Below are 502,787 nucleotides of genomic sequence, written 5' to 3'. Positions count from 1 at the left end.
TAAGTATTAAAGATGTATTCAGATACTTACAGATCTTACATTTAGACGGGAGCTGTGCTGAACCAAAGTATGTTTTTGTGTATGGCAGTGAAGTGATCAGCCCGCTGTGCTGGAGCACATCGATGATCTATTTGTTATCTATATAAGATATGAGATGTACTGTGCAGGACCTGGAGCTGCCTGCAGGTTTAAATATTTGTCATGTATTAAATGTTTCGGTTTCTGTTGACTTAGTTTCACCAGAAATGGGAGCCATGACAACCACAGAGGAGTTAAAGTTATTGTGAAGCACAGACTAAAACAGAACGGCAACAACACCTCCACTGCTGATTTAACTTTAAACTTTGTTGTCTGTGCTAAAAAAAGAAACAGAGCAAAGGGTGACGTGTTGATCTCTGGGCCAGTTATAGTCGGGCATTGAAGCAGTAGTATTCAAACAGTAATTCACTGATTAGAAGCTCCAGCACAAATGACTGGTGCGTCAAAATGGCAATCCTGGCACCTGTCCAAAACCTCAATCATTCATGGTCAGGTGATGTGGGTGTTTTCAACCACACCGTGGAGCATCTGTGCCTCATAAGCTCAACGCAGCAAGGAAACATCTAGATAAAATTTAGAAACAGTTTAGATGAAGGCAGACGTCATCTCGGACAGCACACCTCTATCAGCCAGGCTCAAAAGGTTTCTGAGCCTGGCTGATGCTGATTAATGTTGGACAGGTCAGCACAGAGGCTTTGATCGTGACAGGAACAGGCACCAGATCCAAAGAGGGTATACCACAGCCAACATGACATCATAAACAGGTGCCCATTTACAAAAAGCCTGACTGAGACTGTGTAGCACATACAGTGGGAGGGGGAGATGCTAGCTGGAATAGCATACACTGGACTTTGTGCTCTAATTACATTTTAGGGTGCTTGGTTTAAATTCACTTGGTCAGTCAGAGTCAAAAGTAAAAACAAACAAAATCTCTATATAATTTTATGTAGTACACTTGAAGCCTGTTTTATTCATTGTGTTACTGATTTATTGTACCTGATAATAATAAAGGCTTACCAAAGGTAAGACTGTTCTCAAAATGTGCTTTAAAGGTTATTATTAGTAAGATGATCAGCGACTGTTTGATTTGTCACCATCGGTTGCTTGGAGCAAAGCTCAGGAGGGCGAGCTGCGTATTCTTATCTCTGGTTCAGCAGGATACCTGAGTGATTATGGGTTATATGAGCCAAACAAAAGCAGCAAACAGCTTTTATAATCACTTCTGCAAAACGGAAACTAACCGTGGCTCAAGCAGGACTGCTCACATTCAATAGCAGATAAATTACTTACAAAAAAAAAAGAAATTTCAGGTCATTCTAATTAAAAAATCTCCTTTCCGCCTTTCATTACACATTAAAAATCGTCATACTTTTTTCCCACCAAAGAGTAGGGTAAGTTTTACTGTATGCATAATAAAAAAAAACAAAAAAAAAAAACAAACAGTTTGCTGCCATGTGCTCATATTATTACACATAAATCTCTTTAAGGCACAAAAAAAGAATGATTTTCCAATACTTATGAAGAGCTCTGTGTACAAGAGCAATTACAAGAAACTGCTGATTTCATTTATACTTATGTCCATGACATAAGTATATGTCCATGACAAATACATTGTGTCATGAATCGCTGTGCGGCAGCCTTATTCGCTGGCAGGAGAAAGTCATACAAAGCAAACTAAACTGGAAACTCACATACTAAAGCCACAGGGAGATCCACACAGCATGAGGGACGACACAACACTGACTCAGAGAAACACAGGGTTTAAATACACTGGGGAGTAACGAGGGGAATGAGACACAGAAGGAGAGCACAGCTGGGAGAAATCAGGACTGACGAGACAAGCAAAGCAGGACACATTCACATAAGACACGGACCTTCAAAGTAAAACAGGAAGGATCACACAGAGACACGAACTTGACACAGTGGAGACAGCAACTAAGAAACACAGAGACATAAACCATAAGGCAGAGGACTCTAAGAACCGAGAGACACAGAGGGGAACTCAAACATGCAGACACAGACTTACACAGAACAGAGGGGACACAGAGAAACATGAAGGGCAAGGGATCGAAACTAGAAACCATAGCATAACTCACACAAGTACAATAATACAAACATCACAAAGAACTAAAAACGCTGGGTCAGGGGACCCAGGACCGTGACACATTGTTTAAGTAAACAGTTTATTTTGATGTTTTATACAAGACTCATTTACAACATTGAAATAGGTGAAATAGGTGATGCCAAAAATGCAACAATTAAAAACACTCAAAAACTGAAAGTGTCTTATGCTGCTGTCTGAATCATAATATTTACTTTATTAAATACAGAGCATTACATGAAATAGACAGAAAGATACATTTTTGAAAAAAAATGTACATACAGCATACACACATATCAGACCATGTTATACATGAACACTTGGATTCTCCAAGTGCTTAAGAAACAGGTGCAATGATTCCTTCATTACCTCCTTTAGCAGAGGACACACTGCAGCGTTCATTTTAAATTCTCATTAATGAATTAAACTCCATCATAGCTGGAAATGAAGCATCTTTTTGTTTTTATGAATCTTTTAATGATTTAATAAGCAGCCTTACTGTACAGCTAAGTTCAGATAACAGTGACATAAACATTAGGAGAGTTTCCCAGCAAACATGTCTGACTGGGACTCGTGCAGAGTCATTGTGGGCAAACCCTCAGTATTTCATGTGAAAATCAGGAAACAACTGGGCCCACACTGTCCACAAAACTTGGCAGTGCCCAATAAAATTTTTACGATTGTACTGGGGACGATACAATACAGTACAACTTTTTTTTTTTGCAAAGGGAGGGTCTAAATTAGAGCTGGTGTTAAAGATTTTGCCCACAATATTGCATGCTTACATATCGAAGAACGCTTTTAACAATAATTAAATAATAAATGAAAACAAATAACAATTAAAAATGTTGGAGAATAAATATGTGCTAGAAACACATAAATGAGAGTCTGAGGGCCTCAAAGCTCCGGCCGTTTCACTTGTACTGAACTCATTTGTTGCATCTGAGTCACTTTTTTTTCTACATAATTAACATAGAAAACTCTGCAGAGATGTTTCTCATAGTCACACGTGTTTATTTATTTCCTTATGGGGACATCTCATTGACATAATGCTTTCCTTAGCCGCTTACCCAAACCCTACCCATCATGAAATGAATGCCTAACCGTGACACTTACCCTGAACCTAACCCTAACCTAATTGTAACCCTGACAATAAAACCACATTTTGAGTCTCAAAAATGCCTTCAAACTCGTGGAGATGGGATTCTGGTTCCTATAACGGCTGTTGGTCGCCACAAGTATTTTTGGTCCCTACAAAGATGTTACACCCACACACAGATCTCGACATCATGAACTCGTTTTAAAGAATTAAACTCACAAAATGAATGTTGTAAACCTGTACATGGTTAGGGTGCTCTCACTGACCCTTTATTTTTGGTTTTCACATTTCAGTTTTGGATGCTTTGACCTTTACTTGCTCTGTTCTTGGTTAGTTACAGTTTCATATTCTAACTTTTGTTCCTATTTGAGTTATTTTCAGGTAAGATTGAGTTTTCTTTCATGTTCTGTAACTGTAGTTATCGTTTCTTGTTATTCCCCTGAGTTTCTTTTTTTCCTTTTATCCAGGTATCATGTAAAGTCCCCATCGCTGTATGAGAAAGCCCCTGTGTAGTGGCTTCTCTTGTCCTTGTGCATTTTATATAGTTTTGCTTACCATCTTATTTTTCCTGATTTTGTTCAGGTGTGTCCTTGGTGGTTTCCATCTCCCTGGTTACATGTGTATTTAAGGCCTCAGATTTCCTTGATGAGTTGCTGCATAGTGCTGTTTGTCAGCTCGGGGGTTTCACCTGCGTGTTTCTGTTTGCTTGCTCTCTTCTCTCTCTCTCTCTCTCCGTACACTTTTTTGTATGGATTATTTTCCACTTATTCAAATCTGTTTGGGGATCTTTATTTTGGCTACGATCCTTCTTCAAACAAAAATCTCTCTCTTTTTTTAAAATTCAAGTTACTTATAACTTGTACTTGTAATATAATAACGAATTATCCAGAATCCCAAACAGTTTCAGTTCGGCTTGTTTGGTTCTTGTTGCTCTGTGTTTATCTCGATACTGAATCTTGAAGCACAGAGTAAATAAAACAGAGCAAACACAGAGGAGAGTGTACACAGATGACGAGCAGACATTTGAAATTCAAATCAGTTTGAGGTACATGGCCTGTTTTAATCAGAGATCTCTGGAAATGTTTTTAACTAGTCCTTCACCTCCTCTGTTCTCAGGATGGTCTGTGGACTCATAGTCATTGTGTTTTAAGACTTCAGTTCCTCTAACAGCAGCAGCTTTCCCTTCTTATATGGACAGTATGTTATATAAAGACCTCTGTGGCAAGAATGCACTTCATTGTTTGAAACTGAAAGACAAATGAGAAGTGACTGACATTAAGAAGGTCGAGGCATGAGATAATAGACAACAGACTAAGATAGTTATCAAAAAGCTCATCTTTGCTTTCTTTTGTTAGTCATTTTGCCTTTCTTTTAAAGAAAATAAATCACAGGGTGAAGGAAAAATGTATGTATGGTATGTATTTATATGTATTAATGTATATCATTAAAATCTGACTGCTCTGACACTGGGCTGCTCATTAATGTGACGGTGGATGTTATAAATGTAGTTAAACCATGCTGTAACTACTCGCACAGCAAGCTCTTCCTCTCTACTTCACCCCATGAGTTCTTACAGTGCAGTTCATATTAACATTTACAGGCAGATTTATTCAACAATCATTACAAAGGCTAAAATAAAGAAACACTCATGTTTTCTCTCCCTGTTAATGCAATTTAATGTTTCCTGTTTAAAAGCTTTCAGTATCTCCAATGTCAGTTAAGCTCATCATTACGTAAATATAAAACCACACAAACTCAACAGACGTAAGATCCATAGTTCAATCATGAGCTTTGGAAACTGTTTAAAGCTTAAAAAACACATATTGATAATCTTATTCAAATTTAATCTTGGAAGTTTGACTCGTAACACTGGAGGGAAAATGTAATGCTAGGGACTTTCACATCAGTCAGTCAGAGATAAAGTTACCACATTATGCCTTTCTCAGCTTCCTGTAGCGGCAGAACAGAGATAGAACCATAAATAGAGCTGAAACCTTCTAATATGCAAAACAGTATAAAAAACAAATAAATAAGGTTTGAGGAAACAGCAGCAGAGGCACTGACAGTTCAGCTGTAGAAACATGTGACACATTTTAAACAGTTTGTAGTTCAGCAGGACGCTGGTATGAGTCCAGATTATGTGTTGTTTTATGTTTTCTGTAGATCAAAAACACAACAATACCACCCAAAAGAAGGACAGCAGAAACTGCCACACCGACAGAGCTATGCCTCCCTATCTTCTCACTTCCCCATTCCTCCTTCCCTCCATCCTCCTTCCCTCCATCCTTCTTCCCTCCATCCTCCTTCCCTCCATCCTCTGTGTCTCCTCCTGTCTGACCTGCAGGTGAGAAACAGGCGTGAGGTGTCAGCTGTCAGATAGGTGATGAGTGAAGAACAGAACAGAATCCATTTCGCCTCTGTCAGTGTGCCCCAGGGTGGCTGTGGCTACAATGTAGCTTGCCATCACCAGTGTGTGAATGTGTGTGTGGATGACTGGATGTGTAAAGCGCTTTGCGGTCCTTAGGGACTAGTAAAGCGCTATATAAATACAGGCCATTTACCATTCAAACTGCTGTTAGACATTATCTACTGCACTCTGATCACATCACTCAGACCAGCTGCTTTCTACAAAGTCTCATCAACAACATCTTTAGAAACAAACATCAACAACCAGGAAGCAGCTTCACCTCTGATCACACACACACTCAACTCTACTCACTCACCTGGAGGAACAACATTCAGGCTGATGATGATGACGGGGTCGTCATCCTGATTCGCTCTCTTCCTGCGATTTATTTTTGTCTCAACACGACACTCGTATCTTCCACGGTCATCAAGCGTCACATTCTTCAGAATCAGAGACACGTCTCCATCCTTCATCTGTCTGTCCTGTAGCTCCACTCGGTTCTTAAACGATGGATGCTGGTTCTCTAGATCAAACCGCTCATCCCGGTACAAAAGTAAATATCCTTTCCTAAGACCATGTTTGCTCCACTCAAGAAATGTGACGAGGTTGTTGTTGTTGGCTCTGCATGACAAAGTGACGTTCTGTCCAGATTCAGCTGTGATGTTTACGAGGTCTACAGGACAAAAGAGACAACCGGTGTGTATTAAGCTGACAAATTCTGTTATTCTGCAATTAGAGATCACCACATGTAATATGTGATACAGGTTTTGATATAACAATCTGTGAGGTCACATGTTTGGGCTCTCCCATAATTATTAGAGCTAAAAAGAAAGAAAGAAAAAGACTCTTTAGACATTTCTTGGTGACATGAGGGTGATTTCCCAGTGACATCCATCAGATATAAAACTCTTATAAACAGGATATGGTTATAGGTTCCACACCCACATGCTAAAGGCTGCAAAACAGTTCTGAGGCAAAAACCTGTAACTGAAACCCACACAACTCTTCTTGGTTTTTCGGTATTAAGATACTATTTATTTATTTATTTATTTTATTTATTTATTTATTTATTTATTGTCATTGTCAAGAACAATGAAATTGCGTTTGGGGCTTCCATACAACCCAAAAAAAAGAAGAAAATAATAAATACCCCTTAAAACCCAAGTGTACATATTTAACCCAGTGTGACTCCAATGCAATAAGACAATCCTTAGCAATAATGTTCGTAGAAATTCAGACAAAGACCTGAGAAACATGACAAAATACAACAATGCAACCCATTCAATATTATTGTACTGTGAGATATGATATCAGATATGATAGTTATCTATTTAAGAAAGAGGGGGGGGGGGGGCAGGAGGGGGAAGAGAATAAAGATATGATGCACCAATGCAGACCAGTTCATTGCTATTAAGAAGTTGGATATGGTTACTATGCTCCTATACAGGAAACATGCTTGTTAATGAGATACATTTGGTTATGAGATACATTTGGTTATGAGATACATTTGGTTCAATGATTTATAAATAATCACCTGAACATAAAGACAGACAACCAGTCACACCCAGACCTACGGGCAATTTAGAATCATCAAGTAACCTAACCCCACTTACTGCATGTCTTCGGACTGTGGGAGGAAGCCAAAACAAGTGGAGAGAAGCCATGCAAACATGGAGAGAACATGCAAACTTCACACAGAAAGACTTGCTGCCCAACATAAAATGTCAGTCTACTAATAAATCTATTAAATGATGTCATATTATTTTGAATTAAATCCCACCAATCTTAACAAGGGGAATTTAAGATTTAAGATTATGACATACACATTACAGGGACAAATATACATATATGTATGTCTGTACATATGTGTTGGAGATTCCCCACATTGTCCAAAAAGTCACACACACACACTCACATGCAGCTGCTGACAGGCAGAAGTGAAGAAACAATAACGTCCAGCAGTGCGACAGCTGCCCGGCTCTCTCCATGCTCTCAAGCTGAGTAGATTAGAATTTCAACGGCTCTTTGTTGACATCAAATGGGAGGAGCTCTTATGACGTTAGTTTCCAAATAGAGATTACAGGCATCATAATTACAGCCCATTAAAAAAAAACAAAAAAAAAAACATTAGATATGAAAATATAATCCAGGCTTTGAAAACAGCCAGGTTAACCCCCATCTTTCTTAAATAACGTATATTTCTAGCCAAAAAAAGACGCAATACTGATTACAGTAGTCACATCGGGTGACACTGTTGTACTTTTAAAAATTATCTCATATGTTGTTTTAATAATCAGGTTTTTACAACACATATTAAGCGATCTGCGTGTTTTCTCTGGGAGAGTTTAAGGAAATATGGAAATCTTTCAGCTCGCTCCTTTCATAATCCAAATAATTTGTGAACTAAAAACTAAAAAAAATTTGATATGACCATCAGTCTGTTTAGGATGACGGTGTTGAATGAATCTGTAGTCTATAAACAGCATTCAAACATAGGTGTCCTCATATTCGAGGTGTGAGAAGGCTGTGTGGATGGCTGCAGTAACGGCATCTTCAGTGGATTCTTTTGATATGCAAATTACAGAGGGCTCAATGTGTCCGGAATGACAAATAGTTGAAATAACAGTAAAGATTTTGACCAGAAGAGGGGGTTTATGTGCATATGAAGCCTCAAGAAACAAACCATTTTTTGAACCAATTGGATGTAAAGCTTCCAGTAATCGTAAGGCTTCATTTGGCCATCACTACCAGAGAAACAAATATCTCCAATGCTCTCACAGCAGAAGACAGAATGCTCTCATCCTCATCAACAATGATGAGTGCTGACAACGCACAACTTGTCACGGTGGTTGCGTGGCTGGCAGAGGTAGTGTCATGGCGACGTATGCCCGTGTGTTTTAGCTAGGGACTCAAAGGCAGACAGGGAGGGAGACGAAACTGAGCTACAAACAAAAAAACGAGCCTTTATTGTGGCTGATAACATGAATACAACTGAAACGAAGGCAAACAGGGGCAAGAGTTAAATGTAACACTAAACAACTATGGCAATGACTATATACACATGGAGGGAGGCAACACAGACGATCCGACGAAGACTGAAAGAAAACACACAGACTAAGAGGTGATCAAGGGAAGTGGAAACACACGAGGAGACAGCTGACTAGAATGAACATAGTGATGCCGCAGGGGAAGTAAAACAAAACATGGAAACGAGACTTTCAAAATAAACAGTAAACCTGACAAGAGAGACATGACATGAACTTAATAACATGAACCAACAAGGGAGACTAAAACACAGGGGCTGATGACACGAGAGGATCCAATAAACAAATCACTAAAACAGCCACCGGGGCCTGATAGAAATTAACGAGATAAGCTAAAATGAAACTGGAAAACAAATGAATAATAAAATACATTGAAATGCAAAGCACTGGGTCACATAACCCAGGACCATGACAGGTGGGACCCAAATAAAGAACTCAGAAACACGAGAAGTACACTAATAGCTAATGATTGTCTGTTTGAAGCTGAATCTCCAGCGCATGCGTCTAAAAAATCAGTGCATTGCTTCAGAAGCCCTGGTTTGTTTAAACAGGGCAACGTGATCACAGAGGTCCGAAGCTTCATTCAGTGCATCACTGCTTCAGTACCTGATTCAGTGGGTTATAAGGAAGTGAAGAATTGGCAGGATTCATGTGGTGTGTTGGTGATTTTGTGCAAATGTTCTGCTTCTTCATAAAAAAAAGAAAACCAGCAGGTCATTCAGTGTTCCCTTAGCACTAATGTATCAGAGATGTTGGTGCACTATATCTGAAGTAATGTTGTTAAGTCCTTAAAGTCATATTCTTTTATTGTCATGACTCTATTTTTATTTTTGTATGATACCTGATTTAAATGGAATATGGCTGAAGTCTAAAATACTTAGTCAGTCATTTGTTTAATAGTAATTTAACATTATATAATTCACATATAAAACTATGAATTGTGATTTTAAATGGTTTAAAAATTCTACATAGGCAAGTTTTTTCTCCTTTTGTTATCAAGAAGCAAAAACAAAAAGGAAAAAAAAAAAGAAACAGGGCAGGGTTCTGTGGTTGAACTGCAATCACAGATCATACGATTAAAAAGGAATTATGAGTAATAAGAACTTCCTGCTTGTTTACATTACAGAGAAACATCCAAACCTGAATGGTTCACTGCATTCTTAAAGCTGCAGAGTACAGGAAGTTCTTCACGAAGCTCTTCCTACTTTATTTTCTTATTTTCATTCAGGATGCATTTCTGAGATCATCTGCAGCTGTTAATTTTAATTATTCTCATGTACATGGAAAATATGGTTTTCTTTTTTAATTCGTATAAATAGTACATTTTGATGTTTCACACAGGACACAGGATTTCTGTTTAGTTTCAGATTTATATTTATCTCCACATTTTTTACACTCTAGATAGAAATGAACACATTTTTATAAACGGACATGTTTGAGGTCTAGAACTAACATCACGTCTCTTTTCTTAAATCCCATGGACTCATGGACTATTTTTTCCCCAGTTTACCTCATTTAAATATGTATTTGGTTCTCTTCCAGAGCACCACAGGACAATCACAACACAACATGTATGTAGAGATGGAACATATTTTTTTGAGTGGATGGATTTGCAATGTTTAATTTTTTTTTATTAAATTGTGCAAGTTTTTTGTCATCTCTCAGATCAGTAATATATGAGTTTAACATGTCTGATTTAAAACAAAACAAAACACACTCTTCTGACTCTGTGTTGATTAAGATTGTGATGGTGGATGTAGTTCTTCCAGGGTATTTCAAACAAATAAAATTCATCACAATGTTTTAAAAAAAAGAATAAGTACAATTTTTTTCTCTTCCTCATGATCAACTTTACTCCTTCCTGTTTAAAAGCCTTCAGCATATCTGATGCCAGTTAAGCTAACAGAAATATTAGACCAGCCAAACTGAAGACAGATGGAGCTACACTGCAGTGAGAGTTCACCTGTGAGCTTTGCAAACAGTTTCAAGTTTAAAACATATCAGCATATTATCCAGTTCTGCTGTAAGATACAGTACACATGGTAAATGGCCTGCATTTATATAGCGCTTTACTAGTTTACCAGCGCTTTACTAGTTTACTTTACTTTCACACACTGGTGATGGCAAGCTACATTGTAGCCACAGCCACCCTGGGGCACACTGACAGAGGCGAGGCTGCCGGACACTGGCGCCACCGGGCCCTCTGACCACCACCAGTAGGCAACGGGTGAAGTGTCTTGCCCAAGGACACAACGACCAAGACTGTCCAAGCCGGGGCTCGAACCGGCAACCTTCCGATTACAAGGCGAACTCCCAACTCTTGAGCCACGATCGCCCCACATGTACACATGTAATATTAATTTACATAATGAGCTCCTCAGCCATGCTGACTATTTGGTCACTATGAATTAAGCGACAACGTGATCACTTTTAATTCATGAGGGAGGAAACACTGAAGCTCATTTAGTTTGCGTTTAAAGACTTCAAATAAGTCATATTGCTGTAGTTTTTCTCAGCAGGAAATCTTACCGAGAAAATCTGTTTATCTGTCTTGAGTTTTTACCTCATGTGACAGAGGTAGAGTAACAGGAACAACAGCAGATTATCCACCTCACCCTAGCAACCAATGTTTTCACTGTAACTATAAACAGAGTGTTTAATGGGCAGGACACAGTTGCATTATTGACATGTGTACATGGCTCAGAACAAACACTATTATGCGGCCGTATTGTTATTTGTCATTTAACAAAATAATTTCAGGTGGACATTTGACTCCCACACTAGGGTTTGCTCTGGACTTTCATGTCAGTCAGTAAGCGATAAACATGTCAGTTAGCACTTTGTGACGGTGTCTGCACAGCAGCTGTTTCCATTGCTTACACCTCTCTTCAAACCATAAACCCCACTGTGAGCACAAAGACCTCCCACTATCCCTGTATCAGATGCATCTCATTTCAAAGCAAACATATGTGCTCACATGTGTCCGCAGAATTCCCCTTCAGGGTCTCCATGGCCCAAAAGGGCGAGCCCAAACAAAGGTCCCTTATGGGTGGTGTCAGGAAGAGAAGCTGGTGTAGAAATGACATTTTTAGCGACCCTTGGTGAATAAGGGAGTTGCAATATGTACCATGGGACATGTTCAATGGACTGTACAGTCCATTGAACATGTTTACTGAGTCGGGCTGATTTTCTACACACAGTTGATGAGAGGATTTGAAGCATCATCAGGACACTGTAGAAGCTGTAGAATCTGAGACATTTCAAATAGTCATCACTTCAGAAGGAGGCTGGTAGTCATCTGGACCCTGAATTTGTCTTTTGCGTTTTGTGTAGATCTGTACAGCAAGAACACCAAAGACAAGAACAGTGGGAACTGCCACAATGAGAATACTGTTACGACTTCTTTGTCCCTTCCTCTCTCCATCCTCCTCGTCACCTCCCGGCTGCCCTGTAGGTTATAAACAGGTGTCAGACATTCACACCAGCTGCTTTCTACAAAGTCTGATCAACAACATATTTAGAAACAAACATCAACAACCAGGAAGCAGCTTCACCTCTGATCACACACACACTCAACTCTGCTCACTCACCTGGAGGAACAACATTCAGGCTGATGATGATGATGGGGTCGTCATCCTGATTCGCTCTCTTTTTGCGGTTCATTTTTGTCTCAACACGACACTCGTAACTTCCACGGTCATCAAGCGTCACATCCTTCAGTATCAACGCCACGTCTCCATCCTTCATCTGTCTGTCCTGTAGCTCCACTCGGTTCTTAAACGATGGATGCTGGTTCTCTAGATCAAACCGCTCATCCCGGTACAAAAGTAAATATCCTTTCCTAAGACCATGTTTGCTCCACTCAAGAAATGTGACGAGGTTGTTGTTGTTGGCTCTGCATGACAAAGTGACGTTCTGTCCAGATTCAGCTGTGATGTTTACGAGGTCTACAGGACAAAAGAGACAACTGGTGTGTATTAAGCAGACAAATTCTGTTATCCTGCAATTAGAGATCACCACATGTAATATGTGATACAGGTATGGATACAACAATCTATGAGGTCACATAGTTAGGATCTCCCTAATTGTTAGAGTTAAAAAAGGAAAAACCCATTTGGGAAATCCCTTGGGGAGCTCCGAAGACAAACACGTAGTCACAGGCACCTTGAATAACCTGTTCCTGCTAAAGGTCTCTGCTGAGAAAACACACAGATCCTCTTCCTGTATCCTCTTTCAGTAATGAAGCTATGTTCCTTTATAGTAAATGTGTGCGTGTGTGTGTGTGTATGTGTGTGTGTGCGTGTGTGTGTGTGTGTGTGTATGTGCGTGTGTGTGTGTGTGTGTGTGTGTGTGCGTGTGCGTGTGTATGTGCGTGTGTGTGTGTGTGTGTGTGTGGGTGTGTGCGTGTGTATGTGTGTGTGTGCGTGTGTGTGTGTGTGTGTGTGTGTGTGTGTATGTGTGTGTGTGCGTGTGTGTGTGTGTGTGTGTGTGTGTGTGTGTGTGTGTGTGTCGGTGTTTTTGTGTTTGTTAAGGTGATACATTTGCTTCAAGATTTTATATTCATGAAACAAACAAATATGTGTCACTTAAAAATATAATTATTAGTCACTCTACCAATGAATGATTTCATATTATTCTGGAAAGTCTTAACTCAGTGAATGAAATAAGCTGCAGCTTCAAGCTTAAGTGACATACACATTAATCAGTCAATTACTGACAACAACTGAAATGACACACACACACAGATAGCAACAGTGCAGAAATTATTTACTATGTAAAAGTACAGATACTTAACCTCTGAGTACAACTATATAAATGATACATAAATGTAATGCTTTAGCCTCTTTACTCTCTTTGCATGCAATAAGCTCTGTTGGTACAGCTACATGAAAATTCTACTTAAGTAAAAAAGTATTTGAAGCTCACTTCTTGCCTCTGCACACTCAGAAACACTCACCTGCAGCAGCAGTCAGGGAGGAGTGGAGAAACAACAAAGCCCAGCAGTGCGACAGCAGCCGTCCTCGCTCCATGCTCTCAAGTTGTTGATTTGAAGCTCAACGGTTCTGGCTTCAGGTCAACAGGAGGGGAGGAACTCTTCCTCACTCAACACGTTTAACAGGAAAGGGAGGTTATAATTCTGAACAAACATTAAAGATGAAAAATAATCTCTTTGAAAACAGATCACTTTCTCATCTCTCAACTAAAGAACACTTTTTATTTTTATTTGTCTTTTATTTATCCAGGTAAAAAATCTCATTGAGATTAAAAATCTCATTTTCAGGAGAGACATGGCATCAACATATCTAGCAAAAGAAAAAAAGACTGATTAGAAAACATTTGCACACACATCTGGTTACACTGTCCTCCTTTAAAAAAAAATCCTTATTTTTTATTAAAGGCTTCATTTCACAACCAAAACTAAGATAAAGTGACCTGAGTTTTTTCTTTGGAAGATTTCAAGGAAATACAAAAATACAGAGCTCTTGTATCTGTAGACCAAATAAAGTTAAAAAGGCTGTTAACTCATTCACTGCCAGCCATTGGCAGTGAATGAGTTAAACCCATTGACTCATGCACTGCAATTGACGGCTATAGATGTCAATGGCAGTGAATGAGTTAATAGAGTTGTTTTATGTGGAAGGTTTTTTAATTAATTCAGTACAAACACTCCCTTTATTATGCAGTCTCAGGAAACAGCAGATACTATTTTATCCAATAAGCTGATTTTTAGGGCTAATTCGCTGTTATGAAGGGAGAAGAAGTATGGAGAGCAGGGCTTGTACTTGTACTTCTTATATGAGGATTGTGATAGTGGATGGAAATCAAAAAGATGAGTAGCTTAACAAGTGTGCACGACTTACTTCATAATTGACTAATTTTATTTAATGAGGTGTTTTCAGTGACATAGAAGTGGCTTTATTTGTGGAAAACATCCTTGAAAACACAGCACAGGTGTGAGAAAAGGTCACTGTGGTCAGACTGAGCAGGTGAGCTAAGAAGGGAATCAGGGAAAATAGTTACAGTCTCAGTGAAGATGGCTTTGAGGTTGTGATTTGCCGGCATTACATATTCCTCATGTGTATGTTTCCCTCTCAGAACCCTCAACCAGTATCAGAATAAAGTGGACCTACAGCCTTGTCTGTCTCTATTGTAAACCAAGGCCTGTGGTCTCAAATACAAGCTAAATGTGTTTCACCTCACATTAATTTTAACTTAGGCAATACAACTTGATCTTCTTGAATTTCTTCCATGTGGCAGCTTTGTCGTTATAACATTTAAACAAAGCTTCCTGGTTGACCTGTTGTGCTGGAACGGGCCTGATTCAGGTTTGTTTTGTATAATGAGCTACAGCTGAACACACTGCAGACACAGCTGAAGGAAGCCAAGGCTCATCCAAGTGCATGTTGAGGTTTATTTTTCTGAAACACGGCAAAACAGCAGCTCTGTGTCACTGACGGCTTCCATTACAATGACTGGCCTGCATTACTTTTGTAAGGGATTACTTTGCCAGTCACTCATTTGTCTGAGCCGCCACTGGCACCTACTGGCGGAACTTAATATCACCCTAACATTGAACAGAGCGAAATTTGCTCCCATCTGATGAGATGGGAGCAAATTTCGCTCTGTTCAATGATGTAAACCAGGGGTAAGCAACTCCAGGCCTCGAGTGCCGGTATCCTGCAGGTTTTAGATCTCACTCTGGGTCAACACACCTGAATCACATGATAAGTTCATTACCAGGCCTCTGCAGAACTTCAAGACATGTTGAAGAGTTAATTTAGCCATTTAAATCAGCTGTGTTGGATCAAGAACATCTAAAACCTGCAGGACACCGGCACTCGAGGCCTGGAGTTGCCCACCCCTGATGTAAACTATTGTAACAACAAAAGCAAAAGAAGGTGGCCAGGTTTTATTACACACTTAAAATATTCAGGGTGCCACGTGTCAGCACATCAGAAAGCAATTACGATGATGATAATGTGCAACTACACGTCAACACAAGAGGTGTGGATGTTACTTTGTGACCAGATGCAACCTTTGTCCATATTTAATGTGATAGTAATCATCATTAAGGGCACACAGTAAGATGAGGGAACTTTAACAAGAAGTATAAAAAGAAAATATACTAAACTATAAAAAGATCTAACAGTAAAGCTGTAAATAATCACAATTTCTTAAAATCCTAATAATAGAAAAAGCACAAAAACCCTGAGATCATGACCTCAGCAATTACAGCCACACTCTTTATAAACTACAGCCAAGCAAATGTCTCCATCTACTGGTGATGGCTTTAGAATGAAGTGCTTATTGTGCGCATTTACAAACTTGTAAACGTTACATGCTCTAGTTTTTAAAGTGCAGTATTCTGGGACTGCACAATATTTCTGTCTGCTTGTATCCTGATCTTATATAAACGTATGTTTACAGCAACGGGACAAATGGTAGCTGGGAAACGGTCCAAATATTTATTTTTTCTTCACATATTATTAAATATTACATAAATTTATCACATCGTCTTCTATTATCCTGTTAAACTTCTTCTTAGTCTAACCTTAAGTAAAGTCTAATTTAAAATCCATACTGCAAACCACCCACACACAAGAAAACAAATTGACAAGAAGAAAAGCTGAGACAACAAAAACAACTTTCTGATGTTAGGAGGACACAGTGTGGCTTGACCTCGTTTCTATGAACAAATCCGGTTAACATTTAACTGTACATGTACATTTTTCTGTTCTTTTTTTTCTTTCTTTTTATCGGTTTTAACAGGGGAAATGACGCTAAGGTTTCCACCAGGTTTGCTGGGGAGGAAGAGGGAGGGCTTAAATTGGTGCAACTGACAAAAATCAATAAAAGAAAAAAAACTTGAAGTTAGTGCGAAGGACAATGGAGGAAACGTGTTTGTGCTGTCTGTTCTGTGAGTAAAATCTCTCACTTTTAACAATGTTTATTTTTCTTGATTGTTTAAAGTCTTCTTTGTTGCTAAGTGATAACAGATGACAGACATTTCCACAGAAAAAAGTTAAGGGAAATTAAAAAATGAGTTAACAGCAATATTACCTGGAAACTTTGTATAACTGATAGTAATTAGGCATTGAGTCGTGACTAGTTTGCAATGTTTACATTGGTAACATCCAAAATCACAACAAAAAGTAAAAATGATCATATGTTTTGCTTTCCAATAAATTTATTAATAAAGCATAAATACCATCACCGTCTAAGTAACACCACTGTCATTTTTATCTTTCTTCTAACACAATGCTTGAGAGCAGGACAGCCTGTTCGTGTCAGTAACACCTGCATAAATATGAACTGCGTTCTGTGTTATGTTTCTCAGTCATGTAGTTTTTGTTTTCCCTGATTAGTTTCTTGAGTCGTTGTTTTATTTTGAAATAAACCCAGAAATCAAATCCAAAGTTGCTAATCTAATATTTAACATTACCTACCACAGAAGCTCTAATGGTATGGAGATGAACTACAGCATCCACTGTTCTCTATTTTGCACAGCAGTAGAGACAAAATCAGCAGTGAGGCATACAGTACGACCCGAGTTTGTCATGTTTTTCTTCAGGGTTATTGTGTTAAACTTATAACCATCTCTTTCCAGCTGTGATCTCACTGCTGAGCTCTACAACACACCAAGGTCAGTAACCTTCTTCTGTGTCTGCTTACATCTGTTAAATGCTCAGAATGAAGTTGTGTTATCAACACAAAAGAAATGTTTTTCTCTTCTCAGGAACTCAGCAACTGGTTAGATACAGTACACCACAGAATCAAATAACCTGCTCTTAATCTGTTGAGATTTAGTTACAGCCACACAAAGTTTCATGTATTTAGATTTAGCTGTTTTATGAAATGATATATCAGGTTGTTTTTTTTTTACAATAACAAAAGTCTCAACATTATTTCATTTTAACCCTCACAGCTCGTCTGACTGTGAGTCCCAGCAGCTCTCAGTTCTTTAAAAGAAACTTTGTGTATCTGAGCTGTGAGGAGGACGACAGCTCTGCTGGATGGACTCTGAGGAGAAACATAAGCAAACAACAGATGAGTCAGTGTGGAAGAGATGGGTGGGGAAAAGCAGCTGGTTCTTCCTGTGAAATCAGCAAACTATATGAATCAGACAGTGGAGTTTACTGGTGTGAGTCCAGAGAGGGCCCCATCAGTAACATGGTTAACCTGACAGTCACTGGTAAGCTGAGTGTGTGGAGTTAGTGTTGATGAAGCTGTGTGTAAATGGATGAAATGCTGTAGTTTGTCTCTGTGTTGAGGTGGATCAGTGATCCTGCAGAGTCCTGTCCTCCCTGTGATGGAGGGAGATGACGTCACTCTGCTCTGTAAAACAAAGACCACTCCCTCCAACCTCCCAGCTGCTTTCTATAAAGATGGCTCCCTCATCAGGAAGCAGCCTACAGGTCACATGACCATCCAGCATGTTTCCAGGTCTGATGAAGGCCTCTACAAGTGTGACATCAGCGGTCATGGAGAGTCTCCATCCAGCTGGATCACTGTCACAGGTGACACACTCACCTGTCTGTGTTTCTGCAGCTTTCAACATTCACAATGTGACGACAACTTAATGACTGTGTTTGCTTTATCTCAGACAAACACACCACCACACCTCCACCTACATCCACACCGACACCAGTCTCCATTATTACCTCTCCTCCTGATTCATTGCTTCTCCCTGTGTTGTTGCCTGTTGGATCAGTGTGTGTTGTGGTTCTGCTGGTGTTAGTGGTTCTATTGGTGAGACAACGTGTTTGTAGGAAGTCTGCAGGTGAGACTCAGAAATATGACGTAGAGAGTTATGTAAACTATTTGTTACATGTTATCTACTAACAAGTATTCGTTAAGATCACTGTGCTAAATTAATTTGGTGTTCGTGTTGGTTTGTTTCAGTTGATCTGGAAAAAGCTGAAGATGGCCTCACATACAGTGATCTCAAAGAATTACATCACCAACAACAGTCAGTTAAACTCAGCACAGGTAGCTTTTTATGTACTTTGTGTTTGTGTTCTTCAATTTCACAAACAACATTTTCAGAATTTGCTTTCTAGTATTTTCATCTAAGCCTTGCTTATATCCATAATGGTTAAATCTTCAGCTGGGCTGAGACTATAGATTGTGTTAAAAAATGTGTAATGTCGCACAACATTCTCTTCCATATACATCTGAAGGCATTTTCAAGTGTCATTGTTATTGTTTTAGCCTTTGTTGTCTCGTTTGTTTGGAGCCAGAAGTACAGAAGTAACTATATTTAGAAGAGAAGGTTTTGCAAATTTAACAGCTATTGCTGTTAACAGCTGGACCGTTATTGGTACCTTCTGGGAAAGTAATGCAGAAAAAGGCTTTGAGCTTTTATGCTTTGCACCTTACATTAACATGCACCTTAAACTATTCACTTAAATCAGTTCAATTCTAAAAATGATCAGACTATAGTTGTTCTGTGTTTGTAGATGACGATTGGTGAATTTTGTTCTCTTATTGCTGGTCTGTGTCTTTATTAGCTCAAAGTTGGTTTGTTAGTAGGCAAGCAAGCAATTTATTTATATAGAACTTTCAGAACAACTCCCAGCTGAAAACAAAGAGCTGTACACCTGACATGCAGGTAACAAAAAGAAAAATACAGATAAAATTAAAAAATTAAATGATAATTGGAATGACATTTAAAATAATAAAATTAGCATATTAGATTAAAACAATAAAACCAGGGTCATACTGTGTCTAATGTGTTAACAGAGGTTAACAGCCTGTGGTTTGATGTCTCTGCTCAGGTTTTACTGCAGGGCTGTTAAGAAAAGAGGAAACATGTAGATGAACAGTTTGTACAAACAGTAAATTAAATCTCCTCATAGTTCTTGTCACCTATATCCAAATTCTGAGTTTTAGTTTTATGTAGTTAATCATTTTATAGTTTGTGTGATATACTGACCTTTTGACCAGATAACACATTTCCCTGTAGTTAACATGTGAACAGAGTAACCACAGTCCGTCAGTTCACATATAACCTTCTGTATCAGTTCTGTTTTTGTTTTTCGCAGCAGTACCAATAGAAGAAATAAAACTGTTGAGGGTCTCAGTGTTTCACATGACTGTCATGTGATAAAGAGAGTTTTTACAGGGCTCTATGCAATCCTATGCAAAACAAACTAGAACCTTCTGAGGCAGACATTTGGGCAGTTTGCTAAGTTGCGTCTGAGCATAGCACAGACTTCAGGAACAATGTCTTTTTTTTTTTACATAGGACAGGGACGCATTGGAGATTATTGGGCAGAATGTGCACATCAACACCTCATACCAGCTTTAGACATGGCAGTGTAGTCCTCTTTGTTCCAACATATTCTAGAGTCAAATGTGAGGCCGTTTGTCCAAAAGACTTTGGGTCTTTTTTCATATCTCTCAAGTTTTTATGTAGTTCATTGGGTTTATATGTGTTGTAAATACTAGGATGCTGTTCGATTATCTGTGGTCGGTCTTGTTTGCACTTTGCTCACGCGTTGCAGTATAGTTGGAGCTCCAGAAACCTGCAAAGCTGCTTAGCAGTGTTCACACTGATGTGTTTTGATAAAGCTGTTAATGGAGATAAAGAGATTAAATGACTCATCTGCAGCTCACAGTTGAATTCAACACTAACAGGAAGGTAAACTAGTTTAAATGGTGTCTGTTGTTATGTGCGTTATCTCTGCGGTAGAGTGTCACTTCCTGTTATAACACACAACAATTTAATAAAACAATATAGATAACTTCTTATTGCATTGTATAATCTTCACATATTTCATCCAAAGCACACGGTCTGTTTATTAACTCGCTAATTTATATTTAAAGTTTTCACTCAATGTGTCTTTAGGGTTTAATAGCTTAGCTTAGCTATTAGCTGACTCGCTAGCAGCATGGCCTCTTCACCTGTCCCTCCTGCACTTTCCTGCTCATTGTGTCAGATGTTTAGTTACGTAGTACCCGTTTTCCCCCACTCGGCCACACCCACTGAGGGTCAAACTCTGGTAATTGGCAATTCTGTTCTGAGATATGTGAAGCTAGAGACACCGGCAACCATAGTCAATTGTCTTCCAGGAGCCCGAGCAGGTGACTTTGAGGGAAATTTAAAACTGCTGAGCAGCTCTCATTTCTAGAAATTTGGACAAATTTATTAAACCTCCCAAAATATGACTATCCAGAGTTGGGACCAGATGTGTGTCAGCTCCCAAACAGACAAAAAACAACCTGAAAATTTATCCATGAAGCCAGGTAACACAAACCAATTAGTTAAACTGCAGGAATAAAGACATAAAAACCTGGATGAACTCTCTGCTTCTAAATTCAGATAAAACTGATGTTATTGTACTTGGCCCTGAAAATCTTAGAAATATGCTATCTATCTAAATGGACTGTCTCAGAGTGACCTTGAAAAACTAGCTTCTGCATGTATTACTTCTCAGCTGGACTACTTTACCTTAAATCAGCAACCACTGGATGATCAATATTTATACAAAACTTAATGGCTCTTTATTAATTACACAACATGCCAGTAAAGCTCTACGTGAAAATCTGTGAAATTCCAATTCTGTATCGCAAAGTATCCCCTAAAATATGTTCAGGTGAAACAACAAGAGAAGGAAGTAACTGCTGCATTTGAGAGCATTAAAGTTTAAAACATACCAAACCAGTAGTGCACTACAAAAGGTGAGTTCTCATCACACCATTGATGATATTGTGTACATGGTGTGACAAAGTGTGGGTGTCTTTGTGGGATTTCAACTGGACTTAATGCCAAAAGTTGAAATGTCACTGGGGTGTTTTGAGTGAAACAGGAAATCCAGCCACAGAGGTTCTGAAACCCCCAACGGTCTCTAAGAACTATTTTTATATAGGAAATCATAACTCTTTCTTTAACATGCACCCTGCATACTGACAATATTTTTATAAGCTTTACTGCTTGCACTGATGACCTGTGTGTGTTTTGTTGTGCAGGGAGTGATTCAGCTGTAGTCTACACAGCAGTGAGAACTGAAGACATCAATTATGAACAAACAGAAATGCGATCAAACAGATCTGGAGGTAAACATGCTCTTTGTTCAGTACAAAGAAAACAAGGCTACTTCCTGAAAAGTTTTCTCTTTGTAAAATATAAAGTGTGTAAGCAGCATGAGCCAGGAAAGCATGAAGAAGCAAAGCCCTCTCGTTCAAATAGACACACTAAAAGTCAATAGATTTCACCAGCAGTGAAAATTGTACTTACATCTGTTACTAGACTAAAAGTATCAATAACAATTTTTGGCCTCCTCCATCATCGGTAAAGGTCAACGGAAATCAACAGAATTATTAAGATGAAAGTTATGATGGTTCCCACAGATATCTGATCCTGTTCATGCTCGCCATTATCACCGTCTAAAACAGACACACAGACGAGAAGTGATGTCACAGCTGTTGGTGCACCACGAGCTTTGATGTTGTGTCGGCTTCTCTGTGACCTCTCGAATCTTTTTTTTAGCTTGTTGCATTTGACAGCGTGGTGCACCTGGGTTGAAGACACGAGTACAGTATTATATCAGTGTTTCCAATCATATCAGTGGAGAGATTGTACTGAGGACAAGACGGAAAAGATGAGACATTCTGGAGAAAAATTTGAAAAAGTCTTCACGATTTCATTTGACTTCTTTAACTCCTATGTACATTTTTATTTTATTTTATTTATTTTTTCCTAATGGCAGTGTTGTTCAGGAGATGACTGCGGTGTGTCTAGCAGACGTTGAGCTGTGGTGTCACACTTGCCGCATGACATAACCAATTCATCACATTGGTTATGATAAGGACTTATGAGTCCTACGTTAACCTTCAGTGTGAGCACAGGAAGTGGTGTGAAGAACTGTGACTGCCATGAGGGAGGCCACTGCCTTCCTGTTTGTTGCTGCTTCTTTTTGATCAGCTGCTGAAGAACATTTTGAGCAGCTCAGTCTTTTCAGATTCTTTACTTTAATATCTTTTGATTTTGACTCCACAAAGGAAATAAGAGACGCGAACATGTTACCTTTTAGAAACAACCCTTTTGCTTTTAGTGTATGAGTGCAGCTCAGCGATGTGTCACACACTAACCGCTCTGCTGACACTCTCTCCTTTGACATAAACTACTGCACCAGCAACTTCCTGCTGGGTTTCTTTCACATCAAAACCTTATTTGCGACAGCCTGGCTGAAACACTTTTAGCTAAAGTGGTTGTGGATTTAAGTCATTAGTGTAGTCAAATTTCAGAATTACATGAGTTTGAACCCACTGAGAAATGTTTCCTTAATGAAAATGTTTTTTGGATAAGTTATTTTCACTATGATTGATTTGATACAATTCTGTCAATTTGCTTCATATAAATATAACAGACGGGCTTAGTTTTATACTTTTGATATGTTGTTTGAACTGTGTGTATTTTGTGTTTTCAGACTTTGTACAAGAGCCAGATGTTTACTCCTTACTGAAGTAACCCACCAGTCCAACCACTGGAACCAGCTGCTGGTCTCAAACGTTTTAAAAATCATTATTTTGTATGTTCAAAAGCATGTTGTCCTCAACCTGCTCTTAACTGTCTTATTATGGCCATATTGGCAATATCTCTTCCATAATATAGAAATGATACTATGTATTTTATAAATAATGCATAATGCACTGTCTTTAATATTTTACTGTTTCCTGTTATATTTTATTTCCAAGTGTAAGACTGTTGTTGCCTGCTTTCTCGCAGGAACAATAAAGTTTGTTCTCACTTCTTGTTCTTCTCGTGTGGTTCTTTGGGTTTCAGAAAGAGCGCTGGGGGCTGGGGACAAATGTGAAATGTGGCTAACCGACTGCTGAGCAGTAACAACAACAAACACAAATAAACCCACAGCCGCAGACTAGAAGCAGCAGGAACATTAATCAGGGGCCTAAAACTTCGCAGGAAAGCTTCAGATAATTTATTACAGGCGCTGTTTGAACGAATGATGTTCCTCCATCAGGTGATGGTTTTACCTCCATGGTTCAGGCTGTGTTGATGTCGTCATAATGAAATGAGGACATGTTTGACATTTGTCCTCATTCAGTCAGAGATGAGTTGGAGACATTTAACATCTCATTATTTTCACAAAGTTATTGAGTTAAATTGTAAGTGGGATCTCTTATCTCAGTGTCGTCTGCATATTAGATACAATTCCAATTGTAATAGAAACACTCTGTATGGATTTGATCAGGTAAACTAAAGCTCCAATAATGAGCTCAGCCTCTTCCTCATCAACAGGATTCACATCATGGGTTTATACACTACTTCATGATGTTTCAGGGTATATGTGGAAACAAAAAAATTATAAAAAAAATTAATGACTAAAAATGAATATTTTACCCAAACATTAATTTGCTGTTTCATGCAGACAAATGTAGACAAACTCGGGGTTTTCACAGATTTTATTCTAAACTTATTTGAGTCATTAGTTTGGATCCACATGGTTCCTCAGTTCTGTCAGTAGTTCTAAATTTGAACTCCTTTTTGGTTCAGTCAAAAATTATTTCTACTAAAGTCAATTCTGCCAAACAAATGCTCACACAAGTTGTGTTTCGGGGGTTTTTAAGTGATGAATTTTGCCAAGTTTTCCCACAGTTTGATAAAATCTTCTGTTCTGTTTTCCACCTTTCTGTCTATAAACAGGAACGAGCTGATTTTGTGTAAAAAACTTCATCATAATCTTTCACGTCCCTTCATCCATTCAAAAGGAATAGATATGGTTCAGTATACAGTAAGGTGTTTATACACTAAGCTCTCACGCATAATCTAAGAAATCAGAAGACAGAAAAATGCGGATTGTTTCTCCTAAATTATCTGATATGATGATGAATTACCAACCATAATCTTCTTACCGTGCTTTGATAGAAACACAGTCTGGTGCTGCCATCTACTGACTCAGAAGTGCTCAAACAGCTGCGCTTTTTCACCCTGATTCATTTCCATCTCTTAGAATGACCATAACTCATATCCTGGACTTAGTGTTTTACTTAATATGACCACAAACCTGCCAATAAAGTCACCCAGATAGTGCTCAGGTCACTGATGCTACCAAAAGCTTCTATAGAACTGCAAGTCTGACCATAGTAGCAGGTGTGTGATGGTTCTTCAGGTCTCATCCACCAATCAGACCAGAGTACATTCACTTGTTAATGTTTGACTGTGTTATTGCCTTTACTTTATTCATGAGCCCAGACACATATTGTACATCACTTAATTTTAATGATTAATTGTCAGAATTGCAGTGACATTGTACAAAGAAACATAACTAAACCTAGTTGGACCAACGGTGACTTACTTAACAGTATAGCTATGGATGTGAAATTATGAGAGTTAACAACATGAGATGGCAACATAAGATTTTAAAACTTATGCCATAGTTGTATTTACTAGGAGGCTGATGGGTATAACTGGTTGCTGCCATTATCTTACTCCCATTCTTCAAAACCTAACAAATATTCTTTAGAGCAGCTCTTGTTTACTTAAACACCTGCCTCCTAACTTGTCTTCATTATTTTTCTAGTAATCTTTGAGAAAAAGCCTCCTAGTGAAAACACTGTGTCTAATGTATAGACATGAGTGAGGCCCAGAGATTTAAGAGACTCAAGTTCATTTAGAATATCAAGGGAGGGGTGGCTGATTAGCTGGCGGCACATCAGAGGATCTCTGGAGCGGATAACAGGCACTGATTCCCTTAAATGGATCATAAAAGGCAAAAAATGCACCAGTGGAACCATGAAGAAAACTAGACTCTCCTCCACTTTTACATTTCCACCTGTATCTCTGGCTCTGTCCACTTTCTTTATGGCCTCTGTAATGTTTATCTTGAATGACTCCAACACTGTGCATCTAGCCATGAAGTGTTTGTCAAGTCTTGTGAGTGAAGCACTGTTGTTGTTTTTGGTGTGCTGTGTTAAGAACCTGTGAGTGACTTCGAGTTGGTCACAGTGAAGCTGAACAGACTTGAGTGCATTTTGCAAATCTTCTAGAGCTCGATTGATGCAGTCTGGACTCTGACTCCTGTCTTGCTGCTTCAAAGATGTAAGAGCACGGTTGTAATATGCAATAGCTCCCCAACAGTGATCCCTCTGAATGGCTTTAGTGTACATGTTGATGCTCTCTGCAAACTTCCCCTTTTCACGCAGGTTGTTACCAAAGCTAATGTAGTGGTAGAGGTTTGATGATGGTGATTCTCTCCGTCTGAGTTTCTGCCTCGCTGTGTCCAGGTCTGTTTTTAGTCGACTTTTCAACTCTTCAGTAGAATCTTTTGCACTGAAGCTTGTGAGTAGCCACATACCCCAAAACTCATTCAGAGCAGACAAATCTGAAGCTCCTGGTTTGTTGTTGCTGCTTGTATACAGATCATCCAGTACATCCAGATAATCATTGAAGAGTTCTTCCTTCTTCTTCATGTCTGGGATCTGAGACTCCAAGTAGCTTGATAGCTCATCAGCCACTGTGCTGTCTCTGACCTGTTTAATTATCTTTACTTCCTGCTGTGATGCTCCAGACAAAATATCCTTCAGCACTGAAGACATTTCTGCAGATGCTTTATTACTGTTGACTTGTTTATACAACCTTAATTGCATCACAAACCTAAATTGTTTAAGTGGCCTGACATCTGTTAGACTTCTCAATAAAGAATAAAGTTTCCTTATTGAAAGCAGCAATTGAAGAGATTCTGCCAGATGACTCAAACAGACAATGAGCTGAGCAGATCCTGGAGATCCTTGTCTGGCAGTTCGACCGAATGCCTGCAACTCTACACGAGCATTCTTTGGCAGGAAGGTCTGCACAACAAACAAACCTCCAGCTTCCTTTACTGTGTCAGAAACCTGAAGGTCTGTTCCACGGCCAGCGAGGTTTGTTGCTATGATTACTTCTCCTGCTTTAAACTCCTTGGAAATGATCACACTGTTGTCCATGTTGTTGTTTATATAAAGAGTTTTATTTGTGACTCTGTCTCCTAGACTGTGATGGATCATCTTTGCTCGTTTGATGGTCTCACAGATGATGAGCACAGCTCTAGGATCCCTGTATGATGTAGGGCTGGTTTGTGCAATGACAACATCACAGATTTTTTCAATCCATTCTTTTTCATCTTCTACAACAACACCTTCAACCTCAAACAGCTTTCTACGTTTGAATGACGGTATCTGACAGGTTTTGATACCGTCATAAATCTTTTGCAAAGTCTCAGTCTCTTTTTCTTGACCAAGAGTTGCAGACATCCCGTAGATCTGACTTCCAAACTGTTTTTTGTACTTTTGAAGCAAGCCCACATTAGACATGTAGTTTGTGATGGCTGTCATGTCACTAATCTTTGACTCGTGTTTCATTTCAATAAACTGTTGAAGTCCATCTGTCCACTTCATGTAGTTTTCAACAACCCCTGTGCAGCTGTAGTCCACAGGCACGATTCCATGTTTCTCCATCACATATTCATGGTCCTCTGTCATGACTTGAGCTTCAAATGCATTTTCAATCCAGACCTTTAGTTTAGATTTGACCAGCTCTGAAAAGAAGCCTGGGACGTAGCAGCTGCTTTTAGCTTGGTTCAGTTCACAGGGTGTAAAATCAATTGATCTCTTTACTTCCTCTTCTACAGCTCTCACCACGCTATTGTGATCAGAGTACATGTACTGACAGAAGCCACCATCAAGTAAAAGCAGTGACACTCTTCTGCTTTCCACATTTTCACTCTGCAGCTCTTTGTTGAGTTTGTCTATTTCACCATTGCTGTTTATGAGGTGGAGAGCAAACTGGGAAGATGGAAATTTCCTTTCCATCATTTTAAAGAACTCACCCAGCTGGTCAGCAGTCGCACTCTTAGTCATTTCATTTAAGAGGCTCGGGTTCTTTCTCAGGTCCTTGACTGATCCTTTTGACAGTATACCTGTGTCCTCTGCTATCTGACAAATGATGGACTCATCACCATCTTTGTCCATCATGTTTTCCAGCACTTGATAAAAAGGATATTTTGGTCCTACTGTTGTATCTGTGCCAGTTTTCTTGTAATGATTAACAGTGGCCCATATACATGCCAAGAGTGGGTTGAGATGCTGTAAAGCTGGCATGTTACTGCTTAAATAGACTACATGATGACCCTTGTCTAGCATCAGGGAATCCACTTCATCCACTACTGCACACTGGAATTTCCTCTGCCCTAATATGTCCAACCTCTGAAAGTGGTGCCGAAGCCAGTCACCAGCAAAGTTTTCTGCAGTGCCATAAACAACTTGACACTCATAGCACTTTTTTAGTTCTACATCAGGCCTGTTGCAGTTATAATCAGCAGTGATATTCAACTCTTTATAAAATCCTTCCCATTCTTTAAAATCTCTCTCTGCAAGAACTGATGAACTTGACATGATGTCGACTTTTTCTCCTCTCAGAGCTCGAAAAGCTGCAAACATGGCCGCAATGCAAGACTTCCCCTCTCCTGTGCCAACCTGAATCAATCGCCCTGTTTCTGAAAGAGCCATCAGACACCAGCTCACCATCTGTGTCAGTCGTGGCCGAAATGGCTTTTTAATAGTTTTAGTTTTAGTTTTTTCCACTGCCAAACAGAGCTTCTTTAAGATGGTTTTCAGTTCACTCTTCTGTGAGCCGTCCTCAGGAATATCACGCCCTTCATTAACTGTTGATACAATATCTTTGATATTATTTAAAATGTTTTCATCAATCTGGTTCAACTTTTCTTGCCGAATTTCATCAAGTATTTCCTCCAGAGTCTTCTCTCTGTCATTGGCTAAATATTCCTTCAAGGTTTCATCTGTTACAGCTTTGTCTTGGAGCAGTTCCAGAAGTGTTTTTCCATCTTCATTTTTCCAGTCTGAAGTAATAAAGTGAATCTCTATGCAGTGCAACATTTTGATCATCCACATGAGGAGATGTGATTTGTCATTTACTGATGACTCAAATCTCTTCAAAAGAGCATCAAACAAGTCAGCGACCTCCTTTGGGCTCCATTTGATATTTGTGCTTTCAGCTTCTTGAGTAGAATTTCTTCATCTTCATCCATTTTCTTAATCAGATAAGAAAAATCTGTTCAAAAACACATTTAAAAATGTGTTGAGATTGTTACTCTGAAAATACACAATGCAATTTGTACAAACTTCCAGGCAGGCTGTATTTATTTGCACCATTGTATTATTACAATGACAATCATAATCTAACACACGTAACAACATTTCTCTCAATATATTTGCTTAGTAAGGAAAAGATTGCTGGTTTGATTAATGATGGATGCCAATCTCCTTTCAGTGTGAAAACTCAAAGCCAAATCAAACATGTACAGACACAATGCTCTGGCGACTCTTTGTGACAAGCGAGCAGCTGAAACTTGCTTATTCTATTCATATTTCATGCAATGTTTTTGAAATCTATTACTGACCTGTTGTACATGATGAGAAATATTGCAGATGATGTGCATTTGTGAAGACTCTGGTGATCTGCTGGCTCTCTCTGTATTTGGTTCAGTGCTTTTATTTTGCCCCTTGGATTTCTCTTTCACAAACCCTGCCCTTGCCCCGTCACAAGGGAATTCCCTGCCAAGCCTACCCTTATGATTTGCATTTACTGTAATTTAAGATATTTACTTTGAATAAGTTATACAGTGCACATCTGTAGAGCAAAACGGTGATTGTTCCAACAAGGAATAATTTGATTAACAGTTTTATAATCGTTTTAATCAGTTGTCGAGTCAGCCTTAAACTTTCCGCTTCCCCTTTACCGGATTCACTGCTCAGCAGTGCAGGACATGAAAGTTAAAAGCAAGTTTTTTCCGGTGACGTCATCCCAACGCATGGCAGCCTAACGAGTAGCGCTCTCTCATATATGATTCGTTCACCCCGCGAAGTGTCAAAATTATTACCAATTTTTGATAGATAGTAGAGTTACAAGCGGGGTGAACATGGGGAAAAGAGACAAACAGAAAAGCTCAGCAGAAGAACGTGTAAACGAAGGGCCTATGGCAGCGGCATCGCCATCTCGACATGAAGTCAATACTAGGGCCAATATGGATGAAGGCTCGGGCTTGACCATGATACTGGAAGAATTACGGGACTTTCGAAGAGAGTTCCAAGAATTTAAATCCGACTTGGTCAGAGCCAATAACAGGATAACCGAAGCAGAAACCCGCATTGCAAAGCTGGAAGACCGGGTCCAAAACGCGGAACAGGTGATGCTAAAGATGTTAAAAATTATCAACGAGCAAGAAAACAAAATTGTGGATCAGGAAAGCCGGGCCCGGCGAAAGAATCTGAGGCTGTATAATGTCCCTGAAGGAGTGGAGGGGTCTTCGATGACAGTTTTTGTGGAAAAAGTATTGACGGAATGCCTCGACCTCCCCCAGGGCATAGAGCTTGGTATTGAGAGATCACACCGGGCCCCGGGAGCAGTGAGGAACCGAGAGGGAACCCCACGTTCGATATTGATTTGTTTTGCACGTTACAACACCAAGGAAGAAGTTTTGCGTAAAGCGTGGGCCAAGAGGACTGTTCTGTTGAACGGTCAGAAAATATATTTCGATCAGGATTATGCACCAGCTATTCTGCGAAAACGTAAAGGCTACGCTGAAGCTAAAAGAGCTCTGAAACAACAGAACATAAGGTTCCAGACTCCTTATCCTGCTAAATTAAGGGTCTTCTATCAAGAGGGAACCATGCTTTATGCGACGGCGGAGGAAGCAACCGCGGACATGCGGACAAGGGGATTTCAGATTGATAAAGTTGCCCAGAAGCAGACCTTAACGGAACAGCTGTCAAATTTGACGTGGGCGAAGATTGGAAAGTCGCAGCGGTGTGACTCGGAGGGACATAGAGAAAGTCCCAATAGTGAGCAGCTTCAGCTATCTAGAAGGTGCTCTCCCTCTACGACAGGAGACTAATGGAGATATACTGTGCGGCCGCAATGGGTGAGATAACAAATACTTTTCCCTTATTAGATGATTAAGATTGCAGAGAGACTGTGGAGAAATGCACCTTAAAGGAGCTAGCAGGGGCCCTTGCCCTCCAGTCAGGGGAGGTTTCCCCCTGTCTATGGGATATACGTGCCAGGGTCTGTTAGGACTGACCCCAACCTTGGAATCACATATTATTTTTGTTTTTTTGTCTTGTTTTGTTTTTTCTTTGTCCGATTCTGGACGATTGTGGTTGTTTATTATTTGGGTTGTTAAAGGGAGTTTACCAGTTGATAAATTAATTAAGTCTGGATATTTTATTTCGGATAAATGACTACTAGAGGAATTAAGGTTATATCTTTTAATGTGAATGGGCTCACGAATCCCATTAAACGAAGTCGAATCTTGAATAAAATGAAGAAAGATCGAGCGCAGATAGTATATTTACAAGAGACACACTTGAATAATAATGAACATGAAAAACTCAGGAGGATGGGTTTTACAAATATGTTCTCCTCAGCGTATGAATCAGGCCGCAGACGGGGCGTGGTAATCTTGATTTCCAGGGCACTGAACTTTGAAAAGTCATTTGAACTTAAAGATAAGGATGGGAGATTTATACTGGTACGGGGAACAGTTGATGGTAATCAGGTTACTCTAATGAATGTGTACGCCCCACCAGGAAGTGACCTAAGTTTTTTTAAGTACATTGTTAACATAATGGTGACAGAAACTCAAGGCCCTTTAATTTGCGGCGGTGATCTGAATATACGCCTACAACCGGACCTAGATAGCTCTAAAAGAAAGAAGCCGGGATCGAGTACATTATATAAAAGAATCTCAGCACTGTTCGATGAGGTGGGTTTAATTGATGTATGGAGAAATCGCTTTCCTACAAGGAGGGATTACTCTCATTTTTCAGCCCCACACTCACTTTACACGAGGATAGATTATTTTTTAATGTTTGGAAGAGATAGGGATAAAATCTTAACATGCGAGATGGGCTTGATAGATATAAGTGATCACGCACCGCTGTACCTAACGATTGATATGAATGTACACCCAAAAGTTTCAATTTGGAGATTGAATTCATCCCTGCTTAAAGATGTAGAATTTAGGAAAGTAATAAAGGCAGAGCTCAAAGATTACCTTGAAATTAATGATAATGGGGAGGTTTTACCCCCGATACTATGGGACGCATTAAAAGCTGTTATGAGGGGGAAGATTATAGCATTTGCCTCCTTCCAAAAAAAAGCAAGAGAGAAAAAAATGGAAGATTTACAAGCGATTCAAAAACAATTAGAAAGTGAGCACAAACATAAGCCTTTAGCGGGCACCTTGCAGAAACTAACAATGATTAGAAATGAAATAAATACGCAGAGTATACAGACGATAAAGAGAAAATTGTTATATTTGAAACAGAAACATTATGATGGAGGATCGCAATCAATGAAAATTTTAGCATGGAAACTTAAGAAGAAGATAGCGGAGAATACTGTAACTAAAATCAAACACCCAGAGACGGGGAATATAATGACTCATCCTTGCAAGATACAAAACGCCTTTGAGTCATTTTATAAAACATTATATGCGGGAGTCCCAGTGGGGGCTGAACAGGAAATGGACAACTTCCTGAACTCTTTATGCCTACCAAGCTTTAACGAGGAACAAAATAAAACGATGATAGCGGAGGTGACGGAAGCTGAACTTATGAATGCCATCAATAGGCTGAAATCAAATAAGTCACCAGGCTCCGATGGTTACACCGCGGAGTGGTATCGGGAATTCAAACAGGACTTGATCCCTACACTACTTACTACTTTTAACTGTGTGTTAAAAACAGCGCAAATTCCACCGAGTTGGAAGGAGGCAATTATTTCGGCTATTCCGAAAGAAGGGAAAGACAAAATGGAGTGTGGCTCATATAGACCTATTTCTGTCCTTAACATAGATTATAGATTGTTTACTTCGATAATGGCCAGGAGAATGGAAGAATTTTTACCTGACTTAATTAGCAATGATCAAACGGGGTTTATAAGACGACGACAGACCCAGGATAATATACGTAGAACTCTTCATGTAATACATCAGATACAGACATCTAAGAGTACAGCCATGCTTATGAGTATTGATGCAGAAAAAGCCTTTGATTCTGTAAATTGGGACTTTCTATATAAAGTCCTGGATAAATTCGGCTTACATAAGGGAATTGTTGATACGGTGAGGGCACTATACACTAACCCCACCGCAAGAATTAAAGTTAATGGTTCTCTCTCAAATAGCTTCGTTCTGCAGAGAGGAAATAAACAAGGCTGTGCTTGGTCCCCGCTCCTGTTTGCATTGTACTTAGAACCCTTGGCACAATCAATTAGACAAAATAAAGACATTAAGGGGATCACTATTGCAGGACAGGAACACAAGCTCGCTTGTTATGCGGATGACATATTGATCTATTTAGATCAGCCCACTAACTCCTTGCCTTCGCTGATGAATCTGTGTCAAAAATTTGGGAAACTCTCTGGATATAAAATTAATATGTCTAAAACTCAAATTCTCAGCTATAACTACAACCCCCCAGCTCACATGGTTGTTCAATATCCAATGAATTGGCAAGCACAATCATTGAAATATCTAGGAGTTGTTATTCCCAAGGATTTAACTAAACTATCTGAGGAGAATTTTGGTTCTCTACAAAGGAGAATAGTGGGTGATATTAGGCGATGGAACATGATCCCTTTTCTTTCTTTACACTCACGAGTTGAATCTATTAAAATGAACATCTTGCCAAGAATATTATATTTATTCCAAACACTACCAATATCCATTGATCCAAGTCGTTTCAATGAATGGGATAAAATAATATCGCGGTTTATATGGGGGGGGAAGCGGCCGAGGGTTTGTTTTAAAACTTTACAATTACATAAGAAGGTGGGAGGATGGGGGTTGCCATCACTAAAAAATTATTATCGGGCTGCTCAGTTGAAAACGGTGGTTAATTGGTGTGATACAAGCTACCAAGCACACTGGAAGACTATAGAGGAGAATATGTTTTCCTCCCCAATACAAGCTGTCCTGATGGACTCGAATATTCGAAAATATATTGACAAGATTCATAACCCCTGGGTGTCGTGCACACTTAATATATGGAGAAAAGTCGTGAAAGAATTCAAACTTGAACAGGATTTGGCTTTATTCAAATGGTATGCATATGATTCTGACTTTGCCCCGAATAAATTGGACTCACGTTTTAAAAGCTGGCCTGCTAAAGGGTTATCTACATATGATAGTTTGATAAAGGATGGGAACCTTATTAGTTTTGACACGCTGAAACAGAGACACAATCTAGAAAAACAGGATTTTTTTCGATACTTGCAAATAAGACACTATATAAAGACAACAATCGGTCAGATGTCAAATACTAACGTGGAATTGGTAACTTTATTTAGACAGGCGTACAGTGGGGATGTTGACACAAGACTCATTTTTTTTTGGTACAATTTTTTTATGAATAAGCTTCCACACTCAACTGATTATGTGAAGATGTTATGGGAAAAGGAGGGAGGGATGTGTATTTCTAGGGAAGAATGGACTCAGATGTGGGAATGGCAATGGAGGAGTACTTCCTCCAAAAGCTGGAGGGAGTTCGGATGGAAAACTCTGATAAGGTTCTTTATCACTCCATGTCAAAAGGCTCGCTATGATGGGAATCCTCCCGTGTGCTGGCGAAACTGTGGATACCAAGGAGCCCATCACACCCATATTATGTGGGACTGTCCTGTGCTACGGACTTACTGGAAAGACATTCATGGTATATTACAAGGCATTTTTAACTGTACATTCCCTCAGGATATGAAGACAATTTTTTTGGCTGTATACCGCAGAACTGGTCCAAAAATGACATATGTCTGTTAAGAGCTTTATTGGTTGCAAGTAAGAAATGTATAACAAAGAAATGGTCCTCGCAAGACATACCGACTTTGTCATTATGGTGGGAAATTACGTTAGAGATATATAGGATGGAGGAAGTAACAGCTCATGTTAATGACAGGATGGCCTGGTTCCATCTGTGCTGGGATAAGTGGGTCCAATACGTTAATACCTATAAACCGAATTTTCTCTTTAAAGCTTGAAACCACCAATTTAGTTAATTGTTTACTCCCGACAGAGCTTTCTCCTTTTATTTTATATATATATAATTTTTTTTCCTTTTTTTTTTTTTCTTTCTCTTTCTTTCTTTCTATCTGTCTTTCTTCTCGTTTTGTTTCGTTTTTCTCTTGTAAACTGTGTTAATTAATGCCTGTAATCATCTTTATGAGGTAATATTGTAGAAATAAAGAATATAAAAAAAAAAAAAGAAAGTTAAAAGCAAAATTTGTGGGTGTGTCCTGTTTGGCTAAAGTCATGGCATGTCTTGGCAAACTTCTTTGTCATGGAAAGAATTTGATAGGCATCATTGGTTTTAATTTAGTTTTTGTTTCATTTCTTTGACAGTCAAACCGTTTCTTGGTAAGAAAGTGTCCAGCATAAAATTATTTATTTTCTGACGCAAATGCATTTTAAATTTTCAACTCACATGCAAATTATTATGGATAATTTACAGAATCTAATAGTCTGTTAGAAAAATCCACTTACAAGTCATCTGGATTATTTTTAGGAAGCTTTTATACACATTTATATGTAGAAAGAGGTCTTTCTGTCAAAGTCAGTAAAAAGTAAATGATACACACCTGCAAATAAAAAAATAGCAAAAACCTTGTATCTCTTCTTTCATGGTGCTGATGAAAAGCATTGACTGGTTTGTCCAGAATGATGCAGATTAGTGATATCAGTGCAAAAGAACCACAATAAATATAGGAAGAGTAAGAATAAAATATATAGACACTTTGAGACTGAGGAACAAATATACACTTTAAGGGCAAAAGGATTAATAACAACCTAAAATTTACAATTGAGATTTAAAGTGACTGGCATATTTATCATAGTGCCACATATGCCTGGCATCATATTCATATCAATGAAGTAACCTCAGTGTTCCAAAGGCTGTGGGCATTTACACACAATTGAATCTGAACAGATTCAACAAACTGGGTCTTCATCCGAATCCACTTAAAGAGCAGAATGTATCCAAAGTGAATAAAATTACAGCTTGAGACTGGACCAGAGCCAGATCCAGGAGGTCCAGATAGTTATAATTTGACATAATAATAAATAATTTTATACTTACTGGGGGTGTGAATGAATACTAGAATTTAGAAACTGGAGTTTGGATCTCTTTATAGATTCAAGTGCAGTCTACTCACTGTCATGTCTTTCTACATGGACGGACAAGATCCCTGATCCACCTCAACACAAAGGCAATCTATCCTAATCTGATGTTTTCCAAATTAACTTTAACTGGACGCTCATAAACCTTTAATTGCAGTAGAAAGGACACTTTCAAAAAGTTTGATAATTGTGGGGCCCTGAAAGCCAAAATGCATCCTCCTTGCTTGCTCTCCCTGCAGCTTCTGAAGAAAATCTATTTTGCACCTTTAATGTTGATGCACAGTAGGTAAGACTGGGAATACAAATCAGTCCTGGAGTTTGATTACTGTTACTGAAGCAGTTTTTTTTTCTAACTGATCAGGTTGGTACAGTTGTTGGGATAATTACCCCGCACTGTAACAATTAAAAGTTACACTTTAGCTATTAGCACTGGCTCATGGTAAAAGGAGGCATTAAACAGGGGCTGCTGCAGTCAGGGCTTCTTAATAGTTGTTGCTGGTTCTACTGTTGACGGTGAGACGCTAACGTGTCGCTTAATTTGGCACATTGTGCTGGATCTATTTCAAGTTTATTTTTCTTTCTAACCCCTTTAGCTCTGCCTCTTCACTTTTGTTTGTCCTTCTTTATGAGCCACTTCCAAACCACTCTAAACTCTAGCGCACACAGGGATATTTGATTGGGCAATCCAGTGTCAGCGATGAAAAAGAACCAATGGGCTGCCGTCAGTAAAAAGGATCAGTCGTTGTCTCCACGATGTTTAATAGGTTTGGCGTGGCAAGGTTTGGGGCGTTGCATTCAAGTCAAGGACACGGATGCAGATTTCCAGTTAGGATTGAATTATTCTGCTGTGGCATTCACACACAGCAGGTTGACAGTAAAATGATCAAGGGGAACAGATACACGTGTCGGGAGTAGTAGTAGACTAACATTCAGTGCATGCCATTCCACACACCTGTGGTGCGTTCAAGGGCGCGTCAGTTAAAGTAATCAGTTCAATAATGTAGGACATACCAAACTTATACGGAAAACAGACTTGGATGGATGCAACATGCTACAGAGAAATAAACATTTAACCGTCAGTGCTTACACCAGCCCACTGTATGCAAGATTCCCAGCACAGCCCAGAGTGGGTGAATCAGATGTGAATCAACTGACTTTGAATCTGTTTAAAGTACTGGATAATTGCTGTCAGCAGATGGCAGCACTACGGCTGGGTATAGTCACTAATTTCTACACGGTGGGCCATTTATATGGATACACCGTAATAACATGGGAATGGTTGGTGATATTAAAGTCCTGTTTGTGGCTCATTAGTATATGTGAGGGGGCAAACTCCTCAAGATGGGTGGTGACCATGGCGGCCATTTAGAAATCGGCCATCTTGGATACAACTTTTGTTTTTTCAATAGGAAGAGGGCCATGTGACACATCAAACTTATTGGTAATGTCACAAGAAAAACAATGGTGAGCTTGATTTCAACATAACTTTATTCTTTATATCACTCTTTCTTTACATCACTCTTGACATGCTTCATAGCATTCAAGAATGGACTATTCAACATGCACAGCAAACGGAGCATGTTCATTGGTTCATGGACCTCCCTGAACTAATGGCATTTATTGCAATTGTCATCTTGCGGGGGGTTCACAAGGTTCCATCTGTAAATGACTGCTGGTCAGAAAACCTGGGAATCCCACAGATAATTGGAACTATGGCACGAAACCGCTTCCAAGACATCATGCAACACCTACGCTTTGATGACAAGTCCACCCGCAGTGATCGAGCAAAGACTGATAAGTTCGCTGCAATTTCCAGTGTGTGGGGATCATTTGTCACCAACTGCATCACGTGCTACAACCCTGGTCTACATATCACCGTTGATGAACAGCTTTTCCCATCAAAGACTCGGTGCTGTTTCCTGCAGTATATTGCAAGTAAACCGGACAAGTTTGGGATCAAGTTTTGGGTGGCTTGCGACCTAAAATCCAAGTACATTTGCAATGCCTTCCCATATCTTGGCAAGGACCCCAATCGTCCCACTGGGGAGAGACTTTCTGAAAATGTCGTAATGAGGCTGATGGAACCATTCCTAGACAAGGGCAGAAATGTTACCACGGACAATTTCTTCACATCGCTTTCACTTGCGCAAAAACTTCTTGGACGGAAAACCACCATCCTCGGCACAGTCAACAAGATTCACAGGGAAATTCCCCAATCCACTAGACAGACAGATCGCAATGAATTCACCACTCAGGTATGTTGCAGGTCTTTTGTGGTTTTATGTTTATGTGTTTCATTGTGTGTAAAAGGGCTATGGAAATAACAATTTATCTTATTTCTTAGGTGTTTTCAACCTCTGCTGCCACGCTGACGGCGTATGCGGCCAAACGGAAGAAGACAGTCTATATGGGTGGCTGTAGCTCAGGTTGCAGAGCAGGTCAGCCGCTAATCAGAAGGTCGGTGGTTCGATCCCAGGCTGCATCCTGGCTGCATGCCAAATATCCTTGGGCAAGATACTAACCCCGTGTTTGCCTACTGGTGGCGCCTGTGTCCGGCAGCCTCGCCTCTGTCAGTGCGCCCCAGGGCAGCTGTGGCTACAATGTAGCTTGCTATCGCCAGTGTGTGAATGTGTGTGTGAATGGGTGGATGACTGAATGTAGTGTAAAGCGCTTTGGGGTCCTATGGACTAGAAAAGCTATACAACCGCTATACAAATGCAGGCCATTTACCATTCTTAGCAGCATGCACAGCGTGGTTCAGACTGATAACACTACCAAAAGGAAGCCAAACACTGTCACCCTTTTACAACAAAACAAAGTGTGGCGTGGATGTGATGGACCAGATGGTTCGGGAGTACACTGTCCGCAAAGGAACACGGCGCTGGCCAGTTGCCGTGTTTTATAACATGATTGACATGGCAGCACTGAATGCACATGTGCTGTATCAAGCATGCACCGGGACGAAGGAAAGACGGATGGACTTCCTGGTGGCGCTTGCAACAGAATTGGCTCGCTCTCATGTAGCTGCGAAGAAGGCAAGAAAAGAACAGTTGCTTCGGACACAACCCTCCACACCGAGCCCTGGAAAAAGAGCAACGTGTCAGGTCAAACACAAATGCAAGAGAAATCAGGTCACTGTGCGATGTGTTCACTGCTACAGATACACATGTGGTAAATGCAGACGACAGATACCGTGGCAGTGCCAGGATTGTGAGTGATTTCTGATAATGTTGTAATATACTCACTCACTTTTTATCATTATTTGTAAATATGTGTACAAATGGTGGGTTTTTTGTACTGTTTTCATCAATAAATGTCAGCAACAAAGGACATACACCCATGTGTGTTGATTTCTCCCTAAGATGGCAAACTGAAACACTCCACTCCCCCACCCCCTCAATCACTCACCCCCACTCCCCTCCCTCCAGAATTCCTACGTAACAGCCTAATCTACATATGAATGACTAGCCAATTTAGCTTCCACTTCCATCATTTGACTGCTCTCCGGCTTTTAAAGGTAGAAACGGTAGAAGCCTGGGACTCCTAGTGTTGTCTGTGTTTTGGAGTGTTACACCCCGGCCTAGGCAACCGGAGTGCAACACGAAAAAAAGTAAAAATAAAGAAAAAAAAAAAAAAAACACACCACACAAAAAACCCCCACTAAAGCTCACCACCAAAATCCCAAAACGAAAGTATCGACAAATCTATTTAAAGCTATTTACAACAAACTATTTATTTACAACAAAACACCAAACTATTTACAACACGGGGGAGATCACGACCATGACACACTGAAACACAGGGTTTAAATACATAGAGGGAGCAATCAGGAAAATGGACAACAGGAGGGAAACACAGCTGGGGCAAATTAGAACTGACGAGACAGGGAAACGTAAACTGAAAACACTAAGATAACACAGACTTTCAAAGTAAACAGGAAACACATAACAGTCACGCCAAAAACAACACACTGACAACACCGAAACGTAACAGTTCCCCCCACCCAAAAATCAAACATTTAACACCAAGTGAAAAGTTTGATCCAGACAGACGAAGCCGATGAAGGCTGGAGTGGTCCCACTGACCCTCCAGCAGACGACGAAGGCTGGAGCAGTCCCACGGACCCTCCAGCGAAGGCAGATGAAGGCTGGAGCGGTCCCACGGACCCTCCAGCGACGACAAAGGCTGGGGCGGTCCCACGGACCCTCCCCTCAGCGAAGGCAGACGAAGCTGATGAAGGCTGGAGCGGTCCCACTGACCCTCCAGCAGACGACGGAGGCTGGAGCGGTCCCACGGACCCTCCAGCGAAGGCGGATGAAGGCTGGAGCGGTCCCTCGGACCCTCCAGCGGAGACGGACGGCTGAAGCGAAGGCAGACGAAGCTGATGACGGCTGGAGCGTCCCCACCGACCCTCCAGCAGACGACGAAGGATGGAGCGGTCCCACGGACCATCTAGCGAAGGCGGATGAAGGCTGGAGTGGTCCCTCGGACCCTTCAGCGAAGGCGAATGAAGGCTGGAGCGGTCCCACGGACCCTCCAGCAGACGACAAAGGCTGGGGCGGTCCCCGGACCCCCCAGCGAAGGCAATCCCGGACGAGCCCCCATATGTTACACCCCGGCCTAGGCAACCGGAGTGCAACACGAAAAAAAGTAAAAATAAAGAAAAAAAAAAAAAAAAAAAAAAAAAAAAAAAAAAAAAACACCACACAAAAAACCCCCACTAAAGCTCACCACCAAAATCCCAAAACGAAAGTATCGACAAATCTATTTAAAGCTATTTACAACAAACTATTTATTTACAACAAAACACCAAACTATTTACAACATGGGGGAGATCGCGACCATGACACACTGAAACACAGGGTTTAAATACATAGAGGGAGCAATCAGGAAAATGGACAACAGGAGGGAAACACAGCTGGGGCAAATTAGAACTGACGAGACAGGGAAACGTAAACTGAAAACACTAAGATAACACAGACTTTCAAAGTAAACAGGAAACACATAACAGTCACGCCAAAAACAACACACTGACAACACTGAAACGTAACAGGAGTTTTGTCTTTCGGGTGAACCAGTTTGTGTTTGACACCAGTTTTGTTTGATTCCATTAATGTGGGGGGCTGGTTGACCTCTGATGACCTCTAGAAATTTTCTTGAATATCTTTAAAATGACAGGAGCACAAATGAAAATTTTTGCAGCACAAAAGTAGCACAAACATCTGATACCACTTTTGTTGGATTTGAAGAAGGTGGGGGGGCCAACTTCACTCATATCTCTCATTTTCATTTCTTCAGAACAGAAACTAAATGCCTCTCACTTTCAATGTCAGATAAATAATTTATGTCACTGAATAAATATAAAATAGAAATATATAAATTCTCCAGAGGTATTAGTGTTTTACACACACACACATGCATATACATATACTTTTGTCCAGTGTTGGGGAGTAATGGAATACATGTACCGCCGTTACGTATTTAAAATACAAAGTATGAGTAACTGTATTCCGTTACAGTTACCGTTTAAAAAGGTGGTATTCAGAATACAGTTACTTTGTTGAAATAAATGGATTACACTGCGGTACTTTCCTGTTTCATTTTGTCGCGGGTCAGGACTGTTTGGGTTTTGTTTGACAGCTACGTTCTGTTGTTCCAGGCGGCAGCGTTATGGTTGCCATGGTTACAGGGCGACGCTCTCTCTCTCTCTGCGACTGTGTGTTTCCTGGGTGAGAGAGCACCTTTTCGTTGTTGTTGTGCTAAGCTAACAGGCAGACTGCTACAAGCATAGCTCTAAAGAATGTAGCATCATGGGCAGTGTAGTCCGTGTTACAGGGAGAATGGACTGCCATACACATTATGGGTCTGTGAGCGCGAGGAGGGAGAAAAAGGGGAGTGGAAAGGTACGAGTTGTCGTCGAGGAAAAACGGGAGCTGGAAGCATGTAACTATAATAATAACCACTGCAGCCAAGAAGAGTGCCTGACGAGCCCAGTTGTAAGTAAGCTATTAAGACTCGACTGTACACCGTGTTCGTGTTTTCCTCCGAAAACAATAAGTTCTGTTGGAGCAGCCTTTCTTTTTTTTTTTTTTTATATTCTTTATTTCTACAATATTACCTCATAAAGATGATTACAGGCATTAATTAACACAGTTTACAAGAGAAAAACGAAACAAAACGAGAAGAAAGACAGATAGAAAGAAAGAGAAAGAAAAAAAAAAAAGGAAAAAAAATTATATATATATAAAATAAAAGGAGAAAGCTCTGTCGGGAGTAAACAATTAACTAAATTGGTGGTTTCAAGCTTTAAAGAGAAAATTCGGTTTATAGGTATTAACGTATTGGACCCACTTATCCCAGCACAGATGGAACCAGGCCATCCTGTCATTAACATGAGCTGTTACTTCCTCCATCCTATATATCTCTAACGTAATTTCCCACCATAATGACAAAGTCGGTATGTCTTGCGAGGACCATTTCTTTGTTATACATTTCTTACTTGCAACCAATAAAGCTCTTAACAGACATATGTCATTTTTGGACCAGTTCTGCGGTATACAGCCAAAAAAAATTGTCTTCATATCCTGAGGGAATGTACAGTTAAAAATGCCTTGTAATATACCATGAATGTCTTTCCAGTAAGTCCGTAGCACAGGACAGTCCCACATAATATGGGTGTGATGGGCTCCTTGGTATCCACAGTTTCGCCAGCACACGGGAGGATTCCCATCATAGCGAGCCTTTTGACATGGAGTGATAAAGAACCTTATCAGAGTTTTCCATCCGAACTCCCTCCAGCTTTTGGAGGAAGTACTCCTCCATTGCCATTCCCACATCTGAGTCCATTCTTCCCTAGAAATACACATCCCTCCCTCCTTTTCCCATAACATCTTCACATAATCAGTTGAGTGTGGAAGCTTATTCATAAAAAAATTGTACCAAAAAAAAATGAGTCTTGTGTCAACATCCCCACTGTACGCCTGTCTAAATAAAGTTACCAATTCCACGTTAGTATTTGACATCTGACCGATTGTTGTCTTTATATAGTGTCTTATTTGCAAGTATCGAAAAAAATCCTGTTTTTCTAGATTGTGTCTCTGTTTCAGCGTGTCAAAACTAATAAGGTTCCCATCCTTTATCAAACTATCATATGTAGATAACCCTTTAGCAGGCCAGCTTTTAAAACGTGAGTCCAATTTATTCGGGGCAAAGTCAGAATCATATGCATACCATTTGAATAAAGCCAAATCCTGTTCAAGTTTGAATTCTTTCACGACTTTTCTCCATATATTAAGTGTGCACGACACCCAGGGGTTATGAATCTTGTCAATATATTTTCGAATATTCGAGTCCATCAGGACAGCTTGTATTGGGGAGGAAAACATATTCTCCTCTATAGTCTTCCAGTGTGCTTGGTAGCTTGTATCACACCAATTAACCACCGTTTTCAACTGAGCAGCCCGATAATAATTTTTTAGTGATGGCAACCCCCATCCTCCCACCTTCTTATGTAATTGTAAAGTTTTAAAACAAACCCTCGGCCGCTTCCCCCCCCCATATAAACCGCGATATTATTTTATCCCATTCATTGAAACGACTTGGATCAATGGATATTGGTAGTGTTTGGAATAAATATAATATTCTTGGCAAGATGTTCATTTTAATAGATTCAACTCGTGAGTGTAAAGAAAGAAAGGGGATCATGTTCCATCGCCTAATATCACCCACTATTCTCCTTTGTAGAGAACCAAAATTCTCCTCAGATAGTTTAGTTAAATCCTTGGGAATAACAACTCCTAGATATTTCAATGATTGTGCTTGCCAATTCATTGGATATTGAACAACCATGTGAGCTGGGGGGTTGTAGTTATAGCTGAGAATTTGAGTTTTAGACATATTAATTTTATATCCAGAGAGTTTCCCAAATTTTTGACACAGATTCATCAGCGAAGGCAAGGAGTTAGTGGGCTGATCTAAATAGATCAATATGTCATCCGCATAACAAGCGAGCTTGTGTTCCTGTCCTGCAATAGTGATCCCCTTAATGTCTTTATTTTGTCTAATTGATTGTGCCAAGGGTTCTAAGTACAATGCAAACAGGAGCGGGGACCAAGCACAGCCTTGTTTATTTCCTCTCTGCAGAACGAAGCTATTTGAGAGAGAACCATTAACTTTAATTCTTGCGGTGGGGTTAGTGTATAGTGCCCTCACCGTATCAACAATTCCCTTATGTAAGCCGAATTTATCCAGGACTTTATATAGAAAGTCCCAATTTACAGAATCAAAGGCTTTTTCTGCATCAATACTCATAAGCATGGCTGTACTCTTAGATGTCTGTATCTGATGTATTACATGAAGAGTTCTACGTATATTATCCTGGGTCTGTCGTCGTCTTATAAACCCCGTTTGATCATTGCTAATTAAGTCAGGTAAAAATTCTTCCATTCTCCTGGCCATTATCGAAGTAAACAATCTATAATCTATGTTAAGGACAGAAATAGGTCTATATGAGCCACACTCCATTTTGTCTTTCCCTTCTTTCGGAATAACCGAAATAATTGCCTCCTTCCAACTCGGTGGAATTTGCGCTGTTTTTAACACACAGTTAAAAGTAGTAAGTAGTGTAGGGATCAAGTCCTGTTTGAATTCCCGATACCACTCCGCGGTGTAACCATCGGAGCCTGGTGACTTATTTGATTTCAGCCTATTGATGGCATTCATAAGTTCAGCTTCCGTCACCTCCGCTATCATCGTTTTATTTTGTTCCTCGTTAAAGCTTGGTAGGCATAAAGAGTTCAGGAAGTTGTCCATTTCCTGTTCAGCCCCCCCTGGGACTCCCGCATATAATGTTTTATAAAATGACTCAAAGGCGTTTTGTATCTTGCAAGGATGAGTCATTATATTCCCCGTCTCTGGGTGTTTGATTTTAGTTACAGTATTCTCCGCTATCTTCTTCTTAAGTTTCCATGCTAAAATTTTCATTGATTGCGATCCTCCATCATAATGTTTCTGTTTCAAATATAACAATTTTCTCTTTATCGTCTGTATACTCTGCGTATTTATTTCATTTCTAATCATTGTTAGTTTCTGCAAGGTGCCCGCTAAAGGCTTATGTTTGTGCTCACTTTCTAATTGTTTTTGAATCGCTTGTAAATCTTCCATTTTTTTCTCTCTTGCTTTTTTTTGGAAGGAGGCAAATGCTATAATCTTCCCCCTCATAACAGCTTTTAATGCGTCCCATAGTATCGGGGGTAAAACCTCCCCATTATCATTAATTTCAAGGTAATCTTTGAGCTCTGCCTTTATTACTTTCCTAAATTCTACATCTTTAAGCAGGGATGAATTCAATCTCCAAATTGAAACTTTTGGGTGTACATTCATATCAATCGTTAGGTACAGCGGTGCGTGATCACTTATATCTATCAAGCCCATCTCGCATGTTAAGATTTTATCCCTATCTCTTCCAAACATTAAAAAATAATCTATCCTCGTGTAAAGTGAGTGTGGGGCTGAAAAATGAGAGTAATCCCTCCTTGTAGGAAAGCGATTTCTCCATACATCAATTAAACCCACCTCATCGAACAGTGCTGAGATTCTTTTATATAATGTACTCGATCCCGGCTTCTTTCTTTTAGAGCTATCTAGGTCCGGTTGTAGGCGTATATTCAGATCACCGCCGCAAATTAAAGGGCCTTGAGTTTCTGTCACCATTATGTTAACAATGTACTTAAAAAAACTTAGGTCACTTCCTGGTGGGGCGTACACATTCATTAGAGTAACCTGATTACCATCAACTGTTCCCCGTACCAGTATAAATCTCCCATCCTTATCTTTAAGTTCAAATGACTTTTCAAAGTTCAGTGCCCTGGAAATCAAGATTACCACGCCCCGTCTGCGGCCTGATTCATACGCTGAGGAGAACATATTTGTAAAACCCATCCTCCTGAGTTTTTCATGTTCATTATTATTCAAGTGTGTCTCTTGTAAATATACTATCTGCGCTCGATCTTTCTTCATTTTATTCAAGATTCGACTTCGTTTAATGGGATTCGTGAGCCCATTCACATTAAAAGATATAACCTTAATTCCTCTAGTAGTCATTTATCCGAAATAAAATATCCAGACTTAATTAATTTATCAACTGGTAAACTCCCTTTAACAACCCAAATAATAAACAACCACAATCGTCCAGAATCGGACAAAGAAAAAACAAAACAAGACAAAAAAACAAAAATAATATGTGATTCCAAGGTTGGGGTCAGTCCTAACAGACCCTGGCACGTATATCCCATAGACAGGGGGAAACCTCCCCTGACTGGAGGGCAAGGGCCCCTGCTAGCTCCTTTAAGGTGCATTTCTCCACAGTCTCTCTGCAATCTTAATCATCTAATAAGGGAAAAGTATTTGTTATCTCACCCATTGCGGCCGCACAGTATATCTCCATTAGTCTCCTGTCGTAGAGGGAGAGCACCTTCTAGATAGCTGAAGCTGCTCACTATTGGGACTTTCTCTATGTCCCTCCGAGTCACACCGCTGCGACTTTCCAATCTTCGCCCACGTCAAATTTGACAGCTGTTCCGTTAAGGTCTGCTTCTGGGCAACTTTATCAATCTGAAATCCCCTTGTCCGCATGTCCGCGGTTGCTTCCTCCGCCGTCGCATAGAGCATGGTTCCCTCTTGATAGAAGACCCTTAATTTAGCAGGATAAGGAGTCTGGAACCTTATGTTCTGTTGTTTCAGAGCTCTTTTAGCTTCAGCGTAGCCTTTACGTTTTCGCAGAATAGCTGGTGCATAATCCTGATCAAAATATATTTTCTGACCGTTCAACAGAACAGTCCTCTTGGCCCACGCTTTACGCAAAACTTCTTCCTTGGTGTTGTAACGTGCAAAACAAATCAATATCGAACGTGGGGTTCCCTCTCGGTTCCTCACTGCTCCCGGGGCCCGGTGTGATCTCTCAATACCAAGCTCTGTGCCCTGGGGGAGGTCGAGGCATTCCGTCAATACTTTTTCCACAAAAACTGTCATCGAAGACCCCTCCACTCCTTCAGGGACATTATACAGCCTCAGATTCTTTCGCCGGGCCCGGCTTTCCTGATCCACAATTTTGTTTTCTTGCTCGTTGATAATTTTTAACATCTTTAGCATCACCTGTTCCGCGTTTTGGACCCGGTCTTCCAGCTTTGCAATGCGGGTTTCTGCTTCGGAGCAGCCTTTCAACGCCTCTCTCTGGCTCTCGCAAGAAAAGTTGACCCACACAACAAAGTAAAGCTAGTTTTCGGCTACGAGCCGACAGGGACCCCGCCGTATTAGTCAGAGGTCCCTTTACTACAGTTCGGAGTCGCGTACCTTCAGTAATGGCAATAAATCACACAGCAATAGTACATTCACGTTGTTGTAAAAAGCATGATAATATATTAAGTAATCCAAAGTATTCAGAATACGTTACTGTCATTGAGTAACGTAACGGAATACGTTACAGAATACATTTTGGGGCATGTATTTTGCATTTTGCATTTTGCATGATTTTAAAAAGTTTAAATTTGTTCAGAAGCCTATTTAACGGCAGAAATTAGGTTTTCTTTTCGGAAGTAACTAAAAGGAAGAAAACAGTGGCAGACTTGTACTTAGCAGTACTTACCACGATAAAATCACACTTCATGCACACTTCTCATTCTCTCTCTCTCTCTCTTTCTCTCTCTCTCTCTCTCCCTCTCACACACACACACACACACACACACACACACACACACACACACACACACAGTATACTTCAAGAACAGTTTCGGGTGAGTTCATTGTGAAACCTGGCCCCATCTTATCATGCGAATTCCTGAGATCAGATGGCCCAGGATGTGAGTGGGCATTAAGGCGTCTGGGAAGGGATCTCAAAACTGGATTATAGATGGCAGAGAGTTGGTGTCTCACACACACACACACACACACACACACACACACACACACACACACACACACACACACACACACACAGTATACTTCAAGAACAGTTTCCCATCTAAAAATTTATGTTTTTCCTGTGTTCTATTCTTAGTTACTTTGACACAAAGGCATCTGCTGTGATTCTTACACCTTTGATAAAGTCTCGCAAGTGTCAGCTGAACAAGAAGTTGTTTGGACATGAAGAGAATATTGCGAAAGGCCCACTCAAAGCCAAGTGCATAGCAACCATAACAATGCATGTATTTGTATCTAAAAAATCACAAAGATGAAACTGAAAACTTAAAGAGGGATAGGATGAAAATGGTAACAGATATGAAAAATCTGAATTGTACATGAATAACCCAATACTTTAAGAACATTTTAAAGTTTGAATGGTTGTTCTGTTTATGTCTGCATTTAAATCCTAACCCTGAATAAGCCTAGTCGCCCATGACAAGCTCAACTATTAGCAAAGTAATTATGATTTGTTATCCTTGTGAGAAGCATTTTGTGATCTTTTATTTAGAAAGTACTGTATAAAAAATGTTACTTATAAGATAAAAAAACTAACAATTTGCAGAACCCCTTGTGGGTATACATGACTTTATATAATGGAAGTATATCAAACTCAACCAAATGAAATGTGAGATTAAATATTCTCAGTGAACGTGAGAGTGGAAACATCAACATGTTGCTGTTTTGATGTTATCTATAAACAGGATGAAAATTAAAGTAAACTGTGATCAAGGGGAATTCCCAGAAGTCAAATTGAAAGTAAAAACGGATTTGGAAGACTTTAAAACTGTAGATAGGTTCACATTCTGGCATTGGGTGGCAGGCTTTCTCCAGCAAAGGTAGGTTCATTTTAATCCAAAGCAAAAATGAAATTGTTTCTGTAAACTTTGAATTAAATAGAATAAATACTTCATGTTTCAGTTATGGGTTCTTCGTCTTCAACAACAGCTGCTCCATCTCTACGTAAGTTTATTCAAAAGCTATACGAGTTGTCATCCAATAAAAAAATGCACTATACATTGATGTTATTTTCTCATTAAATTGTTTCTTGTCAGTTCTTGAAAAACCATGGAGGAAAATTAACAATGGGTGAGTGAAGCTCACAGAAAAAAAATACATTTGAATTATTTCCTCTGTTTAGTCAGTAAACTACCCAGATTTTCCATGTCTATTCATTTTTTCCATGTAAGGTGTGAGATAATGTAATATTTCCTTTCCTGAGCAGAGAGAACCCAACTGATCAGCATGTTGTGGAGAACTACAAACCTGAGGTTGAAGAACAAAATCTTAGGATCCTTCTTCATGGTCCAGTTGGAGCTGGAAAATCTAGTTTCATCAATTCTGTAAACAGCGTCTTACAAAAGAGAGTATGTTGCGAGGCTTTGGTGGCTAACTCTTGTGACTGTTTCACCAAAAAGGTATGGACAGAGTACAACTATGCCAGTAACAGTTAATATGTGACTCACTAAATAACTTGTAGGCAGATCAGTGATCTGGCTTTATCCATGAATGTGCAAGTTGGTGAAGGCTATTATCTATCTTTTACTGTCATGTATGTGAAGTTAACTTGTGGTGGAGAACTAGAATTGGATAAATGAATGCACCCTGTTCCTATCCTATCAGTAGCGTCAATGAGCTAACCTGGAAATAGTTAGTGCTAATTAGCTAGCTATTACTATATACAATAGCTATTGTTGTCTAATTTTGTTAGCCCCTCCTGCCTCACCAGCTCATGGTACCAATGCCGCTTTCTAGTAGTAGTGGCACTTTAGTTTCTCTATCTGATTCGCCCCTTGCTCACCACTTCTGGTTTCAAAAGGCCAAAATAATAACTTAAGTCTTCACATTGAAGTTTTGGTATGAAATTCCACTAACCCAGTGGTGATGCTGTGGTGGCAACAAGTTATAAAAATAACAAGAGCTCAATAGACTGTAAATTGCTTCTGAATTTATAATCATTATGGGACCTGTTTCTGAGAGTGTTTGAATGTTAAAATAAATAAATGTATTCTCCATATGTGATCCACAGTATACAACCTACAAGATCAAAAAGGGAAATGCCTTTTACCCTTTTGTCCTAAATGACATGGTAGGGTTGAAATTCACAACCAGCAGAAGAAACAGAAGGATTCATGTGAAACATGTCAAACAGGCGCTGAAGGGCCACATAAAGGATGGTTACGTGGTAGAGTTACTGCATTTTTAAAATTCTGATGTTCAGTTAAAAGAAAAGATTTTCATATTATTTTTGGTAATTTTTCGGTAATTCATCATTTTACATTATTTGTTTTATGTTTACGCTTTATCTTTTAGTTCAACCCTGAAAACAAACTGTCAAAAGGCGATAGATACTACAACAGAACTCCAACTGAGAACGACAAAGTGCACGTTTTGGTTTGTGTTGTTGATGCCAACACTGCATCTCTGATGAATGATGCCACTGTGGAAGCAATACAGGACGTCAGAGATGAAGCCACTGAGCTGGGTGAGCAAAAATCACTCCTTCTTTTTACAATGGGACCAATTGCCTTAAAAAATCTAATGTAAGCCATCAGTTGTTATTGTTTGTTGCCATTTCAGTGTAAACACCCATCAATAAAGAATAACACTTATTCACATTGTGAATAATATATACTATTAATCACAGTTTTGCTAAATAAAAGGATCTGGCTTGCATCAGTTACATGATCACATTTAACCAACGATCGCCCTTGACGGCAGAACGCGCTGGTTACGAGCCAGGAACGAGCTCACAAAGAGCACGCGCATTTTTAGCGGTCCGGAGCTGTAGGAGAAACACAAGTTAACTCAGAGACACAGACGACAAAACCAGTAAGTAGGTGTACAGCGTACACTGTAGTGTGTGGCAAACAGGAGTATTAGATCCTCCTTATTGGCACCAAATCCAAACCTTTTGAAGGCAAACCATTTCTCACTCACCATCGATAACTCCACAGTTCTCCCTTCTCCTCAGGTTAAGAGCCTTGGTGTCATCCTAGACAGTACACTTTCTTATAAATCTCACATCAATAATCTCACCCGTTCTGCCTACTTCCATCTACGTAACATTAACAGATTGCTTCCTTCTCTTTCCACCCAGTCTACGTCCATTCTTGTACATAGTCTTGTTACCTCCCGTATTGACTACTGCAATTCTCTTCTGCATGGTCTCCCCCAAAAATCCCTCCATAAGCTTCAACTGGTTCAGAACTCTGCTGCTCGCATTATCACCAGAACCCCCTCCTACCAGCACATCACCCCTGTTCTTCAGGAACTTCACTGGCTCCCTGTGAAATTCCGGATAATTTTCAAACTTCTTCTGCTCACCTTCAAGGCCCTTCATAACCTCGCTCCTTCTTACCTTTCTGACCTGTTAACCACCACTTGTTCTGCCCGTTCACTTCGTTCTTCTTCTTCTATCCAGCTTACTGTACCTTCCTTCCGCCTCACCACCATGGGAAGCAGAGCTTTCAGCGGCTCTGCTCCCAGGCTGTGGAACTCTCTGCCCCCTGAAATAAGAAATATTGGTTCTCTCCCCCAGTTTAAATCCCAACTCAAAACTCATCTGTTCAAATCTGCATATTCACTGTGAATCCACTGTTTGTTCATTTTATCTTGTGCTTGTATTTTATTGTTCTTATTCTCCCATTGTTTTACTAAGTGTTTTATTCTATTGTAAAGTGTCCTTGGGTGACTTGAAAGGCGCTCATAAATAAAATTTATTATTATTATTATTATTATTATTATTATTATTATTATTATTAGCTTATTACGTACACGTTGGTAAGCTGTCTTGTGGCAACTGACGAACTGAAACAAACGAGCGTGCTGTGTGTGCAACAGCGCGACAAACATTACCTGTCCTTTTATTAACTGCACAAGTAGTGCTGGTCATAGCTGCTGGCTACCTGTGTAAGGCTGTCATGGGTCTGTAGCTCTGTCACCGTTTTAGGGAAAATATTTAGTTTTAAGGTATTAAGAAACATATTTAGTTTTAAAGTAAGTTACAGGGCTTTTCCTGCCTTTCTGGAGGGATTATATTTCACTAAAAAACGATCTAATATGCATGTCCACATAATTATGCATTATTATAATTATAATATATTAAAAAACACACACTGTATTTTAAAGAACATACATTAAGACGCAGATTATATTAGATTTATATTTTAAATAAGACAAAATTTGGATTTTACAGCAGTAAAATTATTGTATCTCTACAGTTTAAAAATGTAATAAGCTTTGCCCTGCACAGAGTGGATAGTGAAACAAATGGAATCATCATAAATACATTATTTCATATTTATTACTTCCCCCTCCTCATTGCTTTATTATTGTAGCTCTAGTAATAAATAATAATGTAAGGATTCTGGATCAGCACCGTGATGCCCATAGTATATACAGTATTCTGAAGAAGGTCTAAAATGTCCCTGTGTGTGCATGTGTGTGTTTTATTTAGATGGATTAAAAAAAATTATTACTCATGATATAACATTGTCCAGACATGCCTGGTAAGGACATGAGGAGGAAACAGTAGGAGCTGTTTGAGGCTACTAAAGGCAGGGCTATAACATTTTCTGTCATCATTTTATTATAGATTAAGTGCAAGAGTTGTTAGGTGTGGATAATTAAATTATAGTTTATTGCAATAGCAAGTTGTGCCTTGTTCTCAGATAGACAGCAAGTGGAGAGTGATATATGAAAAGATGGGATGGAAGGAAGAAGAGAAGCAAAGAGTGATTCACAGGCAGAGCCGAGTTTATTTCTCACAGTTTTTTGTTGCCTTATGGTTCCAAGCGCTGTCACCAATCTTTGCATTTAGTTATTATCTCATGACACTTGTTTAATCAGCTACCATCTCTCTTATGGACGTTTTAATGTCTACAGTCTCAGATCAACACAGCCCTGCCCTTCCCGTATTAGATTCTTGATGAATGTGTGTTGTTGTTATTCAGCCTGGTTCAATGTGCCCCTTTTTAACTTTGAGCACCCACCCCTTTAAACCTCTCTGCACGGCCCTGCCGGGTAGTACGTCACGAGCTCCCTCGGTGGAGTGAAACTCTGCCGTCTGCTCCTTGCTATCTAAAATATAACCGGGCGCTGACGTAAATTCTCGACCGCCTCACTCTTCTGTTTAATCAGTTTCTGTTTGACGTTTATTCAGCTGTGTGAAAACCCCGGAGGAACCCACCCGAAGGATTAATAAAGTTAAATTTAATGTCATCTAATCTAACTTTAATATCAGCCAAACCGATTTACTCACGAACAAATAAAACACTGAAAAAGCCAAACAATAACATTTTTAAATTATCAAAGTGACTTATATATCATGTTTAACCCGAGTAGCGAAAGACCGCGGGGTTTGAAGACGATGTGTCGATCGGCTCAGATATTTGAAGTTTACACAGCTACATTCTCACCTGAAAATATGTTTAAAAAAATTGCAACCCAGAAAGAGAAATAAGAGTAATATTAAAACTAAGTAGCTGCCGTCATTGTTGGAAACTGGAATTGGCCGGGCCGCGCTTTGAATTCTGCGATATGGTTTTTCAATTTTGTTGAAAATCGGGAGAAATGAAATTTGGGAGAATGGTGGCTCCGGGAGATGTTTGGGAGGGGCACTGAAATTCGGGATTGTCGGAAAAATCGAGAGGGTCGGCATGTATGGTTGCAGCAACATCACTAACCTTGTCAAACACCTCAGAGTAAATCATATCATAGAATATGACGAGCTATGTTGAGGCGAACTGAAGAGAGGGACAGGTGCTGCTAGGGCGAGACAGACGTCTCTCATGGAGTCCTTTAGTGATGTAGGCTGGCAAGGTGTTCAAAGCAACTTCATGTTTTTTTATTTCTATATGATGAACTCTGCATTATTAAGTGATAAAAACAAGTAATCTGATATCCTGTAATCATTATGATGCTATCATTTGAGATACAATAAATAAAATAAGTTTTTGTACAAAGTATCGGTATCAAATCAGTATCGTCGATACCACCCTGAATGTTACTTGGTATCGGATTGGAAAGGAAATCAGTGGTATCGCACATCACTACAGATAGAAATTGGACCACCGTCTTTTATGTACAACTAGAAGTGTTAGGAAAAACTTATCTCACATCACAATCCATTTACTCAATATTTGTATTTTATTTTGTCAGAGATTCCACAAGTGGCAATTTTCACCAAAATTGACGAGGCTTTTCCTGAGATAAAACATGATGTGACAAATGTCTACAGAAGCGAATGTCTGCAGCAAAGGGTACATTATTTTAATAGAACTGTATACAGGAATGCATTATAATTAAACTGTCAAAATAATTCTCATATTTTTTATATTTCTTGTTTGTTTTTTAATTTAGATTGAGCAGTTCAGCAAACGTGTGGGCATCCCTATTAACTTTATTTTTCCAGTGAAGAACTACCACTCAGAAAGAGAACTGAATCCTGACATTGATGCTATAATAATGAACGCCATGAGAAACATCATTGACATTGGAAATGACTCCCTCAACAGAAACTTAAGACCCCAGACCTAGACATCCACTGTACTGAAAGTGTGGTTTTGGTTCAAGTGTTAAAACCATCGCAATCATTGTATGTGTTACATTGTGTGTGAGTGAAAAGCATGGTTCCATCAAAAGTCTGAAATCAAGAAATTTAATTTCTATATTTCCCTGAAAATTTCCAAGATGTGTTTTAAGACTAGTGGAAAAATATGAATCCTCTAAATTTGTTTTGTAAATGTTTATTATTAAAGTTGTTTTAGTTTCCTGTATTACCAGATGCTCTGTCAAAGGCCAAAGGGAGACTGAGCCCATAAATACATGCATGAGGCAATTAGGGAGACATGGAAGCCCTGGGTGAACAAAAATTATTCTGACTATAATCAAGGAAACAAAACAGAAGGAACAAAAGAAAAAAAATGGTAACAAAAACACCCCATAATTGTAATACACTACATAAAAATGAGAAATTTATAAAGTAAATAACTGAGATCTCCATAACTCCATACAATATGGGTGTTTGAGGTAAGTCTGGAAAACACACAAAGCTTCCAAAAAGCTTGAGCTTGTCAAAAGTGGCCTAGAGGCCACTTAAATAAAGAGAGATCATTACAAAGAATGAACATGATTTGTTGATGTACACAATTTTTATAGAGATATTTGGCAGACTCCGATGGCCCATCTCGGCAGTGATAGGTATTAGAGCCAGACCCGTAAAGAAAAGGAGAATGTTGCAAGGAACATGAAAGAGAAGACCCTGACTTGAAGCTCTAGCTGTTGTAGGCTAGGAGGAAGCGCAGAGACAGAATGAGGCTGAGAGTTGGCAGAGCGGGAATAAGAAGGAAGACTTTTAAACCACCACCAAATATAATTAAAACTATTCTGTTTCAGTTCATGTCAAATGACTGTCAGGTTTATATTGCTGGATTGTCATTTATGCTTAGAAATATTTACCCATATATGCATAGAGTTTGATTGCATAATGATAGAGGTTTGATCCTTAGCAGTCTGTAAAGACTCTGTGTGCCTTCCAGAGTGTACTGGCATGCACACACAGATCCTAAGGTCGTACCTTATTTTATTGTTTTATGGTAGGATAAACACATCTATGTCTGTTTTAGTATAAGTTCCTTTTTTTTAAATGAACTGCTGGATTAACCCCCCCCACACACACACACACACCTACATGACACACAGACAAGGTACCCTTTGTTTACGTGTACGCCAATGTAAAATGTCATATTTTACAAAACTTATGTACATAACTTATGCATATTCATGTAACCTCAATAAAAGAGCAGTGTTACGAGGGAGCAGACAAGAGCAACTGGGGTCAACCGAAGGAACGGCACTGTTGCGGTTCTCTCCCTGGTGCACGAGTAACACAAAGAACTCTGGTGACTTGCGTCTTGCTTTTTGCTGTTGTAGTTGAATTATTAATACATTTTATTTGAAAGCGCCTTTCAAAATACTCAAGGTCACTGTACACAGAATAAAAAGCAACATAAAAGCAAGCAGTTTACACAATCATAAAAGCACAAGACGTAAACAAATTTAAAATAGCAGAATGAAGAGGTTATGTGGGATAAGCTATTTTGAACAAGTGAGTTTTGAGTTGGGACTTAAAGAGAGAGGAGGTAGGGAATTCCAGAGTCGTGGAGCAGAGCAGCTGAAAGCCCTGCTCCCCATGGTGGCAAGACGGGGGGAGGGGACGGAGAGTGAAAGGGAAGAAGTAGATCTGAGACAACGAGATGGGGCGGTGATCTCAACCAGATCGGAGAGATATGGAGGGGAGAGATGATGAATAGCCTTAAATGTGTACAAGTGTATTTTGAAATTGATACGATATTTGACCAGGATACGGTGTACATTTTAGGACATCGTCAGGTATCAGACAAAAAATTGTCAGGTGTCAGTTGTCAAAAAAAAAATTGTCAGGTATCAGAAAAAAAATTGTCAGGTGTCAGAAAAAAAATTGTCAGGTGTCAGTTGTCAAAAAAAAAAAAAGTCAGGTATCAGACAAAAAATTGTCAGGTGTCAGACAAAAAATTGTCAGGTGTCAGTTGTCAAAAAAAAAATTGTCAGGTATCAGAAAAAAAATTGTCAGGTGTCAGAAAAAAAGTTGTCAGGTGTCAGAAAAAAAATTGTCAGGTGTCAGAAAAAAAGTTGTCAGGTGTCAGAACACAAGGTACCAGAGAGAAAATCTTCCTGCAGGTGGCGCTGTTGTCATGTCCCACCCGAATTGATTTCCAAATATGTCATCAACGTGTTACCGTGGGAGAGCGTAAGGTCATTGACCTCACCGGAGTTTTACCGTGGTTCAGGCTCCTAACGACACAAGGTAAGTTTAACTTTTTCTCCCTTTTGTTCATATTTTTGCCACAGTTGTGTTATATTAAGTTGCAGTTATGTTGTGAAAGTTACATATCAGAGACGGAAAGCCAGTTTTGTACGAAACCAAATCAGTACTATTTTTGTCTGGCTAATTCATTCTAGCTAGCGACAGTGGTGAAACGTGATTCAAATTTAAACTGTTCAGTAATTGTTTTGTATACATTTCAGCAAATGGACAAGCTGAAAGCTTACGAGCAGTTGCATTTGAATACTAATCCTATTTGAAGTAATACATTTCCAGTGGTAGACATGTTAGATTGTCACACCTGGCTATGCATTGTTTTATTAATATTATATATTGTCTTGATAGCTTGAAGGGGATGATGCCGGTTTCATATCACTGGACTTATCCATGGCAGTAGAGTACATCCATGCACAGAGAATCATTCACCAGGATATAAAGCCAGCAAATGTCATGGTAAGCCATATTGTATTTTTCTTTTTCTCCACTTTGTTTTTGAAGATCAAAATAAAAATAGTATATTATTTATTTAACTTTATTCTCTTCAGTCTATTAAACACTACATTTGAACAATGAGAAACTTTTCTGGCATATTCATATAAAGGATTTTTTTTTAAAGTAAGAAGCCTTACATTGTTTCTTTAATAGTCCAATTTTTCTTTAATATGTTGGTTCTTGCACACCTACAAAATTCCCAAACATGTTGTAAGTTTAGGCTTTACAAACTGAAAGTTTCTATTATTTTATTAGTCTGTACCACTTGCTTAAGTGGAATGGGGATTAAAAAATGCACAGGACTATAAAACCGGGTTGGATCATTAACCAATCTGTTAATTTTAATGTTGGGTATAATAAACAATCTCAGAATAAATCTGCAGTGATTGGGTGATCTGGGTGCTAAAAGCTTTGAGGGTTTTTTTTTTCCCCAATTATGAGCTGTGGTCTTTGGAATGACATTTTTGATAACATTTGTGAAATTTTAGACAACCTGGTAAGTTCTCATATGTATACCTTATAGGTTCACCACCCTTCTAAGAAGGCAGTCCTGACAGACTGGGGCATGGCAAACATAAGAGACACTGTGATGCTTCGTCAAGGGAGTAAGTTCACTGCCCAGGCTACTGGTCCAGCTGGTGGCACATATCTTTACATGGCCCCTGAATGCATACTGATGTTTGAAGAGGCCTCGTTCCAGACAGACATGTGGTCCCTCGGAGCCACATATCTGGAGATCCTGACGGGTTCCGCTCCGTGGATGGTTAAAAAACAAAGAGAACTGGCTGCACTAATGGCCACCAAAACCCCACCACATGCCCTATCACATCTCAGTGACAAAAACAGTTTTCTTGGTGGTTTGGTGAGCTATGACCCAGACTCAAGGCCTTCCGCATCTGATGTTGTTAAGTTTCTCAAGTCAGGCCTTGATCTTACGAGCTGATATGGCTACAAGTGGTAATGTTGCTACAGTCTGCAGTTCAAAAGTCTTTCAATGTGAATTATGTTCTACATTATTGTTAACAAAAGTTGTGGTAAATGAAACACTGAATCATTATGAAAGATGGCACCTTGTCAATTGTATTTCAACATTTTATTGTACATTTTGTTGGTCAGACAGTTTTCAAATTACCTGTTGATTTTAAACAAGGATAAATAAATGTTAACAAACACTGTTGTATGATTTTATTGGTCATTGGAAATGTTTACTGGTGCACCTTCCATCCTCTCTCTCTTCAGAAAGATGTATATGTCATTTGCCTCGGCAAACGTAGAAAGTGTAGGAACTGCATTTCTGTTCATGGCAGTTGTGAGCTCTTGGACTAGCATGAGGTATGCAGCAAGGCAACCATCAGGTGTGGCTGTTTTCTAAAATGTTCTGGCACATGTCTCTGAATTCCTGGTTTGCTACCAGTGAAGGCTCTTCCCTCTCACAGATTAATTGCTTGGCATAGTCTAAAAGGTCTGGGTCAACAATGTGCAGCACATTGCCATATCCTGCGAATGAAAGACAATATTGAAAAGATGTTCACTTTGAATGTTAAAAATAAATGAATAATGACAAAGCTGTTCTAGAACCTGTATAAGAAGCAGTCAGTGTTTACAGATGTTATTACAGAAACTTAAAGATGGAAATATCACTCAAACATTTAGATAAATTTTTAGTTAAAGGTGTCAATATGAAGCCATTTTAGTATTGACAGTAGAAATTCAGAAATCTCTTATTGTACTACAAGTAGGCTTCTTCGGAAGACACAAAAGAGAAAGCACATTATAACAGTTTTACGCTCATTACACTGGCTTCCAGTATCTTTTAGAAAATTCATTTTAAAATTTTAGTAATGACTTTCAATGCTCCGAATCGTGAAGCTCCTGCCTTAATTTCTGATCTTATAGAACCCCACGCTCCCTCTCCCAGCCTGTGATCATCTAATCAATGGCTGTTAGTAGTCCCACCAGAAGACCAGAGGCAAGAGATCTTCCAAAGCGGTGGCTCCCAGGTCATGGAATGCTCTGCCTCCATCATTACGTTTCCTTGATTGCATTTATTCTGTATGTTCGATTGTGCTGTTTTATGTTTATCTGTTTTATATTATTGTGAAGCCACTTTGTGGCTTTTATCCTGTGAAGAGTGCTATATCAAAGTAAAAGTAAACTAATGAAAGTTAAAAAACAAACAAAAAAATAAAACCCCACAGGCTTTCAAATGACATACCAGGAGGTGGTGAGGTAAACAGAAGGTCGGGTTTCCCAAATGGACCAGGTGCATTGCGTTGCTTGCGGATGTCATGGGTGTTCCAAACTGTTTGCTCCGTTTTTAAGTCTCTTTGAAGCAGTGGCAAGTGTGAGTACTGCAAGCAGTTGCTATGAAAAAGGAGAATTAAAAAATTAATATGTTCATCTGCTTCTTTGAGGTAGAATAAGTAAAAGCTAAATTTTAATCAGTACTCAAAAAACAAAGGCATTCCTAGACCACATACTTTCATACTGCTGCTTGATTATTTTTCATGTCTAAAAATATTGACTTACATGTGCACAGGATTGTCCAGTTCAAGGATCCCAGACTCCATCATGGCCTACGCATGTTTTTTTGAAAAAGACATAAGTTGTGAAGGTGAGAATTTCATTAGTGAAAAGGTACAGATGTACATAAACACAGATTCTGGCCTTGTGTTTTCAGATAAACTAATCCATCGTATGTTTAACGAAATTTGGATGGCTACTCTTTGTTAATAGGTTTTACAGGTGAAAGATTTGCTTTACCTCAAATGTTGTCAGCCATTTCTTAATCCATGTCCGCTTTAAAATACTGTTGAAACATTCAGCTCTCTAAACAACAGAAACATGACATTATCAGTTTTGTTGTCAGGTTGTTACTTTAGAAATAGTCATTTACCAGCTTAAAGACATACCTGGTTGTGCACTGATGTCCCCATTCTGAAGCACCTCCATGCCTGATTCCCAAGATCTCGCATGTGAAATGCCATCTGCATTTGACCCACAACAAGGTTCTCCTTTCCTCTGTCCCCCCGAATCATTTGAGGACAGCCTAAAGACACAAACTGAAGATAATTAGTGAATGATGAAAAAATAAATTTATTAACAAAATGTAATCTTTTTTAACCCCCCATTTTTTAGTATATTGCATACCACCCTGTTCTTGAACAGCCTCAAACAAGTATCTGGCCACAAAGTTTTGCTTGCGGTTGGATGTGCCCACCTTTAGCCATAGAACCTTCCTGGAAAATCTGAAAAGAAAGAAACAGAAAAGTGGCCACTTGTACATATGATTTAATCATGTTTTGGCACTATGTTTGGTTTTTGTTACATTCCCCAAGAGTATGCTGGTTTTCCATTGTATTATGTCTAGGCGTTGTTTCTGGTTCCTCCGGCCATTTTGACTGCCATAGTTGTGTAGGCTTACATGCCTTTGGAATTGAATGTGACTCTTGACTGTGTTCAGACTGACGCGAGGGGAGAGCTGCCTTTTGTTTTGTAATCCCTTGTATTCTCCTGTTTATGTGTTGGTTAGGTAGGTTATCGTAAATTGTACATTTTATTTTCTTTGGAGTTACATTCTGTTTACTTTATATCAGGGATGTTTTGTTTGTTGTGTTGGTCTTGGCCCTCCCTGAAATTAACTGCCAGTCTGAAATGGAACTTTAACCCTCTGATGCATAGTGGTCACTGGAGTGGACAGCTACTAAAACGTACATATCTCTTTAATGCATTGGTTTCTATGGTGGAACTGCATATTAGCCTCTAGAGTGCTCTCTGCTGCCATGCTCCATTGAGGTCAATTCAGTGTTCAGTTAGTGCAACTGCAAGTCAATTTCCTCTGAATCAAAGATGGCAGACAAACTGTCACCCCTGCCGACCACTGCTGGCATATCCTGTCAATCCTTCTATGCTAAAAGAGCCCAACAGGTAAAAAAAATATGATGATATGCAGTAACATCTAGGGAAGGATATTATCTGTTTGGAATAAGAAATTGTTATGTCTAATATGTAGAAAACTACAATTAACCATGTGTCCACTGTAGTGGACATCATGCATTACCCACTATATTTTTTTAACATAAGTCATAAATTGTCTCACTGTTTTTTGGGACTGTTTTGGTTATTATTAAGCATATAATTGTTACATTTATAAGCTACTCATTTAAAATATATATTTCTGTGCAGATCAGCTGTAGTTTGAGTTACTATAATAATTATTTTATCATATTTTGTAGACTTCAAATGCAGCAAAGAATAAGGCAGCGTACAGAATAGTCCAGGAAATTCCATCCAGCTCCAGTGATGATGATTTCATTGATGAGTGCAGTGATGAGGAGTTCAGTGATAAGTCCAGTGATGATGAGAGTGGCTGCCAGAGCAGAACAGAGACATAGGAACTACGGATGATGAAGACACAGACAGTCAGGATGCAGAAAGTGAGAACGATGAGGGGCAGGATGAAGAGGAAGGTCAGTATGATCAGGGAGCTGTGGGAGATGGGTACATGGCACCTGACCATACTCAAGCCCGCAAAAATATTTGGAAAGTCCAAGACAATGACTTGGTTGGAGACTTGCCTCCTTTTCTAGGAGAGTGGAAATTGAATGTGGAGGGGAAGGATCCCATAGATTTCTTCAGACATCTGTTTCCAGCAGATCTAATTGATAATATAACATACAACACCAACTTGTATGGGAAAGAACTGTCAGTAACAAGAGAAGAGATTCACCCTCCAGCAATGCAAAAGAGGAAGACCCAGTGGGACCCCACAACCCGTGAAGTGGAGAGCAGTCATCAAAGTAGCCTGTGAGGTCAGGTTTGCCACAGGATATCACTGGCCCCAACTGACCGAGGTGAAAAATGCAAACAGGTGCCATGATGTTGCGTGCACACGGAAGACCAAATACATCTGCATGCAATGCTGTGTGCCATTGTGCCCTGGATGCGTTGCAAACTTTCGCACAGCCTAGGTGTGATGAACATAGAACTGTTTGGAGATGCAGAGACTAAGATGTCAGTTTGTGTTTTCTTCCAGCATGCTACTAAGGGCTTGGTAATACTGTCCTGCATCGTTATAGAACTGTGTAGACTCAAAAATGTTTCTCTTGTTGGAGATAGTTTGCCATATTCAGGTGTAGGATTCACAGCTAGGACTGTTGATTGGTTTTGTTATTTACGTCTAAACATTGGGGCCTTATGAGTTGAAAGTTCCAAAAAAATTGCTGAGATGTTTTTCAAAGGATACAAGCAAACAAGTGTTTGTATATTTACAATAGAACACGAGGTAATTAATTTTTACAGTAAATTCACAGTATTTCATGCTAAGTGCTCAGGCGCATGTAGTCCACTGGAGTGGACAAGTTTATAACTTTATAAAAAAACATATTTTTGGAAAAAAAAAGAGTTAAACATTTTTTTTCATGTCCTGAGAAGAATAAAAGCACTTAAGAAAAAAATCTTGACCAAGGCTTTCATAATTCATGCATCAGAGGGTTAAGACTAGCAGGAAATAAGCCTTTTAAAAACCGCCATCTTGAATCCTCCTTCACTATTCATACTTTATCTTGGTCCCTTAGACCAGGCTTGGCCAAATCCAGACCTCGAGGGCCAGTGTCCTGCATGTTTTAGATATCACACTGGGTAAACACACTTGAATAAAATGATTAGTTCATTACCAGGCCTCTGGAGAACTACAAAACATGTTGTGAGGGTAATTTAGCCATTTGAATCAGCTGTGGATCAAGGACACATCTAAAACCTGCAGGACACCGGCCCTCGAGGCCTGGACTTGCCCATCCCTGCCCTAGACTACTCAGGAGAGATAACACCTCAGTTTACCGCACATCCTTATCTTGAAGCAACTTTGTACTATCACTGAATATAATAAATTAAGTAGCGAATGCCATATTCAAACCTACCCATCAATCCCCAAATGTATCCACATTCCAAAGAACTTCAGTTTATCATTGCCTATATGAAACAACAAATAATGATTACAATTTGTTTCAACAGAAGTACCATCAAAACATGTTTGGAAGGTTAATTGAAAAGATAAAATAAATACCATCAATGTGCCGTGTGTCATTTGGACCACGGCTGATGTAATTCCGACGGGGAATTTTCTTCTTTCCAGGAGATCTCCTCTGAAGACCACTTGCATCCATATACCTCATTATATTAGCAACATCGTCTCTACAGTAACAATAGATTTTACTCTGAGCTCAACAGTAAAACAAGAGAACACTTGATCATATACACACTATTTAACCAACCTGTAACAAGGCCGCACTCCTCTGACATCCCTTACCCGCTTTACCATTGCCCTGATTCCTTGTTCAGGAGACCACTGTTTCATCTCACTCTAAAAAACAAACAAACAGACAATTGAATGTTTGTTTTTTTTAAATCACTACAGAAAATAACATTTATTGTTTCTACAATAGCTCATGACACAGACTTCAGGAAAATATATATTTTTTGCACTGATGTTTTAACGCTTACCTCCACAGCTTTGTGGATTTCAGTAAAAGGTCGTTGGGGGCATCTTCGCTTCAACCCTAGAAGTTTTAAAACTCGTCTCAGATGCCTCTCACTGTTAAAAGACAACACAGACTTACATTATATTAAATGCAAACTGCATGTTTTGTCATTTTAGAGAGTTGTCACGGAAACTGTTGAAATGCAGACTTACCTTATTTTATGCCCATATGAATTCAGTGCACAGCTGATTTCCTTTTGTTTTAAGCCTTTGTTGAACAATGTTATTATCATCATATCTTGAAAGGTTAAGTGTAACAACAACAGTCTAATTGATCACCCACCTCTTACACTGAACATAAGTAATTAACCAGTAAAGTACTAAATCTTTTTATGTGGCAATTACACTAAAAGCATCGTCTATTCAGTGCCCACAAATAAAACATGTGTAGCAAAAAATACACTTCTTTGATATGAAAGAGGTGAACAGTAGTTAATAAATAAGTTGTACTTTAGTCATTTATTTTTAATGCTCTTTTTTTAATAAAAAAAAAAAGTATTTTTGGTACAGTCATGGGAACCAGCCAGAGTCGGATACTCCTTTCATCATCGTCAGATGACATATTGCAGCAAAGTCTAAAAACAACAACAGAAAAAAACATATCGGGATCAAAAAATATCCCGACAGTAGCAATATAGAAAAGAGAAATAAAGAAAAAGAGCGACAGAAAGGATGCAGGCTGCTCGTGAGCTTTCAGCTTGTCCATTTGCTGAAATGTATACAAAACAATTACTGAACAGTTTAAATTTGAATCACGTTTCACCACTGTCGCTAGCTAGAATGAATTAGCCAGACAAAAATAGTACTGATTTGGTTTCGTACAAAACTGGCTTTCCGTCTCTGATATGTAACTTTCACAACATAACTGCAACTTAATATAACACAACTGTGGCAAAAATATGAACAAAAGGGAGAAAAAGTTAAACTTACCTTGTGTCGTTAGGAGCCTGAACCACGGTAAAACTCCGGTGAGGTCAATGACCTTACGCTCTCCCACGGTCACACGTTGATGACATATTTGGAAATCAATTCGGGTGGGACATGACAACAGCGCCACCTGAAGGAAGATTTTCTCTCTGGTACCTTGTGTTCTGATACCTGACAATTTTTTTTTGACAACTGACAACTTTTTTGTCTGACACCTGACAATTTTTTTTCTGACACCTGACAACTTTTTTTCTGACACCTGACAATTTTTTTTCTGATACCTGACATTTTTTTTTCTGACACCTGACAATTTTTTTTCTGACACCTGACAATTTTTTTTCTGATACCTGACTTTTTTTTTTTGACAACTGACACCTGACAATTTTTTTTCTGACACCTGACAATTTTTTTTCTGATACCTGACAACTTTTTTTCTGACACCTGACAACTTTTTTGTCTGACACCTGACAATTTTTTTTCTGATACCTGACATTTTTTTTTCTGACACCTGACAATTTTTTTTCTGACACCTGACAATTTTTTTTCTGATACCTGACAATTTTTTTTTGACAACTGACACCTGACAATTTTTTTTCTGATACCTGACTTTTTTTTTTTTTTTGACAACTGACACCTGACAATTTTTTTTCTGACACCTGACAATTTTTTTTCTGACACCTGACAATTTTTTTTTCTGACACCTGACAATTTTTTTTCTGATACCTGACTTTTTTTTTTTTGACAACTGACACCTGACAATTTTTTTTCTGACACCTGACAATTTTTTGTCTGACACCTGACAATTTTTTGTCTGATACCTGACTTTTTTTTTTTTTTGACAACTGACACCTGACAATTTTTTTTCTGACACCTGACAATTTTTTTTCTGATACCTGACAATTTTTTTTTTGACAACTGACACCTGACAATTTTTTGTCTGATACCTGACAATTTTTTTTTTGACAACTGACACCTGACAATTTTTTTTCTGATACCTGACTTTTTTTTTTTTTGACAACTGACACCTGACAATTTTTTGTCTGATACCTGACGATGTCCTAAAATGTACACCGTACCAGGAGCCAATGAAGCCGCTGCAGGACAGGATTGATGTGATGGATAGAAGGGGTCCTAGTGATGATACAGGCAGCAGAGTTCTGGACGCGTTGGAGCTTGTGGATGGATTTTTGAGTAAGACCAAAAAGAAGTGAATTACAATAATCAATCCGGGAAGTAACACGGCTATGGACAAGAATGGCAGTGGCATGTGGGGTGAGAAAAAGACGGAGACAATTAATGTTGCGCAATTTAAAATATGCGGACCGAGTGACATTATTAATGTGTGAATTAAAAGATAGAGTACTATCGAGGATGACACCCAAACTTTTCACAGAGGAAGAAACGAAGACTGGCTAATTATTGATAGTAACAGAGAAACTGTTGAATTGTCTCGTTCTAGCGAGGGGTTGTGCTAGACTGACCCATCAGTGACAAGTGGATAAACTCTCAGGTTATTAATAAATGTATTATAGTCATATAAACAAATGATGAAACACATGGCAGTGACATTGATGGTTTAACAGAGTCTATATGACACTGACAACTCAATTCCCACCAAAGAGGTAAATGGACCAGTTCTTATATAGTGCTTTTCTACTCTGAGCACTCAAAGCACTTTATACAACTAATTTATTCATCCAATCACACAGCACTTTTATTAAGTAGATAGGCACTGTTAGTGCCTATCTAACATTCATACATATTCACACTCCGATGGATGCATCGGAGAGCAACATGGGGTTAGTATCTTGCATAAGGACTGATGTACTGTGGCTTCATATTATGAAGGTTATCATGGAACACCTCAGACCCCTGGTGAGCAAGTCACATGACTTTTAGCAGTTTGCACACCAGTCCCACTCGGGGGTGGACAATGCAGTGATACATCTGTTGCAGGGAGCGTATTACTCCCTCTGTAGACCCAGCATTACAGTTTGTTTAATACGATCCAGCCTGGGCTGCTTAGAGAGAAGTTGGAGGACATGTAGATGGAGGCTCAACTGGCTGACTTCAAGTACATCACAGATATACTAATGTTCTAATGTAAAAACAAACATAATCATTTTATGATTGGAAATCAAACAACCTGATCAGTGGTCTTTGATTAGTGGTTGTTTATCAGTTCCTTCGTCATAATTTGCATAATTATGACGAAGTAACTGACCTCCCAGCCCATTGTTCCTTCAGTGGGCTGGTTTCAGTCATTATGCAAATGTACTGGTTATAAGATTGGGGAAACCTGCAGTCAGCTGAGACTGAAGAAGTCACTTGGATGAGTGACGAAACGTTTGTCCCACTGAAAACGCTACATCCATATGAACAGAATCAACTTTTGGAGACTACGTTTGTTCTTATTTTCTTCAATCCGTGATGAATAGTAAGATGTTCTAGCTTACGGAGGGCTTTCTTATAAAGCAACAAATGATTTCTCCACGCTAAATGATGATCTTCTAAATTTGTATTTAGAAGCTAACAAGTCATCTGCTTTAGGCTACGTGTTTGTGAATTATTCTACAGAGTCAAATACTTCTGATTTAGGGACTTATTTTTCACAGGAACTACAATATCCAGAGTCGTACGTAGTGAGGAGGTAAAATTATTAACAAGATAATCGACCTCTGTTGGGGTAGCGTTCAGATAGCTGCTCTGCTCTGTGTTGGTACAGGTCATTGAAGATGATAACAGTGGGTGGATTATATTCTTAAACTTAGTTACAGCGCTTTCAGAAAGACATCTACTTTGATAAAGTCTACTCTCCACTGCTGTGTAATCAATTATTGTAAATGTAATTAGGAAATGATCAGACAGGAGAGGGTTTTCAGGAAACACTGTTAAATGTTCAGTTTCTATGCCATAAGTTAAAACAAGATCTAGAGTGTGATGAAAGTGTTGGGTGGGTTCTTTAACATTTTGAGAGAAGCCAATTGAGTCTAATAACAAATTAAATGCTGTGTTGAGGCTGTCCTTTTTTGCATCTACATGGATGTTAAAATCACCCACAATAATTATTTTATCTGAGCTGAGCACTAAATCAGATAAAAAGTCTGAGAAATCAGACAGAAACTCTGTGTAAGGCCCAGGTGGACGATAGATGATAACAAGTAAGACTGGTTTCTGTGTTTTACAGCTGGGGTGGACAAGTTTATGATGTTTTTAACCAACACCTTTTATTGCTTGTAATGCACAGACACACCAACAGAGGGCAGTAATATCCCTTCAACATACATTGTAAAATTACTATTACAACACTCCCACTTAATTTTACCATGGAGTTCACTTACTTGACTGCCATTGCTTATTTCTTTCCAAAAAAACAACAACATTATGCACCTATATCACAGTGTTACTATAAAATAAAATAAAATAATAATAAAATAATAAAATAATAAAAAAATAAAATAAAACATTTTCTCTTTTGGTTTGAACTTACAAAAAAAATGTACTGTGTCCATCTTAGACAAAACTATTATTCTTCATTAGGATAGTTCACCCATATCCTTCATTTTGTAGTGTTTCTTCAGAGTGTCCTTTAAGGTCTTCATGCTCTCTGCTGATTCTGTAATCAAAATCAGATCATCAACATACAAAGCCAATATTTCCAACTCCTGACCTGTTCTAACAAACACACACTGATCTGAAGTACTCTGTGTAAAACCAATGCTTTTCATGAACTCTGTAAAAGCTTTGCTCCAGCAACGTGGAGACTGCTTTAGTCCATATATTGACTTCTTTAGTTTGCACACTAGATGTTCCTGCCCAGGTTTGATGTAACCCTCTGGCTGCTCCATGTAGATTTCCTCTTCCAGGTGTCCATTCAAGAATGCAGTCACAACATCCATTTGATGCACATTTAGATTGTTTTGCACAGCAAATGATAACAATGTACGAATTGAACCAAATCGTACAACAGCAGAGAATGTTTCATCATAGTCTGCACCATAAATCTATGAATAGCCTTTGGCAACAAGTCTGCACTTGTATCTTTCCACTTGTCCATCACTGTGATGCTTAACTTTATTCCAAATCAGCTGCTTCTTTCCACTCCTTTGCATTTGGACTTGACATAGCCTCCTCCAGTGTATTTGGTTCTGTGACACAACAGATGTTTGCATAATGATCAACTGTAGCTACATCAGCAAACTCCTCTACACTGTAAAAAGAATAACCCTATTCAAATTAAAAAAAATGATGTCCAGTTGTCACATCCAAAATATTTGGCTTTATAGAATCCAAATTGAGTCACTTGATATGACCTGATACTTTTATGTTGATAATATTACTAGACTTGACTGAAACGTTAAATTTTGCATTGACCCAAATTGATTTTTTTACATAGAACCATATTTTAATTATTGAACCAAGCTAATATATTGAAATTTAACCAACCTAATGTATTCACATCGAACCAAATTAACATGAACTAATATGTTTGTGTTGAAGCCAGGTAATTGATTTACATATATTCAAACTATATTTTTTACATTTCATTTTATTTCAGTTCAAAAATGCTCTGCATTTCCTATAAAAAACAAGACAGTTGGCCAACCAATTATTTCAAAATTATTTATTGTTCCAAACCATTTTAACTATAATCAATAGAGAGGATTAGTAATATACAGATTTAGTGCTACGGCAGAAATGATTAGAGAAATGTTTGTTTTATAAAACCTGCAATCTTTTGAAAACCAGTATAAAACCTGCAACCTGTCTAAAACTGGCATAAAACCATTATAAAAACTCTTTTTAAACCAATTTGCAAGTACTCAAAAATGTTTATATGTGCACTGTGCCTGTACAATGTAAAAAAAAAAAATCTACACATGTATCAATGAAATCAACTTAAATCTCCCTTTCAAATGGGTGTTCTTATAAATTTTGAATGTAGAATACCACTGCAGGCCAACCAAGCAAAATAACCAAGCACACATGCACATGCATGTGCACATACACATGCACACATGCATGCAAACACACTACTGTGCAGTGTTAAGTTCACAATTAAGTTTGCGAATCTTAGAGGTCATCTTGTTAAAGTCAAGCTCCATCATAATCTTTTGAAGAGCCTCAAAGGTGAACCTGAATCCTCGTGGATATTCCATATTAAGAGCATAACAGAGTCCAAAGACCATTGCCACTCCAGCTGCCACAGAAGGCAACTCATTCAGGACTTCCACACCATCAATGATTATCCCGATGTCTCGAGGCTGATGTAGGAGGCTTGAGTTGTCCCTGAAGACGAAGAGTGCCATGGTGGTACTCTGCAGCTCTTCCTCAGCTTCATCTTTCTGGGATATCTTGAGGTAAAATATGGAACAAAATGTACAAGTGAAGAACTGAAGTCTGGCACACCTGATAAATCTTTGACCATAATAAACTACTATTTTGATAGTTGTTTGGTCACAGACTATTAGAACAATTATTTGACTAATCAGATTGTGAATTGCATAATCATTAAATTAAATCAATGGTGGAACATTTTCATAAATGTTCCACAAAGCCCAAGAAAAAAAAAAGAAAACAATACAGAACCCTAAGATATTAACTTGATGAGTTGATTAATCGTTGCTGTCCTACATTAATCACTGCATTTAATAGCAGAGTTGTCAAATTTACATCAAGAGACTGCATCTCATGTAGAGACAGAACAGATATGGACATACCATGTATTCTTTTATCAAGTCCTCAACACATCAGCAAGGTGAATGAGAGGATAATGAGGGAAAGTCTAGATTATTATGAAATGTTTAAAAAGGATGTGTAGTATAAATGCAAAATGATACCTGTTCAGATTAAATGAAAATGTATGCTTCAGCCATGGAATGGATGGAGCGATCTGTGGTTCTGAAAGCATACAGAAAAAAAAGAATAATGTTACTTCTCTATAAAACACATTACATAGAAAAACCAAGAAATACGTAACATGACATACCAAACAGTCTACAGACCAGCCATTAGCGACTAAGTTTGGCATAGGGTCAATTTTTTGCTGTTAAAATTACAATTTCTTCAGAAAATGCACATTTTTCCGAGCCGCGCCTGAAAGTCAATTGAAGGAATTAGTCTTATGTCATTGATCTTATATGCTGGCATGTTATTTCTGTCTCTAAATCATGCACATTAATAATTATCTTTTGCGCTCGGTGTACACACACATAACACACAGATATTTATATGAAGAGAGACAAACGTGCGCGCACAAACACAAGCTTGTGTCTAGAAACCGCGAGCTCACCAGAAAAATTCAAACGAAGTGGAGCACGGAGTTATACTATGAATGTTATGAACTATGAACTTATGCTAGCTAGCTTTATCCACCACCGATGCATCGTGGTAACGCTAGCTAGTTAGGCAAAAAGCCGTTTTTTACCAGTATACTAACTTGTATTCCCGACTGTGATGGTCGGTTTCTGGTAACCAGTTCTAACGTTGCGCAGGATAGCTAGCTAGCTTATAGCTAGCAGCTACAATTATCCAGCTTCTTTCTCTCTGTGTCTGGAACATGAGCATAAGCAACACAACAAAATACTTTCATATGGCTAATGTCTGTTCTGTTTTTTTCCCATACCATCTCTGATAGGGTGTTTCATTCTTTAAAGCAGATGTCGGGAGCCTATTCTGTGTGTACAGTAAGCTTCTGCCCAGAATGTGTTTGGCAACTTTGTATGTGACAGCATACTTCTAGCAGATTCCACAAGAGTTCTGTTTTTTTCTCTCTGCACCAATTTGGTGTGGTGTATGTGGTACAGTCATTTCATGGTGGATGCCTTGAGCTTTCAAATATTCTTGAAACTCTTTAGATGTGTATTCCCCACCATTGTCAGTTCTGAGTCTTATTACTCCCTGTCCACATTCATTCGAGAAGATTCTTTCAAACACTTTGAAGTTGTTCAGGATTTCCATTTTTTCTCTTATGAAATACACTTTACAACTATCTGGAGTAGTCATCAATGGAAGTAACAAAGTACTTTTTTCCTCCTAGTGACTCAGTTTGAAAAGGACCACAAACGTCACTATGCATTAATTGCAACTTGCGTTTTGCTCGTAATTCTCCCACTGATTTGTAAGGTTTTCTTGATAATTTGCCCTCAACACAAGCTTCACAAAAAATGTCCTCCTCTTCATTTGTTTTTTTTTTTTTTTTGTTTGTTTTTTTTGGCCTGTCCCGTTTGGCTCTTTTGCCATCAGAATTGTTGTCTAAAGGCAAAGAAAGATGCCCAACGGATTTACTTTACCAAACTGACCATCCCAGCCTTGCCGTAATGGTCCATTTGATTCACCTTTTATTGTTTATTTTATTTTCACTTACTGAATACGGGACAGACTTGACTGGGGGAAAGAAGGGGAGAAAGAAAGAGGGAAAGAGAAACAGCTGAGAAGAGGGACGGGGGAGAAGGGCAAAAGACAAAAACCAACAGAACGGGCAGAAAAAAAAATAAGAAAAAAAAATGCATATATCAATCACCTGGATCACCTGCTGAGAAAGAAAAAAGAAAGCAAGCAGAAGAGAACAAGAGTAATAGAATAAACAACATCACAATGATATATGGGAATATGACAGTAAATACTAAATGTTAAACATTATTGTGCAGCACATAAGATCAACAGAACACAGTGTGCTTTGAGGTAGGAGCCAAAAAGGGTGTAGTTTGTGGGTGTGATCACCCGTGTGTACACCTGTGAGCATGGACGCGCTTGTTTTTTGTTTTTTTAAAAGGTTCCTTCATGTAATAATCTGCTAGAGGGTGTGGGGGGGGCCACAGCCCCGTCCTCCAGGGCGTGAAGCAGGTGTGGAGGAGATCAAAACTCCAGACATCCAGAGGCCCCCAGAACACAAGAGACCAAGGAAGACCAACAGAGGGGCAGCTGCGCCACTGTCCCGGAAAGAGCTGAGGAGAGTCCCAGATGAGGGCTCACTCAGCAGCCGCGGAGCAGAAGCCAGGGGGAGTTGCAGTGACGCGCCCTGCGGTGGGGGGAGGCAGACCGCCTCGACTCCGCAGCAGCAGGAAGGCTCCACACTCCAGACCGCAGTCGGACGGCCAACTCCTCCTCCTAGTCCTAGCCCCCCTGCTCCAGCAGGTCGCAGAGAACGGGGGTGAGAGAAGACTCCGAACCTCCCTCCACCCGCTCATTGTAATGTTGATGCATGTGTGTTCTAAGGTGCATTTAAAACCCAGGAGGGCTTGGAGCTACCTGCCAGAGAGCAGCAGGTAAGCGCATGGTCCCTCCTGCTAGCCCTCAATGTCTACGTGTATTTAAAATTGAGAGGTGGGCAACGATGCCAGGGGTGGGGTGTACACCCTGATGGTACTTTGGACTCCGTGTATCGTGCCCACCCCCAAGATCCTATATGTATGTGTAATGAGAGTGTGAGTAATGTGAATGTCTAAGTTGTGGGATAAAATTGAGGCAGAGGCAGCCAGAAGGGGACGGGGGGGGGGGTAGCCTCCTCTGCACCCTGGTGACATACCCCTACTCCAAGGCCCTGCATGTGTGGGTGGTTGTGGTTGTGGTTGTAAAGCTAACTCCTTTTACAGCCCGTTCTCACTCCCGAGGCGTAACATGTCGACGTTTTGTCACGTCCCGCGGCGTTCCTGGGGAACGCGAAAGGAGACCTTCAGCGTTCTTATGGTACGCGGAGGGTTATGGCTGAAATCCAGTGCAATGACGCTCCCACGGTAATAGACGTTCCAGCCCTGTATTCCAGCCCTAAACCTAACCTTATCCCTAGCCCAAACCATAACCTTATTCTTGATATTAACCAGGACTTTAATGACGTTAAATAGCGTGTTTCGAAGCTATTTGAAGGAAAAGAGTGAACATGTGTAGATTGAGTCCAAACGGTTCTCATATTTCCTCATTTTTCCGAGGTTGTCATTTAGGAACGTGTTGGGTAGCAGAAAACGTAATATATTGATGATTTGTCACCTAGCGCAAAATGTTACGCTTTGGGAGTGAGAACGTGTTGAGATAATCGTGTCCAGATTGGGCAAGTCATTTACATGAAGTGAAAATAACAGGGGGCCTAGAATTGAACCCTGAGGAACACCTTGCTTACATTAACAACGGGTGACTTGCTCTACTTATTTGCATGCATGGTTTTCTATCTGATAGATAAGACTGTATCCATTTAACGGTGTGATTACTAAAGTTAAATGTTGACAGTCTAGACAAGAGCTGAAGATAATTCACAGTGTCAAACGCACGCTTGAAATCAAGAACAATAGCCGCAACATAACTGCTCTTGTCTAAGTAAGATTTCACTCTCTCAACAAAAAATACAGACAGCCGTTTCAGTTGAATGAAGAGTGCAAAATTGCATTTGGTATTTGCATATGGTGCAAACTCGGATTGGAGTCAGATGTTCAATGACAGAATTGGCAACCTAGTTTTCTGCTATTTTTGAAAAGCTAGGGAGTATGCTAATAGGTCGATAATTAGGAGGGTCTTATTTATCACCCGATTTATTTCGGCGCCCCCCGTGTGCGGCAGCCTGTTACAGCAGCTCTGCTCATTCTGAGTTTCTTTCTTTCTTATCTTTTTCTTCTCGTAATTTTTATAACTAATGTATTAGTAATTAGACTCTGCAACCATGTTCTACCGTTTTGTGCTAGTTCTGGTCGTTTTTCTTAGTTTATTTCTACTTTTTTCACCGGTGTCTGGGGACCCAGAGCAGGGATCCTTTGTTTACAGTAAGGATCAGCTGTTAGCGCTGCGTCCCGCAGCGGTACTGCCAGTGGACAGACCCGACATTTCCAGCGAGCTGAGGAGGAAAAGACGGGGGTGTCGTGCTGGGAAGGAGCACCGTCGCCCGAAAAGGAGACGTTATCGACCATCTCTTCCTTCTGTAATTATTGGAAACGTAAGATCTTTGCCCAATAAGATGGATGAGCTCACGTCGCTAACCTGGTCACAGAGGGAGTACCGACAATGTAGCATCATGATGCTAACGGAGTCGTGGCTAACACCGCTAACTCCGGACACGAGCGTGACACTACCGGGATTTCAGATGCTGTGCTGCGAGCGGACAGGACGAGAGAGAGCGGTAAGAGGAAAGGAGGGGGACTGACAGTGTTTGTGAATGACAGATGGTGTAACCCTGGGCACATCACTGTGAAAGAACAACTCTGCAGCAGAGACATTGAGCTGTTAGCCGTTAGCATGCGTCCGTACTCCATGCCCCGGGAATTCTCGCATGTTATCGCAATAACAGCATATGTCCCCCCCTCGGCCAACGCGGATGCAGCCTGTGACACTCTCCACTCAGTGGTCAGCAGACTGCAAACACAATCTCCGAGAGCCCTTCTCATAATATCAGGGGATTTCAATCATGCCTCCACACTGCCCACCTTCACCCAGTATGTGACCTGCCCAACCAGAGACAATAAAACACTGGACTTACTGTATGCCAATGCAGACGAGGCATGCAGTTCATCACCTCTCCCTCCACTGGGCAAATCTGACCACAACCTGGTGCACCTTGTCCCTGTGTATGAGCCCTTAGTGCGCAGGGAGCCACCAGCCACCCGCACAGTGCAGAGATGGTAGGAGGAGAGCGAGGAGGCTCTTAAGGATTGTTTTGAGTCGACTGTGTGGGAGGTGATCTGTGACGACCACGGAGAGGACATCGACAGCCTTACTACATGCATTACTGACTATATTAATTTCTGTGTGGATAACACCGTACCTACCAGGACTGTACGGTGTTTCTCCAACAACAAACCTTGGATTACCCCAGAAATTAAAGCTGTCCTCAATCAGAAGAGGAGGGCCTTCAAATCCAAAGACAAAGAGGAGTTGAAAAGGGTGCAGAGAGAGCTGAGGGGACTGATAAGGAATGGGAAGGAAAGCTAGAGGCAAAAGATGGAGAACCAGCTTCAGCAAAACAACGTTGGTGAAGTCTGGAGAGGCCTCAGAACCATCTCAGACCACAAACATCAGAACTCTCTGCCTGGGAGGGATGTGAGGTGGGCAAATGAACTGAATCATTTCTTCAACAGATTTCATTCAGCCATGAGGCAGTCTCCAACATCGGCTGCAGACTCACCCACCCCCACTGCTGCTGTTCCACCTCTGACACCTCAGACACTTCACACCTCCTCTATTCACCCTGCTCACTCCTCCCCACCCCCAACAACAGCATCCAATACACACTCAACACAAGGCTCCAACCTGTCTCTCTCAACCACCCAGGTTAGGAGGGAACTGAGGAGGATTAATGGCAAGAAGGCAGCGGGCCCAGATTGCATCAGCTCGAGGGTCCTGCGCGGACCAACTGTGTGGGGTGATGGAGCACCTCTTCAACCTGAGCCTGAGGCTGGGAAGAGTCCCACAGCTCTGGAAAACCTCCTATGTTGTACCAGTGCCAAAGACTTCACGTCCCAAGGACCTCAACAGCTACAGGCCGGTGGCTCTGACATCCCACCTGATGAAGACCCTGGAGTAGTTGGTCCTGGCTCAGCTTCGGTGCCTAACAAGCTCATCACTGGACCCACTTCAATTTGCCTACCAGCCTGGCATTGGAGCGGATGATGCCGTCATTCACCTCCTACATCGTTCCCTCGCTCACCTGGAGACCGCTGCAAGCACTGTGAGAATCATGTTCTTTGATTTCTCCAGTGCCTTCAACACCATTCTTCCCTCGGTTCTAAAGGACAAGCTGGTGAACTCTGGAGTGGACCATCACCTCACTACCTGGATTTTGGACTACCTCACCGACCGACCACAGTATGTGAGGACTCAGGGCTGTGTGTCGGACAGGGTTGTCTGCAGTACGGGGGCCCCACAGGGAACGGTTCTGGCTCCGTTCCTCTTCACCATCTACACTGCAGACTTCTCCCACAATTCCACCCAGTGCTTCCTGCAGAAGTTCTCTGATGACTCTGCAATAGTCGGCCTCATCACTGATGGGGACGACAAGGAGTACAGAGGACTGACTCAGGACTTTGTGGACTGGTGCCAGCTGAACTACCTCCAGATCAACGCCAGTTAAACCAAGGAGCTGGTGGTAGACTTCCGCAGGCACAAACATCCTCCACTGCAACCACTGAACATCCAAGGTATGGACATTGAGGCTGTGGACAGCTACAGGTACCTTGGTGTTCATCTGAACAACAGACTGGACTGGACTCATAACTCAGACGCCCTCTACAGGAAAGGGCAGAGCAGGCTGTACCTGCTGCGGAGACTCAGGTCGTTTGGAGTGGAGGGCCCACTCCTGAAGACCTTCTATGACTCTGTGGTGGCTTCTGCTATTTTTTATGGTGTGGTCTGCTGGGGTGGCAGCATCAAGGGTGGCTGTAGCTCAGAAGGGTGGCTGTAGCTCAGGTGGTAGAGCAGGTGATCTACTGATCGGAAGGTTGGTGGTTCGATTCCTGGCTTCCCCTAGTCTGCATGCCAAATATCCTTGGGCAAGATACTAACCCGAAATTGCTCTCCGATGCATTCATCGGAGTATGAATGTGTGTGAATGTCAGTTAGAAAGCACCTAGGAAAAATGTGCTTGTGTGAATGGGTGTGAATGGGTGAATGCACAAGTTGTGTAAAGCGCTCAGAAGAGTAGAAAAGCGCTGTATAAGAACCAGTCCATATAAGAACCAGTCCATCTCTGCCGGGGACAGGAAGAGACTGAACAGGCTGATCCGAAGGGCCAGCTCTGTTCTAGGATGCCCCCTGAGTGACAGGAGAATGGCGGCTAAGCTGTCATCCCTGTTGGACAACATCTCCCACCTCATGCAACTGTGACAGCACTGAGCAGCTCCTTCAGTGGGAGACTGCGGCACCCACGGTGTGGGATGGAGAGATTTCGCAGGTCTTTCCTCCCCACTGCTGTCAGACTCCACAATAAAGACTTTAACTGATCAAACACACACATCCACACATGTGCAATAATCTTTTCTGGCATCGTTGTATTTTTAATCACTTGTATATAGCATTTTTATTCTATTTTTATCTTATTGTATATTTTATTCTACTGTATATAGTATTTTATTCTATTCTATTCTGTACAGTTGTGTACTGTATTTATTCTTATTGTATTCTAATTTTTGCTTCTTAACTTTTGCACTATCCACTTCCTGCTGTGACAAAACAAATTTCCCACGTGTGGGACTAATAAAGGTTATCTTATCTTATAAATTGGTGTAACTTTTTCCACCTTCCAACTCAGAGGAATGACTACGTGTGTGATTGATGGGTCACAGGCACCAAAAGACACGATTTACAATGCTTCAGGAAATCAGGAAATCATCCCTTGCTTTTGAACTTTTTAATTTAGAGATTATACTTTCTTCTTCATTTTCTGTAATTTTTTTGAATACTGAACTTTGAATATTGAGAAGAAACATCCTTATTGGTGTTGGTATTCCCAATGTTTCAATCATTTCTAACTCCATGATGAAAAAATATTTTTTAAAAAGTGACTTTTGTTTATTCATCTGCTGTGGATAGTTTGTCCTCTGCGTATCCAGTTTCCTCAGATTTGCAGAAAATGCTGTGAAACATTTTTAGCTAACAGCTCTGTGAGAATCACCAAGTGTGTAAAACAATCAATGAGATCTTACTTGGGGTATTTTTCTAGCTTCAGTTAAAAATCATTCTAAAAGTTCGTGTATTTTTGCAGGCTGTTAATAGAAAAAAAACAACAAAAAAATGCAAAGGTACAATTAAAACATGTTTCAGTTTCTAAATTGTCTTCTATGTGTAGCTAGCATACAGTTCTTCCCTTGTTTGTGGTGGCTTTTTACACTATAATAATTCAGAGGTCACTGTTAAGTGGCTTAAAATGCAAACAATAAATAAATTCTATAATATTTATTTTTATTATTCATTTTTCTGACATTAAGAATTGAGCAGCCATTTCATTTTTTGCCTTCTCACCATATACTAAAAATAAAAAGAATAAACAGCAAAATAAAAATAACAAGCAAAAAAAACTTTTAAAAAAGTGTTTGACTAAATCTCTAATCTGAAAACTACAATACTGGCAACAGAAATGACTTCAAAGGCACCAAATACTAAAACAAAGATACTATGAGTTGACTTCAAACTAACCACAGAGGGACACTCAGGAATAGATTTGCAGTGTAGAGACGTGTTGGGCTTTTCCTATGTTGTTTTTGTCCAGAATTGATGACTCTGTGTGTCAGTTTCAAAGTTGTAGCTATAAGGAAAAAAAACAGCTTTCAGAGCCTTCAACCTCATTTTACAGTGTCTGTTACTCTGACTGGGTTAGACTCTACACCAGGGGTCCCGAATCCCAGTCCATGAGGGCCGGTGTCCTTGCAGGTTTTAGATGTCCTTGATCCATCACAGCTGATTTAAATAGATAAATAACCGTCTTGAAGTTCTCCAGAGGCCTGGTAATGAACTAATCATGTGATTCAGGTGTGTTGACCCAGGGTGAGATCTAAAACCTGCAGGGACACTGGCCCTCGTGGACTGGGATTGGGGACCCCTGCTCTACACAGAACTTAAATAGTGAATCTCTATCTCTCTCAGTGTTGGAACTAAATACACATATGAGGTATAGTTAGGGAGCAAAGAAACAGCCACAGAATCTAACTAACACGACAAGTGACCAGCAAAATAAAAGATAAAAACACTGAGACAATGAATAACATACAAAATTGACACAAACAGGAAAGCTAAGAAAATAACAAGAGACTAAATCAAATAACCTTAAGTAGAATGCTTGTTGAAAATAGACATTAACTGAAACTTGAGGACTAAATTACAACCAAGAACCAAAAAACTCCTTCATTCCAAGAACACAGGAAATCATAAATGAGAAAAAACTCTTAACTAAGAACAAAGAATAACAAACTCAAAACACTGGGTCAAACACTGAAGACCATGGCACCCACTTGCTTAACAAGCTTGGACTTATAAGCATGTTTCTAATACTAAAAGAATGTGCAGTCCACATCATTTCTCCTCTTCTTCTTCCATGGCAGGTTGTTGCCCTTGTAAAATGTTTACAGGTAGATTCTTAAATACATGGACAAAAATGCAATTTTTGTAATTTTGCATTTGTATACCAACACACTGATTTTAAATCGGGCAATCAAGATGTAAAGAAAGTGAAGATTCAGCTTTAATTCATTGCAGTGGGTTTAATAAATCTTATATTGTCATATGAAATGTTTAGGAATTGCATTGGTTTTTGTACAGTCTCCCATTTTCAGACTCTCAAAAGTAACTGGACAATAATTAATTAGCAAAAATGTAGTAATTACTCATTCCTAAGTTCTAACTAATACAATATTTTTTAGGGAGGAAAAAGTTTTTAACTCTCAAGGATCATCTATTAATCGACCAACACACAAAATTTCATAACTTCAACTGATGATTTTGTTGTCATGAACAAAGTCTCCTCATTTAGAAAAAGACAAGGATCATTAAATTCAATGGCATTATAAATAAGAATGTGTTTTTCATATATCAGCTTGACTTATTTGGCCCTAAGAAAAACTATATAAACAGTAAAAGTTGTAGTAACAGAGTTGATTTATGTAAATTCTACTGCAGCGCAACCTTCTAAGGTGTTGCTGAGTACAAAAGAACAAATCCAAGAAAGAATTGTTGCACAAGCTGTTATTATATTGGATAAAATTTGATTTTTTTCGTGCTGCCTTTCCATGAAAATGAAGACTTTACAACACTATATCTCAACATATAATGCTCATATAACCATGACAGATACCTCGTTACACTCTTTTAGCTGTGGCAGATTGGCTCTTTTTGGTGAGGTCATCTTGCCTTAGATGTTCGGACTTCATTACTGAGGGGTTGTGGTGACGCACTGAAGCCGGCTGGGCAGGGACACTGATAAAGTCGCACTCTAGTAGTTGAGAGAAATTGCTTAAATGTTCCAAGTGAGCAGCGAAGAAAGTATCTGAGTAGACTGATGGCTCTTTGTAACATTTCACTCCATCACAGCTGTTGCTCAGTTACTGCTTAAAAAGCAGTTTGACAAATTCTGCACAACTCTGTTGCTTGTGAAGCTCGCACACAAGAATTTCACTCACATGTACTGTACCAATGTACCTGCACATGTGATGTGACAATAAAAAGTGATGTGATGATGATGTGACATCAGAAGCACCCATATAATCGAATGTATTTCAGCAACCTGTCCTAAACGTAAAAATTTCAGTTTTTGTTTACATTATGTAAGAGAGGCTTTGGTTCCACTTTCTGGTCATTTTCAAGCCTCTCAGTAGTGGATATGTTATATTGAATGGTGTCTAAAGCTCTGTACCTTTAAGTTTTACATTAGGTATCCTCAGTCACTTCTCATGCAAGGTTATTTTAAATTATAAAATTATAAAATGCAGGCTTACCACTTCCATTGTAAGGTTAGATTTGACACTTAAAAACAATGCAAATTTAATTCCCCTGAAGAATATTTAATGTCAATTTCAGAGGGATGAGTAATAAGTGAGTGAGTAATGAGTGTTAATTTTGAGTGTTTAGTTTTCATTAGTGTTTCTTTCGTGTTTAAAAGTTAAACTTGTATATTACAGTCTAATTGAACTGGATGATTTATAAATACGTGGAGATGTTTGTGAGAGTGCAAACTGGTATGTTACATGGGCTGTACACCTAGAAGAATTGATGCTGTTTTGAAGGTAAAGGGTGGTCACAGCAAATGTTGTTTTGATTTAGATTTCTCTTTTGTTTATTCATTATGCATTTTGTTCATTGATTAAAATAAGTGATTAACAAAAAAAAAAAAAAAAAAAAAAAAAAAAAAAGGAACTAAAGAGATGATCTGCTGTCCCCTGTTGGAAATTTCTTAAAACTGCTTCTTAACTAAAACCATGCAACCTTTCCTGACCCTTGTTTTCAGGGTGGCATGTTATTAATCATGTGCATTTCCCACATAAACAAGTTTTCACAAAGCAGCAGCATGTGTCATGTATAATATGGGAGATACTGTTAGTGTCTCCTATATTAAAATTACTGCTAATAATGTGCATCATTGTTTGAGCTGCTTGTTGCTCCACGTTTATGTCAACATCTCTCACTGTGAGTGGAACGTGAACTCCAAATTATTTAAAATATAGATGCTAAAGTAGATTCAAACTGGCTAAGAGTCAAGGCAATTGGGAAGGACTCAGGTGCAGACTAAGAGATACAATTAAACAGTCTTTTATTAATCCACACTGGGTGCACTAGATACACGTGGGGGAAAAAGTTCCAAGGCTCCACAGGGTCATGGAGCAACAAGATCTTCACACATGCTCCACTCCTCTCGCTCTTCACAGGGTATCCCTCCCACACAAAACTCCATGCAATGAGCCATACTCACGCTCAGGGGTGAGGGTATGAGAGGGATCAGGGAAGTCTACATACAGAGACGAGAATTACTCCAAAGCAAACACAACAAATGACAGCTTTCTGCAGAGCTGGGCAAACACTAACTTGAGTTACTCAATATCCCAGCGACGTGTAGCCCGCGCCCCTGCCTTATGAAGAGCCAGCAAACAATAGTGAGGAATCACCGGTGATCAGCTGCAGGTGCGTGAGGCAAGGGCGGGACCTCAGTCTGAGCAGGCAGAGTGACAGGAGCAAGAGAGAGGAGAGAGAGACAAAACCAAAACATTTGTTGCCATGATGGGCTGACTAGGCAGGCACATGACACTAAGATTGAGGATCAGAAACCTGAACCTGGACGACCACACAGGTGTTTGCGTTTGTTACCCACGAGGTGGAAAATAGACCAACTGTACTGTGATGATTTATAGACCGTTACTAACTTTAACTTAATACAAATCAAAATAAAATCCATGTTAGCAAATGTGAAATGTTTGAAGGATTAAAACTAAACAGTTTCTGTAGCAGAAAAGTTTGACCTTCTTGGTTGATGCTGTAAAAACAGTTCCAGTGCGATCCCTAAAGTCTCTCCCTCTGTTCCTGTGGAGGCTTCGACATTATGTGCTCTTCTAAACTAAAGATAATCCATCACTACACTTCACTGCAGATACTTACTGGAAGTTCATGTTTCCACGAAGGAAAGATTAAGAGACCCTGAAGCTCAGAGCTGTATTCCTTTCAGAATTCATTAAAATGGAACAAGGCAGGATTCATTTAAATTCAGTGAATAAAGCTCAAGTTACACCCAGCTGACTGAACATGAACTCTGTGACTCTGAGTCTGTGCAGCTCAAAAGTGATGCTGAGCAGTCACAGCACCCCTCAGCCAATCTCTGCTCAGTGTGCTTGGGTGGTTCTGCTGCCATGGAGATGATGAAGTCACTTCCTGTAAGCGGAAGATCAGAATGTTTTTAAATAGAGGTTAAAGCAAGAGAGTCATGGGGAGGTAAACAATGAGGTCAGCAGTTTGAGTTTGACATTTAACATTTAACAAGACTGCAGAGAAAAGCGATGAACAGTGTGGTCATAGGTTTAGTTGTGTAACACACTGACGAGCAGGAAACTGCTTCTTTTTTCTTTTATATCTAGCTGTGTTTGACCTATGCAGGACCGGAAATGTGATTGCACCTCCATACTCGTTTACTACATGGCAAGTTAATGCCATAAAAAGTATGTATCTGAGTTTTAGCACAGACTACAATAACCTCAGTTTTGTCTGAATTTAGAAGCAGAGAATTAGGTCACCTCAGCCAGTCCTCTACCTCTACCTCTAACTCTGCATTACCACAATATGTGATTTTTGGATTTCAAAATCCTCCCATACAAGTTTTAAAAATGAGAGAACAAAAAGAAAAACAAAGTATTTTTGAAACACTTAAAAACAACCTGTGACATCCTGCAAAAGTTAGTTAAACTGACTCAACAATGACTTAGTGACAGATCACAGGAAGAAGTGTAACAGCTGAAATCTGTAACAGCAGCTTCATTTTGGTGCCTCTAATGACAGCCAAAGGCCGAGAGCAGCCAATTAGAGCCAGATCACATCTTTGATTCCCAGGCACACAATAACAGGTTAACAATAACAGTAAAGAGCTTATATTTTGTTTAATCTTTGTGATTTAAAAGTGAACACAGAACCAATGAGTCTGATTGTCCCTGATTGATAAAAGCTTATCAAACAGACATTTAAGACTGCTTTCATAAAGTGCGCTGTGGTTAAGGAGGAGGATCAGTGATCCCTCTAGTTTCCACTGTCGGTTGCTTGGAGCAAAGCTCAGGAGGGTGAGGTTGTTTGATGATTTAACAGGAGTCCAGAGGGAACACAGAGCAGAACAACAGCTTTTATAATCACGTCTGTACAACAGAAACTAACTGTGGCTCAGGTACTCCTCATATTCAGCATCACATAAATTACTGAAGAGATATTTCAAGTCCCCTCTTCATTTGCTTCTGCACGTCCAGCTCAGGTTCACAGGGAGATGAAGTCTACCCCAGCTGCATTTCAAGTTATCCCAAATACAAATCACTTTAGGATGTATTCCTCAAATACATTCACTTTACCATTGAAAAATGTGACTAATATAAAATAATCAACCTCCCATCCAAACAAAGAATCTAAGTATAAATGACGTTCAGAAGTTTGAACTTTTAAAAGTTAATTTAAAAGAAATAAATGCAAAACGTTTCTGCAAAACTAAAAACAAAAACGATAAAAAACTAAATATGAAAATCGTCACTTCATCCTTCTGCATTTTTTTTCTTGAATTCTAAAATGAATATTTATAGCAAGTAGCCTACATGAATCAATACTTAGTACTTTTCAGCATACCCTCACAGACAAACCATTATTTCCACTCCGAAGTCAAAGCCGAGAATTTGCCGACTCTGTAACGTTGATCGAAATTTGGTTGGTAAAACGCATGGAGGCGACACCTCTCCTCATCTGCTTTCAGCCACAATGGAAACATTTACAGCCGCTTCATTGTACCGGGCCGTGCTCTGCGCCTGCGTACTGATTTGCCCTGCCGAAGGTGAGCTCTGCGTTTCTTCACACTGTGAGCAACGATGCGCACAGCTCCACATCAGCACACTCAACACTGCACCAGAGTATCGCTGATGAACGCAAACCTTTTTCAAACTTTGGGTTTTCATGTTGGTTTGTTTGTTTTTTGTCTTAACGTAAGACGTAAAATGTCAGTTATGATTTAATTTTCACTTCTCAGTTGTATTATTTTTCATTTTCTGTATGAAGGAAATTGCCATCCCGGGTTTCCTCCGTGGCGTGAGCGATAAGCAGAGTTTTGTCCTTTCCTTTTAAGATTCCCAATTATTTAAAGTAACACTCAGGTATGCCGTTCAGCTGGGTTAGTTACAGCGCCGGGAGCAGCTTGGGAGAACAAGGAAACACAGACTGCTTCAGGTTGCCTTCCCAAATCAACTCAAAGGTTTATTTGATACACAGCAGTTTATATAGAGAAAAAAAAGGTTCGTGTGTCAGCTTTCCCAGTTCAAACCGGTACAGACTAAATAAGGAAACGTCTTCCTGCCTTCTGAGCAAAGTATCCCTTGTGTAGTTTATCAGTTCAGCTATAATTTATGATCATCCCAGCAAAATACACTCCTAGACATAGAATACAGAGTTCTTTCATCAGTGAATTCTGAAACAAACCACCTAGCCTTTAACGAGCCTTTTCCAGGAGATAAAGAAAAAAGGGAGGATGGGAGTAAGGAAGTGGTCTCATCTCTGTGGTGTTTTCGACCTTGGGGTACCAGCTTGTGAGTCCTACACATTAATTCTTGGGTCACAGAGAAAGAGAAAAACAACTAGTAGTTGGGCCTTATTGAGTAACAGTTTTCCTGTATAAAACAATATCCTGTAAATGCTTACCGTGGTATCAAAATACCTAACAGTTCCCCTCTTTTATTATTTTTTAAAAATAATAACTCAAATAGAAAGGAAAAATCACAAATGTAATAACATAATATAAAAAGCAAATCATAAAATGTAATAGTTCACAACCTAATGTTCAATATACACATCAGGAACATCATTGGTAACATCTGGCACATCCTCAGGATCAATTTGTGCTAATTGCAAATACATTGAAGTGGCTGTACTGGTAGCTATATGGGTTATCATTGAAAATGTGGCTTGCAGAAATGTGAACAGGGTTGCACTTTACAATATGAAATAGTAAATAAAAATCCTAAGGTTAATGCAGTAGATATGATTAATAACCTAAATATATAAAAAAGACAGTTCTTCAGTCGTCTTCTGGCCTGGTCCCAGGTTCGAGAGACACAGAATAAGCGTCGTATGATGACAATGGGCATTTCATTTTCTCCATTATCAGGATGAAATGAGTCTGGCTTTATCAGGTTAGACATCATGTGGTACTTTTGGCTTTCTGTTCCTGCTGGATGTTTGAGTACCTTGTTGTTGTTCTTTCAGACATTGTGTGTTAATCAGTGATTGTGTGTGTGCACTGGATCCGGGCGCTGGCTCGCCTGAGATGTCATCTACCCGTGTGTGTTTATTTGCTCTAGTTCCGGGCGCTGGCTCGCCGGAGATGTCGTCTGCTTGATCCGACGCCTGAGATGGTCCGATTGGGCTGGTCTTAACCCTGCTGGCATGAATCCACTGAGGTTGTCCGTCTGTGAGGATGCTGGTTCTTCGTCACTGCCAGTACAGTCTGGGGGCTGGAACACGCGCGGCCTCCCAGAGAGTCCTTGGTTTTAGTGGCTTCTCCAACATGCATCTCCTTGTCTCCACTGGTGGAACTGTGGAGGGGAAAAGCTGAGAGAGACAAACTTTCTGATAGTTATTATTCAGTTTTTCTATCAGGTTGTGAACATCAGTGGACAATGCAATATACATCACCTTCTACTAGCGGTGCCCCTCTGGAAGCTGACCATGGTGTTGGAAATAGTCTTATTTCAAATGGAGATAATTTGGTTACTGCAGATTGAGTCATTCCAATCTCACAGAGGACTTGAGGAAGTAATTTGACCCAGGTCATTAAAGTTTTAGCACACTTTTGAATTACTTCTAATGTGAATGAAGATCCTCTATCACTGTTAATCTGGTGAGGTATTCCGAATCTGGGTATTATTTCATTGCTCAACTTTTGATAGACTACTTCTGCAGTTTCTTTTGAGGTTGGATAAGCTTCTACCCATTTACTAAATTGATCCACTATTACCAGTAAGTACTTGATGCTTCCTTGTGCTGGCATATGTGTGAAATCAATTTGTAATGTATGAAATGGAAAATCTGGTTGTGGTAAATGCTGATGTTTTGCTTTTGAGCTACCTACATTAGTTCGCGCACATGTTAGACAGGTTGCTAATATGCTTTTTACTGCATGTGATGTTTTCTCAATTACAAATCTTGATTTTATTGCCCCTATTACCCCTCTTTGTCCGACATGACTCACACAGTGAAAATGTCGGGCAAGGACTGGCATCAGGGAATATGGGAGGGCAATCAAACCCTTAAGATTTTGTATAGGCCATCTCTGTCATCTAAGGTACAGTCATTATTCTATGCAGAGGCTTGCTCTTGTATGAATTTTAAATCAACATTTGTGTCTAAATAGTCTGGGAGTGTAACAAGTGGCAGCTGTAGGGGCACAGATAATACTTCCTGCGGAGGTGGGAGCTGTGATGCAGCTGCAGCCTTGGCTGTCACGTCTGCCAAGGCATTACCTGTTGCTTCGTCTGTGTCAGCTGTACTGTGTCCTTTCGTTTTTACAACTGCAACGGCCGATGGCAGCTGTATAGCCTGAAAAAGTCTTTGAACAAAATCACAATTTAGCAATTTATTTTACATCAGCAGATCTAAATCCTCTCTGTCTCCACAATGTGCCAAAGTCATGCACAACGCCAAATGCATAGCGGCTGTCTGCGTAAATTGTCACATGCTTATCCAAATGTAGCTCACAGGCGCGTATTAAAGCCATGAGCTCTGCTTTTTGTGCTGAGTGAAATGGTAATGAGTGAGCCTCTAGTATGATGTCAGGCACTGTTACCACTGAATAGCCACAAAGAAATGAGTTGTCATTCGGCCTTGAACAGGACCCGTCCACATAAACCGTGGCTGAGTCTGAGATAGGTGTTTGCTCTAAATCTGGGCGTGGTGCTGTGGATTCCTGTATACGTGTCATGCAGTCATGATCGTCAAGCCTGTCTGAGCCATCCTGTCGGTCAGAAGAACACAGCATAGGATCAATAAATGTGCTGGCGAATCAGGTGTGCTGCTCGCTTTTATAGTGAGATTTGCATATGTTGTTTAGTTATGTTTGCTAGAATGGTCGTGACCTGGTGATTGGTGTGTAGAATAGTGTCATGTGAGAGTGTAAGCTTCTCGCAGTCCCTTATCATGATAGAGCAAGCTGCTACTGCCCTCAGGCAGGCCGGCATTCCCTGAACAATTCAGGCAGCACCTTTGAGTGGCGGAGGTCAGCACTCCCTGTAATGCATTGAAAGAGGCAGTCATTTCTGTGGACCACAGTATTCGAGGAGGCTTGTCTTTTTTACAACAGTCACGCAGAATGTGGTCATGAAAAGAACAGTCTGGTATCCACTGTCTGCAATAGTTCACCATGCCCAGGAAGGACAACATGTCCTTCTGTGTAGTGGGACGAGGGACGGAGGTCACAGCTTTGACCCTGTCTGCAGTCATGGAACGTTTTCCGTGAGACAGTGTGAATCCCAAATATTGAACAGAAGTCTGACAGTACTGCATTTTCTTTGCTGATGCTTTGTGGCCAGTCTTTTGGAGGTGCTGGAGAAGCATGTGTGTAGCAGTTTGACATAGTTTTTCACTTTCAGCACAGAGGAGGAGATCGTCCACATACTGGATCAGAGTACAGCCCTCAGGAGGAGTAAAGCTGTCCAGGGTAGCACGGATCACCATTGAGAAAGCAGCAGGGCTGTCTATCATGCCTTGAGGCAGACGAGTCCAAGTGTACTGCTTATTTCTATGTGTGAATGCAAATAACGGCTGTGTGTCTTCATGCACAGGTACTGAGAAAAAGGAGCGGAGCATAAATCCACCACGGTAAAGTGTGTATGCAATGCATGTCAATATGCTGTGAACATCTGAAACGAGAGGTGGCAGAGGAATGTTGACTGCATTAATTTGCCTTAAGTCTTGTATGAAACGCCATACGCCAGGTTTGTTAGGCTTTGGCACAGGATTGACAGGAGTGTGGGCTTTATTACTCCTGTAGTCAATAAATCTCCTATCATGACATCTAGGGCTGCGGCTTTTTCCGTGGAAATGGGATGCTGCTTGACATATACTGCTTGTTTTTTAATAAGTGTACGTGATAAAGTGTACAGTCAATAAATCCTATATCATTCTCACTTTTAGACCACAATGTCATATTCTGGTATTCAGCTGGCAACGTAAGTGCAGAAATAGTACAGTGGATAGGGTAGGTTAGATCTATGTGACGACATATTTCGTAACCTATGTCTGAGTTATGTAACAAAATCACTGTTTGACCTTCACTTGTGTGAGCAGTTATCATGTTGTTGAACAGTGTGAGAGAAACAAAAGTGTGGCTCCCAGTCATGGGATTACCTGTTAGTGGCGTCTGTACACGTTTTTTTTTGGCACAGTGTGTGACATAGAGTACCGGACAAAAAGGATGTTGAGTTCATTCTCTGCTGAGGGTCCAGCTGACACAGAGGATGTTCCTTCTCCATCATGTCGGTACATAGGGCAGAGAAAACATAAGCTGTTATCAGTGTCAGCAAACATTTCACCCTTTGTGTTAAATTAAATACACAAATTCATTTTTGCTTTGGGTGTCTGCGGCTGCTGGAAAACTGAGCTAAATTTGCACCTCTAGCTTGTCCAACAGTGCATAAAGCGTTTTATGAATACTAGGATAGATTCATCAGGCTTCTGTTTACACATAGTTACTGCATTTAAGTCAATTTTGTCTCTGGACATTGTTAGCAGGAATTTCTTTAGATTCTTAAAGAAATCGGCGACTTTGTCATTATTTACCCTCCTTTTGTCCATAGCGGTAACATTTGATGCATCACGTCGCGGCATTCTATCATATATTTTCTACAGGACTTTTTAAGCAGACTACTTTTCTTATCACAAATGATATTCAACATTTCTACTGACCTGTTTTCTGGCGATAATCGTTCGGGATAAGGCTCCGAAAAGAAATTAGAATGCATTGAACTTCTTAAGTTGTAAACAAAGTCAGTCACATAAGCACTCCCGCATGTTCTGGATACGTGATCATGGACGTCTTCACCGATTCGCGGACGTAGGTTACACGTAACCGGAAATGGGAGTCGTACTGAGCCGTTATTTGAGACTTTATTTTGTATTTTATTAATTTTTGGTTTTACAGGTACTTTAGATTTTTTATCGGACCTGTCTGTGGTCTTTGAATAATTCTGACCCATGTTCAGTGATTTCCAGAGGGGTTTACACGCTAGGAGGATTTAGGTTAGTATTTTCGCTGCGGCACAGCTGAGGTCACTTTAAATTTATTGCTAGCAATTTTTTGTTTGTGTGAGCAACTCTCACTTAGCGAGCAACTTCTCGCTTAACGAGCAACTTCTCGTAAAACAACAGGCAACTTCCTGTGTCTTTCTGCTTTTAATTTACTGCTTTTAACCCTTGTATGGTAATCGGGTCTGTGAGACCCGTTTTCAGTTTTCTTTCGTTTTTTTTTTTTTTTTTTTTTTTAACAAAATTAAATTTAATTATTTACTAGCTTTCTGTGAGTGAGCAACTTCTCACTTCTTAACGTACGTTTCAAGATAACAGGCAACTCCCTGTGTCACTCTTTGGTGAGCAACTTCTCACTTAACGAGAAGTATTTAAGACAACAGGCAACTTTCTGTGTCACTTTTCTAAGTGAGCAACTTCTCACTTTTTAACGTACGTTTAATTAAACAATTAATTATTATTATTTTTTTAAACAAAATTAAAATATTCAAGACAACAGGCAACTTCCTGTGTCCACCAACACCACACAAGGGTTAATTTACTTTATTCGGGGACTGAGGAAGTCGTCAGTGTATCTCTCTGGATCACTAAGTGAAACTTCGTCAGCATATCCCGTTTCTTTATGGATCAATCACTGAGAGAGGTATAATAGGTCTTTATATAAATATGAAAGACACATATTTACCTTCTGTCAGGGATCCCACTTCTGACACCAAAATTGAAGGAAATTGCCATCCCGGGTTTCCTCCGTGGCGTGAGCGATAAGCAGAGTTTTGTCCTTTCCTTTTAAGATTCCCAATTATTTAAAGTAACACTCAGGTATGCCGTTCAGCTGGGTTAGTTACAGCGCCGGGAGCAGCTTGGGAGAACAAGGAAACACAGACTGCTTCAGGTTGCCTTCCCAAATCAACTCAAAGGTTTATTTGATACACAGCAGTTTATATAGAGAAAAAAAAAGGTTCGTGTGTCAGCTTTCCCAGTTCAAACCGGTACAGACTAAATAAGGAAACGTCTTCCTGCCTTCTGAGCAAAGTATCCCTTGTGTAGTTTATCAGTTCAGCTATAATTTATGATCATCCCAGCAAAATACACTCCTAGACATAGAATACAGAGTTCTTTCATCAGTGAATTCTGAAACAAACCACCTAGCCTTTAACGAGCCTTTTCCAGGAGATAAAGAAAAAAGGGAGGATGGGAGTAAGGAAGTGGTCTCATCTCTGTGGTGTTTTCGACCTTGGGGTACCAGCTTGTGAGTCCTACACATTAATTCTTGGGTCACAGAGAAAGAGAAAAACAACTAGTAGTTGGGCCTTATTGAGTAACAGTTTTCCTGTATAAAACAATATCCTGTAAATGCTTACCGTGGTATCAAAATACCTAACACTGTAAAATAATGCAAAAAAATCGGGTCAAAATGCGAACGGTTGTGCGTGATGTAAACGGCTCCACCAAGCCCTTCAACCCCAAATTGCGGATTTTTTCCCCGTTTAAAGGTGAAATTTAGTTTATGTACGGACACGAGTCAGCCCGTATATAAGACGAGTCAGATTTAAAAAGCGTCATCACTGGAAAAAAAAGGGAAGGAAATTTGTCTCGAGAAAAAAAAAACCCCAAAGAAATAAACAAAAGAAACAAAAGAAAATGTGCGATTGATGTTTATGTCTGCGTTGTGAACCCACAGAAAGCCAATTATGAGTTGAATCTTATATGAAAAATGCAAAAGAGTTTTCAGCTTACTGTCAAAAGCTGAAGCCACCCACGCCAAAGCTTAAAATAAGGCTTTCCTCAACGTTATTCGGGATTTCGTGACTAAATGTGGATGAAAAGGCATGAAGTAGACGGTTCTTCTGGTTCACTGTTAGCAGGAATGAAACATCTTAAACCTGCGTCACTTTTCCGGGGCGTGCTGTGCGTCTGCGTCCTGGTTTGCGCTGCTGAAAGTGAGCTCTGACATCAGCCGAACCTCAGACCTGAACTTATACCTGACTGATCGAAACAAAGTAATATCTCTCAATAATGCTGAGGTAACTTAAAGAAGGCAGTCTGACTTTAAGGTTTTATTTATCACTTTTAAAGTCCTTCATGGTCTGGCTCCAGAATAATGTACCTGAGCTGCTGTTCCCGTAACAGCGTCTATCCCCAGATCCTGCAGACAGAAACCTTTTCACTGTTCCCACCTCACGCGTAAAGACGCACAGCGATCGAACGTTTTGCTCTTAGAGCTCAACTGTGCAACTTGTCTTCGTTTGCAACTTCAGTCTCATTTTTATCGTAAGGCTTTTGTTTGATTTTATTTATTTTACATCTTGATCTTTTGTGTTTTTCTACACGTTTTATTCATTAAAACCTGATAGATTTTTATGTACATTTTATTATTTTTCATTATTTTTATTTTGATCATGAAGGTCTCTCTTTGAAATGCAATTTTTAATCTCAATGAGATTGTTTTTTTTTTACCAGAAGGATTAAGAATGTTACACTTGAATCTTGTGTGACAAGTTGACATGTAAGCGGTTCCTCCTTGTTTGCTCCTCCAATAAGTACTCAACGACATCTTTATTACCATAACTGTTAGAGTGAATTGTTAAATGTTTGTCATTTTTATGTTTACCATTTGTACATTGTTTTAACTCTGATGAAAGAAATTCCACTGTCCTTTCTCCAGGTTCTAGGTGGGGGGCTGTAGTCTTTTATCACAGACACATCCTTGTGCTTTTGATGTAAGCTTCCTGCATTTACGACCCTTTGGTCAGCAGGAGGTCTGACACACACACACACATACACACACACACCTTCTTACTTAGATACAGAAGTTCACACATATACATACAATGCCTTGTCTGGGCGTGGCTTTGTTCTGATGTGTTTTGTGTGAACTGTCTCTCATTAAAAGGCAGCAGAGGAGGAGGTCAGATCTGGAGGTCATTTTCGTGGTGGACACAGGCCTCCCTTGCGCAAATAATCGATCGATTGACTGTCTTGTTTTTTTCATGATGAATAAGTTTCTAGAATTAGCGAGGCTTGTGGAAACACAGACCCAACAATAACCAGTAATTGAGATTGTCCCAAACGTCCACTGTGCATTAATGCACCACCATAATTGGCTCATAATTCCTACTTCTGATTGATTGGCTCTTTTCTAACAGGTGATCTCCAGAAATATATCATAGAAATATCTGCTCTGTGTTGTTTCCTCTTTCAGACCAGAAAATCATCACAGCTGAGTCTGGACAGAACATCATTTTGCCATGTCGAGCTCCAAACAACAACATCATAGCTGTAGAGTGGAGCAGAGCTGACCAGGGAGATAAATATGTGCTTTTGTACCGGGACGGGCACTTTAACCAGCATCCACCTTTTAAGAACCGGGTGGATCTGCAGGACAGACAGATGAAGGATGGAGACGTGTCTTTGATTCTGAAGAATGTGACGATTAATGACACTGGAACATATGAGTGTCGTGTAAAGACAGGAAATAATCGCAGAAAAAGAGCAAATCTGAGTGGTGACCCCATCAGCATCATCCACTTGCATGTTGATCCTCCAGGTGAGTGAGTAGAGTTGAGTGTGTGTGTGATCAGAGGTGAAGCTGCTTCCTGGTTGTTGATGTTTGTTTCTAAAGATGTTGTTGATGAGACTTTGTAGAAAGCAGCTGGTCTGAGTGATGTGATCAGAGTGCAGTAGATAATGTCTGACAGCAGTTTGAAGAGGAAATGGATTCTGTTCTGTTCTTCACTCATCACCTACCTGACAGCTGACACCTCACACCTGTTTCTCACCTGCAGGTCAGCCAGGAGGAGACACAGAGGATGGAGGGAAGGAGGCAGGAGGGAAGGAGGCTGGAGGAGAGAATAGTGGATCTGTTGGACTCATCATTGGTCTTTCAATTGTTGCTGTTGTTGGTTATTTGATCTACAGAAAATATAAACAACGTAGCCAGGACTCATTTTGCCCCACCACTGAACCACAGATTGAAATGTCTGAGATATTTCTGAACTCTGAATCTCCTGCTGATAAACAAAGAGACAGAAATGACCTAAAAATAGACAGCTGTCACCAACACTCCACAACAAGGATCCCAGATGTCACTCTGACAGTTGAGAATGAACTACTTCATCCTCCTCCTCCTCAGCAAACAGCAGGACAGCTTCCAGAGTGACATCAGAGTGCAGTAGATAATGTCTGACAGCAGTTTGAAGAGGAAATGGATTCTATTCTGTTCTGGTTGTTTTTTGTTTGTTCGTCTTATCTGCACAAAACTAAGAGATCCACAGTTAACACCAGCCTCCACATGAAATGTTTGGACTCTCTCAGAGCTGTCTGTTACTCTAATAAAACTGCCAACAATTATTCTTAAATACTTGTTTTGTGTATTCTTACTTAAAATCAGAGGGGGGGGGGGGGGGGGGGGATGATACATGCAAATTATGTATGTGTAAAAAATGTAAAAAATCCAATGAACTACTTGGATGTTCTGTTAACTACAGTGAAACAAAGACAAATGCATTTTTCACGTCCTTTTGACCTAAAAGTGTTTAAAATACCCAAAAAAGATGTGACGTTAGGAGAGAGTTCAACCTGGAGGTCAGGCAACAATAATTAACACACCCAATCAGACTGTTTTAAATTGTAAATGTCAAAATGGTGGGTCAGTGTGAGTCACATTCAAATATTCCTGCTTATTTCAGTGATTTAAAGTCCTTCTAACTATCCTGTAGCCTCTGGGCCGTTATCTTTTCTGCCCTAGACACCAAGTCTCCTGCTTACAACCTTCTTTTTATGATTCAACAATAAAGCATGTTAAGAAAACAGTGTAACACATTCACAGCAGATCAAGGATACAGAGTGATGCACATTTATCTAATAAGCTAATATGTGAATATGTTCTGTTAACTCAAAAGTATAATGAGAACTAAACTACATACACAGCACACCATCTAAACTAAAGGATAATATATATCCTACAGTTGTTAACATAATTCAACTACATTGACTATGGTCATAAAATAACATATGTTTTACTCATAATCTTCACAACACACAAATGAAGAAAATCTCAGGCTGGAGATGAATAATTTGTTAAATTGCAGAACGGAATAAAACACTCATTAGGAGCTGTGAGTTTATCATCTTTAAGTGTAAAACTGACGACAAAAAGCTGAAGTATGTTTGGCTCTTAAAGGCTGTGCAGGACCCTGTTTGAGCCTGTCAGAGAGGAGGCAGAATGGAGGAGCTCAGCATGTTTACAGTTTGAACTCTCCTGAATCCTGAAACTGTTCTTTTTTTATTAAACGTCACTGTTCATAACAAAGTGTGTTTGTGTTTCACAAGTTCCTAAAAAAGATTTTGAAGCAGTTAACGTGTTCTGTACATGTAGAGGAGCAGATATACAATGTAAGTTGTATTTAAGTCAATGCCTTTAAAAAATCAATTTCTTAGTCAGTAGCAGACTGCCTGAACAGACTGAAGCTTCCTTCTCGTTTCCTGATGTACAATATTCCTGATTTCAGAGGCTCTTGATAGGTTTTGGTTTCAGTCACATCTTTTCTCTGAGCTGCTGAGAACTGAAACTACAAGAAATTCACTTTCAGCCTCTAAATCTGACCACTTAAGATTGTTGTAAACATGACCAGCATGTGTCCTCAACACAGACTTTAATAGAAGAGCTTCTGTAGAGCTGATTCACAGCCAGCCTGATTATTCATGGTGCCCTGACTGTACCAGCTGTCTGTGAAAACTGACTTCAGTCAGCTTTCAGTGATCCAGTCACAGTTTGGGACACAGGATATGTGATATTTATATTTCAAAGGGTCTCCTAAGTTTTCATTACATCCTCTTCCAATTATCCTGGTCATGGACATGGGGGGCTGGAACCTATCCCTGCTACCACAAGGTGAGAGACCTTCAATTTATCCAGTGTGAAATTATGGTGGAAAAAAAATCACTTCTATAGCAAAACAATTGGTGATTGGTGTATAAGTGTGAGTGAGTTGAGTGAGGGACATAAACCAGCAGTGGAAGTTCACTCTGTTTCAGTGTCTAAGGAGCTTGGAAAGAAAGCAGCTGGAGTTCTCTAAGTTTCTTGAAGATGTTTCACTTCTCATCCAAGAGGCTTCTTGAACTCCAAAAATCAAATGGTGAAGGTCCTAGTTATTCAAACTGTTGTGGGTCTGTCCCATAAGAGGTTCATTGACCCACAATTGATCATGTGCCTCATCACATGAGACAAGATTTGAAAAACAAACTGGGTAAATGCATTCCTTGACAGATGAACTATGTCTGAGTGACGTAAAAGCACCTTGACTGTGGGTGTTTGTGTGCGTCAGATCTGATGCAGGATTGCATATTTTCACTTTCAGGCACTCCCTACACTCCTCCTCTCAATCAGAATGAATGAGGAGAATGAATGTCGCAAGTGCACATAATTTACAAATGCTGTAACCCATTCACTTTCTTCTGCATATTAGAGATAGGCCCATGAAGCCTTGTGAAGCTTCTGTGACTTCTTTCTCATTGTACAAGTAAAAGATATGAAAGTTCCAAGTATCAAAAACAGGCCCTACCAGTGACATCTGGTGGTCAGCTGCAATTATAGCAGCCACAAACTTTCAAATGATTCACGCATCCAGCTGATTCCAATTCCAACACAAAAGGAATAACATTAGTTTTAGGTAGCTGTGTTTTCATTCTAAGAGTCAGTGCCCACAAATGAAAGTGTTACAGCATTTAGAAAGGTAAGTTTATGAAGTTTATTATTGCCACCAGGACCAGTAATAAAATTATTTTAAAAAAAGCATGTAACTGTGTTAAAATAAATCTCGTAGTTCACAGTTTTCCCAAAAATTCATTTATTTATCAAATTGCCAAAAAGTGATTCCCAGTATTTTAACTGTTGTTGGCCCATAACTTGTCAAACATATCTTTTGTGGAAGATATCAAGTCATTTGAACAATGTGTATATTTGCAGGTTTTGTCAGACTGAGAGCTGCAACACTTTCTCATCCCAGTGATGAACAAGCAGATGTCATGATCCTTCCAAATTGCCTCCAAATTGATGTCAGCTGGGTTTTTGTTATGTTGTTCTCTCTCTCTCTTCCACTCCTCTCCAACTGGGTAGAACTCATTACAGGTTCCCGCATTTGACCTACGCACCTGCAAGTAACCTGTGTTCCTGCATTTTCCTGCCACTACTTAAGGCAACAGCTCTGTGCTACTCAATACTGGATTGTTGTACTATAGTCAGTGTAGCCCCAGTTACAGATCCCGGTGCTCACATAAAGAGCCAAAATGTAACAGAACCAAGTCATATATGGATATTTCACTCAGCCAAAAGTCAAATTTACACACATAGTCAAGAACCCTTTGGAAACAAAAGTGGGAAGGTGAAATTATTGCGTAAGTATAATGTTAAACTTTGTGATGACATCTCATAATAAGCTAAAATGTAACCTTTGTCTGAGTGTATGCTATTAATACTCTAAATGTGACTTTAAGTTTTGGTGATAAATTTCCTCAGGAGGAGCAGTGATGTCCAAAGTGTTCAAAATGTTAGGGAGAGCATTTAGCTGGTGGCAGTTGTTGTCTTTTAGCTCTTTTTGTGAAATACACCACTTGTACTGGTATCTAGTATGCATGTTATTTGACTATAATGCTTTACGGGGGGCTTTCTTTACTTGTTTCATTAATTAATTCTACTTCCTAAATAAAACATTTCTGAAGACATTTGTTTTTGCGACAAGGGTTGGAGCAGTAAACCTCAGCAACCCTACTCCCCACGGGCTTGTGTTGGGGAAACAATACTGTGTTGGAACAAAAAATGCAAACGACTGCACATGCTTAGAAGAAAACAGAAGATGCATGCAATGTGTGTTTTAATGACATGATTCATATAATATTTTAAATGCATATTGGCAATTAGCCAATTGCTGTTAGTTTGTCACCTTTGTGACCGTTTTGTCATATCAACAGGAGGAAGAGATTGTAAGACAACAAAACAACAAGAATCACCACCAAAGCTAACAGACCACCTGCCAGTCCAATAAATCCTCCATCTCTTTCATCCTTGTTCCCAACGTCCATACCTCCATTCTCCTCATCTCTAAGTGCGGTGACCTCTTGTGGCCGACCTACAGGTGAGAAACAGGTGTGAGGTGTCAGCTGTCAGGTAGGTGATGAGTGAAGAACAGAACAGAATCCATTTCCTCTTCAAACTGCTGTCAGACATTATCTACTGCACTCTGATCACATCACTCAGACCAGCTGCTTGATCACACACACTCAACTCTCCTCACTCACTTGGAGGAACAACTGTCAGCTTGATTTCATGCTTGATCTCAAAGGTAGAGCTGCTACTGTCTCTTATGTTTTGTGCGATGATACGACACTCATACGTTCCAGTGTCTTTAATTGTGGTGTTGGACAAAATGATGGACATGTTCCCATTTTTCATTTGCGGATCTCTCAGTTTCACTCGATCTCTAAAAGTTGGATGCTGGAAGGTTTTATGAAGATGACCATCTCGGTAGAAGAAGACGTATCCATCCGACAACAGATCAAGTCTTTTCCACTCTAACAGGACAAGTTTGGCTTTTTTAGGACCCTGACACTCCAGCTGGGCGTTCCTGTCTGCCTGCACATCTATCTCTTTTAAGCCTGAACAAAAGACAGAATGAGGAAGTGGGACACACAGTCTTTGTGACGTTATAAATGCAGAAACAAGTAGAAAAACAACACCTTTTTTTCCAATCATATCATTATGACAGACAAGCTACACACAACCCTGTTAGATACACAAATACTGTTTAGAACATTTCTCTTTTTTCCTCATGAGTTTTTTGTTTTGAACGAACTAAAATCAACATCCCCTTTTTGACTCACCCGTAGATGCCGAACTCAGAGACAAAATGAGAAGGACAGTGAGAGGATTCATCTATGACGGGTCGTGCAGACAGTGGAGTTGCTGCAACCTGACCTGAAGGAAGAAATGTATAAATTGAACAACAGCCTAGCTCACTGCTGAGAGCCTAGCTCATTCAGTTCATCCTGCTCTGTTTTATGAAACTCCCAGCATTACTGAGGAACAACAAGATGATCTAAATGTTTGGTGTGAGGACTGAGTTAAGATTATTAGGACAGAGCCAAACGTTTGGCAATAAAACAAGAAATTGAATTATTCTTCTTGTGAAATGAAACTCTTAAAAACATATACGACACAAGTTCAGCTGTAAAAATACTCCTGTTCACAACTGTCAGTCATAAAGTGACAATGAGCCTCTTCAGTCAATCAAGAGGCAGAGTTAGCATTTAATAAATCTGGCCCCTAAAATTCCACCGTTCATAATGAAGGATATTTTTCACAGGCTGTTCTCGTTGCATGACCTTACAAGACCTCCGGTTTAGAAACCTTTGGTCTTGCAGTTCATCTTCTGCACATTGCATTTTCAAAACATACGGCAGCACATTTATAGGGATAGACTAGAGTAAGGTAGTTCCAAACCTCAACACACAACTCTTCTCTTTTCCTAAGTCCTTAGCAATTCTCGTATGCACTTTTCCTTGACCTCTATGGTGCTTGTATTGAGATCAATAAAAAGAGGTTAGGAACAGTGTTGGACAAGTTACTTTGAAAAGGTAATTAATTATAGGTACTAGTTACTTCTACAAAAAAGTAACTGAGTTAGTGAGTTACAAGATACTAAAAGTAATTAATTACTTGAAAAGTAACTATTGCGTTACTTAAAAAAAAAATCTTTAACCCTCTGGGGCCTAGGGTATAATTGGCCATTTTTAACTACTTTTGATTTGACCTCTACATTTCACCTTTAAAAACTATTTACTTGCCTTGTTTGGTCTCATTCTTTTCAGCACAACCTCACGTGTCTGAATTTACGGTTATGTTATTATTTTGACATACTGTATTAACACATTTGATCTAAAATCAGACAAACACAAAATCCGAGTAGAAAACGTTATATTTTTACTGTTTATCATGACTCTGGTTTTACGTGGCCCATCAACACAATTTAAAAATTGGTATATATCACCTTGTTGCTTTGTCATTTTAAAGTGGTCGTAGGATTGGCTTACCACGACTCATTTATTCTTCCTCAGTCAGTAACAGCAGCAATCATGCTGTTAATAACAACGCTACTTGTAACGCCATTATTCCCATCACTGGTTAGGAATAGGAGATAGGGGCATTTTTGGAACGCACGCTGAGAAATAAAAGATAAAAGTAATGTATGATAGCAACAACATGTTTCTGTACTATATTTAAACTGCTATAAATGACATAAAATCTATAATATTAAGTGAGGAAGAACATTCTTGTCACACCACAGAAAAATGTCTAACTCTACAAAAAATTTATTTAATTGAAGTAAAGCGTCTCAGTGATATTAATTTATTATTATTATTATTATTATTATTATTATTATTATCATTACTAATATTATTTCTTTTTCAGTGAGATGTGGCTAAGATGGCAGCAGAAATTTTAAATATACCATAACTGTTCTGGATGATTTGGATTACAGGCTAATAAAGAACGCAGATCAAGTACAATAAAGCAGTCATAAGAACACTTAACGTCCTTTTAAAAATATATATGCAATATATATATAAATATATATATATATAAACCCTTTCTACAGCTCATATACCAATATAAACATTTAAATTAAGCGCCTCCTAAAATCACCTCATTTCAGAATGAATGGATGTAGTGAGCATCTATGTTATCAGCCACGATCTAAAAAAGTGACCCGAGCATCGACACGGGGTGTCATAGTCGTCACTCTGCACGCAGCAGATGAGGAGGACAGGACATTTAGCCTACCTTGTGCAGTTCTTTTAGTTTAAATCGCCTTCATTGTGATGAAATTCGCTGACATCTAAGTCTGTCTGACTTCTTCTTCGGTCAGAACACAAGTCAGTGAGTAATCACAGAAAAACCTGCCTGTTATACCGGCTGTAGCCCCGCCCCTATCACTACAATCATGGAACGATCCGGAAACTGACATCACAATTTTGAGATAATACTGTGTGTTTTGTTTCATTTGGCAGCAAACTATAAAATAGGGCAAAACACTGTGCTTGCTGTCCTCATATCAAATTCTGACCTTCTTATTGTGGTTGTCCAAATTCATAAGCTGCATCCTCCTGAGGACCCGGCCCACATAGGCCGCAAAGGCAGAGTCCTCAGGTGGATGCAGCTTATGAATTTGGACACTCCCTTAATTCAGTTTTTATGTTAATTTTTTACTTCCAGAGCATTAAAACCCAAAGATAAAGCTGAAAACTAAAGCTGCCCTTCAAACTTCATTTGATTAAATCCAACAAAATTTCTCTAATGAGAAATTGAAATGAGCCGTGAATCACAAGTCTGTGAACTAGCAGTGCTGGCAGTTTTTACTGTCTTTACTGGCTTTAAATAGCCTCATCATTATAAATATATCAGCTGTTGTCCTGTCTTACTGAATAGTGTCCTGTTTTTTTTTTTTTTGTTCTATATATCTATATATCTATATCTATATATATATATATCTATATCTATATATATATATATATATATATAGCAGCTGGATAGCGTAGTGGTTAAACTACACGCCTTTGGAACAGAGGATCGCAAGTTCGATTCCTGCCTGGGGCGTCTGTATCCAGTAAGGGTCCTAAGGCTAGACCCCCTATGCTAAGCAAGCCTACCGCAGACATGAGCGAGACAGATAAATATGAAGGCATGCCGGCTCGGACGTCGCCCGGATCAACAAGGTCCGCGTCAGGTGTTGAGGAACCAGGGCACCCTGACGAAAAGTGGGCTACTGGAACAAGAAGGCATCGGTGGGCAAGGGACGAAAACAGGGCGTTGTTGGAATGCTACTACGCAAGTAACCCCGGCGGAAGGGGCTACATGAATAGGATGAGGGACCTATGGATTCTTCGATACCCAACATCCACAATGACGGCGAAACAAGATGATGTTAATGCAGCACTACGGGCAATACCTACAACCACGATTACCGACACTAACAAGCTGATCTACAATACGGCAGCAGTGATCAGTGAGATGCTTGGCTACAAGTTGAACAGCCACAAGGGGCAGTACCCTCCATGGAGAAGGAGGCTAGAGGGCAAGATCAAAGTAGCACGGAGGGAGGTTAGCCAACTAACAGAGTTGCAGAAAGGTGCGACAAATAAGGTGCCTAAGAAATACAGCAAGCTGTCCATACCTGAGGCCATGGAAACTGCCAAGCAAAGACTCACAGCCTTGGCCAGCCGCTTGAGGAGGTACACCAGAGAGATAGAAGGCAGGAGAATAAACCAGCTGTTCTCCACAGAACCAGCAAAGGTGTACTCTCAGTGGCAAGGGAACAATAAGAGAACAGCACCACCAAGGCTGGAGACGGAGCAATACTGGAAGAGCATATGGGAGAAGGATGCAACCCATAACGGCAATGCTCAGTGGCTAGTGGATCTGAGGGCAGACCACAGCGACCTCCCTGAACAGGGTCCAGTAACCATCACAGTGGCAGATATCCAAGAAAGGGTCTCCAGTATGAAGAGTTGGACAGCACCAGGGCCCGACATGGTTCACGCCTACTGGCTGAAGAAGCTGACTGCACTCCACGAGCGTCTGGCAGCACAAATGAACCAGCTGCTAGTTAACGAGAGACACCCGGAATGGCTAACTGAAGGCCGGACGGTCCTGATCCCCAAGGACCCCAAGAAGGGACCGGTCCCCTCCAACTACCGACCAATAACCTGCCTCAGTACTACATGGAAGCTCCTGTCAGGCATCATATCGGCTAAGATGAACAGGCACATGGGTCAATACATGAGCGGGACACAGAAAGGAATTGGCAAGAATACCAGAGGTGCAAAACACCAGCTACTGGTAGACAGAACAATCAGCCGAGACTGCAAGACCAGACTGACCAACCTGTGCACTGCCTGGATTGATTACAAGAAGGCCTATGACTCAATGCCCCACAGCTGGATACTGGAATGCCTAGAATTGTACAAGATCAATGGGACCCTAAGAGCCTTCATCAGGAACTCAATGGGGATGTGGCGTACAACACTAGAGGCCAACTCCAAGCCCATAGCACAAGTTACCATCAAGTGCGGGATCTACCAAGGAGATGCTCTGTCCCCACTGCTGTTCTGCATAGGCCTGAACCCCCTCAGTGAGATCATTAACAAGACTGGCTACGGATACCGACTACGGAACGGAGCAGTTGTCAGCCACCTCCTGTACATGGATGACATCAAGCTGTATGCCAAGAGTGAACGAGACATCGATTCACTGATCCACACTACCAGGCTATACAGCAATGACATTGGAATGTCGTTCGGACTGGAGAAGTGTAGTCGGATGGTAACAAAGAGAGGGAAGGTAGTCAGAACTGAGGGGATTGAACTACCAGAAGGCAACATTGCAGACATAGAGGACAGTTACAAGTACCTGGGGATCCCGCAGGCAAATGGGAACCATGAAGAGGCCGCTAGAAAAGCTGCAACCACCAAGTACCTGCAGAGGGTCAGGCAAGTCCTGAGGAGTCAGCTGAATGGTAAGAACAAGATCCGGGCCATCAACACATACGCCCTGCCCGTGATCAGGTACCCTGCTGGGGTAATAAGCTGGCCAAAGGAGGCGATAGAAGCCACTGACATAAAGACAAGAAAGCTCCTGACCATGCATGGAGGGTTTCACCCCAAGTCCAGCACCCTGAGGCTGTACGCTAAGCGGAAGGAAGGGGGCCGGGGACTGGTGAGTGTCAGCACCACAGTCCAGGATGAGACAAGGAACATCCAAGAATACATTGGGAAGATGGCCCCAACTGACCGAGTGCTCAGTGAATACCTCAGGCAGCAGAAACCCAAGAAAGAGGAGGGAGACGAGGAACCATCATGGAAGGAGAGGCCCCTGCACGGTATGTACCACCGGCAGATAGAGGAGGTGGCTGATATCCAGAAATCCTACCAGTGGCTGGACAAAGCTGGACTGAAAGACAGCACAGAGGCACTAATCATGGCAGCACAAGAACAAGCTCTGAGTACAAGATCCATAGAGGCTGGGGTCTATCACACCAGGCAAGACCCCAGGTGCAGGCTGTGTAAAGATGCCCCAGAGACAATCCAGCACATAACAGCAGGGTGCAAGATGCTAGCAGGCAAGGCATACATGGAACGCCATAACCAAGTGGCCGGCATAGTGTACAGGAACATCTGTGCCGAGTATAACCTGGAAGTCCCGAGGTCAAAATGGGAGATGCCCCCAAGGGTGGTGGAGAATGACCGAGCTAAGATCCTGTGGGACTTCCAGATACAGACGGACAAAATGGTGGTGGCTAACCAACCGGACATAGTGGTGGTAGACAAACAGAAGAAGACGGCCGTAGTGATCGATGTAGCGGTTCCGAATGACAGCAATATCAGGAAGAAGGAACACGAGAAGCTGGAGAAATACCAAGGGCTCAGAGAAGAGCTCGAGAGGATGTGGAGGGTGAAGGTAACGGTGGTCCCCGTGGTAATCGGAGCACTAGGTGCGGTGACTCCCAAGCTAGGCGAGTGGCTCCAGCAGATCCCGGGAATAACATCGGAGATCTCTGTCCAGAAGAGCGCAGTCCTGGGAACAGCTAAGATACTGCGCAGGACCCTCAAGCTCCCAGGCCTCTGGTAGAGGACCCGAGCTTGAAGGATAAACCGCCCGCAGGGGCGTGCTGGGTGTTATATATGAAGATAGCACCGTATGTGCTATCTTCACTTTTAAAACTAGTTTGTGATTAGTCATTTGGAGCCACTGTCACCCCTTTAACATGAACGTGCAGGGGAAAGCCTGGAAGTGTCTCCTGACTGCTGAGGTGAATCAAGATTAGGCATGTGGAACTTACTTCATAGTGCAGCCCTGTGGTCAGAGTTTTGCATTCTCTACAACACTGGCAGTAAAGAATAGGGTTTGCAGTTTTAATGTTCTTTTACATTCACTGCTGCTGTCTTGGGTTGTTAAGTCAGGGTGAGTGAGAAGGTTCCTTGAAAATTCATAAAACTACAGAAAGGGACCCAAATATCAAAATCGGGAACTCCCAAGAGGAGGTGTGTGGGTGTTGCTGTGGTTTTATAGTCGCTTTATGTAAAACTGAAGAAGAACAGTGCACGTGGTTTTGTTCCTGATGGTGCTTTGTTGGAGTGGAGGACGCATTTTTTGTTTGCTTGCTTTATAAAGCATGAGGGTTCAGGATTGTTGCACTGAGGTACTGAGGGTTATACAGTACAGTTATGTTTTGTTATGAATCACTACATATAAGTTAGACGTTATTTTGGATTTGGAGAGATCAAAAAGTGTCAGAATCTGAATCGACGTGTACACAGAAGGTCACAGAAATCTTGAAAAAATAAATAAATAGGAAGCTTATACTTCATATATAAACAGTCATTGTATATATAAGAGGTATACTCTCTACTTGTTTTGTAGACACAGAAACAGGAAGGAAGCAGTATGGGGACATATTTGGACAAAACTATTCAGCCACAACAAAATAGGCCACATGCCTTCACTTCAAGCAAGTTTGAGAGGCTGACTCATCCAAAACCTACCGAGCTGCATTCCCCTCATTTATTCATGTTTATTTGATGTTTGTGAGAGCTGCACAATACACACTCTGTATTATATTCTTTCACTCAGATAACTTTCAGCGTGGATAAGACACAAAGAGCAGTTCAAAATATGTCTGTTTGTAAGAGCAGCCCCACAGTGTTGACCCCTGTTGTCCCAGTTGTTTCATTTGTTGTAACTGTTTCAGCTTTTTGCAGATTTAAACAAAGAACAAAAATAATACCTGCAGCAAAAGTATTGTTTAAGTTGTTTAAGACATCTGTTTAATTCTTGTATCTGTTCTTCATCATGTACTGGTAATTATGTACTGTACTGTGTGTACTGTACAGTACGATTATGTATATACTGTATTATGTGGTCATTAAACATTGCTTTAATTACATATTGGAGATAAGAGTGAAGGCTCAGGAATCAGGTGGGGAAAAGTCCAATTTAAATGATTTACAATAGGTAATACTCTTCAGGTGTGTTAGCCTCCTGGAGAGAATGTGCTCGAGGTAGCAGCTAAAACAAAAGGCTGCTCAGTTAAGAAGCATAAACCACTGTGAATTCGTTTATCTTGCTTTGATGTTAACCAAACAATAACAAGATAACACTCAAAAAGGGAGCGGTTGCCAGTGGTGGCCAAGGATCTCTTCTTGTATCTCTGAATTTCTGACTAGTTTAGATTTTTATTAGAGGCCTTGTCACTGCTGCTATCACAGGGTAGTACTTACAGCCTATTCAGGCCACACAGGAAATCCAGCTGTTCTAGGATGGCATAAACATGTGCAACGTTACAAGAGTTCCTGTGTCTCCCAGCACATTCTCAAGAGTGGACCAATGTCTGACCCTCTGTGTGAGGAGGAAGATGAGGAGTACTGCCAGAGTGCTACAAAATGACCCCCAGCAGGTAACTTGTTTCTGAAATACACTCAATGTAGGTGGAATGACCAGCACCATGCAGCTTGATTAGCATGAGGTGTCCTGTTGTCTTCACAGATTAGAGCTGGTTCACTCTGAGCACAGGGCCCTGTGCTTCGTACGTCGCTCACTACATCCAAGATCAAATGAAACATCCAAGACCAAATCATCGCGCTAACCGTGAGCTCGCTATTCCGGTTCCCCGAACACACCTGTTGTTGACGATTAGTACAGCTGGATGAAGTAATGTGCGATCACTGGGTGCCGTAAAAGGGGATACGCATCGATAGTAGAAACATTGATCGGCAACCCTCTGATTGGTCAGCGAAAATGTCGAAGGGGCGCGCTCGGTGTTTTTCGGCAGCAGAGCAAGAACTCTTGAGTGAGGGATTTCAGGAGTTTCAGAGTTTAATTAAAACGCAAGGGAACACTGCAAAGGCTGCAAAAGCAAGGAGAGAGGGCTGGCAGAAAGTTGCTGACAAATCAAACTCGTAAGTAATTCAATAATAACAATAATAATGGAGTGGATTTATATAGCGCTTTTCAAGGCACCCAAAGCGCTTTACAATGCCACTATTCATTCACTCTCACATTCACACACTGGTGGAGGCAGCTACGGTTGTAGCCACAGCTGCCCTGGGGCAGACTGACAGAAGCCAGGCTGCCATATTGCGCCATCGGCCCCTCTGGCCAACACCAGTAGGCGGTAGGGTAGATTTATCATATCACACCATATTATCCAATATTATATTACATTATATTATATTATAATATGTTATATTATATCCCCTTTCACATTAGAGCCACAACAGGACCCACTAGAACATGGGAACAAGTAAAAGTGAAATATAAGAATATTCTACAGAATGGTAATATTTATCACTTATATTGCTTTTCGTCTCTTGGAAAGAGACCCTGGAATACTCTGTTTGTTTGTTCATAACAGCAACCAAGAAAAGGGCAGAGCAAAAAAAAAGACAGGTGGTGGTCCTGCACCCCCTCGTCAACAAGTTGGTTAAGTGAATAATACCCTCACGGGAAAATCGATATCTCTCAATGAGCGCACTGTCACGCTGAGCTAAAGGATCCTGTCTATTCCGCAATATACGCTGGATTCAGAAAACTCTCCTTATCAATCTTGCACCTTCCGCAATGGGTGGCTCGCGTATACGGACAGGACATGGCTGCGACAGGCTTCCCAAATCCACCTTCGCTTTTATAGCCATGGTCTCATCTTGATTACATGAAGTAATTTACTATTACTACTCTGAAATATGAATTGCATCTGTAATAATCACATACATGTAATAGAATGTTAATAGTACATTTCCCTTTTATAGGAAATGACCTGTATGTATCTGTGTGACATCAATACAAGGATCAAGTGCTGCATTATCTTTAGTTACATTGATGTTATTTATTTATGGTGAAACAGTGGTGGAATATCGCTGTTGCTTTCGTATAAATGAAGCGGACATACCTGCGTGGCCGCGATCTAATCCTGTTTACATAAAGTAAACCTGCTCCAGAGCAGGTTTACGCTCATGGCTCTGTTGCTATGACAGCAAGTCCCGGATGAGCTTCGGGGAACCGAACGATCCAGGATCACGCGAAATCGTCAACAATCAAATCCAGCTAACTTACTTAGCGCGGTACGAAGAACGGACCCCTGCAGTGAAAAATCCTGAATGTTACATTTAGGAAGCTGCATGTATAGATATGTATATCAAGTTTATGTTTTTTTCCTTTGAGGGATTTTAATTCTCTAAAATGTTATCCCAGTTACATTTTAACCTTTGTTCCCTTAGGACACAGTAGTGTTTAGTAGTTGTACTATTAAAGTTATAGGAATGTCTTTTCTTTCTTTTTTTTTAACCAAACTGGTATTCTATCAAAAATCAAATATGGATATGTAAATCATTTCTTTTATTTGAACTTTTTTAGTTTTCCAAAATTAACTTATTTTTTATGTATTCATTGCATGTTTCACCTCAGTTAAATTTCAATCCTTCATTCATATTTAAACTTTTGATGTGGGCTGTATTTCCATGTAATACCTTTTTTTTCCAGAAGATGGAGCAGTGATGCTGTGTAACCTTTATTTAATTAGGGAAAGAACACAATATTCACAGTGGCAGCAAAGAACTGTTAAAAGTTAAAAACAGCAGCACACATCAGAACCATTTTAAAGATTACAGGTGACTACTTTTAGTTAATTCAAATCCCATTAAACATCTATTTTTGGCTCCTCCTTTCACTTTAGTGTATTTACTGTATCCTTGAAGTCCACGTTGTTTTTTTAATGAATTCATTTTGATCCACATGTTCTGCAGCTGTTTGCCTTTTGATTTGAAGTTTGCATTATGAAATCCTGATACTGTTAAAGCATCAGTTATAATTGATGAACTCTGTGTAAAGTTTATTAAACAGTTTGGTGTGAAAAATAAAGAAATGGTCTCACAGCAAGTAGTTTGAGCCATGATTTCCGATTCAAACTAATTTAAATGTTTTTAGTGGTACATGTGGAGGTTTATCAGAGGAGGAGACTTGGCTGCTCTCGGCACGGTTCCTGCAGCTCATTAAAAACTCTGAAATGATCTTCAAGGAAAAGATGATTAATTTTTCTTAAAAACAAGATGTGGGCATGAAGTTTGAACATGAGTGTGTTTAAGATGCATTGTGATTAGCATCTCACACATTCCAATAAAGCAGATGTTCCTGCATTGCAACAGTAGTTTTCAGATGTGTTCATCCCCCGACCATCTGCAAGACTCTCATGCAGCACCAATTTGAAACGCAGCCTGGAAAGTGCGTTCATGGCCCTACAGGTTGCCTAAGCACAAGAGACAAATTGTGCAAAAGGAATTGGCTGAAATGGTGAAAATGCTGTTATCATAGGATGAAATGAGGATTTGTTCCTCAGTGTTTGGTCTCCTATGCTTACCTTTTCTCCAGATGATTTGTCGCAGTTGAGAGGGGCCGGTTGTCTTTAAGGTGCTTCCAGGTAATTAAGAAGTGAGTGCAGGGTTCGTACCATTCATCACACTTCTGTTAGGTTTGTTTGAAGACTCGGGCATTTTTCAGCACCTGCTGTAGCGATAGCTGCGTCCTCACACTGCATATGCTGTTTGCCACCTGGATGATGTTGTCATTCATAGTGATACCACGGTGGAGCATGTGCAGTGGGTGGTCACAGTCCCTAAAGTGTGTGGTTGGATGGAGGGACGTACAGTATTTGGGTACAATTTGGGAGCTGGGTATGTGCATCCACACATGGATAAAACAGCAGCCATCGCATCCTGCCTGTGTCCCAACGCAAAAAAGAACATCCTGATAATGTAATAACGGTGAAGGCGGTCGCACTTTTTCTCCTCTCCTTCTTCCCCTTATCTTCCCTGCTTAGCCTCTTGTGTCCTTGTCTTGTCTCGTGTGCATTACTTTTCCCTCGAACAGTCTCTCACTGTCGTTCTCTAAAACCTAATAGAATTATGAATTTGATAACTGGTCTCTGAATGATATTGACACCCTCTTCTCAACGAGAAGTCTGGGCTCGGGAGAGCCCGAGTGCCCTGGAGGGACTTTCCCTGCCAGATACACGATGGATGGGTGGCAGACCTGGAGGATCTTGTGCCTGGCGGGACTGTCTATCGAGGACGCTGAAGATATCTACCTATTTGGAACCATGATAACAGGGTTCTTGCTGATCGGAGCTGGCTTGGCCCTTACTTATCGGAGAAATAAGAGAGCGGAACCAGCTGTTCAAACCCCTAAGCTGACCGCTGGAATTGAGGCGATCGGACGAGGCACGGCCTCTCACACCGAACGTAGCATGGTTAACACCTTGGAGACGCTTACAGCTGCCGTGAAGACTCAAACTAACACCATTGAGCGTATGATGGGATACATCAGAGAGGGGCCTGCTCGCAATGACACCTTTGAGCGAAAGTTGGATCACATCGCAGAACGGATCACTGCAGCTGTGGGGTCTCAGAATCAAAAGAATGACAACACCACGGAACGGAAGTTTGATACCATCATGGGGAGGCTCGCGGCTCTCCAACGGGAGATCGAGGGACCAGTGTCAGAGTGCTAAATTCGCTGCTCGCATAAAGGAGAAATCGACAATATTCAACATATGGACACCACGGCGCCAGCTGCTCAGGCCCGAGGCTGGAGCCCACCAAAACAACTCCCTGATAACGACTGTGTGATGACTATTCTTCCCATCCCATGAAGGCCACCTGGGTTGGCTGGCAGACTGTTTACTTAGCCTGATAGAGCGAAGGACACTGTCTCAGCTGGACTCTGGACATGCACACACATACACTTACACTGATAAGCACGCACTCATCCCCCTCCCTTTCCAAACGCCTTCGATGCTTGTTTCCTGCGGGGGAAGACGGCGGGTCTGCGTGCCGCGCTGAAATGGTAGCGCTGTGTAGGATGACTGCTGTGTTCCTTCGGATTACCCCCCACCCCCCTATCCATCCCCTGTGGCTTGTCATGTGCTCTAATGTTGCGATGTGGACATTAATGTGCTCTCTGTGCAGAGTTTTTTTTTTTTTGTTTCCTGTTCTCATGCTGTCCTCCCATAGGTGCCCAGCGTGAGAAGAGGTCTCTTTTTTTCCTCTTGTACTTTTCCCATTGTTGTGTAATTTTTCAGTGTTATTCTCTGCAACGCTGCCGATCTCCGACTGTATTCCTATGTGATGTGTTTGTTGTGTGTCTAAGTCGGGGGGGGGGGGGGGGTCCTATTCCTCTGCGGGGCAACCTGCATATGGCCAATAAAGCATTCATTCAATTCAATTCAATTCAATTCAATAATGAATTACAATATTCCCGACAAGAAGAAATAAATGCATGAACGAGTTTTTCAGCATCACTCTGGGACAGGATATTTCTGATTTTCAAGATATTGCAGCAATGGAAGAAAGCAGTCATAAATATTTGCTTAATATTTCCATTAAAGGAGAAATCCTGGTCAAAATGACTCTAAGATTCCATATAGTGTTACTGGAGGCCAAGGTATTGCATCCAGAAAAGGATAAAATCCGTAGCTGTTGATAAAATTGGCACAGAGCTTCCCCCATGCATCCCCGGGCGCCCAATGGCTGCCCACTGCTTCACTGAGTGAATGGGTTAAATGCAGAGAGCAATTTCCCCACGGGGCTCAATAAAGTACAATAATGTACACACTTTCTTCTTCTTTCTTCTTCTTCTTCTACCAAAGATTCACATCAAACTCATTCTTGATTGCTTTAATGAACATTTTTTTATTGTCACAGTTTGATACTGATGATTTCTTGTGAACACTCCTTTAGTTTAAACCCAGTGACAGTATCAAGTTATTATGTTTGTTTTCATGTAAGTATCTACACTTATATTATCTATCTATACTTCGTCTGCATCCCTCGAGGCCCCATTTGAAGGCTGATTATGTCCCAACATAGGCCAGAATTCATAGCGCAGTGGTGGCTGTGGCTTTTTTTTTCAACAAAGAAAAAACCCCAGCAGATGGCTGAAGCGTGGTGGCCAAAGAATAAACTTTTAAAAGCAAGTATAAAATTTTACATCACTTATATATCTGCAAAGAACGTTATAACATTACTGTTGGCTACATGTCCACAAAGTTATGTATAGGGGTGGGTTTTTAATTATCAATTTATCGATTAAAATCGGTTCTAGCTTGGATAATGTGATATCGATTCATTAAAATCCTGAATTGATTTTTTAATACAAATTTATTTTGACCAAAATGCCAGAATTTCAGGTTAAACCTCAGAAAATTTCAACAAATAACAACAACCAAACAGCTGAAATAGTAAATGAGAGCAGGAACACGATTCTGCACAAAGACGTAAACACAAAGCGTGGATCCACCGACGGATCAGAATCAGCGAGATGTCGCCTTTCTCTCACGACAGCACGGACACGGTCGGGGCTGAAAGCCGACAGCTCGCTGATCCGTGCTTTGAGTTCCCGCCCTTTTTCCACTAGATTCTGAAGCTGCAGGTTTTGTCTCTCTCCAAACAATATTGACTAAACCAGCAGCTAAAGAAGATCCAACCCTTCATATAAACATCGTCATGAACTTTTGCTGTTTTACTTCCACAACAATAAAATCACACTTCATGCACAGCTCTCTCCCTCTCTCTCTCTCTTTCTGTCTATGTGTACTTCAAGAACAGTTTCCCGTCAAAAAAATCTGTTTTCTGCATTATTCGCTTGTTTATTACGCACAAGTGTAGCGTTGTTTGCTGCGCTGTCGGCCGCTATTTTTGTCCCTTTTACCTAATTCTGAAAAGAAAGTCTAATTTCTGATGTTCAATAGGCTACTGAACAAATTCAAACTTTTTAAAATTATGCGAAATTTCAAAACACTTAGCTGTGTCTCTAATAAAACCTCTGTAACTTTGCTCTGCTTCACTTCAGCAGCATCAACTAAGGTTCATATGTTGATTAATGGTTTTCTTTCATTTTTGATGTACTGCAGAATATTTTTATAAAATCCCAGGCCAGGAAAATCAACTTCGTGTTTTTCTGTGTTTTATCCTCAGCTACTTCGACACAAAGGCATCTGCTGTGATGCTCACACCTTTGATAGAGTCTAGCAAGTGTCGGCTTTTTTTATAGATATAAAAATATGGAAATGTATTGATGCAGGACCTGAATGATGATATATGGAATGTGGAATATCTGTCCATGCAGACAATATTGATTTGTAACTTAAAATTTGTTATTTTAACTAATAATCTTGTCAGCATAAAGTTCTTTATTTGGAGCACAGATCTACAAGAAAGATAAGTTACTGAAACGTGCTTGTGCTTAAATTCCATATCAATCTTTGGCAATATTGTGAGTAATGTTAAACTTAAAGATCATCTCTGCCTCCTGATCTGTTTCCTGCTGCCTGCCACTGAAGGCAGTGGGGAGAGGTAACAATTAGGCAGTGCATTTACCGTGGCATATAATGTCATCTTTTCTCATTACAGTCCACTTTGACCAGCAGGTTTGTGACAGTTGGCTTAACATACCGAGCCAAGGAATCTAAATATACATTTGGCATCTCAGTGGGGCTACCAAAAGTCATCACCTCGGTCTTTTTATCATTGAATTTTAAAAAGTTAAGAGACATCCAAGCCTTAATGTCATCAAGACACTGAAGTAATGGTTGTATGGAATATGTGCCTTTATGATGTAGAGGGACATATATCTGACAGTCATCAGCATAGAAGTGAAATGCAATGCTGTGTTTTCTCAGTATAGATCCAAGAGAGAGCAGATACAAAGAAAAGAGAAGGGGGCCTAGAACTGAGCTCTGTGTGACACCACACAAGAGAGGAGCGGAGGACGACACATGGTCACAGAGACTGACACAAAATGTTTGCCCCGCCAAGTAGGACCTGAACCACTCAAGTGCCCACCCAGTGCTCCAAATGACAGAGTAAAATGCATGATCCACAGTATCAAATGCAACTGTCAAATCTAAAAGTACAAGAACAACACAGTCCCCAGCATCAGTGGCTAAAAATATGTCATTAAAACTTGTAAAATGGCTGATTCAGTGCTATGAAAGGGTTTAAAACCAAATTGGAAAACGTGTAAAACATTTTGCTTTTTCAGGAAGGTCATTCATTGACTGTCAACTCTCTTTTCAAGAATTTTGGAAAGAAAAGGTAGTTAGAAGAAAGGCCTGTAATTTGCAAGAATCGTAAGATCAAGAACAGGTTTTTTTAAACAGGTGTTTGACTACAGTATGTAAAAAATTTTGGGGGCTACATCTGACAATGTGGATGACAAAAATGGATTGAAACTGAAAAATGGTTTGAAACCGAAAAAAAATGGATTGAAACCGAAAAATGGATTGAGACCGAAAAAAAAAATTGTAAACGAAAACAAAAAAATTACAGTTTCAATTAATTGTTTATTCACTATCAATTGTTTTTTCGGTTTCAATACAAGAGCAGTACATTTATTTCAGTTACAATATTTTTTTTCGGTTTCGCTTCAAGGTGGCATCGTTCTGATTCCATATTGTCCTCCCCACGATGACGTTTTCATCGAGGCCAAGGAAAAGAGTTTAGGAAAAGGAGATTGGCGCTACTTTTGAAATAACACTCCACTGGGTTACGTTGTGCAGCTGAGTCACGTGACCGCACAGCAACAAATCACAGCGGAGTCAGATAAAGGGGGCGGAGCAAAGTGTGTATGCAGGAGAGGAGTCGAGCAGAGAGAGCTGCTTTTTTATGAAACGGTTGTAAAGTAGTAAACTTACAGGAACATATACCACTACCAACGTTTGGATCGATATCTGCATCGATCTGCACACCCTTGTCTCCTGGATCGTAGCTGAGATCAGCGTGAACCACGTGGGTCTCTGCTCCCTGATCTGTTTCCTGTTTTTGGAAAGTGTTCCAGCTTCATCACGGAGTTTCTCTCGGTTTGTGGGCTCGTCTAAAGGTAAGCATCGAGCTAACTTTAATGTGGGTTCAGTTTATGCTGAGTTTAGCTCTGTTGAGAATAATAGATTGCTTGGTAGACATTGGAGTTAGACAGACTGTAGAGTTTGTGATTGCTTGCAACATCATAATATGGCGGTTGCTGGGGGGAAAGAATACATAAAGAAAAATAGTCTTGGAATATGAACAAAAGGATGGGGTGCAGGGCAGGAGAACAACCAACCCCCACCCCAGGACCTGAAGCCACAGGTACAAGCCTGGGGGAGCGCAACTCCAGGGTGAGAGTAGTGGAAGCTTGCTGAGAAGGAGGCCAAAGGGCTTTGGAGCGTGATGTCACAGGGGTGGGCGTGGAAAGGATTTTGGCCTGACGCGCCACTTTCTGGGCCAAAGCTCAAGTATGGGCTCAAAATGTGATCATAAATATTTTGTACTTGTAAATCAGGATTTGTATTTGTATGTGTATGTGTTTACGACTGTGCGTAAACCCCCCCTAATATTGGTATGATCTGAGCTCAGGCACTAAGCAGGACGGGGCAGCTACTGCCTGCGAGTTAGTGAATGGTAAATTGCCTGTATTTAGAGAAACTGTGATATTCTGGATTAGGCTCTTTGAAAAGATCGGACGTGGATAGGTGCCTTTATTGAACAGCAGGACATCACACACTAACTTGTTGTTTTCTTAGCGTGCAGAAATCTACCCTTTTTGTTGTTATATATTGGTCAACCAAGAACTAGCCCTGTAACAGGCACTTCTGTATTTTACCACTGGGGGGCAACAATTCACTCTATTACAAAACTGTTTTTGTTCATCTGTTTATTTTTTTATGAGCTTTGTTTGATTTGTTGAGTATCTGAGGCTGAGACTGCAAAAACATGATTGTTGGCCTGTATTTATATAGTGCTTTACTAGTCCCTTAGGACCCCAAAGCGCTTTACATATCCAGTCATCCACCCATTCACACACTGGTGATGGCAAGCTACATTGTAGCCACAGCCACCCTGGGGCGCACTGACAGAGGCGAGGCTGCCGACACTGGCCCTCTGACTACCACCAGTAGGCAACGGGTGAAGTGTCTTGCCCAAGGACACAATGACCGAGACTGTCCAAGCCGGGGCTCGAACCAGCAACCTTCCGATTACAAGGCGAACTCCCAAGTCTTGAGCCACGATCGCCCCGCAGTGATGATGTGATGGGATTTCCGGCTCTTTCAGCTCGGCTCACTAAAAAGAGTCTGCTCTTTCGGCTCCAAACCGGCTCTTCAGGTTGTTTTGTTGCTTTAATTAATTTATTATTAACAATAATATAAAATTATGCACAAAAGGAATTACTAATGTAAAAAAAGAAGTGGTTTTATTTATATATGTTTATATATAAATATATGCGGTGGCCCCTAGAGACAAAACACGTACAAACTCCAAAACACATTTCTAACGTTAACTGAACTTTCAAAACCGCTACCTAGATCACTTAAATTACACAATTGAAAGCATGTGTGTATTGTTTGTGTATTTATACACAAGCACTCATATATATTCAAATAATTTAAAAAAAAGTTCATTTACCTGTTACTACCACACACCAAATCCGGTCGTTGGTACTTGCTGGCTTGTGTAGCCACTAGGTAACAAAAGCTCAACACTGCGCCCGAGCATCCTGGAGCACTTCTGTTGTCTTTTGTACGTGTTTTGGAGTTTTTACGTGCTTTGTCTCTAGGGGCCACTGTAAATATACTTTTATTTATTCACTCCACACAAAATGTAATAAATAAATAATATAATACAAAAAACCAACTATTTACATTTCAACTTTTAACTATTTAAATTTTCAGCTTTTTTCCTTTTAAACAAATTTAAAGTGAAACAACACAAAACACTGCAAACCACAACACAATTAAATATAAATTAAAATATGCTGTTGGAGAAATGGAGCTAGGCAGACAGAGGAGAACTGAAGATTGACCAGGTACCAAAGTAAATCATTCATACTGTATAAAAAATGTAAATATGACGGTGTATCACGAAAGATTGATATGAGTTTCATTGATATGAAACTGATCACTTGACCAATATTACGTTACTTGCTCTTCAAGTTAATCAACAAATGGCGAAATGAAAAGCCGAACAACAACAATGCTGTTTCTTTAGAGAGTCTTAGCTTATGTGTGTTTATTTCATATTTTCAGTTGTTTCCCTCCACGGCTAAATAAATCGGTTTCAGTAATGCACTGATATACAAGAATGGACATAAGGAGCTTCTTTCAAAGAAAAAACTCAGGTAGATGTTATTTTATATATTATGCTTTGTATGTTGTTCAGTATATCTATGCAAAACAAGAGGACTTTCAATACACAGCAGTATATTCACAGTTGAAACCAGATATTTACATACACTTTATGGAAAACACAAGAACATTTTTTTTACTGTACAACATCAATTTAGAGTAAACTTGTTTTGTTTTAGATAAATAAATATTGAAATATCTTTTGAATTAGTTAAATGTCAGAATAAAGAGAGACAGAGCTGTCTATTTTTTATCACTTTCATCAAATTTAGGAGTACATATACACTAAGTTTATTGTTAATTAATAAAAAAAACTCCAGACGATTCCATTCTGCGCTGAAGAAGCTTCTGATAGGTTAGTAGAGTCCATGTGAGTAAATTGGTGGAACAGCTTTGGATGCATATAAGGCAAAACACAGAGCCTGTTTCTTTGAAATGGAAAATTAAGAGATGTCAACCAAAACACCAGGAAAAGGATTGTGGAGCTCCATAAGTGTGGCTCAATTTTGAATACAATTTGGTGCCATTTAAAATTAAGAAATACAGATAGTTTCTCTATTTACTCTTAAAGTTAACAAATATGTTTTTTATATTTATCAATCTAAAAAAATAAACATTTACCGTATTTCCCGGACTATAAAAGCGCACCTGAATATTAGCCGCACAAGCTAAAATCAGGGGAAAATCCTGTTTTGTACATACATTAGCCGCACCTGACTAAAAGCCGCAGGTGTTTCAATGTTGACTTATCATATGTAAGAGAATATGCACAAAGCGAAATGTCAGGAAAGAGATGGCTGTTTGGAGACACACCTCTTTTATTAATATTTTGAAAAACAAGTTATGGGTACATATTTGCATAACTTTTTAGGTATATGTGCAAGTAGCAGTAATTACAAGTACGAAACATGTACTGTGCTTCATGAATGAGTAACAAATGTAGTACATAACAATAACCTACAGCACACCAGAAAAATAGATTCGGACTACCTTTTAGGCTCAGGTGCAGTGACACGGCTTTAACAAGAAGAAAAGTCAGTCATTCACCACCATATTCCTGCGCACTAAAACCACCAAAGTCCTCTCCTCCAGTGTCAGATACGAACAGGCTCAGGATGGCTACGTCATCCACTCTCAGCTTCTTTCCTTCGTTGTCACTTTGAAAACCAAAGAAATCCTCGTTGTCAGTGTCGGAGTCGAACACCCTCAGAAAGGCCGTGGTGTCCTCCTCTCCATCATGCAGCAGTCCAGCCCTTCGACATCCGTTGGTGATCATGGATGTTTTCACACTTTTCCACGCTGTCAGATTCCACCGGTGGAATTGAGCATAACTTGCTTTTCGCAAGTTTATCGCCGCTCATCATCCACGACTCCCGCTGAACGCGTAGCGTTAATTTGAAGTTTGTTTTTCGTGCTACTTGTACAGCACGGCCAGCCTGGCGGATGGACACGTGACCAACATACCACTCTTGAACCCCGATACTGTGTGTCTGATCACATGCCCTTCCGCCAGGCAACGTAGTGCCATACAACAGCGGAACAAACAAAACAAATCGTCTTACGATATGATAAAAATCATGGACAATCCATAGAAAAGCCGCACCTGACTAAAAGCCGCAGGGTTCAAAGCTTGTGCAAAAAGTAGCGGCTTATAGCCCGACAATTACGGTAGTCTGATTTGATGTGTATCTTTACCAAGTGTATCTGTTTTGATCTGAAGAGTATGTAAATATCTGGTTTCAACTGTATATTTGATGATTGTCAGCACAAAGAGGGAGAGAGAGGAGAATGAGGACAGAACAGTAAGGGAACAAGAGCAGGTGAGAAACACATGTTAGTCAAATGGTTGTTTACCAAAATCCGTATCATAGGTACTTGTGTATCTCGTACCTAGTGTTTCTTTTCAGGTTTGTTATTTTTCAAGTTATATATTTATTAAGTTATGCAGGCTTATGAAGGCTAAATAATTATATAAACTTTTCTGAATGTAAATAGTGTACTTTTGGTAGAATTAAAAAACTAAGTGTAGTGCGGGTCTATGATGATTTTTAGTGCTACTATCATCTAGTTCTGATTCTGGTTCTGTCTTGGTTAAGTCCTAAGTGGTCCTGATTTTGAACTGTTGTAGTCCTGTTTTAATTCCGGATCAGTTCTGGGTCTGGTTGAATTGGGGTTTAGTCCTCGTGTCTTGATGCAGCCCCAACTTTGTTCTGCCTTGCTGATTAATTAAAATACTAGTTTAAGGTGTCCTGCATATGTGATATATATTTTTTCCTATATGAAATCATTCTTTTTTGAACAAAATTCATAATAAAGCCCATTTCAGTCATTTCTACCCTCACTTAATTTCCTTTTGCTGCTCAGCTCTCACACAGTGGCTCAGTTATGCTCCAATTAATCTTTCAGTAATGTCTACCCCCCCCCCCCCCCCCCCCCAAAAAAAAAAAAAAGAAGAAAAAAAAGAATCCCACATCCATCCTTTAGGGCTAAGCCCCGGGTGTTTCAGATGTCTGCTTCCGCCTCTGGTGTGGACTATGAAGTAGGGCAGTGGAGTAAAGACCCAGAGTACTTACCGCCACTGTCCTACCCCGATATCTTCACGTATCTTGTTAACCCTGACCCTAACCCTCACGTTTGGATTTCGGAGTGCCCTACGTGTAACGTTGGTAACCAGTCTGGATTTGTTTGATTCATTTCATAGGCAGGCTTCCCTACAGTTGTGCGAAAGAGTTAGCAAATCGTTACATAGCACGTATGTCTCCACAGTCACTCAATTCTATGTTTGTTTGCAATTTCTATAACCTCCAAGAACCCCAACGATAATATTATTAAGCTATAAAGAGTGATATGAACATACAGAACTTGCCGGAGTTAAAATGTCTGGAGCACACCAACAGATATCTGGAGATGGAAGAAAACTGGATATCAAGACGTCGCATGGCTGCTATCCAGGCTAGACGCCTTCGTTTTGTAAGGTCCGCCATATAAGATAAGATAAGATAAGATAACCTTTATTAGTCCCACACGTGGGAAATTTGTTTTGTCACAGCAGGAAGTGGACAGTGCAAAAGTTATGATGCAAAAATTAGAATACAATAAGAATAAATACAGTACACAACTGTACAGAATAGAATAAAATAAAATACTATATACAGTAGAATAAAATAAAATAAATATACAATAAGATAAAAATAGAATACAAATACAAATGCTATATACAACTGAGTAAAAGTACAACGATGACAGAAAGGATTATTGCACTTAGTATTATTGCATATGTATGGATGTGTGTGTTTGATCAGTTAAAGTCTTTGTTGTGGAGCCTGACAGCAGTGGGGAGGAAAGACCTGCGAAATCTCTCCGTCCCACATCGTGGGTGCCGCAGTCTCCCACTGAAGGAGCTGCTCAGTGCTGTCACAGTCTGCTGCATGGGGTGGGAGATGTTGTCCAACAGTGATGACAGCTTAGCCACCATTCTCCTGTCACTCACCACCTCCACTGGGTCCAGAGGGCATCCTAGAACAGAGCTGGCCCTTCGGATCACCCTGTTCAGTCTCTTCCTGTCCCCAGCAGAGATGCTGCCGCCCAAGCAGACCACACCATAAAAGATAGCACAAGCCACAACAGAGTCATAGAAGGTCTTCAGGAGTGGGCCCTCCACTCCAAACGACCTGAGTCTCCGCAGCAGGTACAGCCTGCTCTGCCCTTTCCTGTAGAGGGCGTCTGAGTTATGAGTCCAGTCCAGTCTATTGTTCAGATGAACACCAAGGTACCTGTAGCTGTCCACAGCCTCAATGTCCATACCTTGGATGTTCAGTGGTTGCAGTGGAGAATGCTTGTGCCTGCGGAAGTCTACCACCAGTTCCTTGGTTTTACTGGCGTTGATCTGGAGGTAGTTCAGCTGGCACCAGTCCACAAAGTCTTGGGTCAGACCTCTGTACTCCTTGTCGTCCCCATCAGTGATGAGGCCGACTATTGCAGAGTCATCAGAGAACTTCTGCAGGAAGCACTGGATGGAATTGTGGGAGAAGTCTGCAGTGTAGATGGTGAAGAGGAACGGAGCCAGAACCGTTCCCTGTGGGGCCCCCGTACTGCAGACGACCCTGTCCGACACACAGCCCTGAGTCCTCACATACTGTGGTCGGTCGGTGAGGTAGTCCAGGATCCAGGAAGTGAGGTGATGGTCCACTCCAGAGTTCACCAGCTTGTCCTTTAGAACTGAGGGAAGAATGGTGTTGAAGGCACTGGAGAAATCAAAGAACATGATTCTCACAGTGCTTCCAGCGGTCTCCAGGTGAGCGAGGGAATGATCTAGGAGGTGAATGACGGCATCATCCGCTCCAATGCCAGGCTGGTAGGCAAACTGAAGTGGGTCCAGTGATGAGCTTATTAGGCGCCGAAGCTGAGCCAGGACCAACCGCTCTAGGGTCTTCATCAGGTGGGATGTCAGAGCCACCGGCCTGTAGCTGTTGAGGTCCTTGGGGCGTGAAGTCTTTGGCACTGGTACAACACAGGAGGTTTTCCAGAGCTGTGGGACTCTTCCCAACCTCAGGCTCAGGTTGAAGAGGTGCTCCATCACCCCACACAGTTGGTCCGCGCAGGACCTGACGACCCTCAAGCTGATGCCATCTGGACCCGCTGCCTTCTTGCCATTAATCCTCCTCAGTTCCCTCCTAACCTGGGTGGTTGAGAGAGACACGCTGGAGCCTTGTGTTGAGTGTGTATTGGATGCTGCATTTGGGGGTGGGGGGGAGTGAGCAGGGTGAATAGAGGAGGTGTGAAGTGTCTGAGGTGGAACAGCAGCAGTGGGGGTGGGTGAGTCTGCAGCCGATGTTGCAGACTGCCTCATGGCTGAATCAAATCTGTTGAAGAAATGATTCAGTTCATTTGCCCATCTCACATCCCTCCCAGCTCCCTCATGATGCTTCCAGGTTGGGAAAGAATAAAAAAGACAAACCCTTTTTAAGCTTATTCCACAGCCGGCAACACGGCAAGTACGAACCATGGCTGTTGTGTGTGCCTTCGCTCCTTTTTCGCTTGTGCTTTGTTTGTACCCGGAAAATGGCGCATCAGGCCAAAATACTTTCCACGCCCACGCCCGTGACATCACGCTCCAAAGCCCTATGGCGGTGACAACTCTTCCACAGTAGCAGGTAGGATTTTTCTTTTTTTGTTGACGGCTAGTTTTACCTTTCCATACGGATGGTCTGTTTATGTTTTGATCAAGAGCCTTTTTTGGGCAGCTGAAGAGGAGAAGTCCATCTTATGGCCAACCTCTGACTGTTTCTTGGTCATATTACCCAGCAAAACCCAGTATCCAAGTTCATCTGTAACAGTCCTTGTGCCACAGATCCGCACTGTTGCTTCTACATTAAACAGAAGAGCAGCGACATGGCTGCAGGTCTCCGCAACTCCGGCCATACAGGTGCAGTGGACGGCTTCAACCTTCCCTGTGATGCTCACAATGACCCATGGTCACAGGTCATTAATCAATGTATAAAACTAAAATAAAATGTATTTTTAGTGACACAGGATAAAAGAATGGAAGTAAGATGTATAATTAGAATTATTTATAATAAATATGAACAAATTATTGCAATTTCTTTAACTGTAGTAGTGCCATTTGTGGGAGCATTTCAAGTTTCCATATATTAATACAACCGTTATAGCCCAAATTTTAATAATCTGTATGCATATGTATCCATTAGGTCCATAGTAACTACATAAATTGGAAAACTTGTAGTGCAATAAACTACAAAAAAATTTAAAATCTGTTTGATTTGTTTTTTTTACATATCTTTTTAGTTAAAATACAATTAAGAGGTGTATCTCTCGAAATTGTAAATAGAAAAGTTTCCAACCACAAGAAATTTATTTTGAGTGTATTTATAATTTTATTTTTGAGATACACTAATTTTTATATACTACAGGAAAAATGGAAATAAATAGTTTATTTTGATGCATTATAATATTTACAACAGTGTAATTTAAGTTCTAAGCATCCCAGAAACAATACGGAAAAGCACAAAGTCAAACATCATCATCATCATCATTTATTTATATAGCACTTTAAAAACACACCTAGTAGACCAAAGTGTTGTACAATACTAATATGCACATGACTTTTATGAACATCAACATAGGCTTATAAGGCCCACAAAAATGACGTCACTTCCGGTTTCGGGCAGGTAATGGCGGACATGCAATAATTTGCACTGATGTATATGCCAACGTAAGAAGTGTTATGAACATCGGCAAAGCGTGTTTCTGGAATATTATCTTTTTGTTGCTGCAAGTGCTTCTTATGCAAATTTTTCTAAAGCTATACAGGGAGTGCAGAATTATTAGGCAAATGAGTATTTTGTCCACATCATGCTCTTCATGCATGTTGTCTTACTCCAAGCTGTATAGGCTCGAAAGCCTACTACCAATTAAGCATATTAGGTGATGTGCATCTCTGTAATGAGAAGGGGTGTGGTCTAATGACATCAACACCCTATATCAGGTGTGCATAATTATTAGGCAACGTCCTTTCCTTTGGCAAAATGGGTCAAAAGAAGGACTTGAAAGGCTCAGAAAAGTCAAAAATAGTGAGATATCTTGCAGAGGGATGCAGCAGTCTCAAAATTGCAAAGCTTCTGAAGCGTGATCATCGAACAATCAAGCGCTTCATTCAAAATAGTCAACAGGGTCGCAAGAAGCGTGTGGAAAAACCAAGGCGCAAAATAACTGCCCATGAATTGAGAAAAGTCAAGCGTGCAGCCGCCAAGATGCCACTTGCCACCAGTTTGGCCATATTGCAGAGCTGCAACATCACTGGAGTGCCCAAAAGCACAAGGTGTGCAATACTCAGAGACATGGCCAAGGTAAGAAAGGCTGAAAGACGACCACCACTGAACAAGACTCACAAGCTGAGACGTCAAGACTGGGCCAAGAAATATCTCAAGACTTATTTTTCTAAGGTTTTATGGACTGATGAAATGAGAGTGAGTCTTGATGGGCCAGATGGATGGGCCCGTGGCTGGATTGGTAAAGGGCAGAGAGCTCCAGTCCGACTCAGACGCCAGCAAGGTGGAGGTGGAGTACTGGTTTGGGCTGGTATCATCAAAGATGAGCTTGTGGGGCCTTTTCGGGTTGAGGATGGAGTCAAGCTCAACTCCCAGTCCTACTGCCAGTTTCTGGAAGACACCTTCTTCAAGCAGTGGTACAGGAAGAAGTCTGCATCCTTCAAGAAAAACACGATTTTCATGCAGGACAATGCTCCATCACACGCGTCCAAGTACTCCACAGTGTGGCTGGCAAGAAAGGAAGAAAAACTAATGACATGGCCTCCTTGTTCACCTGATCTGAACCCCATTGAGAACCTGTGGTCCATCATCAAATGTGAGATTTACAAGGAGGGAAAACGGTACACCTCTCTGAACAGTGTCTGGGAGGCTGTGGTTGCTGCTGCACGCAATGTTGATGGTGAACAGATCAAAACACTGACAGAATCCATGGATGGCAGGCTTTTGAGTGTCCTTGCAAAGAAAGGTGGCTATATTGGTCGCTGATTTGTTTTTGTTTTGTTTTTGAATGTCAGAAATGTATATTTGTGAATGTGGAGATGTTATATTGGTTTCACTGGTTAAAAAAAAAATTGAAATGGGTATATATTTGTTTTTTGTTAAGTTGCCTAATAATTATGCACAGTAATAGTCACCTGCACACACAGATATCCCCCTAAAATAGCTAAAACTAAAAACTACTTCTAAAAACATTCAGCTTTGATATTAATGAGTTTTTTGGGTTCATTGAGAACATGGTGGTTGTTCAATAATAATATTATTCCTCAAAAATACAACTTTCCTAATAATTCTGCACTCCCTGTATGTGGAAGGAAACCGGGACCTAGGACAAGCTAATGGCATAAGATGTAAGTACAACTCCTCCGGTTTCACATGCCAAAAAAATAATTTTTGGTTCCAGTTCTACAGGGATTTAAAAATAGTTAGGTAAAACGGAGTGCCTTCTCCGACCGGTTGTAAAGGGTTAATTATATATTTTATGTAATAATTTATAAAATTTGGGTTAAGAACAATAGAAGACAAATGGCACTAGACACTTTTCTATTGTCCACACGATAGTGCTGGGCGATATGACGATATCTAACGACTTGTGCGCGCTGACTCCACTGACAAGGTACGAAAAAATGTCACGCTACGTCAATAGCAGTAGGTCTTCAGGGATTCTACGTCACGGCTGTATTTCATGCAGGTCCACATTTCCAACGCAATCAGTCTCTATACAGTCTCTGCTATTTTGAGCTACTTTTAAGCATCTTTCTTGTAGTCGTCGTTACAACACAGTGTGTTTGTTTTGATTCATTTCCCCGGAAGATGGCGCAGCGTTCCCAGCGTTCCGTGATGTCAACTCCAAAGCCCTATAGAGAGAGTAGTGGAAGCCTACTGCGAAGGGTGCGAAAGGGCTACATTTTCTTTCTTGTTCAATTATTTCCATCATGCTTTGACTGCGGCTGTAACCAGACCTATTCCAGCAGGATTTGTAAAAAGCGTTTTGCCAGACACACAAAGCCGGACAACTTTTGTTCTGAGTCTAAGAAGTCTAAGAGAGAAAACGATCGGACTTCTCGTGTGGCTAGGTGCTGTTGAGGTTCACTTTCTCTTGACTTCACCGATTCTTTTGATATCCCAGCTGGAGAAGAAGGGTCAGATGAGTGTTTCTTCAAAGCTTTATTACCACTGATCCCACTACATGCAGTCACAGCAAACACCAAGTGGTTCTGAGAAGTACTTCTCATACACACACCTTTATAGGCTGTATTCCAATTCAGGGTCTGCAGCCTTGGAGGATGCGGGCCATGCGGGAATCATCCTCAAAGACCGAAAGTGAGATGCTTGTGTAATGGGATGGTCTGGCCTCCATGGCGCTGCTCAGGTTGCCTAGCAACCATGTCACTAACCGCTGAAACGTTTCATACAGCATTGTTTGAAATGGAAGAGAAACAGTTTTTGTTCATCTGTTTATTTTTTTATGAGCTTTGTTTGATTTGTTGAGTATCTGAGGCTGAGACCGCGGGACTGTAAAAACATGATTGTTGGTAGAGCTGGGCGATATGAGATTTTTTCATATCACGATATGTTTTTTTCATTTCAGGCGATAACGATATCTATCACGATATAAGCCAAATAACTATATTTGTAAGATTTAAATGTGCCGTTGCTCACAAGTAAAATGTGAAATAATCAGCAGCTTGTTTTTATTTAAATATTTATTTCCCATAATAAGTTCAACAGGGTAGATGTACTTAAGGAACATGAGACTTTTTCAGATAAATAAAGGCAAATATTGCAAACTACACAAAAGGCAGCCGCTAAAGCGTTTAAGTTTCAAAATAGAACAAACGAAACAGACTAAATTGTCAATTCCACTTAGAAACAAAATATTAATTCTAAAAATAAATCTTAGTTTGTTTTACAGAAGAACAGACAAAACTGACTAACTTTTGTCAATATCAAATAAACTGAGAACTAAAAGGAAATTCTCAATCTCTCCTTGTTGTATAGCTTAGCTTTTCAAACAGTTTTAACAGTTACTTTAGTCTGACAAAAGCCGAATGACGAATTAGCGCTTCCAGTCAGAGACTGAGGCTACGTCCACACGTACACGGGTATTTTTGAAAACGGAGATTTTCCGTTTTCGTTTTAAAAAATAATCCCGTCCACACATAAAGGCAGAAATGAAGGAAAACGCTGCTATGAACATGCCAAAGCAGCAGGTGGCGCTAGATTCCTAACCGTGCCGAAATGTTGGCCAATCAGAAGTCTAGAAGCCTCGGTGGGGAAAAGTAAACAAAGCTGGGGCATAGAAGCAGAACCGAGTCGTATGTGTGGAGCAGTGGCGTGTCTAGAAAATTTTTGTTGGGGGGGCCAGGTAGGGGCACAGATTTGGAGAAGGGTGGCAGATTTAATTGGCAGATAATGTTTAAAAAAAAAAATTCTACCAACCCTTAACCATAATTCAATAATCCTATAAACCTAATAACCAAATGCACTTTTAACTCTTATTAGAATGAGATTTTAACCACTACGGTGCAAAGTTTTTAGATACTGCGTTGATAAAGTACAAGAGATACAATCAGTGCTTTGTCAGTGTTTACTCAGCATTCAAGGACATCAATATTTGCATAGTATTTTTACTGACATATAGTGCACATATGTTTTGGGCAAAAACATTTTTGAAAATTAAAATACGAACATTTGTAACAAACAATTGACAAATTAGCCAATGCCAATGCAAAACTTTATCTGCCTGTTAAAAAAAGAAGATAATCTTCTCACAAACTGGTGTTTGATTTTGAAACAGGAAAAAAGTGGGGAAACAAATGAAAAGACTAACATTTGAATAAAACCTGAAAGCAAGTAAATACTTTCTATGCTGCCTTATGGTAAACTTTGGTAATATTGATAAAGAACAACACTGGCTGATGATAAAATACAGTCAGCTGGCATGGTGACACTGCCAGTATTAACCTGCAGGGCTGGACTGGGACAAAAAAATTGGGCATTTTTACTACAGACCGACCCACCAGGTAGTAAAGCCATAAAGACTTTGAATGAAAACAAATGCTGTTGTGACAGTGATGTACAGTCTTGTTGGTATATGTATGATTTCTATACATTTTACGTCAGATAAAAACTTTGGTTGTAAGATTTAGATAATTATTTAATAAAAACTAGGTATTTTAAATGAGAATAAGAAAGAAAAGTATTTCTTTGTGCCCACCTTTCCCTGTTAATGCCCTACCTGCCCCCTGGCAAAACTTTGCTAGACCCGCCCCTGCACAGTTACCAGCTGTCAGCTACATAAAAAAGGATCCTGGTGTTATTTATCTCTCAGAAACAGTTGATAACTTCAACTCATTCATGTCACCTAAAAGGTAAACCTGTTTCTCCATCACCTGTTCAGCTCTGATGATTCAGTAAGGACATCTCCTGGTTTCATCTTCATGTTTCCCTCTCACCACATATCTAAACAGACATCATGACCAGCAGCTTTACAGCTGTGGCTCCAGCAAACATCAGCTGATACTAGAAATTAATATTAAATACATTCTAACAACAGCTGATCAAGCTTAAACGTGCTGCTGTTGTTTAGCGCAACATCTGCTGGTTTCCTCTTTCTGGCGCAAAGTGGGCGATAAACAAACAAGAGAGAAAAGCCGATCAGCTGATCATTGATCAGTTTCATGATTGAAGTAGCAACAGGAGAGGGAGGGGGAGAGAATGAGAGAAGAGGCAGCTGTGCAGCATAAAGACAGAATAAATCCAGCTTTGTGTCTTTTTTCCATTCTAGCTAAAGTCCGGGACAAACTGCGTCTCTTCTCAGCTCAATACGAAACGCGTAATATTTTCTCTGAATGAGGGACCATTCCATTTTTTTAAGGAGCCGTTGGCAACTCTACTAACCTTATGAATAAAATAAAGTTCACTATCAGTAACATCATAGCACCCACCCAGCTGTATAAAAACTCCATCAAGCTGGCTAGAACGCAGTATGAGTTATTGCAACTGACAGTAAAAAGTCAGCAACATGAAAATAAACTCCACCTAAACTTGGTTTATATCTGACCCAGATAGACTGCAGGTCATAACTTCTTACCTGAAGTTCAGTTCACCTGACACTCGGACTGGCGGCTGCTTCGGGTCTCTCCTCCTGCCTCCCCTTCCCTCATCCACCTGTTGCCTCTGTGGAAGCCCCGCCATAGCCACCACCAAACAACGGAGTTATTTCTACACATCGACCTGCATCTGGCCAATCCACCACCTCTCATTGTTCATGCCATTACAAAAAAAATAAAAAATAAGTCACTGGGGATATGCCCGATGGCCAGTCCAGCTATGTTAACCTGCAACCAAATTTGCAGCTCCATACAGCAATGTTACGACTTAGATTATATTTTATAACTCATAACTCTTATGTTAGCTCCCCTCAGTAGCATACTGTCTGAAATATTCCACAGCTGCAATAATTCTTTAAGTGTTATTTTTTTCCTTGGTATTCTAATTTCACCGAAGTTTACTAAACTCAACAAACTTGATATTACTTACCGGGACATTTATTCTGTCCTCATTTTCTTTCACCGAAAAATTGTTTCCTGCAGTGCCGTCTTTCGCGCTTGGCTCTCCTACCTTTGCTAACGTGATGCGCATAGCGCAGAAGCGATGCTGCATTCACTTACACTCGGATATCTGAGCGTCACCGGGAAAACATAATCGGACATTTGATATTTGATTGAATTTTATTGTTTTGCCTTTGGGGTGGCACCTGGGGTGGCCAGTCTGGTTTGGGGGGTGGCCTGTGCCCCCCCAGGCCACCCCGCTGGACACGCCATTGGTGTGGAGGGACAGTAACTTTGTGTATATGTAAGCATTTAAACACTGCAGAGAGTAGAATTAACAGTAACAGTATTGTAGAAATTCATTTCACCGAAACAATAACGTGGCGCACAGTGTGACGCATGCACCAGTTTATTGTATTTCCAGACTTGCTTTCGGCACAATTTACAGTGCACGCTACTCTGTTTTTTTGTCAGACTTGAAATAGCCGAAATACCTTCACACTACGGAACTTCTATGGCTCTTCCGTTCGACAATCTCTCCGGCATTGGAACCATCATCTGTTTTCTCTTCGGTCACGCTCTGTTGATTTTTCTAGTCGGCACACTCATTTCCTCCATTAGGCGCTGGCTCCATTACCCGCTGGCTGCTTCCCAAACAAACACACGTGCGGCTTGGCACTTGTGCTGTACGTAACAAGTCACACGACGTGATGCTGCGGCTGTGATTGGTTCGGCTCTGCGCTACTTAATTTGGATTGGCTGACCTTTTTCTTTTCTTTTCTTTTTTTTTTCTTTCTTGAGGACAAGAGCGGCGAGGTCTATCGCGATAGCTTAATTTCTCTATCGAGTCAAAGTTATATCGCGATACATATCGTTATCGTTCTATCGCCCAGCTCTAATTGTTGGGCTTCATTTCTGTACTGAACAGTCATTTTAAGATTAGCTAGTAAATAACAATTAGCTAATGTTGTTCATGAGACTAAAGTCATTTCATGTTGGTGATGTAAATATTATACTGCCAATATTACAGTTATTATTATATTAATCATTATTAGTTATTACAGCATTGAACTTGAACTCTGTGTCAAATACTGAGCTTCAGTAAAGATTCAAGTTGCATTTATTTATGTCCTATCACCTTAAATCTTCACTCAAAGACAAGTATCTTTGACAGTGTATTAGGGCTGCCACAAACGATTATTTTGATAGTCGACTAGTCACAGATTATTTTTGCGATTAGTCAACTAATCAGATCATCATCCATTGAACGTAAAACATACAGCTTATTGCACCAGCAGCATCTGCTCTTATATAATTATCATTAGCTTACAGCTTTAAGTGTTTAAGGTATGTGCTAACTAAAAATAAAGACAAAATGATAGTTTATTAAATTTTAATGAAATTTGCAGATTGTTTCAGTGAAGTTTAATAAACTCCTTGCTATCTAAAATATAACAGGACACCGGAGTAAATTCTCCAGCATCTCACACTTCTGATGATCAGCTGTCTGCTTGAAGTTTATTCAGCTGTGTAAGAACTATAACTTTAATCTCAGCCAAACCGATTTACTCAGGAACAAATAAAACACTGAAAAAAGCCAAACAATAACATTTTTAAGTAATCTAAGTGACTCATATATCATGTTTAACCTGAGTAGCGAAAGACGGCGGTGGGTTTGAAAACGATTTGCCGGGAGTCCAGTGCTCTCATGGCTCTAGCGAGCCTTGCCCCCGTCTAGCTGTCGAGCTAGTGGTTAACAGACGTCTCCGAAAACGTCGGAGCGCTTTTGAAAATATGTGGTGTCTTGATAAACTGAGCAGATATTTGAGGTTTACACAGCTACATTCTTGCCTGAAAACATGTTAAATGTTTATTTTGTGACCCAGAAAGAATAATAAGAGTAATATTAAAGCTAACTAGCTGCCGCCATTGTTGGAAACTGAGCTGGGCTCAGTGTTGCCAACTCCTCAGTAAGGAAAATCGCTATTGGTTGTCCAAAAAAGTCATTAGAAGTCGCTAAATGATGTCATCGCCTAATTTGCATAATTGGTCATGCTAATCTAATTGTAACCTATGTTGTTGGAGAGAGAAATAACATCATGGAAGAGACATAAAGTGAGTAAAAACGTCCTAAATGCAGTTAGTTTATTTAGAACTACAAATTAAATTTCTTTTAGCAATTATTGTTTTTTTTAATGTCACAATTCCAACCCTGCTCCTTTGCCCGGGCTTGGACCGGCAAAAGTGACCCGAAATAGACACTCTGGTGGAGTTACTTTGTGTGTGTGTTTATAAGTAGTTTTAAACCTTGTGATTCACAAAACAGCATAAGAGTAAAAGAAGAACTGACTGCGTTACAGCACCCGCTGCTTGTTGAGAGTAGCGCTTTCACGTCTTTTTTTAAGGGGTCTGAAAACTCGCTAAATATAGCGACCAAGTCGCTAAGTTGGCAACACTGGCTGGGCTGCGCTATGAATTCTGACTGGGACGGAGCTACTTCTTCTTCGGGGTTTAACGGCAGCTGGCATCCTTGTACATGCAGTGCTGCCATCTTCTGTTTCAGTCCGTTATTACACTCTTAAATCCTGCTACTTATTCCTGCGTCTTTTGGGATCTTACAAAGCTTCAAACGACGCGTCGACTATTAAATCAGTCGTCGACGATTTTGATAGTCGACGTAATCGTGACTAGTTGACTAATCGTGGCAGCCCTACAGTGTATATATAGATGTATCTGAATCGGAATCGTGTTTATTGGCCAAGTATATGTGCAGACACATACAGGGAATTTGGTTTCAGTAGATGGTGGCTCTCAAGCACAGCAAGGTAAATCACACACACACACACACACACACACACACACACACACACACACACACACACACACACACACACACACACACACGTGTCTATATATACACATTACACATACATACACAAAGCTGTGTAAACCAACTATAAATAACGAACCTAAACTTATATACATAAAATACAGAAATGAATGAGGTGGAATGAATACTACAAAATGTACATAAGGTGCAGTTGCAGTCTGGCAGTGGGAGCAGTGTGACAGGTCAACTGTTAAGAAGGGAGATGGCGAGGGGAAAGAAACTGTTCCTGTGTCGGGTGGTCCTGGTCTGCAGGCTTCTGTACCGTCTGCCAGAGGGCAGCAGATCAAAAAGTCTGTGTCCAGGGTGTGAGGGGTCTGTGATGATTTTCCCTGCCCGTTTCCTGGTTCTTGAGAGGTACAGATCCTGGATGGAGGGCAGGGGGGTGCCGATGATCCTTTCTGCTGCCCGTACAGTCCGCTGCAGTCTGCTCCTGTCCTGTTTAGTGGCTGCTCCATACCAGACTGTGATGGAGGAGCACAGGACAGACTCAATGACCGCAGTGTAGAACTGGATCAGCAGCTCCTGTGGAAGACTGTATCATATATAAGATACAAATATTGTTATTTCATTTTGTTGGCATTACTAAATTTGGCTCAGTTCTTACATATATTTGTAACAATATATGTAGATTAATGTTGTTCGTGTGTAATTTACATTGAGTAGGCTAACCACGTTATTACATTAATGCATGTAAGGTGAACTAGCAAACACCGTCATAGTTACATGGCTTTCTTCTTGTCTGATGGCAGATACTACCTTCACCCTGGCCAAAAAGGCTAAAATGACCAAAGAAAAAATGGAAAACGGCTAAACATGAGAGGTTTTTGGACCAAGTTTGTGTTTTTTCCATTGTTTAAGCATTGCTTCCAGCCAAGAGTGATACCATATATGCCCTATGGCTGCAGAAAAGGCTAACATTGTTATCTTTTTACAAAAAAAACAGCTGAACATGAGAGGGTTTTGGACCAATTTTGTGTTATCCATTCTTTAAGCACCAGTTTGAGTACCGTTTAAGCACTGTCACCGTTTCAGAAGTACCAGTTTGGTACTGGTATCGGATAGGGCTGCACGATTTTGCATGAAATGAGAATCACGATTTTTTTCCCTTAGAATTGAGATCACGATTCTCTCACGATAAATATTTATTGCACTTATTAACTGCACATCAACTTCATAACAGTTGAGACTGAACATAAAAACAATAAATAAACATAAAAACAACAAATGTCTCACATTTGTTGTTGCTGCAAAATGTTGTACTGCTTGAAATTCCGTCTCCACCGTTGCTCGACACTGCGTGTATAGAGCAGGTAGTGCAACAATAGAAAAATAGTTGCGGGACAGCACTGTGTAGCGTTTGTCTAGGGTGTTGATCATTTCCCTAAATCCCTCGTTTTGCACAGTGTTGATGGGAGCCATATCTTTGGTCAGGTGATAAGTAATGGCCTCTGTAATTTCTTTGTGCCTGCGGGAGTTCGACGGGTATAGGGAAGTGCTGTATAAGGTTCCCGTTATTGATGTTTGGGTGGTTGACCGGGATGGATTTTCTCCTGTCACTTTCTCGTCTTCCCTGACGTGCTCTCCGTTGTTTTTTCCCTACTAATTTTAGCATCACACGGCACAGCTTCTGTATCACGTGGTATAAGGCTCCGCCCTTGTCATTTGTTGAGCAGGAAGAGTGAGCGCTTGTTTTCATGCAGATTACGTCCCGGATCAAAATGCGGTACAGTCGTCGTCTTTTTTTTTTCTTTTTTTTTAAATCGTTGTCATTTGGAAATGAGATCGCACAAAAGTATGAATCAAGATCGCGATTTTCTAATGATTAATCATGCAGCCCTAGTATCGGATAAAACCTTAACGATACCCATCCCTACATACAACCACCCTTTACCTTCCCATATGGAAAAGAAATAGTAAAAAATTATATGATTTACTCATGAAAGCGGCCACTTTCTCATTACTTTCATATATTATTTTAGTAAGTATCCAAAACATAGAAGTTTCATTATATAATTTTCAAGGGGTCTTATATCTGTTTTCACTCTTGTATGCTTTTCATACAAGTTTCACACAAGACGGATACAAACTTTATAAGATTTATATATATCCTTTCCATGTGGGTTGTCTGGGTGGAGTAGGTGGAATCTAATGAGGTGCTTCAGGTGGTACTGCTACCATTGAGTGTGAGCCGGACTTGTGGATCTATAGAAGTCCATATATACAGGGTGTAGCATCCACTGGGTAAAGGTAGTGATATGCAGGGGGGTCAGTGGCTTTTTCCCCTTTCAGGTTCTTGTGACAACTGATGACTTTCTTGTTGTAGCTGCTTCTCAGTTTCCACATTGAAGTTTCATAGGTATTGTTGTCACTGAGGAGTTTAGTCATGTTTATTTGCTCTGCTTTTTTTTTAATTTTTATCAGGGATAAAATACATATACTTTTTGTGTCCCAGCTGAGTAACAGGAGAAGAGTCTGGTGGAGCAACAGAGGAACAATTTCAGCCATTTGGACTCAGCTCAGCCACTACAGAGGAAAAAATGACTTCAACACAGAAGGTGAGAAAAATATCACAGTTACACTGTTATTGAAACTGCACAGCTTGTTGGTTTTTAAAAACATGTTAACAGCAGCTTTATCTTTTCCATCCCGGGCTCCTCCATATATACACAGAATCTACATTCACAAACAAAAAACTCAGATGTTACAAGAAGATACAAACATAATTTTTATCGGCACACATTGAAACAACAATATCAAAAATTGAACTCAATTTTTTATGAGTAAAATATTTTCTCCACTTATCAATATTTCTTCAATATGTATTTTTCATTACGACTGTCATTGTAGCACATCATTGAAATGTGATACTATGACCAGAAGGTGGTGGAAACACACCTACAATGTGTTTGTTGACATGTTTGATTCCGCTAATAGACGGAGTTACAGTTTGTTCCACGACTGCATTTCACTCACTGCCTCTGTTTGTATCTCTGTCACTGCAGGACCAACATGGAGCGAGAAGTCAGCGCTCTCAGGAGGCCGACAAACCTCACAGAAGAAAGGGAGAGAAAACCTGCAGCTGTGATGAGTGTGGGAAGGATTTTACCCGGGGTCGAGATTTAAAAAGACACCAACTCATCCACAGTGGATTTAAACCTTACAGCTGCGACTTGTGTGGAAAGTCTTTTACCCAGGCTGGAAGCTTAAAAACACACCAACTCATCCACAGTGGATTTAAACCTTACAGCTGCGACTTGTGTGGAAAGTCTTTTACCCGGGCTGGACACTTAAAAACACACCAACTCATCCACAGTGGAGTTAAAGCGTACAGCTGTGACTTGTGTGGAAAGTCTTTTACAGAGTCTGGACACTTAAAAACACACCAACTCATCCACAGTGGATTTAAACCTTACAGCTGCGACTTGTGTGGAAAGTCTTTTACCCTGGCTGGAAGCTTAAAAAAACACCAACTCATCCACAGTGGAGTTAAACCTTACAGCTGCGACATCTGTGGAAAGTCTTTTACCCAGGCTGGAAGCTTAAAAACACACCAAATCATCCACAGTGGATTTAAACCTTACAGCTGCGACTTGTGTGGAAAGTCTTTCACCCGGGCTGGACACTTAAAAACACACCAACTCATCCACAGTGGATTTAAACCTTACAGCTGCGACTTGTGTGGAAAGTCTTTTACCCGGGCTGTACACTTAAAAACACACCAACTCATCCACAGTGGAGTTAAAGCATACAGCTGTGACTTGTGTGGAAAGTCTTTTACAGAGTCTGGACACTTAAAAACACACCAACTCATCCACAGTGGATTTAAACCTTACAGCTGCGACTTGTGTGGAAAGTCTTTTACCCTGGCTGGAAGCTTAAAAAAACACCAACTCATCCACAGTGGAGTTAAACCTTACAGCTGCGACTTGTGTGGAAAGTCTTTTACCCAGGCTGGAAGCTTAAAAACACACCAAATCATCCACAGTGGATTTAAACCTTACGGCTGCGACTTGTGTGGAAAGTCTTTCACCCGGGCTGGACACTTAAAAACACACCAACTCATCCACAGTGGATTTAAACCTTACAGCTGTGATGACTGCGGGAAGGATTTTACCCGGGGTCGAGATTTAAGAAGACACCAACTCGTCCACAGTGGAGTTAAACCTTACAGCTGTGACTTGTGTGGAAAGTCTTTTACCCAGGCTGGAAACTTAAAAAGACACCAACTGGTGCACAGTGGATTTAAACCTTACAGCTGCGACTTGTGTGGAAAGTCTTTTACCCAGGGTCGAGATTTAAGAAGACACCAACTCGTCCACAATGGAGTTAAACCTTACAGCTGTGAGTTGTGTGGAAAGTCTTTTACGTATCGTGTGGGCTCAAAAAAAACACCAACTCATCCACATTGTAGTTAAAGCACACTACTGTGAGTTGTGTGGTAAAGCTTTTGCTCAAAGTCGAAACTTACAGAACTATCTAGTTACCCACTTTGGAATTAAGGCGTACAGCTGCAACTTTTGTGGAAAAAGTTTCAATGAAAAACACTACCGAAATATTCACCTACGGATTCACACTGGAAATGGTGTTTACTGCTGTGATCAGTGTGGGAAACTGTTTCCAACAGATGCACAGTTACAACAACACATGTTTAGCCACACTGAGGAGAGACCTTATAAATGTGACCTGTGTGAGAAGACTTTTAAATCTCCACATCAGCTGAAAAAACACCAACAGATCCACACCAGAAAGTAACTCTACAAGTGCAGTTACTGTGAGGATGTATTTACCTTTTTATCCTGTATTTTTAACCTGATTGTTTGGAACAAGTTTGATCAGTAAACTTATGGAGTTATACTGAATGAACTGTTTGGGAAAATGAAGACTCATTTTCTCTCAGTAAGCTGAGTGTTATAATGTAAACAGTAAAAGTAATTGGACGTTGGCAGAGATGCTCTTTATTTCAGGCGACATTCAGGATAAAAATAAACAAAGCAGAGCAACATAGATGTAAGCTTTGTGGAAAAGCTTCCAATCATCAACTGGACCTAAATCCACATCAACGCAGCCACACTGGAGACAAATGAACTACTGCAACGAATGTGGGAGAGGCTTCCACACACCAAGTACATTAAAAATACATGAACTCTTTCACAGTGTGGTCAAAAAGCACATCTGTGACTAGTGTGGGTCATCCTTCACCACTGGACGTGAGCTCAATGAAAAAGGATAAGGGAATCCACACAGGAGAGACACCATACAAATGCAGACAATGTGACAAAAGATAAGATAAGATAACCTTTATTAGTCCCACACGTGGGAAATTTGTTTTGTCACAGCAGGAAGTGGACAGTGCAAAAGTTATGACGCAAAAATTAGAATACAAAAAGACTAAATACAGTACACAGCTGTACAGAATAGAATAAAATAATATACTAAATACAGTAGAATAAAAAGCTTCTCACAATCAGGTCATCGTAACAAACATGAATGTACACACATGGAAGTGAACTTCAGCTGTGACCAGTGTGACAAGAGTTTCAGGAATCTCAGTTCATACTCCAAACACAAACGATCCCACGCTGTAAATAAACTGTTTCACTGTTACCAATGTGCAAAAACCTTCACTTCATTATCTGCTCTGTACAAACATCAGCCTGATCATGCAGGACTGAAATCACTGGATCACAATGAATCTGAAGAGAGAGAAAGATCCTCTTCTGGTTTCAGGGTCAGACTTAAAAACCTTGAGATCAGGCTCCACAGAGTTCAGATGGAATCTCCTGTAAAGAGTGTCAGCTGATGTCACACTTGGATCTGATGAGGTAGCTCTGATTTCTGGACCTGGGGTCCGTTCTTCGTACGTCGCTTACTACATCCAAGACCAAATCATCGCTCTAACCGTGAGCTCGCTAATCCGGTTCTCCGAACACACCTGCTGTTGACGATTAGTACAGCTGGATGAAATGATGTGAGATAACTGGGTGTCGTAAAAGGGGCTACGCATCGATAGTAGAAACATTGATCGGCAACCCTCTGATTGGTCGGCGAAATGTCGAAGGAGCACGCACGGTATTTTTTGGCAGCAGAGAAAGAACTCTTGAGTGAGGGATTTTAGGAGTTTCAGAGTTTAATCAGTTGTAGCCACAGCTGCCCTGGGGCAGACTGACAGAAGCCAGGCTGCCATATCGTGCCATCGGCCCCTCTGGCCAACACCAGTAGGCGGTAGGGTAGATTTATTATATTACACTATATTATCCAATATTATATTACATTATATTATATTTTGTTATATTATATCCTCTTTCACATTAGAGCCACAACAGGACCCACTAGAACATGGGAACAAGTATATATTATACAGAATGGTAATATTTATCACTTATATTGCTTTTTGTCTCTTGGAAATCTGTGATGTCTTTTTGTATCGCTGCCTGGTTTGGTAACCTGACGGTGAAGAACAAGAATCGATTGGGACTTCTGGTAAAAACCGCTAGCAAAATTTCAGGGCGCTGGCAAGATGGACTTTTGGCCATTTACAATAGAAACGTGCTTAGAAAGGCTCATTCTATTATTAATTGTGTGAACCATCCACTTCACAGTGAGTTTGAGTTGTTGCCTTCCGGCCGCCGTTTTAGAGTACCTCCGAGGAGCACTAAAAGACTCCAGGTCTCTTTTATCCCTACTGCGTCTTGTCTCCTTAATGGCAAATAATTGTCCTTGAATTTTCTATCATTATTATTGTTATTATTGTTTTATAGTATTGTTCTGTTGTTCTTATCCTCCTGCTGCTAAACTAATTTCCCCTTGTGGGACAATAAAGAAAAATTGAATTGAATTGAATTGAAATAATCTGTTTGTTTGTTCATAACAGCAACCAAGAAAAGGGCAGAGCAAAAAAAAGACAGGTGGTGGTCCTGCACCCCCACGTCAACAAGTTGGTTAAGTAAATAATACCCTCACGGGAAAATCGATATCTCTCAATGAGCACACTGTCGCGCTGAGCTAAAGGATCCTGTCTATTCCGCAATATACGCTGGATTCTGAAAACTCTCCTTATCAATCTTGCACCTTCCGCAATGGGTGGCTCGCGTATACGGACAGGACATGGCTGCGACAGACTTCCCAAATCCACCTTCGCTTTTATAGCCGTGGTCTCTCATCTTGATTACACGAAGTAATTTACTATTACTACTCTGAAATATGAATTGCATCTGTAATAATCACATACATGTAATAGAATGTTAATAGTACATTTCCCTTTTATAGGAAATGACCTGTATGTATCTGTGTGACATCAATACAAGGATCAAGTGCTGCATTATCTTTAGTTACATTGATGTTATTTATTTATGGTGAAACAGTGGTGGAATATCGCTGTTGCTTTCGTATAAATGAAGCGGACATACCTGCGTGGCCGCGATCTAATCCTGTTTACATAAAGTAAACCTGCTCCAGAGCAGGTTTACGCTCATGGCTCTGTTGCTATGACAGCAAGTCCCGGATGAGCTTCGGGGAACCGAACGATCCAGGATCACGCGAAATCGTCAACAATCAAATCCAGCTAACTTACTTAGCGAGGTACGAAGAACGGACCCCTGCAGTGAATAATCCTGAATGTTACATTTAGGAAGCTGCATGTATAGATATGTATATCAAGTTTATGTTTTTTCCTTTGAGGGATTTTAATTCTCTAAAATGTTATCCCTGTTACATTTTAACCTTTGTTCCCTTAGGACACAGTAGTGTTTAGTAGTTGTACTATTAAAGTTATAGGAATGTCTTTTCTTTCTTTTTTTTTTAACCAAACTGGTATTCTATCAAAAATCAAATATGGATATGTAAATCATTTCTTTTATTTGAACTTTTTTAGTTTTCCAAAATTAACTTATTTTTTATGTATTCATTGCGTGTTTCACCTCAGTTAAATTTCAATCCTTCATTCATATTTAAACTCTTGATGTGGGCTGTATTTCCATGTAATACCTTTTTTTTCCAGAAGATGGAGCAGTGATGCTGTGTAACCTTTATTTAATTAGGGAAAGAACACAATATTCACAGTGGCAGCAAAGAACTGTTAAAAGTTAAAAACAGCAGCACACATCAGAACCATTTTAAAGATTATTTTTCTTAAAAACAAGGTGTGGGAATGAAGTTTTAACATGAGTGTGTTTAAGATGCATTGTGAATAGCATCTCACACGTTCCAATAAAGCAGATGTTCCTGCATTGCAACAGTAGTTTGCAGATGTGTTCATCCCCCGACCATCTGCAAGACTCTCATGCAGCACCAATTTGAAACGCAGCCTGGAAAGTGCGTTCATGGCCCTACAGGTTGCCTAAGCACAAGAGACAAATTGTGCAAAAGGAATTGGCTGAAATGGTGAAAATGCTGTTATCATAGGATGAAACGAGGATTTGTTCCTCAGTGTTTGGTCTCCTATGCTTACCTTTTCTCCAGATGATTTGTCACAATTGAGAGGGGCCGGTTGTCTTTAAGGTGCTTCCAGGTAATTAAGAAGTGAGTGCAGGGTTCGTACCATTCATCACACTTCTGTTAGGTTTGTTTGAAGACTCGGGCATTTTTCAGCACCTGCTGTAGCGATAGCTGCGTCCTCACACTGCATATGCTGTTTGCCACCTGGATGATGTTGTCATTCATAGTGATACCACGGTGGAGCATGTGCAGTGGGTGGTCACAGTCCCTAAAGTGTGTGGTTGGATGGAGGGACGTACAGTATTTGGGTACAATTTGGGAGCTGGGTATGTGCATCCACACATGGATAAAACAGCAGCCATCGCTTCCTGCCTGTGTCCCAACGCAAAAAAGAACATCCTGATAATAATGAATTACAATATTCCCGACAAGAAGAAATAAATGCATGAACGAGTTTTTCAGCATCACTCTGGGACAGGATATTTCTGATTTTCAAGATATTGCAGCAATGAAAGAAAGCAGTCATAAATATTTGCTTAATATTTCCATTAAAGGAGAAATCCTGGTCAAAATGACTCTAAGATTCCATATAGTGTTACTGGAGGCCAAGGTATTGCATCCAGAAAAGGATAAAATCCGTAGCTGTTGATGAAATTGGCACAGAGCTTCCCCCATGCATTACCAAAGATTCACATCAAACTCATTCTTGATTGCTTTAATGAACATTTTTTTATTGTCACAGTTTGATACTGATGATTTCTTGTGAACACTCCTTTAGTTTAAACCCAGTGACAGTATCAAGTTTTTATGTTTGTTTTCATGTAAGTATCTACACTTATATTATCTATCTATACTTCGTCTGCATCCCTCGAGGCCCCATTTGAAGGCTGATTATGTCCCAACATAGGCCAGAATTCATAGCGCAGTGGTGGCTGTGGCTTTTTTTTTCAACAAAGAAAAAACCCCAGCAGATGGCTGAAGCGTGGTGGCCAAAGAATAAACTTTTAAAAGCAAGTATAAAATTTTAGATCACTTATATATCTGCAAAGAACGTTATAACATTACTGTTGGCTACATGTCCACAAAGTTATGTATAGGGGTGGGTTTTTAATTATCGATTTATCGATTAAAATCGGTTCTAGCTTGGATAATGTGATATCGATTCATTAAAATCCTGAATTGATTTTTTAATACAAATTTATTTTGACCAAAATGCCAGAATTTCAGGTTAAACCTCAGAAAATTTCAACAAATAACAACAACCAAACAGCTGAAATAGTAAATGAGAGCAGGAACACGATTCTGCACAAAGACGTAAACACAAAGCGTGGATCCACCGACGGATCAGAATCAGTGAGATGTCGCCTTTCTCTCACGACAGCACGGACACGGTCGGGGCTGAAAGCCGACAGCTCGCTGATCCGTGCTTTGAGTTCCCGCCCTTTTTCCACTAGATTCTGAAGCTGCAGGTTTTGTCTCTCTCCAAACAATATTGACTAAACCAGCAGCTAAAGAAGATCCAACCCTTCACATAAACATCGTCATGAACTTTTCCTGTTTTACTTCCACAACAATAAAATCACACTTCATGCACAGCTCTCTCCCTCTCTCTCTCTCTTTCTGTCTATGTGTACTTCAAGAACAGTTTCCCGTCAAAAAAATCTGTTTTCTGCATTATTCGCTTGTTTATTACTCACAAGTCTACTGTTGTTTACAGTGCTGTCGGCCGCTGTTTTTTCCCTTTTACCTAATTCTGAAAAGAAAGTCTCATTTCTGCTGTTCAATAGGCTACTGAACAAATTCAAACTTTTTAAAATTATGCGAAATTTCAAAACACTTAGCTGTGTCTCTAATAAAACCTCTGTAACTTTGCTCTGCTTCACTTCAGCAGCATCAACTAAGGTTCATATGTTGATTAATGGTTTTCTTTCATTTTTGATGTACTGCTGAATATTTTTATAAAATCCCAGGCCAGGAAAATCAACTTTGTGTTTTTCTGTGTTTTATCCTCAGCTACTTCGACACAAAGGCATCTGCTGTGATGCTCACACCTTTGATAGAGTCTAGCAAGTGTCAGCTTTTTTTATAGATATAAAAATATGGAAATGTATTGATGCAGGACCTGAATGATGATATATGGAATGTGGAATATCTGTCCATGCAGACAATATTGATTTGTAACTTAAAATTTGTTATTTTAACTAATAATCTTGTCAGCATAAAGTTCTTTATTTGGAGCACAGATCTACAAGAAAGATAAGTTACTGAAACGTGCTTGTGCTTAAATTCCATATTAATCTTTGGCAATATTGTGAGTAATGTTAAACTTAAAGATCATCTCTGCCTCCTGATCTGTTTCCTGCTGCCTGCCACTGAAGGCAGTGGGGAGAGGTAACAATTAGGCAGTGCATTTACCGTGGCATATAATGTCATCTTTTCTCATTACACTCCACTTTGACCAGCAGGTTTGTGACAGTTGGCTTAACATACCGAGCCAAGGAATCTAAATATACATTTGGCATCTCAGTGGGGCTACCAAAAGTCATCACCTCAGTCTTTTTATCATTGAATTTTAAAAAGTTAAGAGACATCCAAGCCTTAATGTCATCAAGACACTGAAGTAATGGTTGTATGGAATATGTGCCTTTTTTATGTAGGAAGGAAGGTCATTCATTGACTGTCAACTCTCTTTTCAAGAATTTTGGAAAGAAAAGGTAGTTAGAAGAAAGGCCTGTAATTTGCACAACTAAAGAGTTTATTATATTACTCCTTCTGGGTCACAGAACAAACAATTATTATATTTTCAGGCGACAAAGTAGCTGTGTAAGCTTCAAATATCTGCTCGATTTGTCAAGATATCACATATTTGCAAAAGTGCTTCGACATTTTTAGAGATGTCTGTTACCCACCAGATCGATAACTGTCAAGGCTCAGTAGAGCCGGCGAGAACAGTGAACTACTGGCTCATTATTTTAACATAGATAACATAAAAATATTATTGTTTGGCTTTTTTCAGTGTTTTATTTGTTGATCAGTAAATTGGTTTGGCTGCGATTAAAGTTACAGTTTTCATAAAATCCAAACAGAAAACTGATTAAACAATAGCGTGAGATGGTAGAATTTTCTCCAGTGTCCTGTTATATATTAGATAGTAAGGAGCAGACGGCTGAGTTTAACTCCACCAAGGCTAGACCATCCCATTACACAGCTTCGCACTTCCAGCCTTCTCAGCCTTCTCAGCCTTCTGTTGACCCAGTGTTTTGAGTTTTAGTTTATTTGGATGATATGTTTGAGTTCTTTAGGGTAGCTCAGTTGTTTATTAGTTTCCCTATGTGTTTTCTACCCTAAAGAACTCAAACATCCATATCATCCAAATAAACGTGACATGGGTCCTCCGAATGATGCAGCCCCTGAATTAAGACACAGCCAGTCACTCGTCTTTCCGAGACATTCAGTCAGCTTCAGGTGGCAGTAATAACTTACATTAATGCATCTTAAGCAGACTTCTTCTAAGAAGCTTTAAACATTGTTTTTCTTTAAATAGAGGAATTATCATCAGACCAAATTTCAGTCCAGCATATGTCTCACCCACCTTCCTCCCTACATCCTCTCATTCATAAACCTGTGAGGTTGTTCTCTCTTTCCTCTTTGGATCCTGCTCTTTACTGAATGCCAGGATGATAGTTGACTGTGGACTATCATTTTGGCTGAGAAAAGCTCCGAGACATTTCAACACACTGCGATTCAACATTAAGCTGCACTGAGCTACCACTCTGTTGTTGGTCACGTGGTTTTAAATAAAGAAAAAACAAAAACACTAAAAGCAGCAGAAGGAAGACTGAAGATTTAATATAGATTAAATTTTGTAAAATATGTGTACACACACACACACACACACACACACACACACACACACACACACACACACACACACACACACACGTAGAAAAACATTTAGTATACACATCCAGAAATGCATATACTATTATATATTGTACATATATTTATTAGTTTCAGATGTAGCCATTCTTGTATTTTGCTTGTTTACATTATTGTATTTTGCACAACTCTGTTGCTTGTGAAGCTCGCACACAAGAATTTCACTCACATGTACTGTACCAATGTACCTGCACATGTGATGTGACAATAAAAGTGATTTGATTTGATTCCTTCCATCATCCCATAAATACTACTTTAATTCACTGTGCTATTTCTTTAATTTAGACATCATACAGAAATATCAGAAATATCATCCTCACCAATTTATCAATCCAGACCTCTGACCTCCAGACAATCTAAAAAAATCTATATTTCTTTGTTTTGTTTTTTTTTATGTTTGCACAGGAACCAGTTGCATAATGGACTGTTTTTATATTTGTTTGTTTTTCAAAATACAGTTCTCCTAAGTCTTAAAAACCCAGAAACAAAAATATTTTTTTTTCATTTTTAAAAAAGACCTTTTGTGTTTTTCCCAAAAAAACTAGTTTCAACAGTGAAAATGACTTTGACCTCTTAAATGGTGACCTTGCCAGTCCCATGAAACACTAGTCAAAACATATAGCATATGCAACATAACATAACACGTTTGTAAGACTCATGAGAATACGATGATGACGATGATGACGATGATTGATGGGTTTAGATTTTATTATTGTCATTTGTATTAGGAAATATTTAACCATATATGCTTAGAGGTGTATAATCAATTGTGTAGTGATAGGACTGTGGTCTTTAGCAGACTACAAAAGCTTGGTGTGCATTCCACAGTGGTTGATCTCCACATGATCCCGCACCTCTGCAACTCCGATGTTTGGGATCAGACCTTGGAAGAATTTAGCTCCTCCACTCCAAATGTGAAATTCTCGCGGCACTCCAGTGTCTACTGTCACTCCAAAAGAGTTAGGTGAGGCTCTTGTTCCTTTACTGCTCGGCACCGTCCTTGCACATCCTGTCCACTTCTGACTCTTTGCTTTTACTGGTATTCTGTAAGCCAGGTTGGACTTGCATTCAGTCCTCCTTAATGTCAAGTTCTCAGCGCACTTCGCACTGGTCAAGCATTTCATACACCTGCTCTCATTCTCTGGAGGTCAGTAGGTGTATATGTACCCACATAAGCGAAGCGGCAACTCCCCCACTGACAGTGATCCATTGTTCATCACACACAACGGCAGTTGAGCTGCGTTCAGCTTGTTCAGCAATATTATGTCTGGCAGTGGGTCTGACACTTGAGGCCAGGCCAATAAGTCAGTTTGCCCAGAACAATTCACGTGTAGAAGTGGCGACTTACTCCAGGTGATGTTCAAAGGTGCACTATAGTTGACCTTGGACCAGAGGACTCTGTTGCCAGGATGAGTTGCTAAGCCCAACAGACACCAACTCCTGTCCTCTGGTATGCTGTACGGCCACAGTCCAGATGTATATGCGGATAACGGCATATGAGCACACACATAGCAGTCCGTTCTATTGTTCAAGTGAGCAGTTGTATTCATAAACTGCCACCAAAAGTTTGTAGAATAGCCATGAGGGTATTGGGTGTGGTTTCCTTGGACATACAGGGTCTCCACAGCTGACCATGATGACATCAAAGCCATTACACCCAGCAGGGTAGACGACACTTTACCAGCCATTCTGATGAGTACCTGTGGCTCAGTTGGTTTCTTCACCGGATTGAGACGAAGGGCCCTAGAGGCTTTCCCCCCCCCTTTGTACCCGGTCTTCCTGCCACTTACTCCGCAATTTCTTGCAATTTTGTCTGCAAAGGCGTTGCCTAGTACAATGGGGTCAGTGCCACGTGTGTGTGCTGCACATTTACAAACTGCAACTTTACTGGGCAGTAAGACTGCTTTCAACAGGTCCTGTAAAAGTGTCGCATGCTCCACCGGTTTCCCTGTTGATGTTGTCATGCCTCGTCTTGACCACTGAGCGGCAAAGAAATGAAGTGTAGCATATGCATACTGACTGTCTGTATATATAGTCACTGCCTGCCCTTCAGCTGCTTTGCAGGCTTCCGTCAGAGCCACTATCTCAGCTGCTTGGGCAGACATGGAATGTGATAACTGCCCGGCACGAATGACCTGCACATCATCCACAACAGCAAAGCCCGTTTTAGACTTTCCCTCTGCTGTTTTAAAACTGGAACCATCAACAAACCAAACCTTGCCCTCAGTGAGTGGTATGTCCGTTAAATCACTTCTAGGTTTACACTGTGTTTCCACATGCTCACTACACACATGTGGTGTACCCTCCTCCTCTGTGAGCAACAATGTAGAGGGATTCAAAGTTGTACACCGCTTAATAGTTATGTGTGGCTGGGAGAGCAACAGTGACATTAAAGACAAGTGTCTTGCAGGTGACAAGAATGTCATTTTAGTCTGCAGCAATAAAACATCAACCTCATGTGGAACCAGCAGGGTCAAAGGGTGAAACAAAACAATTTCACCAGAACACTTTACGGCTTCAGCGGCTGCACACACAGATCGCACACAGTGAGGTAAGGCACAAGCCACTGGTACCAGCCTCTTAGAATAATAAGCTACTGGCTTCATTCCACCTCCACATTTTTGTGCTAACATGGATGTCATAAAATGTACTTTACAGTCAACAGTTTGAACAAAAGGCTTGTTATAATCTGGAAGTCCTAAAACTGATGCTCCTGTCAGCATCTGTTTCAGCATGCACAGAGCTTGCTCCCCCTCAGGGGTCCAACTTAAACTTTCTGACATAGCCAAAGGTTTACTGTACATCATATCTAATAATGGCTGCGCAATTTCAGAGTAATGGGGCATCCACGATCGACAGAAATTTAGCAACCCTAGGAATTGCATCATGTGTTTCTTTGTCACTGGCCTAGGTGCTGCCAAGATAGCTGTTTTCCTCTCTGGATGTATGCTCCTCCCTGCTGCACTAAGCAGATGTCCTAAAAATTTCACTTCTGTCTTTACCCACTGTAGCTTGGAAAGTGAGGCCTTGTTACCTGTCTCAGCTAAGTGAGTCAGCAATGCCAATGATATGTCTTTCCAGTTCTTCAATTAAAATGTCATCGACATATACCAACATCTGTGGATGTGATGGAATCACAAAATCAGACAGACAATTTGTAATATTCTGTGTGAAAATTGTAGGACTATCACAAAAACCTTGCGGCAATCTGGTGTATGTGTATTTTTTGCCTTGCCTTTGCCTTTTTGCCAGGAGTACGCAGAGACTGTTACTGCCTACATCAACAAGTGTATTGAGGATGTAACAGTCACGAAAACCATAACTGTCCGGGCAAATCAAAAACCATGGATGACAGGAGAGGTCTACAGGCTGCTGAAAGCTCGGAATGTTGCCTTCAGAGATGGAGACGAGGCGAGCCTGAGGACAGCTAGGGCCAACCTTTCCCATGGCCTCCCAGAGAGGCTAAGAGACAGTACTCCAGGAAAATATCTCATCACTTCAAAGACAGCAGAGACTCACGGAGCCTGTGGCGGGGCATTCAGACCATCACAGATTACAAGCCCCCACCACAGACCTGTGATAGCACTATCCCCCTGCTGAATGAGCTGAATACTTTCTTTGCTCGCTTTGAAGTCCAAAACAGCACCACTGCACAGAAGACCCCACCCCCTCCTGGTGACCAGGTGATGACTCTGTCCCCGGACAGCGTGAGGAGATCCCTCGGCAGGATCAATGCACGTAAAGCTCCGGGTCCTGACAACATTCCTGGTCGTGTACTGAGAGACTGTGCAGTGGAACTCACTGATGTCTTCACAGACATCTTCAACATATCACTCATCCAGGCTGTCGTCCCCACATGTTTTAAAGCCACCACAATCATTCCGGTCCCAAAAAAGTCATCTCCCTCCTGCTTTAATGACTATCGTCCTGTTGCACTTACTCCCATCCTGATGAAGTGCTTCGAACGACTAGTCATGCAACACATCAAGACTGTCTTGCCCCCCTCCCTGGATCCCTTCCAGTTTGCGTATCGGCCCAACCGCTCAAACGATGATGCTATCTCCACTGCACTCCACTCAGCACTCACACACCTGGACAAAAAAGACTCATATGTTCGAATGCTGTTCATAGATTTCAGTTCAGCATTCAACACTATAATCCCCCAACAGCCCCAGCTGGACCAGTTTTTGGTCCAGCTGGGGCTCAACACCTCACTGTGCAACTGGCTGTTGGATTTCCTCACCGGAAGACCTCAAGCAGTACGGGTCGGCAGTAATACATCCAGCACCATCATTTTAAACACGGGGGCCCCGCAGGGATGTGTGCTGAGCCCCCTCCTCTTCACTCTGCTGACCCATGACTGCACTCCATCATATAGCTCCAACCTCTTCATCAAGTTTGCGGACGACACAACGGTGGTGGGTCTCATTAGCAACAGGGATGAGACCGACTACAGAAGTGAGTTGAGACGCCTGGCCACGTGGTGTGCTGACAACAGTCTCTCTCTGAATGTGGAGAAGACGAAGGAGATTGTCGTGGACTTCAGGAGAGTGCACACCCAACATGCTCCTCTGACCATTGACGGAGCGTCTGTGGAGAGAGTGAGCAGCACCAAGTTCTTGGGTGTGCACATCACAGAGGATCTCTCCTGGACGTACAACACCACAGCACTGGCCAAGAAATCACAGCAGCGTCTCTTCTTTCTCCGCAAACTAAGAAGAGCAGGAGCACCAGCCCCCATCATGTACACTTTCTACAGAGGCACCATCGTGAGCATCCTGTCGAGCTGCATCACTGTGTGGTTTGGAACCTGCAATGCGTCCTGTCATAGAACCCTCCAACGCATAGTGAGGGCTGCAGAGAGGATCATTGGTGTCTCTCTCCCCTCCCTCCAGGACATTTACAGCACCCGTCTCACTAAAAAAGCCCTTTGCATAGCGGCTGATCCCACGCACCCAATGCAAAGCTTCTTCAAGCTGCTGCCGTCAGGGAGGAGACTGCGGAGTCTCCAGGCCAGGACCAGCAGACTGAAGGACAGCTTCATCCATCAGGCTGTCAGGAAGCTTAACTCCCTCCCGATTCTGCCCCCTCTCCCCTCTTCTCCTCCACGGTCTCACTGAACTCTGTCACATACACACACACACACACACACACTCTGACTCACTCACTGGCCTGCACCAGTTACCAGTCACTTTGTGGAGCATTGGACTGCCACTACCTCATAAGACTTTGTTGTTATACTATCTCTTACCGTATATTACTAAATCTCCATTTGCACTATTTGCCTATTTGCACTACTCTGCCTGGTTTACACTCAATGTCATTTACCCTTACCTGAATATTGTATATTGTATATTGCATAGCTTTCTTGTTAAATTGTATTGTATTTATTTAAATTTTTACTTTTTAATTATTTTATTTGCATTTTTTAATCACTCTCTTATATTTAAATGTTCATTTGCTATTTCATCTAGGGTTTGAGAGTAACGAAATTTCTATTCTCTGTATGTCCTGTACATGTGGCAGAATTGACAAATAAAGTTGACTTTGACTTTGACTTTGACTTTGATACGTGAAACCAAGCCAGCCTTGTGAATTCTCATGTACTGGTATGGAAAAGAAAGCATTACTTAAATCTACCACGGTGAAGTGTGTCATGTCTGGTTTAAGCTGATTTAATAAGGTGTGGGGGTCGGGGACACATGGAGCTATACTCTCCACTGCCTGATTTACAGCTCTTAAATCTTGAATCATGCGCCACGACTGTGAATCAGCCTTTCTTACTGGGAAGATGGGTGTATTACATACTGCTTGTGGAGCTTCAACTAGTATCCCTGCTTTAATCATATCCTCTATTACTGGTTTAATGCCTTCTACTGCATCAGGCTTCAAGGGATATTGTTTCACTCTTGGCCTAAACGACGTTTTGGGCTTTATTACTACTGGACTCGCTGTTGTTATTAACCCCACATCAGTCTTCCCAGTAGACCAGAGCTTCTCTGGGACCTGTTTAAGCTCCGGGTGATCTTTGACATCTACAACATATCATTCTGCTGTGTCATTCTCACTCCCCTGTAAATGTGTTTGTGGTGTAGTATGTGTCACCCATCCCAGCTTTTTACGAAAGATGCTGTGCTGCACGTCTGTCTCCCAACCCCCTCCTGCTTGCTGCCACATTCCAACACTCTCCCCCTGTCTCACCAAAGATGCTAAGTCTGTCCACTCAGCTGTGCCACTCTTTGTCAGTGAAATATGTGGTGTTTGCCCTGTAAAAAGTTGTTGTGCAGCTTCAGAAGGGATCACACTGCATCCAGCCATGGTTTCACCATCAGTATATATTGCTTTTAAGGTGATTCTCTGTGGCCCTAATTTCAGCACTTTATCTGTGTAGGCCTCATCAGGCCCAGGCATGGTCTTAAATCTCAGTGTGACATGCAAGTCTTCTGGTGGCTGTATGTCATGGCTAGTTGTCAACATTTCCTCAGCTGCAGCTAACAGTCTACAGTTTATTTGATCAGGTCTGGAGGCCGACAGGTCAAGTGTCCAGTAATAATGCAAATCCCCACTGTCCTGATGAACCATTGTCTCAGCAGTTTCACCTTTTCCTGCAGCTATCATCCCAATGGATGTTGGAATTATTGAAATTCCAAGTTTCATCATCATATCTCTTCCCAAGAGGTTCACCGGACAAGTTGGGCACATTACAACTGAACCCTGAGCTGCCTCTCCTGTGGTAGGATCTCTAATCCACACTGGTTTAGAGATTCTATGCTGATTTAACTGACCATTTGCAGACTTCACATAAATTGTGCCATTTGAAGGATCAACTCCTGACACATGATCTTTTAAAACAGTTTTATCTGCACCTGAATCACACAGAAATTGAACAGTTTTGCCTTGCACAGTTAACGTGCGAACTGGTTTTACTTCTTTCCCTGACAGAATTAACAATACTTCTGTCAAATCTAGAGTTTGAAACACAGGCTGTTGTAAATTCTGACAAAGTAAGGGATCATTTGTACATGTATGTGTGTTAGCAGTGTCAACAGGTGCTAGTCATTTATTATAATAAGGGTTTCTTGGATCAGGGCGTTTATACTCTTCAGGCATGCGATCAGGACACTCCCTTGCGTGATGGCCCATTTCCCCACATGCATAGCACTTATCATCTCTTTTACCACGGTTCCTCCCAAATTGCCATGAGCCTCTATTTCTCCTATTCCTGCCTCTATTTTGCTCTCTTCCAGCCTGTCCCTGAAACAAAATTTCACCTGCTAATAAAGCAGCGGCCTCAGAGCTTTGTGACTTCTTTTTTTTATTTTTAATGACTTCCTGTGCATGGCGGGCCCAGTTCATGCATTCAACGGACCCGTCAGTGTTATGACTAACATTTTGTTTTCTGATGAAATCAGCAATGGGTGAATGAAAGCCATTCATCAAAGCATGTTTTAACTGCTGCTGATATGGGCTGGCCTTCTCTGCACTCTCTTCAAGGCTGCTATGTTCTTTGAAAACTTCCTCTAATCTCGCCCTGAACTCATGAACATCTTCTCCTGCCTTCTGAATGCATTGGGCGATTTTGTTGTAATCTACAGAAGCTTTAAAAGTATTTCTAAGACGCTCATAAACCCCATCAACTTGGCCTCTTAAATTTGCATGGCCATAGGGCAGGACGGTATTACCATCCCTCCCTGTGTAGGTGCCTCGCACCCGAGCCCAGTTATATGTGAGACACTTCCTGAAAGTGGCTTGTGTTTCCTGACCGTTTAAACGGTACGAGGAGCAGAGTTGCTTGTGTCGGGTGATAAATTCATCAACATTAGTCAACGGGTTTCCTAAATCTTTACATGCCTCTGCACATTCAGATTCAGTCCATGGCCTGTAAACACAAATAACACGGCTTCGGTCATCTTCAACACCAAAATGGGGATTCGCAACCTCCACCATGGGAAAGGTATCATGGAAAGGGTAGGCAGGCATACCAGATGCACTCGCCTCATCCCTTTTAGTTTTGGATCTAGTGTTATAAGGGCTTAAATATCGTACTGCGGCATAAGAGAGGTCCTATCTTCTCTTTGTTGATATATGGTATAGCAAACACACGTATATCTGTTTAAGTATAAGAGCCTTTTGTTCAGATGGACCCGCTAGACTCCTGGCACCAGCTTTGGGGAGTCTTCACAGGGTCACATTTTGACCTCACACAAATCACACACACACACACACACACACACACACACACACACACACACACACACACACACAGTATTCTTTGTTCACATGTATACCTATGTAAGATGTTATATGTTAATGACCCTATGCATATTCATGTAACCACAATAAAAGGAGTGCTATGGGGAGCCTGGCTGAGAGTCTGACGGAGGTCAAGTGGTGGGACGACGCTTGGCTCCAGGCAGGTCTCCCTCATGCATGAGTAAACCAGAGAACTTTGGTGCCTTGTGTCTTGCTTTTTGCTGCGTAGTAGATTGTCCTTAACGTTCCAGCGGATAGGTTCAAGCTACAAACCTATCAATGATGACGATGATGATTATCTTTGTCATCGTATGGTTCTCAGGATTCATGCCTCATGCTGATGAGTCAGCAGTAATAACATTAATACCACTGCTGTCACGTCTGGTGAAGCAGACAACATGAAGTAAGAATATAGTGGACGCAAAGGAGGCGAGGGTGGATGAATAGCAAAAGGCAAGCTTTTATTTTGTAGACTGAACAAAACACAAACAAAAGTAAATGATTTTTTTTTTATGAACATAAATGTGACAGAGGAAACTTCTACATGTTAAAGAGGAAGGTCTCTGTTTAACTCTGCTGAACTGTGGTGGGTGAGCTGTAGCCGCTGCTTTTTCTAATAAGAGCTTCATGTTGTTGTCCCAGATTACAGGAGCAGATCCAAAGTGGCCGATTTCATCTTTGGTTCTCACACTAAAATATTAATGTATCAAGGTTTTTGTAACTTTTCAAAAAGTTATCTAAAGGTTAATTTAGAAGATGATTAGTGACTCTGTCTGCTGTTTTCTCAGTAGTATTTACTCCTGAAGAACAGAAACTAAACATGGCTCAATCAGTGTAGGGTCTACCTTACAATATTAAGCTCCTTGAGGCAACTGTTGTTGTGATTTGGCGTGGTATAAATAAAAAATAAATTGAATAGGACAGCTCACATTCAATATCAGATAAATTATTGCCAAAAAAAGACAATTCAAGTTATCTTTGATTTAAAACAATCTATCCAACAACCTTTAAAAACAAAACAAAACATGATCTTCAATCAATTCAAATTTCCACCAAAGTAAAGGGTTAAAGAATTTTAATTGTCAGCTTCATTCTGATCACATGACGTCTTTAACAGCAATAAAAAGAACAGCCTGCTTTTTTTTCACAATACAGACCATGAAGCAACAATAATAAAACATGATTCATATAACAAAGAAAGTAACTCAGAACTTCAGAACAAAACAGACAGATTGACGAAGTGACGATTTTTCCATTTGGTGTTTATTCATGATTTCATTTATACACAGAATATTTATTTCCTGAACATGGATGTTATTGAATACACATGAAAGAAATCATGTGAAAAGTGTTCAAGGATATGCAAATAGTGGATAAGAAAAAAAACCCACACACACAAAACTTGGAATTACAAAATAAGAATGAAAACCGGAAATCTGTGAATGTCAAATCAGATAAAACTGAGGTTACCTTGGCCTCCAGTAACGCTGTGAGGAACCTTGGAGTCATTTTTGACCAGGACATGTCTTTTCAACGCACATATTAAACAAATATGTAAGACTGCTTTCTTCCATTTGTGCAACATCTCTAAAATTAGAAATATCCTGTCTCAGAGTGACGCTGAAAAACTAGTTCATGCATTTATTACTTCCAGGCTGGACTACTGTAATTCATTATTATCAGGATGTCCTAAAAACTCACTGAAAAGCCTTCAGCTGTCATGGGCTGGGTCTGTGACCCAGTGTTTGAGTTCTTATATGTATCTTTTGTATTCATTTGTGCCTAGCGTAGTTCACCTAGTTAATTTCTAGATTGCTGTTTAGTCTTGTTCCTTAGTTGTTTATGTCATCTTCCCCTGTACTAAGTCTCCCTGGTTCATGCATCATGTCTGCGTGGTTATGTTTAGTTCATGTCATGTCTAATCTCCATGTTTCCTGTTTTACTTTGAAAGTCTGTATTCAATGTCAGTGTATTCAGTTGCACCCTCCTGTCCTGTCGTTAGGTTCATGTGTGTCAGCTGTGATCCCATGTGTGGCCACTTCCCCTGATCATCCCTCATGTGCATTTAGTCTCTGTGTTTCGTGTAGTCTGTGTCACGTCGTCTGTGTTCCCACCCTCCATGTTGTCACAGCCAGTCTTAGTACTCATAGTTATGGTTTCCTGTGTCTTCATAGTTTTTCCTAGTTTTACTTTCCCAGTTTAGTCATAGTTTAGTTTGTCACTGCGTTTCTTCCTTGTCTGCACTCCTTGTCACCAGCCACAATAAAGGCTCGCTTTCAGTTAAGTTTACTCCAGTCTACTCTCGTGTGTTCGCACCTGGGTCCACCACACACACCACCGCACGGTCTGCCTCCGCAGATCGTGACATCAGCTAATCCAAAATGCTGCAGCAAGAGTCCTGACAGGGACTAGAAAGAGAGAGCAGATTTCTCCTGTTTTGGCTTCCCTTCATTGGCTTCCTGTTAAATCCAGAATTGAATTCAAATCCTGCTCCTCACATACAAGGTCTTAAATAATCAGGCCCCATCTTATCTTAATGACCTTGTAGTACCATATCACCCTATTAGAGCACTTCGCTCTCGCTCTGCAGGCCTACTTGTTGTTCCTAGAGTATTTAAAAGTAGAATGGGAGGGAGAGCCTTCAGTTTGAGTTTTCTGTAAAGTAACCAGCTTACAGTTTCATTTCCTCCACAGCTTCCATCATTCCCATGATGCATTGACTGTTTTTTCTTCAGTCATTTTTTTCACCAAATATGACTCTGCATGGAATCATTACTTGACAGGTGGCATTGAGCAACACTCCACAGAAACCATTAATTTCATTTTGACACTTGAGGACGACTTTATCATTGTCAGTCTCAGCAAACTGACACATATCAAAAGACTATCACGCTGTGATTTGTTGCTAGATTTTTACTTCAAGTTCGATATCTATCCACTATCTCAGCTTTAGTTAAGCACTGATTCACCAAAACTGTGTTATTAATCCAGGTTATGAATTTTGATGAGGTTTAGTTACAAGGAATTAAAATACAGGTATTTTACTGTGATCAATTTTAAACCCATTAAATGTAACTGTATTTTTAAAAAAAGTGTAAAAAGCCAGAATAGATGCAACACAGCTGTATTATAGTGGTTAAAGTTGGATGGCACAAGCCCAAAATAGATCCAACCTGGCTAAAGCTATAATGTGTAAAGACATTTGTAATGTCTCATTTTACAGTATGAGAGCATCTTTTCAGCATGTTGTAACAGCCACTATGGTGTGGTGTCCCTTTAAGACACCCAAGTCGAGGGTTGATGGTGTCATCAGTGTGTGCCACTGGTCTCTCTGCTCTCTCTCTCTGTGATTGTGCGGACATGTGCTTGCACGCTAGTACATGAGGAGGGACGGATTTTATGTTTTACCTCTCCAGACACCTTTGTTTGTAACGTTATGGGTTGTACGAACACTGTGCGCTATGTTTGTTAAGCTGCAGCCGTTCAACCGGGCTTATATGGTTGATGAAGAGAAGGTATATTAAAGAACACACTGTGGAATCCCCAACGCCAGCGTGAGTGTGTATTCTTTTGGCTACCCTGCTAGGTGTTTTGCCGCCTCCTCTCAACCACTAAACGCAACCCGACGTTACAAAATGGCGCCCGAACATCTTCTCTTGGACCTCAGTATGCAGTATCTTCGAGCAGTTGATGATTGGTACATAAAAAGGTACGACGCGGCAAAGTGGCTGTCCGCCATGTTTCGCGGGAACGGACCAGGCTGGCCTGGACGAGGACGTCGGGAGGATCAAAGGGTCGCGGCGGTGCATTTCCATGGCAGCGGCTGGAGCTGCCCCAGCATGGTTTGTGGACTGTGGCGCCGTTCTCTGTTTGGCCTCTTCGTCGTGGCTCCATTGGATGCGCGTGGACCTGCGTTTCCTGGGCGTGGGTTCGATGCAGCTTTGCCATAGTTCCTGAATTTGAATTTTTTTTTCTTATGTATTTCGTATTGGTTACTGTTGTAACATGACTGTTGTTTGGGTTTTCTACAGTACTTTCTGGTACTGTTTTCACATATTATGCTGTCTGTTGCAAGTTTGTGAAGTAGAAGAAACGCAATGAAAGAAAAAGGGAATTTCATTCTGCAATTGTCCTGGCTATCCTAAGTTTATTTTATTTCTATAACATTTATTTAAATGGACATTCACCATGTGGGACACTGTCATGTATGCCAGTTTGTCAATATTGCACTGTACATTTCCCTGTTTTGGTTTTAACTTCTTATCCTGCTGACCATGTATGGAGGCTGGTTAAGTCTGGACTGTACCAATGCTGTACAGGTGTGTAACAATTCCTCCACGACCTGCTTACTACCTAAAGTAGCTATGTGTGGTGAAAGGGGGTAGCGGGAGGAGGGTCACCTGGGTCCGGCTGAGGGCAGCCTTTGTTTAACCCGGGGGGAATATGTAACAGCCACTATGGTGTGGTGTCCCTTTAAGACACCCAAGTCGAGGGTTGATGGTGTCATCAGTGTGTGCCACTGGTCTCTCTGCTCTCTCTCTCTGTGATTGTGCGGACATGTGCTTGCACGCTAGTACATGAGGAGGGACGGATTTTATGTTTTACCTCTCCAGACACCTTTGTTTGTAACGTTATGGGTTGTACGAACACTGTGCGCTATGTTTGTTAAGCTGCAGCCGTTCAACCGGGCTTATATGGTTGATGAAGAGAAGGTATATTAAAGAACACACTGTGGAATCCCCAACGCCAGCGTGAGTGTGTATTCTTTTGGCTACCCTGCTAGGTGTTTTGCCGCCTCCTCTCAACCACTAAACGCAACCCGACGTTACAATGTAATCGGTAAGAAAGTTTCAGTCCTTTTCAAAAACACAGTCTACTCACTCATCAGAAGTTCATCTTTCAGTCTCAGCACTTACCAAAGTACCTGATAGCTCTGATTAAATCCAGTCCCAGTGGTATACTCATCCAGCCCTCTCCTCTCCTTCCTCTTCTGAGCACTTTCTTTTTTACTTTGGTTACTAAGCCTCAACTAAAAGGTCGCTGCCCTGACAAACTCCTCTATAAGACGCTCGCAGGAGACAAACGGGTGCATAGTTGATGCCAACTGGTTCTCCATTTTACACATATGACATGAAGCAAGGTCTGGAAATTACTGTAATATATTTCCCAGCAAGGCTTTTCAACAACGGTATCTATTTTAATCAGTGTAGGTCAAATGAAATATGCAGTGTATTGTAGGCATGATGTCTCCCTAATAGTCATTGTGACTGGGATACTCTTGAATCGTGAATCATTTTGCTGTGCTGTTGAATATTACGCCTGTGGATCAGAGTAAGTTAATTATTCTTTTTTTCCTCCTTCACTCACAGTCTAATTGTATTGTTGTCAAACGGTAAAGTTGGTGGTTTGTGTGTTTGCCATCACATGCTCTGTAGTCGGTTTCTCCCTCAGTGTCATAGTCATAACAAACTATCATATATTTGAAGATATATTATATTCATTATACAGTTTGGAATTTTATTGACTTACAGTCTAATTATGTGGCTGGAGGAGTCATGAGGATTATTGTGTGCTTTTTAGTCCATTTCCAAATAAAAAGCTCTCCCTTTTGACTCAGAAGATAAACTAAATACACAGAGGTTCTGACTGTTATCAGTCATTTATTGATTTATAGAAGAGAAAATCATAACTGTAGCTAATAATGAAACAAAAAATGCATGTTTGCTCTGAAGGGGAATTCAGGTCTCATTTGGCCAGATTCCTGAAAGACAGCAGAGGAAACAAAGTGAAGGACTGGAGTGAAGTTTTTTGTAGTTTGAAGTGAATTCAGCTACATCTCCCACACCACATTCTAAATCAGAACATCTTTTAACCGTCTTTTTTTGTCTATATCTTTTTCATTCTGATTAGTCGTCGTCCCTGATTCAGACTCTTACATTTACAAAATGAGTGAGAGAGCTGCTTTGGACTTTAAAAGGCTTTTTCCAACCAGCCTGAGTGTACAGCTTCATCTTTCACACTTGGAAGTTTTACAGATGTTTTACACAGTTAGACAGAATACAAAAGACGCTTATCGTGTTGACCTCAGAAAATGTTGTATTGTGAGAACTTGAATTTGATACTTTTCATACATGGGTAACGCAGAGATGGTTGCAAAAGTTCTATTCAGCAAAGTGACCACACTGCTTTTATTACAATATGAGAGCAATACGCTTTGCCAGGTGATGAACTCCATGACCGTGTGATGGAAATGTATTTTATTTTATTTTTTGTATTGGTGATATGTTTTTATTACAGTTTTTTCTGAATGCTTAAACCCTAACTGTGATTCCTGTAGCACAATCTCTAAAACTATTCAGACTTATAGCAAAACCACTCACTGAGTTTGCAAAACTAAAAGCACAAAAACTGCTTTGCACTCAGTTTGCAATTTTGTAACACACACTTTGCAAGACTGTAGGCACAATTCACTGCACAACACTCAATTACCAAATTTCCAACACACTCCTAGCAAAAGTATACACATGTATGGCTATCATTAACACTAATTTGCCAACTGTCTGGCACACTTTCACATGTGAAAACTTTTTTAGATAATTAGTTCACTTTGCAATCAGCCTAAGCACTATAATACAGGTAAGCTGTGTGTGCGGAGTACAATGGAGGGAGCAGAAAGAGTGAGAAGTAGAGGAGGCCGAGGAAGAGGACGTGGAGGTGAAGAAGTAGGATGAAGAGGACGACAAGGACAAGGAGGAGCAAGAGGAAGACGAGGAGGGGGGAGAGGAAGGGTAGGAAGAGTAAGAAATAGAATTGCTGATGACATCAGAGCTACAATAGTGGACCATGTAATCAACCGTGGAATGACCCTGAGGGTAGCTGGCCAACGGGTCCAGCCTAACTCGAGCCGCTACACTGTAGCAAGCATCATAAGGACATCTTGAAATGAGAATCGGTGAGTATAGTCACTTCGCACAAAGATTTGTAGCACTGCCATATGCCAACGAGAAACACACCAATACCATTGATGTGTTTTGTATTCATACCATCAGTGTGCAGTTGGCGCATTGTGTGCTTAGTAGATGATGGCTTGTGTGTACTGTTTGATACGGAAACACCATTTTTACGAAGGTGTGAAGAGTTAATCCAGCTGTGTTTGCTTTTGCAAGAGAACTACAATGTTTTGATTATTGGGTGACAGGTTTTCTTATTTGTGTGAAGAGTTTTGCAAAATTAGCCAATAGTTACAAAAAATGTGCTTAAGCAATCAGAAAAAACTGTAATATCAGCTTAGGCATCCACAGGTAATGATGCCCTTTGTTTCATGTCTTTAGGGATGGAAAAAGACATGACGTGTTATATGTGTCACCCCCCTCCCACACACACACACACACACACACACACACACACCACCCTCCGTCTGGAGGGGTCAAATGTGTAAACAACAGCTGTGGAATGTGTATCTGCCAGCTCTGACTAAAAGGCTTAAAGACTACCCTATGATTTGTCCTGTCTCGAACCAGAGTGTTTTCTTTGTAAGAAAAAGGTGGCTGGGAAGGCTTTGGGAGGAAGACATTTGTCAGCTGGATGAATTTACTAATTTACTTCACCTCAGGGTTTTTTTTTTAAATTTTATTTATTTTTTCTTAACTGTGCCTATGTACTGGAGTGCCTAGGGGGGCAGTAGCTTAGAGCCTAAACATCCTGTAAAACAGAATATAAAGAATCTTCTTAGTTGGACTGAGTCACCAGTTATTCCTGCACTAGAAGTCTGTGCTCTCTGTCTAAGAGTATTTTAGTTTACTCACACATGTGTTTGAAGCTTTACAATTAAATAAAAACGAAAAAATTGGACTTTGATTGCAGGTTTATTTTAAGATTTTAGCAGGTGACAAGAGAGCAGCTCAGACAACAGAACAATTCATAAAAAAAAGAAATGGTATAAATCACTTCATTTGAGATGACGGTTGCTGGGCACTGGTTAATCCTCTGGTGTAATTTGCACAAAAATCTGTAAACTCCAGCTTTTCTTCCTGTTATTCCTGCTTCATGGCGACTCATAGAAAAACCCTAAATCCATAGCCGGCTCTGCGCTGGGCAAGAGGGGAAAACAAACTTTTAGAAGTCGAGAAAGAAAAAAATAGATTACTAAAAACTGCACATGGACAAAATGTACTGCAATCCACTGGAAAAGGCCCAAATGAGATGGTTTCATTTTTTCATTTCATTTTTCATCTCTTGTTCGCTCTTTCCCTCTGTACTCTCTTTGTGCGCAGGCTCACACAGCACACACTGCTGGTAACTTTGAGCCTGTCTGATGAATAGAGCCAACTCGAGGACGCGTGTCCGTCAGACCCGAGGCTTTCAACTCTCAACTCAGATTCCTCGTTTCATATATTGATGTATTCACAGTGATTATTCACTTTTAAATACGGCTTTCAGCAGCTCACAAAGGGAAAGTTAATAGTGTGTGACGCATCCTTTTTTTCAAGCTTTTAAATAGTGTGGTGTTGTGCCGTCTGCCTTGTGTCCAAAAAATGATGTGGGCTTTATAGTTTATTGGGAAATTGGGAAACTTTCTGTTGGAAACCAAAAGTAGTCTTGTTGTCCATCCCACTTTGGATGGAGCAGCTCTCATTTTTAGAAATATGGACAAATTTATTAAACCCCCCAAAATATGACTATCCAGAGTTGGGACCAGGAAGCAGCGTTGCAGTCTCACACGCCTCTCTGCAGCTTCTCACGTCCTGTTATCCCCCCAAAACCCATCTCCATTGAGAATGTGTCAGCTCCAAAACCGACAAAAAACAAACTAACAATCAACAAAAAAGACTTACACATAAAAAAAAATCACAAAGAAAGAACAATACAACATCCACATCTGAACCAAAGAGTAAAAACAGTGAGATGTAGTTATTATGTTATTAAACATTAGGTCTCTCCCTTCCAAGTCTCTGTTAGTACATGACTTAATAATTGATCAACAACTTCCTTGTACCAAGACAGAGCAGAAGCTACCTGAATGCTGCTCCAAGTGAGGTTGATTATCTTGTTAATAATTTTACATTTTCAGTACATATGTAATGTATGAATTAGTTAGAAACATCAGCTTTTAAATAAGAGATATGTAAGACATTATGAATGTGCATGTTGCATGGCAGCTTCACGCAAAATGCTACAGGACTGATTAGGGCATAGGTTTTAAGGGTTAAATACAATTGTGAGGTTTTGTGCCTAATGGAACATACTTGATGGTGAGCCATACTTTCTGTTGTGGTCGGTACTGGGGTTCAGGAGTTAAGCTGGGCAGAACCCCCCCTCCTGAACTCAGAAAGCACCAATTATGCAGAAAAAAATCTCTGCTTACCTTATTTTTGCAGCTGCTTAGTGCTTTCTGGGTTTCATAGATTGGCAATCCCCACAGGCCCCCGGTTGTCGCCTCAGACTCCTTGTCCCTTCGTCCAGTCGCCAATTGTTGAGTTGCAAATTTTGAAGTCAATATGATAACCTTATCCCACCAACGCTGTGGAGGTCCAGCTTTTCAGATCTAATTAGAATCAAATCACTCAAAAAGATCCTCTGGAAAAGTGAACAATGTTTAGAACTGAGTCTATTAAACAATGTCATATGAATAGCAGAAAAGTACATTTACAGCAGAAATAAGACAAAGAAAGAAAGCAAAACGAACAAAAGTGAAGCAACCTTGGGGTGTAGAGCCTTAAAAGCACAAACAGGAAAAAACACACAAAAGACTGACAGGAACGAAGCAGCAGTCCGGGGCATATCGACCCTTCTCTTAAATAGTATCAGCGACCTCTCCTCCTGCCACTGGGTACTCTTTCATGCTTTGTTCTTTCTTTTCATCTTCCACTTCCGATACATACAACCCTACACCATAACGTCTTGCAAATCAGTCTTTCATCCATCATTTAATTGTGTCCTTTTGTCGTTTTGATGGCCAAACTGAGTCCGGAAGTTTGCAAAAAGGCAGTTGATTCGACAATCTTGTTGGGTGCGCATGCCAGATGTAAACTGCTATTTATGCTTAGCAAGAGGTTATTTTTTGCCTTCTGGCATTTGAGGCGAGAAACAGAATCCCAGACACCTGCCCTGCAAAGGCCAGGTGTTTTTGCTGTACAGCCATTGAAAGGGCCGTACACGTCATGAAGCGGTACAGCTAAATAGAGCTAAATGCTGAGAAGGGGGCCTATGCACATATTTTAGCAGTACCAGCTGAATTAACCCGATGTTGGACTAGTCACCGTTGGCCATAATACTATCAAATGTTAATTACTGACCCTATTGTTACATTTTCAATCAGCATGTGTTCATACAACAAGTGACACAAACTTTTTCATTAATATAATGGTAGATATTTTTGACCTAAATATATGGGTCATGTGATTTGAACATGCAGGTTAAACGCTTAACACAATGACCTCACTATTTAAGACACTTCATTTTTTTATGTGAGTAATTGTGATTGCATGTGTATACAGGTATATATGTCATAATAAAATCCACAACAAAGTGAGCTGTCTTAGAAAAATGATCCACAATGGTTAATATCACAGTGTCACCTGCCAAGGGGGGAAGACCAGTGATGAAATCCAAAGCTATATGGGACCGAGGTTGCCAGGGAGTTGGTAGCAGTCGGAATAGTCCTGCAGGCCGAGAAGTAACAGATTGATTCTAGTCATATACTTGACAGGCTGACACATAGTCAAGTGCGTCTTTAATGAGCTTAGGCCACCAGAACAATCAATAAAAAAATTCTTTACCAGGATGGCAGGCGAATTTGGCTGTATGTCCCCAACTTGGGACTGAACTGAAGAAGGTACAAACAAAAAGTTAGGGTTAGGTTTGTCTCGCTGCACATTGCAGACCAGTGACTCAATCTCCCAGGTCAGCGAACCAATGGATGCAGGAGGGCAGCAGAATAGTGGTTTTCTCCACTGTGGTGTAATAGCTATACCTCTGAATAGGTGGGACAAAGCATTGGATTTCATGATCCGAGAGCTGGGTCTGTAAGTGATTAAAAAGTTTAACCATGCAAAGACGAGGGCCCACCTGGCTTGTCTTGAGTTCAGCTCTTTGGCCACTTTGAGATATGTGATAGTCTTGTTGTCGGTAAAAGTCAGCAAACCAATAGAAGTGTTGAAACTGCTTCTGAGTAGTTGGCATGGGCCAGTCAATTACCATTTGGATTTTGTCTGGCTCAGTTGTGATCTGCCTCTTCTCTGTGATGTAGCTGAAGAAGGAAATAGAATGACTGTGAAACTCCTATTCTCCCCTTTAACAGCTTACACTCCAGCAGTCGTTGGAACAACACACAGACGTCAGATATGTGTTTTAAAAGAGATTAAAATCAGAATGCCATTCAAGTATATGAAAAAAACTCCTGTTGAGGTAGTACCGTCGAATGTCATTTACCAAGGCTTGGAAGACAGCAGAATGACACAGATGAGTGTTAAATGGGGTTTTCCATTCATCTCTATCCTTTTTACACACTAGACGATATGTGCTGCTAAAGTCCAGCTTTGTAAAAATGGTGGCTGTCTGCAAAAGCTCAGAGTCAGAGGAGAGGAGATCCAAAAGATACTTATTCTCTACAGTAATGCAATGCAAACAACAATAGTCTCTGGAGAAAAAAGATAAGACCTCACGATCCTGCACTAAGAAAAATCCTGCAGCTGATGCCAGCAAGCAAAGGAGTCAGCTTCATGCTCAGGTTTTGATGAGCTGTACAACCTGCTGGTGGGGAGTGGAGCAGTAGGAAAAAAGTTGATCGCGCAGTCATACAGCCGGTAAGGAGGAAGAGACGAGGCAGAATTCTTATGAAAAACATCTGACAAGTAATAGTAGACAGATCAGGTGGTTTGAGTGGTTTTTCTTTTGGAGGCATGGTTCCAGGAGGAAAAGAAGATCTGCTTTTTTTGACTTCGGGCTCATTCAGGGTAACTCCTCTGGAACTGGAAGAGGCTTGGTGTGATGTAATATATCTACATATCTTTTATTCACTTACTCACTGACAGAAAAAACACCATAATTTCAATAAAAATAGGTACAAAAGCTAAATGTACCTATTTAACAACCTCCACCTATCCAGGCCCGAACACACCAGACACACACTCCTCTACATTCGATACACACTCCCATACATGAACATAGAGAAAGCATAGGCTTTCAATTGCTGACATGAGAAAGGAAAGCAAAAGTAAACATTCATGTACAGCATTCAGATTGTACATGTGATACGTGCGACCTGTGACCACTGGGGTGGCTGCATGTTCAGGCTGGGATCAGAGCATATACCATATTTGGGCAAAGGCAGCTTTCCCATTATGCAGTTGCCCCATATAAACAAGCAGGACAAAGCCCTTTGTTCAGCATGCGACATCTGAACAACCAGCATATGCCCACGTGTATCAGACAGGTCAAACTGACTGAGAAAAAGTGAGATAGGAGACCAAGACATTGATTTCTCTCTATATTAGAGTGGATGCTCATATGCTGGACTACCACTCAAAAAAGAACTACAAATCCCAGGGATCCATGTATGCGTGTGTGAATGTTGCTGTGTCTGAACCATGATGCACTCATACCTAATTAAGATTAAAAATCCTTGTCTTTTACTCATCACTTCTGCAATGATTTATTTGCTTCATCTTATTTTTATCAATGGAATGGGTGTTGTTGATTTACTGTTTAATGCTGTTTCTGCCTTGTTTTCTGCAGATTTAAAAAGAGCAGCAAAGCTTCTGTTCATTCCTCTGAGGCTCATATGATTTTCTTCATGTCATTGAAATGTTCAGAGTCATAGAATAAATGTTAGAAATGTTGCATCTGATAGGTAGCAAGTTTCACTAAATCCCACCCTGATTAAATAAAACTGTTTAGCACGAAGGCCTCTGTAGAAACCTTCTCAGTACCAGAAATACCAGGAAGGAAGAAAATACCAGGGTAATGAGTTACTGAGGCAGTTAAACTGAGAAGCATCAGTTCACCACTAGCTCTTGAAATTTTAAGAAATAATAATAATAATTATGGAATAATAATAATAATAATAATAATAATAATACATTTTATTTGAGGGCGCCTTTCAGAAACCCAAGGTCACCTTACAAAAAACACAATTAATAAAAGGAACAGTAGTCATAAAATACATAAAATAAGTTAAAATTACAAAACAGAGCGTGACAACAGATAAAATCAGCATTAAAGCGAATAAGCCAGTTTAAACAGATGTGTTTTGAGCTGTGTCTTAAATACGGAGAGGGAGTCAATATTTCTTAGTGCAGGAGGAAGAGAGTTCCAGAGCCGAGGAGCAGAGCGACTGAAAGCTCTGTTCCCCATAGTGATAAGATGTGAGGACGAAACAGTAAGATGAATAGCGGATGATGATCTGAGAGGGCGGGAAACAGTGGTGATATGGAGCAGGTCACACAAATATGAAGGAGCAGATTTATGGATACACTTGTATGCAAGAAGTAAGATTTTAAAATTTATCCTGGCTTCTATGGGCAACCAGTGAAGCTGCTGAAGAACTGGGGTAATATGAGCACTTAATGGAGTGCAAGTTATGACCCGAGCTGCAGAATTTTGAAGAAGTTGGAGTTTATGAAGGGACCTTTTAGGGAGACCAAATAGGAGGGAATTACAGTAATCAATACGGGATGTAATAAGACTATGGACAAGGATGTGAATGAATGCTCACACAGTAATGCAGTATTTCAGATATTTCTATGCAAATGTGTATTTTTCTAATCAGAGAAGTTAGGTGAGCTTTGTTGTTTCACAGCCATATCATCATTATATGTCAAGCAAATTTAGGAAATATTGATTTTCTGTCTTTTTAAAAAAAAATAAAAAAAACATCCATCTATCCACACTTTCATCAATCCATCTTCCTGTAACAGCTGTTAATGTGTGATTAAAGAGGTTTAGTATGGTGAAATAAAGAATAATAATCAAGTGAAAAGCTATCAGAGTAGAGGTCTTTTTTTAAATGGATTGTTATTTTTATGTGTTTATTTTAAAGAGGGGGAGGAGATAGAAACAAAACCTGAGCTTGAAAAAGTCAACTATCAGTAACCACCAAAGTCATTATCAAAACCACTACTCTGATTTTATGTTTTCTAAATATAGCGGCTCGGAGGAGCTTCTGTTTGTAAAGAGTAGAGCTGGAGCTGAGAGGGAGGATGACCACTGCTGGGACTGCATCACTCTGCTGCAGGACTCTCCTCTGCATGTGTCTCCTCGTGGTTTGTGCCGCCGAAGGTGAGCTCAGAATTTACACACACGGAGTAAATACATGGCCATTTGTTTTTTCTTGCTGTGGGTTGGTCAAAAGCACTATTTTGACTTACCCGCTATCATATGTACTAACTCATGTGCTGGAAGACAAAATTACAGTTTTCCTCTTTGAAAAGGGAGAAAAAGCTCTTCTTTGGGGGCTACTGGGTTTGGAGATTCGAACATTCACACAGCAGTTTGAATCCTAAACGTGGCACTTTCTTTTGCTTCATTTATATTATTTTTACATGTTATAATACCTCATGAACTTAAAATTTGTGATTAATTATCATTAAAAAAGTGTCTTGGTTAGGTTAACAAAAACTGTGAAAGCAAATAGTTTAAACTAAGAGAAATGATCAGAGTATAACAGCTCAGAAACGATGTGGGCTTCATAGATAATTGGCAAACCTTCTGGAGGAAACCTGGTCTTGTTAGGAGAGACGGCATCCATCCCACTTTGGATGGAGCAGCTCTCATTTCTAGAAATATGGACAAATTTATTAAACCCCCCAAAATATGACTATCCAGAGTTGGGACCAGGAAGCAGAGATGCAGTGTAACACGCCTCTCTGCAGCTTCTCTCCTCCTGCTACCCCCCCCAAAAAACCATCTCCATAGAGACTGTGTCAGCTTCCAAAAAGACAAAAAACAAACTAAAAACCAGCAACAAACAACTTAAACATAAACAATTACAAAGAAAGAACAATACAGTATCCACATCTGAACCAAAGAGTAAAACAGTGAAATGTGGATTATTAAATATTAGGTCTCTCTCCTCCAAGTCTCTGTTAGTACATGACTTAATAATTGATCAACAAATTGATTTACTCTGCCTTACAGAAACCTGGTTGCAGCAGGATGATTATGTTAGTTTAAATGAATCAACACCCCCGAGTCATTCTAACTACCAGAAACCTCGAAGCACAGGCCGAGGGGGCGGTGTGGCAGCAATTTTTCACACCAGCCTATTAATTAATGAAAGACCAAGACAGACTTTCAATTCATTTGAAAGCCTGATGCTTAACATTGTCCACTCCAGCTGTGAAACTCAGAAACCAGTCTTACTTGTTATCATCTATCGTCCACCTGGGCCTTACACAGAGTTTCTGTCTGATTTCTCAGACTTTATATCTAATTTAGTTCTGAGCTCAGATAAAATAATTATTGTGGGTGATTTTAACATCCATGTAGATGCTAAAAATGACAGCCTCAACATGGCATTTAATCTGTTATTAGACTCAATTGGCTTCTCTCAAAATGTAAAAGAACCCACCCACCACTTTAATCACACTCCAGATCTTGTTTTAACATATGGCATAGAAACTGAACATTTACCAGTGTTTCCTGAAAACCCTCTCCTGTCTGATCATTTCCTGATAACATTTACATTTACAATAATTGATTACACAGCGGTGGAGAGTAGACTTTATCAAAGTAGATGTCTTTCTGAAAGCACTGTAACTAAGTTTAAGAATACAATCACCCACTGTTATCATCTTCAATGCCCTGTACCAACACAGAGCAGAGCAGCTATCTGAACGCTACCCCAACAGAGGTCGATTTTCTTGTTAATAATTTCACCTCCTCACTACGTACGACTCTGGATACTGTAGCTCCTGTGAAAACTAAGGTCTCTAATCAGAAGTACCTGACTCCATAATTCTCAAACACGTACCCTAAAGCAGATGACTCGTAATCTGGAGAGGAAATGGCGTGTCACAAATTTAGAGGATCATCATTTAGCAAGGAGAAATAGTTTGCTGCTTTATAAGAAAGCCCTCCGCAAAGCCAGAACATCTTACTATTCATCACTGATTGAAGAAAATAAGAACAACCCCAGGTTTCTCTTCAGCACTGTAGCCAGGCTGACAAAAAGTCAGAGCTCTTTTGAGCCAACCATCCCTTTAACGTTAACTAGTAATGACTTCATGAACTTCTTCACAAATAAAATTTTAATCATTAGAGAAAAAATTACCAGTAATCATCCCACAGATGTAATATTATCTACAGCTACTCTTAGTACCATTGATGTTAAGTTAGACTCTTTTTCTCCAATTGATCTTTCTGAGTTAACTTCAATAATTACTTCCTCCAAACCATCAACGTGTCTTTTAGACCCCATTCCTACAAAACTGCTCAAAGAAGTCCTGCCATTAATTAATTCTTCAATCTGAAATATGATCAACCTATCTCTAATGATCGGCTACGTACCACAGGCCTTCAAGCTGGCTGTAGCATGTCTTTATCCTGTCTTCCTTCTCTCACCCCAACCGGTCGCAGCAGATGGCCGCCCCTCCCCCCGCCTGGTTCTGCCGGAGGTTTCTTCCTGTTAAAAGGGAGTTTTTCCTTCCCACTGTTGCCAAAGTGCTTGCTCATAGGGGGTCATATGATTGTTGGATTTTTCTCTTTATCTATGAAGCACCTTGAGGCGACTTTTGTTGTGATTTGGCGCTATATAAATAAAATTGAATTGAATTGAATAATAACCTCTAATGCTTAAAGTACACTGTAATAAATAACTGCTAAACGTTGAGGTGTTGCTTCTTCTGGTAGTGAGTTAGGTCCAGACTCGAGTCTGTTTTTGTAAAATTGATTTTGCAAAGTCCATCCGCCATCATGGAGTATCCGTAGCACAGATGCCAGGAAACACCAGCGGGATCGCACAACTTGAAGGCTATCAGCCAATTGAGGGAGACCATGGAATAAAAAAACGTTAAGATTATTTAAAATTTCCTATATTATATGGCTATTCTGCCCTCCCCGTACCTTGATGTAGATGCCTGGTTTAGTGGATAGGCAGTTCCTCAAATGGAGAGGCAAAAACTTTCAGTTGTCATTGCAGGGTTTATTTGTCTCCCTAATGAAGGCACTGTAAAACTACAAACATAATGTGGTGGCGTGAATGCGGGATAACCGATCCCAAGTGTTCCCTAGCTACCAAAGCCCACAGACTCGTTATTAACAGCAGACGTGAGACATGGATGTTACAAATCAAAATTTATTAGGAAGAACTACTAACTTTTTTTCCCTCTTCCTTTCTCCCTTTTCTTTTCCTCATTCAAGTCTGTCCCGTATCTAGCAAGTGAAAATAAAAAATAAAATAAACAATAAAAGGTGAATCAAATGGACCATTACGGCAAGGCTGGGATGGTCTATTTGGTAAAATAAATCCGTTGGGCATCTTTCTTCGCCTTTAGACAATAATTCTGATGGCAAAAGAGCCAAACGGGACAGGCAAAAAAAGAAAAAAAAAAGGAAGAACTAAAAGCAGGGTTGAGACGGCAAGACCGTTAATTAAAACACTTTATGAACAACAGTTGATTAAAATGACCTGACTCACTACCACAGTGCTACCCTAGAACAATCACAGCTTGGTAAAAATAACTAAACAAAATAGTGGAGACTGGCCACTTGAGGAGGCAACCTACAGAGAGGAGTGCCACCAATTACTCACCCGTGTAGTTCCACTGCATGAACGTCATGCTTTGCTTCTTCTAGGCGTTAAATGGATAAGCATGTGTAAGTTTCACTGCCAGCAGGTGGTGCTAATCTATTCAAATCCAACAAATCACTATGAAGTACAATCCAGACTCCTGCTATACCGGGTTGGAAATTTCAGCACTGAGTGCCTAGTGTACCGTGTCTGCTTTTTCACAGTCTCTTTTTGTAGCTCATCATGACGGTTCTGTGCAAATGAGACATTTGCACACCGCAGACCACGGCCTCTCTGTGTGAGGATCTAAACGTATTCTACGCTAGATTCGACGCAGCGAACACCATGAGACCGGACAGTGTGCGCACCGCGGATGACGTCAGTGCGCACACTGTGTCTGAGGAGGATGTGCGGAAGTGCTTCAGGAAGGTGAACGCGCGCAAAGCTACTGGTCCGGACGGGATTCCCGGCCGCGTCCTCAGGTCATGCGCGGCTCAGCTGGCTGGAGTGTTCACACACATCTTCAACCTTTCCCTCTCTCTGTCTGTAGTCCCAGCCTGCTTCAAAATGGCCACCATTGTCCCTGTACCCAAATCCTCCACCATCTCCTCATTGAACGACTGGCGACCTGTAGCCCTGACCCCCATCGTAAGCAAATGCTTCGAGAAGCTGGTCAGGGACTTCATCTGCTCTGCACTACCCGACTCACTGGACCCTCTACAGTTCGCATACCGCCACAACAGGTCCACTGATGATGCCATAGCCCTGACACTACACACTGCCCTGTCACACCTGGAGAAGAGAGACACGTATGTGAGAATGCTGTTTGTAGATTACAGCTCAGCATTCAATACCATCGTTCCCTCGAAGCTGGACAGGAAACTGCAGGATCTAGGACTGAGCAGCTCCCTCTGCAGCTGGATCCTTAGCTTCCTGTCTGACAGACGCCAGGTGGTCAAACTGGGCAGCATCACCTCATCCCCCATCACACTGAACACTGGTGCTCCACAGGGGTGTGTACTGAGCCCTCTCCTGTACTCACTCTACACCTACGACTGCACAGCCACTAACAGCTCCAACATCATTGTGAAGTTTGCGGACGACACTACAGTGGTGGGTCTTATCACCAACGGTGATGAGACGGCTTACAGGGAGGAGGTCAGCGCCCTGACCCACTGGTGTCAAGACAACCATCTCACCCTCAACGTCGCAAAGACAAAGGAGTTGATAGTGGACTTCCGGAGGTGCAGAGAAGTACACACCCCCATCACCATCAACGGCGCTGCTGTGGAGAGAGTGAGCAGCTTCCGGTTCCTTGGAGTACATCTGGCTGAGGATCTTACGTGGTCAGTACACACAAACAAAACAGTGAAGAAGGCACAGCAGCGCCTCTTCTTTCTCAGGAGACTGAAAAGATTCGGCATGAGCCCCCGCATCCTCAGGACCTTCTATCGCTGTACCATTGAGAGCATCCTCACTGGATGCATCACCACCTGGTATGGCAACAGCACCGCCTACAACTGCAAAGCTCTCCAGCGAGTAGTGCGGTGCTCTGAACGGATAATTGGAGGTGAGCTTCCCTCCCTCCAAGACATCTACAGGAAGCGCTGCCTGAGGAAAGCGGGGAGGATCATCAAGGACTCCAGTCACCCCAGCCATAAACTGTTCAGACTGCTTCCATCAGGAAGGAGGTTCTGCAGCATCCGGTCCCGTACCAGCAGACTGAGAGACAGCTTTTTCCATCAGGCCATCAGACTGCTGAACACGTCATAGACACCTCAGCTTCACTACTGGAACTTCAACATTATGCACTCCACACTGTATATAAATGCCACTTGTTTTGCACATTTTCAACTCTGTATATTTTATATATTTTATTATTATTATTATTATTATTATTATTATTATTATTATTATTATTTTTACTATTTAAGTGTAAAAATGTGTATACACACACACACACACACACACACACACACACGTAGGAAAATATTTAGTATACACATCCAGAAATGCATACACTATTATATATTGTACATATATTTATTAGTTTCAGGTTGGCCATTCTTGTATTTTGCTCGTTTGTGTTGTTGTGTTTGCACATCTCTGTTGCTTGTGGGGCTCGCACACAAGAATTTCACTCGCATGTGCTGTGCCAGTGTGCCTGCACATGTGATGTGACAATAAAAGTGATTTGATTTGATTTGATTTGATTTTTAATGTTGACCTTTTTAACTCTCTGCTGCATATCGGCTCTTCTCTTTCAGTCAAAATAACCATCACAGTGGGACAGACTGTCATTCTGCCGTGTCAAACTCCTATCAACAAAAGTGATCCCATGATAGTTTTAGAGTGGAGCAGACCTGAGCTTGGGACAGAATATGTCCTCTTTTACCGAGACAAGAACTTTGATTTGGACAACCAACATCCATCTTTTAAGAATCGAGTGGATCTACAAGACAGACAGATGAAGGACGGAGATGTCTCTCTGATCCTGAAGGATGTGATGATTAACGACACTGGAACATACGAGTGTCGTGTCGTCCAGGGAAGAACAAATCGCAGGAAGAGATCTAATCTGGATGGTGACCCCATCAGCGTCATCTACCTTCATGTTGATCCTCCAGGTGAGTGAGTAGAGTTGAGTGTGTGTGTGATCAGAGGTGAAGCTGCTTCCTGGTTGTTGATGTTTGTTTGTAAAGATGTTGTTGATGAGACTTTGTAGAAAGCAGCTGGTCTGAGTGATGTGATCAGAGTGCAGTAGATAATGTCTGACAGCAGTTTGAAGAGGAAATGGATTCTGTTCTGTTCTTCACTCATCACCTACCTGACAGCTGACACCTCACACCTGTTTCTCACCTGCAGGTCAGACAGGAGGACTCACAGAGGATGGATCTGTTGGACTGATAGTTAGTCTGAGTGTTTTTATTGTGCTTGTTGCTGCTGTTGTTGGTTTTGTGATCTACAAAAAACACAAACAGAGTCAGGATTCAGAGCATCCAGAGCTTTCTCAAATTTCTAAGAGCTTTTTCCAGATGAAGTCTCCTCCTGCTGAGCAGAGAAGGATGACCTGCGGACAGATAGATAACCTGACTACAAGTGGCATTCAGCAACACTCACTTTGACACTTGAGGAATGACTTCATCAGCCTCAGGAAACAACTGGACTCCATTCAGTGAGGAACCAGAAATCCACCTTAATTGTGTTGTTGTTGTTTTTTGTTTGTTTGTTTGTTTGTTGGGGGGGGGGGGGGGGGGTATATTTTTTATTTTCTGAGGGCGATGGTACATATTTGGGATGAAATTCAACCATTTGTGAAACAGAAAATAATGAGAACATCAGTTGAATAATCAGAACATGGAACAGTTGTCCAACAATCAAGTTTTTTGTCTGCACTAGTGTACACATGACGCACAGAGAGTGTGTGAGAGCGTGAGGGTCAGCACTCTCATTCTCGTCAGATGAGAATTCCTTAAAATCAGGGTCCTCCTCAACACAATCCTCTCTCTCTGACACTTTCTCCTCTATGTTACTTTCACTATCAAAGAGTTGTGCCAAAACCTCAGTGACAGTGAAGCTTTTCCCATTCATTAGAGTTAGAATTTAAATTTGAATAATTTTTGTATTTTTTTTTAAATTTTTTCCTTATGTACTAATCTTATAATATAATAATATAGCACAACGCATAGTTGCTATTCAAATGCTTAGAATTTTTCTTCAAGGAGCGACTTTTTACTTTGAGTACGTTTCAGAGCCTTCACTTTTTCTTGAGTAAAAGAAGTTGCTTTACTTCTTCAACCTTTACTAGAGTGGGGTTGTTTCTCTTCATCAAACCCAGGTGTAGGCGCCATATGAGTTGTTCCTTTTTGACTAAGTGACTTGGTTTAAATGGACTCACTGTATTGGTGCACGGGTGTGGGGCGTGTCTCGTGGGTGTGGTAGATGATAAATGTGGTTGCACTCACCTGTTCACAGTACCTGATGTTGATGAGCAGAAAGGTAGGGTGAGCATGAGGCAAAACTTTCTGTTGACCGCAGCTTGAGCGCAGCTTGAATGATTTTGATGTATTTTGACTGTAACTTGATGGTTTTTGTATATTTGTGCACTAACTGATGCCATAGGCCAAATTGTAAGTTGGCATTGTAATCCGTGCAGTTATTGGTGAGTTGCAGTTATTTGTTTGTGCAGTCTGTGCATTTGTTTAATAGTTAATCCCATGTGCTGATTTATATATTGGACAGTTGCATGTGGAAATAAAGAAGCAAATGGTACAGAAGTGTATTTTATACGTTTATTGTTGCGCGTCATCTGTGTCCTCATGTTTAGCCGCGGCCATAGGTTGGAAGAGCCGCAACACCAGGTTTAATGAAAATGTTACTTACTTAAAGGTTACTTAAATACTTACACACCACATTCTGAAATCTACTGCACCAAATTCATATTTTCAAAATAGTCAAAATGTGTGTTTTACCCTTGATTAATCCTTTTTGTACTGACTAGAATTTCCAAGGTGGGTGTCCTCAGTCGCCTGTGTGGAAATGTTCTCAGCATTAATCTTATATATGAGGGACAGCCTGATTTTAAGAAAGGGAAAGTAAAAACCCAATTCTTATGTTTGTTTTCACTCCTTCAGGTAACAGAGTGCAATAAAGTTTAATTTTCAGTGTCACATGCAACTGCCTTCCACTAGCGCTTTAATGTAAACAGACGGGGCTCTGAGGCATTTCCTCTCAGGTTTCACTTTCTTGGGCTCATTCTATATCAATCCATGCTTTACAGCATTCAAGGAACAGAACACAATATTTGTCTAAATATATCTAGGAGTTGTGCTCAATAGAAGCTTTTCATACAGTTACAGCTGGATATTACATGCTATACACATACAGCTACTGCAGACTGTTAAAACATCCTTTGTATAAAATGGATCAAATGCAGCAGCAAAATTAGTGCTGCAGATAAATGTTTCCGCAGCTACGGCATTTTTCTTCATTTTTCCGCGTTTTTATTTATTTTTTTGCTGTGAGAGAATCAAACATTGATGCAGACATGATGATTACAGAGATTTTATCAGCTGGTTAATGTCAGAATCAGTGAAAAAACAAAAGAAACAAACAAAAAAAACCCAAATGTTGAGTTTATCAAAATAAAAGTACAGTTTTATTACAAATGTCAATACTGATGCTAAAGTTAAGACAGCAAAAAGTAAGTTGAGGAGAACTCTCATTAAAGGTGAAGGATGTTTTCTTGTTACGGAGTCAAACTTAAAAAAAAAAAAGTACCTGTTCAATCATTTTAGATTTTATCATGTGTGAAACCCCCACAGCTTCACTTTCAGCTGACTCTTTTTCACCAGAAACAGGAAACTCAAGAACATGCGAGGTGTTCGCTTTTATTAACCACAGGCTAAAAAAAAAGACGATCCTGCTCGCGAACAACAACACCCACCATTACCTGTCATCCACAAACACAGTCCAGCTGTGGTGTTATCTTTTATTGCCTGAAATAATAAAAAATAACTGATTCATACGGGCGAGAGATGGTCTGTACTAAGGATCACAACTAGACTGTTTCTGTTTTTTAAAGAATTAATTCTAAACTTTACTGTCTGTGATATGAAAAAAGAATGCTGTTCCAAACAAACCAAACATGATATTTAATTAAAGTCCCATTCTGCATTTACATTTTATTGAATAAGAGAAACCATGAATGTTAGCAGTACAAAAGTGCAGAGTAATGAAACACACACACAGTTGGCAAATGTAAAATAGAAAGCATTTTTTGGATTACTTCAGCTTTATATTAAAGCAGTGACTTCATGCATTGTTCAGTCACAGCGAACTAATAACAGCTGTCTGACTGATGGAACAGGAACTGTCATGGCTGTCAACCCTTAGCCAGTCTCTGCTCATCAAGGGTTTGTTGTGCTGCTGTCATGAAGATGAGATTATTTACTGTCAGATGAAGCAATCATAATTTTTTTTGTAATGGAGTCAAAAAGAAAGACGCTTAATAGGTAATTGGGGAGGGTTAGCATCAGAATGTTACCTGTGCCTCTGCTTCTGTATGAAGACACCATGAGGAGAGTGGAGATGAAGTACAGGCAGAACATCACCGGATAAAAGAGCTGCAGGAATGCAACCCGGAGAGAGGTGGAGATAAGGGGAGGAGCTGAGGAGGTGGACAGGATTTGAGAGTTGGTGGGCGTGGCTGTAGCTTGACCTGCAGAGAGAATTCCAACTGCTCAGGTGAACATGTGGATGGAAATAAAAATATAAGGCGAAATCAGAGTGAAGCTCCTCACCTGTGACAGTGATCCAGCTGGATGGAGACTCTCCATGACCGCTGATGTCACACTTGTAGAGGCCTTCATCAGACCTGGAAACATGCTGGATGGTCATGTGACCTGTAGGCTGCTTCCTGATGAGGGAGCCATCTTTATAGAAAGCAGCTGGGAGGTTGGAGGGAGTGGTCTTTGTTTTACAGAGCAGAGTGACGTCATCTCCCTCCATCACAGGGAGGACAGGACTCTGCAGGATCACTGATCCACCTCAACACAGAGACAAACTACAGCATTTCATCCATTTACACACAGCTTCATCAACACTAACTCCACACACTCAGCTTACCAGTGACTGTCAGGTTAACCATGTTACTGATGGGACCCTCTCTGGACTCACACCAGTAAACTCCACTGTCCCACGTGGTGCTGTAGCTGATACTACAGGAAGAATTAGTCAATATTCCCCACCCAGAACCGCACTCTGTCATTTGTTTTCTGCTTGTGTTTCTCTTTACAGTCCATCCAGCAGAGCTGTCGTCCTCCTCACAGCTCAGCAACATAAAGTCTCCTTTAAAGAACTGAGAGCTGCTGGGACTCACAGTCAGACGAGCTGTGAAGAGAATGTATTTTTATGATTTAGAGTCACTTTTAAGGAAAAACTGCCAGGGGAACTAAAGGTTTTGATTTTTGCCTAGGGCAGAAACAGTGAACCTGACTACAAGCCCATCGAGTTCAGCCAGCGATTGGAAAAATGGTGGTAAATTGGTGGTTAGAAAACTGGTTGGTGTAAACTACAGACTCCTATTTCCACCCTAATAACCGTAATAACTAGCCAAAACCCTGATCTGGTCTTCTGGTCTAAGTCCTGTCAGTTTGTCATCATCACTAAGCTGATAGTCCTGTGGGAGAAATGGTAAATGGCCTGTATTTGTATAGCGCTTTTACTAGTCCCACCTAGGGACCCCAAAGAGCTTTACACACCCAGTCATCCAGCCATTCACACACTGGTGGAGGCAGCTACAGTTGTAGACGCAGCTGCCCTGGGGCAGACTGACAGAAGCGAGGCTGCCATATCGCGCCATCGGCCCTTCTGGCCAACACCAGTAGGCGGTAGGTGAAATGTCTTGCCCAAGGACAGAGACTGTCCGAGCCGGGGCTCGAACCGGCAACCTTCCAGTTACAAGGCGAACTCTCAACTTTTGAGCCACGATCGCCCCACATAAGGATATCGATGAGCCATATGAAAGAAATTAAAAAAAACCTAATGATGCACAACTATTTATAAAAATGGCTTTAAGTTTATTAAAAGTTATTGCATTTTTTAATAAAGCTGGAACTCTGCACTTTATATTTTTTGATTAAACCTTCAGCAGCTCCAGGGTTAAATTGATGTAATAATTATATAATTTTACATGAAGGCATGGATCCAGAACCAGAGGACTTACAGTTCATTTCAGGTTTAAACTGTGACAGAAGAAGGTTACTGACCTTGGTTTGTTTTGCAGCTCAGCAGTGAGATCAGAACTAAAGAGAAATGACACTCAGATCAGTACAAAGTTTAAGATTTAACAAAACAGCAGAGAAAATGCTAAACAATGAATTTGGGAAATGCATGCATGATTGGTTTGGTTGAATTATGCACTGATAAGACAGACAAAGATTGGAAGCAGTTTTCTCTTTTATCGCTTACACTGGAGCATGTCTACTGGACATTAGGGCCTGAAACATGATTGCACCCATGCTAGTCTAAGTATTTCTATTTTTTTGCACTTTTCTGTTTCGGCTCCACCACAATCTGTATTAAAATATGGTACTGTTACTATTGTAATCTCCATCTATAACACCAAATTGATACACAAATGAATGAATGAACTATTCGCAGGATACTGAGTCCAAAGTTTTTATTCACCAGTTTCTTTTAAAAAAAAGTCCTTAAAGATCTTGTGCATCCCCATTTCATGTCACATATCTGTGTGAGAGTTACAAGTGAATCTAGAAATAATTTTTTCTGCCCTGCATGCATTTCTAATCAAATATTCAGATTTCTTGTCGACCGTCTTCCTTCTTCTTTAGGGTTAGAGTGTCTCCCCCTCTGAAAAACCCAGACTGGATGTTTGTGACATAGAAAGACCTAACAAGAAAATAGAAGAAATAGAGGGTCTCTAGTTTTTTCAGATATGTAATCATTGTACTTACAGAGCAGCCACAGCAGAGATGTTTGCTTCATCCTAACTCTCGGAGGATTTCAGATCAACACTTTGACACTCACAGTTACATCAGTTCAAACCCTCCTCCTCTTTTTCCTCTATGACAGGATGCCACTGTTGTGGTTATCATCAAAGGGAAACTTTTTTTTTCTCCTTTTTCACTTTGATTGCAACAAAGCACTGAAAATAATTTTTTAAAACAACTATAATCATGGAGGATCATCAGTACTTGTGTGATGCCTTCACTGGCAAAAACCTGTGACAATCTCAGAATTAAGGAATCAAAGAAACTTGTGGATATTTGAAACTTTGCTTGTGGTGATCATGCTTCAGGTCAATGGAAACGAGTTATTTTTTTTCCTGTACCTGACTGTGGTTTAGCTGAGGGGAAGTGAGCTGCAGGTAGTCTGCGTAAGTGAAAGATTTTCAGTTTAACTGCTATTTTAAGACTGTAGTTGTTATTTTTCTGCATGGAGAGGGGCTTTCTGTTACTGAAAGTCAACAACGTTTTTTTTTATTAAACAGACAACCACAAATAAAACAGAGTTAAACCTTTGGATAATATTGTCATGTGACTAGTTTTTTGTTTCTTTTTAAGTCCTTTGAGATCGGTTGGTATCCCGGGGGGTGAAATGTTTGCAGTTCAATGGCAGCATAAGTTTGAATGATCAGGCTCTATCATCGCACTATCATCATGTGAATGTGATCAGTTTTTGCTGCGGGTAATCATATAGGTTGTTACGAGTTCAAAATATTGGGGATGGAGACAAGAGAAAAACCACAATAACAACACTGGTCCGGTCGGGTTGAGTCAAACGATGATTTTTAATGATCACACACGTGGGAGATGGACACTGATGCAGACAGTCTCAGATCTCAAAATGGTGGAGCATTGCTCAAACTTTTATAGCCTCTGGTGCCTCCACCTTATCATAAAAAGCCTAAACATTCACATGCTTTCTCTCACACAGCGCCTAAGCTACGACCTTGGCTCCCTGTTTATCTGCTCCTGCTGAGATGGGGCAGAAAACTCCAGCATATTCTGTTCTCTTCTAATCAGACAAATAAGACAATAACCTTCTGCGAACAGTATTTCTTATAACTCAGCAGTATAATGCATCATAAAACAATATCATTCATTCACAACAAGTCAGCAGTTTAATGTAATGCAAATCAGTTTATCAGCTTCTTCTAACTCAGGAGAATAATGCAAACTAAAACTACATAATAATTCACAATCTTTAATTAGGGGTATAACATGGCATAAAATAATATTATAATCTAACAAGGTCTCACTGGAAACATGCTGATTCAGTTCTATAGAAACCAACAAAGCACCTGAATTCAGCTCCAGGCAAGAGCAGGTGAAAACTACACTGAGACAAACTTCAACACTAAAGGGTTAAAAGGAGCTGATCAGTTTTATCCTCAGGCTGATCTTTATGGAGTGGGTCAGATTTGGCAGATGTTTGGTTCATGCATGGTGTCTGTGAGCGCAACGTGAACAGTTATCACCCCATTAGTTGGTAATCCGAGGCTGGTTATAAGGAACAGCTGTGGCTTACTCCTGTCGTGGCAATTTGCACTCATTCCTGTTCAAGGTGGAGAATATTAGAGGGTTTTTTTAGTATTGCGGATCGGATTCGTGTAACTGTTAAAGGGTGGCCTACACGCTGCTGCTGTCTTGTTGCTTTGTGCATGTGGGATTGTTTCGAGTGTGTGTGTTTGTTCTTTTATTTGTCATTTACTCAGCAGTTTGGAGTATTTCATTTTGCTTTAGTGGAGGCACAGCAGCTTGTTGTGGAGTCTAGGTGGAATTCCCTCTGATGCATGTGAGTGTACACACTGGTAAATAGGTTTAATGCACCGTTTGAGTTGCAGAGAGGCTACACGGGTGAGTAACTGGTGGCCCCCTGGGCACTCCTTCCTGTAGTGGCCGATCTCCCCCATTTTTTTTAAATATTTTACTGAGCTGCTATTTCAACTAGGGCAGTATCATTGCAGCGAACCTTGTTCCTTTAATTGATGTTGGCTAACAAGGTGTCATGATTCACGTTTCTGTATTGCTGGCCCTGCTACCGAAGAAGTTTCTGTTCTGCACTCTACATTCAGTTATTTTGTCTAATAAAAGCTGTTTTAATTAAACTGACCTACCTCACCTCTGCTAACGAGCCTGTGTGCCTTTTTCTAACTGTTGCAACCTTTGCACTGGCTGTTGTAATCTCTCCTGGGGTGTAACTTCCTCCCCATGTTGCATTGTCAACATCAACTTCACCTGTTTTCTGCCCTCATGCTGCCACATTAAGATGTTGGCTTATTGACCCTGTGCACGAGAAAATGCTAACTTCCTGGTTTGAGACCGGATGTGGGGTTGTACATTTCCGGTAGCTTTACGTTGCGGTCAATCGCTACTCCGAAGATATACTCCACAATCATGTCCAAAACTCAAAAACAGAAAGCTCGCGTTAAGTTACAAAGAGGAGAAGGTGGGGACACTCACCACTGTTGTGTCATAAAAAAAAATCTAATGATCAATTTTGAGTTTAAAGAGTTTAGATCGATCAGTTGTTTACATCACTCAACACAAGCAGAACTGCATCATTACAGCAGAAGACACATCGTCCACATTCAGAAGCACATCTCTGTATAGTGACAGTTATTATGATTTAAACAGGCAAATGTTCAGCATTCAAACTACAGGTGAAGAATAGTCAAACCAGATGTTTCCCCCGTTATGTCGAGATCAGCTATTCAAGTACACACCTACACAGCATGTTAACAAACCGTGAAAAAAGCCACACAAAAAAATGAATGATTGCTGGTAAATGTTTCTATACATTAGTATGTATGAAGGGTATGTTGTGACTTACCTTCAAAATTACAGCGGTCCCTCGCTATAACGCGGTTCACCTTTCACCTCGCTGTTTCGCAGATTTTTTAGTGCAAGTTTGCATGCTTTTTTTTATGTCACATTGTGTCCTGCATCCTGATCGCTGCAGACGATCTCTTCTGTGACGTCTCTCCTGTACAGAATCGCTGCATCGATCGCTAGCAGTGTGACTCTGAAGTGCAGTACTGTATGTCCACAATGTCAACGTAACGTTTTGCACCGTCAAAAAATAAAATTGGCTACTTGATTTCACCTATCGCCGGTTATTTTTAGAACATAACACCCGCGATAAACGGGGGACAGCTGAGAAATATAACATTTGAATCCCTTTTCTCTTTTGCCCTAAGGCGCGGGGAAATTTATCACAAGTCGATGAACATCATTTACAGATATATTGGGTAAATGCCCAAAACATCTATAGAAATGTAAATCGCCGCTTGATTCATTCACTTGCTTAACTTGTTTTGGACCGTAAACCAGTCGCGAATAGGACACCGGAAACAAAGCTCCCCACAGGAGTTTCCGCACCGGAAGTAGCATATGCTAACGTGCACATAGTCTATTCCAACATTTCTGACATGGTTCTCATCCATCTGATGCAAAAAAAAATTCATAAAACAGACTTCACGTCCAGTGAAAGCTGATAAATATTTCCACCTCATTTAACAACAAATGGAAACATGTATTTTGAGTTTCAGTTCCACCTTCTCGAAAGTTTTAAGAGGAATTCTTTTTCCTCGGAGAAAAGACAAACTATCCACCAGGTCTTCTTCTAAAAGCAACAGTACTTTTAGGATTTTGGGAACATGTAATTTCCAAAGCGTCAGCTGAAAATGTTCAGATTTAAGTATCAGTTTGTATCTGCTCTATTCGTTTTCCGTAGTTTGGCTCTCTGAAGCAGATGGGAAATCTTTTTTGTGATCAAAATAAAGCTGCTGATGTTACCTGCATGTGCTAAAAAGAAGAAAAGTCACAAAAAATAAAATAAAACTCTGGATTAAATGGAGTTGAACCTGGAAGTAACACAACATTGTTGCCTCTAACTTTAAAAGACTGTTTCAGACACCAAATGTGAAGGGGGGTCAGAGTCAGCCACATTCAAATATCCACATTTTAGTGGTTAAAAGCCTTAAGTGAGCTATTTAAAAAGCCTGAGTGTGTGTGTGTGTGTGTCAGAGCAACATGAGGAAATGTATCTTCCTTCTTTTTTCCAGCTTTTTCCCTTTGTCAACAATAACTCATGTGAGCCGTCTGATGTGATGAACGTAACATTTAAATGGTAAATGGCCTGCATTTGTATAGCGCTTTTCTAGTCCCTAAGGACCCCAAAGCGCTTCACACTACATTCAGTCATTCACCCATTCACACACACATTCACACACTGGCGATGGCAAGCTACATTGTAGCCACAGTTGCCCTGGGGCGCACTGACAGAGGCGAGGCTGCTGGACACTGGCGCCACCGGGCCCTCTGACCACCACATTTGAGTCACATCTGGTCCTGACAGCAGCTGTAAGTCACGTTAGACCTGGCTGATGACTTGCTGAGATGAAGATGAGACAAAATACTTTAAGATCTGATCATGAGCTCAGTCATAGCTGACTGCAGGAACCTCCCAGTTAGTATTTTCCAGTTACAACTCAGCTGCACCCTGTAACCATAATTATTGTATTCCAGTCACACTTGGTAGATAAACACTACATCCCATAGCAAAACAACTTTTATGCTTCAGCATTAAGTCAACACTGGAGGCACATAGTAACTGCAAACATAGTGTATTTCCACAGTATCATGAAGCTTAAACTTCAAACTGTTACAGTGATGCAGGATAACTCCAAGCACATGTGAGTCTGTTCATATTCTTTTCTCTGTTTCAGTTCACAGCTAAAAATCAAACTTCTCACAGGAAAACATTTCATTGGAAAAAAATGACACGATGAGTCAGTTTCTAAAGATGGCCAAAAAGGTCACAGCACACTAATAATTGTTGAAATGTTATCAGTAATGAACACAAACAAGTACAAAGTCTCACAGAGAACAAATAAAGCTCACACTGAAACCGTGCACAATGAAAGACATGATTTAACTCACTCAAGATTATTAGCTAATTTTGATCGTCAGATCCCCAGATCAGCCAACGATCTGATTATTTTATTTTTATTTTATTCCCATTATTTTGGAACTGGATTTAATTTCTTTGTTTTTTTTACAGTACAGATGCAAGTGACAAATGGAAATGATGTCACCCTTCTGTGTCCAGCAGCAGCCTGCATTCAGTCCGATTACCTTTAGTCATAAAGTGGCACATCCTAAGGAGTGGATATCAGAAAAACCCTTTGACCAGCACACATATTTTAAGAACCCTTACTAACTTACTCTGAAAAATGTAACAACTGCAACCTTCAGAGTAACTTTTTTTTTTTTTTTTTTTAGCTGAAATCCATGAAGTCCATGATGAGGCAGGAAACCAGAAATAAAACAGCCAGAGTTATACCTGTTTTATTTTGATATTCCCTCACTCCTCGTCTATTCTATTTTTATTTTTATTTTTATTTTTATTTTTTATTCCTATTTATTCTATTTATCCCCTTCGTATATTTTATTTATATTGTCTCTGTATTTATATATATGTGTGTGTGTGTGTGTGTGAGTGTGTGTGTGTGTGTGTGTGTGTGTGTGTGTGTATATATATATATATAATATTCTGTAACTCTGTAACTTCTGTCGGTGCTGTGCTTTTTTGGAAATCGAATTTCCCAGAGGAACCCACCCGAGGGATTAATAAAGTTCTATCTTATCTTATCTCTTATCTTATTCCCAGGTGTCTCCTCGTGTCTATCTTTGTCGTGTTCCCTTCATGCTGTCTGCCTTGTGCGTTTAAGGGGTTCCTCCTTAGCCAACACGTTCTCACTGTTAGTGAGTTTGTAGTTTCTGCATAGCCTGTGTCATTTTGTCTTATGTTTGTTTTATGTTCAAAATAAAGCTGCTGACTTTAACCGACAACAACAACAAAAAAAGTCATCAGAACCCAGAGCAAAGATCGTTCTCCATAACTCAAAAGGACTATTTAAAACTTCAAAAGTTCAACTTCAAAAGTAAGTCAGAGTCAGTCACATTTATATATCCATATTTCAGTGGTTCACAGTCTTTGTAAATGGGCTTCAGGAGGCTGACTATGTGCATCAAAGCAACAATAGAAAAGTTTTCATCCTTTTCTTTTCCCACCTTTGGCTTTGACGGACAGCTTTAACTCAAAGCAAATCTGATTGCCTCAACTTCATGTGAACCCGACATCTCATTAGTTTTAACAGTTGAGCTGCATCTGTTTCACTTGTACCAGTTGCTGTAAGTCTTCTGTGTTGCAGCAAGATTAGATGCAGATGTGGCTGACAGAGAGATTTAAAAACCACCTGCCACCATTATTGCTCTCCAGTAGCACATAAAGACTTCACCCCACAACGTAAAACTTGTGCTTCTGCATTAAATCAACACTGTAGGTACATAGTAACAGCAAGCACACCGCACTGCAATGATACCATGAAGCTTAAACTTCAAACTGGTACATGATAAAGGATGACTCAAATTGCAAAGAACTCTGTGCTCGTTCTCACCACTGTTTCACTTTGTTCACTGTCGAAAGTCAAACTTCTCACAGTAAAACATTTTATTGTATAAAACAATAAATAAAATACAAACAAAAACAAAAGTACATGACAAACACAGCAAATAAAAACCCACAAAAACATTCACACTAAGCTTTAAAACAATCACCAAACAGAGCAGAGGATTTAGCTCATCTTCATTCATTTAAATGACCTTGGTCTACATAACAACTTAACCCACATGGAAATAAAACAGGAATGTGGGCGAAAAATGTTAATAAAATTGTTGAGAAGAATAGGAAACAACTGTGACAGTAATTGTCACAGTTCCTGACTCTGTTTTTTGAGTTTGTACCTTTTTTCCATTATATTCTAAGTTCTGGTTCTGGAAGTTACGTGTTCAAGCCACAGTCGTTACTTTTTGGTTTCTGTATCATGTTTATGTTTCCACGTCCTCATTTAGTTTTACATGTGTCTGTCTTTGGCTTCAGTCCTTCCTTTTGCCTCTTGTTCCTATGCATTCTTCCAGTTGTGTTGATTATAATTCCTTGGCTCCCCCTAGTGGGGAAACTGTGTACATTTAAATATAAGATTCACATCCTTGGATTAGATGGTTTTAACATTACTGAATCTGCTGTTCAAAAACGACGTGGTCGCTTTTGGCGCTTTCGTCTTTTTTTGTATTCTAGTAAAATCACAAAGCTAACAACAACAAGAAGTACAACAAAAACTTGCAGAGCAACACCTCCAACCATCTTCCCTCTATCCTTTGTGTGTCCTCCTGTCTGACCTGCAGGTGAGAAACAGGTGTGAGGTGTCAGCTGTCAGGTAGGTGATGAGTGAAGAACAGAACAGAATCAAACTGCTGTCAGACATTATCTACTGCACTCTGATCACATCACTCAGACCAGCTGCTTTCTACAAAGTCTCATCAACAACATCTTTAGAAACAAACATCAACAACCAGGAAGCAGCTTCACCTCTGATCACACACACTCAACTCTACTCACTCACCTGGAGGATCAACAACATGAAGGTAGATGATGCTGATGGGTTCACCACCCAGATTAGCTCTCTTCCTGCGGTTCCCTCCCCTCACAAGGACACGACACTCGTATGTTCCAGTGTCATTAACCGTCACATCCTTCAGAATCAAAGACACGTCTCCATCCTTCATCTGTCTGTCCTGCAGATCCACCCGGTTCTTAAACGATGGATCCTGGTTGCTTGGAATAACTTTTTCATCCCAGTGAAAAAGGACACGTTCTTGCACCAGTTCAGGTTGGATCCACTCAACGCCTTTGATGGTTTTGTTGTTTGGAGCTTGACATGGTAGAGTGATGTCCTGTCCAGACTCAGCTGTGATGTTTTTCTGGTCTGAAAAAGGAAACAACACATAGCCGAGATGTTAAAGTAACTAAAACAGCATCCAGTGAGACAGAGACCAGAGCAGAGAGCTCAGGGGGCTGTACAAGGAACTGAAATTCATGAGTTAATGCACTGTTTTGAACTTAAAGTTCCAGTTTTCATTGGCACAGAGGTGGCTCTATTTTAATCCAGTTCATTTCAATTTGATTTAATTTCATCTTTATAGCCAAAAATTCCAACAACAGTCACCTCATGGGACTTTATATTGTAAGTTAAAGATACTTTAATAATACAGAAACTCTAACAATCAGACGACCACCCTGTGAGCAAGCGCTTTGGCAACAGTGGGAAAGAAAAACTCCCTTTTAACTTGGGGAAACCTCTAGCAGAAGCAGGCTCAGGGAGGTGCGGCTAATTTGAGTTGAGGGGAGAAGGACAGGACAAAAGACATGCTACAGAAGAGAGCCAGAGATTAATAGTAACAAATGCTTAAATGCAGAGAGGTGTACAAACACATAGTAAATGAAGTAAGGAGATTGGAAAGAAAGTGAAAGGACTTCTTTGAGATTTTGAAGATGTTTGAGAAGAAGTTTCTCAGATGAGAGGGGAAACGTCTTCAAGAAACGCAAAGAGGTCCAGTCGCTTTTCTTTCTAAGCTCCTTAGATTACCATGACCTGGATGACTGAGATGCTTCACAGACATATTGAGTGAAGAAGAAACAATGAGTGATCCATAGGAAAGTTTTAAGCCTAATCTTAAAAGTAGAGATAGTGTCTGTCTCCTGAATCCAAACTGGAAGCTGGTTCCACAGAAGAGGGGCCTGAAAACTGAAGGCTCTGCCTCCCATTCTACTTTTAAATACTCTAGGAACAACAAGTAGGCCTGCAGAGCGAGAGCGAAGTGCTCTAATAGGGTGATATGGTACAATGAGGTCTATAAGATGTGACACGGCATACCTTCTGTGACTAGACGAGGTTGGTATGTATGCAGTGGTATGTCACGGTATGGAAAAACAATCTCAGGTATGAGGAAATTAAAAAAAGAGGCCGCGAGAGTCAGATAAAAACCGAGTGTAGCAGGTAGAGTTTTTATTATCTATGTTCCTGGATCCTCATCTGCTGGTTATCTGTTCTTGAAAAAAGACCTTAAATCATTTTTGATTTAGGTTTGATTCTATGTCCAGCTGAGATCTGACTGGTCCTTAACCTTAGCTAAATAGAATAAAATAGAGGAGCTACTTTACTCATGCAGTCAGAACATACACCAACTGATGTATTGTGATGACGCAGTACTAAAACAATATAATACATCTAAACAAGAAAAAAGAACCAAAGATATTTGCATTATAAAAATGCTGTCTTTTAACTGTGCACATAAACATAACAGTAAAACTGTACTGGATCTTAGAAACAAATATATTGAAAGCAATAGATACACAGCAACAAAACCCCATTCCAGATGTGTTTCACTGCCCTAATACAACATGATTTAGGAGAGTCCAGAAACAGAGGCTGTTCAAAACATGAGGGAATCCTGTTTGGTATAAAATGAGTTTAATCTCACCTGCAGAGACGAGTAGGAGGCAGACAGACAGTAAAGTCCAGCAGAGAGACACAGACGCTACAGCAGGCATTTCACACAGATGACCTAGAATGATGTGAATATTTCCAGAGATAAAAACCTCAGTAAACTACAACTTATCAAATAAAGTGAAAGGAACTGAGAGTTTTACCAGGTGTATGCGGGTGGGTGGATGCCTTCAGCTGCTCTCTATGAATGGATTCTGAGAAAGGTGGAGTCAGAGTGATGGAAGTGTTTCAGAGCTGAGCCCTGAGATCCTGTTTTTCAGCTTCTTCCTGGTATGCAGAGATTCCCCTGCATTCTTTGAATCTTTGAGTGACAGTTGAAGACAGAAGCATGACAGGCCATCAGTTTTTCATTGTAACCCTTACAGCTCACCTGGCTGTGACTCTCAGCACTTCTCAGTTTGTTATAATCTGTTTCGTGAAAGTTTGAACTGTTCCTTAAAATGATCAAGAAGTGTTTCAGCAACATGAGCAGGAGTCAGGGCCGGATCCAGTGTTGTGTTTGGGTGGGGAACTAGAAGTAAGAGCTGGGTGTGTTCCTTAATAAACAAAACCTGACCTAGAATAGAAGATTGGTGTGTCAAGATGTAGCAGCTGACTCATTACCTGCACATTTCTTGTTTACAACAGGAACACAGATACACACACAGGCTCATATTTACAACTCTGATTCATCAGAACAACGACAGAGTCACCACTGTACAGACATTTCTATTAAACATGCTGCTTTTTGCTGGGGTACTTTCACATTAAAAGCTCATTAATGAAGGAAGGTGTAAGATTTGTAATGTGAAAGTTCTGGAGTAAGTCCTGAGTGTTGGCACTATAGTCAGTGAACTCAGTGAAGTGAGTTTAGGAAAGCCTTTGTGTAATCCTGTCATTGTGTGTTATGTAAACTGCACAGAAACTGTGTGTGTCACTTAGAAACTAACCAACACAAACAAACTAAGATGGCAGATTTTTCAACCTTTAGCTAATTGCTTGATTTAAATTAATTTCATGATCACGATCTAGTTTTATGTGACTAAAAAGTCATAATTTTGACTTTTATTTCATAAAAAAAGAAAGTAACCACTTGAACATGTTAGCTTAGATTTATAATTTCATTATATTTGACAGTTGCACTAATTCCAGTCATGTGGTGTAACAGGAAGCAGAGTAAAACTATGGCTATCAGTTTAGAGATCGCTGTTTGGATGTTTGTATTTTAAATGCCCCTCCTCCACGGAGATTCACTCAGTAGTTTAACATGAACACAGAGAGCTGAGATGATTCGGTGTCTGACAAGCTTCAAAAACTCATCAGCTTGTGACTCAAACTGAGCCTGAAGATATTTTTTAAATCGTGTTTTCCTTTTTCCTGAGTCAGCACAAAGCCCACACACTCTGTAAACTCCCACTGAGGCTAGTGATGCAGATTCACATTTAAAGTCTTCCGCCATCTGTTGGTAATCTTGGTGTATTACAGCAGAGCGACATATTTCTGCTACAAGAAACATGAAAGTTATTTTAAAATATCCATCCATCCATCCATTTTCAACCGCTTATCCGAGGCCGGGTCGCGGGGGCAGCAGCCTAAGCAAAGAGGCCCAGACCTCCCTCTCCCCAGCCACCTCCTCCAGCTTATCCGGGGGAATACCAAGGCGTTCCCAGGCCAGCCGAGAGATATAATCTCTCCAGCGTGTCCTGGGTCTTCCCCGGGGCCTCCTCCCGGTGGGACAATTTAAAATATATTCTATAATATTTTTAATGATCAGTTCACTGTGGAGTGACACTGATATGCATATTTTATTTTTATTGATCCTGATAATATTGTGCCACAAAGAATTTCTTTTTTCTTTTTCACCACTTAACATTTCATGGACAGATGGGAAAATACTAAACTTTAAAAACGGATACAGTCTTTTTTTAAATCAGAGTTTAGCAACAATCAGGCAACTCAACCCCCCTCATCTTTTCTGATTTTTTTTTTTACTAGTTTTTCATTTGGCTGGGGTCAGTGTCATTGCTGGTAGCACGAGTCTATACCTGGACCCTACACAGGTTGGCAGTTGGTTGTTGGTCAGTGATGGTCTGGCATATCCTGGATCCTGGGTTCCTCCTGGTGCACAATAATTCCCAGTGCTATGTGGCAAGAGTATGCAGGCAGTTCCTGAAGGCTGAAGAAATTGATGCCACTGACCGGTTCAAAATCCAATTGAACACCTCGGTGACATTAAATTTTCGGTCCACCTCAGATGGTCAAGGAGCTCAGTGATGCCTTATTCCAGGTCTCGGAGGAGACACCATCCATCATTAGCATGACCTGATGTTGTCAGGTAGACATACAAGCACATGGGAGCCATCCAAACTGAGCACCAGTATGAGTTACTGAAAAATGGACCAGCCTTCCACATAATCCTTTCACCTTGATGTTTGATGTTTCTTTAAGTTCAGTCTACTAGATAAGTTTCATTTCCATGAAACTATGTGGCATCCCTTTTAACACGCTACCCACTCCATATCATATACCTGTCTAGCATGAGCTTTGACGTCTGATCTATTTTTAAAGTGCTCCTTTAATTGTTTTAAGCAGTATTTTCATGCGGGAGTCCACAAAACAAGTTTGACAAAAAAAAAACGGCAAAACACCTTTCTTTGTCTCTTACTCATCAACTGTAACCAGGCAGAAACAGATGTCAGATAAGATCCAGTAACTCTCTGATCTATCAGAACTGACCTAGTATGAGTGGTTCAGGTTCACCTCCCCAAATACTTACTTTTTTTGTTTTTTTTTTTACAGTGAACAGATTTTAATCCGACTGTGATGGAAATACTTGCATCATTTTTTTCTGCTTTAAACCTTGATCTCAAGATTGTAAACTGTAGGAATCTAAATAATGTCTAACTGCCTAAGTGCCAGAAAGGTAACAGAGGTAGATTTTATCATTGGTGGGTTTTTCTTTTTTTCAATTTTTCTTTTTGTTTGTTTGTTTTATTTTCACTGCAACTGAAAAGTGCTGACTTTGCCCCTTCATCCAGGCTCTTATCACAGGTTTTTTTTCTGTTCATGGTTTTGTGATCTGAAAGAAATGAGAGTAATAAATATATCACATAATATAATATATAAGTAATCCTAAATAAATAATTTTTTTTACAATGAGTGACGAGTGTAGTTTTCATTGTGAGCCAGCATCTTCACAGACAGTCAAAAACCTCACAGCAGGACTTATGAAATCACACTCAACATTAGCACATGTTCACACTTTATTAATAATAAAATAACACAATCAATATAAACTGGGGAAAGGCACAAAAAAATGCATCAAAACTGATGAAGAAAGTTGATAAAACAGGTAACTTCACTACAGAAATGTTCTCATGATCTTCACAAACACAACTCTTTTCCTCCATAGAAAAACATTTAGGCGCTCCAAAGACATTTCCGTGTCCCCCAAAGGAAAACGATGAAAACTGTCATTTTAACTTATTATTATGATGGTTGATTTCTAACTATTTGCAGACTAGACGTACCCACTCCCAAACGCCACCAATCCGAACCAGAAAAACTCCAAAGATGGAAAAAACAAACTCAAGATAAGTTAGACATTTACAGCTGACTACTGTCTGCTGGATTCCCGTCACTGTGAACTCACATCTGTCTTGGAAGCATCTGTCTTTTTGCTACGAAAGGTGGGACGAGTGACACGAGTGGAGCGTTTCAGCTTGCTGCTCGTCTGGGAAGTGCTGTTTTTTTCTCCTTCTGTATTTTCTATCATTTTTATGTAGTATATTATAGTTGCAAAAAGAGCAATAGAAAGCACAATAACAACTGTTAGTCCAACAGCCCCATCCTCTCCGTGTCCTCCTGGCTGACCTGCAGGTGAGAAATAGGTGTGAGGTGTCAGGTATACACAAGCTTCACCTCTGATCACAGGCAACATCTTTTTATGCATTTTGAGTTATCAGTTCACAGCCAAACAACTCTGACAATAACTGAATGCGTCCAAAGCCAAAATGAATTCCACTGACATACCTGGTGAAATAACCTTTAGGTGGATGACGCTGATGGGCTCAGTCTTTAAAATGGCCAACTTTCTACCTTCTCTTACTTCATGGACGACACAACACTCATATGTTCCCCCATCAGCAGTCGTAACATCCTTCAGAATCAAAGACACGCCTCCATCCTTCATCTGTCTGTCCTGCAGATCCACCCGGTTCTTAAAAGATGGATGCTGGTAATATGGAACAAATTGTTTTTCCCAGTACCAAAGCACATATTGTGCCTTCAAGTCACGTCTGCTCCACTCTACACCTGGTATGAGGACAGTGTTTGGCGCTCGACATGTCAGAGTGACGTTCTGTCCAGACTCAGCTGTGATGTTTTTCTGGCCTGAAAGACAAAACAACACAGAGCAGAGAGGTTAAAGGTCTAACTGATCACTATAGCAGCCAAAAAAAAAAAAAGTATCATGTTTATTTTTAACTAGTTCTTCAACATGTAGCCCTTTACCAACTTTGTCTAAGTTACTGTGGCCATCTAAGAAGAACATATGTTTGTCCACTTATGTTCTACAGGCTGCAGCCAGTAGGAAATACAAGGCACAAAGATCCAAGCTTTGGACCTCTGCTACATGTTTAACTCAAAAAACTTCAGACATCAACAACCAGGAAGCAGCTTCAACTCTACTAATAAACTAAACTCTACCAACTCACTTGGAGGAACAACAGTCAGGTAGGTGGTGCTGATGGGGTCACTATCCAGACTGGCTCTTCCTGCGGTTCGCTCCTCTCTGGACCACGTAACACTTGTATGCTCCCGAGTCATCAGTCGTCACATCCTTCAGAATCAGAGACATGTCTCCATCCTTCATCTGTCTGTCCTGCAGATCCACCCGGTTCTTAAAAGACGGATGCTGCTCTTCTGTATCAAGCTTATCGTCCCGGTAAAAAAGGACATATTCTTGCTCCAGGTCAGCTCTGCTCCACTCTGCAGCTATGATGGGGTTGCCGCTGTTTGGAGCTCGACATGGCAGAGTGACCGTCTGTCCCGGCACAGCTATGATGATTTTCTGGTCTGAAAGAGGAAACAACAGAGTGGTTAAAGAGATGCAAGTAAAACCAGTCACTTGTTACACCCCGGCCTAGGCAACCGGAGTGCAACACGAAAAAAAGTAAAAATAAAGAAAAAAAAAACACACACAAAAAAACCCCACTAAAGCTCACCACCAAAAATCCCAAAACGAAAGTATCGAAAACTATTTCTTCAAAGCAAAATACGATATTTATTTACATCAAAACACAAAACGTCAAACTATTTACAACGGGGGGGAAGATCGCGACCACGACATACTGAAACACAAGGCTTAAATACATAGAAGGAGCAATCAGGGAATGGACCACAGGAGGGAAACACAGCTGGGGCAAATTAGAACTGACGAGACAGGGAAAAATGTAAACTGAAAAGACTAAGATAACACAGACTTTCAAAGTAAAACAGGAAACCCATAACAGTCACGCAAAAACAAAACACTGACAACACCGAAACGTAACATTTCCCCCTACCCAAAAATCAAACATGTAACCCCAAGTGAAATGTTTGATCAAAAGCGGATGAAGGCTGGTGGAGGCTGGAGCGGTCCCACGGACCCTCCAGCGAAGGCGGATGAAGGCCGGGGCGGTCCCACGGACCCTCCAGCGAAGGCGGATGAAGGCTGGAGCGGTCCCACGGACCCTCCAGCGAAGGCAGACGAGCAGCCCACCAGCTGCACACACGGACACGCAGCCCACCAGCTGCACACACGGACACGCAGCCCACCAGCTGCAGAAGGCTGGAGCGGTCCCTCGGATCCTCCAGCGAAGGCGGATGAAGGCTGGAGCGGTCCCACGGACCCTCCAGCAGACGACGAAGGCTGAGGCGGTCCCTCGGACCCCCCAGCGAAGGCAAATGAAGTCTGAAGCGGTCCCACGGACCCTCCAGCGGAGGCAGATGAAACTGATGGAGGCCGGAGCGGTCCCCCTGACCCTCCAGCAGACGACGAAGGCTGGAGTGGTCCCACGGACCCTCCAACGAAGGCGGATGAAGGCTGGAGCGGTCCCCGGGCCGTCCAGCGAAAACAGACGGAGGCCGAAGCGGTCCCTCCCTCGGACCCTCCAGCAACGGCGAACGGCTGAAGCGGCCCCCGGGCCCTCCAGCGAAGACAGACGGCTGAAGCGGTCCCTCCCTCGGACCCTCCAGCGAGGACAGACGGAGGCCGAAGCGGCCCTCCCTCGGACCCTCCAGCAACGGCGAACGGCTGAAGCGGCCCCCCCGGACCCTCCAGCGAAGACAGACGGCCGAAGCGGTCCCCGGGCCCTCCAGCGAAGACAGACGAAGGCTGAAGCGGTCCCCGGACCCACCAGCGAAGACAGAAGGCCGAAGCTGTCCCTCCTCGGACCCTCCAGCGATTGGACGAGCCCCCATATGTTACACCCCGGCCTAGGCAACCGGAGTGCAACACGAAAAAAAGTAAAAATAAAGAAAAAAAAACACACACAAAAAAACCCCACTAAAGCTCACCACCAAAAATCCCAAAACGAAAGTATCGAAAACTATGTCTTCAAAGCAAAATACGATATTTATTTACATCAAAACACAAAACGTCAAACTATTTACAACGGGGGGGAAGATCGCGACCACGACATACTGAAACACAAGGCTTAAATACATAGAAGGAGCAATCAGGGAATGGACCACAGGAGGGAAACACAGCTGGGGCAAATTAGAACTGACGAGACAGGGAAAAATGTAAACTGAAAAGACTAAGATAACACAGACTTTCAAAGTAAAACAGGAAACACATAACAGTCACGCAAAAACAAAACACTGACAACACCGAAACGTAACACACTACACAGTTAGGAGCTACTGCGAGATAAGTGAGCTTTTTACTGTAAATTGCTTCAGACAAACACAAGGGGCACATTCATTTAAATACATTTCTCTTCAATCAGGCTACCAACTAATATAATTCCCTTACCCATGTTGATCAGCCAATGGGATAGTTTTAGATTTGAAATCAGCTTTTAATGTTGTGTCATATTTCAAATATCAAGTTTCAGAGGAGGTCTACTATGCACTGGTGCACAGCACTAAGTGGTCAACCATCCATTTCTGTGTTTGGGGTCACATCCATTGTATGTGGAAGAAGAGTGAAATGATGAGTCCAACAACTCTCTTTTTTATGTGAAAAGTGAGTGCTCACTGGGCCTGATCAAGAAGAAAAGTTGATGACCTCCATCCAAATGGCCTAGCTTTGCAAGGGAATCCTAATGAATCTCGCTTGCAAAGGTAGGCAGTAAAGCTCAGAACAGCAATTTATGCTTCACTCAAACGACTGATAATGGAGCATTAATCTGGAATCTTGCAGCGAAGTCTACTAAATTCAAGTTTTACATTTTTAAATATCTGTTCTAGCTACTAATGCTGTTTGAAATTCAATGACAGTGACACTTTTCTGTGAATAGTGAAAGGTAAGGTCATGCAGTTAGTTCAAAAATAAAGATCTTTTTTGTCCCAATGAGAAGCTTTTATGAAAGATTATTTTTTTGCCAACTGATTACTGCACCCATCCTTGTGCTAATGACAGACTGCTGTGCAAGAACTGATTCAACCTGACTCGTTATGCTTGAAAAACACAAACTTGTGCAGATAAGCAGATATCAGATGTGCTCTGATGTGAACTTTGACATGACCTGTAGGTATGAGGATATGAAGCAGGTGTAGCAGGAGGAGAGGACAAGCTCGGGCAAACAGAGTGTTAATGCTGTTAAACGACTCAGCTCTCCTCCTGGAAGAAAGCCACATTTCTTTGTGAATCACAGTGTTTGCTGAAACTGCTCTGGAGCAGGAACAGTCGGAATTAAGCTTTAACTCTTTAACTTTAGGCATATCTGGCAGGTCATACAGGCCAGTTAAACACACTTTTTTAAACCATGAACAGAATTCTTAAAGAGGTATTATTTTATCAATCAGAAATTCAATCTCACCTGCAGAGACAAACAAGAGGCAGACAGACAGTAAAGTCAGGCAGAGAGATGCAGATGTTACAGCAGACATTGCTTCTTCATTTAAAGTGCGATAAATGTCCAAAAGATGGTGGCACTTTTCAAGAATCACAGAATCCCTGAGTTTAAAATCTGATAAAGGAAGCTGAAAATCTGTGAGTGTGATAGCAGGTATCTATGTTGTTCTTGTCATGGCCATCTGCTGTTTCTCCCTCCTTATATCTGTTTCTGTCTCTCTCCACTCCTGCAGGTGAATAAGAGATTGAGGTTGTCTGGTTCCCTTGTTTGGCCCTGCCCAGAGGCGGAGTCTCTCCTGTTGACCTTGTTACCTGTTTGCCTTAAATTCTTTACTGCAGCGGATTTAAAGACCAGCTTTCGCCTTGTGTCCCCTCTAGTACTTTGGCATTGCAATGGATATTTCTCCTCTTTCACTTCTACACTAAGAGAAAAAATAGTGATAACCATGTTGAGTTTTATCTCTCCTGATTAATTTTTCTGTGGTTTTACTTTTGCCAGTGTCCTCCATTATCCAGCGTGTCATGCCGTTTTCCCTTTTTCATCAGCTTTTGACCTTTATGTCCTTGCCTACTGGATAATGCATCGAAGGACCAATTTAAAATGTGGCATATTTAAGTTTCTGAAACTCTTCTTTAGCGTGTGAGTAAAATGTAACCATAGTGCAAAGTTGGTTGATGTCGCCTGCTGGAGGTTTGGCTGTTAAACTGCTGTCATTTATAAAGCAGCTGCCCTGCTGTAAAACTTAGATTTACCAGCAGATGGCAGCAGAATTTAAAAGTTATTAGTAATTCCAAAGTTCAATGGTGAGCGGTTTAACAGGAGATTGGTGGTTCAGGAGATGTGGTCGAAAAATAAGTCGGTTCTGATTCACATGAATTCACAAATTCAGTCTGGTGTGGTTTGATGTTTATTTAAGTTTCCGTTTTAAATCTTTTTAGACTCACAGAAACACATGAGGAAAACACGCAAGAGGAACACTCAAAGCACTTTCACTTTCTATTGCAAGTCTCATTCACACATACGTTATTGCAAGGATAAATAGTGTAATATTCACACACACACACACATATGCATGCATTGGGGGAAGCTCAAAGTTCAGTATCCTGCCCAAGAATCACCTGACAAACTACCAATCAAATTACCATCTGAACCACAGTCACCAGAACATTTTAACATTTACTGTTCACATTTGAAATTTTAGAGCAAATTCACGTAAAAGATAAGATAAAATAACATATACAAGTTAAATAAAAACATATTAAAAATATATATATTATTAACTTGTGGATCTCCTCTAGTTTGAAGTGCTGGGGAGACCAACTAGAGACCAGCAGCTGGACGTCAGTGGTTGTACTGGTGGACTACTTCAGTGAAGAGTAGACGACGTCTGGCTCTGGTTTAAAGTCTGAACACAAACACACACAGTTCAAACAACAGAAAACATGATTAAAAGCTTTGTAGTTCAATCAAGACCTCGTTTGCTCTCTTATTTACACTCTTACTTACATTATTTACAATCTCCACCTCTCTGCATCACACACAGTCCCAGTTCAGACTGAGCTCGAGATATGATGCAATTATATTAGCTTAGCTTAGCATGATGGTGAGCAGGGGGAGCAGCTAGCTTGTTTAAAGTTAAAGTTAAAGAGCGGCTGTACCTGGTCCTCCTGGCTCTGATGGCTGTTCGTCCATTACTCATATCTTCAGTTTTCACTGCTGAGTAGACTGCAGCTGAGTAACTCTCTGCAAAATAAAACACCTTTGACATTGTACAAAATCGGTATGACTTTCATATTATTGCAAAGGTTGTTTTTATTCATAATGTTGCACAGTGTAGAGATTGAGCTTCACACGCTTTTCTTATCTTAACATCTCTGCTATGAAACTGACCACATAAATCTGAAGGATGTTTCTGTGAAAGAGAAAAGAGGACAACCACAAAGCTGCAAACATCTGCTTTTAGTGCACACTGATGCACTTCACCACAGAGCAAAGACCTTCACAACATCAACACTATTACTGGCCAAACCAAGAGACACTGTGTTGAGAGGCTTCACTATCTTCAGACTACTGTAAACTAGAATCATCAGCAGGATGACTGTATCTGGTCAACATGCCATAAAGAACAAGATAATTATAAACTTTATTATAGCCAGATTCTAATTTTCATTTTGGAGAATGAGAAAGACTGGATTTAAAATGTTAGCATCATAAAATGTTAGCATCATAAAACTATAAAAAGACGTCCTTGATGAAATTATTCACTTTGAATTCATGATGGTCTGTGAGCAGAGTTTAAAGAAATCATTTTCCAAATGATGTCTCCGTGTTCCTTCCTGTGTTTAACATGAACAGCTCTGTGCTGAAACACCTGCAGCTGAAGTGTTTTCATTCTATCAGAAACAGGATGCTGGACGACTGCAGAGCTGTTAGCTTCAGTTAACCACAGACCACAAACACACAGTCCAGCTCACAGTGAACAACAGTAAGTACAGTGTGAGACTTTAGTCAAAGGAGCTTGCAAAGAAAAGCGTCTGGACTTCTTTAAGTTGCTTGCCCAGGATGTGAGTGGGCCATCCTGGGCCATCTGCCCTCAGGAATTCGCATGATAAGGTGGGGCCAGGTTTCACAATGAACACACCTGAAACTCTGGCTGATTGGGACCCACACCCAGTTTCACACCTTGGCTCAGGCGATTAGAGGATGTGAGACTTTACAGACAGACGGTTATATTTGACAAAACTGATCAAATTTTACATAAAGAAATAAAATTCATTTATAATCTATAAACATAAACGATTTATTGTGAAAGCGTCAAATCATAAAAATCTTTATTTTACTGTTCAACAATCCACAATTTTACACAAACTGAAATAAAAATACATGATCACACATAATCCAGAATGTCCTCTTAACCCAACACATCATAATGACAAGCAAGTGTTCATGAACCTATATCTGATTTTATTTTCATATTAAACTAACTTTTAGATTTAAATCTGAGGAGGAAAATGTTTGCTTACCCACATTGTTACATGTTTGCAGTTCCCTGACTATCTTCACTCCTACTTTCAATACATTATCTCAGATTGTAAGGCTGCATTAAAGCCTTTCTAAAAGCAAATCTAACCACTCAGTGTCCTGCCTGGCAACGCCTCTAAACAGATATTTGGGAAGTTTTATTGAAATCTACGGCAAATAGATAGAAAATGTCATTTAAGCTGTGAAGTCTGCACATGAAAGAATGTGTGTGTAAAATCAAAAGATAAAATCTGCGTAAAAATTTGTTATGATGAAAAAAAGAGCCCACTACCTCGGATTTCTCTGATTGGCTCTTGTTGACTTTTTGATATGTTGATTATACTGCACATGATGTCAGTGATGACTTCATCTTCTCCAGCTTTGTCTTGTTCTGCTAAGATGATCCATTTAGATTAATTATCTAAACAGAGATTACATGTTAGAACGTTTGACTGTGATCATATTGAATGTGAACTTTATTCGACTGAACAAACTCAGACATGAAAGATCAGGAAGTCTGAGTCTCACCTTCAGGTTTCCTGTGGACACATCGCCTCACCAGCAGAACCAGTAACACCAGTAGAACCCCAACACACACTGATCCAACAGATGACAACACAGAGAGAACAGGAGGAGAGAGTGATGGTGGAGGTGTGGATGTAGGTGGAGGTGTGGATGTAGGTGGAGGTGTGGATGTAGGTGGAGGTGTGGTGGTGTGTTCCCCTAAAATAAAGCAAACACAGTCATTAAGTTGTCGTCACATTGTGAATGTTGAAAGCTGCAGAAACACAGACAGGTGAGTGTGTCACCTGTGACAGTGATCCAGCTGGATGGAGACTCTCCATGAGCGCTGATGTCACACTTGTAGAGGCCTTCATCAGACCTGGAAACATGCTGGATGGTCATGTGACCTGTAGGCTGCTTCCTGATGAGGGAGCCATCTTTATAGAAAGCAGCTGGGAGGTTGGAGGGAGTGGTCTTTGTTTTACAGAGCAGAGTGACGTCATCTCCCTCCATCACAGGGAGGACAGGACTCTGCAGGATCACTGATCCACCTCAACACAGAGACAAACTACAGCATTTCATCCATTTACACACAGCTTCATCAACACTAACTCCACACACTCAGCTTACCAGTGACTGTCAGGTTAACCATGTTACTGATGGGACCCTCTCTGGACTCACACCAGTAAACTCCACTTTCTAATGAGTAGATGTGACTGATGTTACAGGAAGAACCAGCTGGTGTTCCCCATTCCTCACACTCAGCTCTGTTGTCTGTTGCTGTGTTTCTCCTCAGAGTCCATCCAGCAGAGCTGTCGTCCTCCTCACAGCTCAGAGACACAAAATCTCTTTCAAAGAACTGAGAGCTGCTGGGACTCACAGTCAGACGAGCTGTGAGGGTTAAAGTGAAAAACGATTAGATTTTATTTTTTTCTTCAGTTTTATATGTGAGCTCCATTGTGGAACATGAACCCAATCAGGTCATATCAGTGAGCATTTCTCAGGTTTAAACTGTGACAGAAGAAGGTTACTGACCTTGGTTTGTTGTGCAGCTCAGCAATGAGATCAGAACTAAAGAGAAATGAAACTCAGGTTGATTTGAGGTGAACATAAAGAACAACTCCACACAAACAGCTGACAAACACAGATAATACACTCTTCTGGGTCTAGGGGTCTCAAAAAAACTAAACGTAGAATCTATCTTGACTAGTTCAAACAGAATGAACTCTGGAACCAATTCAAATAACACATGTCCTGGCACTTTGTCTCTAAATTTGGGCCAATTGTTTAGAAAGATTTGTGTCACATTCAGACCTAAAATCAGCAGTTAACCAAACATCACAACTGACTCGAACCACTGCACCACTGTGACGTGTGTACTGTTAGATGATTTAAAAAATAAGTTCTCACCACTTTTTCAGCAAATGTGCTGTTGTGCCACTTTAGAATATAATTTACAGATCTTTATATATTGTTTTTGTTAATAATTGAATAGAACAAAAAGTTTTGTTGGTGAATTTGATTTGATTGTTAAACACTCAAAGCAGTTCACACAGGTCGGACTAATTATGTTGACTCTAAGATTATATTTTAAAAAACAACACTTAAAGTTATTGTTTTGATAGTGTGCATTGAATGTTCTAAGTATATATAAAACACTACTTTTACACAGTAAAGTCATGTGTCCACTGTGCAGCTGTGTTGATATAATGAGTGAATGATTTGATCTTTTCACTGCCTGCTGTGTTTCCTCGACTCCTGAGCAAAGATAAAGAGTCAGTTCAGACCTGCAGTTGGTCCTCGTGGTGTTTGAACTTGAATTCAGCCTGATTTGTTTTTCATGTCTTCTCCTCCATCATCAGTTATCAGGAGAGCAGACAGTCAAAGTACAAGAATTCAAACAAACACAGAGATTCTACTTACAGAGCAGACACAGCACAGATGTTTCCTTCATCGTCCTTCTCACTCATTTGAGCTTTTTTTCACTTCTGTCACTGACACCAAGTAAAGCCCGCCCTCTTCCTCTGAGTCTGTGTTTTTTCTGTTGGTACAAAGGCGGTGGTGGGTAACTCGCTTTTTTACTTGTGTACAGATGCCTATGCTAAATTATATTAAAATATAAACTCAATGTCAGTGTCAAAGATTCCCTCAGTCTGGTGTTGATGAGCTGTGATTTCGTTAATGAACAAATTCAAATAACCGTTAAGTGGTTCATTCAATTTTATAATGTGTTAGTGGTTAAAGCTTTCTTTTGGGTGTCATGTTTTTAGTATTTTTGGTTGTGAAGCACTTTTTAATATTTCCCTTTAAAGGGACTGTATAAATAAAATCTTGCTTACCTCACTGATGAGTATGATGTGAAACACAGGAATCGAACGAGGGACGCTGCTGTTATGGAGCTGAACTGGAACCATTCAGACACTGAGGCCCTCTGAACACATTTTAATTACAGCTGTGCAGAGACACACTGATGACTGACTGGAACACTATGATTCACAGATTGTTGAAATGCTACCCTTCAATGTTGCCACTTGAGCGAGATATTTGACTTTAAATCTTGACATGGATACAAGCAGATCATCAGTGAGAGTCACTTAATATTAAAATTAGTACCATCCATTCGCTTCCGCTTATCCTTTCCAGGGTCGCGGGGGGCGCTGGAGCCTATCCCAGCTGTCATAGGGCGAGAGGCGGGGTACACCCTGGACAGGTCGCCAGTCTGTCGCAGAGCCAACACACAGGGACAGACAACCATTCACACCCACATTCATTCGCACATTCACACCTAGTGACAATTTGGATTATCCAATTAACCTATCCCCACAAGCTGCATGTCTTTGGACGGTGGGAGGAAGCCGGAGTACCCGGAGGGAACCCACGCAAACACGGGGAGAACATGCAAACTCCACACAGAAAGACCCCGGCCTGATGTTGGAATTGAACTCAGGACCTTCTTGCTGTGCGGCAACAGTGCTAACCACCGGTCCACCGTGTTAAATTAGTACCATCAGCGTTAATCTTATTAAAAGGACGTTAATATCATAACCGTATTAACGCAGCAAATCTCAGTTAGCTAGCTATCACGGATCGCCCTGCGCGTGGGGCTTGTTGTATTACCTCTTTATTTCCCTTTAACTTATCTCATAATTGTAAGGTAAATAGATTTGTGGGTTAAATAGCAGAGTTGAGTATGTGGGTTGAAACCATCACAAAATTGTCAAATTTTCTCTGGCACAATGTATTGTTACAATCAAAATATAACTGATCAAACACAAATTTCCTTATTCTTTGTGACTTTTTAGGAGTTTATATGTCTATAGTGGTCCTGAAACAGGCTGTGGGCAGTCTTTGTTTAAGGGCTTCCTCATCAGGTTGTAATAAATATTTTTTGGAAATATTTTAATAACTCACACATCCTTGCATTGATATGTTGGCAACACCGAGATTTATACCTCCAGATGAGTCCAGGTGACCTTATAACCCAGGCTTCTGTTTAAACATCCTCACTGTTCTTAAATGTTGGACATCATGACATTTTCATGGCTCAGTGCTTTAAAATAAGAGAACCTGTTGTTCGGTCCCATGATCATCTGACTCATCATTTGACTCTTTGTACACAAAGGTTTAGCCTGATGGCATCTCTGTTCAGTTTGCCCTTTGCTTTGAACTTTACACATATAAAAATCACACAGTCTCATCCTTTACAGATGGCTTTAGTTGGATTCTCAATTTCAATCATCTTTTGCATAAGACCTGTTTCCACAGAGTTTCAGTTCTTTTGTAATTTGGCGTATCGCAGTGTCAAAGAGATTTAGATCCCTAATTGCATTTTATGTATACTGGTATATCATAGTACGCCAAAGCTGGAAGAGAAGAAAATTTGTAACTATTGGAAGGATATTTAAATTCATGACTGCACTTTCAGACTAAAGATATGAACATTAATACCTATGTTTTATCGTCTTTCAAAGAGTAATATTTCTACATTATCGAAGCAAGAAGAAACAATATAGAGCAACCTCATTACATGAGTTTGTGATGCAGTTTTTGCGAGCACTGTTGCATTAAGCCTACAAAGTTCTGGGTTCTAACTTCCTTCAGCTGCTATTATGGGATTGTGTGTTCTCCCACAGTTTAAAAAGATATGCTGTGTGGAAATTAACTGAAAATCTTCCACAGTTTTTACATGAAAAGCTGACATCAATAACACTGTATTATTCATATTAATGTTTTCAACTGGTGGATGTTAAGAGGTTATATTGCTGGCATTTACAAAGCAGCTGCCCTGCTGTAATGCTCAGTGTTGCCAGTAGGTAGAAGCAGACTTGAACTCTGAGTCATGTCCCTTTGTAAATTCACTGAGAAGTTTGAAAGGAGGAGCTCTGTGCTGTGATCCAGAACGAAGTCCAGCCTGGGTCATATAGGTTTGAAGGTTTTCATACAATAAAACACTTCTTTGTCTTCATGGTGAAGTCCTGAGTGTGGTACTACATTTCCATGGAAGAGGAGCATTAAATGCTACCAAATACATTTCTGTATATCCAATCCTTAATCCAAATAAACAGAGTAAAGGGAAAATTTAACTACTTTTGGAAGTTTGTTTTACAGCCACTGAATGGAGTTCCTGCTGTTTTATGTATGTGGCTACAGTTTAACTCATTTTGGGATTCATTTATTTTTCACAATAAACACAAGTGTGTATCAGCCAGAACCAAACCAGCCAAACTTTCCATTTGACTTTCTTTATTAAACCCAAAGAACTACTCAAGGAAAATATCCGACACAATGTAGAGCACTATGTCTGGATAAAACCAAACACAGGATATCATCACAAATACATCATACTGTACTGTCCGCAGTGGTGGAGGGGTGATGATTTTTGGCTTGTTTTGCAGTGACGGGAACGGGTCACCTGAAAGTAATTGAGGCTATCACAAACTTCTCTGTATATTAATATACTCTAGACTAGAGTCATAAATGAGCATCAGCGCCTAGACCTCAACCTGAATGATGCTGTGGTGGGCATAAATTAATGGGTGCAAACCTCACTACATAAACTGATTCCAGTAGATAGATAGATAGATAGATAGATAGATAGATAGATAGATAGATAGATAGATAGATAGATAGATAGATAGATAGATAGATAGATAGATAGATAGATAGATAGATAGATAGATAGATAGATAGATAGATAGATAGATAGATAGATAGATAGATAGATAGATAGAAGAGCTCTATTAGACACACTGAATGACTACAATGTCTTTCTTGCTGCTGTTACAACCAAATTTCCCTTTGTGGGACAATCAAAGGATTATTCTATTCTATTCCATTGTATTCTATTCTACTCTGTTCTGTTCTATTCTATTCTACAAAAGCATAAAGAATAAAAATATTTTTTTAACGTGTGGTGGGGCCCAGTTAGAGACCAGCAGCTGGACGTCAGTGGCTGGACTGGTTGACAACTTCAGTGAAGAGTAGACAACGTCTGGCTCCGGTTTAAAGTCTGAACACAAACATATACAGTTAAAAAAAACAAAAAAAAACCCAACAGGAAACATGATTACAAGCTTTGTAGTTCAATCAAGACCTTGATGCCTCTCTTATTTACATTTGCATTTGAAGTGTGAACTGGGTCAGAGCTCTGAGCTTCAATCGTGTGTTGTTCTTCTTTTTTTTTAAGCTTAGCTAAGCATTATTGCTGGAAACAGGGTGAGTTACCTGGCCCTTCTTGTTCTGATAGTTTTTTGTCCATAACTGTCATTTTTAGTTTTCACTGCTGAGTAGACTGCATCTGAATCCGTCTCTGCAGAAGTAAACAATCAGAATTATGTGAAATTACAACAGGTATAACAACTGCACAACTTTTATACTATAGCAGAGCTGTGGGAAACTTTCTACCCTAATTTTGCATCATGAAGAGAATAAGCGACAACTTTAAAAAACCACAGCAGCATTTCATAGTTTTTTTTTAATCTTAATGCCACTGCTATGAAAAAAAAAAAAAGATTGGCCACATGAAGCTGAGGGGCGTTTCTGTGAAAAAGAAAAGCGGACGACCACAAAGCTGCTCCTGCCTTCAGTACAGATTGACTTGCTTCACCTCAGCACAAAGCAAACACTTTCTCACAGTATAACCATTATTACTGTCCAAACTAGGACAAACTGCAGTGAGAAGCAGCTTCAGACTACAGTTAACTGGAATCATCAACATGTGCTCAACGTGTCAGGATGGTACAGAAACTACTAAATTATCAACGTTATAGACGTCAGATTCGTTATAGAGACTGGGAAATGCTTTTAAATTAATTTTAAAATGAACAGTCCTGTGTTGAAACACCTGCAGCTGAAGTGTTTCTTTCTATCAGAAACAGGATGCTGGACGACTGCAGAGCTGTTAGCTTCAGTTAACCACAGACCACAAACACACAGTCCAGCTCACAGTGAACAACACTCACAGTGTGACACTTAAGGCAATTAGAACTGACTAAGCTGACCTATTTTCAGACAAAGGAAACAAGTTCATAACTACACTTAGCAAGTTTTGTTTGCTTGTTTTACTGTTACAACAGTCCACATTTTTACACTTCTGAACTTCCCTCATATGTTCCATAATGTTCCCATAATCATATCATCAAAGTCAGCAACAGTGCTAATCTTCTTCTACCTTCATATTCAACTGTGTGCCTGATACATTTGAAGAGGAAAAAATCAGAGATGTTATTCATCGTCCAAACTATGATCAAAACACACATTCTCAAACATTTCCAGTTCCTTAATTAAACATAAATTTGTTCACATTGTAAAGCTGCATGACAGTCCTTCTAAAAGGAAATCTACCCACTCAGTGGCCTTCCTGGCAATGCCTCCTAACAGATATTTGGGCAGTTTTATTAAAATCTATGACCAAATAGAAAGGAAATGCCATTTAAGCCACAAGGTCACCAGCATGTGAGAAACTGTGTGTGTAAAATCACAAGTCGAATCTGATGAAACCTGCTTAAAAACTTCCTATATTGGAAGACGAGCCCACTACCTCGGATTTCTCTGATTGGCGCTTGTTGATTTTTTGATATGTTGATTATACTGCACATGATGTCAGTAAGGATGTCATCTTCTCCAGTTTTTTCTTGATCTGCTGAAATGATTCAAAATGATCAATAATATAAATTAAAATATGTAAACAGAGATTGCATTTAAGAAAGTTGTTACTGTGATCATCATGAATGCGAACTTTATTCTACCAAATAAACTCAGACATGGAAAATCAGAAAGTCTCACCTTCAGGTTTCCTGTGAACACATCGTTTCACCAGCAGAACCAATAACACCAGTAGAACCACAACACACACTGATCCAACAGATGGCAACACAAAGAGAACAGGAGGAGAGAGTGATCGAGGAGGTGTGGATGTAGGTGGAGGTGTGGTGGTGTTTCTCTCTAAAATAAAGCAAACACAGTCATTAATTGTCGTCACATTGTGAATGTTGAAAGCTGCAGAAACACAGACAGGTGAGTGTGTCACCTGTGACAGTGATCCAGCTGGATGGAGACTCTCCATGAGCGCTGATGTCACACTTGTAGAGGCCTTCATCAGACCTGGAAACATGCTGGATGGTCATGTGACCTGTAGGCTGCTTCCTGATGAGGGAGCCATCTTTATAGAAAGCAGCTGGGAGGTTGGAGGGAGTGGTCTTTGTTTTACAGAGCAGAGTGACGTCATCTCCCTCCATCACAGGGAGGACAGGACTCTGCAGGATCACTGATCCACCTCAACACAGAGACAAACTACAGCATTTCATCCATTTACACACAGCTTCATCAACACTAACTCCACACACTCAGCTTACCAGTGACTGTGATAGAGATCATCTTGTTACTTGCTTTATTTTTGGATTCACACCAGTAAAGTCCACTGTCAGATGTTGAAATGGAGCTGATGTTACAGGAAGAACCAGCTGGTGTTCCCCATTCCGTTCCACAAAGAGTGATCATAGTTGTTGTTGTGCTTCTTTTCACAGTCCATCCAGCAGAGCTGTCGTCCTCCTCACAGCTCAGAGACACAAAATCTCCTTTAAAAAACTGAGAACTGCTGGGACTTACAGTCAGACGAGCTGTGAGGGTTAAAATAACAAAACAAACAAACAAACAAACAAAAAAACTGATATATTTTTGTTAGAACTGCAAAGATGAACCCAATCAGGTCATATCAGTGAGCATTTCTCAGGTTTAAACTGTGACAGAAGAAGGTTACTGACCTTGGTTTGTTGTGCAGCTCAGCACTGAGATCAGAACTAAAGAGAAATGACACTCAGGTTGATTTGAGGTGAACATAAAGAACAACTCCACACAAACAGCTGACAAACACACAAACTCTTATCTCCGATATATGTGCTCATTTTCAGCTAAAGCTAAAAAAATCCAAAACAAAACAAAAAGGAAAAACAGCAGATCAATTTGGACTTCATGCACTTCTACTCTAATATGTATCTCAAAAAACAGCTTGTAGTACAATCTACAGGGTGGGCCATTTATATGGATACACCGTAACATGGGAATGGTTGGTGATATTAAAGTCCTGTTTGTGGCACATTAGTATATGTGAGGGGGCAAACTCCTCAAGATGGGTGGTGACCATGGTGGCCATTCAGAAGTCAGCCATCATGGATACAACTTTTGTTTTTTCAATAGGAAGAGGGCCATGTGACACATCAAACTTATTGGTAATGTCACGTCACGTTCTGGGTGGTAACCTGCATGTGCGGCCATATTGGAGGCACTCGGAGGTAACCACTGCAATGGATCAATGTCCGAAACCACAGAAAAGCTCCTCAAAATGCGTTATAGATGCAAAGGTATACAGGGAAGGACTTGGTCCACAGGTAAGGGCACGATATTTGGAAAAGTTAGGTTTTATTTGTGTGCAGATCCAAACGAGTTGGCTCCTTCATCTTGGATCAATGACGAGCCGGAGAGTCTTCCATCTATTGCGTATCTTGATATCAACTACCTGGTTTTCTTGCCCAGAAGACAGCAGACCTCAAATCTTATAAAAGTTTGGAGGCCTATAACCAGATGGTGTGTGGATGGGTGAGGGAGATGCAGTATCAAGTCATCAGTGACAGATGTGTTGTGAATGCCAAAGTAAGTAACGCAATAACATCTTTAATCAGCCAAACCTTAACTGTATGATATCATCCCTTACCAAAAAGTAGCATACTTCGAGTATATTTTATTAAGTATGCTTAACTATAGGAAAGAAATGAGTGGAACAAATTCGGATGTTGTCCAGATTTTTGCCTTGTAGATCCTGGTTTAGCTTCGCTAACCACAACCGCCTCTTTTCCTCTGATAACTTTCGGCATTATTCTCCATGATTTGTAATAACTTTTGGCTGTCTATAAAACTGCACATATTTTTCACATATCAAACGATCACTATGGCATTACTGAGAGTTGAAAAACTGTCTAAAGTCTTTCATCTTTAATAAAATGATCAGCGTTCTGCTCTACCAGGTGTAACAATTGAGTTTAACATCCAGGCATCCATGAAAACAGAATGTATGACATTTAACGGAGTTAGAAGTTAGCAGGGAGTTAGCTTGCTAGCTTCTATCTAAATACAATATACCATGTCCTGACTGCGGGGTTTTGGAAACAAATTAAAACGTACAGCTCTGCTATCACTTCCAGTATGAATGAAGACAGAAAACTAAACAGCAGTGACGTTTGTAGGGTTACTGAAGTTGGGCTAGCTGGTATATAATGATGTGCTACGTGACCGCTAGCGACACAGCTATGTTAGCATAATATAAACAAGCTAACTTTTTTTCCACTCGATAAAAGTTAACGTGAGTGTTCTCGGTGGTCAGGAACAAATGTAATCGCATGGCAGGATGCTGTAAAAGGACCAAACTTCAGCCAGGAGAACAACTGAGATAATCCATCCACAATACGAGGTTAGTCATTCATATACTGCTGCATGGGCTGGGCTGTAGTTACATCCTAAGGTTTTAAAAACTGAGCTTAAATAAATGATTAGTGGTAATAAAAGCTGAGGGAGGTCAACAGGGATCACTAACTGTTTTAGGAGCTTTTTGAGATCAAATAGAAGAAAATACATAACATTAAACATGTTAACAACACAAAAGCCATATTAAACGCAGACTACTTTAGACCCGGAAGTAGGATTCGTCGCGTCATCACTGAACAACCGGATAGGTGTTGACCGCTACTAAAGGTAAAGGCTAAGTTTTCACCCACTAGAGGGTGCTAACGTACCTCGTCATGTTTAGGCAGCGATGCAATAATTTACAAGTTTCACTGTTATATGTTATGTAAGTTCAAGATAATTAATTTGTGATTAATGAATAAGGCAAAGGTGTGTTAAAGGTAACACACTGATTTACTAATGGTCTTACGGGGTGTTCACATACACAGCTGTTTAATAAAAGTATTGTGAACCATCAGTTTGAGAGACCATCTTTTCAACCGGGGATGCTACACACGTATCTAAACAGCATCTCCTAAAAATGATCATTGAAATAATAAACATTTGACTAAACTTTTAGTATATGCAAAACATCCATTACTTTTAAATAACCCTGTAAAGTCATGTGTCCACTGTGCAGCTGTGTTGATATAATGAGTGAATGATTTGATCTTTTCACTGCCTGCTGTGTTTCCTCGACTCCTGAGCAAAGATAAAGAGTCAGTTCAGACCTGCAGTTGGTCCTCGTGGTGTTTTGAACTTGAATTCAGCCTGATTTGTTTTTCATGTCTTCTCCTCCATCATCAGTTATCAGGAGAGCAGACAGTCAAAGTACAAGAATTCAAACAAACACAGAGATTCTACTTACAGAGCAGACACAGCACAGATGTTTCCTTCATCGTCCTTCTCACTCATTTGAGCTTTTTTTCATTTCTCTCACTGACACCAAGTAAAGCCCGCCCCCTTCCTCTGAGCACCAGCTTTCTATTGGTTCAAATATAGTGGTGGGAGACTACGAATAATTTTAATTCATCAAGTGAATTAAACACAATAACTATGCGCATTATTTCTTAATTTTTCTGAAGTAAAACATTTGTCAGTTCACACATATGAAAAGAAACATGGCAGAAAATCTCCTCTGCTCTCAGTGATCTGTAGTTTGGTTGATGAAAAAATCCATTTCCATGCAGTGGACGTCCCCCTCAGTGAGAGAGGCAGATATGAGCTGAAACACAGGAATCAAACCAGGGACGCTGCTGTTATGGAGCTGAACTGGAACCATTCAGACACTGAGGCCCTCTGAACACATTTTAATTACAGCTGTGCAGAGACACACTGATGACTGACTGGAACACTATGATTCACATTTTACATGAACACCATCCTCAAACATGTTCATATATGACCACTAGAGGGAGATGTTGGACTTTAAATACTAACATGGATACTGGCAGATCATTAATGCTTCCATACTCAAAAATACATTTTAACAGCGACGGTCCACAATATCAGATGAGTTTGTACAAGTGACATGATAACATCATGATAAATCATGATGACATGATTTAGTGTGGCATGATTTGTAAACATGACTAAATTGGCATGATTTTGATTATTTCTCATTTCTAATATTTTTAAGTGGCAAGGTTGATGTTTGTTTTCTTAAGACTGATTAAAATTCAGATTATTCTATTTCAGTTTTTCTTTAATTATGATTTTATTTTATTTTTTTAATTCTAAGCACCAAACACTGTAAACAAATTAGAGTAAAAAAATAAGAACATTATAAAGCATAAAATAATACAAAAAAACATTTAAGATATAGACTGAATTACAATGAGCACAAGTATCACCATCATCTTTTTTAATAAAGTCTTTAAAGCAACCACAGCTGGCGCAAAGTGCTATAGATCGGAACTAAATAATAAAAATAACATTTGATTTAATTGAAAGCAAATAAAAGAAAAATAAAATAATTAATTAAATAACACATTTAAATACAAGAGACACTAAGTCTCACTGAGGTCAAAGGCCAAAGGCGTGTTTTAATAGTGGACAGAGATGGGACCTCTCTAAACTCAGGAGCCACGATAGAGAAGGCCCTGTCCCCTCTGAGCTTCCTCCCAGATCTCGGTACTCCAACTAAGCAAGTAAGAGACCAACATGGTGTGTAGGGATGAAGAAGCTCAGAGAGGTAAGGTGGGGCAAGATTGAGAAAACATTTAAAAACAAACATACACATTTTAAAAGAAACAGGCACATATCAACACAGCAACACATGTTCAGTCATTAAAATACAATTTGTATTCACAGTTAAGACTTTAAAACACTGTAAAAAGAAACCCAATAAACAGATAAAAATGCATATTGGGTTGGGCGGTGAATCAGGAACTTCAGCTTTAATTTCATTAACATTAACAATAAAATGCATATTAGAAGTAAATATATTGACAAATCCAGACATGTGCAAATACATGTAAGCAGTGCTTAAAAAATGTAATGAATAAAAGCTGCCTAGCTTTTCTTTAAAATGAGAAAACTCTAATAAATATTTAGTAACAATTGCAAGCGACTCAGTTCACAGTTAAAAAGCTCTGAGACATTTTAAATACACTGCTGTTCAACAGGAAGGACGTGTGAATCCTATTTGTGGGGTTTTCTTCTGTAGATCAGAAAACTGACCACAATAAAGACAGTGGAACCAAGTAGACAAAGTATCAGTGGGACAAATCTGCCTCCTCCTGTCTGACCTGCAGGTGAAAAACAGGTGTCAGCTGTCAGGTAGGTGATGAGTGAAGAACAGAACAGAATCCATTTCCTCTTCAAACTGCTGTCAGACATTATCTACTGCACTCTGATCACATCACTCAGACCAGCTGCTTTCTACAAAGTCTCATCAACAACATCTTTAGAAACAAACATCAACAAGCAGGAAGCAGCTTCACCTCTGATCACACACACACTCAACTCTACTCACTCACCTGGAGGATCAACATGAAGGTTGATGTTGTTGATGGATTCCCACAAGCGTGTTTCTCTCATGAAGACACGACACTTGTATGTTCCAGTGTCGTTAATCATCACATCCTTCACAATCAAAGACCAGTTTCCATCCTTCATCTGTCTGTCCTGCAGATCCACCCGGTTCTTAAAAGATGGATGCTGCTCATCTGGATCAAACTGCTCGTCTCGGTACGTTAGGACATATTCTTCTCCCAGGTCAGCTCTGCTCCACTCTAAAACAATGATGCAGATGTCCTTGTTTGGAGCTCGACATGGCAGAATGACGTTCTGTCCAGACTTAGATGTTATGTTTTTCTGGTCTGAAAGAGGAAACACAAAGCAAAGAGGATGAAGTAAGTGTTCACCTCTACATCAGCCAATCACTGTGAGGATCAGGGACCACTGAGATGTATATGTTTTGATTGGCACATAAATGGAATATAAAATTTTCCATTCTAGTTTTCCTGTTTTATTACCCCTACTCTATCTCTCCTCTTTTCTACATCATTCTGGAAGAGCTTGAATCCACCTCCGGTGCACCTGGTCTTGCTTCCTTTCCATTTGGTTTGCTGCACATATATATATCTACTTTCTCTCCATCATATGAACCACCTCTCTCCCGTTACACAGTCCCTACATTAAAGTCCCTGCTCTCACCACCAAACTCCTGCTTTTCCTTCTACCTGCCATCTGGGGGCCTTTGTCTTTTAAAGAGCAAGAGAGAGTGAGAGAGCAGAAACTGAACAAATGGGAAAATGGCAAAGTTAGATGGAAAGAGAAAAAACTGTAAGGGTTTACAAATATACGGAGATAAGATAACCCTTTATTAGTCCCACACATGGGAAATTTGTTAAATAAAAAATGCAAGATAATTTAAAGATATATTTCATGGATGTTTTGTGTGCTTTCCAGTAACACCTTTGCACGGGGACATTCTAAATTGAACACATTGACTGATCTGAATGGTAACAGGATTCAAAGCACTCCAAACATGGCTTGAACAGAACGGCTGCCAATGAAATCTATATCTCCAGCCCTGGAGCAGATGTACCCTGTGTTGAGTCTGCACAATAAGAGGAGGGCTTGCATGAAAACTTTACCTTAAGCTGCTCTCCTATCAGTTTGCTTCTCGTCCAGGTGTATGGAGAGGCAGTGTGATTTTTGACTGCTTGATGATATAGTGGACTGTCTCCAAGTACTTTCAAGTCATTTGTAAATGTCACAACTTCATTTTATCATGTGCCATTTGTTGTGCGCTCGTCTTATTTATATTTCTTGTACAGTAGTCGGTTAAATATCGTTGTAGATGTACAATGGGAATTAAAGTCTATTCTGTTCTATTCTCTGTAGTTAAGTGACTGAATCAATGCTGTGCATGTTTTCCCTCTTATCTGTTTCACTACAAATAATTGTTCAAAATACTTTGGAAAATTCTGAAAAACATGACTGACTGTTAACCTGTAGGTTTAATAACTAAAGGGTTCACCTTAACCTGGAAGAGAAATCTGTGACTTGGTTAATTTAATTTTAATTGTAGGCTCTGCACTTAAAGATTGATCCTAGAATCAATGATAAGTTAGTTAGATGTCAGTACATAAAAGAAAAGAATACAAAGTGGTTTAAATCAAAGGTGTAGTGAAAGGCAAGTGGTGACGCACTCTCCAAGCAACTAATATGCTGTTATACTGATATTAGATTAATCAGAGTTAGAGACAGACGTTTTCAGGGAACACTTTGTCATTTTTTAAATTTCTTACTTATTAATACTTACAGATACAGATACATTTAACAGGTCAAGTCTCACCTGCACGGACCAAAACAAGGAGGCAGAGCCACAGCTGGGTCCAGCTGAGCAGTACAGATGTTCCAGCGGACATTTCAGATGTAATTCTGAGGCGGTGCTACAGACAACTATTCTGTCTCACTACATGTAAGTTTTCACATAGAGCTGAAAGAGACTGAAAGTCCGTCTAGATGCGTCTCCCTCCCTCAGGATTTGACCCCTCATCTGACTTCTGTCACCACCCGGGACAAGCTGCTGACGTCCCTGCTGATCACGTGATTTTAGGCTAGGGTTGAGAAGAGTCTGAGGACACCCCGGATGGATGATCATCTGACTAAATTGGCACAAAGAATGTATTTCTTTGTGTGGAGGGGCATCCATAGCATTCCAACAGAAAGGCCATTTCCGCTGTCACATTCCCAACATTTTCCAAGTATGAGTACTCTCCGCTTGTTGTATTGATCGGGATTATGTACTTGTTCCGAGGCTGAAAACAAACGTAAAGGTCACCGCCTACTTACTAGTTGGAGGGATGGGAGACTGCAGAATACAAGCAGCAGAAAGTGATGGGAGATTTCCAGTCCACAAAGAGTTTGTGCACTAATATACACACATGCTATATAATGTCATCCACAATGTCTTAGGCAAAGACACCATTTTTGTAGGTTTCCCTTTGTTGATCTCCGGAGAGTATTGCAAGTCAATCGATAAATATGTGATTAAGATGAAGTCTTTCAACTTTCATTTCAGGGTTTTGCATTATATCTGAATTTTGGTAGCATTTTATAATATGGCACGCAGGCTTAGGGTGTAATTACCCCTAGAATTAAATGGACTTTAATTTACTGATATTTAATGAATAATATCGCACGCTGTTTTGTGTATTTTTCCACAGAACCTAATGGAGGCTTACAGCTGTATAACTGTTTCTATTCCATGCGTTGTCTTTTATCTTCTGATTTAAGCACGCTTAAAAACTCTGTTTTAAAGTATCTATATAACGTTATTATATCATGTAACTTTACTTTTATATTTTATTCATTCATTCATTCATTCATGAGTGGAACTGCTCTCAGAGCACTTCACTCCGCAGCACTGACAGTTGTGGTCATCTTATTTTCATCGATCTGTCAGTCACTGCTGGATGAAGTACTCAAACCACCAGTAACATGTCCCAGTCAAAACATCTACATATAAGCTCCTGTTGTCTAAACCACTCTGAATCATCAGTACAAAGCTCATCCACTCTTAGTACAAACCACCCTGTTTACCACCATTCCAATCAAAAGAGAAAAGAGGAGCAAACAGAGGTAATAACTGAGTGATTATGACTGAGTTTGACGCTCACAGATCTGCACAGAGACTTTAAGGAACAAGTCCCTTTCCTCTGCAGATTTCACTCAAGTTCACAGCAGCATTCATCTGCAGAGTCCTGAATGCCTCATTTCTACACAAAGACTTTAGTGATTTCTGCTGTTGCACTGAAACAAAGAGTCTCAGTGTGCTGATGACAATATCTCTATACAGAGTAGAGCTTCTGTTCCATTTCCAGACCTAGTGGTTATGAAATCACAGTCGACTAAAATAAGAACCAGCGATTTGGCGGCTTCAGTTAGCCTTCTGCAGAGCTAACCGAAGCCTCTCTCTCTCTCTCTCTCTCTCTCTCTCTCTCTCTACACATATATGCATATATATATATATATATATATATGCATATATATATATATATATATATGCATATATATATATATATATATATATATATATATGCATATATATATATATATATATATATATGCATATATATATATATATATATATATATATATATGTATGTATATATACACGTACACATGTATATATACACGTACACATGTATATATACACGTACACATGTATATATACACGTACACATGTATATATATATATAGATATATATAGATATATAGATATATATATGATGGCCGCGGTTCTCTGCAGACAAGGGAATCTGCCAGTAGGCGTTGGTTAAATCCAACATGATAAAAAATAAGCAGTGCTTAACCAGTCCAGGTCAACCCGGGGCATGGGATAGGCATCAAACCATGAGACCTTGTTCACTTTGTGATAATCATCACAGAACCGTATAAACTGTGCATCAACACAAAAACCCACAGACTCAAAAACAGTTTCTTCCCCAAAGCGATAACCACCCTGAACTCACACATGCACAGATAACACAGCCCCCCCCACTTCCTCTATGGACCACCACTGTGCAATACCAATTCTATGTGCAATAACTCAACTGTATATACATAACACTATTCATTACATATCACTTACGTCTTGTATATTGTACAATATATATATATATATATATATATATATATATATATATATATATATATATGTTTTTCCCTATGTTAATACTGACCATATGTACATAGCGATGCAGAACTGTACCCCCCCAGCATGTTTACACTGAGTAGGAGATGCTCTGTATCTCATTGTACAACTGTATAGTGACAATAAAGGCATTCTATTCTATTCTATTCTATTCTAAAACCCTGCACTCACTTCTTAATTACCTGGAAGCACCTTAAAGACGACCGGCCCCTCTCAACAGCTGCGACAAATCATCTGGAGAAAAGGTAAGCATAGGAGACGAAACACTGAGGAACAAATCCTCATTTCATCCTATGATAACAGCATTTTCACCATTTCAGCCAATTCCTTTTGCACAATTTGTCTCTTGTGCTCAGGCAACATCTAGGGCCATGAACGCACTTTCATGCCAGGCTGCGTTTCAAAGTGGTGCTCCATGAGAGTCATGCAGCCGGGCAGGGGGAAGAACACATCTGCAAACCGCTGTTGCAATGCAGGAACATCTGCTTTGTGTGAGATGTTCATTACAATGCATCTTAAACACACTCTGTGAAAACTTCATGCCCACGTCTTGTTTTTAAGAAAAATCAAACATCTTTGTCCTTGAAGATCATTTTAGAGTTTTTAAATGAGCTGCAGGAACCCTGTTCAATGTTAGTGGAGAACAGCCAAGTCTCCTCCTGTGATAAACCTCCACATGTACCACTGAAAACAGTTAAATTACTTTGAATCTGAAATCAGGGCTCAAACTACTTGTTGTGAGACCATTTCTTTATTTTTCAAAGTTCATCAAATATAGGATCAAATCAAATCAAGATTTCATAATACAAACTTCAAATCAACAAGAAAAAGGCTGCAGAACATGTGGATCAAAATGAATTCATAAAAAAAACTTGTGGACTTCAAGAACACAGTAAACACACTAAAGTGAAAGGAGGAGCGAAAAATAGAGGTTTAATAGAATTTGAATTTTTGATCTTGTAACAGTTCTTTGCTACCAATGTGAATACGAATGTGGTCTTTGCCTAATTGAATAAAGGTTACTCTGACTCACTGCTCCATCTTCTGGTACAAACTGATCTTACATGGAAGTACAGCCCAAAACCAGTGTAGCTTGAGTTTCTTTTTTCTGGACATAAAGTCACAGCAGGTGTTGTTTCAAAGCCGGTGGACAGATTTAGTTCATTTTGGAGGATTTAAGAGCAACTGCTGTGAAAATATTTGCAATTTTGGGAGAAAGGTTCAAGAGAAGAAACAGCAAAAGTTTAAATATGAATGAAGAATTTAAATTTAACTGAGGTATAACACATTAAATGAATACATTTAAAAAAAGAAGTTAATTTTGGAAACACTAAGAAAGTTCAAATGAAAGAAATTGAAATATATATCCATATCCGCAATTTTGATACAAAGTCTGTTTGGTAAAAAAGACATTCCTATAACTTTAATAATACAGTAACAAGTACAACTACTAAACACTACTGTGTCCTAAGGGAACAAAGGTTAAAATGTAACAGGGATAACATTTTAGAGAATTAAAATCCCTCAAAGGAAAAAACAAACTTGATAAACATATCTATACATGGAAGTTCCTAAATGTAACATTCAGGATTATTCACTGCAGGTCCAGAAATCAGAGCTACCTCATCAGATCCAAGTGTGACATCAGCTGACACTCTTTACAGGAGATTCCATCTGAACTCTGTGGAGCCTGATCTCAAGGTTTTTAAGTCTGACCCTGAAACCAGAAGAGGATCTTTCTCTCTCTTCAGATTCATTATGATCCAGTGATTTCAGTCCTGCATGATCAGGCTGATGTTTGCACAGAGCAGATAATGAAGTGAAGGTTTTTGCACATTGGTAACAGTGAAACAGTTTATTTACAGTGTGGGATCGTTTGTGTTTGGAGTATGAACTGAGATTCCTGAAGCTCTTGTCACACTGGTCACAGCTTAAGTTCACTTCCATGTGTGTACGTTCATGTTTGTTACGATGACCTGATTGTGAGAAGCTTTTGTCACAGTGTCTGCACTTGTATGGTGTCTCTCCTGTGTGGATTCGCTTATGGTTTTTCATTGAGGTCATGTCCAGTGGTGAAGGATGACCCACACTGGTCACAGATGTGCGTTTTGACCCCACTGTGGAAGAGTTTTTGTATTTTTAATGTACTTGTGTGTGGAAGCCTCTCCCACATTCTTTGCAGTAGTTCATTTGTCTCCAGTGGTTTTAGGTCCCGTTGATGATTGGAGGTTTTTCCTCAAAGGTTAAAAAGAAACTCTTTCCCACCACCACAGCGACGACAGGGTTGAGAACTGGATCCATCTGTGTTGCTCTGCTTTTTTTATTTTTATCCTCAATGTTGCCTGAAACAAAGAGCATCTCTGCCAACGATTATATAAGACTTATTATAAGACTGAGTTTACTGAACAAAAATGACTCTTCATTTTTCCCAAACAGTTCATTCAGTATAACTCCGTAAGTTTACTGATCAGACTTGTTCCAAACACTCGGGTTACAATTACAAGATAAAAAATCAATACAGCCTCACAGTAACTGCACTTGTAGAGTTACTTTCAGGTGTGGATCCGTCGGTGGTTTCTCATGTGATGTGGAGATTTAAAAGTCTTCTCACACAGGTCACATTTATAAGGTCTCTCCTCAGTGTGGCTAAACATGTGTAGTTGTAACTGTGCGTCTGTTGTAAACAGTTTCCCACACTGATCACAGCAAGAAACATCATTTCCAGTGTGAATCCGTAGGTGACTATTTCGGTACTGTTTGTCGCTGAAACTTTTTCCACAAAAGTTGCAGCTATACGCCTTAATTCCAGAGTGGGTAACTAGATGCCTCTGTAAGTCCTTTTTTTCAGCAAAAGCTTTACCACACAACTCACAGCTGTGTGCTTTAACTCCACTGTGCACGATACGGTGTGATTTTAAGCTTTGATAATGGGTAAAAGACTTTCCACACAATTTGCAGCTGTAAGGTTTAACTCCACTGTGGACGTGTTGGTGTGTTTTAAAGGATTGAGCGTGGGTAAAAGACTTTCCACACAAGTGACAGTTGTATGCTTTAACTCCACTGTGGATAAGTTTGTGTGATTTTAAGCTTTCAGCCCGGGCAAAATCCTTCCCACACAAATCACAGCTGTACGCTTTAACTCCACTGTGGATGACTTGGTGTATTTTTAAGCCTCTAGCCCGGGCAAAATCCTTCCCACACAAGTCACAGCTGTAAGGTTTAACTCCACTGTGCATGACTTGGTGTCTTTTTAAGCCTCTAGCCTCGGTAAAAGACTTTCCACACAAGTCACAGCTGTAAGGTTTAACTCCACTGTGGACGAGTTGGTGTTTTTTTAAGATTCGAGCCAGGGTAAAAGACTTTCCACACAACTCACAGCTGTAGGGTTTAACTCCACTGTGGATGAGTTGGTGTGTTTTTAGGCTGTCACTCCGGGTAAAATCCTTCCCACACTCATCACAGCTGTAGGATTTCTCTCCCTTTCTTTGACGTTTGTCAGCCTCCTGAGAGCGCTGACTTCTTGCTCCATGTTGGTCCTGCAGTGACAGAGATACAAACAGAGGCACTGAGTGAAATGCAGTCGCGGAACAAACTGAAACTCCCTCCGTCAGTGGAAACAAACATGTCAACAAACACATTGTTGGTATGTTAGCACCACCTTCTGGTGATAGTATCACATTACAATGATGTGACACAATGAGAGGTGTAATGAAAATTACATTATTGAAGAAATATATAAGTGGAGAAAATCTTTTACTTCATAAAATATTTTGAGTTCAACTGATGATATTGTTGTTTCAATATGTGCTGATAAAATATGATCTTTGCATTTTCTTCTAACTTCTGTGGTTTTTGGTTGTGAATGTATATTCTGTATATAAGTAGGAGCCCAGGATGCAAAAGACAAAGCTGCTGTTAATTGTGTTTTAAAAACCAACCAGTTGCACACACAGTTTCAATAACAGTGTAACTGTGATGTTTTTCTCACCTTTTGTGTTGAAGTCATTGTTTCCTCTGTAGTAGCTGAGCTGAGTCCAAATGGCTGAAATTGTCCTTCTACTGCTCCACCAGACTCCTGTTACTCAGCTGGGACACAAAAAGTATATAGACATATTTACCCCTTACAAAAAGAAGCAGAGCAAATAAACATTACTACACTCCTCAGTGCAGGGCTTGCAAAATCTCAAAATCCCTGGTAACCCTTCGGGCAGGGAAGGGTTTTTGGTAGCCCAAAACAAATTTAAGTAGCCCAAATAAAAAAATGGTAAATGGCCTGTATTTGTATAGCGCTTTTCTAGTCCCTAAGGACCCCCAAAGCGCTTTACACAACCTGTCATCCACCCATTCACACACACATTCACACACTGGTGATGGCAAGCTACAATGTAGCCACAGCCACCCTGGGGTGCACTGACAGAGGCGAGGCTGCCGAACACTGGCGCCACCAGGCCCTCTGACCACCACCAGTAGGCAACGGGTGAAGTGTCTTGCCCAAGGACACAACGACCGAGACTGTCCAAGCCGGGGCTCGAACCGGCAACCTTCCGATTACAAGGCGAACTCCCAACTCTTGAGCCACGATCGCCCCAAAAAAGAGAGCAATTTTTTGATTGATGTTTTGTTTCCTGTTTTGTTTGCTTTACAATATTATACATTAAAGTATAATATTGTAACAGAAACATTAATCAAAATTTTTTTTAAAAACAAATTACAACATTGTATAAAAATTACAATCATCAACTCAAATACTTGGTTCTAATTGAACAGAAATTTCTATGAACTTGTAAGAACTGTGTAGGACATGAATCAGTCTGTGTCAGATCCTGAATTTGAAATTTCCACTGAAGTCACGGGTAAGAGACAAGTGGAACCAAGATCTAGGCCATTTGCTTTTTTGAAGTTTGCAAAGACTGCTAAATCGTGCCAGTGGTAGTTCACTCTTTGCAACATAGTACGCTGTCCTAAACAGATTTTTCAGGTTTATTTTTAGTATGTTATTTGCAATTGGTGTTTGTTCTGGGAAAGATATTGCAGACTGAGCAATAATGCATTTCTTATGGGTTCTAATGGGGGCCTTTCTTAAAATGAATGGTCCCAGCAACAAAGGCGCTTGTCGACTCAGAAATCAAGGGAAAACCAACAACACACCCGGCAGAACATTATGTTATTTACATGGATGCACATAAGTGGTCCGCATGTGCACATTCGCTGTCAAAATAAAAGACGCAACGCGCGTTTGCGTCCATATAAAAGGCACTGTTTTTGTCCGCTGGAGTGGGATTCTCACGGCACATTCCACACCACATCTCTGTGCATTCATCATTTGTTTGAAGCCAGCTCACCTCCTGCAACTACTTTTCCGAGAATACTTGCTTCTTTTGTGGTTCGGACTCCTTCTGACACTTCTTCTGCGATGGAGGAACACCACAGTAATTGCTTAAAGGACCTTGCTTCTTCGACATCTTTAAAAGTTCTAAACAAATGTCTGGCCTCCTCCTGAAAATATTATGTATGCAAACACGCGTTGGAACTTCTCATCTGGTTTTATTTTGACAGCGAATGCGCACCTGCGGACCACTTATGTGCACCCCTGGTTATATAGCTCATCATATTGCAGCCACAGAAATTCTTTTGTCCATGAAACCATAAAGCTGCACTTTCTTTTTGCCTTATAGTCTGATTTGTCATAACTTCTCCCTTTTGTGGTAAGCTTTTCTTTGGCTGTCACTTCTTCACCCTGACCTGTCTTATTTGGCTCAGCAGAACTAAAATATATATCCTGCTGCTTTTACTTACACACACACACACACACACACACACACATAACGGTCAGCGATTCTCTGCGCGATCAACCTCTCACATGTTTAAGCTTGCTGCGGGAGATTTCACTTGTCATGTTTGCATAGTAAGCTAACGATTGATAAGACGATGTCAGAGGAATTGGTGCGCAAATTATCATCACTCACCCCGGGACGTCGGGCTAGCGATTTTGCGAGCCCTGATGACCATTCAAACAGCAGTCGCTTTCTAAAACATCAGATATGTATCGGATTCAGTACCACATATGAAAGTGACCCAGATCAGATTTGAGCCGTTCACACTGTCATACCATGATCAGATATGGGTTGCATAGGGTCAAAAAAGTCGGATTTGATGCGCTTTCGCCTGCATTGTGAACGTAGCCCAAATTAAGTACTTGTGGTCTGAGAGGAATACTATTGAACAGGTTAAGCAGTTATTTAGATAATAGGTTTCAGTATGTGCAGTGTTTAGGCAATTCATGTGATAGAATGAAAATAGAGTGTGGGGTCCCTCAAGGTTCTATTTTAGGACCACTTTTTAATTTATATATAAACAACGTTTGTGATGTGTCAAAAATGTTCAATTTTGTTGTTTGCAGACGAAACAATTTTTTTTTGTTCCGGAGAAAACTTGAAAGAAATGGCTAAAATTATGGTTATTGAAATTAAAAAAAAAAAAAATTAAAAATGATTTGATGTAAATAAGCTAACGCTGAATTTGGAAAAAAGACAGTTTATGATATTCAGAAACCATGTAAAGGAGGAAGAGATAATATTATCTATAGAGGGAGTATTAATTGAAAGAATGACAGGTTTCCATTTTCTGGGTGTAATAGTGGATGACAAGTTAACATGGAAACCTCATATTGAACATGTTAAAAAAAGTTGGCTAAAAGTATTTATATCCTGGGTAATGTAAGATTGTGTGTGTGTGTGTGTGTGTGTGTGTATTAAAAAACAAAACAAAGAAAAAACCACCCAGCACGCCCCTGCGGGCGGTTTATCCTTCAAGCTCGGGTCCTCTACCAGAGGCCTGGGAGCTTGAGGGTCCTGCACAGTTTCTTAGCTGTTCCCAGGACTGCGCTCTTCTGGACAGAGATCTCCGATGTTATTCCCGGGATATGTATGTATGTGTATATATATATATATATATATATATATATATATATGTATATATATAAAAATATAAATATATATGTATATATAAAAATATATTAGTATAGAGAACACAGTAATAGTTTGTATATAAAATCTAAATTATTAAAACTAGAAGATATAGTGAAATTATAGACATTAATTAATATATTTGGGGCAAATAATAAAACACTACCTCTTAAGTTACAAAGTGTATTTGTATTGTGTTCAGAACATGGGGAGGGAAGAAGGAAGTTTTATTTTAAGCATCGGTTTGCTCGAACCACACAAAGGCAAATGTGTCCAACAGTCATGGGCATAAGAAACTGGAATTCTCTCAATGATCATCTCATGTGTTGTACAAAGGTTTCTCAATTCAAAATCTGCTATAACAATAAAACGATAAACCAATATGAAGAAGTTGAAAATAACAGAATTAACTGTAGACAAAATTATCCTTTCAGTTTGATATTTAGTGGTATTGCTCAATGTTGAGCATATTATTCTGTTTGTTTTGTTTTGTGTAGAATATTGTCTGAGTGTAATTTTGGTTGCCTACTTGTATCATCACAGATAGGGGGAAGGTTTTAATGAGAATTTATTCTCCTTCCTGCTCCTTTTCCTGCATGGAAACAGTGTTACTTTAATTAACAGGAAGGTTGTGTATAAGAAATGAATTACTGCTGTACAATGTGTGAAACAAAAAATTAAATAAGTAAATATGGACTTCCAGAGATCCACAAAGGAGTCCCGCTCAGACTCATCGGTAGCAGTATAAACTCAGCCAACTAAGTTTATACTGAACCTCATTATCATCCTAGGAGTTTAAAAAAAAAACATTTCAAAAGTCCCTTTGTTAATGAGGAATTGAAAAATTTTACAAATGGAGAATTTATTCTACAATTCATTATTCAAGCACAGAATTTTTTATTTCGATGTGCGTGGATCTTGTTGTCCTCCATATGGGGGTGTCAAAAATCACATTAGAAGTGGCACACATCACACGGGGGTACCTGTTGACGGTGTTAACAACACCTTTACATTCACTTGGTGAACTTGCTAACGCTTAGGATTTAGCTGAACCTGACTTTAGATGTTTCTGAAACAAGAAGGACATACTGATTTCCTCTCCTGATATTGAGAGTGTAGTATTGATATTTTAACCTTTAAGGAGCACAAAATGTATTAATCCTACTAACACATACACGCATGCAATGAAGACCAGATAGTATTTTAAGCCTGTGTTTCTGATTTTATGGTTCACTTAGTGGGATGAGAAGCAATATCGTTGCCCTGTACCTGTGCATGTGCAATGACAATACAGTTGAATTTTATTCTAATTCTATTCTATTCTAATATATGAACTAGTGGACTAATATTATATTAGGAAAGATGATTGAATTATAGCAGGGGTGAACAGAATGCAGCAGAGGGATTAAATGAGTGAGACTAGTAGATTCTTAGTTTCTTGTTCCTGGTGTGTGGGGGAGGTTTTACCATGACATACACCTTGTTACTTGGGATTGTTTGCCATTTTTGCAAACGATTCCTTTATCGATTCCAATGACGTCACCACGTTGCGGAGCGTCAGTTACCTGGCAGGAAACACGGCGCCTAAGCGGCTCTGTTAGGGAAAATATTCTAAAACACTTCTTCAGTAAAGACTCAGAGAAGTGAAACACACAGAACTTCTTGCTAGCAAGGGCAGTCTCAGTGACTCGCGCTGAGCTTTGCCCTGGTCTTTATTTATACTTCAGTGGTGCGTGTGTGTGTGATCAAAGGGTCAGAGTGTGACCCCATAAGCAACTTCCCTTAACCTGCTGGTCTGGAAAATCCAACAGTTCATCTATATGTAAAGAAGCACTTAGACTAGAACAGACGTAACTACGTTAATCCTACCATAAAACAATAAGAGACGGTATGACCTCTCTCGTGCTCCCAGGATGTGGGTGTGCATTCTAGTGTGGAATACACACCAAGCCTTTGCAGCCTGTTAAAGATCACACACAATTGATTATATGCCTCTAAGTATACATGGTTGAATATTTCCTAATACAAATCACTACATGCAGTATTCTACCATATGCAAACTTATATCACTAAAAGATTATACTGACTACTAAATACAATTTCCTCTTGACAGGCTCAAACGCTCAAAAGTTTGGTTATACTTTACGAGAGTGGATGACAACAGGGCAACTTGCAATACTTGCCAAATTTATATTTCATTTAAGGGATTAAAACACTACGAATATGCAAAAGCATTTGCTCACAAAACACACGATAACCTTAAATGAATGTCGTGTTTTTAATCCCGCTCCGGACTCGTGAATCTCAACACAGCAGCAGCGGTAACATTTGCACATCCTCTCCCGTTAATGCGGCAGGTAAATAATCAACTAACAGCGCAAATTATGTTAGCGCAATCTGCGTTATTACAAAACCTGCCATTACTGTGCATTTAGGTGACCATGATGAGAGAGACAGACAGAGTCTGGCTGGCTCAGATGCTGGCAGTTCTCGCTGTAGTCTACCGGTAGCGTCTCCTTTCAGGCCAGGATAGACGAATGTCACTGAGCAGTGACTAAGTTTGTGGTCAAAGGCTTGCACCCATTTGCCGCAGCAGATGCCCTCGATTTTTGGTAGTGAATGTGTTTAATTGTAGGCAGGGACATTACTAAATATTCTTGTGTTATTGCTACAGAAGAATATTTATTCTATTATTTTACATTTACAATTTTTTTTTCCTGGGGACCCTGTGACACCCCATTGAAGAGCCGTAGGCTGTGGATCTCTTAACATCTCACTGTTGGGTTTGTAAGGCCATGTTACTCCTAAATCTCTATCTTGTTCAAAGAGAAGATATAAAACAAAGTTCTAAGCTAATCGACCTTAGTGGTCTCATTTAAAAAAAAAAAAAAAAAAAAAAAGAATCGATAAGAGAATCGTTAAACAGAATCGAAACTGGAATCGGAATTGTGAAAATCTTATCAATACCCATCCCTAGATGTATGTATGTTTTCTCAGGAACAGGAAGATCACAGCGACATCCTAGGGTCGCATGAACTTGTGGGCTATGCAGACTTAATCTTGTAATTGTTCATTTCTGTGTGTATTTACCGTGTGCTATGCTATTTTCATGATGTGGTGGCAGATTTCTTTTCCTATGTATTAATAATATCACATTAGTAATAGTAATATTATTTCCTCACTTTAGTGTTCACCAGTTGTATGCATTCACATAGAATTTTATCACAAGTGGGCCCCATGATATTGCACCTTCACAGTGGACCCATCGTAGACTGGAAGATCTCCAGAAATCCTACTTTAAGGGAGGTGACATGTGGTTGTAATTTTTCTCTGATCCATCCTTTATTTCCCTGCGTTTGAAGGATGGGTCAGATTCAACAATTTTCATAGCGCAACAAATTTCATAGCGCAGTGGTGGGTGTGGATCATTTTTTCGAACCCCCCCCCCCCCAAAAAAAAAAACAAAAACAAACAAACAGCGGATGGTTGATGTGGGGCAGCCGAATAGTAAACTTTTAAAAGTAGGGCTGGGCTATATCATACCGCTCACGGTAATACCGGTATAATGTTGGGCAACGATAAGAAAATTAAATACCGCAATAAAATATGGGTAAAACACGCATGCGCATTGCCTTTGTTTTCATACGCACATGGCTGGAAAAGGAGCTTGCAAAGAAAAGCGTGTGGACTTCTGGGACTCTCCACCATTTGACCTTAGAACTGAAGAAGCTTCTCGGATGAGAGGTGAAACGTCTTCAAGTAACTTAAAGAAGTCCAGACGCTTTTCTGTGCAAGCTCCTTTGACTACGATGACCTGGATGACTGAGAACCTTCACAGACATGGCTGGAAAAGGCACAGCGGTGACAGAGAATGAGAAGGGCGAAAGCGGATCGTTGAATGAAACGGATGAACCAGAATTGGTTTGTAAAAATGTTGCAACTTCAATGGCGCGGAACTGGTTTAGCTTTCGTCCATTAGATACACAACAAAGCACTATTTTTGGTAGAGCGTGCTAACGGGCCACCGTTATTACCGTGTTTTTTGGAAAATACAGCACAACACTAAAATCAATCCTTTGATTTTTCTGAAAATTGACAGTGAAAATAGTGAAAATACATTGACAGTTGTTTTTGGTTTTTTTGCACTAATAAAATTGTGGAGTTGCAAAGTATTTTGTCTAGCGTCAATTATATAGTCAGTTATATCATTATTGCAAATTTTCTAATTATATTGTGATAAATATGTTTTAATCATATAGCCCTGCTCTATTTAAAAGTCCTGAATGCTATGCCGCTTATTTGATTGCAAATGTTAAAAAACAAAGAACATTAAAACATGACTGTTGGAGAGATGTCGGCAAAGTTATGTGACATTAGTGATGTTTGTACAGGGTGGGCCATTTATATGGATACACCGTAATAAAATGGGAATGGTTGGTGTATCAAGTTACGTTGAAACCAAGCACACCATTGTTTTTCTTGTGACATTACCAATAAGTTTGATGTGTCACATGGCTCTCTTCTTATTGAAAAAACAAAAGTTGTATCCAAGATGGCCGATTTCTAAATGGCCATCATGGTCACCACCCATCTTGAGGAGTTTGCCCCCTCACATAAACTAATGTGCCACAAACAGGACTTTAATATCACCAACCACCCTGTACTTTCAGCATTAACATGGTTTTAAAGCCTTCACTGTAAAATATGTAGTATGTAAATCTTACAGAGAATGTCTTGATTTTATGGATAATTAAAGCCAGTCATATATCCACAAACACAGCAAGCTGAAATCCACTGAAAACAGTCGACTGAAAACAGTCAACAGCTGACTGTGAGCGAAAGTACTCGGGGCCTTCAAGTTAAACACTATGAAAGGCACATCAACCACACTTATACAGACTGTATATAACAACCAACTCTAAAATTATCATTTGCAGAGGAAAAGACACAGACAGACTCTGCTTACAGGATGTGATGTGACAACACTAATGAAATATTGATGTGTCATATTTGTTCAAGACGTTTTTCTTAACAGGGGTGGTAATTCCCATGACTTTGTGTATATAATTTGGAATTTTTTTTACAACTGTGGGTCAAAAATAAATACATGATATTATTTCATTCATTCATGGTTGATTCGAGTCCATGTTAGTGCAAACAAAGTAAACTGCACGCTTTAGTTGTGAAGCAAAAACGCTGAAATCGGAGAAATAAAACGTGCGAGGAGAACGATAACGACGACAAGAGTCTCCCGATCGTTTACTCTCGCCTTCCTGTGAACAACACCGGCGTGTTTGACAATATCACCAACTCGCGACATTTTTAAACATTTTGTTGTTCAACAGCATCAAGACTGACGGAGTGTGTTTGAGTTAACCTCACAACTGTCACAGATTACACATTTGGTGTTTTTTTGCTGGTTTGTCAGTAGCAGCTCTTGAAACGCAAGTCTACCACACATCTGTTCGACCAACGCCAGTTAATCTGGAACACGAGCCGATTTTTTGTCCCAGTCCAGCCCTGGATGCATCTGGAGACGGTCCTATTAAGTCCTATTCTAAAGGCTGATTGCCCTCCCCCACGCTTGTACCTGTGGCTTTCTGTCCTGGGGGTGGGGGCTGGTTGTTCTCCTGCCCTGCAGCCAATCCTTTTGTTCATATTCAAAGACCGTTTTTCTGTATGTATTCTTACCCCCTAAAACCCGTCGTATTGTAATGTTGCAAGCAATCACAAACTCTACAGTCTGTCCAACTCCAATGTATACCAAGCAATCTATCATTCTCAACAGAGCTAAAAGCTTACCTTTAGATGAGCCCACAAACCGAGAGAAACTCCGTGATGAAGCTGGAAGTTTAACAAACAGATCAGGGAGCAGAGACCCACGTGGTTCACGCTGATCTGAGCTACGATCCAGGAAATAAGGGTGTTCAGATCGATGCAGAAATTGATCCCAACGTTGGTAGTGGTATATGTTCCTGTAAGTTTACTACTTTACTCCAGTTTCATGAAAAAGTAACTCTCTCTCTGCTCGACACCTCTCCTGCACACACACAATTTCTCCGCCCCTTCTTCCCGACTCTGCCGTGATTTGTTACTCGGTTTGGTCACATGACTCACTTGCACAACGTAACCACGCGGGGTGTAATTTCAAAATTAGCGCTTTGGAGTTGACGTCACGCCGCAATGCATTGTGGGAGCGCAGCGCCATTTTCGGGGTCTACGAATCAAAACAAACACACTGGTCGTGTCCAAATTCATGGGCTGCATCCTCCTGAGGACCCGGCCTTCGCGGTATACTTGGGCCGGGTCCTCAGAACAGAAGGTAGGGTAGGCCTGAAGTAAACGGCCATGAAATTGGACGGTCTCGCCTTCTGATTAGCGTCACCGATGTCTCGGTGGAGTTGAATAAACTCAGCCTTCTGCTCCTTGCTATCTAAAATATAACAGGACACTGGCGTAAATTCTCGACTGTCTCATACTTCTGTTTAATCAGTTTTCTGTTTGACGTTTAGTCAGCTGTGTGAAAACCAAGGAGGAACCCACCCGGGGGATTAATAAAGTTTTATTTTATCAAGTCAAGTCAAGTCAAGTTTATTTATAGAGCACATTTAAAAACAACCAAGGCTGACCAAAGTGCTGTACAATAAATACAAATAAAATACAATAAAACACAATTCCATAAAACACCTCGCTAATAAAAATAATAAATAAAGAAATAAATTAAACCTTTCTAAAAGCCAATGAAAAGAGGTGAGTTTTAAGAGCAGTTTTGAAAGTTTCTAGGCTTGTGGAGAATCTGACGTGAGGAGGTAAACTGTTCCACAGTCTGGGTGCAGCCAAAGCAAACGCCCTCTCTCCCTTAGTCTTTAATCTATACCTGGGAACATCTAAAAGCATCAGGTCAGCTGACCTCAAAGATCTCCTGGGGCGATAAATACTAAGGAGTTCTGACAGGTAAGAAGGTGCAGTGCCATTTAAAACCTTAAAAGCCAGCAGTAAAATTTTAAAATCAATCCTAAAAGCAACTGGGAGCCAGTGGAGAGAGCAGAGAACCGGAGTGATGTGGTCTCTTTTTTTAGAACCGGTCAACAAGCGGGCAGCAGCGTTCTGCACCAGTTGAAGGCGATGCAGACAGGAACGATCTAGGCCAGCATAGAGGGAATTACAGTAGTCCAGCCGTGAAGTAATAAAGGCATGGACCACTCTTTCTAGATCGTTCCTGCAAAGGTAAGACTTGACTTTGGCTAAAATCCGTAAATGATAAAAAGATCCCTTGACTACAGAGCTGATTTGTTTATCAAGTTTAAAAGCATTGTCGAAAATAACACCGAGGCTCTTAATGGAAGAAGTACAATCGGAGGTTAGGGGTCCCATAAAGTCAAAAGAGAAGTTGGGATCTTTAGGAAGCCCAAACACAATGACTTCAGTTTTACTTTCATTTAGGTGTAAGAAATTAAGAGTCATCCAAGTCTTAATGTCAGACAAACAGGAGAGTAACGGCTGCAAAGAAGCATTGCAGTCCAACCTCAGAGGGAGGTAGATCTGAATATCATCGGCAAAGATGTGGAAGGACACATTATGTTTACGCAGCACATCGCCCAGAGGGAGCAAATACAGAATAAACAGCAGGGGGCCTAATATGGACCCCTGAGGTACGCCACAAGTTAAAGGAGCTCTGGGAGATGATAGTTCACCAAGGTGAACAGAAAAACTCCTGTTATTCAAATAGGACTGGAAAAACTTTAAGACAGTGCCCTTCAAACCGACACAGTGTTGAAGGCGGGATAGCAGTATGTTGTGATCAACAGTGTCGAAAGCTGCTGTCAGGTCTAATCTAATAACTTTAATCTCAGCCAAACCGATTTACTCACGAACAAACAAAACACTGAAAAAAGCCCAACAATAACATTTTTAGGTTGTCTAAGTGACTTATATATTACGTTTAACCTGAGCAGCGAAAGTCTGCGGTGATCTGAAAATGATGTGCCGGGAGTTGTGCCGTTCTCGGCCGCATCAGTAACCCTCGAGCTCCCGGCTAGCTGTCGAGCTGGTGGGTAGCAGACGCCTCCGAAAACGTCGAAGCAATTTTACAAATATGCGATATCTTGATAAACCGAGCAGATATTTGATGTTTACACAAATACTTTCTCACCTGAAAATATGTTGAAAGTTTATTTTGTGACCCAGAAAGATTAGTATGAGTAATTTTAAAACTTAGTAGTGGCCGCCATTGTTGGAAACTGGAGTTTGGCTGGGCCGCGCTATGAATTCTGGGATATGATAGGCCATGAAGGACACACCCGACCCATCCTTCAAATTCGGGGAAAAGGAGGACGCATTTGTCGGCTGCATTCGGAGGTGTCTACGAATTTGGACAGCCTTCGGCGCGTCGCTGTGACGTAATCGGTCTACAAATGCGGCCTCGGGAGGATGCAGCCCATGAATTTGGACACGACCACTGTGTTGGAACGACGATTACAAGATGCTTAAAAGCAGCTCAAAAGAGAATGGACTGTATAGAGACTGATTTCGTTCAGAGGCGAAGCAGCGGTACTTGCAGAAAATAGCGTGCATTGGAAACCAGGGGCGATTTTAGCCCATGTTTGGGGGTGCTTCAGCACCCCCAAAAATGAATCAAAGGACCCCCAAAGATTTCTTACTTTGTTGACAATATTTGCTGTTTGTGTGACACACTACTAAAAATATAAAAGCATACAGTACTTGGTTGAGACGTAACACTTTAACAACAAAAGTATAGATAACCTCCCCCCTCCCAAAGTGGTTTGTTCCAGCTCGTCTCTCCTACTCTGACTCTAGCGTCCTTTCTGCCATATATATATATAATATATATACAGTGGGGCAAAAAAGTATTTAGTCAGCCACCGATTGTGCAAGTTCCCCCACCTAAAATGATGACAGAGGTCAGTAATTTGCACCAGAGGTACACTTCAACTGTGAGAGACAGAATGTGAAAAAAAAATCCATGAATCCACATGGTAGGATTTGTAAAGAATTTATTCGTAAATCAGGGTGGAAAATAAGTATTTGGTCAATAACAAAAATACAACTCAATACTTTGTAACATAACCTTTGTTGGCAATAACAGAGGTCAAACGTTTACTATAGGTCTTTACCAGGTTTGCACACACAGTAGCTGGTATTTTGGCCCATTCCTCCATGCAGATCTTCTCGAGAGCAGTGATGTTTTGGGGCTGTCGCCGAGCAACATGGACTTTCAACTCCCGCCACAGATTTTCTATGGGGTTGAGGTCTGGAGACTGGCTAGGCCACTCCAGGACTTTCAAATGCTTCTTACGGAGCCACTCCTTTGTTGCCCGGGCGGTGTGTTTTGGATCATTGTCATGTTGGAAGACCCGGCCTCGTTTCATCTTCAAAGTTCTCACTGATGGAAGGAGGTTTTGGCTCAAAATCTCACGATACATGGCCCCATTCATTCTGTCCTTAACATGGATCAGTCGTCCTGTCCCCTTGGCAGAAAAACAGCCCCACAGCATGATGTTTCCACCCCCATGCTTCACAGTAGGTATGGTGTTCTTGGGATGCAACTCAGTATTCTTCTTCCTCCAAACACGACGAGTTGAGTTTATACCAAAAAGTTCTACTTTGGTTTCATCTGACCACATGACATTCTCCCAATCCTCAGCTGTATCATCCATGTGCTCTCTGGCAAACTTCAGACGGGCCTGGACATGCACTGGCTTCAGCAGCGGAACACCTCTGGCACTGCGGGATTTGATTCCCTGCCGTTGTAGTGTGTTACTGATGGTGACCTTTGTTACTTTGGTCCCAGCTCTCTGCAGGTCATTCACCAGGTCCCCCCGTGTGGTTCTGGGATCTTTGCTCACCGTTCTCATGATCATTTTGACCCCACGGGATGAGATCTTGCGTGGAGCCCCAGATTGAGGGAGATTATCAGTGGTCTTGTATTTCTTCCATTTTCTGATGAGTGCTCCAACAGTTGATTTTTTCACACCAAGCTGCTTGCCTATTGTAGATTCACTCTTCCCAGTCTGGTGCAGGTCTACAATACTTTTCCTGGTGTCCTTCGAAAGCTCTTTGGTCTTGGCCATGGCGGAGTTTGGAGTCTGACTGTTTGAGGCTGTGGACAGGTGTCTTTTATACAGATGATGAGTTCAAACAGGTGCCATTCATACAGGTAACGAGTGGGGGACAGAAAAGCTTCTTACAGAAGACGTTACAGGTCTGTGAGAGCCAGAGATTTTCCTTGTTTGAGGTGACCAAATACTTATTTTCCACCCTAATTTACGAATAAATTCTTTACAAATCCTACCATGTGAATTCATGGATTTTTTTTTCACATTCTGTCTCTCACAGTTGAAGTGTACCTCTGGTGCAAATTACTGACCTCTGTCATCATTTTAGGTGGGGGAACTTGCACAATCGGTGGCTGACTAAATACTTTCTTTTTTGCCCCACTGTATATATTATATATATATGTATACATATATATACACATACACATACATATATATGCACATACACATACATATATATACACATACACATACATATATATATATATATATATATATATATATATATATATATATATATATATATATATATATAGAGAGAGAGAGAGAGAGAGAGAGAGAGAGAGAGAGAGAGAGGCAGGCTTCGGTTAGCTCTGCAGAAGGCTAACTGAAGCCGCCAAATCGCTGGTTCTTATTTTAGTCGACTGTGATTTCATAACCACTAGGTCTGGAAATGGAACAGAAGCTCTACTCTGTATAGAGATACTGTCATCAGTACACTGAGAGTCTTTGTTTCAGTGCAACATCAGAAATCACTAAAGTCTTCGTGTAGAAATGAGAAATGAGGCATTCAGGGCTCTGCATATGAATGCTGCTGTGAACTTGAGTGAAATCTGCAGAGGAAAGGAACTTGTTCCTTAAAGTCTCTGTGCAGATCTGTGAGCGTCAAACTCAGTTATAATCACTCAGTTATTACCTCTGTTTGCTCCTCTTTTCTCTTTTGATTGGAATGGTGGTAAAAAGGGTGGTTTGTACTAAGAGTGGATGAGCTTTGTACTGATGATTCAGAGTGGTTTAGACAACAGGAGCTTATATGTAGATGTTTTGACTGGGACATGTTACTGGTGGTTTGAGTACTTCATCCAGCAGTGACTGACAGATCGATGAAAATAAGGTGACCACAACTGTCAGTGCTGCGGAGTGAAGTGCTCTGAGAGCAGTTCCACTCATGAATGAATGAATGAATGAATGAATAAAATATAAAAGTAAAGTTACATGATATAATAACGTTATATAGATACTTTAAAACTCTGTTTTAAAGTATCTATATAGTGAGTGGGCGTTAAGGCGTCTTCCCAGACGCCTTAACGCCCACTCACATCCTGGGCCATCTGACCTCAGGAATTCGCATGATAAGGTGGGGCCAGGTTTCACAATGAACACACCCGAAACTCTGGCTGATTGGGACCCACACCCAGTTTCACACCTTGGCTCAGGCGATTAGAGGATCATCAGGGGGTCCTCTTGTCCCTCTGTGGGGGTTACTCCCACTAGGTTTATATCTGGGACTCTCCACCATTTGACCTTAGAACTGAATAAGCTTCTCGGATGAGAGGTGAAACGTCTTCAAGTAACTTAAAGAAGTCCAGACGCTTTTCTTTGCAAGCTCCTTTGACAATGGTGCTGTGTAAACTTCAATTATCTGCTCGATTTATCAAGACATCACATATTTGCAAAAGTGCTCTAACGTTTTCAGAGATACCTGTTGTCCCCCCTCGCTTTTTAAAAAAAGAAGTTTTAGACACTATTGAACCTTATATTCAAAGGCTTATAAACAGCAGCCTGACTTAAGGCCATGTACTTATAACTTTTAAACAGGCAGTGTTCCAGCCTCTGCTGAAACGCCCTGGCCTGGATTCCTCTTGTATAATTTCAGACCTATTTTTAAGCTTCCTTTTGTTTCTAAAGTTTTGGAAAAAGTAGTGTCTTCACAGCTGCAGTCTTTTCTAAATAATCAAAACATTTTTGAGGTATTTCCGTCATGTTGTGAGGCTCTTCACAGCACAGAGTCTACACTTTTGAGAGTTTTCAGTGATATTTTACTAACTGCTGACTCTGGGACATCTTATTTGTGCTTTTGGATCTGACAGCAGCTTTTGACACCATAGATCACAACATCTTAATTTCTCACCTAAAACGTTGGAGTTAGGGGCACTGCCTTGGAGTGTTTCAAGTCATACCTGTTTGACAGAAATTTCTCTGTCGCACTTGCTAAATTCCATTCAACCTTCACCCCCCTCCAATGTGGTATACCTCAAGGATCCATCCTTGGGCCCCCTCTTCATCCATTTACTTCCCCTTGGCCTTAAGATTTCTCACTTTTTTGACAATATTTGCTGTTTGTGTTACACACTACTAAAAATATAAAAAGCATACAGTACTTAATTGAGATGTAATATTTTAACAACAAAAGTATAGATAAATGAAATGGAATGAGAGAAGCTTCTTATTTTGTCATATGTGCATGTGCTGATATTAAACCCAGGAGCAACATTCAGGTAAAAGTGTCAGATCAAATGATCCGTCAATAAAGGATAAATACAATCCGTCCTGCTCTATAGTAAAATCAGCGACATTTGACCGTCCTGTTGCTCCCATTGAAATGTATACAGCCTATTTAAAATCTAAAAACTTAAAATTGTCCGTAGCCTAAAGTTGTTACCACTGTCCTGTTAGAAATGGATACTAACTAGCTAACTGACTGAATGTAATTTTTCTGGAAGTTGTGTTCTCCCTATATTAAAGCTGCTATACAGAATCTGCTAAAAAAAAAAAAAAAAACTGGGTTGAAACATTTTTGACCCTCTTTAACAACATTCCAACATAACATTATCATTGATTGGGGAGATTAAAATTAATGATATATTTTAATGTAGTTCAGCCACAACTCTTCTAAAACCTCAGCCAGTAATAGGTAGGCCAACTTTTGGACCGTCCAGTTGTCTGTATGACTGCCGCAGTACGTACATCACATTTTGCACACTATCAGAAAGTGCCAAATAGTGCCTCACAGCACGTCATAGTGTGTTGTACATTGTTATATGTATATTAAATGTATTTTTCATCTATTGCATTTACCAACATCAAGAAGTCACAAGCAAAGAAAGACCACACCATGGTAAATGTTTAAAAAGGAAAGTATTGATAAAATTAAAAAAAAAAAATAAACATAACAATTTTCAAAGCTGTTCAAAGCAACACAACAGTGGGCCAATGTCAAACAAAATTGTGAACGTCACTCTGTAGAGTGGGCAGTCATAATGAAGCAGTACACTTTCATTTGAAAATTCAAGCTGTGCTTCATATTTTTGGTCGCCAGACAGAAAGCTTTATTTGGCCATCACTGGCCAACAGTAATGTTGTAATGTTCTTCCATATTTAACATTTGCACATAAATAAGTGATATAATATTTAACACTTTTTTTGAAAAGTTTCTTCACCACAGTTCTGCCATCCGCCGTTTTTATTAGAAAAAATTGGCCACAGCCACTGCGCTATGAATTCTGGGATATGTTGGGCCACAAACGATACACCTGACCCATTCTTCAAATCCGGGGAAATGAAGGGCGCATTTTTGGCCACATTTGGAATTTGGACAGGCTTCATCATGTTGCCGTGACGTAATCAGCCTTCAAATTGGGTCTTGAAGGATGCAGACACTGAATTGGAACAGTTATTTTGGCAGCAGAAAACGTGAAAGAGGAACATCACGTGAAGACACTTTAAGGCTGGAAATGAAAACACTGACATGAAAATAAACATAATAACTTGATACTGTCACTGGGTTCAAACTGAAGGAGTGTTCACAAGAAATCATCAGTATCAAACTGTGACAATAAAAAATGTTCATTAAAGCAACCAAGAATGGGATAAGTTTGATGTGAATCTTTGGTAATGCGTGGGGGAAGCTCTGTGCCAGTTTTATCATACTGTACCTCCCTCCATCCAACCACACACTTCTTTGGGTTTGCCATCAGCCCTGCCTGCCTCATGGACTCCGGGACCGTGACCAACCACTGCACATGATCCACCGAGGTATAACTATGAATGACAACATCATCCAGGTAGGAATTAACATATGCAGTGTGAGGACACAGCTATCGCTCCAGCACGTGCTGAAAAATGGCCGCGGTTCCAAAGAAGTATAAACTGTGCATCAACACAAAAACCCACAGACTCAAAAACAGTTTCTTCCCCAAAGCGATAACCACCCTGAACTCACACATGCACAGATAACACAGCCCCCCACTTCCCACTTCCTCTATGGACCACCACTGTGCAATACCAATTCCATGTGCAATAACTCAACTGTATATACATAACACTATTTATTACATATTACTTACGTCTTGTATATTGTACATTTTATATATATATATATATATATATATATATATATATATATATATATATATATATATATATATATTATATGTTTTTCCCTATGTTAATACTGTCCATATGTACATAGCGATGCAGAACTGTACCCCCCCAGCATGTTTACACTGAGTAGGAGATGCTCTGTATCTCATTGTACAACTGTATAGTGACAATAAAGGCATTCTATTCTATTCTATTCTATTCTATTCTAAAACCCTGCACTCACTTCTTAATTACCTGGAAGCACCTTAAAGACAACCGGCCCCTCTCAACAGCTGCGACAAATCATCTGGAGAAAAGGTAAGCATAGGAGACGAAACACTGAGGAACAAATCCTCATTTCATCCTATGATAACAGCATTTTCACCATTTCAGCCAATTCCTTTTGCACAATTTGTCTCTTGTGCTCAGGTAACATCTAGGGCCATGAACGCACTTTCACGCCAGGCTGCGTTTCAAAGTGGTGCTCCATGAGAGTCATGCAGCCGGGCAGGGGGGAGAACACATCTGCAAACCGCTGTTGCAATGCAGGAACATCTGCTTTGTGTGAGATGTTCATTACAATGCATCTTAAACACACTCTGTGAAAACTTCATGCCCACATCTTGTTTTTAAGAAAAATCAAACATCTTTGTCCTTGAAGATCATTTCAGAGTTTTTAATGAGCTGCGGGAACCCTGTTCAATGTTAGTGGAGAACAGCCAAGTCTCCTCCTGTGATAAACCTCCACATGTACCACTGAAAACAGTTAAATTACTTTGAATCTGAAATCAGGGCTCAAACTACTTGTTGTGAGACCATTTCTTTATTTTTCAAAGTTCATCAAATATAGGATCAAATCAAATCAAGATTTCATAATACAAACTTCAAATCAACAAGAAAAAGGCTGCAGAATATGTGGATCAAAATGAATTCATAAAAAAAAACAACATGTGGACTTCAAGAACACAGTAAACACACTAAAGTGAAAAGAGGAGCGAAAAATAGAGGTTTAATAGAATTTGAATTATTGATCTTGTAACAGTTCTTTGCTGCCAATGTGAATACGAATGTGGTCTTTGCCTAATTGAATAAAGGTTACTCTGACTCACTGCTCCATCTTCTGGTACAAACTGATCTTACATGGAAGTACAGCCCAAAACCAGTTTAGCTTGAGTTTCTTTTTTCTGGACATAAAGTCACAGCAGGTGTTGTTTTAAAGCTTGTGGACAGATTTAGTTAATTTTGGAAGTTTTAAGAGCAACTGCTGTGAAATTATTTGCAATTTTGGGAGAAAAGGTTCAAGAGAAGAAACAGCAAAAGTTTAAATATGAATGAAGAATTTAAATTTAACTGAGGTAACACATTAAATGAATACATTTAAAAAAAGAAGTTAATTTTGGAAACACTAAGAAAGTTCAAATGAAAGAAATTGAAATATATATCCATATCTGCAATTTTGATACAAAGTCTGTTTGGTAAAAAGACATTCCTATAACTTTATTGTTTATTGTTTATTGGTTAAATGCATTTCATGTCACCCAGAGGGCATAATGCAAACACGCTTACACACACACAGGATGTGATTAGAATAAGTCCCTGGGATATTCTGAATATTCTAAACCAATTCTGAATCCCTAGAAGGTCAGTAGATAACAACATTAGATTATTAGGGTTAGGAAGAGAGGTGTTTTGGTTTTCTGTCTCTTACAGAGAAAGGAACAGACACCAGACGAGGTTACAGATATGCGAGGATCCTTCGCAGCAGAGACAGACACAGTGACTGCCGAGACACCAACTGGGTCCAAGTGTCATGGCGTTTGGGCTCCAGCTAGCCACCTCAAAGGATGGATCCCATAAACACAGCAATAACCATGAAGGGGTTGGCGGAAATCCGGGAACACCAGACCAACGAGGTTCGAGAGGCTCTTGGGCAAAAGGGGGACACGTGCCTGATCTTTTTCTGGAGGACACACAGGACCCGAGGATACACAGATCGTTGTTTGAAATCGGGGCAGAATAATCCCCTGATCTGTGCCACGACTGAAGGGTTGTCTAACCCCTAAGGTTGAAGAATGAAGAGCAGAGGATCACCCAACTGGACGACACTGGTAGCTGCAGCAATAAAATAAAGGCTAAAAGCTCCTTGGACAGAGGTTCTAGTCTGAGTACGTCTGAAGGGTATAAGGTAGCACCAAATAAAGCTGTGGGAGAACTGGGCAGTGTCATATGTACCTGATATTGTTGTAATAATAGTTTGTCTTGCATTTGACCTGCGCAAACACAGAGGTCATCTCACGTATGGTTCGCCCAACAGGGGGACAAAGGTCCTCAGGAGTGAGAAGAAATGAACCCGGCCACACTGGATTACAGGGTGTTGGTGAGCTCTTTAGAATAAAGAGCTCATCAGGGGGAGTGTTAGATTATAATATTATTTTATGCCATGTTATACCCCTAATTAAAGGTTGTGAATTATTATGTAGTTTTAGTTTGCAGTATTCTCCTGAAGTAGAAGAAGGTGATAACTATTGCATTAGTTAAACTGATTTGCATTACATTAGACTGCTGATTTATTGTGGATGAATATTGTTTTATGATGTTATAAGAAATACTGTTTGCAGAAAGTCATCGCCTTATTTGTCTAATTAGAAGAGAACAGAACATACTGGAGTTTTCTGCCCCATCTCAGCAGGAGCAGATAAACAGGGAGCCAAGGTCGTAGCTTAGGCGCCGTGTGAGAGAAAGCATGTGAATGTTTAGGGGGGCACCAGAGGCTATAAGAGTTTCATTAATGCTCCACTATTTTGAGATCTGAGGCTGTCTGCATACAGTGTCCATCCCCCACACGTGTGACTATTAAAATCATCGTTTGACTCAACCCGGCTGGACCAGTGTTGTTATTGTGGTTTTTCCTCTTGTCTCCATCCCCAATTTTTGAACTCGTAACAACAGTAACAAGTACAACTACTAAACACTACTGTGTCCTAAGGGAACAAAGATTAAAATGTAACAGGGATAACATTTTAGAGAATTAAAATCCCTCAAAGGAAAAAACAAACTTGATATACATATCTCTCCTCCTTGAATCGCTACCTTATCGTGGTGGAGGGGTTTGTGTGTCCCAGGGATCCCGGGGGCTATGTTGTCTGGGGGCTTTTGCCCCCTGGTAGGGTCTCCCATGGCAAATTGGTCCTGGGTGAGGGACCAGACAAAAAGCGATTCAGAAGACCCTTATGAAAAGGACATCGAGGGAACAGTTTACCCTGCCCGGGATAGGGTTACCGGGGCCCCGCCCTGGAGCCAGGCCCGGGGAGGGTGCTCGAGGGCGAGCGCCTGGTGGCCGGGCCTTAGTCCATGGGGCCCGGCCGGGCACAGCCCGAAGAGGAGACATGGGCCCATCCTCCCGCAGGCCCACCACCCGCAGGAGGCGCCATAGGGGTCGGGTGCATTGTGTGTCGGGTGGCGGCCAGGAGCGGAGGCCCTGGCGGACTGACCCCCGGCTGCCAAGACTGGCAATAGGGACATGGAATGTCACCTCTCTGGTGGGGAAGGAGCCTGAGTTAGTGCGTGAGGTTGAGAGGTACCGGCTAGATATAGTTGGGCTCACCTCTACGCATGGCTTGGGCTCTGGAACCAGTCTCCTGGAGAGGGGCTGGACTCTGTCTCAGTCTGGAGTTGCCCCTGGTGAGAGGCGGCGGGCTGGGGTGGGTATTCTAATATCCCCTCGGCTTGCTGCCGGTACGTTGGGGTTTTTCCCGGTGGACGAGAGGGTTTGTTCCCTGCGCCTTAGGGTCGGGGAACGGGTCCTGACTGTCATCTGCGCTTATGCGCCGAGTGGCAGTTCAGAGTACCCAGCCTTCTTAGAGTCCCTGGGGGGGGGGGGGGGGGGGGGGGGGGTGCTGGAAGGTGCTCCACCTGGAGACTCTGTTGTCCTGCTGGGAGACTTCAATGCTCACGTGGGTAACGACAGCGAGACCTGGAGGGGCGTGATTGGGAGGAACGGCCTCCCTGATCTGAACCCGAGCGGTGCTTTGTTATTGGACTTCTGTGCTAATCACAGTTTGTCCATAACGAACACCCTGTTCGAACATAAGAGTGTCCATAAGTGCACGTGGCACCAGGACGCTCTAGGCCGTAGGTCGATGATCGATTTTGTAATCGTATCACCAGACCTGCGACCATATGTTCTGGACACTCGGGTAAAGAGAGGGGCTGAGCTGTCAACTGATCACCACCTGGTGGTGAGTTGGATCAGGTGGCGGGGGAGGACACTGGACAGACCTGGTACACCTAAACGCGTAGTGAGGGTGTGCTGGGAACGTCTAGCAGAGGCCCCAGTCCGTGAGATCTTCAACGCACACCTCCGGCAGAGCTTCAACAGCATTCCGAGGGAGACTGGGGACATTGAGTCCGAATGGACCATGTTCAGCGTCTCCATTGCCGAAGCTGCTGCATTGAGCTGCGGCCGCAGGGTGGTTGGTGCCTGCCGTGGTGGTAATCCCCGAACCAAATGGTGGACACCAGAGGTGAAGGGAGCCACCAGGCTGAAGAAGGAGTCCTATCTGGCTTGGTTAGCCTGTGGGACTCCGGAGGCAGCTGACAGGTATCGACAGGCCAAGCGGAATGCGGCTCGGGCAGTGGCTGAAGCAAAAACTCGGGTGTGGGAGGAGTTCGGAGAGGCCATGGAAAAAGACTTTCGGACTGCCTCGAAGAGATTCTGGCAAACCGTCAGGCGTCTCAGGAGGGGAAAGCGGTGCTCTACCTGCACTGTGTATAGTGCTGGTGGAGCGCTGTTGACGTCGACTGAGAAAATTGTCAGGCGGTGGAAGGAATACTTCGAGGACCTCCTTAATCCCACTGACACGTCTTCCGAGGAGGAAGCAGAGTCTGGGGATGAGGGGAATGACCCGCCAATTTCCGGGGGCGAGGTCACTGAGGCAGTTAAACAACTCCTTGGTGGCAGAGCCCCTGGTGTTGACGAGGTCCGCCCCGAGTTCCTGAAGGCTCTGGACGTTGTAGGGCTGTCCTGGTTGACACGCCTTTGCAATGTTGCGTGGAGATCAGGGGCAGTACCTGTGGACTGGCAGACCGGGGTGGTGGTCCCCATCTTTAAGAAGGGGGACCGGAGGGTGTGTTCCAACTACAGGGGGATCACACTCCTCAGCCTCCCTGGGAAAGTCTATGCCAGGGTGCTGGAAAGGAGAGTTCGTCCGCTAGTCGAACCTCGGATACAGGAGGAACAATGCGGTTTTCGTCCTGGTCGCGGAACACTGGACCAGCTCTTTATCCTCTCGAGGGTACTTGAGGGTGCATGGGAGTTTGCCCAACCAGTCTACATGTGTTTTGTGGACTTGGAGAAGGCATTCGACCGTGTCCCTCGGGGTGTCCTGTGGGAGGTGCTGCGGGAGTATGGGGTGTCTGGCCCATTGCTACGGGCCATTCGATCCCTATACAACCGTTGCAGGAGCTTGGTTCGCATTGCCGGCAATAAGTCGGACTCGTTCCCGGTGGGTGATGGGCTCCGCCAGGGCTGCCCTTTGTCTCCGGTTCTGTTCATAATTTTTATGGACAGGATTTCTAGGCGCAGCCAAGTGGCGGAGGGCTTTCGCTTTGGTGGCCTCAGAATCTCATCTCTGATTTTTGCGGATGATGTGGTTCTGTTGGCTTCATCAGGTGAGGGCCTCCAGCTCGCACTGGAACGGTTCGCAGCCGAGTGTGAAGCAGCGGGAATGAGGATCAGCACCTCCAAATCTGAGGCCATGGTTCTCAGCCGGAAAAGGGTGGAGTGCCCTCTCCGGGTCGGGGATGAGTTCCTGCCCCAAGTGGAGGAGTTCAAGTATCTCGGGGTCTTGTTCGCGAGTGATGGGAGAAGGGAGCCGGAGATTGACAGACGGATTGGGGCTGCAGCTGCTGTAATGCGGACGCTGCACCGGTCCGTCGTGGTGAAGAGGGAGCTGAGTGTAAAAGCGAAGCTCTCAATTTACCGGTCGATCTACGTCCCTACCCTCACCTATGGCCACGAGCTGTGGGTAGTGACCGAAAGAACGAGATCGCGGATACAAGCGGCGGAAATGAGCTTCCTCCGAAGGGTGGCTGGCCTCTCCCTTAGAGATAGGGTGAGAAGTTCGGCCATCCGGGAGGGGCTCAGAGTAGAGCCGCTGCTGCTCCACATCGAAAGGAGTCAGCTGAGGTGGTTCGGGCATCTGACAAGGATGCCCCCTGGGCGCCTCCTGGGTGAGGTGTTCCAGGCATGTCCCACCGGGAGGAGGCCCCGGGGAAGACCCAGGACACGCTGGAGAGATTATATCTCTCGGCTGGCCTGGGAACGCCTTGGTATTCCCCCGGATAAGCTGGAGGAGGTGGCTGGGGAGAGGGAGGTCTGGGCCTCTTTGCTTAGGCTGCTGCCCCCGCGACCCGGCCTCGGATAAGCGGTTGAAAATGGATGGATGGATGGATGGATGGATATACATATCTATACATGCAGCTTCCTAAATGTAACATTCAGGATTATTCACTGCAGGTCCAGAAATCAGAGCTACCTCATCAGATCCAAGTGTGACATCAGCTGACACTCTTTACAGGAGATTCCATCTGAACTCTGTGGAGCCTGATCTCAAGGTTTTTAAGTCTGACCCTGAAACCAGAAGAGGATCTTTCTCTCTCTTCAGATTCATTGTGATCCAGTGATTTCAGTCCTGCATGATCAGGCTGATGTTTGCACAGAGCAGATAACGAAGTGAATGTTTTTGCACATTAGTAACAGTGAAACAGTTTATTTACAGCGTGGGATCGTTTCTGTTCGGAGTATGAACTGAGATTCCTGAAGCTCTTGTCACACTGGTCACAGCTTAAGTTCACTTCCATGTGTGTACATTCATGTTTGTTACGATGACCTGATTGTGAGAAGCTTTTGTCACAGTGTCTGCACTTGTATGGTGTCTCTCCTGTGTGGATTCGCTTATGGTTTTTCATTGAGGTCATGTCCAGTGGTGAAGGATGACCCACACTAGTCACAGATGTGCTTTTTGACCCCACTGTGGAAGAGTTTTTGTATTTTTAATGTACTTGTGTGTGGAAGCCTCTCCCACATTCTTTGCAGTAGTTCATTTGTCTCCAGTGGTTTTACGTCCTGTTGATGATTGGAAGTTTTTCCTCAAAGGCTAAAAAGAAACTCTTTCCCACCACCACAGTGACGACAGGGTTGAGAACTGGATCCATCTGTGTTGCTCTGCTTTTTTTATTTTTATCCTCAATGTTGCCTGAAACAAAGAGCATCTCTGCCAACGTCCAATTACATTTTACTGTTTACATTATAAGACTGAGTTTACTGAACAAAAATGACTCTTCACTTTTCCAAACAGTTCATTCAGTATAACTCCGTAAGTTTACTGATCAGACTTGTTCCAAACACTCGGGTTACAATTACAAGATAAAAAAATCAATACAGCCTCACAGTAACTGCACTTGTAGAGTTATTTTCATGTGTGGATCCGTCGGTGGTTTCTCACGTGATATGGAGATTTAAAAGTCTTCTCACACAGGTCACATTTATAAGGTCTCTCCTCAGTGTGGCTAAACATGTGTAGTTGTAACTGTGCATCTGTTATAAACAGTTTCCCACACTGATCACAGCGGGAAACATCATTTCCAGTGTGAATCCGTAGGTGACCATTTCGGTAGTGTTTGTCGCTGAAACTTTTTCCACAAAAGTTGCAGCTATACGCCTTAATTCCAGAATGGGTAACTAGATGCCTCTGTAAGTTGTTTTTTTGAGCAAAAGCCTTACCACAAAACTCACAGCTGTGTGCTTTAACTCCACTGTGCACGATACGGTGTGATTTTAAGCTTTGATAATGGGTAAAAGACTTTCCACACAATTTGCAGCTGTAAGGTTTAACTCCACTGTGGACGTGTTGGTGTGTTTTAAAGGATTGAGCGTGGGTAAAAGACTTTCCACACAAGTGACAGTTGTACGCTTTAACTCCACTGTGGATGAGTTTGTGTGATTTTAAGCTTTCAGCCCGGGCAAAATCCTTCCCACACAAGTCACAGCTGTACGCTTTAACTCCACTGTGGATGACTTGGTGTATTTTTAAGCCTCTAGCCCGGGCAAAATCCTTCCCACACAAGTCACAGCTGTAAGGTTTAACTCCACTGTGCATGACTTGGTGTTTTTTTAAGGCTCCAGCCTCAATAAAAGACTTTCCACACAAGTCACAGCCGTAAGGTTTAACTCCACTGTGGACGAGTTGGTGTTTTTTTAAGATTCGAGCCAGGGTAAAAGACTTTCCACACAACTCACAGCTGTAGGGTTTAACTCCACTGTGGATGAGTTGGTGTGTTTTTAGGCTGTCACTCCGGGTAAAATCCTTCCCACACTCATCACAGCTGTAGGATTTCTCTCCCTTTCTTTGACGTTTGTCAGCCTCCTGAGAGCACTGACTTCTTGCTCCATGTTGGTCCTGCAGTGACAGAGATACAAAAAGAGGCAGTGAGTGAAATGCAGTCGTGGAACGAACTGAAACTCCCTCCGTCAGTGGAAACAAACATGTCAACAAACACATTGTTGGTATGTTAGCACCACCTTCTGGTGATAGTATCACATTACAATGATGTGACACAATGAGAGGTGTAATGAAAATTACATTATTGAAGAAATATATAAGTGGAGAAAATCTTTTACTTCATAAAATATTTTGAGTTCAACTGATGATATTGTTGTTTCAATATGTGCTGATAAAATATGATCTTTGCATTTTCTTCTAACTTCTGTGGTTTTTGGTTGTGAATGTAGAGTCTGTATATATGGAGGAGCCCAGGATGCAAAAGACAAAGCTGCTGTTAATTGTGTTTTAAAAACCAACCAGTTGCACACACAGTTTCAATAACAGTGTAACTGTGATGTTTTTCTCACCTTTTGTGTTGAAGTCATTGTTTCCTCTGCAGTGGCTGAGCTGAGTCCAAATGGCTGAAATTGTCCTTCTGCTGCTCCACCAGACTCCTGTTACTCAGCTGGGACACAAAAAGTATATAGACATATTTTACCCCTTACAAAAAAAAGCAGAGCAAATAAACATTACTACACTCCTCAGTGCAGGGCTCGCAGAATCTCAAAATCCCTGGTAACCCTTCGGGCAGGGAAGGGTTTTTGGTAGCCCAAAACAAATTTAAGTAGCCCAAATAAAAAAGAGAACAATTTTTTGATTGATGTTTGGTTTCCTGTTTTGTTTCCTTTACAATATTATACATTAAAGTATAATATTGTAACAGAAACAAAATATTAATCATAAAATTTTGGAAAAACAAATTACAACATTGTATAAAAATTACAACTCAAATACTTGGTTCTAATTGAACAGAAATTTCTATGAACTTGTAAGAACTGTGTAGGACATGAATCAGTCTGTGTCAGATCCTGAATTTGAAATTTCCACTGAAGTCACAGGTAAGAGGCAAGTGGAACCAAGATCGAGGCCATTTGCTTTTTTGAAGTTTGCAAAGACTGCTAAATTTTGCCAGTGGTAGTTCACTCTTTGCAACATAGTACGCTGTTCTAAACAGATTTTTCAGGTTTATTTTTAGTATGTTATTTGCAATTGGTGTTTGTTCTGGGAAAGATATTGCAGAGTGAGCAATAATGCATTTCTCATGGGTTCTAATGGGGTCCTTTCTTAAAATGACTGGCCCAGCAACAAAGGCGCTTGTCGACTCAGAAATCAAGGGAAAACCAACAACACATCCGGCAGAACATTATGTTATTTACACAGGTGCACATAATTGGTCCGCATGTGCGCATACGCTGTCAAAATAAAAGACGCGCACCAGATAAGAAGTTGCAGCGCGTTTGCGTCCATATAAAAGGCACTGTTTTTGTCCGCTAGAGTGGGATTTTCACGGCACATTCTGCATCACATCTCTGTGCGTTCATCATTTGTTTGAAGCCAGCTCACCTCCTGCAACCACTTTTCCGAGAATACTTGCTTGAGAATGCTTCTTTTGTGGTTCGGACTCCTTCTGACACTTCTTCTGCGATGGAGGAACACCACAGTAATTGCTTAAAGGAGCTTCTTCGACATCTTTAAAAGTTCTAAACAAATGTCTGTCCTCCTCCTGAAAATATTATGTACGCAAACACGTGTTGCAAATTCTTATCTGGTTTTATTTTGACAGTGAATGCGCACCTGCGGACCACTTATGTGCACCCCTGGTTATATAGCTTGTCATATCGCAGCCACAGAAATTCTTTTGTCCATGAAACCATAAAGCTGCACTTTCTTTTTGCCTTATAGTCTGATTTGTCATAATCTTTCCATTTTGTGGTAAGCTTTTCTTTGGCTGTCACTTCTTCACCCTGACCTGTCTTATTTGGCTCAGCAGAACTAAAATATATATCCTGCTGCTTTTACACACGCACTCACATAACGCTCAGCGATTCTCTGCGCGATCAACCTCTCACATGTTTGAGCTTGCTGCGGGAGATTTCACTTGTCATGTTTGCGTAGTAAGCTAACGATTGATAAGACGATGTCAGAGGAATTGGTGCGCAAATTATCATCACTCACCAATCAGTGCTGTCACTCTCTATACACAGTTCGCGCGATTGCAAAGTGAAAGCAAAAAACAAGCGCAAATTCAAACGCGATTTCGATATGTCACATATTGACAGTGGCTCACCGATGCCAATGACATAATTACCCAGCTACATTTCCGAAGGGATGCAAAAGCATTGACATATATTTTTCCTTCCTACGATAGCCCGATGGGCAGGGCAGCGATAGATTTTCGTAGCCCGACTGGAAAAATCGCTTGCCCCGGGACGTCGGGCTAGCGATTTTGCGAGCCCTGGTACGGATTTGAACGGAACAGATCAAGAGCAATAGCATTAATGAATGCTATTGAAAACATTTCATCAGAAAATATAATACCGCCGTATTTTCACGACCATAAGGCGCACTTAAGTCTTCGATTTTCTTCAAAAAGTACGGCACGCCCTATAGCGCAGTGCGCCCTGTGTGTTGTAATGAGGACGTAGTAGAGAACACCATGAGAACGCTAAAGGGTGAAGTGCGTGCGTTGACTTTATCGCACATACCTGTATAAAAGAACAGGTATGTGCGTTATGCAGGACATCATTGTTTTAACAACCCTGAAAATGGCAAAGAGACACGCTTACGAAGCACAGTTTAAACTGAAGGCCATCAGCTACGCGGAGGAACATGGAAATCGAGCAGCGGCGAGAGAATTTAAGATTAACGAATCAATGGTTCGCAAATGGAGGAAGCTAGAAAACAAGCTCCGGCAGGTCAAGAAAACGCAGCTGATGTCTGTGAAGGTTCTCAGTCATCCAGGTCATCGTAGTCAAAGGAGCTTGCAAAGAAAAGCGTCTGGACTTCTTTAAGTTGCTTGAAGACGTTTCACCTCTCATCCGAGAAGCTTCTTCAGTTCTAAGGTCAAATGGTGGAGAGTCCCAGATATAAACCTAGTGGGAGTAACCCCCCACAGAGGGACAAAAGGACCCCCTGATGATCCTCTAATTGCCTGAGCCAAGGTGTGAAACTGGGCGTGGGTCCCAAACAGCCAGAGTTTCGGGTGAGCTCATTGTGAAACCTGGCCCCACCTTATCATGCGAATTCCTGAGGTCAGATGGCCCAGGATGTGAGTGGGCGTTAAGGCGTCTGGGAAGGGATCTCAAAATGTTCCCTCTAAGCCTGAAGGAAAAAAGAAGGAACACACACATGTAAAGGAAGCACTCAAAACCTGCGGCTATCCTAAATGGGCGTTCTTAAAGTCAGCAAAGAGGCACAGAAAAGAATACCAGACACCAGCGAGGGAGGATAAGAAGGACAGACGCAACAACATTGTCATTCCCTATGTAGCCGGTGTATCAGAGAAACTCAGGAGAGTTTTCTCCAAGCATGACATCCCAGTGTATTTCAGACCCAGCAACACGCTCAGACAGAAACTGGTTCACCCGAAAGACAAAACGCCAAAACACAAACTCAACAATGTGGTGTATGCTGTACAGTGCAGCGAGGAATGCCCAGACCTCTACATTGGAGAGACCAAACAGCCACTTCACAAGCGCATGGCACAACACAGAAGAGCCACCTCCACAGGACAAGACTCAGCAGTCCATCTGCATCTTAAGGATAAAGGACACTCTTTCGAGGATGCCAATGTTCACATTTTGGACAGAGAGGACAGATGGTTTGAAAGAGGAGTGAAAGAAGCCATCTATGTCCACTGTGAGCGACCATCTTTGAACAGAGGCGGGGGTTTACGACACCAACTCTCTGCCATCTATAATCCAGTTTTGAGATCCCTTCCCAGACGCCTTAACGCCCACTTTAAGATAGCCCATTTAGGATAGCCGCAGGTTTTGAGTGCTTCCTTTACATGTGTGTGTTCCTTCTTTTTTCCTTCAGGCTTAGAGGGAACATTTTGAGATCCCTTCCCAGACGCCTTAACGCCCACTCACATCCTGGGCCATCTGACCTCAGGAATTCGCATGATAAGGTGGGGCCAAGTTTCACAATGAGCTCACCCGAAACTCTGGCTGATTGGGACCCACGCCCAGTTTCACACCTTGGCTCAGGCGATTAGAGGATCATCAGGGGGTCCTTTTGTCCCTCTGTGGGGGGTTACTCCCACTAGGTTTATATCTGGGACTCTCCACCATTTGACCTTAGAACTGAAGAAGCTTCTCGGATGAGAGGTGAAACGTCTTCAAGCAACTTAAAGAAGTCCAGACGCTTTTCTTTGCAAGCTCCTTTGAAAACACAGCTGAGTTTCCGTGGACATAAGGCGAGGTGGCCCGAGTTGGAGGAAAGACTCGAGCGGTGGATCATCGAGCAAAGAACGAGCGGGAGAAGCGTTTCGACGGTCACCATTCGGCTAAAAGCAGTTTCACTAGCTGAAGAGATGAACATTGAACATTTCCAAGGAGGTCCGTCTTGGTGCTTTCGTTTTATGAAACTGTGCCATTTTTCCATCCGGACCAGGACTACGGTAGCGCAGCAACTTCCAGCGGATTATAAGGAAAAGCTGGCCATCTTCCGCTCCTACTGCAGCAAACACATCCGCGACAAAAACATCCAGCCCAGCCACATCACAAACATGGACGAGGTCCCGCTCACTTTCGACATCCCGGTGAGTCACACTGTGGAGAAGAAGGGGACCAGCACGGTAGCGATACGCACAACGGGGTATGAAAAGTCTTCTTTTACTGTTGTGCTTGGCTGCCATGCTAATAGACAGAAACTATGGTGATTTTTAAGCGAAAGACTTTGCCTAAAGAGAAGTTTCCAGCAGGAATCATCATTAAGGCAAATGAAAAGGGCTGGATGGATGAGGAAATGATGAAAGAGTGGCTGAGGGAGGTGTATGTAAGGAGACCAGGTGGTTTTTTCCACGCATCACCATCGCTCTTAATCTGTGACTCTATGCGTGCCCATCTCACAGCCGATGTGAAAAAACTAGTGAAACAAATTAACTGTGAGCTTGCTGTCATTCCGGGAGGCCTGACAAAGGAACTCCAACCGCTGGACATCGGTGTGAACCGCCCGTTCAAAGTAAGGCTGCGAGCGGCCTGGGAGCGATGGATGACCGATGGAGACCACAGTTTCACCAAGAGTGGAAGGCAGCGCCGGGCGAGTTTGATTGATGATAAAAATGTGAGTACCAAACTCAGTTTTGCTCCTGCTTTATTTTTAAATATGCACACTTGTATACTTGTGTGTTGTTGATGATGACGATTACAGGTAATAGAAATGTGAGTAAGGTACCGAACTCAGGTTTGCTCCCGCTTTATTTTTAAATACGCATACGGTACTTGTATGCGCCCTATAATCCAGTGCGCCTTATGTGTGTGTTAAATACAGTAATGGCACACATAACTGAGACTGCGCCTTTTAGTACAGTGTGTCTTATGGTCGTGAAAATACGGTAATAATATATACTATAGGGGTATTCATTGATTTAAAAAATGCTTTTGACACTCTGCAACACTCCATCTTGATTTCTAAGGCTACGTTCACACTGCAGGTCTTAATACTCAATTCCAATTTTTTTGTCTGCTTGTTCACACTACAGATGAAATGTGACAGCAAACATGCTCCTGTGTGAACCCTCAAAGCGGCCCACACGCGCAAAAGAAGACATCACACAACGCGGTTCAGACCCAGACCAAACCGTTTGTTTGACTGATGGCCCTTAATATAAAGACTTATTTTGGAATTTACATTTCCCCAACTTTGCCGTAAGTTATTTTGTTATTTACATATGGCCTAATAATTATCCTTATTGCCGTTTTGCAGAAATTTGTTTGGGACGGAAGTGACGGACAAGGTAAGCGACCCATGTTGTAGGTGACGTCAGACGCCGGAGATTTTGGCGGAGAAAAAGCAAATGGTAGCATAGAGTTTAACAAATGTTTTTCAAGCTTCAGTATTACCAAATATACTAATCAATTGTCATATAACTAACAACATCTGTTTTATCATCTCTAACACCCTGGAGGACAACGGGGAGAGTTTAGACGCTCTCCAAGATTACATCGACCGCTGTTTTCAAAATTTAGTAATGCAGAAGGCCCAGAGTGCATCCTCCCCGGCCAAAATTGAGACGCCGTCATCGAAGAGATATCGCCCGGCAGACTCCCCCGGTACAACATCGCCTGCCGGCAAAGACATTGCAGACATCCTGGAGTCAATCGACAAGCGATTGTCCAGTTTCGATGCGAGGCTGTCCCTGGTGGAGATTTTACACCGGGAATTTAAATCTCTGAGAGAATCCCTGGAATTCAGCCAGCGGCAGGTGGAAACGCTTGCCGCTGAAAATGCCACGCTACGGGAGTCGGTCAAATCTCTCACCGATAACGTGACCCAGCTAAACATTGAAAATAAAAAAATAAAAGAGTCCGTTATCGATCTACAAGCCCGTAGCATGAGAGATAATCTTGTGTTTTCTGGTATTCCAGAAACTGCCGGAGAGGACGCAGAGGCAACGGTGAAAAGCTTCATTAAAATCCACCTGAAGCTGCCGGAGGACACCGTAAAGAACATCGACTTCGATAGAGTACATCGCTTGGGGGGCGCGCGGACCGGGAGACCACGGCCTATTGTGGCCAAATTCGGTCAATTTAAACAGAAGGAACAGGTGAAGAGTCGCGGCAGAGAGCTGAAAGGAACGGACTTCAGCGTGAACGACCAGTTCCCCAAAGAGATCCTGGAACGACGCAAGGTCCTGTTCCCAGTTCGACGTAGCTTCATCCAGAAAGGCTCCCGTGCTGTCATCGCCGTGGAGCTCTACGTGGACGGACAGCTCTACCGCGACCCCGGCACCACACCGTGGTTATATTGACTGCACTCCAGATAAGAACCCGCTACACTCTTTTCTTATTCATTCACACTTTCTCTTTTAACATGGGTTTAACCTAGAGATGGACCGATCCGATATTACGTATCGGTATCGGTCCGATACTGACCTAAATGACTGGATCGGATATCGGAGAAAAATAAAAAATGTAATCCGATCCATTAAATATCACGAAAGCACCTCACAAAACTTGCAACACGCCGTAACTCACCTCAGAACGTTAGCAGTCGGAGCAGTATGCATCACGTGATAGAGCGGCTGTGGCATGCGGGACCTGTCGGTGGTCTGGATAGCATTTGGAGCTTCGCTAGCAACCTGGCATTTCATCTCCGACAAAGTTATCCCCGAGAGAAGTAAAGCAAGTGTGTAAGTCCATCTCTGAATGTTTGTAAAGCATTCCTGCGTTAAGCTTAACGAGCGACTGCCTCTCGCTCTCCGGCTGCTACTTCAATCATGAAACTGCTTAAATGATCAGCTGATCGGCTTTTCTGTCGCGAGTCCGTCTTTGTTTTTGGCCCACTTTGCACCAGAAAGAGGAAACCAGCGGTTGAACAACAGCAGCACGTTTAAGCTTGATAAGCTGTTGTTAGAATTTATTTAATATTACTTTCTACTCGAGGATCTTTTTCTACGTAGCTGACGGCTGGTAACTGTGCAGGGGCGGATCTAGCAAAGTTTACCCAGGGGGGCCGATAGGGCATTAACAGGGAAAAGGGGGCACAAAGACATACTTTTCTTTCTTATTCTCATTTAAAATGTCTAGCTTTTAATAAATAATTATCTGACACCCAAAGTTTTAATTTGATGTAAAATGAATAGAAGTCAATTACTGTATATATATATATTACTGTGCAGTCTGCAATTTTGTTGAAGAAAGATGTTGAATCTATTTAATATTTCTTGAAAAATAATTGATTTCTGTGCATTTTTTTTCACGCTGCATCAAATTAAGGTTGATTACGTCGATTAAGCATCATGAGGTGGCGCGTGAGGGGTGGTTCCCTATTTTTTATTTATTTATTTTTGTTGTTGCTGGGAGTTGGAACCCTATTAGTTAGGTTGCTTAATATTTACGCTAAGTACTCTTTAAAATACCAGAATAGGGAGGATGGTGTAGGTCTAAGTTTATTAGATTGATCAGTATTGCTGAACTATGAAATATTTTTTTTGTACACAGGTATAACAGAATAGCTTTAGTGTAGTTGTTGTTTTAAACTTGAGTATGAACTTGCAGACTTGCAAAATGCAGCAAGATATTTTAAAAAACAGTTTTGTTGATTAAAAAACACTATATCGGATTCATATCGGTATCGGCAGATATCCAAATTTATGATATCGGTATCGGTATCGGACATAAAAAAGTGGTATCGTGCCATCTCTAGTTTAACCTAGTAATATCAATATGATGTCATAGCAGATATAACACCGTCACCCTCCGTCATTGCTTTAATTGGAATGTTTCCGTTTCGTTTCTTTTTTGTTGTTGTTGCTCACAGTTCATGTGGTTTCTTTCTTTCTCTTGTCTTTCACTGCTGTGATCACCCACTTCCCCACTCACCTACAAACAACACCCTCTATTTCTCCATATTTTCACACCACGATCACGCAAACACATCAGCTCAACGGCAGCACATTCACAACAGCCTCACAGCACGCACAGACTTGCAGGACACATAAGCAAGCCACGCTTGTTCATATTAGTGAATATTCACACACATAGTCACACTTATGGAGCCTCTCACCACACTTCTTTTTCTCTTTCTATTTACAAACAAGGGATGTTTCCACATTCTCTCCACCTGTCTAAACGAAACACCCAGCGTACATCATTAGACATACACACACAATTATGGGCATGCTGAGGTTTGTCACATGGAATATAAATGGAGCTGGCACCAGAGGAAAGAGGTTAAAGATATTTAACCAGCTAAAAAAACTACAGGCAGATGTTGTTTTATTACAAGAAACTCATAAACCTGTCACAGGTTTAAACGAACTTAAAACACCTGAGTTTCCTAACGTGTTTGCAGCCTGTTATAATTCTAGACAACGGGGAGTAGCAATTTTAATACATAAAAATGTTAATTTTACAGTACTCGATACAGTTATAGATCCAGAGGGTAGATTTCTAATTATTAAACTATCAATATTGAACAAAAAACTATGTATTGTAAGTATATACGGTCCAAATGTTGATGAACCCTCATTCTTCCACGGATTTTTTAGTGCACTCTCTGAACACCTTGATTGCACACTCATTCTTGGCGGTGACCTCAACCTTGGACTAAATGAAGACATGGATAGGCTCAACACAACAGGAACTCAGCGCAATTGGCAGTCCACAAATATAATCAAACAGTATATGAGCGACTTTGGTCTTGCGATGCATGGCGCTCTCTTCACCCCACCAGTAAGGAATATACTTTTTTCTCGCATGTTCATCACTCCTACTCTCGTCTGGATTATTTTTTGGTCAGCAGCTCACTGCTGAACGACATTTCAGACACTGAGATTCATCCTATAGCTGTCAGCGATCATGCTCCTGTATCTTTAACACTAATGCACAAGAATAACACTACGCCAAGAAAAAACTGGAGATTTAATATATCACTACTTAAAGATGAAGACTTTATTAAATATTTTAAAAAGGAATGGACTTCATATTTAGACTTTAATGACACTCCCGGAATATCTGCTTCTGTTCTATGGGAAGCAGGGAAAGCTGTGATGAGAGGTAAAATAATTTCTTTCTCATCACACAAAAAGAAAGAAGAAAACAAAAATATTCAGGAATTAGAAAAAAACATCAAATCACTAGAAGAAGCCTACGCGTGCAACCAAGATCAGGAAACATTGAACAAAATATGCAAAACAAAACTAGAATTAAATGAAATTATTAATAAAAAAACACAATTCCTTATACAAAGACTACGCTTGCAGAATTTTGAACACAGTAACAAATCAGGTCAATTTCTAGCTAACCAGCTAAAAATAAATAAAGAAAAAACAACTATATGTGCTGCTAAAGATTTATCAGGGAACACAACATATGATCCTGGAAGAATAAACAACATTTTTAGGGATTTCTATGAAACTTTATACTCACCACAAATAAACCCATCTAAAAATGAAATTGATCTGTTTCTTGACAACGTAACTCTTCCAAAATTACTAGACAGTCAAGCAATGGAACTGGATTCGCCACTGACGCCAAGTGAACTCCAGGAAGCCCTGATAAGTATGCCCAATAATAAGGCTCCAGGTCCAGACGGCTTCCCTGCAGAATTCTACAAAGAATTCTGGACAATTTTGGCACCAGTATTCCACGGCATGTTGCAGGAAATCGAGGAAAATGGCAGACTACCACCAAATATGAATTCTGCCAATATTAGTCTCCTGCTAAAACCAGGCAAAGACCCTTTATTTCCCTCAAGCTATCGTCCAATTTCTCTTTTAAATGTAGACCTTAAAATAATCTGCAAAGCTCTTTCAAAGAGATTAGAGAAAATGACCCCCCTCTTAATTCATCCTGACCAAACTGGTTTCATAAAAGGTCGGCACTCCTCAACAAACACTCGTAGATTACTTAATTTAATAGACTACTCATACGAGAAAAACATCAAAACCATAATATTATCTCTAGATGCAGAAAAAGCATTTGACAGAGTTAACTGGAAATTTTTATTCGCAACTTTACACAAATTTGGTTTTGGAAACTCTTTCATAAACTGGATAAGAATATTATACAATTCCCCAACAGCCCGTATCAGAACAAATGACCAGACATCCTCCAGCTTCTGTCTCCTGAGGGGCACCAGACAGGGATGCCCACTCTCCCTTCACTTTTTGCAATTTTTATCGAACCTCTAGCAGCAGCATTTAGACAGGCTACAACAATTAAGGGCATAAAATGTAAGAACATAGAACATAAAATCAGTCTCTATGCGGATGATGTGTTGCTTTTTCTGCAAAACACACAAGCCAACCTCTCTGAGGTAATTACTTTAATAAACTGGTTTTCAAGAGTTTGAAAGATAAACCCCCGCGTATCAGCTTAAAAACGCTACAAAGAACCAAGGATAGAGGAGGATTAGATCTGCCTAATTTTCACCAATACTTCTTAGCCAACAGGCTTCAGTTCATCTCAGAATGGTTAAAACATACCTTCTTAGTTGAGCCTTGGCTAGATGTTGAACAGGCACTATGCAAGGATCTAGAGATTTCAGACCTACCATTTATTAGCTCAAACATCAAAAGACATGAATGCTTTAAAAGTATCAACATCAGCTTTTCTCTGACAGCATGGTGGGAGTTTCTAAAAATAACGGAGTCTTCATTAATCCCATGCAAACGTACACCTATCTGGAATAACTGTCACGGCGGGGTGCGCCGATGTGTGTGGAAACAGGACCCAGAAGCAGATGATGACGAGGAATTGTAATGATTAACAGAAAGGTGAACCTTTAATGCGATGACGGCAGGGAAATGAACCAAGAGACCAAAAACAAACAGGCAAAACACTAAGAAACAAAATACTAAATGGTACTGAGACCAAAACCTAAACTATGACTGTGGTGGAAAAATAATAAACAAAGACCATGACTAAGACTGTGACCCTGGTGAGATAAACAGACGAACCGACAATGGCATGAAGAAAACAAAAGGCTTAAATACAGACATGAGGTGATCAGGGGAAGTGGGGACACATGGGGGAACAGCTGACAGACATAAACCTAATGACAGGACCAGGAGAGAAAGCTAAATACAATGAACAAAGAACACATGACATTGTCAAAATAAAACAGGAAATACTAAAACATGACAACACAACTTAACAGACCTAATACGTGATGAATAATTACAAAACCCCAAAACATAGAAAACCAAGAACAATAACTGCCTAAACTAAAGGAAAATAGGAAATAACACAAAACTGATCACATAACAAAATGAGACAAATAGAAAGAAAACTCAGAGTGCTGGGTTGGAGACCCAGCCTGTGACAGAGCCCCCCCCTCAAGGGCGGATTCCAGACGCCCGAAAACACCCAGAAAACAAAACCACAACAACCCACCAAGGGCGGGCGGCGGGGGCCCAGGACGGAGGGCCAGAAACAAGGCCACAAAAAACAAAGAAACGAAAACACACAGAGCAAACACAACAATGGCACAAAAAGTCCGAGACCCGACTTCAGGAGGGCGACCATGAACCCGGCAGAACAGGAGCGAATGGCGAAGCGGTTCAGGTGGCCGCCCCGGAGGCCGACAACAAAACAAAAGACAGTTCAAAAGTTCAGGAGGCCGACCAGGAGGCCAACGATCCAGCAGTCCAAAATCCATGAGCTCAGGGGGCCGACCCGGAGGCCAACGGTCCAAGAGCCCAGAAAACAGTTCAGGAGGCCGGCCAGGTAGAAGGCACCGGTGGCGACGGAGCAGATCAGGAGGCCGACCGGGCGGGAGGCAGCGACGGCGACCGAGCAGGTCAGGAGGCCGGCCGGGCGGGAGGCACTGGTGGCGTAGCAGTCCAGGGGGCCGTCCATGACGGCGGCGTAGTTCAGAGGGCTGTCCACGACGGCAACGACGTCCAGTCATCGGCCGGACAGAACGTGCAGGACGAGCAGGCCGGACAGGATGTGCAGACCGGACCGGACGTGCAGGACGAGCAGACCGGACCGGACGTGCAGGACGAGCAGGCCGGACAGGACGTGCAGGCCGGACGGGACGAGCAGGACGTGCAGGCCGGACGGGACGAGCAGGCCGGACGGGAAGTGCAGGAGCAGACGAAGCTGAACACTCGGAGGCCGGACCAGGCGGAGCTGCAGAGGCTGAGGCCGGACCAGGCGGAGCTGCAGAGGCTGAGGCCGGACCAGGCGGAGCAGCAGAGGCTGAGGCCGGACCCGACGAGGATGAAGACTCTGACGAAGCTGGACCAGACGACGATGAAGACTCTGACGAAGCTGGACCAGACGACGATGAAGACTCGGACGAAGCTGGACCAGACGACGATGAAAACTCTGATGAAGCTGGACCAGACGACGATGAAAACTCTGACGAAGCTGGACCAGACGAGGATGAAGACTCTGACGAAGCTGGACCAGACGAGGATGAAGACTCGGATGAAGCTGGACCAGGTGACGACGAGGCGGCCGCAGGTGGCGGCTGAACGGTCCCCTCGGACCCTCCAGCTGACGAGGCATGAGGCTGGACGGGCTCCTCGGGCCCTCCAGCTGACGAGGCAGGTTGCTTTTCAAGTTGCAGCAACACACAGTCTATAGTGGGTGAAATGAGTTCGTATGAGTTCTCAGACTGAGGTGTGGCAGAACCAGGTGAGGCGTCGTCCTCAGGCTGAGGCGTAGAAGCAGCAAGCAGTAGCGCAGCAGGTGGTGGTCCTGCAGGCGGCGGCACGGGAGCCGCAGGAGGTGGCGCTGCAGCCACAGGTGGTGAAGCAGAAGGTGGCCAGACGGGCTCCTCAGGCCCTCCAGCTGACGAGGCGTGAGGCTGGACGGGCTCCTCGGGCCCGCCAGCTGACGTGGCGTGAGGCTGGACGGGCTCCTCGGGCCCGCCAGCTGACGTGGCGTGAGGCTGGACGGGCTCCTCGGGCCCGCCAGCTGACGTGGCGTGAGGCTGGACGGGCTCCTCGGGCCCCCCAGCAGCCGAAACATGAGGCTGGCTGGGTTCTCCTGAACCTCCAGCAGACGAAACATGAGGCTGGCTGGGTTCTCCCGAACCTCCAGCAGACGAAACATGAGGCTGGCTGGGTTCTCCCGAACCTCCAGCAGACGAAACATGAGGCTGGCTGGGTTCTCCTGAACCTCCAGCAGACGAAACATGAGGCTGGCTGGGTTCTCCTGAACCTCCAGCAGACGAAACATGAAGCTGGCTGGGTTCTCCTGAACCTCCAGCAGACGAAACATGAAGCTGGCTGGGTTCTCCTGAACCTCCAGCAAACGAAACATGAGGCCGGACGGGCTCCCCGGGCCCTCCGACTGACACTGAAATTGGCTGCACCAGCTGTACCTCCGTCTCCAAACCGGCCTGGATAGCAGTCCCACAGCAGCTTAGCTGAGCCTGATGGCTAGCTTTTCCAGGGCAAACAGTCTCTGTATAGCCGGGCTCATTAACCGGAAAAGTAGTGTCAGTTTCCATAACCTCCGGAGAAAAAACATGAGGTGCCAAGATATAGTCACTCACTTGTGTTTGTGTAATGGAGCGTCGGCGGCGCGCACGCCGCTTTTTCTTAGGGGTGGAAGACGGCGGTGAAATAGGTGGAAGTCCCTGGTAACTCCAAGGTCCCCCGAGAGCCAGTCGAGTTCCCCGGAAAGAGTGCTCGTGCTCCGGAATGAGCCACGGCTTCCACCGGAGCTCCTCCTCCAATAGAGCGCAGTATATCGACTGACGCTCGTCGTGATCTAAATCAACGGTGTCCAGCGCTTCCTCGCGCTGGACCGTGGCAGGAGTATGGCGAGACTGTGATGAGGGCGTGGAAACTGGTGAGCTGAGAGGTGGTGACGCTGTGGCGAATCTCAGCGAACCGACACGAACACACTCAGGTTCCGGAGGCAGCAATGGAGATGACTGATTGTGGGGTTGTTGTGACTGGTGGGTGCTGGAAGCCATTTCCTGACTCGACAGTGCCTGGGCCTGCAGCATCTCCTTTATCCTGGTAAAGGCAGCAACTATGGCAGGTGAGTCCGGGAGCTGGAGAAGGCGGGGATCCCTCTCCATAATAGCTTCAGCAACGCTAATCATTACCTGCTTGCTCTTTAAATCGGGCGCTGTAAGGATGCGGTCGAGGATCACTTGGATCCGAGCAGTCTCCTCCAGACACTCGGTGAGAGCAGCATCCGCTGGGTCCATACTGGTCGGTTCGTTCTGTCACGGCGGGGTGCGCCGATGTGTGTGGAAACAGGACCCAGAAGCAGATGATGACGAGGAATTGTAATGATTAACAGAAAGGTGAACCTTTAATGCGATGACGGCAGGGAAATGAACCAAGAGACCAAAAACAAACAGGCAAAACACTAAGAAACAAAATACTAAATGGTACTGAGACCAAAACCTAAACTATGACTGTGGTGGAAAAATAATAAACAAAGACCATGACTAAGACTGTGACCCTGGTGAGATAAACAGACGAACCGACAATGGCATGAAGAAAACAAAAGGCTTAAATACAGACATGAGGTGATCAGGGGAAGTGGGGACACATGGGGGAACAGCTGACAGACATAAACCTAATGACAGGACCAGGAGAGAAAGCTAAATACAATGAACAAAGAACACATGACATTGTCAAAATAAAACAGGAAATACTAAAACATGACAACACAACTTAACAGACCTAATACGTGATGAATAATTACAAAACCCCAAAACATAGAAAACCAAGAACAATAACTGCCTAAACTAAAGGAAAATAGGAAATAACACAAAACTGATCACATAACAAAATGAGACAAATAGAAAGAAAACTCAGAGTGCTGGGTTGGAGACCCAGCCTGTGACAATAACCCTGACATATTACAAAACAATAATATGATTAATTTCCCAGAACACAGAAATCTTGTGTTCTGGGGGCCTCTGGATGTCTGGAGTTTTGATCTCCTCCATACCCGCTTCACACCCTGGAGGACGGGGCTGTGGCCCCCCCACACTCCCTAGCAGATCGTTACATGGAGAAACCTTTGGAATACAAGCGCGCTGATCCACACAGGTATGCACACGGGTGTTCACTGCTCGTAGACCCAAATTACACCTTTCTTGGCTGCTACTTCGAAGCACATCTGTCCTGCGTGCTGCACAACAACATTGAATATTTAGTATTTACTGCTGTTTACACTTAGCTAGATTAATGCGATGGTGTTGTGTTTAGTATGTTGCTTTGTTTTTTTTGCTTGTTTTCTATTTTTCTCTCAACAGGTGATCCAGGAGATTTTTTTTTCTCCCCCCCTTTCTCACTGTCCCTCTCCCCTTCTGTTTTTCCTTTCCTTCCTCTTTCTTTCTCCCTTTCCTATCCCTCACTCATGTCTGTCCCGTCTGTAACATCTGAAAATAAAATATAATAAATAATAAAAACAAAGATCGACCAAATGGACCAATACGGCAATGCCACGATGATCCATTTGGCAAAGTAAATCCATTGGGTATCCTTGTTGGTCTTCAGACAACAATTCTGATGGCTAAAGAACCAAATGGGACAGGCAAAAAAAAAATAAAATAAAATTTGCAAGGATAGTTGCAGATTTCTGTCAGAATCTGCAGATTATACAGTATAAATAAAATGTTCACGTTGTCCTTCCAACAGTTTCACTAACATCTACATGGGATGGACAGGAAGCGTTCGCGATGTCTTCTCAGGCACTTCTCCAGCGCTGATAATTGGCGTCCGTCTTCTGTCAGTGACGTAAAAGATGGATTTAATGTGACATGACCATTCAAACAGCAGTCGCTTTCTAAAACATCAGATATGTATCGGATTCAGTACCACATATGAAAGTGACCCAGATCAGATTTGAGCCGTTCACACTGTCATACCATGCTTGGATATGGGTTGCATAGGGTCAAAAAAGTCGGATTTGATGCGCTTTCGCCTGCAGTGTGAACGTAGCCCAAATTAAGTACTTGTGGTGTGAGAGGAATACTATTGAACAGGTTAAGCAGTTATTTAGATAATAGGTTTCAGTATGTGCAGTGTTTAGGCAATTCATGTGATAGAATGAAAATAGAGTTTGGGGTCCCTCAAGGTTCTATTTTAGGACCACTTTTTAATTTATATATAAACAACGTTTGTGATGCGTCAAAAATGTTCAACTTTGTTGTTTGCAGACGAAACAATTTTTTTTGTTGTGGAGAAAACTTGAAAGAAATGGCTAAAATTATGGTTATTGAATTAAAAAAAAAAAATTAAAAATGATTTGATGTAAATAAGCTAACGCTGAATTTGGAAAAAAGACAGTTTATGATATTCAGAAACCATGTAAAGGAGGAAGAGATAATATTATATATAGAGGGAGTATTAATTGAAAGAATGACAGGTTTCCATTTTCTGGAGTAGTGGATGACAAGTTAACATGGAAACCTCATATTGAACATGTTAAAAAAAGTTGGCTAAAAGTATTTATATCCTGGGTAATGTAAGATTGTGTGTGTGTGTATATATATATATATTAAAAAAAACCAAAAAAAAAAAAACCACCCAGCACGCCCCTGCGGGCGGTTTATCCTTCAAGCTCGGGTCCTCTACCAGAGGCCTGGGAGCTTGAGGGTCCTGCGCAGTATCTTAGCTGTTCCCAGGACTGCGCTCTTCTGGACAGAGATCTCCGATGTTATTCCCGGGATATACACATATTAGCGGTGCAACGATATTCGTATCGATATTGAACCGTTCAATACAGTGCTTTCGGTTCGGTACGCATATGTATCGAACAATACAACATTTGTAATTTATTTTATCAACTTTCCTTCTGACGATGCTGTCTATGTTGAGCGCTCAGTGAATCTGCGTTCGACTACTCCGCCTAGGCTGCACTGTCGAGCGCAGATCCACTGAGCGCTCAACTTAGACAGCATCGTCAGAAGGAAGAGCGCAGGGCAAGCTAGCAAGACAGAAGTTAAGCTCTCCTTGCAACATTCAGATCTGGCGTTTGGAATTATTTTGGTTTTCATGTGACGTATGACCCTGAAGGTAAGTGAGTCATGAACTAAAGTAAAACAGTATGTTGGATGTGCCATGCAATGCTCAATTACATGGGTGGGAACTAGTGTGTTAGCGCAGTTAGCTCGTTAAGGTGTTGGCCGTCTAGCCCCATGCACGGGGCGATCGGCGGTAGCTCGTTAACGGAGATTTGCCGTGTTATGGCGTTAAGGTCATTTCAACGAGATCAACCTGAAAGCACTAGTGGGAACACAACGAATATGACTGCACATTTACGCCGACTTCATCCTAGTGCGAAGACAAAAACAACAAGCATGCTACTAACTTTAGCCGAGTCATTTAGACAGCTGTTAGCACATGATTCTCCTTATGCTGCTGAGAATATAGCCCAGAAGAAGCGGATAGTATAGCTTTTATTTTGGAAAGAGACATTTCTCTGTAATAAACTCTCTTTTCCAAAGATGAGTGATTCCTCAATCAGATACAGGGCTTGCAATATCGCTAGCCCGACGTCCTGGGGCTAGCGATTTTTTCAGTCGGGCTACCAAAATCTATCTCTTCCCTGCCCGTCGAACTATTGTAGGAAGGAAAAATATATGTCAATGCTTTTGCATTCTTTCAGAAATGTAGCTGGGTAATTATGTCATTGGCATATATTTTAGTTCTGCTGAGCCAAATAAGACAGGTCAGGGTGAAGAAGTGACAGCCAAAGAAAAGCTTACCACAAAACGGAGACGTTATGACAAATCAGACTATAAGGCAAAAAGAAAGTGCAGCTTTATGGTTTCATGGACAAAAGAATTTCTGTGGCTGCAATATGACGAGCTAAATAACCAGGGCTGCACATAAGTGGTCCGCAGGTGCGCATTCGCTGTCAAAATAAAAAGCACGCACAAGGGTTAGGGTTAAATTTAAAAACTGTGCTTTTGAGTTAAAATATATATTTATAATTTTAATAAATGACAAATTAAAAAGGCATGAATATTTTTTTTGTATCGAAAAAATATCGAACCATGACACCAGAGTATCGAACCGAACCGAACCGTGAATTTTGTGTATCGTTGCACCCCTAATATATATATATATATATATATATATTAGTATAGAGAACACAGTAATAGTTTGTATATAAAATCTAAATTAATAAAACTAGAAGATATAGTGAAATTATAGACATTAATTATTATATTTGGGGCAAAAAATAAAACACTACCTCTTAAGTTACAAAGTGTATTTGTATTGTGTTCAGAACATGGGGAGGGAAGAAGGAAGTTTTATTTTAAGCATCGGTTTGCTTGAACCACACAAAGGCAAATGTGTCCAACAGTCATGGGCATAAGAAACTGGAATTCTCTCAATGATCATCTCATGTGTTGTACAAAGTTTTCTCAATTCAAAATCTGCTATAACAATAAAACGATAAACCAATATGAAGAAGTTGAAAATAACAGAATTTAACTGCAGACAAAATTATCCTTTCAGTTTGATATTTAGTGGTATTGCTCAATGTTGAGCATATTGTTCTGTTTGTTTTGTCTTGTTTTGTTTTGTGTAGAATATTGTCTGAGTGTAATTTTGGTTGCCTACTTGTATCATCACAGATAAGGGGAAGGTTTTAATGAGAATTTATTGTTACTTTATGTTACTTTAATTAACAGGAAGGTTGTGTATAAGAAATGAATTACTGCTGTACAATGTGTGAAACAAAAAATTAAATAAGTAAATATGGACTTCCAGAGATCCACAAAGGAGTCCCGCTCAGACTCATCGGTAGCAGTATAAACTCAGCCAACTAACTGAACCTCATTATCATCCTAGGAGTTTAAAAAAAAACATTTCAAAAATCCCTTTGTTAATGAGGAATTGAAAAATTTTACAAATGGAGAATTTATTCTACAATTCATTATTCAAGCACAGAATTCTTTATTTCGATGTGCGTGGTTCTTGTTGTCCTCCACATGGGGGTGTCAAAAATCACATTAGAAGTGGCACACATCACACGGGGGTACCTGTTGACGGTGTTAACAACACCTTTACATTCACTTGGTGAACTTGCAAACGCTTAGAATTTAGCTGAACCTGACTTTAGATGTTTCTGAAACAAGAAGGACATACTGATTTCCTCTCCTGATATTGAGAGTGTAGTATTGATATTTTAACCTTTAAGGAGCACAAAATGTATTAATCCTACTAACACATACACACATGCAATGAAGCTCAAGAAGACCAGATAGTATTTTAAGCCTGTGTTTCTGATTTTATGGTTCACTTAGTGGGATGAGAAGCAATATCGTTGCCCTGTACCTGTGCATGTGCAATGACAATACAGTTGAATTTTATTCTAATTCTATTCTATTCTAATATATGAACTAGTGGACTAATATTATATTAGGAAAGATGATTGAATTATAGCAGGGGTGAACAGAATGCAGCAGAGGGATTAAATGAGTGAGACTAGTAGATTCTTAGTTTCTTGTTCCTGGTGTGTGGGGGAGGTTTTACCATGACATACACCTTGTTACTTGGGATTGTTTGCCATTTTTGCAAACGATTCCTTTATCGATTCCAATGACGTCACCACGTTGCGGAGCGTCAGTTACCTGGCAGGAAACACGGCTCAAACGCTCAAAAGTTTGGTTATACTTTACGAGAGTGGATGACAACAGGGCAACTTGCAATACTTGCCAAATTTATATTTCATTTAAGGGATTAAAACACTACGAATATGCAAAAGCATTTGCTCACAAAACACACGATAACCTTAAATGAATGTCGTGTTTTTAATCCCGCTCCGGACTCGTGAATCTCAACACAGCAGCAGCGGTAATGTTTGCACGTCCTCTCCCGTTAATGCGGCAGGTAAATAATCAACTAACAGCGCAAATTATGTTAGCGCAATCTGCGTTATTACAAAACCTGCCATTACTGTGCATTTAGGTGACCATGATGAGAGAGACAGACAGAGTCTGGCTGGCTCAGATGCTGGCAGTTCTCGCTGTAGTCTACCGGTAGCGTCTCCTTTCAGGCCAGGATAGACGAATGTCACTGAGCAGTGACTAAGTTTGTGGTCAAAGGCTTGCACCCATTTGCCGCAGCAGATGCCCTCGATTTTTGGTAGTGAATGTGTTTAATTGTAGGCAGGGACATTACTAAATATTCTTGTGTAATTGCTACAGAATAATTTATGTTATACTTTGTTATTGCTACAGAAGAATATTTATTTTATTATTTTACATTTACAATTTTTTTTCCTGGGGACCCTGTGACACCCCATTAAAGAGCCGTAGGGTGTGGATCTCTTAACATCTCACTGTTGGGTTTGTAAGGCCATGTTACTCCTAAATTTCTATCTTGTTCAAAGAGAAGATATAAAACAAAGTTCTAAGCTAATCGACCTTAGTGGTCTCCTTTAAAAAAAAATAAAAAAATAAAAAAAAAAGAATCGATAAGAGAATCGATAAAGAATCGAATCGTTAAACAGAATCGAAACTGGAATCGGAATCGTGAAAATCTTATCAATACCCATCCCTAGATGTATGTATGTTTTTTCAGGAACAGGAAGATGACAGCAACATCCTAGGGTCGCATGAACTTGTGGGCTATGCAGACTTAATCTTGTAATTGTTCATTTCTGTGTGTATTTACCGTGTGCTATGCTATTTTCATGATGTGGTGGCAGATTTCTTTTCCTATGTATTAATAATATCACATTAGTAATAGTAATATTATTTCCTCACTTTAGTGTTCACCAGTTGTATGCATTCACATAGAATGTTATCATAAGTGGGCCCCATGTTATTGCACCTTCACAGTGGACCCATCGTAGACTGGAAGATCTCCAGAAATCCTACTTTAAGGGAGGTGACATGTGGTTGTAATTTTTCTCTGATCCATCCTTTATTTCCCTGCGTTTGAAGGATGGGTCAGATTCAACAATTGTCATAGCGCAACAAATTTCATAGCGCAGTGGTTGGCGTGGATAATTTTTTCAACACCCCCCCCCCCCCAAAAAAAAACCAAACAGCGGATGGTTGAGGTGGGGCAGCCGAATAGTAAACTTTTAAAAGTAGGGCTGGGCTATATCATACCGCTCACGGTAATACCGGTATAATGTTGGGCAACGATAAGAAAATTAAATACCCCGATAAAATAAGGGTAAAACACGCATGCGCATTGCCTTTGTTTTCATACGCACATGGCTGGAAAAAGCACAGCGGTGACAGCGAATGAGAAGGGCGAAAGCGGATCGTTGAATGAAACGGATGAACCAGAATTGGTTTGTAAAAATGTTGCAACTTCAATGGCGCGGAACTGGTTTAGCTTTCGTCCATTAGATACACAACAAAGCACTATTTTTGGTAGAACGTGCTAGCGGGCCACCGTTATTACCGTGTTTTTTGGAAAATACAGCACAACACTAAAATCAATCCTTTGATTTTTCTGAAAATTGACAGTGAAAATAGTGAAAATGCATTGACAGTTGTTTTTGGTTTTTTTGCACTAATAAAATTGTGGAGTTGTAAAGTATTTTGTCTAGCGTCAATTATATCATTATCGCAAATTTTCTAATTATATTGTGATAAATATTTTTTAATCATATAGCCCTGCTCTATTTAAAAGTACTGAATGCTATGCCGCTTATTTGATTGCAAATGTTAAAAAACAAAGAACATTAAAACATGACTGTTGGAGAGATGTCGGCAAAGTTATGTGACATTAGTGATGTTTGTACAGGGTGGGCCATTTATATGGATACACCGTAATAAAATGGGAATGGTTGGTGTATCAAGTTACGTTGAAACCAAGCACACCATTGTTTTTTTTGTGACATTACCAATAAGTTTGATGTGTACATGGCCCTCTTCTTATTGAAAAAACAAAAGTTCTATCCAAGATGGCCGATTTCTAAATGGCCACCATGGTCACCACCCATTTTGAGGAGTTTGCCCCCTCGCATATACTAATGTGCCACAAACAGGACTTTAATATCACCAACCACCATGTACTTTCAGCATTAACATGGTTTTAAAGCCTTCACTGTAAAATATATTGTATGTAAATCCAGAGGTGTGGACTCGAGTCACATGACTTGGACTCGAGTCAGACTCGAGTCATTAATTTTATGACTTTAGACTTGACTTGAAAAAATGTTCTAAGACTTGTGACTTGACTTGGACTTTTACACCAATGACTTGGGACTTGAATTGGACTTGAACCGGTTTACTTGAAAAGACTTGATATTTTACCCCAAATATAAAATTTAACATGCATATTATATAGAGATTGAAAATGTGACGTCATTCACGGGTAGAACCGCAAAGGATTCTGGGAACTCGTGGCAAGCGGTACTAGCAGGCTTTCAATTAAAATCAGTTATACAGCGATAAAAAGAAACACAAAAATGTCAAGAAGCTGTTGTATTATTAACTGCAATAGCCGGTCGCATGACAGCCACGGGAAGCCGACGGGTAAAGAGATCGGTTGTTATCGGATTACGTCGTTGAAGAGAAATTGTTCGAGCCATGTTTCCGAAGTAACAAAGAGGCGACGGATGGCCTGGATTGCAGCCATTCAAAGACCAAATATAACGTCCCAGAACACTCCAGCTCACAGGTTAGTCTGCTCCAAGCATTTACACGAAGGTCAGTCTGCTGTTGTAGTTAATGCGTCATTTTTCTTAACATAATTGGTGATATAGGTTACAAGCAAGTCTGGCGCTGAACAGAAATTGTGGTGCTATGCTCCTTTATTTATTGTGCATAAATAGTGAATTGTCCTGACACAATATTGCGTTTCGCTTCTGTTATTATGGTACATTGACAAAAACATATACTTTTATTCACAGGATAAAACAGTTGTTTTGTATCACTAATTGTCCAGTGCGATTACAGCATACAATATTATTGTCACTGCTACATTTCTGTGATGCTACCAGAAATTATTTCCACTGCTAATTAATTACCATTGAGCTCAAAGGTCCTATTAATAAACGGTTAACGAATGTGTATTTATGACGACGATTTCTGAGACTGGTAAACTTATGATACGTACGATGGTCTTTACTTTCTACACGGTGCATTTCAAGGTCCTGCACCCATCCGTCGGTAAACTGTACCTGGGCTTGTTGCAGTGACCGGAAGTTACTAAACTTCATGAGTGTATGCGCTCACTCCAAGAAGCGTATGATTATAAATATGCATATAAATATGCTAGGATGAGATAGCTGACTTCATCTTACTAGCAAATGTTTTCCAGGCTACTTTGGTGATGCAGTTTTTTTTAATATGTATGATATTTTAAAAAAATATCATTTATTTATGTATGATATTTTTGTCATGCGATTTTAAAGCCGGTCCTACAACAGCATCCAAGAATAACATGCAGCTTATCTCAGAACTGTCGGTGAAAATTATTCTTGGAGCTAGGTTTAATTGAGCTGCATTTTAAAGAGGTGCAATTTCACAATTTGTGTATATTTTCTAAGTTCACTATTTTGTCATGTGTTGAGAAAAACACAGATTTAAAAATTACATGGTCTAATATTTACATTTAGCATATAACTGCAACATGCTTTTTTTCGGGGGGTTTTTTAAAGACTCGAAAGGACTTGAAATTCAAAGTTCAGACTTGTGACTTTACTTGGACTTTTACACCAGTGACTTGAGACTCGACTCTGATTTGCCTGACATTACTTGAGACTTGACTTGAGACTTGAGGATAAAGACTTGAGACTTACTTGAGACTTGCAAAACAATGACTTGGTCCCACCTCTGTGTAAATCTTACAGAGAATGTCTTGATTTTATGGATAATTAAAGCCAGTCATATATCCACAAACACAGCAAGCTGAAATCCACTGAAAACAGTCGACTGAAAACAGTGAGAGAAAGTACTCGGGGCCTTCAAGTTAAACACTATGAAAGGCATATCAACCACACTTATACAGACTGTATATAACAACCAACTCTAAAATTATCATTTGCAGAGGAAAAGACACAGACAGACTCTGCTTACAGGATGTGATGTGACAACACTAATGAAATATTGATGTGTCATATTTGTTCAAGACGTTTTTCTTAACAGGGGTGGTAATTCCCATGACTTTGTGTATATAATTTGGAATTTTTTTTTACAACTGTGGGTCAAAAATAAATACATGATATTATTTCATTCATTCATGGTTGATTTTAGTCCATGTTAGTGCAAACAAAGTAAACTGCACGCTTTAGTTGTGAAGCAAAAACGCTGAAATCGGAGAAATAAAACGTGCGAGGAGAACGATAACGATGACAAGAGTCTCCCGATCGTTTACTCTCGCCTTCCTGTGAACAACACCGGCATGGTGTTAATTGTTTGACAATATCACCAACTCGTGACATTTTTAAACATTTTGTTGTTCAACAGCATCAAGACTGACGGAGTGTGTTTGAGTTAACCTCACAAGTGTCACAGATGACATATTTGGTGTTTTTTTGCTGGTTTGTCGGTAGCAGCTCCTGAAACGCAAGTCTACCACACATCTGTTCGACCAACGCCAGTTAATCTGGAACACGGGCCGATTTTTTGTCCCAGTCCAGCCCTGGATGCATCTGGAGACGGTGTTCTGGGAAATTCTCCTACCCCGTAAACCGTCCTACCCGTTGTTCCTGAGCATGTGCGCGCATGCGCACAACACAAAAAGGGAAGCTAAGCGCATCCGGCTGTGATTTCACGCTACCCCATTGTCATATTTGCAGGAGAATAGGTAAGTAGTAAGTATTAGTACTTTTTATTGACGTTGATACTTGATTTTTTAAGCCTTTGTGATTGTTTGTCAATATTAAAGTGAAGTCGCTATCTGCTTTCTGCACAAAACTGTCGAATTTGCAGATTCGGTGAAGTCTGCTGTCAAGTTACTGGACACGTGGTATTTGCACAACACTTTTGAGTCCGCAGCTTCGGTGTTTTAAGGCTGTTTCGGTAATTTCGTTATTTAAGAAGTTAAATTATTTGCATTGTCAACTGCACATATTGAAGCTCATAAGAAAATGTTTACTGACATTCGTAGATATGGAGAAGAAGTGGGAAGAGATTTACGCGTTCATTTCTGCGGGCTCCTACCCTTCAGGATATGACAAGACTCAGAGGCAAAACCTCAGAAGATATGCCTCAAAATTCAAACAAAAGGGTCAGTAATTTACTGTTAATACTAACAACTCATATATGTGGTTAAATTAATTTCTAAATATATATATTGTTTTACTGCAGATGGAGAACTCTTTGTTGGAACCAGAAGAGTAGTAAAAACCATGGATGATGCCAGGAAGATATTTCATGAGTTTCATTCATCTCCAATTGGAGGACACACTGGCACACACAAAACGCTAAATGCAGTGTGTTCCAGATTTTACTGGTTTGGTATGACAGTTGACATTAAAACATGGGTATGTATTAACTGTTTGTACTGTTGTTAAATAGTGTTTAAAATAAGCAAATTTTTTGATATCAGTTAAAAGAGAAACTGTACACTTGCAAAATATAAATAAATATGGTTAATTAGTGACATTACAGTAATAACCTGTAGGCCTGGCAGAGATTTGAAGAAGCGCACACAAACTATTGTTGCTAAATATTTTGTTCGTTAGAGAATATGTCATTAAGTGTTATTGTTTTTTGTTTTTTACAAATGAGAATGTTGAACATTTACGTGAACTCCATAAATATTTTTACCTTAAAGATTCTGGAATGTGACCAGTGTCAAAAAGTTGGGAAACCACTGACTGCTGTGCAACCGTTGCAGTGTATTCAGGTAAATATTATGCCCCGTTTACCCATCAAACTATGCTTGTAGCTCATATTCATAAAGGCAGGAGGGTTTGCCAACTAATTTTAACCATCAATGTTAATGTGTACATTATACAAATTGTTATTCAAATTATTAATTTGTCCTTGATAGGTGTCTGAAGTGTGGGAACTTATTGGTATAGATCTTACTGGACCTCTTCCTAAAACTTCAAGCGGCTTCCAGTATATACTTACTGCAACTGACTACTTTTCAAAATGGGTTGAAGCTTTCCCATTAAAAACGAAATCTGCATCTGAGGTAGCCCAGCACTTGTGCTCCATTATATATAGACATGGCTGCCCCAAAAGGATTTTGTCAGACCAAGGCAGAGAGTTTGTGAATGAAGTAAGTGTTAAATAATTTTCAGTTACATTTTTTAACTTTACTTCACTGGGGTCAAAGATTTTTTCTTGTGTGCTTGTATAAGCAGTATAACCTTGTCCTTATCTGTTGAAGCTCAACTCTGATCTTTGCAAGTTATTGCAAATTGAAAGAAGTGTCACAGCAGCATACCATCCACAGACCAATGGTCTAGATGAAAAGACCAATGACAACATAAAAAGGTATGCCTAATTTTTATCTATCAGTTTTTAATAACATTACTTATGTTATTCAAACTTAATTGTTACTTAATAATTTATTAATTTCTTTACTTCTAATTAAACTTTGTCTTACTTACTGTGTTTACATATTTCTATGCCTGCATTTAGAGCCCTCCGAAAACTGGTGAATGACCAGCAGAATAACTGGGATCTGTATCTAGAGCCCACCCTGTTTTCACTTCGGTCAAAAGTACACACCACAACAAAATACACACCTTTTTTTCTGATGTATGGAAGAGAGGCAGTATTTCCATCAGAAGTGCCTGCTCAAGTGCCGGTGAGTGTTTGTCAAATTCTTTCTATGTTAGAACTAAGAATTGAAACCATTTAAGAAAAAAACCCAGTAATGTCTTTATGAATATGATATCATCTTGTTTTAATTGCTAATATCTACAAAATTTTAGATTTCCAACATCATTCTGCCAGACGACAAAAGGTACAGTGACTATGTACAGTCTGAAAGTGAAGCACAACATGCAGTTAAAGAAACTGCACAAGAAAACATTGCGAAGTCACAAGACAAGCAAAAGGTTGCATACGCCAAGCGGGCCCTGAAAAAGTACAAAAATGTTGTGTACAATGTAGGGGATCAAATTCTGCTTCTAAATATGAGGAAACGTGGGCGAAAAGGAGGAAGACGAACCGGATTTTTCAGGTCCCTACACAATTGATGACTTCAGTGGAAAATGTGTTAGACTGAAAAACGCTGAGGGAAATACTTTAAAAAGTCTATACAGTATTGACCACATTAAACCCTATAGAACAAGCCATCCTGTCCAAGTCTCAACTCCAGCTGAACCTGTTGAGAGTAGCCCATCTTCTCAGATGTGGCCTTGCAGTCCTCAGCATCAACATGAAGCGCTGCAAAATAACAGATCCTCTGTCATTCAGTTTGCACCAAAAATAGCTCAGGTAAAATCAGTCCAAGCACCAGAAGAGCTTGTACCAGTGACCCCCCAGAAACCCAGCACGCAAGAAAAAGGTGGCATAGCTAAAAATCTCATTCTGACCGGTTGGTCAATTGTTGCCTGTTTGGCTAGTCAAATGGATAGAATGTTTTATTTTTTTCTCCCCTCTTGCTAATTTTGACCTGTTGGTCCAATTTTGGCTAATTTCTGATTTACATAAAGCTACTCCCCTCTGGCATGTTTATGTTGTTGGCCCGTTGGCACTTGTCTGCTTGTGGCCCGTTGGCCCTTGTCTGCTTGTGGCCCGTTGGCCATTGACCGTGATTTTCAAATGGCAACTGTTATTACTAAAGAAACTTATCATATTTTGTTTTTTAGTGAAGTGGCTTTGGGCTGCAAAAGACACCGGGCGTGTGGAGGCAGTCGTTGGGCCATACAAATTGTATGACTCTTCTTTTCGCACACTGGAGGATAGTGGGTGGCTTTCTGATGAGGTAAGTGAAATAATCATTTTTGGTCCTAGTGGTGGTCTGTAAAAATAATCTTCTTTTAATCCAAACAGGTCATTGATGCATACCTGCACTGCCTCATTAAGAAACAAAAGGCAAGTAAGAACGTATGCCAGTTATTTCACAAAGGTATTTTATACAATTTTGTAATCATTTAAAAAAATAATAATAATAATAATCTTGCATTTTTCAGAAACCCGTGTATCAGTTGTCTTGTGTTGTTGCAACCTCTCTGTTTTCTGGGAAGTTTAAATGTGTCAGCAAGGTAATGTAGATGTTATATTGGTTAAATAGTGTATGTTATGTAAATAAATCTAAACCTTTATAAATTTAAAAATATTCCACAGATGTTGTTTCTGGCTGAGGACATTTGGTTGTGCCCACTGAACTCTGGTGCACACTGGATCCTTGTGGTACATGTTCACACCTCATGTGTTTTTTCTCTATTTTGTTTTACTGTTCTTTTTAGCAGCATATTCTTATTTTGAAAATGTTTACAATTGATTATGTTTACTTAAGTGAGTGTAATACACATATTCTACTAAATACAATTTTTATTTTAGGTTGTCAAAATCTCCTCACAATCTGTACTGCTGTTAGACCCTCTTGGAAATGAAGGTTGTTATGAAAGGAAAGTTATGCGTAACTGGAGGTATTCATCATTCATTAATTATCTGTTTTAGGTTGTTTGGTTTGTGAAATTGCTTGCGAACTGCTAGAACATCAAAGTAAGTTGAGTCATGTGCTTTTGTATTGCAATAGCACTTTCCGTTTTGTTTAAAACTGTTAGGTTTAATGTCAGTGTGTTTCTAGGTAATGCTGATGACTACTGTGTGGTTTGTTCCATGCTGGAAGCCGATCCAGACTCCAGTATGATTGAAATGGTAAAACAAATAAACCACAAATGCAATATACAGTGGCTTGCAATAGTATTCGGCCCCCTTGAACTTTTCCACATTTTGTCACATTACAGCCACAAACACAAATCAATTTTAATTGGAATTCCACGTGAAAGACCAATACAAAGTGGTGTACACGTGAGAAGTGGAACAACAATCATACATGATTCCAAACAATTTTTACAAATGAATAACTGAAAAGTGGGGTGTGCGTAATTATTCAGCCCCCTGAGTCAATACTTTGTAGAACCACCTTTATCTGCAATTACAGCTGCCAGTCTTTTAGGGTCTGTCTCTACCAGCTAGAGACTGGTAGAGACATTGGTTTTTCATGTGGAATTCCAATAAAATTGATTCATGTTTGTGAATGCAATCTGACAAAATGTGGAAAAGTTCACGGGGGCCGAATACTTTTGCAAGCCACTGTAGTAATTATTTTCTCATCAAACTCATAATGTTGGTTAACACACTTACACCCCTCTCCCTCTTCAGGTGCAGTGCGAGTTTTGTTCCAGATGGGCACATTTTGGATGTGCTCAATATGAGAGCAGCCTGGTCAAGTACCTGTGCGACAAATGTGCATAATTTGTACACTGTTTCTTTTTCAGTTCTTTCTCCCTGTGTTCTGTTAGATCTATATAAATGTCAAATATATGTATCTGTAAATATATTCAGTAAATATATACTGTAACTATAATGGAGTGAGTTCATTGTCAAAGTTTATATAGTCAGGTGTTCCAATCACTTCAGTGGTGACAGCTGTATAACTTAAGCACCTTGGCATGCAGACTGCTTCTACAAACAAGTGCCAAAACATGCTACCGTTGTTATTATAAAGTAGAAGCATAATTCTGACGGGAAGAATTACGTGCCAAAACATGCTACCTTTGTTATTATAAAGTAGAAGCATAATTCTGACGGGAAGAATTACGTGCCATAACATGCTACCTTTGTTATTATAAAGTAGAAGCATAATTCTGACGGGAAGAATTACGTGCCAAAACATGCTACCTTTGTTATTATAAAGTAGAAGCATATTTCTGACGGGAAGAATTACGTGCCAAAACATGCCACCTTTGTTAATAAGAGCAAGAAGCATAATTCTGACGGGAAGAATTACGTGCCAAAACATGCTACCTTTGTTATTATAAAGTAGAAGCATAATTCTGACGGGAAGAATTACGTGCCAAAACATGCTACCATTGTTATTATAAAGTAGAAGCATAATTCTGACGGGAAGAATTACGTGCCAAAACATGCTACCTTTGTTATTATAAAGTAGAAGCATATTTCTGACGGGAAGAATTACGTGCCAAAACATGCCACCTTTGTTAATAAGAGCAAGAAGCATAATTCTGACGGGAAGAATTACGTGCCAAAACATGCTACCTTTGTTATTATAAAGTAGAAGCATAATTCTGACGGGAAGAATTACGTGCCAAAACATGCTACCATTGTTATTATAAAGTAGAAGCATAATTCTGACGGGAAGAATTACGTGCCAAAACATGCTACCTTTGTTATTATAAAGTAGAAGCATATTTCTGACGGGAAGAATTACGTGCCAAAACATGCTACACAGTAAAAAATGGAGTGTCAATATCTCAGAGTAAACCTATTTTAACCTAGATAGAGTATTTACAACTCTATGAGGAGTAAACCAGCAAAACATCAGAGTTAAAAGTCAGTGTAAAGTTTGTTAGTCACGCAGTGAAGACTTAACTCCACACAGTGTTGATTATTACCAGTCCGCAGGCGTGTGCGGCCTCAGAGCTCTAATGCGCAGGGAATTTTCTCGGAAGAGCTGCCACAGTCAGGTAAGTGAAGTTAACATTCCCATACTGGTAACATTGTTTAAAAGGTATTTTTAAACTAAATAACTCTTTATAGTTTCACTGATGTCGAGTGAGGACATGTTAGCAGCATTTACCCATAGGTTTAATGACACTCCAGTAGCTACATGCTAGCAGTTGCTAGAAGTTCAGATGTTCGTTATCTTCTTACTCCGTTAATATGAACCTAAAACATTTTAACTATGTATTTCTTCTAAATACTGTCTATATAATATCATTGTCACATGTCAAATCGCACAGTTTGAACAACTAAATTACCGTTTATCAGTAAGCTAATAATCGCTAATTAGCTTACATAAGCGAACGTACTTTCAGAAAAAGTGGGTAACATTACCATAAAGTTAACTTTACTGGTTTATATTATTTTAAGCAAATGCCAAATGCATACACTACTTTAGGGTTTTGCTCATTATTTAGTAAGAAATGTGTATTTTGTGTAAATTAACTGATAGCAATGTTAATGACATGTTAACTAATATTAAGTAATGTTTCTATTTTATAGAAAGGTTTAAGAGTATGCAAAAACCAAATCTCTGAGAGATGCAACCAGAAGACGGATGAGAAACATACTTGAGGCTGAGATGACAGAATAACATGGGTAAGAATCAAAAATGTAAGATATAAAGAAACATTTTTAACATTGTATTATTTTTAATTGTGATGTTTAATGCCAATTATTGAATTTATACATTAGGACATCTCCCCCTAAAAGCGTAAGAGTGATGTATGCGCAGGGCATTGTTGCTCTGTCTCCATATCTGGAAGACCCATATTCATAACATGGATATGTAAGTAAAGGGAACTTTTCAACATTAAATACATAATTGCCCTCAGAAATATTGATAACATAGTCCTTCTTCGTTTATTTAATTACATAGAAACATTACTACGATCCAGAGAGCGCCATTGCATGGCGGTTGAAGACCATTCAAAAAAAAGCTGTGGAGGAAAGAAGCGTCTCAGTTTGCAAATCTCCCAAAAGTAAGTTCACTTATCATTTAAATGATACTGATGTAATTTGTAGGCAGGATTCAATCAAACATCTCTCTATGTTCTGTATTTTTGCATTACAGATAGAACAAGATTTCCGACTCCTGTTTTGTGAGGTCACTGCAAGCAAATTCTTGGAGAGGTGGCCCATCAATCTCAAAGCAAAGGTTGTAAAGGAAAGTCATGGACTTGTCCCCACCTCAGAGCTCTTGGAGTTAATGTGCAATGCTGAGTCAGGTACTGAAGTTGAGAATGGTATGATTGTGACTGTTTTTATTTGCCATTGTTGGTTATATAGGTAATTCTGTCAATTCAATGTATTTTTGGAATAATTCCTTGTTTATTCGTCTGTAGGCTGGGACAGTGACTTGTCTACTATCTTGCTGCTGCTACATCTGCTACTACCATCTGCACAAGGGCGAAAGAGACCAGGAAAGATGTCTGCATCTCAAGCTGTCAATAACCTCATCAAATTCCCAAAGGTATGTTGTTTAAAATATACTTTCCATCACCTCTATTTTCATGGACAGAGTTGAGCTAATCTACTGTCAGAGGATAGTCACTTAATACTGTTGTTTAATGTGTTGTTGTAGGCTGGAACCAGTGTACAGCAGCATCTAGACAACATCACCCGAAGCAGTCAGCCCTACCTTCTTACTCAGGGATCCACAAGAAGCAGCATTCACACCTTCATTGTGATTGAGAAGCATGCACTTCCATGTAAAGCAACAGGTTCAGTAGGAGCCCTTGATGAACTCTTTAGGGCCCATTATGTCTTTGGTACATCATACAGTTCATCCCTGACCAACTTTTTTAGTTGCAAACAACTACGACATTGGGGAAATGCCATATTGCTTTCTCTAGTGAGCATCATAGAACTGTGAATTGTAAAGGTTTGTTACATTAATTAAATTACACTGAAATGAGAAACATAATAAATGCTGTTACTTAAACCTGTATATTTGTTGTTATTTCCATAATGTAGGATAGATCACAGTTATTTAGTAATATAGCATCATAAGATGAATATGAAATCACACTATATGAAAAAAAATCACACTATAGAGAAATAAAAATGATATATTATTACACATCAGAGTGTTATTATTAAACTAAATTTGGAGTAAAAATAACTCTATAAAGTGTAATCAAATTACTCTGAACAGTGTGAATAACCCTCAGTGTTAAATATTTTTACACATTTTGTTGTTAATTTTGACACTAAATTGAGTACAATTAACACTGAAAAGTTAACACTGGCCATAGAGTGAATTTAACTCTAATTTTGAGTGGGACCAAATGTTATCTGAAGCAGAGTAAAAATCAACTCTGTAAGTGTAAAATTGACACTTGGTTTTTTTACTGTGTACCTTTGTTATTATAAAGTAGAAGCATAATTCTGACAGGAAGAATTACGTGCCAAAACATGCTACCGTTGTTATTATAAAGTAGAAGCATAATTCTGACGGGAAGAATTACGTGCCAAAACATGCTACCTTTGTTATTATAAAGTAGAAGCATAATTCTGACGGGAAGAATTACGTGCCAAAACATGCTACCTTTGTTATTATAAAGTAGAAGCATAATTCTGACAGGAAGAATTACGTGCCAAAACATGCTACCTTTGTTAATAAGAGCAAGAAGCATATTTCTGACGGGAAGAATTACGTGCCAAAACATGCTACCTTTGTTATTATAAAGTAGAAGCATAATTCTGACAGGAAGAATTACGTGCCAAAACATGCTACCTTTGTGAATGTGACCTACAAGCACACTTTAATGGGTAAAAAAAAGTGTCAAACCGAACTGGCTTTATGAATATCAGCTACAAACATACTCTGATGGGCAAAGTTAAGTGGCAAACCGTCATACCTACTTAAATTTGTGCTGGAATTATTGTTTGGCAGCAGAAATGTGCATAAATTACATACAGTAGGACATTTTGCCAAAGTAGGGCAGTTTGTCATATGGCAGCGTAAAATTATCCTACTGGTAGGACGGTTTGCCAAAGTAGGACTGTTTGTCAGGGGACACCGTAAAATTATCCTACGGGTAGGACGTTTTGCCAAAGTAGGATGGTTTGTCAGAACAACGGTCCTATTAAGTCCTATTCTAAAGGCTGATTGCCCTCCCCCACGCTTGTACCTGTGGCTTTCTGTCCTGGGGGTGGGGGCTGGTTGTTCTCCTGCCCTGCACCCAATCCTTTTGTTCATATTCAAAGACTGTTTTTCTGTATGTATTCTTACCCCCTAAAACCCGTCGTATTGTAATGTTGCAAGCAATCACAAACTCTACAGTCTGTCTAACTCCAATGTATACCAAGCAATCTATTATTCTCAACAGAGCTAAAAGCTTACCTTTAGATGAGCCCACAAACCGAGAGAAACTCCGTGATGAAGCTGGAAGTTTAACAAACAGATCAGGGAGCAGAGACCCACGTGGTTCACGCTGATCTGAGCTACGATCCAGGAAATAAGGGTGTTCAGATCGATGCAGAAATTGATCCCAACGTTGGTAGTGGTATATATTCCTGTAAGTTTACTACTTTACTCCAGTTTCATGAAAAAGTAACTCTCTCTCTGCTCGACACCTCTCCTGCACACACACAATTTCTCCGCCCCTTTTTCCCGACTCTGCCGTGATTTGTTACTCGGTTTGGTCACATGACTCACTTGCACAACGTAACCACGCGGGGTGTAATTTCAAAATTAGCGCTTAGCGCTTTGGAGTTGACGTCACGCCGCAATGCATTGTGGGAGCGCAGCGCCATTTTCGGGGTCTACGAATCAAAACAAACACTACCGTGTTGGAACGACGATTACAAGATGCTTAAAAGCAGCTCAAAAGAGAATGGACTGTATAGAGACTGATTTCGTTCAGAGGCGAAGCAGCGGTACTTGCAGAAAATAGCGTGCATTGGAAACCAGGGGCGATTTTAGCCCATGTTTGGGGGTGCTTCAGCACCCCCAAAAATGAATCAAAGGACCCCCAAAGATTTCTTACTTTGTTGACAATATTTGCTGTTTGTGTGACACACTACTAAAAATATAAAAGCATACAGTACTTGGTTGAGACGTAACACTTTAACAACAAAAGTATAGATAACCTCCCCCCTCCCAAAGTGGTTTGTTCCAGCTTGTCTCTCCTACTCTGACTCTAGCGCCCTTTCCGCCAGAGCGATGGTGGCTGAGAGGCAGCGGACCTGAGGTGTGAGTGCCTGGCTTAAAACAGGACATGTTGGCTGCATTTAACCTTCAGTTACTCTTTATATAGTTAGGTAAGAGTCAGAGCATGTTTCTTTTTAGCTGAAAAACATTATAGGTAACCTGCAGTGTTGAAAACATGTTTTCCGACGATGTTTGCTACCCTACAATCCGTCCTGCTCTGTAGTAAAATCAGCGACATTTGACCGTCCTGTTGCTCCCATTGAAATTTATACAGACTATTTAAAATCTAAAACTTAAAATTGTCTGTAGCCTACTGTTGTTACCACTGTCCTGTTTGAAATGGATACTGTAGCATCCAGTCGAACTGAGAAGGCCAGAACTGATGGTTGTTGAATGACCTTTATCATTCCTTGCCGTGTATCAGACAACGAACCAACGTAAGAGCTAGACAAACAAATGAAACAATTACCATATTATTCATGTACAGCATCTTAACCGCTCATTACGCTGGTCTAACCGTTATCTATTAAACTATATAATACATATTATGCATTTCAACTTGCTCAAATTAAATCTTATACATTACAAACCTTGTTCCCCTGTCGACTGTAGCTAGAACCATTTGTCTTCGTACAATTTAACTATATCCCTCTCTCCCTTTTCTCCGTTAGCATTAATTTTTCACCTTCTTCCGTCTTTCTGCACATCAAGCCGTTTACCGTTAAAACATTCACTTCCGGTCCCACAGGAAGTTACCAAAACAAAAGCACAAACGTTACATTACGTGAATGTGGGCCAGCTTTACACATCCGCCGCTACACTCCCACCAAATTATTTGCTGTTACAAACAAATAAAACACAAATAATTTCTAAACAGGTAACTTAACAATGATAATACCTTTGTATATGCAACAACAAATTCTCATCGCATTTTAACTGCTTAGTGCATCTTGTTTTTCACAACTTTCCAGCAGTAGAACCAACTTATGAACTGGGCGTTCCACTGTAGACATCTTATGCAAACGTTCACCCTTTTTACTAAGGTTTCTGTCTGCAAAGGTTACTTTGACCTTTCTCACAAGTCCATCTTCGTCTGTTATGGTGTCCACAACCCTACCAAGTCTCCATTGGGATCGTGGCAGTATTTCTTCCTTGTCCGTCACTATGTCACCTACTTGCATATTCCTTTTAACAACATGCCATCTCTGCCGGACCCTGATGTTGTGCAGATATTCTCCCTTCCATCTGCTCCAAAATTGCTCCGTTAGGTATTGCACCTGACGCCATTGCTTCCGGGCGTACAGATCCTCTTTAACAAACTGTCCTGGAGGAGGCAAGGCTGTTGTGGTCTTCATAGTTAGGAGATGATTTGGAGTTATTGGTTTCAAACTGTTTGGATCATTGAGATTGTCTGTCGTCAATGGGCGGCTGTTTACTATTGCAGCTGCTTCATAGAGAAAGGTTCTGAGCGATGAATCGGTGAGTCGTCTCTTTGCGAGAGCGAGTGTGGCGTTGAGGACGTTTCTCACAGTCCGAATTTGTCGTTCCCATACTCCACCTGCGTGGCTAGCATGGGGTGTGTTAAACATGAATTCACATTGTTTCTCAGATAGAAAGATTGTCAGTTTTTCAGTGTCTATTTCATTCAGTGCTGCACACAGTTCATTTTTGGCACCTACAAAGTTAGTACCTCGATCACATTTTATTTGTCTGACAGAGCCTCTCAGAGCTATAAAGCACCTTAGTCCATTAATGAAAGCGTCCGTAGTCAGGTCTTCTAACATTTCTACGTGTACTGCTCGTAAATAGAAACAAGTGAAAAGGAGAGCGTACCTTTTGTTTTCTTTTCTTGCTTGTTTGGTTAGGAACGGGCCGAAAACATCCATACCACAGTATGTGAAAGGCGGAGAATGCTCGACTCTTTCTGTGGGGAGATCTTTCATTTTTTGTCCTTCCACAGCTCTCCTTAGTCTCCGACATGTCACACACTGACGGATGTAGTCTGATACTGTTTGACTTAGCTTGGGAATCCAATAACCGCTGGACCGTATTTCGTTCATTGTGAAGCTCTTTCTTTGATGATTTATTCTTTCGTGACAGTGAGCGATTATGAGTTTTGTAGTATGATGGTCTCTTGGAATGACAGTTGGATGTTTGAATGTGTTAGGAAGCGATGAGTGTTGTAGCCTTCCTCCCACCTTGAGCACATTGTCTTCGTCCAAGAAAGGATCCAACTTGTAAATTTTGTTGCTCTCATGTAGTGCCTTTCCTTTGCTTAATGTCTTTATCTCATCTGAAAATGTTAGTCCTTGTAGGTTTTTGATAATCACCATTTCAGCGTTTTGTCTTTCAGTTACAGTGCTGAGTGACTTTGATTTGTCTCTGAGTAGGAACCGCTTGAGACGTGCTATGGCACTGACAGCATGTGACCAGGATGAGAACCTTGTGAGACGGTCACAGAGACTCCTGTGTTCTGTAGTTTGGCTGTTGAGTGTTTGCACTTTTCTCACCTCTGGATCTCCCACCAAAAGTTCAATAGACTCTTTAGTTGGAAGATTTAACTTCCTTTCCCATAAGAACTGAGGGCCTGTGAGCCAGTTTGATGATAGCAGCTCTGCTACTGATGTGCCCCTTGAAGCTATGTCAGCGGGGTTTTCACTCGTCGGTACATAGAACCATTGCTGTGGTGTAGTATTGTTTTGTGTCTCGCCTTCAGGTCCATTATCATCAATCTCTTTGGCATCACCCCTTTGTATAATGTCATTCATGTATGTGACATAGTCTCTTTTGTATTTTTCATCACGCATTGGTTTACATTTGAGCTGATTGAGTCTGCTCTCGGCGAGTTGTCTGTTATCTGGCATTTGTAGCCTTTCTTTAAATGGCAATGGCATTTCATAATGTCCCTTTTCTGCTTGTGTTATGCCTTGTTCAAGTTTCTCAAGAAACCTAAGGTCGTCTTGAGACACCGTCTTTTCGTTTATTTCGTTTTCTTTAAAGTCCCTTTCTAGTGCACGTATTGCATCTGCGGGAGTACATGGAGGCATTTCTTTAACAGTTATTCTGTGACAGAGACTCCTTGTTGTCTCTGATGCACTGCATGGCACTGAGTTGCCAACTATGCTCCATCCTAAATCAGTTTGGATGGCATATGGCTCATTGTCTTTACCTAAGAGTACTTGTCTAGGCGCCAGAGCTTGGGGACAAGTATAACCTATCAGGAGACTCACCTCACAACTGAGGAGCGGTGGGATCTCATCTGCAATGGACGACAAATGACTCCACAGTTTTGCCGTGTCACATGTTGGTATGTGTTCTCTATTTGCAGGTATGTAGTCCTTTGTGTAAGCAGTTGGGAGCCTTAGCACAGTTGCTGAATTGTAACCTCTCACTAGAAGATCACACACCTTTCCGCTGCTTACTACTGCATTTTTACCCATCATTGTGGTAAGTCTGAGTTTTACAGGGCACACATTTGCTTGCAGTTTCTGTGTTACATCCTGATCTATAAAAACAGTGTCACTCTGCGTGTCTAGTAGCGCATAGACTAGTTTTTCCCTTTGTGGATTAGCAGCCGTTGAGACCCATACTGGGACTATCATGGAGGTGCTGACTGTGTGTTCTGCTCTAGCGACATTTAACGCCATGGCTGTTGCACTTTCAGGTGAGTTCCCTTGTGTTGCGATGTCTATACTCACTTGAGCTTGCTTTTCTCTTTGCAGACTGATGCTGTAGTTCTCATCGTGAAGACAGGTCGGGTGTCTCTTAGAGCAGGTTTCACAAGTGAGACGCCGTTTGCAGTCCTTGGCACTATGACCTTGCTTTAAACAACCATAACAATGTTTATTATCCTTTACATGTTTCTTTTTCATTTCCAGGGTCATTTGCAGAAACTTTGGGCACTTTATAAGTGGATGCGACTCTTGGCACAGTGTGCATGAAGAACTGTTGTATATTTTAGTCTTTGCATCTCGTTCAGTTGTGTTAATGTTGAATACACTTGCCTTGTTTCTTTTGACTTCTCTTGTGTTTCTTTTGTCATCATTTATTTCCGTGGAGCGAAGTGCATGTATGGAAGTGACTGGGTTGCATGCTACTTCTGCTTCAAGTGAGAGAAAGGAGGCAAATTCACTGAAGCTGGGGAATTCACCACCGTCCATGAGTGTCTTTGTTACATGCCTGTTCCATCTTGTGTTTATCCAGTCTGGCAATTTATGCAACAGTTTCTGATTTTCTTCACAGTCATTGAGTATTTGCAGTCCTTTCACGTGAGGCATAGCAAGTGTGCATGCATTCACAAAATCAGCAAAGTTCCTTAGCCCATCAGCATCTCTCGACTGTATTTTAGGCCAACTAGATAACTTCTCTCTAAATGCCCTTTGTAGCACGAAAGGCTGGCCATACCTTTGGTTTAACTTTGCCCAAGCATCGTTATACGCTTCTTCATCATTTCTGAAGAAAGTCCCTTCAAGGCACTTGCGAGCTGAGCCAGTTACATACCTTTTCAGATAGTACAGTTTATCTGCTGCTGACATGCCAGTTTGTTCAATAAGTGACATGAAAGTGGATTTCCATTCAATAAATTTTATTGGCTCACCACTAAACATCGTTGGTTCTGGCGTGGGGAGTCTATTTATTCTTATGCTGTCTTGTACCGCCTGTGCAAGCTGGCTGACACTAGGAGGGGTTGTTGGCGCCGGTATGGAGTATGATGGTACAGTGTGTTTGGGTGTGTGCTCTGGGTTCACCTTTTCCATCTTAACTGAATATGCATCATCAAGTTGCGACAACTCTCTGTTGTAGGCGTCCAACCTGGCGCGAGCGGCTTCCACCTCCCTTTCGGCTTTCAGGCGTTCCAACTCTGATGTTTGAACTGCCATTTGTTTCTTATGCTCCTCTTCTAGAGCCTTTATCTTTTCCTTCTGTCTTTGTTCCTCTTGTACAATCTTGTACTCTGCCTCCTTTGCTGCTAGTTCTGCTGCTGCCTCTGCTCGTTTTGAAGCAAGATGTGAGGCTGAAGACAGTTGGCTACGTTTCGATGCTGCAGTTGAACCATAGATGGATTGGGCATAATCATGTTCTAATAGTCTGCGTAGACGTTTTCTTTCATATTCTCCATCAAAATCTCCATCTACACCGCTTATTCTTTCCAGGATGACTTTCACGATGTCATGAGTAACTGCTTCACATGCATCGGTTTTTCTTCGTATGTCCGATGAAGGTGCAATGTGACTTCTCATTTCAGTGTACAGCTTTAGCAGTTCATCTTTTCTTTGCTCTACATCATCTGCAAGATCTGCCATTTCTTTCTCTGAAATGTCCAACTTTAATCTTTCTCTTGTTTCTCGCACTCGTATTTTCCATTGTTCATAAAGAGTTAATAGTCTTTTTTCTTTTTTACTTATCTCTTCTTTCTGATAAGTTAGCATTTTTTCGGTTGGCACCTTGGCTCTTTCTGAACGTCTTGGAATCGCGGAGTCACTTTGAGCTTTATCTTGTGGCTCATTTAATATTTGTTCTTTGTTTGCAAACTGTTCATTAATGTCTTCTTCTAAATCCTCCATTTTAACTTTATTTTCCTTAAGCCTTTCACCGTTTTATTCTCTGACCTGCTTCTGCCATCTGCTGGACGTTGTGGGAATTGCCGTTAAACCTTGAGCCCTCGTGGTGTAGCAAAATGGCGGCGGTCAAGCTCTTACTGTAGCATCCAGTCGAACTGAGAAGGCCAGAACTGATGGTTGTTGAATGACCTTTATTATTCCTTGCCGTGTATCAGACAACGAACCAACGTAAGAGCTAGACAAACAAATGAAACAATTACCATATTATTCATGTACAGCATCTTAACCGCTCATTACGCTGGTCTAACCGTTATCTATTAAACTATATAATACATATTATGCATTTCAACTTGCTCAAATTAAATCTTATACATTACAAACCTTGTTCCCCTGTCGACTGTAGCTAGAACCATTTGTCTTCGTACAATTTAACTATATCCCTCTCTCCCTTTTCTCCGTTAGCATTAATTTTTCACCTTCTTCCGTCTTTCTGCACATCAAGCCGTTTACCGTTAAAACATTCACTTCCGGTCCCACAGGAAGTTACCAAAACAAAAGCACAAACGTTACATTACGTGAATGTGGGCCAGCTTTACACATCCGCCGCTACAGATACTAACTAGCTAACTGACTGAATGCCCATTAACCTTATAACTCCTGTTGTGTGTGTGTGTGTGTGTGTGAGAGTACAGAGAAACAGCCAGGTTCATAATGGATATAAGGAAGTTTTTTCAAAAAAAGGAGCCACATTCAGGTAAAAGTGTAAAATCAAATGATCCGTTAATCAAGAATAATGTTGGATCAGTGTTTCAATATCTATATATTTTATTAGGTGTACATGTGGTTTGGTTATCTGCCTTTTGGTTGAAAGTACACTGAAACAGGACTTTTTTGTTAGTGATCTTAATAGTATTTTTTTTATATTAATGTCATTTTTTCATCTAATTGAATACAATCTATTTGTGTATAATTGCCAGTCCAAAGAGGGAGAGAGGAAAGAGGGGAATGTGAGGAGAAAGTACAAGGTCAGGATGAACTGTCATTTAATTTCGTTGTCTGTTTAATGTATGGTTTATAACTTATATCACTGTTTTTTACTGGAAAGCACTTTGGTTGCCCATGTTGTTTTAAAGTGCTCTATAAATAAAACTGGATTAGATTTGAATGAGGAAGATAACAGAGAGATTGTACAAGAGAAAAAAGAATGGAATATGGTGGTGAAGTTAGATGGAAAAACTGTTTATTCAAAAATAACTAAATGAACGTATTGCAAGATACTTTTCTGATAGATTTCATGGATGCTTTGTGTGCTTTTAAAAATGCAGATTGATACATGACTTTATGACTAAGTTACTTGTAAAAGTGTGATCTCAGAATAGCCTGTAATAATAATAATAATAATAATATATATATATATATATATATATATATATATATATATATATATTTTTTTTTTTTTTTTTTTTTTTTTTTGAACACTATGCACCTTTGATGATGTTATGTTGAATTTGTGAAGTGGTGTTGTTCAACATCGACAGTGAAAAGGGAAGGAAAGAAAAACATGATTACATTTTATTGATTATTTAACTGTCTGTTGCAATCCAGCATCAAGCTGTGAGATTTAAAGTAGACTTTAACTGAAGTTCATCATCATTTCACAGAGTGGAGCTGCAACACAGAGATAACCATAAAATGCAGGTTGAGGAGATAATAAACGGATATTTAATATGTTTGCTGTACATGTATTTGTCTTGTTATTCTCACATCATATAAATATTTGTTCCTCTACAGATTGACTTTTGCTGACAAATGTATTTTGTTCAAACATATATAGAAATTCATTTTAAACGTTTTAAAAGCAGTAAGGCAATAAACAAAAACACACAGAGCATCCTGACATTTGAAAGCACTTCACTTGTTCCACAACTTGTCATGTTACAGCCTTATTCCAAAATGGATGAATTTATTTGTTCACAGGTGAGTATGTACAGCCTTTGCATCAGCACTAAAAATTGAGCTCACGTGAATCCTGTTTTGGTGCATCTCTTGATTGTTTGTCAAATCTTTCCCAGCTTGATTAGAATCCACCTGTGGAAAATTTATTTGATTGGTGATGATTTTATATAAGTTATTATGATTTGATAATATCGTATAGTTGACAGACCATAACCAAGCCAAGAAGTCAAATGAATAGTTTATGTAGACACAATTTCATGTAAACAAAAATCTGGGGAAGGGTACAGAACAATTTCTGCAGCACTGGAGGTCCCAGTGAGCCCAGCAGTAGCCATCATGATTAAATGGAAGAAGTCTGGAAGGAATCTCTGCCAAACTAATGTGAGCGATGGTAGAAGCTGAGCTGAGGGTAGAAGGTGCCCAAGAATCCAATGGTCACTCTGACTGAGCTCCAGCATTGATCTATGAAGAGAAAAGAACTTGCCAGAAAGACAACTATTTCTGACGCTCTCCACTAACATCGTCTGTATGGTAGAGTGGTCAGACTGAAGCCACTCCTCAGTAAAAGACACATGATAGCTTGCATACAGTTTGCCAATAGGCAACCTACGGACTTGTGGACGATTAGAAACAAAATCCCCCTCCAGGGGCAAGGGTACCTAGACCCGGGGCTTAGAGTACGCTTGGGGAGTAATTGCATATGGGGCAACCGTGGCTCACAGTGTTGGGAAGTGCTATGGCAGCTTCGCCTCTGTCAGTCTGCCCCAGGGAAGCTGTCACATTCACACACTTCCACCAGTGTGTGAATGCGACAGGGGATGGGCGTCCAGGTACACACCGGCTCACTCCTTGGTGGCTGCTTATTGGGGGCCTGGAGCCTGGGGCTCGCTCGGGTCACTTCGGAGGTGGGGTGCCCCGGCCTCTCGGCCTGGGGCTTGGTCACTCTGGCACAGCTGGCTGCCGGCGGAGCTCACGGGCACGTCACTGCAACCCCCCTGGCTTCTGCTCCGCGGCTGCTGAGTGAGCCCTCATCTGGGACTCTCCTCAGCTCTTTCTGGGACAGTGGCGCGGCTGCCCCTCTGTTGGTCTTCCTTGGTCTCTTGTGTTCTGGGGGCCTCTGGATGTCTGGAGTTTTAATCTCCTCCATACCTGCTTCATGCCCTGGAGGACGGGGCTGTGGCTCCCCACACCCTCTAGCAGATCATTACATGAAGGAACCTTTTAAAAACAAGCGCGTCCATGCTCACAGGTGTACACAAGGGTGCTCACACACACAAACTACACCCTTTTTGGCTCCTACCTCAAAGCACACTGTGCGCTGTCGATCTTATGTGCTGCACAATAATGTTTAATATTTATTATTTACTGTTATATTCCCATAGATCATCATGATGTTGTATATTCTATTGCTCTCTTTTTCTTCTGCTTGTTTTCTTTTTTCTTTCTCAACAGGTGATCAAGGTGATTGATATATGTATTTTTTGTTTTTTACCCTTTATCCTCATCCCTCTTCTCCACTGTTTTTTTCCCCTCTTTCTTACTCCCCTTTCTTTTCCCCAGTCAAGTCTGTCCCGTATTTAGCAAGTGAAAATAAAAAATAAAATAAACAATAAAAGGTGAATCAAAGAGACCATTACGGCAAGGCTGGGATGGTCAATTTAGTAAAGTAAATCCATTGGTCATCTTTCTTCGCCTTTAGACAATAATTCTGATGGCAAAAGAGCCAAACAGGACAGGCAAAAGAAAAAAGAAAAAAGAAACAAAATTTGCTGATTGAATAAAATAAAGACAGAACTGTTTGGCCTCAATGCCAAGAAACACATCTGGTGGAAACCAGGCACCACTCATCATCTGTCCAACACCATCTGTACGGTGAAGCGGCATCATGCTAATAAAGGAGAGGCTTCGGGACCAATCTGTGAATGTCCTTTTTTAAAGGTATTATTAATCTTTTATTTATCCAGGTAATAATCTTACTGAGATTCAAATCTCATTTCCAAGACAAAATTTCCTTAAGTGGCCCAGATAGAGCCCAGACTTTAACCTCACTGAACATTGAAAAGAGCTCTTAAAAAGGTGTGCTGATGTTCCCCAACAAACCTGATGGAGCTTAAGAGGTCTGCATAGAATGGTAGAGATAGAGCCCAAAAAAATAGCTGTGCCAAGTTTATAGGATCATACTCAAAAATACTAGAGGTTGTAAGTTTGTTACAAAGGTGTAACAAAGGTGCTTTAACAAGTATTGAGCACAAGCTATAAACATATATAATACTATTTATATATTTTATCTTTTTTAATAAAATTGCAACATTTTCAATCATTTCTTTGCCATTGTCGTGTGTTGGGTGTAGAGATGAAAATTAATTTAATCTATCTTGGAATAAGACTGTAACATAAGAAAATGTTAGTTTTCTGAATGCCTTTCCAGATGGACTGTACTTCTTTAAACCTTTAAGACCTACCATAGAACCAAGTCCGCCAGAGCTTATATTATATTTTTACATGGTGTGGTGGCATTTTTGGGAGCATTTCAAGTTGCTATACATCAATACAACAACTATAGCCCAGATTTTAATAATATGTAAACTGCAAATACAAAACAGTTGCGCAGAATAGTTTCCTACCACAGGAAATTTATTTTGAGTGTCTTCATAGTTTTATTTTTGAAATACACCAATTTTTATATACTGCAGGAAAAACGAAAATAAATGTTATAGTGCAAATTTGCAAAAAAGCAGCATATGCATCAAAATAAACATTATATTAATATATTAATAATATATATTAATATATTAATATAAATATTTCCAGCAGTGCAATATGAGTCCTAAGCATCCCAGAAAAGACACAGAAAGTCATAAAGTCAAACATAGCTTTTAAAAACACCAGTATAGGCCCTGAGGCCCTGATGGTAAAAAAAAAAAAACTACATTTCCGCAAAATGACGTCACTTCCGGTTTCGGGCAGGTAATGGCGGACATGCAAAAGTTCGTGCTGACGTCTATTCCAACGTAGGAAGTGTTATGAACAGCTGATCGGATCGGCAAAGCGTGTTTCTGGAATATTATGTTTTTGTTGCTGCAAGTGCTTTTTATGCAGTTCTTGCAAAGCTATATGTGGAAGGAAACTGTGACCGAGGACAAGCTGATGGCATAAGATGTAAGTACAACTCCTCCGGTTTCATATGCAAAAAAATTATTGCGCTAGCTTACGTGGTTGCATAGCTACCGGGATTTAAAAATAGTTACACAAAACAGAGCGTGCCCGCTCCGACCGGCTCTAAAGGGTTAACAAATATCTGTATTTTTCAAATACTGCAAAATTACAAAACTGCATTCCCATTAAACAAAGTACATGTGCCACACCCTTCTCTGAACTGTAACATAACACGGCACTGGAAAAAATACACTGCCGGATCACTGATGCAACACTACAATTGAGACAATGTTCACCAGTAAAATTACAGTAGTAAAATTATTACAACGTGTCATAGTAGTCATGGTGCTCAAGAGTTGGGAGTTCGCCTTGTAATCGGAAGGTTGCTGGTTCGAGCCCCAGCTTGGACAGTCTCGGTCGTTGTGTCCTTGGGCTAGACACTTCACACATTGCCTACTGGTGGTGGTCAGACGGCCCGGTGGCGCCAGTGTCCGGCAGTCTCGCCTCTGTCAGTGCGCTCCAGGGTGGCTGTGGCTACAATGTAGCTTGCCATCACCAGTGTGTGAATGACTGGATATGTAAAGCGCTTTGTGTGAGACAACTAATACACATGTCACATCAAACATGATAAATATGGGTAAATATTAATTTAAATGCCATATAGAAAGACAGATTACTCACCACAGTGCAGCATCTAAACTGAAGTCACTCTGCAGGAAAATGAGGAGACAGGATCAAAAACAGGTAGCAGAAAAATGAATTGTTACATCTTTGTGTTAACAAAGTGAGAAAAGACACTAAAGTCAAAATAAACATCTTGGTGTAACCTGTGGAAGATGGAGGTCCAACAAGAAGTGAGCAGCCTACTATTGTGAATGTGAGAAAAATAACATTTCCTAATTTTTTTTATTTTGATACAGCCACATTTACAGTTCATCTGTTTTCAGTAAACAATGTTCTTTTTCTGAGAACATAATGGCTATAAAATATTGATTTACATGTGATGCATTTGAAGTTAGAAGTCATGCAGTGTCAAATCCAGGTCTCTATCAAAAAGATATACGCACTGTACTTAAAGAGCTGCTCTGCTCCTGTTGACTGTTTTCCACAGAAAGAGGTGGGTGTAGTGCCCATTCCAGTTTGACTTGAGTCCACAGATACTGGAAGGAGTTTCTAACTAGAGGCATGCAGACATGTTTAAAAAAAGATCTGTATGTTGTTTTGTTGTTGTTGGTAGGTGATCGTGGCTCAAGAGTTGGGAGTTCGCCTTGTAATCGAAAGGTTGCCAGCTCGAGCCCCGGCTTGGACAGTCTGGGTCGTTGTGTCCTTGGCCAAGACACTTCACCCGTTGCCTACTGGTGGCGCCAGTGTCCGGCAGCCTCGCCTCTGTCAGTGCACCCCAGGGTGGCTGTGGCTACAATGTAGCTTGCCATCACCAGTGTGTGAATGTGTGTGTGAATGGGTGGATGACTGGTTGTGTAAAGTGCTTTGGGGTCCTTAGGGACTAGAAAAGCACTATATAAATACAGGCCATTTACCATTTTGAACAGAAGCCTGAAGATTCTGGGGACATGTGAAACTAAAAGTTCATAAAGTGTTAGGACACAAGACCTTTAAATGTGCATTGTGCAGTAACTTTGTTATTTTGTTACTGTGGATCATCACAAAGTCAACCTTCTGCACAGCCGTATTCTTTTTGTATGTGTGGTCGTTTTTTTCTGCAGACACCGATAAACAGAAACCAAAGAAATATTTTTCCTTCATAATCTAAGTCAAGTAAACTGACCTTTTAAACTGTAGTTTACAGTGTGGACTCTCCAGGTAATAATACAGTTGTTTCATCCCTGCGCCCTCCAGGTTGCATCCTATTAGATCCAGACGTTTCAGATAGGGGGGGTTGGACTTCAGAGCAATGAGCAGAGCAGCACAGCTGTTCTCTGACAAAGTGACGTTCTCAAAGCTGAATAACAATCATGTGAGTTACAAAGTGTTCATTTAACATGACATCACTGCGCATTTCAAACCTAGTAACACCCTTACCCAAAAACTGCGTCATCCCAAAGTCAAACCTCCCTTAAACAGTTCAACCTACATATTGTGCACTGTGACATACTTTGTGTCTGCTCATATCTCTACATAAGGGAGAGAGCCACTCCAAAAACACATGGCACAACATAGAAGAGCCTCCTCGATGCTATTGTCAAGGCTCACATTTTGGACAGAGAAGATAGATGGTTTGAAAGAGAAGTAAAAAAAAAAGTCATCCATGTCCACTGAATAACCATCATGGAACGGAGGTGGTGGCTAACAAAACCAACTATTAACCAACTACCATGGTGCCATTTACTGTGATTAGGTTCCCCGGTCCACTGGCTGGAAAACACCCCCAAAGCATTACGTTCCCACCACCATGTTTGACAGTGGGGATGGTGTTCTTTGGGTTGAAGGCGTCTCCTTTTTTATGCCAAATGAAGGAAGCATCATAGTGGTCAAACAATTCTATTCTTGTTTCATCTAACCATAACACAGAAGACCAGTAATCTTTTTCTTTGTCCAGATGAGCATTTCCAAAGGGGCTTTTGTGTGCCTTCTCTGGAGAAGCCGTGTCCTCCGTGGAACCCAGCAGTGTGCAGTGTCCGTTGGACTGTTTGAGACATTGATACCAGCAGAGCACAGATTGACCAGGATTGATGGTGATCCTATGATTCTTCTTCACCTCTATCATTATCATCCTGGCCAGCACAGGTGTCACTTTTGGTTATCAACAATGTTCTCTGAGATTTTCCACAGTGCAAAACTTGTATTTTTGAATAATACTTTGCACTGCAGCCACTGGAACTTGAAAACATTTAGATATGGCTTTTTTACCAGCCACAATACACAGCTGCAGGTCCTCACCAAGCTCCTTTATCTTAGCCATGACTGTCCACAACCCAACTGCAGAGCCCTGTTGAGTTGGTTAAAACAGCTGTTTCCAATTAGTCAGGGTAGGATGCTTTAGAACAGCTTTGACTATTTGGAAAGAACATTGGATTTTCCCAGTGACTGTGACAGTTTGTGATGGGTATGAATAATTTTGGACCTGGCACTTTTTTCTCATATAATAATAATAATAATAATAATAATAATAAATAAAAGCTATTGTCTTTCGATAGAAACCAGATTCAACTAAAGAAAAATACCTGGTTGAACAAAGGTAACTTTTAAGTCAAAATTTACGAGTGCTCTAAATAATTATGGGCTTGACTGTTTATGCACATACATTCATTATACAGTCTCCAAAATCACCTACTAAAATCCAAGTCTTGGTGTGGTGAAGCCAAGGTACCATATTAAATATGTATATAAATATGTTGGATTGGTGCATCCCTGTCCTCCATCCTACATTACTGGAGTTGGATTACTTATTAGTGAAATAACTTTATAAATAACAACAGATTCAGTTTCAGTTAACTGACCTGAGTGTCTCCAGTCTACAGTTTGGATGCCCCAGAGAAGCAAAAAGTTCATCTGCTGGCTCCAGCACAGTGACTGAAATCAGGTGCAGCTCTCTCAGATGGGAGCGGTCTGACGTCAGAGCTGAGGCCACAGCTCCACACCGTTTCCCATAAATATAAACATCATGAAGTCTGTGTTGACACATAATTGCAAATATAATATAATAATAAAAACATGTTATTGTGAAGAAAAAACATTTTATTTATTTTGTGGACTTGATGCAAAACAACTAGATACATTTTTTCCTTCTCTGAAGGAAAGTGCAAGAGTTTATCATTTCTGTGGTTGTCATTTTGTTGTTTGTTGTTTCTTTCTACTTGGGAGCACTTTCCTTAGAATTTCCAGTTTCTAACATTTCTTCCTGTGCTAAACATGGTGACAACATTCAAGAAAACTCTGAAACTATTTCTTAATTACGTCTGTTTTTTCCTGTCCTATCAACACAATTTATAAACTGGTTAATAGTTTGAACTCCCCACTTTCAATGGAGATGCAATGAGGGTGTGTCTTGCTGCTATGTCATCTTAAATCCTTCATGTGATTTGGAAGTGCTGCTGTGCCTGTTAACTCCACAGTGCTAAAATGAAAAGTTGGACTCAGGATCAGTAAAAGTCAATCAAAAAAAGACTGCAGTGTCAGTCTTTGTCTCTGGGGCAGGGTGTTGTTTGTGGCTCAACTGCAAGGGACCAAGGGAAGTCTGGCATGCTAATCATGTTTACCCTATTTCAGTTGCTGCTGGGGCCTGAGAAAGGAGTGAGAGTTGAACAACAGGACAGAGCTGTGTACAGAACTGAACTGAAGTGTGCACCTGGAAAGCTGCTAAAAGCAAACTGGTTAAAACACTTTATAAATAAACAAACACTCATCTTGCAACACTACGTGCTTGGGTCCTTCCTATCACAGTCTCATGTGATTAATTTATGACCACTCACTGTGATGTAATTAATATAATAATAATATTATTAAAACTGACTGTACTGAATCACTTGACTGATTTAATTTGTATTGCTGAAAATCAACCACTGTAACAACATGAAGTGTTATCCAATTACTTTAACATTTGGCCACAGTCACTGTTTCAGCTGAAGATGTTTAAAAATGTAATCACCCAAATAATTTTTGGTTAAAAAAACAAAACAAAAAAACATGTTCACAATGTTTCCAATAAATAACTGGAACTATGTAATGAGAAGAGATAATCTTTTAGTATGAATAACTTTAAGAACTAAACTATTAATCTACACTGTTTGATAATGTTAATCAAATCTAGACTCACCGGGCCTTTCTGCAATTCATCACAGCTGGAAGCAGTCTCCATCGTCCTTCCTGTGATGTATTGTATTCTTTCAGATCCAACTCATCATAAAAATTTTCTGACATCTGCAGCATATATGCAAGAGCTGTGCACTCAATTCCAGAGAGTTCCTTCTTTGATTTGTTCTGTGACTTCAGGAACTCTTGGATCTCTTGATGTAGTGAGAGGTCCTTCATTTCCATCAGACAGTGGAAAATGTTTAGGCATCTTTCAGGACACTTGCCATCAGTTCTAAGCTCCTTCAGGTTGTTGATGACTCTCTGGATGGTTTCTGGACTGTTCTCTATCTGACCCAGCAGACCACCTAAAATTCTTTGATTGGACTTCAGAGCGAGGCCATGGAGGAAACGAACAAACAGTTCCAGGTGGTTATTCTCAAGAACCAAGGATTCCTCCATGACTCTGCCCAGAAAATCTTCCAGAGATGAGATGTCCTCTCTCAGGAAGTCCTGCAGTACCTCTGTCTTCCTGTTGGTGTAACAGTGGAACATGTAGACAGCAGCTAGAAACTCCTGAATGCTCAGATGAACAAAGCAGTAAACTGGTTTCTGGAAGATCACAGATTCTCTTTTGAAGATCTCTGTACAAACTCCTGAGTACACCGAGGCCTCTGTAACATCCAGACCACACTGCTCCAAGTCTTCTCTGTAAAACAGGATGTTCTTTTTCTGCAGATGTTCAAATGCTAGCTGCCCCAGCTTCAGAAGAACCTCCCTGTCAGCACTGCTGAGCTCTATTCGTCTCATCTCTTTCCCCGTATGGTACTTGTGATTTTTCTTTATCTGAACCATCAGGAAGTGTGAGTACATGTCAGTCAGGGTCTTGGGCAGCTCTGCTCTCTCCTCTGTAGTCAACATGTGCTCCAGAACTGTAGCAGTGATCCAGCAGTAAACTGGGATTCCACACATAATGTAAAGGCTCCTGGATGTTTTCAAGTGAGAGACGATTCTGCTTGACAGCTCTTTATTTCTGAATCTTCTCCTGAAGTACTCCTGCTTCTGGGAGTCAGTAAAGCCTCGAACTTCTGTCATCCTGTCAACACATTTAGGAGGAATTTGACTTACTTCTGCGGGTCGGGAAGTTATCCAGATGAGAGCAGATGGAAGCAGATTTCCCTCAATGAGATTTGTCAGCAGCTCACTGATGGTTGACTTCTGTGTGACATCAGACAAAAGCTTCCTGTTTGCAAAATCCAACAAAAGTCTGCTTTCATCCAGGCCATCAAAGATGAACAAAAGATTACACACAGTGAGCTTCTCTGCTGTGACGCTCTGTAATGTTGGATAGAAAACATGGATCAGCTCCAGGAGACTGTACTGCTCATCTCTGACCAAGTTCAGCTCTCTGAATGAAAGCACAACCACCGCACTGGTGTGTTGGTTTTCTAAGCCCTCTGCCCAGTCCAGAGTGAACTTCTGCACCAAGAAGGTTTTTCCAATGCCAGCAACACCATATGTCAGAACCACTCTGATGGGTCTCTGTTGGTCAGGCAAGGCTTTAAAGATGTCCTTGCTGCTGATTGGTGTTTCACAGGGGATCTTCTTACAAGCGCTCTCCACCTGCCTCACCTCATGTTGGAAGTGTACAGCTTCACTCTGCTCCTCTGTGATGTAGACCTCAGTGTAGATTAATCTGAGGAGGGCTCCAATTCCTGATTTATCAGGTCCTTCAATCACATGTTCATATCGTGTCCTCAGAGTGACCTTTAATACATCAAAAACTTTTTCTAGATCAGTATCTGTTGAAAGAATGGAAAACAATTAAACAGAGCAAGAAAACTTAAGTTTTCATTTTTGCACAACTGCTCTTACTGGCTGTCTGCTGAAAAGTTCTGGTTCCAGACTTGACTCCACATTGGGGACAGAAGTCTGTAGATGAATCCTTCAGGACATCCTGACACCACACACAACATGACACTGGCTTCTCCAGAAAGAAATTCCTCTTCTTCTCTCTGTGGACACAAACAAAAATTATTCTGACCAAAGAAAGGAAGTAAAAACATTTGTAGACATCATGCAAACACTTGTTTCTGTGGTAGGTTCATAGTAGTGGGCATTCAGTTACTGGTTTTTCCCCTCAGTATCTTTCACTTATTGTGTTTTCTGTTGCCTTTTCGTGTATAAAACAGTGCATTTATTCTTAATCGAAGCAAAACAGTTTTTGTGTGGGTGGCTGTTTGGTCTACTGAAATAAGGAGATTGGCCTTAGGGTTTAGCCTAGCTTCCAAGAATGTTGTCTTGACTTTCAGAAAACTGGTTATTCCGAAATCTGTACTTTGTGCCTGATGATCCAGGTTCATAACTGAATACTCAAGGATAGTCTCTACAAAACCTGCAGCCTCTCATCCAACATCACACACCTCTACCTTTGCCTTCATCTTCACCTCCTCTGCTCGCTAGTTCATCTCTTAAACCTGTTTGTCTGCTGTGCTCAGGATTTCCCTCTCAGTTTGTTCACGTTAATTCTCCATTTTCTGGAGTCTTTTGAGTTCAGCTATGGTTCCCACACTGCTCAGAGGAGCTAGCAATCCGCCTGGTTTCCATGTATTTGGTCACACACACTCCCCAACACTGTTCCCTCTAAGCTGAGCACGTGAGCAATTGCACACTGCTGACACGGTCTCCACACACAGAAAATCAGTAAAATTAAAATAAATACATGTATTTACTTTCATTTCAATTCACACTGGATTATTTTGTGCGCAGCGCAGATGTGTGCGGAGACTGTGTCAGCAGCTTAGAGGGAACACTGCTCCCCAATCTGCTCTGGTTTTGCTTCCTCTTCTTAAAGCAGTACAGTTACATTAATAGGGTGTCTACCATACATGATCACATATCTGAATTCAAAAAGAATCAGATAGTCGACTAGAACACAAATATCAGTGCAAACATTAGGACCTCTCGACATCAGCTGTTAATTATAGCAGAACTCAGGTGGTGAGGGTGGGTAGATGCGTCTCTAACAGTATCAGCATCAACACAGGAGCACCCCAGGGATATGTCCTCTTGCCACTGCTCTACTCAAAGGAGCTTGCAAAGAAAAGCGTCTGGACTTCTTTAAGTTGCTTGAAGACGTTTCACCTCTCATCCGAGAAGCTTCTTCAGTTCTAAGGTCAAATGGTGGAGAGTCTAGTGGGAGTAACCCCCCACGGAGGGACAAAAGGACCCCCTGATGATCCTCTAATCGCCTGAGCCAAGGTGTGAAACTGGGTGTGGGTCCCCATCAGCCAGAGTTTCGGGTGTGTTCATTGTGAAACCTGGCCCACCTTATCATGCGAATTCCTGAGGTCAGATGGCCCAGGATGGGAGTGGGCGTTAAGGCGTCTGGGAAGGGATCTCAAAACTGGATTATAGATGGCAGAGAGTTGGTGTCGTAAACCCCCGCCTCTGTTCAAAGATGGTCGCTCACAGCAGACATAGATGGCTTCTTTCACTCCTCTTTCAAACCATCTGTCCTCTCTGTCCAAAATGTGAACGTTGGCATCCTCGAAAGAGTGACCTTTATCGTTAAGATGCAGATGGACTGCTGAGTCTTGTCCTGTGGAGGTGGCTCTTCTGTGTTGTGCCATGCGCTTGTGAAGTGGCTGTTTGGTCTCTCCAATGTAGAGGTCTGAGCATTCCTCGCTGCACTGTACAGCATACACCACATTGTTACGTTTGTGTTTTGGCGTTTTGTCTTTCGGGTGAACCAGTTTTTGTCTGAGCGTGTTGCTGGGTCTGAAATGCACCGGGATGTCATGCTCCCTCTACACAGCAGACTGTGTGGCCCACCACGGCTCAAACATCATTGTGAAGTTTGCTGATGACACAGTGGTATTGGGCGCCATCTCCAACAACGATGAGGCGGCCTACATGGAGGAGGTGAAGAATCTGGCATCATGGTGCCAGGATAACCACCTCCAGCTGCACGTTGGCAAGACCAAGGAGCTAGTGGTGGACTTCAGAAGGAGTCAGCACAGAGACTGGAGTTCCAGTGGAGAGGGGGCAGTCCTTCAAGTATCTCAGTGTCCGTATCTCCTCAGACCTGATATGGTCTGCCCACATTCAGGTCCAGACGAAAAAGGCTAGGCAGCGCCTGTACCACCTACAACAGCTAAGGAAGTTCAGGGTCTCTCCAGTGATCCTCAGGATTTTCAATACAGGCACTATGGAGAGCATCCCCAAACAGAACATTACATCGTGGTTTGGGAACAGCTGTGTTAAGGACCAAAAAGCTCTCCAGAGAGTGATCCGTACAGCAGAACGCTGCTGCAGGATTGCTCTCCCACTGCTTCAGGACACCTACACCAGGAGATGCCAGACTAGAGCAGCGCAGATACTGAAGGACCCATCCTATCCTGGCAACAAACTGTTCCAACTTCTGCAATCTGGTAGAAGGTTCCACATCATCCGGGCAAGGACAGAGAGACTCAAGAGGAGCTTCTATCCCCAAGCCATCCGGGCCCTAAACCATAACATCACAGATTGCCTCATGTGTGTTATGTCCAGTTTTGCTTCCTCTGTCTAACTAACCAAGGGAACCAGTCTACTCTGAAGTGTTGCATCTGGGCTGTATTTAAGCCAAACACGCAATAGACATTAACACAGCTGTGTTAGTGGTTTTGGGGGAATAATTGCTTAATTGCAAGGGCGTTAAGAGCCTTCTCAGAAAGACTGTGTTTAGCCTCGATCTTTTAAGAATGGTGTCTTTAATGTTTGTAAAAAAAAAACATGTTTGTGGCCACATGTTTTTTTAAATTGCAGTAATTTCATTCCTACCAATCTCTGAAATGCTTCAGAGGAGTATAAGCACAATTCAGTGACTCCACCCTTGCGAACTCCTTTGAAACAATACGAAATACTCGAAAACTAAAATCATCTTCACTCAGTTTATAGCCAGAATCAGCCTCTTACTGTGTGATTGGGGGTCCAGGTTCATGACTGAAGACTGGAGGATAATCTCTGGACATGTCACTGTTCATGGACACAGAGCTGGATTCTGGAAACTCTGCTTGGTGTTTGTGTTGTTTACGTCTGTAAACACAAACATAGAATGAAGAGAATTAACCAACGTGCCATGTTTACAGGGATTTATCAGTTTAGCTGTGAGCACATCCACATAAAGGCAGTTGGCAGCATCAAACCAATCAGTCACAAATAAGTGCACTGGTAGTACAACAGTTATTTTATCAGGAACATAAAACTGCAAAACTTAATGGAAAACAAATATTAGGCGTTCAAACTCATAATACAGGCTGAAAGTAACACAGCTGTGTCAGTGGTTGTTTGAGGAAAAGCACTGTATATGAATGTTTTAATGGTTAAGAGGCTTTTCATAAAGACTATATAATGTTACTAAAGCTTATTGTGTCCACTCACCATTTTCACATAAAGACAGTCTCTTAATTACTTCAAAACTTCATAGGAAAACATTTCAATGGGTTATACACAAGTCAAGGACCCTTGCAGACCCCTTTGAAATAATGTGAAAGACTCGAAAACTAAAATCTTCACTCAGTTTATAGCCGAATCAGTCTCCTACTGTGTGCCTGAAGGTCCAGGTTCATGACTGAAGACTGGAGGATAATCTCTGGACATGTCACTGTTCATGGACACAGAGCTGGATCCTGGAAACTGTGGTCTGTGTTTGTGTTGTTGATGTCTGTAAACACAAACAATGAATCCAGAACAGATTATTCTTCTACATGTGCCTGTTGTTGGGCATTCAGCTGTTTCTCTCGCTCTGTCAGATTTAGGAGACTGAAAAACTAAATTTTCTCTCTACTACTGTACTTTCTGTAGGGCAGGCTGTCACCAGGGTAATCGTTTTTAACTCACTTTCAGATCTTCATTTAATATTTCAGAGCTTTCCATTTAGATTTTTCTGTTATATAAGCAAATAATCTTTCCCTCATCAGTATTCAATCATCTTAACATCAGTTACCAGGATAAGGAGTCACAGCTTGTATTATGTTCCTTCATAAAATAAAATACAAAACTCAATGGAAAACAAATATCAGGAAGTCAAAAACATAATACAGACTGAAATACATAATACAGCGTCAGTGGTTGTTTGAGGAAAATCACTTGATATGAATGTCTTAGTGCTTTAAGAGCATTTTTCAGAAAGACTTTACTATGTTACTAAAGTTTGTCCTCTCCTTTCGCCATTTTCAAATTGCTTATAACAGACACAGTTTCTTACTTTTTGCCTGATGGTCCAAGTTCATGACTGAACACTGGATTATAATCTCCTAATTTGTCACTGTTCATGGACATAGAGCTGGATCCTTGAAACTCTGCCATGTTCCCCTCCAAAACACTTATTTTTAGGCTTCCTGGGAGAGAAACAAGGAACTGTGACTGTGAGCACGGCAGAAAAAAACATCAGAAATATTTTTAAAGAACGCCATAACTGGCAGAACAGGAAACACAGCACACACACACACACACACACACACACACACACACACACACACACACACACACACACACACACACACACACACAGAGTTAGCTTGTATTAAACCCTCCAGTTTACTCTCCTACAGCTCACTGAGAGACAGCTCAGCACAAGACGTTAAAATGTCAGTCTCACCATTAACCAAAGATATAGTTTCATCATGTTTCATTCTTTTTCGTTCTATGGTGCAACAAACTCGAGTGCAGAAATAGACCATAACAATTTCCAGCTTTTTGTTCCACCTTGAGAAACATTAATGTAATATCTTCCAGTAAGAAATAGTTTTGCTATTTTTCCGACAACCCATAAATGCTCAATAACACTCACCTTTTTTTTTCACTCGTCTGCTTCTATGACTGTAGAAACTGAAATTATAGTACTTTGTTTTCTCCTCACCTCAGCAGAGCAGCTCCTCCCCTCTCCACAGGAACTTGTATGACTACATTCCCAGTGTGCAAGAGAGATATCTTTGCTTGAAAACAACAAATATGAATGTAAATGACTAGACCTCCTAAACACTATCAATTAATATTTAATTCAATTCCCTTCTAGCATCTAATAATAACAACATTCATCTCAAGGCAATTTATATTGTAAGGTAAAGACCATACAATAATAAAGGAAAAAAAAATAACAAAAAAACCCCCTCAAAAATAACATCAAGACAAACTTATTTGAGCAAAGGAAGGTAGGAAGGAAACTCCAGCAGTATTAAGGCACATAGGATAGAACATTCCAGAATATTCCATGTGCTTAACAATTCCCCACCATGTCAATGAAAGCAAAGCAAAAGCATGCCAGTAAAGAGTACTTGCCCAGTCTGTGCATTCTGTGACGTACCTTTGTGTAACCAGTAGACACACAGCCACGCTAAATTTAGCCACACAATGAACAAAATAATGCAAACATGGAAAAGCTGATTCTGTGCACATCCAAGTTCAGTGAGTTTTATGACTAAAGTGTAAGTGCAAATAGGCACCATCAGAAGGAAGTAGTGGAATTGAAAGACACTGCACTAGTAGGGATAGTTTCAAAGCTTTATGGATGACAGATTCATGTTTTCAAATGACAGCGAGCAAACACTTCTAGTACATGCACAGGGGAGCAAAAAATGACATACAGTGTCCATGTGGTGTGACAGTGTGTGGTATGTGAGAATACAAGATAAAGATGCAGAGGTAGGAGGAGATTTAAAGAAAAAGTGAGCTCTTTTATTGAGCACATGAAGCTCAATAATCCACATACAAGGGTGAAACACCAAACATTACAAAAAACAATGTGATGGTTTTAACTCTGACCGTTTAATGGAATGAAACCATTAATAGGAGCTGACACAGTACAAACATACAGTCACAGGAGCTCAGTGTCAGAGAAATAGACAGAGAGGTATTAAAAGTGAGGATAAATAACACAGTTTATCAAGACTTTGCGAATAAAAAAAACAGACAGTGTTGTTCTCTGATAGCTGTGACAGTTTCAACATGTCTCCCAATTCTCCTCTGACTAGGGACAAACACATGAAACTGAAGATCAAACTTGATGGGGGTTTTGTGTGTGCAGAGATACAGTACATTCTTTCTTATATGTATGAATGTATATATTATATTCTTTCTAATATGAGTGTTGGCTATAAAGTGGATAATGGAAGAGAGACCTTATGAAACAGATCATATGATCCACATGTTTTTTACTGAGTGTTACCAAAAGCTGTTGAACTGCATTCCAGTCATGCTAGGACATGTTCACTGAGTTCAGAGATTTTTATTTTCATTTTTAAATTCTGCCCATTCTGGTAGCTTTTGCAATCAGACTTGTGATCTGAATACGCTGTTCTGCCAAACACATTTTGCTTTTCAAAGATCAGCTCTATAAACTTTCTATAGGCTCCTCTAGATTTCTTTTACCTGTTCATTTCATCATTTCAATTTATTTTATTTCAGTTATCTGGTATGTGGTATACAGTATGACAATGACTAAGGCAGGAGAGACAGAAGAGGGGATAGGGAGGCATAGGGGAAGATGTAATAAAAGAATAGAGTAAAAATATAAATGCACAATATATCACCAACTGTCACACCTGCAAGAAAAATGAACATACACCACCTGGATCACAAAAAGTCAGCAATGCATCTTCTTGTGCTGTGTTTCTGTGTGTGATAGAGAGTGTGTGTCTTTGCTGTTCTTACAGCCAAGACGGAGAACGAGGAGGTGGGCTCTAGTAAGGAAGCTCCTGTGGTCCTGGGCTCGCTGAGGACTGGCTACCTTGGAGTTCAGGGCTAAGAAGAGAGCCAATGGTGTGACGGATAAGGGCCGGTGCAGCTGTTAAAAGGAGGACAATGTGCCAGGTGAAGGGGAACGCCTTCACCTGAGCCTGCCAGTTGCCTCCCTGTCGGACGCCTCTAGAGACTCTGTTTGTTGCACACAGCCTGAGTGTTAGTAGTGACAAGTGCACTGGCTGTTTGCCAACACATTGCTCCAGCTTTGTTGTTTTATGTTTTGTGTTTGCCACTGTTAATGCCACTGTTTTGCACATGTCTCAACTCTGTATATTTTTATATATTTTATTTATTGTTGACTCTATTTAATTTGTAAAATATGTGTATACACACACACACACACACACACACACACACACACACACACACACACACACACACACGCAGAAAAACATTTAGTATACACATCCAGAAATTTTTGTTGTTTTTTTTGCATATACTATTATATATTGTACATATATTTATTAGTTCAGATTTAGCCATTCGTATATTTTGCCTGTTTATGTTATTGTATTTTGCACAACTCTGTTGCTTGTGAAGCTCGCACACAAGAATTTCACTCGCATGTGCTGTACCAGTGTACCTGCACATGTGATGTGACAATAAAAGTGATTTGATTTGATTTAATAAAGTCCAAACCTCAGACACTGACCGAGTCTCTCGCGTTATCTCCTTTTGTCCCTGAGCTGGGCGGTAACAGCTGTGAAAATGTACTTGAGGGTAGGAAGAAAAGAGGTGATGGTTTGGTCTCTTTGATTGTAACTTCTTGATGTTTGCAGAATAGATAAAAAATAATATAGAATTAAACAAAAACCACACACACACTTTATGTTTAATAATGTACAGCACAGTTCAAGCTTGGAAATATTCTTGTGCTGTTCCAATGGGGAGGTGAGTTTTGCTATAATATCACATTGTTATTTTTATGTATAATGCATTGCTTAAAGTACACTACAAATCTTTTGTTTTGCCTTTTTTTTTGTCACCATCAGCTTCAAACAGACCACCACTAACTGTAAGTCACTTTAGGTCCACTTCATGATTCACTGCGAAGAAGATGAGACTGAGAACACTTTATGATCGGTTCACATGATCATGAGCTCAGTTGTAACTATGCAAACCTGTGACTGTAGGAACTGTTGTTAGATAACTTCAGAAAATAATTACATCTCAGCTGTACCATGCAGGCAACATTAGTGCGCTCCAATAGCACATAGTACATAGTAGAGCGGTACAAACTCTAGCTCACCTAACAGTGGATTCATGGTTTTGTATCAACAGTGTAGATGTGTTGTAACTGCAAACATTTCTGTCACACACCATAACGTACGTTTACTTTCTTAGAAATGCAATTACAAATTACTTTGACACATTCAGCAATATAAGCACTGTGTATGAGCATAAATGTTGACAACAAGGTCGACCTCTTATTTAGAGACGTGGAGGATTGAATTCTCACCAGGTTAATTCTCATTGCAGGCTAAAAGGGTTTGAAATCCAGACTTTTATGTTTAAAATGACAGAGTCTATATCTGCTTTTGCTACTAATAAATCATTTTGTATTATTAATCAAACTTAAATCAAAGTTTGAGTGATGATGACTGAGAAATACAGTTAATGTAATGAAATGGTTCTAATACCTGATCTTCTGACAAATCTAATGATTTTGTGTGTGTGCGTGTGTGTGTCTGCTTATGTGCTGTCATTGTTTGTACAGGCGGGGAATTCAACAGTGGCACAGAGCCCAGATCTTGTCTGAGAACTTTAGTGCTTCGTGAGAATGACTAAGCAAATATTCACACAATGTTTAAATCTAACATGTATGATTTAATAAAAGAAATTAAATCATACATGTTTAATGAAAATGTCAGGGTTTTCCTATAGGTCTACAGAGGACCCATATGTGTGACATCATCCCCGAGCAGCTGCTTTGTGAGTGGTTGTTCTTCGCTTACAGACGGGACAGACAGCGTGTGCAGCACGCCTGATGATGTTTGAAAGGTTACCAAAGCGCAACTGCAGCTTTTCAAACGAACTGCAAAAGAAATTTCCCCCGTACAGTCTTGGTACTGGTAATTTTTCTCATACAGATGAGATCTTATTTCTGTGCCCTTATTTAATTCCAGAGGTTTTTAAGGTTTATTTTTCCCTTGTTGACATGTAAAAGCCTATATGACATTTCTTTCATTTCACCGTCCATTAACCGCACAAAGAAGGCACCCTGTAAACCCCTTGTGGTGTCCTCGGGTCAAAATTGGTCCCTAGGTGAACGCCAAACAAGTATATGGGAATCCAGAGGACACAGAGTTCTTCATGACTGGGCCAAGTGTCTTCTTTTTTTTAGAAATCAAAATATTGTCACCCTACCATATAGTGTGAAATGGAATTAAAAAATAAAAAAATAAAAACGCCCCCTACTGGTGAAACTAGAAGTTACAGCAAAGGAGCTGCAACTGTAAAACCTGCTGATTTCTAACAAATTGCCACTTAGAGGTAGGGACAGGCTGCATTTTAGCCACATGCTGACTAGTTTCAGTCTTTCTGAAAATATGTGAAATGTGCTTTTTTATTTGTGTGTTTAGTTTTGTTTTGTTTTAATATATGTGTTATGTGGGACAAACACATGTTGTTGTTCATATCTTTTGATCGACTTCTCTGTGAAGAGAGGTAACTGGCACCTTTAAGAAACCTTTGAGTCAATCACAATTACGAAGAAAACTCTGACTTTAACCATATGTATATGTTTTATTTAATTCTTGTGGAATTGGTCTATCTATCTATTGCAGTTTCAGTAAAAAACAACTGAAATTTGTTATCATTCCACAGGGTGGTGCTGCAACACAAAGCAATGCAGTAGTAACTGCCGCTTTTACAATAGTTCACAGACAGTGAAGCAGTTTTGCGTTCTTTACATGACTGTATATGTTGTTGTGTCATGAATAGAAATAATCTGCAGAATCATTCTGGCTTTGGAATATTTAATTGAATTAAAAGATGAAGTAAAAATAGAGGTAGAGGATATGGGTGTGAAGGAGAAGGTGTGGAGGAGTCGCAGTGTGTCTACAAAGAGTGTGAGAAGGACAGAGCAGCAGCAGAGCAGTCCGCATACATCGATTGACCCTTTGTCAGATTCTGAGTGACACAAAGGGGATGATGCTGGACTCTGCACTGTGTGACAGTGGAGCTGTTCTCAGAGCAGCTCCTGATGTAGGAAATCCAGTATAAAGATCAGCAGGGACTGCAGTCCTTTCAGAGCAGCTGTGTAGTGTAGCCAGCTTCCTTTTAGTCTTGGTCGAGTGAACACAAAAAGTTTAAGTTCAGAGCAGAGATATTTAACATCAAGTGAGTTTCCTCTGTTGATTTTGCTCAAGTCCACAGTTAAAATAATCTGCAGAGAGTCCTGAATGCCTCATTACCGCAAAAAAGATTTAGTGATGGATTTCCTTCTGTTCCACTGAATTCATTTTTCACCTTACAATTCTACACACTATTGACAACGGGAGAAAAAATTCAAGCAAAAACATTCTTGAAATTGTTGCACATGTATGTATGTGTTCCTAAAATAAAACATGTATTGAATTGTATTGAAGTATTTACAGTTTTTACCATGACACTCAGAATTGAGCTCAGCTGCATCCTGTTTCTGGTGATCACCTGCCAGATGTTCCTACAACTTGGAGTCCACTTGTGGTAAATTCAGTTTATTAGAAATGGTGTGATTTATTATGATTTGATAGGTTCCCATGTTTGACAGTGTATGTCACAGCACAAATCTAGCTACGAAGTAGTTGTAATTGTAGACAGGATTACATTGATCCATTCTCTTCCACTTATCATAATCAGCATTGCACAGGGCCTATCCCAGCTGCATTGGGGTGAAAGGCAGGGTACACCCTGGCTACATCGCCAGTCTGTTGCATGGCTAACACAGACAACCATTCACACTTACATTCACACCAATAAACCGAGCCCCACTAATTGCAAATCTTTTGACTGTGGGAGAAACACGCAAACTCCAGACAGAAGGGTCACATGACATGATAGACCTTCTGTAAGATAATAATGCTAACCACCCTGCCCCAGGCTAACATGGCAAAATGTAGAACAACTTAAGTGGTGTGAATACTTTATTTTTTACTGCACAATACTTCTTTAACCAAGTACCTGTATTTTCTCTTTGTTGCACGATTACAAAACTGGATTGCCACTTCAACATGACACAAACTTGATTGAACTGTAATATAACACAGCACTGAAAAACACACTGCTGGAGCTCTAGAGAACACCATAAACATGCAACATTAAAATTACTACAAAGTTCCATAGCAAAATAATAAAGTAGGACTGGCCAAGCAATGCCTGGCTTTTAGCTCCAAGACCAGTTAAAGAGCAGCCATAGTGCTTCAAAAGTAACATTCAACTCAGGAGAGAGGCAAAAAATAAGTGATCAGTAGTGCAAATAACATATTCCAGCACTTAATCCAAAGTTTAATGACTCTTCAAGGCACAGTCCTTATTTCTAGGAATGTGAGTATGCCAGTATTGACACATCCACTGGAGTTATTAGAGTCATCCAGAAAGTAAAGGCAAACAGCAGCAGCTGAAGTGAAAATGACACTGGCACAGTCTGGGGTCAAAGTATTTCCCCTCTGTCTTGTAATCCATCCACTGAAGAGAATTTCAGTAGTTTCTCAAACGCGTATCAATAAGTCAAAGCTTGACACTGAAGTTAAGGCCACACTGTCTTTGTTCCTTCTGGAACAGATTCAGGAAGTCTGGGTAGAGTCAGTCTTTGACTTAAAGAATCCCTCTGCAGACGTCACTGCGTGCCTCGATCTGTTCAAAAGTAAAAGATTTGTCTTAAAATAATTGTTGCGTACTCTTCACTTCCTTAAAGGACACCAAAAGTTTTACTGTATTTTTATTCACACACTGATGGGGTGCATTTAAAACATCATCATTGAAAATAACATTTTTGAGAACACCAAAAAGAAGGATTTAAACAACTACAGTCAATGCAGACTGAAAACTCACTAATACCAATAGAAGCAATTACCAATTAATGAAGAGAATGGAGTCTTTTGAGTTATATTCACCAAATAGTGAAATCTTGCATAGATTCATCAAAGAAAACCAGTCTTCGAAAGCTTTGTGCAGAAAAAAAACATCCACACTAATGCAAGGTATCAATTATATATTAGACCTTGGAATGAAATTTATAATTAAAAAGAGTTATCCTAAAATTACTATGAAAGTGAAAATACATAAATTAATCCCACTAAAAGATCTGAGCAATACTCACCCCAGTACAGCATCTAAAGCAAAGTAGAGGTCAGCCTGTAGGAACACAGTGTGATAGGATCAAGAAAAGCTTGCAAGAAAATGAAATGTTAAACCTTTGTTATATGACAGCCTTGTCCAGAAAAGATGCAGAAAAAGAAGTAATACTAAACAAATAATATTAAAAAGGACTATATACAAAGACACTAGCAGGATTTGCCTTTGAAATTAACTCACTTTTTGTGTTAAACTGTTACTGATCAGCCAGTGTCTCTCTATGTAACTTGTGGGAGGTGTGGGTCCAGTAAGAAGTGAGCAGCTTGCTATTATGAATGTGTTACAAATAACATTTCCAGCACATAACCATAGCCCTTGTGAAATGCATGCCAACAGGGATCTGAACGGGCTTGAATTTTGATGATCCCTAGGTTTTAAATGTGCAATTCAGCATTATTAGATTCTTAATGCTGTGAATAATGTTTAATGTGCACCATGTGCTCCTTAGTCTTTTGCTTTGTTTGCTCTGCAGACTCAGAATGAATGATAGTCACACTGATAAACAAAATTTAAAGAAATGTTTTTCGTTCCTCAGTTGTGGAGTTAACTGACCTTAAGGTCTCCAGTCTACAGTGTGGACTCTCCAGGTAATCACACAGTTGTTTCATTCCTGATTCCTGCAGGTTGTCTCCTATTAGATCCACATGTTTCAGATAGGGGGGGTTGGACTTCAGAGCCCGGACCAGAGCAGCACAGCTGATCTCTGACAAACTGCAATTCTCAAATCTGAATAAAGATTAGAACATGTAGAAAAAATAATTGGTAATGTAATCTGATGTTCTAAGCTTAGTATTATTATGTCCTAATGAATTAGTTTTTTTGAACATAATACATGATTATCATCACGTCAGTCTCCTGCATATATCATCCAGTTATCAGCATACCATCCAAACACCTATTCATCCCAAACACATTAATTGCATGTTGGATTAAATACTGTTTTTTATTATCAAATCAAATTTATTTATATATTACTTTAAAAACAACAACTGTTGACCAAAGTACTGTACAACTGAATAATCAGATAAAATTTAAAAAGAAAGTAAAGTCAAGGATAAGAAAATTATAAGAATAAAATAATGACAGCCTCAAACCGACTTGAAAGCCAAGAAGTAAAAATGGATCTTTAGGCGTGTTTTAAAAGTATCCGTGTTGGGGAGGTTGGGATATGTAATGGTAGTTTATTCCACAGTTTCAGAGCAGTCACAGCAAAAGCCCGATCTCCTCTGTGTTTTAATCTGACAAGTAGAAGCATTTGATTTGCAGATGGACCAAATGCTTCTAGAGACTTATTACACAAGCTTACAAAATCAAGTAAGCATCTAATTTACAGACTTTAGCAAATGGATTAATGCTAAGTGCAACAACTTGCAACATTCAGCAGCACAATCACCTCTCTAGACTGATTATAAATAACCAAACTCCAATTGGCTAGAATTGCTTTTGTGTTTTGTCCATAGCGAGAGAATTGCCAGCCACTCATAGCATTTTTTGACAAGATTCACAATAATTTCAAGACTCCTAGAACATAAAACTGGTAAATAGATCAAAAGAAAAAGAACACACAAAAAAGTTCTCCATACTGGTTTTAAATTATGTTTTTTCCCATTGTGATAATTTTTTTTAGCACAAATAAAAAATAATAACAAAACATACAGTTTGCACAGCCTAAGATGTCATAGAGAATCCATGCTTTAAGAACTTTAAAATATATATGTGATATCAATGTTCACTTCATCAATCTGATTCTGAAAGTGGATTGAATAGATTGAATGAAGCACCCAAATTTGAGTTCTTCAACAAGTGCAAGGGTTGCGAAACTTTATCACTTCATTTTCCCTGGGATTTTCTTTACTTAGTATCCATGCTGAATAGCCCTACTGTGCTTAAAAGCACACTTCTCCTGTTTATGAAGTTTACAATGTCATTAGCTATGTAACAGCACTCAACTCAGCAACCTGCAGGCTATTAGTCAGCTGCTCTAAACTCTGGTCTTTGTCTTACCCACATTGTCCCCTTCACATTTCCAGTTGTCCCACTTAGGACACCAACTGACCCAGGTTACTTACTGGTGCAATGTTGAGGTGAAGATTATTACATTGCTGTACCTTAGTGTAGGGTTTTCCATTATTATAAGTGCTTTTATAGTTTATAGTTATGGGTATAGTTTGAACTTTGTAGTTAAAACTATTGAAAGACCTTGAGAAATAACAACAGATTCAGTTAACTGACCTGAGTGTCTCCAGTCTGCAGTTTGGTTGCCCAAGACTAGCAAACAGTGTCTCTGCTGAATCCTCCAGGTTGATTGAACTCAGGTGCAGCTCTCTCAGATGGGAGGGGTTGGACATCAGAGCTGAGGTGAGAGTTTTACAGTGGTTCTCTGAGAGCCAAACATCATGAAGTCTGTGTTGACGTATATGTGTTAGAATATATGTCATTATGAAGAAGTCACATTATGTTTACTTCATGCACTCGTCAAAAAACAACTGGACACTTTCTCTTCACATCAGTGTTTCCACTGATGTGTTTGTTTGACACAAAAAGTTAATTTCCTCAGTCTCTGTCAGACCCACAAATTTTTTATTTTGATTTAATGTGCAGACAAAGGGTTCCAGTCAGGCTTCCACGTGGTTATCCAGTGTAATGTGATCTAGCACCAACTCCTTAACCTTATGTGGTCAAGGTTTAACTGGATGTTTCTGACTACTTTTGATTTTTCCTTTTTATTACCTTAAAAATGATTTAGCTTACTTTAAGTGGACTCAGTTTTTTTCAACACAACCTCAGATGTCTGACCTTACAGAAAGTTTTTTTTTAATTTTTCCATTTTGAAATACAGTGTTAATATATTGGACCTAAAATCCCAAACAAAAAACAAAAAATCTGTGAGGTTAAAAAGTAAGTTTTTTAATGGTGAAAACCAGAAACGTGTTTATTGAACTATTTCTAGACCTTGAAATGCAAAAATAAATCATGAAGTTCAAAAACCCATGTGCAAATTTAGAAAGGAAAGAAAGTATACATTACTATTTATATTAAAATTCAGGCAATTCTTTAAGTGTTTTTTTTTCTTTTTTTTTTGTACAAGTATTTACAAAACAGTCATATGTCACAGTTATTCTGTACCACCCCACAACTGATATCTCATGTCTCTGATGAATCACTGGAACAGTGTAATAAGAATAACAAGTAGGTTTTAGTCAGAATAATTTAAGAACTAACCTACTAATGTACAGTGATTTTTAATGTTATTCACATCTGGACTCACCGAGCCTTTCTGCAGTTCCTCACAGCTGCAATTAGTCTTTGCCGTCCCTCCTGTGATGTATTGTAGTTCACCAGGTCCAACTCATCCAAAACATCTGACACGAGAAACATATATGCCAGACACGAGCACTGAATTCCAGATAGTTCCTTCTTTGATTTGTTCTGTGACTTCAGGAAGTCTTGGATCTCCTGATGATCTCCAGGGGCAAGGGTACCTAGACCCGGGGCTTAGAGTACGCTTGGGGAGTAATTTCATATGGGGCAACCGTGGCTCACGGTGTTGGGAAGTGCATCTGTAACCGGAAGGTTGCCGGTTCGATCCCCAGGCTCTCTGTCCTGGTCGTTGTGTCCTTGGGCAAGGCACTTTACTCTACTGTCTACTGGTGTTGGCGTGCGATATGGCAGCTTCGCCTCTGTCAGTCTGCCCCAGGGAAGCTGTCGCATTCACACACTTCCACCAGTGTGTGAATGCGACAGGGGATAGGCGTCCAGGTACACACTGATAGGTTTTGTATTGTTGATTGTCATTTATGCTTAGAAATATTTACTTATATATGCTTAGAAGTATATAATCATTTGTAGATTGAAAGAATGTCTCATCCTAAGAGGTCTGTAACAACTCTGTGTAGCATGAAGGGGGGGGGTGAGTTCACTCCCCTACAGAGGAGAGGTCGTATCTTCTTTTGCTGATTTATGGTATAGCGAACACACGTATATCTGTTTAAGTATAAGAGCCTTTTGTTTAGATGGACCCACTGGACTCCTGGCACCAGCTTTGGGGAGTCTTCACAGGGTCACATCTCTCTCTCACACAGATCTCTCTCTCTCACACACACACACACACACACACACACACACAGGCAAGGTACTCTTTGTGTGTATGTAGACGTCATATGTTAATGAACCTATGCATATTCATGTAACCTCAATAAAAGAAAAGTGGTACGGGAGAGCGGGCGAGAGCAACTGGGGTCAAGCGAAGGAACCGGTTCTCTCCCGTGCACGAGAAACATGAAGAAGCTTGCCTACTTGTGTCTTGCTTTGCAGTGTAATTATATTGTCTTCAACGTTCCAGCGGATGGGTTCAAGCTACAAACCTATCACACACCGGCTCACTCCTTGATGGCTGCTTATTGGGGCCTGGAACCTGGGGCTCGCTCGGGCCCCTTCGGAGGTGGGGTGCCCCCGGCCTCTCGGCCTGGGGCTCGGTCACTCAGGCACAGCTGGCTGCCGGCGGAGCTCACGGGCGCGTCACTGCAACTCCCCCTGGCTTCTGCTCCGCGGCTGCTGAGTGAACCCTCATCTGAGACTCTCCTCAGCTCTTTCTGGGACAGTGGCGCAGCTGCCCCTCTGTTGGCCTTCCTTGGTCTCTTGTGTTCTGGGGGCCTCTGGATGTCTGGAGTTTTGATCTCCTCCATACCTGCTTCATGCCCTGGAGGACGGGGCTGTGGCTCCCCCACACCCTCTAGCAGATCATTACATGAACAAGCGCATCCATGCTCACAGGTGTACACACGGGTGATCACACACACAAATGTGCGCTGTCGATCTTACGTGCTGCACAATAATGTTTAATATTTAGTATTTACTGTTATATTCACATATATCATCATGATGTTGTTTATTCTATTGCTCTCTTTTTCTTCTGCTTGTTTTCTTTTTTCTTTCTCAACAGGTGATCAAGGTGATTGACATATGTATTTTTTGTTTTTTACCCTTTATCCTCATCCCTCTTCTCCGCTGTTATTCTTTCCCTCTTTCTTTCTCCCCTTTCTTTTCCCCAGTCAAGTCTGTCCCGTATTTAGCAAGTGAAAATAAAAAAATTAAATAAACAATAAAAGGTGAATCAAAGAGACCATTACGGCAAGGCTGGGATGGTCAATTTAGTAAAGTAAATCCATTGGTCATCTTTCTTCGCCTTTAGACAATAATTCTGATGGCAAAAGAGCCAAACAGGACTGTTAGGTGCTGGCTGTGTGCGGACAGGGATAGGACCCAAGATGCAGACTCCAGAGAGAAACTTAAACCAAAACAGCTTTAATGCTGAACTCAAACATAACATAACTGGAAAAAGGTCAAAAATAAACTAACACCAGCCGATTGACAAAACACACAGCAAAATAGACGGTAGATCGCGACACGGACACAGAGAAACACAGGGCTTAAATACACAGAAGGAGCAATCAGGGAATGAATAACAGGAGGGAAACACAGCTGGGGCAAATCAGAACTGATGAGACAAAAGGAAGCGTAAACTGAACACACTGAGATAAGACAGAGACCTTCAAAGTAAAACAGGAAACACATAACACAGACTCACATGCAGGCACTACAGAGGGAACAGAGACGTGGGACCAGGGCAAACAAACACTGACTGAACACGGGGAAATAGCAACTAAGGATACACAGAGACGCGAACTAGACAAGGGGATACAGGTGATAGGGGAGACAGAGCAACTAAAGAAGACAGAGACATAAACCATAAGACAGAACTCAAAGAAGCCAAAGACTAGAAAGTATAAATAATATAATAAACTCAAAAACCCTGGGTCAACGACCCAGGCATCCTAACAAGGACAGGCAAAAAAAAAAGAAAAAAGAAACAAAATTTGCTGATTGAATAAAATAAAGACAGAACTGTTTGGCCTCAATGCCAAGAAACACATCTGGTGGAAACCAGGCACCACTCATCATCTGTCCAACACCATCTGTACAGTGAAGCGGCATCATGCTAATAAAGGAGAGGCTTCGGGACCAATCTGTGAATGTCCTTTTTTAAAGGTATTATTAATCTTTTATTTATCCAGGTAATAATCTTACTGAGATTTAAATCTCATTTCCAAGACAAAATTTCCTTAAGTGGCCCAGATAGAGCCCAGACTTTAACCTCACTGAACATTGAAAAGAGCTCTTAAAAAGGTGTGCTGATGTTCCCCAACAAACCTGATGGAGCTTAAGAGGTCTGCATAGAATGGTAGAGATAGAGCCCAAAAAAATAGCTGTGCCAAGTTTATAGGATCATACTCAAAAATACTAGAGGTTGTAAGTTTGTTACAAAGGTGTAACAAAGGTGCTTTAACAAGTATTGAGCACAAGCTATAAACATATATAATACTATTTATATATTTTATCTTTTTTAATAAAATTGCAACATTTTCAATCATTTCTTTGCCATTGTCGTGTGTTGGGTGTAGAGATGAAAATTAATTTAATCTATCTTGGAATAAGACTGTAACATAAGAAAATGTTAGTTTTCTGAATGCCTTTCCAGATGGACTGTACTTCTTTAACCCTTTAAGACCTACCATAGAACCAAGTCCGCCAGAGCTTATATTATATTTTTACATGGTGTGGTGGCATTTTTGGGAGCATTTCAAGTTGCTATACATCAATACAACAACTATAGCCCAGATTTTAATAATATGTATTCATTAAGTGCATAGAAATTACATAAATTGCAAAAAAATGCAATAAACTACAAAAAATTTGAAAATCGTTTTTGCTTTTTTAACATATATTTCTAGTTAGAGAAATTAAACAGGCTTATCCCTCAAAACTGTAAATACAAAACAGTTGCACAAAATAGTTTCCTACCACAGGAAATTTATTTTGAGTGTCTTCATAGTTTTATTTTTGAAATACACCAATTTTTATATACTGCAGGACAAACGAAAATGAATATTATACTGCAAATTTGCAAAGAAAGAAAACAGCATATGCATCAAAATAAACCATTTCCAGCAGTGCAATATGAGTCCTAAGCATCCCAGAAAAGACACAGAAAGTCATAAAGTCAAACATAGCTTTTAAAAAAACCAGTATAGGCCCTGATGGTAAAAAACAAACAAACTACATTTCCCCAAAATGACGTCACTTCCGGTTTCGGGCAGGTAATGGCGGACATGCAAAAGTTCGCGCTGACGTCTATTCCAACGTAGGAAGTGTTATGAACAGTTGATCGGAACGGTAAAGCGTGTTTCTGGAATATTATGTTTTTGTTGCTGCAAGTGCTTTTTATGCAGTTCTTGCAAAGCTTTATGTGGAAGGAAACAAGCTGATGGCATAAGATGTAAGTACAACTCCTCCGGTTTCATATGCAAAAAAAATTATTGCGCTAGCTTACGTGGTTGCAGAGCTACCGGGATTTAAAAATAGTTACACAAAACAGAGCGTACCCGCTCCGACCGGCTCTAAAGGGTTAACAAATATCTGTATTTCCCAAAATACTGCAAAATTACAAAACTGCATTCCCATTAAACAAAGTACATGTGCCACACCCTTCTCTGAACTGTAACATAACACGGCACTGGAAAAAATACGCTGCCGGATCACTAATGCAACACTACAATTGAGACAATGTTCACCAGTAAAATTACAGTAGTAAAATTATTACAACGTGTCATAGTAGTCATGGGGCTCAAGAGTTGGGAGTTCGCATTGTAATCGGAAGGTTGCTGGTTCGAGCCCAAGCTTGGACAGTCTCGGTCGTTGTGTCCTTGGGCGAGACACTTCACACATTGCCTACTGGTGGTGGTCAGACGGCCCGGTGGCGCCAGTGTCCGGCAGTCTCGCCTCTGTCAGTGCGCCCCAGGGTGGCTGTGGCTACAATGTAGCTTGCCATCACCAGTGTGTGAATGACTGGATATGTAAAGCACTTTGTGTGAGACAACTAATGCACATTTCACATCAAACATGATAAATATGGGTAAATATTAATTTAAATGCCACATAGACAGACAGATTACTCACCACAGTGCAGCATCTAAACTGAAGTCACTCTGCAGGAAAATGAGGAGACAGGATCAAAAACAGGTAGCAGAAAAATGAATTGTTACATCTTTGTGTTAACAAAGTGAGAAAAGACACTAAAGTCAAAATAAACATCTTGGTGTAACCTGTGGAAGATGGAGGTCCAACAAGAAGTGAGCAGCCTACTATTGTGAATGTGAGAAAAATAACATTTCCTAATTTTTTTTATTTTGATACAGCCACATTTACAGTTCATCTGTTTTCAGTAAACAATGTTCTTTTTCTGAGAACATAATGGCTATAAAATATTGATTTACATGTGATGCATTTGAAGTTAGAAGTCATGCAGTGTCAAATCCAGGTCTCTATCAAAAAGCTATACGCACTGTACTTAAAGAGCTGCTCTGCTCCTGTTGACTGTTTTCCACAGAAAGAGGTGGGTGTAGAGCCCATTCCAGTTTGACTTGAGTCCACAGATACTGGAAGGAGTTTCTAACTAGAGGCATGCAGACATGTTTAAAAAAAGATCTGTATGTTGTTTTGTTGTTGTTGGTAGGTGATCGTGGCTCAAGAGTTGGGAGTTCGCCTTGTAATCGGAAGGTTGCCAGCTCGAGCCCCGGCTTGGACAGTCTGGGTCGTTGTGTCCTTGGCCAAGACACTTCACCCGTTGCCTACTGGTGGCGCCAGTGTCCGGCAGCCTCGCCTCTGTCAGTGCACCCCAGGGTGGCTGTGGCTACAATGTAGCTTGCCATCACCAGTGTGTGAATGGGTGGATGACTGGTTGTGTAAAGTGCTTTGGGGTCCTTAGGGACTAGAAAAGCACTATATAAATACAGGCCATTTACCATTTTGAACAGAAGCCTGAAGATTCTGGGGACATGTGAAACTAAAAGTTCATAAAGTGTTAGGACACAAGACCTTTAAATGTGCATTGTGCAGTAACTTTGTTATTTTGTTACTGTGGATCATCACAAAGTCAACCTTCTGCACAGCTGTATTCTTTTTGTATGTGTGATTGTTTGTTCTGCAGACACCGATAAACAGAAACCAAAGAAATATTTTTCCTTCATAATCTAAGTCAAGTAAACTGACCTTTTAAACTGTAGGTTACAGTGTGGACTCTCCAGGTAATCATACAGCTGTTTCATTCCTGAGCCCTCCAGGTTGCATCCTATTAGATCCAGACGTTTCAGATAGGGGGGGTTGGACTTCAGAGCACTGAGCAGAGCAGCACAGCTGTTCTCTGACAAAGTGACGTTCTCAAATCTGAATAACAATCATGTGAATTACAGAGTGTTATTTTATTAAATTACCTTTATCTTTTGAGAAACCAAGTAAACAGCTAATTGAGATGCAGACTATTGCAAACTGTACAGAATATTGTCAAGTGCAAACATGCAAAAAAAAACCAAAAACCCCAAAACAAAACCCCACACACACACAAAGTTGGTACTCGGCAAACCCAGTCTTTTGTGTTTTTTGTATTGGTTTCTTATGTTTATATTTTGTTCAAGTAGTGTGCTTTTCTTAAATTTAAGGGTTTAGTTGAGTTTATGAGATAAAGCTAAGTCTTAATATTGTTATTTATTGCCTTAAGTTGTAGTCTAGTTTAAGTCCTTTCATGTCTCCTTAATTATGAGTCTCGTCATGTCCCCTGGTGTAAGTCTGTTCTGGTCTTCTGAGTCATGTTATGTATTTGCTGTCTGTGTGGTTTCATGAGGTCAAGCCTGTGTCATGTCTGCATCTCTCTGTGTTTCCTGTTTTGTTTTGTTTAGGTCTTTTGTTCAGTGTGCATTGTTTTAGTTTCACCTTCTCTGTGGTGTCATGACGTTCATTTGTGTCAGTTGTGTCCCCGTGTGTTTCCACTTCCCTTAATTACCTCCTGTGTGTATTTAGTCTATGTACAGTGGACATAATGCGGAACCAGTTCAGTGGAACCCCAAAATTAATTAGTTGCCGAGGGTCTTTCGTAAGTCAAAAATTTTCGTAAGTCGAAGCACCCATTGCGTGTTTTGAGTGATGCGATGCTGAATGATAGGCTATAGGCTAATTGCTAACTAGAACAACAATACGTCGTTCAAGTGGAACAGCGAAGCACAAGAACAGAAGCCAAGGGGTTGTCACATGATTCGGAAGGCATTGTAGGCTCAGCCAATCAGAGCCAGCGGATTTCGTTACTCTGGCATTTTGCAGTAACACGGGCAGAAATATTGCCGTCCAACGCCTTCATAACTTGAATTTTTCGTGAAACGGGGTATTCGTAAGTCGGGGTTCCACTGTATTGTTGTTAGGGTTAATGTGTTGTAGGTTGCCATTTAAAAAGCTAGAATGCTTTTGTTTTCTCCCTATGTAAACCATGCATATGAATATGTGCATGACCTCCATAAAGGAAACAAGCAGCCTTGAGAAGAACAGACTGCACTCAGTGAAGAAGCCACCTGGGTGGACAAGATAACCACAACAACCTAGGCGGGCTGCACTCACATCATATAACCACGCTTGCACAGCACACTTTGTAACCAAATATAGTAATTTGTCTTAGTTAACACTGCAACAAGCTTTATGAATATTCACTCTCTGAAGATATAAACAAGACTTGAACATGCCCCGAACACCATTGTCACACACAATAACATGACATGGGGTGGTACAACAGATGACCTGACACTGACTGGACAGAAAGACACAGACTAAATACACACAGGGGGTGATCAAAATAAAATGAAACACAAAAACACTGGGTCACCCAGAACCGTGACAGGGTTTTTAGTTGTTTCACAGTCTGGTCACTGCTTAGTCAGATATTTAGTTTTGCCCCACGGGTATCTTGCGTTGTATTTTTGTTTCTCATGTTTCAGCTCAATAAAGGCTCGCTTTTTATTCACGTTCAAATTCTGTTCCCCTGTGTCTGCATTTAGGTCCTACACTCATACTCCATATGGTCTGTCCACACCACTCTCAAAACGCATGGCACAACCTAGAAGAGCCATATAGAACGCCAGGACTGCCATAATGAATTAATTAAATACACCATTAAATAATTAATTAAATGTGTCAATAATTAATTAAAATTGGAATTAATTAATTAAATAAATAGTTATGATATATGTAATTAATTAATTATTGACACATTTAATTAATTATTTATGCATTTCACGTTTTAATTAATTATTGACACATTTAATTAATTAATTATTGACATATTTAATTAATTATTTATGTATTTCACATTTTAATTAATTATTGACACATTTAATTAATTATTGACACATTTAATTAATTATTTAATGATATATTTATTTATTTCATTTTGGCAGTCCTGGCGCCTGGCTCTCATCATGAAATAATTTTATCTGTCAGCCTCACCCATCAAACTCAGGGGGCGGGGTTAACGCTGATCGAGTCAAAACCATTGCTTTGGCCTGGTGGCCATTGTTTCTAGCACACAACAACCGGCATGTGGAAGCTAACAGAACTGAGCTTTGAAAAACCCTGTTTGTGTGTTACCAAATACCGTTTTAATATTTTTTTAGCCGAGAATGTAGTGGTTTAATCTTCATGTGTCTGGTCGGTTTGTCAAGATACAGCCTCTTTGCAAAAGTGTTTCGATGATTTCGGAGATGTCGTCCCAGTCTCACGGCAAAGCGTGGGATAGACCCGCTCGCCTCGCAAGCAATCCCACCGACAAAGCGCAGGCCCCGGTACACAGCTGTAGTAACCCCCGCTGACTTCTTTTACTGAGGTTATATTTATCGGTGTTTTATTTCCTGATGTTCTTATGTGTCCTACGTGTTTCAGTCGCCAATTCTGAATTATAACTAACATTAAAAACATGTTTAAGGAGGAGAGAGAGCAAATAAATCTGTTTAACATCTGATCTTTGGGTTTTTGTTCAGTAATCAGCGTGACCTGTGTATAAACACATAAAAGAGATAACGTTGGTGTTTCCGTCATGTAGTAACTGCTGGCTTTAACTGTACAAAGGTTGTTCGACACTATGAAACACATACAGACTTCATGATGTTCGGCTAATATTTTTATTGTGAATATTAATCATGCTGACCTCGCTCTGTACACCACGCAGCGAGGTCAGCATATCCACGATATCCTCAGCTCCATGAGTTAACACAAAGTTTCCCAGCTGACTATCTAACTGCCAACTATTCCAGAGACGTGAAAATATACAGCATAAAGAAAAGTGTAAGAGACTCGGCAGCAGATTAGAATAACAGTTATACATTTAATAAATCACCAAATGAATCCAAGAAACGAGCAAACCTGTTCCGACAATTTGAATTTGTATTCCCTCAGCTGCAGACTCGCTGCTGTTTAAATGTTTGAAAAGGAAGATTAGATATAAACAAACGTCAAACATAGACTCAGTCTGCCTTCACATTTGATATGAGGCCAGCACGTATAGTGGCCTCAGCAGGCTATTACTGAAATACACGTGCTATATCATAAACTATGATATAAACAGGGAGGTCCTATTAACATGTTTAGTTTTAAAGGACACCTTCCTGCCTTTAGTCTCATTCATGAGCAGTATTAGTTTTCTTCTAACATCCAGAAGTCTGCACAATGTGTTTCATAGTTTGTAACAAGCCTTTGACAGGTAAACATAACATGACCGAAAAAGCAAAAAAAAAAAAAAAAAAAAAGAGAGAGAGAGAGAGAGAGAGAGAGAGAGAGAGAGAGTGTTGACATAAGAAGAGAAAATGCTCTCAGTTATGGAGACAGGCAAATGGTTCATTTATGTTTGATGTGTGTTTATTCCTCCCTAAATATCGTCGGTGAAGTTTGCCATGCACGTCAGATTTTCCTGCGCATTTTTATACCTCTGCCAACAGAGAGAGAAAAAAAATCACATTCTAACAGACAGCTGGTGCTTAGAATACAGTTGAATAACTATTAAAAAACAGATGATATTTAGATGATAGTTCAGTCTAACACATGTGCCAGTGAACCATTAAACGTCTGTGAAACTATGCAGTTATGAAACGTAACTTTAACCTCAGCCAAACCGATTTGCTCAGTTGTAAATAAAACAGCGAAGTAAACGTGACCCGACAGACAGAACCTGAGTGAATGAAGTCCAGCGTTTAACCACTGAGAGCTAAAACTCAGCTGAGGTTTGAAAGCTGTGTGCTGGTGATTGGACATCAGCCGCTGATAAAGCTGGCTCGCCTATAAAGTGCTCTGTAAGGAAACAAGCTCCAGCAGCTCTGCGCTCGGGGAAAATACTATATTTACTTATCTTGTGCAGTTAAACTGTGACTATCACCAGGTAACTAGGCGTGTTTCTTGAATTAGCAGCAGGTGTTAAACAGCTGACAGATGAGGAGGAGGATGCATGCAGGTAAACTGAGGGTCTGTTGAGCTGATCGCTGGTTTCGTGAGAAAAATGTCAGCTCGTTCTTTATGTTACAGAAGCACAGAGACACAAGACCAGACGATCGTTCGGTGAAAATGAGAATCTGCGAATGCAACATGTGGAACACGGAGAGTGGAATATGTAAACAAACCGGTTAATGTACCCCCTCGGTGCACTCTGCATGCTAATTGTTAGCAGAGCTAGTGAAATCTCTGAAAACATCTGAGCACTTTTGCAAGCATGTTCTATGTTGACAACCTGACCAGACATACGGCGCGACATTCGCGGCTAAAACACTGTTAAAAGTGTAGCTGGTGACAGAAAAACGGGGTATTTTAAAACTACACCACCACCATTGCTGCCTGTGATTTGATCTGCATTCTGGGATAACTGGCTGCCCCAAGTCTACACAAGCAATCGATTATCTAGGATCGACCTGTTTTGACTTACTTTGCACGGCAACCAATCAAATGTTAGAGAAGCTGCATGGGCAGCGTTAACCCCGCCCCCTGAGTTTGATGGGTGAGGCTGACAGATAAAATTATTTCATGACGAGAGCCAGGCGCCAGGACTGCCAAAATGAAATAAATAAATATATCATTAAATAATTAATTAAATGTGTCAATAATTAATTAAATGTGTCAATAATTAATTAAAATGTGAAATACATAAATAATTAATTAAATGTGTCAATAATTAATTAATTAAATGTGTCAATAATTAATTAATTAAATGTGTCAATAATTAATTAAAATGTGAAATACATAAATAATTAATTAAATGTGTCAATAATTAATTAATTACATGTGTCATAACTATTTATTTAATTAATTAATTCCAATTTTAATTAATTATTGACACATTTAATTAATTATTTAATGGTGTATTTAATTAATTCATTATGGCAGTCCTGGCGTTCCATAGAGCCACACCAAAAGGACAAATACAGCTGCATCTAAAGGACAAAGGTCACTCTCACTCAAACTCACTTTCAAGGACACCAGTTGTGACATTATGGACAGAGAAGACAGATGGTTTGAGAGAGGAGTGAAAGCAGCCATTTACGTCCTCTGTGGATGACCATCATTAAACAGGTGGTGTCTTACGAAACCAACCATTAAGAACCTATTTGGGCTCCGTCTAAAACCTCAAACAAAAGTTTAGCACGTGTGTGTTTACGTGTAAGCTAGAGATTGTAACATTTATTTTTAGCAAATATAAACTTTACTTGCATGATGATTTTACTTCAGCTGTAAAAGCATTTATTTATTTTGACAGAAAAGATTTTATCCTAAAGTTTTGGACACAGTCTGTCTTTATTTGTATCTTAATTAAAAAATAAAAATGTAGACATTGACAGCTCTTCTTAAACCTACAGAACCCATCATACAACTGGTACACATGGATTAGAACTAAATAATGCTTTTAGAATTTGTTTATTTCATTGTTTATTTTTATCTTTAAAATGTCAGCATGTGAACAAGGTCTGACTATTAGTCGGCTGCTCTAAACTCCCCCTAATATTTCCAGCTGTCATGGTTACTGGTACAATACTGGGCTGAAGATTTTTAGATTCCTGTAATTGTGTGTATGATTTCCCAATATTATACGTGCTGGATTTGAAGGAATCAATTAAAATATATCTTGTTCATTTAAACAGTTCCCACAATCACCCACTAAAATAGAGGTCCTGGATGAATAAAGTTAAGGTATACTATTGGAACCACAAAATAAATAAAATAAATAAAGTTGGATCGGTGCCTCTGCATCATCTGTCTAACAACACAGCAGTTGAGTTATAAGGACATAACTTCACAGTTCAAAAGACCTTCAGAAATAACAACAGATTCAGTTAACTGACCTGAGTGTCTCCAGTCTGCAGTTTGGATGCCCCAGACTAGCAAACAGTGCCTCTGCTGGATCCCGCAGCTTGATTGAACTCAGCTGCAGAGCTCTCAGATTGGAGTTGTTGCATATCAGAGCTGAGGTCACAGTTTTACAGTGATTCTCTGAGAGCCAAACATCGTGAAGTCTGTGTTGACATATGTGTTAGAAAATATGTTATTATGAAGAAGACACATTATATTTACTTCATACACTTAATGAAAAACAACTGGACACTTTGTCTTGACATCAGTGTTTCAATTGATCTGAATGTTTGACATGAAACATTATTTATTCCCAGTCTCTGTCAGACCCACCGATTTTTAATCTTTCTGTAGATTTAATATGCAAGCCAAGGAGAGAAAAGAGGGACAGTTTTCAGGAATAAGCATGGCATAAATTATTTATCATAAGTCTGATTTTACTTCACAACCTAAAACCTGGTAAATAGTTTGAAGTTTGCACTTTTGGCACAATTTGAATGGAGACTCAGCAAGGCTGCATCATGCTGCTACATTGTCTTCCATCTGTCGTGTGATTTGGATGTGCAGATGCATTCGTCGACTATTACGTTAGTCTCTTTTGCATATGATCAGTGGTTTATGGCCGCTCGTAGTGATGTTGTCAAGATTTATTAAATAGATAATGTTTTTGCATAAGATAAAAGGTCTATATATCTATGACTTTACTCAGATTTCACAGAGTGTATATTTGTTACTAATTTGATTTGAATTATTTTGGATGAGGATAAAGTGTAAGATAATGGGGAATTTCAGTTTTTACTTTACAATTTTGTTTAGTGTAACATTTACAGTTAAGTTGTATTTTCTTTCCTTATTTCGTTTTTACGTTCTGTTCCTTTAATACATCGTAATTGTGCACAGGGGGAGTAGTCACAATCGGCACTGTGGACTAACGGGGCTTTAACTAGCTGTGGAGTCAAACAGTTTTCTTACCATGTTTGGCAGTGTGCAGAACATTCAGACATATGAGAATATGAGAGCATGTGGGTGGGAATGGATGTTTGTATCTGTGTGTGCCTATTTGTCTGTGTCTGCTGTCCATTTGTAAGCTGCCATTTCACTCGTAGTCTAAATAGGCAGCTGGTCTTATTACCTGTTTTATTTTATGACAGACGCAGCTCTTAAGACGCTTCTTTTATCCTGACATTATTGGAAGTTACAGTTGATTAGGACCTACCCAGTTCTTATGTGTCAAATGTAAATAGTCCAATGTATACTGTTTGTGGATGATTGTAAACTGCTTGTGAGCAATGGAAGAATATTTTTGTTTATTTGTTACAAATATAATACCACGTGTACAGCCTGACTACCAGCTAGTGTTTCCGCAGCAATAGTTGTCACTGACTTTTGTATTTGCACTGCTGAAATCAAATCACTATGACAACATTCAGTGTTATCCCATCCTTTTCACATGTGGCCACAATGGCTGCTTCAACTGAAGCTATAGACATGCAAAAAATTAACTAACCAGAAAATTATTGAGTAAAAAATAGTTTTTTATGGGATTTAAGTAGCTTTAAAAGACACTCTTAAACTGACATTTAATGTTTCTAATAAATAAATAAATAAAATAAATAACAGGAACAGTGTAAAAAGAATCATGAGAATGTTATAGTAAGAATCATTTAAAGAACTATACTATAAATCTACTCTAATTTATATTATTAATCACATCTGGACTCACCGAGCCTTTCTGCAGTTACTCACAGCTGCAACAAGTCTCTGTCGTCCCTCCTGTGATGTGTTGTATTTCATCAGATCCAGTACATCCAAAACCTCCTCTGACATCTGCAGCATATATGCCAGAGCTGAGCACTGAATTCCAGAGAGTTTCTTCACAGATTTGTTCTCTGACTTCAGGAAGTCTTGGATCTCCCGATGTACCGAAAGGTCATTCATCTCCATTAGACAGTGGAAGATGTTGAGGCTTCTGTCAGGACACTTATCATAAGTTTTAATCTCCTTCAGGTTGTTGATGACTCTCTGGACGATTTGTGGACTGCTCTTTGTCTGACCCAGCAGACCACCTAAGAGTCTCTGGTTGGACTTCAGAGTGAGGCCATGAAGGAAGCGAACAAACAGTTCCAGGTAGCCGCTGTCACTTAGGAAAGATTTCTCCATGGCATTGCTCAAAAGATCTTCCAGAGATGAGATGTCTTTGCTAAGGAAGTCCTGCAGCACCTCTGTCTTCCTGTTGGTGTAACAGTGGAACATGTAGACTGCAGCCAGAAACTCCTGAATGCTCAGATGAACAAAGCAGTAAACTGGTTTCTGGAAGATCACAGATTCTTCTTTGAAGATCTCTGTACAAATTCCTGAGTACACCAAGACCTCTGTGACGTCCAGACCACACTGCTCCAAGTCTTCTTGGTAGAAAACGATATTTTCTTTCTCCAGATGTTCAAATGCTAGCTGCCCCAACTTCAGAAGAGCTTCCCTGTCAGCATTGGTAAGCTTCTGTACACCTGTCCCATGCCCTTCAGAGTATTTGTGCTTTTTCTTCTTTATCTGAACCAGCAGGAAGTGTGAGTACATGTCAGTCAGGGTCTTGGGCAGCTCTGCTCTCTCCTCTGTAGTCAACATGTGCTCCAGAATTGTAGCAGTGATCCAGCAGAAGACTGGGATCCCACACATAATGTAAAGGCTCCTGGATGTTTTCAAGTGGGAGATAATTCTGCTGGAGAATGCTTCATCTCTGAATCTTCTCCTGAAGTACTCCTCCTTCTGAGAGTCAGTGAAGCCTCGCACTTCTGTCATCCTGTCAACACATTTAGGAGGAATCTGACTGGCTGCTGCGGGTCGGGAAGTTATCCAGATGAGAGCAGAGGGAAGCAGATTCCCCTCGATGAGATTTGTCAGCAGCTCACTGATGGTTGACTTCTGTGTGACATCAGACAAAAGCTTCCTTTTTGTGAAATCCAACAAAAGTCTGCTTTCATCCAGGCCATCAAAGATGAACAAAAGATTACACACAGTGAGCTTCTCTGCTGTGACGCTCTGTAATGTTGGATAGAAATCATGGATCAGCTCCAGGAGACTGTACTGCTCATCTCTGACCAAGTTCAGCTCTCTGAATGAAAGCACAACCACCGCACTGATGTGTTGGTTTTCTAAGTTCTCTGCCCAGTCCAGAGTGAACTTCTGCACCAAGAAGGTTTTTCCAATGCCAGCAACGCCATATGTCAGAACCACTCTGATGGGTCTTTGTTGGTCAGGCAAGGCTTTAAAGATGTCCTGGCAGCTGATTGGTGTTTCAAGGAGGATATTCTTCTTGGAAGCGCTCTCCACCTGCCTCACCTCATGTTGGAAGCAAAATTCTTTATTCTGTCCCTCAGTGATGTAGAGCTCAGTGTAAATCATTCTGAGGAGGGCTCCACATCCTGTTTTATTAGTTTCCTCAGTCACATGTTCATATCTTGTTCTCAGACTGAGCTTTAGTGCATCTGAAATTTTCTGCAGATGAGCATCTGTTGACAGAAATTAAAACCAAAAACCCATAAAACTAGAGAGCAAGAAAACTGGTTAATGTGTCAATAGCATAATAAGAAGTGCAGTTTTTCCAAAAAAAAAAAATAAATCAGTCCATCAGCAGAAAGGTGTTAAGTCTTTCTTTTTCAACAGCTGCTCTTACTGGTTGTCTGCAGACCAGGTCGGGTTCTGGATCTTTCTCCACATTGGGGACAGGAGGACTTTCTTGATGAATCCTTCAAGACATTCTGACACAAAGGACAGCAGGACAGTGGCTCCCCAACCAGTGCCACATCTCTGTGAATACCAAAATAAATTCAGAATATACCCAAGTTTACATACCTTCTGGAAACTTTGTTTCAAAGACAGAAACACGTAATGAAATAGGACATGTCAGTGCTCATGTCTATAGCTAATAAATTGTGAATGACCCAGAAACATTTGCTTGGAATGCATTAACACATAGGCAAAGATAGTTAGACTTCATAAAAAAAGTTCTTTCTGCTGACAACTGACTATCAGCTCAGTTTTGGACAAACAGTCTATTAAAATGGTAAATGGCCTGAATTTGTATAATGCTTTACTCAGTCCCTAAGGACCCCAAAGCACTTTACACTACATTCAGTTATTCACCCACACAATGGCAAGCTATTGTAGCCACAGCTGCCCTGGGGCGCACTGACAGAGGCGAGGCTGCCGGACACTGGTGCCACCGGGCCCTCTGACCACCACCAGTAGGCAAACATGGGGTTAGTATCTTGCCCAAAGATATTTGGCATGCAGGAGACAGCCTGGGATCAAACCACCGACCTTCTGATTAGTGGCTGACCTGCTCTGCCACCTCAGCTATAGCCACCCCATATTACTTCATGTTTATGGCCTAGGTTCGTCATTTTAAATCGATTTTAAAAAGAGCCTGCTTGGGGAAAAACAAAAAGACAAAACAAAAAAGATTATCAAAGCCTTTCTCAAAAAGACTAGAAAAAAGCTGGCATGTTAAAAAAAAGTTCACCCAAATAATTCCCTGTTTTTGGAAGACAGAATTTACCCAGAGCTTTGAAGAATGGTGCCTTATGCTCTCCACAGACTTTACACTTCCAATAGCAGTCATTTAATTCATTTTGATTTCTAATCTAAAAAATAACCTACTCTGGAGTTGGTTAAATATCATTTAGTGACTCCACTCTGACAAAACCCCTTTGAAACAATATCAAAGCCTGCAAGAAAGAAAATCATCATCAGCTCACTTTACAACAGAATCAGTCTCCTACTGTGTGACTGAGGGTCCAGGTTCATGACTGAAGACTGGACGATAATCTCTGGACTTGTGACTGTTCATGGATATAGCGCTGGATCCTGGAAATAATTTTTATCCTTAAATAATTGTAACCAAGGAATTGGCAGTCTTGCTACGAATGTGTTCACATTACTAGTGATGTGCGGATCGATCCTGAAATATCGATTCCTCCAATACCAGTCATTTATGTTCTAGGATCGATTCTCACATTAAAATATCGATATTTTTAGTAATTTAGCGTTAATTTGTAGTTTATCATTAACAGCAACACAGTGGAAAGAAACTATAACATTCGGATTGTCTACATTCAAAGGAACTACTTCCTCTTCCACCTTTCATAGTCATGTGCGACATATGGCTGTATAAATGTCTCGCAGCGCCTTGGCGTGCGCACTCACAACAATGGCTGAGCCTAATTGTGCGGACGTATTTTACCTCCACAAACAGCTGAGACGTGGTTTGAGATACATGTGGCAAAAAAGTGCTCCAAGAGTGAGGTGTTGTGGCTATACTTTCCCAACCTTGAGACCTCAGAATTAGGGAGACAATCAAAAGGGCACATTTTACAGTGTTTATTTATCGGATAAAATACGTTAAATGTCACCGTTATTATTGGCCGGCCTGGAAACAGCGGGGGTGTCCAAATTCAGAGGCTGCTTCCACCTGAGGACCCGCCCTTCGCGGTCTAAAGAAAGCCGGGTAGGACGTCATGAGTTCCCTCGGTGGAGTGAAACTCAGCCGTCTGCTCCTTGCTCTCTAAAACATAACCGGGCGCTGGCGTAAACTCTCGACCGTCTCACACTTTCTTTAATTAGTTTTCTGTTTGACGTTTATTCAGCTGTGTGAAAACCCCGGAGGAACCCACCCGAGGGATTAATAAAGTTAAATTTAATTTAAACATTTAAAAGCCAAACCGATTTACTCACGAACAAACAAAACACTGAAAAGGCCAAACAATTAACATTTTTAAATTATCAAAGTGACTTATATATCATGTTTAACCCGAGTAGTGAAAGCCTGCGGGGGTTTGAAGACGATGTGTTGATCGGCTCAGATATTTGAAGTTTACACAGCTACATTCTCACCTGAAAACATGTTAAAAGTTGGGTTTTTTTGCGACCCAGAAAGAGAAATAAGAGTAATATTAAAACTAAGCAGCTGCCGCCATTGTTGGAAACTGGAATTGGATCGGCCGCGCTATGAATTCTGCAATATGGTTTTTCAATTTTGTTGTCCAGGTGGAAATTCGGGAGAATGGTGGCTCCGGGATTCTCCCGGAAAAATCGGGAGGGTTGGCATGTTTGGTTGTGGCAACATCACTAACCTTGTCAAACACCTCAGAGTAAATCATATCACAGAATATGAGGCGCGTATGTTGAGACGAATCGCGTCTCTCACGGAGTTCTTTAGTGCTGCAGGCAGGCAACGTGTTCAAATAGCGCACAACTTCAGTTTTTTTTATTTCTATATGATGAACAAGTAATCTGATGTCCTGTAATCATTATGACGCTATAATTTGAGATACAATAAATAAAATACGTTTTTTTGTATAAAGTATCGGTATCGGATCAGTATCGTCGATACCACCCTGAAAAGTACTTGGTATCGGATCGGAAAGGAAATCAGTGGTATCGCACATCACTACACATTACAGGTGTGTGGTTGGGAGCATCTAACCAATTAAGATCATGGTTAAATGCACTGATAGGAGAGCAGTAGGTAACATCCTAAGACCCAAGCTCTTCCACAGCATGCATTTTAAATTTCTCTGTGATATTTGTGCTGATTGGGACCCGCTGAATGTAAAAACAAAGAATCTAAATAACTCAAAATGTGATGTCCACATATGTGGATGCCAGGTCCTAGGAGGTTAAAGATAAAACTACAAAACTTAATGGATAAACAATATAAATATGTTAAAAAAATCATACAAACTGAAAGAAACACACAATTGTTGCTCATATATGAGACTTTCCAGACTTTTCCAGATGAATTTCCAATGAATTCCTCCAAAAGCAGTCATTTCACACCTTGATATTTAATTTTAAATAAAACCTGTCGCTAAAGTGGTTGAGAAAATTCCAGTGACCCCACCCCACGAACCCATTTGAATTAATACCCAAGACTGCAAAAAGCAAAATCATCTTCAGTTCAGTTTACAACAGAAGGAACCTCTTACTTTGTGCCTGAGGATCCAGGATCATGACTGAAGACTGGAGGATAATCTCGAGAATTGTCGCTGTTCATGGACATACGGCTGATGTCTGGAAACTCTGATCTGTGTTTGTGCCGCTGATGTCTGGAAGCACAAACACAGAATGAAACACACATTGTTCTTCTACTTCTATGTTCCTGTTGTTGGCCATTAAGCTGGTGCTCTGTCAGTGTCAGACTCATGAGGCTGAAGCCCTGGATGTTCTCAAAACCACTGTACTTTCTGTAGGGGAAGCTGGCACCATGGTCATCCTTTTTAAGCCACTTTTGAATCCTTAGTTAATATTTTTGAGTTTGTTTTTTGTTTATTTCTTTCTGTTACATATCAAAGTCATTTTCCTTTCATCTGGATTAACTAATCCTGGCAACGGGAATCGGGATAATAAGTCACACAAAGGTAGTTAATTAACTCGCTATTTTAACACAGGGTTAGCTACGCGCATGTTGACGTGAAAGGTGTTTAGTTGGCATCATCTAACTAATCATCATGGATAAGTATACTGTTAAAAGAGCAGTTATTTTAAAAATGAAAGAGAAAATTAAAAGGTCAAACACATACAGAGAGACAGCAAACCAGCTGCTTTGTGAGAGGTTGTTCGACAAAAGTAATTAAGTCAAGACAGATGGGGTTGGTGCGTGTGTGCGCTGCTCTGCTGGATTCTTTGTACCAGCAGGGCACACAGCCCAGAACTTGTCTTAGCGAGAAAAACCTTTAGCTGCTTGATTAGGATGACTAAGCGTAATTTAGATGATTGGGATTTCATTGTTTCTGATTGGAATACAGCTTTCAAGAACTCGGGTCTTTTCCTATTGAGTTACATTTACACAGAGACAGGTGTTTCATGGCCAAAGCATGCCCATTTCTCTCCTCCAATGTCTCTCCTTTCAAAGATGAGACCATAGGCAGATTCAAGTGATTTGTTTTTGTGACTATTGTTTGTTGATTCTATTGCTTTGCTCTGGCTGAATACAGTGGCTTGAAAAAGTATTTGGCCCCCTTGAACTTTCCCACATTTTGTCACATTACAGCCACAAACATGAATCAATGTTATTGGAATTCCACGTGAAAGACCAACACAAAGTGGTGTACATGTGAGAAGTGGAACGAAAATCATACATGATTCCAAACATTTTTTACAAATGTTTTTTTTTTACAAAATTTACAAAGTGGGGTGTGTGTAATTATTCAGCCCCCTGAGTCAATACTTTGTAGAACCACCTTTTGCTGCAATTGCAGCTGCCAGTCTTTTAGGGTATGTCTCTACCAGCTTTGCACATCTGGAGACTGAAATTCTTCTTAAATAATATTAAAGACTGCAAAAAACAAAATCATATTTGCTCAATTTACAACAGAATCAGTCACTTACTTTGTGAATGAGGGTCCAGGTTCATGACTGAAGACTGGAGGATAATCTCGAGAATTGTCACTGTTCATGGACATGGATCCTGAAAACTCTGCTCTGTGTTTGAGCTGCTGATGTCTGGAAACACAAATATAGAATGAACCCCAGATTGTTCTTCTACTTGGTGGCCATTAAGCAGCTTATCCCTCTGTCAGACTCATGAAGCTGAAGCCCTGGATGTTCTCAAAGCCACTGGAACCATGGTCATCCTTTTAACACGACTCTTGAATCTATAGTTAACATTTTCAGTTTTGTTTAGGTTTTTATGTTACATATCCAAGTTATTTTTCATTCATCTGCATTCACTAATTCAAACACTGGTAAAAAGGATAATGAGTCACACAAAGCTAGTTAATTGAGTCTCTTAATTAAAGGTCTAGCTATGAGCATGTTCCTTTGTAAGGTGTAGCATCTAACCAAATCAAAATCATACATAAAGTAGAAGAGCAGCTATATTACAAATGAAAATAAAACTACAAAACTTCATGGGGAAAAATGTAAAGAGATTAAGCACATATTACAGAGAGACAGCAACACAGCTAAAAATATAACTGTGTGAGTTTTTCGAGTGCTTTGATCAAAATGACTGGAGAAGAGCTAAAATGTCAATAAAGCCTAAAATAATAATAATAATAATAATAATAATAATAATAATAATAATAATAATAATAATAAAATCTAGTCAAGTTGCTTAATTGTAATTTCAACCATGTGTTACAGTACACAGTGAAACAAGACAGTGTTCCTACAAGACCCATGGTGCTACACATAACAGAAAATCAACACAGGACTGCAAAACACAGGGCAACACCAGACAGAGGTGAATGATACAGACACAAGACAGTTAAACAGAAAAGTGCAACATTGAGAGTGGGTTGTGCAAAAGACAAAAAGTGGTGTTGTATAAGTAAAACAGAAACAGTCTCTTACTTTGTGCCTGAGGATCCAGGATCATGACTGAAGACTGGAGGATAATCTCGAGAATTGTCGCTGTTCATGGACATACGGCTGATGTCTGGAAACTCTGCTCTGTCCTCAGCTAAGCTTTTCATCTTTAGGCAGTCTGGCAGAACAACAACGACTGTGAGTGCAGGTTGAAAATCCTGACAAACATATTTATAGAAACCTGTGACTTGCAGAACAGGAAATACAACACACATATGACACCTAAATACAAACACACACACACACATAATAAACCTATTCGACCCGCCACCTAATGAATGAACAGATCCTTGTTCTCTCTTAAAAACCACAGAAAGACTGCTGACAGGAAGATGACCTGACCATGAAGCAAAGATTTGATGTTATCCATCATGCTTCTTTCTGGATTAAGTCACAAACTTGAGCACCAAAACTAACCAAAACAACATTCACAGTTTTTGTTCTAACTTGCGAAACATTCATGTCATGTTTTCCAGTCAGGAACTAATTTTCTGATTATTCTAAAAAACACATAAATGCACAGTAACACTCACCGTGTTTTTGTCCTCCTGTTTGTTTTTAATCCTTTGTTTCCGCCTCACCTTATGAGAGCAGTCCCTCCCCTCTCCACAGGAAGTTGAATGACTACATTCACTCACACTGCTGTGTGAGACACAGATTGGCTTTTTGAAGAGATTTATATTTGCATAAATGCCACCAGCATAGAGTCACTCACCCAGAGTGCTCAGATTACGAACTAAAACGACTTTAAACAACTAAAAATATGTCTTCAGATATTTTTAAACAAGCTCATTTTTTAAAAAATGTACTTATTTCAATTTGAACATGCATACAAATGATATTAGTCTCAGCAGTAGCTTTCACTGTGTCATGTGCCGATTTAGGGTTTGCTCCACCCACAGGTCAAAGGTCGAACCTTCATCTACTCCTCATTTTGCTAAGCGCTGAGATGTTGGTGTCACATAACAAGTCAATAAATGAAAACAATAATAATTAAAGGACAGTGTAATCACCAAAAAATTGGTTTCTTGCCCAAGAGCAACAACGTGCCATTGTGGGATATACTTTCAGCAGGGAAATGATATTCAGCACCCCTGTCATTTCAGCATTACTTTTTAGATAGTTATTTAATGTATTTATGTATTTTCTGTAACCATTATCACTCCGGTGGAAACACTTTGGGAAGCTGTGCCTCCTCTGGTTTTCTCCCTGGACCTCCGACACTGCCGTTAAGTCTAGTTGGACTTTTTGGTACAACATTGTTACCTTTTTCTCTACTTCACCTCCACCTGAACTTGTTACTTTATATAGAAATGCAGCATTTTACATCATCATTGTTACTGTATGCAAACAGTGTCCAGCTTTACTTTAGCCAGTTTTACTAACGTACTTTTTTACTTCAGAAAATCAGCCTCTCTGGGAGGCTGATTTTATAGCTGATTTCTTTACGCACTAATTTTCTACTATAGTTTACAACATAGCATTTGAATCAAGGTAATTCAGTTCATTATATGACAAATTGTGTATTCGATGATATCATCTATCTCTGGATTTTTCTATTTGTTTGGCTTTTTTTATAAGATCATATGTTTAAAAATAGAAATGATTTAAAAACACTTTTTTTCATCATTTTGTTTTGAGAAAATTAAGGTTTTGTTTGTTTATTTTAGTCTTGAATCGCAGGTCGTCTTCACGAATGTTTCCCATGCACCTTTTCACATTCAAGATCAAAATCAGTGACAATGAACATTAGGTCAGACGTCACTTTGATGCTGCCCTCACAAACAGGGCCGTCATTTATTGATTCATTTCCAACTTTTGTCTCATGTTTGCTTTTGTGTTTCATAATCTCAGAGTTGGCTGAGGAGGAATTCAATGTGCCACAAATGTACTGACAGTAAATGTGTCTGTGTGTTAATGGAATGCAGTTCAGCAGCTTTGGGGTGACTTTGTTTCTCATGAACTCCGGATGTGAACTGACATGTTCTGTCATTTCTTAAATAGTAAAGTAACAGCAACGGTTTGTGTGATTTCAACAGTTTTATTGTGTTTAGCATTTAAATCAAAATGGGATTTAAATTTGTTACTTATGTTATGTTACTTAGTTTCTACAGCATTTTAGCTGTAGAAACTAAGTAACATAACATAATATATACATAATAACAGTAAAACAACAGATTAAGTGAACAGAACTTAAATAAATAAATAAGAAACACGGGAAGCATAAAAGGGTGTTGTCATCAATTTTATATAATCGTTTTTTTGGTGCTCTCAATAAAATGCTGCTGATCCAGTTCCAGAACAAACACAACAAACCACAAATTACACAGAATGATGGCTTAAAACAGTCATCCAGTGTTGTCCTCGCCTGATCTTTAGACATTGTAAAAATGTTGGGCAAACATTTCTTGATATATGATAGAAAAATAGTCACAAAACCTGCTTTACATCAGATATCAGATGTACGAGGTCGTACCTGTAGAAGACAAGTTTGACCAGCAAAAGCTGATAATCAACATGACTGTGTATCTTCATGAACAAGAGTAACTAACTAAACTTAACACAGATGCATATGATTTGAAGTTCATGACCCTCATGCCCAATTGTCCGTTGCAGAAATGCTTTTGTACTTTAAAACAAGCTCATGAGTAAAATCTAAGACCATCTGACTAATCTGCTCAAATAAAAAGGACAAATGTTTTAAAATATACTGCACTGATGACTGAGCTGGTTCTGGGGTGTTAAACCTGGATGTGTTGTGCTTTGATGCTGCTCAGTAGGTCAATACGACTATTTCAAATTTCAAATGACAAAAAGTGAAGGGTCAAAGTGAGCCAAATTTAACTTAAGTAAATAATATTCTTATTTACTCCACAGCAGAGTTTTTGCTCTTTTTTGTGGACTTGTGTGGAGTTGTGTCACATTCACACAACTAAATCTAAAATACATCCTGGAGCAGTTACTGCTGGACTCTGATATTTGTCAGTTTTCTTGTTTTGGCTTCTTTACGTGAGATTTGCCTGTTAAATTAAACCAAAGAGCATTTCTGTTTGTATTCAGTATAAAGTCTAAGGTCACTCTCAATATCAGTCTTCGTCATTATTGTGTTTACAGCGCTCTCATATTTTATTTTATTTATTTATTTTTATTTCCATTAAATTTCCATGAATTTTCTTCACTTGTTTAACAGATTTTAAAAAATGGTTTTCATGCTTAAACTGACATTAATAAAGCGGCCGCTCTGCTGTAACACCAGGTTTCACCAGAAGATGACAGCAACCTTCAAATTACACTCCTGCTCATTTCAAGATTCATGGAGAAGTTTAACTAGAGCAGCTCTGAGGTCCAGGAGGTTACATGTTCATGAGTTTGTAGTTTATCAGATACCAAAACACTTTAGCTCTTTGTTTTTTTAACTCTGAGTGTGATTTAATTTGTTTCCCAGCTTAAGGAACAAATTTTCTATTGATTTTCTATTGTCAGCATCAGGTTTATTTGATTATTTATTTGATTACTTTAAAATAACATTAGTTTAAAAATAACAAAAAAAATAAAAAAAAAACAAAAAACTTTTTAGTCTCAAATATACGGGCATCTTCTATGTTTTTCTGTCCTGTTTACACTGATTAATATTCCCTCATTTTGATGATTTTTATTTGCTTTTAGTACTGATGTGAGGAGTTTATCAATGAACACAACAAATACATAACTACTGAAATTTTCTCCCCAACAGCTTGGGGAAAACCACAGAACCACGTGACAAACACACATGATGACAAAAGCTTATTTAGAAATTAAATCCCTGCTACAGTAACAACAGCAGGGTCAAACATTAAAACAATTTCAATGTCACTGCAGACATTAAAAACATACATATTTATTCTACATTTGATTTTACAAGGAAATGCACTTTTAAATTTTAAGATAAAGAAGGAAAATATTTTTTCTTATTTAGTAAGAAAGAAATATTAAAATCTGGTCATGTTGTACTCTGGTCTGAAGTGTTGGGGGCATCAAGTGGAGAACAGCAACTGGATGTCACTGGTTGGACTGGTGGACTGAAGAGCAGATGATGTCAGGATCTGGTTTAAAGTCTGAACACAAACACACAGATTAAAACAATCATTCTGTTTTTCATGCTGGGCCTTGGTATAGCACCATGGTTCATCCTCTGTCTGAAACAAATGGTTTTAGTTCCTGTGCTTTAGCACTTATTTCTTCTGACTGGCTGCCCCTCACTAACAGCAGGTTTGAACAGCATTTGGGAGAGACTTCTATGCCTTAGATTACCGTATTAAAGGATCTCCTCTCTTTCTAACATCATAAAGAAACAAAAAACATTTTAATAAGAGAAAACGGCATCATAAACATATTATTAGGTGAATTACCCCTGAAATTAAATTTGATAGGACCTAAAATTACTTGTTGGCATAACAGTGACACCTTTTGGTGAAGAAGTTAATTACAGTCACATGATTGGTTGCCCTTCAAGCTAAAGCAGCACAGGAGCCAGTTTGGCTTACCATGCACTGGACGTTTCCTTCTGTGCATTTACGAAATAACCTTCAGTAGTAGGTTTATTACCTGTCAGGACATTTGTGTTTTCAGTTTATTGCAAGACGTGTTAATTTTTGTTGAGGGAAGTTTCTATGGACGCTAACTGCATCTTTGCACTCCATGTTGTGAGTAGCTTCCATATGCTAGTCTAAGCAGTCTTATCAATGGCCTTGTGTTACCTGATGAATCTGTTTGAATGTGTTCTTAATTGTTTCACATTTCTCAGTTCTGTTTATTCTGTTTATTTAATAAGTATTATGTAAAGTAAACATACATTTCTGTATCAAGACATCTGGAAGAATCAACATTGCTTAACTAACATATGCTACTGATTCCTGTGTTCACAGACTATACACAAACACACCCCATATCCAGCTCTGCATGTTCTAGACTAAAAGTTAATATTGGTGTTGTTACGAGAATCTTTAATCAGGTTTACATTCTGCTGCATATCTTGCTCAGGAACAGGTCAAACTTAGAGGAAGTGGTTTACTTCTGACAGAGAGATGAGAGGTTTGATAAGTCTGAGCCCTGAGCTTGAGTATTGGTGTGGTTTTGTTAGCTTAGTTTAGCATAATGGCTGGAAACAAAGAGAGCAGTTAGCTTGTTTCTGTCCAAAGTCAAAGATAAAGATCAGCTGTACCTGGGCCTTCTTGTTCTGATGATTGTTTGTCCATAACTGATGTCTTCAGGTCTCACTGCTGAGTCAGCCAAATCTGTCTCTGCATAATCAAATACATTTAAATTACTGCATGTACAACAACTGCAAGATTATTATTGCACTACATTTATAGCAAGACATTTTATTTTAATCTTCATATCTGCATTGTTACGAAGGCATTAAGAGATAATCTTGATAAACCGAAGCAGCTTTTCAGTTTCCTCCTCTAAACGCCTACTGTTGACTGCATAGAACTGCGGGCTATTTCTGAGAAAAAAAAAAGTCGACGACCGCAAAGCTGCCATTTTGTTTCAGTGCCAACGAACACTCTCACCTCATGAATACTTTTATAGACCTACCTAGCGCACACTGCAGTGAGAAGTTTCATCAGACTAACATTAAACAGCAGGAAGTAGGTGCAGTGGTTTTACATGAAGAACTTTAAAAATAATGAATTGTTCTGAAGAACAGGTTAAGAGGCTGAAAACACAGTTCAGAACCTTTGGTCTGTTCAGTCTTTCTCTTGGTCTGTTCAGTCTTTCTCTTTAAACGTCTCATGTTAACTGTAAATTTGTTCTTTAAATCCAGCTGATACCATCCAGGGAGGTAACTGAAACCACTGAATCTATTTATGCTGTTTTTGTGCAAATAGAAGTGACAACAGGTTTCATACTATCACCTTCAGACTCTTGACACTGTGCTGGAACAAACAGAGAATCTGAATGTGACGACAGTGTATCGATAATGGCACCCTGCAAGAGCTGGACGGGCAGTAAGACCTGAATGGGTTACAGGTTCCATCTCATGCTACAGTAAACACTATGAGAACAAATAGATTTAGGTCTGTTTGCAGACATCATTTTCACATAGAAATTATTTCTACATGCATTTTCCTCTAATAGAAAGCAACAGCTTTAAAACAGGGTGACATTTATGGAAAGTGGCAATATTTGATTTGTATTTGAGAAATTGGTGTCCCAATGTGCATTAAAGACATGGTTTGGATTATGAGGACATTTTCGCTGACCTTCATCTTTTCAAAGCTCTTAGGCTGAGTTTGAGACAGCTGAAGTGTTTTCTTTCTATCAGAAACAGGATGCTGGACGACTGCAGAGCTGTTAGCTTCAGTTAACCACAGACCACAAACACACAGTCCAGCTCACACTGAACAACACTCAGTAAGTACAGTTAAAAACACAGATGGATACATCTGACTGAGCTCCAGTCTCTTCTGTCTATTCAGGTTGCTGAAGGCAATCTTATCAATTCAGCAAGATGTTTTATTTTACTTTTCTACAACCTACAGATTTACCCTTCTGATCATGTCTAAAATACATCAAAATCAGCAATAGTCTTCAGAAACCTAAATCTGATTCTATCTTTATACTACACAGCAGCTTGAGGCAACTTTTGCTGCGATTTGGCACTGTATAAATAAAATCAAAGGGAAAAGATCAGAGAAAATGCTTTTGTACTCCCAACTCTGCTCATAACATCACTGTCACATAATCTTGTCACTTCACATAGACGCGAACTAGACAAGGGGATGCAGGTGATAGGGGAGACAGAGCAACTAAAGAAGACAGAGACATAAACCATAAGACAGAACTCAGAAACCAAAAACTAGAAAATATAAATAATATCATAAACTCAAAAACCCTGGGTCAACGACCCAGGCATCCTAACAGGATGACTGAGAACCTTCACAGACAATCTTGTTATGATCTCACTCCCAGATTGATCCCAAATTAAAACTGCACATCCACAAAGAAACTCTGACAACTCAGCATCCATCTTAGTAATGCATCTCCTTCATCTGTGAAGTTCTGTTAAACAGCTTCAGTTCAATTAATTTCCTACAGCATCAATTTAACAGTCACCACAAGGTCCTCTAAAGTCTGAGCATTATGCCAAGCACAAACTTCAAAATACAAAAAAATGAAGTACCAACAGCTGGAGTTCCTCTTGTGTTCACTTGAGCCTCCAAAGGTGAGTTTAGTTCACTTCATGAACACAGTAATCCAAGAAAAATCAAGAACACTGAACAAACATGTTTGCTATGATAACTTGGAGCTGAAACTGGAATGAGCCTCACCATAAAACCTGCCATGAAAAAACAACAACACAACACTACCTTTGCTTCGCCTGATTGACTGTTGCAAATTATTTGATATCTTGACAGTGTTGTACGTGACGTGAGTGAGGATGTCATCTTCTTCTTGATCTGCTCAAGTGATGCAAAATGAATGACAATGTAAATGCAATATCTAAACACAGATGGAATGATCTTCTAAACACAAATACTCTCAAACTTGAATGTGAACTTTATTCTACTAAACAAACTCAGACATGAAAGATCAGGAAGTCTGAGTCTCACCTTCAGGTTTCCTGTGAACACATCGTCTCACCAGAAGAACCAGTAACACCAGTAGAACCACAACACACACTGATCCAACAAATGAAAGTACAGAGAGAACAGGAGGAGAGGTGTATGTAGGTGGAGGTGTGGATGTAGGTGGAGGTGTGGATGTAGGTGGAGGTGTGGTGGTGTGTTCCCCTAAAATAAAGCAAACACAGTCATTAAGTTGTCGTCACATTGTGAATGTTGAAAGCTGCAGAAACACAGACAGGTGAGTGTGTCACCTGTGACAGTGATCCAGCTGGATGGAGACTCTCCATGACCGCTGATGTCACACTTGTAGAGGCCTTCATCAGACCTGGAAACATGCTGGATGGTCATGTGACCTGTAGGCTGCTTCCTGATGAGGGAGCCATCTTTATAGAAAGCAGCTGGGAGGTTGGAGGGAGTGGTCTTTGTTTTACAGAGCAGAGTGACGTCATCTCCCTCCATCACAGGGAGGACAGGACTCTGCAGGATCACTGATCCACCTCAACACAGAGACAAACTACAGCATTTCATCCATTTACACACAGCTTCATCAACACTAACTCCACACACTCAGCTTACCAGTGACTGTCAGGTTAACCATGTTACTGATGGGACCCTCTCTGGACTCACACCAGTAAACTCCACTGTACCAGGGGTACATATAGCTGATGTTACAGGAAGAACCAGCACCTTCTCCCCAGTCATCTCCACACTGAGTCCTCTGTCTTTTGCTTGTGTTTCTCCTCAGAGTCCATCCAGCAGAGCTGTCGTCCTCCTCACAGCTCAGAGACAAAAAGTCTCCTCTAAAGAACTGAGAGCTGCTGGGACTCACAGTCAGACGAGCTGTGAGGGTTAAAATGAAAGAATTATGATCTGTTGGACTTTAAATTCTGAAACATGAACCCAATCAGGTCATATCATTGAGCATTTCTCAGGTTTAAACTGTGACAGAAGAAGGTTACTGACCTTGGTTTGTTGTGCAGCTCAGCAGTGAGATCAGAACTAAAGAGAAATGACACACAAACTCATCTCTTTCTCAAAAAAGACTGAACATAAAGTGATTAAATCTAAAAACCATCTGGTAGAATATTTCATCAATCCATCCATTTTTTTAACCAGTTATTCAAATTACAGTTGAGGAAAAGCTGCAATTTATTCCAGCTGTTATAAGGTGAGTACAGATCATTAGTCCATCACAGACTAACATTCACTATCCGAGTTAACCAAACATGTCTTTGGACTTTGAAGTAAACCTACACAGGCACTAGTCACTGCACCTCTGTGAAACCTGTACTGTTAAATATGATTTACAGATCATTATTTTGATAAACATCTTCAGTGTTGGGGAGTAACACTATACATGTACCACAGTTACGTATTTGTTCCGTTACCGTTTAAAAAGGTGGTATTCAGAATACAGTTACTTTGTTGAAATAAATGGATTACACAGCGGCCTTTTCCTGTTTCTTATGTTAGGCTATGCCCTCTCTATTTCTGGTAATTCCATGCCGGTAGAACCTGAACAAAACTCGCATTAAGAGGCTCTAATGCCTGTGTCTCAATCTCACGGCCCATGTCACCTCTACTTGCGGCCTGCATAATGACGTGAAGAAATATTTTTTTAAATTATTATTAAAAAAAATGTTTAATATAAAGCCAATAGGCAGAGTGTTACAGGAATCGCCCTAAAGAATGTAGCCTCATAAACAGTGTAGTCCGTGCTGCAGTGAGAATGGACTGCTGTACCCGTTATGTGTCTGTGAGCGAGGGAGGGAGAAAAAGGAGAGTGGAAAAGTACGAGTTGTCATCGAGCAGAAACAGGAGCTGGAAGCATGTAAATATAATAATAACCACTGCAGCCAAGAAGAGTGCCTGACAAGCGCAGTTGTAAGTAAGCTATTACGACTCGACTGTACACCGTGTTCGTGTTTTCCTCCAAAAACAATAAGTTCCGTTGGAGCAGCCTTTCAACGCCTCTCTCTGTCTCTCGCAAGAAAAGTTGACCCGGACAACAAAGTAAAGCTATTTTTCGGCTATGAGCTGACAGGGACCCCGCCGTATTAGTCAGAGGTCCCTTTACTACAGCTCGGAGTCGCGGACCTTCAGTAATAGTAATAAATCACACAGCAATAGTACATTCACGTTGTTGTAAAAAGCATGGTAATATATTAAGTAATCCAAAGTATTCAGAATACATTACTGTCATTGAGTAACGTAACGGAATATGTTACAGAATACATTTTGGGGCATGTATTCTGTATTCTGTAACGGAATACATTTTAAAAGTAACCTTCCCAACACTGGAACCTTCCCTTTCAACGCCTCTCTCTGTCTCTAGCTAGCAAAGTTGACCCAGACAACAAAGTAAAGCTAGTTTTGAGTCCAATATGGAACCCGACGTATCAGCCAGAGATGCCTTTACTATGGTTCGGAGCCGCAGACCTGTTTTATATATGCGTGGAATAGTTTTCTATACGAGATCGCTGCTAAAAGTGCAGCCTTACCTAATGTCCACCCTACTGTTACTCATTTATATTAAGATATTGGTATGGTGAATAACCTTTAGGAACAGTAATAAATCACACAGCAATAGTACATTCATGTGGTTGTAAATAGCATGGTAATATATTAAGTAATCCAAAGTATTCAGAATCTGTTACTCTCATTGAGTGACGTAACTATGTTACAAAATACATTTTGGGGCATGTATTCTGTTGTGGAATACATTTTAAAAGTAACCTTCCCAACACTGGACATCTTCCACTTTTTCTCTGACTGCTACTGAATTTAAAGTTTTTCTTTTTTTCTTTTCTGTTTTTTAATCTGAAAAAAGTGTGCTGACTCTACTGTATACTTTAAATAACCCACTAAAGTCACTTCAAAGTTGTGTTGATATAATGAGTGAATGATTTGATCTTTTCACTGCCTGCTGTGTTTCCTCGACTCCTGAGCAAAGATAAAGAGTCAGTTCAGACCTGCAGTTGGTCCTCGTGGTGTTTTGAACTTGAATTCAGCCTGATTTGTTTTTCATGTCTTCTCCTCCATCATCAGTTATCAGGAGAGCAGACAGTCAAAGTACAAGAATTCAAACAAACACAGAGATTCTACTTACAGAGCAGACACAGCACAGATGTTTCCTTCATCGTCCTTCTCACTCATTTGAGCTTTTTTTCATTTCTGTCACTGACACCAAGTAATGCCCGCTCTCTTCCTCTGAGCACCAGCTTTCTATTGGTTCAAATATAGTGGTGGGAGACTACAAATAATTTTAATTTTAAATTAAAATTTTTTAATTTAAAATTTAAACACAATAACTATGCGCACACAACAGTGTTTTTTTTTTTCTTATTTCTTATTTTTTCTGAAGTAAAACATTTGTCAGTTCACACATATGAAAAGAAACATGGCAGAAAGTCTCCTCTGCTCTCAGTGATCTGTAGTTTGGTTGATGAACAAATCCATGTCCATGTAGTGGACGTCCCCCTCAGTGAGAGAGGCAGATATGAGCTGAAACACAGGAATCAAACCAGGGACACTGCTGTTATGGAGCTGAACTGGAACCATTCAGACACTGAGGCCCTCTGAACACATTTTAATTACAGCTGTGCAGAGACACACTGATGACTGACTGGAACACTATGATTCACATTTTACATTAACACCATCCTCACACATGGTTTATATATGGCCACTAGAGGGAGATGTTGGACTTTAAACACTAACATGGATACAAGCAGATCATGAATGATGCAGTTATTATTATTATCACATCATACTGGCTCCTAATGAAATGCCTGTATTTTATTTAACTGTTTATAAAGAGTATCTTCATTTAAACGTGTTGAGAATAAGCAGTGAAAAAAGACTGTGGACATGGTTATATGTTCAGCTGTACTTCCTGACTGAGGTTACTCAGCTACTGGTAGCTGATAAAATAAAACGTCACCTTTTTGTCCAAATATTTTATATATATCTATATAATATATATAGATATATATATTATATAGATATATATTACTGAAAATAGTAACGCTGTTACTTGTATTGCCGTTATCTTTTTACTCAGGAGATGAACCATCTATGCCACAAACTATTCCTGCGATTATTTCCTGCAAGTAGCCCATTACATAGGCGCACATCTTGCTCTAGTACAGGTAAAGTAATATAAAATATTTTATATCGATTATTTTTCAATGAAAACAAACAGTATAAATGGTAAATGGCCTGTATTTGTATAGCGCTTTACTAGTCCCTAAGGACCCCAAAGCGCTTTACATATCCAGTCATCCACCCATTCACACACTGGTGATGGCAAGCCACCCTGGGGCGCACTGACAGAGGCGAGGCTGCCGGACACTGGCGCCACAAGGCCCTCTGACCACCACCAGTAGGCAATGTGTGAAGTGTCTCACCCAAGGACACAACGACCGAGACTGTCCAAGCTGGGGCTCGAACCAGCAACCTTCCGATTACAAGGCGAACGCCCAACTCTTGAGCCACGATCGCCCCATGACTGCTATGACACGTTGTAATAATTTTACTACTGTAATTTTACTGGTGAACATTGTCTCAATTGTGGTGTTGCATTAGTGATCCGGCAGTGTATTTTTTCCAGTGCCGTGTTATGTTACAGCTCAGAGAAGGGTGTTGCACATGTACTTTGTTTAATGGGAATGCAGTTTTGTAATTTTGCAGTATTTGGAAAATACTGCAAAATTTGGAAAAAGAAGTACAGTCCATCTGGAAAGGCATTCAAAAAACTAACATTTTCTTATGTTACAGTCTTATTCCAAGATGAATTAAATTCATTTTCATCTCTACACCCACGACAATGGCAAAGAAATGATTGAAAATGTTGCAATTTTATTACAAAAATAAAATATTGTAAAATTCTGCACATTTTATACTGTGCTTTACTACTGCCATATATGAGCTACTGTGTAGAGGTCTGGGGAAACACATACAAAAGTAACACACAAACAATAACTATAATACAGAAAAGGGCCATTAGATTAATAAATAATGTAGGGTACAGGGACCATACAAATGCACTCTTTGTCAAAATGCAAGCTATTAAATTCCAAGACTTGGTGAAGCTTAAAACAGCGCAAATAATGTATAAAGTAAGAAATAAACTGCTTCCCAACGAAATCTGTAAATTGTTCATAGAAAGAGAAGGTGGGTATAACTTAAGAGGGAAATGGAATTTAAAAATACAAAGTGCTAGAACAACTTTAAGAACTATGTCTATCTCAATTGCAGGAGTTAAATTATGGAACAGTCTAACAGAAGAAATAAAAGACAGTAAAAACATAAAACAGTTTAAAGTAAAATATAAAAACCTAAATTTTAAATAAGTATAAGAATGAAGAAAACGGGGTTAACCCAGGACGGTAATGATGCTGGTAATGGTGTTGTGGTTCTTTTTTGGTTTTTTTGCTTTGGTTTGTTTGTTTTTCCATAACTTGTGTATCTGCAAATATACACATTCTGTATTTTTCATGTGAAAGAAACTATACTGTGGTGGGGCTTGCTAATTTCTTGTTTTTGATTTATGTATGTTTTGTTTTGCTTTGCTTTACTTTTGTTTCATATGTTGTTTGTTTAATTTAAGACTAAAAAAACAATAATTAAATGAATGAGAGGTAAAACTTGAGGGGGTAGGGACAAATAAGTAAATACTTCTGCCAACTCCTTTTCAAACAAATAATGGAATGATATTTTGTAATGATTGTGAAGGCACATGTTTGAAATGTTTGAAATAAAAATAAACTGAACTGAAATAAGAGTGTGAGTGAAATGCAGGCATCTTAAAATGTTTAATAAAGGAACTTTTGTTGTGAGAAATGTAAAAGCTGTTTTAGCAGCTGTTCTCTCTTTGTTTGGCTGGAGTCAGAGTATTTCTTTAACAGGAGGACATTATTTACACTCAACTCAGCGCAGACACACCGAGGAACCAGGACGGATATAAAAACCAGGAAAAAGAGTTTCAGTGAATGTGGTGTTGAAGGTGTGGAGGTGGATCAAAGTGTCAGAGGAGACTCTGTAAAAGGACAAAGTGCCAGCAGGAGAGTCCACATACACTGCTACTCTGTTAGAGACAGAGGAGGAGGAGGAGATGGGGGTGGACGCGAATTCGGTATTGTGGCAGACACAAACAGGACCATCATTAGTGCAGTACAACCTCCAGGATTTATCATTTTGTCCAAACATACAGTCATTACTGCCTCCTTTCCTTTTGATGCTACTGTAACTCACTGATATATTAACGTCTCCTCTCCACTCGACCTCCCAATAACAGCGACCAGTCAGACCATTTTTACACAGCAGCTGTCTCCAGTGATCAAATCTGTCTGGATGATCCGGATATGACTGAACCTCCTCCACATGTGTCACCTTCCTGTTGTTGTCAGACAGTTGGAGGTTTGTGTTCACTGTGTTTGTGTCGATTGTGAGTTGACAGGAATCTGATGGAGAGAACAAACACAATCGACCTGCAGTTATTGATCCATCATCTGTTCATTGATTGACACTTTGATGATGACTCCTGACATCAGAGATGTAAATGAGCGATGTGACAGTTTGAAGGTGGTTGAATGTGTGCCGCTTTGTTTTCATGAATCACATTAAAAACACACTTACACTTCCTCAGACCTCCATGTCTCAACCATCGGTCTCCAGCAGGCTCCACCCTGAAAGGAGGAGGAGGGTCAGACCAGCACAGTCTCTTTCAGCATGCACACATAGACATTACACAAACTCATACACAAACTATTAGACACTGATAAAGGAACAGTCCAACATTTTCACAAATACACTTCAATCCATAAGTAGATCAAACTGCTGATGATTTGGACTAATCCTGGATCTGTCAGTACACACTGTATTGAATGAAATATGACTGATTCAAACTGTGACCTTCATTATTTTTATATTCCTCTTCTGTTTAGCTGGAAAGGACACCTCCCTGCCATTGCAAATATTTGTGAAAGTTGCTAAAATGCTAAAAGAAAAATGCAAAACTTAGCACTTTACGTTACACATAACATCGTTAAATGTCGCCCTTTCTATCTCTCTCGGGAATTCACTGCGGTCATTGCCTGCACTGTTTATATTCCGACTTATTCCGACACACTGCCTTATGTGAGCTACATGGGGCTCTCACACATCAACAAACACTTCACTAAGATGGCATTTGGAAAATCGGGTCATGCCGCCTGCTTACAAACAAAGGCTAAAGCAGCAACCACCAATCAGGAGGAAGGTCGCTCACTGGACGGACCAATCAGTGACCGCGCTGCAGGACGGACTGGATGACGCAGACTGGGACATGTTTCGGCGTAGCTCTAATGACATCAACATGTTTACGGAAGCGGTTGGGGGATTTATCGGGAAACTAGCGGACAACACAGGAGAAAGATCTATAATCCGAACATTTCCCAACCAGAAGCCGTGAGTGGATAAAAACATCCGCAACGCTCTGAGATCACGCAGCGCTGCCTACAATGAAGGGCTCGTCTCTGGTAATATGGACCTATACAAGGCTGCAGTTTTATGCTCGCTTCGAAGCCGCAGCAATTAAAACAACAAACGGCTGCGCGCGCTCGGAGTGCACCAGTGAAGACAATGCATTCATCATCACAGAGCATGCCGGGAGGAACACCTTCAGGAGGGTGAACACCAGGAAGGCAGCAGGACCAGATGCAATCCCTGGCTGGGTCCTGAGAGCCTGCGTTGACCAGCTAGCACCGGTGTTCACGGAGATCTTCAACCTCTCCCTGGCCCAAGCTGTGGTTCCCACGTGCTTCAAACAGTCCATTATTGTTCCTGTTCCAAAGAAACAACAGCCCGCTTGCCACAATGACTACCGTCCAGTAGCACTGACTTCAATTGTGATGAAGTGTTTTGAAAGACTGATGAGAGATCACATCACTTCTTCACTTCCTGCCACCATCGACTCACTTCAGTTTGCTTACCGGACTAATCGTTCCACAGACGATGCCATATCTCACCTGCTCCACACATCCCTGAGTCACCTGGACACTGGCAGAGGGAATTATGTTAGGATGCTGTTCGTGGACTACAGTTCAGCATTCAACACAATAATTCCCTCTAAGCTTTTCACCAAGTTGACGGATCTAGGACTCAGCTCATCACTGTGTCAGTGGATCCTCAACTTCCTCACAGACAGACCCCAATCAGTGAGGGTGGGAAAACAAGTCTCCCCCTCCATCTCACTCAGCACTGGAGTGCCTCAGGGCTGTGTTTTAAGCCCCCTGCTGTACTCACTGTACACTTATGACTGTGTAGCCACATCAGACACCACCTCCATTGTCAAGTTTGCTGACGACACTGTTGTTGTGGGCCTGATCTCCGACAACATCGAGACGGCCTACCTGGAGGAGATTAGGAACCTGGAGACCTGGTGCCAGGAGAATAACCTCCTCCTAAACGTCAGTAAGACTAAGGAGCTGATCGTGGACTTCACTACAAAGCAGGCGAGGAATTACAAGCCCCTCACCATCAGCGCCACGCCAGTGGAGAGAGTGGACAGTTTCCGATACCTGGGTGTCCAGATCACTCAGAACCTGTCAAGGTCCTGTCACATCAACACCCTGGTTAAGAGAGCCCGTCAGCGTCTCTTCTTCCTCAGAAGACTTAGAGACTTCCATCTGCCACTGAGGGTGCTCAACTTTTACTCCTGCACTATCAAGAGCGTCCTGACGGGAAACATCTGTACCTGGTTTGGGAACAGCACCAAGCAGGACAGACGAGATGTGCAAAGAGTGGTGCGCTCGGCCGAACACATCATTCAATCAGAGCTCCCTGACCTGCTGTCCATCTACACCAAGCGGTGCAAGACCAAAGCTAGGAAGATTATGATGGACCTCTCCCATCCCAACAATGGACTCTTCTCACTGTTGAGGTCTGGGAAGCGCTTCCGCTCCCTTAAGGCCAAAATAGAGAGAATGAGGAGGAGCTTCTTTCCCCAGGCTATTCGGGCCCTGAACCAGGTGTAGGACTGGACTCTCCCACACACATCACATCACTATAGGACTGGACTCTCACACACATCAGATAACCACACTCACTCTGGTTTTTCTTCATGCACACTTCCTATAATTTATAATCTCTTACTGCAATTTGCACATTTTTACTGTAAATCTGTAAAAAGTTAAATCTGTAAATTTTTTAATAACCTGTAAATTGTAAATGCTGTAAAACCACTGTCATTTAACCCTTTAAGACCTACCATAGAACCAAGTCCGCCAGAGCTTATATTATATTTTTACATGCTGTAGTGCCATTTTTGGGAGCATTTCAAGTTGCTATACATCAATACAACCATTATAACCCAAATTTTAATAGTATGTATGCATTAAGTGCATACTAACTACTTAAATTGCAAAAAAGTGCAATAAACTACAAAAAAAATTTAAAAATCGTTTTTGTTTTTTTAACATATATTTCTAGTTAGAGAAATTTAAGAGGCTTATCCCTCAAAACTGTAAATACAGAAAAGTTGCACAAAGTAGTTTCCCACCACAAGAAATTTATTTTGAGTGCTTTCATAGTTTTATTTTTGAAATACACCAATTTTACATACTGCAGAAAAAAATGAAAATAAATATTGTAATGCAAATTTGCAAAAAAAACGGCATATGCATCAAAATAAACTATTTCCAGCAGTGCAATATGAGTTCTAAGCATCCCAGAAATGATACAGAAAGTCATAAAGTCACAGATAACTTTTAAAAACACCAGTATAGGCTCATGAGGCCCTGAAGTTAAAAAACCCTACATTTCCGTGAAAATGACCGTCACTTCCGGTTTCGGGCAGGTAATGGCGGACATGCGATAGTTCACGCTGACGTCTAGTCCAACGTAGGAAGTGTTACGAACAGCTGATCGGATCGGCAAAGCCTGTTTCTGGAATATTATGTTTTTGTTACTGCAAGCGCTTTTTATGCAATTTTTGCAAAGCTATATGTGGAAGGAAACTGTGAACTAGGGCAAGCTGATGGCATAAGATGTAAGTACAACTCCTCCGCTTTCATATTCAAAAAAAATTATTGCGCTAGCTCACGTGGTTGAAGTGCTACCAGGATTTAAAAATAGTTACGCAAAACAGAGCGTGCCCGCTCTGACCGGTTTTAAAGGGCTGGGGTCCCGGGTATAATTGGCTGTTTTTGACTACTTTTGATTTTACCTCTATATTTCACCTTTAAAATAGGTTTTTCTTGCCTTGTTTGGTATCATTATTTTCAGCACAACCTCAAATATCTGAAATTCGAGTCATTTTTTCATTTTGGTATACTATATTAGCACAGTTGATCTAAATTCAGACAAAAAATTCAAAACCCGAGTAGAAAAAAGTTCTATTTCTTACTGTAAAACCCATAAACATGTTTAACGAATCATTTTCATAACTTGAAATGCAAATAGAAATTGTACATTTCTAAAAATTATGCACAAGTTTTGCAAACAACAAAGTTATATGGTACTATTTACCTAAAAATGCAGCCAAGGCCTCAGGCGTTTTTTTTATATAACCATTTAAATCTATTTACAGAACAAGCAGGTGTTCTGCATCAAATAAGAAGGCACACAAATCATTTGTGCCAGTCCAAAAAATGTAGTTTGTGTTCAGTATAAGACAGAGGAGAACAGCACAGGCCTAAACCCTGCAGGTCTGACAGCAGGAGGTGCATGAGTCCAGTTTTCCATGTGGGAACAGCGTTTACACGCCTTTGACGGCTTTATTTGGAGAAAATGTGAAATTCTAAGCAGTCTAACTGACACAATACAAAACAATAACTACACAACACACTAACTACAGCCTCCAAACATGCTAAACGTCACTAATGTCTCACATATGAAAACTCGCTCTCACTCTGTCTTTCGCTCGCCCACTTTCCGACGTGGGTGTCACTCCTAAAAACTTCCCCTTCTCCCTAAACAACCAAATGTCACATGTTGCCATATCATTTTTTTTGATTGGCTGACATGGTAAACTCTAACACCAATAGGGAAGGGGTGTATTTTCTTTTTCTTTTTTCACTCGCAAGTGCAGTGTTTGCTAGCACTGTCTGTAGAAAACGCAGTTTTTACCGTTCTTCCCGCTGTAAACACCACTGTTTTGTTCAGAAAACAACATCGCGTGTATTTTTTAATCATAACTCTGGTTTTAGGTGGCCCATTGACATAATTCAAAAACTGGTATATAGTTTGAAGTCTGCACTTTCGACCCAAGTTGAAATGGAGACTCTGACTTACTGTAGCTGTGTCGTCTTAAATTGGTCATGTGAGTTTGACACGCCGGCGCATCCGGCGACACCAGAGGGTTAAAATGCACAGTAGAAAAGCACTGAGCAGCACATTTTCACCACACATGAGTGGAAAGAGAAAGGCATGGGGGTCTCCACACCCCTGTTCTCTTTTCGCCTTTGGGGCCGGGGCACCGGCAGGAGGTTGGGCCATCTAGTTGGGGTCTGGGATGCTGGGCCTCCCTGCTGCTGCAGGACCGGGGATGGTCTGATTGTCCCCACCCCAGGGTAAAGGGTAATATCTCCTGGGTCTTGGGGCAGATTGCCCCTCTGGGGGTGATGGTACCTGGAGCTGGGGTATAGCTGACTGGGGTCAGCTGGTGGGTAACAGGCATCTCTGAAAACGTTAGAGTACTTTTGCATATATGTGATGTGTTGATAAATCGAGCAGATATTTGAAGTTTACACAGCAACATTCTCGCCTGAAAATATCTTAAAAGTTTAGGTCTGCAGATGTCTGTGAGCACACAAAGCAGAGATCTGAGCAAGAGCAAATGCCAACAACTCAGCAAGGGGGGCTGTTATTGTGTGTGTATATGGATAATCGCAAACACTGAAATACATTTCTTGCACGCAGAAATGAATTTTGTCCCCTCAATTCAATTCAGTTCAATTCAATTCAATTTTATTTACGTAGCGCCAAATCACAACAACAGTCGCCTCAAGGCCAATTAAACTTTTGTTCACTCAAAATAATTTTCTCCTCAACATAGAAAGGAAATATTTCCAGCTCTTCCTCCTCTATCAGACATTCTCTCCATACCTGAGAGAAGCCAGTCTCCAGCGTGGATCCTTCTGTCCAGCCAACAGCAACCTCATTCCTGAGTGACCTGGATGATTGTAGCTCAGGTCCAGCTCTCTCAGATGGGAGGGGTTGGAGCTCAGAGCTGAGGCCATATAAGTACAGCCTTCCTCTGTGATCAGACAGCCTGACAGACTGCAGGCACAAAAAAACGGAAATAAATCCAGCTGTGAATGCTGCTGGTAGCAGGCACATGGGGGGAGGGGGGCTAGTACATACTGCTAATGGCATATTAAAAATTAAATTTGCAGGTAATTAAAGAGAAAAGCACATGTAGATTAATTTAATGTAATTAATTTTTAATTTGCAACTAGAAAAGTTACATTTCCTGCAAAAATACAGTGTGAATGCTGTGTAGTGGAAATCGTCTTCCAAAAACAGCTGAAGAAGTATCTGCTGAAAGGAGGTATAGAAGCTAAACTGAGAGCGAGAAAGTTTGCAGTTCACACAATTGGCATTTTACATAGATGCTCCGTATCTCATTGTACAACTGTATAGTGACAGTAAACCCATTCTATTCCATTCTATTTATTAATTTATTTTGTTTGTTTAGTTTTCCAAAGTAATTTTTTGTATTATTTATTTATTTATTTATTTTAATTTAAGAAAGTCAAAAAGGATGGATGCGGAAATGTTTAAAATTCTCATCATGTATTCTGCCTAAAACAAACAATTTCATCAGGGAATAAGGGTTAACATGAATAAATCAAACTCCAATATATATATACATATTCTGTAAATAGCTACAGAATACAGAAAATGAACCAAACTGGAAAGTTTTGTTGATGGAATTAAATAGTTTTGAAATATTGGAGAAGATAAAAGTATAATTTGGGGAAACTATGCTAGGGACTTCCTTTTAGCCTTTGCTGTAATGTCATAGTGTACCTTCCTTTCATTTTTCTAGGTTTATTGCATGACTTTTGAGTCACTGGTGATGTCCCATGTTTAACTTTTAGACTTGGACTTCCCGTTAAATAAAAGGTCCATTTGCTTCCGCTTATCCTTTTCAGGGTCACTGCCATAGGGCAGGGTACACCCTTGACAGGTCTATCTCAGGGCTTACACATAGAGACAAACAACCATTTGCACTCAAAATTCACACCTGTGGCCCATTTAGAATGACCAATTAACCCCACTAACTGCATGTCTTTGGACTGTGGGATGAAGCCCGTAGTACCCGGAAAGAACAATGGAAGCACAGGCAGAACATTCAAACTCCACACAGAAAGGACCCGGTGAGGTGGTGGAATTGATCTCAGGACCCGCTAACCACTGTGCCCATGCTGCTGTAAATAAAAGGTTTTAAGTACATTCACTGTAATTCTGTATGAAACACTTTTTACCAATGAAAAGAAACTGATATGTTATGAATCCAAAATACCTGAAATGTCTCAAAAGACCATTGCTTAAAAAGCATGTTATACACACAGGTTAATGCTCAATTATTATTTTAACAATGATATGAAAATGAACAAATACAAAAAATAATTCAGAGACTAATACACCTGAATATGAATAAAATGTCAATCTAGAATTAAACAATATTTTCTTTCAGCAATAGTATAATCCAGATTATAAATATTTTATTACCAACCCCCTTATACTCCCACGTATTAGATATTTTGTCCTCTGCATTTAACCCATTCACTCATTGATGCAATGGGCAGCTACTAATCCAGCACCTGGGGAGCAGTGTGTAGACACGGTACCTTGCTCGAGGGTACCTCAGGGTAGCTGTTTGGTGGATTTGAACCCCCCACCTTCTAATCATGGGGCGGCCACTCAAACTACTAAGCTATACGTGTCATAGATAATACATTCATAAATGAATAACAAAAAAATAAACCTCACCTGATAGTTTCCAGGGTACAGTTTGGACTCTTCAATCCATCAGACAACGGCTTTATTCCCGAGTCTTTCAGGTCATTGTTACTCAGGTCCAGTTCTCTGAGACTCGAAGACTGGCAGCTGAGAACTGAGCACAGAGCTTCACAGCTTCTCTCTGAGAGGTTACAACTAGACAGTCTGAAAATCAGTAATATTTGTGATCAAATTAAATGACTTATTTTCAACTTACCACAAACAAAAAACAAACAATTCCATGTCCACTTCATAAATAAGCATACAACTTGTAATTCATTATCACAATTAATTCTCGCATATTGTACCCTGATGCATTCATCCTTTGTTGGAAACAAACTGCTTTAGCTTCTTCCAAGAATTTTTATTATTGTCTTTATATTTATATTAGTTTTTGGAGAGTAAAAGAAAAGCTCTGTGTCGACTTTGATAATGGTTACATCCACAAACTTTTTAGAGATGCTAAGACTTCCTGCTGCTATAAACTGTATATTGCAGAAATATTTCATCAACAAAAATGTGCATAGATGTTTACTTACAGAGCTTTGTTGGAGGCTTTGACCACTGGCAGCAGCCTCAAAAGAGCCTTCTCTGAAGCGGAGTATTTCTTCAGGTCAAACACATCCAGATCTTTTTGTGATGACAGTAAGATGAAGACCAGAGCTGACCACTGAGCAGGAGACAGTTTATCTGTGGAGAGACTTCCTGAACTCAGGGACTGTTGGATCTCCTCCACTAGAGAACAATCATTCAGTTCATTCAGACAGTGGAACAGATTGATGCTTTTCTCTGCAGACAGATTCTCACTGAGCTTCTCCTTGATGTACTGGACTGTTTCCTGATTGGCCTGGGAGCTACTTCCTGTCTGGGTCAGCAGGCCTTGTAGGAGAATCTGATTGGTCTGCAGTGAAAGACCCAGGAGGAAGCGGAGGAACAAGTCCAGGTGTCCATTTGGACTCTGTAAGGCCTTGTTCACAGCACTCTGGTAGAAGTGTTTCCCTGCAGATTCTCTTATTTCAGACTTCTGGGATGTTGTTTGTTCTTCTTCCAGCAGATTGAGTCCAGAGTTGATGAAGGTCAGATGGACATGAAGAGAAGCCAGAAACTCCTGAACACTCAGATGGATGAAGCAGTACACCTTGTCTTGGTACAGTACTCTCTCCTCTTTAAAGATCTGTGTGAACACTCCTGAGTACACTGAGGCTGCTCTGATATCGATGCCATACTCTGTCAGGTCTGATTCATAGAAGATCAGGTTTCCTTTCTGCAGATGATCAAAAGCCAGTTTTCCCAAGGACTCAATCATCTTCCTGCTCTCTGGACTCCAGTGTGGATCTGTCTCAGCTCCTCCATCATACTTGACCTTCTTCACTTTGGCCTGAACCACCAAGAAGTGGATGTACATCTCAGTCAGGGTCTTGGGCAGCTGTCCTTCCTCTCTGGTTTTCAGCACATCCTCCAGAACTGTAGCAGTGATCCAGCAGAAGACTGGGATGTGGCACATGATGTGGAGGCTTCGTGATGTCTTGATGTGGGAGATGATGGTGCTGATCTGCTTCTTATCTCTAAATCTCTTCCTGAAGTACTCCTCCTTCTGTGGGTCAGTGAACCCTCTGACTTCTGTCACCATGCTGACACAGTCAATAGGAATCTGATTGGCTGCTGCAGGTCGTGTGGTTATCCAAAGACGAGCAGAGGGAAGCAGGTTCCCCCTGATGAGGTTTATCAGCAGCACATCCACTGAGCTGGACTTTCTAGGGTCAGTTAGGATTGTAGTTTTGTGGAAGTCCAGAGGAAGTCGGCACTCATCCAGACCATCAAAGATGAACAGAACCTGGAAGTCTTCAAAGCTGCAGATTCCTGCTTCTTTGGTTTTAGTAAAGAAATGATGAACAAGTTCCACCAAGCTGAACTTTACCTCTTTCACCACATTCAGCTCTCTGAAAGTGAATGGAAATATGAACTGGATGTCCTGGTTGGCTTTGTCTTCAGCCCAGTCGAGGGTGTATTTCCGTGTTAAGACTGTTTTCCCAATGCCAGCCATTCCCTTTGTCACCACTGTTCTGACTGGTTCATCTCTTCCAGGTGAGGCTTTAAAGATGTCTTCTTGTGTGATTATTGCTTCTAGACTGTCTGTTTTAATGGATGCTGTTTCAATCTGTCTGACCTCATGTTCATCATTGACCTTTGCTGTCCCTCCCTCTGTGATGTAGAGCTCTGTGTAGATCTGATTCAGGAGGGTTGGGTTTCCTGCTTTAGCGATCCCCTCAAACACACACTGGAACTTCTTCTTCAGTGCAGATTTAAATTCATGCTGTTGCCACCGTAAGTTCCTAGTGAAGGTTCCTGAGTGACCCAGTACACACACACACACACACACACACACACACACACACACACACACACACACACACACACACACACACACACACACACACAATGAAGGAGTTATGAAGTGCGCATATTTAAAATCTATTTTTGTCTATTTCTTCAGACATTGTTGAACTTTTTAGCAACGTAAATATTTAGAGAGTAATTCTCACTTCTCAGCAAACGCTCAGCAACCGTATTCTGCTTCATTCTCTTCAGGAAGTCCACTGTAATGGTGACAAATGCTTCTCTGCTGCTCTTCCTCTGTTCTTCATCCACACTCTGTAATACATCCTCATAATCACATTGACTCTTAAAACATTGTAGGTCATCTGGACTCAGGTCTGTCTGGATCTTCTTCAGCTCGTTCTTCACAAAAGTGATGATTTTGTCCTCCAGTATCTGGAACAGAATATTTTATGAATGACCCAAACACTTTTCTTACACAGGAGAGAAAAGAAGAATATACAATGAGGTATTTTTCTGGGAATCAGTTTAAATACACTATCCCTCAGTGAAATTCAAACCTTGGCTCTCTAAAAGAAGGGGGAAAAATAAAATCCACATTTTTTCAGAATATTTTCCACATATCTATCTCTTTCTATTACTCTTAAAATCTAAATGTTGTCACTAAAGGTTATTACTCATGTTGTTCATAGGAACAGACTATTCTGTTCCCAAAGTGGGGGCATGCCCCCTTGAGGGGGGGGGGGGGGGGGGGGGTGCAGAGACATTGCAGGGTGGGCGCGGTATGACAAATAAAAAATAAAAAGAATGCTTGGATACTGGTACCATAATGGACAGCTTTTTTTTTTGATGGGGCTTCCACACAAATGCAAAGCAGAGGTTGAAGCAGCATCAAATATTCTTCCAAACCAAAGACTAGAACAGTAGCTGCCGTGCCAAGCTAGGTATCCCCGAAAGAATTTGTTTCCCCTGTGTCGGGAGCACACGCTGGGCTGTCCAAATCACAGACAAACAGTATCCCACATGCTTGATTTTTAGTTCACAACCGCTTTTTATAACGACTAACTTCCCCTGAAACTTTGGAGGTTTTAGCTCTTTACAGTAAAGTTTTTGGAGGATAAAAATAATTATCAGGCAAAATGTCCTTTGTTTGTTAAAATAATACAGTCCGATACCACGTGAGAACAATAAATATATAAATTTCTGTTGCAACCCTCAAAATGAATGGTTATGTAATGACACTCGTTTTTCACTTTTTCACAAAACTAAAACGTCACTACTTCCGCGTGTAATTGGCGACATTATTTGAAAAATGTATTGATAGCAGTCTACACAGACACACATACACATATCACTGATCACATCACATCCTCATAGACACACACACATCAGATTTTCTCTGTTACAGACTAGGGATGGGTATCGTTTAGGTTTTATCCGATACCGGTGCCAAATCGGTACTTTTGAAACGGTGCCGGTGCTCAAACGGTGCTCAAACCGGTGCTTAAAGACTGGAGAACACAAAATTGGTCCAAAAACCTCTCATGTTCAGCTGGTTTTTTGTAAAAAGATAACAATGTTAGCCTTTTCTGCAGCTATGGGGCATATATGGTATCACTCTTGGCTGGAAGCAGTGCTTAATCAATGGGAAAAAAACACAAACTTTGTCCAAAACCTCTCATGTGTAACTGTTTTCCACTTTTGCTTTGGTCATTTTAGCCTTTTTGGCCAGGGTGAAGGGAGTATCTGTCATCAAACAAGAAGACAGCCGCATGTAGCTATGATGATGTTTGCTAGTTCACCTTACATGCATTAATGTAATAACGTGGTTAGCCTACTCAACGTAAATTACACACGAACAACATTAAGCTACTCACGCAGAGAAGAACGGCTGCTGCTGCCATCATCATCCTCATCATTTCTGCTACACTGACAGGGCTAGGGGCCAGGACTCTCCTCTTCGTGTTTTTGGGGGATATTGCTAACTCCGGTCCGATAACAGGCACCACACCCGCAGTAGATGTGCTCGGTGTGAGGTCTCGCAGCAAGCTATCAAATACAGCGCATTTCTGGGCTTTTAAAAAACGCTATGCGTCGCCAGGTGTTTCATCGGATTTGAGGTGTTACCTCCTTTGACAGTATCACAGTATCAGCTTAAAGCACTTGTTGCAGGCTGCTGAGTTTGCATCTTTTGCTGTGAAGTACAGCCAGACTTTTGACCTCTTCGCCTTGGACATTTTTAATCTGTAGCTCTGCTCTAAAAGAACGCACGTACCTGGCCCCGCCTACTATCCTCGGAAACGTAAAATTATTGGCTAGAAGTGTATCACAGCTCAGGAAAAAAAAGCACCGAAATAAAGCACCGAAATGTGCGCTGCTTTTCGGTCTGGTTACTACCGTTTATGTCAGAACGACACCGGTACCCATCCCTATTACAGACACACATGACACATGTTCACATGTGAGTGTTTTATCTGTTGCATGATTAATGAGATGTTTGTGTGACCACTGAGTTAATAAAAGGCTGCAGGGGAGGCTGGCTCTTTGGAGTTGTCTGGGATTAGGTGAGGAGCTTGCAGCTCCAAGACCCTGGTCCTATCAGCTCCCTCTGCAAGTTAAAATGGATTGAGCTCTGTCTTGCTTTGTTCACGGGAATAAGTCTCTAAACCAGCGGGGCCTGCAAAGTGCAGACCTAACAGTTTACAAAAGGTTTGAAGTGTGGAATAAACTGCAATGGAGTTTGAAAACAAAATGTGTGTGTGTGTGATTGAAGGAGGTGTTTGTGGGGGTGGGGGAGGGGGGGTCCTAGCAAAAACAGTTTGGAAACCACTGCTATAGTCAAACTATAATTTTTATGATCCCTCAGCAGCTGGCTCTACGTAATCCATAGAGTACACTGCATGACATTAAATTGTTATTCAGACCTGAGGAGCCTAGATGTTCCCAATGCACCCTTAACTTTGAAATACTAAATATTAATATTATTACTTCATCATCATATTTCCACATACAAAATATTATTTATCATTCCCCGCAGTCGACAATACTACTGTTCTTATACTAGCTCTGGTTGTATTCCCAATGGATTATTATAGTTTATCCTTTCTAGATTATAGAGACATTTGTTTGATAGACTTCAGCTGGTGCAAAATACAGCTGCTTCTGTCATTAATAGAACCCATTAGTGCTGTCCTTCAACCACTTCACTGGCTTCCTGTGAAAAATCACACTGATTTTAGATTCAGCTTCTTACTTCAAAGTCTCTCCATAAAGTCACACCTCCATATCTGATCTTCCTCATATCACCACTCCTTCCCGTTCTCAAAGATCATCCTCTTTGGTTACTGTTATTTTTTCCATCTGCTCATATTACCCTTAAGTGCTTTCGGCTGAGTGTCCACTGGAACTTACTCCCACACCACATTCACAACATTAGTTTTCGCACTGAAGTTGCCTTAAAACACGTCTTTTTAAACTTGCCTTTTCTGATTCTGATTCTTTTCTGATTGATTTATTATTTAATGTTATGTAGTATGTTCTCTTTCAAGTGTTATTAGCGATACTGTGATTGGTTTATTTAATTGCTTGTAAGGCTTACTCGATTGATTGAAAGGCGCTTTTAAATAAAATGTTATTTTATTGCATTCATTAATTTTGGCCTGCTGAGCTCCAAAAGTGTAGGCTTTTTTTTTTTTTTCTAAAATACTGAGACATACTTGATATTTGCCGATGTATTTGCAGTTTAGTGGAGGCAGAAATCTGACCACAACATTCTCTTCAAAGGAAAGCTCGCTCTACCTTCTGAGCCAGAACCCAGCATGGAGATGACTGTGAACAGAATAGATGTAAAAATAGTTGTTGTACAAGTACAGACCATAAATATAGAGTCCAGGTCTGTTTGATGCTGCTGGGTAGACTGACCACTGGGAACCTTTGAGCTCTGCTGGTCCACTCTGTGGAGATATCATAAAGAGTCAGAATAATAACATGACATTATAAATTAAAATGCAACCTGCTGGTCCTGTGAACTAAAAAAATAAAATACATTAAAAAAAAACATAAAGAAAAAACATTCCAATTAGGGCTGGGCCAAATCATACCGTTCACGGTAATACCAGTATAATGTTGGGCAACGATAAGAAAATGAAATATCGCGATAGAATATGGGCAAAACGCGCATGCGCAGTGCCTTTTTTTTTTTCATACGCACATGGCGGAAAAAGCATGGTGGCAACAGAGAATGAGAAGGGTGAAAGTAGATCGTTGAATGAAATGGATGAATCAGAATTGGTTTGTAAAAATGCTGCAGCTTCAGTGGTGTGGAACTGGTTTAGCGTTCGTCCGTCAGATACACAACAAAGCACAATTTTTGGTAGAGCATGCTAGCGGGCCGTCATTATGACCGTGTTTTTTGGAAAATACGGCACACTTAAAATCAATCCTTTGATTTTTCTTAAAATCGACAGTACCCCTTATAATCTCGTGTGCCTTATGTATGAATTCTGGTTGTGTTTACTGACCTCAAAACGATTTTATGTCGTACACGGCGCTTGAAAATCTGTCAAATGTTTTAGTACTACTTTGCTAAGCTACAAACCTGCACCGCTTAATGGATTGTCGAAGCATTTCGGCTATCGTAAGCAGGAGCCTCGCGGAGTGATACATACTGTGCTTCAACATAATATTACCGTGTTGTGTGTGTATAACCTCTTTGTAAGTTTTGTGGATATTATACATGGTTATGCTGAGGACATGTCGGCCAATTTCCACTGGAAATGCCTTTTGGTTAAACTGTCAGCAAGGAATTTGCATTTGTACTGTTAATTTTTATATAACTTTAATGCACATAAAAAAACAGCTGCTCGTTTAAGTGAAAATAAATTGGCTTTTTTTGCACTAATAAAGTTGTGGAGTTGTAAAGTATTTTGTCTTGTGTCAATTATATCGTCAGTTATATCGGTATCGCAAATTTTCAAATGTATATCGTGATAAATATTTTTGGTCATATCGCCCTGCTCTAATTCCAATTTGGTAATGCCTGGCACTCTGATGATATCATATCTGACAGAAAGCCATCATGTCATTTCTCTTATCTTAACATTCTCTTGTTATTGTAATATTCTCTTGATATCTGACAATGGGTTAACACCCTAGCAACATGCAACTCCAGTCACTGTATGAATCCAAACTCTGATAATAAAAGATGAACAGTGATTTTCGGTTTTGTAAAAATACTGTTAACAAAAAAAAAAATGGCTATTAAAAAATATGAAAAGCATTCAATATTTTCAAAGAATTTGCCATAAAACTATGAAATCTCAGACCGTTCTCACTACCGAAGCATAACATACCGACGATTTGTCACATGCCGAGGCGTCCCATGGCAACGCAAAAGGTAACCTTCTGCGTTCCTATGATAGGCGCTGGGTTGTGGATGGAATCCAATAGAATGACACTCCTGGTAGTAACACACATCAGCCGTGTATTCTGGCTCTAACCGTAACCGAACCATAACCTTATCTCTAACCTTAACCTTAATCATGTTAGATAGTGTTTTCCAAAGTGATTCATGATGAGAAAGTAAAATAAATGTGCAGATTCAGTCCAAATAGTTCTCATGTTTCCTCATTTTTCCAAACACGTAACATAGAAACATGTTGGGTGGCCAAAAGCATAACATACCGACGATTTGTCAAATAGCGTAGTATGTTATGCGTTGGGAGTGAGAATGTGTTGGAGAACTTGTCAAAGACAGCAAGAGCAGCACCACTGATTTCAGTGTTTTTTGTATGTCTGGAATGTTACGGCAAACCACTTCTTAAACAGAGCTGGCTGCTTTTTCATTATTTTTTTGCATTTCTGCACACAGACATCAGCAGGGTACCTGATCACAAGCAGGGCATAGGTGTTTATAATCCGTATCTTGTTCATATCACTCAGTTGACTCCTCAGGACTTGCCTGACCCTTTGCAGGTACTTGGTGGTTGCAGCTGTCCTGGTGGCCTCTTCATGGTTCCCATTTGTCTGGGGGATCCCCAGGTACTTGTAGCTGTCTTCAAGCTCTACAATGTTACCTTCCAGTAGTTCGATCTCTTCAATTCTGACTACCTTCCCTCACTTTGTTGTCATCCAACTATACTTCTTCAGTCCCAACAACTGTAAATGTATATCAGGTAACTTGAAATCCACTGAGGGCTTACACAGACAGGCTGGAGCTGAGAGGTTCACTCTACAGCAGTGTGGAAAGTTCCTCCCTACACCTTTTGAAGCAAAGCACAAAGGAGACACCTGCTGGAGCAGCTGGAGTCCTACAGACACTCAGCTACTTCACTACAGAAACACCTCCTACAACATCCATTCTTTACACTCTGACTGCTGTGTTTGTGGAAACAGTCCAACACACACAAAAAGAGCTTAGCTGACATTAAACATGATGGAGGATTTATTCACAAACACTGAGTCACAAAAACATTTAGACACAAATTACCTCTCTGGGGGAGGACACACTGATTTGAAGTCAATATGATCATGCTTTGACTGGTCACTCTGTAAGGACACACGGCTGGGTGGAGGTCCAGGTTGGTTCCTGTGAATCATGATGGAGCAGTGATGTGAGTGCTGCGCTGTGACATGGAGAAGAGTCATGGACAGTTAGAGATGGTCATCTCACCTCTGAGCTTTGGTTTGGCTCTCATGTTCCCCACACAGAGTGGTTTTAGAGGGAGGGACTCCCTCCTCTCTGTCCTCACACTGATCCATGCTGCTGAATTCACACCCACATCAGCTCACACACACTTTCTACTTTCACCTGCAGAGGAAACAAATCATTCATGTACACATCAACTGAAATCCTCCTTCCCATTATTTGTGGTGTCCAAATATCAGCTGCTTCTTTTCTGCTTCATCTCAGTGTCAGCTGGATGCAGTCAGACAGCAGTGTGAGGCAGAGGAAGCTGCCATCAGCTGCTCTACTTCTACTATCAGTCCACTAGATGGAGCCATGAAGCACACACGACGCATTCACTGACAATAAGAAAAATAAGAAGTCACAGAGACTGCAGCGTGTTGTGCGCTCTGCTGAGAAGGTGATTGGCTGCAGACTCCCATCTCTGCAGGACCTGTGCACCTCCAGGACACTGGGGCGTGCAGCTCGGATCTCAGCTGCCCCTTCTCACCCTGGACCCTGCTCCCCTCAGGCAGGAGGCTCCGGTCCATTCGCACCAGAACCTCTCGCCACGAGAACAGTTTCTTCCCCTCTGCTGTTGGACACATGAACAATAACCGTATGATTGTTCCCACCACTAACACATGACCCTACGCTGTGTTCACTGCATCATTCCATGTTTGGCACTGATCACCACCTGCACTCATGTATATATCCTTCTACTTAGCACTTTTAATTCTTATTCTTATTTGTATTTTCATGTCTATTTAAGCGTTTATGACAGTATGTTTGCACTGAAGCACCGCAGCAATTTCCTAATGTTGTAAACCTGCTCAACATTTGGCAATAAAACCCTTTCTGATTCTGATTCTGATTTAATTCTGTAATTTCAGGATAATTGAGGATAGCAAAGAAAAGGAAGGAGGGGGAGGCAGATTTTAACAATAACAGCAGTTTGTTTTCATTTTCCGTTGACTGTGTAGCTTTTATTTAAAGATGAGGTTAAGTTTAGGGGTTACAGGTCTTTCTCCAGTACTGCCTCCCTTCTCCACAGAAGCTGGAGGTGGCAGAGTTAAAGACTAAGATTTTCATTGGGAGTGACTGACAGAATTAGAAATGAGTATATCAGACAAACAGCTGAGGTCAAACACTTAGGACAGACAGTGAGACTGTTGTCTGGGCTTTGGCTTAAATCATGTCTGTGTAAACAGAAATCAATAACTCTTATTTGGTATTATTACATAAAATAAGATTCTAATTTTTAATATTAAACCTTACTAAAACATATTTAAAAATACTACATCCATGTTATTTATTTCAAACATGTTTTCAGTAATTTAATATAATAATTTTGTTTTGTCTAATTAAGTCAGTCTGAATATCAAATCCAGCAACCTTTGTGTTGCTGTCATAACTACTTCCTCTTGAAACAGATGCAATATTTGTAACAAAGGTAACAGGTTTAATTCAGTTCTATAGTTAATGTCTATACCCACCTGCACTGTAATTATAAAGATCCTAAACCTCCAACAGCTGCTGACACTATAACTGGCTATGGTCAAACAGATGTGTCAGTCTGACAGCAGTTACTGTGGTGCAGCAGCTCCTTTCCACCTACTCCACAGACTAATGGAGACAGGAAAATCACTCTGGATTCAACTGATGAACAGATCAAATCAGTTTACAGCCATGGAGCTGACACGTGTCACATTTACTAAATCCTGAAATCTCATGAATGAAAAATTCCACTAACAACTTTTCCCTCATGTACAGTATGTCACCAAAGTGAGTACACACCTCACATGTTTGTAAATATTTTATTATATCATTTCATGGGACAACATTGAAGATATGACACTTTATACGATGTAAAGTACTCCGTGTACAGCTTGTATAACACAGCCATTATTGCCTAGACCGCTAGAAACAAAAGTGAGTACAATAGAAAGACCTCGAGGGTGAGAACTTTAAATTAACACTGTGGCAGGTACATACGCATATTTAAATGATTTCAGTCACTAACAGACAAAACAAGGAAGACATCTGTGGTGGCTGAAACCCCCACCTGAAACATATCCACAGCCAGCAGAGTTATAGTTTTTTTTTTTAATGTCTAATTAGCTTTTACTTGTATTTCTTTTTCACTTTGTGTTTTTAAATGGTAAAAAAGTTTAGTTTCAGTTAGTTTGCTTGTTTCAGTTTATATTTCATGTTTTATTCATTATTGTATTTATGGTGTATGTCAGAGGCTAGACTGATTTAGATTAATGCCCATTTTATAACAAAACTGAACACTAACAGGACATTTCACAATAACTTTTGTGTGTTTTGTAACACTTCTTCCTGTTGGAGTGGAGCCAACAGTTTGTGACGCAGTATTTTAAAGACTGACATATTGAATCTATATCTAACACACATCTACAGAAAATATTCATTTACAAATCCCGCTGCTGTCCCTGTAATATAAACACCGGGAACGCAGAGGTTCAAGCTCAGGACACATTCAGTGTGTTTAGTCTGATTCCCGAACTCTGATCAGACGCACAGAGAGAAAATGGTGGACACACTTGGGCTCGTCGGAAAACATTACACACTGACTTAAGTGGAGAGACTGGAAATAAAAACAGAACAAACAAAAAGCTGAACAAACAGTAAAGTTCCTAAAGACAAACTGTTAAAGGAGGAAACAAAGTGAACTTACAGTTTTTTTTCACACACACCAACAGCAAGCTCAACTCAACGAAGTTCAGCAAAGTGAAAGTAAACTTTGAGCAGGAAGTAAACACCTAATGCGGCGTTTGAGGACACTCGGGAGCATCCAAACACTGTGTGCTGCGTTCCAGCAAACCTCGGAAACTCCCTCTGGTGGGTCTTGATTTATTTCTGCTGGTTTTCCTGTTTGAAATAAACATGTGTTATCACTTTGTTGTTCTTCTTCCGGCAGCATTTGAATATTTCAGCACTAAACTGATGTTTCTTCAAAGCTCATTTCAACATGTTGAAGTCATGAATGAAAGTGCAGACTGTGGGTAAGAGCCAAAGTGAACGTTTATGTTTTGTTTATTTGTTATGGTGGCACAGGTGTTTAGATTTTCCTGCACCTCAGGGGTCCGTTCTTCGTACGTCGCTTACTACATCCAAGATAAAATGACACATCCAAGACCAAATCATCGCGCTAACCGTGAGCTCGCTAATCCGGTTCTCCGAACACACCTGCTGTTGACGATTAGTACAGCTGGATGAAGTAATGTGAGATCACTGGGTGTCGTAACAGGGGCTACGCATCGAGAGTAGAAACATTGATCGGCAACCCTCTGATTGGTCGGCGAAAATGTCGAAGGAGCGCGCACGGTATTTTTCGGCAGCAGAGCAAGAACTCTTGATTGAGGGATTTCAGGAGATTCAGAGTTTAATCAGAACGCAAGGGAACACTGCAAAGGCTGCAAAAGCAAGGAGAGAGGGCTGGCAGAAAGTTGCTGACAAATTAAACTAGTAAGTAATGTAATAATAACAATAATAATGGAGTGGATTTATATAGCGCTTTTCAAGGCACCCAAAGCGCATGACAATGCCACTATTCAGTCACTCTCACATTCACACACTGGTGGAAGCAGCTACGGTTGTAGCCACAGCTGCCCTGGGGCAGACTGACAGAAGCCAGGCTGCCATATTGCGCCATCGCCCCCCCTGGCCAACACCAGTAGGCGGTAGGGTACATTTATTATATCACACTATATTATCCAATATTATATTACATTATATTATATTATAATATGGTATATTATATCCCCTTTCACATTAGAGCCACAACAGGACCCACTAGAACATGGGAACAAGTAAAAGTGAAATATAAGAATATTCTACAGAATGGTAATATTTATCACTTATATTGCTTTTCGTCTCTTGGAAAGAGACCCTGAAATAATCTGTTTGTTTGTTTATAACAGCAACCAAGAAAAGGGCAGAGCAAAAAAAGACAGGTGGTGGTCTTGCACCCCCTCGTCAACAAGTTGGTTAAGTAAATAATACCCTCACGGGAATATCGATATCTCTCTATGAGCACACTGTCGCGCTGAGCTAAAGGATCCTGTCTATCCCGCAATATACGCCGCGATCTAATCCTGTTTACATAAAGTAAGCCTGCTCCCGAGCAGGTTTACGCTTACGGATCTGTTGCTATGACAGCAAGTCCCGGATGAGTTTCGGAGAACCGAACGATCCAAGATCACGCGAGATCGTCAACAATCAAATCCAGCTACCTTACTTAGCGAGGTACAAAGAACAGGCCCCTGGATGATCAGATCATCTGTCTGTACCTGAATGTTCACTGACAACACTGAGAGTCTGAACAGCAGCAGGAGAAAAACTCTGAGACATTTCAAACAGGCTGAAGTTCAACAGCAGGCTGGAATGAGTCCTGACTCTGCCGTTGTTTATGTTTTTGGTAGATCCAAAACCCAACAACAGCAGCAACAAGAAGCACAGCAGAGACAGGCAGAGCAACTTTCAGTCCAACAGATCCAGCCTCCTTCCCTCCATCCTCTGTGTGTCCTCCTGTCTGACCTGCAGGTGAGAAACAGGTGTGAGGTGTCAGCTGTCAGGTAGGTGATGAGTGAAGAACAGAACAGAATCCATTTCCTCTTCAAACTGCTGTCAGACTTTGGCTGTATCCCAATTCAGGTTCTGCAGCCTTAACGGTCCTCAAGGGACGTGTACTCAAAGACCGCTAAGGCCGGAATTGAGAGGCTTGTGAGATTGTAAAATGGGACGGTCTAGCCTCCGTCGCGCTGCCCAGGTTGCCTAGCAACCATGATACTAACAGCTGGAAATATATACAGCTTTGTTTGACAGAAATGAAGGAGAACATATTTTGCTCATTTGTTTCTACAAGAGCTTTGTGTGATTTGATAAGTATCTGAGGCTGAGACCACAGGACTGTAAAACATGATTGTTGGGCTTCATTTCTGTGCTGAACAGTCATTTAAGATTAGCTAGTAAATAACAATTAGCTAATGTTGGTCATGAGACTAAAACCATCTCACTTTGGTAATGTAAGTATAATATGGCCAATATTATACTGGTCCTGCTAAATGGGTCAAACTGGGCAGAAAGTATACAAACACATAACAGCCTTATAGAATATGATGTAACACTATAGATCAACTTACCTCAGAATATATAAAGCATATAAACAATTACAGCAATATGATGCAACAAACACAGCAGTGCTACTAATCCAAAATACTCAGCTTCATAGAACTGAAACAAACATTTATTTTTAGGTCTCACCTGGGCTCCTGCTGCACTTCTTCATATGCTTGCTTGCCAGCCTGCTCGCCTGCCTGCCTTCCAGTCTGCCCTACGCCCAGACTCTCTGTTAACTCTTACTTCCCTCCTCAGAGCTTTCAAACCCGGACCTGCAAGTAAGGAAAATAACTCACCAGCAAACGTTTCTCAGTCACCAGCTCCTTACCTAGATGTTAATTCTGTCTTCGTCTGTGGCAGAATCTTCTCATTCACCCGTGACCCAGTTTCCTAGGACCCCCACTTCCTCACTCCAGCCACTATCTCCCTGTTGTCAGGGAGATAGTGATTGATGATCGGGAGCTGGTCGTGAGGTGTTAATCGCTTCTCGTTACCCCACGTATACTAAACGATGCACGATGAAGGCCAAACTCGGGCCGATCGCCAAAACGGTCGCACGACTCAAAAATCGTCTCAAAATGGGCCAAAAATCGCACAGTGTAAACCCAGCATTAACGAGTGAACCGTCAGCTCGTTCAAACACACGTTAAAGTCCATTTGGCTCGACGCCACCGAACAGGCAGCAATATAACACAGCTAACATTAACAGTGCAGTGAATACTGCTTGTGCCGTGATATTCAGGACTGCAAACCAAGCAGCATCACTGACTTTCAGCTTGTTGTGTTTGTGGATATATGACTGACTTTAATTATCCACAAAATCATCACATTATCTGTAAGATTAAGGTCGACTATTGTATTATTATCAGTGTTGGGACTAACGCGTTATTAAGTAACGCGTTACAGTAACTACGTTATTATTGTGGTAACGAGCACGGTAACTAGTTATTATGCCAAAATCAGGAACGCGTTACTCGTTACTGGGATTTAGATAGGGTCGTTACTCGTTACTTCGTGTGGTGGCTATTGCGGAGCTTCCACAGATTCAGTAACATTAGCAAGTGGTGGAGGCCAGCAGGTGGATGAAGGAAAAGGGGCGCAGAAGGAAAAGAGACCTGAGGCGGCCGCCGGTCCAAGTGTGAACTGAACTTCAGGTAAGAAGTTATGACCTGCAGTCTCTCTGGGTCAGATATGAACCAAGTTTAGGTGGAGTTTATTTTCGTTATTCTGACTTTTTCGTACTGCGTGCTAGCTAGCATGACGGAGTTTCTATACAGCTGGGTGGTGCTATGTTACTGATGTTGAACTTTATTTTGTTCATAAGTTATTAGAGTTGCCAACCGTCCCGCCTGGTATTCAGAGAAAATATTGCGCGTTTCTTATTGAGGTGAAAAGGAACAGTTTGTCCCGTAATTCAGCTACAGTGAAAAAGACACAAAGCTGGAGTTATTCTGTGTCTTTACGCTGCACAGCTGCCTCTTCTCCTCTCATTCTCCCCCCTCCCTCTCCCGTTTCTACTTCAGTCATGAAAACTGATCAATGATCAGCTGATTGGCTCTCTTGTTTGTTTATCGCCCACTTTGCGCCTAAAGAGGAAACCAGCGGATGTCGCGCTAAACAACAGCAGCACGTTTAAGCATGATCAGCTATTGTTAGAATTTATTTAATATTAATTTCTAGTATCAGCTGATGTTTGCTGGAGCCACAGCTGCAAAAAAGCTGCTGGTCATGATATCAGTTTGGTTATCTGGTGAGAGGGAAACATGAAGATGAAACCAGGAGATGTCCTTACTGGATCATCAGAGCTGAACAGGTGATGGAGAAACAGGTTTACCTTTTAGGTGACATGAATGAGTTGAAGGGAAGTTATGAACTGTTTCTGAGAGACAAATAACACCAGGATCCTTTTTTAGGTAGCTGACAGCTGGTAACTGTGCAGGGGCGGATCTAGGAAAGTGTTGCCAGGGGGGCATGTATGTCATTAACAGGGAAAGGGGGGCACAAAGAAATACTTTTCTTTCTTATTCTCATTTAAAATGTCTAGCTTTTAAAAAATAATTATCTGAATCTTACAACAAACGATTGATAGATTGATGCATATATACCATCAAAACAGTGTACATCACTGTCACAACAGTGTTTATTTTCATTCAAAGGCTTTATGATTTTTCCTATAATGGTGGGCCAGTCTCTAGTCAAAATGCCCGGGCCAATTTTCTGTCCCAGTCCAGCTCTGTATGCAGCTCATCTGCAGTCTAGTGTTGCCTACATCTTCCTATTCAGAAGGCAGAATTTCCGAGTTCTGAGTACAATCGAAAGCACCACGACTGCAGATTTTGTGTTGGATGTAAAAGGCGCACATGACGCTGTGACGTAGGCTAGAATCATGGCAGCAGTCAATGACGGTCCAGGCGTGGGATTTCTCTCGTGGAAATGTGCACATTATCTTTTCCTTTCTATTGGTAGGTGGCACAGTGCACATGTGGCAAGTAAGCAAGCTAGAAGACTGGCAACGTTATGGAAGAAACACATTAACAAGAGAATTCTGAGTAAAACCAAAGTTACTTTCCCTAGTAACTAGTTACTTTGAAAGTAACGAGTAACTTGAAGTAACGGAGTTACTTTTGAGAGAAGTAACTAGTAATGTAACTAAGTTACTATTTTAAAGTAACTTACCCAACACTGATTATTATATTTTAAAGGCTTTAAAACAAAGTAAACGCTGAAAGTACAAACATCGCTAATGTCACATAACTTTGTCGACATGTGGCCAACAGTAGTGATGTGACGTTCTGTATCGAGGCGTCAAAGCTTGTGTCGAGAAATTGAGGGGGCGTTTCCGCGATGCGTGTATTGAGGCTTGCTTCATTTATGGGAGGAGCTGAAAATGATGACGTCCGAAGCCCCGCTGCCCGGCTGTACCACGTGACTGGTTCAGGAAGTGGTTCGGACTTTGCCGCGAGCTATGACAGCGATATAAACCCCTCAGACTTCATTCAAAATGTGGGTGTTTGATGGAGAGTTGCGGTTAGTGAGAGTTTGGAGACAGTTTGGAGGTTTATGAGAGTGAGGAGAGAAAGTCAGGAGAGAATGGAGCCAGCTAAGAAGAGGAGGATGTCCTCCCCTGTGTGGGAACATTTTGATCTTATTCCTCCCAACAAGGTATGTAAATTTCTACAGAAGATGTATTTTCATAATACTGATGGTGCAATACAATTTATGTTAAGCGGCTTTACTTTTGTACAAGGTGAAGTGTTTGCTATGTGCCAGGGAGCTGGGATATAACAACAACACCTCATCCATGCTTAGGCCCTACAGAGCTTTGCATGAGAATAAGGGGAACACCGATTGTGGATCAAGACCAGGTGAGCCATCAAATGCAATGATAATATAGCATGCAGTAATGTTACTAAATGATATAACAATATTATACAACTGTAATACGCTACGTGTGTGATATTTATATTTGTGCTTTGTTTTCGTTGTCTTTCCTCAGGAGAACAATCTCAAATAGATGAAGACCTGGTTAGCATGGTGATTGAGGACACCCAGCCATTTAGCATTGTGGAGGACAAAGGATTCAAAAGATTTGTTAAATCATTAAATCCTAGCTATGTTCTCCCCACTAAAGGTTATAAAAGCAGTGGAAATTTAGTTTTTACAGAATAAAATGTGAACAGGCAGGACTGTGGCTCAAAGCCTCGATGGCTGTGTCCCAATTCAGGGTCTGCAGCTTTAAAGGCTGCATTTTAAGGCTGATTACGTCACAGCTACCCGACGAAGGCCATCCCAATTCAAAGGCTGTGTCCCTTGTGGATCAGTGGCACATAATGATTAGGCAGGAAGACAGTCTGGATGATCCCCCATAAATATTTGATTGTAAATAAGGTAAAAGAAGTCTCATTTAAAATTCTACATAAATGTTATCCAGCCAGTCACTACATGGTAAAATTTAAAAGGGACATAAATACTAATTGTACTTTCTGTGGGGATCATCCAGAAACTGTGACACATCTTTTTTGGTACTGTTCTTTTACACAGAGATTCTGGAAGGAATTTAGCAGGTTTGTTATTGTCCATATTTTAAGGGAGTTTTCTTTACGATGGGAAAATGTTTTATTCTGTTTCTTTAAGTTCCCCAAGAAGTATGATAAATGTTTTTTTATGATAAATTTGTTAATACTTTTAGCTAAATTTTTTATCCATAAATGTGAGTTTACTAACAAAACACCATATTTCTGTCATTTTGTAAGGATGTGGAAATGTACATACAATCAATATCAGACTCCACCAACAAAAAGGCTCTCAAAACAATATGTGAATTTTGGTGTGTATTCTTATAATTGTTATTTTTTTCTTTTACCCCTGGCTTTTTGTGTTCATGTTCTGTTGTTTTGTATACTTCATCTGTTCGTATGTTGTATACTCATTGTTTGTTAAATAAAGTTAAAAAACCCCCCCCAAAAAACCCATAATGATTAGGCATATGATTTACTATTGCAGATGAAGTTTATTCTAAAGTTCAAGGAGAACAAAGAAGAATAGCATTTTCAGTTGTGTCCTGGCTGTTGTTCTCTGTGCTGAGTTTTTGTTTTTGTTGTTGTTTTTGTTTTTTGAAATGTTGCTTGAGTGAGGAGTACTGTGACTTCTAAAGTAGCTCTCACCATGCGACCTTGATGAAGATAAGATGATAAGTTCAGAGCCAGCTGAGAGATGGGTTGTCTGCTTTGCTTTAGGTGATAAGGCAGAAAAGTTAAAACTTAGTTTCTTGTCTTGGAGAAGAAAAAAAAAGAAATAAGGTTTTTTGTGTTTCTCCGCCAAGCTACAATTTCATTTTCTGTTTTTGAGAAAGGAGAATTTAAAATAATAATAATAATAATAATAATAAAAATAAAACAAAGAGTGTTCCCTCTTTGATTTAGTACAGATTAATTACTGAATTACAGGTGTTAACCATTCCTCGCCGTCAGTCAGGGGAGATGCTTCCTCAGGGCCGAAGTTTTTCCTCCTTCGGGGTTAACTCCCTTCACTTTTGTGGAGTAGTGCAGACAGAAATCAGCCGAGGCACCGGAGAGAACTGAAGAGATGAGGCTTTAATAACAGTACTGCACACTTCGAAAACACACTGCATAGGCTGTAGCCCGTTAGAACGCTGCTCCCAGTCGCCCTCTCTACCCATGACACACTCTCTCTCTTTTTCTTCCACTCCCTGCGTTTCCTTCACGCGCATGCTCACACACACATCACATACACTCCTTACTGCACTCAGTCACACACAAGACGGCAATTCCCGCAACACAGGAAAGAAAAAATAGAATTAAATAGATTCGATGACCCCAAATTATTGATTCATAATCATAACAATAATTATAATAACAATAGTAGTAGTAGTAATAAACTTCTCAGATCAGACGATCAGTGTTACATTTAACCTGGTCACAAAGCCCAAACACTCACAGTGTTTATTTAATCCCATCATGAAAACATACTTAAGTGAAGATAGTTTTTTATCCACAGTTAATTAAAATAAAACAATGTCATCTTATCAGGAAGTGCAAATCCTCACTGTTTTAAGTGTGCTGTGGAAGTGTCATTGGTTATTTGATAGTCAAACATCTCCCTCTAGTGGCCATAAATAAACAATTCACATTTACACCGCTAATTCATCAGGACAGCTAAAGACTCAACACTGTTCTTTCCTTAGACTGTACAGAAAAATACTTCTTCTACTGCGTGTCTTTCATATTAAAAGCTCTTTGCGAATAGCTGTAAGGCTTTAATGTGAAAATATTAGAGCAAGTTTGAACAACCTTACCAATATAAACATTGAAAATAAACATAAGCTACAAGAAAATATAGACTCAGTGTGTCTGATTTGTGCTTTTGTAGGTAGTAGTTTGAAAGACGGTCAAAGTCAATATTTTATATCAGCTTTTAATGGGTATAATAACGTTATGGTCCACAGGCAGGACTTTGTTTTTCATTTCATATAGTGAAATGTGGGCTCAACATGTTTAAAATGATAAAGATCTACAGAAGCAAATCCTAGACTCCAGTTTTTCATCATTCAGTGCTGCAGTTTGTTTTTCACCTGGTGTTGCCAGCAGCAGAGTTCAGATGAAGTTAGCATGAATCTGAGAAACAATGAAGCTCAACAAAATTAAAAACGTTTTTTTTTTAGATTAGTTTTATTTAGTTTGTAGTTATGTTTTTTTTTTTTTGTCACTTTGTCAGGCTTAAGCTGGCATTGTATTCACATTATCAAACTCTTGAGATCACAAACTCATGAGAAACGTTACTAAAATTAAACACTTTTTTCAAATTGTACAAATAAGGTGGACAACAAACTACAAATTGATTTTCAGTCAAATCTTCTCTGATGTCCGACTGTTACAACCAGACTTGATGTGATGCTGGCTGTCTCTTTATACCTGATATTAGCGTTCGTTAGATACATAAAAAAAAAAAAAAAAAACAGCAGCTGTTGCGCAGCTGTTGATTTGCCTTGAGCTGTTGGAGGCTTCTTGCTGTTAAAGGGGGATTTTATTATCATTACTAAATGTTTGCTCACTGTGTGAGAGGTGGGACTTTCTCTCTATGGTTCAGTATAAAACACCTTGAAGGAATGTTGATTTGCTGATATTTGATTGATATTGATGAACATTAACTGAAATGAACACAACTAACTTCCCCTCAGGGACTTCTGAGAAACTGACTCATCCATAAACTTGGATTCCAGTCGTGTAAAGACTTGTTTTTCTTTACTTTGGAATTTATTTTCCAGCTGCAGCTCTCACAGCTGTTCCATCAGAGTTGAAGGACAAAGGAAAACTAACACATTGTAAGGTACTTTAGATGAACTTATCATCTTATAGTGAGAGATTAATCAGACTAATGTACAATGAATAATCTGCACTGAGAAACTTTAAGATTGTTTAAGATTTGAGTCCAAGGCTGAAATCAAATAGTCAGAATATTCCCTGCTCCGTCTTTTCATCACTCGGTCGACGTCCATGGAAAACACGATGAGTTGAAGGAAAAGTTCCCACAGTGTTCCTTCATACAGGTCATGTAAACATGTATGAATATCTAACACATTATTACCAGGGTTAAAAAATACACAGTGATATTTCTCGACCACTTGATCCTTTAAATATGTTAGTCTTTTTATCTTTCCAAAGCCAACATTTCAAAGTGCGTCACAGAGGAGAGAACTTAATGTGAAGAAGGTTTTAATAAATAGAGTAACATGTGTACAGGTTTCCGTCTGGACAGCGAGTGAGGAGGGGCTTTCACCCACCACAGACGTGCTTGTGTGTCACTGGAAGATGATGATCTATGAGCCTGTCAAAGGCTGAACGTTTAACAAGTGGTGCAGATCCAGGTAAGAAAGCAACACTGAATTGAACAGTTGAAAAGAAAAACCACAATAAAAAATATTTAAGAACACTGGATGAAAACACAGACAATGGCTGCTGTGGGAAATTTAGTTTAACACTCAGTTTCACTTCAGTCTTTGTGCTTCACTTTCAGATTTTAAGGCTTACTTGTATTTAAAGGTTTAGTGGGACAGTGTCACCAAATGGTGGCTCTGATTGTTGCCGTTTTCTCTGCAATATTGTAATGTCCTTACTTTGCTTTATGAAGAACTTTGAGCCAACTGTTTGATTTGATGCTACATAAATAAAACTGAATTGAACTCAATTGAGTGATGGCCCAAAGACTGCACAAAAACAGTGGCACGGTCTGATGTGCCACCAACCACGCATGCGTCCATGCAGGCAGCATCCTTCAAGTTGATTTCAAAGAAGTATAAAGTATAATTTATGGTCCACAAATGTGTAAAATAGTAAATAATCTGATTCTAGTAAAGTGTGTTTCTGCTCTCCTGCAGCACTCAAAGCACTTTACGCATTCATACAAGCACTGTTTTCTATAACAAGTGCTTTCTGTCTAATATTCATAAATTCTTACTCCAGTGCATGCATCAGAGAGCAGCTTGGTGTTAATATCTTGCCCAAAGATGTTTGACATGCAGACTGGGGTTCAGCCATCAACCTTCCAATCAGTCGGTGACCTGCTCTACCTCCTGAGCTACAGCCACCCCAAATGTACATCCTCACGCTTGTTTCCATTCAGACAGCAAGCAAAGGGGAGGGGCTGTTCTCTCCCACTGGATACTTGCTTCCTCACAGTCCTACAAAATACTGTCTCCTAACTTTGTGGAAGTAAATGCTGTATATGTCTGAGGGATGCTGGAATGTGGACAGTACCAGGATATGTGACCACTGTAGCCACTGTCTGTGTTTTAGCGTAAGAGTGGATTTCACTGTTGTGACAAAACACAGACAATAGCTGCAGTGAGCTTTTTACTTTGTTTTCAATTCTCTGGCCCTTTGTATGTTAGCACTTCCCCTTTCTCCATCAACACTAAAAAAACCCTCTCACTGCTACCCACACTGAACTGTAAACTCTCCCTAAAACCTCGATTACACTCATTAGACTCCAACATGGACGGCTGAAAACTCTATGGCAGAGCAATCCTTGAGGTCTGTTTGAAGTTTGATGATTAGGCGTTGTCGGCACATTATAATACAAGTTGACTGCAGACGAGACACAGCTACAGTCAATTTATAATCATTATTTAATCCAACAGTTTGTTGTTTTGTAGTAGAAAAACATGTCAATCATGAAAACATCAGCTAAAAACCCTGTTTGAGCATGACTCTTTATTCCTGTTGATTTGTAGAAGAGAAAAAGAGAAGAAAAGAAAAAAAAGCAACAGAAAAGCAAAACATCCTTTCACTGTTTTGAAGACACACTTTTAAAAAAACCATCCTAAAACAACGGTAATATTCCGGCAGCTGGGGCGCCAAAATACGACCGTGAAATAACAGAAAATAACTCCCCATAAAAATACGGTTATTTCCAGTAATGAAAATACAAGTAGTTGCGCTAATTTGACATGGGATCTCGCCTTTTTCAAGTGCCGCTAAACATTAAATCAGGAACATGTTAATGTGATTAAACAATGAAATCATCTATAAATAGGGAAAAAAAAAACATCTTAAAAAACGGTAATATTCCGGCAGCTGGGGCGCCAAAATACGACCGTAAAATAACAGAAAATAACTGTCCCATAAAAATACGGTTATTTTCAGTAATGAAAATAGAGTTTGTTGCGCTAATTTGACATGGGATTCTGCCTTTTCCAAGTGCTTTTAGACATTAAATTAGGAACATTTTAACGTGATTAAACAATGAAATTACCTATAAAAAAGGTCACTGAATGTGGAAATATGAATCATAATACGTAAATGTACAGAAATATACAGTTAACTTGAATAATAATTGATTGCATGCCCTGGGACAGACTGACAGCGGCGAGGCTGCCATATTGCACCATCAGCCCCTTTGGTTATCACTAGGCGGTAGGTGAAGAGTCCTGACCACGGACACAACAACGGAGAGTGTCCGAGCCGGGGCGCGAACCGGCAATCTTCTGATCACAAGGCAAACTGCCAACTCTTGAGCCACGAACGGCCTAACCACCAATGATAATAATACTTATGTGATGTAACACAAGCTTATAGGGATCATGTTATATACTTTTCCATAGCATTACATTTGAATTCAACAGTTCAATCTTTCAAATAACGGACAGATATTTCTGAAATCATGATACATTTGTGAATGTATTTTAACAATCTAAATATGCATATGTACAGACAGATACATTTAATAATCATGACAATTATGTTGTATTACATTACAGTGATTTAACGTTAATTTACATTCAAAATGTGAAGTCAAAGTCTATTTACGTAACTTTAATGATATTCTACAAGAACAGAACATTACTGTCATATTCACAGTAAAATACCTTCATATTAGGGTTTTTTCCTACGGTCGCAGCCATACCTCCGACCTTGTTGTTGTTAGTTCACATTCATTGGCCGATGCTTAGTGTCATGTTATTTATATTAATTGCAATTCCTACCTCTACATTTCTTTTTCAAAATATATAATTAGCACACCGTGCAATGTTTTACATTGTGGCATGCAGAGAAATCTTAACAAAGAAGCTCACAGAGAGATTGAGCTTGTTATTTAACCCCAAGCTGGTAGGGGGAACTCCTTAATAAAACACTTGCTGGTGCTACAATGTGCCTCAAGGTTCAACAACAGCACAACAGAAGTTACTCATGGTACAGCACTCTCTCTACAAAACAACAACTGTCAGTGATGCTGCACCACGGCGTAAACACAACATTCAAGATAGTTAGAAGTAACATAACCATAAACAATAAAACAAGAACATCTAAACAGCAGCACATGTCCCAAGGAATGATGGGAGACATTTCTGGATGTATTTTTGCAATCTAAATATGCATATGTACAACAAAATATATTTAACAAACAAGTAAATTGTGTTTTATTACATTTACAGTGATGTTATGTTATTTTACATTTGACGTGTCAGATCACAGTCTACTTATGTAAATGTAATGATATTCTAGAAAAACAGTACACAACTGTAAAATACACAGTAAAATAATTTGACATTACTATTTTTTGGAACAGTGTATGTAAACATTGAGCCAAATTTGGTAATGCCAACATATTAAACGAACAATATTTATCTCTTATATATAATACACCTATATATACACTGTCAAAGATACTTGTCTTTGAGTGAAGATTTAAGGTGATAGGAAATAGAATTTAATTTATTTTATTTAGGATAGTGCATGTTAATGAACATAAATGTAAAAAAAAAAATTACATGAATGTAAACATACCAGATTATAGCCAAGGGCTAATTTCCATCTGTTGTCCTTAAGCATAAAAAAAAACATAATAATTCATAAAAATTCATCATTCATTCATAGTAAAAACTCCATCACCAAACTTACACATACACACCATTCTGTTCCCAAATAACACATTAAAACTATACAACTCATACATGATCACACACTTGATTTGTCCATAACCAGTTTTTAACCTTTGCCTTAAACAAATTGAATGTCGAGCATTCTCTAATGGGTTGAGGAAGACTGTTCCACAGATGGCCTCCCTTGACAGAGAGGACGTTCTGCCCAAATGCTGTCCGTCTGTGGGATATAAACAAGTCTCCTCGGATTGAAGCTCGAGTGGTCCTGTCTGAGCTTTCTTTATGCCTAATGAACTGCTTTAGTGGTGGTGGAGCAAGGGAGTGTAAGACTTTATATATATAAATAAATGCAACTTGAATCTTTACTGAAACTCAGTGTTTGACACGGAGTTCAAACTCCCTGCTGTAATGACTAATAATGATTAATATAATAACTATAATATTGGCCATATTATATTTACATTACCAAAGTGAGATGACTTTAGTCTCATGAACAACATTAGCTAATTGTTATTTACTAGCTAATCTTAAAATGACTGTTCAGCACAGAAATGAAGCCCAACTATCATGTTTTACAGTCCTGTGGTCTCAGCCTCAGATACTTATTAAATCTCACAGAGCTCATGTAGAAACAAATAAACTAAATATGTTCTCCTTCATTTCTTTCAAACAAAGCTGTATGACATGTTTCCAGCTGTTAGTATGATGGTTGCTGGGCAACCTGGGTAGCGCGACGGAGGCTAGCCCGTCCCATTTCACAGGCCTCTCACTTCCGGCCTTAGTGGTCTTTGACTACGCGGCCCTTGAGGACCGTTGAGGCTGCGTACTTTGAGGCTGCAGACCCTGAATTGGGATACAGCCTATGATTCACATTTTACATTAACACCATCCTCAACTATGGTTTATATATGGCCACTAGAGGGTGATGTTGGACTTTAAACACTAACATGGATACAAGAAGATCATCAGTGATGCTTCCTCAGTTTGAACTTAACACACATTTATTGTTTGCCCAATAATGGGCCTCTTTTATTGGGCTTTTGCTCCTTTCTCAAATACAACTGGTTCAGCAGATCATGTCCTTATTGTTTTAAGCAGACAGCATCATATCACCTCTGTACTGGTTTGTTTGCATTGGCCTGCTGTGAGATTTACATTAGGGTATTACCGAAAGTTGCTCAGTGCTGTTCCCTTAATCATCAGGTGTCATCAACGGGGGATCTCTGCATGTTTGCTTTTGCAGATATTTTTTTATTATTCCTACACAAGATACAACCTCAAAGTGATTCTTGTCTCATCCTGGAACAAATACATGCACATACATGATCCATCAGTGACGGTCACCACTCTACTCAAAGAAGGGAAGACGTTTCCTTTCTTTGACACAAATTACCAAGCACTTCCTGTTTTTTTTTTCTTTCACATAAAAGCTCACTTATGAAGGTTTGACTGCTACACTTTTGTAAGTGAATGTTCTTTAAGATGTACTGAGGGTCATGTTTTAGTTTAAAACATTTTAACAAATAACTTTTAAATTGGAGGGTAAAAAAGGATTAAAATGAAGTGTGTTTCAGTCATTTAAAAACACTTCCTGTCACTGTGGTGGTTACAGTGACATCATGCAGTTTGTGTTTTGACCTCCAGAGGACCACAAATCAGTACAGACAGAGATCTATTCAAACTTTGCTGCCATCAGTAATAATTCTTCAAATATAATCATCAGTGTTTGAGCAGTTATGATATCAGGGATAATCTAGACATGTGTGGCAATACTGAAAATGTCACATGACACGCCTTAAACATCATGTGATCCACTCTCAGTCAGCACTTTCATTCATGACTCCAACATGTTGCAATGAGCTTTGAAGAAACGTCGGTTTAGTGTTGAAATATTCAAACGCTGCATGAAGAACAACAATGCATGTGTGTGTTTCAAACAGGAAAACAAGCAGAAATAAAACATGGCCTGCCAGCAGACAGTGTTTCGATTCTCCTGGGTGTCCTCAAACGCCTCTTTCCTCCTTGCTCAAATTTACTTTCACTTTCCTGAACTTCGTGGAGTGGAGGTTGTTGTTGGTTTGTGTGTTTGAAGAAACTGTAAGTTTGCTTTGTTTCCTCTTTTAACAGTTTGTCTTAAGGAACTTTACTGTATGTTCAGCTCATGTTTGATTTCTTCACACAACAAACTGTGTTTTCTCCATTAAAGTCAGTCTGTAATGTTTTTCAACGAGGCCGAGTGTGTCCGCCATTTTCTCTCTCTGTGTATATGGGCCTGTCTCAATATGCGTACTTGAGAATTGAGAAAGTTCCTAAGTGTGAATCAGACCAAATGCACTAAATGTGGTCTGAGCTCGGCCAGAGAGAGTAGTTCCGATGTTTATATTTACATGGACAGCAGGAGAGAGAGAGGGAGCAGACTTTGTAAATTAATATTTTGTATAGATGTGTGTTAGATGCATATTCAACATGTCGGTCGTAAAAATACCGCGTCACAAACTGTTGGCTCCGCACCAACAGGGACAAGTGTTACAAAACAACAAAATATAGTGTTGTTTAAAGCAGATGTAGCTTCGATTCAGCAGGTCGGTTAAAAAGTATCATGAACTGATGACTCTACGCCAACAGACCATTCACACTGAAACAAAAATGGAGGATAAACAGTTTTTACATTTCTCAGCCTGAACAAATTAATTATAGTATTACATTTAAAATAGTCTGTTAATAAATCAGAACATCCAATGATGCTTCAGTCACAATTTTTATATTAATAGTTTAAGTCAGACACAAAGCTGTGACGTTAAAAAAATTTCTTGATGATATCTATATCTATCTATTTTGGGTGCAATTGTAGCTGTTGCTGTTCTGTGAGTCTATTGTGCAAGTGGTGTGATATGCCCATGTAGAAAGGACGGCACTGCAACGCTGGACTTGTCCTTACTCTGGGCTCCCTCTTTATTCTGGCAACTGGTACAAAGAAATCAGCACACAGTCTTCATTAACAGTGTGCAAAGCAACTGCAACATTCAGTTCACCAGCTTGGGAGGTTTTTTTTCCTTTTTCTTTCTAAACATAACACTTAACAAATGACTAAGATATATTTATACAACACAACATCAACAAAGTCTTTCTTTTAAAAGTTCTAGCTGAAACCAAACCTGTGATCGTATAGTAGCAGTATTATTTATTTATTTTTCTCCTTTTTCCTAACCAGCAACAACAATAACACATAAAAACAGCTTTTCTATTATAAAACAATGATCATTGTTCATCATTTTTTTTTCCTATCAACAGCATCAATTAAAACTTATATTTAACAGCACCTACCTGGTACAAAGAAAACAGCACACAGTCTTCATTAACAGTGTGCAAAGCAACTGCAACATTCAGTTCTGTTAAAAAGAATTAGAACAATTACAATCTCATAGAGAAACATTAGAGCTGAGTGCAAGTCAAAAAGCACCCGACTAGCTAACGAGTATTAGCTTAGCATGCTAACTAAAAATGCTACTCGTGAATAAAGTTACTACCCATGCATCAAAATGCCTGTAACTTTCAGGATACATGCTAGTACTGCTTACAATCAAAATACATGTTGTGACAATTACCACTATAAGAATGTCTAAATGACTCGGGTAAAGTTTGTAGCATGCGTGCTTGTTGTTTTTGTCTGCTTCCACTTGTCTTTGCACTAGGATGATGTCGGAGTAAATGTGCAGTCATATTCGTTGTGTTCCCACTAGTGCTGTCAGCGTTAATCTGAAATGACGTTAACACCACAACATGGCAAATCTCCATTAACGAGCTACCGCAGATCGCCCCGTGCGTGGGACTGGACGGCCAACATGTTAACGATCAAACTGCGCTAATGCAATATATATATATATATATATACAGAGATGGGCAGTAACGCGTTACGCGTTACTGCCCATCTCGTTAACGCCCATCTCGTTAACGCGTTACTTGTAACGCGTTACTGTAATCTGATTACTTTTTTCAACTAAGGAGTAAAGTAAGGGATTACTATTGCAAAAACGGTAGTTAGATTACCGTTACTTTCCCGTAGGAACGCTGTGTTACTGCGTTACTAAAACCGTGATTTTTTGCGAGAATGTCTCACGACAGTGACGTAAGCGAGTGCGCTGTTAGTGACAACAGCTGTGTGCAGATCAACAATGGATCACATATAGATTGTGGGCAAGGCTGGACAGGGACAAAAAATCGGCCCGGGCATTTTGACTAGAGACCGGCCCACCAGGATAAAGATTGAAAATGTGACGTCATTCAAGGGTAAAACCGCAAAGGATTCTGGGAACTTGTGGCAAGAGGTACTAGCGCACGCAGGCTTTCAATTGAACTCAGTTAGACAGCGATAAAAAGAAACCCAAAAAATGGCAAGAAGCTGTTGTATTATTAACTGCAATAGCCAGTTGCATGACAGCCACGGGAAGCCGACGGGTAAATCGTTTTTTTTTTTTTTATCGGATTACGTCGTTGAAGAGAATTTTTTTGAGCCATGTTTCCGAAGTAAGAGCCGACGGATGGTCTGGATATACCAAATATAACGTCTCAGAACACTCCAGCTCACATGTTAGTCTGCTCCAAGCATTTCCACAAAGGTCAGTGTTTTGTAGTAGTTAATACGTCATTTTTCTTAACATAACTGGTAATATAGGTTACAAGCAAGTCTGGCGTGAACAGAAATTGTCGCGCTATGCTCCTTTATTTATTGTGCATAAATAGTGAATTGTCCTGACACAATATTGTGTTTCGCTTCTGTTATTACCATGGTACATTGACAAAAACATATACTTTTATTCACAAGATAAAACAGTTGTTTTGTATCACTAATTGTCCAGTGCGATTACAACATACAATATTATTGTCACTGCTACATTTCTGTAATGCTACCAGAAATTATTTCCACTACTAATTAATTACCGTTGAGCTCAAAGGTTATATTAATAAACGGTTAACGAATGTGTATTTATGATGACGATTTGTGAGACTGGTAAACTTACCTTTGTTCGTACGATGGTCTTTACTTTCTACACGGTGCATTTCAAGGTCCTGTACCCATCCGTCGGTAAACTGTACCTGGTCTTGTTGCTGTGACCTGAAGTTACTAAACTTCATGAGTGTATGCACTCACTCCGAGAACCGTATAATTATAAATCTGAGCGTGGTGAAAGTTGGGCAGCACGCTAACGTCTTTTGTCCACTCTGTGTGCTCGTAAGGGTCTGACCTTTTCACTCCTTTGATTTTTTTCCTCGTATCTTTTCTTTGTCTTTTCGTCGAGTCTGTCTTTGTACGGACCGGCATTGTTCTCCTTTTGTTTTGTACGTTCCTTTTTTGTGCTGCAAAGAAAAAACAAGAAGGTATTGGAACCGGAGAATGAACGTTTTGCGGTGCTGCAAATGCTTGCATATGATGCGGTACTTGGATTGTTTTGCCACGAGTTCCCGGCATGCAATGCACGAAAATCACATGATTGCTAAACGAGGGGGAGGGTGCATCCGGCCTCCTCGGCTGTAATTGGTCCAGCCCAGAGTCGATCATGACCAATTGGCCAATCCAACACCTTTCATTATATATACCCTTCCTAAAAAAAAAAAAAAAAAAAAGAAAAATCCATCGGCCCATAAAAACAAAAAATCGCCAGCGGCCCACCGGGCAAATGCCCGATGGCCAGTCCAGCTATGATTGTGGGAGAGAGTATGAGCGTGCAGCGTTTAAAGCGTGGAAGTACTGACCTTACTTTGAGTTTGATTCCATAAAAAGTGACAAAAACATTTGCGTCCATCGTGCGTGGGAAGAAAACTTCTTTTTACAGCGAAAAAACCCCCTAAACTTCTAAGCAAGCACCGAGTGCGCAACGACGTAATGGGAAATTCACAGAGAAACTCGCGGATTCTTCAACTGACCGCGGCACACCTGCACCAGGGTAAACCTCCGCCTACCACAGTCCTGCTTTGTAGGTGAAAATAGAGCAACAGGACCGCTGAGTCTTTGACTTTATTTATTTTCTGCTGTGTTTTACTTGCATCTATTTGAAAGAGTGAGTTTAAACACAAAAAATATTTTATTTTATGTGCTGGAATGTGTAGAAAATAGGTTTAAATGTTAAACTAATTTATTCAAGTCAGAGAATGTTGCATATAATTAAATTTTTGCTTGATGCATAAAGTTAAAAGATTAAAACTGATAAAACAAGTTAAAAAAAGAGACTTTTCCATTTGATTACATTTTGTATGATGGATTATGTAGAAAAAGTAGAATTGGGCTGAAAGATCTATCGCTTTATCACCTCTTCAGGTTGTAAATCGTGTTTTTAAAAAGTAATTAAGTAACTAAGTAATTAATTACTTTTGAAAATAAGTAATCAGTAAAGTAACAGGATTACTTTTTTGGGGAAGTAATCAGTAATTAGTTACTGATTACTTTTTTCAAGTAACTTGACCAACACTGTGTATATATAAAAAAAAAAACACCCAGCACGCCCCTGCGGGCGGTTTATCCTTCAAGCTCAGGTCCTCTACCAGAGGCCTGGGAGCTTGAGGGTCCTGCGCAGTATCTTAGCTGTTCCCAGGACTGCGCTCTTCTGGACAGAGATCTCCGATGTTATTCCCGGGATCTGCTGGAGCCACTCGCCTAGCTTGGGAGTCACCGCACCTAGTGCTCCGATTACCACGGGGACCACCGTTACCTTCACCCTCCACATCCTCTCGAGCTCTTCTCTGAGCCCTTGGTATTTCTCCAGCTTCTCGTGTTCCTTCTTCCTGATATTGCTGTCATTCGGAACCGCTACATCGATCACTACGGCCGTCTTCTTCTGTTTGTCTACCACCACTATGTCCGGTTGGTTAGCCACCACCATTTTGTCCGTCTGTATCTGGAAGTCCCACAGGATCTTAGCTCGGTCATTCTCCACCACCCTTGGGGGCATCTCCCACTTTGACCTCGGGACTTCCAGGTTATACTCGGCACAGATGTTCCTGTACACTATGCCGGCCACTTGGTTATGGCGTTCCATGTATGCCTTGCCTGCTAGCATCTTGCACCCTGCTGTTATGTGCTGGATTGTCTCTGGGGCATCTTTACACAGCCTGCACCTGGGGTCTTGCCTGGTGTGATAGACCCCAGCCTCTATGGATCTTGTACTCAGAGCTTGTTCTTGTGCTGCCATGATTAGTGCCTCTGTGCTGTCTTTCAGTCCAGCTTTTTCCAGCCACTGGTAGGATTTCTGGATATCAGCCACCTCCTCTATCTGCCGGTGGTACATACCGTGCAGGGGCCTGTCCTTCCATGATGGTTCCTCGTCTCCCTCCTCTTTCTTGGGTTTCTGCTGCCTGAGGTATTCACTGAGCACTCGGTCAGTTGGGGCCATCTTCCCAATGTATTCTTGGATGTTTGTTGTCTCATCCTGGACTGTGGTGCTGACACTCACCAGTCCCTGGCCCCCTTCCTTCCGCTTAGCGTACAGCCTCAGGGTGCTGGACTTGGGGTGAAACCCTCCATGCATGGTAAGGAGCTTTCTTGTCTTTATGTCAGTGGCTTCTATCCCCTCCTTTGGCCAGCCTATTACCCCAGCAGGGTACCTGATCACGGGCAGGGCGTACGTGTTGATGGCCCGGATCTTGTTCTTACCATTCAGCTGACTCCTCAGGACTTGCCTGACCCTCTGCAGGTACTTGGTGGTTGCAGCCTTTCTAGTGGCCTCTTCATGGTTCCCATTTGCCTGCGGGATCCCCAGGTACTTGTAACTGTCCTCTATGTCTGCAATGTTGCCTTCTGGTAGTTCAATCCCCTCAGTTCTGACTACCTTCCCTCTCTTTGTTACCATCCGACTACACTTCTCCAGTCCGAACGACATTCCAATGTCATTGCTGTATAGCCTGGTAGTGTGGATCAGTGAATCGATGTCTCGTTCACTCTTGGCATACAGCTTGATGTCATCCATGTACAGGAGGTGGCTGACAACTGCTCCGTTCCGTAGTCGGTATCCGTAGCCAGTCTTGTTAATGATCTCACTGAGGGGGTTCAGGCCTATGTAGAACAGCAGTGGGGACAGAGCATCTCCTTGGTAGATCCCGCACTTGATGGTGACTTGTGCTATGGGCTTGGAGTTGGCCTCTAGTGTTGTACGCCACATCCCCATTGAGTTCCTGATGAAGGCTCTTAGGGTCCCATTGATCTTGTACAATTCTAGGCATTCCAGTATCCAGCTGTGGGGCATTGAGTCATAGGCCTTCTTGTAATCAATCCAGGCAGTGCACAGGTTGGTCAGTCTGGTCTTGCAGTCTCGGCTGACTGTTCTGTCTACCAGTAGCTGGTGTTTTGCACCTCTGGTATTCTTGCCAATTCCTTTCTGTGTCCCACTCATGTATTGACCCATGTGCCTGTTCATCTTAGCCGATATGATGCCTGACAGGAGCTTCCATGTAGTACTGAGGCAGGTTATTGGTCGGTAGTTGGAGGGGACCGGTCCCTTCTTGGGGTCCTTGGGGATCAGGACCGTCCGACCTTCGGTTAGCCATTCCGGGTGTCTCTCGTTAACTAGCAGCTGGTTCATTTGTGCTGCCAGACGCTCGTGGAGTGCAGTCAGCTTCTTTAGCCAGTAGGCGTGAACCATGTCGGGCCCTGGTGCTGTCCAACTCTTCATACTGGAGACCCTTTCTTGGATATCTGCCACTGTGATGGTTACTGGACCCTGTTCAGGGAGGTCGCTGTGGTCTGCCCTCAGATCCACTAGCCACTGAGCATTGCCGTTATGGGTTGCGTCCTTCTCCCATATGCTCTTCCAGTATTGCTCCGTCTCCAGGCTTGGTGGTGCTGTTCTCTTATTATTGTTCCCTTGCCACTGAGAGTACACCTTTGCTGGTTCTGTGGAGAACAGCTGGTTTATTCTCCTGCCTTCTATCTCTCTGGTGTACCTCCTCAAGCGGCTGGCCAAGGCTGTGAGTCTTTGCTTGGCAGTTTCCAAGGCCTCAGGTATGGACAGCTTGCTGTATTTCTTATGCACCTTCTTTGTCGCACCTTTCTGCAACTCTGTTAGTTGGCTAACCTCCCTCCGTGCTACTTTGATCTTGCCCTCTAGCCTCCTTCTCCATGGAGGGTACTGCCCCTTGTGGCTGTTCAACTTGTAGCCAAGCATCTCACTGATCACTGCTGCCGTATTGTAGATCAGCTTGTTAGTGTCGGTAATAGTGGTTGTAGGTATTGTCCGTAATGCTGCATTAACATCATCTAGCAGACCTTCTGAGGGTACTTCACGTAATCTTGGTAACCGGCTACGGGGGATCCAGGTTTCAAGCTTGGCCATTATCCTATTTTTCAGGTCAGTTCCTCTCGCACTCAACGATCCTTCTCCTATCGCACTTGGGGCTATGTACCCAATCTCGGGTGGGGGTGATGATATCTCCCCCCTGACCTGGCGTCCTGACTCCTCCTTGCCGTAGCATTTGTGTTGTACCTCGTCAATCTCTAGCTGTGAGAGCAGTCCCTTCTTTCGAATGTTGGAACACTGAGCTACTAGTTGTTTCGCCGTCATTGTGGATGTTGGGTATCGAAGAATCCATAGGTCCGTCATCCTATTCATATAGCCCCTTCCGCCTGGGTTACTTGCGTAGTAGCATTCCAACAACGCCCTGTTTTCATCTCTTGCCCACCGATGCCTTCTTGTTCCAGTAGCCCACTTTTCGTCAGGGTGCCCTGGTTCCTCAACACCTGACGCGGACCTGACGCGGACCTTGTTGATCCGGGCGACGTCCGAGCCGGCATGCCTTCATATTTATCTGTCTCGCTCATATCTGCGGTAGGCTCGCTTAGCATAGGGGGTCTAGCCTTAGGACCCTTACTGGATACAGACGCCCCAGGCAGGAATCGAACTTGCGATCCTGGGTTCCAAAGGCGTTGTAGTCTAACCACTATGCTATCCAGCTATATATATATATCTATATATATATAGATATATATTAGGGGTGCAACGATATTCGTATCGATATTGAACCGTTCGATACAGTGCTTTCGGTTCGGTACGCATATGTATCGAACAATACAACATTTGTAATTTATTTTATCAACTTTCCTTCTGACGACGCTGTCTGTGTTGAGCGCTCAGTGAATCGTTCGACTACTCCGCCTAGGCTGCACTGTCGAGCGCAGATCCACTGAGCACTCAACACAGACAGCATAGTCAGAAGGAAGAGCGCAGGGCAAGCTAGCGAGACAGAAGTTAAGCTCTCCTTGCAACATGGCAAATTGAACCTCCCCCACCTTCTAGCCCCATGCACGGGGCGATCGGCGGTAGCTCGTTAACGGAGATTTGCCGTGTTGTGGCGTTAAGGTCATTTCAACGAGATTAACCTGAAAGCACTAGTGGGAACACAACGAATATGACTGCACATTTACGCCGACATCATCCTAGTGCAAAGACAAAAACAACAAGCATGCTACTAACTTTAGCCGAGTCATTTAGACAGCTGTTAGCACATGATTCTCCTTATGCTGCTGAGAATATAGCCCAGAAGAAGTGGATAGTATAGCTTTTATTTTGGAAAGAGACATTTCTCTGTAATAAACTCTCTTTTCCAAAGATGAGTGATTACTCAATCAGATACAGGGCTTGCAATATCGCTAGCCCGACGTCCTGGGGCTAGCGATTTTTTCAGTCGGGCTACCACAATCTATCCCTTCCCTGCCCGTCGGGCTATTGTAGGAAGGAAAAATATATGTCAATGCTTTTGCATTCTTTCTGAAATGTAGCTGGGTAATTATGTCATTGGCATCGGTGAGCCACTGTCAATATGTGACATATTGAAATCGCGTTTGAATTTACGCTTGTTTTTTTGCTTTCACTTTGCAATCGTGCGAACTGTGTATAGAGAGCGACAGCACTGATCTGTGAGTGATGATAATTTGTGCACCAATTCCTCTGACATCGTCTTATTAATCGTTAAATTACTATGCAAACATGACAAGTGAAATCTCCCGCAGCAAGCTTAAACATGTGAGAGGTTGATCGTGCAGAGAATCGCTGAGCTTATGTGAGTGCGTGTGTAAAAGCAGTAGGATATATATTTTAGTTCTGCTGAGCCAAATAAGACAGGTCAGGGTGAAGAAGTGACAGCCAAAGAAAAGCTTACCACAAAACGGAGAAGTTATGACAAATCAGACTATAAGGCAAAAAGAAAGTGCAGCTTTATGGTTTCATGGACAAAATAATTTCTGTGGCTGCAATATGACGAGCTAAATAACCAGGGCTGCACATAAGTGGTCCGCAGGTGCGCATTCGCTGTCAAAATAAAAAACACGCACAAGGGTTAGGGTTAAATTTAAAAACTGTACTTTTGAGTTAAAATATATATTTATAATTTTAATAAATGACAAATTAAAAAGGCATGAACATTTTTTTTGTATCGAAAAAATATCGAACCGTGACACCAAAGTATCGAACCGAACCGAACCGTGAATTTTGTGTATCGTTGCACCCCTAATATATATATATATATATATATATATATATATATATATATAAATATATGATTTGTACAGGACTACTAAATTAAAGCTTATGTATTCCAACTGTAGAAAATAGAAATAATTGTGGTCAAATTGCAGATGTTACAGATGTTTTCTATATTCAAGTATATCTATATTTTATTGTGAAACAGAACAAATAAACAATTTTGCACAAACAAACATGTAGATATTGTACTAAGTTAAACTGTTTTCTCTCACTGTAGTGAATATGAACTCAAACTTTGATTTTTAACAAATTAAACTTTATGGTGACGTGTAGGCTGAACAGTTACTTTGACATTTGATTACAAATGAGTTATTCTGCTCTTCAGAGTTTTGAACGAGTTTGGATCACTTTGAGTAGAAAAGGAGGTACTTGTATCAATACCAAATAGGGCTGCCACAAACGATTATTTTGATAGTCGACTAGTCACCGATTATTTTTGCAATTAGTCGACCAATCAGATCATGTATCCATTGGACGTAAAACATACAGCTTATTGCACCAGCATGCATCTGCTCTTATATAACTATCATTAGCTTACAGCTTTAAGTGTTTAAGGTATGTGCTAACTAAACACAAAGACAAGATGATAGTTTATTAAATTTTAATGAAATTTGCAGATTGTTTCGGTGGAGTTTAATAAACTCAGCCGCGTGCTCCTTGCTATCTAAAATATAACAGGACACCGGAGTATATTCTCGAGCATCTCACACTTCTGATAATCAGCTGTCTGCTTGACGTTTTTTCAGCTGTGTAAAAACTATAACTTTAATCTCAGCTAAACCGATTTACTCAGGAACAAATAAAACACTAAAAAAAGCCAAACAATAACATTTTTAAGTTATATATCATGTTTAACCTGGATAGCGAAAGTCGGCGGTGGGTTTGAAAACGATTTGCCCGGAAACCGGTGTTCTCTCTGGCTCTAGTGAGCCTTGCCCCCGGCTAGCTATTGAGCTGGTGGGTAACAGACGTCTCCGAAAACATCGGAGCACTTTTGAAAATATGTGGTGTCTTGATAAACTGAGCAGAGATTTTTGAGGTTTACACAGCTACATTCTCGCCTGAAAACATGTTAAACGTTTATTTTGTAACGTTTATTTTGCGCTATGAATTCTGGGACACAGCTTCTTCTTCTTCGGGGTTTAACGGCAGCTGGCATCCTTGTACATGCAGTGCTGCCATCTTCTGTTTCAGTCCGTTATTACACGCTTAAATCCTACTACTTATTCCTTCGTCTTTTGGGATCTTACAAAGCTTCACGTGACGCGTCGACTATTAGTCTTCGACGATTTTGATAGTTGACATAATCGTGTCTAGTCAACTAATAGCAAAGTGTTGATTTTAACACGGATGCATTTTTCAGGGATGTTTAGTGATAATTAAGAATTTGCAGAAAGATACAAAGGAGGCCTGCTTGTTTTTTACTTTCTTGCGATTACCCTAATAATAATAATCCCTTTATGTTTTCAGTCCTTCTGAATGTGATTCCTCATCTCCAAACATGAGTCTTTCAACTCTGCAGGTTGCGACAGTTTTACTTTGCTGTGTTAAAATCCCAGGATCAGAAACATGTGAGGCTCAGCTCTGAGATCCACAACCAGATCATGTCTGTTAGATTTTGTCTGGATCTAAAAGCTAAAATCAGATTTGAAACCAGTTAACTGAAATAGCTGTTCACATTTCATTCACACAGACATCAGAATCAAACACGCAAAAATCCAAAATCTGCTGCTGATGTTAAAGCGTGTTTTCCGTGTCTGAGGACAGAGAGCTGCTGAACATGTTGCCATGTTAGTATCTGGAGTATCCATGGAGAAAGCACTGAATCAGGTTCAGGGAAATGAGTAGAGTAATTCCCAAACAGATAAATTCTGCGAGGATGTTTGTTCTAAATGAAATAGAGGATTGAAAGGGTTATTTTGAACTTTGAATCATATAAAATTATTCCTGTAGTCCCAGAATAAAAATAAGTTTTTAACATTTAAATGTCAGCATATTTGAGTGAAAAACTCTAGTTTGTTTCTCTAACATATTTAAAAATGCCTCAGTTGACCACAGATATCCTGCTCAACTAGAGCTGAGAGCATCAAGAGCATGGCTGCTGGTCCACAGTAACTGCTGTCAGACTGACACATCTGTTTGACCATAAACAGTTATGATGTCAGCAGCTGTTGGAGGTTGGGGGTCTTTATAATTACAGTGCAGGGTGGATGCATAGCTGTAGCAAAGAACCGAATTAAACCTGTTGGCTTTTGTCTGATTAAAAATCCTTTGTTACAAATATTGGATCTGCTTCAATAGGAAGTAATTATGACAACAACACAAAGGTTGTTAGATTCTTTATTCATGCTGACTTAATTAGATGAAACAAAACTATTGTATTAAATTACTGAAAACATTAACAGACAATTAGACATGAGTTATCAGGTACATCAGCAGGCGAAGAGACAGAAGAAATGTGTTAGAAATAAATCAAACATTGATGAATGTAGTACTTTCCAAATATGTTTTAATCAGGTTTAATTAAAAAATATATAATTACTTTTATATAGTGTATTTACACACACACACACACACCACTAGGTGTGAATGTGAGTGTGAATGGTTGTCTGTCCCTGTGTGTTAGCCCTGCGACAGACTGGCGACCTGTCCAGGGTGTACCCCGCCTTTCGCCCTATGACAGCTGGGATAGGCTCCAGCGCCCCCCGCGACCCTGAAAAGGATAAGCGGAAGCGAATGGATGGATGGATAGTGTATTTATATATAATAATACCAAATAACAGTTATTGGTTTCTGTTTGTGCACAGACATGATTTAAGTCAAAGCACACATGTCTGTCTCTCTCTCTGTGTCCAGCTTTTTGATCTCAGCTGTCCCTCTGATAGACTCATTTCTAATTTTGTCTTTCCCAATGAAAATCTTACCATCTTTATCTCTGCCACCTCTCACTTTTTTGCAGAGGGGAGACAGTACTGAACAAAGCGCTGTAACTCCTAAATATCTTCCCCCCAATTAAATTAAAACTACACAGTAAGACAAAAAAAAATAGCCAACAATAGAAAATAAACTCTTGTTGTGACAATCTGCCTTCTCCTCCTTCCTTTTATTTATATTCCTTTTTTATGGCAGCTTCCTCTGCCTCACACTGCTGTCTGACTACATGTAGCTGAAACTGAGATGAAGCAGGAAAGAAGCAGCTGATATTTGGACAGCACACATGAGAGAATGGAGGATTTCAGTTGATGTGCACATGAATGATTTGTGTTTCCTCTGCAGGTGAAGGTAGAAAGTGTGTGTGAGCTGATGTGGATGTGAATTCAGCAGCATGGATCAATGTGAGGGCAGAGAGGAGGGAGTGCCTCCCTCTAAAACCACTCTGTGTGGGGAACATGAGAGCCAGACCAAAGCTCAGAGGTGAGATGACCATCTCTAACTGTCCATGACTTTTCTCCATGTCACAGCGCAGCACTCACATTACTGCTCCATTATTATTCACAGCAACCAACCTGGACCTCCAACCAGCTCTGTGTCCTTACAGAGTGACCGGTCTATAGGGAATCCCATTAATTTTACAGTCCAGCCTCTGTCTGCTGCAGAGAGGTGAGCTCATGTTCATCATTAAGCACTAAACACTTAATTCAGTTTATTTTGAAAAGTCTCAACAGGATCTTGAGCTTTATTGTAAAAGTTTTATGTGAAACAAGTGGACACGCAGTGGTTTTTACCGTCTTTATTGCTAACGGCAATGCATAAAAACAAACGTGTGTCATCTGTAGTGTGGTTATATTAATTGTAAGAGAAAGAGAGAACTTTAAGAAATTAATATAGCCACTACAGTGACCATCAAAATAATGAAAAAATATTGCCGTAAACAGTTTATTTTGCGACACCACGAAACAAACGATAGCGTAAAATGAAACGATAGACGTTTTTATATCGTCATCCGATATATATCGTTATATCGAACAGCCCTACCTCTTCTCATGATTCATCCCGCACATATCAGCCGATTTAACTATTTTCTTTGTTGACATCTCTCTTTCACACAACATATACTTCACACATTTGGAGTTTTCACCCAGACCACCGCTAGGGACACAACCTTCCCACGGCTCCTATAGCTTCGGTACAAAGTGCTAAAAACCAAAAACCCAAACACAGAAGAGTCCTTCCCTGGGAGAGAAGAGTCCCCAAATCAAAAAAAGCTCACCATTGCAGATTATTTTTCCCATTTCTTTCAAAATGGTTCGTTAACTTCCCGCATGTGTGAGTTGCTGAAGGCTTCTTGCGGTTCCCCCTTTTTTGAAAACAAAACAATGGTGGGACTGGGTTAATTCTTACCTCTCAGACAGATCCTTTTCTGCTGTGATGGGAGGATACTCTTCTTCTGTTGCCCCACTCTGTTGTGGTGTGCCCCAGGGGTCTGTATTGGGCCCTTTATTGTTCTCTTTGTACATGCTACCCTTGGATTCCATATTTGAAAAATACGATATTTCTTATCATTGTTACACAGATGACATTCGGATTTATTGTCAACTGACTGATGATCTGTCATTGTCACTGAACTCCTTGTTCAATTGCCTGAGAGAGGTCAAAGATTATTATGGTGTTCGATAGCCATATTCCTCGAGACTAGCTAGTTGCCCTACTGGGGCCCATTCTTAATTCTCTCGCTGATTCTATAAATAAACTAGGTGTCTATTTGGATAGCTCCTTTAAGCTCGATAAGCAAGTTTCTTCTGTAGTGAAATCTGGCTTCTTTCAATTGCGCCAGTTTTCTAAAGCTAAGCGTTATATACCATGCAGGGACCTTGAAAAACGTATCTACCTTTTTGTGACCTCCAGGTTAGACTATTGGAACTCTCTTTACTGTGGTCTCCAGTCCGTCTCTCTTTATAGGCTACAAATCTCTACTTTTGTAAGCAGTAACTGTTGAATGCAACAGTAATGTATATCCCAGATATCAGTTCGAGACAGCAGAAGCTTCAATTTGCTTGGTTTTTGAGCTCAGGATATAAGCCAGGAGACTAGCTATTTTCTTCCCACACAGTATGAACAGCTAAATAAGCTAAATATAGAGTCATAATTAAATTATATTGATCGGGTAAACTGAATATATATGGGTTTTTTATTTGTTTCTCTCAAGGGACAGATTTAATTTGAGCTAATTCTTCATGATTCCCTCCACAGAGTAGACCAGGAGAGCTCAGAGGTTCCCAGTGGTCAGTCTGCCCAGCAGCATCAAACAGACCTGGACTCTATATTTATGGTCTGTACATGTTTAAGAACTACTTTTATAACTATTCTGTTCACAGTCATCTCCATGCTGCTCTTTGTAGGCCAGTAGATTGTCAGTGTGTCCAACATGGATCTGATGTTTGGCTCCATGGATCATTCGTAAAGTATTCTGTTCCAGCTGCTGGAGGACAACATCATCTCTTTTGTGAAGTACGAGCTGAAGAAGCTCCAGAAGGTTCTGAGTCCAGATTACCCAGAATGCTTAGAGAGTAAGAGGGAGGATGATGAGCAGAGGAGGAGCAGCAGAGAGGCATTTGTTAAGATCACAATGGACTTCCTGAGGAGAATGAAGCAAGAGGAGCTGGCTGACCGTCTGCAGAGAAGTAAGAGGATTTATTTAAAGATTTAATCTGCTGGATAAATGGGACACTTTTGTCTCAACCGATGGACCAGTGTGTTTAGTAATTTCTCAGTGGGTCAGAATTTGTCATCACCATTTTGTAAAATCTGATTGTTGAAGGTCTATTTTTTTTATTATTGTTATTTAGAACATCCCTCTGCTGTTTGTCATCGTAAACATAAATCGACTCTGAAGAAGAAGTTCCAGTGTGTGTTTGAGGGGATCGCTAAAGCAGGAAACCCGAACATTCTGAATCATATCTACACAGAGCTCTACATCACAGAGGGAGGGACTGCTGAGGTTAATGATGAACATGAGGTCAGACAGATTGAAACAGCATCCAGGAAACCAGCCAGACCAAAAACAACAATCAGACAAGAAGACATCTTTAAAGCCTCACCTGGAAGAAATAAATCAATCAGAAGAGTGCTGACAAAGGGAGTTGCTGGCATTGGGAAAACAGTCTTAACACAGAAATACACCCTCGACTGGGCTGAAGACAAAGCCAACCAGGACATCCAATTCGTATTTCCATTCACTTTCAGAGAGCTGAATGTGCTGAAAGAGGAAAAGTTCAGCTTGGTGGAACTTGTTCATCACTTCTTTATTGAAATCAAAGAAGCTGGGATCTGCAGCTTTGAAGATTTTCAGATTGTGTTCATCTTTGATGGTCTGGATGAGTGTCGACTTCCACTGGACTTCTCCAAAACCACAATCCTAACTGACCCTAGAAAGTCCACCTCAGTGGATGTGCTGCTGATAAACCTCATCAGGGGGAAACTGCTTCCCTCTGCTCACCTCTGGATAACCACACGACCTGCAGCAGCCAATCAGATTCCATCTGAGTGTGTTGACATGGTGACAGATGTCAGAGGGTTTACTGACCCACAGAAGGAGGAGTACTTCAGGAAGAGATTCAGAGATGAGGAGCAGGCCACCAGGATCATCTCCTGCATCAAGGCATCGCAAAGCCTCCACATCATGTGCCACATCCCAGTCTTTTGCTGGATCACTGCTACAGTTCTGGAGGATGTGCTGAAAACCAGAGAGGGAGGACAGCTGCCCAAGACCCTGACTGAGATGTACATCCACTTCTTGGTGGTTCAGGCCAAAGTGAAGAAGGTCAAGTATGATGGAGGAGCTGAGACAGATCCACACTGGAGTCCAGAGAGCAGGAAGATGATTGAGTCTCTGGGGAAACTGGCTTTTGATCAGCTGCAGAAAGGAAACCTGATCTTCTATGAATCAGACCTGACAGACTGTGACATCGATATCAGAGCAGCCTCGGTGAACTCAGGAATGTTCACACAGATCTTTAAAGAGGAGAAAGGACTGTACCAGGACAAGGTGTACTGCTTCATCCATCTGAGTGTTCAGGAGTTTCTGGCTGCTCTTTATGTCCATCTGACTTTCATAAACTCTGGACTCAATCTGCTGGAAGAGAAACAAACAACCTCCCAGAAGTCTGAAACAAAAGAATTGGCAGTGAAATACTTCTACCAGAGTGCTGTGAACAAGGCTTTACAGAGTGCAAATGGACATCTGGACTTGTTCCTCCGCTTCTTCATGGGTCTTTCACTGCAGACCAATAAGACTCTACTACGAGGTCTGCTGACACAGACAGGAAGAAGCTCACAGACCAATCAGGAAACAGTCCAGTACATCAAGAAGAAGCTTAATGAGAATCTGTCTGCAGAGAAAAGCATCAATCTGCTCCACTGTCTGAATGAACTGAATGATTGTTCTCTAGTGGAGGAGATCCAACAGTCCCTTAGATCAGGAAGTCTCTCCAAATACTGGTCTCCCGCTGAGTGGTCAGCTCTGGTCTTCATCTTACTGTCATCAGAAAAAGATCTGGATGTGTTTGATCTGAAGAAATACTCTGCTTCAGAAGAGGCTCTTCTGAGGCTACTGCCAGTGGTCAAAGCTTCCAACAAAGCTCTGTAAGTAAATATCTAATCCTTTGTTCTTTTTTAAAATGTTTATTCTATTTAACAAAAAGAACGTCTGCAGAGTTTAAAATCATAAACAGTGCAATGGGTACTGGCATGTGAAAAAACTGAAAGTTTGATATGAGACAGAAGTATATGACACTTTTCTTTTATATGTAGCAACAGAAATTGCCAGTGTTTCTGAAATATTAGGTACCATACAGTCACACTCTATAGTGCAGTGATTCTCAAACTGTGGTACTCTCTGGCTCTCTCTGGTTATATGCTGGAAATGTCAAATCTTTTTTAAGATTAAATAATATAACATTGTGGAGGTATGCAAAAACAACATGAGAGTTCCCAAGGCTCTTCTGGGAGCCGGAGTTGACCAGAAAATGTCTCCCTGAGCGTGAGTCCTCTATGAAGAGAAGCCTTTCCTTATCAGAAGCGGTTGTGGCCGCTGCAGAGCGCTGGCAGGCTCATTTCCCTGGGCCTTAAAACTGCAAAGGCGGCATGGTGGTGTTGCTAAAAACAAAGCCCCTTTTCGTGGTGCCACGATCCCAGCCACCATTGATAAGTCTGATGTCCCCGGGAGAATCGGTGGGGGCATGGGAGATGCCATCGGTGAGTCGGGAACTATCGCCTGAATGACGAAGCTCCTCGTAGCCTGGAGAATGTGATCTGCTTCTTCTGCGAGTGAGCAGTAATCCTTCGGCCTGCAGCGTAGAGTTGGAGGAGGAAGACGTAGGTGAAGAGGAATCCACCGTCATCCATTCCTAACAAGGACAACATGCTCTCCATGAGCTTGAGAGAGAGAGGAGTTTCTCAGCCCGCTCTGCGGGAGAGGGAGTAACGCCTGCAGAGCGGTATATTTCCCTCGAGATCCCGGGAGAGAGTCATTGCACAGCGGGTGGACAGTGGATGCAGCAAGGTCATCACATGATGGTATTTCATGTCGTCGGCTGAAACGCCACGGAGAGCAAACTGAGCTTTGACGTGCATGAACTATGAAGGAGGGTCGTGGAGACAAAAATCCGGCAGCTTAGATAACAAAGTTATTCTAAGAACTCAGAGCTGAGGTTCCCCTTTTCTAAGTCTGCATGTTCTTATAAAAGAGGAAGCTGTTAGTTGTTTGTCACACATGAGTTCATGTCAAAAGTCACGTAGACATTTGCTTAGTGATCAACAAAAGAACACATTTCATGAAGCTGATCACACTATATACAATTTTCTTTTAACACCCCCACAGCAAAAATTTAAACATACAGCTCTGCTATCGCTTCTGACAGCAAAATGGTATGTATGCGATCGTGGCTCAAAGAGTTGGCAGTTCGTCTTGTAACCGGAAGGTTGCCGGTTTGAGCCCCGGCTCCGACAGTCTCGGTCGTTGTGTCCTTGGGCAAGACACTTCACCTACCACCTACTGGTGATGGCCAGAGGGGCCGATGGCGCGATATGGCAGCCTCGCTTCTGTCAGTCTGCCCCAGGGCAGCTGTGGCTACAACTGTAGCTTGCCTCCACCAGTGTGTGAATGTGAGAGTGAATGAATAGTGGAATTGTACAGTGCTTTGAGGGCCCCGATCTATTATTATTATTATTATTATTATAAATGAAGACAGAAAACTAAACAGCAGTGACGTTTGTAGGGTTACTGAAGTTGGGCTAGCTGGTATATAATGATTCATATAAAAGGCAAATAGATTTATGTTTTGCTACTCTGCTGTTGTTTTTTTGTGCTCAAACTTAGTCTTCAGAGATTCTCAACAAATTGCTCTCTATCAGTGCACTGCTAAGCTCATGATAAGTCTTCACCTTTTACATGTTATAATCGAGAAAACTGGTGTAATCATCTAGGGTCTACAGGTTCTCGCAAACTAATTCATGTTCCTCTCTTTTCATCATTGGATTTGATTGGAGATTTTTATTATTTTTTGGCCTTTTATTTTTCAATAAATACCTTGATTTTCCTTTTTTCTAATGTTTGTTTTGGTCAGTCTGTCTCCTACACACACATTCTGTAAACCTTGATAGATTCTGGAATACCAAGACCAGTATGGGTCCAGCAGAGGCTTCCATTTATGCAATGGAATATGAGGCAGAAGACTACTGATTTTATCTCACCACTTTGTGCAGGACCCTGATGTACGGACACAGCTGATTTGCTGTATTTGCTTTTCGGGGAATGATTTCCAGGAAGTCTTTACTGCCCCAGTCTTCCAACTTTGTCCATACTTCCTTAGCCGTCTAGCCTTCAATGGATGCCACTCCTCTCCTCACACCTGTGTTGGTCAATATCAGGCCTTGTCCTGCTCTGGGGGTGATGGATGACAGGACCGTGTCTTTTCCTGTTTCCTCAGTACCTGTGCCAATTTGTTTAAACTGGCAGCTTACCAGAGCCTGCTCTGTCAGTGTTCTCCCTTGAGTCTTTAAAGATACTGCTAGCTACCTTGAAGTCTCTTCTCCCTTTGTCTGAGCTGACAACCTGAAGAAAATATGTCTCCTATTCTGAGTTACCTAACACCAAACCTCCTCTCCCTGAACCCAAGCTAGCTACACCATGTGTTCTCTGACTTAGCCAGTCAAATCCGAGGCTCTGAGTTCTGTGCTGCCCTGAGCTACTTTAGAAATTGAATACAAGGCTCAGCATTTTGTGGTGCAAGAGCTGTGCAGCCAAATCCTGACCTGGAATTTAGCCTCTGTGGTCAAATTCCTGAGCCCAAGTGTCCCATTCCCAAGCTGACCATTCCTGAATCTTTGGATCCTGCACTAGAGCTGGCTGAATTTCAAGCCTAAGGCCACTGCTGGCAAATATGCTGGGATTCAGATGGGCTACATCTCTGGGAGATGTCACTTCCACTGCTGGCCATCTAACTGGCCACTGGAGGAGTTCCACCTTGATCTCCAGCTTTCTGTCCTGTCTCTTTGATGCTGGCCTTGAGCTTGAGCTGTTAATCATCGCTATGCTTCTGTTTCCTTTCCTTTCCTTCATGTCTTGGAAAAAGTCATTTTCCAACTACATCACATAATCTGACCTCCTAAAAGTGTACAAAGATCTACTCCTCTCAGTTGACTCTGAGGACTGTGCCATCCATGTCCTCCTTGATCTCAGTGCTGCATCATACAGGTATCAGTGGCACAGCACTACACTGGTTGACTGCACACCTGTAAAAGTTGATTCTTTTAGGTACTTGTAGATATTCTAGATAGGGATTGCCATGTTCTCTCTGTTCATGCTTCCTTTGGCTCAAATGGTCAGGAATCCTAATATCTACTTTCGACCTTATATTCATGATATTTAATCATATCTCCTTCTCAGTTCCAACATGTAGTCCATGCTAGTCTAGGGCCATTACATGCCTTAAACATATTAAGAACTGGAATGCACAGAACTTTGTTTAACTGAAAAAACAGAAATCAGAAAAAACGCTTGAATATAAAAATCTCACTAACTTGTAAAGATAGTTTAAGAAATGTGATAATCAATAGTTAATCATTAAACAGGACAGTAATTTCAGACCAATACATCAATAAAAATATCTCATTATTGTCTAGTTAAAATATGTATGTATTTCCTAGTTTAAAAAAAAAATCACATTGCAAAATACAACTGTCGACAGTTTCTGAATGGTATATACACAGCCATAACATTAAGAGCACCTGCCTAATATAGGGCTTTGGAGCGTGATGTCACAGGGGTGGGCGTGGAAAGGATTTTGGCCTGATGCGCCATTTTCCTTGTCCAAAGAAAGCGCAAGCGAAAAAGGAGCGAAGGCACACAGCCATGGTTCGTACTTGCTGTGCGGTCGGTTGTAATCTTAGGTCGCATGATCGGCAAGGGAATAAGGTTGAAAATGGTTTATCTTTTCATTCTTTCACCACCTGGAAGCAACATGAGGCAGCTCATGTATCGGATGTTACCAAAAGAAGGCGTCTAGTCTGGATAGCAGCTGTGAGACGAGCTGATATCCAGTTCGCTTCCATCTCCAGATATCTGTTGGTGCTCCAGACATTTTTGCTCCGGTAAGTTCAATATATGTTCATATCACTCTCTATAGCTTAATAATATTATCGTTGGGGCTCTCAGAGGTTGTAGAAATTGTAAACAAACATAGAATTGAGTGACTGTGCAGACATACGTGCTGTGTAACAATTCGCTAATTCACATCCGAAAGTGAGGGTTAGGGTTAACAAGATACGTGAAGATATCGGGGTAGGAAAGTGGCAGTAAGTCGTCTGGTCTTTACTCCACTGCTGTATTTCTTATGGGTCCACATTTGCGATGCACTCTATTTTTTTCAACTACCGCTGCTTCGCCTCTGGACGCAATCAGTCTCTATACCGTCCGTTTTCTTTTGAGCTGCTTTTAAGCATGTTTCTTGTCATCGTCGTTCCAACAGAGTGTGTTTGTTTTGATTTGTGGACCTGGAAAATGGCGCCACGCTCACACAATACATTGCGGCGTGACGTCAACTCCAAAGCCCTATTGTACTGGTCTCCCTTTTGCCTTTAAAACAGCCGTCACCTGTCAAGATAGATAGCATTAGATCACTGATGGTGTACAGTGGTATGTGGCACCTAGTTATTTGCAACAGATCCTTATAGGTCCGTATTGAGGACCTGAATGTTCACAAAGAGGCTGTTCTGTCCAAATCAACTTTTGTGTGTGAAATGTAACACTGGTAAAATGTGTCTGTGTGGTTCCCAATCAGAAGCCCTTCATGAATAGTGATGTTAAAAGATGCCTCGAAGCCTGCAACCATGTAATGCAAGGATGTCATCACTTTAGAGATGGAGAAAGCATAAAGTGACAATTATGAATCACTTAATATGATAAGGAGATTCTGCAGGTCATTAATCAAAGTATAAAACTAAAATAAAATGTATTTTTAGTGACACAGGATACAAATATGGAAGCAAGATGTATAATTAGAATTATTTATAATAAATGTGAATTAATTTGTGCAATTTCTTTAACCATAGAGAATAACTAAATCCTTCAGGACAATGTCACATCAATGCACTGAACTCACTATGTTATCCCTCTAACAGCCTCCACATGTTCTCACTGTAATTTCCCCTGATGAATGAATTTATGCTGCACTAATGTGAATGTTTGCAGGGAAATCAAACGCGTTTCACTCGCAGTACTCGAGCTGACTTACCTTTGTTTGAATGACGACTTGTACGCGCTGACTCCACAGACAAGGTACGAAAATATGTCAGGCTACGTCAGTAGCGGTTGGTCTTCAGGGTTTCTACTCCACGGCCGTATTTCATACGGGTCCACATTTCCAATGCACGCTATTTTCTGCAAGTACCGCTGCTTCGCCTCTGGACGCAATCGGTCTCTATACAGTCCATTCTCTATTGAGCTGCTTTTAAGCATCTTGTAATCGTCGTTCCAACACAGTGTGTTTGATTTGATTCGTAGACCCCGAAAATGGTGCCGCGCTCCCACAATGCATTGCGGCGTGACGTCAACTCGAAAGCCCTATGGGGAAGGGGTGTTTTTTCTTTTTTTTATTTCACTCGCTAGCGCTGTCTGTGAAAACGCCTTTTTTTACCATTTCTTCCCGTTGCAAACACCACTGTTTTCTTCAGAAAACAACATCACGTGATTTTTTTTATCATAACTCTGGTTTCACATGGCCCATCGACACAATTCAAAAACGGGTATATAGTTTGAAGTCCGCACTTTCGACCCAAGATGAAACGGAGACTCCGAGTCACTGCATCTTGTAGCTTTGTCGTCTTAAATTGGTCATGTGATTTTGACACTGCAGCGCGTCCATCAACCCCAGAGGGTTAATAGTTTTTACTTAAGTGTTATATTTCTATTTTGTTTTCCATAAATAAATTCAGTTTTTAATGAAACATGAATTGTTATCCTCAATGACTTTTGTTTTTCTGGAATGAGTTCAATATATAAAGTGATTTAATTTGGTCATAAACTTAATTGTTTTTTAGACTTTGTGGCTGTAACTTCTCAAAGAGAAGCTGTAAAGCTCTGTCCCAAGCTCTTGGCTCTCAGTCCTGTAGTCTGAGAGAGTTGGACCTGAGTAACAGCAAACTGCAGGATTCTTGTTTTAAGCTTCTGTCTGCTGGACTGCGGAGGACAGAGTGTATGCTGCAAACTCTGAGGTCAGATCAAAGTTTTAATTTTTTGGTTGTTGTTGTTGTTGTTTCACATGAATTTATACAATTACTTAATTTTTCAAAAAAAATTATTTATTTTATTGCTAAATAACAGTACATTGTCACATTTGTAACCTGTTTAAGATAAGACAACAAGGATAATTTTTTTTAAAAAGGAAAATTACTTATTGCGTGATATCATAGTTTTTCATTGTGCCCTGATTCAACTCCAGATTTTTACTCCAGTGTTTGTTTTATTATTCATGTTTTGTTTTTTGTTTTGTTTTTTGTTGGGTTTTTTTTTTTTTTTTGTTGTTTTAAGTTTGAGTCTATGTAACGTCTCAGAGAGGAGCTATGAAGCTCTGTCCTCAGTTCTCAACTCCCACTCCTGTAGTCTGAGAGAGCTGAACCTGAGTAACTCTGACCTGCAAGATTCAGCAGTGAAGCTTCTTTCTGGTGGACTGAAGAGTCCACAATGTACACTGGAAACTCTGAGGTCAGATCAAGTGATATTTTGTTTTTCATAAGTTGACAGAATTAACCAATTAGCCGGTTTAGCCTGGTTTGCTTTCTCTTCTCAAAAGAATCCTTGTCAGTGTATCTTTGTAAACAATCACCGATTCTTTAAAAGAGAAAACAAACCAGGCTTAAATTGCTAAATGTAATAAATTTGTCATTGCACTCCAAGTACACCTATTGTCTGTCTCATTTTTCAGACTAAGTCACTGTAACATCTCAGAGAGGAGTTGTGAAGTTCTATCCTCTGTACTCAGCTACCAGTCCTTTAGTCTGAGAGTGCTGGACCTGAGTAACAATGACCTGAAGGATTCAGGAGCAAAGCATGTATCTCTTGGTTTGAAGATTCCACACTGTACGCTGAAAACCCTCAGGTCAGGATATTATTTTGTGTCCATATTTAATGTTTATGAAGAAATGTTCTAATTGCATTTTTAGGTGTCTATTGCGCATTACTGAAAGTGTTTAATAATACAGACTCTCGAAATTTTGATGTAAAACGTCAGGAGGAGAAATGTCTTAACCCTCTATACCCCAGCAGAATTCTATTAGAATGTGTCAAATAGTCCATAGGTCGTCTTATAACCCATTTCAATGAGATTACACGCATAGCATTACAGAAGTTTATTTTTTTCTGTTGGATAAAGGTTATAGTTAGAGCTGGATCAGGTGACCCTGAACCACCCCTTAGTCATGCTGGAGCCTGTTTGGGCTCCAGGGGGAGCACTGGTAGGCTTTTTCTGTAAAAATGAATCCCTCCTTCCCACCATCACCAAGTGCTGCTCACAGTGGATTGTCTGATGGTTGGAGGTTTCTCTCTAATGTTGTAGGGTGTTCCCTTACATTGTTGAACAGCTTGAGATGACTGTTGTAAATGTAAATGGATAGATGTTATTATATGTGACACACAGAAAATCATTGTTGACAAATGAATTGTTGTTTTGTGTGTCTGCAGTCTGTCAGGCTGTCTGATCACAGAGGAAGGCTGTACTTCTCTGGCCTTAGCTCTGAGCTCCAACCCCTCCCATCTGAGAGCGCTGGAACTGAGCTACAATCATCCAGGAGCCTCAGGAATGAAGCTGTTGTTGGCTGGACTGAAGGATCCAGGCTGGACACCGGACACTCTCAGGTATGGAGAGAATGTCTGATAGAGAAGGAAGAGCTGGAAACATTTCCTGTGCCCTTCACTTCCTGTTTATTAAGCTTTGCTTGTTCCATATTCAGTTTTTCAAGAAAACGTGTTTGAGTCCATAAGAAAAGATTCATTCTTATATCTGGAGGAATAAATATATTTCAATAAATATTAACGTTAGCCCCTTGAGCTTCTCCAAAAACTATGAAGACACTCAAAATAAATTTCCTCTGGTGGGAAACTATTTTCAATTTTTTTGTAGTTTATTGCACTTTTTTGCAATTTATGTAATTACTATGCACTTAATGCATACATATTATTAAAATTTAGGCCGTAATGGTTGTGTTGATGTATAGCAACTTGAAATGCTCCCAAAAATGGCACTACAGCATGTAAAAATATAATATAAACTCTGGCGGTCTTGGTTCTATGGTAGGTCTTAAAAGGTTAAGATTCAGACAGTGCAAGCCCAAGGCTAGTCCTTGGCTAACTGATTCAACCCGAGCCATAAGAAAAGAATGTAGGAGATGTGAAAGATGGTGGAAAAAGGACAGGCTGTATGTCTCTCTGGAAGCTCTTAAGACTAGCTGGGAAGTTTATCAGAGAGCAGTAAAGGCTGCCAAGCATTTCTATTTTTCTCAACTTACTGCTGCCAATTTCCATAACCCACGTGTTTTGTATAACACTATAAATTCTGTACTTAATATAGAAGTCCATGTTCTTTTGCAGTCTACTGAGGTGATGTGCAATAAGTTAATTATTTTTTTTTGTGGACCAGGTTGCTAGCTTAAGACCTCCGACTCTATCTATTGCTGATCCCGCCATGCATGTGTCCTGCTCAAGTCTTCTGCTTTTCTACCAATTTCTACCAATTCCTCTTCCTGATTTAGAGAAACTTATGTTAAAAGCTAAACCACGTGGTTCTCTGAATTAAGTTGTTCCTCCCCGCTTTCACAAAAAGGTATTTTGCGCCATTGGACAACACATTTTGAACATTATAAATACCAGTCTTTTGTCTGGTCAAGTACCCAGTGAGTTTAAGCATGTAGTTATACATCCCTTACTTAAGAAACCAGGCTTGGACAGTTCAGTCATGTCAAATTCTAGACCCATCTCTAAGCTTCCCGTTCTCAGTAAGATCCTGGAAATGATTGTCTATACTCAGTTGATGGACAATTTGAATGAGTTTAAATTGTATGAAATCTTTCAGTCTGGCTTTAAGCCATTTCACAGTATGGAGACAGCCCTCATAAAAGTTATGAACAACATTCTGGTAGCGATACACTGTGGTAAATATGCAGTGCTTATCTTACTGGACATGACTGCTGCATTCGACACAGTGGATCATGACTTGCTGATCTCTGAGAAATTGTTCAAGCCATGTTTCCGAAGTAACAAAGAGCCGATGGATGGCCTGGATTGCAGCCATTCGAAGACCAAATATAACATCCCAGAACACTCCAGCTCACATGTTTGTCTGCTCCAAGCATTCCCACAAAGGTCAGTGTTTTGTAGTAGTTAATACGCCATTTTTCATAACATAATTGGTGATATAGGTTACAAGCAAGTCTGGCGCTGAACAGAAATTGTCGCGCTATGCTCCTTTGTTTATTGTGCATAAATAGTGAATTGTCCTGACACAATATTGCATTTCGCTTCTGTTATTACCATGGTACATTGACAAAAACATATACTTTTATTCACAGGATAAAACTTTTTTTGTATCACTAATTGCCTAGTACGATTACAGCGTACAATATTGTCACTGCTACATTTCTGAAATGCGTTCCAGAAATTATTTCCACTACTAATTAATTACCGTTGAGCTCAAAGGTCATATTAATAAACGGTTAACGAATGTGTATTTATGAAGACGATTTGTGAGACTGGTAAACTTACCTTTGTTCGTACGATGGTCTTTTGTTCTACACCGTGCATTTCAAGGTCCTGTACCCATCCGTCGGTAAACTGTACCTGGGCTTGTTGCAGTGACCTGAAGTTACTAAAAACTTCATGAGTGTATGCACTCACTCCAAGAACCGTATAAATATGAGCGTGGTGAAAGTTGGGCAGCACGCTAACGTCTTTTGCCCACTCTGTGTGCTCGTAAGGGTCTGACCCTTTCACTCCTTTGATTTTTTTTTCTCGTATCTTTTCTTTGACTTTTCATCAAGTCTGTCAAGTCTGTCCGGCATTGTTCTCCTTCGTTTTGTACATATCCTTTTTGGGGGGCAAAGAAAAAGCAAGAAGATATTGGAACCGGAGAATAAACGTTTTGCGGTGCTGCAAATGCTTGCATTTGATGCATTGCTTTGATTATTTTGCCACTAGTATCCGGCATGTAATGCGCAAAAGGAAAAATTGGGTCAAAATTCATACTTGTAACTTGAAACTTGAGTGCAGAGTTTCACACAAATCTTTTTTAAGCACACACAAATTCTTTTTACACATACAAATCCTGATTTACAAGTACAAAATATTTATGACCACATTTGAGACCATAGGATCGTGACATACAATTAAACTGAGAGTAATTTTTTTTCCACAGCAGTAACATTAGCATAGTAATGTTAGCTTGCTTTTAGATAGCCGTGAGGGGGCGAGACTATGGCCTGTCACACAAAGAGACAGAGAGAGAAGATGAGAGAAAGGAGATTAAAAAAAATCAGATAATATTCACACGACTCAGCTCCTTAACCATCATTGGCTGTAAGCTTCATCTGAGGAAAAGCGTTACCATGGTTACATGAGTTCAGCTCAAGTTCTTTTGTTGTGTTTCTATATACAATTTTAACAGCTAAAATAACACATTTAGTGGTTTTAATTCATAATTATATTGAGGTTTTCAAACATATTTTATTTCTGTCTTTTGTCCTTTAATTTGCAATAAGTTTACACAATGAATTTATGATGTTAATCTCTATTAATCTGTGGCAATTAACAGCATGTGACACAGTTTGTGTCCTTCCTGCTGTTAACCTTGTATACTGTCTCTTGTGCACTGCGTTATGCTGCATCGGAATGCTGGACTCACTCAGAAGTCAGACGTCATGTGCAGTAACCACACAAACACCAAGAGGAGAAAAAAACAGTTGGCAGCAAAGGCAGGGCGGTGTCCTTTAAAGCTAAACAGAAGAGGAATATAAAAATAATGAAGGTCACAGTTTGAATCAGTCATATTTCATTCAATTCAGTGGTGTACTGACAGATGGATTGAAGTGTATTTGTGAAAATGTTGGACTTTTCCTTTATCAGTGTCTAACAGTATGTGTATGACAGCCATGTAATGTCCACGTGTTCATGCTGAAAGAGTGTTGGTCTGACCCTCCTCCTCCTTTCAGGGTGGAGCCTGCTGGAGTCCGATGGTTGAGACCAGGTCTGAGGAAGTGTAAGTGTGTTTTTAATGTGATTCATGAAAAAAAAGCAGCACATATTCAACCATCTTCAACCTGTCACATCATTGATTCACATCTCCGATGTCAAGAGTCATCATCAAAGTGTCAATCAATGAACAGATGATGGATCAATAACTGCAGCTGGATTGTGTTTGTTCTCTCCATCAGATTCCTGTCAACTCACAATCGACACAAACACAGTACACACAAACCTCAAACTGTCTGACAACAACAGGAAGGTGACATGGATTATGGAGATTCAGTCATATCCCGATCATCCAGACAGATTTGATATTTGTCCTCAGCTGCTGTGTAAAAATGATCTGACTGGTCGCTGTTACTGGGAGGTCGAGTGGAGAGGAGACGTTTATGTATCAGTGAGTTACAGAAGAATCAGAAGGAAAGGAGGTGGTGACTGTGTGTTTGGATGGAATGATCAGTCCTGGAGTCTGTACTGCACTGATGATGGACCTTATTCTATCTGTTACAATAACAGAAAAACACCCCTCTCCTCCTCCTCCTCCTCCTCCTCCTCCTCTGTCTCTAACAGAGTAGCAGTGTATGTGGACTATCCGGCTGGCACACTGTCCTTCTACAGAGTCTCCTCTGACACTCTGATCCACCTCCACACCTTCAACACCACATTTACTGAAACTCTTTATCCTGGATTGGGGTTTTGGCCTGGTTCGTCAGTGACTCTGCACTGAGTTGAGTGTAAAGAGTGTCCTCCCGTTAGAGAAACACACTGACTGTTCAACTGATGGTTTAGTCTGTACAGATTCACAAATTCAATCAGTTGATGTTTTAAACTGTTCTAAATGACTCCATGTAAACCTCTTCCTCTTCCTTTAAAGATAGAAGCTACCATTATTCTAGGATCCACATGTTGTTTTTTTCTGTCTTTTTCCACTCTATGCTTCACAGTCAATATCAGTATGTTATGTTTCTCTGAAGTTACACAACCAGCTCCTCTGCATTTTTAACAAGTCTGAGCTCATTAAAATGAATCCAAATATTTGATTTCTCTTTCTTAATGGGATTTTTCCAAACTCTCCACATGCTTTCACTGTTTCACTCATTGTTGGAAGCTTATCATTTGAAAATGTTTCAGCCATGTAATCTGAAAATATTGGATCAATAGTTTTGAATGCAGTTCTAACCAGAATATGATTGTATTGAGAGATCGTATTGCCTGTGGCTTGTCTAATAAACAGCAAAGCATCGCATATGTTCTGTATCACATTGTTTGGTTAAAGAGTTTGTCCACTGTGCTGAATCGATGAGCTAAATAATGAATATCGGCTTTTATGGATCAGTTCTTTTATTTGTGTTTGTCATTTTAATATGAAATAAACTTGGTTAGTTTCTCACAGTGTGTGTTCATATGCTACAAATGTGTCTTACACAAATATTGCACAGACTTGCTTATTTTCTTGTATTTTTTCTATGTCTGTTTTTTTCATGCTGTAATTTTGGCAGTGAACCTCTGACAGTCTGTCCCGATATGAGTTGTGGTGAAGTGACTAAAACATGCCAGTGGTGTGTTGACAGTGTAACAGCGGCATTCACATGGTGTGAGTGTCCAGCTTCCGCCTTTTGTGTTGGACACTAAGATCTTGTATACAGAAACACTAATATAGAATCAATCATGGATAATTTTTGTTCAGACATTAGTTCCTAATGCTTGGAGAAACTCCATCTTTATGACAGCTCTAATGGGATTAGAGTTACCTTTCACACTAATCAAGCTCTTTGTTTCAATTCAATGATTCTTATTTAAAAACCTCTGCCAGCTAAACCTCCTGCTTCTTTTTCTATTACGCCAACTCAACTGTACAACAAGCATTTTCATATATTTGTTTTACCAGCTGATTTTTTTGTTAAGTCAAGCTATTCAAAGTGCTGTGACTGTTCCCTTACATTTTCTCTCTTTGTGTCAAAACAATGAATGGACCATAAGTTGTGCTCCATAGGGAGCACACCTTTTTCTCCTCCAGTTTATTGAAGCTTTACAAATGAAACATGAGCCCACACACTGAGACAAGTCTGCCTCTATGAGGGAGGAGCTCTTTGTGCTTCATCTGCTGCTCTTCGCTCTGTTACTTTGGACTGATTTCACTCATTTTCTTACTTTCTTTGCAAATAACTTTTGAGCATCTTTGTTCCTATGGTTTATTTGTGTCACACTGACAGCACGTGAACAACATGATATGTTTGATGTCAGGCTCAAAGAAGGACCAGCATCCTCTCTCCAACCTGTTTCCCCATCTTCTACAACACCTGATTCATTCCAGTTTCTCTGCTTTCACTTTGATTCATGTCCACATGAAGCCTGAACATTAGTGATGAGCAGAGAGTTTTAAGCTCAAAGCTTTTAGCGTCTACACAAAGAGCTGATTACGCACTCCTTCTAAGAACATCTCCACCTCCTAAAAACAAACTCTTCTACTAGCAGCTGTCACAGCCACCAGAATTTATACAGGGAGTTGGAGTTGGCGCAGAAACCGGCTACAGGTTAGTTATTAATCTAAAGTCATATCAGAATATGGAAGCTGATCTTTGTCCGGTACGTTAGAACTTGAGACTCTTTTATGGTGTGAAGTGTTTAATGTTCACAGTGCTGAAGCCTACGCCCACATTATGTTTGTTCTCTAGGTTTGTTCAAGGTGTCAGAGTCGGAGCAGAAACCTACTGCAGGTTAATGATTAGTCTAAAGAGAGTCCACTGGGCTGTAAGCGTAAATAGACTTCAGAGTCCTGGCCTGACGAGGTAGCTCTTCTGTGTTGTGCCATCATCTTACCCAGAGATTGTTTGGTTTCCCTGATGTATAAATCCTGGCAATCCTCCTGGCACTTAACAGCGTACACTATGTTACTCTGTTTACTCTGATCATTGGGGTGGACCAATTTTGTGTTTAGAAAAATATTGTCTCAATTGTTCCGATACTCCTGACACATATGGGATCACTACAGGTTTTCGCTGAGCAGGCGGTTGTCCTTCTCTCCTGGATCGAATTGAGATTTCTTTAGGCACCTTTCCAGCTTTGACAAAAGCTTTGACAACTTGCAAAAACTGAATTTGAATAAGTTAAATTTGAATTGCTCAGATTGAATCTGGAAAAAAAAAAAAAAAAAAAAAAAAATATATATATATATATATATATATATATATATATCTGAGTGTGAACAGAACGAATTCTGATATGTCGAGCTCCAAACAACATACAGTGGGGCAAAAAAGTATTTAGTCAGCCACCGATTGTGCAAGTTCCCCCACTTAAAATGATGACAGAGGTCAGTAATTTGCACCAGAGGTACACTTCAACTGTGAGAGACAGAATGTGAAAAAAAAATCCACGAATTCACACGGTAGGATTTGTAAAGAATTTATTCGTAAATCAGGGTGGAAAATAAGTATTTGGTCACCTCAAACAAGGAAAATCTCTGGCTCTCACAGACCTGTAACGTCTTCTGTAAGAAGCTTTTCTGTCCCCCACTCTTTACCTGTATGAATGGCACCTGTTTGAACTCATCATCTGTATAAAAGACACCTGTCCACAGCCTCAAACAGTCAGACTCCAAACTCCGCCATGGCCAAGACCAAAGAGCTTTCGAAGGACACCAGGAAAAGTATTGTAGACCTGCACCAGACTGGGAAGAGTGAATCTACAATAGGCAAGCAGCTTGGTGTGAAAAAATCAACTGTGGGAGCAATCATCAGAAAATGGAAGACATACAAGACCACTGATAATCTCCCTCGATCTGGGGCTCCACGCAAGATCTCATCCTGTGGGGTCAAAATGATCATGAGAACGGTGAGCAAAGATCCCAGAACCACACGGGGGGACCTGGTGAATGACCTGCAGAGAGCTGGGACCAAAGTAACAAAGGTCACCATCAGTAACACACTACAACGGCAGGGAATCAAATCCCGCAGTGCCAGACGTGTTCCGCTGCTGAAGCCAGTGCATATCCAGGCTCGTCTGAAGTTTGCCAGAGAGCACATGGATGATACAGCAGAGGATTGGGAGAATGTCATGTGGTCAGATGAAACCAAAGTAGAACTTTTTGGTATAAACTCAACTCGTCGTGTTTGGAGGAAGAAGAATACTGAGTTGCATCCCAAGAACACCATACCTACTGTGAAGCATGGGGGTGGAAACATCATGCTATGGGGCTGTTTTTCTGCCAAGGGGACAGGACGACTGATCCGTGTTAAGGACAGAATGAATGGGGCCATGTATCGTGAGATTTTGAGCCAAAACCTCCTTCCATCAGTGAGAACTTTGAAGATGAAACGAGGCTGGGTCTTCCAACATGACAATGATCCAAAACACACCGCCCGGGCAACAAAGGAGTGGCTCCGTAAGAAGCATTTGAAAGTCCTGGAGTGGCCTAGCCAGTCTCCAGACCTCAACCCCATAGAAAATCTGTGGCGGGAGTTGAAAGTCCGTGTTGCTCGGTGTTGCGGCTCAACCAACCAATAGCCGCGGCAGGCTAAACATGAGGACACAGATGACGCGCAACAATAAACGCATAAAATACACTTCTGTATCATTTGCTCCTTTTATTCCACATGCAACTGTCCACTATACAAATCGAGGACATGGGATTAACAAATGCACAGACTGCACAAACAAATAACTGCAACTCAATAATAACTGCACTAACTACTAAATCAAATTACAACTTGGTCTATGGTATCAATTAGTGCACAAATATACAAAACCATCAAGTTACAGTTAAAATACATCAAATCATTCAAGCTGCGCTCAAGCTGCGGTCAACAGAAAGTTTTGCCTCATGCTCACCCTACCTTTCTGCTCATCAACATTAGGTGCTGTGAACAGGTGAGTGCAACCACATTTATCATCTACCACACCCATGAGACACACCCCACACCCGTGCACCAATACAGTGAGTCCATTTAAACCAACCCACTTAGTCAGAAGGGAACAACTCATATGGCTCCTACTCTCTGCGACAGCCCCAAAACATCACTGCTCTCGAGAAGATCTGCATGGAGGAATGGGCCAAAATACCAGCTACTGTGTGTGCAAACCTGGTAAAGACCTATAGTAAACGTTTGACCTCTGTTATTGCCAACAAAGGTTATGTTACAAAGTATTGAGTTGTATTTTTGTTATTGACCAAATACTTATTTTCCACCCTGATTTACGAATAAATTCTTTACAAATCCTACCATGTGGATTCATGGATTTTTTTTTCACATTCTGTCTCTCACAGTTGAAGTGTACAAATTACTGACCTCTGTCATCATTTTAGGTGGGGGAACTTGCACAATCAGTGGCTGACTAAATACTTTTTTGCCCCACTGTATGTTGTAGTAGAGTGGAGCAGAGCTGTGCGGAATAAAGAATATGTCTTTTTGTATCGGGATAGGCAGTTTGTTCCTCAACAGCAACATGAATCTTTTTTCTTTAACTTGCACATTCTTTAACTCTACCATTTTCCAAATTTATGGTAGATACAAATAAAAATATGAAAAAGGAACGCAAAAAAGACAAACTAAAAGGAATAAAGCACACCTAATCTGTCGGGTGAAGAAAGCAAAGAATAATTATACACATATGTATAGAGAGGGGGGACTCCTATCAGCCAGGGAATGCCCAAAGTACTGTCTTATTGATCCAATCCCAAAAACACCATCCATCCAACCCCTTACATGCCTATGAAGACTGCCAGACAGGGCCCAAAGTCTGGTCCTCTCCCCGACAGGTCCAGTTCCATCCATAATCATAACATACAGTGGGGCAAAAAAGTATTTAGTCAGCCACCGATTGTGCAAGTTCCCCCACTTAAAATGATGGCAGAGGTCAGTAATTTGCACCAGAGGTACACTTCAACTGTGAGAGACAGAATGTGAAAAAAAAAATCCATGAATCCACATGGTAGGATTTGTAAAGAATTTATTCGTAAATTAGGGTTGAAAATAAGTATTTGGTCACCTCAAACAAGGAAAATCTCTGGCTCTCACAGACCTGTAACGTCTTCTGTAAGAAGCTTTTCTGTCCCCCACTCGTTACCTGTATGAATGGCACCTGTTTGAACTCATCATCTGTATAAAAGACACCTGTCCACAGCCTCAAACAGTCAGACTCCAAACGCCGCCATGGCCAAGACCAAAGAGCTTTCGAAGGACACCAGGAAAAGTATTGTAGACCTGCACCAGACTGGGAAGAGTGAATCTACAATAGGCAAGCAGTTTGGTGTGAAAAAATCAACTGTGGGAGCAATCATCAGAAAATGGAAGACATACAAGACCACTGATAATCTCCCTCGATCTGGGGCTCCACGCAAGATCTCATCCTGTGGGGTCAAAATGATCATGAGAACGGTGAGCAAAGATCCCAGAACCACACGGGGGGACCTGGTGAATGACCTGCAGAGAGCTGGGACCAAAGTAACAAAGGTCACCATCAGTAACACACTACAACGGCAGGGAATCAAATCCCGCAGTGCCAGACGTGTTCCGCTGCTGAAGCCAGTGCATGTCCAGGCCCGTCTGAAGTTTGCCAGAGAGCACATGGATGATACAGCAGAGGATTGGGAGAATGTCATGTGGTCAGATGAAACCAAAGTAGAACTTTTTGGTATAAACTCAACTCGTCGTGTTTGGAGGAAGAAGAATTCTGAGTTGCATCCCAAGAACACCATACCTACTGTGAAGCATGGGGGTGGAAACATCATGCTATGGGGCTGTTTTTCTGCCAAGGGGACAGGACGACTGATCCGTGTTAAGGACAGAATGAATGGGGCCATGTATCGTGAGATTTTGAGCCAAAACCTCCTTCCATCAGTGAGAACTTTGAAGATGAAACAAGGCTGGGTCTTCCAACATGACAATGATCCAAAACACACCGCCCGGGCAACAAAGGAGTGGCTCCGTAAGAAGCATTTGAAAGTCCTGGAGTGGCCTAGCCAGTCTCCAGACCTCAACCCCATAGAAAATCTGTGGCGGGAGTTGAAAGTCCGTGTTGCTCGGCGACAGCCCCAAAACATCACTGCTCTCGAGAAGATCTGCATGGAGGAATGGGCCAAAATACCAGCTACTGTGTGTGCAAACCTGGTAAAGACCTATAGTAAACGTTTGACCTCTGTTATTGCCAACAAAGGTTATGTTACAAAGTATTGAGCTGTAGTTTTTGTTATTGACCAAATACTTATTTTCCACCCTGATTTACGAATAAATTCTTTACAAATCCTACCATGTGGATTCATGGATTTTTTTTTCACATTCTGTCTCTCACAGTTGAAGTGTACCTCTGGTGCAAATTACTGACCTCTGTCATCATTTTAGGTGGGGGAACTTGCACAATCGGTGGCTGACTAAATACTTTTTTGCCCCACTGTATTTGAACCCAGAGCGGGGAATAGCTAGACCCCATTCTCTCAGGGCCATCCGCCTATGCCTTAAAGGATCAAAAACCAAAAGCAGTTTGAATTAAGAAGTAGAAAAAAAAAAGGGGGGGGGGGACTCCAACGAGGAGAGATCCCTGCCTTGTGGGGTGAGTGAGTCTTCTAGGCTATCCATCTTGTCCACTGTTTTCGGTATTTATCAGATTTCAGTCTCAAAGTGTAGGTCATTTTCTCCATTATATATATTTCCTCGATTACATCAGTCCATTCTTCCAATTTTAAAGGGTCACTTTTCAGCCAGTTTTTTATTATTACCTTTTTGCTTGACAGCAACATAATTTTAAACAAGTAATGGTCCTCCTTTCTTACATTTTCCCATATTCCAAAATACAATAATCGTACCTCACACGGCACATCATACCCCGACATGAATCTTTTAAGAACCGGGTGGATCTGCACGACAGACAGATAAAAAAATGGAGAAATGTTTTTGATTCTGAAGAATGTACCCAACGGCTGATATTGGAAAATACGATTGTCGTGTCTTCATGGGAAGAACAAAACAGAAGAACACTGACCCAACTGATCAGCAGCATCAGCATGAGTGATGTGAGTGAATTTGCCCCTCCACCTTCTTCAAATCCAACAAAAGTGGTATCAAACGTTTGTGCTACGCTTGTGGTGCAAATTCTTTGTTTGTGCTGCTATCATTTTAAAGATATTCAAAAAATTTCTAGAGGTCATCAGAGATCAACCAGCCCCCCCACATTAATGGAATCAAACAAAACTGGTGTCATTCAACTGTGCTACGTTTGTGCTGGTTTGTGCTACTAAAATTGTCGTTTGTGCTGCCTGTGTTTTCTGTTCATCCGGACATTTTCAGTGGGAGAAACGTTTTGTGACTCATCCCAGTGACTTTTCCAGTCTCAGCTGACTGCAGGTTTCCCCAACCTTATAAACAGTACATTTGCACAGCAAAGGAAACTAGCACCACTGAATGAATAATGTGCTGGGGGGGGGGGGTTAGTTCCATGATTGTTAGTATGCAAATTCTTATGACCATTGATCAACGACTACTAATCAAAGACACAGATTCTCGAATGGCCATGAGTACCATTCACAGAGAGTTGGGGAATGGCTGCAATCCCAGCATTGTAAGATGGCGAAAGATGTACCTCCAGACTAGTTTCTGGATTTTTTGGGGAACGAAGCTGCCCTGTTCTTCTCCAGGTCTCCTTTGTCATATTTGCTGTTTAATGGTGTACTAAACGATAGCAACTGGTAAAACATCTGGACTGCAGGCAGGTCAGTTCAGCACCCGCATGGCTTTTACTACAAAGTGGGTATTTTACTATAGATACAGTTTAGCATTGTCTTGCAAGATTTTCCCTCCAAATAAACTGGGTGATGGCCAGTCTGCCAAATAATGGGCTTCATTTGGTCCAGTTCAGGAGAGCTCAGCAGTCTCTTTCTGATCCTCACTCAGATCAGCTGCTATATATGTGAACATTTGTACTTTTAACCTCTCTGCTCTGTGTTGTTTCCTCTTTCAGACCAGAAAACCATCACAGCAGAGTCTGGACAGAACGCCACTCTGATATGTCGAGCTCCAAACAACAACACCATTATTATTTTAGAGTGGAGCAGAGCTGACCTGGGAAAGAAATATGTTTTTGTGTACGGGGATGGGCAATTTGTTCCAGACCAGCATCCATCTTTTAAGAACCAGGTGGATCTGCAGGACAGACAGATGAAGGATGGAGACGTGTCTTTGATTCTGAAGGATGTGACGATTAATGACACTGGAACATATGAGTGTCGTGTCAAGAACAAGGCAGACAGTATGAAGTTCATCAACAGCATCGACCTGATTGTTGATCCTCCAGGTGAGTGAGTAGAGTTGAGTGTGTGTGTGATCAGAGGTGAAGCTGCTTCCTGGTTGTTGATGTTTGTTTCTAAAGATGTTGTTGATGAGACTTTGTAGAAAGCAGTTGGTCTGAGTGATGTGATCAGAGTGCAGTAGATAATGTCTGACAGCAGTTTGAAGAGGAAATGGATTCTGTTCTGTTCTTCACTCATCACCTACCTGACAGCTGACACCTCACACCTGTTTCTCACCTGCAGGTCACACAGGAGGACACACAGAGGATGGAGGGAAGGAGGCTGGAGGGAAGGAGGATGGATCTGTTGGACTAATCACTGTTCTCTCAGTTTCTGGTGTACTTGCTGTTGTTGTTGTTGTTGTTGTTGTTGTTGTTGTTGTTGTTTGCTACAGAAAATGTAAAAAACAAAATCAGGGTTCATACTAATATCTCACTGAATCATGTTTAAAGCATCTCAGAGAAAAAGAAGATTGCAGAGGGATTTTGCCCCAATCCTTTATACAGAAACTCTTTAAATTCTTTAGGTCTCTTGGCTTCCACTTGACAACTCAAAGCTGCAGTTCTTCCTACAGATTTTCTATAGGACTGTGGTCTGGAGACTGGCTAGACTGGCTCAGTGATCTTAATGTTCTTCTTGTTTAGACACTTCTTTGTTGCCTTGGTACTATGTTTTGGATGGACCCATCCACGACCCAGCTATTGTGTTTTGGCTGAGGGAAGGTTGTTTTACAGTATCCTGTCCACTAGCTCCTCAATGGACAGTGAAGTTTTTTTTTTTACTAACAAGCTCCTTAGCAAAAAAAAAAAAGAAAAAAGGTTGAGGTGATGTAAAGAGTTTGATTTTGGTTTCATCAGACCATGGCACTTTCTCATGATCCTTCCCTTAATCATTTAGATATTACCTGGCAAATGTAAGATGTGCCTGTATGTGTGACTTTAAGAGCAGAGGAGAAATTGTGTTACAAATGGTGTTCTACAAGGCTTGTCCACCACCTCATGATCAACTTCAACCCATGAGGCAAGATCTTGCATGGAGCTTCAGACCAAAGGAGATTGACGGTCATTTCATATTTATTATATTTCTGAATAGTGGCACCAGCAGTTTTCACCTTGTCATGAAGCTTCTTGCAGACCGTCTTGTAGGCCATATGTAAGCCTTGTTCAGGTCTACAATCTTGATCCTGATGTCCTTTGACAGCTCTTTGGTCTTGCCCATGTAGGTTGAGAGGTTGGAGTGGACGAAATTGATTGTGTGGGCATCTGTACTTTATACACATAACAAGTTGAGATCAGGCGTATCTGTAATCAACTGGCTGATTGTAATCTGGGAGCCAGAATTCTGGATAGGTTGTACTGAAGTACTTCTTAGGACAAGTCAAGGTTTTTAAAATGTTATATGTCCATCACCCAAAGTGATGGAGTATCTAATGTTTGTTAGCTTTCTAGTGTCCACACTTTTCAAGATATGTTCAAATTTTGAATGATGGTAGATACCAGCTCAAGCTGATTTAATTTTGGTGAAAATCGGGTGAAGGTCAAGCTGACCCCTTTTTTGATGGAGTTCTCTGAGTTTTTGTAGAATAGATAAAGGGTCTTCTAATAAGCTTTAGCCAAACATACATTGAATATGTTCCTCTTCTGTCTAGGAATTATTAGGCAAACAGAAAAGCACTGTAAAAGAGTAAGAAAGAAACAAAATTGTAGGCTGTGGTGGATTATAATCGTTAGCCCACACTTTTTACCACAACATAATGTCCTATTGTCCTAACATTTCATTGGTTTTTAAAACTCGACAGTCAGCTGCTACATTTTAAACAAATGATTTTCAGTTCTGACAAAGATCTGACATATTTGTGTCAAAAATATATTCCATGAACTCTACAACTTTGCTGTTACTGAATGTAATAATAATATGTTTATTTCAAATCTAACATCTATTAGTAAAGTAAATGACAATAGTCAGTTTGTTTTTCTGTATAGATAAATCTCCTTGTCTTTCTTTTACCTGAAACTGTAGAATCTGTTGCGGGTTTTTTTCTGAGGATTTTTCCTTCAGTCCTCTCTTTTCAATGTCCACATGTCAATATGCAGTTTGTTTGTTGGTAGTCTCTCTCTGCTGTCCTTTTTCTCTTCTCTTTCCCCTCACCCTGAAACCAATAAAGGACAGCTACTTTGAAGTAGATGGCTGCCTTTTCATCTCCCTGAAACTGGTGCATTTGTTAAAGGGGAAATCTAATTTAACTGGATATTGTACAAAGAAACCAAACAACAGACCCACTTCTTTGGCTTTTTTCTGTGTCCATAAAGCAAAAGAATTGCATCCATCCATTTGTATTGAGTTAACACAGAGTTCTAAACATAATCTGATCTACTCATGACTGTGGCTCTTGAGTCATTACTTTAAAATAGTCTAGAAATTAAGATCATGATTGTCCTTTTTTCAGTAGCTTCACTGTGGTGACCACTTGTGAAAGACAGCTTAGCCAAAAAGATATTGTGTTATTTTTATGTTGTCCTAAATTCATCGTTTATTCATTTCAGATTTGTTTTTCAATACATTTTTTAATTACTTTAATGTGAAATTGCTACTTTTTGTTCATTTCTCATAAAGTAAAATTTAACAGTATAATAAGTGGGTTTTCTTTTTATTAGACTCGTGGCAACAGAGAATCTTAGTTGTTTCACTTGTGCATAATAATCTCAGAAGAGATACAGAGGAAACAACACGGTTTCAGAGGCAGAGCTGTTCGTTACAGTGATCATTGTGGAGAACGCAAGATATTTGTAGGGCTGGACTGGTAGTCTGGCCATAAACCTCCACTTTTTCAACCCAACTGGTTGAGAAACTATGTAAAAAATACAGTTTACTATGTCAGGATGCCATTCACTGTCATGTTCAATGAGCAATGGCTAAAAACAAAAAAAAAACAAAACAAAAAACAACAATGAGCAATGGCCTGTCACTTAACTGGCATTTTCCAGCGCTCCGTGACGGTTGTGATGCCATTTTCTGAAATTATGCAGGGCACTCCCGATGGTTTTCTCATCCACCTAATTTAAAATCCAATCACCAAATCAAAGAAGTGCAGAACACACCAATTCATTCCGGATTCAATTTGCAAAGTGATTGCCTAAATTTGCCAACTTTATCTACTCTGTACTAATCTTCACTTATATACTAATCCAACTATGCATTCCGAGAAAGGCTGAGTTCAGTTCAGTTTTTTCCACCATTCATAAGGAGGCATTCAAAACACTACTCATTGGTGTACAATATGGTGTTCTGGTGGTGTTTTTGCCAACTTTTATAGTGTCCTGACTTTGCATCATTTCTTAACCAAACGGGTTGGAAAAGTAGGGGTTTGGGGTGACCGTGGCTCAGGGGGTTGGGAATCGCATCTGTAACCGGAAGGTCGCCGGTTCGATCCCTGGGCTCTCTGTCCTGGTCGTTGTGTCCTTGGGCAAGACACTTTACCCTACTTGCCTACTGGTGTTGGCCAGAGGGGCCGATGGCGCGATATGGCAGCCTCGCTTCTGTCAGTCTGCCCCAGGGCAGCTGTGGCTACAACCGTAGCTTGCCTCCACCAGTGTGTGAATGTGAGAGTGAATGAATAGTGGCATTGTAAAGCGCTTTGGGTGCCTTGAAAAGCGCTATATAAATCCAATCCATTATTATTATTATTATTATGGCCTAGATGGCTCATTCTGCATTCATGCACCTAGTGTAGAAGTAGCAAAAAGGTGGAGGTGAAAATTACTATGGCTTATTGGGGCTAATGAAGGTAGAAGAAAAAAAACAGCAGGGCAGGGATTGGGGAGTATAAACATCCAAGAAAAAAAATCGTAATTTTTGACAAATAAAGTTGCAAAGTATTGAGAAAAAAGTGAAGAATTTGTCATGAAAATAGCAAAGTTTGCAGGAATAACTCAGAACATAGCAGTTTATCGTTAGGGGAACTCATTGTTTTGCACATTGGGTCTGTTATGCAGTATGCCAATATTAGAAGTGTTGGGTTCATTTTATAAGAGAGAAGGCAAATGTACTCAAAGTGCAGTTTCTTACATTTATACAAATACTGAGCTTCAGTGAAGATTCAAGTTGCAGTTATTTATATTTCCTATCACCTTAAATCTTCACTCAAAGTCAAGTTGTTAGGATGCCTGGGTCGTTGACCCAGGGTTTTTGAGTTTATTACAATATTTATAATTTCTAGTCTTTGGGTTTTTGTTAGAGTCATGTCTTATGGTTTGTCTCTGTGTAATCCAGTTGCTGTCTCCCCTGTCCGCTATATCCCCGTGTCCAGTCAGTGTCTGTGTCTGCCCTGGTCCCACGTCTATGTTCCCTCTGTTGTAGTGCCTGCATGTGAGTCTGTGTCTTTGTTCAGTCTGTGTTATGTGTTTCCTGTTTTACTTTGAAGGTCTCTGTCTTATCTCAGTGTGTTCAGATTACGCTTCCTTGTCTCGTTAGTTCTGATTTGCCCCAGCTGTGTTTCCCTCCTGTTGTCCATTCCCTGATTGCTCCCTCTGTGTATTTAAGCCCTGTGTTTCAGTTTGTCATTGTTGTGATCTACCTTTATCTTGCTGTGTGTTTTGTCTGCTTAGGTGTATTTAATATTCTTAGTTTTTGTTACCCTTTTGAGTTCAGCATTAAAGCTGTTTTGAGTTACTTTCTGTCTCCGGAGTCTGCACTTTGGGTCCTTCTCCTGCCTGCACACAGCCGTCACATAACACTAGTGATGGGCAGATGAAGCCCCATGAAGCACTGAAGCTTTTCATCCAATTGGTTCACCCCAATGCGAAGCTTCATGAAGCTTCATTTGCTCTAGCAGGACACCTACTGGACGTAAAAAATAATAGGTGGCATGAATTTGAAGAGTGTGGCATTTTGCACACAGCCTGTAAATGTCAACAACAAAAGGAGTGTGTAAAACATGTATATTGTAGTGATGGCAGTATACTGTGTATATTTATAGTGGCAGTATGGAAAATGATTATTTGGAAATGCTTGAAATGGAAATGATCATTTACTGTGAGGTGAGGTGTGGTTGGGGTGTGGACAGTAGTTGTGCTTTTGTAACGTTGAGGTATGGACAGCTACACACTGAGGCTTTGAGCCTCAGTCCTGCCTGTTCATATTTTATTCTGTAAAAACTACATTTTCACTGCTTTTATGGCCTTTTTAGTGGGGAGAACATAGCTGGGATTTAATGATTTAACAAATCTTTTGAATCCTTTGTCCTCCACAATGCTAAATGGCTGGGAGTCCTCAATCACCATGCTGACCAGGTCTTCATCTATTTGAGATTGTTCTCCTGAGGAAAGACAATAAAGACAAAGCACAAATATAAATATCACACACGTAACTTATAACAGTTGTATAATATTGTTATATCATTTAGTAACATTACAGCATGCTATATTATCATTGCATTTGATGGCTCACCTGGTCTTGCTCCACAATCGGTGTTCCCCTTATTCTCATGCAAAGCTCTGTAGTGCCTAAGCATGGATGAGGTGTTGTTGTTATATCCCAGCTCCCTGGCACATAGCAAACACTTCACCTTGTACAAAAGTACAGACAGCTTAACATAAATTGTATTGCACCATCAGTATTATGAAAATACATCTTCTGTAGAAATTTACATACCTTGTTGGGAGGAATAAGATCAAAATGTTCCCACACAGGGGAGGACATCCTCCTCTTCTTAGCTGGCTCCATTCTCTCCTGACTTTCTCTCCTCACTCTCATAAACCTCCAAACTGTCTCCAAACTCTCACTAACCGCAACTCTCCATCAAACACCCACATTTTGAATGAAGTCTGAGGGCTTTATATCGCTGTCATATCTCGCGGCAAAGTTCGAACCAGTCACGTGGTACAGCCGGGCAGCGAGGCTTCGGACGTCATCATTTTCAGCTCCTCCCATAAATGAAGCAAGCCTCGATACGCGCTTCGCGGAAACGCCCCCTCCATTACTCGACACACGCTCCGAAGCCTCGATACAGAACGTCACATCACTACATAACACAAGTATCTTTGACAGTACATGTATAGATGTATTATATATAAGAGACAAATATTGTTCTTTTAAATAAATGTTTGTTTCAGTTCTATGAAGCTTTGAGTCCAGTTTGACCCATTTAGCAGAAGTCAGCCTGCTTAAGGCTCTGATATCTATTCTGTATGACTTAAAGCAGTTATGACATGGTCTGATTTTCTCACCCAATAAGCTAATATTTAATATATCAGTCTACTCTCATTCTATCAGAAACAGTTATCACAGCTCGTACATTTTCTTTTTACACATATATGTAAGCATTAGAGTTGGATGTCTCGAGACCGGTCTTGGTCTCGATGGACTTTGGTCTCGGTCTTGGTCTCGCTGTCTTGGTCTTGCATTCTCAAATCGACATAGTGTTTGGGAGATTTGGAGTCAACCATCAGCGGAGCAGGGGGGTGGCTTACTGGGCTTAAGCCCGGGTCATTTTTTCAGAAGCCCGAGGTCTTTTGGAGTGGGTTAGTTAGATGCCTGACTGACAACTGTATAAAAAAATAACAACACACAGAGCGCACTGTCGTAAATTCCCCCTAATTTTGGTATGATCCAAGCTCAGGCACTAGGCGACTGACCACAGCACCCATGTGAGTGAGGGGGGAGAAGCTGCTGCCTGTGAGTTTGCTGCAGAAAGAGAAGAGCTCAAGTTTGACCAGGTACCAAAGCAAATCATCCGTACAGATAATGTAAATATGACGATGTATCACAAAAGATTGATATCAAACTGATCACTTGGTTGTGTTATTTGCCCTTCGAGCGACAAATGGATGAATAAAAAGCCGAACAGCAATGCTGATTTTTTAGAGAGTCTTAACTTACATTTCATATTTTCAGTTGTTACCCTCCACGGCTAAACAAACTCTCTAAATCGGTTTCAATTGTGTACTGATGTACACAACAATGGACATAAGGAGCTTCTTTCAAAGACAAAACTCAGGTAGATGTTATTTTATATATTATGCTTTGAATGTTGTTCAGTATATCTATGCAAAACAAGAGGAATTTCAATACACAGCAGTATATTCACAGTTGAAACCAGAAACCAGATTAAGAACTGCGGACTCAGTAGCTGTTTTTAAAAAACAACTCAAAACTTACCTTTTTAAAACTGCTTTTGGTTAATTTTTTGCCTGTTTTATTTTCTCTTTTTAAATCTTTTTATGACTTGTAATCTTATGTGCAGCACTTTGTGATTCTGTCTTGAAAGGTGCTATATAAATAAAAAAATTATTTATTATTTATTTATGTTTACATACACTTTAGGGAGAAAACATAAAAACTTTTTTTACTGTTAAACGTCAATTTAGAGTAAACTTTTGTTTTAGATAAATAAATGTTGAAATATCTTTTGAATTAGTCAAATGTCAGAATAAAAAGATGGAGCTGTCTATTTTAATCACTTTCATCAAATTTAGGAGTACATATACACTATGTTTAATGTTAATTAATAAGAAAACTGCAGACGATTCCATTCTGAGCTGAAGAAGCTTCTGATAGGTTAGTAGAGTCCATGTGAGTAAACTGGTGGCACACCTGTGGATGCATATAAGGCAAAACACAGAGCCTGTTTCTTTGACATGGGAAAATCAAGAGATGTCAACCAAAACACCAGGAAAAGAACTGTGGAGCTCCATAAGTGCGGCTCAATTTTGAATACAATTTGGTGTCATTTACAATTAAGAAATACAGACAGTTTTTCTCTTTACTCTTAAAGTTAACAAATATGTTTTTTATATTTATCAATCTAAAAAAATAAACATTTTGTCTGATTTGATGTTACAATATAAAATGTGTTTGTGTTTTTATCTGAAGAGTGTGTAAATATCTGGTTTCAACTGTATATTTGATGATGTTGGTGTTTGGCTTGATTGTCAGCACAAAGAGGGAGAGAGAGGAGCAGAGAGGGAGATGGAGAATCAGGACAGAAGGGAGATAGAACAAGATCAGGTGAGACACACATGTTAGTCAAATGGTTGTTTGCCAAAACTCATCAGAACATGTATCTAGTACCTAGGGATGGGTACCGGTAGGTTCTGACATAAACGGTACTAACCAGACCAAAAAGCAGCGCACATTTCGGTGCTTTTTTTTCCTGAGCTCTGATACACTTTAGATTCTAGCCAATCATTTTATGTTTCCGAGGATAGTAGGCGGGCCCAGGTACGTATGTTCTTTTAGAGCAGAGCTACAGATTAAAAACGCCCAAGGCAAAACGGTCAAAAGTCTGGCTGTACTTCACAGCAAGAGATGCAAACTCAGCAGCCTGCAACAAGTGCTTTAAGCTGATACTGTGATACTGTCAAAGAAGGTAACACCTCAAATCCGATGAAACACCTGGCGACGTATAGCGTTTTTTTTAAAGCCGAGAAATGCACTGTATTTGATAGCTTGCTGCGAGACCTCACACCGTGCACATCTACTGTGGGTGTGGTGCCTGTTATCGGACCGGAGTTAGCAACATCCCCCAAAAACCCGAAGAGGAGAGTCCTGGCCCCTAGCCCTGCCAGTGTAGCAGAAATGATGACGGATGATGATGGCAGCAGCAGCCGTTCTTCTCTGCGTGAGTAGCTTAATGTTGTTCGTGTGTAATTTACGTTGAGTAGGCTAACCACGTTATTACATTAATGCATGTAAGGTGAACTAGCAAACATCATCATAGCTACATGCGGCTGTCTTCTTGTTTGATGGCAGATACTCCCTTCACCCTGGCCAAAAAGGCTAAAATGACCAAACAAAAAGTGGAAAACAGCTAAACATGAGAGGTTTTTGGACAAAGTTTGTGTTTTTTCCATTGTTTAAGCACTGCTTCCAGCCAAGAGTGATACCATATATGCCCCATAGCTGCAGAAAAGGCTAACATTGTTATCTTTTGACAAAAAAACAGCTGAACATGAGAGGTTTTTGGACCAATTTTGTGTTCTCCATTCTTTAAGCACCGGTTTGAGTACTGTTTAAGCGGTTTGGTACTGGCATCGGATAAAATCTAAACGATACCCATCCCTACTAGTACTTAGTGTAACTTTTTAGATACCATTTGTTATCCAGGTCATTGTAGACTAAGGAGCTTGGAAAGAAAAGCGTCTGGACTTCTTTGAGTTGCTTGAAGACGTTCCACCTCTCATCCGAGAAGCTTCTTCAGTTCTAGGGTCAATTGGTGGAGAGTCCCAGATTTAAACCCAGTGGGAGTTTCCCACCGAAGAGGGACAAAGGACTCCCTGATGATCCTCTACCTAATCACATGAGCCAAGGTGTGAAAGTGGGTGTGGGTCACAATCAGCCAGGGTTTCGGGTGAGCTCATTATGAAACCTGGCCCCACCCTATCATGTGATTTCCTGAGGTCAGATGGCCCAGGATGTTGAATGGGCGTTAAGGCGTCTGGGGAGGGAACTCAAAACTGGATTCTGGCTTCTTTCACGCCTCTTTCAAACCATCTGTCCTCTCTGTCCAAAATGTGAACGTTGGCATCCTCAAAAGAGTGTTCTTTATCCTTTAGATGCAGATGAACTGCTGAGTCTTGTCCTGTGGAGGTGGCTCTTCTGTGTTGTGCCATGCGCTTGTGAAGTGGCTGTTTGGTCTCTCCGATGTAGAGGTCTGGGCATTCCTCACTGCACTGTACAGCATACACCACATTGTTAAGTTTGTGTTTAGGAGTTTTGTCTTTCGGATGAACCAGTTTCTGTCTGAGTGTGTTGCTGGGTCTGAAGTACACTGGGGTGTCATGTTTGAAGAAAAAAATCCTGAGTTTCTCTGAAACACCGTCTACATAGGTTTACATGAGATGAATTGCAAAATGGCAGATAGAGACAAAATACTGTTAATCTGACTATCTTCAGGTTTTACACGCTTTCATACACACATGCAGTTACTGTCCCTTCATTTAGAAAGGCAGAGGTGTCACGGTACGGATGATCTGATATCCTCGTGTTGGTGTTGTTCCCAGACCATCATGAAAATGTTGTTCCAGGTTCAACATTGCAAGTGACCAATCACATTGTTGTGATGTTATTCTTTTGCGCGCCAAGCCATTCGTGCATTTATGAAATTCCAATGTTGCAAGGACAATATCAATTCTGCTTACTGTTTATTAAAGGGTTAGGGTTAGGGTCAGGGTCCGTTGATCGGCGGACAGAGGCGGTTTCACGCAGCTTAAGTACAGTTTTTTGTTTTACGCCGGTTTTTCCCGAAGTCGCAAAATGACGTCACAACATTCTGATTGGTCACTTGCAATGTTGATCCTGGAACAACATTTTCATGATGGTCTGGGAACAACACCAACACGAGGATATCAGATCAACCGTCACGGTACATGTAGTTGTTTTTTTCCTGTGTACTAATATTCAACATTGCTATCAATACATTTTTCAAAAAAATGCCTCTGTGCAAAATGGGTTTAAAAACATAAACAGCTGTGGGATACTGTTTGTCCGTGATTTAGACAGGGGGGAACAAATCGTGGCAGGATCAGCCTGATATTATTTGTATCCCACTGTAACTTTACTGTATAAAGAGCTAACATCTCCAAAATGTCAGGAGTAGTTAGTCATTGCAAGAAATGTTTGTGAACTAAAAATCAAGAATATGGGATACTGTTTGTCCGTGATTTAAACAGCCCAGCGCTGCTCCCGACGAAGGGAAAACCAATTCTGCAGGGGAGACCTACCTCGGCACTTGTGCAGGTGAAGCCAAAGGGCAGATATGCTTCACCATATTTTCTAGTCTTTGGCTTAGAATGAAGTTGGTTTGGAAACATGTTCAGCGATGCTTCATCTCCTGCTTTGCGTTTGTGTGGGCGCCCCATGCTAGCAGGGTCCAAGCATTGTTTTTGTTTTTTTCCCCTTTTCATACCACGCCCCCCTGCAATGGCTCTGCGGCCCCCCCTAGGGGGTGGGCCCCACACTTTGGGAAAAGGCAAACAGGATTGTTATTAACAAGCAGAGGCGTTGCAAGACAATTTCATAGAACAAAGTTTATTGGACAAAATAACTGAATATAGAGCTGCAGAAAAGAAAACAGCAAATTAAATGGCAGGACTTGCAATCCTTTAAATCCTTTAATTAAAACTCTTTATTAACCAACATTGCTTAAAAGAACAGGATTCCCTGCCACTATGCTCTAGTTAAAATAGCAGCTCATATTTCTTCATATTTTTTTTATCAGTGCAAATCTTCATTAGTAAACACTGTGGCCCCTTTTCTCAGATAGGACTGTTATTAAATAAATTATACATTCAGTATCTTTGCTAACATTCTGTGATTTCAAGCCTGCAATCAGGATTGTTTTTAATGCAGCGTTGCCTGGGGGCCTGAATGCCAGAATCATTCGGTCCAGTTTTTCAGCCTTGATCCTTCCCTGCATACTCTGAATCTTTGAATGGCCTATGAAGATGATGGAATCCAGTTTCCTGTTCTCCTATATACTACATTACTTTCTAAAAAATATATTTTAGCTGTACAGTACTTGAACCCAAGTTGAACAGAAAGCATGCTTTGGACAGACAGTTTGTGATGTATTCACAATAAATAGAATCAGGCTGCTGTTCCACCAGGAAGTAGGTTTAGCTTACAACTCTGAGTTTGTTTACCCTGATGGTAAATGCTACAGGGCTGTGTGGGTGTATACCAGCAGTTAGAGCTGGGCGATATGAGATTTTTTCATATCACGATATGTTTTTTTCATTTCAGGCGATAACGATATCTATCACGATATAAGCCAAATAACTATATTTGTAAGATTTAAATGTGCCGTTGCTCACAAATAAAATGTGAAATAATCAGCAGCTTGTTTTGATTTAAATATTTATTTCCCATAATAAGTTCAACAGGGTAGATGTACTTAAGGAACATGAGACTTTTCCAGATAAATAAAGGCAAATATTGCAAACTACACAAAAGGCAGCCGCTAAAGCGTTTAAGTTTCAAAATAGAACAAACGAAACAGACTACTAAATTGTCAATTCCACTTAGAAACAAAATATTAATTCTAAAAATAAATCTTAGTTTGTTTTACAGAAGAACAGACAAAACTGACTAACTTTTGTCAATATCAAATAAACTGAGAACTAAAAGGAAATTCTCAATCTGTCCTTGTTGTATAGCTTAGCTTTTCAAACAGTTTTAACAGTTACTTTAGTCTGACAAAAGCCGAATGACGCATTAGCGCTTCCAGTCAGAGACTGAGGCTACGTCCACACGTACACGGGTATTTTTGAAAACGGAGATTTTCCGTTTTCGTTTTAAAAAATAATCCCGTCCACACATAAAGGCAGAAATGAAGGAAAACGCTGCTATGAACATGCCAAAGCAGCAGGTGGCGCTAGATTCCTCACCATGCAGAAATGTTGGCCAATCAGAAGTCTAGAAGCCTCGGTGGGAAAAAGTAAACAAAGCTGGGGCATAGAAGCAGAACCGAGTCGTATGTGTGGAGGGACAGTAACTGTGTGTATATGTAAGCATTTAAACACTGCAGAGAGTAGAATTAACAGTATTGTAGAAATTAATTTCACCGAAACAATAACGTGGCGCACAGTGTGACGCATGCACCAGTTTATTGTATTTCCAGACTTGCTTTCGGCACAATTTACAGTGAACGCTACTCTGTTTTTTGTCAGACTTGAAATAGCCGAAATACCTTCACACGACGGAACTTCTATGGCTCTTCCGTTCGACAATCTCTCCGGCATTGGAACCATCATCTGTTTTCTCTTCGGTAACCTTCGGTCACGCTCGGTTGATTTTTCTAGTCGGCACACTCATTTCCTCCATTATGCGCTGGCTCCATTACCCGCTGGCTGCTTCCCAAACAAACACACGTGCGGCTTGGCACTTGTGCGACGTGACGCTGCGGCTGTGATTGGTTCGGCTCTGCGCTACTTGATTTGGATTGGCTGACCTTTTTTTTTTTTTAGAGGACAAGAGCGGCGAGGTCTATCGCGATAGCTTGATTTCTCTATCGAGTAAAAGTTATATCGCGATACATATCGTTATCATTCTATCGCCCAGCTCTACCAGCAGTGCTGCTTTCTTTTCCTGTGCTCTCTCTCCAGGAGTTGCTCATTGCTACTGCTTGTTTTCCCACTCTACAGTTGGTCTTAATCATGATACACATTATAAAGGCTAATCGATTGTGAGGTTATGGTTGGTTGTCTGTTTGCTGCTTTCTTCCACCACTTTCTAGCTTGTGAGACCCAGCACAAATAATGGAGAGCCCCAGTGGTGTGTTTTAAGTTTATTATTTTGGAAGCAGAGTGGAGATTTGCTGCTGCAGTATTCTTCTAAACAATAGGTGTCACCACAAAGTTTTTTCTACAAATTCTACAAAGTTGTCAAACACCTCTGTTTGTCTGTCTGTATATCTCTGAGCTTCTGTGCAAGATTATCAACCCCAAAACCCTACACGATCATAAACTCTTGCCTAGAAACTCGGCTGTGGGGTGCAATGCACCTAGTTATAAAAATCAAGACATGCATGACCGGCCAACGTGCCACAAAAACTGAGTCTCACAACACATGATTTGATGTGAAAATCCTCACACACCTGCTACATAAGCGACCCAGTGAGCATACAAATGGCCTAGGAGTTTGGAAAAGCTGCAGCAGAGTACTGCTTGAAAAAAAATTCCAACATTTCTGAATGTTGTTGTTCAGCATGAGGTTAGTAGTGGTCCTGCTGCTGTCTACGTATTGTGCAGATCACATGAACAATAGTAGCAGTATATATGGCAGAAACCATCAAGCCAAGTATCAGTTGGTAAAAGAAATCCTCCATCCCTCCATCCTTCTTCCCTTCATCCTTCTTCCCTTCATCCTCTGTGTGTCCTCCTGTCTGACCTGCAGGTGAGAAACAGGTGTGAGGTGTCAGCTGTCAGGTAGGTGATGAGTGAAGAACAGAACAGAATCCATTTCCTCTTCAAACTGCTGTCAGACATTATCTACTGCACTCTGATCACATCACTCAGACCAGCTGCTTTCTACAAAGTCTCATCAACAACATCTTTAGAAACAAACATCAACAACCAGGAAGCAGCTTCACCTCTGATCACACACACACTCAACTCTACTCACTCACCTGGAGGATCAACATGAAGGTAGATGATGCTGATGGGGTCACACGAGGTTGTTCCTGCCATGATGATGCAACACATGTATGTCCCATTATCAGAAGTAGTCACATTCTTCAAAATCAAAGACACGTCTCCATCCTTCATCTGTCTGTCCTGCAGATCCACCCGGTTCTTAAAAGATTGATGCTGGTCATCTGAGAGAAACTGCCCATCCCGGTACAAAAGCACATATTTTTCTCCCAAATCAGCTCTGCTCCACTCTACAATAACAATGGTGTTGGTGTTAGGAGCTCGACATGGCAGAGTGGCATTCTTCTGTCCAGACTCAGCTGTCATGTTTCTCTGGTCTGAAAGAGGAAACAACACAGAGCAGAGAGGTTAAAAGTACAAATGTTCACATATATAGCAGCTAATCTGAGTGAGGATCAACCAATAACATTGATAAAAATGATCAGATCCCCCCTTATTATCATTGGCAGAAAAATCTTGTAGAATTCGAACATTTTTTAAACAAAAATGTTAGATAGTGAGCTATGTGCCTTCATGAGAATGACAAACCAGCTAGTAAAGCTCACACCACAGTTTTCAGAAAGAGAAAACCTTCACTCACTCAGCTTCTTTAAGACTATCTCTTGAAGAAGATGGAAGGTGATAAAGAGGATGCATTTCCCTACTTTAAGGAAGAGCAAACCGACAGCTGACTTGCATGTGTAAGATTCAAAGGAGGACACCAAAGTGTTAGCAGGTCAGAAATATGATCTTGTGGAGATAAAAGTCCTGAGCTCACATGGACCTGTGGGAGACTTAGTAGAGTTGTAAATAGGCATGCATAAGGTTTTAAGAGCAGTAGGTCACAATTCTCAGGGGGTAATGTGTCAGTCTCTACTGCTACCTACAGGTTAAGGCATGTGATCATGATCCCACAGTGTGCATGAAGCAGCACATTATGCAAGAGCAGGTGTTATCACATGGGCCAGTGAGAGGGGAGTGACCACAAATGCGCCAACAAGCTTCAGCGTGCAAACAAGCTCATGTTACCTCCACCTGGGGAACATGTATGGGTGACAGGGACTGTACTAAGGCAACATCCAGCACCTTGTTTACCTTGAATAAACATCAGTTGCTCCCCCTCTTGGCTCTGATTTTTTAAAACAAAGATACAAAAAACATACAGATACAAACAAAGACATGAATGCAGAAATGAACATTGATGTAAAACAAATTAACTAATAACTCTATTATTTGTAGCTGCAGAACTTTAAAGCTACTCTGGCTGAAAAACAGACTAAAGACACAAGCCCATTTCAACAAAGCTGGGAAGCTGTGGAAAATATAAATAAAAAGAATGTAATAATTTATAATTAAACCCCTATGTTTTTCATAACAGAAGCAAGAAAGCATATAAAACTGGTTAAACTGAGACTTTTTACCATTTAGAGATCTTAGAGATTCTCACACATACAGATGGGCAGAGGTTCACTAGTCTTCAAAAGAACTGCATCTACAAATTGTGGAAAAGGGACTAAAGAATAGAGGAACCATCCAGCTTCATTTCAGGTCTCAGTTCAAAAGCCTGAGGGTATGGGGGTGTATTAATGCCTTTAGAATTGGCAATCTCCACATCTGTAAAGTCATCACCAATGCTGCACGGTATATACAGGTTTTAGAGCAACACATGCTCCAGAGGACATAATTTTGAGGAAAAACCTTGCAAGACAATGCTAGACTGTATCTATAGCAAAAGATTGACATTGTAGTAAAAGCCATGTGGGTGATGAACTGACCTGCCAGCAGGCCAGATGTTTCACCAGTTGACATTGTTTAGCACACCATTAAACAGCAAATATGACAAAGGAGACCTGGGGAAGAACAGGACAACATCCCTCCCCAAAAAGTCCAGCAACTAGTCTCACCACTTCCCAGACATAAACTGTATATTAGATAAACTGTTATTAAAAGAAGCGGAAATGCTACACAGTGGTACATGTAACCCTGTCCCAATGTATGATATATATTGAGCCATCAAATCCAAAATAAGCAAATAATATTTCCTGGGTGTTTTTTCTTTTGTTTGTTTGTTTTTTTTTTTGTTTTTTTTTTGGGGGGGGGGGGGTTGGCTAACAATCATCGTTAATTTTTAGTTCCTTAATTTAAAAAATTGCATTAGTATCATTATTTACAGATTGGTGATGTTGATAGACTTATTCATCTTCATTATAAGACTTTTCTTTGGCTCCACATAGTTTGGCACCACAATCTGCACCAGATCAGTGAAAGCAGTCGTGAAACCACAGATACTGAACTAAACAAATATGACTGTGGAAACAGAAACTACACCAGGTTGTAAAGAAACAACAATACATATTCTGCTACAGGAGTTATACAACCACAAAAAGACAAACACTGAGACTGTTAAAGACAGCAAGCTGTGTTTGTAGCATCAGTGGGCCTGAGCTAGCTAGCTATTGTGTAACATTTGTGATTCAGGTATTTAGTAATTCAGCGTAATGCACAATGAACCAGTCTGTACAATAAAATGCAAAGAAAATTTTTTTCAATGAGCCTGGTTGACTTTTAATCTTCCTGGGAGTTTGTGTCCTCAGGTTTATTTCGACACATTGTCAAACAAAACTAGAAGCTTGTTTTTATTTTTCAGATACTTCAAAAGTAAATATTTAACTAAAACCTACTAAATGTATTTTCTTTCCTTCATTTTCACGGTACAATTCTGAGCTGAAAACTCCCTGAAAGCAGCGTGGCTCTCTCCTCTTGAGATCATTTGACTGTATGCTCTCTCTAAACACCTCTGTGCTTCGGAAGCTCGACATCACAAACAGCAGCTGCGGTCTTTTAGAATTTAAGTTAAACAGTAAACTTATTAATATCATAAGTCAGTTTGGTATGGAATGGCGCATTCTGAAACAGTTTTTTAATGCCTAAAATACCCAGAGTGCCACACGAACACCATACAGATCAGAGACTAAATACCCCAAGAGACAACCGATGACAATAGTACAGTGTATTCACATATTATAAAAGTTGTTTATCTGTCTGACTTGGGGCTCTGTATGATGCCCTGAAAGCCCAGCGGTGTGTTGTTTCAAACATCCAACCTCCTAATAACGACTGATTTTAGTTTAGGTAGTCGATCTCTGAGTTTTTCCTTTACGGATAACGAAAGTAGAAACCCACCGACTTAAACCCACGGTCATTTATACGCACACACGTATGTGTGTGCGTATAAATGACCGTGGGTTTACCTACGGTCGAACCCTACTTTAAACTTTAAACAAACTTACCCGCAGAGGACGATGTCATCTGCATGATAAAAAGCAGCACTGATAGTAGAAATATTCCAGCCATTTTCGCTTGGTTAAAACTAAAAATTAAATAAAAAATCTGGCGAAACTAAACTAAAATGATCGGTTTCGCTAATAACAGTAAATAATTTGATTCAATTTAAAGCGATAGGCGAAACTAAAAGAACGGCTACGTTTAATCGTTTCGCTTACAACTTTATGGTCAGGTAAAAGTTACATAAAAATGCAGAAATTATTGCACAGGCGTGGTTTATAAAACCTTTGTTTTCCAGAACATTCTGGCGTCTTCTGGTATTTTCTGGTTGTGAGGTAGAATGTAGAAGTCTTCACCTGAAGTCCGATGTTACCGATGTTGGCACTTCCGCGTTCCTTACAGAATACAAACAGACAACAGTTGCCGTCTCATAAAGAATCCATGCACGACTTGAAAACACCCTGCTGCTACATTTTTATGATTGAAAAAAATATTGAGGTTTTTTGAAACACGTTTGAGGCAATTGTACTGGAATTGTATCAAAACAATGCAAGTTTCAAAACGACAACAAACATCTCCACGCTGACATCTACTGGCAAATTTATGCCATCGTCACATCTGGCAGGTCTGTTCTCTAAAACAGTGACGCACCCAGGCATTACGCAATTTCGAACAAGTCTGTTTATCATACCAAACTATGAATAATTATGAGCAAAACACCTGTTGATCAAATAAAGTCTACTGAGTAAAAATAAAATATATGTGTGTTCATTGGGATATTGAGACTGAGTAGGCTTCATTGGGTTGGGTAAGTCTAGACGTGTTTGGTTAACTTTTAAGCCAGGGGTGTCAAACTCAAATACACAGTGGGCCAAAATTCAAAATGAAACAAAGTCGCAGGCTAACACTAATATTTATTGAAAAAAAAAATCTTCTTTCAGATATAAGAATGAATCTTTTCTTATGGACTCAAATAAGTTTTGCTGAAAAACTGAATATGGAACAAGCAAAGCTTAATACTAAACAATATATATATATTAGCTGTATAATACCAGTAGGCCAGCTCTAATAGTAATTTGGTATGGCTTCGCGGGCCAAATGTAATGAGGCTGCGGGCCAAATTTGGCCCGCGGGCCAGAGTTTGACACCTATGTTTTAAGCTTTCTGGGAGTTAGAGTCTTCAGGGGTGTCTTACGCTCTATCTGCTCTGTCAAACAAAGCTTTAAGCTGTCTGTTGGCCTATTAGCCAGGGTCCACTTTGCCATGTCCGCCTCCACCCTGTCCTGTTTAAATGGTTGTTTAGCACCATGTCCTTTCTCCTGATACCAACATGTAGAGCTACCCAAATAATATTAAATACCTTCTCCTTATTTACCAGGAAAGAATACTGCGTAAGAGTTCATTGAGTAAATCTGTTCAACTGGTCAAATGTTTAACCTATTAAGTTAAATTAAGTTATGTAAACTAGTGAGCACTGAACCTTTTCTATCCTCTGAGTTCCCTGTTTGTGGGACGGTCATTAATATCACTGCAATTTCTCTGTGTGAACTGCCAAATGATCTGCAACTCTTTTGATTCTGTTATTCAGTAATGCAAATGATGTTTTAACATGACCATACATCTATCATGTCTGTTGATCCATCTGTGTAAATGTCCATTTAAGTTTTTAATTTAATATGCAAAGACATTTTTGCTCTTTTTACTTTCTGCCCCTTGAAGTTTCATAGCTGACTGATTGTTCATGGAGGAGCAGGTAGATCCATTTAAACACTGAAGATTCTTTTCCCACAGCCTAATAACAGAGAAGTGGAAATGACCTCAGTTTGTAAAAAGATCAAAGCAAAAATAATTAACTGAAGAGTTATTCGTGGTGTGTGTGCTGTGTTACAGTAGCTGCATTTCCAGCAAAGCAGAAGAGACTTAGCAACAGATTAAAATCAAGTGTAACAACATTTATATTTCTCTCCATTCACAAAACTAACACATTCTAATTCGAGTCAGAATGCACTCGTGTAACGTTACAACTGGGTTTATTCACGAGTTATTTAGAAATACATTCAAAAGAGACTCACATATAAAACGTATTCCCCAGGCAGGAAACTAAAAGAATAAGTGAAGAAACACATATAAAAATAACATTAAGCACAACACAGCTCCATAACCCATTACTCTCATTTCATAGTAGACCTATGGTTAGGGCTGTAATATACACTGAATAGGTGAATATATTTAATATGAAGAGCCAGCAGCCAAAACTATTTTGAGAACAACACCAGAAAAGTTAATGTGCAGCAACTGAGCACCAGCAAGTTGCTGGTTACATGGTAGCTTTAGGTCCTTCAAATTATTTTCAGTATCACATTTAATGACATGTAATTTTCTTTTTTTCCCCCCCCCTTTCTTTCCCACCTGTCTTATCCAGCAGTGTAGCAATCACAATTATTGTCTGTAGGACCAGAAAAATGACCAACAGATTTACTCTCCCAAGTGGATCATTACAGCGCTCACTATACTGGTCCACTTGATTCTCACAGCTTATTAGATTTTTATTAGGATTTATTTATTTTCACTTATTACAATCAGAGCAGACAGGACTGGGGACAAGAAAGAGGAAAAAAGGAAAGAGAAGTTAAGAAAGAAGTTAGCACAAGGAGAGGGGAAATAGAGGAGAAGAGGAATAGAGAGAAAAGACACTGCAAGTCTGCTTCAACACCTGCTGAAAACAACACAATAGAGAAACCACAGCAACAACCAACATATGCAAAAGTAACAGTAAATAATAAACATAAAATGTTACTGAGCAGCATACAGTATCAATAATGCATCATATGTTTAGAGGCAGTGGCCAACCAAAATAGTGTGCATTTGTGAGCACCTCTTTATACACTAGTGTGGGTGAGTGTGCTTGTGTTCACAAGGTTTCTTCATGTAACTATTTAAGTTAGTTACATGAAGGCGATCGGGTGATCGTGGCTCAAGAGTTGGGAGTTTGCCTTGTAATCGGAAGGTTGCTGGTTAGAGCCCCGGTTTGGACGGTCTCGGTCGTTGTGTCCTTGGGCAAGACACTTCACCCGTTGCCTACTGGTGGTGGTCAGAGGGCCCGGTGGCGCCAGTGTCCGGCAGCCTCGTCTCTGTCAGTGCGCCCCAGGGTGGCTGTGGCTACACTGTAGCTTGCCATCACCAGTGTGTGGATGTGTGTGTGAATGGGTGGATGACTGGATATGTAAAGCGCTTTGGGGTCCTTAGGAACTAGTAAAGCGCTATACAAATTACAGGCCATTTACCATTTAATAGTGGGTGTAGGGAGCCATAGCCCTGCCCCCAGGACTTAAAGCTGGCATGGAGGAGATCCAGGCCCCACCGAGAGCCCAATGAGGACCACCGCAGGGACAATCACACCCCCCACCTAGAAAAGAGCCCAAAGGCTCAGCCAGGAACTGGCTGCGCCAGAGCAGACCAAGTGCTGGAACCAGGTAAAGGTCAGTGTCATCATCTATCGTCTTCTTTGTGCATTTGTAGAGCTAATCTCTACTATTATTTTTTCTGTTTTTGTTTCTGTTCTAAGACTGTGTACAGCAAACAAACTGCAGAGGGTAAATCTACAGTGAACCCGAGATGCCAACTAAAACAGCAAATAGAAGGAAAAAAACCACTGCAAAAGCACACAAAACACACTGTAAGTTAAATAAAACACAATAGAGGTAGAATAAACCCAAATCTCATAAAACACAACTGAAGTATTCTTGGAATGACAATAACCTAACAAAGTAGCTGTGCAAGTAACAGAAACCAAAACACATGAATTACTGTTACGTGTTTGAAAGAAGAGGATGGTTCCCGGGTGCTGTGATGGAGAAAATGATGCAGGGTAATGTGTGCTGTAATCGCTGCTAAACCTTCCTCTTGTGTTAGCTTTCTGTTATCATCTCTTATGTTAATGTGCCAGCTATTAAATCAGCTATAAAATACACTAAAAACAATAAGCTATCATCCAATTTGTTTCTCATCTCATGGTTACCTTGTTAGGCTTCTTATCTATGAAAATTTTGGTTTTAATACTTTTGGTGTGGGCCTCTGGGTCTTTTTTGTCACTTTACCCCTCGATTTCAATTTAAAAAAATGGTAAAATTAACCTCAAGAGAATCATATTAATAAATAAAAGGTTTTTGTGTTACCCAACTAATACTGAGGGGTATAGGACACATCTCTTAAATAAATTTGTTTGATTGATTTTTTTCATTTTAAGATTAATAACTAAAATGATATCTATGGTGATGTCATTACATCAAGAAAAGGCAAAAAAAAGTATTTTTATAATTTATTTTTTTGTTTTCAGCGGTAGATCTTTAATATAATCTGGAAAAAGTCCACTCCTCCTTTGTTTTGGTTATAGTCATCGGTAATTGTGGGCTTTTTGTCACTTCCTGATGATACAGCTGTGTCTTTGTGAAGTTTCCTCTTGAAAAGTCCGAGGTCATATCCGGTAAGTGTCACAACTAATACTGTGACCCTACAGTCCAGTGGTCATATCGAGGACCACACATTTTCATTGGTTCTTCTCAGGGATGCCACTCGTAGCTTTGCCTGTGTAAATCTGTAGATTCCAGGCATAGTTGGTTTTTGCATCACAGGCATCCCAGATTTTTATGGTGTATTTCCCTGGCTTACTGGGTGTGTATTGCCGGAAGGGACATTTTCCTCGAAAAGCAACGAGACGTTCATCCACTGTCACCTCTGGTCCTGGGATGAACATCAGCGGAAGGAGCTGCACCCATCTCTCCTAGACATCCCTGATTGGAGCAAGCTTGTTAGATCTCGCTCTGGCCTCTCTGTCGTTAAATCCGAGGACTCTTGATATCATTTGAAATGTGTGAAGTGACATTGTTCTCTGGAAAATATTCCTGCTTAACGATGGGTCCCATAGACTATCAGTGGCCTCATTGCAGCATCTGTACACTCAGCAAGAAGAAGAACACCAATGAAAGCATCCAGGTATTCCTCATAACTATCTTTCTACATGGACTTTTTTTTCCTTTAAGGTTCATCATAGTAATGATGATCCTTTTTAGTGACAATGGCATAAATAGCTCAAAACATGTCTTCATGTCACTGACTCTGGTCAGAGTAAACCTTGTATTCCAGGGGTCATTTTGATGACATTTGCAGCAGCTGCCCTGCCATGTACATCATGAGATCTTACCAGTTTTGGACTTGAATCTTTCAGCAGGAGCAGCTTCAGCACCAGCGACCTCCTCCTCTGATCAGATGGGTCTGTGTCTTCCTCCTTAGAAACCTGCCCATCGGAATCGCTATGCTGCTCTGTGTCCTCTCCTTCATTTTCAGCAAAAATAGGATCTAGAACTTGGCTCACTGTAAATCTTCTTCTCATTTTTGTATGCTGCAAAATGTAAATGTGCACTCTGGAAGTCAAATGGTTACTCAAATGAGTGAATTCACATCACATGCCTTGACATGCCCGCCTTTGTTAGTTTTGTTTTCATGCAGGTATACTAACCCTAACCACGCAAAATAAGAAAGCTCATATGATTAGGAGAGGAGCTGGCTGTCAGCGTGTCAGCTGACAGTGCACTTATGATTTCAGTTTTGGCTCTAATTATTGCTTTGTACACATAATATTATAACTGGATCCAAACTGACCCTAACAACACAAATGTCATAATTTCAACTAGAGCATTTTATAATTTAGTGAAAAGATTTTGTTTTTGTTTTATTTTGTAGAAATATAAGTTCCTGACAAAGTCAAAAAGCCTTGATACAATAAACAAATGTGATTTTTTTTATGCATTTAAAATTTAAAATGTGTCGGTGCTGACCCTAACACAAGAGGAAGGTAAAGAAGTCTGAGCAGCTTTGCAGAATTAAACTGTTGTCGTATAAAAGCATCTGCTGTGCTGTAACACCCAACTTCACCAGTAGATGGCAGAAGACATTAAAGTCCAATCGTTCATTTCAAGCTTCAGTCAGAGGAGGATATCTGAGCTGGTCCAGGAGACGTGATCAGGAAAGAAGTGCAGTCTAAGACACATGTTCATGAGTCTTTAGTTTATCAGACACTAAATACAATAAATAATCTCCGTTTTTATCTTAAACTATATATTTTGACACTGAATGTTTCCCAGTGAAAGGAACAATACATTAAAAATCAGTCAGTCAAACAATATTTATTACTGACAGCACCAGGTTTATTCACTTCTATACTTACATAATATCATGAACCATAATTGTAAAATGTAAGTTTCATAATTTTCTACATTTTTGGCTTAAAAAACAAAAAACAACCGTCTTCAGTCTCAAATACAAACATCTTGTAGTGAAGCTTTTGTGTGCAGTTTAATCACTGAAAGATTTTTCTGCTGTTTTTAGTCTGAAGTTGCAGTTTCATTATTTTCATTATTTTCTTTGCTTTCAGCACTGAGGAGAGGAGTGTATCGGTTAGCCACAACTAAACAATAACAACTCAGATTTTCTACCTGATACTTTAGTGAAACCCACAGAACCACATGTGAAACGCACATGACAACAAGGGTTTATTCAACAAACACAGAACATACAAATAACAGTAAAGTTATTGAGGACATAAATAAATTACATATTTATTTCACCAGAGTTGAATTTGCAAGAAAAGTCATTGTCACTTTTAAAAAAGTCAAATTAAAGCAGGATGTTATTTTTTTCTGATTTAGTGAGAAAGAAAAAGAAACATAAAGATCAGTGTTGACGTCCTCTGGTCTAAAGTGTTTGGGGGACCAGTTAGAGACCAGCAGCTGGACGTCAGTTGGACTGGTGGACTGAAGAGCAGACATCACGCACTTTTTTAAGATCTGAACACGAACACACAGTTTAAAATAATCATTCTGTATGTCATACTAGGCCTTTGTGCAGCACCTCAGCTCACCCTCTCTGTGAAACAAACAGTTTTAGCCCCTCCCCCTCTAAGACACCTTTCCTCTGATTGGCTCTCCCTCTCCAACACAAGGTTTGAACAGCATTTGAGAGGAGCTCCTGTGGCTAATATGATAATATCAGCCATCTTCTCTTTCTGACATCATAAAACTGCAAGAGTGTAAAACTTTGAACAAACTGAGTGTTTAGGGCAGTCTGCAGCCAGTGTATGGCTCACAGCAATTACTTGGACATACACTGACCTCGATATTTTATTGGGCGTTAGGTTCTATAAGATGATTAACATACGATTGGGCCTGATTATTAAAGACTGTATGTGAGGAGGATTTTGATTTCAGGCCAAGGTAATGCCATCCAGAGTAAGAATCTGGTTAGATAACATATTTCTACGATTTTTTGGGCAGGACAAAACCCTCTGTTTTTAAATCTGAATTAAAAAAACACATGTCAGGAAATTAGGAAAAGCAAAACAGGTCCATTGTAAACCAGCTTTTTCTTTCCTGAATTACAAAAATAAAGAAAAAAAAAATCAGGTTCTTTTTCTGCTCTGCAGATTATTTCACATTTGTTTTAACCTAATTAGTCAAGTACAAATATTACAAACCTAAATGCTGTATATTGGCCATTAGTAAAACTTACTGTCAGAGTTCACAAGTCTGACATTGGTCAGGATATTTTTTGATTAGCTTAGCTTAGCATGGCAGCTGGAAACAAAGTGAGCAGCTAGCTTGTATTTGTGTAAAGTAAAAAATAAAGAGCAGCTGTACCTGGGCCTCCTTGTTCTGATGGTTGATTTTCCATAACTGACGTCTTCAGTTCTCACTGCTGAGTCAGCTAAATCAGTTTCTGTATAATAAAATACATTTAAATTACTGCAGGTACAACAACTGCAACAGTACTGTATTATCACACACAGCTATAGGAACTATTAATTTACTTTCTGCAGCATTATGAAACAATTAAGTGATGATGTTTACAAACTGCATCCGCTTTTCAGAGTTTCCTCCTCTAAACACCTGCTGTTGACCACAAAGCATTGGGGGGTATTTCTGAGAAAAAGAAGCTGGACGACCACAAAGCTGCCATCTTGTTTCAGTGCAGCCAGAGATACTTCACCACAGAGCACAAAGCAAACACTTTCTCACAGCATGAATAATATTATTAACAAAGCAGCACACACTGCAGTGAGAGGTCTGATCAGACTGACAGCAGGAAGTAGCTGCTGTGGTTTTACACGCAGAACTTTAAAAATGATTCATGCTTTAAAGGACGGGCTGGAAATGAACAGTTAATATTTATGGTTCTTTCTTTAATGATCTGTCTTTTCAGTCTCTCTGTTTATGTCTCATAGTAAAAGTTATTCCTGCTAATTAGGCTAACAGCTAGTGTCAGCACAGACAGACACATCTGAGCTGCTTTTACTGATCATTGGTTAGTTCTAACATTACTGAATGTTGTCTGCACACATTACAGTCTGATCTATATCTTTTATCTATTTATTTATCCGTAGTCTGGGATGTGTGGTGTTCTTGTCACTATTCAGACAACCTCTGAACTCTGAGCTGCACGGTGCTGGGCTGTGAGCTAAGGTCCCACTGAAACAATGCCAGGACCTGATACCAGTGAGAGTTAAGAAACATTCTGGCAGGAACACAAAGGAGCAAAAATCTTAAAGAAAATATGTGAACTCAAATACTACCGTCAGACTGGCTGTGGTTCTTATCTTGACAGCTTTGTACATGACATGAGTGATGATGTCATCCTGTCCAGCATTCAATTGATCTGCTGAAATTTTCCAAAATTAAGAATAATATAAATTAAATATCTAAACAGAGATTATGAGAAATTATTATTATTATTATTATATATATATATTATAAGAAAGTTGTTGCTGTGATCATCATGAATGTGAACTTTATTCTACTGAACAAACTCAGACATGAAAGATCAGGAAGTCTGAGTCTCACCTTCAGGTTTCCTGTGAACACATCGTCTCACCAGCAGAACCAGTAACACCAGTAGAACCACAACACAGACTGAGCCAACAAATGACAAGACAGAGAGAACAGGAGGAGAGAGTGATGGAGGAAGAGTGATGGAGGTGGAACCAGGAGGAAGTGTGGATGTAGGTGGAGGTGTGGATGTAGGTGGAGGTGTGGTGGTGTGTTCCCCTAAAATAAAGCAAACACAGTCATTAAGTTGTCGTCACATTGTGAATGTTGAAAGCTGCAGAAACACAGACAGGTGAGTGTGTCACCTGTGACAGTGATCCAGCTGGATGGAGACTCTCCATGAGCGCTGATGTCACACTTGTAGAGGCCTTCATCAGACCTGGAAACATGCTGGATGGTCATGTGACCTGTAGGCTGCTTCCTGATGAGGGAGCCATCTTTATAGAAAGCAGCTGGGAGGTTGGAGGGAGTGGTCTTTGTTTTACAGAGCAGAGTGACGTCATCTCCCTCCATCACAGGGAGGACAGGACTCTGCAGGATCACTGATCCACCTCAACACAGAGACAAACTACAGCATTTCATCCATTTACACACAGCTTCATCAACACTAACTCCACACACTCAGCTTACCAGTGACTGTCAGGTTAACCATGTTACTGATGGGACCCTCTCTGGACTCACACCAGTAAACTCCACTGTCAGATGTGTAAATGTAACTGATGTTACAGGAAGAACCAGCTGGTTTTCCCCACCCATCTCCACACTGAGTCCTCTGCCGTTTGCTTGTGTTTCTCCTCAGAGTCCATCCAGCAGAGCTGTCGTCCTCCTCACAGCTCAGAGACACAAAGTCTCCTTCAAAGAACTGAGAGCTGCTGGGACTCACAGTCAGACGAGCTGTGAGGGTTAAAATGAAAAACTGATGATCTGTTAGACTTTACAGTGTGAAACATGAACCCAATCAGGTCATATCAGTGAACATTTCTCAGGTTTAAACTGTGACAGAAGAAGGTTACTGACCTTGGTTTGTTGTGCAGCTCAGCAGTGAGATCAGAACTAAAGAGAAATGACACTCAGGTTGATTTGAGGTGAACATAAAGAACAACTCCACACAAACACACAAAGTCGTCTCTCTGATATATCTGCTTATTTTCAGGTGAAAAAAAAAAAAAAAACAGTTGGCAGAACAGTAAGTTTTCAAACAAGTTTTTATCCAAAATGCGGCCCTTAAATGATCATGTGCACATATCAACTACTCTTAAATAACCCAGTAAAGTCATGTGTCCACTGTGCAGCTGTGTTGATATAATGAGTGAATGATTTGATCTTTTCACTGCCTGCTGTGTTTCCTCGACTCCTGAGCAAAGATACAGAGTCAGTTCAGACCTGCAGTTGGTCCTCGTGGTGTTTGAACTTGAATTCAGCCTGATTTGTTTTTCATGTCTTCTCCTCCATCATCAGTTATCAGGAGAGCAGACAGTCAAAGTACAAGAATTCAAACAAACACAGAGATTCTACTTACAGAGCAGACACAGCACAGATGTTTCCTTCATCGTCCTTCTCACTCATTTGAGCTTCTTTTCATTTCTGTCACTGACACCAAGCAAAGCCCGCCCTCTTCCTCTGAGCACCAGCTTTCTATTGGTTCAAACACAGTTTTGGGGGACTCACTTTTTTCTTTGTGGAAAGACACAAGTGGTACATTATAAATTCACATAACTGTAGAGGTCTCTCATATACGGTATGTCTTTAAAAAAAAAAAAAAGTCTTTCAGCTGTGCAGAGACACACTGAGGACAGAGTGGAACATTGATTCAAATGCCATAAGAGGGGAATGTTTGACTTCGCACAATTACTCCAGCATTTAAGATGTGTTTATCAATAACATGCCTGTTAGTTTCAGCATGTTTAGGTTACACAGGCACATCAGAGGATGGCACATCTTTACATGCTGTAACAAGTTTTACTGCGTCTCACAGAATAATCTCAAGAGTTTGAAAAAGAGGACACACGAACAGGGCTGTAGATTCAGGACAGACATCTGTGTGAGGGTGAACAGAGACACTGCCAGAGATCTGATAAATAACTTCTAGCAGCTACAGATGTCGGACAAGATGGGAACCGTGTTTGGCTCTGCCGCTTGTGCAGCTCGCTGGTATAGTTTTACACTGGCGGCTATTGTCGCCAGTGTAAAACTATACCATATATTATTTTTACTGTTTTGTGTCTAAACTTTGTTTCTGCTGCTAGAATTTACGATCAGGGCACGCTGTTGCACATTAAAGATTCAATGGAGAGCTACAGATGGGACAGTTACAGGAAAACTTTTCCTCCTCCTTTTATATTTTCCTCACCTGAGTGCACGCTACTGTACATAACGGTGGGATTCAACCCGAAGAAATGAAGGCGGGGAACCAGGGCTGGTGTCAAGGTGAGACGGGGAAGTACCGAAAGTTAGCTTCTTGCTGTGGAGAGATTCCTGTGACTAGTCCATTTAGTGTCACCTGGGGACGCTACTCCTCAGTCTGCAGCCCTATTCAAGGCTTGATGGCAGCATGCGCACCTTTCGTAAGTCACCTGTCCGCCCCTGGCTGGCAGTAGCGATAGACAACCATGGATGTTAGCTTCGCCTAGCCTTGGAGTCACCGCCCATCGCGGCAGGCACGCAGGTGTGCACAGGTGTTTAATTCAAGTGCCACAGCACTCAGCTGTTGAGTGCGCCAACCGAGCGTCATCAATTTGGTTTTCCCTGCTTAACGCTCGTTCAAATCGTTTATTTTAAACGATCACTTCGTGAAGGAATCTTTAAACTTTATGTGTTAAACTTAGACGTGGCAGCAAAGCATGGATTCACTTGAAGGAAATCTACTCGGCTGGAAGCGCCGACATCGGAACTCCACGTCTTTCGTGCAGTGACGGAGGATTCTGATTCAAATGCAGGCTGGTGAACTCGGACTCCTTTTCTTCGCTTGAGCTGCAGATGATTAAGGTGAAATTAAGGTGATTAAATTGCGAACCCTTTATTGAATTTTAATTAACCAAACTTCTGGACTTCCTGGGGTCTGTCTAACTGAATTTAACGACCTTCTGACATCCATTAATACATTGGAGAAGATGTAATGCTGGGAGATTCATATTGATGATGCATCCTGTAACATAGCTACTGAATTCTTCACTATCATGGAGTCTTTTAACTTTTAGCAGCCTTTTTATTCGCAATTTTCGGAGCTAGGACGTTTGTGGAAGGCTTCCAAGCTTGAGGTTCACAGGGTACATCTTAAATAATCTATTTTCTTACTAAATGACATGTGGAAAAATGTCAGAACAGAGTATTTTTCACACCTTATAGCTTCATAAAAGAAAAATCCTAAACTGTTGTTTAGCACAATTAAGAGTGTTTCTCCCGCTGTTCCTCATGCACCAGTTCACTCAATGTCTGATTGTAACGAGTTTTTGAATTATTTCACAAATAAGCTCACTGCCAGCAGGTCAAATATCTCTCCATCATCTTCTCAGTATCAAGCTTACAATTTGCTTACCTCTGATACTTGGTCCGCCTTTACTCCTATTACATTACAGGACATCTTGATGTCCTTCCTGCCCCATTTTTCATTAGTGTGTTTGACTATTGGTCCCTGTATTTTGGAAATGATAAATATTTCTCTTCTTACTGGCTCAGTTCCCAGTTTCTTTAAACAAGCTGTGTTTGAGCCAATATTAAAGAAACCTAATCTGGATCCATCCTTTTCAAACAGTTACAGGCCAATTTCCAAATTGCTTTTTATATCAAAGATCTTGGAAAGAAACAGTAGCAGAACAACTGAACTATTTCCTGGAGAAAATGATGTCATGGATGTTTTCCAGTCTGGATTTCACAATTGGCACTCTACTAAAAGGGCTTTACTTAAAGTATCTAGTGACATTTTGATGGCAGCACACTCCAGAGAGTACACAGTTCTAGTTCTGTTGGATCTCACCACTGCTTTTGATACTGGAGATCACAGTATCATAATAAACAAGCTTAAGGATATTTCGGGATTACGGGTGTTGTTTGAAAATGGTTCATGTCCTATTTACCTAAAGGACATTTTCTGTTCGTATAAATCAAGTCATCAATTGTTCTGCCATGTGGGGCAGATCCTCGGGGATCTGTCCTGGGTCCAATTCTCTTTGTACTCTATATATTCCCCCTAGGCCAAATTATTAGGCGCAACAATAATATCTCCTATCATCTCCATGCTGATGGCATTCAGATATACTGTTTTTTCAGTCTCTAATTTTTATAAATTGTCCGGTTTAAGTAATTGCCTGAAAGAAATCAAGCATTTTTTTAAACAACAACTTCCTCCAGCTAAACTCTGATTAAAGAGAAACTTTAATTGTTGCTCCTGACCATATGATTCCAGAAGATAGGCATATCAGCTTAGAGCCTTCTGTTAAATTGAGCCTTAGAAACCTCAGTGTCATATTTGACAGCTCGATGAAATCAGCATGTTGTAGTAAAAACGTCGTCATCATCATCATCATCATCATCATCAAAGTTTTAGTAAAGGCCATGTTCTATAGGGGGGAGTTTTCTCAGTTCTTGGTTACACACATGCGCGTCCGCAAGACAGCTCAGGTTTTCCGGGCATGGAGTACACGGATATACGGAAATGGCTGCTCCAACATCTACGCCCTTCTTCTGGTTTGGTGCTTTCTGTGTCGTCGTGTTTGTGTCTGCAGGTGAGAAACAAAAACAACATTCCTCTTTCACATAGGGAGGTATGAGCCAGAGTTATTTAACAATACATTATTTAAATACTATCCATACCGATCATGTTTGAAACACTAGCGCTAATCTCTCTGATCGAAACTATTCTCGGTACGCCTGGAAACGCAGAACTGCAGACGGACTAATGCTGACGCCGTTTCTGTGCATAACAAAGCCAAACTTTCTCTTATAAAGTGAAAATATAATAAGTGTTTTTTTATGTTAATGAGCTCGTCTTTGTCTCTTCTACACCGTCGTAATGACAGACCAGAATGTGAACTATCTGCAGCCGTGATCAAAGTCGAGCTGGCTGCATTCTCTGAATACTGAAAACAAAAGCTTCGTTACTTTACTTTACATGACTTTATTATCTTCTTCTCTGAACCATCGTTTATGAAAGGAGATGAGTTAATATAAATCTTCATAGTTAACGTGACCATCAGACCAACTGATCAAGATAACAGTCAGGCAGATGATGTAGTTTAGGTTTGCTATAGTTTTGTTTTCATTTATAATGTTCATTCTTATATTGCCAGCCTTTAGGATTTGTATTGAATGTTGTCTGTTCTGACCTACACAAAACAACACAGCGAGTACACACTGGGCTGAAGTCAGATATGCATTTTGCAGTCCTTGACTTCATGAAGTTTTATATCAAAGTCAACAACTAATGCCATAAAACATGTGAATAGTGAATAACTGATGGCTGAACCCTTGACCTCTGACTCAGCAGCTAACTGTTTACACCAGGGGTGCCCAATCCCGGTCCTCGAGAGCTACCGTCCTGCAGCTTTTAGATGCATCCTTGTTCCCACACACCTGAATCAAATGAATGGCTTGTTATCAGGCCTTTGCCAAACATGATGGCATGCTGAAGAGATCAAACCATTTGATTCAGCTGTGTTGGAGTAGGGATGCATCTAAAAGCTGCAGGATAGTAGCTCTCGAGGACCGGGATTGGGCACCCCTGGTTTACACACTCAAACCTTTTATCACAGGAGTTAAAATGTTATCACCAGGACACAGAGGGGAGATTTTTGTAATACTCTTACACATTAAATTCACCATGCAACGGTTGCATTGTATATTAAAAAAAATCCTCTGTAATACTCAAAGTAACCCAAATTACGTTTGCTTTTGGGGTTATTGTTGTTTTTTTTAATTCCCTGACTGGATTAATGTCACTACAGACAGTGTGATTAAACCTCTTTTCTGTATTTAAATTTCAGCATTAAGTTAAGGTTTTTTGCTGCTGTACTGCAAACAGTTTTGACCAAGGGATAATGTCAAGGTTTTGCTGGGACAGTACTCATCAACAACATGGAGTGTGACTTTGACTTTCGCCTCTGTCAGTGCGCCCCAGGGTGGCTGTGGCTACAATGTAGCTGCCATCACCAGTGTGTGAATGGGTGGGTGATTTGATGTGTAAAGCGCTTTGGGGTCCTTAGGGACTATTAAAGCGCTATATAAATACAGGCCCTTGAATTACATTTACCATTTTAATTCAAGCTTTCCTTTAAAAATTCATGCATTAAAAGATCTAACAAATATATACAAACAGGCTGTGTCGTATAATAGAAGAAATCAACTTTAACAATTTAACAAATGAAAGAAGAGGTCTTTGTTGAAACAGGGGTTTTAGTTTTCAATAGAAACTAAACGTAAAACACTTCCTTTTTATTATTATTATTATTAGTTACTATTAAGTTACTAAATAAATCTACTAAATATCCATTACATATATCCATTAAGCATGACGAGACTCAGCTGTAACCACTGTGTATAAGGACAGGCCCAGCCCTCTGTTTACTTAAACGGGCTGTAACTATGAAAATACTTATTGTATGAAGGTAAATTCATGATACAGCCTCAAAATTATATCATAATATTTCTCAAAAAATGTGATAATTATTTTATGATAAAATAAAAAAAAGTAGTAAATTCAATTTTATTCATGCAGGCAGCAGCATTTATGAGTAAATGAAGGGAATTTTCCGTTGTTATTTTCTAAAGAGATGAACCAAATGTATAAACTAGTCTAGGTGGTGTTTTCCTGTATTACTGAACACGTAACTGTGTTACTATAATATTGCACTATAGCTGCTTAAGCACTGCTTTTCAACCACACAATCACATCAGTAATTTCCATTCTCTTCCTGTTATATGGAGTGCATCCAGGAGTGTTACAGCGATATTTGGTGGAGTCGTTTACATTTTGGTCGTATATCACGAGCATTGCCCCTCCATGTATCCTGGTTGTACTTGATGTTGTGTTTCAATTGGTGAAACACAATTTGTTATTTCCACCTTAAGCAGGAATAGTTTTATTGCAAATTTTGAAAAGTACTGCACCGTGTTAGAGGCTGATAAAGTAGCTCACTGTTTAATTACTAAACTGTCACAGGAAGCTGCCACACAGCTCAAAGAAATACCTTGGGCTTGTCTCGTTGTTGTGTGCACTATGGAACATAAACACAAGTCAGCATTACTGAAACAAAAACAGTGTCATAGTTTTCCATGAGGGCACATCACAGTAAATACTATACAAGTACAAGCTCATGTTGACTGGTGCTCAAAAAGGCTGCTAACCTTAAATTAAGAGTAAAGTGTAAATGTATTAAAACTTTTCTTTGACTGCATAATTTCTCGATCTTGATGATCAGAAGAGTGTTTGAGGCTTTCAGAAATCCATCAGAGCAACATTTATCGTTTAAAACAATGAAGACATGATAAAAGACATGCTTTGGAAGAAAGCCAGAGATTAACAATCATTAAATCCAGGTGCAATGATTATATGCTATTTTATCTTATTTTTTCCTATGGTAGGGCTATTTTAACTTTGTTTGTATTATGTGTTTTATTTATTTATTTTTCCTGTTTTCTTTTACGCTATTGTTTTTAACTTATTTTCTGTACAGCACTTTCGTCCTCTGCTGGGTATTTTAAAGTGCTTTATAAATAAAACTGGATTGGATTAAATACTCTAGGAACAACAAGTAAGCCTGATGTGCGAGAGTGAAGTGCTCTGATGGGGTAATACAGTACTATAAGGTAGGATTGGGCGATATGTAAAAGTTTTCCAACCGACAATTGTAAGTCCAATTAAAGCTGCAAGCAACGTTATGAGGACCCTCGCACCCCATTGCGTCAAGCCACGGCCAACACCTACACTAGGGCTGGGCCATATCATACCGTTTACGGTAATACCGGTATAATGTCGGGCAATGATAAGACAATGAAATATCGCGATAGAATATGAGTAAAACGCGCATGCGCAGTGCCTTTGTTTTCATAAGCACATGGCTGAAAAAGCATGGCGGAGAATGAGAAGGGCGAAAGCGGATGTTGAATGAAACGGATGAACCAGAATTGGTTTGTAAAAATGCTAAAACTTCAGTGGTGTGGAACTTGTTTAGCTTTCGTCCGTCAGATACACAACAAAGTACTATTTTTCGCAGCGCATGCTAGCGGGCCGTCGTTATTACCGTGTTTTTTTTGGAAAATACGGCACACTTAAAATCAATCCTTTGATTTTTCTGAAAATCGACAGTGCCCCTTATAATCCCGTGTGCCTTATGTATGAATTCTGGTTGTGTTTACTGACCTCGAAACGATTTCATGTACACGGCGCTCAAAAATCTGTCAAATGTTTTAGTATGACTTTGCTAAGCTACGAAGCCGCACCGCTTGATGGATTGTTGGAGCATTACAGCTATCGTAGGTAGGAGCCTCGCGGAGCGATACGTACTGTGCTTCAACATAATATTACTGTATTGTGTGTAGAATAGAATAGAATACTTTTATTTGTCAATTTCTTCAAATGTACTTGCCATACAAAGGAATTGAAATTACGTTTCACACTGTCCCATGCGTAGACATTGACAACAATAAGGTGCAGATGCACAACAAAAAAAAAACAAAAAAAAAACAAACAAAAAAAACAGCCCTAACAATAAAGTAATAAATAGTAATATAATAATATAAACAGTGCCAAAAGAAATACCAAAAATATATATATATAGCTGCAGGTGTGTGCAATTGCAATGCAAGTCAGGAATGTTTTCAGTTCCCGGTTCAGAGAGTGTTTCCTTGCTGGAGAGTGTGCGTGGGTGAGGGGGAGTAGAGTCCAATCTGTCTTCCTATACTTCTGCCAATCTGGTGATTCTGCTGGCTGGGAGTCGGGAGGGAAGAGAGTTCAGCAGTCTCACAGCCTGGTGGATGAAGCTGTTGGTGAGCCTGGTAGTGCGGGAGTGGAGACTTCTGTATCTCTTTTTCCAGAGGGCAGGAGGCTGAACAGACAGTGCGCGGGGTGGGTTGCATCGTTGACAATTGTGATGGCTTTGCGGGTGAGGCGAGTGGTGTAAATGTCTTGCAGGGAGGGGAGTGGTACACCAACTATCCTCTCAGCTGTTCTCACAATGCGTTGTAGAGCTTTCCTGTTATAGTCAGTGCAGCTACCGCCCCACACAGTGATGCAGCTGGAGAGGATACTTTCAATAGTGCCTCTGTAGAATGTAGTCGGGATGGGTGGTGGAGCACTTGCCCGCTTGAGTTTGCGCAGGAAGTAGAGGCGCTGTTGTGCTTTCTTGGCCAGTGATGCTGTGCTGGTGGTCCAAGAGAGGTCCTCACTGATGTGCACCCCCAGGAACTTGGTGCTGCTCACCCTCTCCACCGCAGCGCCGTCGATGGTCAATGGGGGGTGACAGGTGTGGCCTCTCTGGAAGTTGACAATAATCTCCTTGGTCTTACTGACATTTAGCAGGAGGTTGTTGTCTCTGCACCACGTGGTCAGGAGCTCAACCTCTTTCCTGTAGTGGGTCTCATCGCCCTTGGTGATGAGCCCCACCAGCGTTGTGTCGTCCGCAAACTTCACAAGGTGGTTGGAGCTGTAGGTTGGTGTGCAGTCATGTGTCAACAGGGTGAAGAGCAGAGGACTGAGCACACAGCCTTGTGGAGCCCCCGTGCTCAGGGTGATGCTGTTTGAGACCTTGTTGCCCACACGCACCGCTTGAGGCCTCTGGCTGAGGAAATCCAGCAGCCAGTTGCAGAGGCCCAGTCTGTCCAGTTTACAGATGAGTTGTTGTGGTATTATGGTGTTGAATGCTGAGCTAAAGTCTATGAACAGCATTCTCACATATGAGTCTTTCTTGTCCAGATGAGTTAGGGCTGGGTGGAGGGCAGAGCAGATTGCATCCTCTGTGGATCGTTTCGCTCTGTATGCGAACTGGTGTGGGTCCAGGGTGGGAGGTAGGGTGGATTTGATGTGTGACATGACTAGTCGTTCAAAGCGCTGTGTATAACCTCTTTCTAAGTTTTGTGGATATTATACATGGTTATGCTGAGGATATGTCGGCCAATTTCCACTGGAAATGCCTTTTGGTTAAACTGTCAGCAAGGAATTTGCATTTGCACTGCAAATTTTTGTATAACTTTAATGTACATAAAAAAACAGCTCCTTATTTAAGTAAAAATACATTGATGGGTATTTTTTCCAGTAATAAAGTTGTGGAGTTGTAAAGTATTTTGTCTAGTGTTAATTATATCATCAGTTATATCGTTATCGCAAATTTTCAACTGGTCATATCGCCCTGCTCTAACCTACACCCAGCATGTCAGATCTGATGTCACATTGATGGAATTCATGCGTAGAACCACCAGCTAAAATTTAATCTCATTCAATGATGATTAAAGTCGTCCCACTAGGTGGCGCTCTAACCATTACTGACAAATGGCATATCAAACATTTCCGAGCTCTCGACTAATGCCTGCGTCGTTTGGGAGAGATTGGACATTGTGTTTATGAGTGACAGCAGATGACTACTTTTTGGCGAGTGATCCACGTGCTGCCATGACCATCCCTTTTTCTTGAATGTAAAAAGCTTTGCAATTTAACATCACAAAGGTCTTTAGATTCCCTACACTGGAGATTGTCTCGATCTGATGAAATCCCTTGGAGGAGTTCGTTGAAGTACAGGGCCTGAAAAGAGGGGAAAATGTTGCCAAAATTACACATTAATTTTAAAATTGCTGACTTCCTGTTGGGTTTGGAATATTGCTCTAAGAGACTTTTTTGTACATTGTGATAACTTACATAAGCTTACCAGGTTTCAGACTCGTAGATGAAACACAGAGCAGTGGCTGATGTTTTGAAATTTTGTAGGGGGCGCTGTGGAGCCGTTTTGCAGTATTCCATGAAAATCGTTACATAAGAAAACAACCTTCATTACATTGGAGGTGTGGCCCAAATTCCAAGGGTTTTTATACTTTTCAAGCCCCTCAAAAGCCACTTCATCTTTCATGGTGAACCGCCTTGCCACCAGGGTGCACTGTTCAGTTTAAACTCACAATTTTGTCACTGAAGCATCACGAGGGACTGATATTAATATTTACCGCTTTTGAGGTGGACATGATGAACCTGTGAAAATCAGTATTTCAAAGTGAAAGACGTGACATTTCCTGTTGCCACTAGGTGACGCGCTGAGTATTCCTGACAATGAGCATATCAAACTGTTCAGGGTAGGGGTGTCATCACGCCTGTAAAGTCTGGTACTGATCAGACTGGATTTCTTTGAGTTACAATAATTTGTTTCTTCATGGCGAGACATCAATGTTCGCCTAAGGATGTAACCAAAGCGGTGTGGTGCTTGTGCAGATGTTTAGTGCGAGCACAGTACTCAAACACGACAAACTTGCATGAGCATGTATGTGTCCACTATTCGCTATGTATGCTAGGCTATCACCAGCTTTTGCAGCTCCATCAACAAGCATTTGAGCGCACTCTGAGGAGGGTGCATTTGCTCGCAGATGAAAGAGGGTGCTGTTAAAACAGCGCTCTTATTTTTATTTTTATTTTCCTGTTTACTGCTTGTATTAGCGTCATCATTATTAGCAAAGTTACTCATGGGCAACTGTGTGTGTGTGTGTGTCTGTGTGTGTGTCTGTGTGTGTAAATAAAACAGTCTCTTTTTGTGCATGTGTATTTATTAAGTGTAGTTGTACTTCCACATCTCTGTGTATGTCGTTTCCTCTTTCAGACCACAAAACCATCACAGCCAAGTCTGGACAGAATGTCATTCTGACCTGTCAAACTCCAAACAACAACATCTTAGTTGTAGAGTGGAGTAGAGCTGACCTGGGAGATGAATATGTCTTTGTGTTTCGGGATGGGCAGTTTGATCCAGCCAACCAGCATCCATCTTTTAAGAACCGGGTGGATCTGCAGGACAGACAGATGAAGGATGGAGACGTGTCTTTGATTCTGAAGGATGTGACAACTTCTGATGCTGGAACATATGAGTGTCGTGTCATCCAGATAGGAGCAACCCGCAGTAACACAGGGCACATCAGCATCATCAGCCTGAAAGTTGTTCCTCCAGGTGAGTGAGTAGAGTTGAGTGTGTGTGTGATCAGAGGTGAAGCTGCTTCCTGGTTGTTGATGTTTGTTTCTAAAGATGTTGTTGATGAGACTTTGTAGAAAGCAGCTGGTCTGAGTGATGTGATCAGAGTGCAGTAGATAATGTCTGACAGCAGTTTGACAGCTGTTTCTCACCTGCAGGTCAGCCAGGAGGAGAAGAAGATGGATCTTTTGGACTGATCGTTGGTCTGACAGTTTCTGCTGTGCTTCTTGTTGCTGCTGTTGCCGTTTTTGTGATCTACAGAAAACGTAAAAACAATGTCTTATGATTTTTATGAGACTCCAGATTAGACTAAAATGACTGGATGCATTAGCCATAAAAAAGTATGTTTTAAAAAAAAACAAACATGCAACCTAATCACTAGTTACAAAAAATCCCATGTATCTTCACTGAATTATCCAGCATTCAGAGGTGGTTAACAATGGATTTTTAACATGTCATTAACATGTCAACAGTCTAAGACATCTATTTTTAAACAGTCTAGATGGTTTTTTTGTTTTTTGTTTAAGCCATTTCAATTGTGATTATATTTGTTTATTTATTTTCCTATAAGTGCAAAATCAGACTGTCAAACAATTTTGCACTCTAATCCACTACTGTCTCCAGTTTATTAGCAAAATATATTTTTAAAAGTTCAAATGTTTCAGTAAAATTTAAAGCACAGACAATAATTAATCTGTTTTTATTGTGTCTATATTTGGTAAGGCATTTCTTCATTCTTTGTTTTAGTGGCTGAAAGATCTTTAGTGTATGCTCACTTTCAGTATTTTGTTCTTAATTTCATGGCAAAAAGACAATTTCTGTGACATAGGTTTGGCGTCCTCCTTGTTACAGTTTTAGAATCAGTGATAGCTTTAGCTGTTTATAAGATCAAACTTGTTATGTGAGGTTAACTCACCTAGAGATCAGCTGTTACAGACTAATTACACTGAAGGAACCACCTGACAAGACAAACACTGTGTGTGATTGTGGATGAATTACTGTGAATTACAGACAATCACTAATCCAACTGTTAGTGTTCAGGATTGATTGTTCATCTATAACAGAATTGGAAAAAAAAAAATGTTCTGATAGTTAAATAAAACCAAAGGATGAAATTATTTCACTGCACATCAGCTGTTTTCTCCCTCTGATCAGATTTAACTTCCTTCAATGAAGGGGACTCTTCAGTCTGTTACTTCACTTTACACATTTCATAAGCTGCTGGAATATTGTTGCTTTATTTCATTTCACTTTAATGTGAGTTTATTTGTTGATGGTTAATAAAGTCTTACATGCACTAATAACCAGTGTTTTCTTGATGGAGTCTTTGTTTCCTTTATTTTTGATCAATGCTCTTTCTTTTTGTGGGGGGTGTGGTCGGCGGTGCCACTGCAGGGGAAGCAAACCTACCTGCAGGGCATCCGCAATCATGCCACACCAGGTTAAAGTGTGCCAGGACCTGGGCCCTGTTTCAGGAAGCCGGTTTAGTGCAAACTCTGAGTAAGTATACCCTGAGTTAACGAAAACTCTGGGTTTTCGGTTTCACAAAGCGAGTTCAGCTGAAGCCTGAGTGAGTCACTATGACGACACACGCCGTGAAGCTAACCTGCCCCCTAGCAGGTTTACTACAACTAACCCTGACTGTCTCCGCCCCTTTGTCGGAAACCTGACAGTAGGAAGTGTCGGACATGGCGTGCCCCGTCCTTGAAGAGCCAGTAGATCGTGAAGCCCAAATCCTCCGCAGAGCTCTCCGCCGGGAGAGAGTGATTAGAGCGCGTTCGGACATTTTATCATTTCCTGATGATTTCCTGTGTGAATGTTACCGTTTTTCAGCACAATCTATAATTTTTTTGAATAACATCCTCAGGCCTAATATTGCTCATGTGACACATCGCGGACATTCTCTCAGTTCTGTACATATTATTTGTATTGCACTTCGGTTTTTTGCAAACGGGAGCTTTCTGTATAATATTGGTGACGCTGAGCACGTTTCCAAGGCTACCGTCTGTCGGGCAGTCAGGAATGTTACAGTTGCACTGAAACGTCTCCTGCACTCGTTTGTGGTGTTCCCCGGTCATAGACCCACAAGATTTATCAAAGAGGGATTCCACAAAATTGCAGGTATCAGGATGAACAGAACTTAATGTATGATGTGGTGATACTTGGACTACTACTTAAATTGCACATTTATTTTCAGGGTTCCCAGGCGTGATTGGCTGTATAGATGGCACTCACATTCCAATCATTGCTCCTTCAGTAAATGAAGGAGACTATGTGAACAGGAAGTCTTTCCACAGCATTAATGTACAGGTACATAGTTCCCTGTAGCATTTCAAACTAACAAATTATTTCATTATAGTAATGGATGCTAATTTGTGTTCTCTGCACTGTGAAGATCATATGTGATGCTGCCAACATTATCACAAATGTGGAAGCCAAGTGGCCAGGCTCTGTCCATGACTCACGAATTTTTTGTGAATGTACACTGAGCACAAAATCTGGACATGGTGAGTTGAAAATACTTTAAAATATATGAAGACCAATTGCTACAGGGACATTTGAACTGAAGTGTATCCTTCTGTCTTAGGAGAGTTCACTGGCTACTTGCTTGGTGATAGGGGGTATCCATGTTTACCCTATTTGCTTACCCCTTACTCTGACCCTGAACCGGGCCCACAGCAGCGATATAATCTGGCTCATTGCAGGACAAGAGCCAGAGTTGAAATGACTATCGGAATGCTTAAGGCCCGGTTCCAGTGCCTGCAAAGACTCAGGGTCACCCCAGAAAGGGCATGTGACATTATTGTAGCATGTGTGATTCTTCACAACATTGCCACAATTAGAGGAGAACACTGTCCTTCTGAACCAAACATCAGCAGTGATCCAAACCATGAACATCCTGTCCCTCCCACGGACATACAAGATGGAAGCGCAGTCAGAGACACCATATGTCACAATCATTTCCTTTGACCCATCACCTCAACATGTTGAAAGAAGAATAAACGGATTTTTTGTTCAACTGGCTTTATTGGTTGCCTGTATTTCTTGTACACAAAGTATTAATAAGTATATTATTATGTTGTTCAAACACTGAAATAATTCGTCCATCTCTGACCACTTCACCCACCCTTAACTGATGTTCCAGCAGTAAAATCTCAATCTTGGTCTTTTGGATTTGCTGCTTGAAGTATTCCATTTCCAAGTCACATTTTTTTATTTTCAAATAGGTCTTGTACAGCTGCTTTACAGGTAGCTATTGAAACACAGAAAATAGCATTGCCATTCATAGTACATGCCTACTTAGGTTGGTTGTAAATCAGTGCTGAACATCTTACTGAGGAAAGGTTTGTTGGAGAAGTGGCTGGACCCTCTTCCTCTGCATTTCCATCATCACTCTGTTAGAGACATAGAAAGTCTATGGTTTTATTATAGTACCACATTTTATTCAATTGTTATATTTTCCATTGTGCGATGTAAACCTCATAAAGTGTCTCTGTTGCTTCCTCCTCTGTAACAGCTGTCAATGTTTCTTCATTATTTTCCTGTAGTAAAGAAATTAACAACATTGCTGTTCTACTGTAACCTCATATAATCTGTGGAGTATTAAGAGTACTCACAACTGCATGTTGGTCTGGCTCAACAGGAGGCTGCACCAGATGCAGTACACCACCACCATCAACTGATAGAATATGAGGTTTATACAGGTCACTTATAACTTACAAGGGACCAAATGGCAATTAACAAACATACCAATCACCTTACACTTCATTGTCATTATGCTCTCAAACACAGCCAAGACTGAGGGAAGGCAAAATCAGTAGGAAAATAACTTCACTACAAAATAATCCATTATGGTAAAGAGTTTATCAGATGAATGAGTAGCACTGCAAAGGTGACTGTGAAGAAAGGATGTATGCACATCATGTATTATTTTGAATTTACCCCTTATGTAGGCACTTGTGTCTTGCGGGGTTATTGACTCAGAGGATGTCCCCGCAGAGATGCCTTCGGCCACAGGGCGCCCACTGTTTTGGCTGAGGGCCAACTGCTCAGCCTCTGTGAGTGGTGGTGGTGGAGGACCCCCACCTGTTTTTCAGGCCTCTGCTTTTTTTCTGTTGGCTATAACGGGCCACATTTGAGCATACAGAGTAAGCAAATATGTACTTGTAATGTGCTCAGATAATTTCAATAAGTGCTTACAGAGGGGAAATTAATGTAGCCTCTAACTGCAATTGATTTACATCGGACAAACAGACCAAGCACTATGGCTCATAATACAATTACACCTTACCTGTTTCGACTATATTTTTATATTTCATTTTTACTTGCTGCCAGGAACGTTTGGGGCCTGTTGGGTTGCACCTGCGCTCACATCACGTCACAAAATCAAATGTATAAAATAACAAATAAAATAAAATATAATAAAATAACGTGTTAAATGGGTGGAAATCCCTAGATCAATGTTTATATTAACACTCACGCATTGACTCTGTCGGCTATGTTTTGCCATGCATGCTCCCTTTCTTTTGCAGCTGAGGCTGTGTTACTTTTTTTCCGCAGAATTTGCATGTTATCGGCATATGCTGCCATCAGAATTTCGGCCTCAAGTGCTGTAAAATACATTGACCGCGCCTTCTTTCCCTCCGTCTCCATGGTGACTCGCTTAATCTGTGCTCCACTAATCAGGGCTTTATGTATCCTCGTGCGCGTGCTTAACTTGGGGTTAAAGCAACTCCGCGTTGACTGAACTAATTGTTATCAGCCTTTCTGAAACCGAATATTCCGAGTTGGACAGTTCGGGGTTACTCAACCCTGAGTATCGTTTTTCACTCTGAGTTTTCTAAACCGGCTTCCTAAAATAGGGCCCAGAGCTGCAGCCGACTGAGCGTGTTTGTAGCAGGAACCACCAAAAATATTTATAAAGATGCTGGAGAGCATAAAAATGTTGTCGGGTCTGTCTACACTTTTATTCAGATGTTTTCTAACATGTTGAATCGGTGAATGTGTTGATTCATTTTTCTGAACCTTAATCAGGTCAAACTAAAAAATCTCCACTACTGGGACCAAGTCAAAAAGCACATAATAGGGTTCATTCTGAGGTCTGACCTTCATGTGTGCCTATTCAGACTAGGACATCCTCAGGGCCCTGTTTCAGGAAGCCGGTTTAGTGCAAACTCTGAGTAAGTATACCCTGAGTTAACGAAAACTCTGGGTTTTCGGTTTCACAAAGTGAGTTTAGATTAATTCTGAGTGAGTTACTATGACGACACACTCCGTGAAGCTAACCTGCCCCCTAGCAGGTTTACTTCAACTAACCCTGACTTTCTCCGCCTCTTTGTCGGAAACCTGACTGTAGGAAGTGTCGGACATGGCGTGCCCCTTCCTTGAAGAGCCAGTAGATGTTGAAGCCCAAATTCTCCGCAGAGCTCTCCGCCGGGAGAGAGTGATTAGAGCGCGTTCGGACATTTTATCATTTCCTGATGATTTCCTGTGTGAACGTTACCGTTTTTCAGCACAATCTATAATTTATTTGAATAACATCCTCAGGCCTAATATTGCTCATGTGACACATCGCGGACATTCTCTCAGTTCTGTACATATTATTTGTATTGCACTTCGGTTTTTTGCAAACGGGAGCTTTCTGTATAATATTGATGACGCTGAGCACGTTTCCAAGGCTACCGTCTGTCGGGCAGTCAGGAATGTTACAGTTGCACTGAAACGTCTCCTGTACTCGTCTGTGGTGTTCCCCGGTCATAGACCCACAAGATTTATCAAAGAGGGATTCCACAAAATTGCAGGTATCAGGATGACCAAAACTTAATTCATGATGTGGTGATACTTGAACTACTACTTAAATTTTACATTTATTTTCAGGGTTCCCAGGCGTGATTGGCTGTATAGATGGCACTCACATTCCAATCATTGCTCCTTCAGTAAATGAAGGAGACTATGTGAACAGGAAGTCTTTCCACAGCATTAATGTACAGGTACATAGTTCCCTGTAGCATTTCAAACTAACAAATTATTTCATTATAGTAATGGATGCTAATTTGTGTTCTCTGCACTGTGAAGATCATATGTGATGCTGCCAACATTATCCGTCTCCATGGTGACTCGCTTAATCTGTGCTCCACTAATCAGGGCTTTATGTATCCTCGTGCTCGCGCTTAACTTGGGGTTAAAGCAACTCCGCGTTGATTGAACTAATTGTTATCAGCCTTTCTGAAACCGACTATTCCGAGTTGGACAGTTCGGGGTTACTCAACCCCGTGTATCATTTTTAACTCTGAGTTTTCTAAACCGGCTTCCTGAAATAGGGCCCTGGTCTCAGACAAAAAGTCGCCAGGTGTCAGGTCTCAAAAGTCAGGTCTCAGAACACAAGTTATGAGACAGAGAGAAGCCTTCTTCAGGTGGCGCTGTTGTCAGCGTCAGTATTTACAATGATAATAATAATAATGGATTGCATTTAAATAGCACTTTTCAAGGCACCCAAAGCGCTTTACAATTCCACCATTCATTCATTCTCACATTCACACACTGGTGAAGACAAGCTACAGTTGTAGCCACAGCTGCCCTGGGGCAGACTGACAGAAGTGAGGCTGCCATATCGCGCCATCGGCCCCTCTGGCCAACATAGTTCTCACTATGCTGTTTTATGTTCAAGGGGCCTCCTTTCTCATAAGTTTGATTCTAATTACAACCATAATGCTGTGCAATTTGGATGTGATGTCATTATAACAGCTTTGACTGGCAGCTGCAGTCCCGCAGAAACTTGCATATCTCTGTTCGGGAATGGCAGATAAAGCAGGGATGCAGAGAGGAGCTCCAGTGTTTACATTACGAAACCATGACCGACTGTTTTAACCTGACAGCCTGAAGTGTTCTTCAGTGAACTGAACCCAACAGAAGGACCCGAGGCCCCGCCGCACTTTTTCGGTAAGTTAAATGTGCTTGTAAGCTAATCCTTAACCACCGTCCTTAGCTAGGTCGGACCTAGCTAAGGTCACTATATATCAGCATTAACAGGACCTCAGTTTGGTGTTTCACAAAGCTGCTGATCTCAGACCTGCACAGCTTCGGTTTTAAACACTTGATGTACTCAGCTGCATGAAGAGCATATGAGAGTTTCTCTGACACAATTAAATAAAACCTGATGAAGGTCAAAGGTCATCACTTGTATGTTGAACTAAACACTTCTGATCTGGAATTCTTTCACAGTTTTCAGCTAATAGTGTGTTATTTGCCATTCAGAGTTAATCATACCAGAGTAACCAGAGAACGTGATATTAAACATAAACTTTCTACAGGACTGAATATAATATCTTTATGTAAAAGTCCAGAGCCTCTGGGGAGTATCCGAGTATTTATAACATTACACAAACAAAATGTCTCCATCACGGTGTTCATGAAACGCTGGGTTTATCCATCTCCTGGGGCGGGCCTGCGGAGGATTGCTGAAGATTTTCCTGTGAGGGAGCTGCTGGTGAAGCTCATGAGTCCTACTTGATCAATGCGATGAGCTTCAGTCTTCCTGATGTGTCTTAAATGATGCCTCTTTCAGTGGGTCAACAGAACATCTGGCACAGGACAGCTGTGATGAAAGAAAGGGAAGAAGTTTCTCCAAACCTCTGGACCCAGGAAACCCAGCTTAGTCCTGATGGTCTCTGTTAAGGTTCACATAATTGAGGAAGGAGAGTACAAACAACCAGGTCCAGAAGATCTTGGTCAAACAATTGATTTTAATGAATACACGCGTGGGAAGACCACTGTACGCAGACAGCACTTGATCTTCGACTTAATCAAAGCATACACAGATTTTTATAGCATCAGGGTTTGAATTAATGACGCCCCTTCATACGTCACAGACAGAATATATACATACGTCAAATCAAAACCACAATGACTTTTAACACAGTTTAAAAGAACGTTGTCTTCGTCTTCATGGCAGGTACTTCCTGTCACTGCCGGATGCTCGCTTGTCATCTTGACACCTCAGCAGCAGTTCTGCAACAAACTGCTCTTTTTGCAACCCCAAGCAAAACATGATTAAACTTCCACCTATAAATGATTCTCTCTAACTGAGTGTGTGGGTTTGTGTGTGTGTGTGTGTGTGTCGTCCTCAAATGCTCTCTCAATTCACCCGTTGCACTTCTGACCTTTTACCAGACCAGAGGCTCATCCTTATGTGTAATAACCTAACTGAAACTACATGTACTATGTTGAATAAATGTTTTAATCAAGAACCTCTACTAAGAGCTTAATAAAAGAATATAAAAGTATAACAGACAATTTGAATAACCTAGTAATTCAAATAGCCTCGTCTAACCTGCTCCTCAGAATAACTTTCGGTTTCAGTTCTGCAAACTCTCTGCAACTTCCTGTCAACTGCAACTTAGTCTTTCTGAACGACACACACTGTTTAAACCTCTGAATACAATATCAATGCTGCAGATTATATTATTAATGCAATGGTAATGATGATTATTTAACAATAGCAGTAAAATAATTTCCCTGCGCCACATCTCCCTCACTAGTTTCTCTCCAGGGTGAATGTAGCTGTTGATAATAATGTGGAATCTATTTACGGTGACCAACCGTCCTCTTTTCCCCAGACACTTCCAGTTTTCACATTCTGTCCGGACCGTCTGGGGGGATTTTCGAGATCGATAAAAATGTCCGGGTTTTCCAAAAGTCCGACAGTGGACCCTTGTGTGTGACGTCATCCCCGCACTGCTACTTTGTGAGCGCTTGTTCTGCGCTCACAGACGGGACTGACAGCACACAGCAAAGTGCCTAATGATGTTTAAAAGATCCCAAGGCGCAAGTGCATCATTTCAGACAAACTGCAAAAGACATTTCCCTCATAATTTTTCTTATGCAGATGAGGTAATATTTCTGTACCATTATTTAATTTCAGAGGCTTTGAAGTTTTTTTTTTTTTTTTGCACTTGTTGACTTGTAAAAGCCTACATGACGATGTGACGGAGTTACACCGTCCCGGGCCGCAGACAGCTGATCTGGGCGCATACACGCACCACCACCATTAGTTTCTACAATTACCATGGCTGCGCGTCTTTTCATCGACCGGGCAGATAAACAAAAAGGGGTGAGAGGTATATTTTGAGCAGTGCAGAAGGTGGCCAACATATTTTCCCACTTACCAGCCGGTCGCGGAGACTCGCTGTGATCGCCGATTATACGGGGGTTATGCAAGCCGATCGTATGGTGTTCCGCGCTCTTGAAAGGTCACGTGAACTGCATTATTTTTTGGTTTGTTTTTTGTTATTGTGAAACACTGTAGGCTGCCTGGAATTGGCCATAAATGTCTGTATATACATATATGTATTGTAGGAATACAGCTGGAAATAAGCTGAGGGGGAAAGATTGTTTGGTAAAAGAAATAATAAAGAGATGACTATTACGCCTAGTGGGAGGGGCTATGGGGTATAAAAGAAGGCGGTCAGGGCCTACCTGGGTTCTTTTTCAGTGAGATGTTACAGAGAGGGTAACATGCAGACTGTGTTTTGTATATAGATGTTTGTTTTGTGTTGACTTAAGTTAGTTTCCTATTTTCTTTGTAAATAATTTTTTGTGCACCTGGGAGGCCGGCAGAATAAATTATCCACACTGAATGCTTTCTGACTACGCCTGCATTTGTTCGGGAGAAGTTTAGGAGAGGACCCCGTGACAGACATATTGTATTTTACAATTCATTAACCGCACAGAGAAGGCATCATTTTAATATGTTAAATATGTTTCTTTAAGAAAGTTTTTCATGACTGAGATAAGTGTCCTCTTTTTTGGAAATTAAAATATGATCCCCCTAAATCTATTATTAAATGAAAAAAACGAATTAAAATTACACTACTATGAAACCTGCTGCTGTCTTTATTTAAAGTCTCCATGTTACCAGGGTGTAGAGTGCTCTGAAGATTTAAATGGGTTTAGATCCATTACACTCACAGTCTTATGTTAAAATCTTAAAGGACAGCATTACATTTTTTTATTAACAGTAACTCTGGGCCTCTGTGGAGTGTGCAGCTGATCTCATCGCTGTCTAAAACTGGATAACAAAACCTAAGGAGTGCTGAATCCTTCAATAATACAGACTATTAGAGTAACAGGTGTGTAGCATCGCTAACTAGCTAGCAACAAGCCCCAGAAAGGCAGCAGGCCCAGACAAGGTGTGTCCGAGGATGCTAAAGGCATGTGCTGCTGAATTTGGGGAGCCGCTACAACGAGTCTTCAATCTCAGTCTGCGACTGGGGAGAGTGCCCGCCCTATGGAAGACATCCTGCATTGTCCCGGTCCCCAAAAGGAGCCGGCCCAATGAGCTGAATGACTTCCGACCGGTGGCACTGACGTCACATCTTATGAAGACTCTAGAGCGGCTCTTCCTCAACCTCCTCCGACCACAGGTACAACATGCCCAGGACCCACTACAGTTCGCATACAAGGCAGATATTGGAGTGGATGATGCCATCCTGTACCTCCTACATAGAGCCCACTCACACCTGGACAGGGGAAAAGGCACGGTCGGGATCCTGTTTCTTGACTTTTCCAGTGCCTTGAATACCATCCGGCCCTTCTGCTTCAGGAAAAACTATACAGGATCCAGGTGGACCCCTGCCTGGTCGCTTGGATCTCTGACTACCTCACTGACAGACCACTGCTGTCTTGTCTTGATCCTGTGCCCGAGTGTCGTGCTGGGAACCTTAAACTGCCTAAGTTGCCGATTTCAGCCGGTGGAGAGCCAGACCGGCTTGTGATTGAGGCTTGGACAATTACTACCAGCACTAGTTTTAGTTGACTCGTGGGGCGTAAGCCTTCCAGTGTTGTGTGTGTGTGTGTGTAATTAATTTTATTAAAGTTATTAAAGTTGGTTTTAGTTTTTTTATGATCTGTAGCGAGCCTGACGCTCAGTGTCCTTTTATTCTTTAACTTATTTCTCTGTTTTATTTTAGTGAACGGAGGACATGCCAGTGGCCCTGGGACCTCAGGTGGTGGGTCGTTTTCACACTTTCTTTTGTACAGCACTGGGTGGACTGTAGTGATTTTCTTTTTGTGTGATTTTCTTTTGGGTCCACGGCTGCTGGTAACCGACTTCCCTAAATCTGCTGGTCTGGAAGAACAACAGTTCATCTAAGCACTTAGACTAAAACTTGACATAGCTACGTTTATCCTACCATAAAACAATAAGACAAGGTACGACCTCTCCCATACTCCCAGAGTGTGGGTGTGAATGCCAGAGCACTCTGGAATGCACACAAAACCTTTGCAGACTACTAAGGATCACACATCCTATCACTACCATATGCAAACTTATATAATTAAAAGATTATACTGACTACTAAGTACAATTTTCTATTGACAACTATAAATAAAACTGTATTAATATTGGAGCCAACCTGCCTCAGTGTGCATCCTTGAATCTGTGCGGCCTCTTTTTAAATGACAACGCCACCTAGGGGAATTTCACCCCCAGAAAATATATATTTAAGATAGATAAAAGATAGATAAAAGGAATAATAAAGAGGCCGCACAGATTCAAGGATGCACACTGAGGCAGGTTGGCTCCAATATTAAAACAGTTTTATTTATAGTAAAAATAAATAAAGTATTAGAAAACCAAATGTAGCGTTGTTGTTGACAGCGTCCTAAAGTAAAAATAAAACAATCATGGAACTTGGACTTACCAGCAGCCGTGGACCCAAAAGAAAATCACACAAAAAGAAAATCACTACAGTCCACCCAGTGCTGTACAAAAGAAAGTGTGAAAACGACCCACCACCTGAGGTCCCAGGGCCACTGGCACGTCCTCCGTTCACTGCAATAAGACACAGAGAAGTACATTAAAAGAATAAAAGGACACTGAGCGTCAGGCTCGCTACAGATCATAAAAAACTAAAACCAACTTTAATAAAAGAAATTCCACACACACACACACACACACACACACACACACACACACACACACACACACACACACACACACACACACACACACAACACTGGAAGGCTTACGCCCCACAGGTAGAACTACAACTCGTGCTGGTGGTAATTGTCCAAGCCTCAATCACAAGCCGGTCTGGCTCCCCACCGGCTGAGATCGGCAACTGAGGCAGTTTAAGGTTCCCAGCACGACACTCGGGCACAGGATCGTTTCAGCCCGATCACAGAGGGGTGGGTACAAGCAACAATCCAGAATAAAATAAAATAAAACCCAGCGAACCAAAAAAAGGTAAGCCTACTTAATATAATAATAATAATAATAATAATAATAATAATAATAATAATAATGGATTGGATTTATATAGCGCTTTTCAAGGCATCCAAAGTGCTTTACAATGCCACTATTCATTCACTCTCACATTCACACACTGGTGGAGGCAAGCTACGGTTGTAGCCACAGCTGCCCTGGGGCAGACTGGCAGAGGCGAGGCTGCCATATCGCGCCATCAGCCCCTCTGGCCAACACCAGTAGGCAAGTAGGGTAAAGTGTCTTGCCCAAGGACACAACAACCAGGACAGAGAGCCCGGGGATCGAACCGGCGACCTTCCGGTTACAGATAATAAAAACAGTTTCACGAGAAGACAAAACAAGACAAGACAACAGGCTCCACCGAGGAGGAGCCCTCACAACAGCGGCGGGAAGGCGTTTCACTCTTCCGATTAAGGTCAGGCAGTTTGCCACGGAGATGTGAAGGCAGCAATCAAAGCCTTAAACAACAGATAACTATAACCTTAGTGTCGCGGCCTTTTACGTTCCAAACACCAAAAAAGTCCAAGAAAAGGCCATGGGTGGCAATGGGAGGTTTGTTTTAGAACGCACTTCTGACTCCATTGTTTAAAAATCATATGTGGTTTATTTCGTGCAAAATTATAAACAAAAATCAACCAAATAACTTCTTTAAACTTAAAATTAAACGAAAGCTAATTTAATTTGCTTTAACAACTTCAAAAGTGGTCAAAAAAATCATTTTCTAACCCTCCCGTCTTCCCATCTGACATTTGGCAAACAAAAAACGAAAACCTCTTTACCACACCCATCCAGGGTGCTCTTAATCTCTTGATTAATGGGAGGGTCCATAAGCTAATAAACCAATCACTTTCCAAAAGCTTCTCCAATAAAATTAATTACAAATTTACATAACAAAACCAGGTCAGAATATTCTTACACCTTTAAAGAAAAAACAAAAATGAATACAAATTGCATTTTATAAACATTCAACAAAAATGGCCACAACACTTAGCCTCCAGTAATTGTGAATGCTAATAAAAGTAGTTTTAACGGCTTACCCCAGTTCCGGAGGCGCTATACTCTCACTGGTGGAGATAACTCGAGTACCTCTCTCTGCAACGCCGGAATAAAACAGAAACTGCCGTGCTACAATAGGCCGCAAAACTATATTACTACACATTCTAGTACTGGGAGGGAATCTGAGGTTAAGCGAGAGCATACCTGTAGCTGTCATATGATCTACTCGCTTGCTGATCAGTCCGTTGCAGTGTGCCAGTATTTACTGCTGCTTTGCGCCGAATGCACGGGAGGAATGATCCAGAAAAACACCGGCTTAGCTTTATACGGGCTGACACCACCCTGCAATCAATATGTAGGTGGGTTCCCAATTAACCTAGTTGCGCAGCCGAAAGTGAGCGCAATAACTCATGAAACCTAACACCATGGCCTGAATAGGGCAAGCTGAGCATTAGCGACTGGTGCAGATTCAACAGGACGTGGCAAGTGATGAACATTTGAGTGCAGGTTGTGAGGGTAACTCAGGGACAAGGAGCCACAACTCATCGTCACTCAGAGAGGTCCGCTCTGAGTCAGCAGGCACAGGCGGGGGTGGAGCCTGTGGACCAGGTGTAGGAGGCACCCAGGCTGACCTGTGCCTTCAACATGTCGCGATGGACATGTCGAACCTTCTCCAAGTCTCCCACGGGGGCAATGGTATAAACAGCCCCGTTCCCTTGAGGTGCCCTCAACACCTGATAGACCACAGAGCTCCATAGGTCCTGGATCTTGTGCCGGCCCTGGGCGCTGTGATCTTGAAGATACACCAGCTGACCGACCTCTAAAGGCACAGGGTGGACTCTCTGGTCATGCCGCTCCTTGCGACGGTCAGCGGTCAGCGACAACCGCGCCCGAGCTCCCTCAAAAGCCACCATTAACCTGGCCTGATGCTCGGCCACCCAGTCCTGAACCTCTCCAGGCACTGGGTCCTGAACCCGGCCTAGAAGGAAATCAATAGGCAGCCTAGGATCCCTGCCGAACATCAGGAAAAAACGGCGACTCTCCAGTGGCCTGATGGGATGTGCTATTATAGCAAAAGAGCACGTGTGGTAAGCACGCAGCCCAGTCACGTTTCCGAGATGATGGCAGGGTCCGTAGGAGGTTGTGGAGGGTTCGGTTAAACCGTTCGCACTGCCCATTACCATGGTAAGGAGTTGTACGGGACTTGGCTACCCGATACAACTCGCATAGCTGTTGCATCACCAAACTCTCAAAGTTTCTACCCTGGTCAGAGTGGAGGCAGCTAGGAACACCAAACTTGTGGCCTGAGCCACAGTAGAGGCCCGCTGGTCCCGGGTAGGGATTGGAACCGTGTATTTGCTAAAAACGTCAGTCATAACCAAGACGTTTTCAACTCCACTACGGGAAGGTTCCAACACCGTGAAGTCTATGGCCAGGATTTCATTTGGCCTAGACGCCAACAGGTGACCCATATAACTATGAGACCCCAACTCTGAGTCCTTTGCGACCTGACAGCGTTCACAACGCTGAACCCATTGCTTGATGTCAGAGGACATCCCGGGCCAATAGCAACACTGCCTGACCAATTCAGTGGTACGCTCAATACCTTGGTGCCCATGGTCCTGATGCACCTGCCTCAAGGTCTCGGGCTTCAGATCCTCTGGAAGAACAAGTTGAAGGGCTTCCTCACCTCCACCCGGACGCAAAATACGGTGATAGAGGATGCCATCCTTCTCCACCGGACGATCCCACTGACGCAGCAGATCCATGACTGGTTTGGGGATCTGACTCCTTTCCCCCAGAGAGGGCGGGGACTGCCTCCTGCAGTATACCAAGTAACCTTTCAGGAGGGGGTCAGCCTCGTGCAAAGCACGGATATCCCCCGGAGAATGAGACGGAAAGGCCCCAATCTCAAACTGAGTAACGGCGGGCAGAACTGCTGGACACGGAGCCTGCTGAAGCGAAATCGGGACAGGAGTCCCAGGCAACACGCCCTCGGCCAGGCTGGAGCTTGTCTCATACTGTCGGGAGAGACCATCAGCATTCCTATTACTGCGGCCTGAGCGATACTTAATCTCAAAATCGAATGCCGCCAGCTGGGATGCCCACCTCTGCTCAGTGGCACCCAGCTTAGCTGAAGAGAGGTAACTGAGTGGATTGTTGTCAGTGTAAACCACACACTTCTGCCCCAGAAGGTACTCCTGGAACTTCTCGGCCATGGCCCACTTGAGTGCAAGAAACTCCAGATTCATGGAGCTGTAATTGTCCATGTTGCGCTCATGGGGCCGAAGACCTCGACTAGCATAAGCCACTGGCCTAACAACACCTTCTGCATCTGGTGAGAGAACTGCACCCAAACCACTGTGGCTGGCGACAATCTCCAAGATAAATGGGCGCGTAAAGTCAGCATACGCCAACACAGGGGCAGACACAAGCTTTGCTTTCACGTCCTCAAAGTTCTCCTCACACTGAGGTGTCCAAACAGCACTCAAACTCTGTCCCGAGCCCTTCTTTGTCGTGGTGCCAGCCAATTTAGCCACCACTTGATGCAGGGGAGCCGCCAACATGGCAAACCCCTCCACAAAGCACCGGTAATAGCTGGCGAAACCCAAAAAGGATCTCAACTCTGACACGGAACGAGGACACTGCCATTTGGCTACTGCATCGACCTTGGCAGGATCGGTGGAGACACCCTCGCAAGAGATTACATGGCCCAAGTAGTTAACCTTCTGCTGGAAAAAGGCAAACTTTTCTAGCTTAGCCTTGAGCCCCTCTTGCTGCAGCCTTGCCATCACCATCTCTAGCCGTTGCAGGTGCTGAGAGACAGACGAGGAGAACACAATGGTGTCGTCTAGGTACAGCAGTAGCGACTGGCACCGCTGATCCCCGAACATCCTCTGCATTAGGTGCTGGAAGGTACCAGGAGCATTGCACAGCCTGAACGGCATACGATTCCATTCGAACAGGCCAAACGGCGTGCAAAAAGCGGTCTTGGGCTTATCCTGCTCAGAAACTGGCACCTGGTTGTACCCGCTGGCCAGATCGATGGTAGAAAACCAGCGTGCACCAGCAAGGGCATCCAGACTTTCCTCGATGCGAGGTAAGGGGAAGGCGTGCTTCCTTGTTTTGCTATTCAGCAAACGGTAGTCAACGAAAACATGGAGGCTTCCATCCTTCTTGCGGACTAATGCCATGGGAGAGGCATAAGGACTGCTACTCTCCCTAATTACCTGGGCCTCCAATAGCTGATTGATATGGGCCCTGACAGCCTCATAATCAGAAGGAGGAATTCGCCTGTACCTCTGCCGGACGGGTACGTCATCAAGCAGAGGTATGTCGTGCGAGATGAGGCTTGTGCAGCCCAAATCTCCCTCATGACAGGAGAAAACAGAGCGGTACTTCTGCAAAAGTAACCATACCTCATGTTGCTCTGACTCAGTGAGAGCAAACTGGTCAATCGCATCCACCATGTCTTGAGCAGGGCTGCTGGTTGTATGGGAGGAAACTGTGATGGGAAAAGAGTGTTCCTTGCTAACACCAGCAGGGAGGCTAACAACAGTAGCTTGGCTTATCACTTCTAAATGGGTCCGTGGGTGGAGGACAGCTTCAGCTGTCCCCACATTGGTGACTGGGATGGAGGCAACGCCCTTATCCACCTGGACCAAACATGGAGAGGCCAGCAACCCAACTGGCCACCCGGACTCAGAAGGCTCAAAAAGCACAGCCTGACCTGACAACAGGGCTGGACTGGGACAAAAAATCGGCCCAGGCATTTTGACTAGAGACCGGCCCCCCAGGTATTATAGGAAAAGCCATAAAGCCTTTGAATGAAAACAGACACTGTTGTGACAGTGATGTACACTGTCTTGTTGGTATATGTATGATTTCTATACATTTTACGTCAGATAAAAACTTTGGTTGTAAGCTTCAGATAATTATTTAATAAAAGCTAGACATTTTAAATGAGAATAAGAACGTATTTCTTTGTGCCCCCCTGCCCCCTGGCAAAACTTTGCTAGACCAACCCCTGCACAGTTACCAGCTGTCAGTGTAAAAAAGGATCCTGGTGTTATTTGTCTCTCAGAAACAGTTCATAACTTCCCTTCAACTCATTCATGTCACCTTAAAGGTAAACCTGTTTCTCCATCACCTGTTCAGCTCTGATGATTCAGTCAGAACATCTCCTGGTTTCATCTTCATGTTTCCCTCTCACCACATATCCAAACCGATATCATGACCAGCAGCTTTTACAGCTGTGGCTCCAGCAAACATCAGCTGATACTAGAAATAAGAGAAAAAAGAGAAAAACAATAGAATACAACAAGATAAACAGAATAACATACTATACAAAAATAGAAAGAATACTAAATACAATAGAATAAGTACTATACAAATACAATAAAATACTGTACAAATATACTTTGTTACTTAGGGAAATTATGCACTTAGTATTCTGCACATCATGGAGACAGGTAGAACTGTGTATGGGACGTGTGTCTGTCTGCACGTGTCTGGTCATCTGCAGAGACCATGTTGTAGAGTCTGACAGCAGTTGGAAGGAAAGACCTGCAAAATCTCTCTGTCCCACGTCCTGGGTACCGCAGCCTGCCACTGAAGGAGCTGCCCAGTGCTGTCAGAGTCTCCTGCATTGGGTGGGAGATGTTATCCAACAGGGATGATAGCTTGGCCACCATTCTCCTGTCACTCACCACCTCCACTGAGTCCAGAGGGCATCCTAGAGCTAGCTGGCCCTCCGATCAGCCTGTTCAGTCTCTTCCTGTCCCTGGCAGAAATACTGCCGACCCAGCAGACCACACCCTAAAAGATGGCTGAGGCCACCACAGAGTAATAGAAGGTCTTCCGGAGTGCGTCCTTCCCTCCAAAAGACCTGAATCTCTGCAGCAGGTACAGCCTGCTCTGCCCTTTTCTGTAGAGGGCTTCAGAATTATGAGTCCAGTGCAGTTGAAGGTACCTGTAGCTGTCCACAGTGTTATGACCCAGGTCATTGTTGCCGTGTGGTGCTGTTACTCACCACACCATGCGGAGGCATTGTTTGTACTCTGTGATGTCTGTTATGTACGTTTCCAGGTGGAGGCTGACCATTGGTGGAAGAGGGAATGAGGCCAGCTACAAATTGGGACCTGACTGGGCCAGCAGCCTCTCCTACTACTTCCTGTTTCCAGTGAGCTGCGCATTTGGGGCCCTTCGTGGCATATGACAGAGCTGGGCTGCAGTAAAAACAGTTTAGAGAGTCGTGTCTGGACATGGTAGCTGTAGGGTTCAATGTCCATACCTTGAATGTTTAGTGGTTGCAGTGGAGGATGTTTGTGCCTGCAGAAATCTACCAGAAATCTAATTCTAGTGTTGATCTGGAGGTAGTTCTGCTGGCACCAGTCCACAAAGTCTTGGGTCAGTTTTCTGTACTCATTGTTATCCCCATCAGTGATGAAGCCGACTGTTGCAGAGTCTGCAGAAAATTTTTGCAGGAAGCACTGGGTGGAGTAGTGGGAGAAGTCTGCAGTGCAGATGGTAAAGAAGAACAGAGCCAGAACTGTTCCCTGTGGAGCCCCCGTACTGCAGAGGACCCTGTCCGACACACAGCCACATACTGTGGTCAGTCAGTGAGGTAGTCTAATATCCATGTAGTGAGGTGATGGTCCACTCCTGCATTCTTCAGCTTGTCCTTCAGGACTGTGTGGAGAATGGTTTTAAATCCAAAGAAAAAGGATTCTCACAGTGCTCCTAGTGGCCGCCAGGTGAGAGAGATTTGAAGCCAAACACCTCCCTCTAGTGGCCACATGTGAGAAGGTGGCCTAAATATAAAATGTGAATCATTCTGTTGATCGATCATGTCATAATGATTGAGTGATTTGAAATGTTTACATATAGATATAATATATACAAAGTAGTCTATATATATCCAGATCCAGATGGACAAAATGGTGATGGCTAACCAACTGGACATAGTAGTGGTGGACAAGCAGAAGAAAACGGCTGTTGTGACAGATGTAGCAATACCAAAGGATATCAACATCAGGAAGAAGCAACATGAGAAGCTTGAGAAGTACAAAGGGCTCAGAAAAGAGCTTGAAAAGACATGGAGGGTGAAGGTAATAGTGGTAATCGGAGCACTAGGTGCGGTGACTACACACACACACACACACACACACACACACACACACACACACACACGCATATATATATATATATATATATATATATATATATATATATATATATATATATATATATATATATGTATTATTTTACATGTCATGCTCTTAGTAAGTTTAGTCCCCCAACATATATATATTTTTATAATTTATCACATGTCTTTTTACAAAGAAAAAAGTGATTCTACCACTTCTGTGTTTGAACCAATAGAAAGCTGGTGCTCAGAGGAAGAAGGCGGGCTTTACTTGGTGTCAGTGACAGAAATGAAAAAAAGCTCAAATGAGTGAGAAGGACGATGAAGGAAACATCTGTGCTGTGTCTGCTCTGTAAGTAGAATCTCTGTGTTTGTTTGAATTCTTGTACTTTGACTGTCTGCTCTCCTGATAACTGATGATGGAGGAGAAGACATGAAAAACAAATCAGGCTGAATTCAAGTTCAAAACACCATCTGTTCAGTGTGAGTAATTCTCATTTCTTTGATTTAGTTCTGTTTTGAACTAGTGATCTGAATTTATACCCTGCACCTCACTCGATGACAACTGAGACATGTTTCAGCTAATCCTTGATGGAATAAGTGGCTAACAAAATGAATGAATGGATTTTCCACCAGCTACAGTTCTGAAAATGAGTAGCTATATCAGAGAGATGAGTTTGTGTGTTTCTCAGCTGTTTGTGTGGAGTTGTTCTTTATGTTCACCTCAAATCAACCTGAGTGTCATTTCTCTTCAGTTCTGATCTCACTGCTGAGCTGCACAACAAACCAAGGTCAGTAACCTTCTTCTGTCACAGTTTAAACCTGAGAAATGCTCACTGATATGACCTGATTGGGTTCATACTTAATAATAGAGCTCACATATAAATCTAGTTAGATGAAGGATTTCTTACAGTATTATAATTCTTGACAACATCAAACAGATCATCAGTTTTTCATTTTAACCCTCACAGCTCGTCTGACTGTGAGTCCCAGCAGCTCTCAGTTCTTTAAAGGAGACTTTGTGTCTCTGAGCTGTGAGGAGGACGACAGCTCTGCTGGATGGACTCTGAGGAGAAACACAAGCAAACAACAGAGGACTCAGTGTGGAACAGATGGGTTTGGAAAACCAGCTGGTTCTTCCTGTAACATCAGCTATGCTTACCCATCTGACAGTGGAGTTTACTGGTGTGAGTCCAGAGAGGGTCCCATCAGTAACATGGTTAAGCTGACAGTCACTGGTAAGCTGAGTGTGTGGAGTTAGTGTTGATGAAGCTGTGTGTAAATGGATGAAATGCTGTAGTTTGTCTCTGTGTTGAGGTGGATCAGTGATCCTGCAGAGTCCTGTCCTCCCTGTGATGGAGGGAGATGACGTCACTCTGCTCTGTAAAACAAAGACCACTCCCTCCAACCTCCCAGCTGCTTTCTATAAAGATGGCTCCCTCATCAGGAAGCAGCCTACAGGTCACATGACCATCCAGCATGTTTCCAGGTCTGATGAAGGCCTCTACAAGTGTGACATCAGCGGTCATGGAGAGTCTCCATCCAGCTGGATCACTGTCACAGGTGACACACTCACCTGTCTGTGTTTCTGCAGCTTTCAACATTCACAATGTGACGACAACTTAATGACTGTGTTTGCTTTATTATAGGGGAAAACACCACCACACCTCCACCTACATCCACACCTCCACCTACATCCACCTCACTCTGTGTATCTCAATATCAGCCTGATTCCTCTCCTTCACTCTCTGTGTTGTCATCTGTTGGATCAGTCATTTTTCTGATTCTACTGGTATTACTGGTTCTGCTTGTGAGACAATGTTTTTGTAGAAAAACTGAAGGTGAGACTGAGAATTTTCATTCAGGTGTTGTTTTGGTGAATAATGGTATAAGTTTTCACATTAATGTGATTTAATTTATTATCATTTTTTTCATGTGTATATTCTGTTTGTGCATGTTATCGATTCAAAGTTTGTGTTCTTTTTCAAATAATGGCATCATATTGTTTTATATTAATAGTCCAGTTACACTTTTTCAATTATTTATTGTTATTGAGTTTTTTGCTTTTAAACTTGGATCTTTTAAGCTGAACAGGACAAGCCTTTCGATGACATCACATACAGTAACGTCAGAATATCCGATTGTCAAGAAGAGATAGTCCAAGAAAGCAGAGGTAAGACTTTTTTGTCTTCTACTTATGTTTGTTTTTTGTTGGGGTTTTTTTTTTTGTAAAACTAGATCACTCAGTGCAGTTTGGAAATTTTTTTATAATGTGAAGATCAATATAGAAGCAACACTTAGCATTGTAGGGTAGTGGAAGTTTGAATTTCTATGGGAGAAATTAGCAGGGAGCAGTCCAAAGGGAAAACAAGATATTGCATTACAAAGCCACACAACTATATTTCCATGATAAATAACAAAAATCCTCCTACGAAGTGCTTGGGAAAAATAAGAACTGAGATCATTTTTTGTACCATGCATGTTAAAATCTGGATATTTTAGCATGGGCTTCTCTCTAGACCGATTTATTTATAGAGATTCAAGTGGATATTAGTGGACCTGCAGTTTTTGGGATTTGAGGTTTCAGTCTCAGGATGGCTTGTTCTGTGTTCTTGTCGGAGGACCCCGATGCATTGATTAAAAAAAAAAGAAAGTACTCTGGATTGAGCCTTTTAGTGACATTATAATATTTTGTAAGTTTGCAATATTTAGTAGAAGTTAAATCTGCAGGGAGCTTTTTAAACCTTATTTTCTTGGAGAGTTAAAATTTTATTTAATTATTTAATTGATTAATTAATCTATGTTGTAAGATGCTGAGTTATACAGATGGTTGCTGAGTGGTAATATTTGTTTGTCGTGTACATTTTTAAAATTGGGTAACATCCTACATAGCAATGTAAGAGTAAGGGTATATATGAAATTGAAAGCCTATGACAACATGCTTTATGAGTGTAGTTTGGATCATGTGGACTTTGTTTTGACCTTCACCTCTTCAGGAGTGTAAGATTTGGTTTAGTCTGGTAATATCTTTATTTGAGGATATTATGGAGCATGTGAAGGATGATTAGTAAACACTTATTTGTAATTAGATAGTTGTAACACTAAAACAAAAAGCCTGAAATCACAGTTGTGTTTTTTTCAAGAATGTATTATTATAGTTAAACTTTCCCATAATGAAAAAAAAAAATTATGTTCATTTTGTTCAAACAGCTTAACCAACTCACTCAGATGTAATCATCTTTCTATACACTCTCCCACTGTGCCTCATGAATGTTGTTCTTTGAATGTTGGACTATGTTGTGTGTGATCTGTGGTTTACAAAAGCTAACAGCTACGAGTCATCCAGCTTCCTGTTTCTCATTTAGAAAAGAGAGAGAAAAAAACACAAACTATGCAACCTGCAACAATTTTACCACAGATGTTATAAAAAGAGGAAGGACCATAAAGTTTTTTGACATATTTCCTATATACAGTGGCTTGCAAAAGTATTCCCCCTTGAACTTTTCCACATTTTGTCACATTACAGCCACAAACATGAATCAATTTTATTGGAATTCCACGTGAAAGACCAACACAAAGTGATGCACACGTGAGGCTGAATAATTACGCACACCCCACTTTTCAGTTATTTATTTGTAAAAAATGCTTGGAATCATGTATGATTTTCATTCCACTTCTCACGTGTACACCACTTTGTGTTGGTCTTTCACGTGGAATTCCAATAAAATTGATTCATGTTTGTGGCTGTAATGTGACAAAATGTGGAAAAGTTCAAGGGGGAATACTTTTGCAAGCCACTGTAGAACACCAGTATGAGGTAAATGAATGAAATGAATGTAGATCAAAATCTGATGGTACTTTTCTGTGTTCATATTTCCATCAGTGTGAACAAGATCTCAAACAAGGTTAAAATGCAGCCTGGACAATGAAAGAGTCCCCACCATGAGCTACAGATGGCTGTAGACAATCTTTTGTACTTCTCTCCTGACGTCCTACATACATACTGATGATGATTTGCTTGTGTAACGTGACATACCTCAGCCTGTAGCTCTTGCTCCGCTTCCTTAAGAATTGTTTCTTGGCAACCACCAACTGAAGAGCCACACAACAGTAGTTCATCATTTGAGTTATGCAGTTAGGTGTCTTTTCATACTTGAATTAAAAAATATATATTCTGGAAATGGTCAGCTACGTTGAGTGGATTGAAAAGGATGTGTAAAAATAGCAGCCATTGTCCAAAGAAAAACGTTGAAAGACCTTAAAAAAAGTCTGGAGAAACATTGTTCAATAGCACTAGAAAACATTACATGAAAGTCTGACTCATCGGAAGTAAAATATGAAAAAATGACGGGTGATTCAAGACTTTTGCAGTGTTGTAACTGTTTTGTTGCTGCTGTTGTTTGTATTTTTGTGTGTGTGCATAAAGAGTTCTGCTAGAGCAGCAGTTTCAATCAGCTCTGCTATCACTTGTACTGCCTGCACTGACATTCTCTGTGTGTTTCATTGTGCAGAGAGTGATCCAGCTGCAGTCTCTCCAGCAGTGAGAACAGAATACGTCACTTATGGGCAAATCATCATCAAAGACAAGAAAAAAAAGTCAGGTACAGCTGATCTTCATTTTCTCCATCATAGCCAGTTCAATCTCTAAATTGTAAACTCAGAATGCTACAAGCTTTGTGTAATGTTCATAATATCCACCATCCTAGTCTGCTCACATATTGATTAACACCTATGAAAACATTTGGAAAGTTTTGCTTGTTTTCGTATTGGCTGCTGTAGAAAGTCAGAATCTCTCCAACCATTCTTACACCAGGATCCTGGAAGTTATATTTCACTAGCCAAATTTCCTGTCAGCACAAGGAACTGAAATTACGTGCGCACACACACACACAGTTAGTTTTGCCATGTATATACACTACAGGTCAAAAGAACAATCCAGTTTTTCCAGATTTATTGAAAATTCTCCACGTTAATGTCTCATTGCACTCTAAAATGAAATGAAAGCATTGTACAAAAAGACAACTGGAATTAAACAAGAAATTATAGAATTTATATTCTAAACTTCTGACTCATCAAAGTAGCCGCCTTTCGCAGATATAACAGCTGGGCACACGCATGTCATTCTCTCTACAATAGAAATCAAATATTCTTGAGAAAGTTCTTCCCATATATGTTGCAGAAGTTCCCATTAATGTGGCACTTTTAGGTTGTGTTGCTTTCACTCTTCTGTCCAGTTCATCCCAAAACAGCTTGAATGGGTTTCAGTCTGGAGACTGTGCTGGCCACTCCATGTTTTCAAGCCTACCATCTTCTTCTTTTTTCCTGAGGTAGTTCAGGCATAGCTTGCACTAATGTGTTGGGTCATTATCTTGTTGTAGGATGAACCACTGACCAACTAGACACATACCAGAGTGTATGATGGTCTGTCTCACTTCTGTTGTTATTTGCTTTTTCTTGCCATTTTCGTAGCAACACACTACTTTCTGCAGCACAATACTGTTCAGCTGATGCATGTATGGTACCATAATCTGTTCCAGCACTTCTTTTATGTTGGAGCACAAACATAAAAACACAATTACTTACTCCTGGTTCCCAATAACCTTGTTGTTGACACCGTTAGGTTCCCCCAGCTGACAGAGGCCCCCTGAGATCAACAAAGGATGCTGTTTAGGTGTTTAGGCTGTCTTCCTCCCAGCTCATCTCTGTGTGCTCGGTGCGTCTAGAATCCTACCCAGTGTCCCATGTACCGCATGACTCCTGGAAAGGCTAAATAGAGGGGTCATCCTGAGAAATCCAATGTAGGAATTAGAGATGGACCGATCCGATATTACGTATCGGTATCGGTCCGATACTGACCTAAATTACTGGATCGGATATCGGAGAAAAATAAAAAATGTAATCCGATCCATTAAATATCAGGAAAGCACCTCACAAAACTTGCAACACGCCGTAACTCGCCTCAGAACGTTAGCACGTCGGAGCAGTATGCATCACGTGATAGAGCGGCTGTGGCATGTGGGACCTGTCAGTGGTCTGGATAGCATGTGGAGCTTCGCTAGCAACCTGGCATTTCATCTCCGACAAAGTTATCCCCGAGAGAAGTAAAGCAAGTGTGTAAGTCCATCTCTGAATGTTTGTAAAGCATTCCTGCGTTAAGCTTAACAAGCGACTGCCTCTTCTTGCTGCTACTTCAATCATGAAACTGCTTAATGATCAGCTGATCGGCTTTTCTGTCGCGAGTCCGTCTCTCTTGTTTGTTTTTGGCCCACTTTGCACCAGAAAGAGGAAACCAGCGGCTGAACAACAGCAGCACGTTGAAGCTTGATAAGCTGTTGTTAGAATGTATTTAATATTACTTTCTACTCCAGGATCTTTTTCTACAGCTGACGGCTGGTAACTGTGCAGGGGCGGATCTAGCAAAGTTTAGCCAGGGGGGCCGATAGGGCATGAACAGGGAAAAGGGGGCACAAAGACATACTTTTCTTTCTTATTCTCATTTAAAATGTCTAGCTTTTAATAAATAATTATCTGACACCCAAAGTTTTAATCTGATGTAAAATGAATTGAAGTCCATTACTGTATATAGTAACTATTAAGTCTAATATATATACCCTAGTAAGCTATAGTACATTTTCCTTTGGGAAGGTACCATCTGTGCAGTCTGCAATTTTGTTGAAGAAAGATGTTGAATCTATTTAATATTTCTTGAAAAATAATTGATTTCTGTGCATTTTTTTCACACTGCATCAAATTAAGGTTGATTACGTCGATTAGGCATCATGAGGTGGAGCGTGAGGGGTGGTTCCCTATTTTTTATTTATTTATTTATTTTTGTTATTGCTGGGAGTTGGAACCCTATTAGTTAGGTTGCTTAATATTTATGCTAAGTACTCTTTAAAATACCAGAATAGGGAGGATGGTGTAGGTTTAAGTTTATTAGATTGATCAGTATTGCTGAACTATGAAATATTTTTTTTTTGCATACAGGTATAGCAGAATAGCTTTAGTGTAGTTGTTGTTTTAAACTTGAGTATGAACTTATACAAAATGCAGCAAGATATTTAAAAAACAATTTTGTTGATTAAAAAACACTATATCGGATTCAGGCAGATATCCAAATTTATGATATCGGTATCGGACATAAAAAGTGGTATCGTGCCATCTCTAGTAGGAATTAGTAGCACCAGCTTTCAAGGCTTGATCAACCTGATCAATCAATCAACTTAGCATCAGGTAGTGATCACTTGACAGCTCTGGTCCTCTTTTACCTGAGTGGAGAGACTATGGTCCAACAACAAAACACCCCTTGGGTTCAATCCTACCCTGGAAGCAGCCAAGGAGAGAGGTGCTCGTGGGGGAACTGGAGCTTAACCCATAGGGTCCAGCAACACATAGTCTGAACGAAACATGTGGACCTGCCCTCTGCTGGGTCTATCACTCACATCAGGGCCAGAGGTCCTGCCAGTCCAATCCCTGATTAATCTGGCTTTAAGAGCAGGGAAATACTGTGTAAATGTGTTTATGTTCCCAGTACCATCACTCTTCTTTGTATTTATGCCTGTTGGCTCATGTTTCTTCAGCAGTGATTTTGTTTCTTTGCACAAAAAATATACGTTTGTTTTATGTGTGTTTCTCACGTGGTTACGTGATCACGTGGTGGAATTCACCAAAATGTCAGATGCAAAGTTTGACTTGTTCTGGTTTGGTTGCGGCTAACATGTCTGCTTTCAGTCACAGTAATTTGAACATTTGATCTCATTAACAGAGAATTGTTAGTTTTTCTTTTGACATTTTACAATTATGTTTAATCAAATTTTGTAGTCATAAAGAAACATGGAGGATTACTCATTAAAAGTTACTTATAAAAACTCCTCACTGTATAATTTCCCCCTTCATTGCAAATTACCACCCATATTGTACACTTAAATTCTGAAATTATCTTTGATAAAGTTAATGCTTTTGACATCTTGACAGGTTGACCACATACATTCATCTTGCTGATTATGATCATTAAATGTTATTTGATTGGGAAGATTGAGTTTAACATTTTTCTGATACAGACCATGAGACTGATGAGCTGCACTGAGTTTAAAGCTGTTTGCTTATTTGCAAAACACTACACAGTTCTACCATACTCATTTAAATGAAACCAATACTGATAAAAGGCTAAAAACCAAACATTTTTAAAATCATGAGTTCATTTAATATACAGGAAAAAAGCCATCCAAGCCTAACTGGCCCTGTGAAAAAATGCTGAATATATATTTTTAATTTCAGCCACACTGGAGGGTTTACCAGTATGTATGGTCTCTAACATTATGCCAAAGCATCCTAAATATAATTAAAATAAATTATGACTATGCCACCCCATAATATCTTTCTTTATTTTGTCTATTGAGAGATGGAATTGCTGCTGCGAGTTTGGATCATTGTCATGCTCCACAATCCAAGTGTGCTCGAGCTTCAGGACATCAACTGATGGTTTTCTCCTGCAAAATGTTCTGATAGAGGATAATTCATTGTTCCACCAATTAAGCAGCAAAGCAGTCCCAGACCGCCACACTAGCATCACCAAGTCTGACTGCTGGTATGATGTTCTGCATTCACGGTGTGTTTAGTTGACATTGGACCATTATCAAAGATGATTTAATCTGTGAAATTAAATCTGGCAGCACTGGTTTCAGTCAGTTCCTCCTGTATTAGGTCAGTTTAAATACCCAGGAAATGGGACTTTGCTTGAAGCTAACTACTAGCGTTAGAAGGTTAGCAGTAGGTTTAACGTTCATCATGTTCACCATCTTCTCAGTATGCTAACATTTGGTGATTTGGATGATGATGAGGAAATGATGACGAGTTTCAAAGGTTTTTTCACTATAATCCTGGAGCTGTCACTATGAGACGTATGAAGACATGAACGGAAAAGTCTAGAGATCCTTAACTGAGTGCACCGAGCCTCTGAAACTGTCCTTTAATAGAATGAATCAACCTTTTTTTGTGAACATTTTTAAAGTTCTGCATGTAAAACCACAGTAGCTACTTCCTGTTTACCCCAGTTAGTCTGAAGCTGGTGAGAATTGTCTCTGCTGTGCGCTCTGGTTTAGCCAATAGCAGTGTTCATGCAGTGAGAACCTGCTTGCTTTGTGCTTTGTGGTGAAGTGCATCAGTCTGCATTGAAAGAAGATGGCAGCTTTGTGGTCGCCCACCTTCCTTTTCACAAAAATACCCCCCAGCTCTTTCTGGTCATTTGTTGTTTTACAGTACAGATGCTTTGAGAAGAGAACTCTAAACATCTGCTGCGGTTTATGCAACCTGTCACTTCATCTAACCGAATGCTTAGATTAAGCTAATGCAATGATAAGAATAGATAAGTATAATTCACTTTAATTGGCTGGTCAAAAAGAAAATCCTTGACTCTGGGTAGCGCATAAAATGGCGGCGAAGACTTGTTTTTTCATTTTAGTGCTGCTGTTTGTGATCTGCTCAGCCTGTTAATCTTAGGGTGGAGTGAGAAAGAAGAAGCTGGCTGTGTCTGAGCTGGTTCCCTTTGAAGTCTGAACTGGGACTGTGTGTGATGCAGAGAGGTGGAGACTGGAGGGCTTGATTGAACTACAAAGCTTGTAGGCTAATCATGTTTCCTGTTGTTTTGTTTGTTTGTTTTTAATAACTGTGTGTGTTTGTGTTCAGACTGTAAACCAGAGCCAGATGTCGTCTACTCTTCACTGAAGTAGTCCACCAGTCCAACCATTGATGTCCAGCTGCTGGTCTCTAACTGGTCCCCCAGCACCTCCACAGACACATCCATATGTTGAAAAGATTTCTTTTTGATGTTTTGTGTCTTTTATTTCACTTATTACATCCTCCTCCACTTACAAATTCAGGGTTGCAGTGGGACTGGAGCCTATCCCAGCTGCCGTAGGACAAGACTCAGGGTACACCTTCAGCAGGTCCCCGTTCTTGCAGGGCTAACACAGAGAGAGAATTTAGACTCATCAACTAACCTAACCCCACTAATTGCATGTTGTTGGGCTGTGGGAGGAAGCCAAAGTACCTGCAGAGACCCACACAAACGCAAGGAGAACATGCAAACTTCAACATCAGCGATATTAATATAAATATTTTAATATATCTTATGTTGTCAGTAACTTTACTGTTATTTCCATTCTTGTTTGTTGGATCCAGCTCGTGTTCTCATGGCAGCGATCTGATTTCTTATTAAACTTTTGTTCTCTTGTGTGTTTCTCACGTGGTTCTGTGGGTTTCATTGAGTTGTCAAGTGACAAATGTGAACAGTTCCGATTTGGTTGTGGCTAACCGAAACACTCAGTGCTGCAGTCAGTACAGTCAGTTTGAAAAGGAGTTAACTTGAACATCGGTGTATAACCATAGACAGTTTTTCATTGTATTACATTACAACAGTTTTTCATCAAATGATATAGACGAGAACAAACACAGTGCTGCTAGTAGAAAATCATTAATTGACTGTTTATTGTTATCGTTATCAATTATTACTATTATTATTATTATTATTAGTAGTAGTAGTAGTAGTAGTAATATTGCTACTCCCCCTGGGAAACATTCATAGTATCTGTCTCTATGCTTTGAAATGAAAACAAAAGACTTTAGTTTTTGTCTGATAAACTAATAATAAACTAATAATTCATGAACATGTGACTCAGACTTCATACTTTTATGAAGTATAATGAGAGCACATTATAATGAAGCACATTTCCTGACCCAGCACAGAGCCCCTCCTCTTAAACCTGTCACTGAAGCTTGAAGTGGCCGTGCTGATTGTCTATTGTCATCTACTGTTAAAACCGGGTCACACAGTGGGGCAGCTTTTAAATTTATATTTATACATTTTAAATGACATTAATGCCACTAACCGGAGAGGTTTCATTTGTCTTCTGACCTGGAAGCATCTCAGGATGACTTCACAGTAAATACATTTGGATAAAAGCCAAAGTAACAGTCCGTAAAATCCTAAAAACAAGTGACCTCATTTCATTTGTTAGCACTCAGTTTAAAGCAGCACACAGTCAGAGACCTGAAACAGCAGCAGGAAATAAAATGAGAGCAGCACCACAAACACATAAAAAGACAAACAGCATGAAGTTTAACCAGTGACTTTGCCTCAATACCAAACAGAAAATCCCTCTTTGATTTAGTACAGATTAATTACTGAATTACAGGAAAGAAAAATAGAATTAAATAGATTCCATGACCCCAAATTATTGATTCATAATCATAACAATAATTATAATAACAATAGTAGTAGTAGTAATAAACTTCTCAGATCAGTGTTACATTTAACCTGGTCACAAAGCCCAAACGCTCTGATGCTCACAGTGTTTATTTAATCCCATCATGAAAACATACTTAAGTGAAAATAGTTTTTATCCACAGTTAATTAAAATAAAACAATGTCATCTTATCAGGAAGTGCAAATCCTCACTGTTTTAAGTGTGCTGTGGAAGTGTCATTGGTTATTTGATAGTCAAACATCTCCCTCTAGTGGCCATAAATAAACAATTCACATTTACACCGCTAATTCATCAGGACAGCTAAAGACTCAACACTGTTCTTTCCAAGCTCCTTAGACTGTACAGAAAAATACTTCTTCTACTGCGTGTCTTTCATATTAAAAGCTCTTTGCGAATGGCTGTAAGGCTTTAATGTGAAAATATCAGAGCAAGTTTGAACAACCTTACCAATATAAACACTGCAAATAAACATAAACCACAAGAAAATATAGACTCAGTGTGTCTGATTTGTGCTTTTGTATTAATGTAGTTTAAAAAAAGGGTCAAAGTCAATATTTTACATCAGCTTTTAATGGGTATAATAACGTTATGGTCCACAGGCAGGACTTTGTTTTTCATTTCATATAGTGAAATGTGGGCTCAACATGTTTAAAATGATAAAGATCCACAGAAGCAAATCCTAGACTCCAGTTTTTCATCATTCAGTGCTGCAGTTTGTTTTTCACTCTGTGTTGCCAGCAGCAGAGTTCAGTTGGCAAATTATGGGAACTGAATAATTCGATTTCCAGTTACATTAGACATGTACAAACATGATCATCAGCTGCAAACATCCTTAAATTTTACCTCTAGGGAAGATGGAGTTAGCATGAATCTGAGAAACAAAATTTAAAAAAGTTTTTTTTTTAGATTAGTTTTATTTAGTTTGTTTTGTTTTTGTCACCTTGTCAGGCTTAAGCTGGCGTTGTATTCACATTATTAAACTCTTGAGATCACAAACTCATGAGAAACGTTACTAAAATTAAACACTTCTTTCAAATTGTACAAATAAGGTGGACAACAAACTACAAATTGATTTTCAGTCAAATCTTCTCTGATGTCCGACTTTTACAACCAGACTTGATGTGACGCTGGCTGTCTCTTTATACCTGATATTAGGTCACCATGACTCCTCCCTTAGTAACAATAGAACAGGCCTTGGCCTCTCGGGGATTCCCGTGATGGTTCTAGTTTATTTTTCAGTCATTTTTTTCACTTCCCATCTGTTGACACACTCCTACAGTAAGTGTAACACACACAGATTCAAGGTCTGAATATCTGTCTCAGATGTGGGAAAAATATGACAACCAATAAAATTGTAAATGGGAGGGAACAGCAGTTGTCCTCAACTCACCAGTCTGTTAGTAGGTCAGCAACCACCCCGGCCTCAGCAAGCCAATCCTCCCTTGAGGCTGTGGTATACAGTAGGCCCAGCCTGCACAGACACACAAAATATCAGCTCATCAGCATTTTAATAATGCAGAGAGCAGCAAACTGTTCACCATACACATTTATAATCTAAGCCATCTTGAGTCTGGCCATATACCTGCACACAGAGACACAATGTCACAGCAGTGTTTACAGTGCAGAGACTGTTATCTGCCAACATCCCTCACCACACAGCCTTGTGCTGTTGGAGGCTTCTTGCTGTTAAAGGGGGATTTTATTGTCATTACTAAATGTTTGCTCACAGTGTGAGAGGTGCGACTTTCTCTCTAACGGTTCAGTATAAAACACCTTGAAGGAATGTTGATTTGCTGATATTTGATTGATATTTGATAAACATTAACTGAAATGAACACAACTAACGTCCCCTCAGGGACTTCTGAGAAACTGACTCATCCATAAACCTGGATTTCAGTCATGTAAAGACTTGTTTTTGTTTACTTTGGAATTTATTTTCCAGCTGCAGCTCTCACAGCTGCTCCATCAGAGTTGAAGGACAAAGGAAAACTAACACATTGTAAGGTACTTTAGATGAACTTATCATCTTATAGTGAGATATTAATCAGACTAATGTACAATGAATAATCTGCACTGAGACAATTTAAGATTGTTTAAGATTTGAGTCCAAGACTGAAATCAAATAGTCAGAACATTCCCTGCTCCGTCTTTTCCTCACTCGGTGGACATCCATGGAAAACACGATGAGTTGAAGGAAAAGTTCCCACAGTGTTCCTTCATACAGGTCATGTAAACATGTATGAATATCTATAACATTATTACCAGGGTTAAAAATACACAGTGATATTTCTCATCCACTTGATCCTTTAAAATATGTTAGTCTTTTTATCTTTCCAAAGCCAACATTTCAAAGTGCGTCACAGAGGAAAGAACTTAATGTGAAGAAGGTTTTAATAAATAGAGTAACATGTGTACAGGTTTCCGTCTGGACAGCGAGTGAGGAGGGGCTTTCACCCACCACAGACGTGCTCGTGTGTCACTGGAAGATGATGACCTATGAGCCTGTCAAAGGCTGATCGTTTAACAAGTGGTCCGGATTAAGGTAAGAAAGCAACACTGAATTGAACAGTTGGAAAGAAAAAACACGATAAAAAAAATTTAAGAACACTGGATGAAAACACAGACAATGGCTGCTGTGGGAAATTTAGTTTAACACTCAGTTTCACTTCAGTCTTTGTGCTTCACTTTCAGATTTTAAGGCTTACTTGTGGTTCCTAAAGTATTTAAAAGCTTAGTGGGACAGTGTCACCAAATGGTGGCTCTGATTGTTGGTGTTTTCTCTGCATTATTGTAATGTCCTTACTTTGCTTTATAAAGAACTTTGAGCCAACTGTTTGATTTGATGCTACATAAATAAAACTGAATTGAATTCAATTGAGTGACGGCCCAAAGACTGCACAAAAAACAGTGGCACGGTCTGATGTACCACCAACTACACATGCGTCCATGCAGGCGGCATCCTTCAAGTTGATTTCAAAGATGTATAAAGTATAATTTATGGTCCACAAATGTGTAAAATAGTAAATAATCTGATTCTTGTAAAGTGTGTTTCTGCTCTCCTGCAGCACTCAAAGCACTTGAGTGCTTTGAGTGCAATCCCTTTTTGTCCCCCATAAACCCCCCACCAGAGCGGCCAAAGGTTCGCCATCGAGCCCCACCCTCAACAGAGCAATCGAAGTCACATTGCCCAGCCTCGCCCCCCTTAGTTCCTCTTCATGCCCTGTCTCCGCAGTCTGATGCGTGATGTGTGAAGGGTCCGGGCTGTGAGGATTATGGCAGTGATGACTTTTCCCAGGAGAAGCTGGGACCCTGTTTACTAGAAGGTTTTAAAATCTCTGTACTTTTAGGTGACAGGAGACATGTGGCCTGGTCAAAACACAGAGAGCTGCACTCTAAAAGATCTTTAAACATAGTAAACATACCTTGTGTGCCACAGACTGCTCCCAAACACGAGGGGACAAGTAATACCTCTAAAACACTTAAGTTGGCTTTATTAAACATTAGATCTCTAGCTGGGAAAACATTTTTAATTAATGATTTAATCACTGAGCACAGCCTTGATTTTATGTTTTTAACTGAAACTTGGTTGGACCAAAGTAACAGTGGAGCTGTTCTCATCGAGACGACCCCTCCTAACTACAGTTTTATCAGTGAGGTCAGGGCGAGCAGGAGAGGAGGAGGGGTTGCTGTCTTATTTAATGAATCATTTCAATGTAAGCAGCTATCTCCTGGAAGTTTTCAGTCTTTTGAATATGTGGCTTTACAGCTGAAGGCCCCATCCAAAGTTGTGTTTCTTAATGTTTACAGGCCTCCCAAATACTGCACAGACTTTTTTAATGACCTCAGTGAACTGCTGTCTGTGATCTGTGTTGATTTTGACTGTGTAATTATTGCTGGGGATTTTAACATTCATGTGGACAACCCTCAGGACAAAGGGACTAAAGACCTGAGTAACACTCTGGGCAACTTTGGGCTGACTCAGCATGTAACAGAGGCCACACATAATAGAGGACACACTCTCGACCTACTGATCTCCAAGAGCCTGAGCATTTCAAAGGTTACTGTGTCTGATGTGGGCGTGTCTGATCATTACTGTGTTTTCTTTGAAAGTAAAATCTCAGCCCACACAAATATATCAACAACAGTGATCACAAAACGGTGTATAACTGAACACAGTAGTGCAATTTTTAACCAGGTCTTCCCATTAACACCTGACCTGTCCAGAGGGTCAGTCAATGAGCTCGTCAATAGCTTCAATGCTAACATGTTAAATGTAATGGACACTATTAATGAACCTGGAGGTTTGTTTTTCTCCATCTGCGCTCAGCTTTCCTACACTCTCTTTTTTCATTTTTCACCAGTGTGGAGTTTTTCCATGGAGACTTTTTCCTTCCAGAGATAACCTTCACCTTAATGGGAGCAATATTCGACCATGGTCTGCAATGACTTTGCCAAATTCTTCACTGAAAAAATCCAAAAAATTAGACAAGCAATTGGTACATCAACAGCAGATCCAGGATATGTACTGTGTCCACCAAAAAACTGTTTAAACACCATGAAACAGTTTCACCCGATTAACAGCAAAGACCTGGAGGACATCTTAGGTCAACTGAACTCCTCCTCCTGCTGTTTAGATGTCCTGCCAACAAGTTTTTTCAAAAAGGTCTCAAAGACTTTAGAGTCAGACCTGTTACAGATCGTCAACTTTTCTTTATTATCAGGTGTGTTTCCAGAACCACTAAAAACTGCTGTAATCAAACCTATACTGAAAAAGGACAATCTTGACAAGACACAAATGAACAACTACAGGCCGATCTCAAATCTCCCGTTTTTAAGTAAGATCATTGAAAAAGCAGTTTCTCAACAGCTCAATTACTTCCTAAAACAGAATAACTGCTACGATGCCTTCCAGTCAGGTTTTAGACAGAACCACAGCACTGAAACCGCTCTGACCAAAGTGTTTAATGACATATGTCTGAATACAGACAGTGGAAAAATGTCAGTCTTAGTTTTACTGGATCTCAGTGCAGCATTTGATACAGTTGACCACAACATATTACTCAAACGGCTGGAGAACTGGACAGGTCTTTCAGGAACTGTACTAAACTGGTTCAAAACATACGTAGAACACTGAAAAAAATATGTTGTTGGATTTACTTAATTCAATGGTGGACATTTGTTGCACACAGATGTTTTGCTTTGGCAGCAACTTAAACAATTGAGTTAAATTAACACAATTTATTCATGTTCAATAAACCTGTGCAATTTGTGTTGATAAAATGTGACTTAAACATGTTTTGATGAAGTAATTTGAGCTCTTGGAATATTTTAATCCTTCACAATTTTCTCACTTTATCCCAACACCATTCAATAACTTTTACCCAATACTACTTGGTCACTTAAATGCTACATGTTATCTTCAAATTACATTTTGCTATTATATTCTAGTATCAAATACACAATTTTCAAATGGAGGCCTTATAACAGATTGTATTGTTCTCTTCCAAGATGGTTGCTGGCATCCACCAGTAACCTTTCAAAACAAAATGTCTAATTTCACTGCATTGACAGTAGGTAAAGAATTAAACTGACATTACTCCTCCACTGAATCTACATAAATCAACAGTTAAATAATGTCAGTTCTTCCGTGTTCTCTGGAATCAATCACAGCAAAGAAATTAGACTGTTTCTTTTGAAAAATGTTGGGAAAGAACAATACAAAACATTCTATTTAAGGCCTCTGACGTCAAGATTCAGTTAAACAACAATTATAACTAAACAATTTGAGGTAATGTTAGTTTCCATTAACATTAAATTAGGTTACTGAATTGGCAAACACCTTCCTATTAACATTACCCATTTTACCCCAATAACTAAAGAAATTAGCACTTGCAGGTCAAACCCTTTATTCAAGAGATGCAAAAATAACATTGATACAGTGACTGTCAAAAATTACAGCACTGATCATACTGTGACATCTTGGTTCAAAACAGCACACTTAGAAATATTCAACGTTCTTTACTTCAACTGAATGAAACTGAAAATACCATTTCACACGACCCATATGGGATATTTAGACTGTATAACTGTTCATGCTACATCTCTTCACTAGTAAAAGAAAGAAAAAATACAAAGAGAAATTTTAAAATGCTGCCAAAATGCTGTACAGAGCAAAAGGAAAAACAAACAACAACAACAAAAACGGCTCATCCTCATGGCAGTTGCAGAGTATATAAAAATGAACCCTGCGATCTGTTCCTGGAATTGAGCTTCAAAAATGCAGCAGAACAAGTGTGAGATTTAAATCTCCTCTCACCTAGAGCTGATCAGCTTGCATGCATAACAGTGAGCTTTCCTTGCAGGAGCAGTTTTGTCTTAGTTGTGAGCTTTTCTTGAGAGCTGAGTTGCATCCAACTCCATTACCACCCTTTGAATCACCTCAAAAGTGTAGCAGAGTTGTGATGGGTAACTCATATTGAAGGAATAAAAAAGGTCCAAACAGCATGGCTACTGCAAAGGTCACGTTATCCAGATCTTGAAGAACTACTATACCCTCGATGATGATGCCAACATCAGAAAAGTCATTGCCTGGTGCATCCTCTGGAGACAGATGTTCATTGTGGTTTTCTCAATCTGTGCAGTGGCCTCAGTCAAGTCCTGGTTAAACACAAAACATTTCTTTAAGATTGCTTTTTAAACTCATCTCTTTTGAATCTACCAGTTCTAATGTTAGAGTAATTTAAACCAATGCAAGCAACATAGTAAATAGCTATAGCCAAAGAGTTGCCTGCCATGCTGCCATTCATGGTCTAACAGAGTTTCTAAGACAGAGTGAAAAACATAATAATTTCAAATGCTTTACATTCGTTTTTGTTAGAAAGACACCGGCCCATCAGAAATCCAGGTTATGTCACTCAGAAGATGTTAGAATTTTGACTTTCAGCCCCACAATTTGGTTAGCTGTTGGTCTTTTTTTTTTTCAAACAAAAGCTAATGTAAATATTGGTGGGATTTTCCTTTGTTCACTAGAATGACAAATGTAAAGTTTTTTCACACTGATGTGACCCCTAATATAGGGGGGTGGGGCCTCAAGGGGGGGCGGCCGAGTTCACTACCAGGCCTCATGTGAACTTCAAATTATTAAAGAGGACTACTGGTCCTAACTGGTCCAATGAGGATCAAGTGGATAACTAAATGCATTTTTAAATGTTGCAAAGCCACAATCTACTCATAAAACACTCACCATGAACTCCTGCACCAAGATGTTGCAATTGTCTTTCACACAGATGCGGAGCACTTTGATGAGACTCCCTTCGAGCATTAATGTCATCCTAAAGTATTATAACAAAGAAAACAGATTTGTGAACTTTTCAGTAGCACAGAAGAAAATGATCCCAGACAAAAACTTAAACCAGTCAACATGCAACACCAGCATCTACAAAGAAATATCAAAAGTTCCTGTTTGACATCAACTTTATGGATATATAGTTTCCAGAACATTTCTTTTTTAAAAAAGATACATTTTTCTCAGTGGGCCAGTAAATGCATAACGAAAATTATGGCATCCTTTCGGTGGAATCAGTACTCACGGGTAATAGTTGACTGTTTCAATGGATGCAGCATAAAAATCTTTTACTGACCTAATGCAATACATATACACTTTGTAGTTAAAGAATTTTAAAGTTCTTACTGTCATCATGGCAGCTACATCCTTTAGCTTTGTGCCCTGTTCCCCCGATCACTTTGCAAACACTTTCAGCAGACTGTCAGAGAGAACACATCACGCAGACTGGTGCCAGAGGAACAACCTCCTTCTAAACGTCAGTAAGACAAAGGAGCTGATAGTGGACTTCAGCACTAAGCAGGAGAGGAACTACCAGACCCCTGTCATCAACGAGTGCCCAGTGGAGAGAGTGGACAGCTTCAAATACCTCGAAGTTACCATCACGCAGGACCTGTCATGGTCCTGTCACATCAACTCCGTGGTGAAAAAGGCCCGTCAGCGTCTCTACCACCTCAGACGCTTGAGAGACTTCCAACTGCCCTCCAAGGTGCTCAGGAACTTTTACTCGTGCACCATAGAGAGCATCCTGACGGGAAACATCTTAACCTGGTTCGGGAACAGCACCATGCAGGACAGACGAGCTCTACAGAGGGTTGTGCGATCAGCTGAGCGCACCATCCGCTCCAAGCTCCCTGACCTGCACTCAATCTACAGCAGGCGGTGCTGGACCAAGGCCAGGAAGATCGTGAAGGACCTCAGCCATCCCAACAACAGACTGTTCTCTCTGTTGAGGTCAGGAAAGCGATTCCGCTCCCTGAAGACCAACACAGAGAGACTGAGGAGGAGCTTCTTCCCGCAGGCGATACGGTCTCTCAATCACAATCACACCACCACACAGTACTGACCTACACATATAGTTCTTACACACACACTGGACATTCTGGACATTGTTTTCACTTCATCACTTAAATCACTGCTGCTGTTATTGTGTATATATTTATTTATACTTCTTGTGTATTTTGTTCATACATTCTTATATAGTTCTATATTGTGCATTGTGTGTTTTGTTGTACAGTTATTTTATTTTCAATTTAATTTATATATTTTATCTTATTCTTTCCCAGTGTGTTGTACAGTTATTTCATTTTTAACCTTAATTTATATTTTATTCCTTCCTAGTTAAATTTACCCTTTTTAATTTTTCATATTTATTTCCTTTCTTATTCATAGCCTTTTCCTTTTTTGTTTTCTTTAGGTCACGAGCAGTTGTCCAAGCATTTCACTACATATCGTACTGTGTATGACTGTGTACGTGACAAATAAAAATTTGAATTTGAATTTGAATTACTTCGTGTCTTGCTTTGCAGTGTAATTATATTGTCTTCAACGTTCCAGCGGATAGGTACAAGCTACAAACCTATCAATCTGCTATTCTGCAATTCATCTCATGTAAGCAATAACGTGGCGCACAGCTGACGTAAAAAAAAGGCACATACCTTTGACGGTGCGTGAAGAACTCTGTATTCCTCGTCCACACGTAAACGCAAAAAAGGAGTTTTAAAAAATCTCAGTTTTTGGGGATTCGAAACGCCGTTTACGTATGGATGAAAGACCTGCGTTTTCAAAAATACCCGTGTAGGTGTGGACGTAGCGTTAAAGAGTTAGTAGTTTATTTTCTTACTACCTGTCATTTATTGCAGATTACTTGTATTTGCTTAATTGTTTACTAAATGTTTGAGGTCTGAAATAAACCGCAATGGAGCGGTTGTGTGTGGTTGGAGGATGTGTTTGTATGAGGTGCCGTAAGGGACATTATTACTGAAACGCTCTCACACACACTACTGAAATTTTACCTCTCACACACATTACTGAAACGCTCACACACACACTACTGAAACGCTCTCACACACACTACTGAAATTTTACCTCTCACACACACTACTGAAACGAATAGCACACTTTTGTGGCATTTGTCAACACCATTAGAAAATAGGTCAACATTGTCAGACAAAAATCCTGATGGTGCTGACAAAATACCCTACTTTCTCTCATAACACATGTTTTTCTGAAAGAAGCCATCTGGTTTTTCATCAGTTGCTTATGACCTACCTACCTAAATGAAGCTCTTTTTACAAAAAAATAAATAAATCTTGCATTTCATTGACTGTGGTGTTTACATACTATGGTTGTGACACAGGGTTTTATCACAAAGGCATGCCATAAATGAAATAAAATAAAAAATAAAAAAACCTTATCACAGCAGTGACCTCATGGCATGTGTATCAAACAGGGATCAGTGAAGGGGCCCTCAGAGTGTAAGCTACCCACAATAATTCCTGATTTTTTTTGTACTTTAAAAAAAATCTGATGGTGTTGACAAAAACTCTGGACACGATTTTAATCACTTAAAAATATGTAAAAATAAATTTTCAATTGTATATTTTGATATTATAAAAGGTATTGACTTAAATACTTAGTGACGAGAGTCATGATGTTTAATTTTACATTACTTTTAATTTTTTTTCTGTATTTTAATATTATCACACCTGCTTCTGGAAAATGGATTTTTTAGGTACTGTTAATGTATTGTACCATTTAAAATAAATATATGTATAAAAAATGCAAAATCATACTTTTGTTGTATAAACATTGCCTTGGTTTGTCTTTTAGTAAGTTGGGTTAACACTTCTATGCATATTTTTAACCCCAAAATTGGGTTTTATCTGGCAGACATGTTTTGTCCCTAATCTCAAGAATCACTGATTGATGTCTGAGGGCGTCAGCCACCAGCAGGGGGAGTCGTGAGGGGAGATAGGCTTGGAGGGCCTGAGATGTCCCCAGAGAGGTGGCGTCTAATACCCGACCTGACATATAGACACAGACAAACAGGCACACACAGATCTGAACATCCATGCACACATATGCAAATTGTCAGTGCTCACCTAACGTGGAGACAGACATAAATAGACACTGTACACACAATCCTGGTGACACACCTGCACCCCAAGGCCTCTCATGTGTTGGTGATTGTGGTGGAGCGGGAAGAGCGAGGCAGCTGGGGATGGGGAGGGAAGGAAGGGAGGGGCAAGGGGCAAGTGGCCCCTCCCTGTGGCCAGTTCCCCTGCTGACTCCAGTAGGCACCCCCACACTCTGGAACCCACCAGGGCAAGGAGGCTGTATCAAGACTAATGCGATCTATTAGTTATTTTCTATATTGGTTAAAATTATTATTTTTTTTTCCAGTTCATGAGGACTCTTTTCTTGGCAATGCATGGGGCAGTGAAAACCATAT

The 502,787-nt window shown here is 40.6% G+C and overlaps 26 protein-coding genes, 8 long non-coding RNA genes and 1 pseudogene across 46 annotated transcripts; 12 read left to right on the top strand and 23 right to left on the bottom strand.

Moving 5' to 3' along the window:
- Positions 1–4,404: 4,404 nt before the first annotated feature.
- Positions 4,405–7,817, bottom strand: LOC147334219 (uncharacterized). Its single transcript, XM_086286709.1, has 3 exons — positions 7,562–7,817; positions 5,963–6,319; positions 4,405–5,577 (listed from the first exon to the last, which is right to left on the bottom strand). The coding sequence occupies exons 1-3, from the start codon at positions 7,632–7,634 to the stop codon at positions 5,333–5,335; spliced, it is 675 nt and encodes a 224-aa protein (XP_086142835.1). The 5' UTR covers positions 7,635–7,817; the 3' UTR covers positions 4,405–5,332.
- A 2,961-nt stretch (positions 7,818–10,778) lies between these two features.
- On the bottom strand, positions 10,779–13,724 carry LOC147334218 (uncharacterized). Its single transcript, XM_086286736.1, has 3 exons — positions 13,648–13,724; positions 12,281–12,637; positions 10,779–12,138 (listed from the first exon to the last, which is right to left on the bottom strand). The coding sequence occupies exons 1-3, from the start codon at positions 13,718–13,720 to the stop codon at positions 11,951–11,953; spliced, it is 618 nt and encodes a 205-aa protein (XP_086142862.1). The 5' UTR covers positions 13,721–13,724; the 3' UTR covers positions 10,779–11,950.
- Positions 13,725–16,577: 2,853 nt separating this feature from the next.
- LOC147334217 (high affinity immunoglobulin gamma Fc receptor I-like) lies at positions 16,578–23,449 on the top strand. Its single transcript, XM_086286625.1, has 8 exons — positions 16,578–16,608; positions 17,299–17,334; positions 17,617–17,883; positions 17,963–18,208; positions 18,295–18,471; positions 18,594–18,680; positions 21,663–21,749; positions 23,123–23,449. Exons 1-8 carry the CDS (start codon positions 16,578–16,580, stop codon positions 23,161–23,163), a joined length of 972 nt encoding a protein of 323 aa, XP_086142751.1. The 3' UTR covers positions 23,164–23,449.
- A 16,218-nt stretch (positions 23,450–39,667) lies between these two features.
- Positions 39,668–42,724, bottom strand: LOC147334216 (uncharacterized). Its single transcript, XM_086285896.1, has 2 exons — positions 42,644–42,724; positions 39,668–40,598 (listed from the first exon to the last, which is right to left on the bottom strand). The coding sequence occupies exons 1-2, from the start codon at positions 42,722–42,724 to the stop codon at positions 39,897–39,899; spliced, it is 783 nt and encodes a 260-aa protein (XP_086142022.1). The 3' UTR covers positions 39,668–39,896.
- Positions 42,725–48,756: 6,032 nt separating this feature from the next.
- Positions 48,757–54,476, top strand: LOC147334215 (interferon-induced protein 44-like). Its single transcript, XM_086285895.1, has 7 exons — positions 48,757–48,796; positions 48,889–48,922; positions 49,059–49,251; positions 49,863–50,018; positions 50,147–50,318; positions 53,996–54,096; positions 54,197–54,476. The coding sequence occupies exons 1-7, from the start codon at positions 48,757–48,759 to the stop codon at positions 54,371–54,373; spliced, it is 873 nt and encodes a 290-aa protein (XP_086142021.1). The 3' UTR covers positions 54,374–54,476.
- A 2,137-nt stretch (positions 54,477–56,613) lies between these two features.
- LOC147334214 (uncharacterized) lies at positions 56,614–58,523 on the top strand. Its single transcript, XR_015128454.1, has 3 exons — positions 56,614–56,681; positions 57,045–57,152; positions 57,715–58,523. It is a non-coding gene; the product is annotated as an uncharacterized LOC147334214 (long non-coding RNA).
- LOC147334213 (uncharacterized) lies at positions 58,163–64,763 on the bottom strand. 3 transcript variants are annotated; one of them, XM_086286552.1, is made up of 13 exons: positions 64,660–64,727; positions 64,267–64,304; positions 63,883–63,967; positions 63,693–63,783; positions 63,464–63,552; positions 63,256–63,383; positions 63,110–63,161; positions 60,342–60,439; positions 60,104–60,240; positions 59,955–60,020; positions 59,721–59,767; positions 59,407–59,555; positions 58,164–58,688 (listed from the first exon to the last, which is right to left on the bottom strand). In XM_086286552.1, exons 2-13 carry the CDS (start codon positions 64,289–64,291, stop codon positions 58,543–58,545), a joined length of 1,113 nt encoding a protein of 370 aa, XP_086142678.1. In that variant the 5' UTR covers positions 64,292–64,304; positions 64,660–64,727; the 3' UTR covers positions 58,164–58,542. The 3 variants fall into 3 exon arrangements, with proteins under 3 accessions (XP_086142676.1, XP_086142678.1, XP_086142677.1); XM_086286550.1 differs by having other exon boundaries at positions 58,163–58,688; positions 64,267–64,762; XM_086286551.1 differs by lacking the exon at positions 58,164–58,688 and having other exon boundaries at positions 59,342–59,555; positions 64,267–64,763.
- A 16,553-nt stretch (positions 64,764–81,316) lies between these two features.
- On the bottom strand, positions 81,317–91,970 carry LOC147334212 (uncharacterized). Its single transcript, XR_015128480.1, has 4 exons — positions 91,816–91,970; positions 82,708–82,977; positions 82,141–82,264; positions 81,317–82,063 (listed from the first exon to the last, which is right to left on the bottom strand). It is a non-coding gene; the product is annotated as an uncharacterized LOC147334212 (long non-coding RNA).
- A 124-nt stretch (positions 91,971–92,094) lies between these two features.
- LOC147334211 (uncharacterized) lies at positions 92,095–94,434 on the top strand. Its single transcript, XM_086285894.1, has 3 exons — positions 92,095–92,102; positions 93,249–93,625; positions 93,864–94,434. Exons 1-3 carry the CDS (start codon positions 92,095–92,097, stop codon positions 94,235–94,237), a joined length of 759 nt encoding a protein of 252 aa, XP_086142020.1. The 3' UTR covers positions 94,238–94,434.
- Positions 94,435–97,900: 3,466 nt separating this feature from the next.
- On the bottom strand, positions 97,901–100,998 carry LOC147334210 (V-set and immunoglobulin domain-containing protein 1-like). Its single transcript, XM_086286765.1, has 4 exons — positions 100,916–100,998; positions 98,956–99,049; positions 98,374–98,730; positions 97,901–98,204 (listed from the first exon to the last, which is right to left on the bottom strand). The coding sequence occupies exons 2-4, from the start codon at positions 99,005–99,007 to the stop codon at positions 98,035–98,037; spliced, it is 579 nt and encodes a 192-aa protein (XP_086142891.1). The 5' UTR covers positions 99,008–99,049; positions 100,916–100,998; the 3' UTR covers positions 97,901–98,034.
- A 6,860-nt stretch (positions 100,999–107,858) lies between these two features.
- Positions 107,859–109,056, top strand: LOC147334209 (uncharacterized). Its single transcript, XR_015128485.1, has 2 exons — positions 107,859–108,097; positions 108,129–109,056. It is a non-coding gene; the product is annotated as an uncharacterized LOC147334209 (long non-coding RNA).
- Positions 109,057–114,796: 5,740 nt separating this feature from the next.
- On the top strand, positions 114,797–137,917 carry LOC147334207 (uncharacterized; annotated as a pseudogene). The gene is made up of 3 exons (XR_015128399.1): positions 114,797–115,054; positions 134,799–134,901; positions 135,349–137,917. The product of XR_015128399.1 is annotated as an uncharacterized LOC147334207 (transcript).
- On the bottom strand, positions 127,477–129,585 carry LOC147334208 (uncharacterized). The gene is made up of 2 exons (XR_015128486.1): positions 129,446–129,585; positions 127,477–129,082 (listed from the first exon to the last, which is right to left on the bottom strand). It is a non-coding gene; the product is annotated as an uncharacterized LOC147334208 (long non-coding RNA).
- A 13,848-nt stretch (positions 137,918–151,765) lies between the features above and the next one.
- LOC147334206 (uncharacterized) lies at positions 151,766–156,919 on the bottom strand. The gene is made up of 2 exons (XM_086285892.1): positions 156,728–156,919; positions 151,766–152,782 (listed from the first exon to the last, which is right to left on the bottom strand). Exons 1-2 carry the CDS (start codon positions 156,917–156,919, stop codon positions 151,775–151,777), a joined length of 1,200 nt encoding a protein of 399 aa, XP_086142018.1. The 3' UTR covers positions 151,766–151,774.
- Positions 156,920–161,976: 5,057 nt separating this feature from the next.
- LOC147334189 (coxsackievirus and adenovirus receptor homolog) lies at positions 161,977–423,832 on the top strand. The gene is made up of 4 exons (XM_086286628.1): positions 161,977–167,248; positions 172,967–173,326; positions 422,558–422,890; positions 423,129–423,832. The coding sequence occupies exons 1-4, from the start codon at positions 167,170–167,172 to the stop codon at positions 423,311–423,313; spliced, it is 957 nt and encodes a 318-aa protein (XP_086142754.1). The 5' UTR covers positions 161,977–167,169; the 3' UTR covers positions 423,314–423,832.
- On the bottom strand, positions 175,680–179,207 carry LOC147334205 (Fc receptor-like B). Of its 2 annotated transcripts, XM_086286641.1 has the most exons (6): positions 179,177–179,207; positions 178,469–178,504; positions 177,327–177,590; positions 177,002–177,247; positions 176,746–176,919; positions 175,680–176,627 (listed from the first exon to the last, which is right to left on the bottom strand). In XM_086286641.1, exons 1-6 carry the CDS (start codon positions 179,205–179,207, stop codon positions 176,584–176,586), a joined length of 795 nt encoding a protein of 264 aa, XP_086142767.1. In that variant the 3' UTR covers positions 175,680–176,583. The 2 variants fall into 2 exon arrangements, with proteins under 2 accessions (XP_086142767.1, XP_086142766.1); XM_086286640.1 differs by having other exon boundaries at positions 175,680–176,919.
- Positions 185,209–188,798, bottom strand: LOC147334204 (coxsackievirus and adenovirus receptor homolog). The gene is made up of 3 exons (XM_086286830.1): positions 188,612–188,798; positions 186,694–187,056; positions 185,209–186,469 (listed from the first exon to the last, which is right to left on the bottom strand). Exons 1-3 carry the CDS (start codon positions 188,679–188,681, stop codon positions 186,318–186,320), a joined length of 585 nt encoding a protein of 194 aa, XP_086142956.1. The 5' UTR covers positions 188,682–188,798; the 3' UTR covers positions 185,209–186,317.
- On the bottom strand, positions 191,988–196,817 carry LOC147334203 (butyrophilin subfamily 2 member A1-like). The gene is made up of 4 exons (XM_086286827.1): positions 196,644–196,817; positions 193,511–193,692; positions 192,649–192,835; positions 191,988–192,489 (listed from the first exon to the last, which is right to left on the bottom strand). Exons 1-4 carry the CDS (start codon positions 196,711–196,713, stop codon positions 192,254–192,256), a joined length of 675 nt encoding a protein of 224 aa, XP_086142953.1. The 5' UTR covers positions 196,714–196,817; the 3' UTR covers positions 191,988–192,253.
- On the bottom strand, positions 200,209–202,158 carry LOC147334202 (Fc receptor-like protein 5). The gene is made up of 5 exons (XM_086286684.1): positions 202,128–202,158; positions 201,240–201,275; positions 200,835–201,095; positions 200,510–200,755; positions 200,209–200,423 (listed from the first exon to the last, which is right to left on the bottom strand). The coding sequence occupies exons 1-5, from the start codon at positions 202,156–202,158 to the stop codon at positions 200,209–200,211; spliced, it is 789 nt and encodes a 262-aa protein (XP_086142810.1).
- LOC147334201 (sialoadhesin-like) lies at positions 205,925–209,425 on the bottom strand. Its single transcript, XM_086287745.1, has 6 exons — positions 209,413–209,425; positions 208,058–208,321; positions 207,733–207,978; positions 207,489–207,647; positions 207,244–207,345; positions 205,925–206,013 (listed from the first exon to the last, which is right to left on the bottom strand). Exons 1-6 carry the CDS (start codon positions 209,423–209,425, stop codon positions 205,925–205,927), a joined length of 873 nt encoding a protein of 290 aa, XP_086143871.1.
- Positions 211,617–215,190, bottom strand: LOC147334200 (butyrophilin-like protein 2). Its single transcript, XM_086286795.1, has 3 exons — positions 215,005–215,190; positions 213,179–213,520; positions 211,617–212,947 (listed from the first exon to the last, which is right to left on the bottom strand). The coding sequence occupies exons 1-3, from the start codon at positions 215,075–215,077 to the stop codon at positions 212,841–212,843; spliced, it is 522 nt and encodes a 173-aa protein (XP_086142921.1). The 5' UTR covers positions 215,078–215,190; the 3' UTR covers positions 211,617–212,840.
- On the bottom strand, positions 219,766–221,456 carry LOC147334199 (uncharacterized). The gene is made up of 2 exons (XM_086286601.1): positions 221,357–221,456; positions 219,766–220,904 (listed from the first exon to the last, which is right to left on the bottom strand). The coding sequence occupies exons 1-2, from the start codon at positions 221,372–221,374 to the stop codon at positions 219,921–219,923; spliced, it is 1,002 nt and encodes a 333-aa protein (XP_086142727.1). The 5' UTR covers positions 221,375–221,456; the 3' UTR covers positions 219,766–219,920.
- LOC147334198 (uncharacterized) lies at positions 245,925–247,784 on the bottom strand. The gene is made up of 2 exons (XM_086286602.1): positions 247,683–247,784; positions 245,925–247,230 (listed from the first exon to the last, which is right to left on the bottom strand). Exons 1-2 carry the CDS (start codon positions 247,698–247,700, stop codon positions 246,247–246,249), a joined length of 1,002 nt encoding a protein of 333 aa, XP_086142728.1. The 5' UTR covers positions 247,701–247,784; the 3' UTR covers positions 245,925–246,246.
- On the top strand, positions 272,643–273,212 carry LOC147334197 (uncharacterized). Its single transcript, XR_015128475.1, has 3 exons — positions 272,643–272,754; positions 272,843–272,962; positions 273,043–273,212. It is a non-coding gene; the product is annotated as an uncharacterized LOC147334197 (long non-coding RNA).
- LOC147334196 (uncharacterized) lies at positions 273,517–274,436 on the top strand. Its single transcript, XR_015128460.1, has 3 exons — positions 273,517–273,583; positions 273,731–274,182; positions 274,330–274,436. It is a non-coding gene; the product is annotated as an uncharacterized LOC147334196 (long non-coding RNA).
- LOC147334195 (uncharacterized) lies at positions 285,761–288,709 on the top strand. The gene is made up of 3 exons (XR_015128481.1): positions 285,761–285,994; positions 286,270–286,330; positions 286,426–288,709. It is a non-coding gene; the product is annotated as an uncharacterized LOC147334195 (long non-coding RNA).
- On the bottom strand, positions 293,902–306,788 carry LOC147334194 (protein NLRC3-like). 4 transcript variants are annotated; one of them, XM_086286458.1, is made up of 10 exons: positions 306,661–306,788; positions 304,871–304,946; positions 304,217–304,349; positions 303,554–303,673; positions 302,926–303,045; positions 299,845–299,984; positions 297,995–299,771; positions 296,679–296,849; positions 295,007–295,180; positions 293,902–293,930 (listed from the first exon to the last, which is right to left on the bottom strand). In XM_086286458.1, exons 3-10 carry the CDS (start codon positions 304,315–304,317, stop codon positions 293,915–293,917), a joined length of 2,619 nt encoding a protein of 872 aa, XP_086142584.1. In that variant the 5' UTR covers positions 304,318–304,349; positions 304,871–304,946; positions 306,661–306,788; the 3' UTR covers positions 293,902–293,914. The 4 variants fall into 4 exon arrangements, with proteins under 4 accessions (XP_086142584.1, XP_086142582.1, XP_086142583.1 ...); XM_086286456.1 differs by having other exon boundaries at positions 304,802–306,737; XM_086286457.1 differs by having other exon boundaries at positions 304,871–306,737.
- LOC147334193 (NLR family CARD domain-containing protein 3-like) lies at positions 310,595–336,824 on the bottom strand. The gene is made up of 9 exons (XM_086286822.1): positions 336,697–336,824; positions 335,731–335,844; positions 334,329–334,448; positions 331,016–331,149; positions 329,069–330,851; positions 314,320–314,490; positions 312,640–312,813; positions 312,053–312,087; positions 310,595–311,586 (listed from the first exon to the last, which is right to left on the bottom strand). The coding sequence occupies exons 1-8, from the start codon at positions 336,816–336,818 to the stop codon at positions 312,066–312,068; spliced, it is 2,640 nt and encodes an 879-aa protein (XP_086142948.1). The 5' UTR covers positions 336,819–336,824; the 3' UTR covers positions 310,595–311,586; positions 312,053–312,065.
- Positions 343,814–347,763, bottom strand: LOC147334192 (Fc receptor-like protein 4). The gene is made up of 5 exons (XM_086286677.1): positions 347,431–347,763; positions 345,285–345,320; positions 344,898–345,161; positions 344,573–344,818; positions 343,814–344,486 (listed from the first exon to the last, which is right to left on the bottom strand). Exons 1-5 carry the CDS (start codon positions 347,459–347,461, stop codon positions 344,287–344,289), a joined length of 777 nt encoding a protein of 258 aa, XP_086142803.1. The 5' UTR covers positions 347,462–347,763; the 3' UTR covers positions 343,814–344,286.
- LOC147334191 (protein NLRC3-like) lies at positions 348,365–370,078 on the bottom strand. Its single transcript, XM_086286446.1, has 10 exons — positions 370,013–370,078; positions 367,318–367,455; positions 367,135–367,233; positions 364,522–364,600; positions 360,854–361,082; positions 358,850–360,656; positions 358,302–358,475; positions 356,409–356,582; positions 350,961–351,010; positions 348,365–350,785 (listed from the first exon to the last, which is right to left on the bottom strand). The coding sequence occupies exons 2-10, from the start codon at positions 367,404–367,406 to the stop codon at positions 350,253–350,255; spliced, it is 3,234 nt and encodes a 1,077-aa protein (XP_086142572.1). The 5' UTR covers positions 367,407–367,455; positions 370,013–370,078; the 3' UTR covers positions 348,365–350,252.
- On the top strand, positions 385,269–414,998 carry LOC147334190 (protein NLRC3-like). 2 transcript variants are annotated; one of them, XM_086286443.1, is made up of 12 exons: positions 385,272–385,450; positions 398,155–398,292; positions 398,377–398,478; positions 400,069–400,147; positions 400,295–400,499; positions 400,665–402,459; positions 408,415–408,588; positions 408,905–409,078; positions 409,299–409,472; positions 410,054–410,227; positions 413,572–413,618; positions 413,794–414,998. In XM_086286443.1, the coding sequence occupies exons 2-12, from the start codon at positions 398,204–398,206 to the stop codon at positions 414,330–414,332; spliced, it is 3,552 nt and encodes a 1,183-aa protein (XP_086142569.1). In that variant the 5' UTR covers positions 385,272–385,450; positions 398,155–398,203; the 3' UTR covers positions 414,333–414,998. The 2 variants fall into 2 exon arrangements, with proteins under 2 accessions (XP_086142570.1, XP_086142569.1); XM_086286444.1 differs by lacking the exon at positions 413,794–414,998 and having other exon boundaries at positions 385,269–385,450; positions 413,572–413,749.
- Positions 423,833–436,593: 12,761 nt separating the features above from the next.
- On the bottom strand, positions 436,594–440,365 carry LOC147334188 (myelin-oligodendrocyte glycoprotein-like). Its single transcript, XM_086286780.1, has 3 exons — positions 440,302–440,365; positions 437,008–437,349; positions 436,594–436,769 (listed from the first exon to the last, which is right to left on the bottom strand). Exons 1-3 carry the CDS (start codon positions 440,363–440,365, stop codon positions 436,594–436,596), a joined length of 582 nt encoding a protein of 193 aa, XP_086142906.1.
- Positions 440,366–446,451: 6,086 nt separating this feature from the next.
- LOC147334187 (Fc receptor-like protein 5) lies at positions 446,452–452,004 on the bottom strand. Of its 4 annotated transcripts, none has more exons than XR_015128410.1 (9): positions 451,523–452,002; positions 450,692–450,807; positions 450,190–450,225; positions 449,803–450,066; positions 449,478–449,723; positions 449,188–449,391; positions 448,920–449,005; positions 447,988–448,066; positions 446,452–447,138 (listed from the first exon to the last, which is right to left on the bottom strand). XR_015128410.1 is itself a non-coding variant. In XM_086286630.1 (7 exons), exons 2-7 carry the CDS (start codon positions 450,720–450,722, stop codon positions 448,890–448,892), a joined length of 897 nt encoding a protein of 298 aa, XP_086142756.1. In that variant the 5' UTR covers positions 450,723–450,807; positions 451,523–452,004; the 3' UTR covers positions 448,566–448,889. The 4 variants fall into 4 exon arrangements, 2 of the variants coding, with proteins under 2 accessions (XP_086142756.1, XP_086142757.1); XR_015128411.1 differs by having other exon boundaries at positions 446,452–447,105; XM_086286630.1 differs by lacking the exons at positions 446,452–447,138; positions 447,988–448,066 and having other exon boundaries at positions 448,566–449,005; positions 451,523–452,004.
- Positions 451,851–462,616, top strand: LOC147334186 (V-set domain-containing T-cell activation inhibitor 1-like). Of its 2 annotated transcripts, XM_086286784.1 has the most exons (3): positions 453,809–453,893; positions 460,956–461,297; positions 461,477–462,616. In XM_086286784.1, the coding sequence occupies exons 1-3, from the start codon at positions 453,824–453,826 to the stop codon at positions 461,602–461,604; spliced, it is 540 nt and encodes a 179-aa protein (XP_086142910.1). In that variant the 5' UTR covers positions 453,809–453,823; the 3' UTR covers positions 461,605–462,616. The 2 variants fall into 2 exon arrangements, 1 of the variants encoding a protein (XP_086142910.1); XR_015128415.1 differs by lacking the exons at positions 453,809–453,893; positions 461,477–462,616 and adding an exon at positions 451,851–452,168 and having other exon boundaries at positions 460,956–461,096.
- A 35,702-nt stretch (positions 462,617–498,318) lies between these two features.
- On the bottom strand, positions 498,319–499,765 carry LOC147334185 (uncharacterized). The gene is made up of 3 exons (XR_015128449.1): positions 499,682–499,765; positions 499,235–499,322; positions 498,319–498,648 (listed from the first exon to the last, which is right to left on the bottom strand). It is a non-coding gene; the product is annotated as an uncharacterized LOC147334185 (long non-coding RNA).
- Positions 499,766–502,787: the final 3,022 nt, after the last annotated feature.

This window comes from Aulonocara sp. 'chitande type north' Nkhata Bay, linkage group LG3, assembly GCF_057382095.1.
Source record: "Aulonocara sp. 'chitande type north' Nkhata Bay isolate Kocher_YH1m ecotype deep benthic linkage group LG3, A_spYH_male_GT1.1, whole genome shotgun sequence".
Taxonomy (NCBI): Eukaryota; Metazoa; Chordata; class Actinopteri; order Cichliformes; family Cichlidae; genus Aulonocara; species Aulonocara sp. 'chitande type north' Nkhata Bay.
The sequence above is the reverse complement of the archived record's forward strand: the minus strand, read 5'-3'. Positions and strand labels throughout refer to the sequence as shown.

What these genes read in the sequence shown, in the direction of transcription:
- LOC147334186 (XM_086286784.1), top strand. Translation starts at nt 453,824, where the DNA reads ATGGCTGCTCCAACATCTACGCCCTTCTTCTGGTTTGGTGCTTTCTGT. An exon ending in CGTCGTGTTTGTGTCTGCAG is followed by an intron (nt 453,894 to 460,955) that starts GTGAGAAACAAA and finishes TTCCTCTTTCAG; the next exon opens with ACCACAAAACCATCACAGCC. An exon ending in CCTGAAAGTTGTTCCTCCAG is followed by an intron (nt 461,298 to 461,476) that starts GTGAGTGAGTAG and finishes TCTCACCTGCAG; the next exon opens with GTCAGCCAGGAGGAGAAGAA.
- LOC147334210 (XM_086286765.1), bottom strand. Translation starts at nt 99,007, where the DNA reads ATGAATCCTCTCACTGTCCTTCTCATTTTGTCTCTGAGTTCGGCATCT. An exon ending in TCTGAGTTCGGCATCTACGG is followed by an intron (nt 98,731 to 98,955) that starts GTGAGTCAAAAA and finishes TCTTTTGTTCAG; the next exon opens with GCTTAAAAGAGATAGATGTG. An exon ending in GCTGACAGTTGTTCCTCCAA is followed by an intron (nt 98,205 to 98,373) that starts GTGAGTGAGGAG and finishes TCTCACCTGTAG; the next exon opens with GTCGGCCACAAGAGGTCACC.
- LOC147334187 (XM_086286630.1), bottom strand. Translation starts at nt 450,722, where the DNA reads ATGAAGGAAACATCTGTGCTGTGTCTGCTCT. An exon ending in GGTTAACCTGACAGTCACTG is followed by an intron (nt 449,724 to 449,802) that starts GTAAGCTGAGTG and finishes CTCTGTGTTGAG; the next exon opens with GTGGATCAGTGATCCTGCAG. An exon ending in TGTTCACAGGAAACCTGAAG is followed by an intron (nt 449,006 to 449,187) that starts GTGAGACTCAGA and finishes GGAAAATTTCAG; the next exon opens with CAGATCAATTGAATGCTGGA.
- LOC147334188 (XM_086286780.1), bottom strand. Translation starts at nt 440,365, where the DNA reads ATGGCTGGAATATTTCTACTATCAGTGCTGCTTTTTATCATGCAGATG. An exon ending in GATGACATCGTCCTCTGCGG is followed by an intron (nt 437,350 to 440,301) that starts GTAAGTTTGTTT and finishes TTCCTCTTTCAG; the next exon opens with ACCAGAGAAACATGACAGCT. An exon ending in CCTTCATGTTGATCCTCCAG is followed by an intron (nt 436,770 to 437,007) that starts GTGAGTGAGTAG and finishes TCTCACCTGCAG; the next exon opens with GTCAGACAGGAGGACACACA.
- LOC147334213 (XM_086286550.1), bottom strand. Translation starts at nt 64,435, where the DNA reads ATGGACAAGCTGAAAGCTCACGAGCAGCCTGCATCCTTTCTGTCGCTC. An exon ending in ATCTGACGATGATGAAAGGA is followed by an intron (nt 63,968 to 64,266) that starts GTATCCGACTCT and finishes TAACCTTTCAAG; the next exon opens with ATATGATGATAATAACATTG. An exon ending in AAATCCACAAAGCTGTGGAG is followed by an intron (nt 63,553 to 63,692) that starts GTAAGCGTTAAA and finishes TTTGTTTTTTAG; the next exon opens with AGTGAGATGAAACAGTGGTC.
- LOC147334193 (XM_086286822.1), bottom strand. Translation starts at nt 336,818, where the DNA reads ATGAAAAGCTTAGCTGAGGACAGAGCAGAGTTTCCAGACATCAGCCGT. An exon ending in ACCTGGTCTGCAGACAACCA is followed by an intron (nt 330,852 to 331,015) that starts GTAAGAGCAGCT and finishes TTCTGTCAACAG; the next exon opens with ATGCTCATCTGCAGAAAATT. An exon ending in TGCAGACTGGAGACACTCAG is followed by an intron (nt 312,814 to 314,319) that starts GTCAGTTAACTG and finishes ATCTTTATTCAG; the next exon opens with ATTTGAGAATTGCAGTTTGT.
- LOC147334219 (XM_086286709.1), bottom strand. Translation starts at nt 7,634, where the DNA reads ATGGAGAGAGCCGGGCAGCTGTCGCACTGCTGGACGTTATTGTTTCTT. An exon ending in CTGCCTGTCAGCAGCTGCAT is followed by an intron (nt 6,320 to 7,561) that starts GTGAGTGTGTGT and finishes TTTGTCCTGTAG; the next exon opens with ACCTCGTAAACATCACAGCT. An exon ending in CCTGAATGTTGTTCCTCCAG is followed by an intron (nt 5,578 to 5,962) that starts GTGAGTGAGTAG and finishes TCTCACCTGCAG; the next exon opens with GTCAGACAGGAGGAGACACA.
- LOC147334202 (XM_086286684.1), bottom strand. Translation starts at nt 202,158, where the DNA reads ATGAAGGAAACATCTGTGCTGTGTCTGCTCT. An exon ending in GAGCTGCACAACAAACCAAG is followed by an intron (nt 201,096 to 201,239) that starts GTCAGTAACCTT and finishes TAACCCTCACAG; the next exon opens with CTCGTCTGACTGTGAGTCCC. An exon ending in CAGCTGGATCACTGTCACAG is followed by an intron (nt 200,424 to 200,509) that starts GTGACACACTCA and finishes GCTTTATTTTAG; the next exon opens with GGGAACACACCACCACACCT.
- LOC147334200 (XM_086286795.1), bottom strand. Translation starts at nt 215,077, where the DNA reads ATGTCCGCTGGAACATCTGTACTGCTCAGCTGGACCCAGCTGTGGCTC. An exon ending in CCTTGTTTTGGTCCGTGCAG is followed by an intron (nt 213,521 to 215,004) that starts GTGAGACTTGAC and finishes TTCCTCTTTCAG; the next exon opens with ACCAGAAAAACATAACATCT. An exon ending in CCTTCATGTTGATCCTCCAG is followed by an intron (nt 212,948 to 213,178) that starts GTGAGTGAGTAG and finishes TTTCACCTGCAG; the next exon opens with GTCAGACAGGAGGAGGCAGA.
- LOC147334204 (XM_086286830.1), bottom strand. Translation starts at nt 188,681, where the DNA reads ATGCCTGCTGTAGCGTCTGTGTCTCTCTGCTGGACTTTACTGTCTGTC. An exon ending in CCTCCTACTCGTCTCTGCAG is followed by an intron (nt 187,057 to 188,611) that starts GTGAGATTAAAC and finishes TTCCTTTTTCAG; the next exon opens with ACCAGAAAAACATCACAGCT. An exon ending in TCATGTTGTTGATCCTCCAG is followed by an intron (nt 186,470 to 186,693) that starts GTGAGTGAGTAG and finishes TCTCACCTGCAG; the next exon opens with GTCAGACAGGAGGACACACA.
- LOC147334205 (XM_086286640.1), bottom strand. Translation starts at nt 179,207, where the DNA reads ATGAAGCAAACATCTCTGCTGTGGCTGCTCT. An exon ending in ATCTCTGCTGTGGCTGCTCT is followed by an intron (nt 178,505 to 179,176) that starts GTAAGTACAATG and finishes ATTTCTCTTTAG; the next exon opens with TTCTGATCTCACTGCTGAGC. An exon ending in CAGCTGGATCACTGTCACAG is followed by an intron (nt 176,920 to 177,001) that starts GTGAGGAGCTTC and finishes TTCTCTCTGCAG; the next exon opens with GTCAAGCTACAGCCACGCCC.
- LOC147334192 (XM_086286677.1), bottom strand. Translation starts at nt 347,461, where the DNA reads ATGAAGGAAACATCTGTGCTGTGTCTGCTCT. An exon ending in GAGCTGCACAACAAACCAAG is followed by an intron (nt 345,162 to 345,284) that starts GTCAGTAACCTT and finishes TAACCCTCACAG; the next exon opens with CTCGTCTGACTGTGAGTCCC. An exon ending in GGTTAACCTGACAGTCACTG is followed by an intron (nt 344,819 to 344,897) that starts GTAAGCTGAGTG and finishes CTCTGTGTTGAG; the next exon opens with GTGGATCAGTGATCCTGCAG.
- LOC147334194 (XM_086286458.1), bottom strand. Translation starts at nt 304,317, where the DNA reads ATGGCAGAGTTTCAAGGATCCAGCTCTATGTCCATGAACAGTGACAAA. An exon ending in CTTGGACCATCAGGCAAAAA is followed by an intron (nt 303,674 to 304,216) that starts GTAAGAAACTGT and finishes TTGTGTTTACAG; the next exon opens with ACATCAACAACACAAACACA. An exon ending in AACTTTTCAGCAGACAGCCA is followed by an intron (nt 299,772 to 299,844) that starts GTAAGAGCAGTT and finishes TTCTTTCAACAG; the next exon opens with ATACTGATCTAGAAAAAGTT.
- LOC147334191 (XM_086286446.1), bottom strand. Translation starts at nt 367,406, where the DNA reads ATGGATCAGTGTGAGGACAGAGAGGAGGGAGTCCCTCCCTCTAAAACC. An exon ending in ACCTGGACTCTATATTTATG is followed by an intron (nt 361,083 to 364,521) that starts GTCTGTACTTGT and finishes ATTCTGTTCCAG; the next exon opens with ATACTGGAGGACAAAATCAT. An exon ending in ACATGGAGGTCTGAGGAAGT is followed by an intron (nt 350,786 to 350,960) that starts GTAAGTGTGTTT and finishes TCTCTCCATCAG; the next exon opens with ATTCCTGTCAACTCACAATC.
- LOC147334201 (XM_086287745.1), bottom strand. An exon ending in CAGCTGGATCACTGTCACAG is followed by an intron (nt 207,648 to 207,732) that starts GTGACACACTCA and finishes GCTTTATTTTAG; the next exon opens with AGAGAAACACCACCACACCT. An exon ending in GCCAATCAGAGAAATCCGAG is followed by an intron (nt 206,014 to 207,243) that starts GTAGTGGGCTCG and finishes TTACTTCTGCAG; the next exon opens with AGACGGATTCAGATGCAGTC.
- LOC147334215 (XM_086285895.1), top strand. Translation starts at nt 48,757, where the DNA reads ATGGGTTCTTCGTCTTCAACAACAGCTGCTCCATCTCTAC. An exon ending in ACATAAAGGATGGTTACGTG is followed by an intron (nt 50,019 to 50,146) that starts GTAGAGTTACTG and finishes TTTATCTTTTAG; the next exon opens with TTCAACCCTGAAAACAAACT. An exon ending in AGATGAAGCCACTGAGCTGG is followed by an intron (nt 50,319 to 53,995) that starts GTGAGCAAAAAT and finishes TTATTTTGTCAG; the next exon opens with AGATTCCACAAGTGGCAATT.
- LOC147334206 (XM_086285892.1), bottom strand. Translation starts at nt 156,919, where the DNA reads ATGGCAAAGCTGCATCGAACCCACGCCCAGGAAACGCAGGTCCACGCG. An exon ending in TCCTCGTCCAGGCCAGCCTG is followed by an intron (nt 152,783 to 156,727) that starts GTCCGTTCCCGC and finishes AAGAGAAGATAG; the next exon opens with GACCTCTCTTATGCCGCAGT.
- LOC147334211 (XM_086285894.1), top strand. An exon ending in CTTGCATGTTGATCCTCCAG is followed by an intron (nt 93,626 to 93,863) that starts GTGAGTGAGTAG and finishes TCTCACCTGCAG; the next exon opens with GTCAGCCAGGAGGAGACACA.
- LOC147334203 (XM_086286827.1), bottom strand. Translation starts at nt 196,713, where the DNA reads ATGTCTGCTGTAACATCTGCATCTCTCTGCCTGACTTTACTGTCTGTC. An exon ending in CCTCTTGTTTGTCTCTGCAG is followed by an intron (nt 193,693 to 196,643) that starts GTGAGATTGAAT and finishes TTCCTCTTTCAG; the next exon opens with ACCAGAAAATCATCATAGCT. An exon ending in CCTAAAGGTTATTTCACCAG is followed by an intron (nt 192,490 to 192,648) that starts GTATGTCAGTGG and finishes TCTCACCTGCAG; the next exon opens with GTCAGCCAGGAGGACACGGA.
- LOC147334189 (XM_086286628.1), top strand. Translation starts at nt 167,170, where the DNA reads ATGACCACTGCTGGGACTGCATCACTCTGCTGCAGGACTCTCCTCTGC. An exon ending in CGTGGTTTGTGCCGCCGAAG is followed by an intron (nt 167,249 to 172,966) that starts GTGAGCTCAGAA and finishes CTTCTCTTTCAG; the next exon opens with TCAAAATAACCATCACAGTG. An exon ending in CCTTCATGTTGATCCTCCAG is followed by an intron (nt 173,327 to 422,557) that starts GTGAGTGAGTAG and finishes TTCCTCTTTCAG; the next exon opens with ACCAGAAAACCATCACAGCA.
- LOC147334217 (XM_086286625.1), top strand. Translation starts at nt 16,578, where the DNA reads ATGGAGGAAACGTGTTTGTGCTGTCTGTTCT. An exon ending in GAGCTCTACAACACACCAAG is followed by an intron (nt 17,335 to 17,616) that starts GTCAGTAACCTT and finishes TAACCCTCACAG; the next exon opens with CTCGTCTGACTGTGAGTCCC. An exon ending in TGTTTGTAGGAAGTCTGCAG is followed by an intron (nt 18,472 to 18,593) that starts GTGAGACTCAGA and finishes GGTTTGTTTCAG; the next exon opens with TTGATCTGGAAAAAGCTGAA.
- LOC147334216 (XM_086285896.1), bottom strand. Translation starts at nt 42,724, where the DNA reads ATGGACTCAGATGTGGGAATGGCAATGGAGGAGTACTTCCTCCAAAAG. An exon ending in GGATGGAAAACTCTGATAAG is followed by an intron (nt 40,599 to 42,643) that starts GTTCTTTATCAC and finishes GGTGAGCTTTAG; the next exon opens with TGGGGGTTTTTTGTGTGGTG.
- LOC147334190 (XM_086286443.1), top strand. Translation starts at nt 398,204, where the DNA reads ATGGATCAATGTGAGGGCAGAGAGGAGGGAGTGCCTCCCTCTAAAACC. An exon ending in ACCTGGACTCTATATTTATG is followed by an intron (nt 400,148 to 400,294) that starts GTCTGTACATGT and finishes ATTCTGTTCCAG; the next exon opens with CTGCTGGAGGACAACATCAT. An exon ending in TGGACACCGGACACTCTCAG is followed by an intron (nt 410,228 to 413,571) that starts GTATGGAGAGAA and finishes TCCTCCTTTCAG; the next exon opens with GGTGGAGCCTGCTGGAGTCC.
- LOC147334218 (XM_086286736.1), bottom strand. Translation starts at nt 13,720, where the DNA reads ATGGAGCGAGGACGGCTGCTGTCGCACTGCTGGGCTTTGTTGTTTCTC. An exon ending in CTCCCTGACTGCTGCTGCAG is followed by an intron (nt 12,638 to 13,647) that starts GTGAGTGTTTCT and finishes TTTGTCCTGTAG; the next exon opens with ACCTCGTAAACATCACAGCT. An exon ending in CCTGAATGTTGTTCCTCCAG is followed by an intron (nt 12,139 to 12,280) that starts GTGAGTGAGCAG and finishes TATAACCTACAG; the next exon opens with GGCAGCCGGGAGGTGACGAG.